We start from the raw sequence: 576716 nt of genomic DNA, 5'->3' as shown, positions 1-576716 counted from the left end.
GTCCCCCTGACACTAAGGGGCAGTTTAGCATGGCCAATCCATCTCACCCGCACATCTTTGGACTGTGGGAGGAAACCAGGGCACCCGGGGGAAACCCATGCAGGGAAAATGTGCAAACTCCAGGCAGACAATGATCCAAGCCAGGAATCGAATTAAAAAGCTAGTCATTGGTAATGATCACAAAACTTCTCATTCCAACTCTTTGTTGATGTAGACAAGCTTTAAAGTTTTGAGCGTTCAAGTAACTTAATAGCCCTATAGACTTTAATCAGCCCCTTCAGGAGCATTCACATTTTCACCATAAATTCATAGCGCCCATATCACAGGCACTCATTACCATGAAAATGACGTCTGAGCTCAGAGTTCAAATGACGCTGCTAAATTTGCCCCTCCCCTTTACGCCTACCAGCAAAAATAGGTTCTGATTTGATTTGATTTGATTTGATTTGATTTATTATTGTCACATGTATTAGGATACAGTGAAAAGTATTATTTCTTGCATGCAATACAGACAAGGCATACTGTTCATTGAGTACAGAGGGGAGAAGGAAAGGAGAGGGTGCAGAAGGTGGTGTTACAGTCACAGCTAGGGCATAGAGAAAGGTCAACTTAATCTCTGGTAGGTGCATTCAAAAGTCTGACAGCAGCAGGGAAGAAGCTGCTCTTGAGTCGGTTGGTACGTGACCTCAGACTTTTGTATCTTTTTTCCCAACGAAAGAAGGTGGAAGAGACAATGTCCGGAGTGCGTGGGGTCTTTGATAACGCTGGCTGCTTTTCCGAGGCAGTGGGAAGTGTAGACAGTGTCAATGGATGGAAGGCTGGTTTGCCTGATGGACTGGGCTACCCTTTGTAGTTACTTATGGTTTTGGGCAGAGCAGGAGCCAAGCCAAGCTGCGATACAACCAGAAAGAGCGCTTTCTATGGTGCATCTGTAAAAGTTGGTGGGAGTGGCTTCCAGGTCCAGGTCCCATCCATCATTTTTAAAGGTCCACGGAGCCTTCATAATGCCACACAAATATGGCCCAACATGACACATTTTGAACTGTATTTAAGATCATTCCCATTGGTGCAGAATTGCGTGAAGGGCTAACTTCGCCCCTTCTCATGTTATTCTGCTCGCTGCGTTTCTTGACTCAAAGGCTGTTTGGTAATTGCTGCCAAATCACCTTCATGCCCCAAGTCATGTCAAAGAGTAAATAGGTCATTGCAAAATAATTATTCATAAACACCAGCCAGGACGTGAAACACTTTCCGGTCAGACTAGTCCATTCCAGCTGCACTTTGCACTTTTTATGTACGTTGTATTTATTCCATGCCAGCTACACTCCATAAATTTTCCATAATGATCATAAAATGCTTTATTTTTCATACTTCCTCCCCTTATCCCGAGACTTGTTGTGAGCTCGTTGGGAAAAACGTTACTGAATATCTCGGAACTTGACATGCCACTGTAATGTTAATTGAATATAACAATAATCCTACTCAATTGCCACGGCTGCTAGTTAATGTAAGGATCTGTGACACTGTTAATTACCACAATAGTCAGGTTATATTTCCCCTCAAACCTAGGTTAACAGATTAACCGGCAGGCAATTCTGACTTTTATGCATTAAAACCTAAAATTACAGTGTGGGGAAGGAAAGATTTTTTTTTGGCTTGTAACAACTGAAGGGAAAATTACTATCCTACCCAAACCGAGAACAAGTTGGTCATTGCTTTTCTCCTTGCTTGAGTTCCTCCTTCTCACCTCTACTTCTTATATTGGGAGATCCGGATAAGGTAAGATCTCTGCCATTGACTGCTTGATGGACAAAGTCAACTGTACATCCTTTCCAGTTGCATTACTGCTTGGTATGGCTCTTGCTCTGATCCAGACCACAAGAAATTACAAAGGGTTGTGATTGTAGCCCAGTCCATCTCATAAGCCAGCATTCCGCCCATTGACTTGGGAAAGCAGTCAGTATAATCAAGGACCCCACATACCTCAGACATACTCTCTTCCACCTTTTTCCATCGGATAAAACATACAAAAGTCTGAGGATGTGTACCAACATATACCAACCGCTTCTTCCCTGCTGCCATCAGACTTTTGAATGGACCTACCATATAGAATCCCAATAAGGCCAAACCTACTCAACACCTCTTTATAAGAAAATCCCTCTATTCCCGGAATCAACCGAGTGGATCTTAACATAGTGGGTCCAATGCTAATATATCTTTTCTTAGAAGAGGGGACCAAAACTGCTCACAGTGTTCCAGGCATGGTCTTAGTAGTGCCTCGTATACTTTCAATAAGGCTATTCTTTTTTTTATTTCATCCCCATTGAAATAGAGATCAAAGTTCCATTTGATTGACTCTGAAGTGATTAGATTTGATTTGATTTATTATTGACACATGTATTAATATACAGAGAAAAGTATTGTTTCTTGCACACTATACTGGCAAAGCATACTATTCATAGAGAAGGAAAGGAGAGAGTGCAGAATGTTGTATTAGCTAGGGTTAAAGAAAGATCAATGCGAGATAGGTCCAGCAGGGAAGAAGCTGTTCTTGAGTCGTTTGGTACGTGATCTCAGACTTTTGTATCTTTTTCCCGATGGAAGAAGGTGGAAGAGAGAATGTCTAGGGTGGGTGGAGTCCTTACTTATGCTGGCTGCTTTTCTGAGGTTGTGGGAAGTGTAGACAGAGTCATAGAGTCATAGAAACATAGAATGAGCTGAATCTTACAAATCTCGGGGGGATTAGAGAGGCGGAATGGAAAGTAAATGGTCTGTTTGCTCCTGCCCCTGCCACCTCAACTCATTGAGTCAAGCATTGTCGGTCGAATGATCAGTTAGGGGGTTGTCCAGTAGAAAGGCAGCCAATTAGTCGTGTGAGGGGGAGGGGCTTGGCATCCAATCAGGGGTCAAAACCAGGCATCATGAGGCAGAGAAATAATGCTAATCATAATAATAATAGAATGTTGTGTACAATTCTGGCCACCCCATTACCAGAAGGATGTGGAGGCTTTGGAGAGGGTACGGAAAAGGTTTACCAGGACGTTGCCTGGTCTGGAGGGTATTAGCTATGAGGTGAGGTTGGAGAAACCCGATTTGTTCTCACTGGAATGACGGAGATTGAGGGGTGACCTGATAGAGGTTTACAAGATTATGAGTGACAGAGTGGATAGTCAGATGTTCTTTCCTGCTGAGATTTGTAAGATTCAGCTCATTTGGCAAGTTTATTGTCCATCCGTGATCCCCCTTAACCGAATGGTTGCTAGGCCACTTGATGTGACGACAATAATCTCTCCCTCAATGTCAACAAAATGATTGTTATCAACATCAGGAAGCACAGTGGAGAACACGCCCCTGTCTACATCAATGGGGACGAAGCAGAAATGGTCGAGAGCTTCACGTTTTTAAGTGTCCAGATCACCAACAACCTGTCCTGGTCCTCCCATACTGACACTATAGTTAAGTCAAGTACTAGGGGACATAGGTTTAAGATGCATGGGGAAAAGTTTAGAGGAGATGTGAGAGACAAGTATTTTATAGAGAGCATTGTGAATGTTTGGAATATGCTGCCTGGAGAGGTGGTGGGAGCAGCTATGATAGCGGCATGTAATGAGCAACCAGTCAACTACATAAATAGGATGGCAATGGAAGGATACGGACTCTGTAAGTGCATACAGTTTTAGCTTAGGCAGGCATCATGATTGGAGCAGGCTTGGGGGGACTGGTGGGGAGGCGGGGGGGGGCGCAAAGGGTCTGTTCCTGTACTGTACTGTTTTTTGTTCTAATGCCATTAGAAGGAATTCGGTCATAGTTACAAATTTAAAGAACTCCACCCACGCACCCCCCCCCCCCCCGCACTCCCCCCGCACTCCCAAACCTTTCATCATCTGGTGTCTGAAAAAATGAACTAAGGCTAGATCAGCCATGGTATAATCACACGCAGGCTATGAAAATAACAGCTGTTCATTCAAACAATTGTAAGGTGGGTGATGTGACTTTGTTTCAACATAAGCGGAAAGAATGACCAACATGTAGATACTGCGCAGTGGCACAGTGGTTAGCACTGCTGCCTCACAGAGCCAGTGACCTGGGTTCGATTGCCAGCTTGGGTCACTGCCAGTGTGGAGTTTGCATGTTCTCCCCATGTCTGCGTGGGCTTCTTCCGGGTTCTCCAGTTTCCTCCCACAGTCCAAGAGATGAGCTGATGAGGGTGCATTGGCCATGCTAAATTCTTCCTCAGTGTACCCAAACAGGCGCCGGAGTGTGGCGACTAGGGGATTTCCACAGTAACTTCACTGCAGCGTTAATGTAAGCCTACTTGTGACAATAATAAATAAACTTTGCAGATGTATTGGGGATATATTTCATGCTCCACCCATGCAGCACGAGGTTGGAGGGAGAGTGGGGAGGTGCTAATCGTACTGGGGTTGACCATATCTATGTTTCAAGTTGGCGTCAGAGCATGGTGACTCTTTGTGAGCTATGTATGTGGTATGATTTGCACAGGCAGCATGCAAAACAATACTTTTCGCTGTATCTCAGTGCATGGGATAATAATAAATCAAATCAAAACAAGTCAAATGCAACAAGTTTGTTGATTCATTTCAAAATGACTGATTTTCCATCTTCTGTCATTTCAGGGCCCGGTGAGATGACATTGTGTTGCTGACCTAGAATCATAGAATCCCTACAGTGCACAAGGAGGCCATCCGGGCCATCGAGTCTGCACTGACAATCCCACCCAGGCCTTATCTCTGCACCCCACTAATCTCTCTAACTTATGCATCCCAGTACATTAAGGGGCAATTTAGCATGGCCAATCCTCCTAACCTGCACACCTTTGGATTGTAGGAGGAAACCGGAGCACCGGGAGGAAACCCACGCAGACATGGGGAGAACATGCAAACTCCACACAGACAGTGACACAAGCCGGGAATCGAACCTGGGTCTCTGGCGCTGTGAGGCAGCAGTGCTAACCACTGTGCCACCATGCCACTTCAAACTTGACCTGCCATAACCCCTGTTGAGGGTGGTGGGGGAGGAGGGGGGAGTGGTGGGGGATCGGGGGCTCCAATCTGCAGCTGTAAAATCCAGCCTATAGGCTGTGAATGAATTGAACAGACAGAGGATAAACGTGCCAGGTCACTAACGACAGAAGCAGGCAGGGTGAGGGCTCACATGATGAAGCATCCAGGAGTACTTTTGGCCAGGATTGGCTGCAGTATGGACTGAACAGCACATTGTTGGATTGTGCAGCTGATGAGGGATGTATTACTGACAGTCAGTCCAACAATTGCAGAAGAGCAGACGGAATGCAAACATCAGGGTGAAAAGTTTTCTTGTTGTAGGAACTACTGTCTGGCTTCTTTCACTTTTAGCTCTATTAATTACACTCCTAAAACAGTCATAAATAATTCAAACAATTTTTACATCTATTTGCTGACGTTGACATGTCAGAAAAGCTCGACATAATATTTGCTTTTTTTTCCAAGAAAAAAGTCCTCCGCAGACTCTGTTTTAAAGGATAATTTCTACTTGTCTGTTTCTGAAGCTCACTACACATTCCACAAACTATGGCCGGGATTTTGCCTGCACAGTTGGGCACGGGAAGCAAGAGAGATGAGGAACATAGTGGTGATTGGTGTGGGAATCCATAGAATCCCTATGGCGCAGAACAAGGCCATTCAGCCCATCGCGTCTGCACCAACCCCCCCCCCCCACCCAACAGAGCACTTTACCCAGGTCCTATCCCCACAGTCCATGGAACTTACCCTCCCAACCCGCACACCCTGAGGCACTAAGGGGCAATTTAACATGGCCAATTCACCTACCCTGCACATTTTGGCGTGTGGGAGCACCTGGAGGAGACCCATGCGGACACAGGGGAAATGTGCAAACTCCACACAGACAGTGACCTGAGGCTGGGTTCCCAGGGCATTACACTGGATACCTGGATTATTAATCCAGTGGTAAAACCACTATGCCACCACCTTCACTCAAAAAAATCTTTAGAACTATGTGATTTCTGTGTAGCCCTGCTTTGTAATTTTAGAACCTCATTTTGATGTGTAATTTGATCTTCCTAGTGAATATATTACCCAGAAATAAGCCATTCTTCCCATCAGGTTAATGCCAGTTTTAAGTGCCACATGAACATGTGCCTTTCCTACATATCCAATGCTATCAGCATTTCCTTCTATTCCTTTCTCTCTCTAGCTTCCTAAATGCATCTACATACCGGGCAAGATTTTACGGCCTCACTCATCCCGAAACTGTAAAATCCTACCCAAGGTCAACAAATCTTCACATGGGCTACTCCTCACCCTCTCTGACTCCTGTGGTAAACAAGGTGATAAAGTTCCAGCGACCATCTTTCTAAATCTATCTACCATTCTCCTCAGCTTCTTGTGGTCGCAAGTTCAATATTTTAACCACTCTTTGGTAAATGAGTTATTCCTGAATTCCATACTGGAATGGCGAAGGTTGAGGGACGGAGATTGAGGGGCAACCTGATAGAAGTCTACAGGATTATGAGGGGCATGGACAGAGTGGATAGTCAGAAACATTTTTCCAGGGTGGAAGAGTCAATTACCAGAGAGCATAGATTTAAGTTGCGAGGGGCAAGATTTAAAGGAGATGTACGAGGCAAGTTTTTTGCACAGATAGTGGTGGGTGCCTGGAGTCCACTGCCAGGGAAAGTAGTGGAAGTGGATACGATAGTGACTTTTAAGGAGAGTCTTGACAAATACATGAATATGATGGAAATAGAGGGATATGGTCTCCAGAAGGGTAGGCGGTTTTAGTTCAGTTGGGCAGCATAATCGGTGTAGGCTTGGCAGGTCGAAGGGCTTGTTCCTGTGCTGTAATTTTCCTTGTTCTTTATTCTTTGTTCTTTACCTTAGTGATTATCTTACATTTAACCACCCCTAGCTTTGGTCTCCTCACAGTGGAACCATCTCTTTGTCTACCCTGTCAAACCATTTCACAATCTTAAGTACGCAGCATGGCTGGTGATAGAAGATCCTTGAGGAACTCCCATTAGCATTCTGGTAATCTGGAGCAGTTTTCCCAGCCCCAGGAACGTGTAACCCATTAGAACAGAACTCTTTCTTCCCAAAGAATTCCAAGACTGTTAATCTAACTCTTTGTGCTGTAACTACCCGAATAGTCAGTGCAAATCTGACACTGTTGTGCAAACAGTCCTGAAACTGTTTTTAATTTCAAGAAGCCAATCACTGCAAACAGACATGCTGCAAATTAAAACAGGAAAGCAGCCAGACCTTAAGCGAATTAATGGGTTGCAGCATAAAAACAATTGAAAAATATTTTGTTTGTCAAAGAGGAAATTCGATGTTGATTTTTCACACTGATAAGTAATGGTACATCATTTTCTGATCTCATACTCCTGCAGGGAGTCTTGCCTGTCAAGAGAAAATTTTGGAAATTCAGATGCATAGAAGTTGGCACATTATTTTCTGACAATCAAGATAAAATTGTTTTTTATTTGTTGAAGGCCATGACGGGAGTTGATGGCATCTGGTGATGGTCAAGATGCTGGTTAAAGTTGATTAATAAAGATTAATAAAGTTCTAAGTGCCAACTGAAGACTTTGGCCAGAACTCTACTACATTACCTACACAGGGCAAGGGGTCAACAACGGAAACTTCCGTTGATCTCGGTCTCGCTCGAGTGAGGCCGTAAAATCCCGCCCTTTATGAATGAAAGTATTTTGTTTCAAGCAAAAACCTATTCACTATATTTACATTCTTGCAACCACATAATCCCTTTCATTCAATGACTTGATCCCTTAATTTAAAACAAAGAGTTCATAGTCCCACTTCAGAGACCATAACCACTTGTAGCTGTCACTCAATCTGTGAAAAGGCAGGCTTTGCCAGGAGACCAGAAGCTTATAACAACAATCATTGTCCCAAAATCTACAACTGAGATAACTAATTTCCAATAATGGATTTGTAGTAGTTATGAGCAGAAAAAAAAGTGTCTCAGATTGCTTCCAATCGTAGAATTATAGAATCCCTATAGTGCAGGAGGCTATTTGGCCCATCAAGTCTGCATTGACCACAATCCCACCCAGTCCTATTCCTGTAACCCTTCATATCTACCCTGCTAATCCCTCTCACTCTAGGGACAATTTAACATGGCCAACTCACCTAACCCGCACATCTTTGGACTGTGGGAGGAAGCCAGAACACGCAGAGGAAACCCATGCAGACACGGAGAGAATGTGCAAACTCCACACACAGTTACCCAAGGCTGGAATTGAACCCATGTCCCTGGCACTGGGAGGCAGCAGTTCTAACCAGTGTGCCACCATACCGCCCTCTGTAAAGCAAATTCTTTTGACAGTTAAATATCAATCGCAGATGTAGCACCAACCACAACAAAAGGTGAAGAGGAATTAAAACTTTCCCTGCCAGCTAGAATAACAGTATATTATGTGCGTTGGATCTATCACAATCCTTAACGATGTCTGAACATGTTTGCATTGTAAGTGGTTAAATCTTTCTAGCTGGGTGCCTATGGAATCTGGTTATTCTCGAGGAAAAAACATTATTACCGCTTTTAAAACCTATTCCAGTTCGGGAAAAGAAAGGCAGCTGCATTCGATTAAATGGGTTTATATGATCTTTGCACTGCTAAGATCTCAATCCTGGTTGCAAATTACGAGAATGCAAATCAAGCTGAACTTTTAGCAGTTAAATGTACTTTCAGTGGAGTGGATTTATACCAAATGGCATCGTATCATCAAGTAGACACATATGCTGATTGTTCTCAAAGTATATAGGTAACCAGAGACTTCTTACTTGTTGGCCTTATCTGAATGATGTCCCTTTATCTCTTGGCAGATTTATTTTCAATCATTTGTGCAAGGTCTGGCACATTTTTGACATCAAACATTCTAAAGGCATTTTTTAAAATTTTAAGTTCTTCCTCTTCCCCCCTCTCCAACTTTTCCAATTTTTCTTCCCCCTGTTATCTTTCTTCTCTCTGTCATTAACAACTTGGTCGTTAGCTTGTCATGGTTGGCCATCTCCCATACGTGCAAGCCTGGTCAGTTAGTGTTGTTCAGCTAACCAACTATTTGGGGCCAACAAGCAACCTCACAATGGTTTAGTGGATAAATGGCACTGAGCTATACAGAACCAAAGATCCCAGTTGACCTCAGCCAGGGGAATGGCAAGGAGCACTAATATCGGCCATAGCTCATTGGAACAATTAACCTTGAGTTTGGATGAAGAAATATTCTTGCTTGTGGTTGCTGTCCAGCAAATCATAGAATCCCTACAGTGCAGAAGAGGCCATTTGGCCCATTGAGTCTGCACCAACTCTCTTACGGAGTATCATACTCATATGCCCTATCCCTATAATCAAACACATTTACCACAGCTGATCCCATCTAACCTTGAGACACAAAGACTCAATTTAGCATGGACAATCCACCTAAGCTGCACATTTTTGGAGTGTGGAAGGAAACCCACGCAGACATGGGGAGGCCATACAAACTCCACACAGACAGTCGCCCATGGTTGGAATTGAACCTGGATCCCTGGAGCTATGAGGCAGCAGTGCTAACCATTGTGCCACCGTGCCGCCCCATGACCTGATGATTAGTATGGACATCATGTGAGCATAAGACGAGGCTCAACTATTGTTGTACCAAGGATTGCCCCCTCCTTTTGGGGAGCTGCCCCCTTTTTCTTTGTCCGAACGTAATTTAAGTTTGTTTACTTGTTTGACCCAAAAAAGGTGTACCAAGGATTGCACAGGAAATGAGTTTGTAATGACTTTAACCAAGCAATTGAGATGGGCTCTTCGAATATGGACTCTCTAACTGAGGGCCAAATTGATGGGCCAATCAGGAAGCCTCTTGCTTTGTATGTAACCAGGAGTGCCAGTTCCTCTGGGACTCCTAGTGTAGACTGCTGACTGAAAGCACCCTGTGTGCTGCTGTCAGACTCATAAATAAAGGGATTTTAGTGAAGGGGATTTCTGCCTCCGAGGACTTGTTACAGAGATCATCTGAACAAGACACAGGATGCAAAAAAGACCAGCGTTTTTGGAGCCAGTACTACATTGGAAGTCATTGGGCAGAATTCTCTGCCCCAACGTAGCTGGGGTGGGATTGAAAATAACAGCAAATTCCAATCAAAGTCCATTGACTTAATCATAAAATCCTACCAATAGGAAGGGCTTTAGAATTCCACCCATTGGGTTGTATAGAAGGGGTGGGGAGAAGGTGGGGAAACCAATTCAATCTTAGGGGGTCATCACAGCTGAATCACTCAAAGCCACCTTCGCTCATTATCCACACACAAGCACCACGGTTAGTGGACGTCTAATCAAAGGATACTGAAGTAAGTAAGTAAGTGGAGTAAGTAATCATTTTCCTAGCTAAAACCCAGGATCAAACCAGCAAATTCCACTTATGTAAGGCTCACTAGTAGACATAGTTACTTAAATTTATTTATTAGCGTCACAGTGTTACATTAACACTGCAATGAACTTATTTGTGAAAATCCCCTAGTTGCCACACTCTGTTGCCTGTTCGGGTACACTGAGGGAGAATTTAACATGGCCAATGCACCTAACCAACACATCTTTCGGAATGTGGGAGGAAACCAGAGCAGCCGGAGGAAACCCACATAGACACGTGCAATCTCCGCACAGACAGTGACCCAAACTGGGAATCAAACCCAGGCCCCTGGCACTGTGAGGCAGCAGTGCTAACCACTCTGCCACTGCGCCATCCATAATATGGTGCTGGGTGAGTCACAGGGAGAATCAGCTTCAGCTGCGCAGACATGAAATAAGGACACCATTCCAGCCACGTCAATTTAACATCACAGCAATTACAGTTGCTCGATGGGTTTGGATATCACAGACTAGGCATCAGTTAACACTGCAGTGATGGCAATGACATTGTGGCATCAAATGCGTGACTCTGAGCATGAGTCCACATACAGAAGGTTTATACCACATCGCACTGTCCCACAATTTAGGAGCCTTCTTTATCCCAAAAGCTTATACAAGCCAACTCTTCAACTTTTATCCCTCACTTGAACCTCACCCTGTCTTTAACTCAGCTGCAATGACCTTTTGACAGTGTGGTTCTTAAAGAGGCCATACATTTACTCTTAAAGACAGGGCCTGCAGTATGCTGCAGTATCACTCTGCCCCTTTAACATTAGCAGTGTTGATTCCAAAATGGAGCCCAGCCTGGTACAGACTTTCCAAGGTAAGCAACTAATTAATATGAAACTGGTGACCAGCTGTAAGGTCTTGTGTTGTTTATCATTAAAAGGCAATGCGGTTTCTGTCCATAAACAAATTAGCAATCCTGTAGCATCAAAGGTAAAAGTGGCAGCTTTACGATCTCACTGCAATGCTTGCAATCTTTCTTTTCATTTTTCTTTGGATTATAGGCATTGTCAGTATTTAATTTCATCCATATCTGCCCTCAATCAGGTGATTGTGATAGCAACATTTGTGAGAAATCTGTATGTGTGAATAACTGGGCAGCACAGTGGCTCAGTGGTTAGCACTACTCCCTTACTGTGCCAGGGGCCCAGGCTCGATTCCTGGCTTGGGTGACTGTATATGTGGAGTCTGCACATTAAAGAACAAAGGACAACACAGCACGGGAAACAGGCCCTTCGGCCCAATGAGCCAGCGCCGCCATCTTAACAACGTGTTTTTCCTCCTCCACCCTTGACCCATGTCTATGCTTACGGTACCCCCATTGGAAACCAGATTAAGGGGAGAATAATTTAGGGACAATTTGTTACACCAATCAGCCTAAGAGCACATCTTTGGGGTGTGGGAGGAAACCGGAGCACCCAGAGGAAACCCACGCAACCACAGGGAGAATGCGCAAACTCCCACAGATACTGGCCCAAATCCATGTATCTGCACAGCAAACAGTGATAGTCACTGAGCTGTCGTGGTGCCCATCTGCTGGTCCAGTTTTAAGTGTACATTCTCCCCATGTCTGCATGGGTTTCCACTGGGTGCTTCAGTTTCCTCCCAAATTCCAAAGGTGTGTAGGTTAGATGGATTAGCCATTAGAAATGTGTGGGATACAGGAGAATTTAGCATGGCTAATGCACCTGACCAGTATATGTTTGGGGCTGTGGGAGGAAACTGGAGCACCCGGAGGAAACCCATGCAGACATGGAGAGAGCATGCAAACTCCACACAGACAGTGACCCAAGCCAGGGATCAAACCCGAGTAAGATACTCTGTCAGAGAATCGGTGCAGACCCGATGGGCCGAATGGTCTCTTCTGCACTGTAGGAATGCTGTGTTATGGAGGTCTGTGATTCAGTTGGCAGCACCCTTGCCTCTTAAGAACATAAGAACATAAGAAATAGGAGCAGGAGTAGGCCATCTAGCCCTTCGAGCCTGCCCCGCCATTCAATAAGATCATGGCTGATCTGAAGTGGCTCAGTTCCACCTTCTCGCTTTCTCCCCATAACCCTTAATTCCCCTGTCTATCAGAAACCTATCTACCCGCATCTTAAATATATTTAGCGAGGTAGCCTCCACCACTTCAACGGGCAGAGAATTCCAGCGATTCACCACCCTTTGAGTGAAGAAGTTCCTCCTCAACTCTGTTCTAAACTGCTCCCCCCTCAGCTTATCATGAGGCTGTGCCCCCTAGTCCTGCTGTCCTTTCTAAGCAGGAAGAACCTCTCCACCTCTACCCTATCCATCCCTTTCATCATCTTATATGTCTCAATAAGATCCCCCCTCATCCTTCTAAACTCTAACGAGTACAAGCCCAGTCTATTCAGCCTCTCTTCATAGCTCAACCCCCTCAACTCCGGTATCAGCCTAGTGAACCTCCTCTGCACTCCCTCCAAGGCCAAAATATCCTTGCGCAAGTGCGGCGACCAAAACTGCACACAGTACTCCAGCTGCGGCCTCACCAATGCCCTATACAGCCGCAGCAAGACCTCCCTACTTTTATATTCAATCCCCCTCGCTATGAAGGCCAGCATCCCATTTGCCTTCCTGACCACCTGCTGCACCTGTAGGCTGGGTTTTTGCGACTCATGCACAAGGACCTCCAGGTCCCTCTGCACCGTAGCATGCTGCAGCTTTTCGCCCTTTAAGTAGTAGCCCTTCCTACTATTATTCCTACCAAAGTGGATAACCTCACACTTGCCAACATTGTATTCCATCTGCCAGGTCCTCGCCCACTCGCTCAGCCTATCTAGATCCTTCTACACCCTCCACACAATTTGCTGTTCCACTTATCTTTGTGTCATCAGCAAATTTCGACACCTTACACTCGGCTCCCTCCTCCAGATCATCTATATAAATGGTAAATAGCTGAGGCCCCAGCACCGATCCCTGGGGCACTCCACTAGTCACCAACTGCCAATCCGAATAGCGCCCATTGACACCCACTCTCTGCCTCCTATTTGACAGCTAATCCCCTATCCACGCTAACACCTTACCCCCAACTCCATGCCCCCTAACCTTCTGTAACAACCTTTTGTGCAGCACCTTATCAAACGTCTTCTGAAAATCGAGAAACACCACATCCACCGGTTCCCCTCTATCCACCGCACTAGACACATCCTCATAGAATTCCAATAAATTCGTCAGACACGACTTCCCCTTAACGAATCCGTGCTGCGTCTGCTCTATCAAACAATTCTTCTCAAGATGCCTCACTATTTCCTCTTTGATGACAGATTCAAGCATTGAATCTTAGTCCTAAGGTTCAAGTACCACTCCAGGGCCAGGATTTTCCAATCCCGTCCACTGGGAATTGTCACTGGCAGGACAGGAAGTTTGCTGGATTGGCAAAACCTCAATGACTTTGTGTGGGAATTTCCAGTCCTGCAGTGGGTGGGACTGGAAAATTCCAGCCCAGGTCTTGATCACAGGGATCAAGGCTGACACTCCTCTGTAGTACTGGGGAGTGCTGCACTGATGTGGAGATGCCAGGGTGGGCACAGTAAGAAGTCTCACAACAACAGGTTAAAGTCCAACAGGTTTATTTGGTAGCACAAGCTTTCGGAGCTTTGCTCCTTCAGTGAGCCCTGAAGAAGGAGCAGCACTCCAAAAGCTTGTGCTACCAAATAAACCTGTTGGATTTTACTTGTTGTTGTGAGACTTCTTAGAGTGCTGCACCATCAGTGATGCTGTCTTGAGATGTTAAAGCAAAGTCAGTTCCCTTCTGCCTGTTTAGGCAGATGTAAAAGATTACATGATGCTATATTGAAGAAATTATCCCTGCTCTCCTGGCCAATGTTTATCCCTCAACCAACGTCACGAAAACAGATTATCCGGTCATTATCACATTGCTGCTTGTGTAAGATTGCTGTACACACCTTGGTTGCTGTCTTCTGCTCCTCCGCAATAAGGACCAAAGTTCAAAAGCAGCTCATAGAATCATAGAATCCCTACATTGCAAAAGGAGGCCATTCAGCCCATCAAGACTGCAATGAATCTCTGACAGAGTATCTTACCCAGGCCCTCTCCCCATCCTATCCCTGTAATCCCACACATTTACCATGGCCAATCCATCTAACTAACCTACACATCTTGAGACACTAAGGGGCAATATACCACGTAAACCTGCGCAGCTTCAATGGCTGTAAAACACTTTGAGGTTTTCAGTGGCTGTGAAAGGTGCTACATAAATGCAATTCTTTCCTGTATAAGTCCTGGAGAAATGTTTCACTTTTATTTCTTAATCGAAGCCCCAGTTTGAAGGCACACCTCTACCTACTTGCACTCATCAACCGTGTGATGATGTGGGCAGTGTCACATTGGGCTCAATTTACTTCCAAACAAGCTCAGTTGAGTCCTAATTATTTAAAGTTTAAATTTTAGTTATTTGTTCAAAGTAAGCTTACATTGACGATGCAATGAAGTTATTGTGAAAATTCCCTAGCCGCCACATTCTGATGCCTGTTCAGGTACACTTAGATAGAATTTAACACGGCCAATGCACCTAACCAGTACATCTTTTGAACTGTGGGAGGAAACCAGAGCACCCTGAGGAAGCTCACGCAGACACAGGGAGAAGGCGCAGACTCCGCACACACAGTGAAACAAGCTGGGAGTCAAACCCGGGTCCCTAGCGCTATGAGACAACAGCGCTAATGCCACCAGCAGCCTCATATTTACTTACATATAGCAGGTAGGTTATTGATTTTGGTTGCCGTACCCCACCCCCATATTACTGGGGGGAGTTCAAGTGTGGTGAGAAGGTGGAGCGGGGCTTGCAGCCACTTGTATTTTATATACCCCTCCCCCCACCCCCCCCCCCCATTGAAAGTACGACTGGCCAGGTGTGAAAGGTGGCGTCAAATCCAGCCCCTGCCTTTCTGTCGAAAAACCTCACTACCTCTTCTTCCTCCTCCTTCAAACCTAACTCACCTGCCCTCGTGTCTTCTTCCAGGTCTCAGTGTCAAATTTTGTTTGACAGTACTCATGTGAAATGTCTTGGGTCTATTCACCATTTCAAAGGTGCTACATCAATGCAAGCATTTGTTGTTGTTGGCGGTGATCCACATTTCCATGGATTCACTTGGTTCTAGATGGTGGTGGGATGGTGGGGGGGCAGTTTCTGGCCTTTTTGCAGAGAATTCCTTGCACGGAATTTCCCATTCACTGCACCCCACATCACTGGGACCCCTGTGGCAGGAAAGGTGCGCCATCGGTGGGACCAGAATATCCCACCGGTGTGAACAGCAAGAGAATTCCGGTCACGTTATCAGTCAGATCATTTATCTTTATAATCGCAGCCACCAGCAAGGGAACATCCTCATCTGCACTCCTCTCATATTAAAGCACTTAAAAAGAAAAATAACTCGCATTTATATAATCGCTTTCATGTCTTTAGGACATTCCGTAGTGACTCTACAGCTAATGAACTGCTTGAGTAGACCCACTGTGGCAATGCAGCAACCAATTTCATAGAATCATAGAAACCCTACAGTGCAGAAGGAGGCCATTTGGCCCATCGAGTCTGCACCAACCTCAATTCCACACAGGCCCTATCCCCGTAACCCCACATATTTACCCAGCTAGCTCCCCACCCCCCGATACTAATGGTCAATTTAGCATAACCAATCAATTTAACCTGCACATCTTTGGAGTGTGGGAGGAAACCGGGACACCTGGAGGAAACCCATGCAGCCACAGGGAGAATGTGCAAACTCAAGGGGGCATAGGTTTAAAATGCATTGGGAAAAGTTTAGAGGAGATGTGCAAGGCAAGCATTTTACAAAGAGGGTGGTGAATGTCTGGAGAGCGCTGCCCGAGGAGGTGTTGGGAGCAGGTATGATAGCAGCATTTAAGGGGCATCTAGTTGAATACATGAATAGGATGGGAATGGAAGGATACGGACTCCATAAGTGCATACGGTTTTAGTTTAGGCAGGTATCATGATCAGCACAAGCTTGGAGGGCCGAAGGGCCTGTTCCTGTGCTGTGTGATTCTTTGTTCTTTGTTCCACGCAGACAGTGACCCGAAGCGGGAATTGAACCCGGGTCCCCGATGCTATGAGGCAGCAGTGCTAACCACTATGCCACTATGCCACCCATTGTGCACAATTTGTGCACGGCAAGCTCCCACAAACAGCAACGACAGGATAATCAGCTTTTAGTGGGGCGTAAGTTGAGGGATTAAATAATAACTGGGACATCAGAAGACCTTTGCTACAGAAATTGCCCCCCACTGCCTCACTGAACAAGATAAACTGCTGACTGTCTTGAAAGAGCTTGTAGTCATTTGAGTTCAGATCATCCCCCAAGAAATATACTGTCGTGAACCAAAGGATCTCATGGTATTTCAGCTTTATGTTCCAGGAAACCTGCTTTACATATCAAAGAACAACAAATGTGCAAATTGGTGTCATAAGGAAGCCTTTATTGCATTTCCTTTTCATGGGATGCTACCATCCCCCTGCAATCCTTTCTGGCAAAGTTAGTCATTGGAAAGTTTAGTAAAAAGCCACTTCAAAGAGTTATTATGGACCTAGCCCTCCCCCGTCCTCCCCAACCTCCCCACTTCCCCCTCCCCCAGCAAACACATACAATCATTGTCGCAACTGATGAATGCTCCCTACAGAATTAATAATCACGGTGAAACCGTTCTACCCAGGCCAGCTGTCCAGCAAAGTGGGGGGCAGGGTGGGGGGGTGGCGAATGCACTGGTATTTGGAAACTGCAATGCTGCACAAGATAGCTCTGTATAGCGTTAAGCGACAGTCCATTGCTTTGCTCCTCTGTGTGCGTGCAGTTCCTGACTGGCACAGCCGACGAGGGGTGTTTCAAATTTGTATCGGAAAGGTGATCTGGCGTTGCCAAAAGACAGGAGAAGCAACCCTCCTGAAATTGTTTGTTTATGCAAGACATCAAATGGCAGCTCATACTCTGACACTGAAATTACCTTCACACAAAGCCCTGAACAAAAAGAAAAAGCCCAATGAAGCATGTGTACACGACAAACAACTGACAGGTAAAGTGCTGGAACCTATACGGCATAATTAAGCATAAATAATAACCCTGGATCCTATTTTCATCAGAGACAAACACTTTTATGTTGATCTATCCATATCATTGTCTGTCTTTCAGCCTGTCAGGTAACAAGATGTGTTGGAGCGATGGCCCAGTGGTATTATCACTAGACTATTCAGAAATTCAGCTAATATTCTGGGGACCTGGGTTCAAATCCTGCCATGACAAATGGTGGAATTTGATTTCAATAAGGAAAAAATATCTCGAACTAAAAGTCAACTATTAACAGAGGAAACCCATCTGATTCACGATGGCACCAAAGCGAGGTGTCTTCTTGCAAGTTGCCTCCAGCAATCCCTTTAATATCTTCTTTTACTTTCATTTTATGCTCGAACAGTGACTAAAACACTGCCTCTCATTCCCTTCTCCACCATGTACACTGTGAATGGTAGGTTGTTTCTGTATAGCACACAAGAAACAATGCTTTTCATTGTATCCTAATACATGTAACAACAATAAATCAATTCAATTTTGTTGTTTAGGGAAGGAAATCTGCTGTCCTTACCTGGCCTGGCCTACATATAACTCCAGATTCTCAGCAATGTAGTTGACTCTCAACTGCCCACTGAGTTGGTCTAGCAAACCACTCAGTTATATCAATCGCTCAAGAAGGCAGCTCACCACCATTTTCTGAAGGGCAACTAGGGGTGGGCAATGAATGCTGGTCAGCCAGCAATGCCTATGTCACACGAATGAATCAAAAAAAAAAGACTGAGGTCTGCAATCTGAAGCTAGTAACACTTCAGATCGTCTTGAGAAACAGTTCACCGAGCACGGTCTGGGGCTCAGCATGGGAAAGCAAAAACATCCCCGCTGTTTGAAGAAGGGTTTGAAAGAAGATGGCACCAGTTAGCCACTAGAGGATTTCAGGGCAGACTCCTTCACCCAGAGAAGGGTTAGACCGCAAGAAACTACAACGGGTTGTGAACATAACCTTGTCCCATCATGCAAACCAGTCTCCCACCCATTGGCCGTCTCCAATTCTTGCTGCCTCGGAAAAGCAGCATAATCAAGCACCCTACGCACCCCGGACATACTCTGTTCCACCTTCTTCCATTGGGAAAAGGATACGGAAGTTTGAGGTCACATGCCAACCGACTCAAGAACAGCTTCTTCCCTGCTGTCATCAGATTTTTGAATGGACCTATCTTATAGTAAGCTGACCTTTCTCTACACTCTAACTATGTCTGTAACACTCTATTCTGCACCCTCTCCTTTCCTTCTCCCTATTAACTCTATGAATGGTATGCTTTGTCTGTATAGCGCACAAGAAACAATATTTTCACTGTATAACAATACATGTGACAATAATAAATCAAATCAAAGAATGAGGAACTTGCTACCACAGGGAATGGTGGAAATAGATGCACTTCAGGAGAATATCGAAAAGTACATGAGGGAGAAAGGAATAAAGGGAGATATTATAGAATGGGAGGAAGTGAGGTAGGAGGAGATGAACAAGTAGGCGTGGAGTACATGGGCTGAATGACTGTGCTGCACTTTCTATAATGTAATTCCTCAAACAGAACTGAGAGCTGGGCCCAGCTAATTACACTGAAGCTGAAGTTCGGCAATTGTAGAATGTGTCATGGAGGAACTTGTTGAAGATAGAATGACCAAGACTGAAGTTGTTCCGAGTTGCCCGGAGGGTGACTAACAGTATGTGGCTGAGATATAAAGAACTAGGACCTCACCTGGGAAAATACCATGGAAGATGTCAAAACTGCAATGTGCACTCAAAGACCCAACCGGAGGAGAGTCTATGAGAGCTCGCAAAGGAGAATGGAAAGACCATGTGGCTTCGATATTAAATCTGGCTGTCCATAGTTTCAGTGTTATATATTTGGCCCCTTTAGCTCACTGTAGAGCCCTGCTGTAGTAACGTATGCAAAGAAGTGATGTCATGCGATGCAGAGTGGGGGCAGCACAGTGGTTAACACTGCTGCCTCACAGCGCCAGGGACTGAGGTTCGATTTCCATCTTGGGTCACTATCTGTGTGGAGTTTGCACATTCTGCTCATGTCTGCATTGGTTTCCTCTGGGTGTTCCAATTTCCTTCCATAGTCAAAAGATAAGCTGGATTGGTTGTGCTAAATTGCCCCTTAGTGTCAGGGGGGTGGCTAGGGTAAATACATGGAGTTATAGAGATAGGGCCTGGGTGGGATTGTGGTCAGAGCAGACTTGATGGGCCAAATGGCCTCCTTCTATACTGTAGGATTCTATGATTCTATGATCTCTAGTGGAAAACAGAAAAGCAGCAGGCATAAGAGAGAGTGCGCCACAATAGAGTTACATTCGTTTATTGAGTGTTCCTGAGTGTCATTCTCCAAATGATATTCGAGCAAATTGCTTTTTTTGTGAACCATGGGAAACTTTTTATAAACGTTTTATTTTCAAATGGAATGCTTCAGTCCAGTATTTCAGCCGGTTCATACCTGCTAGGTTAATTTTCAAGGTGCACGGCAATAGATTGCAGAGTAATAACAAGAGCTTTGTTTCTGAAGCTTGTTTACCTGATCACATTTTGGTGCTCCAGACTGGCACAGCAGATTGAATTGCCAAACCTAGAGCCCCATAAAATGTTAGGAAAGATGATAGCAGGAATACTCAAACCATTGGGTTTCCAATGCCAACAATTTGTACTGATAAAGTAGCTTTAACACTGAAAACAAGAACTCATGGCATTTGATTGCTAGAAAGAAAATTAACTCTGAGACTTGAAGAGATATTTGGACAGGCAGCCGACAGTTTGGTCCAAGACGTAGGCTTTAAGGTACCAATATGGTGTCTCAATTGAACAAAAATAGTAACATTTCTATTCATAAACTCAGTTAATGGTAGGGCACTGGAGAGATTTGTAGAACGAAGAGATCTAGGGGTAGAGGTTCACAGCTCCTTGAAAGTGGAGTCACAGGTGGACAAAGTGATGAAGAGGTCATTCGGCATACTTGGTTTCACTGGTCAGAACATTGAATACAGGAGGTGGGACATCCTGTTGAAGTTGTGCAAGACATTGGTAAGGCCACATCTGGAATACTGTGTACAGTTCTGGTCATCCTATTAGAGAAAGCATATTAAGAAAATAGAAAGGGTGCAGAAAAGATTTACTAGGATGCCACCAGGATTTGATGGCTTGAGTTATATATTGGCCTTGGAGAGAGTGCAGAGGAGGTTCACTGGCTGATACCGGAGATGAGGAGGTTGGCCTATGAAGAGAGACTAAATAGACTGGGTCTGTACTCGTTGGAGTTTAGAAGGATGAGGGGGGATCTTATAGAGACGTATAAGATAACGAAGGGGATGGATAGGGTAGAGGTAGAGAGATTCTTCCCGCTTAGAAAGGATAGCAGGACTAGAGGACACAGCCTCAAGATAAGGGGGGGGACAATTTAGAACGGAGTTGAGGAGGAACTTCTTCACTCAAAGGGTGGTGAATCTCTGGAATTCTCTGCCCGTTGAAGTGGTGGAGGCTACCTCGCTGAATATATTTAAGTCACGGGTAGATAGGTTTCTGATAGACAGGGGATTAAGGATTATGGGGAGAAAGCGGGAAAGTGGAACTGATCCACTTCAGATCAGCCATGATCTTATTGAAGGGCGGGGCAGGCTCGAAGGGCTAGATGGCCTACTCCTGCTCCTATTTTCTTATGTTCTTATAAGGAGAGGCTGGATAGACTGGGAGTTTTATCTCTGGAGCATAGGAGACTTAAGGGTGATCTTATAGAGGTTTATAAAATAATGAGAGGCAAAGATCAACTAGATAGTTAACATCTTTTATCAAAGGTAGGGGAGTCTAAAACTAGAGGGCATAGGTTTAAGCTAAGAGGTGAGTGGTACAAAAAGGTCCTGAGGGGCATTTTTTTTCACACAGAAGGTGGTGAGTGTCTGGAACAAGCTGCCAGAGGTAACAGTGGAGGCGGGTCCAATTTTGCCTTTTAAAAAGCATTTAGACAGTCACATGGGTACGATGGGTATAGGGGGATATGGGCCAAATGTGAGCAATTGGGACTAGCTTAGTGGTTACAAAATAAAAGGGCAACATGGACAAATTGGGCTAAGTGTCCTGTTTCTATGCTGTAAACCTTTATGACTCAAGACTCTATTTCTCAAGGTTGTTATTCACTGTATAGAAAAAGCCAGCCAGGATTCAAAAAGAAAGTGGCAAATCAAAAGGCAAGACATGTACACCTCATAAGTGGTTGATTTGATGAAGTTATTAGTGGAGGTTTGGGGCAGGCCATCCAGAATCACTTTGACGATAGCACTGCAATTTTAAAACTCACATCCTTGGTTTCAAAGCTCTTGTTGTCTTCGCACCTCCCTATCTCTGAGACTTCCTTCAGTCCTGCAACCTGAGGAGATCTCCTACAATTTAGTCATTTCACCATTGGTAGCCATACCTCAATGCTGGAATCTCCTCCCTAAATCACTCCTCGCTCTCTTTAAGATGCTCCCGGGATTTTGATAGTGGGGAATTCAGCAGCGATAATGGCATTGAATGTCAAAGGGAGATGGATCATTTCTCTCTTTCTGGGTTGATCATTGTCCAACATTTGTGTTGTATGAATGTTATTTACCACTTATCAGCCCAAGCCTGAATATTGACCAGGTCTTGTTGCATTTGGACATTTATTTTACTCATTCATGAGACATGGGTATCACTGGCTGGCCAACATTTATTGCCTATCCCTATTGCCCGAGGACAGTTGAGAGTCAACCACATTGCTTTGGCTCTGAAGTCACGTCAGTAGTTTCTTAATTCCAGAGATATTTTATTGAATTCAAACACCACCATCTGCCGGGATGGGATTCAAACCCATGTCCCCAGAACACTAGTCGAGTTTCTGGATTAATGATCCAGCAATAATACTATTAGGCCATTGTCTCCTCGTGGGCTGCTTCAATAACTAAGGAGTGATGAATAGTCGTGAACATCATGCAATCATTGGCGAACATCCCCACTTCTGACCTTACAGTGGAGGGAAGGTCATTGATGAAGTAGCTGAAGATGGTTTGGCCTAGGATACTACCCTCAGGAACTCCCATTGACTCCACTTTGACCAGCATTGCTTCATACCACACACGGTCCGATTCTTGCTCTGCTGATGTCAAGGACAGTCACACCCTCCTCAACTCACGGCATAGCCAGCTCCCTTGAACCTATACCGGGACTGGTCAGTGCAATAAACATTTTTTTCACAACTGTTCAGCCACCCAAAGCCTGCAAACAGACAATCAGGAAGAATTTTCAGTGGGCAAGCAAACTGTTGCAAAATAGACAAATTCTGCTGGTACCTTGGGGGCACATGAGATAAAGTCGCCGTCCTTTGATTAGAGCCAGATATAAATTTGGGCAACACAGTGGCACTGTGGTTAGCACTACTGCCTCGTAGCGCCAGGTTCGATTAACGGCTTGGGTAACTGTCTGTGTGGAGTTTGCACATTCATCTTTGCTATATTGGCCATTAATGTCCCAGAGTGTGTAGGTTAGAGGGATAGGCAGGGTAAATATGTGGGTTGTGGGATTGGCCTAAGTGGGATTGATGTCAGTGCAGACTTGATGGGCCAAATGGCCTCCTTCTGCACTGTGGCGTTTCTATGATTCCTCATCTCTGCGTGGGTTTCCTCCAAGTGCTTCGGATTCCTCCCACAGTCCAAAGCTGTGCAGGTTAGATGGATCGGCCATGGTAAATTACTTCCTAGTGTCAGGGAAACTAGTTATGGTAAAACATGGGGCTACGGGGAGAGGGCCTGGATGGGATTGTGGTCGGTGTAGACTCGATGGGCCGAATGGCATCCTTCTGCACTGTTGGGATTTTATGAAATACCTTCTATATAATGGACCTATTAAGCTATAATTAATACGACATTCGCATTCATAAGGAACAGCTTATTTCAATCGTCTCTGAACACTCTGGAAAATACTTGGCATCAAAGCAAACTTACTAAGCAGTTGAAGCAGATGCTGATCAAATTGGTTATGGCAGGCAACTTGCCTCATACCATTCTGGTGTAATTGAAACTTTGCTGTCCACTTCCAAATCTGGCAAGTTCTCCTCTGTCAAGTTGTTGGCACACTTCTTTCTAATCTTTCGCTCAGAACACAAACTGTGCATTTGCCAATGCCCTTCCAATTGACCAGCGCCCATGGAATAATAATAACAGGGCCACTCGATGAAGTTAATCAACAGGGTCATTGGTTTTTTTCCCTGTTCAATTTGTGGCGGAGTTTGTGAGGAAATGCCACAAGTTGCATTTTGGAGGCAATTAGCAGCACTGCTGTTTGGAATTCACACATTTTATCTCGAGGGCGTGCTAATTGAGACTGACCTCAAACTATCTGGCCTTATCTTTTCTTTCGCCCTGTTGTCAGGGCAGGAAGTGAGCGCGGAAGACAAAAGCGTTCTTGAAAGCAAATACTGTTCAGATTTAGAAATTGATTGATGATGAAACATCTTCAAATTGGTCATTGCAAGCTGTGAAGAGTCACTGATGACACAGTTAAATTCTTGAGGGAAATGGATGTTAATTGCTGTCTAGACATTTTATTACTGCAAAAGAGCACTAATGATTGACCATCTCTGTGTTTTTTTCTCTCTCTCTTGGCACAGAAAGAGGATTAGACTAAATTGTTGTTTCAAAGCAAAAGCAAGAACCATTAAAGGGTAAGTATAGCTATTGGAGACAGTGGTAGCACCCCTGCATCTATTTCTCGCTGTATCAGGAAATATTCGTATGTGGCACCTCACTACTAGGTGCCAACTCTACCTGGATATCTTAACTCCACTAATAAGGCAAATGGCGTCAAATGCCTCGGAAAAGCAGCCAGCTTAATCAAGGACCCCACGCACCCCGGACATTCTCTCTTCCACCTTCTTCTGTAGGGAAAGAGGTACAAAAGCCTGTAACAACCAACTCAAGAACAGCTTTTCCCCTGCTGCCACCAGACTTTTGAATGGACTGTATACAAATACAAGTGACAATAATAAATCAAATCAACTCGACAATTGACTCCACATAGTTTTTAGGTTTATTTATTGGTATCACAAGTAGGCTTACATTAACACAGCAGTGAAGTTACTGTGAGAATCTACTAGTCACCACATTCTGACGCTACTTGGGTACACTGAGGGAGAATTTAATACAGCCAACACACTTAACCAACACGTCTTTCGGACTGTGGGAGGAAACCACAGCACCCGGAGGAAACCCACACAGACACGGGGAGAACGTGCATACTCCACATTGGCAGTTACCCAAGCTGGGAATCAAACCCGTGTCCCTGGCACCGTGAGGCAGCAGTGCTAACCATTGTGCCGCCGTGCACATTTATTTATCAAACCAATATTGTTGCGACCGTGTTGTTCATTTTCTTTATTGTAAAACCTTAAATAGATTCACTGTTCAATTCTCAAGTTTCAGTATTTCCAACTTCCTTAAATTGTGTTTTTGTGTTTAGTCTGTACAAGAAAGCACATGCTCCTTAAAGATGTGGTGATGCTACAACTCTCAACACCATTGTGTCAGCGCGCCGTAACTTTAAAAGCTGCATCAGCAACATCATTAATAAATCTCAATTTATTTGCTGAAAATGCCTAGCCGAACTCGCATAATAAACCTCTTGCTTTTTCAGACTGATCCAAGCTTTTCTCTGTAGGATGTTTCATGTGCTTTCTGGCTTTGAGAGGAAGTCACTGTTTGAGACAGTTTGCACAGATGGTGGCCACCCTCAGTCAACAATCTCGTAAAAAGGGGGCATGTACAGGGGTTTTTTTTTAGACACATTCAGACAGAGATAAAAGGTTGGAGTGTGGAACTGTTAAAATATCCAGGAGCTGTAAAAAAAACATCACTACTGGTTAACCCACTATGCTTTCTGCCTTGTTGAGCTTTATTAATTCCCTGCTTTTTTTGTAGCCCTGTGTCATTTATGTTCCTGACAGACAGTTTCAAGTGTCTCTCTGGTGGCAAGCTGTGAGGATTATGTGTTTGATGGCAATTTTGTCGCAGAAGATTCGGGGTGCAGAAATGAAAGATGACAGTAGTTGAAGCTCTGTCAGGTTAAAGAATTTCAGGTTGGTTTTATGTAAAACCTATAGTTAATGATACTCTGCAACAACTTCTTACATTTGTCAAGCACCCTTCATTTCCCCAAAGTGATTCACAGAAGCATCAACAAGCAGAGTTGACACCAAGACACAAAAGGAGGTAAAAGTTGACCAAAGGTCTGGTCAAAGAGAAAGAGAGGCAGACAGAAGAGATGTAGCGAGGCAAATGGAGAAGACAGGTAGAGAGGCCGGTAGAAGAGAGAGAGATGTAGAGAGACAGATGGAATTGAGGGAGATCGAGAGGCAGATAGTATAGAGAGGGGCAGAGAGGCAGACAAAATAGAGGGAGGTAGGGAGGCAGACAAAACAGAGGGAGGTAGGGAGGCAGATGGAATAGAGGAAGGCAGAGAGGTAGACAGAATAGAGAGAGATAGAGAGGCAAATGGAGAAAACAGGTAGAGAGGCAGGTAGAAGAGAGAGAGATTAAAAGAGACAGATGGAATAGAGAGAGGTCAAGAGGTCGAGAGGAAATAGAGGAAGGCAGAGAGGCAGACAGAATAGAGAGAAGTAGAGAGGCAAATGGAGAAAACAGGTAAAGAGGCAAGTAGAAAAGAGATTTAGAATGGTAGACAGAATAGAGAGAGATCGAGAGACAGATGGAATAGAAGGAGGTAGGGAGGCAGATGGAGTACAGCGAGGTAGAGAGACAGAAGGCTTGAAGGAGGTAGGGAGGCAGACCATTTTAATGAGGTAATTCAGAGCTTAGAGCTAGACAGATGAAAGAACGGTCGCCAAATGTTGACCAAAGTAAACCGAGTAAAGGTAGAAGGCCAGGGTTGGAGGGCTGTGATCATAAAGGGATGAATTTCCAATGATGGTAGATGTAGAAAATGGAAAGAACGCATTTGACTGGTAGAAGGTGTTCTTTTACAGGCAAGGCTCTGTTACAGTGTGAAGAAAAAGCATGTGAATATCTGTGATCGTTCTGCCTTTCAGTTATCACTAATGGCGTTGGATGTAAAAGATTGAAAGCTGCCCTATAAAGCTGGTATCTTACACCCCCATGGGCACAGGGGCAAAAAAAAGCACCATCTTTTTTAAAGTTGGCATTCCGTTAGATCAGCTTTGCAAACAATGCAACAGATTCTGTTCCGCCACAAATTTCTAGCTTAAAGTCTTAAGGAAATCCTGTTCCGTGAAAGCCACATTTTTGCAGACAAACAGAAAAGTAACTAATCACTATCATCAAAGGCAACACTGGAGGGACAAGTCTGCTCTGATCTTTACAATAAGAATGCTTTGGGAGACTTTTAAAACTGCAAAGTTGACAATAAACATTTTATATGAAAATTCTGTTTGTAAAAAGTGCAACCCCAGCTTGTCACGCAGCTAAAGACTGTTTCACATTCGCTTTGGAAATATTTTTTTCACACATTTTCGAAGATAATAGTAATAAACGTCAGTGGAAAAAAGCAATATTAATTCAGGGTGCTCATTAGATTACAAACATTTTGTCAAATTCTACACATCATCCATCTCCTTCACGTGAAGCAAAATCCTGAGGTTATAAAGGGCACTGTGCTTTTCTCCCCTTGCCTGGTGGCACAGTGGTTAGCACTGCTGCCTCACAGCGCCATGGACCCAAGTTCAATTCTGGCTTGGGTCACTGTCTGTGTGGAGTCCACACATTCTCCTCGCGTCTGCGTGGATTTCCCCTGGGTGCTGCAGTTTCCTCCCACAGTTGAAAGATGTGTGGGTTAGATGGATTGGCTATGCTAAATTGACCCTTAGTATCAGGAGGTTAACAGGTTAAAAATGTCGGGTTACGGAGAGCTTGGGTAGGATTGTTGTCAGGTGTGTAGGATCAATGGGCCGAATAGCCTTCTGTGGAGTAAAGAGAGATGTAGAGAGGCCTGATGGAATACAGGGAGGTGGAGAAGCAGATGGAACAGAGAGAGGTAGAGAGACAGGTGGAATAGAGGTAGAGAGGCAAACAGGATAGAGGAAGGTAGGGAGGCAGACAAAATAGAGAGAGGTAGAGAGGCAAACGGAATAGAGGAAGGTAGGGAGGCAGATGGAATGTAGTGAGGCAGGTGGAATAGTGAAAGGCTAATGTAGGGATTCTATGAGCAGGAATTAACGGAGATTGCAACAAAAATGTGTGGGTTACAAGGAAGAAGTAGACAAGACAGATGCTGAGAGGTTATTTTCCTTGGCTGGAAAGTCTAGAATGAGGGGACATTGTCCCAGCACAAGAGGTTACCCTTTAGGATTGCTCTGAGGGAAAATTCCTCCAGAAGATTTTTTTGCAATTCTCTATTCCAGAGGCCTTTGGATAATCAGTCAGTGAACGAATTCAAGACAGGGATTGTTGTACTCTAAGGGAATGAAGAGGTATAGGATCAGGAAGTGGTGTTTGGGTCAAAGGTCATGACAGGAGTAATACTCTGGAGGTATGACTTATTCCTGCTTCTATTTTTCATCTTTTTATCTTCAAAGGAACACACTATGTGTGTTGGCACTGAGCTTTGCAGATCAGCCCAAGTTCCTTTCTTGTCCATGTTGAGTAATCTGATGGGTCATTCTTGGAAAAGCTACCATTAATATCAGTGTGGTTTCTTTCCACTGACGTTCATCAAATGACCACACAAATGTTTTTTAGAAGCTCTTTACCTTTGTCTCATTGGTGCTGCTTGGTTTGAAGTTGGAAATCTTGGCACTAATTTGCATGTCAATGGAAAGCACAGTGAAAGATTGCTGCCAATTTGCTATATCCCCATTACACCCTGGTGATATAGACACATCAATCATATCCATTAAAAGATCTTTATGTGATGTTTGTATGTTTATTAAATTAATAATGCCAGGAACCAATTGCTGAGTGAAAATCTAAACGATGGATTTAACGGCATCATAATTGATGATATTTTAAGTTTATTTTGTTAGTGTCACAGGTAGGCTCACTGCAATGAAGTTACTGTGAAAATCCCTAGTCACCACACTCTGGCGCCTGTTGGGGTACACTGAGGGAGAATTTAGCATGGCCAATGCACCTAACCAGCACGTCTTTCAGACTGTGTGAGGAAACTGGAGCACCTGGAGGAAACCCACGCAGACGACAAGCAGACTCCGCACAGACAGTGACCCAATCCAGGAATCGAACCCGGGTCCCTGGTGCTGTGAACCAGCAGTGCTAACCACTGTGCCACCGTGGTGAACTATTTTTTATTAATTCACATAATGTGAACCTGTATTTATTGCCCATCCTTATTTGCCCTTGAGAAGGTGGTGGTGAGCTGCCATCTTGAACCGTTGCAGTCCATGTCATGTCGGTACACGCAGCAATAGTGAAGGAACAGTGATATAGTTCCAAGCCAGGATTGTGTGTGACTTTGAAGAAGGGATGTGACATTACACAGCTCACTATTTTTGTCATCATTTAGAATGTATAAATTACCATTTTATATGAACATTTGCATCTATTTTTGCCTGTTTCTGCTGCCAACTGTCAGTGGACTTAATAATAAGGTTTATACAGGAGGATTATCAGTGGGAATTTTAGAAAATAGTCTTTAATTAATTCACAAGAAATTCTACAACAAAGGAATACTTGATGTTACTAAAAGTTCCTGCCCTTGATGCCCCATGTTACAATAACACAGCAATTCATTGAATGATCTATACTCCTGTCTCTTTATTTCTCTGTTTTGCTTTACAAGAATGACTACACTTCAAAGCATTTCATTGGCTGTAAAGCACTTTGGCACATCCCTAGGCTGTGGCAGGCGCTATATAAATGCAAGTCTTTGTTTCGCAGTTGCAATTTTTATTTTTTGGGAATGTTTAAGGATCCACAAGGCAGCCAGAAATACACATTCGAGGCATCCTGCAATTTAATTCTGGGAGAAAGGATTCTATTTTAAATTTTGGGATTCACAAGTATCGCTAAAAGAACATGTTTTGAACATATGAGCTTTTATGATTGACTTCTTTGAGATGTGTCGTACTTTATAACTTCCCTTCTGATGGGCAGCGACAGTGACCTGAGTTCGATTCTTGGCTTGGGTCACTGTCTGGGTGGAGTTTGCACGTTCTCCCTGTGTCTGTGTGGGTTTCATTCGGGTGCCCCGGTTTCCTCCCACTGTCCAAAGATGTGCAAGTTAGATGGATTGGCCATGTTAAATTGCCCCTTAGTGCCCAAAGATGTGGAGGTTAGGTGGATTGGCCATGCTAAAATTGCCCCTTAGTGTCAGGGTGACTAGCTAGGGTAAATGCATGGGGTAATGGGGATAGGAGTTGTGGTCTGTGTAGGCTCAATGGGCCAAATGGCCTCCTTCTGCATTGTATGATTCTGTAGGATATAAATGATTATAAATCTTATCCATGGGGTCATGGAGTGAGGTGACTTTTTGCCAGCTGTGCCCAGCATGCCCTGTAATTCTATCTTTTGCTCTCGTTTTATGCTTCTAAAACTCTATTCTAACTCTTTTAAACTCTCTAGTAATGTACGATTACACCCTACATTTTGCACCCTCTCCTTTTCTTCTCTATGAATGGTATGCTTTGTCTGCATAGTGTGCAGGAAACAATACTTTTCACTGTATGCTAATACATGTGACAATAATAAATCAAATCAAATCAGAATCAAATCAAATCAAAAAAATGGTTCGTGAACAAACCTGGTTTCAATCTTTTGGTCCACTGGGATGAAGGAGAGGCACTTAGGCTAATGAGTGGACTGCACAAGTTGCCCATCACTGGTTTGACAGAACAGAGCAGCAATTTCACAGAAAGAAAAAGTCATGGAATTCAATTGCTTATGGTTAGTTTGTTGGTAACTTCCCCCCTCCAGTTCTACCAATGGTGCTGACTATTGCAGGCATTTTATTCCCCAGTTGAATCATTCGCCAATACCTCCCTCAAATAGCCAATCTTCATGGATGAGCTGATATTTTGATTGGGACAAATTGGGACATAGTAGAGATCAAAATGCTTCTGATGTGGCTGAAGTGGACCAATGCTAATTGTTCTGCAAACCTGGTCAGTCCTGGCAATCTTACAGATGACTAAAAATATTTGATTTCCTTACCCTGTGACAGCCTCAGCAGCACTACTGCTGGCCAATGCTGGGACTGCACCTGTAGGATGAGAACACATTGATGACTCTGTGCCCTCACTGACAAGTAAGTTGGGTCTGGGCAAGCAGGCCCCAAGGAAAGAGGTGGAGGAGGGTCACTTGTGGAGATAGTCTCCACACACCCAGTCGCCTCCAATGATTTTACATTCTCTTTCACAAGTCCAGGTATCGATCCGAATGCTAACATCCTTGTTACCACTTTGGCTGTTAACTTAGAAAAGGTTTGGGATCAAATGTAAGATGTCAAAGCTACATATAGCTGAATGCAATACCAGATATCAGTCGTTAAAAGTAAGCACGCAGGTACGGCAGCCAGTAAGGAGGGCAAATGTGAAAATCCCCTAGTCATCACACTCCAGCGCCTGTTCATGTACACTGAGGGAAAATTTAGCACAGCCAATGCACCAAACCAACATGTCTTTCAGATTGTGGGAGGAAACCCGAGCGCCTGGCGAGACGATTTGAGTATAGGGATAGGGATGTGTAGGATGTCACTGAGTCCACATCTGGAGTATTATGGGCAGTTTTGATGTCCTTATCTGAGGAAGGATGTCCTTGATATACAGGGAGTACAGCTAAGGTTTACTAGGCTGATTCCTGGAATGGCAGGTCTGTCAGATGAGGGGAGACAAAGTCCATTAGGATTATATTCACTGGAATTTAGAAGAGTGGGAGGGAATACCATAGAAACAGGATTAGACAGGGTAGATTCAGAAAGAATGTTCCCAATGATGGGGGAATCCAGAACGAGGGGTCATAGCTTGAGGATGAGGTAAACCTTTTAGAACTGAGGTGAGGAGAAATTTCCCCTCTCTGAGTGTGGTAAATGTGTGGAATTCACTATCACAGAATGTAACTGAGACCAAAACGTTGTCTGATTTCAAGAAAAAATTAGATATAGCTCTTGGGGCTAAAGGGATCAAGGGATGAATTACATGATCAGCCATGATCATAATAAATGGTGGAGCAGGCTCGAAGGGACTTGATGCCCTACTCCTGCTTCTAGTTTCTATGTTTCTGTATTTCTATATTACATTTACCCACAACGGGATTAGAGGAAGCTACTGGTTTCTTTTAATCAAAGTTCTGATGAACATGTAAAACTGGCACAGTGGTTACACTGCTGCCTCAAAGCACCAGGAATCCAGGTTCGATTCCTGGGTTGGGTGAATGTCTGTGTGAAGTCTGTACATTCTCCCTATGTCTGTGTGGGTTTCCTCCAGGCACTTGGGTTTCCTCCCACAGTCTGAAAGACATATTGGTTAGGTGCATTGGCCGTGCTAAATTTTCCCTCAGTGTATCTGAACAGGTGCTGGAGTGTGATGACTAGGGGATTTTCACATTGCAGTGTTAATGTAAGCCTACGTGTGATTAATAAATAAACATTAAAGAAAGAAAAATTTGTGTTTGTATCTCACCTTTCAAGATCTGAGGGAGACCAATGAATATTTTTAAGGCAGAGATAGATGGATTCTTCATTAGCAAGGGTTACCAACTCATTGAGGTTGGCCTGGAGTCTCCAGGAATTAAAGATCATTCTCCAAAACAGTGCTTTGTGCAACCTGAAGGAAAATCATTATGGCATTAAAAATTCTGTTTGCCATCTCTTTGAGGTTATGCTTTACTGGAAACAAACAGATTCCCAGCTTTCTGTGTCAAATCACTTACATTCAATTACATGAATTTTGTATAATTTAGAATCTTTTTTCATGGCAGATTTGGGGGAGGTCTCCACAGAACATCAGCTGGGAACCAATGGAATATTCATAGAATCATAGAACCCCAACAGTGGAGAAGGAAGCCTTTTGACCCATTGAGTCTGCACTGACAACAATCCTTACCAGGCCCTATCCCCATAACCCCATGTATCTATCCTGCCAGTCCCCCTGACACTAGGGTCAAGTTAGCACAGCCAATCAACCTAACCAGCACATCTCTGGAGTTGGGAGGAAACTGGAGCACCTGGGGAAAACCCATGCAGCCACGGGGAGAATGTGCAAACTCCATACAGACAGTGACCCGCGGCCAGAATTGAACCCGAGTCCCTGGCACTCTGAGGTAGCAGTGTTAGCCACTGGGCTACCATGCCGCTGGTGTGAATATTGAAATATTGAAAATAGTCAAGCATCATCTAACTGGGTAATGAGTCTTTTTGCTTTCCAATTGGCAGAGGAAGGGAACGTGTCACAAGGATGGATCTGTCAGCCAACTAATAGACATGTGGTGAAAACTCTAGCGATACATTTAATCATAGCCGATTGAAGAAGAAGTTGAAGGAGTTGAGGCCACGTTCAGATCAGCATGATCTTACCAAATGACCAGCCAGGCTTGAGAGGCAGAATGGCCTTCTCCTGCTTCTAATTTATTTGTTTAGATCTGTATGTAAGGAAATAATGCCAAAGTGTTTGAATGCCAATTAAGTACATTTGACTTACTGTGAATGTTATAATACTAGAAAGCCAAAGATATTCTCCCTTAATGCCCCATTGGTCAACCAATCAGTCTCATTTCTCTCTTTGGAGTTCATAATTGAATATTTATCACCTTAAAGGCAACAGTCAAGAATTAGAGGATCTGTCAAAAAGAGTTTCGTAGAGATCATAAGAACATAAGAACATAAGAAATAGGAGCAGGAGTAGGCCATCTAGCCCTTCAAGCCTGCCCCACTATTCAATAAGATCATGGCTGATCTGTCGTGGCTCAGTTCCACTTTCCTGCCCTCTCCCCATAACCCTTAATCCCCTCGCTTATCAAAAACCCATCAACCCGCGTCTTAAAAATATTGAGCGAGGCAGCCTCCACCACTTCAACGGGCAGAGAATTCCAGAGATTCACCACCCTTTGAGTGAAGAAGTTCCTCCTCAACTCCGTTCTAAACCGCCCCCCCTTTATCTTGAGGCTGTGCCCCCTAGTCCTACTGTCCTTTCTGAGCGGGAAGAGTCTCTCCACCTCTATCCTATCCATCCCATTCATCATCTTATACGTCTCAATGAGATCTCCCCTCATTCTTCTAAACTCTAACGAGTACAAGCCTAGTTTATTCAGCCTCTCCTCATAGCTCAACCCCCTCAACTCCGGCATCAGCCTAGTAAACCTCCTCTGCACTCCCTCCAAGGCCAAAATATCCTTGCGTAAGTACGGCGCCCAAAACTGCACACAGTACTCCAGCTGCGGCCTCACCAATGCCCTATACAGCTGCAGCAAGACCTCCCTACTTTTATATTCAATCCCCCTCGCTATGAAGGCCAGCATCCCATTTGCCTTCCTGACCACCTGCTGCACCTGCAGGCTGGGTTTTTGCGACTCATGCACAAGGACCCCGAGGTCCCTCTGCACCGTCGCTTGCTGCAGTTTTTCGCCACGTAAGTAATAGTCCTTCCTAACATTATTCCTACCAAAGTGGACCACCTCGCACTTGCTAATGAGACTTTTCAGCCACTTCCACCAGTGGGATTTCCCAGTCCTTCAGTGACTTCCCCCAACCACCACCACCACCCCCCACCCCCCCGCCCCCATCGTCACCACTGTATGTTACCTGATGGCAGTAAGTGGCAACAATGGGAAACCCCATTGACAGCAGTGGGACTGGAAGATCCTGCCACCGGCCAATAGCAGGCTAACTCCACTGCTGTAGAGGACACCACAGTGGGTGCGTAAAATCCCGCCCCGTGTCCAGTAACACAGCTTGAATATCCAGCCCATTCATCTACGATCTTCACCCAAGGATTCCTGTCAGTCACAGAGACAAGATACAGTGTGGGAAGATCAAGAAAGGCAGACCTTGTGTTACTGAAACTGATCTCTGTCACAACGTCTTAAGTAACTTAAAGTCAGATGGGATGAGGGGCTCTGTTGTTTTTTTAATAGGAACACGATCTTCAGCTGCTACCTATCTGTAGCTAAAGTTTAATTATTGATCAGCTGTGTAGTATTGTACCTTTAAAATATCGATGAACATTGTCAGCTCATATCATATGGCTGCTTTTTCCTTCTTGAGCTTTCACCTATGCCTAGCTACAACATGTCATGATCAGCACTCTCACCTTCTTGTACATACATTCAAACACACAAATTTGGAGAGGAGTAGGCCCCTTGGGCCCTCAAGCCTGCTCTGCCATTCAATAAAATCATGGCTGATCTGATTGTGGCCTCAGCTCCATGTTCTGCCTACCCTGCTAACCTTTGACCCCCACATCATTCAAGAACCTATTCATCACTGCTTTAAAAGAATTCCATGCCCCCCACCAGCCCACCCCCCCCCTCCCCCCCCCCCCCCCCCCCCCCGGCCTCCACCACTCTCCAGGGCAAGCAACTCACAAACCTCTGGGAGAAGAACATTTCTCCTCATCTCTGTTTTAAAAGGGAGTCCACTTTGAGTCCACCAGCCTTGGGTCACTGTCTGTTTGGAGTTTACACAGTCTCCCCTTGTCTGCATAGGTTTCCTTCAGGTGCTCCAGTTTCCTCTCATAGTCCATAATTGTGCAGGTTAGGTGGATTGGCTGTGAAGAATTGCCCCTTAGTGTCCCAAGATATATAAGTTAGGGGGATTAATAGGGTAAACATGTGGGGTAAGCCTGGGTGAGAGTTGGCGAAGAGAGCTTGGATTGAATGGCCTCCTTCTGCCCTAAAGGGAGTCTATGATTTATGATGCCTTCATTCCAGTCTCTCCCACAAGTGAGCCAGCCTCTCATCCATTGACTCTATCTACACTTCCCGCTGCCTTGGCAAAGCAGCCAGCATAATTATGCACTCCAGACATTCTTCCATCTTGTTCCTTCGGGAAAAAGATACAGAAGTCTGAGGTCACGTACCAGCCGACTCAAGAACAACTTCTTCCCTGCTGCCATCAGACTTTTAAATGGACCTACCTCGCATTAAGTTGATCTTTCTAGCTATGGCTGTAACACTACATTCTGCACTCTCTCGTTTCCTTCTCTATGAATGATATGTTTTGTCCGCATAGCACGCAAGAAACAATATTTTTCACTGTATGCTAATACATTTGACAATAATAAATCAAATCAAATTAAAAATCATCCTCCCTACGTGTAGCCTGCAAGTCCTCCCAGGATGTCACACACACACACACACACACACACACACACACACACACACACACACACACACACACACACACACACACACACACACACACACACACACACACACACACACACACACACATCACAACCAAGATAAAAGTGGAATATGAAACAAAAACAGAAAACGTTGGAAAATCCCAGCAAGTCTGACAGCATCTGTAGACAGAGAACAGTGTCAACATTTCGAGTCTGGGTGACTCTTCATCAGAGGTCAGCTGTCAGACCTGCTGATACTTCCCAGCATTTTCTGTTTTTGTTTTATAAACCACAACCATCTCTGACACCACAATAATTTCGTTTCCAGCTAAATTGGTTTCCATAAGATCTTCATCCTAAATCCCATTTGTTAAGTAGTATTTAGGTGTCCATAGTTAGATAGCAGCTTTACGTCACCTTAGGTTCAAGCAGGAGCTGAGGTCATATGTCACCCAGATCCACTTTCATCTGCCTCATTGAGAAATTTTCATTAGTGCAATACCTTTATTCGTAACATTTTATCACTGTAAAATTTAATTGCTTTTAACTAATGTTTCATAAAATTCAAGATATCCGCATTTTTCAATCACTCAGTTGGCAAAAGACAACTGTATTAAAATAGAACGCGCAACAAATGATGACAAAGTTATTCCTGTCATTTCATTCTCCTGTATGTTTTTCTTATTCATTCGTGGGACATGAACAATGCTGGCTGGCCAGCATTTATTGCCCATCCCTAGTTGCCCGTGGGCAGTTGAGAGTCAACCACATTGCTGAGGCTCTGAAGTCACATGTAGGCCAGATCAGGTTAGGGCACCAGATTTCATTCCCGAAAAGGCATTAGTAAACCAGATGGGTTTTTCCGACAATTGACAGTGGTTTCCTGGTCATCAGTAGATTTGTAATTTGAGATTTATTTTTTATTGAATTCAAATTCCACCACCTGCAGTGGCGGGATTCAAACCCAGGTCACCAGAACATTAGCTGAGTTTTTGGATTAATAGCCTAGCAACAATACCACTAGGCCATCATCTCTCATAGGGCTTGTGATGGCAGTCCAGTGACCTCCTGCCAATACTCGATGTGTTTGGCCATCAGGTGAGGACACAGATTGGACATAGCAACTTTACTGTGACACCTTCCTCGGCGTCCAAATACCCATATTGTCAAAATTCAGGATTCTACGGTGTGAACTGCTCGCCTGAGCCTGGGCCTAATGTGCTAAGATTGTTTCCTATTCATCTAGCGATTGCAAATTTAAGCTTTTAGGCAGGAGGCTGAAACTCAACCTCTAAGGTTATGAAAGTAAAAATGATGAATGATTTCAACAAGAAATTGAGTGGACACTTGCAGAGTGAATGAACTTACAGGGCCACAGGGATGAAATGGGAGAAGAGAGTGAGAAGGCAAGTGACTGGCTTTGTCCACAGAGAATCAGCATGGACTCGATGGGTTAAATGGCCTTCTACTGTGCCCTAATGGTAGAATGGTAGATATTTTCTTTAAACCAACTATCCAAGCAGAGGAAGAATGGAGGAGCCAGTGTCACTGGAAGGCTTGTTGGCAAATCACTGAGTGGGGAATAAGTTAAAAGCATAGCCAAGCTCCATTGCTACCAGATACAAATGCATTGTTTCCATTTTAATTTGATAACTGTCCTCAATGGCCTGCACACAGTCAAAACTCCAATTGCTTTTTGCTGTTTGAAGTATTCACATCTGACCCAATAATAGATTGGTGCTACCTAGGAATTGAGCTTATAAAATATGTACTCGATGGAGTTTAGAAGGATGAGGGGGGAACACCATTGAAACTTACAGAATATTATAGGCCTAGATAGAGTGGATATGTTAAAATGTTTCCGTTAGTAGGAGAGACTCGGATCTGAGAGCACAGCCTCAGAGTGAAGGGACGACTCTTTAGAGCTGAGATGAGGAGGAATTTCTTCAGCCAGAGGGTGGTGAATCTGTGGAATTCATTGCCACAGAAAGTGGTGGAGGCCAGGTCATTGAGTGTATTTGAGACAAAGATAGATAGGTTCTTGATTGGTAAGAGGATCTGGGGAAAAGGCAGGAGAATGGGATTGAGAAACTCATCAAATAAATAACTGGATAAAAGCAAATTCCAGCAGATGCTGGAATCTGAAACCAATTTGAGCTTTGACAAAGGGTTGTCTGGACTCGAAACATCAATTCTTTTCACTCCTTGCAGATGCTGCCAGACCTGCTGTGATTGTCCAGTATTTTCTCTTTCAGTGTGAGAAACTTATCACCTATGATTAAATGGCAGAGCAGACCCGATAGTCACCCTACTCTCAATTGTTCCCATTAATCACAGATTGTTTTCCATTAGAACGCATGCAAAATCACGCTGGATCTCAGTAAGCATTCCCACCAAGTATTTTGACCATTTCATGCTGTAAGTTGGGATAAGATGGAAATATTTGCCCCATTGTGTTTTGAGCAGCCATGTGGCATGGTTTTCACTGAGATATATAGATGTAGATTTCATACATTATTATTCTTGTACAAAGCTTAATTTTAATTTAAATTTCTAACATTAATGGTGACTACACTTCACAAAACCCGACTGCAACACACTGAGATGGACATCCTGAGGTTGTGAAAGGCACAACATAAACTAAGTTCTTGAATGGATGGAAAACCCTGCATCCTGAAATTCGACCACACCAGGTTAAAGACCAACAGGTTTATTTGGTAGCAAAAGCCATTAGCTTTCGGAGCGCTGCTCCTTTGTCAGGTAAGTGGGAGTTGTGTTCACAAATAGGACATATAAAGGAACTTGATGTCTGTGTCGATATGTGCAATCTTCTTGGAGATCGTCTCCACTTGGAGCCGGCAGTTTGCGGTGTCGATGGTAGTCATGATGTGGAGATGCCAGCATTGGACTGGGATAAACACTGTAAGAAGTCTGACAACACCAGGTTAAAGTTTATTTGATAGCAAAAGCCATTAGCTTTCAGAGAGCTGCTCCTTTGTCGCGCATAGCAACACAGACATCAAATTTCTTTATATGCTCTGTTTGTGAACAACTCCCTCTTACCTGACAAAGGAGCAGTGTTCCAAAAGCTAGTGGCTTTTGCTACCAAATAAACCTGTTGGACTTTAACCTGGTGTTGTGAGACTTCTTCCTGAATTTCTACACTGGAATTCCCAGTGCTAGCCGTGGCTCAGTGGGTTAATCTTATTAGTGTCACAAGTCCGCTTACATTAACACTGCAGTGAAATTACTATGCAAATCCCCTAGTCACCACACTCCGGCGCGTGTTTGGGTACACTGAAGGAGAATTTAGCATGGCCAATGCTCCTAACCAGCACATCTTCCGGACTGTGGGAGGAAACTGGAGCACCCAGAGGAAACACATGCCATCCAACAAGAACCCGAGGTTCATATTTCTCCCCAAGATTGGAGTCCGGGTTAAAAAAAAAGCCCATGGTAAAATTCTGTCCAAAGTTACCACCCAATTTTACCACCTGCTCCAAAGTGCAGGCAGGTGCATTACAACATTTTTTTTTGTCTCCACAGGCATTTAAGTCCAGCAAGGGGCATGCATGCGGCAGGTTGTAGTGGGCTGCTCTTGGACGTTGCTTTGGGAGTTGCCTATTGCTTCATGTCGTTAGTGTGCTTAAACTGGACCATCTCGAGGGCAACATGACAGCTCAGAGACTATCTCTGTTGCTGTGCGGACACATGGATTTGGGCCTGTGTCTGTGGGAGTTTGCACGTTCTCCCCGTGGTTGCGTGGGTTTCCTCCGGGTGCTCCAGTTTCCTCCCACATCCCCAAAGATGTGCTTTTAGGCTGATTGATTGGGTACTAAATTGTCCCTAAATTGGACCTCCCTGATCCTCGCACATTAGGCGTAGACTAAAATCATGAATAGGTCACTGAGACCGTGGGACGGCGGCGCGGGCTTGTTGGGCCGAAGGGCCTGTTTCCCGTGCTGTGTTGTTCTTTGTTCTTTGTTCTTTGTAACACATCTTTTGGACAGTGGGAGGAAACCGGAGCACCCAGAGGAAACCCACGTAGACGTGAGGAGAACATGCAGACTCCACACAGGCAAAGACCTAAGACAGGAATCGAACCCAAGTCTCTGGCGCTGTGAGGCAGCACAGCTAACCATTGATTCGCTGTGCCATCCCTCTTGCTTCTAAGTTAAGAAAGTTCGTGGTCCATGATCCACTCCAGAGACTTGAACACAGATGACGAGACAACTATTTCCAGTGCCCGCACTGAGCGAGTGCTGTATTGCCAGAGATGCTGCCTTTTTGGGTGAGATGTTAAAGCAAAGTTCCATCTACCTTTTTGGATGAGTGTTAAGGATCCTGCAGCACCATCTCAAAGAAGAACAAGGGAGTTATCTCTGGTATCCTGGCCAATATTCCTGTCTCACCTATTACACCACTAAAATCAGGATAGCTAGCACTGTTACCTTGCCGTTTGTGGGGCCTCGATGAATACAAATTGGCTGCTACATTACAATGGCAAATAGACTTTAAAAAGCACCCTCATTGGCAGTAACGAGCTCAGCAAAGCTCCAAGGTTATGAGATCATCTCAGTGTATACCAAATTCTGTGCCTGAAGCGCTCATTTCAAAAATCCACCCCTTCATCCCTGCCTCTAACGTACCCATGGACAGAAACTCAATAAGGTGGCAATCATTGTCAAAGTAAAGGTTATCTATTAGTCACAAGTAGGCTTACATTAACACTGCAATGAAATTGCTATGAAAATCCCCTCGTCGTCATACTCCGGCACCCGTTCGGGTACACTGAGGGAGAATTTAGCATGGCCAATGCACCTAACCAGCACATCTTTCGGACCATGGGAGGAAACCGGAGCACCTGGAAGAAACCCACACAGACACAGGGAAAATGTGCAAACTCCACACAGACAGTGACCAAAGCCAGGAATCGAACCTGGGTCCCTGGTGCTGTGAGGCATTAGTGCTAACCACTGTGCCAACGTGCCATCCACTGATGCACTCCTACATTCCTACCTCAACCTGAAGATCCGAATTTCTTGCTCGGGCTTCCAACCCAGATCTGTAGTTGCTCCTGGAATCTTTCTATTCAGCATAGGTGCAGTGGAGAGGACAAAGACATGGCTCCTATTTGCAGTTTTTTGATTTGATTTATTATTGTCACATGTATTAACATACAGTGAAAAGAATTGTTTGTAGTGTGCTATACAGACAAAGCATACCGTTCATAGAGAAGGAAACGAGAGAGTGCAGAATGTAGTGTTACAGTCAGAGCTAGGGTGTCCGGAAAGATCAACTTAATGCGAGGTAGGTCCATTCAAAATTCTGATAGCAGCAGGGAAGAAGCTGTTCTTGAGTCGGTTGGTATGTGATCTCAGACTTTTGTATCTTTTTCCCGACGGAAGTAGGAGGAAGAGAGAATGTCCAGGGTGTGTGGGGTTCTTTGCTAATGCTGGCTGCTTTGCCAAGGCAGCGGAAAGTGTAGACAGAATCAATGCATGGGAGGCTGGTTTGCATGATGGATTGGGCTACATTCACCATCTTTTGTAGTTCCTGGTCTTGAGCAGAGCAGGAGCAATACCAAGCTGTGATACAACCAGAAAGAATGCTTTCAAAGGTGCAACTGTAAAAGTTTAAATGCCTCAGTCACTTTGTCACGTTTGGGGAGAAGGTGGAGATGTAAGGGAAATGGAAAGGAGGATGTGGGGTGCAGGTGATTGGTGAGGGGAGGGTGGAATCAGGTGGTGAGGAAGTGATTGAGTGGTCTGGCAATGGGGGTGAGGCTTCAGGTGGTTCGGGGCATCATGTGAGCAAAGGGAGTCTGGACGTGGGTGAAGGGGTAGTTGAGTGGTCAGAGGGTATCAGGGAATAGTTGAAGGTTGTTGAAGAGTTGGAGGGCAATCAAGGAAGTGGGAAGGATAGTTTGGAGGTGGAGAGGCAGTAGCCGACAGTGGGCAGTGTGGGGTCCTAGTAGTCCATTGTAGCGGTCGAGGGATCAGAAGTACAACACCCAAGAGTTAGAGTTGCTTTAAATTCTTCTAACACTTCCTGGGTACCTCTGCTGCTAAGTAAGCTGGAACCATTCAAAGGCTCTGACTTTAAATCGGAGTTTTGGAGTGCTCAGGGAACAGGGTAGCCACCCAAAGGAAGTTGAAACTTTCATGGTCCCCCATGGCATTTTCTGGGTACCTCTGAGGGAATGACCCTCCAGACAGCGAAAGATCTGGGCCCTATTTCTTCTCTCCTGAATCTTCCTCATTCTGAGAGCACTGACTTGTGCACCGAATGGAGTCCAGTTACCCCAGCCAGCAGCCCTTCATAGCCAGCTAGAAGCTTCTTCATGTGTGAAGCTAGACAGTGAGTTTTGGCAGGCTCTTTGACCGTGGCTTCAAAAAAAGACTCCTGCAATCATGAAATTTATTCAAAACCTCAGCACATTGCGAACTTCTGTTAGCTGGTGTCGAAAAAATGAATGCTTCGTAAAGCACATGATGGGACAGTGTTAAAAATGTAGAGGTCCATGCTAAAAAATATGGGTAGGTACAACAGAGATTGGGGTGAAGAGATAAGATGGCATGTTTAGGGCAGCATGGTGGCACTGCTGCCTCACTATGCCACGGACCCAGGTTCATTTCCTGGCTTGGGTTATTGGCTATGTGGAGTTTGCAAGTTCTCCCCTCGTCTGCTTGGGTTTCCTCCGGGTGCTCCGGTTTCATTCCACAGACCAGAAGACATGCTGGTCAGGCACATTGGCCGTGCTAAATTCTCCCTCGGTGTACCCGAACAGGCGCCGGAGTGTGGCATCTAGGGGATTTTCACAGTACATTGCAGTGCTGAGGTAAACATACTTGCAACAATGATCAATAGACTTTAAACATTTTTTTAAATCGTCAGTCCCAAGTCTGAATGGCAGCCAAGCTAAATAGTGTCTACTGTATGTACTCTACCAATGCAACAAAGAAGAATCCTGCAACTAACTGACTTAAGTTTTCCAGAGCAATTCTTCCACTAGACTAATCAAGGAATGACTTCATCGGCCTACTGTTCACAATGCCGGCTAATATCACCGCGCCTAATTGTTCTCTCCTCTCGCCCACTGATATGGGATCATCTTTGCTTTCGAGATCAGCATTAGTAGCAAAAAAGAAAAGCAAAGAGGCTTAGCATACCTCAGTGCCGCAGATTAAACAGTTCTTCAAAGATGCCACAGACCGTGCCCTTGATTCACCGTGGAACAATTTTCAAAAAAATCTCATAATCCGAGGTCACCGGAAATTTGAAAAAAACAAAACCTTCTCCTCCTGGGGAGTCAAGTTTCTTTTAAGTTGGTTTCCCACTTGCATGTCCTGGCACTACTGATTCATAAGGCTCCGCTCTATAATCCTTTCATGATATTATTTACCTTGTGGAATCTCATTTCATCTCTTTCGTTTCACCCTCATGATGTCCTTAAGATGAAACATCCTCCTCAAAGAACACCACAGTTAACGGAGCACTCCCATTGATTCAGGACCTAGAGAGAAAAAAAACCCACACACTTATCAAAAATCCCGTAGACAATCCACATAGCCTACAAACTAATGACAGCCCCTCCGTTCGAGGGCACACTTCCAAGTTGACTGCCAACATCGCCAACCGTAACCTGGTGACTGACCCAAGTGCTGGAATTCCAAATTTCAACATTCTCAAATCACGCCAGGAATCAAACCCGGATCCCCAGTGCTGTGAGGGAGCTGTGCTAACCACCATGCCACCAGGGTCGCTCTCTGCACCTTCCTCGAGACTTTGACATCCTTCCTAAAGTGTGCTACCAGAGTGAGGTACAATACTCTAACTGAGGCCTAACCAGCTATTTGTGAATGTTCTGCACAACCTCCTTACCATTGACCCCTAAGCCACTGATTGTCATGCCAAAAATCGTGCAGGTTTGTTTTTACAACCTTGCCAACATGGTGATCCGACGCCAATATTTTTCAATCAAGTTACAAGATTTGTCACTTGGTCAGGCCACGAAGATGAGATGTGGGGAGAGACCTTTGGGAATGTAAGATACCTCTTTGGATCTGGTTCAGGGACACCTTTCATGAAGGTCAGGTACCCTATGGGGTAGGTCATACGCACCTTACAATTTTTAAAAGTAAGCATAAAATTATCAAGCTCATTGCAATAGGCAACAGACATGTTAGAATCAACCATTAAGACTGTCGAAAGTAAGTGTCAAAGTGGCAAGCTGTCGAGGTTTTTAAAGAACCTGTCCTATAAATTTTTAAAAAATGCCTGGTGTGTTAAAAAAGTTGTTTGCTCTGGTATAGGAACATGAGTTGGTGTCAAGGGTATTGGGGCATGGGGTGGATAAAGAGGCACAGACTGACATGGAGGGCATGGTAGCCCATGAGTGTAGGTACAGGGCATAAGGTAACAATGGGTTGGCATGGATGGCATTTGGGCAGTGAAGTAGGGGTGGCTTGAAACATAGATGCTGAGGGATTTGACATCATGGATGTGGAAAGGATGTTTCCTCTTGTGGGAGAATCTAGCACTAGCAGGTCACCGTCTAAAAATAAGGGATTGTTCACTTGAGACAGAAATGAGGAAAAGATTTTTCTCTCAGAAGCTCCTGAATTTTTGGAACTCTCTTCCTCAGAAGGAGGTGGAAGAAGAGTCCATGAATATTTTTAAGACATAGGTAGATAGTTCTATGATAAGCAAGAGGGTGAAAGGTGATGTGGTTTGTAGTTACAATCAGGTCATCCATAATATTGTTGAATAGTGGAATAGGCTTGAGAGGCCGAGTGGCCTACTCCTGCTCCTAATTGCTATGTTCGTATATAAATGTTTCTTTCTTCTACTTCAGATCAAAGTTAATAGGATGATATGAATAGTAAAATGGGAAAGTATATCACAGCCACCAGCTAAATATCTCCACAGTTGTGCTTTTGAAAGAGAATGTTCCTGGCTTTGTGAATAAAATGGAAAGTACCCTCTCTTGTTACAGCAGCCCCAGCTGACTTGCACTCTGTGTTCATTGCACATCATCTTCCTCAGGCATTTACTCTATTTATACAACCCACTCTGATCTACTTCCTGCCTTCTTTTTCCCTAAGTTAGTAAACTGAGTGTATCTGTTGCAAAATGTGGAATGGAACTTATCAGAGAACAGTGCATGAGCTGTCCCAGAATTCTTAAAGCACGATGTTACTGTCCTTGTAAAAGGGGAAATCAATTAGCTACTTTAAAGAGTAGAATCGTCATTATGAAAATTATGAGCCCTATGGCCCTCCATATTCTCTGCGCTCCTCAATCTGGCCTCTTTGGCATCGAGTATAAAAGTTGGCAAATTATGTTACAGTTATATAAAATGTTGGTTAGGCCACATTTGGAATACTGTGTCCAGTTCTGATCAGCAAACTACCAGAAAGATATGGGGGCTTTGGAGGGAGAAAGGAAAAGGTTAACCAGGATGTTGCCTGGTTTAGATGGTATTAGCTATGAGGAAAAATTGAATAACCTGAGATTCTTCTTCCTGAAAAGACAGAGGCTGAGGGGTGACCTGATAGAAGTTTATAAAATTATGAGGGGTATAAGATAGGGTGAACAGTTGGAAGCTTTTTCCCAGGACAGAAATGACAATTACAAGGGGGCACAAGTTCAAGTTAAGAGGGGAAAGGTTCAGTAAAGGTGTGCAGGAGAAGTTTTTTACACAGAGGGTGGTGGGACCTGGAATGCACTGCCAAGTGAGGCAGACATGTTAACAACATTTAAGACGTCTCCGAATAGGCACATGAACAGACGGGGAATAGGTGGATACAAGCAGTTGGTCTAAATAGGACAACATGATCAGAGCAGGCTTGGTGGGCTGAAGGGCCTGTTCCTGTGCTGTACTGTTCTCTGTTCTTTGTCCCGATCTTCACTGCTCCACCATTGGAGGTTGTGCCTTCAGTCACCTGTGCCCTAAGCTCTGGAATTCCCTCCTACACCTCTCCACCTCTCTCTTTCTTTATTTAAGACACACTTTGAAGACCACCTTGTTGCTCAAATGTTTGGTTACCCAGTCCAACATCTCCTTCCCTTTGGCTCACTGTCAGATCTGCTCTGATATTTGGTGTTTTCACCTTGGGTTTAACTCTGTTACAGGTGCTACTGATGTTGCTACACTCCAGAATGAACTGATGGTGAAATTTGGTGATCAGTTAATTGCTTCATAAATGTTCAGTGTCATGCAATGACTAAAATCCCAGTCATAGAATCATAGAATCTACAGCACAGAGACAATTGATCCATGCTGACCAAAATGCCCATCTAAGCTAATCCCATTTGCCTGTATTTGGCCCTTTTCCCTCTAAATCTTTCCAATCCACGTATCTGTCCAAATGCCTTTTAAATGTTGCCAACATCCCTCCAGCAGCTCATTCCAAAAAAGTACTACCCTCTGTGTAATAAAGCTGTTCTTCAGGTTCCCATTAACTCTTTCCCCTCTTAACTTAAACCTATGCCCTCCAGTTCTCGATTCCCCAACTCTTGGAAAAAGACTGACTGCATTCATCCTATCCATGCCTCTCATGATCTTATACACCTCTATAAGATCACCCCTCAGTCTCCTACACTCCAAAAAAAAATGTCCTAGCCTGTCCAATCTCTCCCTATAACTCAGTCCCTTCAGTCCTGGCAACATCCTTGTAAATCTCTTCTGCACAGTTTAATAACATCTTTCTTATAGCAAGGTGACCAAAACTGAACACAATACTCCAGGTGCAGCCTCACCAACATCTCTGATTTTGATTTGATTTGATTTATTATTGTCACATGTATTAGTGTATAAACAGTGAAAAGCATTGTTCCTTGCGCGCTATATAGATAGAACATACCATTCATAGGGAAGGAAACAAGAGAGTCTGACAAGAGTCTGACAGTCAGAAGTCTGACAACAGTAGGGAAAAAGCCGTTCTTGAGTCGATTGGTATGTGACCTCAGACTTTTGTATCTTTTTCCTGAAGGAAGAAGATGGAAGAGAGGATATCTGGGATGTGTGGGGCCCTTAATTGTGCTGGCTGCTTTGCTGAGACAGACAGAACTGTAGACAGAGTCGATGGATGGGAGGCGTGATGGATTGGGCTACATTCATGACCTTTTGTAGGTCTTGAGCAGAGCAGGAGCCATACCAAGCTATGACGTAACCAGAAAGAATGCTTCCTATCGTTCGTCTGTAAAAGTTGGTGAGAATCGCAGCTGACATGCCTAAGTTCCTTTGTCTTCTGAGAAAATAGAGGTGATGGTGGGCTTTCTTAACTATAGTGTCAGCATGGGGGGGCCAGGACAGGTTGTTGGTGATCTGGACACCTAAACACTTGAAGCTCTCGACCCTTTCGACTTCATCCCCGTTAATATAAACAGGGGTATGTTCTCCTTTATGTGTCCTGTACAACTGCAACATAACTTCCCAACTTCTATACTCAATGACTTCACTGATGAAGGCCAGCATGCCAAAAGCAGTACCAGATTTAGACTTGGCGAGGCCCTAAACTGTACAAAGCTTGGAGGTCCCTTGTTAAAAAGTTACACCAAAAGGTCTCACAAAGGTGCATACCAAAACAGGACCTTGGGTTGCCACAAAAAAATTGAAAACATAATTATGCCTTTTAATTATTTAGTAGCAAGGTATTTAAAGTGAAAAATGCAGATTATTTTCAAATGAATGCATTTACTGATTACATATTTATCATTTCACTGGCTGGCTCTCCCTCATAGAGTATAATATAGTATACCCTGGAAATAATACTTAAATGTACTTTTTAAAATAATTTTAAGATACATTAATATATATACAAAATGCTGACAAAATAAGTGCTTTCCTTTTCTTTTCTAGTATCTGCTCTTAAATATTCTCTTCACTGTAAACCCTCTGAAATTTTGTGAGGCCCCTGTGGATTGTGAGGCCCTGAGCTGTAGCTTGTTTAGCTTATGCCTGAATCTGGCACTGGCCAAAAACCTTCTTCACTGCCCTATCTACCTGTGACTCCACCTTTAGAGAAAGCATCATGTTTCATGATGTTGATGTTTCATTTCTCTCCTTATATTCCTAATTTGCTTGGAGGGCCTAATAGTTATAGTAGTTAATGATGATTCAATTGTGGTATTCCATGCTCAGCCTTTACCTCCTTTACGCAATAGGTGGTAGCATAGCGGTATTGTTTCTGGATTAGTGATCCAGAAACCCAGGGTAATGCTCTGGGGACTTGGGTTCGAATCACACCATGGCAGATAGTGAAATATGAATTCAATAAAAATTAAAAGTCTAATGATGGCTGTGAAACCACTATTGATTGTCATTTAATAAAAACCCATCTGGTTCACCAATGCCCTTTTGGGGAGGAAATCTGCAGTCCTTACCCAATCTGGCCTACATATGACTCCAGAGCCACAGTAATGTGGTAGACTCTCACATGTTCTCAGGGATTGGCAATACATGCTGGCCGCACCCATGACTCATGCAAAAAGGTCATGAATATAGCCCAATCTATCATGCAAACCAGCTTCCTATCCATTGAGTCTGTCTACACTTCCCACTGCCTCGGCAAAGCAGCCAGCATAATTAAGGACTCCACGCACCTTGGACATTCTCTCTTCCACCTTTTTCTGTCGGGAAAAAGATACGAAAGTCCGTGATCACATATCAACCGACATAAGAACAGCTTCTTCCCTGCTGCCCTCAGACTTTTGAATGGGCTTACCTCACATTAAACTGATCTTTCTCTGATCTTTCTCGACTGTAACTCTACATTCTGCACTCTCTTGTTTCCTTCTCTATGAACAGCATGCTTTATCTGTATAGTGCAAGAAACAATAATTTCGACTATATGCTAATACATGTGACAATAATAAATCAAATCAAATCAAAGTGAATAAATAAAAACAAAACAAGAATTAATATAAATTGGATAAATCCTTCTTGCTAGTGCAATAACTGATGTCTAGTGTTACTTGAAGTTTTATTTCTGCAGATTCATGCATCTTTAGTAGTTTTTGATGGAACCTTTAAAATACAAACTTAGGCAATGTTATTGAAGGCCTCGCTCTTTTTAGATAAAATTAGATATTTTGAGTATACAACTTATTAAAAATTCAATGCCTAACAAAGGATGGTTGCAGATTCAGAAATTACTGCAATAAACCAGGTGTACTGGAGTATTTTTAGCAAGGAAAATCTACCTGGAATAGTTCTTTCAAAGGGCTGGCTTGAGCATGATGGGCCGAGTGGCTTCCTGTGTGCCACACAATTTCAAGTCAGCACTGGGGAATAGAACGCACTCCCTGTCGGTGTCAAGCATTCCAAAGACAAGGTGAACATAACCATGGGGTAGGATCTCATCATTATTCGACAGTGCCAAAAAATGCCATTTAACAATGGTGAGGGACTGAAACATTTTATCACATGGGATGCAGACATTAGCACTGTGCAGAGTACCCGATTGATGGAGCCAGCCTTAGAAACTTATCCTCTTGCCCTTCATCACCCCCAAAGAACCTATTCCCCATCCTCCCTCCAGCCATTCCTCTCCTGTGACCCAGGATCCAGTGACAGTACCATCAGTCTCAGGTAAGTGTTCTACTGTCAGTAGCCACTGCCTCTCCAGAGATCATAAGAATCCCTACAGTGCAGAAGGTGGCCATTTGGCCCATCAAGTCTGCACTGACTCTTTGACAGAGTGTCTTACACAGACCCTTTCCCCATAACACCGTGTATTTACTGTGGCTGATCCCCCTCGTCTACACATTTTGGGACACTAGGGGCAATTTAGCATAACCAATCTGCATAACCTGCACATCTATGGACTGTTGGAGGAAGCCCCATGCAGACACAAGGAGAATGTGCAAACTCCATACAGACAGTGATCCGAGGCTGTACTTGAACCCGGGTCCCTGATGCTGTGAGGCAGCAGTGCTTACCACTGTGTCACTGTGCTGCCCTATTTGCATTTAACATGTCGGCCCTTAGTAAATTGGTGTCTACAGAGGCTGTGAACTCTGCAAAGCACTTCTGGTCACATCACGCCATGCAGCGTGCATTCAAAAGGCTTCCAAATCTCATAAAACAATTGCCCTGCCACGTAATGGTCAGGCTGCACTGTAGACATTAGAAAGCACATTATTGGCCGTTATCATTACAAGCAAATGACACTTAAATCAATTTTTTTTACATTTAATTGTGCACAGAATTCTGTCATTAAGCAGCAGCTAAAATGTTATTCTTTTTTCATTCCTGGCAAATCACTCTCAAATACTCTCCCTTAACTTTACAGAATGTTCGCTGCATTACATTATCTAATCCTTGCAAATCAAGTTAAATAATAGCGAGTCCAGATTCATAATTGAAGTTTTCAGTAGAATTCTCTCTCCCTTTTTCTTTCTTAGCAATAAGATATTAACGTTGCCCAGAGTCCGGCGCTAATACCAGCACTCCTGTCACTTCTGTGAACTGGCCGTAAACAACATTGTTATACATTAATGAAACAACCTCGAAATGCCTCAGCCGTCTGTTCATTATACTGTTACGTTGGGAATGCCAAAGTCAGGAGCAACAGTGATCAGCAGACTGCTTCCGTTTCCTTAAGTGCATTATCTCTAAAATGTGAACATTAAAAGCAATGGAATTATTGTGCAGCCCAGAGTAGAGACTTCTATTTATAAGCCAACATTTACAAAATAACTTAACTTAATTTGGAGCCGAATTAATCCAAGTTGAACTTCTTGTACACGTGTGTGTGAACAACACAGACAGAACTTCTAACAATCACATCTTGTATAGAAACAGTGGGTTCACATGAGCTCCACTGGGTTAGGGCTTGGTCTGGATTTAGTCAGTTGGCAATTGTGGTTCTTTCTCGTGAAGAGAAAGGATTAAAATCGTGACATTTAATTGAGTTCTTATATCCCGGATGAACTAAATCTTCTGTCTCAGAATTGTTCTCGGAATTTCATTCGCTTCTTATTATCCTGCCCATTTCATTTTTTTGACCTGTTGTTTTGTCGCTCTGGTGACTCTTGTTCCACACAGCCTTTAGCGTTACCAAGAAAAGAATCATAGAGTCCCTACAGTGAAGAAGGAGGCCATTTGGCCCATTAAGTCTGCACCAACAACAATCGCGCCCAGGCCTTATCCTTAAAATCGTACACATTTACCCTCCTAATCCCTCTAACATACACATCCTGGGACACTAAGAGACAATTTGGCATGGCCAATCCACCTAACCTGCACATCTTTGGACACTAAGGAGCAATATGCCATGGCCAATCCACCTAACCTGCACATCTTTGGACACTAAGGAGCAATATAGCGTGGCCAATCCACCTAACCTGCACATCTTTGGATACTGAGGAGCAATATAGCATGGCCAATCCACCTAACCTGCATATGTTTGGACACTAACCGGCAATATAGTATGGCCAATCCAAATAATCTGCACAACTTTGGACTGTGGTAGGAACACCCAGAGGAAACCCATGCAGACATGGGGAGAACATGCAGACTTTACACAGACAGTGATCCAAGCTGGGAATTGAACCCAGGTCTCTAGAGCTATGAGGTAGCATCAGTAACTACTGTGCCACCATGTCGCCCAGAACAGCTTTAACCTTTGGTCCTGTTTGTAGCTCCCTTGGGTTGCAAAGACGTAAGACATGTAATTAGCAACTTCATTATTGGCCTCACATTGGTAATTAGTGTGTATGTTTACAGTTGCTTAAGGCAAGAAATCATTCCATTTCCCATCAAAGTGCATCCCACCCCACCCCCTTCCAAATTCCTTCCCCTTTCACTACAATGGCATCTACCAGACTGTCCTTTATACAGAATTAATAATCTGAAACAAAGACATGATGTGGAGATGCCAGTGTTGAACTGAGGTTGGCAAGATCAGCGGTCACAAGACACCAGGCTATAGTTCAACAGGTTTATTTCAAATTACAAGCATTCAGAGTGCTGTTCCTTTGTCAAGCCAAGTGGAGAGAAGCTCACAGGCACAAAATATGTAGACGAAGTGACAACAGCCCGACACTCACAGATAATCAAGAGTGTCAATGGATAAACACATAGAATCAAAGAGTCCCTACAGTACAGCAGAAGGCCATTCAGCCCATCGAGTCTGCACTGACAAGAATCCCATTCAGGCCTTATGCCCGTAACCCCATGCATTTAACTTTCTAATCCCCCTGACACGAAGGGAGAATTTTGCATGGCCAGTGCACCTAACCAGCACATCTTTGGACTGTGGGAGGAAACCGGAACACCAGGAAGAAACCCATGCAGGCACATGGGAGAACATGCAGACCCCACAAAGACAGACAGCCAAAAATCAAACCTGGGTCCCTGGCACTGTGAGGCAGCAGCGCTAACCACTGTACCACTGTGCAGCCCTGCAATTCCAGTTTCCTCACCCCAACCAATCATGCCACTACTCCCACTCTCCCACCACCACCTCCCTTTCTTCCACCTCACTCTCCCCTCCGGCTCTCCATCTTCAATGTACACCTTGGGATCTTGAAGTCATTATGCTAATTGTCCCATGCATATGGCAATCAATACTCCCACTGTAATATTTTTGCTCTGCTGTCCCAGAGCAGCGTAAGGAACAAGCTGGCCAGAGATTAGATTATCAAGTATCATGAAACTGTCTGCAACTTCAAAGGCCTGCACAGCAAAGGAAACCATAGTTTATCAGCGCTATAACTGTGCTATGATTATCTTTCATGTCACGCAGATGTAGAGCAGTATGGAGGGATAACTCACCGTCTGCGGTGATAGCAGAGGCTGAAACTACGAGCTGACGGGGAAATATAAAAGAAGTGTTTTGCGCGGAGCGTAAATCATTAGTTTTGAGTCAGATATTGACAGTGAGCAGATTCTCAAGTGTGCTAACTGCAAATCCTACAATTCAATATGTTTTTGCATCCAAGCAGTGTGTGTCGTATTGATAAGAAACACAAGATTGTCCTTTTTTTGAAACATGGTTTTCACTGTGTCAACAGATTGTTAATAGTCTGTCAAAGAATGATGCATTAATTGTCAGTAAAACTGTGAGATGTTTGTCCTCAATTATTCCCACTCGCACACTGCCAGCAAGTCGTCTCAGAGAAATGGCTTTTCCAGCAAGCAGACAAACAATGATCCTTTGCAACAGGATGCTTCCCGGTGACATCATTTCCTCCAGGGAGGGTGCGGGGACGGGGCAGGGTGAGGTGCAATGATTCTATGTATGGGATCATGCATTTTGTGTTTGGCACATGTCCAATTTCACCCACGCAGTTTGGTTCAAGTTGGACAGCACGGTGGCGCAGTGGTTAGCACTGCTGCCTCACAGCGTCAGGGACCTGGGTTCGATTCCTGGCTTGTCACTGGGTCACTGTGCGTGTAAGGTTTGCACGTTCTCCCTCTGTGTGTGTGGGTTTTCTCCCACAATCCAAAGATGTGTGAGTTAGGTGGATTGGCCATGCTAAATTGCCCCTTAGTGTCAAGGAACAAACTACGGTAAATATATGGGGTTATAAGATAGGGCATGGGTGGGATTGTGGTTGGTGTAGACTCAATAGGCCGAATGGCCTCCTTCTGCACTGTATGATTCTATATTCTATGTTTTAAATTTCCAATTTCATTGATACAGTGTCCAATTCAAGAAGGAGAGAGGGTCCCACCCCCACACAGTCTTTTTTCCCCTCCCACTACTTTGTACATATATTGCTGCGAAGAGAGACATATTTTCATCTTGTATTCCTCAGTTCAAAACAAAGAATGTCAAATTTCAAACCATCGCAATAATTTGTACAATCTAAGATAATCCTTTTATTCTTTTATTCATTCGTGGGACATGGGCATCATTGGCTTGCCAGCATTTATTGCCCATCTCTTGTTGTCCTTACAGAAAATTGAGAGGCCTAGGTAGAGTGGACGTGTAGAAGATGTGTCCATTAGTGGAAGAGACAAGAACTCGACGGCACAACCTTAGAGTGAAGGGACGCTCCTTTAAAACTGGGATGAGGAGGAATTTCTTCAGTGAGAGGGTGGTAAATCTGTGCAATTCATTGCCACAGTGGACTGTGGAGGCCAGGTCATTGAGTGTCTTTAAGACAGAGATAGATAGGTTCTAGATTAATAAGGAGATCAAGGGCTACAGGGAGAAGGCAGGAGAACGGGGGTAAGAACCATACCAGCCATGATTGAATGGCAGAGCCGACTTGATGGGATGAATGGCCTAATTCTGTTCCTATATCTTATGGTCTTGGAGGGCACTTGAGAGTTTTAAGTCTATTTATTAATGTCACAAGTAGGCTTACATTAACACTGTGAAAATCCCCTAGTCACCATACTCTGATGCCTGTTTGGGTACATGGTGGGAGAATTTGGCATGGCCAATGCACCTAACCTACGCATCTTTTGGGCTGTGGGAGGAAACCCACACAGACATGGGGAGAATGTGCAGAATTCGCACAGGCAGAAAGGAATTGAAGGAAGCAAGGAATTGAACCTGGTTCATGGCACTGTCAGGCAGCAGTGCTAATGACTGCCACCATGCCACCCTTGAGTCAATCACATTGCTGTGATTCTGGAGTCACATGTAGGCCAGACCAGGTAAGGATGGTAGATTTCCTTCAAAGGACATTAGTAAACCAGATGGATTTTTCTGACTATCAACAATGGTTTCATGGTCATCAGTAGATTCTTGATTCCAGATTTTTTTTATTGAATTCAAATTCCACCATCTGCGGAGGCGGGATTCGAACCTAGGTCTCCAGAACCTGCACATCTTTGGAGTGTGGGAAAAAACCAGAGCACCCAGAGGAAACCCGTGCAGACAAAGGGAGAATGTGCAAGCTCCACACAGACAGTCACCCAAAGCTGGAACTGAACCCGGGTCCTTGGCGCTGCGAGGCAGCACTGCTAACCACTGTACCACTGTGCCAAAGAGCAAACTTAAAACGACAACCAGGCAATAATTGACTCCACAGGCATGATTTTATCATCATGTTGTGCCCATTTTCGGGTGCGAAAACTTGGTAAAGTCAGATGTGAAGCGGGTAGCATGAATCCTGCCCACCTCCACGTTGGTTACCCCTTTATCAAGGCCTGAAAATGGCCATAATTGGGACTGCACCTGAAATGGGTACAACGGCCATTTAAATTCAATTGCATGCATTTAAATTGACTTAGTTGGCTGCACACCCAACTTTACCGACACTTCCTTCTTTATCACTGTATTCGCCCATCCAGAATCGACGCGAAACAGACATACTTCATATAAGTCTGATTTGGGCACTCCATTGGTGAGGGTTAGTGAGGAGGTCAGTGCTGAGTGTCCAGCAGCTCTTTGCTTGAGATTGGTGGTGGGGGTGATGGTGGTGGTGGTGGTGGTGGTGGTGGTGGCGGTGGGGAGGGGGGTGGAAGGTGGGTCTGCTGCCACTCTGCCTGAGGTCAGTGGAGGGGAAGTGGGGTCCGCTGCCACTCTGCTTGAGGTCAGTGGGGGTGAAAGAGGGGAAGGGACCCGTGATTGATCTGGATGGCAGAGGGATTGGGGGGATAAAGGGGGTCAGTAATGTTGTGGGGGTGGGGCAATGTCTGTGGGGGCCAGGGGGAGGCATTATCCAGCCCGGGAAGGATGTGGCCAGGGAGCAGCATTCTACCAATTTTTCTGCGCATGCGCAGTTGGAGGTGCTGATCGGAGCTGTAGGGAGGGTTTAGCCCCGCCCATAGGCTTGTGCAGCGCGATTCGGAATCGCTGATATTTTTGCAGGCAGGGTCGTATGGGAGCGCCTGAGAACGCGTCTAAATATCGAACCTGAAATACTCCCAGTTTCAAGTCCACCCAGCACTCAGAATCAAAATGGTAAAATAGTTCGCTACATATGCCTCCCCTGGCAACCAACTAGCAAGACAGACCTAGGAGAGAAAGAAAAGAGAGAAATTAAACAGATTATTTTAAAATGGCAATCCTACACTTTGTGAGTTCTGTGTAACGTCAGATCAGAGGGCAGCAGCAACGTCACATATGTGGGGGAGAATAATGGGCAATTATAATTTCAAAAGCAAAGGACGTATTCAGTAGTTCCATTTATTAATCAGAATGCCTATTGAATCTAACTGATTAGATTTGCAGAAAACACAACCTGTATTCTGCAAAAAAACTCACCTCGGTCATTTCCACTATTTTCACCCCAGCACTTTTTCTGTAGAAATTACATCGAAGATAAGTCCACTGCGAGATTCTGAGTTTCTCCCTATTCATGTTTACTTTCTCTTCGCAATATTCAGCATTTTAAATTTATAAGATATCATCATTTTTTTTACTTGCCCAAGTTAAATGTCGGACTTGTTTACATAATTTCTAAAAATTGAAGAGGAAGTTCAGTATACTTAAGTATTCATGTTATCCAGCCATTAAAGACACGACATGCTTCCTGTGTGTCTGTGCCACACAATGGAAATATTCAGGCTGCCTTTGATCTGAAATTTGCAGATAAAATTATATCATTAAAGCAATATTAGCTTTTGCCCTTTCTCATAAGTCTAATTTTCTATTTTCCATCTCAAGATGGAAGCACCGCTGACTTTGTCTGTGAAAACAACCAATATTGAACTAAATGCCTGTCGTGAGTACTCCCTCCATTTTTATCTCCAGTATCCAACTGGTCCCAGATATTACCCAAAGTCAAAACGACCGCCACTGTCCCTCACCCCATCCACACAAGTACACACACACACACACACACACACACACACACACACACACACACACACACACACACACACACACACACACACACACACCACCCCCTCCCCCCCTCCCCCAACTCAGCCTCCTTCTCCTGCTGCGTTCCTTCCAGGACTGAGGGAAGAGGTGGTTACGACAAACAATCCAAAGCCTCTCGATTGCAAAATAACTTTGCACGTAAGGGATGAATAATCCAAGACATATCTGCTTTTAGTCCCTTTCACTGTATGAAACTAATTTCCACAACAGTAACGTCAGCAAAAAAAACACCAACTTGTTTTATTGGCCTCCTGATCACTTACTGAGCACATCTTCAGCCAACTGAATTATACCGCAAATCAAGGGCAAACCTTTGCAGAGGTTTGTAATTTCACTGAAAACACTTTGCCGGAATTTTACCACCATTCACGCCAACAGGATTTTCCCATCCTGCCACAGCGAATGAAAATTAGGCTAGCAGCCAAATCAACAATACACTCCCTGCCCAAGATGCCGGGCTTACCTACTGTGGGAATCCATGGGCCTCCCTCAGTGCAGTAGCCATGCATGGGCCCATGGAAATGTCAACAGTTCCAGAGGGCAGGACGTCCTCCCCATTTGCCCCTCATTAAGCCGGTCCATAGCACATAGTGGCTATTGGGCGGGCCAACATGGAGCAGATTGTCTGTGCTTGGGCATGAAGGATGGTCACTGAGGTGAGGACCCAACACCACCCCCCCCCACCCAACACCAACAACACCCAAAGGTGACTAATACTGGTGAGACTTTTCTACAGGCACAGTTCAATTCTTTCTCTTCTCAAAAAAGAAGCAGAAAACAGAAAAGGAGATAAATTACTGTGATATTCGGTGCCTGTCCAGGCCAATGCACCTAACCAGCACATCTTTCAGACTGTGGGAGGAAACCAGAAGACCCGGAGGAAAACCATGCAGACACGGGGAGAACGTGCAAACTCCACACAGACAGCGACCCAACCTGAGAATCGAAGCCGGGTCCCTGGCGCTGTGAGGCAGCAGTGCTAACCTCTGTGCCATAGTGAAGTTCTGTGCGATTTATTAAAAGAAGAAAATAACTAGCATTGATACCTTGTTTGACCTCAAAGGAAATTGCAACATGCATAACATCCACAAATAAAATAGATCCTTTCATTCCTTTCCAAGAATATTATCGTTATAATGTGTTCTCTCTTTTTGCAAATTTTGAAACATGTGGCTTACAAATGAACGGCATTACGTAAATACTTGATGTTTATTATTCCTTATCAATTTGTTCCCTTGCGTGACCTGTCCAGTTTTCAATGGGTTACATGCGTATATGCCACAATAATATTTAATTCAACTTCCACCTATTAACGTGTTCTGAAACTAATGCATTCTCACACAGATGCAGTGCACAAATATTAAATCTGATCAGCTTTCCTGCAATGCTGTAGCTCTTTTCTTCCGTCTTCTTCACTCCCCCATATCTTCCATAAATTGGGTGAAGGGACTTGACATAGGCTTTTCCCTTAAAGCTGTGATCACTGCTGTGTTCAAATTCGATTTGTAGTCCATTGGTTAACCCTGCCAGAGACCATAGTGTCCTATGAGAAACATTTCTGCAGGACAGAGGCATTTACCCACAGTATTCCACTCTTCAATTCAAAAACGCTTGACTCAAAACGCAGTACTCAAACAGGGAAGTCCAGAAATCAAAGGCAGGGTCCAAAGGCACATTGGAGTAAGGGTCATAGGATGATGGTTCACAGGATGATGGGTCACAGGATGATGGGTCACAGGATGATGGGTAAGGGTCACAGATCACTTGAGAAGAGGGTGAAAAGAGCGACAGAGGTGACCGCAACCAGGGCCCTCCCTCATTCCAGGCCTTCAGTGATTCGATTGCTGGCACCCATTACTGTTTCAAAATGGCATTGTGACAGAAAGGTCAGGAAGCCCCCACCCCTCCAGCATCATATAAGTTTTTTACACAGAGAGTGGTGGGTGTCTAGAGCTCGCCGCTGGGGAGCTAACGGAAACAGATCATGACTTTTTCGGGGTGTCTTGACAAATACATGAATAGGATGGGGGGGAGAGGATTCATGCAAAACCCGACTTTAAGAAAATATCATCTCAGAATCCCTACATAGAACAGAATCATAGAATCCCTACAGTGCAGAAGGAGGCCATTCAGCCTATCCAGTCTGCACCAACCACAATCCCACTCAGGCCTTATCCCCATAACCCCTGTAATTAGCCTAACTAGTCCCCCAGACACTAAGGGGCAATTTAGCATGGCCAATCCAGACCTAACAGTGCAGAAGGAGGCTATTCAGCCCATCAAGTCTGCACCAACCTTCCAAAAAGCATCCTATCTAGGTCATCCCCCGCCCCCCCACCCCCAATGGCCCCACCCCATCCCCACAACCCAGCACATCCATCATAGCTAATCCGCCCAACCTACACACTAGGGGCAATTTAGCATGGCCAAACGATATAACCTGTACATCTTTGGATGGGGCAGACATGTTTTCCCTGCTGCAATATGTCCTATCACTTGTTGCAACACAAAGAAAACCCAAGCCAAAAAGTCTTATAAAGAAAGGTACCAATTTATATTAAGAGATTGAAATGCCAGCTTGCTTCAACCCTCAGTGTGTGTGCCTTTCAAGATCAGGCTGCACACAAGGACTCGAATGCCAGGCTAATGCTACTATGGCATTGATAGAAGTTCTATCTGTCAAATAAGAAAGTAAACTTAGGTAGTGATAAATTTGGATAAGGCAATTGCTAGTTCATTGTTAGCGTACTGAATGAGATTTAAGTAATGCATTATAAAAAGCATAGAGGACGTACAGTGTGGATTCATCAGGTCACTGCTAAAGTCAGAGAACTACGGTTACAAGAAGAGAACAAAAGAACAAGCCCTTCAAGCCTGTGCTGGCCATGATGCCCTAACTAAACTAAAAAACCTTCAGCCCTTACTCGGACTGTATTCCTCTATTCCCTCCCTATTCATGTACCCATCCAGATGCCTCTTAAATGTTGCTAATGTGTCTGCTTCCACCACCTCCTCTGGCAATGCATTCCAGGCACCTACCACTCTCTGCATGAAAAACTCCCACGCATTTCCCTTAAACTTTCCCCCCTCTCACTTTGAACCTATGCCCCCTTGTAATTGACACTTCCACCCTGGGAAAAAGCCTTTGACTATCCACTCTCTATCAGGTCTCCCCTCAGCCTTCGTCTTGCTAGTGAAACCAATCCTATATTATTCAATCTCTCCTCATAGCCAAAGCCCTCGAGACCAGGTAGCATCCTGGTGAATCTTCTTTGCATTTTCCCCAAAGCTTCCACGTCTTTCTGGTGGTGTGGCAATCAGAACTGCACACAATCAGTGATTTGGAACAGTGGACAATTTCCAATGGATAAAAGATTGGATGAAGTTTTCAAATTATGAAGGGTTTATGACACAATGGTTTAGGAAAAGCAATTTCCCAACATTGAAGAGTCCCTGACGTGGAATTGTCAATTTCAAGTTATGTGTGGAATAGTAAGGACTAAGATGAGGAGTTAGATTTTTTTGGAAATTTTGGACCATGTGGAGCAACAGAGAGAGAGAGAAACTATCATATAAGGAAAATATGGATATACATTCAAAGCTAAGGAATTTGGGACAGTTGGAAGAGAACTGGGCAGTGGGATTCATTTTGAAATGCTGTAGAAATGAGCCAACACGGACACAGCAGGCCAAATGGCCTCCTTCAGTGCTGTAAACCTGAAGGATTTTCCACACACTCCACGGCCTATTTTGTGGCGGAGGAAGCAGCCAGCGGCAAGATCTTCTGACCCCATCGCTGTCAACGGGGCTTCCCATTATTCCTACACTCCAACACTAGGAACCCACAGCAAGTGGAGTGGGGGAGTCACCATCAGTAGGACCGGAAGATCCCACCAGTAGGGTTGGCCGCCCTTACGATCAGAAGCATTTTCTGCATGGTTCCGGTGGCACCCTCGGCCAACATTCCCCTTTCAACCAATCACAACTAAAGCGACATAGATCATAGGTCAGCTGTGGGGCCTTTGTGAACTGGCTGCCATATTGCTTGCATAACAACATTGACTACATTTCAAAAGTAATGCATTTCATGGGACGCAACCCGAGGATATGGTAAACGGCATTTCAGAGAAGGACCCCCCGCCCCATCCCCCACTATAATAACAGAATTCTCCCATCACAGAGGCAGAACCCCCAACACCTCCCCCACAAATCTGTCCTCTCTTTCCCTTGACACTGATAGGGTACAGCCCAGGCATGACCCTCTGCCCACAGGGGGCTTACTCACCTGTGCACCCTTTCCCCCGACACTAAAGGGTAATTTAGCATGGCCAATCAACCTAACTCATACATCTTTGGACTGTGGGAGGGAACCAGAGCACCTGGAGGCCACAGGGAGAACGTGCCACAGATAGTGACCAGAGGCCAGTATTGAGCCTGGATCCCTGGTACTGTGAGGCAGTGGTGCTAACCACTGTACCATCTTGCCGCCCTGCAGTCTAATGTCAGGTGACAATCAGACACAGAAGTATCTAGATTGGTAATTGGATGTAAATGAGGATCCCAAATGGGGGTGGAGTGATGGGCAAAGGGCGGTGGGGGGAGGGGTGTCCTGACAAAGTCAAGTGGGGTCAATGTGGAAGGAAGGGTTTGTTCAAGGGGCAGGCAGACGGCTAAGGAGGTGGATGAAGAAGCTGAACAATGGCAGGCAGGGGGAAGATGGAGAAGAGGGCAGCTGGATTCCAATAAGGTTACAAGAAAAGCCCATAACCGGCAGAAGGGGGTGGTCAAAGAGATCAATATGGCACCAGGACCTTTGAATCCACCATCAGCTGTCGTCCCACCAGGTAAACTCACCTGTGCATAATAGTAATGAAGAGCCAACAGGTGGCCAGTGCGGACACAACATGGGGGAACCTGTCAAGATACACATCAGGATGCACCCACACTGATGTGAATGGTCTTAGAATTCCTACAGTGCAGAAGGAGACCTTTTGGCCCATCGAGTCTGCACCGACCACAATCCCACCCAGGCACTATTCATTTAACCCCACATATTTACCCTAGCTAGTCCCCCTGACAACAAGGGGTAATTTAGCATGGCTAATCAACCTAGCTTGCACATCTTTGGACTGTGGGAGGGAACCGGAGCACCAGGTCCCACCATTCTGGCCAGTAGGTGAAGCAATACCAGAACTATCTGCCACCAAAATTAAAATGGAAGATCTCTGCCGTATTAATCTACTTGCCCCTGTCTGAGGAAAGGCCAGAGAAAATCAAGAAACGTCAGCAACAGCCTCAGCATTGTGGGCATAGTTGGTGGCACAGTGGCACAGTGGTTAGCACTGCTGCCTCACAGAGCCAGGGACTCAGGTTCAGTTCCAGCTTCGGGTCACTGTCTGTGTGGGGACTGTGTGGGTTTCCTCCGGGTGCTCCGGTTTCCTCCCACAGTCCAAAGATGTGCAGCTTAGATGCATTGGCCATGCTAAATTGCCCCTTAGTGTCTTAGGACGTGTAGATTAGGGGGATTGACGGGATAAATATGTGGAGTGACAGGGATGGGGCTTGGGTGGGAATGTGGTTGGTGCAGACTCGATGACCTGAATGGCCTCCTCCTGCACTGTAGGGATTCTATGAATTCTATAAGCACAGCACCACAATGGAGTGACATCTGGATTGTTTGCTAAAATTCTGGGATGCTGCTTGAATCCACAATCTTCTGTCTAAGCGAGAGGCATCCTACTCACTGATATTGAGGAGCCTCGCTGACAGCTGTGCACCATTGAAAAATGCATTTCTAACGACACCCCCAAGCAAGTTACCTACCACTGAAGCTAAATTAATGGTTTAGTTTCCTGATTCTGACTTACGGTCTTTTTTAAATATAGGTACCACGCAGTATCTTTAGTCTGTGGGAACAATCCCAAGCCTCAGGGAGCTGTTAAATATATGAACCAGTGGTTTGCATAATTACCACCCCATCCCCTCCCCCCACTGCTCCTCCCACCATTTCTGGACCAAAGGCCTTGAGAACCGAAAGACCAATATCACTAAGAAGCCTACATCTGCACCCATTCCTAAACATTCAGCTGAATGTGTCACCTCTATGTGACAGCGTTGGATAACTGGATATTATCTTCTCAAGGGGCACGGTGACACAGTGGTTAGCACTGCTGCCTCACAGCGCCGGGAACCCAGGTTTGATTCCCGGCTTGGGTCACTGTCTGCGTGGAGCCTGCATGTTCTCCCTGTGTCAGCGTGGGATTCCTCCGGGTACTCCGGTTTCCTCCCATAGTCCAAAAGGTGTGCTGTTTAGATGCATCGACCATGCTAAATTCTCCCTCAGGTGAACAGGTGCCGGAGTGTGGCAACTGGGAGATTTTCACAATAACTTCATTGCAGTGTTAATGTAAGCCTACGTGTGACAATAATAAATAAACTTAAATTTAGAGATGTGCAATAAATTGCCAAGCCAGTAATGCTCACATCACAGAAAATGAATTATAAAGGGTGGGGGGGTTGGGGGGAGCGGGGGGCGGAATTTACAGCTCTGGTAGACGTCAATAAGAATGGCAATGAGGGTGGAAATCTCCACAAGAATCAAGACACGCGATTCTCGCTGATGAGATTATGATTCCTGATTTACCCCACGCCTCGCTAGTCATATACCAAGGTTCGTGCACAGAGAGGATGGTATCCTCATTTAAATACATTTCCATTAATGTTAATACACTTATTTTCTCAGAAGATTAAGGAAGTTTGGCATGCCCGCTTGGACTCTCACCAACTTTTACAGATGCACCACAGAAAGCACTCTTTCTGGTTGTATCACAGCTTGGTATGGTTCCTGCTCTGCCCAAGACGGCAAGAAACTACAAAAGGCTGTGAATGTAGCCCAATCTATCATGCAAACTGACCTCCCACCCACTGACTCTGTCTACACTTCCTGCTGCCTTGGGAAAGCAGCCAGCATAATCAAGGACCCCATGCACTCTGGACATTTTGTCTTCCACCTTCTTCCGTCACAAAAAGGATGCCAAAGTCTGACGATACGTACCAACCGACTCAAGAACAGTTTCTTCCCTGCTGCCATCAGACTTTTGAATGGACCTACCTCACACTAAGTTGATCTTTCTCTACACCCTAGCTATGACTTTAACACTATATCCTGTACTCTCTCTTTTCTTTCTCTATGAACCATATGCTTTGTCTGTATAGCATACAAGAAACAATACTTTTCGCTGTATGTTAATACATGTGACAATAATAAATAAATCAAATCAAATGACTAACACTACATTTTGCACTGTCTCCTTTCCTTCTCAATGAATGGTATGCTTTGTCTGTACAGGGCACAAGAAACAATACTTTTCACTGTACACTAATATATGTGACAATAATAAATCAAATCAAAATCAAAGATGGTGGTGAGCTTAGAGCTGGGTATTGTTTTTGCACATCTGGTGCCTAATGTTTTGGTGTCACCAATGGGCAGCACTTTTAATAAGTGGCAGGAAGGGGCTGAAGTCTGGCCACCCTAGGTCAAGCCTCACATGTCAAGGATGATCAGTCGGATGAGATATCAGAATCCATGGAACTGTTCCACATTGTGAGTCCAGGTTTCTGAGACATTGCCTGGGAATTAATGGCAGTGAGTCCATCCAAGTGCGAGGGGCAATCTCGCTGGGGCCACTCTGCATCCTGACCCAATTTAGTGCCACTCAGGCACATACCTGGTCAGAGTCAAGGTCCTCGCCATCCTTCAGAGGAATTTTCTACCCCCCCCTCCCCAAGAGCTGCTGGCCAATCAGAGAGTGGCAGCTGTCCCATATTGACAACACCATTGGCAGCAGTGGCCATTGCCGGTACTCAGGTGGGGGACAAGCGATGAAGTTCCAGGAGTAAACTAAGTTGATCAGGTTCTTTGATATGATTTGATTTACTATTGTCACATGTATTAGTAAACAGTGAAAAGTGGTGTTTCTTGCGTGCTCTACAGACAAAGCATACCATTTATAGATAAGGAAAGGAGAGAGTGCAGAATGTAGTGTTGCAGGCATTGCTAGGGTGTAGAGAAAGATCAACTTAGTGCAAGTTAGGTCCATTCAAAAGTCTGATGGCAGCAGGGAAGAAGTTGTTCTTGAGTCTGTTTGTATATGACCTCAAACTTTTGTGTCTTTTTCCCGATGGAAGAAGGTGAAAGAGAATATGTGTGGGGTCCTTAATTATGCTGGCTGCTTTCCTGAAACAGTGTGTAGACAGAGTTAATGGATAGGAGGCTGGTTTACATGATGGATTAGGCTTCATTCACAAACATTTGTTGTTTCTTGAGTCTTGGGCAGAGCAGGAGCCATACCAAGCTGCAATACAACCAGAAAGAATGCTTTCGCCGGTGCATCTGTAAAAGTTGGTGGGAATCTTACTGGACATACCAAATTTCCTGAATCCTCTGAGAAAGTAGAGGCATTGGTTCACCAAGACCAGATAAGGATGCCCCAGCAGCGATTTGGTAAGTATTCAGGATAGGTTAGAGTCTTCACTCATGCCTCCAGAGGGTAAATACAGTGGAAGTCAGTTGCCCATATAGAAGGGATTGCCCTTAATACCAGGCTGCAGAATTCCCAATAGGTTTTACATGGCTGGTCAACCACATGTTGTGCCACTTACCCTCCAGTAGTTGAATACCAGCAGTGGTGGGAGGAGGCTTTTATGTTGTTGCCTGAGGGTCTCAATAGACTTCCAGGCACAAAAACCATTCTCGAACCTTCCTGCACAAGGCTTAATTTGGGGGATGGGGGGTGCCCCCAGCTCCCAGCCCACCTCCTAGAGGAGGGAATCAAATTCCGTCAATTGCGTGCAATTAGAAAAGGAGAAACGATGATATATTCTGCTCATTTTGACCTAAGCCTGGAATGCAGAAATCTATTTAATAAATCCCAGTAATGCCAATTAGTATTCAACGAGTGCCAGAGAAATTCCAGTGAGAAGTTTTAATTATTGGTCGGGCAATAATGATTACCAGGAAATCGGTTACTTAAAGATTCTAGAATATGCTTAATAAGAAAAATCAGTCCTATCTCATTTTGTTTCTGAATGATGTTTTTCAGAATGCAGAGGTTGGTTCCATGTGCTCAGAAAAAAAGGAATGTCGGTTAACCATGGAAAGAAAGTTTCCAGCTTGATGCATTTTAATTCAAGGTGGTGTGAACGTTATCAATTGATCTACGATTTAAGTGCTTTGTCTGGAATGCCTGACAAATAAATTTTCTCATGAATTATACATATAATGATAACTATAATGAATGGGGGCAGAGGTGGGGGCTGGAGAAAGTGCAAGTATTTCCATCACCAGGAGGTTAAAGTGCGGCACATAAGCTTCAGAACGGTTCACTGAAGCAAGTAATGTATTGGACTTACATCAGCAAGAAATCATTGTGTAACATGGCCATGATTATTCATATGCCGTAATATAACACCAATTAAAAGTATTAAAAAAACTTATCGACTGGGAAGACGTATAATCCATTGGGTGCTCTTGACCACGGGGTCATGTGAGGACATGATGAGGTGACTACAAAAGGGGACACATAGTGGGAGGGTTATCTGCACAGCACAAATGTGGCACAGTGGCATAGTGGTTAGCACTGCTGCCTCGAAGCGTCAGAGACCCAGGTTCAATTCTGGCCTGGGGTAACTGTCTGTGTGGAGTTTGCACATTCTCTCAGCATGGTTTTCCTCCAGTTTCTTCCCAAACTCCAAAGATGTGCAGGTTAGGTTGATTGGCCTTCCTAAATAGTCCTCTTAGTGTAAGGGAGCTAGCAGGATAAGTACATGTGGTTATGAGGATAGGGCCTGAGTGGGATTGGTGTCAGTGCAGGGTGGAAGGGCTGAGTGGTCTCCTTCTGCACTGTAGGGATTCTATAATTTTCATCACCATTTCCCTTGATCGTGAAACTTTTTCAAACTGCGTTTGCTTGCCTGGGCTCCATATTGAAACATAGTCAACCAAACATTCCTTGCTGAATCCTCTCTCGGAGACCGTATTTCTGTCTTTGGCAACTTTATGTGCAATCACATAGCTCAGTCTGGTAATTCCATCTTGTGGTGTATATAGTCTGGTGAAAAAAATCTGTTGCGTCTTTTTTGTTCGAGCAATCACCTCATGCAATTGTCCAGCTTTCTCTTTAACGGATATACCCTTACATTTTTGCATTTTTACTCTCGAAGTGTTGGTCCTACTCGTATTCTTCACACGCAGTGACACTTTCTTTGCAGGCTAAGCACACGGCGAGCCCAATTTTACCACTGTGTCCAGTGCGAAAACATGGTAAAGTCAGGCGTGCGGCCATTAATGTGATCCGTGCCTGCACCCACATCCACGCAGATGGTCACTTTACCAAGACCCGGGAATGGCCACGATCCAATTCGCACCCAAAACAGGCGCAGCGGTGATTTAAATGCATTTGCATGTATTTCAATTGAATTAATGAACTGTCCGCCCAACTTTATCAGCATTTCCCCCTTTACCGCACGTTCACCAATCCAGAATCGCACCAAAATGGACATGCTAAATAAAGGTCTGAATCAGGCGCTTTATGAGTGAGGGTTGTCGAGGAGGTAAGTACATGGCATCCAATGGCTCTCCTCTACTCACGGGTGTCCTGTTGTTGCGGCCATTTTCTGTCTCTGGCCGGTGGCAGCTCTGCGAGTATACGGGTGAGGTGGGGGGCTGACGCTTTGCACGCTCTCCGATGTTTGTCTTGCAGCACGGAACCAGGTCTCAGCACTAACCTCGGGTCCTGCAGTGCTGCTGGGTCCTAATACACTCAGCTCAGTCCTTCCGCTGTGGCCTGCTGTGACTTGGCCATTGCTTGGAGCCTGCCATCCATAGTGAGGATTCCCTGCCCCAGGCTTTCCACGGCAGATGCCTCCCTTGCAGCGTTAGCATTGGAAGCACACATGACAGGCAACAGCTGGTCCACCTGAAAGCTTCGGGACTCCTCCCAACAGCCTCGCAGTTGGCCCAGTGTAGCCGTCAGCCCCTCCTGCGTTCGTTGGCTCTGTTGCTGCATCTCCAGCAGCTAAGGGAGAAGTGATCTCAGAAGACCAGCATGTGGCCTGGGGCCAGCTGAGTCCTTGGCTCCGCCAGGCCCTCACATGCCAGAAGCCTGGGACATTCCCTCCTCCACCCAAAGTACATCAGCAGATGTATCATGCTCACCAAATTGTGACCCAGAAGCCTCAACACTAACTGGACCCACCAATGCGTTAGTTTCTGCGATGGTGAGTTGTGACGTACAAGCTGACGGATAAGCAGTGCCACCCTCGGAGGTCCCTTCACCCGTACCCTCCGAGGACTCATCGGAACTATTGTTCTCAGCTTGGTAGGAGCTGTAGTTGGGGCCTGCGGTCCAGAAGGTCCCGGGGCGTCAGGATCTGTCTCTGAAATACAGGACACGCAATTAAGTGCAAGGGAGGGAGAGGAATCCGGGATACCAACCACATGAATCACATGTCTCCCTTGAACATAGAACACTGAACACAGACAACTACATCCCAAGAACAGGGCCTTCAGCTCTCCAACCCTGTATCGACCAGGCTGCCCAGCTGATTTGTTTGCCCCTACCTTTCCATGTCGCAACACTTGAGGAGATGCCCCACTCTCAGAGGGCCACAGCTGAGGGCCTGTAGAGTGAGGCCATATGCTTCTATTCCTATCCCATTCAGATAGCTGTAGAGAGGCCCTTTAAATGTCCCTATCGTTTCCGCATTCACAACCTCCCCTGGTAGTGAGTTCCAGGCACCCAATATTCTCTCCATGCAAATAAACATGCCTCACACATCTCTTTTACACCTTGCCCCTTGCATCCAAAACTTGTGCCCCCAAGCAGTTGCCTCAAAGTGAGTATAGGAATGACAAGTGCTCATGTCTGGATGGCGAACTGACCATGCTATCACTGACAGCCCGCACTTCCCCTTCTCTGGGGAGCTCCAGCGCCCGCTCACCACCCCCTGTCTTCGACCTCTCATGGGTGTTGTGCTCGGTCTTCTTCTGTGGAGACAAAAGGAGTAAAAAGTCTGACAACACCAGGTTTTAGTCCAACCTATTTATTTGATAATATACTCACAAGCTTTCGGGGTTAGTCCCTTCCTCAGGTGAATGGAGAGTTCTGGCCAGAACTCTCCATTCACCTGAGGAAGGGGCTAACCCGAAAGCTTGCGAGTATATTATCAAATAAATAGGTTGGACTAAAACCTGGTGTTGTCAGACTTTTTACTGTGTTTACGCCAGTCCAACGCCGGCATACCCACATCGAGACAAAAGGAGCCATGAAAGAAATGGTGGCGTGAAGAATCAGGTGGTGACTCTTAGAAGGCAAACACAGTAGGGTTCACTGGGGGGAGAGGAAGGAGGTGCTTGGGGGTCAGGAGCTGGAAGTGTGCAGGGTGCTGGGAGGATCTGGGGGCGATGTGGGAGAACATGCTAAATGAAGTTCCGCACTCATCCTTGCTGCACGGATGAGGTCATTGATTTTTTTTTCCGGCACTCTCTCACAGTTCAGGGGAACACTGCCCTGGCACTGCCTCCCAGGCCCGTCTGGGTCTGCATCCTCCTGGGAGGTAGACGGTGTCCGGCCTCGCCTCTGCTGCATCCAGCAGCCTCCTCAAGTCGTCCTCAGAAAGTAGAGGAGTGGGTCATGAGCTCATTTTCTCCCTGCACTGCCTGCCATTCCTGAGTGTTTTATGGAGATGCCCTTCGCTAGGGCAGATCAGCTGCAGGCAGTTTGACAGAGCATTCCAGCAAGTTACACGCAGTTTGCTTGTTAGCAAGTGAGCACTTGTAGGTGTGCTGCTGGGGAGGGGGTGCAGGGGGGAGGGGGTGAAGGCGGGTGGGGTGGTTGTGGGCAGGGGGGTGGTTGGTTGGTGATGGAGTAGTGCCTCAATGATTAGCGACAGGGGAGAGAGAGGGAGATGTCACACAGCCATTGGAGTCCAGAGGAGATGGTGCGGGAGGGTCCGGGGTGGGGGTAAGGGGGATCACTCTGCCTGATACCTGTAGGGTAAAGGGGGGAGAATGGATCTCTCTGACTGAGATGGGTGGGGGTGGGTGAAGAGGGGGTCCACTGCTACTCTGCCTGAGATCAGTTGGGGAAGGGGGGGGGGTCTGCTGCCACTCTGCCTGAGATCAGTGGGGGCAAAGGGGGGGTCTGCTGCCACTCTGTCTAAGATCGGTGGAGGGGAAATGGGGAAGGAGCCGCGATTGTTCTGGGTGGCAGATGATGGGGGGATAGGTTGATCTGTAATGTTGTGGGGGTGGGGCAATGTCTATGGAGAATAAGGGGAGGCATTACCCAGCCCAGGAGCGACGTGACAGGCACGTCTTTTCAATTTTTTTGTAACTGCGCATGTGTAGTTCACAGCTCCGATCATTTCGGGCTCGATAAGCCCCCCCACAGCGCAATTCAGACCCACGATTTTTTTTTCAGTCTAAGTGCTAATGGGGGGGTGCCTGAAAGCAGATCTCCAAGTCGGATCTGAATTGCACCCAGATTCAGCACTTAGAATAAAAATGGTAAAATCAGGCCCAGCATTTCCTGTTACATCCATAGGTTCATTCCTTTTTAATCAACAGCTCAGCGGCACAGTGGTTAGCACTGCTGCCTCACAGCACCAGGGACCAGGTTCAATTGCCTTGGGTGACTGTCTGTATGGAGTCTGCACATTCTCCCCATGTCTGCTTGGGTTTCCTCTAGTTTCCTCCAAAGAATCCCAAAAATAGGTGGATTAGTTTGATTGGCCATGTTAAAGTAATGCTTAGTGCCCCAAGATTTGTAAGTTATGCGATAAATTCATAAGGTTATAGGCTTGGGTACGATGTTCTGTCAGAGAGTTGGTGTAGATTTGGTTGGTCAAATGGCCTCCTTCTGCACTGTAGTGATTCTATGATTCCATAATAAACACTTGACAGTGAGTGTCTATTTTTCTCTTTTCTGATAAACCCATGTCTATGTTGGATCGCTCCACTGAAGCGCAACAAATGCAAATTCCCGCAACACTGAAAAGTATGTAACTAATTCCTGCGACTCTCCCATGCTAAATCATGGCTGCTATGGTTAGCAATATGATCACAGCAACCAATCATAGACCGGCACGCTGTACAAAACCCCATTGCAACCTTCACTGATAATGTAAATTTTTGATTTTGATTTGATTTATTATTGTCAAATGTATCAGTATATGGTGAAAGGTATAGTTTCTTGCACACTATACAGACAAAGCATGCCATTCATAGAGAAGGAAAGAAAAGAGTTCAGAATGTAGTGTCACAGTCATAGCTAGGGTGTAGAGAAAGATCAATTTAATGTGAGGTAAGTCCATTCAAAATTCTAATGGCAGCGGAGAAGAAGCTGTTCTTAAGTCAGTTGGTACATGTTCTCAGACTTGTGTATCTTTTTCCCGATGGAAGAAGGTGGAAGAGAGCATGTTCGCGGTGCATGGGGTCCTTGATTATGCTGGCTGCTTTTCTGAGGCAGTGGGAAGTGTGAACAGAGTCAATAAATGGGAAGCTGGTTTGCGACCCTTTGTAGTTTATTGCGGTCATGGACAGAGCAGGAGCCGTACCAAGCTGTGATACAACCAGAAAGAACGCTTTCTATGGTGCATCAGCCAAAGCTGGCAAGAGTTGTATCGGACATTCCAAATTTCCTTTGTCTCCTGAGAAAGTAGGGGGTTTGGTGGGCTTTCTTAACTATACTGTCAGTGTGAAGGGACAAGGACAGGTTGTTGGTGATCTGGACACGTAAAAACTCGAAGTTCTCAACCAGTTCTACTTCATCCCTACTGATGTAGACAGGGCTATGCCCTCACTATGCTTCCTGAAATCGATGACTATCTCCTTTGTTTCGTAGACATTGAGGGAGAGATTATTGTTGCCGCACCAGTTCATCAGATTCTCTATCTCTTTCCAGTACTCCGCCTCGTCATTATCTGAGATCCGACCCTCCACAGTGGCATCATCAGCAGGCTTGAAAATCAAGTTGGAGGGGAATTTGGCCACTCAGTCATAGGAGTATAAGAAGTATAGTAAGGGGCTGAGAACACAGCCTTGTGGAGCACCAGTGTTGAAGGTGATAAAGCAACAATTTTGTTTTTTGTCTGGTCCAGGAGACTTGGCAGACTGGTTGGAAATCATTCATGGGCCAGATTTGGCCCACAGGTTGTGCTTTGCCCACCCCTGCTCTACAGCTCCAACGGACTATATTCAATACAGAAGTGATACAGACCCTGGGCGCAACTGCCACCTCCCGAGACCGACGGTCATTCACTATAATCTGATTTTTAGTGATGTTGCTGGAGGGATTATATTGGGCAGGGCATTGATGAACATTCCCCTGTTCTTCCATGAAATAGTGCCACAGGGATTTCTTTTATAAATTCTACCTGAGAAGGTAGGGACCTCCAACAGTGCAACAGTCCCTCAGTACTGCACAAGAATTTCAGCCTGGAGTCAGTGCTCAATGTCTATCAAGTGGAACTCGAACCAGAACCTGATAATTTAGACCGTTATCCATCGAGTCATAGCTGTGAAATGTGGTCCACATTGGAACATATTTCACAGCTGGCGTACAGCGGCGGGCTTCATAACCAAGATCGATCCTGCTATTTAGGAAGGTTTGGACCATTCTGGAACAGGTATTTCAGAATTTCAGAGTTCTCATGGAGGGATCCAAGAAGCCGTTCTAAATCACATTTGTGAAGTGGAGGCAAGAGCCATAGATTAAAGAACAAAGAAAGGTACTGCACAGGATCAGGCCCTACGGCCCTTAGAGACTGGAAAAGTATGAAAGGTGCATAATCATTGCATCGCCTCCTTCACATGAAATACTGTTGGAGATGCCAGTGTTGGGCTGGGATGGTCTCAGGAAGAAGTCTCACAACACCAAGTTATAGGTTTATTCAGAATCACTGCTCCTTCATCACCTGGTTGAACTTTAACCTGGTGCCGTGAGACTTCTTACCATGAAATGCTGCAGCCTGAGTTGTATCTATGTTTACTAAAGTGAATGGCAACACCGCTGAGGTTGGACAAGGTAAGTGACTATTAAATAGTGTAGTGGTCAAGTTGTTACTTCTGACAACTGACGAGTTGTCAAACTGAAGACCAATATTGTAAAAATGGGAAACAACTTCAGATGCATTGGAATAGATCATCCACTGAATAAGGTACTATTTTGCATTGTATAACATTGAAGGGATAACCCAATGTAAGATCCAGCACTAATCTCTGCCCTATTCATGACCTTGGTGTCTTAACTCAGTGGCCTGCCAATATTGAGCTGCTGCTCCAGCTCCTGGCTGCAGTTCCTTCACTCTCCTTCTCACCATGAGTCTTCCCCTAGGCCCCCTCTCCTAGCTCAGGGACGGTCTACTTTCTTCAACACGTGCTCTGGGCTTAGGTTCTGTCCTAGTTTGCCAAGGACTTGAGCTCTTATGCCCAGGGCTCAGGGGTTAATGGTAGGGTGTTGGGGAGAGTTACAGAACAAAGAGATGTTGGGGTACAGGTTCATAGATCATTGAAAGTGGAGTCACAGGTGGACAGAGTGGTGAAGAAGGCATTCAGCATACTTGGTTTCATCGATCAGAGTGTTGAATACAGGAGTTGGGACATCTTGTTGAAGTTGTACAAGACATTGGTAAGGCCACACTTGGAATACTGTGTGCAGTTCTGGTCACCCTATTATAGAAAGGATATTATTAAACTAGAAAGAGTGCAGAAAAGATTTACTAGGGTGCTACCAGGACTTGACTTGATGGTTTGAGTTATAAGGAGAGGCTGGATAGACTGGGACTTGTTTCTCTGGAGCATAGGAGGCTGAGGGATGACCTTACAGAGGTCCATAAAATAATGAGGGCATATATAAGGTAGATAGTCAATATCTTTTCCCAAAGATAGGGGAGTCTAAAGCTAGAGGGCATAGGTTTAAGTGAGAGGGGAGAGATAGAAAAGTGTCCAGAGAGGCAATTTTTTCACACAGAGGATGGTGAGTGTCTAGAACAAACAAAAAAGCATTTCGATAGTTACGTGGATAAGATGGGCATAGAGAGAATATGGAATATGGGTCAAACGCTGGCAATTGGGATTAGCTTAGGTTTTTTTAAAAAATGGCAGCACGGACAAGTTGGGCCAAAGAACCTGTTTCCATGCTGTAAACCTCAATAACTCAATGACTCAATGGCTGACTAAATCCCTTGCTTGGTGCCACCCCAGGCCAAATACCTCTGCTGGCAGAGACCTAATGTCATAGAATCATAAAACCTTCACAGTGAAGAAGGAGGCCATTCGGGCCATTGGGTCTACACCAACCCTCCAACAGAGCATCTCATCCAGGCCCAACTCCATGCCCTATCTTAGCAATCCCACGCATTTCCTACGGTTAATCAATCTAACCTACAAATCTTTGGATACTAAGGGTCAATTTAGCATGGACAATCCTCCTAACCTACTCATCTTTGTGGGAGGAAACTGGAGCACCCGGAGGAAACCCAAGCAGACATGGGGAGAACTGCATGCAGACAGTCACCCAAGGCTGGAATTGAACCCGGGTCCCCAGCGCTGTGAGGCAGCAATGCTAACCACTGCGCCACTGTGCTGCAGGGACCATCCCACTGTAGGCGGGGCCTGGTATTCTGTCCTATCCCAGTGTTCCAAATCGAAGGTTGGGATGCTGAGGGTTCATTCTTCTCCCCTAACTAGAAGCATGATCTGTTTTTTTTAAATTAACATTAATCACCATGAATGCATCAAAATCATCATTTAAGATAATTTAGTGTGCATGAGTGAGTTACATTTGAAGCAGATGAATTATGGGGTTATCTCAAATCCATCTCATTTAGATTTGGGCCAAACATGGGCGACTAGGACTAGCTTAGCGGTTTAAAAAAAAGGGCAGCATGGACAAGTTGGGCCGAAGGGCCTGTTTCCATGCTGTAAACCTCCATGACTTTACTATCTGCCACTATTTAAATATAAAAGCAAGCCTTCTGTGTTCCACTATGGCAAACAAAGATTTTTATTTTAATTAATGTTTTAAACTAATTCACGTGAGATAGATATTTCCTATTACCGTCTATTTATAAAATGTGATTTATTAAATGCTAATAGCAGTGAAGCAGAGGGAAAAATTCCCAAGGTTTCCGATAAAGCAACTTCTGTGGGAGCCTGTGCCATCCATACCAGTATATGTTTGAATCACTGCATAGTCCAAAATGTTTGACGCAGGTAGAAATTTATCCTGACATTCTTGCTCCCTGTGAACGGACGGAAAGATTTAAATGAAATCTATTTGGGCCAAAATCTCTTTTTATTTTACATTGTCACTACACTCATGCAGAAGATGTTAAGTTATGGAAACATGTGGGGCCAGTGTATTGTTAACCTATTATTGAAGCGATGAATCTTTCCATGACTGTCAGTCGCAGTAACTGAGTTTTATGTTACAAGTGTGCCTCGACGTGTGGCTGGGTTGAAAGTGTGCATTCTGGTTTGGATCATGAATGGCACCAGCACGCTCCTGATTGCCCCGCGGCACACTGATGAGCCATGAAACCAGGACGAGCCCAGGTTTGGCCTCCGCCGAATTAGCTGGAAGGAGCTGGAGCGGCAGACGGTCTTGCATTACAATTGGCTCGATCACCCTTTAATTAGGCAGGTAAGGCAAAGTGAGGCTTGGAAAGCGATCAACAATTGGAGCCCTGGCTGGTTTGTCTGCGTTTCTCCCTCGCCCTGCCTCGTTCGGTCATTTCAAATCCTGGCTGCACCCACACGAAGGCTGGCCTACTAATCGAGACACCAAAGAGGTGCAGGCACCCTCGGAGTCAGACCCTTGCACCAGAGGGGCAACAAAAGAGGAGACTAGCAAAAATTTGAGCTTCAAATTGTCATTTTTAAATTTATTAACAAGATACACTGAAATCAGTTGAAACAGAATGAAAGTATTAGCTGTATTTGTGTAAAATTGAACTAATCTCTGGCACATTGCATTTTTCTTCTAAGCAGAATCTGTCAGCTAAATGATCACCTGACCTGGAAAACGGATTCATCTTAAGCACTAAAGGAATAATTGATCCTCCTGCAAGCATTGCCTCTGTAGCTTGGCTTTAATTCACGTTTTGAGTCAATAGCAATAATTACAGCGTTGCTGACTTTGCTGTGAAAAAAAATCTTGATCTCCTTATTCTGCGATCATAAGTATTTTTTTTAACAATTATTGCAGGCAGGTTGGTGGGGGGGGGGACAGTAACAATATGACAGTTGAAACACTGCAAGGAAAAAGGGATTTTAAAAAAACAACGCAACGGCAGTACATTTTCGTGACCACTTCTGGGCCTTTTTCTCCTCCCGTCGTTGAATTTATGCCACCTCTCAACTTGTAAACAGCTGAATAACCCAGATCCTCCATTACTGGGGTGGTGAGAGGGGTGGGGATGGAAAAATGTTGTTTGACTGAATCATTACATTAACGCTTGCTAGACACAGATGCCCCAGTCATTTTGTTAGATAGCTTTGCCAGCAATATTCCATGGGACAGGCACAGCGCGAAACCAGGGAGTCTTTATATATTTAGCAGTAAAGAACAAACTTCAAATAACCAACAATATGTACATTTTTTGAAGGAAACGTTAGGTAGAACTTGTGAAACAGAGAGCAAGATGCACAATTCAAGATTATGCAATCCATTTAATCCATATTTATCGCAGTGACTGTAAGCAGGTTTATACCATTAAAGTCATCTCCATGATTCTTATTTCTTGACTTGTGTTACCTCTGGAACAAGAATTCCCAAGTTTTATATTAGCACTGATTGCTATTAATGCACAGCTAACTAAACGTTCATATGAGTTGTAAAACACAAATGTCTGGAGGTCTGGAAATACAAGTGTTTAGTGCATGTTCAAAGTCATATTAAATACGACTCAACTCACTTGTAAATGTTAAAGAAATATCTGGACAGGCATTAGCCCAACTGAAATAAAACTGGGTTGCACTACGCTGTAATATTCCAGTTGAGGTACAGCGCGGTTCACCATAAAAGTTATTCTGCAATGCTTCGAATGACCAATTTCTCTTTTTTTTAGTTAGCAATCTTCTGCCAAAGCTGCGATGACAGATGAACTTTTCAGTTTTCCTTCAGACTGATGAACGTTTACAGTAACACTTTCAAGCATCGTACAGTATTAGTTGCCACCGGCTGAAACATGCCTCCTTACTTTCAGAACTATTGAAGGAGGTGTTTGTTTTTACCCTGTTTGTACATTCTTCTTAATCCAGCAAGCAGAGCTCCTCAAAAACAAGCACTGCAAACGTTACAAAAATTGCACTGTGCCTAATTACAAAAAGGACAAAAATAGGCATCAGTAATTTATAAATGTACTGAGAACAGTCTTAAAAGATTGCAGACTTAGGGCACTGCTGAGACAGTCCTACAAAAATAGCACACACTATTTTAAATTATTCTGAATCGCTATCGAATTTATTTGAATCTAATTACCAATTAACTTTTTTTTATTTGTGGTTCCTCGGCGTTGCTGGCTGGGCCAGTATAAATTAACAAAAATTATTCTTTCAGTCAATGAAGAATCATATTTTAGGGAAAATGCAAAAAGAGCCCCACATATTTTGAGGAAGAATAAATAGGTTTCTCTGAGAGTTGTTTCTCAGTACCTTTATCCCACCAATGGCTTTTCAGACTATAGTCTCTTACTTATTAACTATTGTGCTTTTGTTTCTCCTTATCAATAAAGTTCTGACCTTCCCAACATAAATTCACTTATTACACATCAGACAAATAACTGAATGGCATCACGGTTTAAAAATGTAAATTAATGCTCTTTCCCATGTATCAAAATGACCTCAGCCTGAGTCGTTAAAACTAACCGTGCATTTCACTTTATTTGTCAAATATCTCATGGAAACTATTATTTCATAAATGAATTGTTCCCAACTGAAACTAAATTTTGTTTGCTTTACAATTTGCTATCAATCATTAGCTTCTCAAAGTATTGAAAACTGCTCAAACAAATGTTAATTTGATTTGATTTAATTTAATTTATTATTGCCGCATGCTTCAGTATGCTGTGAAAAGAATTTTTTATTGAATACAATGCAGACAAAGCATACCATACATAGAGAAGGAAAGGAGAGAGTGCAGAATGTAATGTTACAGCCATCGCTAGGGTGTAGAGAAAGATCAACTTAATGTAAGGTAGGTCCTTTCAAAAATCTGGTGGCAGCAGGGAAGAAGCTGTTTTTGAGTCAGTTGGCATGTGTTTTCAGACATTTGTGGCTTTTTCCTGATGGAAGAAAGTGGAAGTGAGAATATCCTGAGTGAATGTGGTCCTTGATTATGCTGGCTGCTTTACCGAGCTAGCAGGAAGTGTAGACAGAGTCAATGGATGGAAGACTGATTTGCATGATGGATTCGGCTACATTCACAATCTTTGGCAGTTTCTTGTGGTCCTGGGCAGAGCAGGAGCCGTACCAAGCTGTGAATCAACCAGAAAGAATGCTTTCTATGGTGCATCCATGTCACTATTTCCATATGCAAATGTTACATGTGAAATACTGAAAAGATCTAAAAATAGGTGATTAATATTTGTACAACATTTTTGAGACAGAAAGGAGTCCCCAGGTACTTCACAGTGTGGGAAAAATGGTCACCAATTAAGCCAAAGAAAGAGGTACAGGGACGACCAATGGCTTGGCCAAGGAGGTGGGTCTTAAGATGTTTATTGACCAGGATTTGGAGGTTGCAAGGTCCGCATTTGTGGACAGAATTCCAGAACATAAGGCCGCCAGTGGTGGGGGTAAAGAGATTGAAGAACAGGTAGACAGTCGGACTCAAGGCAAAAGTGAGCCAGAGAAGTGCAGTAGTGCCAGAGGAGGTTGTGTCTATATGGAGGAGTGAAACCTCCAGGGAACATAAGCACAAAGGTGGGATTGTTTTGGCTTTTTCTAATCCAGCTTCAAGGGTGCTGGGATGAGGCATGGGATATAATAAGAGCAGCAGAGTTCTGTTTGAGCTGATGTTTATAGATACTCAGACATTGGAGTCTTAAGGTGACAAGGTAAAGGTGCTACAGCTGATATGTTGAAGTGAGTGATGTTTTGGAGATTTTTTTTGTTGGGGATGATTATGAGCTTGCAGGTTCGACTCAGGTTCGAATAGGATACTGAGGTTGAGGAGAGCCTGAAACAATGCCTTGGGAAAAAAGGATGGCACATGTCAGTCTTCCCAATGTTTAACTGAAGGAAATTGTAGCTCTTCCAAGGTTGAATGGTGGAGAGGCATAGTGGCATAATGGTTAGCACTGCTGCCTCACAGCACCAGGCATCTGGATTCAATTCCCAGCTTGGGTGACTGTCTGTGTGGAGTTTGCATGTTCTCCCCATGTGTGCATGGGTTTCCTCCAGGTGCTCCGGTTTCCTCCCACAGTCCAAAAGACATGCTTCTTAGGTGCACTGGCAAAATTCTTCCTCAGTGTACCCGCATACATGCCGGAGTGTGGCAACTAGGGAATTTTCACAGTGACTCCATTGCAGTGTTAATGCAAGCCTACTTGTGACACCAATAAATAAACTTTAACAAAGGTTACAAACATGGTGTCATCAACGTACATGGGGAAAGCTAAGTCTTTGTCTGAAGATGGTATAGCTGAGGGGCAGTGTGTGGGTGAGGTTGAGCGGGAAGGTCTTGAGTAGAGATGGATAGATAAAGATGGAACCAAGTGAGGCAGTCCCATTTAGTTGGCCGTGTAGAAGTCCATCAGAGGAGGATCAGTATGGTCAACCATGTTAAGCAATGTAGGAAGGTCCTACTTGAAAAGAGATGTGCAATATCAGTCACATTTGTATCTCAATATAGTCCTGTTTAAGGCAAAAATGGAGGTCAGGGTTGCATATAAAAATGTTTGTTCTAATAAAGAGTGCAAAGAATTGAATGCTGCATTGTCTTAATTAGGAACAAATCGTCGGAAAAAAAATACAAAAGTCTGAAATCACGTACCAACTGACTCAAGAACAGCTTCTTCCCTGCTGCTGTCAGACTTTTGAATGGCCTACATCGCATTAAGTTGATCTTTCTCTACATCCTAGCTATGACTGTAACACTACATTCTGCACTCTCTCCTTTCCTTCTCTATGAACAGTATGCTTTGTCTACAGAGCATGCAATAAACAATACTTTTCACTGTATGTTAATACATGTGACAAGAATAAATCAAATCAAATCAAAATCCACATGTGGGTATATCTTGTCAAGATATATAACTGCATGATTTATATTAACACAGACCCTTTAAGGTAATAATACATGCTAAAGGCATTTTAGATGTAGTCCGTGTAATTTGAACAGTTAATTATCTGCTCTGGCTACACGTTGAACTGTCCAATTCAGCATTCAAAAAAAAAATTTTAATTTGCTTCTTGCTGTCTTTTTCTAGTCCTCGCACAATTTCTGTTTATAATGCTTACAGTCCTGTTTCGTCTTGTTAGGGAAAAAAAAGTATTTCATCCTTTCCCTCACTTGCAATCAAGAAATGTTTGCCCTTTTATGTTTCTGAAGTTTTTGCCTGCACATTTTAAATCTACAGAACATATACAAAACCTCCTTGTGATCTATAATGATTTAAATTAAATGAAAGCTTGGCATTCACTGCATTTACAAACGGTTTCAGTGATTAGGGTCTGCAAAATAGCAGCTTTGAGATCAATGTTGTAGAAACTCAAGTCGCTCTTAAATAAAAAAAACTTACTGCAAACATGGCTTGCTGCAAAAACTAACAGCTAAACACTAGCTATGTCAACCGCTGTGAGCCAGAAAACCTACTGTGGTTTCACAGAGACTGACTTGGACCAGATTTGCAAACAACTTTGTCTTTCCGTGAGATTAGTTACGGGCTATACAGTAAGTAGGCTATTCAGCCCAATGTGTCGATGCTTGCGTTCATAACTCACACGGATCTCTTCCCATTTCCACCGACCTCATCCCAGCATAGTTACGGTGCGTGTGCACTATTCCATGCCTCAATTTTACCTATTTGTACACTATCATTTATGGGTCATTGGTTAACTACTTGAGTGGCGCTGTTAAGTACCATCCTTTGGAAAGCTTATGCTATTTCTGTTCCATCTTCTGTCAGCAGTGCTCCAATACACTCAGGTTAATGCTCCATCCTGTGTTGCACCGCACCATCAAGCTCAGGAAAGATTTGATTCTTGGGTCTGTGCTCAATAGCTGGGATTTGATTTGATTTATCATTGTCACATATATTAGTATATGGTGAAAAATATTCATTCTTGCGCACCAAACAGACAAAGCATACCATTCATAGAAATGGAAAGGAGAGAGTGCAGAATTTAGTGTTACAGTCATAGCTAGGGTGTAGAGAAAGATCAAATTAATGCGAGGTAGGTTCATTTAAAAGTCTGACAGTAGCAGGAAAGAAGCTGTTCTTGAGTCGGTTGATACATGATCTCAGACTTGTGTGTCTTTTTCCCTGACAGAAGAAGATGGGAGAGAGAATGTCTGGGGTGCATGGGATCCTTAATTATGCTGGCTGCTTTGCCAAGGCAGTGCAAAGTGTAGACAGAGTCAATGGATGGGAGGTTGATTTGGTTAATGGATTGGGTTATATTCAGTTTCTTGCGGTCTTGGTCAGAGCCATACCAAGCTATTATACAACCAGAAAGAACGCTTTCCATGGTGCATCTGTAAAGTTTGGTGAGAGTCATATCGAACATGCCAAATTTCTTTATCTTCTGATGCTATAACTGACTCTGGTGAGGACAGCCAACCCACTAGATTTACCTTTGTGTCTCAAGCAAACAACTAAGCACTAGTCAGCACAAATAGCATTTTCTTTTATTCATTCATGGGATATGGGCATCATTGGCTGGGCCAGCATTTACTGCCCCTCCCATTATATGTAGGCCACACCAGATGATGATAGCAAATTTTTTCCCCTAAAGGACATTCGTGAACCAGATGGGTTTTTGTGGCAATCGGTGATTGTTTCATGGTCACCTTTTAATTTGAGATTTTTATTTAATTCAAGTTCCACTATCTGCCATCGTAGGATTCGAACCAGTGCCCCCAGGGCATTATCCCAGATTACTGAATTACTAGCTCAGTGACAATATACCACTATGCCTTCACTGAAATTATGCAGGCATTAATTTTATTTTTTATTTTTTGCAACACTTTCATTTACTATTTACACTAATATTGGCAATTGCAGGAAAAGACAAATACCAGGGGGCATGCACTTATCTGAGAGGAGAAAAGTTCGAAGGAGATGTGAGGGGCAAGTTTTTTATATAGAGAGTGATCAGTGTCTGGAATGTGCTGCCAGGGATGGTGGTGGAGGCAGATACGATAGGGCTGTTTAAGGGGCTTTTAGGTAAGTGAATATGCAAGGAATAGAGAGATACGGACCAAGGGCAGGCAGAAGGAATTTGACATCATGCTCGGCACAACATCATGGGCCCAAGGGTCTGTTCCTGTGCTATATTGTTCTATGTTCTATGTAAGGCTGTTTCAACAGCAGTCAATATTAATCCTCTCAACTGAGGAAGGGTTTATTTTCCATGTGCTTGAATAGGCAAGAACCTATTCAAACTATGGTAAGAACCACAGTTTGAGGAGAAATGTCATATGATACACCCAATGTTGGCAACCCCAGGCATCAGAGAAACAGGAATGGGAGCCAGTCAGTCATTCACCACAATGAATCCCAGAGCCACCTTAGTACATGGTAGAGTGAAAGTTCACTGGGGAAAAGGCTGATGTCTTCACACATTACAAAGAGTTAGCAATACTTCCAACACCCATCAAGCTATTTCTAACCGCTGGGCCTTTGCTGGATAGTGGTAGGTGAATATTATTTAAAGCATTCACTATGAGCCACATGGTCCAGTATTGAGCTACAGAGACTAGGGAGATGCTAAGTCCAGGCTGTCGCTTGGCCAGACAAATTCATTCTCCTGGTCAACGAAGCACGGCAAACAGCCCCAAAGGCACTCAGGTAAAAGAATGAGGCTTCTACTGCAGGCGGAAAGCGGTCTTCTGTGAGCTGTGGGTGAAGAAATGATCCACTGCATTCAAAGAGTCAACTAACTTGCTGGCTTAGCCTCACAGAGGAATCACGGTCACTTAAGCAAGATAGGAGAGGACTGCCACACTTGCAGAGCCAGGAGGCACCAAGATTAAACACCTTCCAGGCAGAATGGGGGAGGGGGAGGGGGCGGAATTTGGTTGGAAAGAAATCCGAATTGAAAATCAAAAAAAAATCTAACAAGAAAAATTCTTGGGACAATATGTGGACTGCATTTTCAAGCAACTGGCACTTGGAGTTTTTTAATCTTACTGTTTCATGAAAAGATTAGCTTTTACCAACATCTTGAACTGCATTGTTACATAAGGCGGTACAGCCTGAGCTGGTCAGTGGGCAGTTGGATTTTATATGACCTAAATTTGCTTTAAACTCTGCCTCGATGTAGTTATGGGAAAACTAAAGTGACTTGTCTTGAAAACTACCCAAAAATAGCTTAATTGTATTTGACTGGCTTGTCTTCACTGGGTTATTAGTGACAAACAGAAACATATTTGTTCAAAATTTTGACTGCCGGAAATCTTGTGAGTTCAACGCAAAATATCATTGGATATATTGTTATAAATCCACAAATTCTTCATTTCTTTTCAACACAAGTTTGCACATCAGCTATACTTTCACAAATTAGTGAAAGGCGGAAGTCACTGAAACAGTGATTTTTTCTTAAAAAATAGCACCGATCTTCCACGAAGAAAACAAAATTATATCAACATTAGCTACCATTATTTGTAACTATTGACATTTAGAACAGCAACTAATGGTCAAAGGGAGTTTACAACTTTTGCCTCGCTGCTCGGAGGGTGTTGCTTAGACATACAAAGTAATGTTTCAAATGTCAAAGCATTGCAAGTAAGGAGCTAAGTAGTTGACTGTGAAAAAAATGAAAGAAAAACTGTGTACATCAGGACATTTCAGCAGGCTAACAGTGTTATTTATGTGATACTTTTCCATGGAAAGGTAGAATTACAAAATCCGATTGTTTTAAAAAATGAAGTTCAAATTCTGCTTTGTTATGAACAAGATTCAATTTTGTTCCTGTCTGCTTCTTGTTGATTGCATTTGCATGAATTTCATGCTGTATCTTGCAATAGCATTGAGTTAAAACCCATCTATAACCCCCTTGCGCACCCTCCCTTCCACCTTCAGCAGCCCCCACCGCCCCCCCACCCCCAGGTTTGGTGTTTTGTTTTATTTGTAAGTCTAAGTATTAAGTACAGCTGATTACCTTGAGTGAAATACATTGTTATAAGCTTTAACAAATGTACACCTAGACACATTCAAACATTCTCACCATTTAAGCAGTTTAATTTAATCCACTGTGTCGGAACACACCATATGCAATACTTTGAATAATTAACTCTAAGCTGTTAAAGACTTTGGTTAATTATATGGTTCAAAGATTTAAAAAAAGGAGCGAAATATAGCAAACGGTGTATCTTCCATTTTACTGAGAATCTCATTACATGTTACGGTTACAAAGATAATTTTCAGCTTTTCATTCTCACGTCAGGTTCCCTTCTTTTCACTCCCCTTTCCTTTTTTTTCTACTTTCTTCCCTTGCCTATTTTTTTTCAATCTTTCTCTTCCAGCATTTTCTATCGCTATTCACCCTATTTCCTGCTTGAAGTAATCCTGACATACTGGACATCATCTGAAACTACAAACGACAGCATGCAATAAGCTAGAGAATAGCAGTAATCTGAAGAAAGTTCTTCATTCACTCTTCCTACTAACTCTCTGTCTTCTTATCCTACATAGAAAATAAAAAAATCAATACTGCCTCACAAGCCTTGATAAAAGTGGTGGACAAGTGGAGAAGGCACGCTGGATATAGTAAATTAAAGTGATCAAAATTTTCCAGTTGACTCAGCCTACAGCCTACATAAACTAACAACCCTGTCTCCCGATTGCCTGTCATGCTAGAAGCTTTTTTTTAAATCTGCGTCTGAACCCTTCATTCTGATTTCACGATGTCTAAGGATAAAACAATAAATAAATAGACATCGGCCAGGGCACTTTCATTGGCTGCATTATTTCTCGAGAAAAAAATAATTGCTCAGTACATGGTAGAAAAGTTAGGTAAAAATAGCAGAGATGGACAGATGCCTTGCTGACTTTTATTTTTGGAGGGGGTTAATTAGTGGGGGTAAATATTCCCTAGCAAATATATCCAAAAAACACATTTACTGGTGGATGATTATTATTTTTTGACAGCTAGAACAGCAAACTTATTTCAAATGTCTTGAGCCAATTATTTGATAGTCGCTGACCATCTGATTCCTTGTCTTCCACCAAGGACTTTATAGTTCGCCAAGAGTGCTTTGCAATGGTTGAAGACTTTGTGCCTTTTAGTAAGGCTTTGCTTTCATTAAAATATATATGTAGTGTTAGATATGTTAAGGAGTTAACAGGAATTTTATTGTGTTCCCATTCTTTGAAAGGGAATATTGCAAACACATGTGTTTCTTGGTCTGTCATTCTCCAGACACCCACTTTTAAATGCCATTTGCCTTTTAAAATGTAAGTGTTTTTTTTTGCACTATATTTATATTCTTTTTATTTTTGTATTTTTAGCTAATAAAGTTGAAAGTCAACTCTGGGTCTGCAGTAACGTGGCTTCTTGGTTCTTTCTAATTACTGAATATTGACAAGTTGTCTTGAAATTTGCAACTGCTTATAATTTCTAAGCAGGCAAGTTTTCATTTCAAAGGGCAAGTTTCCCAGCAGTTAAATTTTACACTATCCACACAGGAGCAAATATACCAAAATCCAAGAATTTGCATGCAGTATAGCTGGGGTGAAAATCTCAGGTACAGCCTTACCTCAGTAAAATTTCTACAGATGTTTTACTGAAGTCCTTGGCCAAAGTTCTGCTTGGCCACATCACCTTCGCTTGCTATCTCCAGACCATTTTCTGTCGCGCTACAGACCATTTTCATAATTTGATTTGATTTGATTTATTATTGTCACATGTATTGGTATACAGTGAAAATTATTGTTTCTTGCTCACTATACAGACAAAGCATACCCTACATAGAAAAGGAAAGGAGAATCGTAGTGAACACACCAAATTTCCTTAGTCTTCTGAGAAAGTAAAATAAAATATTAGTAAAGTAAAAGTATTTTTTGTAAAACAAAACTAATAAAAATACCTTTCTAAATATTGTGAAGAAATTGAACATGGGTATTCTTTGGTGAAAGCTATTACTGATTTGATTTATTATTCTCCTGTATTGGTATACAGTAAAAATATTGTTTCTTGCACGCTATATAGACAAAGCATACTGTACATAGAGAAGGAAAGGAGAGAGCGCAGAACGTAGTGTTACAGTCATAGCTAGGGAGTTGGTAGTCCATTAAATGAAAAGATACATAAATTTGATTTATCCATTTTTAATAACTCTCAAAAATCTCAGTGGAAGTTTCTTTTTAACAACTCAGGCATCCGTGGCTGAGTTTTAGATGCAAACTCAATCAGCGTTCTCTGGACTCAAAACTAATGATTAAAAAAAAAGAATTGCAGGCATCATAATTTAAATTAAGACTGACCTCTTGAGCTGTGGCTCAAGACAGCTGATACAAAAGGAAATCTTTGTTAGTCCAGAGGTGCTGAATTCCTCTGCTTTTCCGCAAACATATATTTTTCTATCCTTTCATAAGAAATGTGGACATGTTTAATGCGCATTTAATTATGTCATGCAGAACGTCTAACCTGACTGATACTATAATACGATTTACGAAAAGCAGACATTGTTCCAAACAATTAGATTCATCCCCTTGTAACGTTGCAATTTTCTTTGTGTGCAATAGCTACCAAACTGCAAACTATTCCTGCTCCTTCTTCCCAGTTACATTTTTTAATTTTTTTTAATGAATCTGTTCATATTAATATTTTTTTTAAAAACATATTTTTCTGCCTGAAACTGAAAGTTAACTTTCAACTTTATTAGTTAGGAGTACAAAAAATATATATAAATAAAGGTCAAGCGGATGGATTTGGATACGGAGAACTGCTAGTGCAGAATTCACTGGAGACGAATTCACCCAGTATCCTCGGCGGACGGTGATGTCTGAAGCACACACTAGCTCAATCTGTTTATACTCTTTGCCTGATATTTTCAAAGGGGTTTTTAATCAGAGTGGCGGCTTATTGATCACTGACAGATACGGGCAACAACTTTTGTATGCTGCGGCTGCCGGATTTTTTATCTGAGATAATATTTCTCTCTTAAAAGGCATCCTCTCTCCTATGTATTAATTAAAATCTAAATACTAAATATTGATTGATGCGTTATCAGGTGATAGCAGTTGGACACTGTCACATTGATTTCTGCAGTGATTTATTATCATTTTTAAGAAAAATCATTTTCTGTGATTATACAGGGGAAATAGACTTTAGAGAGGGTGTAATTCTTTTGTATCACTTTTGTTGTGAGTAAGACGGGCCAATTTCTCAATTGCGGTTGAGATCACTGATATCCCCGACTATTTCCTCTCCTTTCCTTGTAACGGCTAATGCTTTAAGCTTGCAGAGCCAAAGGATCATGGGCTTGTCATTAGGAATAATGGGTTTTAGGATTACTTCCTTAATCAGGACACGGATTAGCAGATGGAATGACAGCGACATTTTTCTAAAAAAAAATTCTCCGTACTTATTAGCAAAATATTGGTTTAAATATGTCGCAATGCCAAAGGAATTGTACAATTTCTCCCAGTTGCTGAACTGTGTATACCTTTCATTATGACTACATTACATTCATCCACAGCCAACTCCTTCCCCTCTTGTTGGATGCGGGTTTTCTTTCATTATTATTAACAGTATTGTGAGTAACAAATTGAAGGAGGCAGAATTAGAAAAGTTGCAGAGTTTAGTTGGCATTTTAGCTCCCGCTAAAAAGCTACCTGGGAGCAATCAAGTGATACCGAGAGTTTTCTTCTTAAACTGTGCAATATTGACTTGCCAATTGGATTTTCCAGGACAGTTCAGTCCGTGGTAGCTCATGCAGGGCAGGGAAGTGCCAGCTTGCTCACCAGGATTTGGGCTGAGTTGGCCAATACTAAGCCAAGGCGGATGTGGCATGGTAGCACAGTGGTCAGCACTGCTGCCTCACAGCTCCAGGGACCTGAGTTTGATTCCTGGCTTGGGTCACTGTCTGTGGAGTTTGCACATTCTCCCCATGTCTGCGTGGGGTTCCGATTTCCTCCCACATTCCAAAGATGTGCAGGTTGGGTGGATTGGCTATGCTAATGTCAGGGGACTAGCTAAGGTAAATGCATGGCATTATGGGGATAGAGCCTGGGTTGGACAGTGGTCAGTGCCAACTCAATGGGCCAAATGGCTTCCTTCTGCACTGTATAAGTCTATGATTCTATGCGAGATATTCGACCAGGATCTTCCGTTCTCTGTTGCTATCTTGCTTGTCACTTGAAAAAGCAACCAGATGCTCAACGCTAATTCTGAGCGGCAAGGCCTACCAAGTCTTCAGCCCATCACGCATGTTGGGTGAACAGTGCTGGGCCTTCCTCAAAAATTGAGGGTCCCAGAACGTGACCTCTTGCCTGCCAAGAGTTGCGGGCCAATCAGAGGCCCTCAGCTCTGATATTTGGCAGTGTATTGGAGGAGACTGTGGCTGTTGCCTTAATGACAACTCCCCAACCCATCCCCCCAACCCCATTCCACACCCTTATCCCTCACCCTTACATGTCACCTCCTAACCCTGCCCACTGGAGTCCCAGGATCATGGAGGAACCCAGAAAAAAGGTAAGTGCTGTTGTAGGTGTTGTTGGATGTTGTTACGGGAGGAAGGGGGGGGGGTCATGGGGGTCAGCAGCAAGAGCATGGAGTGGTGTTACCAGCCACCTCGCTCCCCCACCCTACCTTATGTCCCTGCCCTTGATTATGCATATTGAGGGACGATCCTCTCCCTCGAGTTTTATCAATCATGTAGGCCACATGTGTTGCTGGGGTTCCAACGGAGGTGGGAAGAGGCCCTTAAGTGGTCAGTATTAGTATATTATCATTATGATATATTATTATTGTTATATATTACAATATATATTACATTACATACTATATTATAATCTTATATTATGTATGGTATATTACATTATATTATTAGCCAATTAAAGGGCTCAAGTGGAGGCAGGGCAAGAAGATCTATCACAGGCCTTCCCCAGCCCGGAGCTCATTTCCAGTGGAGGTGGGACAACCTGTCAAATTCCCAGGCATTCGCCCCATTCCTCACCTCTTGCGGGAAGAGAAGATTCTGGCTGGGGCCCTATACCTGGCTTCAGAACCCTTATGCTGATGAGAGCAGATCCAGCTGGAAAGTGAACTTGTTAAACGATCTGGTGCGAGCAGCTGGGAGTGGGACGTTAAAAATAAAACTTGTCCACTGCCGCCCATCTTCACTTACTCTTCCAAACTGACTCCCCAGCCTGGGCAACTGTGTGGAGTTTGCACATTCTTCCCGTGTCTGCTTGGGTTTCCTCCGGGTGCTCCGGTTTTCTCCCACACTCCAAAGATATGCGGGTTAGATGGATTGGTCATGCTAAATCGTCCCTTAGTATCAGGGGGACAAGCAGAGTAAATGCCTGGGGTTATGGGGATAAGGCCTGGGTGGGATTGTGGTTGATGCAGACACGATAGGCCGAATGGCCTTCTTTTGCACTGCATTCCGTCTATGATTCTATGATTTTATGACTGGTGGCTTCTTACCAAGGCCCTCTCCCCATCCTATCCCCATAATCTCACACATTTATCATGGCCGCACATCTTTGGACTGTGGGGGGAAACCGGAGCACCTGGAAGGAACTCACGCAGACACAGGAGGATGTGGAGACTGCACACAGACAGCCACCCAAGGCCGGAATTGAGCCCAGATCATTGAATCATAGCATCCCTATAGGGTGGAAGGAGGCCATTCAGCCCATCGAGTCTGCACCAACCACAATCCCACCTAGGCCCCATCCCCATAATCATACTTATTTACCTTACTAACCCCCTGACACTAAGCCCGAATTTTACCAGCACGCCCACTCTGATTTCGGGGGTGGGCGATGCTCGGAAAATGGCATTCTCCGTTGGCCTTGGGTAAGATCATACAAACTGTAGGCGGACGTGCCAGTAAAATTCCGCCCTAAGGGTCAATTTATCATGGCCAATCAACCTAATCCGCACATCTTTGGAGTGTGGGAGGAAACCGGAGCGCCCGGAAGAAACCCACACAGGCACAGGGAGAACATGCAAACTCCACACAGACCCTGGAGCTGTGAAGCAGCAGTGCTAACCACTGTGCCTGGGAGCGGCAGCAGGTAAACAATAAAATTAATAGGAGAGAGACAAAGCTACAAATTATGAAAATATTGGCATGTATCTGTATGGTGCAGATCATTTTTAAAAGGGTAATGTTGACCAATTCAAGAAGATGCATTATTGTTACCGTGAAGCCTGAATTGCTGTATCTGAAATGATTTAGCTTTGTGTTTCCTCTACGTACACGTCTGAACAGAAAATACTTCTGCAGCCACATAGACCAAGTATCAGCATCGCATTGATAGTAGAGTCCCCTGACACCCACGGTCTGACAAACAATGTCACTCACATTGGTTAGTATCTCTCCAAGGTCAGTTCAGACAAGGAATTCTAATGAGATTAAACCTCATTGCTGAGGTTTTAGTCTATTTTACTCATTGTTCGGGAGTGTAGAAGTGGTATTATTAGAGTGACAAATCTTCCCAGCTGAATCTCTGAGCTTAATCTATAGCCAGCTGACAGTTCACCACTCAAGTTATATATACTTGGGTGAAAATTTACCTGGAATCAAGGCATGCGTTTTAGGTAAGTTTTCCTAATTACAAACAGAAAAGCAGACTTTGTACACCGTGTTTATACTATATGTTGCACTTTAATGCCATTCTGGTACAAAGATTTTTTTTAATCTCTCAGGATTGTTGGAAAGGTTCCCGTCAGGAAATAGCTATTACAAGGCTGACCCAGCTCATTTTTATTTTCCAGTACCCCCCTCCCCACTCCACCCCCGCCATACTGTCCGTCGATTTTAGTTCCATGCTGCCTAATTCAGCCAGGAGGTGCCTAATATTTCCACAATGGCCAACAACAGATCAGCTGGATCATATGTGAGGTTAGTACATTAGAGCAGCACGGTGACACAGTGGTTAGCACCGCTGCATTACAGTACCAGGGACCAGGGTTCAATTCCCAACTTGGGTAACTGTCTGTGTGGAGTCTGCACATTCTCCCCATGTCTGCATGGGTTTTCTCCGGATGCTCCAGTTTTCTCCCACAGTCTGTAGCACCAATGTTGTCACCTAAACTGCCACTGCATGGAAAGGTCCATAAATGACAATCACTACAATGCTTTGCCCGCTACAGTTGTTTTTTTTAAACTCTTCCCAAAATTTTTACTGTTGGATCCTCACTGGCAGCAACCTGTCATCATGCTTCAATGCTCTGGGCCGTCTGACTGCTATACAGTCATCAACCATCACAGAGAATGGGTTGGTATGGTGGTTAGCACTGCTACTTCACCGTACCAGGATTCGAGTTCAATTCCCAGCTTAGGTCACTTTGTGGGGCGTGTGTTCTCCCCGTGTCTGCGTGGGTTTCGTCCAGGTGCTCTGGTTTCGTCTCTCAGCCAAAATGACATGCTAGTTAGGTGCATTGGCCATGCTAAATTCTCCCTCAGTGTACCCGAACAGGCACCAGAGTGTGGCAACTAGGGTATTTTCACAGTAACTTCATTGCAGTGTTAATGTAAGCCTACTTGTGACACTAATAAATGTACTTAAACTTACAAGACAGAAACTGAACACTGTCAATTTGTTAACTTCTGCTTTCCTCTGTCCATTTGAAAGCAATGTATTTTTCACTCTTTTGAAGATGCGCTACTGAATCTTGTCACAACTATGGCCAATCTTTTATTTTGAAAGCTCCCACATTAAGGACCTCTTCCTCCGTCAGGGCCTTTGGAGCCAGATCATGCCAATCCATAGCGGGGTCAAGCGGAGTGGAACTGCAAACATGTCTAGGTAGAACTCAGCGATGGCCTAGTGTAAGTATCGCTGGACTATTAATCCTGAAACTCAGCTAATCTCCTGAGGACTCGGGTTTGAATCACATCACAGCAGATAGTGGAATTTGAATTCAATAAAAAAAGGTTCTCATCTCCTGCTGGAAACTCAGCCAATATGGGTTGAAAAACATAAATGTCATTATAGTAAAGACACGCAACCTCCTTCAGAGATTTCAATGACTGGCCAATGTTCTGAGAGCGGATTGATCACTCCTCGTCTATCCTCTGTTAGAAGCGGTCAAGTTGGCAGAGGATTTGGTTTCTGTTTCAGATTTATAACATTTTAATCTTCTACACTAAGCAACTGATCTGTTGTTGGGTTTAACTTACCATCATTGTTTCTACTCCATGCATCGTTAGGACGGCATGGTAGCGCAGTGGTTAGCACTGCTGCTTCTCAGCTCCAGAGACCTGGGTTCGATTCCCGGCTTGGGTCGCTGTGTGGGTGGAGTTTGCACATTCTCCTCGTGTCTGTGTGGGTTTCCTCCGGGTGCTCCAGTTTCCTCCCACAGTCCAAAGATGTGTGAGTTAGGTTGATTGGCCACGCTAAAATTGCCCCTTAGTGTCCTGATTTGCGTAGGTTAGGGGATTAGTGGGTAAAATATGTAGGGATGTGGGGGTAGGGCCTAGGTGGGATTGTGGTTGGTGCAGATTCGATGGGCCAAATGGCCTCTTTCTTGGGTTCAATGATTTATAGATACAATACTGCCGAAAATTGCAAGAAACTACACAAGGTTGTAGACCAGTCCATCATGCCAAACAGCCTCCCATCCATTGACTCTATCGACACTTCCTGCTGCCTCAGAAAAGCAGCCAGCATAATCAAGGACCCCACACATACTGGACATTCTCTCCTCCAGCTTCTTCTATCGGGAAAAAGATACAAAAGCCTGAGGTCACGTACCAACCGACTCAGGAACAGCTTCTTCCCTGTTGCCATCAGACTTTTGATTGGACTACCTTGCAACTAGGTTGATCTTTCTAAAGGTTAAGTCATTTATTACAAGTAAGGCTTACATTAACACTCCAATTAATTTACTGTGAAATTCCCCTAGTTGTCACATTCCGGCACCTGTTCAGGTCAACGCACCTATCCAGCACATCGTTCAGAATGTGGGAGGAAACAGGAGCACCCAGAGGAAACCCACACAGACACAGGGAGAATGTGCAAACTCCATACTAACAGTGACACACGCCGGGAATCGAATTCAGGTCCCTGGCGCTGTGAAGCAGCAGTGCTAACCACCGTGCTGCCCCTCTACACCCTAGCTATGACTGTAACACTACATTCTGCACTCTCTCTCCTTTCCTTCTCTATGAACGGTATGCTTTGTCTGCATAGCGCACAAGAAACAATACTTTTCACTGTATACTAATACATGTGACAATAATAAATCAAATCAAGATAAAAGAAATTAAAGTTTTTCACCTTCCCATTTGTCAGAACAGATTCAAGAATACCAAATTTCAAGGGAATACCAATTCACACTGCATGAAAAGAAGGCGCCGACTGGCTGACAAGCTAGCCCCGACTGGATGAGACATTGCCAGGGAACTATTGTCCCCCACGATTTTGTTTCATTCAGAAAAGGCTCAATGAATTAAACAACAGGGTGGGGGAGGGGCAATATTTCTCTGGTGTATTATCCATGGTACTGCCTTGACCAATCAGAGTCAAGCTAACAACGAACCAACACCCTCTAACCATGCAGTACAAGTTGTTGCTCCCTTTGAAATTTGGCATTCTTGCAGCTGTCCTAATGTAATAAGTCTGCGGAGGCAGAAGGCCCTCTGCCAAAATTCCTTTATTTACAGCTCTAACAGCAGCACACAAAGTACTATCAGTTTGCAGTCTACCTCCGGGGCTGTCAAAGGAACCGGTTAAGTACAAGGCAAAGACTCCTTGATTGGTCCATCAATTGAATCTTTAATCGGGAACCTGTACTCCAATTGGCCAACCTCAATGGCCTGATTGAAGTCATCATACATAATGAGCACAAGGCGAGAAACTTCAATAGCATGTCTCTCTTCTTCGCAATATTCAAGCTCTATATCACCAGGCGACTATTTGTCATCAGCATATTGAAATCAAGTTGCATCGCAATCTCCTATTCTTTCTCAGAATGTCATAGGTTAGTTTGGGCGGAGGGTGTTGGGGAGGGGGCGGGTTGGGAGTGAGGTGGGGTAGCTTATGGGAGTGGGGAGAAGCTCATATGGAGAATTGGTCTGTTGGGCTTAAGGGTGTGTTTCTGTGCTGAAAATACCAAGTACATTGAGACATTTCATCTTGTCTCTTTATTTAAAATGTTGATGTTATTTCAGTTGCCAGGATAGATTGGGTGAGACTCCTTTCTAAATTTTAATGAGGGGGACAAGCTAGGGTAAATATGTGAAGTTACGGCAATAGGGCCTGGATGGGACTGTAGCTGGTGCAGACTCAATGGTTATGGCGGTAGAATGGCCATCTTCTGCACTGAAAATGCAACAGGACGCTCAACACTACCTCTAAGCAGCAAGACCCACCACATCTTTAGCCCATCAGGCATGTTGGGTGAACAATGCTGGGCATTCCTCCAGACTGAGGGCCCCAGAAAGTGACCTCTTGCCCGCCAAGAGCTGCCAGCCAGTCAGAGGCCCTGAACTCTGACATTAGGCAGTGTAATAATAATAATTCTATGATTTATGAATTTTAATTGCTTGAAAACAAGAAGAGATTACCAGCAACATGCAACCTAATGTCTTGTGCACCCAATTCTACAATCAATGCCTCAGTTACGATAAAAAGTGTTGGAAATGTCCAGCGGGTCAGATAGCATCCACGGAGAGAGAAACAAGTTAATGCAGTTTTCAAATCCCAGGCCTCTGGTGCATTTTGCTTTTTTATTGTACTCCAGGAAAATAGATTTTCCAAGAGCAGATCTTTGTCAAATTTACCAAGTGGCCTTCAGGAGACATTTATTGCCCAGTTTTGATTGCTGAAATGGGGTTACCTTGGCCTAGAAAATCAGCAAGGCCCAGTCTACTGCCACAACCATGGCGATGGAGGGCTTCCATTTGATTTGATAGTTGGCTATATCAACGAAACCTGTGCAACTGAGCGTCAACTTGTCAGATCAGCTGTTTCCTGTTGCGATCGACCGCTCAGCTGCCTCACCCAGCCTTTCAAATTGTCCTTGGGTCAACATCTATCAGAGAGAAGGTTTGACACAAAGATACGCTGCATTGCAGGACAACTGAAGCAGGATTGGGGGCAAATCTTTACACAAATGGCCCTCCCCCATCCTCGGGGCCTCACATCCAGATGACTAGGGAAGGGATGCAGAAGAGTCACTGATCCACACTTTTTGGTGGAAATTTGAACGTTAAAAAGAGGGGGTGAAAAAGAATGTTGTCAAAATGTTTCAGTTTTTGTTTCATTATTTCTCCTTCAACTCTTTAGGCTTTGATTTTCCACATTTACACTCCCAGCAGAGTCCTGCGAGGAGAATATATCAGGAATTTAAGGGATGGAATTCCAGGATATCGCATAGGATTCAGAGAATAGAATAGAATAATAGAACCCGCACAGTGCAGAAGGAGGCCATTTGACCCATCAAGTCTGCACCAACTCTCTAAGACAGCATCATACCCAGGGCCTACCCCTGCCCTATCCCCTTCACCCCATTATCCATCTAACCTGCACATTTTTGGACACTAAGGAGCAATTTAGCATGGCCAATCCATCTAAACTGCACATCTTTGGATACTAAGGGGCAATTTAGCATGGCCAATCCACCTAACCTGCACGTCTTTGGACACTAAGGGGCAATTTAGCATGCCAATCCACCTAATCCACCTAATCTTTGGAGGGTGGGAAGAAACCGGAGCACCCAGAGGAAACCCACGCAGACATGGAGAGAAAATGCAAACTCCACACAGACAGTCACCCCAGGCCAGAATTGAATCCGGGTCCCTGGTGCTGTGAGGTAGCCGTGCTAACCACTCACATTGAAATCTGTAAAATGCACCATACTGGTGGAGAAGAAATCAACCATGAAGAAATTGATTATTTTGTCCTAATTTTCATGGCTGGAAACAGCACAGGGTGTTCAGTGGGTGCCTGGCTCAGCATCTGTGAAGCGAGAAACAGTGTCAACATCGAGTCAACTATAACTCTTCTTCAGAACGGCCTACCGTTACGGCAGCTGGATAAGAATACAATGAAACAAAATGCTTTTCCTTCTGTACTCCACGAATTGGAATTGGAAAACGTTTTGTAGGTTTATTTCTATCACGTTTATAGGGAGATGGCGATGTAATGATAATGGTCATCTCATTGAGCCAGTAATCCAGGGGCCCAGGCTATGGCTCTGGCAACTTGAGTTCAAATCCCACCATAGCAGCTGGTGGAATTTAAATTCATGTAATAAATCAGGAATTGCAAGCTGGTCTCCGAAACGGCGATATGACAACTAACATCGATTGTCCTAACAGACCATCAGGTTGTGCAACATCTTTCAGTGAAGAAAATCTGCCGTCCTCACCCGGTTTGACCCACAGCAATGTGGTGGACTCTAACTGCCGTCTGAAATGGCCACTAAGGGCTTATAACTTGAGGGGCGCCACTCAACATTATGCGTGGCTGACCAGGAGGGCAGAATTTTCCCTCCACACTCGCCCCAAAACAGGAAAATCCTGCCCGGGGTCAACGGACCTTTGAAAGGTCCTCCCCACTCCCCCCCACTACACTCCCCAGCCCCCTATAATTCCCATGGCGGACAGGACGGGAAGATTCCTCCCGGCGTCTCCTCCATTCTTACCGCCGGCCATTGGCATGTTTGGAAGGATTTGCAGGTTAACACATTCAACTTGTTTTCGGAAGAAAATAGTTTAATTTAATTAGCTCCACCCAGCAATACTTGTAGGTAGGTAGATTACTAATTGTCACCCGCAAGGGGCCAAAGGCATCTCTCTCTTTTAGAGAAAGAAGCTTTGTTATCAAGCTTGTGGTGCACCACCTCACATCAAGTCAAGGTAGTCGCCAAAGTGTCAGACAACCATAGGTGGTTCTCCCCTTTCATAGAATCCTTTGAGGGGGAAGAGGTGGTAATTTAACCTGAGGGTGACCACATCTCAGGCAAGGGGTAAGGTTGAGAAAGCAGGGTCTTCACAAATAATCCCAGTTGGTATGGGAATTGAACCAGTGCTGTTGGTGTCAGTCTGCATCACTAACCAGCCGTCCAGCCAACTGAGCAAATAGGGCAGCAGGAGGGGACATGTCTCGAGTCAACCTCAGCAAGGCATTGAAACTATGCTATTGGCATAATTCTGAACCCCGCATTAGCCATCTAGCCAATTGAGTTAACAGCTCCCCACCTCAAGCCATAATACTTGTGCTGGGATGCCTCTCTCATTCTCCCAAATTCGTTCAGATCTTCCTTAAAACCTACCCCTTTGACCAAAGCCTTTGATCATCTGTGCTAATATCTCCCTAGTGTGGCTTGATACCAAAATGTTGTTCCATGGGACATTTTAATTTACATTAAAGGCCCTATATAAATACAGCCTGCTGTCGCTAACACACTGAGTGTGTAACAGGCCTCAATTATCTCTCAAGCAAAGCCCCTTGACTTATTGCCCTCCCACCATTGCAACATCATCTCCTAATTGCTTTAACTATTTGTCTTGATCCAACTGGCTGCCGTGGCTGTGGCAGTGTTCCCCGTGTGCTGAGGTATCTTTCTCTTCCCTTTTAAATAAATTATTGGCCTTCTCTTGGCACACAGACCCACAGCGACAACATGGATAAGCATGTCCTGCCTTGTGACACAGCAATCCCTCTGAATCATCAACCGACCACTGCAGTTGCATCCTGGCCTGTTTAACCTGTCATTTCTAATTTTCTGTCACAATATTACTTCATAATTTACTGCCTCACAAAAGTAATTCCTGGAAAAGGTATTAATTATTGCTTGTTGGTTTATGGCACAATGCGTCTATTATTTATACCAGGTCACTGTGACAGCAGGTCCTCTGGGTTTGAAATCACACTGTGCAATATCAGTAACAAAATGTCTCAATGAATTAGCATGAAGTTTTGAGCCCACTAATATAACAAAAGCTTTTAACATGCTTAAGCTAAACAATCTCGATCCCTTTGGACATGTAACAATCTTTTACACACTACATGTGCCCAATAGAATGGACTTTAATTCTTCCAATTAGAGCCAGTGCGAGGCCACGCAAAGGCAGGATGCATTGAAAGAACATTGTCAATATTATTGCAATCAAACAACATTGTACATGCCAAACTCACTGTGGTCATTGGCTCAAAGCATGCAAAATCCTATATTCGAATGGTACACACATCAGAAATCTAATGGCCAAAATAAAGGCAAAATACTGTGGATGCTAGAATCCGAAACAAGAACAGAAAATGCTAGTACATCTCAGAAGGTCTGACAGCTTCTGTGGAGAGAGAATAGAGCCAACATTTTGCGGCTGGATGAGCCTTTGAGTTCTGACAAAGGGTCACCCAGACTCGAACTGTTGGCATCTATTCTCTCTCCATAGATGCTGTCAGACCTGCTGAGATTTTCCAGCATTTTTTTGTTTTTGTTTCAGAAATTAATGGCTTATGGAAAACAAAACTTGACAGTTTTGGTGAATGATCTTTCTCATGCCTGTGGCATTTTTCTTTGTGCCTTTGTTCCACAAAACCAGGCCATCCAAATCCTTGCCTAGGATTTTCACAGAGGTATGTTGAAAGGTGCAAGTGTTTCTGTCAGTGGAGTTTCAAATTATTTTCAAGGTAATTTAGTATCCAATTCCCCCCTCCGCCCTGTAATGTTATTTACAAATACGCGATTCTATTCGCATTGCATGTGTTGCAATTAGGCCTTAGGCTTATGTCCAAGAAAATGCTCATTTCAGATATTCACCTGCTGCACAGGAGGATTGAACAATGTGGACTCCAAACATTATAGGCCATTTAAAACATATATATATATAAGTTTTAAATGGCCTGTAATGTGAGCAGTTGTGAGCAGTTTTGGGCCCCATAATTAAGAAAGGATGTTCTGGCCTTAGAGGGGGTCCAGAGGAGGTTCACAAGAATGATCCCAGGAATGAAGGCTTTGTTATATGAAGAGCAGTTGAGGAATCCTTGGAGTTTAGAAGGCTGAGAAGGGATCTAATTGAAACTTACAGAATAATGAAAGACCTATGTAGAGTGGATGTGCAGAGGAAGTTTCCATTACTGGGAGAGATTAGAACTCAAGGGCACAACCTCAAACTGAAGGGACGCTCCTTTAAACCTGAGATGAGGAGGAATTTCTTTAGTCAGAGGTGGCGAATCTGTGGAACTCATTGCCATGGAAGGCTGTAGAGGCCAAGCCATTGGGTATCTTTAAGACAGAGGTAGATAGGTTCTTGATCAATAAGGGGATTAATGGTTATGGGGAGAAGGCAGAAGAATGGGGATGAGAACCCTATCAGCCATGATTGAATGACAGAGCAGACTCAATGGGCTGAATGGCCTAAGTCTCCTATATCTTATGATCTATATAAATACATCAGAACTTTAAAACTGTAGTTCCAATCACATAGACTCATAGAATCCCACAGTGCAGAAGGAGGCAACTCAGCCCATCAAGTCTGTGCTAACCACCATTCTACCCAGGCCCTATTCCCGTAACCCAACATGTTTACCTTGCTAATCCCCCTGACAATAAGGTCAATTTAGCATGGCCAATCAACCTAACCCGCACATCTTTGGACTGTGGGAGGAAATCAGAGGAAAGCCATGCAGATACAGGGAGAACATGCAAACTCCACACAGACAGCAACCCAAGGCTGGAATTAAACTCAGATCCCTGGCGCTGTGAGGCAATGCTAACCACTGTGCTATCATGTTTGTTGGAAACACCTTGAATTTATATGGAGTCTCATCATGCTCTCAGGACACCTCAAAAAATAAATTCCATTCAATAAGCGTAATAACTGGGGTTGCCAGCCCTCCATTACTTTTCTGGATCTCCAGGAATGAAAGGTTAATTTTGTGGGCATTTCTACAGCTCCCCCACCCTACTTGAAGGACGGCACTTACAGCAGTACAACACATCCAACAGGAAAGTCAGTTCAGATGCGTACTCAAGTCCTGAGGAGGGGATTGAATCTACAGCCTGCAAGCTCAGAGAGAGAGAACACAATGTGGGCATGTTGCAAACTGCAGAACAAAGATGGCCGAGGGCTTTGCTATCAGAAGCGGAAGGAGTGAGTGGAATGCAGAAGAGACCAGAATCGGAAAAGGGGATGGTGCACATAAGCAGGTAGGTTTCAAGGAAAAAGGAAAGATGTCCATTTATATAATAACTTCCATCACCACAGGAAGCCCAGAATTACTTGACAATCGATGAAGTTCTTTCGAAGTGTAATCATTGTGATAATGTAGCAAGCAATGTGTGGACAGCAAGCTGCCACACATAACAATGCAATAGCATTCAAACAACCCGTTTATGTGATTAACATTGGTCAGGGCACTATAGGGATAACTTGCTCCATGCTCTGCTTTGCAATAGTGCCATGAGATCCTTTACAACCACTCAAAATCACCTCAGTTTGATGCCACACCTGATGAAAGTGCTCTGTCGGTATTACCCTGGAGTACAAGAATTGACAAAGGGTCATCTAGACTCGAAACGTTGTCTTCTCTCAGATGCTGTCAGGCGTGTTGAGATTTTCCAGCATTTTTCTGTTTTTGTTTCAGATTCCAGCATCCACAGTATTTTGCTTTGATACAAGCATTGATTGTTGTGCTTAAGTCTCTGTGGTGAGACTTAAACCCCACAACCTTCTGATTCAGAGCTACAATGGACCTCTTCCTCGAAGCGTAACAGTGAAGGAGATGACAGAGGTCTGGGGAAGCCACACAAAATTACAGAAGAGGATAAAGATTTTGCTTTCGGTGTATCATTGAATGCAGAGCCAATGGACGGGATTTTCTGGCTCTTCTCGGCAGCAGGATTTTCCAGTCCAGTCGAAGACAAACCCCATCCCCGGCGGGCCAAGCAGGCCACACAAAATGCCTCAGGAAGATCGGCCAGGGGCCAATGGCTAGCCACATTAGCCACGGGTGGAGTGGAAAATCTCACGCAATGAATGCAGACAAGGTCACAGCTAATAGGGGGAACAGGTTCACATGTGAAATAGCAAAATATATCTGACAAATGAAAACTCAGCAAAGGCAGTTAAAGCAATTAAGGAATGGCAAAATAAGTGCAAATAATGGTCCCCTACTTATTCCGGTTAATTTTGTAATACAAACTGCCCACAAACGAAGTACTGATATGAAAAGTTGTCTGGCCATAATATTTTTTACTAGTATTCTACCAGTAATGCATGCACGACGTGATATTGTAGGCAGCATTTTATTTCTCTGCATGTCACCTGAAGGGTGCCAGTGTGATGGCATAACACAACTGGTGTCTCCTCCTATGAAGCTGTGTTATTGAATATGAGGGATCTTAAGGTCCCTGGCTGCATAAAGACTGCAGACTTGTGACTGCCACCTGCAGTGAGTCCGTTGTAGTAATTCCAGGTACTTATGTAAACACTGCAAATGGGGAGTATAAAAGAATCAGCCTTAATGCCAAATGAAAGCAGCCCAAAGATCAGGGACCTATACACAGAGTAAGCGATATATTTACACTACAGGTACTAGTGCAAATGAGATATAAATTAACACCATCAGAATTTACACTGATTGCTCTATGCTATGTTTGGGTGTGCTAATATATTATTGAGTATTTCTGACTATTTTTTCACTGTCAAAGTCCCTTGGGTTAATTCCATGCCTCTCACCCATGCTAAATATTTCTTAGTGAGTAGCACTCTTCCTCTTGGCCAGAATGGTGGATTGCTGGTCCCATTCCGGAATCTGGGTGCAAAATCCATTTTGACACTCCAGTGCAGTATGGGGGTACTTCTACACTGTTGGAGGTGCTGTTATTCAGGTTGGAACATTAAATTGAGGGCCTGTTTGCTGTCTGAAGAGGGGATATAGGAGATCCCACAGCGCCAGAGGCCTGGGTTCAAATCCTGGTTTGGGTCACTGTCTGAGCGGAGTCTGCATGTTCTCTCCTTGTCTGCATGGGTTTCCTCCAGGTGTTCCGGTTTCATCCCACAGTCGGAAAGATGTGCTGGTTCAATGCATTGGCCGTGCTAAATTCGCCCTCAGCGTACCCGAAAAGGCACCAGAGTGTGGAGATTAGGACATTTTTCACAGTAACTTCATTGCAGTGTTAATATAAGCCTACTTGTTTCATATCAGAGCAGTGGAGTTTCAAAACTTTATTTCAAAACAGAGAAGCAGAGATTATCCCTTGCAGTCTCACTCCATGTATGTTCTTCAACGAGCATCACCTAAAGGTGGATTATCTGGTCATTGGCACGTTGATGTTTATGGGAGCTTGTTGTGCAAAATTCACAACCACATTTCCTTCATTACAACAATGACTACATACTTCATTGCCTACAAAGAGCTTTGAGGTTGTTAAAGCCACCATCTTAATGCAAGTTCTTTCATTTTCTTTTATCAAGATAACAAATAAGGTAACAATCATGGTAACAAAAGGGTGGCACGGTGGCACTGTGATTGGCACTGCAGCCCCACAGTGCAAGTGACAAGGGTTCGATTCTGACCTTGGGTCATTGTGAGTGTGGAGTTTGCATGTTCTCCCCGTGTCTGCGTGGGTTTACTCCGGATGCTCTGGTTTCCTCCCACAGTCCAAAGATGTGCAGGTTAGGTGGATTGGTTGTGATAAATTGCCCCTTAGTGTCCTAAGATGCATAGGTTAGAAGATTGGCTGTGGAAGGTGTGTGAGGTTACGGGGATAGGGTAGAGGAGAGGGCTTGGGTGGAATGCTCTGTCGGAGAGTCGGTGCAGACTTGATGGGCCGAAAGGCCTCCTTCTGCACTGTAGGGATTTTATGAAACAACTCATGGTGGGCATTTGCTTACTAAAGAAATGAAGAAACTGAAAATCCATGCACCCTTACCCTTTTAGCAGTTTGATAACGTATGCCTCTCTTTCACTCCTCTGTGAGAGCTCGCACTCTCTGCAGCTTGGCAAGCGCTAAATATTTGAAACTTGAAAGACACAAGTCTGACTGGTAGCAGATGCTGGAGATTGGCTTGCCACGGTAAACTATGACCCTATGACTTTGGCCTAGGAGCCATCATATTTTCAGTTTTCCCAATCAAGAAATGGCACGGCTACAAAGGAAGCTAAAATCCAGGACAAATTCATTATGTTGGGAAAAAAATAATATATATGTAAATGTCACATTTCCACGCTGATGCTACATGAATGGGCCACAATAACCTCTGCCAACAGCTCTGTATTATCATTTAGCTACAAATAGCAAGCTATTTGGATCATATTGATCTCACTCAATCAATTTACGTGAATTGCTCGTTTGTACACAGACTATGAGGGTAATGCGCCCTTCTTCAATGATATTACTGATGTATGAAAGCAGTGCAACTTGGACTAAGAGGCCAAATGCCTTTTGTAGAAGAGGAGAGGCACCTTTCGCTGGCAAACTACAGTATACATAAATACAGACTTCCACAGAGTATTGTTTGTGTTTCATTTTGCAGGGAGGTTCAGACAACCAAAATAACAGAAGCGGGTGCCACATTTCACGGAGAAAGGAGCACACATGCACTTGCCAGCAGCTTGTAAAATAAGGAAGAAGGTCGTCTCGGAACCTCAAACATCTGTGTGTTGAAAAACAGGATCCAAGCTCGTCCGCAAAATAAGCAAAAGCCCGGCCACATTATTGAAGATGTTAATGAATGGAAGGGACAAACTAAATAATCTAAAAGCTCTAACTGTTCAAAAATGATGCACAGAAAAGTGCAAATGGAAGATCAGAAAGGTGAAGGTGTAACTCCAAGACAGAATAATCTCAATAAATCGCTGAACAGAGGTCTCAGGCCTGATTTAAACAGGCGCGAAAACTTGGTAAAGTCTTGATCCACACCTGCCTCCGCACTGTTCCCCTTCACCAAGGTCCGAAAATAGCCGCGATCGGGACCACATGCATTTAAATTGACTTAATGGGCTGCAAGCCCAACTTTACCGGCACTTCCCCCTTTACCACCGTGCTCGCCCGTCCAGAATCGGCGCAAAGCAGACATGCTCCAGAAAAGTCTGATTTGGAGACTTCAGGTAGTGAGGAGCCTGGCGGCTCTCTACTTGAGATCGGTGGGGGGAGGAAATTCTGCTTGTGCTCAGTGGTGGGGGGGGGCGGGGGGGGTCTGTGATCGGTTTGGGTGGTGGAAGAGGGTGGGCGAATAAGGTGGTCAGTGATGTTGTGGGGATGGAGCAATGTCTTTTGAGGCCAGGGGGAGGCATTATATAGCCCAGGAGTGATGTGGCAGGGGGGTCACATTCTATCATTTTTTTTCTCTGCGCAGGCACGGTTGGTGGCGCCAATCGGAGCTGCAGGATTTCAGGCGGGTTAAGCCACCCCGCCCTCTCCCACCCCACCATAGGCTTCTGCAGTGTGGTTCGGAATCACTGATATTTTTGCAGACAGCATGCATATGGGGGTGTCTGAGTACGGGTCTAAAACTCGGTTCTGAAACACTCTCAATTTCAAGTCCACCCAGCACTTCGAACCAGAATGATAAAATAGGGCCCCTCAACTAATTTTTAATCTTGTGTGGGAAACAAGATTAAATCCATAGATTCTGTTCACTTAAGACTATTTCTTGGTACTTGGTGTATGTAAATAATAACACCTAATAAACTGCACAAACTCAATGTGAATCATATTATATAGTAGAGCACCTGCGCAAGGATATTTTGGCCTTGGAGGGAGTGCAGAGGAGGTTTACTAGGCTGATACCGGAGTTGAGGGGGTTGAGCTATGAGGAGAGGCTGAATAAACTAGGCTTGTACTCGTTAGAGTTTAGAAGAATGAGGGGAGATCTCATTGAGACGTATAAGATGATGAATGGGATGGATAGGATAGAGGTGGAGAGACTCTTCCCGCTCAAAAAAGACAGTAGGACTAGGGGGCACAGCCTCAAGATAAAGGGGGGGCGGTTTAGAACGGAGTTGAGGAGGAACTTCTTCACTCAAAGGGTGGTGAATATCTGGAATTCTCTGCCCGTTGAAGTGGTGGAGGCTGCCTCGCTAAATATTTTTAAGACACGGGTTGATGGGTTTTTGATAAGAGAGGGGATTAAGGGTTATGGGGAGAGGGCGGGAAAGTGGAACTGAGCCACGACAGATCAGCCATGATCTTATTGAATGGCGGGGCAGGCTCGAAGGGCCAGATGGCCTACTCCTGCTCCTATTTCTTATGTTCTTATGTTCTTATAATATTCATCGCCCTTCTGTGTGGGGATCCTTGAAAGGTTCTTTTTAAATAATAAGATTTAAAGTCTTCTCCAAGTAGTTTTTCAAGAATGAATCTTCAAAGACTGCCCGTTTGGGTGGCATGGTGGCGCAGTGGTTCGTGCACCACTGTGCACCAGGGACCCGGATTCGATAATTGGCTTGGGTCACTGTCTGTGTGGAGTCTGCATGTTCTTCACGTGTCTGCGTGGGTTTCATCCGGGTTTCCTCCCAAAGTCCGAAAGATGTGCTGGTTAGGTGCATTGACCATACTACATTCTTCATCTGTGTATAGGTGCTGGAATGTGGCAACGGGGATTTTCACAGTAGCTTCATTGCAGTATTAAGGTAAACCGACTTGTAACGCTAATAAACTAAACTTAAAACTTGAAAACTTTCATAATTCCTGCATTCAACTCTTCAAACCAACCAATGGCTGAATCTTCAGTGAGAGAACTTTTGCAGACATATTTCTATCTTCACTGTATTGTCACAAATCTGACAGAGCAGCTCAGTCACACTTTAGAGGGCCTGTTTGAGAACCACAGGCTCGATACTGGAGAGATTATTTGCTCTGCCATATTTATACTCATGAGGTGAAGCTGAGGAGTTATCCAATTGGCTTTTTTATATATATATATTCTCTTTTGTTCTTTGCCAATTTGTCCTCCTCTGCCTCCCTATTATCTTGCAGGTTTTAACTCCTTGTCAGGGTACAGATGAAGTGAGTGCACGTACACGGGTTTGATTATGCAAGTGTATCCTTGTGCCTACTTGTGGTGTGTGTGTGCACATGTGTGTGCACGTGTGTCATAGAATCATTACAGTGTCATTCAGCCCATCAAGTCTGCACTGACCATATTCCACCCTATTTATCCTGCTAATCTCCTTGACACTACGGTCAAGTTAGTATGGCTAATCAATTTAACCCGCACATCTTTGGAATGTGGGAGGAAACTGGAGCACCCAGAGGAAACCCATGCAGACATGGGGAGAACGTGCAGACTCCGTACAGATAGTGACCCGAGGCCAGATTTGAACCTGGGTCCCTGGCACTGTGAGGCAGCAGTGCTAACCACTGTGCCACACATGTGTCCATGTGTGTCCTTGCACATACTTGTGTGTACTTTTGTCTGTGTGTGCGCCTGTGGGCTCTGTCACAGTGTAAGGCGTTGTAACTGAGCCCAGTCCTGTCCTTATACACAGATACACCCCTGCAGCAATGGCAGTGATCATGAGCAAGAACTCTGGGGTGGACCTTTGCCCCGCTGTATCTCAATAGTGTGTGAACCAATACTATTACCTCGGCTGCCATTTGTATTTGCAATTCTACTGTAATCCCGGGCTACACTTCGAGTTCTGGAGGATGATTGGGTCTGTTGCCTACCTACAATACTGGAAGGACTAGTGTCCACAAATCAAACAACGCTCTTCAATGTCCATCCATTCTCTAGAAGCTCAGACATTCCAGACTAAAAATTGTTTTGGCAACGCAGGAATTTTAATTATTTTTCAAATGTTTGGATGGTTGGGCTGGTGGCGGGGGAATGGGTGGGGGGAAGGAGGGCAGAGGGTGGGGGGGATGGGAGGTGGTGGGGGCAGGATGGTGTACAGAGGTCCCAAGCTATTTGATCCAGCTCCACAACATGGTGGAACAGTCACATATTGCACAGGTATAAGATAAATCATCTTTGCTTTGTGTCATGATTTATTTTGATTCCAGCATGCTAAGGATGACCAAAAAAACCATTTCAAATATCTTCCTATCCATTAGAGTGCGTCTGATGCTCACAGTAATTCTGGTCCTAGTAATGCTTATTCCAATACAGAATGAACTGTAATTTATAGCTCAGAGACAAACTTTTTACATGTATTTAATTATTTTTGTTTCCCTCTGTGCACTTTTTACAAACTGTCTCAAAGATTTTGTGTGAAATCAATGATATTTGGTGGGGTTTTTAGCTTTTGAGATTTTCACATAGGCTCCGAACGGGAAAAATTGATCTTCTCTAAAGCTGATTGCTGATAAAAAGTGAGCCTACGGCACAGGGACTGACCATTCAGCCCAAATGGGGCGGCACGGTGACACAGTGGTTAGCACGGCTACCTCACAGCACCAGGGATCTGGAATCGATTCCTGGCTTGGGTCACTGCCTGTGTGGGGTTTGCACGTTCTCCCCTTGCCTGCTTTGGATTCCTCCGTGTGCTCTGGTTTCCTTCCACAGTCCAAAGATGTGTGGGTTAGGTGGATTGGCCACGCTAAATTGCCCCTTAGTGTCAGGGGCCTAGGTAGGGTAAATACATGGGGTTATAGGGATAGAGCCTGATGTAGTCAATGAGGCCTCAATGTACTCAATGGGCCGAATGGCCTCTTTCTGCACTGTAGGATTCTATGAATTTATGAAATGGGGCGGCACAATGGCACAGTGGTTATCACTGCTGCATCACTGCGCCAAGTTCCCAGGTTCAAATCCCGTCTCGGGTCACTGTCTGTGTGGAGTCTGCACGTTCTCCCCATGTCTGCGTTGGTTTCCTCCGGATGCTCTGGTTTCCTCCCACAGTTCAAAAGACGTGCTGCTTAGGTGCATTGGCCATGCTACATTCTGCCTCAGTGTACCTGAAACGGTGCCAGAATGTGGCGACTAGGGGATTTTCACAGTAACTTCAATGCAGCGTTATCGTAAACCTACTAGCGACACTAACAAATAAACTTTTAACCTTGGATCGGAAGGTCCTGCCAGTGGCCGGTGGTGAGTCATCCCACCACTAAAAAACAAGGCATGGGTGAAGGGGTTGGAGTGTCAGAACATTCCGCTCGGGCCACTATTCATTATCACCGGAATGAAAATCTTGCATTTCTATAGCGTCTTGGAATGTCCAAAAACACTGTCCAACCAATGAAACAATGTCAATTTCAAGTGGGTGCCCTCGATGACTGCATGTTTCACTGACCAATGTGACATGCAGCAGTCCCCCAGTGCGGAATCAGCACACCTGTGCCAAGGCCCTATTGGGTCTTACCGCACTCATTGTTTACTCAAAGAACGACTGCTGCACAATTGAATTTCTCAGCCATTAACCCTGACGGGCCACAAATCTATGGCTGTCAGAGAAACAGGATTGCCTGTCATACTCCAACTAATTAAAGGGCCCTTTGCACAGCATCAGATGAAGTGAATATGTTAGTATTGTTAGTAGCAGGATTGGTGATTCTGCCATGGGCATGCATAATGCAGGAAGGATGGTCACTTTAAATATCAACATGTTTCACTTTGATTTCAGTGCGATACATTGAGGATGTGCAGATGCCTTTTGATTAATTGCAACACAATACATCAATCCAAGCTTCAGTCATGTAATAAACCTGGACAACTCCAGTACACAAGGTTTTTCAACTGAGTTCTGAAGTTGGATTTGTTTAAAATTTACCAAATAACATTACATTTGTTTTAACATCGATGGAAATAAAGATGATGATTTTTTTTCTCCTGCAGTTTGTTTCTTACAGTTGTTGTATCCAAGGTGTCAACTTTCCCAGACTCTGACAGAATATCAATTTAATAATGTAGCATCTAAAGGAATATTGAATTTGAAAAGTAGAACCTGAAGGTATATTGAATTTCTTATCAAACACAGGCAATATTATCAAGTCATTTTTTCTGCTGAATCACAGGAATATTTAGGGCCAGATGAATATACACAGCGTTAAGAATTTCCAAAACCCTTTCTAGATTTTGTGTGCAAAATTGTATTTATCTTGCTTTTTGCTGTTTCCCAAACCTTTACTTAGTCTCATATCACCAACGTGCATTTAACATTCAATGAACACTGGTAAAAGCCAAGCTCAGATAAATGCTTTGGCTTACTTGAAGAACCCAAACAGTGCAGAAGCAGGCCATTCAGCCCATCAAGCCTGCCCAACTCTTTCCGCTACAGCTTATCCAGACTTTATCCTGGCAAGCCATGTATTTACCCCAGTAATCCCCTTAACCTACACATCTAGGGATACTAAGGGGCAAGCTACCATGGGCAATCCACCTAACCTACACATCATTGGACTGTGGGAGGAGACCAGAGCACCCAGGCAAAACACATGCAGACATAGGAGAACAGACAAACTCCACATAGACAGTCACAGTCTGGAGCACCTGGAGGAAACCCACCCATGGAGAATGTGTAAACTCCACACACAGACTGTGACCCAAGCCAGGAATTAAACACGGGTCCCTGGAGTGGCAAGGCAGCAGTGCTAACCACCGTGCCTCTTGTCTATATTGTGCAGACCTCGTGAATTTAGAATATTTAGAGTGAATAATATGCATGAACTTGCCAAGTCCCACATGGTGTGTGATACTCCAAACAGAAACAAGGTGCAAACAACTGAATTTTCATCTTTGGGGCAAGCATCAAATTCCAACCTGACTTCCACATAACCTGCCTAAGATTTGGGTTCTAATAAAACAGTGAACAAAACATTTTTTTTAAGTAGATATACAGGAAAGCATGCATGACAAGAAATAATCTTTAGATGACCAACTGGCTAGATGCTAACATTAAGAGCAACTCACATTTATATAGCACCTTTCGCATGGTGAAACATCCCAGGGAGAGTCACCAAACAAAACCTGACATCAAGGCAAAGAAAGAAGGTAAAGCTAGGACAGCTGATCAAATATTCAGTCAAAGAGTAAGGTTTTACTAATGAGGGAGTGATAGAGATGTTTAGATAGGGAATCACAGAATGTAGGGTGTCTAAGAAACTGAAGGCAAGACCACCAATAGTGCAATAATTGAAATAGGGGATCCACTAAAGGCCAGCATTGGAGGAGCACATAGATCTCTCAATGTTGTAGCACCGGAGGAGATTACAGACATAGGGAAGAGAGGGACCAATACTTTGTGTATGCACAATAATGTTTAAAATTGGGATTCAAATCACTTAAATCCCATTAAACCCATCTGAAAAATGGTCAGGATGGTAGACAAGGGGATTGGCAGCATCTATAGGTATTTTTATATCACCATTAAGATCTTATCCCTCACCTTTCCATGCTGATATTGCTACTTAGTCTCCAGTGGGAGGGGAAAGGTTTGAATGCTTAGCCATTTTCAATGTGACTCTACTGCAAAAATACAGACTGAAAACTGTTAAGTTAATGAATTTCTCATAATCTACGTGTAAAAATTCATGTCTGCCTACTCCACAATCGGTAATTTGGAAAGTTAGATAGATATTGAGAATAGAAGAAGCTACATTGAGTGATATCAACTTTTCAAAAGGGCCAAGGAGTTTCACCTTGCTGTGAACTCTCCATCATCTATACCCAAATGAGGTGGCACAGAGGTTTGAACTGCTACCTCACAGTGCCAGGGACCTGGGTTCAATTCCCAGCTTGAGTCACTATTTGTGTTGATTTTGCACATACTCCCCATGTCTGCGTGGGTTTCCTCTGAGTGCTCTGGTTTCCTCCCACAATCTAAAGATGTGCTGGTTAGGTGCATTGGCCATGCTAAACTCTCCCTCAGTGTACCCAAACAGGCGCTAGCGTGTGGCAACTAGGGGATTTTCACAGTAACTTCATTGCAGTGTTAAGCCTACTTGTGACTAATAAATAAACTTTTACTCGATTGTTGGCAGGCTATTTGACAAAGGGAAAGGATTGGGCTGGATGGGGAGGGGTTCTGCTTAATCCCAATTTGGTCTTCATTCAACAATCCCAAATACAAGCTACATAAGATTTACGGAACAATTTTCCACTTCCTGATCCAAAGATATTGAAGCCCATTGAACCTTCACTGCCTGAGATCAGCTAACTCACATCTACCAGCGATGGCGAATGGGACCTCCCTGTACGGTTAATTGAGAGGCTTTTTGAGTCAATACTCTGCAAAGTGTGCCACATCACCGTTTAAACAAAAGGCATTCACGAAGCCCACCAAAACAGCTTGAACAACATAAAAACAAAAAATATACCATGAACCACAATTCTCTACAACCGCTGGCATCTGAAACAGGGTCCAAATCTTAACACAGAATTTCCTGAATTTCCATTGGTGTAGCCCTAATTTATAATCAGTGCACCCATTGTCCAGCGGGTTGTCAAACTCCTGCCTACATTACCTTGGCAGACTGGGACTACTTTTGTGCAAACTCAGGGCTGTTGCTTTGAGACAGTGTCATATTTAATTAGATCATGAGAATTATTATTTTCAAAGCCAGATTCTTGTTACCATGTTTAGTTCAATTTTTGCACTAAAAATGCAAGCACAAATTTTCTTTCAAAAATCCTAAGATTAAGGAAATGGCTTTACTCAAGATTGCAAACAGCTACACTGTGGCTATTGAAATGTTGCAGAGTGATTTTGGTATCATACTTTCTGTAAAAGCAGAGACTTTTTTTTAAAGTTTATTTATTAGTGTCACAAGTAGGCTTACATTAACACTGCAATGAAGTTACTGTGAAAATCTTTTAGTCGCGAGACTCCACGCCAGTGGGGTACACTGAGGGAGAATTTAGCATGCAACTAACCAACACATCTTTCGGACTGTGGGAAGAAACCAGAGCACTGGGAGGGAACTCATGCAGACATGGGGAGAACGTGCAAACTATGCACAGACAGTGACCCAAGGCCGGAATTGAACCTGGGCCCTTGGTGCTGTGAGGCAGCAGTGCTAACCACTGTGCCACTGTGCTTCCTGCACTAACCTCAAAACAATACAATAATTTCACACCCCTGCAGCTATGTACTGGATGCAATTTGGGTGCATTTACACTGCAAGTGTCCGTTTCTGTTTTGCATTGGTGCTGTAGGCTAAGTGCAAATTCAGAGATAAAATACAGTCGGACTACAGAGTCAAACAGAGTGGGAGGCCAGGGAAATTGGTTTCCCACTGAATTTGCCTTCAGTTTCAGGAGAAACATCTTTGCCCAGAGAGTGGTGAGAACGTGATTTCCATGCCCACGTGGGGTAGGTGAGGCCAATAGCATACATGCAATGGGGAAGCTGGATAAACAGCTGTAGGCAAAGGCAGAAGGTGGTGTTGCTGAGATGAAGATGTGTGTGAGGGAGCCCATGTGGAGAACTAACATTGGCATGGGCCAGTTGGGCTGGATGGTCTGTTCTGGTGCTGTGATTTCTCAGTGATTCTATACAAGACTCCAACACACTGCATAGACACAAGAGTACTAAATCTAATTCTCAAAATGTCTAAAAGGTGTGGTGGGCCTCCAGGACACATGAAAAAAATCCAGACAATTTACATGTTTGAATTATTCACTGGTGAGATAGCAATCTGTAAAATCTGTCAATGTGTGTGCAGACCTCTCCAAAGGAAAAATAGTTAGAAACCATCTATGTAAATAAGATACTGCCAGGCTAAAATCTGATTTGCAACTATTTGTCTCAAGCTGTTAGAACACTGTAAATGTACCTTATAATGACAACCGCTGTAAAACAAATCCATCATTTTAAAAATTCAGATTTTAAAAGTTTTCTCTAGATCTGCTGGGCACACTTAATTTAAATAAAATGTCCACTCTCTTAAACTTAAACTAATTATTAACAACACCAATTTGCATTTATGTAGTGTCTTTGATGGCATGCACTTTCCCAAAGTGCTTCACAGAAATGGTTCAAACAAAATGCACAAGAAGCCAGAATTGAAGGAATATCTCAAACGGTTATAATGCTGGAGGAGATTATAGAGATTGGGAGAAGGGAGGGCAAAGAGGCGTTTCCCAATGGGCGACAATGTAACTTAGTGAGCACAGGGATGAAGGATGAATGGGACTTGGTGCAAGTAATAACAGTGGCAGTGGCATTTTGGATAGTTTTACAGAGGGTGATAGGTAGGAGGCCAACAAAGAGAATGTTGGAATAGTCCAAATTCGAGGTAATAAAAATGAGGATCAGGGTATCAGCAAGAAATGGGTTGAGACAGGAGTAAATATGGACAATGTTAAGGAGGTGGATATCAACATTAAAACATGCACATTAATACTTAGCTGCCTAGAAACTACTATAACATTATCCCTATGAAAAACAAAAATGCATTGTATATTTACTTTCTCATCTTCCAGCTCCTTTACTCTCTTTTTCTCCTAAAGGTATTGATCCAAGTTAGGGCAGAGTTCAGTCTGGTCACCCTCCAGCACCTTACCTTAATAGTCATCACTTATATGAGAAGCTCAATTAGTGAGCAGTAGGAGGCAATTCCACCATGGGAACTTCGCACAAGTGGCCATACTCTGCTCTTATCGGAAGAACAAACCTTGCACCTTTGCATTGAAGGTAAGTCAATGGGAATTGGGATCCTCGATGTTTATTTCTTCCTTATAGCCCAGGATGCTGAAGCTGATTGTGATAACCCGACTGACTACTCTCACCACAGTGAGATCAGGGAACTCAGCGCTGCCTGAAACTTTCCAGCCTGTCTTACTGAGAGTCTTCCCTTTCCCCCTTCTATGTTAAACAGTCGCATCCCTACTCCACAGTGACATTTTACACATCTACAATTTGTTGTTTTTTTATGATCTAAAAAATAATGTCTTTAAGAAATGGCTTTTGTGTACATTGCAGATAAAATCTCTGTGAAACTGCCATTAAGCCAGACAGGTTTAACTCTCGACTGACTCCATGGACTATTATCCCTCGAAATAGCAACAGTTCTGGGGCCACACTGGGAAAGAATGGTTTTGGTAATGTGCAAGTGAGGATTTCTCAACCCATGACATATTGAATAAAAACTAAATTTTTGAGTATTAGTACAGAAGATTTGTTTTTGTAGTAGGAAGTGATATTAAGAAACATTTTGCCACCTGAAAGCACACGTTTATTTAATGTCAAACAATGGCAAATGTTGAACATGAGAAAGGAATTGGGTTAAAATAAGCACCAAAAAAAACACTGTTAAAATATTAAAATACTCAAAAGACAAGTGTAATTCAATTTATCAATGTTGTGATTGCCTGACATTATGACTTAGTTTTAAAGGCGATTACAGTAATAATTTCAAATTATCACAGTACAAGTGAAAGAACAACTGAACTGCTATGAATGATCGTATTCATCACGAGCAAGGACTTCAAACCCAAGGGCAGAACTGTACAGAGTCGAAAGCAGAGAACTGTCATTGTCTATTAAAATGTTATTTCAGAGATGGAATGTGATCTTCACCACACTCTGTTTTTAAAAAAAAGGGGCGCCTTGTAATGGGGCTTTATCAAGATTACTAAGGAACATAACATGACGATATTCAAGAAGTCAACCGCGTTTCAGTTTAACATGCCGACAGGAGAAGCATAATGCATTTGCAAATGCTGGCTAATTATTACAGTAAAAGTAATGGCGGAGTTCACTCTGTGGCTTTGAGCAAAATCATGCTTAGCTTTTGGAAAAGTCTGACACAAAGTCGTGCATATACAGTTTATTAACTAAAGTAAAAATCTGCACTGTCACTAGGTCAACAAAATCACTTTCGTTTTCCATCTGAATTATCTGTGACATAAAATTGAATCATTTAATGACAGGTGAGTAATTGCACATCAGGTTACTTTAGTTTTAGAATGTATGGTGATTTTTCATGAAGATGATTGATTTGTTTTTGAGTGACTAAATATTCATTTTCAACGTAATTTTGGGAATACAAAATTATTGAGTTCAAAAGGTGGTGAATTTAAGACAGATAGGAAGTGACATTAAGAAAAGTTCAAACTTGGGCGATTCCATGGAAATGCATTGTTATATTTGCTCCAAAACATTGATCAGTTATAGCACCTTTACCAACATTGGCTAAAAGTGGTTTCAATATGGTTCAGATTTTGTGGATTGTATGGCCATGCACTGAAAACATTCACCAAGGTGAAGCCTGAAGCTTGGCTGCTTTATATTTTGCTGCTGTAAAGAAGTTTCCTCAGAGCAAATAAAGGAAAAAATTTGTCATTAAAAAATATCCCAATCCGCATCTCAGTCACTCCACTGCCTAAGTCCAGTTCAATTATCTTCCACCTTTACTGCATGCAACCCTTTGTTTAATGTAAAATGAGGGAGAATGTTAGGAGCTAGAAAGGATTGAACTGGAAATAAAAACAAGACACTCCTAAAGCTTTTAATTGGTTTGGAGACAAGCAGAACGCACTTTATCAACATTGTGGTCACTTGACCTTAAAACAAAGTCTTAAGGGCATTATGGTAATAATTTCAAAGGTGGGAAGGAGGTTTAAATTTAACCATTTTGCTGGTGATCTGGCCTTGTTGCTGTCTTAACGGAACATCTTCACATTGCAGTACGATGCTGGTCAAAGTGGACATTTTTAATCTTTGTCAACAACATAAGTAGTGTTTGATAATATTTGTGCGACAAACATGTGCTCAATCACATGACAACACACCTCTGCTGTTGAGGTTTTTTATTGTTATTACCCCAACAGTGACATTTGACCTTTTTTAACTGCCTGTGTGTAGTGGAGTGTACAGAGCTCACACCTGGTGTATGTAATAAAGCACAGCATGCATGAATAATGAAAGAATGTTTGTAAAACTTCACTGAGTGGCAACTGCCTGTGACAAGCTTTCTGCCACAACCAGCTAGCGCTATCAATGCAAGCACAGGCAGAGATACAAAAGAGCGAAGGAATTTGTTAAATACTTTAAATAATTAATTGAAAGCAAGGCAAATATATCTTTTGCTTGCAACCAAAATGGTGGCGTTGCAAACCACAGCATTTCTATCGACTGACAACGAAATGAATTTCAGCAACAGTTGCCCAAAGTCAAGTAACAAAATATTTGCACTTCCTATTACTGGTCCACGTTCACAATCAATTTTACACTGTTTGTCCCCCTTCAAACTGCAATTGTCCTTATTCACAAAGATGACCCTTGCCTTCCCTTGTGTTGAATGAACCCTCAGTTATTACATGTAAAACTGCATTAATACAAAAGTGACAAATATGGTCTGATATGTTGAAATATAAATGCAGTACATACAAAAAGGAGAATGCCCATCATCAACCTGATTCAACTGTTAGTTTGGGTTAATCACTTTTTGTCACTTGTGTTGGCAGGTTACGAAGGTCAAACATGTTTTTTTCCTTTCATATTTTCCATGCGAGTTAAGCCGCATTACAGGCCATAAAATGTTGCTTATTTTTGCATTTTTAGGCTAAATTCATTTATTTTCAAGCTCACGTCTTACCTTTGAGTGATTTTTTAAAGTGTATTTCACATTTTACTTTACCATTATTTTTTTTTCTACAATGTTTCAGTCTAATAACCTAAGAACTTTTATGTGAAGGGGGGAGGCTAACAGAGAGCTGTAAGAGAGTTAAAGAGATTGAGGCTTCAGATAGGTTTTTCGTGAGTTTTCTAGCTCGCCCTATACAAATGCAAAAGAAATGCTCAGTTAACTGAGTCCCAATTTCATCACTCTTAATTGTCTGCAATTCAATATAATTTGCAACTCTGAACCTAACAAATATCTAATTTCATTATCTGTATTAAATCTAAAGCACTCCACTGTTTACAGATGATTGAAAAGTTACCTGTCATCAAACATTTTATGCCTAAGTAAAAATACTAATTAACCGGAACATGTTGATATGTTTTACTGGATAAATTAATAGATTTTAAAATGTTGACAGGATATGAAAGGGGAGGCCTATACAATTTGTGTCTGACTCAAGTGCTATGAAAATAGTTTTGCAACTTATCAGCAGTTCAGCAATTAAAATAGTGTTTCAATGAATATAAGAATTTTAAAAAAAATTTCAAATGCAAGCAGCCTGTTTTTGCAATGTTGCCATTTCTTATGTTTTGCTTTTTCTTTCTACCTTCTTGCCTGGACAACTGCAACTACAGAAAGTTTATACCTTGTCCGAGAGAACCATCTATTATGTTTGCAGTGCATCTATCCGGAATCAGAGTAGTAGGTGTTTGTAGTGTCTGCTGAATAGATTGCGAGAGATTGATGTGAGTTCCAAATGTGACCTTTCTTGATAAAGAGTATCATCACATCCTTTTGTCTCTAACTTAGCGGTTGCTTGCCCTGGTTCCCTATCTTGGGCTATCATAGTTGAGGCTGCGTATACAACCTTATGACCGCTTTCATTCGCATACAGTTAACGCATTAGATCAGGCTGCCACACGTGTATACGAACCCCTTGTTTGATGCATCACTTGGAACACTTCTGAGCGTTTGGTAAGCGTTGCTCTTCCCCTGGCATCGCAGTTCAAGGAGTGCCTTTGCAAGAAGAACAGACAGATTTGCCTCCTCGGTGTCCTAGCTGCAGTCCAACTAACGAACATCAAGGAAACAAACGTAATTAGGACATTCAGAACTCACTGGCTTACAAAAACAAAAACACACACACACACACACTCACACGGGAGCCGAGGAAATGTAAAGGGAAAACAACGCCGAAATTTCCTGAAATAAGAACAGGGACACAACAACATGCCTATTTCAATAAATGCTCGCACAAGATGTGATATTCAATACAACTCGGTTGAAGCATTATTGGCAGTAAAAGAAAAATGAATGTTCTCCGCATCTGACCAGTGGTCTATATTCTTCAGACTGTGTGTTTGAGAATTACAGACCATTTCCAAAGACTGACACACACTCGTTTTTTTCCCCCTGAAATAATCTTTTTGCGCGTTCTTCAAAAGCGGTGCAAAGTACAGTAACACAAAGGATAGACTTTCTTTCACTAAGTTGTTGTGGAATTGCGGCGGTGAGGTGGGGGGGAGACATTAATGCTTAACTAAAAAGTGGCGTGCTGCTGAATTTTAAACTACAAATATATTCACGATTAAGAGTGGGAAGTTTTTTTTGAATGAATGGCGGAAACTTTTTTTTTCTAAAGGCCAGGTGCAATATTTAGAAAAGTTGTCGCGATAGTGGTGGCTGGAATCGTTGGGGGAAGAGGGGGTGGTGGGGGGTGGAGGAGTGATTTTCCCCTTGGTTACAAACTCAGCGACAATTCCAGTTCGCGTTATTACATTTTGCCGATTGTGCTGCAAGGAAGAATTGAAGTTTGCACTCGCCGGCAGAAGTGACATGGGCATCTTAACTCATTGTAAGGATAGTCTTTACCGGGTGAACATTTGTAATTAAACACCCCCCCCCCCCCAACACTCCCCCAACCATCGTTGCTTTCAATGCAGATTGTTAAGGAATTACCCTCCCAATTTCACACAATACAGTAAGTGCTAATAGATTCAACATAAAACACCCGTGGTTTGAAAATAAGTCTATCCCTGCGGATACAAGGTGGGATTTCGATATATACATTTTTTTAACCATTAGAAAAATTATGACTTTGATTTTTTTTGGCTGTTTTTCAAAAGCCTAAAGCAGGGTCCTTTTCCCAAACCGAGATTTAAATCTACCAAAACTCGTTTAAGTTGGTGGGAGGGGGGAAGCGAACATTTCAGTTTAAAGTGTGAGAGAGAAAGAGAGGAGGGAAAAATATTCCAGTCGCCCGTGACAGCACGTCGAGTGCTTCTTGTTGTCCTCTTTACTCAATGGTTGGAGCAAAAAGTAATCAATAAGTTTGCTAACTGCATCTTTTCCCGCTGCGGATTTGAATGGGGCTTTTTTGGGGGGAGGGGGCAAAAAAGTTGAAATGACAGTTTCATTTTTTGTTCCTTTTCTCTCTCCCCCACCGCCCCCCCTTCAAAAACAAAAGCCCCCTCATCATCGACCAATAAAGATGAGTTGGTCAGATAATAAATCAGCACTTTAATCTGGAGTGCATCTGTATTTCGGGCGCTTTTTGTAATGATATTGATAATGTTGGGATGGTGGAGTTTTTGAAAGGGGGGGGTCAGAATAGGAGTAAGTCTCCTGATAAAGCACTGTAGCCACACCAGCTATTCATCATAAGTCTGTGCCAAGCAGATAGGTCCAAAGAAATTATATTCTACTAAATAGTGTGTCTTCTTATCTCTCGCACACCAGGGGAATAAGGCACACGCCGATCGATACAGTAGCTGTGTATGGTTCTTGCAATTATCAATAGCTGATTTTTTTCCCTCTCTCTCCCTCTCTCTCTGGCCGAGTTGGATTCTATAAGCTGGGCTAATAATAACCTACTGGATGGAACTATAAGCATCAGTCTCATCTTAGGGGATTGAAAGAAAAGCTATGAAAAGAGTCTCAATAAGCAATAAGGGGGAAAGAGAGAGAAAAAATAATGAATACAATTGATGTTTGACAGGCTGTTTGATTTTGGCCGTGTTTAGGGGTAAACTGAGATTTCCCATTTGATGTAAACACGTATCATTGTGAGAGCAGGAGAATGACAGACCGTGCTATCAATTACCCGTCGGTGTAATAACAATATGTATTGTTGGTATGCTAATACCTATCCCCGTGTAACGGAGAGGGGTGGGGGGGGGGGGAAACCTGAGCATCCATGCAATTAGTTGTCGCTCATTTGGCTAATATTTCACACAAAAGCACACCAGCCTGGTGACACCCACCCCCCCCCCAACCCCATTCCTTCCTTCAGAAAATGTGACCTGTTTTCAAGGGGGAAGAAGGGGCAATTTCTTCATCTTCCGAAAGAAACTGGTTGACATTGCGGGGATTTTTCTTGTGGGGGGGGTGGGTGGGGGTGCTAGTGGTAAAAGTTATGGTACAAAATGTAGCAGTGTGCAAGAGCGAAGGGATGGATATCTTTCGGAACCTGCATAGATAGTTGCTGACCCAACGATTCCTGCGCCCTCACCCACCTTTTGAAATTGATCCATTGTTTTCATATAAATCAGTTCAAAAAAAAACACTCAGCGTATGATTTAGCTCATGTAAGCATTAACTGACCCAAGCACTATTAGTTTTGTGGTCTTGAGAAGGTACAAAGTACAGTGTCTGATAATTTAACCTGTCCAATACTTCCCCCAACCTTACACAGCTAACGCGCGACGGTGTATTCTAAGACTACAAAGCATTGCTGTTTCAGTCTCTCCCCCCCATCCCACCTTTAACTTTAAGAGTCACACGCAAAGCAAAAGCCTATTTTCAAACTTGCCTTCCAACACTCGATATCAGTGGTGGAAAGATTTAATCGCGAATTCGGTGTGTTTTAATTAAAATATAGGGCGCGGACACTGCGGATTAAGACATTGAAGCGGGAAGATTCATCAAGTTTCAGTGTAGAAACTCCACTCATTTTTAATAAATTCTCCAATCGCAGCCCCCCCCCCTTCCCCCTGCCCTCCACTCCCAAGGGAACAGCGAGCCTTTTCGTAATTTGAAAATTGAAATGGAACGCTCTTGAGTTGGCATTAATATCCCAGCGATGGATAGCTAAGATTTCACATATTACACGCAAGGTTCTCAAGAAACACAGACATCTCCAGCAAGCAAGAAAATAAAACATATTTGTGCCGTGAATTCGTTCTCTTTATATATATATAGAAGTTTTGATGGCAAGATTCCGTCGTGACCACCTTAGCATTTCGATAAATTCCACCGTTCCACAAATAATTGTCTTTTAAGAGTTAATTAAATCCCTGTAAAGAATAAAAAATAGATGCGTTTCATGTCTAGCAGCGGATCCTCAGTGTGAGGCTTCAGAGACCAGAGGATATGGGGGATAAAGAGCGGCCCTAGTTTCAGGTTAACGAATGGTACAAATTTATTTACCATATATTCAAATACTTTTGCCCTAATTCGCGCAGGACCATATGGCTACACAGTTGGTTAACATAGTTTACAAATCACCGCTGGGTCCCCCGGTCACAGCGTTGCAAACACCTCATCATCTTTGGAGATTGAATTGTTTATTAAGTGCAAGGAATTATGCATTTATTTTTTTAATAAGAAAGTGCGGGATTTCTCTCATTGAACCACAATGATTGTAAATTCATCGGTTCCTTTCCTGCGGTTATTTCAGGGTTCTGTAATTCGTGTCCAACGAAGCATTTTAAGGCATAACCTGTTACAGAGAGCGTTCTTTAAATGCGTTCACTGAATGCAATAAAATGACCAAACTGGGAGCCCCTCGCCTGGAATATTAGCGATGCTGAGTTTTCGGGTTGAAAGGGGGTGCAACCAACCCTTCGTCTCCGTCTCTCTGCCTCTAGTTTGACCGCTCGGTGAAAGCAGCAGAAATATTGCAAAGTGCATTCTCACTAACCGCATGCCGCAAAACGGTAGAGTCGGTGTCAATGTTAAAGTTCAACAAGTGTTTATTGTTGTGATCGCATTGTAATAATATTTCATGCCTACAAGCAGAAGAGGGAAAATCAAAACAAATGTTTCTTGATGAAAGTGTGTTAACACAATTAGCCTCCCCCCACTCCATCCATCAGCCCATACCTCCCCCCCATTTCATCCGTCCAGCCAACTAATCCATCCATCCATCCCTTATCCCACACTCCATCCATCCATCTGTCCTTTATCCACCACTCCATCCATCCATCCATCCCTTATCCCACACTCCATCCATCCATCCATCCCTTATCCCCCACTCCATCCACCCATCCATCTCTTCCCCACTCCTTCCATCCATCTATCGCTTCTCCCCCACTCCATCCATTCATCCCTCCTCCCCCCATTTCATTCATCCATCCATCCTCCCCCATTTCATCTATCCATCCATCTATCCCTTCTTCCCCATTCCATCCATCCATCCATCCATTCCTCCTCCCCCCATTTCATCCATCCCTTCTCCTCCCAATTCATTCATTTATCCATCCATCCATCCCTCTCCCCCATTCCATGCAGTTAAGCGGTCCAGCACGCAAATAGAAATTGTATTTCTCTCTCTTTCTTTGCAGGTTAACGATGAAATGTAAGAAATGAGAGACAATAAGAAGGGGGAGCAAACAGACACACACAAATATAATATTTCAAAAGTGTGGACACTTAATGGAAGTCCGAAAATAAAGGGGAAGTGAGAAAGTGATGTGTGTATAGAAAAAGAGAATGAGGGAGAGCGAGGCGAGCAGCGGTGCTGATGATTCGGAATAGTTTGCTGATAGTAACTACAGTATCTGGTACATCCTAGCGGCGGCATGTCGTAATGTTTGTTGTGCCTTGTGGAGAGAAAAAAAAGCTCCAACTTGTTGGCTGGGCCACAATTCTAAACGCACTCACATAGGGAGACACGCAAGGACACTCATTACATATAATACCCGCACCTCTTACCGTCAAATCTCCTCCAAATTCAACGGAGGGGGTGGGGGAATAAGTAACCGTAAGTGCTGCCTTCAAACCCGCGGACAACTTTTCCCAAGGACTAAGATACCAAAGCAAGCGTTATTTTGACTACGTTTGATATTCGCTAATAGTGTGTGTAGGGGGTGGGGGGGGAGGCTGGTCGCTGTTGCTGGGAGGATTTTTGTCGCTTTTTTTTTTGCCATTGCACTCGACAGTAAGGGAAGACATCGACTGAACCTCCCCCTGCCCGGTCCGGCTCTCTCAAAGGCAGCCACCGCTTTTATTTCTTTCGAGGCACCGAACGTGTTGGAGGGAGAACCGGTTACAGGGAGACGTGACTCGCACCTTCCTCCGTCTAGCTCGCCGTTCCCCGGTGGTCTATCGCTGACAACTCTGCTCTCTTACCTCTCTCTCTTTCTCTCTCTCTCACACACACACACACACACACACCACCCTTTCCTCCTCCTCTGAACACACACACACGCACATCTCATAAACACAGCACAGACACAGAGAGAGAGGGAAAACTTTATTGTTGTGTGGGTGCATTTGGAGAAAAGGGAGGAAAAAATATTCTTTACAAAACTAAAAAGTGACTGCCCAGCTATTTTTGTGTTTTGTGTGTGTGTGTGTGTTCCCACCCCACTCACTCTCCATCAAGGCAAGACGGTGCAACATTATCTTGCAGATTGACATGAATGGGAAAGAGATGAGGAGACTTTCTACAAGAAGAGAAGAAAGTGTCATTCTGGAGAGAGGGAGAATTTGGCTGCAGTAGAAAGTGTGGCAATTTATTTATTTTTGTTCTTTTTGTGGCAATATATGGGGGGGTGGATGTGTATTTATCTCCTTGGTGAGGGTGTATATTTTTCTCCATGAGTAAGAGGTATATTTTCCCCTTGGGTAAGGGGCATACTTTCCTCCTTGGGTAAGGGGGCATACTTTCCTCCTTGGGTAAAGGATTTTTTTTCCCCTTGGATAAAGGATATATTTTTCTCCTTGGGTAAGGGGTATATTTTCCTCTGGGGGAGGGCGTGTATTTTTTGGGAAGGGGGGCTGGTGTGTCTTGATGTTGGCCACAGACACATATGAAGTGTTCAGGAACAAGGGGAGGTGGTTGCAGTGAGAGAGAGTGGAGAGCAATTGATCAGTGAGTTGATTTCTGTGTGTGTGTGTATGTATGTGTGTGTGTCTCTCTCTCTCTCTCTGTCTCTCTCTCCCTTGTTTCTAATTTGAATACTCTCAAAGTGTCTCCCCCCTCTGGACAGGAGCCAATGGGCTGTCAGATGTGGTGATGATTAATCGCAATGCATTATTGATAATCATAATTATATACTGACATGCGCATTTGCGCCGCTCCTGCCCGGCTAATTTCCGTAATTTTGCAACTCGGCTATTTGCGAAAAAAAACATTATTTTTTTATTTGTTGCTGATGTATCTGCCGCCTCCACCATGTCGCGCCGCAAGCAAGCGAAGCCCCAGCATCTCAAGTCGGACGAAGAAGCAGTGGCAATAGTTTCGCAAAATTGTAAGTCTGCCTTGTTTTTTGCTTATTTCATTCCCCAGTTTACCCCCCTCACTTATCCTTATTGCGATTCCTTCTTTTTTTCTTTTTTTTTCTTTTTTTCTTTCCTCCCCCTTTCCCCTCCTCTCTCTCTCTCTCCCTCCCCTTTTTGGGAAAAAAAACCTCTTTTGCTTTATTATCTTGCCTTCCTCTCCTCTCTCCCCCTCCTCCTCTTCTCCCCTTCTTCCCCATTTCAACCCCTTCCCAATTTCACAGGATAAGATTGTGTGTGTGTGTGTTGAGATGATGGTGATGTTAAGGCAAAAGGGGAGATCTTTCCTTTAAAAGAATTCTATTTTTTTTTAAAAAAGAGAAGGGTTGACTTGCAAACTCTTGTGTAATGTTGGCACAGATAAAACCCCCTCTCCTCCACACTCTCTTCCATCCCCCCCCTTCCTCTTTCCCTCCCTCCCCCTTCTAATGTGGACTTCAGCCGGAAAGTGCAACATTGGGGAAACTGCAGCATTTGCCAGAGATTTTAGAAGACTGCTCACGGAGTGAGCGGCGCAGTCTAACAGTACTTTCACGAGTGTTGGTTAGTTTCAGAAAGTGATACGGCTGGATGAGTGCGTTATATTCCACTCCTATTTTCCGTCGTCTTTTTCTTTCCTCTCTTTTTTTCTGAGGGGGAGAAAAAATAGTTGAGATGCTGATTATATTTTCTTTTTGAAGAGATGTGTGTGTGCGTGTTTGAAGGCGTGGGTTCCACCCAGCTCCCTTCCCTGCCTGTCTCTCTCTCGCTTTCTTGCCCCCACACAAGTGAGAGTTGTGACCGGGGCTGCAAGAAGCTGGACTCGGGGAAGTGCGGAGGACGGGGCGGGGGGGCGGGGATGGTGCTGGAAATCAACCCCCTACACACAACGCATCCAAGCACACATAGCCAGTCTCAACAAGCAGCCTTCCTCCCCACCCCCCCACCCCCCCACACACACACACACACACACACACACCCTACCCCCCACCCCGCACCTCTCTCCTTTCCCCCAGCTGCCTGTCTCTGAGAAACCTTCTATTTCGATAACACACACCACTGGTTGGTAAATCCTTTTCTTTCTCCAAAGATTATTTAGTGGCAGAATACCGGATTTTGTAACTTGGAACTGTTTGACAGACAAGAGAATGAGAGAGAGTGTGTGTGTGTGTGTGTGTGTGTTAAAATAGAAACAGTGTGTCTGATCAGCAAAGGGCATCCTAGTTCGACTTTGGCAGAAGTTTACAGAGAAGATTGGTGGACGCTAAAAGAGATGTGTGTGTGGTGTAAGTGTGGGTGGGTGGGTGGTGGTGGGGAGGGGGGAGTTTAGTTTTCTTTTTTTAAAAAAAGAAATGTGTTTAATTTGAGGGGTTCAATTTTGGGTTAAGGAAGGCCAGTGGCGGGTGGGGAAGGAGTTGGGTTGAAGGGTCAGTGTGGGGCTGCTGGTGTGTGTCTGTTGTTGAGTCTAAAATAAATACAAGCCAAGACGCCGAGCTCCCAGCTGGACCTGCCAGCCATCTTTAATTTCTCACTTCATTCCTGCACCCCTGACTCCAAAATTTCTTCCAGGATAAAAGCATCGAATTTGAAATTTTCCCAGTGCAATGAACTAAACACACACACACACATATATGTATATATAAATATAATATATTTGACAGGGACGGGGGGGGGGAGGTGGAGAGGAAGTCTAAGACCCTTGAATCCAGTCAGCATCACATTTCACTGCCTGCCACAACCACCTCCCCACCAAAAAAAAATCGAATATTTGCAAGTTATTTTTTTAATTCTAAAATAATCAAAAGAGCAGTGTTCATTTTCTTAAGCTGAGTATTTGTAAGTCGAAAGGGACTGTTGTTTGCATGACTGCTTTGCTTATTCGACTTGCTGCACCGTTTGCTTCTCTGCAAGCCGAGATGTCCTGTTTCTTAAAAACGTGAGAGGGAGCGATGGTTTTCCTCTCCCCTCCCCAGTTTATATATAAAAAAGGTAGAGAATTAAACTGTCGAAGCGGCTTTGCGTGACCAGTGAAGGGGTGGGAGAAAAACCCGCATTGTGGTCAAGAGTTCATCTCCTCCGCACTCTGACCACTGTGTGGGTAGTGGTAATAATATATGTACAGTATATACATATAGAGATATAGTTATCAAGATTACATATACGGTATCTGCAGCCTTTCCCCTCTGAGGCTGGATAATAATCCAGACAGAAAGTGAGGTAGAGAGCCAAAAGGAAAGGCAATTCTAATCCGTGTCAAAGTGGGTTGCTTCTCAGCAACTTGTGTGTGTGTGTGTGTGTGTGTGCCTATTTGATCCTCTCTCTCTAAAACATTCTCTGGCTCAGAAACCCTCACTAAAGAAACCTTCATTCCAATGCCGTGTCGCACACAATAAACATTTTCCATTCTGTTAAAACTTCACGTGACTTTACAGATTTTTCTGCATATTGGTAAAGGTAGATTACATTTTTTTTAGTGTGAGAATGGCAAATATATTTTATTTGGCGGCTCCGCTCTCATCTTGTCAAGATTTCTCCCAGTCCAGATTTCAACGTGGCAAAAAGACATTTTTTTTAAAATGTGTATTTTTGGGGGGGCGGCGGTGGGAATGGGGGGGGCAAGTAAAAGAAAAGCTTGCATATGGTAAGGTAGATTAAGTGCAAAGTATCTTTTTGTCATGGAAATGTTTTTTTGTTGACTCCATCACATAGGATTTCTCACACTTGGTTTGTTTTGTATCGTCCTCAACGACTACATGGTCGGCTGAATGGATTTTTTTCTGCAGGGGGAAAAAAGAAGGACAGGCTTACAATCAAAAGGACTACACTGCGTCCCAGTGTGGAATTTTTGGCGTTTATTATTGTGATCTATTGAATGGCTATAAAACTGGCTCTCACAAGCCACCGTTGCAACCATGTAACGATTTGAGGAGCTTCTAAAGATTTACTACTTAAACAGGAGAGAGGCCTTCAGAAACAATCCATATTTTTTGTGCATTGCTGCATTCTTGTGCAAAATAGAAAGATTTCGTAATGGTAGTTAAATATTTACCCACAAACTTCCGTGCGCCAGTGACATCAGTAAAAACATGGTCCACCAGAATTGTTTGAGTTGTGGAATTCTGACTTGTTGTCATTGCTACAGCACTGGTAAAGGGTAACTGCACCGTCCACATTTATCCACCCCTCCACCCTCACGAGTTTTTTTTAAAGCAGACGTTGTAATTGGTTGCTGGGGGAAGTTTTAGGTTAGTTTTTCACACATTCAGATTGGGGTTGTGGTATAACGCGGTGGCTTAATCAGATTTTAGCCCATCTTCAATTTGGAAGTCAACAGAGCAACTGATTGTGGAATTCAGAGGTAGAGAGAGGTATGGATGGCAGTTTTTCCCCCCACCCCCCTACTTCCCTGAATAGCGTTACCACTCAGATTTCCATTTTGTCATTTTGACTGGGTTTTATTTTACCCCCCCCCCCACACATCCCCCTGTCTGTGGTAATTCAATAATGGGTCATTAAATTATTATTTTTCCATGGTTTGGACTCTTAAATACTTTGGAATGAATACTGTGATAATTCTTATTGTGACACAATTTACAGCAGTTAGAGACAAAAATATAATGGGGATCGTGAAGTTCACAATGGGATTTCCTCTGCTTAGTCCATACTGAGACCAGTTTTCGACTGGAGATATGTATCCTTGCAGAATGAAAGATGAGCAATTTAAATGCACTAACTTATAAATTCTGCAGGCTTTAATGTGCCAAATGTGTTTGCTTTCTAACTCTTGTTTGTTGACAAGCTCTTAGTTTAAGGATTGATAACACAGTGGGAAACTGAAAGACTTGGATAGAAACAGGAGTTCCATGTAAATAAGAGTTTCTCATGCCACTGAGACACACTAACATTTTCCATCCAGATACATTGCACGGCTAAGCTTGTTCAATGATTTATGCTTCAAAAACTATCTTTAATAAAGACAAACACTCCTCTCAGGGTGCAGTTTTGTGTTAATATTTGCAGAATTGAATGATAATACTGTAGAAAAATAGCTCTGTGGGAAGTATTATGACCTGTCATTTGTAATGATAGTAATCTATTTAGTACAATAGCTGATAGGCTTGGTAAAAGGCATCAATGGACAGTACTGTATTTCTGCTTCTGTCACTTGGTGCTCTGGTAAATTAAAACCGTTTGCTGATAGCAAGTTGAGTTTCCAGCATCTTTAACTGAATCTGTATACACAACTAGAAATGCCTTGTGCATTTCTTTTTTCTGCTGTGTTAACGACTGGTTAATTGAAAATACAACAGGAATTTGAAGTTGTCGTTACAGAAGACGGTCGCGAAAGATAATTTAATTTTAAATTGTGACAGATGGCAGGATGGTTAGTGTCGCAATTTGTTTGAGGAAAGGGATGACCCTTAATTCATTTTATGCATGCACCGTGGTAGATTTGTACAAGAGTGCCGTGTTGCCCATGTAAAACAATGATGTTTATAGATCCTCATTTTGTTAGTGTCAGAAGAAAATAGCAGAGAAAACCATTTTTTAAACAATAAGATTACCTTTGTAAATTGTACTTTTAGATATAGAAAGACTTCAATTCCAATATTATGAACATCAGTCACTTTGGATAGTGAAGGTGGCATGACAATGAATATTAACTGTTAAGTTTTTAGCCTTCTGAAAATAAATAATAATCTTCAGCACTAAATGCTGTCAGCTCTGTCAGAATTGCTGCATTTGTTTCTGAACACTGCATTCTGTAAATGCGTGGCGGTGTAGCATTATCCTGTAAGGAGGTGTAATTTTCCTACAACTAAGAATAAGATTTTGGAATGCTGCACCTATCATTTGATTGCCCTCCTTCCTCAATCACAAATTTCAAATTAAATATTTCACAAAAGAATTTTATCCTCTGGTAAAAATATTGCAGCCGTGACTTTTTAGCATGGTCTGTAGAATTTATAAGGAAGAAAGTGTGGAATATACAGGCCAAAGAAATTAAATGTTGTAGCTATGATATTTTCTGTCTGAGGCAAGGGCCATCTTGTGAAGTTATTTTGTTAACCAGGATTTATTTAACACCATTCCAAATATTGTTTTAGATCAACCGTCAGTGTTGGTGAAACTCAGTTTCTGAGAGAACCCAACTTGATGGAAAAAGCTTGTGTAAATAATGTCTGTTGTTGTCTCAAGCTACTCATCCCAAAATGGTCTTGATGCAGATAGCTTAAAAGGAGGCTTATATTTCCAAGCTGTTGGGATGGCCTACACATAATACAAAGTAGCTGCATATCATTGTTTTTATTTCAGAACTTTTACATCAAAAAGTTCCACTCTGAAAAAATTTAAAACTTTTCTTACTGTTATGGCTACTCTTTTTTGTACTACCACTTTCAGATAAATGGAGCGGATTTAAGCGGTTCCAACAGTATGAGATTGGCATATGTGACCATTTATCGTCCAACTTAGTGTCTCATTCTTTCTGATGCTTTTAGAAATAATTTATTTTTATTGGTATCATTTTCTTTGCTGTTACCTTCACATTTTTGCTGGGTATTACCACTTTTCAGACATTGAGCAGACTGGCCTGTTATGGTCACAATATAAGTTTTGATGATGTAGTATTATTGAACTACTTCTGAGCTGGACATTTTATGTAGATGGCAACAGAGTCAAAATATTAGCAGTGGTGGGCTCAATTGCAAAACACAAGTTATATCACCCATTTTAATATATATATAAATTATGGCATTTATTGTGGGAAAGAGTGTTTAGATTTGTGTCAATTTAAATCTTCAAAATTAAAGATCAGTTTGACTATCGCTAACAGCAGAGAAGGATGCATCAGGACTGGGAGGGGAACGATTTTGTCTGATTGTAGCTGGAATTTGTTGCTGGTTTTATTCATGGTTTTTATATATATAAAAAAACTGGGATTGTTTTGACCTTTTGTGCTTCCTTGCTTTATTAGCACTGCATTGTTGTCCAGTGTCACACATTAGTTTCCTTTGTGTGGCCTCACTGAAAAGGTGGGATTGCATGGCGTGCCAACAAGCATCTGATGGGTTATCCCTGAGGGTGGGTAGTTAGAAGCGCTTTGACAGAGCTTGCTGATTTAACCTTTGCCTGCTTTGCCCTGCCAGAGGTGGCCACTAGATGTCAAACTCATAATACAATTAGTACATCTGTGCCGTTGACCTTGGCGGCGCAGCTTACCACTGTTCTGTTAAGTGTTAACACTGAATTTGAGTGTTAAACAGAGATCCCAGTGAGTTTCTTACATGCCACAGCTTATCACATGCCCATCTAGATGAAGAGAAGTGTTTACAGACCTTTAAGTAGGGAAAAATTTCGCGAGGCTAGTTTCTTTTAACCCCTCAAATGCTGAACGCTGTTTTGTTGTAAACTGGTGTTGTCAGACTTCTTATTGTTGTAAACTGGAGCAGAACGATTGGCAATCAGCGTTGATCAGTGAGGGGAAAAATGTGTCTCAAAACTTTCGTTCCTGCTTTGTGTTTGGGGTACCTGTTCTTCAAGTGGATCTGTCGAGTTCAGGGAATCCTTAACTCTATATGTTACCTGTCGGGGTCCGTACTAGAAGAATGGAGGGATTTAAAAGTTGGTTTATTTCATTTATTTTGTCTATTCACTTCCCTGCTGTTAGAATCTTGTGACACAAAACTGTATCACCTGGAAGTGACGTCAGGGATGAAGGGTGTCTCATAAGTCAATGCGTGCTGGCAAAATGTTGAGTCTTCTTGACAGTAAAGAGGGGGGAGAGTTATGGCTGGGTGTGAAAGCTGTGTAAAAAAAACAGGGGCCACGGGATGTGATTGAGGGGACTGAGAAAGTTGAATATGTAGCTGTCTTTCTGGTGTGTCAGTTCTCTGTCCACCACGTCACTGAGGTGGGACCTTCAAAAACAGCACGGTCGCTATCATACCGTCGATTTGCATTGAATTTGCTGCCTTTGAGAGGAGAGCAGGGCAGAAACCATCTCAAAGCAGCCAGGTACCGACCCAATTTTCCATTTTGTGCCACATTTTATGATATTATGCTATTGCATTTAATGATTCCTCTTCGGTGTCATTTACTGTGTGCAGTGGAGGAACCTTGGGTGCTTGTTCATGATTGGAGGGCATTTCTTTTTGAAGTGGGATGGGTGTGTATGAATGTGGGAGGGGGGCTGTGGGGGGGGGGACTGGTGGTGGAAGAGGTAACGTTCCAGGGTATATATGGTTGCAAGCTGAGAGGTGTCTTTTCTGATGGTCAGATTCGTCTCAGCTTCTCCAGCCAGCTAGCAAGAACACTATTGTTGCAGAGGCAAATACCATTTGTTAGCACAATACTTGGCGAACCCACTGTCAGCAGAGGAAAGTTTTTTTGTGTGTGACGGCTCCAGCCCTCCAGTGTTTCCTATGAAGTTCTGCGCTCAGTTCTGGCTCACAATAGCACAGTGAAAAAGTATTCCCTTAATTTAATCTCCAGTTTTTTAATCAAACCATTTGCTGGGGGGTGGGGGGAGAACTTTAAGACCACCCATTAGGTGTGTCGGTAATGCTTATTAGCAGTTCATAGTCAACGCACTCAGTGTGTTGTATATACAATAGCCCCTGTCTCACATCCACAAATTCTAGAAAAGAGCAACAAGTTATTTTAAATTTCCACGAAATTCGTTGGGTGTGTACTCCAAGAAAATCCCAGAATTGTACATCTTGCTCTTGCACAGAACAGTGCACCATACCAGGAATGTAGTAGCCCTCTGCAAATCTGCGTTGTGTACACAAAGGGCTAATTGTCTCCTCCCGGCAGTGCAAGTAGCTGTAACACTCGGGAAAATGCGACTGTTCCAATTGAATCCTAATGCAAGGCTGTACCACAGGTGGTTCTATGTTACAGATCCCGAATCTTGGGTCACTGAGTGGATCATAATGAATGTGGCAGGTCGGTGATGGGGGTGGGGGGGAGGAGGGGGGTTAGCATAACGAGAGTGCCCTCCTCTGTACACCGCTTTGCTGGCAGCCTTCTGAGTTGCAGAGGCCCAAGAATGTGGCATTCAATCTGGTTTCCCCCCCCCCCCGCCCCCTTCCCACCTCACCCCCGCGCTGTTAAAAACCCTGTGGGATATCCCTATTTATCACCTCCTGTCTAGCAGCGGGAGTTCTGTCTGCAGTGATTCATCCCCCTCTTTTTTCTCCTCACTGCATTCACACCACCGTGAAGAGTTAAAACAAAAACACAACTAATTTATTCAACAGACGGGAGAGGTGCTTCATCACAAATTTTCAAACTGTACTACAAGAAAACACGCATTTCACTTTCAAGTTACACATACATTAGTTTCCCTCTTACTTAATTAAAGACCGGGCAGTTATTTACAGCTGGTTCCAGTCTTGGGGGGAAAAAGAGTTGCGTAGTTTTATATATTTAAAAAATCTTGAACTATGTCATTATTAAAACTAAAAACATCTCATAGTTTTTTTTCATAACAAACCTATCTTCTTTGGTGCTTCCGGGTAGTAATTATTTGAAGTTCCCTCTGAATATTATTTAATTTGCCGGGCATACATTCTGGGGCATTTTTTTAACAGTATTTCATTTGAGCAGGTTTGTATTTAAATGGATTGAAAGAAAATTGCAAGCGAGCTTCTGAAATAAGCAAACTTTTCAGTTTGGTCCTCTAACACAATCATTCAACGTTGGAATAGTTGTTTCGGTGGGTAACGTGTTCTGGGTGCAATCCACTTTCCCTTTTGATTACACGTAAACAGGGTTCATAGAAACATAGAACAGTACAGCACAGAACAGGCCCTTCGGCCCTCAATGTTGTGCCGAGCTATGTCCAAACCCAAGATCAAGCTATCCCACTCCCTTGTAGAAACATAGAACAGTACAGCATAGGACATCCGAACCCGCAACAGGAACGGCAGCATGGGCTAGGAGTTGCAAGCGAGAGAATGAGATTGCGCGCCGGAATGCCAGAAGTCTTGGCATTTTACTTACTTAATGACTGTTTGTAAATAAGACAGGGACAAACTAATTTTTTTTTATTTTGCCGCCAAGAGATGTTGGCAGAAGCCATCAGAGATTGGAGGACGAGAGATGCAGAACAGTGTAGGCAGCGTGAGCAAAACCGGAAAAATATTTTTATAAGAACGCCACTAAAATAATTTAAACCGTATTGTGTGTCATTCTGCACAATTTGTTTTTGGGGGATTTCTGTTGATTTGAATCTTTACGTGCAAAGACCACGAGTTTGTGATTTATTGACCCTTATTTTGACTCTTCTTTCAGATTGATAGGTTAGTAAATATAATCGCTATTTGTGTGTATTTAGTGATATATGTCATGTAAGCGAGCTTCAAACGTGTACACAAATAATAGGCGTAGAAAAGTTTGTCATATTGGATTGCAGTTGCCACAAAAGTGATGCTGAGATGAGGGTTAATAGTAGCCTTGGCTATTGGTGTTACATAATGGCAGTTTATTTCACCTTTGAAAATCTGGGGGTAATTGTAACATTGGCAAAGTGTTAATTGCTGGTAGTTTAGCGTGAAAATATATGAATTTTAGATCATTGCTTAAAAAAATTCCGGAGAGCGGGAAAATACCCCTGTATTTTTTGATAGAATTTAGAATGATGAATAATAAATGCTGGGCAGGAAACTAATAGCTATAAATTAACTTTGGGAGGTTGTAAGGAGCTAAATCACAGAGATAAGTTGGCGTAGTTAATGGATGTATGTAGAGGGTGAATTGCAGCCTCCGTGCTATTACATTTCCAAACATTCAGTTATGAAATCGAGAGAGATCGAATATATAACTTTATAGTTTGTGATTTAACTATAGCGTGGAACGCCCTGCACTTCTGTTAGGTCAAGTTTGCACTCACTGTATTCTCGGCTGTTCTCTCGACGAAGCAATAACTACAAGTGGCACTGATTAAATATTGCAAAGAAAAGTCATAATTGATTCTTGCAGCAAAATGAAATAGCTATGATTTATTAGAAGGCTTTATAAATTATCGGAGCTCCCGATCTGCCTAAAGCATTAGACCCAGTCCCCAGAAGATGCTTTCCGTGGGGTTGGGGGGTTAGTTTCTGGGACGTGTGCTGTCAGCTGTTTGTTTTAATATCTGACATTTTTAAAAAATATATATATAAAACCGTGCTCAGGTACTCCGCCCGCTCCCCCCCCCCCCCCCCACCACCACCCCTGTGTAGAGGGCAACAGCCAGAACTGCTCAGCTGCACAGAGGGGAATCTAACGTGTGGGAGGGAGCTTCACAAAAGACACTGTCAGCGCGGAGGTTAAGTACCTCAAAAGTGCCGTCACAATATTGTATGAGTTGAGGTCGATAAGGGCCTCTATCCGAGCAGGAAGTGCGGGCGTTTCTAGATCAATTTGAAACAAATTCAGACCTCCCAACAGATTTTGCAAAGCCTACAAATTTCCCGACATCGTATTTGACCAGATATTCATCAGCCATGAGAAATACGTCCTTGGCGACCTGTACCGCTCAAGAATCACTCATGCCCTCCGAGAGTGCTAGAGTTCCTTTATTGCTGCCATCTTTTAACTCACTGTCTATTATCATACTGTGGCATTCATAATGAGATACGTAATTTTCCTATCATTTCCCTGCAAGTACATTTCAGATGCTCCATCTAACTGTACATTTCAGATCTGCTGCATTTCAGAAGGACTTCAGGTTTAATACTTGCTTCTTCATCATTTGTCGGTTGCCAGCGGTGTTGGACCTCCACCCAGCCATAACCCAAATTAGAATTGCCCGTGCTTAAATTAGCTTCCTCCCCTTTTGTGAGGATACACGGTTTACAGGTTTCCTTTATGTGGAAAGATTGACAAGAGGGCATTGAGCATTTGTGCGGAAATAAAGAAGTTTAACATCTTGAAAAGAAAATGCAATACTGCCAAAATTAATTGCCTTCTGAGGCATAAATACAATGCAATGTGCGGGAATTTGTTCCAAAGAACTGAAGTCAGAACACAAAACCACCTAAGATCAGTTATACAGGATGCTACAGTCAGAGCAAATGAAAGATTAAAGCCGCGTTTAAAAACATCTCTCTTTCTCTCTCATATAAATGCTGAGAAAAGTAATATCCTAGAAATAATCTCTAGTCCTGTTTTTAAGGACGTTTTTTTAAAAGTATCCAGACTTTTTTTTATATCAGTACTTATTGCCCTTTCATTTAGGTAGGTTATAATATAGTTCCTTTTGTTTTGCATCTGCGTGTTTTACAAAATGAGCAGGTTATTTTTAAAATAATATAGCACATTTGCACTGCTGATTGCGTTCTACATGGATCTATTGATCAAAGCAGAATTCAATCCTGGTACTTTACTTGCATGGCACCATTGCAGGAGGTGCTCCAGACTGTATCACAGTCATGTCAATGTATACTCTTGTGTTGTACAAGGGGGCAGAAGCCAGCGAGGGATTTGAATCAGGCTGTTTACATGCTCTCGATTTGAATCACGCTAATTCAGTGCTGTTATAAAATCAGCACTGTAGCATAGATGTAGGTTTTTTTTAATCTTCTGCAGTGCAGTGCCATAAGAGCAGGGAAAAAAAAGAGAAAACGTACAGAACTTCTAGTACAACATTTGCGCTGCGCCCTTCAATGCAAAGCAATTATAAATTCAGTACAAAAGGCAAACCAGTACTTAGCATGTAGACAGAGATACAGTTGGGAACTCCAGTTCATGCAGGTATTAGTAATAAACATTCAGGTTCCAGAGGACTGATTTTTTTAAAAATAAACCTCTCTTTATTTGCAAAGCTGCCTGCCTTTGCAAAGACTAGTGTTTTGAGAATTCTTACAATTTTGCTGGTGTGATACCAGACAGTAATGCTGAGGTCACAGATTTTTAAACAAATCTGTTTGTCCTGAGGGTATAACTTCCCGTCAGTCATAACACTGTGCAAATTATTTTGATCCACAGGCTGAGATTTTTTTTAAAGGGATGTTTTGCAGGAAGGGTTACTAACATGCCATTAGCCCTTCACTCAGTGGGAGCGTGCCAGGTACTGCATATGCCAAACTGTTCATGCATCAGCAGCACTGTAATGGATACTTGAAATTGCATCTCATTGAAATACAAAAGTCATTTTACAGAATATAAAATGTATTTATCTATTAGTGATATGTGACAAGATCTTTTAAATGGTCCCTTCCCTCTCTGAGTTTTTAATGACATGACTCCCTGCTCCATCATAGTTGAGCATGTTGGTGAATGTTTGGTACTGTGATGAGAGAACTCTTTGAATTGGTTATGTTCCTGATGCACCGCAGTTGTGCCACATACATCATTTCAAGTGCTCAATTTTGCTTGATTTGCATTCATTGGCGCAGTTCCTCCCCCCATAGTAAGGAAGGTAGCAGAGCTGCTTACATTCATTCATTTGGTTCAGCCTGTAAATAATGGTGATCCCAGTCATTTTACATCCTTAAGATAAAAATCAGCAGACTTTGTGAAATGGGCCTTATTCACAGCTGCGACTTAAATGCTTTCCAAAAAGGTGGATTATGAATAGCACAGCTATGGTCTTTATGGCTGTGTCTGCTTTAGAAATATTTCCATTAATATAAATATTTGGAGTAACGATTTTTAAATAGTAATGTCCAATAGGTTTTGTAATTTTTTAAAAAATGTGGATATTTTTGGTTTGGCAGGGTTTATTACAGTTGAATTCCATTTTCTTTTCTTTTAATTCATTCAATGGTTTCTTTCAATATTTTTAGCTAAGTATTAAGATTATTAAATTCATTATTCCCATTATTCAATTTTTGACCAGACACTCCCCATGGTATTCACCCTTAGCTTTCACAGGGACTTATCCATAGGTCTCCCCTAATGCTCCTGATCTGACAAGTCGGAGGGTGGCACAGTGGTACAGTGCTTAGCAGTGCTGCTTCATAATGCCAGGGCTCTGGGTTTGATTCCAGCCTTGGGTGACTGTATCTGTGTAGAATTCACATGTTCTCCCCATATTTGCGTGGGTTTCCTCCAAGTGCTCTGGCTTCCTCCAATTATCTAAAGTTGCAGTTTAGGTGGATTGGCCATGCTAAATTGCCCCTCAGTGTTTTAAGATGTGTAGTTTAGTTGGATTAGAAACATAGAAACCCTACATTGCAGAAAGAGGCCATTTGGCCCATCGAGTCTGCACCGACCACAATTCCACCCAGGCCCTAACTCCATGTACCTACATATTTACCCACTAATCCCGCTAACCCAGGCATCTCAGAACATTAAGGGGCAATTTTAGCACAGCCAATCAATCTAACCCGCACATCTTTGGACTGTGGGATGAAACCAGAGCACCCGGAGGAAACTCACGCAAACACGAGGAGAATGTGCAAGCTCTGCACAGACAGTGACCCAAGCCAGGAATCGAACCCTGGTCTCTGGAGCTGTGACGCAGCAGTGCTAACCATTGTGCTACCGTGCCGCCGCTTAGCCATGGTAATTTCCTATAGTGTCCAGCTCCTTTTCCAACATGAACTTATGCACAGCCCAATGTCTGTTTTGCAACTCAACAACTTAATTCAAAACTAAGCTCATCTATCAGCTGGAACCCTTACTTCCATCTCTGGCTCACCCTGCCGCTGAAGCTCCCATCCGCATCTTTGTCACCTGCAGCCTCACTTTTTCCAGTGGCTTTACTGTACACAAAACCATAACTTAGCTGCACCAATCCTTTACATGAGCAGGACAGAGGTTGGGCATCCCCCACCATCCACATCCACTGTGTGGAGTTATGATTGACTAGAATCTGAACTGGACCAGCCATTAAATACTGTGGTTACAACAACAGGTCAGAGGCTGGGAATCCTGTGGCAAATAACTCTCGACAGCCCAATGCTTGTCCACCACCTACAAGATACAAGTCAGGAGTGTGAAGGAATACTGTCCGCTTGCCTGAATGGGTGCAGCTCAACACTATCCAGGACAAGGCAGCCCGCTTGATTTCCACTTCATCTACCAACTTAAACATGCACTCCTTCCACTGCCAGTGCAGTTTGGCAGCAGTGTGTACCATCCACAAGATGCACTGCAGCAACTCACTAAGGTGTCTTTGACAGCACCTTCCAAACCCACAACTACCTAGAACAACAAGGGCAGCAGATGCATGGGAGCAACAGCACCTGTAAGTTCCCCTCCGCCATCCTGACTTAGAACTATGTTGCCATTCTCTCACTGTGGCTAGGTCAGCATCCTGGAACTCACACCCCATCAGGAGCACTGTTAGTGCTCCTACACTGCATGGACAAAAGACGGCTCACCACCACCTTCTCAGAGGAAATTAGGGATGGGCAACAAATGCTGGCCTTGCCAGTGATGCCCACATCCCATTAAAGAATAATTTTAAAACATCTAACTCATTCAGAACCTTGTCATCCCCACTCTATTCCACCCAAAATTTCATTTGCTTAATGTATAAACTATTCAATCGCTGATGGCTCCCCATCACTGAATGCCTCAATTTTAACATCCTTGTCATCATCAACCCATCACTGCCGTAACCGGATCGATTCCCATACCTCACTCAACACAGGTCGAGTGTGTACTCTCCCTCCCTTACTTCTGTACTCATTAGGAGTATCTTTGATCAACTTGCTGTCTCACAGAGGAAGATCCCAAGCCAGTTCATCTTTGCCCACTTGTAAAATCTTGTTTAAACCTCCTTCTTCAAGAGCAGTTTTGGCCACTTCTCTGAGTCCCTTTGGGGGTTCCTGCCCGGAAAAGATTCTTAACTTTACACACTTTGTTATTTTAATGGTGCAATGCGAATACAAGTGTCATTTTTGCTGATCACCTCAGTGAACCCTTCTACAGCCAAGGAAGCAGAATCTGGACTTTTCCCCAGCAGCTGCCTATATCTAACCCTGTACCCTAGGGCGGCACGGCAGCACGGTGGTTAGCGCTGCTGCTGCACAGCGCCAGGGACCCAGGTTCAATTTCAGCCTTGGGTCACTGTCCATGTGGAGTTTACATGTTCAACCATGTCGACATGGGTTTCCTCCAGGTGCTCCGGTTTCCTCCCACAGTCCAAAAATGGGCTGGTAAGGTAGATTCGCCATGATAAAGGCAAAGAACAGAATAGAATAGAATCCCGACAGTGCAGAAGGAGGCCATTCAGCCCATCGAGTCTGCACTAACCACAATCCCACCCCAGGCCTTATTCCCATAATCCCTCATATTTACCCTGCTAATCCCCCTGACACTGGGGTCAATTTAGCATGGACAATCAACCTAGCCCGTACATCTTTGGAGTGTGGGAGGAAACTGGAGCAGCTGGAGGAAATCCACGCAGATACAGGGAGAATATGCAGACGCCACACAGACAGTGACCTGAGACCAGAATTGAACCTGGGTCCCTGGCACTGTGAAACAATGCTAATCACTGTGCCGCACTCGTATTGTGTGTACCAGTAAAGACTTGATTACCTGTTCAGACTCGCATTCCAACCATATCTTGTAATTGAGTTTGTGTCTATTTATGTCCTGACCCTATTTATGTGAACCCAACCCTCACTCACCTGATGAAGGAGCAGTGCTCTGAAAGCTCGTGCTACCAAATAAACCTGTTGGACTTTAATCTGATGATGTGAGATTACTTACTGTGCTTACCCAGTCCAACGTCGGTAACTCCACATCATGACTCTGGTGGGATTAGAGCCCACAGCCTTCGAATGTCTCAGTTGACAATGATACAAAAGATAACATGCTATCCATTTCACCACAGGGTCACAAATTGCTCCTTAGTGGCAGGAGGAGTTGGCAGGGTAAATACATGAAGTTACAGGGATAGGAACAGGATGGGATTGTTGTTGGTGCAGACTCAATGGGCCGAATGGCTTCTTTTCTGCGCTGTAGGGATTCTGTGGATTCTATAACAATGGGTTTGAGTCAGTGCCAATTTTCACTCCACCCAAGGTAAAATATTTTACCTTGCAGATGGTGATCCATCTAATGTTTCAGTTGGTGAGAAGCGTCATTAGTCGTCAGGTATCCCCCAAAACTCCAACCCAATTACCAGTTTGGGGCCAAAGCAGACTGCAGGTTAAACTACGGGGCTAGCAGAATGTAATTAAACTCATCACTTAACGTTTCTCTCATGCACCTTTCAATTTTGAATAACCCCCAAAACATCCTTAATTAAACCCCAGCCAAACTTTGTGAGTGAACTCTGACAAAGAGTAAGGACCCACAATATCATAAATGTTCGGTTCACTTCTCAAATACTGGCTGACCTACAGTGTGCTTGCAGTTTTTCTGCATTTATTTAGTGCATGAATCACTACCCATGGTTTATTAGGCAGAAGGTGGGGGGCGTAGGTCAGGGGTCTTTGGTTTCTGCTTGTTTTCTGTTGCAGGGTTAAAGGTTGCTTGTGAATTGTTAGGGACACTGGATGGCTTAGTGGTAATGTGCTTTCCCCTGCACTACCAGATTACGCGCCGCTCTCCCTGCTTTGTATGAATTGGATCCAAGCTTTTCCAAGTGAATGATTCAAGACAACCAAAGTTAATAATAGAGGAGTCCCTGATAAATATCACATGATAGTTTGTATCATGGGGCAGCACAGTGGTTAGCATTGCTCCTTCACAGCGCTTAGGCACACAAGTTCAATTCCAGCCTCGGGTCACTGTCTGTGTGGAGTTTGTACATTCTCTCCGTTTCTGTGTGGGTTTCCTCCAACAGTCCAAAGATGTGGGGGTTAGGTGCATTGGCCACTCTAAATTGCCCTTTGGTGTCCTGGAATGTGTAGTTTAAACAGCTTAACAGGTTAAATATATGGGGATAAGGGCTGGGTGGGACTGTGGTCAGTGCAGACTCGATGGGCCAAATGGCCTCCTTTTGCACTGTAGGGAATCTGTGATTCTATGATTAGTCATGGTAAATGTGTGAATTCATGGGGATACTATGGGGGAAAGGGCCAGGGTAAGATACTCTGTCAGAGAATCAATGCAGGCTCAATGGGCTGAATGGCTTCCTCTGCACTGTAGGGATTCTGTGATCTCAAGATCAAGGAGAAGGTGTATTTATTTGTATCAGATGTGAAGGAACTTTCGAGAAGAGCGACACAGTCTCATTGTTGGTACAGTAAAAATAGAGTCCTATTTTGATTGTAACACATGGTCTAGCTGACATAGGTTTCTTGCAAAACACCCTCATAGTGTCAGTTAATCTTCAATAAGTCCAAATCGACCCCATGTCGTCCATTATATTGTTGCCTCACTTATAAAGATAAAATTACTTAATGAATGTTTCATTGTTTTTAACCTTAATCACCAGTTTTATGAGCTATTGTAGAAATATAAATCTTTACTCAAAATCTGGACCATTGTTCAAAGTGACATCTGTAAGTCGGAAGAGAGCGCAAGAGCCCAGAATGTTTCAGAAGTTAGCATAGTGGCACAGTGGCTAGCACTGCACCAGGGATCCAGGCTCAATTCCAGCCTTGGGTCACTGTCTGTGTAGAGTGTGCATGTTCTCCCCAAGTCTGTGTGGGTTTCCCCCGGGTGCTCTGGTTTCCTCCCACACTCCAAAGATGTGCAGGTTAGGTGGATTGGCCATGATAAATTGCCCCTTAGTGTCAGGGGGATTAGCAGGGTCAATACATGGCATTACGGGAATAGGGCCTGGGTGGGGATTGTTTGCAGTGCAGTCTCAATGGGCCAAATGGTCTCTTTCTGTGCTGGGATATTGAAATATTGCAAGCAGCAGCTGGTGAAATCAATAAACAGAGAGGTATTCAAGGACGCTGGAATTTTCTATCTTCAAGATAACGGTCCCTGCCCTGTCCCATGCTTCACCCCATCAAAGGCCTGGCACTTGCAAAAGAAATGGAAAAAAAGAACTGGCCTCCCATGCCCTCAACACAGTAGGCACCAGAGAATAATAGTTGCTGGAGCAGCAATCAGGGCAATCTGAGCCTCAGTCACTGGAACCCGCCGGCATTCTGGTGTCTTCAGATCAGCCTAGTTATAAATGGAGTCAATTTCCATGCTTACTTCAATTGCAAACTGCCCTGTGCATCCACCTCCCCAAATCACCCTCCCTTCCAACACATGGCCAAGATGCATCCATACTTGTATGGTCATCCAACCATTTTACTTGAATTGCTTGGTCCCAGGGATTCTTGTGGAGCCGGGATCACCTTACATTATTCCAACACAGCACAATTCCTGATTTGCTCCCGACTCATGACTGTTGTTATTGCTCAACTCCATGACCTCACAAAACCATGAAATTATGGGAAAGTGGACAAGGGAGGCTTTTGGGTGCTGGAAGTTGAGGGCCTCAACCACAGTAGTTTGGGCAATCATGTGAAAATAGTTTCCATCTCTAGGACTCTGCTGGAAATGTTTAGTTAATCATAGTGGCTAGCTCTTTCAAAAGGACTGGTATAACCCAGATGAGACAACTGGCCTCCAGCACTACAATGTTCTATCATTGTGGACATTCTCTGTGGCAGCCAGCAGTGCCTGAAACCTTCCTGAGTGACAGCGCACATACTATAGATATGCAAACAATGACAGATAGGTAAAGACCCTCAGTTCCATCCAGTCTGTCCCATACTTTGTGTATCGCAATATATACACTATCCAACCCTATCCAAAGCTGTGTGATCTCCTGAGAATTGGAAACATCCAGAGGAAAAGAAATCCAGGAAATTCTTCTCAGTTGGCAATCAAAATTCATTCAGGAGGTCAGTCTGGCGCTGAATCCTTCCTCATGAGGTGATGTCTAGCCAACTGGAAACAGGTCCTGCCAAGAGCGGCCTCCTGATATCTAACCCCGTTCTGACCTTACGCTACTTAATGTTGTCACCCTGGCTCTCCAGCACAACTAATCTTTTCCATTGGAACAAAAAGTCAACTGAAATATTAACTATTCCTTTCATTGCATTATATAATCTCTATCAGATCATCTTTGCTTCTCCAAAATGCAGGATCCCAACCCATTTAGGCTGTGAGAATTTGTTGCATGATGCCTCTCTGCATCCAATCCAGAGCCTGGATATCACCCTGTAGGAAGACCAAAACTAAAAAACAAGTTGGACAAGGTATTCCAAGTGAGGCCCAACCAAGAGTCGGGTACAAGGATCGACAGTTGATACTCTGCACTGTGCCAGACAGAGCCTCAAAATGAGTCCAATCACACAGTTCTAAGACAGGCAGACTCCACAAGGGATGCATCCGAATGTTCTTTCATTGAAGAAGGATGTTTACTGGACTTCTAGAGAGCAGCCTCAGGGGCACCACAGCAGTACAGTGGTCAGTACTGCTGCCTCACAGCACCAGGGAACTGGGTTCGATTCCCAGCTTGGGTCACTGTATGTGTGGAGTATGCACATTCTCCCTGGGTCTGCATGTGTTTTCTCCGGGTATCCCACTGTCTGAAAGATATGCTGGTTAGGTGCATTGGTTATGGTAAATTCTCTCTTAGTGCACCTGAACAGACAACTAGAAGATTTTCACAGTAACTTCATTGCATAAGTAGAAGCCGACTTATGGCAAATAAATAAATTTTAAAACTTCACACCCCCTTTATTGTCACCTCACTCATGCCTCTTCAGTCATGATCTGTGATTGACCAGACTCTCCTTCACAGGACTAATATCTCCCTGATCCACCAGCTCTGACACCTCCCAGAGTGAAGACCAGAGTCCCATAGTGTTCTGTTCCAGGTCACATTCTGTTCACCACGTACAGCAATGATTTAGATATGGGACCAGAGAGATGGGTGTCCGAGTGTGCAGACAGTGCTAAAATAAGAGACATATTAATTAACTCCATGAGCAATTGAAGCTGGGAAGGCAATGGCTAGTGGTATTATTGACAGACCATTAATCCAGAAACTCAGCTAATGTTCTGGGGACCCAGGTTCGAATCCCGCCACAGCAGATGGTGGAATTTGAATTCAATTTAAGAAATCCGGAATTAAGAATCTACTGATGACCATGAAACCATTGTCAGAAAAACCCATCTCGTTCATTAATACCCTTTAGGTAAGGAAATCTGCCATCCTTACCTGGTCTGATCTACATGTGAATCCAAAGCCACAGCAATGTGATTGATTCTCAGCTACCCACTGAAATGGCATAGCAAGCCACTCAAATCCAGGGCAACTAGGGAAAAAATGCTGGTCTGCCACACCCTTGTCCCATGAATTAATTTAAACAAAGCTGTTAAGAAGATATCAAAAAAATGATTGGAATGGACAAAAATGTGACAAATGGAATTCAACGTCAGTAAACCTGGGATGGTATATTTTAGTTTAAAAAAAGTGGTTATTCTTTGGAGGAAGCCAAATAGAAAATGTGGAAGAGTAGAGGCATGGAGGGAAATTTTGGTGTTCAATTTGCAGAGTGCTAAAAGCAGCATCTGTCATAGATAGGGACATTAAACACAACTCATTATGTGCTTAAGATAGGCAACCTGAAGAGAGTCCTTCAGCCAATTGGATCTAATCCTTCTGCATTATCAATCCTAATTCACTAATAAAGTTTATTTATTAGTGTCACAAGTCAGCTTACATTAACACTCCAATGAAGTTACTGTGAACATCCCCTAGTCGCCACATTCCAGCGCTCGTTCGGGTACACTGAGAGAGAAGTTAGCACCTCATCAGCACGCCTTTCAGACTGTGGGAGGAAACCGGAAAACCCTGAGGAAACCCGTGCAGAGATGGGAAGAACGCGCAGACACCACACAGTCACCCAAGGTCGGAATTGAACCTGGGTCCCTGGCGCTGTGAGGCACCAGTGCTAACCACTGTGCCACCGCGCCGCCGATAGCTTGAGTCAAGCTGTTATGAAAGCACAAAATGCTGGAAATACTCAGCCAATCCGACAGCATCTGGGGAGAGAGAAACAGAGCTAAGAGGCTGAATTTCCCCAACCTGCCCATCACGGGAATCATAGTGGGTGGAGCAGGACATGCAAAAGTCCAGAGACCTCAGGCAGGATTTTGTGGTCTTGGGGTGAGCGGAGCTGGAAAGTCCCGCCCAAGGCCTCTGAATTTCCATCAAGCTATTACACCTGCAGTAATTTGCTTTGATTGAGTTATGTTGAGACTATTGGGAGGGGCGGGGGAGGATATTCCTGTTCCGCCCACCGCAGGAATCGTAGTGGGCCGGGCAGCGTGGGAAGGGAGGGGATGAACCGTTCCGTTGACCTCGGGCGGGATTTTCAGGTTTTGGGGGCCACCACCCTCTGTCTATTTTGCATCTTAGCTGCTTAACTTAGCTTCTTTGAATCAGTGCTTTCATAATACTCTGCAGTCAAAAAAGACCTCCTTCGCCACACTAAATTAATTTGGCTTTTCCTGTCCTAAGCTTGATAGCTCGCTAGACCATTCTCAACTTGTTGTCGAGCACAATGGCACAGTGGTTAGCACTACTCCCTCACAGCACCAGGGACCTGGGTTCGACTCCAGCCTTCGTGCCTTTGTGGCATTTGCACCCTCCCCCCATGTCTGCATGGGTTACCTTCGGGTGCTCCGGTTTCCTCCCATAGTCTAAAGATGTGTGGGTTAGGTGGATTGGCCATGCTAAATTGCTTCTTAGTGTCCCAAGATGTGTAGGTTAGGTTGACTGGCCATGCTAAAATTTCCCCTTAGTGTCAGGGGGATTATTTGGGTAAATACATGGCGTTATGGGGACAGGGCTTGGTGGGATTGTTGTCGGTGCAGGCTCAATGAGCTAAATAGCTGCCTTTTGTACTGGAGGGATTCTATGATTCAATGAAAATGTAAACTTATCCTCTTGAGCTTCCCCTCTGCTGCAGACATTGATGACTTCAGTGTTCATCATCTGCGGTATTTCCAGTGGTTCTGAGTTGTTTGCTCTTCTGAATGACCTTGAATAACTTACTCAACTGACCCAAATTGGACCCAGTATTTCAGCTCAACTTGAAAAACCTTTTCTCACCTTCAAAAATATGAGTATGCAACCCAGGCTGAGACTACAATACTACAGTGCTGGAAGTGCTGCTTCTCAGATCAGGCATTAGCCTGAGGCCCCCATTTGTTTCTCACATGGGTGCAAAATATCCCATGGCTCTATTCAGAAGAAAAGCAGTGGAGCTCTGCCAATGTACTGGTCCAAATTTATCCCTCAGCCAATGTTACTGCACAGATTATCCAGTGTCTATCTCACTGCTGATTGTCAGAGCTGGCTGTGTGCAAATTGGGAATCTGATTGAAACTTACTGAGAGGCCTGAATAGAATGGACATGGGGAAGATGTTTCCATTAGTAGCAGAGACTAGGATGTGAGGGCAGAGTCTCAGAGTAAAAGGACAACCTTTAAAACAGAGATGAAGAGGAATTCCTTCAGCCAGAGGACGATGAATCTGTGGAATTCATTGCCACAGAAGATGGTGGAAGCCAGGTCACTGAGTTCATTTAAGCCAGAGATAGATAGATTCTTGATCAATAAGGAGATCAAGGATTACGGGGACAAGGCAAGAGAATGAGGATGTGAATCATGTCAGCCATGATTGAATGGTGGAGCAGACTTGATGGGATGAAAAGCCTCATTTTGCTCCTACATCTTATGGGTATTACATTTTGCTATATTTCATTAATGATTACACTACAAACTTCCTCACTGGCTGGGCGTTCTGAAGTCACGAGAAGAATGCAAGGCGCGGTATTCTCTGGCCTCCCAGCTGCATGTTTCCCACCAGCGGGAGGTGGCACGTTGTTTGCCAGTGGCGAGATTCCCCAGCCCTGCTGCTGTCAATGGGAATTCCCATTGACATCACCTCACACTGACGGGAGACCCGCGGGCAGGGGTGCACTGCCAGCAGGACTGGAGAACCCTACTGACCAGAGAATTCCACCCAGAGAATTCCACCAAGGTCTTTCTTTTATTCTTCCTTTCATCTGGCTCTCTGAGAATGTAGCTGTCTCACTAAACTATTCTGCTCACTATCTGATATCTCCCCCTTTCAGAATACCCAGCAACAAATCACTCAGTTCCTCATTGCTTGGCAGCATTAGTGAACCAACTTTGACAGTCCTTGAGAATTCTTTTACCACGTCCAATTGCGGCACTTACTCTTGTCATTCTGACAGCACCACTGAAATCATTGATGCTATTGCAGCTGATTTGGAAAGTTTTCAACCTCATTCTTCTCCCATTGTCTAACCTGGTGTTGTGTCTTGGTTCTGCTATGCCTGACACTCTCCCGCTAAACATACCTTCACTGAGAAGGTATATCAACCTGCGACTTCCTGCACCATAGTAATTATTCCTCACCAAATCCGACGCATCTTTCTTCCCACCTCATCTGGGATGGCACAGTAGTTAGCACCGCTGCCTCACAGAGTCAGGGACCCAGGTTCAATTCTCGGCTTGGGTGACCATCTGTGTGGAGTTTGCATGTTCTCCCCGTGTCTGCGTGGGTTTCCTCCGGGTGCTCCGGTTTCCTCCCACACTCCAAAGATGTGCAGGTTAGGTGGATTGGCCATGTTAATTTGCCCCTTGGTGTCCCAAAATGTGTAGATTAGATGGATTAGCCATGGGAAATGTGTGGCGTTATGGAGATAGGGTGGGGGAGAGGGCCTGGGTACAGTACTCTGTCAGAGAGTCGGTGCAGACTCGGTGAGCCAAATGGCTTCTCTTACACTGTAGGGATTCTATGAAGTTGACGTAATTGTTTGTTTTACTGAAGCAAATGCTGACCCTTTTATAGAGTCACATCTTCTGCTCTCACTGGTGGCTTTTAGGAGTCAGAAGGATGTGCGATTTAGATGAGATGGTGGTGAACCAGAACCCTGTGGTCTTCCTGACTCTGCCAGCATTACCATTCCTGGCAGGAAGACCATGGTGAATCCTCCTTCCCGCTACTTATTTAGGTCCTCAAGCTATCAGTTAATGACCACTTAAGGACCTGATGTACCGCCACTAGTATTAACCAGTTGCAGGTGGCCTTATGGCCATGTGGTATCCACAGAAGCTGTAACCCTGTGGCCAGGTTATCACCTCAGGAGCAGTCTTTCAATCAAAGGCACTCTTGGGATTGTGAGAGGAAACCAGAGCACCTGGAGGAAAGCCACACAGACATGGGGAGACCGTGCAAACTCTACACAGTCATCCAAAGGGTTCGACATTGGAAAGGGGGTGTCTGCTGAAACAGCCATCGCCCTGCCTTGCTGTTAACACCCCTGCACCCCTCTCCCTATTACTGTGGCCCCCCCTCAACCCGATGAAAACACCCCTGCCCCTCCCCCACCTCCACTACATTACTTGGCTGTGGCCTGTTTCTGTCTTTATGACAGCAGCCAAGATCTCTCAGCTGTTCAGCACAAGAGCTGCTGACCTTTGATTCCGGGCGAATGCCCTGCCAATTACCTCGCCACTGCCTGATTGGCTTGTGGTATGGGCGGCCTTCCCAAAAAGAGACAATGTAGGTTTCACAACAGACACCAGGCAATATCCCCAGTGCCACAACAATTGACCGACCTCAATAAAATCAATTCTGGCACAGAAGGAGACCAGTCAGCCTGTCAGGCCCCTGCTAGCTCTCTGTGAAGCAATCCAGCCAGTGCTATTCCTTCACTTGATCCTTGACATCTATCCCATTTCCTTTTGAAATCATTGATTATTTCTGTTTCATCGCCATCATGTGCACTTTCTTTGGTTTGCGTTTTTCTTCAAACTCTATTGTTCTTGAATGCTTTGAAGATTGTTCCTGCCTTGATTGATCTCTTCAACCATTGTGAGCGAGTTTTAACCACCTCTTGTCAATCGGTTTTCCTGCTCTCCGAACTCCAGTAACATCTCTGATCCCTCCTATTAAGTCTTCTTCAAAGTTAATCCTCTTCTATCTCATCGTTTAAATCTTTCTAACACTCACATCATTTTCCTTCCATTTAGCAATGTGCTGATAATTACTTTGTCCTATCAAGAGATGTTCACAGTTTTGATCCATGGCCCTTGGGACTCTTCAAAGGAATGGGAATGTGCTGTTAATTCTCACACCATGCATCAACTTAAAAGAGGTGACCGAATTCAGGAGTGACTGTGTAGATTTCTTCATATGGTTTATCCACTGCTGATGTTTTTGCTGCACATCTGGAGCTCTCCACAATCACTTCAGTGCATTGTCTCTCGCTGCCTAGAGCGACTCCCAAATCTTTGACAAGATCCGGCACCACACAGTTCCAAAAAGTTATCCTATGTCCTGCTTCCAAAGCTATGTTACCAACTATCCAGTTTCCGCTCAAGTTATAACAGCTAAATACTGTGGATGCTGGAATCTGAAATAAAAACAGAAAGTCCTGGAAAATCTCAGCAGGCCTGAGAGCATCTGTATAGAGAATAGTTCTGATGTTTCGAGTCAGGATGACCCTTCGTCAGAGCAGTTGTCTGTTCTGATAAAGGGTCACCTAGACTTGAAACATTGGCTCTATTCTCTCCCCACAGATGCTGTCAGACCTGCTGAGATTTTCCAGTGTTTTCTGTTCTTCCTCTCAAGTTATTCTTTCTGTGCTGTAGATTATGGCTCATCCCAGAATTTAACTCCCAGGATTTGTGCTCCAATCCATTTATCCTTCTTCTGTATAAAATGGCCTCGTCCACATATTCTCCAACCAATCATGACTTTTGTTGAGAATTCTACTCAACAGTCATCAGCAACCTTCAGACTATATGTCTTAGGTCACAGTGGCATTGTGTTTTGCACTGCTGCCTCACAGTGTCAGGGACCTGGGTACAGTTTCAGCCTTGGGTGATGGTCCATGTGAAGTTTGCACGTTCTCCCTGTGTCTGTGTGGGTTTCCTCCGGGTGCTCTGGTTTCCTCCCACATTCCAAAGATGTACAGGTTGGATGGAATGGCCACGATAAATTGCTCCTTAGTGTCAGGGAGATTAACAGGGTAAATATTTGGGGTTACAGGGATAGGGCTTGGGTGGGATTGTTGTCGGTGCAGACTCAATGGATTGAATGGCCTCCTTCTGCGTTGTAAGGATTATATGATACATATCATTCCATCCTTTTGCACTGTAGAGGCTAAATCAGTTCCCATCTTCAATGGAGAAATGACAATTTAGTTTCAATTCTTCCACTTCTGTTTCGTGCAAACCCAGCAGCTTTGTCCCATTAACTTTAATGGCCTCACCTTTAGTCCTTTCTCATCTGTCAACATTCTTGTCCTCATTATCTCCTCTAACATCAAATAAACCTCTCACATTTCCTCCATTAATAAGCTACCCAAACGCTTGGTTTCCTCCTTTGTGCCAAACACTTCTTTTCTCCTTAATCATCCTTAAATTCTATAGAACAGAGGTCAGTAAAGATTATCTAGGGCAGGGTCTTTTAGCACCTCTCACATCTTGAGATAGGATAGAGGAAGAATCTAGTGAACTGATAAGCAATCCTTCCCTCATCACTGGCCTCCCAACATATCTTTCTCAGTCAGGGGTTTTCCTGTGTCTCCCAGTCTCTTCCATTCACGCTTCTCTGTCCTCTGCCTCACTTCTTTCAGATACAAGATACTCACTCCTCCACCCCCTATACCCTGTTCAAAGCTGATTGCAAGTCCTTTGCTCTGTAAGTTGTGGGTTACAAACGTTGCAAATCACTGGCTGTATAGGCCTTTCAAGACCCACAATGCTCTTAGATTTATCTAATCTTTTCTTTGATTCTTTTCAGCTGTGGTAGTACGCTACATCATGGATGTTTGCCTCTAATTTTTTTTTTAAGTTGACGTATTAATATCACAAGTAGGCTTATACTAACGCCACAATAAAGTTACTGTGAAAATCCCTATAGTCTCCACACTCTAGCGCCTGTTCGAGCACACTGAAGGGCTGGCATGATGGCACAGTGGTTAGCACTGCTACCCCAAATTACCAGGGGCCTGGGTTCAATTCCGGCCTTGGGTCACTGTCCGTGTGGAGTCTGCACATTCTCCCTGTATCTGCATGGGTTTCCTCTGGGTGCTCAGGTTTTCTACCACCGTCCAAAGGTGTGCTGGTTAGATTGATTGACCATGCTAAATTAATCTTAGTGTCAGGGGAATAGTAGGGTAAATATGTGGGATTATCAGAATAGGGCCTTTGTGGGATTTGTGGTCAGTATAGACTTGATGGGCCAAATAGCCTCCTTCTTCAGGGATTTGATGATTCTTCTCTGAGAGTTTAGCACAGCCAATGCACCTAATCGGCACATTTTTCACACTGTGGGAGGGAACCTGAATTACCAGGAAAAACCCATTCAGATGCAGGTAGAACATGCAAACTCCACACAGACAGGGATCCAAGGCCAGGAATCATACCCAGATCTTGGCGCAGTGAGGCAGCAGTGCTAACCACCATACCACTCTGTGGTGACTCAATGAAAAAAAATTCACATTTGGAAATACAATAAGGGTGTTCGCCAGAGCACCAAGATTAGGTACTTTGAAGAAGCATCTAGTGTCCTACAGTAGGACAGTTTAGAAGTCGTAGATGTTAATACATCAGTTCATACCATATCAGAGTTTTTTGATTGTAATCATTCTGATTTAAGGTATCATAGCTTCTGATCCAAGCCACTGGGTGGTGCAGTGTCCAACAATAGACACTTTAGCCTGTGAGGGAGGGTGGACGGGCTGTGGGGGGCAAAGAGACAGTAAACCATTTGGTATCACTCTGATCCCAATCCCTCTGAAGCATACACAACAATTTATTTATTTATTAGTGTCAGGAGTAGGCTTACATTAACATTGCAATGAAGTTACTATGAACTCCAGCGCCTGTTTGGGTACACTGAGGGAAAATTTAGCATGGCCAATACACCTTACCCGCACATCTATGGACTGTGGGGGGAAACTAGAGCGTGCAGAGGAAACCAACTCAGACACAGGGAGAACGTGCAAACTCCACACAGTCAACCAAGCTGTCAATCGAACCCAGGTCCCTGATGCTGTGAGGCAGCAGTGCTGACCACTGTGCCACCCCATACTCTGCGGCCGTTGATAACTGTGTAGCAGTCATACAGCCCAGAGCATTGAAGTATGATGACAGGTTGCCGCAAGTAAGAACCCAACAGTACAGAATTGGGGGAGAGTTTAAAAAATCTATTGTAGCAGGCAGAGCAATATTAGCTATTGTCACTTATAGAGCTTTCCATGCAGTGGCAGTTTAGGTGACAACATTGGTGCTACAGATCATAGGTATGTATTAGGCAATAGATACTCTGTATTAAGAGGTCTGCAGGAACATTTAATAAAGAGAGCTTTCTTGTTAGGCAATGAATTATATTGGTGTCTGCCAGGGAAGTAAATACGGTATTCATTAAGAAAACTTGAGAGTAAAAAGATTTCTATCTCAAAAATGCAGATTCCTGTAAAATGCAATATAGAGATGGTGGGTGTTGTAAGAAGGCATGAAGAGGTATTTAGGTAAGCTATTTTGTCTCCTGTCCAAGACATGCAGTGTCCAAAAAAATGTGTTTTTCCTTCACTGTCTTGCTTAAACATGAGCAGCTTTTAAACCTCATACAAAGTTATTGAATTAACAGGGTTGTGGTGTATTTTTTTTCATTTCTGGGGTATTGGTGCAATTTTGTTTTAGCACTTAACGCTCGGTGGTATGTTGTGAGCTTCTTTTCTGAAGTCTGACTTTGTTTCTGGGGCAGGTCGGGTACTAAGCAACATTTTTTTTCTCAAATTCTCTTCTCACCTGAGTTCTCATTCACTGCTTTCAGATTTTATGAATGCTGATATGGGGCAGCACAGTGGCTCAGTGGCTAACACTGCTGCCTCACAGCTCCAGGGCTCTGGGTTCAATTCCTGGCTTGGGTCACTGTCTGTATCGAGTTTGCACATTCTCCCCGTGTCTGCGTGGGTTTCCTCCAGGTGCTCCTGTTTCCTCGCACAGTCCAAAAACATGTGGGTTAGGTTGATTGACCGTGCTAAATTGCCCATGGTGTCCCGGGATGTGTAGGTTAGAGGGTTTAGCAGGGTAAATGTGTAGGGTTGTGGGGATAGGGCCTGGGGTGGAGTTGATGTCGGTGCAGACTCGATGGGCCAAATGACCTCCTCCTGCACTGGAGAGATTCTATGATATCCCCTCAGAAGTGACTATTAGCCACGACTGCTCATCCAGAGGCGATCTTGGCTGGGGTCGGGGGACCTTAGCATTCACACCCTAATCTGATCTGCTGTGTGGTGGATGTTCGTGCACTCACCCGCATGGATTTTCCAGGAGTTATAACTGTGCAGAGATCAGAGGCATAAAGAAACATGGGCCGACTGTTCTGTCCCCTCGCTCAGGACTGCCGAGGCAGGTCGGAGTAGATCCACCACTGCCCGGTGGATGTCAGCTTCCAGCTTAGTGACGATGTTCCAATTGAAACAAGCTTGCATTCCCCCAGAAGTGCCGTGAATAAAGTAACGATTTTCCTTGGTGCCCCTGGAGTCAGCAGTGCTGCTCACTGCAAATATAAATGCTGCTACTCATTGCACAGGCCACCATTGTTTCTGGCTGTGAGAGGGCTAAATATTTAGCTTGACTGTACAGGCTGGGTGATGCATTTTTTTTTCCCCATCTCTGAAAATCACCCCTCCCCCACAACACCTTTCCACCAGCCCCAACCCCTAACCCTCCCTCCCACCGGCACCCCCCCAGCCTCACCCCGCTCCACAACGTCACCTCTTCAACTCCACAGTATACCCATTGGACTAGGAATGGCAAGTAGAAATTAAATTGTAAGTCAAGCTTTTCAAACAATTGTGCGTAAGCTAAGGGCTTTAGAGCGCTGTTTAGTTTTTATGAGTGTCACAAGTAGACTTACATTATCACTGCGATGAAGTTACTGTGAAAACCCCCAGTCGCCAGACTCCGGCGCCTGTTCAGGAACACGGAGGGAGAATTTAGCACAGCCAATGTACTTAACAAGCACATCTTTCGGACTGTGGGAGGAAACGGGGGAAACCCACCAAGACACGGGGAGAATGCGCAGACTCCATACAGACAGTGATCCAAGCTGGGAATCAAACCTGGGTCCCTGGCGCTGCGAGGCAGCAATGCTAATCACTGTGCCCATATGTTTAACCCTGTACCTCTTACCAATAAGTAATAAAAATGTATTCATAACCATTCAAAATGACAGGCTGTGAGTTGTTGTGTCAGGGCGTCCTATTGGTGCTTGCTCTAAGTAAGACTGGTCCTTGCACACTTAGGTTTTTACATCTTTTGAATGGTGAGCTGTTGAAAGTACAAACTGATAACATCGCAGGCAAGAAATTGTGTACCTCCTTCACTAACCAAAGTGAAAGTAACAGCACAAGCACTGAGAATGGGTTATAAAGTCAAGTGGGTGATTTCAATATTGAATCATACACAGAAAACAAAGTAAAGAGGGGAAAGGGAAGATAAGATTAAGTGAGAGAGAGAGAGAGATAAATGTGACAGAAAGGAAGGGGTTAAAGGGAGAAAAAGATAAGTGTGAGAGATTGGAAAAGGACTTTATCTTAATTTTAAATTTTACTTTTTACAAAATCTCCAACTCAAAATTAAAAGCTGAAGGAACGTGACTCCACACTTTTATTAGTTAATTTTCAAAACCAGAGAGTTTGACCGGTGGTGTTTAACACTTAAATGTGTACTTGGATTTTAAATGAGCAAGATTTAATTTTCTGGGGTTTGTTCTAATGCAGGAATGCAGCAACTTCACATTGTTCAATGCATTTCAGTGTTAAAGCAGGCAGTGAGATGCCATGTTAATGATGGAAAGAAAGAAAGCCTATTTATTAGTCACAAGTAAGCTTACATTAACAATACAATGAAGTTACTGTGAAAATCCCCTAGTCGCCACGCTCTCACACTTGTTCATATACACTGACGGAGAATTTAGCATGGCCGATGCACCTAACCAGCACGGTGGGAGGAAACCAGAACACCTGGAGGAAACCCATGCAGACACAGGGAGAATGTGCAAACTCCACACAGACGGTGACCCAAGCCGGGAATTGAACCTGGGTCCCTGGCACTGCAAGGCAGCAGCTGCTAACCACCGTGCTGCCCAATCAAACAGCAGCTTTTGGATTTCCCCACTTACCCATGCATTTCTGTTCACCTGAAGTTGCTGCATCATTTGCACATCAAAAATGGTGACCCCCCCCCATTACCCTATTAGCCTCACTGTTACTTCTGCAGTAAACTATTGGTCATAATTTCAACAATTTACATTTCAATGATGCTACTCAAATGGAGGGGTACGAGTAGGGGCAGTGAACAGGCAATAATAACGGTGTCACAGACCGGTGGGTGTGTGCCACAGTAGATATTTGGCAAGAGCGTATTACTGGAATAGGGTGGAGTGAGACTTTGGAGTGAGTCCAAAGTAAGGACAAGGATCTTGAAATTATTCTGGTTAATAGAGGTTTTTTTTTAAATGTACAAAATGGAGAACCTTTTGGCACAAGTCCCTTTTCAAGTCCAATCCTGATTAATGTGGTTGGAGTTTCTGGCAGCAATAAATGAAATACATTTGACCAGTCTAAACCAAGGTTAAAACTCTTGTGCTTGCCAAATTTAGTGAAACAAAATGTGAGTATGTATGTGGAATTTGGAGAGAAAGCACTGATAACGATTTGCTCACTCTGGCAGAAACCATAGAATCCCTACAGTGCAGGAGGAGGCCATTTGGCCCATCAAGTCTACACTGACAACAATCCCACCCAGGCCCTATTCTCGTAACCTCACACATTTATCAAGCTAATCCCCCTGACACTCAGGGGCAATTTAGCATGGCCAATCAACCTAACCTGCACATCTTTGGACCGTGGGAGGAAACCGCAGCACCCGGAGGAAACCCATGCAGACGCAGGGAGAATGTGTAAACTCCACACAGACGACTATCTGAGGCCAGAATTGAACCCTGGTCCATGGCGCTGTGAGACAGCAATGCTAACCACTGCGCCACGGTGCCATCCTAAATGAAATAAATGAACAAACTTTAGAAAAATGATTGGAAAGCGTACTGTAATAAAATTGGAGGTGACTTGTGGCTCCAACAAGAAACGATTTATTAAACTGCTATTATATATACATACACAAGATAACAGTCTGATAGAACATATTCTTGATTGGTAAGGGGATCAAGGGCTATGGGGAAAAGGCAGGAGAATGGGGATAAGAAAAATATTAGCCATAATTGAATGGAGCAGACTCAATGGGCCAAGTGGCCTAATTTTGCTCCTAGGTATTATGTTCTTATGTACAGATCTACTCGTCTCTGCTTGGCTTCAGCCATGGGTCATCCCCGTCCCTAGACGCATGCCGAATTGGCCCAGCCGTTCTATAGGGTCGAACCCAATCACATGATCCGCAATGCATTGCTTCTTAAAGGGGCCACGTTACCACAGTTATTAAAGCTTTTATCAAGCCGATCAATAGACCCTCCATCCCACGTATAATTGCACATTGTGAGTGTTCAGTGCCTGGGTGAACCTGACATTCATGTTTTGAAGATTTAGAATTATTAGCTTCGCAGTAATAGAGGAATTTTCTGTTCCACAAATATTGCTGAATTTGTTCGTAGTGAAGAGGTTGTTTTTTAGTCATGCCGTTTGCATGTTTCACGTTGTATGTGGTGAATTTTTCTCGTGCGGGGTGATTGTGAACAATAAAGTGATGGCCATGTCCTTCAATTAATAAGCTAGAGACGTGGGCTGGGGTTCTGCAGTCTCACACACCTCACTATCGCAGCCAGCAGGAATGGCGCTCAGCCAAATCTCCACTCACAGCAACAGAACCGGATAATCCCAGCCACAGGCGAGGTCGGAGAATTCCAGTCTGGACTGTTGCTGCAGAATTCAAATCCTACCGTAACAGCTGATGGAATTTAAATTCAATTAACAAACCTGGAGTTTAAAAAACTAGAATTAATTAATGGTGGCTGTTTTGCCCTTAAAAAGCACATCTGGTTTACTGATGTAATTTGGGGAACGAAATCCGCCGGGGCAGCATGGTGGCGCTCTGATTAGCGGTGTTGCCTCACAGTGCCGGGGACCCAGGTTTGATTCCCGACTTGGGTCACTGTCTGGGTGAAGTTTGCACATTCTCCCTGGGTCTGCATAGGTTTCCTCCGACAATCCAAAAGTGCTGGTTAGATGCATTGGCCATGCTACATTCTCCCTCACCCAAACAGATGCCGCAGCATGGCAACTAGGGTATTTTCATAGTAACTTCATTGCAATGTTAATGTAAGCCTACTTGTGACACTAATAAATTAAACCTTGCCTGGCCTACATGTGACTCCAGACATCAAACTGAGTGACTGACTCTTAACTGCCCTCTGAAGTGGCTTCACAAGCCACTCGGTTCCCTCTGCAACACTGGTGTGGGTGTACCAACACCACATGGGCTGCAGCAGTTCAAGGTAGCAGCTCACCACTACCTTTTCGGGTACAGTTAGGGAATGAAATGCTGGCTTTGACAGCGAGGTTCATATCCCAAGAACAAATATGTGTATTAAAAGACTGCTGCATTTTTCAGCTCATGATGCCCACTGTTATATTCTGTCTTAGTTGAGATCATGGAACTGGTGGCAAAACTACAGTCAACTGACGAGCTGCATGCAATACAAAAAGTCCAACCACCCTATCTACAGCAGACCCTGATGAAGTTGCTTCTTGCAGGAATATTTGTTTCTGGGGACGCCGTGGGCGGTTTGCTGGCTGTCAGAGTACGGCAACAGGTAATGAACCAGAGCTCCAGGGGACATGACCAACCAATTGTTGGTCCGTCCTTGTCAATGGTGGAAGGCATATTCTTACAAGGCACAACACTGTGCCTAAATGCAGAACGCGGGGCCTTTATGAATTCCTTGTATCCCTCTCTTATGAATACCTGTAACTATTCTCCATGTAAGTTTAAGTCAGCCCACCTTGGAATTTATTCCAAAGAATTAACAGCAAGAGAAAAAGGCCATTTGGCCCAAAAGGTCTATGTTGGGGTTTATTCTCCATATGAGCAGCCTCCTAGCCTATTTTCCCTCATCTGGGGTTTGGGCCCTGTCTCGAGTAAATAGATTTTTCTGGAGGTATGGTGCCTAAAATGGAATGCAGCGCTCCAGATGAGGTCTGACCAAGGTTCTGAACAAGAGAAGCATAACTTCATAAATTTTGAGTTCCAGTTTTTGTCTTTGAAGAAAAGGCTTCTAACCTTTATTTTAACTTATGAGATAACTTTTATTAATTTGTGACTATAAGAACAGCTACATTTGTTTGCTCTCATGGCTAAGAGAATATGATTAGTTCTTTCCTAGACCTAATTTGGGTGGCTTCCCCAAGTTGAATTGCATCCGTCACAATTTTGCCCATCTGCATTAGCTCACTGTGCTACCCAATTTTGTGCCATATTTGCACCTCAAAGACTCCATAGCAATAGTGGCATTATTGAGACTTTCCTCTACCATCCGTATGGCTTGTACCACCCTCCCCCCCCTGACTCCAAGTGCAAAATGGTGTTGCCACATTTTCAATAGAAGACACTCAGTACCTGCATCACCTGAGAGCTGCCACAGCATGGGTGGGATTCTTTGGCCTCCCTGCAGTGTGTTCCTTGGCCGGTAACGGGATGTTCTGGTCCCACCGCCATCAATGGGATTTCCCATTGACTCCACCCCATGCCGCTGGGAAATCCACGGCAGGGTTGCGCCGTCAGCAGCACCAGAAGATCCCATTGGCTTGAATAGCCGGAAAGATCCAGCCTGTATCCATGTTTTGGCATCCACACATGTCCAAACACTACACAAGTCATAACCAGATGCCCCATATATTGAAGTGAGAAGTCAGTATGATCTGATCACTATATCAGTCTCAATTACAAAATAGATCCATTATTGCCTGTAAGCATCAAGGGTTGTATCAACTGCCCCCTCTTCAAGCGGCCTACTGAAGCCCCTTTTCATTATAACTGAGCTCAGTTGTCCATTTTCCTGTAGTTCTGTAGTGGATTGGAAGATGAAAGGTGTGAAATAACTATATATGGGAAGGCAATGACCTAGTGGTATTATTACTAGACTATTAATCCAGAAACTCAGCTATCGGGACCTGGGGGTTCAAATCCCACCACGGCAGTTGTTGGAATTTGAATTCAATAAAAAAATCTGGAAGTAAGAATCTACTGATGACCATGAAACTATTGTCGATTGTCAGAAAAACCCATTTATGTCCTTTAGGGAAGGACGTCTGCCATCCTTACCAGATCTGGCCTACATGTGACTCCAGAGCCAAACAATGTGGTGGACCCACAGTTGCCCTCTGAAATGGTCTCGCAAGCCACTCAGTTCAAGGACAACTAGAGATTGGTAATAAATGTTGGCCAGCCAGCGATGCCCATGTCCCATGAATGAATAAAAAATAAATAAATGCATGATCTTTCTTTCTCTTTCTTGTTCTCTCTCTCTATCTCTCTCTCTCCCTCTCTCTCTCCCTTCCTATCCATGTTCTAATAGAGCCAGTATGATGGCCAATTGCCAAAAGTGCCCTGAAGTACTTCAGACTTGTCTGGTCCAAGTATTGGATTTCTAGGGCAACCGCACAAATACTAAACTTTTGTCACCAGCCATAACAAACGGGAGCTAGTTATCACCTCAGCAAAATCCTGCTGACCTGCCTTCTCATGAGAAAGGCTCAAGTGTGCGATGGTCCTTGTTCTAGTGAATTTGCTCTTTAGTTTCTAATAGAAGACAAGAGTGTTTTCCTTGCTCAGAAGTTAACAGATGGTACTTTATGAGTATAGAAGCACATTTATCCTATGGGCATTCTCATTATGTGCTTTAATATGCTCCCGCGCATGATCATTGGTTGCAGAGCCATTAAGGTAACATTAGTTTAAATTGTTGAATACCTTAATGATGTAATGCACGGACCAACTTCTTTACTTTCTCACTGCATCCAAAGCCTCTAATTATTGATAAGTGCTTTTCTAAGAAAAGGTCTATATTTGCCTCATTACATGATGTTGGAAATTTCTCATTCCTTTCATCAGAACAGAGAAATCACTTTTTGTCTGATGTTCTGGCTTCCATCTTCTCCTAATGCTATTTATAGAATCCTGTTTTTAGTTCCAGTACCTGACTTGCTGCATTTTTTGTTAACAAAGCATTATTTAGTGTATGTTACCATCCATGCTATCATCAGGTGCTGCACGTTTCATTAATATCAAAGCCATATATCTTTGCCACTTTTCTTGCGATTGTGCAATTTCTCCTCTCACCTTCTCTCATTTCCTGAGAGGTCCTTTTATCTCTACTGACGGAATGTATCCATTTTTCTGATGCACTCCCACATATGTCCACGGGTGCCACGGTGGCCCAATGGTTAGCACTGCTGCCTCATAGTGCCAGGGTCCCAGGTTCAGTTCCCAATTTGGGTCACAGTCTGTGCAGAATCTGCATGTTCTCCCTGTATTTGTGTGGGTTTTTTCCGGGTGATCCGGTTTCCTCCCAGAGTCTGAGGTACGTGCTGGTTAGATGCATTGGCCATACTAAATTCTCCCTCAGTGCACCCAAACAGGCGCCGGAGTGTGGCGACTTGGGGATTTTTCACGGTAACTTCATTGCAGTGTTAATGCAAGCTGACTTGTGACACTAATAAATAAACCTTTTAAAAAAAAGAAATATTATCCCGCCATGATTAGAAATGTTTATAGTGTGTAATTGTGGAAATATTATTTTCTTATGTGCCTTGGAGTTGTTACTTAATGTAGTTGCATCGACCTCTGTATGCCTTCCCCTTTAGCTGTATAACTTAAGATTTATAGAGGGAAAATAGCTTTTGGGCAATTTCAGGAACTTTAAAGGATTGTTACTTTAAGTGCATCCTGATGTGCTAATAATTAACTTATTTTTTTTGTCGGCATCACAGTTATGTGTGTCACCATATTTTCCATAGATGTTTGTGACCAGCAACCAGAAAGCATTTCTTAGTTTCTGAGTGAACAGGGGAACTTTAGCCCTCATTTTTAGACAGCTGCTAGTTCGTATCAAAACTGGTTGTAATTTGATGTTAGCTGGTAATCTCGCACAAGCGATCACACAGATACCTTGTGCGGGGAATGGAAAATAAGCACTGGTGAGGTGAGACTGCTTTTCTGGCAATGGGTTGAAGGCATCTTGTTGTTCTGGACAGAGGGAGTGTAATCTGCATTTATGATCCATTTCTTTTTTTCACCTGGGAATGCTCAGTGATAAATTGAGTTCTGTTCTCCACCGCTGAGATCCTTCATCTTGACACAACAAACACAATCAGAAATAATAACAGTACCAAATACAACATAACCATTATAATTCATCACCTTGCTGCTTAGATATTGATCTTCTGTTTTGTGAGTTTTTGAATAACCACTGTCAGTGTGTGAGCCGGGGCTCAGTGACGTACACTCACCTTTGAGTCAGAAGGTTGCAGCTTCAAGCTGCACTTGAGAAATTTGTAGCCAGGCTAACAATGCAATACTGAGGCTCGCCAGAGCTGTTGCCTTTCCGAGGAGACATTACATCGAGGCCCCATCTCAGGTAGTCGATGGAAAAATTGCCATGGCACTAATTGGAGAAATAGGCCAACATCTACCTCTGATCCATAGAAACTAGAAGCAGGAATAGGCCATTCAGCCCTTCGAACCTGGCTGATTATCAAATTCAATATCCTGATTTCCCCTCCTTATCCCTTGATCCTTTTAGTCCCAAGAACTACATTTAATTTCTTCTTGAAACCACACAATGTTTTGGCCCCAACCACATTCTGTGGTAATGAATTCCTCACATTCACCACCCTCTGGATGAAGAAATTTCTCCTCACCTCAGTTCTAAAAGATTTAGCTCTTATCTTCAAACTATGACCCCTAGTTCTGGACTCCCCCACTATTGGAAACATTCTTTCTGACTCTGCCCTGTTTAACCCTGTTGGAATTTTATAAGTTCCTATGAAATCCCTTTCATTCTTCTAAACTCCAGCAAATATAATCCTAATCAACTTACTATCTCCTCATATGACAGACCTGCCATCCCAGGAATCAGCCTGGTAAACCTTCACTGTATTCCCTCTGTAGTAAGGACAACACCATAAGGGTGGCACAATGGCATTGCTGCCTCACAGCGCCAGGGACCCAGGTTTGATTCCTTGCTTGTGCAACTGTCTGTGAAGTTTGCACATTCTCCCCGTATTTGCATGGGTTTCCTCCCACAGTCAAAAGGTGTGCCAGTTAGGTGGATTGGCCATGGTAAATTGTCCCTTAGTGTCCTGAGATGTGTCGGTTAGTGGGGATTTGCATGGGATTATGGGGCCGGGCCTGGAAACGATATTCTATTGGAAAGTCAGTGTAGACTGGCTGGGCCAAATGGCCTCCTTCTGCACTGTAGGGATTCTATGATTTATGAAATAGATTACCTGGTCCTTGATCTCTTTTCTTCTTGTGACAGCCTGCTGGGCACAAATGAGCTGCCGCAGTTTCCTAGTACAACAGTGACCACTGTTCAGCAATGCTTCCTTCGCCGTGAGGCACTTTGGGACTTCCAGGGGCCATGAAAGGCGCTAAATAACAGTGCGCTTTTTTTCCCTCTCACTATTTTGCATCGGTGGAAAAGTAATCAGAGGCAACATGAAGAAAAACTCAGCAACACACCAAGCAGTTAGAATCTGGGATTGCGCTAAGGGCACGGTGAAGACAGCTTTCAGTCGCGACTTTTACAGGGGAATTTGATCATTATCTAAAATAAAAAATTTATAGGGCTGCGGGGAAAGGGCAACGAGAGGGTGGCGGGGAGAGGGGAGCGGAGGGGGGGGGAGGTGGGGGGGTGGGGGAGGTGTAGCTGAATTGTTCGTGCAGAGAGCCAGCACAGACATTGTGGGCCAAATGGCTCTTCCTCTGTGCTGCAACCATTTTCTGACGCTCCGATCAAATGATCTGTTCATCAGTAAGTCATTCTCAGTGTTTTATTTTGTCCCTTAAATCGATCAGCCATAAATAAATAAAAATCACACCCATTCCCGGACATCTCAGTGTTTTGCCGAAAAGGTTTTAGTTAAGGTGATTAATGTGGAATATCGTAGCTTGCAGTTAGTAATTGCAATAATTCCCTGAAGGGCGATCATGGGAACATAGGAATGTACAGGCCTGGAATGGGCTAGCTTACCTCGGTGTCCAGGAAATATCATATCCCATAATATTTCTCATGACGCTATATCATTTTTTTTAAAACTAGGTACTTAAACTAGCTCTCTCTTGAATTAGTTGCTACAATCAGCCTGTGTACATTTGCCAGCCACTGCATAAAATAGTTTAGCTTAAGTTGCCTTTTCCTCCTGCCATCCCAGGAATCAGCCTGGTAAACCTTCACTGTACTCCCTCTATAGTAAGCACAACATCATAAGAGTGGCACAGTGACACAGTGGTCATAAAATAGTTTAGTCTAAGCTGTCTTTTCCCCCCATTTTTCGAAGTTTAAGGTGGAAGGATGTGATCTTGTTTTGGGTCCAAAATTCAGGAGCTTGGTTGATAGTCCAAAGATATCAAAGGGGTAGGTTGATTGGCCATGCTAAATTGACCCTAGTGTCGGGGGTTTGGAGGGTAAATGTGTGGGATTGCAGGAATAGGGCCTGGGTGGGATTGTGGTTGTGACAAACTTGATGGGCCGAATGGCCTCCTTCTGTACGGTAGGGATTCCATGATTCAATTAAAAATATTCTTGCCCTGGTGAAAGAGGGCATTGAAATTTAAGCAGTGAAACGGATATCTCAGAGTTACAACATACAGAAATGTCATTAGAATTGATAACTAATATTGTAAGCATCTTCCTCACTGTGTCATCTACTGTATGTATTTGGTGATATTAAATGGCATCTCTATCCACCAGTCCCCAATTTTTTTAATGTCCTTCCCTATTTGAATAGCCTGTTCCCTGATGTCTGCGGAGCCTCCCAGTTTGGTATTATTTGCAAACTTGGAGAGTTCTCTTTCTGCGCCCAGCTCCAAGTTATTTATGTGCACTGTGGATAGCAACAGCCCCAGCGTTGATTTATTAACTTTGATATTTAAGAGGGCTACTGTTTTTCTGTTGCGTCTTTGTGTTCGCGTGTTCCATAAATATATGTTTGCAACAGTAAAACTAATCAATCCTGACAGCGTATGCTTGGCATAATAGACTGCTGAAATTCCTCTGCCTGTATTATTAAAATTTACACAGAGGTCCCGACCCTGAATTTGAACCACCACAATCCGAATGTTTCACACATTCTGCTGAAATTTCAGCAGAGGCATTAACTCACTCAGAATAAATAAGGGCGCAAGGAATTTGAGACACACGAAAAGCTTGTATCTTCCTCATTGAAAGGATAGTATAGTGAGTTCTGCCGGCAGTTTTGAACCCGCCGTAATCCCAAACCATTCTCCGAGGTGGTGTCTGACTTGCTATGTAGAGCAGACTCCCTGGCAAGCAGCTCTCAATGCCATGAGGGAGCTTGTCAACACTTGTACGGAGAACCCTGGCAGGACTGCAGTGATATTACTGCTGCAACAGCTAAGCTGATGCATTGCGTTTGAAAGTAGTGGGAAGACTGTGATGGGGAGGACTGCAATTTTCTAAAACCTTCAAGTACACTGCCTCATAACTAGGCATATAATAACCTGTTGTTTAAATGTAATGTGCTGTAATCTCTTTGGCAAAACACAGCATCCAAATTATGAACGGTTTTGATCGACTCGTAGGGAGAAGCTGTTTCAATTGGCAGGAGGGTCAGTAAGCAGAGGGTGTAGATTTAACCCCTGAACCAAACCAGAGGGGAGCAGAGGGCAGTTTTTCTTATGTGGAGTTATGATCTGGAATGCACTGCCTGAAAGGGAGGCAGAAGCAGATTCATACAGGAAAGATTTTGACTGCTCAAAACTCATCGGCATGCACTAAGTTAAAATCATGCCCATTAACTTTCGAAAGGGAACTGTATATATATTTGAAAATAAATTCAGGGTTTTGTACATTGGCCATGCTAAATTTGCCCTCAGTATTACCTGAACAGGTGCCAGAGTGTGGCGACTAGGAGATTTTCACAGTAACATCATTGCAGTGTTAATGTAAGCCTGTTTGTGATGAATAAATAAATTAAGTTTAAACTTCAGACATTCATGACCATTGCAGTGTTAATGTGAGCTTGCTTGTGACTAATAAATAAATAAAGTTTAAACTTCAGACATTCATGTAAATGTGAAAAGAGCGGGGATATGAGACAAATGAGATAACTGTTTCAAAGAGGCAACACCAGCACAATGGGCAAAATAGTTTCCTACCATGCATTGCAATGTTATGAATCGGGAAATGTTAATTACAAGATTGTAATTATTTCATACCTGTCACATGATGATGCATTTCCTCCGTTCTTGTAACACCAAAGATTTGTTCCGGTAATTCTGTGATTAACATTAATCTTGCTTTGTGGATATAGCTAAATGGACCATTATTTGGAAGCTTTAAGCAATATTTTTTAACAATTTTTTTTTATTAACCGTTGCAAATTCTCCACTCTGTACACCAACAGCAGATTTACAATTGGTAATGCAATTTCACCATTCCAAAAAGGATTTCAAAAGCATTTGACCTCACCTGAATCTCTAGACAGGGTTACAGTCTGGCAACTCGCTCCCTATTGCCTATTATTTTATATGTCACTGTTCAGCAGAAAGATAGAGCACATTCTTGATAAATTAAATAAAGCAGCAGTGGACCTTTATCAGTATTGGATAAAAGTGAATTTGAAATCATTCAGTGTAGAGATTTTTTTTGACTGAAATCTTGTTAAAGAGAAGCCGATTCATCCTCTATTCACAAGAGTGCTAGAACGCTTCTGGGTGAAGTAAATGCTACATCTATTATTGCTACAGTTTGATTCCCACAATTTCCCAAGCCCTTTTCACTTTCAACCGGTTTTTATTAAGGTTTTCCCAGAAGAAAGGCTTGATTTTTTTTGCAGCATCTTCAAGTACTTGGGCAACAAGGTGGCACAGTGGTTAGCACTGCTGCCTCACAGCGCCAAGGAGTTCGATTCCTGGTTGGGTCACTGTCTGTGTGGAATCTGCACATTCTCCACGTGTCTATCTGGGCTTCCCCCGGGTGCTGTGGTTTCCTCCCACAGTCACAAAGATGTGTAGGTTAGGTGGATTGACCAAGCTAAATTGCCCCTTAGTGTCAGGGGGACTAGCTAGGATAAATGCATGGGGTTATCGGGATAGGGCCCGGGTGGGATTGTTGTCGGCACAGACTCGATGGGCTGAATGGCCTCCTTCTGCACTGTAGGATTCTATGATTCACAAGCTTGGGACTTCACAGTGCATTTTTAAAGCAGCAAAGCTTTTTGAAGTCTGGTTTCAAGAAAAACACGTCCAATCAACTTGCATGCAGCAAACTCTCACAAAGAGCAATGAGACAGTGGCACAGTGATTAGCACTGCTACCTCACAGCACCAGGGACCCAAGTTTGATTCCCAGCTTGGGTCCCTGTCTGTATGGAATCTGCACATTCTCCGCACGTCTGCGTGGGTTTCCTGCGGGTGCTTCAGTTTCCCCCTTCAATCTGAAAGATGTGCTGGTTAGGTGCATTGACCATGCTAAATTCACCCTCAGTGTACTCAAACAGGTGCTAGAGTGTGGCGACTGGGGTATTTTCACAGTAACTTCATTGCAGTGTTAATGTAAGCATACTTGTGGAAGATAGTCCACTTTTTTGGTGTAGCTGGAGAGATATTTCATATCCTTAGTTTTCACCTCAAAATTCAGCTACACATTAATCATAATTCAGCTCACTGTGTGTTTTTCATGCACACACTCCAAACCATCCTTGAAACAACTGATAGAGAACTGCAGAATGTGTGTTTTTGCTGTTAACTGAAATTTGAATCATTTCTATTGATACACAGAACGTTTCCATTCATGTCCACTTAAAGACTACTGAATGCCAAAGTCACCATTTGGCGTCCCATGGTTAATACACTGCATGTGATATGAACAGTTTTCTGACAACATGTTTGCAATGTTACGTGCAGTATGTGCCTTTTTTCTGAATGAAATGTCCCCGTAAAGTTGCTTTTGCCGGGTATCCAGAACCTTAAAGGTATATATTTCTGTATAAAAATGATGAAGAAGAAAACTGCGAAAGGCATGGTAATATTAAGTTGGGATTAAAAACAAACGGCATACATTTCTATTGCACCTTTCACAATTTCAGAATGTTCCAAAGCACTTCATAATGGGCTGCAAGATGGCACAGTGGTTAGCAGAATGCCAGGGACTCGGATTCAATTCCCGATTTGTGCCACTGTCTGCACATTCTCCCGTGTCTGCACTGGTTTCCTCCCACAGTCCAAAAGACATGTTGGTTAGGTGCATTGGCCATGTTAAATTCCCCCTCAGTGTACCGAGCCAGGGCACAGTGACTAGGGGTTTTTCACAGTAACTTCATTGCAGTGCAAGCCTACTTGTGACAATAATAAATAAACTTAAACTTAAAAACCAAAGAAGCAGTTTTGGTTTGACATATTTTTATTTTTTGATTATTCCTTCATGGAGGTGGGCATCGCTGGCAAGGCAGGTATTAATGCCCAACCCTAATTGCCCTTGTTTTGAGTGCATTGCTGGGCATTTTCCAGAGAGCAGTTAAGAGTCAACCACACTGCTGCGTGTCTGGAGTGACACGTTGGCCACACCGGCTAAGGATGGCAGATTTCCTTCCCTTAGTGAAGGAGAACCCTTAGGGGTTTTTCACAACAATTGACTACATGGTCACCATTATTGAGAGTAACTTTTCACTCCAAATTTTATTGATCAAATTTAAATTCCACCAGCTGCCGTGGTGAGATTTGAACTCAGGTCCCCAGATCATTCGCCTGGGTCTCAGGATTGCTAATCCAATGATATTGCCAGTACACCACTGTCTTTGGCATTTACATATGCAAAGAAGCAAATATAGTGCCAGTCCTGAAGCTGTAAACATTTTGAGGCATATCCAAAAGTTATACAGCTTGCAGAAAAAAATGCATACTGTGTCAGCGCTTGCTTCACAGTGTCATCTCTGTATTGTGCAGCAGTTAATGTTGCTGTAAGTTAATAGCTTTACAACAGTTCTTTCATTTTTGTACATATTGATCGGAAGTTCACACCCCATGAAGGACATGCTGCCTCCGTTTTCTCTCCATTATATTCAATGTCCCAGTGGATCTCATGGGTTTTCTGCCAAGAGGACAGCCTCACAGCCTGTTTCCAGACCTCTGCTAATGCCCTATTTTGTTGGCTGCTGGGGAGTAGAGTCATGACAACGTAACAACAATATCACTAATCTAACATCCCTTCCCTGCAGGGAGACACTGAGGCTTTGATTCAGTACGGCTAAGATCAGAATGACATGTAGAGGGTCATTATTTATCCAATGTGCCTATACAACACACAATGACACAGACAGAGGTACACACACACACACACACACACACACACACACACACACACACACAGTGATGCACAAACACACACATGCACAGACATGGATAGTGATACACAAACACACACAAATGCACTCACAATACAGACACACACACATGCATTCAGACACAGATGCACACAGATACACATACAGACACTCACAGACACACGCACACACAAATACACACACACAAATACACATGCATGCATACACACACACACTCACACAAATACATGCATGCTCACACATACAGATACCCACTCACACACACAGATATACTCACACGCACATACAGACATACACACACACATTTACACATAGACGCATATACCGGTTGCTTCATGCCTCATGTCACCCCAGACAGCTGCAAACACCTATCAGGCAAGCTAGCTGTGTGTGCATGTGAGTATATCTGTGTGTGAGTGTGTGTACCTGTATGCGTGAGCATGTATGTGTGTGTCTGTGTCTGTGTGTGAGCATGCATGTATCTGTGAGTGTGTGTGTGTGTTTGCATGTATGTGTATTTGTGTGTGTGTGCATTTGTGTGTGTGTGTATGTGTGTAATTGTGTGTGTCTGTGTGTCTGTGAGTGTCTGTATGCGTGTATGTGTATCTGTGTGCAAGTGTGTCTGAGAACGTGTGTGTGTGTCTGTATGTGAGAGTGTTATGTGTGTGTGTGTATGTGTGTGTGTTCGTGTATCACTATCCGTGTCTGTGAAGCAGAATGAAAAAAAATGGACACCGTGCAGTTTAAACATCCACGCTAACACTTGGAATGGCTCAACTCAACGCTAGGTGCACAGAGTTAGAATACTAGAGAGCACAAAATCTTATTCTCTCAGAACAATATCTGGCAAAACACTGATGTTAGTCACATCTGCTCGCAGCTTTCTGCATGTAGATTCATCGTAGATAGTTTCTACTGTGGAGTAGCTTTAGGTACAATAATATGAATACTGACAAATAATCATTGGAGTTTATGAGAAGCTTGATACAGACCAAAAACCATATTGTGGAAAGAATTGTACTTCAGTACATCCTTCTTGAAGCATGACTTAGTTGACCAAATGCACATTAGCATTCTGTTCATTAAACAGGCTTGTTGCTTGGTCCATGGTAGTCAGCCTACACCAGAGAGGAGCTACCACACAACATTCATAATCAATCTTTATTTATTTATTAGTGTAGGCTTACATTAACTCTGCAATGAAGTTACTATGAAAATCCCCTAGTTGTCACACTCCGATGCCTGCTTGGGTACACTCAGGGAGAATTTAGCATGGCCAATGCACTTAACCAATCCCAGTACCATGGGAGGAAGCTGGAGCACCCGGGAGAAACCCACGCAGACACAGGGAGAACCTGCAGACTCTGCACAGACAATGACCCAAGTTGGGAATCAAATCCGAGTCCCTGGTGCTGTGAGGCAGCAGTGCTAACCATTGTGCCACCATGTCACCCAGTGATTGAGTGTTCCACCACAGTGCTAGCATGTAATTCACTGAGCCTTTTCTTGAGGCATACGTAAAAATTGGCATTGGAATCGTAGAATTATAGAATCCCTACAGTGCAGGAGGTCATTCGACCCACCAAGTCTGCACCAACCACAATCCCACCCAGGCCTTACCTCATAGTCTCATGCATTTACCAAAGCTAGTCCCCCTGACACTAAGGGACAATTTAGAATAGCCAATCTGAGACTGTTCTTGTTTAAAAGATTACAGGTGTTTAACTTACTTGTTTTGTTGCCGACCTAAACGTTTCAAGACATTTTCTAGTACTTTACACATGCCCAGCTGGAAGCTGCCGTGAGCAATGTATAAATACGTGAGGGCTTCATTGACCATTACAAAAAAATTCTTGTTGCAAAAAAAATTTACATTTGGCCTGTATTTTTAGCAAGTTCTTGCTGCAATTTGTTTGCCAAAAAGCCATCCTGCAAAATGTGTCCCTCTATTAGTCAAAGTATTAATGGATGGAGTCTCTGTCGATCACTTGTAATAATTATGGCTTAGTTTTTGTGTTTCTGAGTAACACAGGAAATAATTAATTTAACTAAATCACGCTGAGCTCTGAAAGGCACTGGACCCTAGTTACTGCTTAAGGGTACATTGCACTTCAGATTTCTAAAGTGCCTAAAGATATGGTCATTGATTTGAGACATTATATAGACTAGCATTAAATCCATACTGTCTTGATGCTGTATAAAGATAATACATCTGGTCAGTCCAAGACCACATTTGAGTAACAGAGGGGCAGTTTGCCCTGTCAGGTACTGATTTGAGTCTGAAAGGTTACAGATTAGTTTAGTGATGTCAAGTGAACTGGCAAAGGCTTCTCTAATTTTGTTGAAAATGAGGAAGCCTGATGGTAAAGGGGAATCCTAATGAGTCCATCAAAGGCTTGATTTGTACCCAACAGACAAGGCAGCTGTGAATTGTATGAAAATATTGGAAATCAATAGCTTCTATGGAATTTCATTAAGCAGCAGTATCCACAATTGATAGGGCCTCATAATTTGATGGATTGTGCAAAGAAAATGATTAGCTAGGTAGAAAGAGTGATAGAATACACACAGAGGGACCTGAGATGTGTTGAAGTGAGGTAATTTGTACAAAATAAAAAAATATTGATTTTAGTTATGTGCAAAAACTTGAAATTGGAGGGAGGGATAGTCCTGCAAGTCATTGCTTGATGTGTCTTTTTGATTTCCTAGCTGCCCCGGGGGAAGGACCAGATGATGCTGATAGCGGGAACGAGAGCAGAAGTGGAAGTGAGGAAACCCACATCTGTGAGAAATGCTGTGCAGAATTCTTCAAGTGGTCTGACTTCATGGAGCATCAGAAGAATTGCACTAAGAATCCACTAGTCCTGATCGTGAATGACGAGGAGGCAGCGCGCTCAGAAGACTTCCTCGAGCCTTCTCCCGCCAGTAGCCCAAGCGACCAAGGGGAGAGCGAAGCTGCGGAAGAGAGCAATCCGCTGGAGGGAAATGACAGCTCCGAGGTGAAGAGCACAGAGCAAGACGAGCCGATGGAGGTGGATGCTTCCACCGACAAAGGTTACCAGAATCAAGGGACCTCCAGCGCTGCTACTTCGCTACCTCAGATTCCCGAATCATCTTCCATGACCAACTATAACATGCCAAACACTAACGTGACTTTAGAGACTTTGCAAAGTACAAAGGTGGCGGTAGCGCAGTTTTCGCAGGACACACGCTCTAACAGCCCGAGTTCAAACAGTGGGGTATCCACCATTGCCATCCCGATGATTCTAGAGCAGCTGATGGCCCTGCAACAGCAGCAACTCCATCAGCTCCAACTGATCGAACAAATCCGCAACCAAGTGGCAATGATGACTCCACAAACATTGCACCCTTTAAACCCCTCAACATCTTCCCAAGGTACCTCCGTATCTGCAGCTAGCCAGCACGTTTCATTCAGCGAGCATTCTTCGAACCCCTTGTCAGCTGCTATTTCAGCCTCGGGAGCAGGGCAGGCATCCAGTATCCACCCCTCTGCCTTTGATAGCTCACAGCAAGTAACACAGCCTGCCTCTGGGGCCAGCACTCCTGTTTTGCCCAGCAGTGTATCTCCCAGATCAGAACCCATCTTGCCCCCAGCTACGAGTGGAGTTTCCTCTTCCCTGACTCCAAGTTCCAGCTCAAATACAAGTAACACCTCCTCGCAGTTACAGTACTCAACGTCATCACTTGGACATGGCAATCTTCTCAGCCCAGCTTCCAGCATGCCGAATCCACTGCTACCTCAGAACACATCAAGTAGTGTGATCTTCCAAAACCCACTGGTCAGCATTGCTGCAACGACTAATGCTCTAGACCCTCTGGCTGCCCTTATGAAACATCGCAAAGGCAAACCACCCAATGTTTCCGTATTTGATCCCAAAACAAGCTCAGAAGATCCATTTTTCAAGCATAAGTGTAGGTTTTGCGCTAAGGTCTTTGGAAGTGACAGCGCGTTACAAATTCATCTCCGTTCCCATACTGGGGAGAGACCATTTAAGTGTAACATTTGTGGAAATCGTTTTTCCACCAAAGGTAATCTTAAAGTTCACTTTCAGAGGCATAAAGAAAAATACCCTCACATCCAGATGAATCCATATCCAGTCCCTGAATACCTTGATAATGTACCTACAAGCACAGGCATCCCATACGGGATGTCCTTGCCACCAGAAAAGCCAGTGACAACCTGGTTGGACACCAAGCCTGTGCTGTCAACCTTACCAACTTCAGTTGGATTACAGTTGCCTCCAACCCTGTCAAGTATTACCAGTCTGGCTGAGTCCCCAACTGTGACTCCTTTAAACAGGTCACCCCAAAGGCCATCTCCTCCATCAAGCGAATGTGCTTCTTTGTCACCAAACATGAACAAAAATGATTCAAGCATTCCAATAACCGCAGAATCCCCCCAGTCAATTAATGGTAGTAATGTGGTTCCCATCGTTCAAGGTTTAAACGTACCTACTTCGAGCTTCAAACCTGTAGAGAACTGCGCAACTGGACAGTCAGTTTCCTCTGCTCCGTGCTCTACCACATCTTCAGCTTCTGTGGACAATGGAGTGAGCAGCATTCCTACAACCCTCCCAAGCCCTCTGCTTCCCATTATATCTGGTCAATTTAAGGCAAAGTTCCCATTTGGCGGCCTACTCGACTCTATGCAAACATCCGAGACCTCAAAGCTGCAACAGCTGGTGGAGAACATTGACAAAAAGATGACTGACCCCAACCAGTGCATTATCTGTCACCGCGTCCTCAGTTGCCAGAGCGCTCTGAAAATGCATTACCGCACACACACGGGCGAGAGGCCATTTAAGTGCAAAATCTGTGGCCGGGCTTTTACCACCAAGGGCAACCTAAAGACACATTTTGGTGTTCACCGGGCAAAGCCGCCTCTCCGAGTGCAACACTCTTGCCCCATTTGCCAGAAGAAGTTTACAAACGCGGTGGTTTTACAACAGCACATTCGCATGCACATGGGCGGCCAGATTCCAAACACACCTTTACCCGAGGGCTTCTCAGATAGCATGGATACAGACCTAACCTGTGATGAAGTAAACGCTGAACTAATGAGCAATTATCCTGATGACGAGCTGATGGACGAGAACTCAATGGACGAGGAGGCAGAATTGAACATCACCACGACCGAGTCTTCGAAACAATTGTTATGTTATTCTGGCTCTTTACCAAATTCCCCTCCTTCGGTCATTTCCAGCATTGCCGCCCTGGAGAACCAGATGAAGATTATAGACTGTGCCCTGAGCACGCAGCAGCGATCCGGCTTGAAATCTGTCGAGAATGGATCCATGGAGAGCGATCGCCTGACTAATGACTCCTCCTCCGCCGTGGGTGACTTGGAAAGTCAGAGTGCGGGTAGCCCAGCAATGTCCGAGTGTTCCTCTTCAATGCAGGCACTGTCACCCGTGCACAGTAACGCTGAGAGTCAAAGGTCAAAGTCACCAGGCTTTGGCACCCAAGAAGAGCCACATGAGACATCAGTGAAATCAGAAAAAGCGGACAGCCCGTCCGCTCACCGAGAGAACGGAGGTGCACTAGATCTGACAGCCAACCTGGGACGGCCGATCATCAAAGAAGAGGCTTTTAGTATGCTGTTCCCCAACCAAGAATGTGGTAAGTTGAAAAGTACTGTTTGTAGTATCTGTGGCAAACCTTTTGCTTGTAAAAGTGCATTGGAAATTCACTACCGCAGCCATACTAAAGAGCGTCCATTTCTTTGCACAATCTGCAATCGTGGTTGCTCCACTATGGGTAATTTAAAACAGCACTTACTGACGCACAAGATGAAAGAACTTCCTTCTCAGTTATTTGAACCCAACTCCACTCTAGGTCCCACCCAAAGTACTCCTAGCCTGGTCACCAGCACAGCACCAACCGTGGTCAAAATGGAAGTCAATGGTCACAGCAAGCCGATCTCCCTAGGTGATGGTACGCAGGTTCCAGTTGGTATACAGGCTCCATCTGCACCACAGACAGCCATGAGTCCAGGTATGACACCCATTCTGGCACCGCCACCTCGTCGGACACCCAAGCAGCATAACTGTCCATCCTGTGGGAAGACCTTTTCTTCTGCAAGTGCTCTTCAGATCCATGAGCGCACACACACTGGTGAAAAGCCATTTGGCTGCACAATCTGTGGCAGAGCTTTTACAACAAAAGGGAATCTTAAGGTAAGATCATTTTAATGTATAAATTAGTGATAAGAACTTATAGGCTGCTACTCTTTAACTCATGAACCTGCTAAAGTAAATCTGATCCAGAATGTTAGCAACAGCAAATGCAATGCTTTAATGGTTAAAAAGGATGACCCAATTACATATATTGGTTATGTCTGCATTGAATTTATACAGAGTATTACACACACACACACGTACATACGTGCGCGCACACACTTACATACACACAAACACACACACTTACAGAAACACACGCTTGCACATACACACTTACACACACACACTTACATACAGAAATATATACTCACTTAACACACACAAACATTTACCTGCACACTGACACACACACACACTTATGCACACACTTACACACACATGCAAACACACATTTACTCACATACTTACACAAACACACATGTACACACGCATTTGCACACACAGTTAAACACACATACACACACAAACACATACTTACACACCTTGTGCACACACTTATACACACAAGCACACATACACATACATGTGCGCAAACATGTTGAATTCTCTGAGCAAGAGGATCGGCAGTCAAATCACACAGTTTCCTGGGTCACTGTCACCTAGCGTTACAACTCTGAGAAAGAAAGCATTTGTGAGCATTTATTTTAAATATAAAAGCCTAAAATATAAGCCACAAAAGCATTTAGCAAAATGCAGGAAAATTTGACCTGATAAAAATGATAAAGAAGTGATAAATCTAATTTAATAATGCATTGCATATGTGGATAACTATTACTTAAGACTTAAAAAAGAAAGAGGTTTGACCTTGGCCACTGAAAGACCTTACCATCTTACAGAATTCATTTTTTGTTACCCCACAAATCGTATAATATGCCCCCATTTGGTTCATTCAAGCCTATCTGCTTTTGTCATTTAATTTGTCACTGGAATGTATCTGACCAGCATAGACCTCTCGAAAATACCTCACTACAAAATCAGTGAGTGGGACGGGCTCACACCTTTAAGAGAAGGTCAGCTTAGATAAACCTAGAAATTTGGGATGCATCTCAATCACTGCCAGAGCCTTAGCAAACATTGTTTAAGCTATATATTCCAAATTTTGCACATTGCTCCGACAAAGCTGCAGATTTCTGAGACATATGTTTCTCCTGGGATGAAGCAAGTGGCAACTCTTTATGTTCTGAAATTTCAAGAAGGGTACCATATATACAAAATATCATAAATGAGGAATCCATGCTATTTTCAAACATTTGAATGCTCCATTGTATAGTTGTGAGTATATTTAACTGAGTGAATCCAAAACTTATCAAGAGCTGATTATTATGGTATATACAGCCTCAACTAAAAACCTGATAATATACAATCTGAACCATGCAGTTAATAAAACTGAATACAAAATAACTTTAAACTGTCTTTGCTCATATTTTATGCATTTACTGTATAGACAATGATGATCATTGGCAATCGAGAGCTGTCAATCTTAAAAGTGCCACGCAGCAATAAAATGGGCAGAGTTGATATTTCTCTTTCAGCAAATCCTTTACTTCTTTAAATTTGTTTTGTTCTCGTGAATTAGCACCAACCCTGTGAAACTGCATGTTTGCATGCTGTGTAAGATTGCATTTAACATTCCTTTCCTTCTCAGATGCTATTACCAAAATTCAGCGTTCTGCCCCTTGTCAGTTCTTCATCTTAAACCCCACTCTTTAGAATGGATGGTAGATGTGAGTTTACAAGAATTAAACCTGGAATCTCTTAGCTTATTAAAGCTATCATTATCAGCTTGTCACAAATTCACATTTGTAGCTCATCGATATAATTTGAAGTTTGTTTTTGGACTGGACAGCGATGGTATTATTGTAAACATGCACTGCATAATAGTCCCATACTCCCCTGCTATAGAGGCAGCACAGTGGTTAGCACTGCTGCCTCACAGCACCAGAGACTCTGGTTCACTTCCCGCTTGGGTCACTGTCTATGCGGAGTCTGAACATTCGCGCTGTGTCTGTGTGGGTTTCCTCCGGGTGCTCCAGTTTCCTCCCATAGTCTGAAAGACATGCTGGTTAGGTGCATTGCCCATGCTAAATTCTCCCTCAGTGTACCCGAACAGGCACCGGAGTGCGGCAACTGGGGGATTTTCACAGTAACTTCGTTGCTGTGTTAAAGAAAGCTTATTTGTGACATGAATAAATGAACTTATTGTTCTGTTACCATGGGCTGTATTTTACACTCCCCCCACCCCACCCCTGCCCCCCACAAATGGGGTTGAGAGTGGAGGAGGGAGAAGAGATTAGTAAAATGTAGTGTGGGGCCTTCCTGCCACCTCCACACCCACCCCAATCTGTATGAAATTTTTACGGGGAACGGAGGGAAGGGGATCCTGCACACTCTGCCAGTTAATGACCACCTAATGGCTTCACCCTGCCTCCATCACTGTTTACCCACAACAGGGAAAGACCCACGACATGTGGAAGCTCCACTGGCTGGGGTCAGATAGGGAGGTGGCTATCTCCTTTGCAGGGTCCGCTGTGTCCATTGGAGACACCAAGCCGTACCACCACCCTGTACCAACCCCCACCCCTATTACCTCTTTACTGTCTCATTGGCCTGAGTTACCAGGGCCCAGCCAGCCTAACCCTGGTGAAATGCCACCATTTAGCTTGATGTCTGGCTCCAGCGACATTTGCTGCCGGAGCTGTCTGTAGTCCCAACATTACTTCCTCCTGGTTTTGCTGGGAGAGCTTCCAGCCACCCTTTTGGTCGGAAGCTCTCCGAGGTGGAACTTCCTGTTCCTCCCCCCGAAGGATAAAAACCCTGCCTCCAACCTGGTAATGGCCAATTGACTGACAGGGAGCAGCCATTCATCCCCAGGGTGGGCACCCCACTGACGTTTTAGCTAAGAAGGGTGAGAACCACTTGCCCCATAAAATCCAGCCTGATGGATAGATTCACTGCTGATCTGTGTCATTAAATAATGTGGAACCAGTCCTATTTGATTATCATGGCCAAACTCAGTTGCATCCATGATGGTGAAGTGCCCTGGAGGGTTCAATTGCAGTTGGAACTGCAGTCAGAGGTGTGACGTATAAAAAGCAGCTGACACATTTCTGCCCAAGACAAATTTTATTCTTACACCTGCTACCCCCACCACATCTTTAGCCCGACTGGAAGCAAACAACCTCCAAGCATGGCACAGTGGTTAGCATTGCTGCCTCACAGCGCCAAGGTCCCAGGTTCAATTCCGGCGTCGGGTGACGATACGTGCAGAGTTTGCACATTCTCCCCATGTCTGCCTGAATTTCCCCCCCCCGGGTGCTCCTGTTTCCTCCCACAGTCCAAAAATGTGCAGGTTAGGTTAATTGGCCATGTTAAATTGACCCTAGTATCAGGGACATTAGCAGGGTAAATGTGTGGGGTTCTAGGGATAGGGCCTGGGTTGGATTGTGGTCAGTACAGACTTGATGGGCTGAGTGGCCTCCTTCTGTATGATTCTAAGTAGGGCTTCCAAGTGTGTATAATACTTGAAGCACTTGTGTGTAACCTTCTCACACCGGATGGTCTGGATTATCAAGAGAATGGGAATAATTTCAAACTAAGCCACCAGGTGGGAAAGCCATGGGACCAGGGAGAATGCTCATTTTTCGCCCCAGTCAATCCACCTGTTGACTTTAATGGGGATTAAAACTGGGCAGGTGTGAAACCAATGTTGCGCCCAATCAGTCTATCTCCCAACTGCTGAGAAAGGTCAAAAAGCACCCCATAGAATTGGGCAAAGATCTGTGTTCTGCCTGATCCCATCCATCCCCATCCGATGCGCGAGGGTAAAATTGTCCTCACTGGATAGGGTAGATTCAGATAAAATTTTTCCCCCAGTGGCGACAATCCTTACAAAGTGCAGCTTGCCTGTTTTGACATTGTTGCTGATCTGCCTGTTCAAAGCACAAAGTCAGATCAGGGAAGGAGGAGATGGAAAGATCAGCAGCATCATCGAACAATGTGGCTATGTTAAATTCATCCTGCTCACCCAGCTACACATAATCTCTTTCCCAGTTTTCATATTTAACGTTTCTGAACAAATAAACATTGTGGAATTCAGAAATAACTTGGTGTTGTTCCTCCTAAGTAGCTTTGAATTGGGAATTTGGATTTTCCGATTAGTAATTGGTCCACAATTGTTGTCTAGAATGGTAACTGATGTTTTTCAGCAGAGTACAATCAGGGAATGCAAAAAAAATCAAAGACTGGAGAGGGTTCATTGATGTAACTACAGCCGGAATTCTCTGGACTCGCTACCACTGCCAGCGAGAATGGAGAATTTGTCACTTAGCCAAATCCCTGTTCTCAGCAGCAGGACTGGAGAATTCCAGCCGCAGGCAAGGTCAGAGAATTCCTGCTGACATATTTTTAAAGGCACGTCCTTTCATGTGCATATTTTTCTGAACAAACTAAACATATTTGGATTCCAGTTGTTGTGAATATGTTGAACGGGGCGGCTAGTGTGCAATACAGGACTAAATGCATGCGAGAGACGTTCGCTCAGAGGTTGAATTCATGGGATGCTTTTCCTGTTGGGTGTCTGCGTGCATTGGATTGCCTGGAGAGCATTGCCTGTCTGTTCAGGAGCCAGCCCAATATGTAACCAGCAGAGTAGTCAATTTCCTTTACCAGCTCGCACGTTCCTTTGAACACTACACCCTGGCGGTCCTTACACACCAGGCTTTTTTTTTCTAAACAATTTGCCCCACGAGACTGACTCCTGCTTTCAGTTAAAAAGAAGCAATGCCCTTCAAAAAGAGTAAGGAAATGAAAATTACTCCCAGTTGGAGTAACCTACAATTCTTGTTCTTGCACTGAAGTGTTAAACTAACAAATGGTGTTTGTTTTACCTGCACTTCTCACGGTTGAACCTGGAGTGTCACCAGTCTATTGAACCACAATATACAAATCATCACATCCCAGTTAGTCCTTTCCTCATTTGACATCCACATGTTGCTGTACCCAACAGGGACCACTGAAAAAGAGAGGGATCCCCACCGCTGTTTTATTTCTCTCTCTCTGGACCGTCAGCCCTGAAACCAGTTATTGAATACTTAGCTTAAGTCAATTGTCATTCTTAACAATGCTTTTTCTTTGTCCTAATGCTCCCCTGCCTCTCTGTGGGCCAAAGTAAGCTTTCATTCTTAGTGTGCAGAGTTTCTTTAAATGAATAGCCAGCAGGTCCATAACTTGCAGTTGTTGCTGATTGAATTATAGAACGTCAAGAATTCGTTGTAGCGAAGGCCTTAAATTTACAATTGTCGCTTCACACTCGAACTGGGAACACACCAGAGGTGTATTTATAGCGGAATACACTGGGTGGGATTTTTCAGCCACGCTCGCCCCCAAGGCCGGAAAATCCCACCCGGCGTCAATAGACCTTTGTATGGTCCATGTCCCGCCTGCTACGATTCCTGTGCTGGGTGGGATGGGAAAATTTCACCCACCGTGCCCAGGCACAGGACCCTGGCCAATGGGGAGACTCTGCGCCAGCCGATGCACTGGGCATCCAATCAGAGCCTGATTACTCCGCATTTGCTGATAGGCTCAACATGTATAATGAGCCTATCAGCTGGCAATGTAGAGTGCGGTCAGACTCTGACGGTGAGTCTGAAAGAGTGAGAAAATATTGGTCCAAACAGTGCAAGTGGTTAACTGGAGGCATGCGCAAGGAATAAAGAGAGGCAACCCAGGCACAGAGGAAGAGGCAGAGGATGTGGAGGTTTTACCATTTTTGCAAATGGCGAGCAGGTTTGCAACTCGACCCTGAGTAAATCAGCAACAGCGAGGTGCCGAGCGCCGCCACAGGGTGAGGTCAGCCACCGAGGGAAGCAGCAGGCAAGGCGAGCAGGAAACTTGACTCAGGGTCGAGGGCAGGCCAGCAACTGCGAGGCGCAAGATCCTGCAAGCCGCCACAAGGTGAGCTCGGCCACAAGCAAGGAGAGCAGGCAATTCAATCCAGGGCCAAGGGCAGGCTAGCAACAGTGAGACGCAAGGCCCAAAATCAAGCCTTAGACACGAGGAGATGGTAAGTGGCACAGGAAGCTGCCTTGAAGACCTCAGATGAGTGAGGTGAGTAAGATTGTGAGAATGAGAAAGTGAGGAATGGCAGGTGACTGTGAGGGGTTGTGAGATCAGGGGTGAAGAGGGGTTCAGAAATGAAGGTGCACGCGGGGCCTCATGAACTGTAAATCCACCTCTGGAACACACGGCATTGCTGGACATGAAGAACTTTAGTCTGCTCAACGTCCCCAGAATCTTCGCACAGATCCATCCAAAGGATCGGCACTTTGACTATTGTTAACCTTTGGTCATGTGTTCATCTCTGCATCGCCATGAGTATCTTGTTCAATCTTAAAAATTGTAGATGCCCATTCAAGTTAGAGTGACCAAGTCAAAGCTTACCAAACAATTAGCATTGTTAGTTGTCAGTGCAGTCACTACAGAGCATCAAGTAAGGGCGTACATTCCAGGAGGTGAGAGGTCAGCATAGAACATAGTTGGCCAAGCAGAAGAATAGGAAGAGGTAGGTAACACAGGAGTCTTTAAGACGTAACTCTCAGTATTAGAGATAACTGGGACTGTCAATACCTTGAAGGAGTGCAGCCCAGACCTTTGCATCTATGGGCAAAGGATTGTACAGGAGGGAAGAGCAAAGTGTAGAAATGCGGTTGGCGCAGGAAATTCCATTGCTGGGGAGACAGATAGCCATTTCTTTAACCATCATCAGAATCTTACATGGTGTGTGCCACCCAACTACCAAGGTAAAGGCCCTTACATAGAGGGGGGAAGAGTATTCTACAGGGGGAAATGAGTGAGCCAGAAGTTGTGGTGCTTGTTGGTGCCAACGATATAGTGAGGGAAGGCATTGAGCATCTAAGGTTAGCTAAGGAGGAAGTTAAAAAGTGGGACCTCGAGGGGAGTAATCCAGAAATTACTCCCAGTGCCAGAGTAGAAAAAGGAATGCATGGCTTAAAGTATGGTGCAAGCAGGAGGGCTTCAGATCCTTGGCACATTGGGACCACATTAGGAACAGAAAGCACCTGCTGAAAAGAGATGAGTTGCACCACAACAGGACTGGGACCAACGTCCTTGTGCAGTTCACTAATGCAGTTGGGAAGGATTTAAACTAATTTGGCAGGTGATAAGCACCAGCATAGGTAAAACGAAAAGAACACTGTCCGTAAAGTGAGAGTATTAGACAGTACTAAAGAAGGGAGTTACCATATTAGATAGGAGCAAACTATGAATGAGTACAGAATAGCAAAAACCTGTTTATAATGCATTTACATAAACACACAAAGCATGATGAATGTTGGTGAGCTCCAAACACAAATAGAAGGCTAGGCATATGATATAGTGGCAATAATGGAAACCTGGCTTCAAAACAGTGAGGATTGGGCACAATATACAAGTATACAAAGCATACAGGGGTGGCACGGTGGCACAGTGGTTAGCACTGCTGCCTCACAGCGCCAGGGATCTGGGTTCAATTCCTGGCTTGGGTCACTGTCTGTATGGAGTTTGGACATTCTCCCCATGTCTGCATGGGTTTCCTCTGGGTGCTCCGATTCCTCCCACAGTCCAAAGATGTGCGGGTTAGGTGGATTGGCCATGCTAAATTGCCCCTTCGTGTCAGGAAAACTAGCTAGGGTAAATATATGGGGATAGGGCTTGGGTGGGATTGTAGTTGGTGCAGAACCGATAAGCTAAATGGCCTCCTTCTGCACTGTAGGATTCTATTCAGAAAGGGTAGAAAATGAATAAAGGGAAGTGGGGCAGCAGTAATGATTAGGGAAGACATTGTATTATTGAAAAGAAAAGTTTCCTTTGAGGGCCAAGGACAGAGTCTATTTGGTTAGAGTTGAGAAGCAAAAAAAGGTACAATTATGCTATACACCTGGAAATACAGAGAGATAGAGGAATAGACATGCTGGATGGTCACAGAGAAATGCAAGAACTATTGCCTGTGATAAGAGGAAGTTTGAGGTGGAATGGGTCCTATTAGGGACAAAGAGGTTTATATATGCTCAGATGTGCAGAACATGGTTGGAATACTTAATGAATACTTTGTATCAGCATTCACTAAGGAAGAGGACCCTGACAATAGCTCTAGTGGAGGCAATGAATGGTGTGAAAATTGAAAGACTAAGGCTGGCTATGCTTAGGGTAGATTAATCACTTGTTGTGAGCTTGCATCCCAAGTTCCTGAAGGAGGTGGGGATGCATATAGTAGAAGGGCTTGCCTTAAATTTTCAAACTTCCTGAGAAGTGGGTGAGGTGCTGGATTGATAAATGTGACACCTTTATTCAAGAGTGCAAGGACAGTCCTAGCAATAGAGCCAGTTAATCTAACATGAGGGGCGGAATTTCCAGGCCCACCCACCATGAGATTTGTAGCAGGCCGGACATGGACGATGCAAAAGTCTATTGATGTTGGGCGGGATTTTTTGGCGTTGGGTCGAGCGCAGGCAGAAGATCAGGCCCAAGGGGTGGGTAAGGTTTAAGAATCCTTAATTGGGGAAAAAAATGCCAATTGGAACTTGGAAAGGTTTGAATTAATTGGAGAGAGCCCAGGTGGATTTGTAAAAGGCAGTTCATGCTTGACTAATCTAACTGACTCTTTTAAGGAAGTAACAGAGGAAGTTGATTGAGGGAATGTGGTGGATGTTGTCTATGTGGAATTTAAGGAAGCATTTGACAAGATACCACATCAAAGTCTGGTTGACAAACTTGAGGCTTAAGGAGTAGGAAGGCCAGTGTGCAAGTGGATAAAAGAAAACTGGCTTAAGGACGAAGAGTAGCAAGTCAAGGTAGATGGCTCTTTTTAGGACTGGCAGTTGACAGACAGTGGTATCCCCCAGAGGTGAGTGTTGGGCCCACTCCAATGTTTGCTGTACACAGATATCTTGGATCATAGAATATGGAGCAAAGTTTGAAGATTTTCCAGTGATAACAAATTTGAAGGAGTGACAAGCAGCAAGGATAATACAGATTGTCTGTAACATGACATTGATAGACCAGCAGAATGGACAGACCGGTAGCAGATGAAATTTAATACTAAAAACAATTTCAGTTGATGCATCTTAGCAGAAGGGATATGGAAGGGCAGTATGGAATTAATGAAACAATTCTAAAATGTATGCAAGAACAGAGACACCTGAGGATGCATGTTCTTCAATGTTTGAAGTTGGCAGGACATGTTGAGAGAATGGTTAGGAAAGCATATGGGATCCTGGCCTTCATAAATAGATGCATTGAGCCATATTCTCTGGCCCTTCCCACCAATGGGATTTTCCAGTCCCGCTGATGGCGACTCCCCCTCCCGTCCCCCGTCCACTCCCATTCCCATATTCCACATGGAGCCAGCATGGGTTCAATGGGCCAAATGGTCTCCATCTTCCAATAACTGACTCTACGGGTGGAATTTTACAACCTCACTCGTCCCAAAACCATAAAATCCTACCCACGGTCAATGGACCTTTCCATGGTTTGCCCCTCGCCTTCTCCAATTCCCATGGTGGGCGGGACACTAAAATTCCAGTCTATGACACCACATTTTGTAGTTTGAAAGACTGGATTCTCTGGATAAGTGGATGTTAAAGATCTTATTGCATTATTTGAGGAAGAGCAGAAAGTTCTTCCAGTGTCCTGGACAACTGTTTTCTCACTTAGCACTATCTGAAACAGATTAATTGGTCATTTATCTCTATGTCATTTGTGGAAACTTGTATGTGACCAAATAGCCCTACATTTCCCCAGCAAACAACAGTCATGACTCTTTAAAATAATTGATAGCCACTTGTTTCTTCAAGGCTTCTGCCACTATAGTTTTAGCAGACATTAATTAGGAACCCTTGCATACAGGAAAACAGGATCTTCTCCAAAGTTACTAAGCCCTGAGGAAATGTTTCACATTGGGCAGAACTCTACCACCTCACCCACCATGCAATCAGAGCGGGCAAGGGTCCAACAACAGAAATATCTATTGCCCTCGGGCGGGAATTTCCGGTCTCGCCCAGGAGAGGCTGTAAAATCTGGCCCATTGTGTCTGCCCCACTTTGTAACATCTCTGAGCAATAGGACAAGGCATGATAAAAGTGCAGATCATTCTGTTAACGTAACAATCAATCAGCATAACAAATTTGCAATTTGTTTTCCCCAGAAAGCCTTCTAAATTCAGGATGTCCCCATTATGTTGGCTCACCAATCCATATCTCCATTATCAACTTGTTCTCAGTTTAACTTTATTGGATTAAAGTTTATTTATTAGTGTCACAAGTAGGCTTACATTAACACTGCAATGAAGTTACTGTGAAAAACCCCTAGTTGCCACACTCTGGCACCTGTTTGGGTACACTGTGGGAGAATTTAGCATGGCCAATGCATCTAACCAGCGCCGTGGGAGGAAACTGGAGAACCCGGGGTAAACTCATGCAGACACAGGGAGAATGTGTGGACTCTACACAGACAGTGACCCAAGACGGGAATCGAACCAAGGTCCCAGGTGCTGTGAGGCAATAGTGCTAACCACTGTGTCACCCATGTTTGCACAAGTAGCGCTTTAGACATTTCTGTTTTGAACCCAAATGAGACTAGCAACCCTCCTTTTAAAAAGTGTTTCCAAATGCAGTCTTATATATGCCCTGTAGTAATTGCAAGGATTGGTGAACTCTAGATAGTAGAATGAATTATAAAAATTTATTTACAAGCAGATAAATATACAGAGTACTTCACGATGTTAACACTTCCAGCTCTAGTTCCTACTCTGGCTGCAAAAGCCCATGCTTTGTACCAAGATGGTAGCAATCTTGAGCATAGCTCTACTGGTTGAGATTCGATTGTAGAAGCAGTTTGGGTTGGACTTGCATCACTTGGACTTTCTTCTGGAATCTGTACCTCATGACTCACCATTTGCTCAGTTTCAGTGGGAGCAGCACTCTGTCCTGCCATTAGCTGATCAGCCACTTCATCCCTTAGACAAACAACAACACTATTTGATGGCACGATTGGTCAAGCAGTAACATTGACTTTTAGGATGGCTCCAGTCTCCTCAAAGGATCAAACTGTTTCTTCACTAACTTGTCCTGCATTTTCACCTCATAAGAGAGTGGTCCTGTCTTGGCCACCACGCTCCTAAGACCCAACTTGGTCACTTCCCAGATTCTTCACAAAGACTGGATCATCTATCGCAAATGCTTGTTCTACTTCTGAGGAACCATGGCTCCTCTTCTGACAACCCTGCCTGACCTCCCCACTCCCCACCAAATTTGGAACCATCAGGCTCAACCTGGTTCTCAAGCATCATCTAATCAGCAGCTCAGCTGGAGCTATTCTGGTGGTGATGTGTGGGGTGATTCTCTAGGCCAACAGGAACCGTGCTATCTTGGTTTCTAGTGATGTAGGCGGTTGCTTCTTCATACCAGTCTTGAAAGTCTGAATTACATGTTCAGCCAATCTAGATATGATACAGCTCAGATATGTTTTACATCATTAGATGTCATGAACTTTTCAAATTTTGTACTTGTCATTCCATTGTCTGAGACAAATGCTTCTGATGTGTCATGAGTCAAGAAGGATTGGTGCAGTTTCTTGTAGCATATTTACCTTATTTTGAATACCTCCCTCCATTTCAGATGGGCATCCACTAACAAAAGGAACATCAAGCCCATGAATGTGCCAACATAATCCACATGAACCCTTACCCATGGCTGATCTGCCCATTCCCATGGGTGCAAGGGGACTGCAGCTGGTAGCTTTTACTGGAACTGGTCATGTTGTTTGACAACCCTTCCTATATCAGCATTGATGCAAGGCCACCAGATACAGTTTCTCAATCACATTTTCATCTTCATTACAGCGCCCGGGTGGGCACTGTGCAATCTTCAGGCGATAATTCTCTTCCTGGAATGGGGATGACTACTCTCACTCCCCGAAGAATCACACCATCCTCAGAACTGAGCTGTTAAGGCTTCATTTTCCTCAGAAGCTCTCTCATTTCGCCATCCATGCAGCATCATGCATTTAATTTTTGATAACAGTGGGTCTCTATTAGTCCAGTATTTAATTTGTTGTGCTGTTACAGGTAAAGAATCTAGAAAGCCATTTTAATTCCTTGCAGGACTTGAGGAGGTGGCGTGCTTTTGGGTAACGGAAGGTAACTGCATTGGTTCTGTCAGTCCCTGGCCCATGTTCAAAGACATACTCATAATCTGTTAAGAACAGAGCCCGTCTCAATATTCTAGCAGAAGCAATTCGTGGAATTGCTTTGTTCTCCTTGAAAAGCCCTAGAAGCAGCTTTAGTCTGTGATGATAGTAAAATGTCTCTCATAAACGTATTGATGAATCTTCATGTCATAGATAACAGCGAGGCCTACTTCTTCTCTCTGCAAGTACCCTCTTTCGATATCTGACAGGGTTCTTGATACATTTCCGATGGGTGTCACAGACCTTTCACCCATTGTGAGGGATAACACAGCCCAACCCCATATAATGATGCATCAGATGTAAGTACTATCTTCTTAGAGGGGTCAAAATGCACTAATGAACATGTTGATTGAAATTTCTGCTTAATTTGGTTAAAAACCTCATTTTTGTAGTGTTTTCCAACATCATCTCTGGCGCTTCTTTAACAGTATATGAAAAGATGCCAGATAGATTTGGGGGGAGCTGCCCATAATAGTTGACCACCCAAAGGATAGTTTGGAGTTTTCCCAAGGATCTGAGTTCTGAGATGTTCCTAGGGGCTGCTGCCTCTTTAATCACTCTCATTTTGTCCCCCATGAGATGTAACCCCCCCCCACCCGAGTCAATTACTTAATTGACTTGATAACTAAGATAAACCACCTTGCCTGCTTGGAAAGTGCACCTTTCTCTTTGTAGGTGCACTCCTACCTTCTGGTATCATTTCAAAACTTTGTCCAAATGTGCCTGATGTTCCTCCTCAGTGAATCCTGTTCAAGAGTTCCCAAAGCCCAAAACTGTCTTATTCCCAATGATCTTTAGCAGGCTGAGAAGACCATGCCGATTGGAATTCAAATGCCATGGTCTTTGTCTTACTGAATGATAAATAATAATTCATATAATGTCTTAATGACAAAGCCTTGCAGTTCACAAAGAAATACAGCGATTTGCCAAAACCGAACATGTTGTCTGAAAAAACAAAGAATATTACAAGTATAGCAAGGTGACTCAGACATTGAGGGGCAGAATTTTATGACTTACCGAAGTCCATGGAGTTTTGGAACAGCTCGCCAGATTTTCCAGTCCCACCCCCATCAATGCCAGGCTCAGAAGATTTTGCCTCTTTTTATTTTGAAAACATTAGGATAGAAAGTTAAGGATGATGAGCAATCGGTTCTCGTCATCTCGAGAGTCAACACCTAACAGGCAGTCGCCAACTCTCAAACTCCCATCACCATTTACTGCTGACTTGATTGGCTGAATTTTTGTCCGCGCTTTGGTCGGACATCCCACCTGTGAGAGCTGTCGAGCCATCAGACAGGTCTTTAACCCGGCCAGGCGCAGCATTGTGGTGGCCAGAAGCGACATTCCAGTGCTCTGGCTGGGACTAAGTTACAAACTTTTTAAAAGGTAAACATCAGGAGTCCCGGGGCCAGGTGTGTAGGGGAATCCTGTGGCTGGTCAAGGAGGGGACAGTGGGGGGGGATGTCACACTGTCAGGAGTTAGGCCGAGGGAGTAGGGGGGTCCTGGAGCTCCAATGTCCCAGAGTGAAGGGCACCCCAATTCTTCAAGGTGAGGTGCCCTGTCCCATTCCTGCCAGAAAAGGGGAAAAATGTAAATGCCACATTCCCACTGTCCCATACCCACTCCGTGAAGATTGAGGCTGGGCAGGATAAGACCCTTAACTGGCTGTTAAATGGGCACTTAAGTGGCCTTAATAGGTGAATGGGTGGTAGTCACACCATAAGGCCTTGCTCTCCCAAACATAAAATTACCCTTGTCTTTGAGCAGGTTCCCCGGGTGTTTCCCAGTCAATCAATTTTACACTCTTCCCCTCTCCTCCCCCCTACTTCTCCCCACCACCTCGTCCCCCCCCCAGTCAAGCTCAGAACCTGCCTTGAGGGCAACGTAAAATCCTGCCCCAGCATTTTCTTGGAATAAAATTATTTTTCTCTGAGCCGCAGACATCCCACTTCAGTTAATGAACTTTTCCGCAGATTCAAAGCAGGCTTACAATGCTGGTGACTGAGATGCAAAATGAAATGGCCAAGCACATTCCAATTTGCAAATTTTCTTGGCCAGGCAACAGTTGATCTGTGACTGACCATTGGCAGTGTTTCTTTACAACTCTGTGGCCTTAAAACAATAAGCTACTTAAACACCAGCCCAGTGGAGAAACAGGGATAACTTTTTATGCATAATGTAACAAAATACCATCATCAGAAAGTAGGTGGGCATATCTTGGGAGTCTCCACTCCTACCGGGTCTAGTTTGACAGGAGGATGGACTAGAGATTGCAAACAGATGGATAGTTGGGCCAATGCACATTGATTATGCTGACATGCAAGAAGAAGGGGGACTGGCCATGTTATATTCTCTCTCAGTGTACCCGAACAGACGCCTGAGTGTGGCAACTAGGGGATTTTCACAGTAACTTCATTGCAGTGTTAATGAAAGTCTATTTGTGACACTAATGAATAAAAAAAAATTACATTTACTTTAATGTGGTAAAACGTGTCAAGGCATCTTACAGGATCATTATCAAACAAAGTTTGACACTGTGCCAACCAAGGAGATGGTTAGCACAGCTGGCCAAAAGACTTAATCAAAGTTGTAGGTGTTAAAGGTGCATAGCGAGGTGAAGAGTTTTCGGGAAGGGAACTGCAAATCTTGAGGCACTGACATCTGAATTCACGGCCATCAATCGTGAAGTGATGACAATTGTGGATGTGCACAAAGCCAGAACGGGAAGGATTGCAGAGAATTTGGATGGATGTATGGCTGGAAGCGGGTGACAGAGATGGGGAAAGGGCACGGTCATAGAATGATTTGAAAACAAGGATAAGAATTTTGAATTCTTTGTGACAACTTCTCAAAGACGCGTTACCACAAATTGACCCTGGCTGTGCAGTAAGCAGGGCAGTAAGACCCATTTATCCATGAACAGTATCATGGGGGATTTGATTATACAAAATTAAATATAGTCTACTTCTCATAATTCAAAGTATTTTTGCACTAGACAAACTGTGGGGCTGTGTCATTTGATTTCACCCTTGCCTCCCTGGTTGTTCCCACTGCATCTCCAGCAGTAGTCTCTCTTCCAGCTCATGTATCTATAAAATCATCTACATATCTGTCCTTGACTCCTCGCCTATTCCTCGTCTCTATGCTGGGGTAAATCTTCAATTTGCCAGCCAGTCGTGAAACTGCTCATCATTACGGAAACCCATTACTTTTCTTAATTTCTGTTTTCAAAACCTGTTTCTCATTTTCGTTTGGAAATGCAAATCAGGCAGTTCATGCGATGGGTGGCACGGTGGCACATGGTTAGCACTGCTGTCTCACAATGCCAGGGACTCGGATTCGATTCCCAACTTCGGTCACTGTCAGTGTGGAGTCTGCATGTTCTCCCCGTATCTGCATGGGTTTCCTTCGGGTGCTCCAGTTTCTCCCCACAGTCGAAAAGAAGTGCTGGTTAGGTGAATTGACCATGCTAAATTCTCCCTCAGTGTACCCGAACAGGCACAGAGCCTGGAAGATTTTCACATTAACTTCATTGAAGCATTAATGTAAGCCTACTTGTGACTAATAAATAAACTTTTTTGAAACCAGTGCACAACACCAGATTTACACCTGAGTGCCAAGTTGAAAATCTGCTGCATTGACTCTCGCTAAGATCCCTTGTAGATATGAAGTGGCTTCTGTTCATGAGGACACTTGTCCCTAGCACTCCGCTTACCTCCCTCAATCCTCCACCCTTACTATGTTGTCTCATTACCTGTCAAAAATTCATTCTTAGTTGATGCTCCAATGCATCAAGTTAGAGGCACTGAAGTAATTATTTTCAGTCCTTGACACAAGATCGCCACCTCTTTGGCCACACGTTGGGTCGCCTGTCCTGACATCTCCTCTACTGGCTGGACATTCTTTTTTCACATTAGCCTATGAAACACTTTGGAATGTTTTTCCACATTAAAGGCACCATGTGACTAAGTTTTGACTTGTCCAATAATCCAAATGAAGCAACATAAATAGCAAAGGAAAGTAGAAATTCAGCACTAAAAGATTTGACTAATCAGACCTTTTGAATTGTAAATTTTCAATCAAGAAGTGTAAACTGCAATCATACTTCAAATATTCCATTTTCTTTTAAGATGTGACAATTAAAGATATTAATACTATGAGCGATTGCAAACAAAGAAAAATTGAATTTGTGGGTTTATGTACAAAAATGGAATATTTTTATTCATTCACGGGACATAGGTGTCGCTGGCTGGCCAGCATTTATTACCCATCCCTAGCTATCTTTGGAGGGCAGTTGAGAGTCAACCTCATTTCTGTGGCTCTGGGGTCACATGTAGTCCAGACCGGGTAAGGATGGCAGACTTCCTTCCCTAAAGGACGTTAGTGAGTCAAATGGGTTTTTCCAACAATCAACAATGGTATCATGGTCATCAGTAGATTCTTAATTCCAAATATTTTTTATTGAATTCAAATTCCACCATGACGGGATTCAAACCCAAATCCCCAGAACATTAGCTGAGTTGCTGGGTTAATAGTCTAGCGGCAATACCACCACGCCATCACCTCCCCTTGAATCAGAAATAAAATGCTGGAAATGCTAATCAGGTTGTTAAGCCTCTGAAAGGTGAAAACATTGATTAATGTGTGACAAAGGTCGCATCCGAAATGTTAACATATCTTTCTCTTTCAGATGCTGATTGGCCTTGCTATGCATTTCCAGCATTTTATGCTTCTATTTCAGAGTTCCATTTGCAACACTCCACTGTTCCAAGATTTCCCTGCGGAATGAAACCCTTAAAGCAAGTCTGTGCAGATGTTTGTGATAGTGGGGTAATGGAAATAAAACAAAAAAAAATTGCATATCAAAAAATGTATTGTGTTTGAAGATATATTCCTTTTAACGATGCCATTTTGTTTTTGTTGCTATTTTGTGTTTCCCATTAGGTTCACATGGGAACGCATATGTGGAATAACGCTCCGGCAAGACGAGGGCGTCGTCTGTCAGTGGAGAACCCAATGGCTTTACTAGGTGGTGATGCTATGAAGTTCTCAGAGATCTTTCAAAAGGATTTGGCAGCTCGGGCAATGAATGTTGACGCAACATTCTGGAACCAGTATGCTGCTGCCATTACGAATGGTCTAGCCTTGAAAAATAACGAGATTTCTGTTATACAGAATGGAGGCATTCCTCAGCTCCCCGTTAGCCTGGGGGGCAGTGGTATCCCGGCTTTAACTAACGCAACCAGCGGAATGGACAGGGTTCGCCCAGGCAGCAGTCCGCCTGTCGCTGGGCTGGAGAAACCAAGCACAGAAGGAGGAACAAATCGGCCATTCGCTAGATTTATCGAAGATAACAAAGAAATTGGCATTAACTAAAACATGGCACTCTTAAACACAAGTAACACATGGACCATTTTGAATCTTGTACCATATAATGTACAGTTTTTGGAGCATACTTCAATAGTTGTTAAGATATGACTTCAACTCCAAATACTCAGTTGTTGGTGTTTTCTTGCTCCTTTACTCATACCCAGAATCATGAGAGTTCCATATTCTGGCTATGGTTTGAGTTGTCTTGCAAGATTTGCATGGTACTACTTGTTTCAATCGTAAATTTTACAGAAAAGTACTTCAAAACTAAAAAGAAAATTGTGCGTTCATAAAATTAATAGACCCTTGATTACCATGAACAGATGAACTGTTTGGTGGATTAGGAACTGAGTGGGGCCACTGCTCTCATTTAGTTCCTTGACAACGATACTGTGAGTGGAGTCGCTAAGGGCCTGGAAACCATAAACTGACTGGAGTGTGGCTGGACAAGTGTGCTAATTGTCTTCAAATGAAGTAGAAACTTGAAATTATAATTTTGTTTTCCTTTATAAGATATCCTGCTCTTTAAAAAGAAAAAAAGGTAATTTTTTTTGTGTCCCCAGAGATGTAAACTATAAGAAAAAAAAATTGTGCTTGTCTGTACTATTTATACTGTCAAGATTATGCGGGTCAGAAAAAGTATCCAGCCCCACCCTCAATTTTGGTATTGGCAGAAATATATGCAAGGTATATGCATATATATTATATAATATCTACATGTTTTTAAATTGTAGCCAGATACATGATGATGTCTGGAAGCTCTCTCACCTATGGAAACTTGTAGAGTTGTCATTTTTTTTATATTTTTCCCAAATCCAACTGAATGCCATTGTGACCTTTTTTTTGTTGAAAAATTTAAACTGTTTTAAAGAAGCTGCTATTTAGCCCTTTTAGGTCAGATGTGTATTTCCAACAAGAGAGGGAAATTGTTTGAACAAGTGAAATCCTCCATTAAATGAACTTTAAAAAATCTAAACTGGGACTGAATCTAAATGTATTCACTTCCAATTTCAGTTGCAGAGAGAGAACACACCCTCTTTGATACTTAAACTGTCGAAAATCGTGTGTATACTGCAGTACTTCTTAATTTAATCTTGAAATATAATATTTCTATCCTCCCAGCCTGTTATATTTTAACATTCCTGTGTTAAATGTTATTTTCATGGACCCATTACTGAAAAACAAAGTGACGGTTCCCCCTTAGCGATGGTGCCTGCTACTCTCTTTTAATAACTAATATATTTAAGTGATCAACTGGTACATGTTTATTACTGGCCAAACCCAGTATTAATATTTTATTAAATGGCATGGGTGGTGATGGGGTGAGTCAGGAGTCCATTTAGGATACATTTGATGCGATGGAACTCACACAGTTTAAAAACTTACTTGTACCACATAATGTGTGTGTTTTTTTTCAATAAAAGCACCTACTGATGTACTACAACTTTTTTTTTAAGCATAGTTAACATTTTCCTAAAATAAATCCTTTCTCTTCAGTTTCAACGTAGATGTTAACTTAATTATTTCAAACTGCTTAGCATCTACATTAAAGTGGCACTGACAGGAATTTATGCAAACGTGTTAATGGGTGCGTTAAAACTGTACAAAAGGAATTGAAACCACCAGAGTCCTATATTTTTTAATTGGTTAGAAATTGTTAACAGGGCATTTTATTTGTTCCTTAAAAGCAAGTGGCAACATGGAATATTTTATTGTTATTTTCTCCAATGAAAGCCCACTTTTAAGTGTTACAATCACGGGCATTTTACTCTGGCAATCCCTACTTCGACCATCCTGCTTCCATTGTGTTTGGTGCAGCAGAATCTCAGTATGTGAGGCATAAAGGAATGCTTTTTTTTAATCCACGTGCCAGTAGCTATTTGGCTCCATTTTTCGGTGAGCATAGACAGGGGTACTTGTACACTGGAGCACATGTTTTTCGACCCCCCTGCTCTGCAGAGTCACCGGTATTTTGCACACTTCATGGAGCCTTCACCTTCTGAGTTGACATGTTTTGGATAAGCAGAAAGCAAAGAACCCTTTAGTTTAGGGAACTTTGATCACCTTCCCCCCCCCACCCCCTCCTCTGCTATCTTCTCCCCCATTTGTATGCCACTATTAGCCACAAGTCAGAGCATGAACTTTGCTTCAAATCCATTAAGCTTGCTGATTTAGGGTTCACTGCAGCTGGACCTGTCACTCTTATTCGACCTCGTCAAGTGTAAAAGTGCATCTGGAACGGACACTGTGAACCTTTGTTTGATTGAAATGACATGATATCCACTTCACTTGCAGCCGGTCACCTTCAAATGTGGGCAGTAACTCTGAACTACAGCTCGGTTCCCAGCGGCAACCATTGCTGTTATTACTGTGCCCATCTTTCAGAGAGTTAGCAGTGGCCAGGCGCAGAGAAGCGTTGAGTGTAAAATTGTTGTGTTCAGTTCCATGGGTTGGGAACGTAATTACGTGTTCCCCTATGGAGCAATCAGTTACTCTGATTGACAGCAAGCCCTTCCCAGAAGGTGACCATAATGCTGCCCTGCAATGGTAGTACTTTTTGAGTTTCAACCTTTTTGCATGGCACAACAGATGAGACAAAATGAGGAACCAGAATTGAGGCAAAACAAAGTCACACAGACTTTCTTTTGTACCTGAAAAGTCTTCTGACATCACTAAACCCCTTGTAAATGTGATCTTTGTACCAGTTGATCATTAGGAGGGTGTAACTCCACCTGAGAATAATGTAACTGAATATAGCAGCACAAACACAAAGTGGGAAGTCCCATTTTGCACTCACAGTGATCTTTCCCATTAAAATTATTGACTGGAGGAATTTCACATCAAACCCATTTGTATAATTTGAAGTCCGTATTGAAGCTGGGCTATGTAAAATACCTTGCACCTTATGATATGACTGAGATGAGTAAAAGAGATTTGTGCAAACCTTTTTTTTGACCTTTTTAAACACAGCAAATTTAGAACTGAACAACAAAATTTCCGTAGCCTAAAAACAAGTATTAAATGTAAGATAAGAAGACATATGTTATGAATTTGATGAAAGTGTTGTAAACTTTCCTTATTTTTTAAAGCGCTGGAAAATCCATTCAGACTGGCTAATTGTCTTCTCGGTATGCTTTGGGTATCAAGCACAACTGTCCTTAATGGTAAAAGAGTGACCCAACCATTGATCATTTGTCAATGGTGCACCATAGTAAGAAGTCTGGTGATGTTTTTAATCTACATTATTATTAAGCTAGTAAATTGGGATGGGTGGAGCTTAATCAAAACTTGAACTAACAGTAACCGTTTCGTGTACAGTACTACCTCATTTTTTTTGCATTGGAAGCACGGTGGACAGTGGTGTTAAAAACTTCCATTTGTATTGAAACTGTTTTTGAAGAGATATTGCAATACAGATTGGGCAAAAGACATGGTAATCACATGGTGGAGTTGCATGGCGGGTATTTTGAATGGACTGAAAGTGGGACAATCTACTTATTGGGAAAAAAAAAATTTAGGGTTCACTTAAGGAACATTTATATTAAAAAAAATCACTTTAGGTGGTTGTTTCAGCCATCTTGTCATTATCAACCAACATGAAGAGATACGACTGATCCTAGAAGAGCTGTTTTTTGCCCCCCGTTAAAGCTATTGTATTACCGCAAGGGGAGTTGTTCCGATAGTGAGAACAATGCATCAATCCTGTGTTACTTCCACCTTTGAAGCACTAAGTGTGAGCGATTTGGGAACCTTTTAAGAGCATAAATAAAATGAAACAAAGCAAGTTGTAAGGTGGCTTAACGTTGCTGTATTTTCAGCAGTTGAATGTTTTATTTATCTGTGTCATTTTTTTGGTGTGAATTTTTGTTAGCCAAATGTTAGCATTTGGTACCATGTAGTGTTCTGTCCATAAGGATCTGTAACTTAAGACTTCTAAAGCAATGTAAATAGGGCAGTAGGTAGACAGAACCCTTTTGTATTCAGGTACTGGTTGTTCCTCTCTACATGGTGAAGAGAGACACTATTTTTATACTGCGATACCATGTAGGGCTGGGAAACCAACCTGAACCAGTTGGGAATTGTTACCTATATCCAATATTTTTATTAAACCTTGTTGGCTTGACACATCTACTGATTGAAATGGATGTCTTAGTCTAGGTTACTATTTTGTCATATGGAATAAATAAAAAAAAATGCAGGATATGATTTGCAAGGTAAAAGTGTTTTTTTCTTTCCTGACCTGTCAATTTTCAAAACCAGAATACTGGCATAGAAGTTTGTGGTTTATGATGATGTCCTTCTAAACAACCTGTCAATGAGAATATTTAACCCTGCAGTATCCTTTTTTTTGAACGGAACTTGATGTAAGTGTTATCTAATTTAAAATAAACTATTAAATGTGAATTATTAAATGACCTGCTGGGGGTTAAAATGGGAGAATCGTTCGTTGGTTAATTTCTTAACTTGTGAGCAAGAGCGTTACTTTGACAATAGAGATGCTATACTTTATTTAATTTGTGTTTATGAAGCAATAACTCTTTAAAGACAATTTCTGGGGAGCTACCTATGTCACTGGCACTTTAGCAAAGGTTTCAATCACAAGATCCCATTCCTGCAAAAGTTCGCTTTGATTCCTCTACCAATATTAAGTACATGCACCAATGCACTGCTACAGATTTCATAGATCATCTTTCCCTATTGTCTTAAACAGTGGCATATAATGTTTGGGAAATTGAAAGATTTGTAATCTAAATCCCCCACAGAGTCATTGGACAATACAGCATGGAAACAGTCCTTTTGGCCCAAGTGGTCCACGCCGACCATTTCAGTAAAAGCGAAAGTTTCCACACAAAGCAATATTCCTATCTTTAAAATTGCTGTGTAAGTTGCAGTGAAGCAACAAAAGATCATTTCATAGAAACATAGAAGATAGGAGCAGGAGGAGGCCATTTGGCCCTTCGAGTCTGCTCCACCATTCATCACTATCATGGCTGACCATCCAACTCAATCCTGCTTTCTCCTCATAACCTTTGACCCCATTCGCCCCAAGTGCTATATCCAGCCACCTCATGAATACATTCAGTGTTTTGGCATCAACTATTTCCTGTGGTAAAGAATTCCACAGGCTCACCCTGTGAAATGACTCTTCATCTCCATCCTAAATGGTCTACCCCGAATCCTCAGACTGTGACCCTGCTCCTGCACCCATTTGGGGAGGGGAAAATAAGTCACGCCGTTCCTCCTGATTTATTGACACTATTTTCAACATTATATCAATGATTATTAACAATGCTTTGGGTACTTTGTACTACATTTAGCATTTGTGTTATATGCCGATTGATATCCGACTCTGAATAGTAAAACAGTGTGCTTTTCAGTCTGACTGAACTGAAGTAAAATTCCAACTGAGGATAAATGCCTCTTGGATGTGGGCAAGATGAGGAATGTACAAAATGCCGGGACATCACTTTCACTTTATTCCATTTTCTGGACCAGTGAGATGAAAGGCAAGGGGGAGAAAAAAGAATTTGTGTCACGGCTAGAAGCAAAATGGCCTAATGTATTTCCAATACTGGAGGTGGATTGAATAACTCGCAACTGAAGTTGAAAGTAAGTTTAGTCAGCATTAGCAGTGAAAATACTAATTACATCTCAATGCTTCTGTGGGATATGCTAAGTATATCCCAAATTTAAAAGGCAACATCTCCTTTGGAGAAACCACATGGGATATAGTGCATGAACTCTCCCATTCATACGGCGACTTAGAAGTAACTGAAGATGTAGGGAAGCTAAGAAAACTTTAGATGACAAAATGTGGGTTCAAATGACAACCATCTGAAAAGCACAGAAATATGTTACTAAATGTATTTTTTCTCTTGGATGGCAGGGGAGGGAACCTTTGTGAATGCTTACAACTGTAGTACCTGTAGGAAGTATTTTAATTCACTTGAATCAGAATAGCTAAATGAGAACGGATTGTCTTTCATAAGCAGAGAACAATAGCATGTCCCAGTCTTACAGTCATCTGTGTACAATGGTGCACAGCAAGCAGTGCTGAGTTGTGGAGGCAGATTTTAACTCTGCGAGTGTTAACTGTTCAAGTGAGTTAACTCTCACCTTTCTTATTCTTTTGGCTAAGATCAGGCATCAGATCAAGCCTAAGATCAGGTGCAATGCCTTTTCTTGTTAGCATGGATATTGCATGTCTCTCTTATGGGGGCCATGAATTGGATTCAATTTGAATTTGTACTTTATTTTGGAGCAAGCAAGGAGATGCATTAAAGGCTGTCCACTCTGCATATTAACTTTGCAACTTTTAAGATTGGAGTAATTGTTTTTAAAAGAACGAGTTAACTCTCACCCATAGGCTGCGATTCTCCATTTCTCCCCAACTCCCAGCGAAAATGGAGAATTTGGCACTCAGCCAAACCTCCATTCACAGCAGCAGGACCAGAGAATCCCAGCCGTGGGTGAGGTCAGAGAATTCTGGCAATAGTGTTAAATGCACCAAACTCAGGAAAACAGAGGCAGCATTGTGCCACAGTGGTTTGCACTGCTGACTCACAGCACCAGGAACCTGGGTTCGATTCTTGGCTTAGGTCACCAACTGTGTGGAGTCTGCACATTCTCTCCACGCCTGCTTGGGTTTTCTCTGAGCTCTCTGGTTTCCTCCCACAGTCCAAAGACATGCTGGTTGGCTGCATTGGCCATGCTTAATTTTCTCTCAGTGTAGCCAAACAGGTGCCAGAGTGTGGCGACTTGGGAATTTTCAGAATAACTTTATTGCAGTGTTAATGTAAGCCTAGTTATGACACTAATGAATAAACTTTAAAAACAAATCCCAGCTCATACTTCACCCATGAACATTCAAATGTCTTTTTTTTAAATGTGAGCAAAAAACCAACTGGACATTTGTTTGTTAACACTGAAAAATAATTACTTCCTCACGGTGGCCTGTCAAAATTCAATGCATCATTTATTAGCCAATTAATCCTTCAAATTATGCTAATCCTTTTCTATTGGGATGATGTATCAACTATATCTCACCAAAAATGCACAATAAATAATTTTCATACAAAACTAAATCAATGACATGACACAGATTTGAAATGATGCCTTGCATGATCACATAATCTAGGTTTTAGATTGGCACATCGACTCCAATTAAATGCCAATTTGAATTTCAATGGAATATAATTCAAATCCTTAACAAACATGAAAAGCTTTAAAGTTTATTTATTAGTGTCAGACATAGGCTTACATTAACACTGCAATGAAGTTACAGTGAAAATCGCCACACTCCAGCCCTGTTTGGGTACACTGAGGGAAAATCTGGCATGGTCAATGCAGCTAACCAGCACGTCTTTCAGACTGTGGAAGGAAACCAGAGCACCAGTGAAAAGTATTGTTTCTTGCGCGCTATACAACAAAACACACTGTTCATAGAGAAGGAAACAAGAGAGTGCAGAATGTAGTTCATAGCTCGGGTGTAGAGAAAGATCAACTTAATGCGAGGGCGATCCATTCAAAAGTTCATTCAAAAGAGGGTGGTGTATGTCTGGAACCAGCTGACTGAGGTAGTAGTAGAGGTGGGTACAATTTTGCCTTTTAAAAAGCATTTAGACAGTTACATGGGTAAGATGGGAATTGAGTGATATGGGCCAAAAGCAGACCATTGGGACTAGCTTAGTGGTTAAAAAAAGGGCGGCATAAACAAGTTGGGCTGAAGGACCTGTTTCCATGCTGTAAACCTCTCTGACTGTAAGAGTCTAAATGATGCAATTAAATGGTATGAGATTGATGGAAACCTGATCTATTAGCACACTCATGAGTAAACTGAACGAATTCACCTGAAATTAACCAGAGTAATTAAAATGGTTAAACTACAACCCAGGAAAACATAGATTCCCAAATTCACCTATGGCAAATCAATATTCAACATGCCATTGTAAATATCAGGAATAGTAAACAAATGGAGATGGGTTCCCTTTGGAGGAAGAAGCCCTTTATTCAAGATTTTAATAAGAGTAAAAATACAAAGTTGAAATATTGAGCTAGAATAATCACGTGGAAAATGTCTTGCATTAATAGTGTTCTTCATCCCAAAGCATTTTACAGCCACTGAAGTACTTTTGGAAGTGTAGTCACTGTAAAAATTTAGGGAACAGGGCAGCCAATTTGTGCACAGCAAGCTCCCATAAAAACAGAAAGACAACGTTGGGCAGCTAATCTTTTTGGGCGATTTTGATTGAGGTGTAGTTAGATACTCCGTGGGATACGAGGATTAATTCCTCTGCTCTTCTTCCAAATAGTCCCACAAGAGATAAAACCACAAGGGACATGCCCAAATGGTAACCAAGTCACATTGCAAAGCGGCCGGTACCCGCATGCAAGAGGAAATGTCAAAACATAACGTCAGCATTAAACTGTACAGAGAACAGTGAGCCAGTAAAACATGGAGAAACATCCCGGCCGGCAGTCATGAGCACAATTATGTTTGCCAGCCTTGGGATCAAACCGACTAAATTAAAATGCAGCGCAGAAACGTCTTGGAATTTCCTCAGTCCTGAGTAATCAACACCAGTTCTCCCCCAAAAGCCCAGAGCAGAATTTTAGGATAGTGACCTTGAGGACATAGCAATGAAAGCGCTCTTCTTCGCTCACTGCCGTGTGAGTGTACGCCCAAAAAGTCTTTGAACCATAACTGGTGGCAATACTGCCTGAAAAGCAAGCGGGATTGACTCTTGAACTCATAAGACTGAACCATAATTTGTTCAAATTCTCTGACAACAGACACAAGTGACAGCTCAGAGAAGTGGGTGGTGACTCGGATATGTCGCTGCTACAGATGTCCTGTGCAAATCTGACGTTATAATTTCGCACTGAACTGAACAATCACCAAATCCCCTCTTCTGTTTCTCGTGTGTGCGAGAGCGGGTTTAGTCAATCTAGTTGGGTAACCTCTGTCATTATCTCAAAACATTTTATGTAACAGGGATTTATACTAATCATCAAAGTGTACGGTTGAAGTAGTCCTGTTTTTAACACCGCACTGCCTTTAAACTGTTGGTCATGGAATGGTTAGTTTCTCATTTTTTTAACTCTACAATGACACTCTTCCCCGATGTAATTCCTTCCCCAGAACATTTTGATTCCCGCGCTGTGTAAAGATTCGCCAATTTGGAGTGGGAAGCTTTGCCGATGTCAGAGATAACAGGTATTGAAATCACAAGAAACTCGGCAAATAGCCCAGATCGACTTTCCCAAGAGGTGTTTCGCGCGATTTTAACCACCTCAAATTACAAAAGTTGAATGGTTTGGGTGATTTCCTGCGACCTTGTGTTTTTCAGGCTGCGTTGCCGTCTTAAATCGTCTCGAAATGTTCGGCATATTTAAATACGGGAAGCATTGAAACACACACTGGCCACTGACAACACTCTCCCTCGCCAGAAATGTGTGAACGCAAATGTTTTCACTCCAGTGTCCAGAGACACTCTAATCGCCTGTGTTGCGAACCGTCAGCATTTGTACGATATCTCGGGAGTTCTATTGTTCTTTATACCTAATGGAATAAAATGACATTTTAGTTCAGGTTTCAAACAGCCTTTATTGGTCTCTTTTGTTTTGCAATTATGAAATTTTATCGTAGTCCCATCGCATCAGAGCGGTTTGTGGGGAGAGGAGGGTGTGCCATTAAACAGGTACATACATATCATTCCACCGGTGAGAGCAAAAAGGTGCAGCAAAAACCTAAAGGTGTAAATCTTTCGGGAGATTGAAATTTTAATGTGTTCATAGAATCCCGAGAGTGCAGGAGGCCATTTGGCCCATCGAGTCTGCACCAACCACAATCCCACCCATCCCCATAACCCCAGATATTTACCCTAGCTAGTCCCCCTTACACTAGGGTCAATTTAGCACGGCCAATTAATCTAACCTGCACATCGTTCGGACTGTGGGAGGAAATGGTAGCACAGTGGTTAGCACTGCTGCTTCACAGCTCCAGGGTCCTGAGTTCGACTTCAGGCTCGGGTCACTGTCTGTGTGGGGTTTGTACATTCTCCTCGTGTCTGCATGGGCTTCTTGCAGGTGCTCCGGTTTCCTCCCACAATCCAAAGATGTGCGGGTTAGGTTGATTAGCCATGCTAAAAAAATTGCCCCTTAGCGTCCAGGGATGTATAGATTAGTGGGTATAATATGGGGGTAGGGCCTGGGTGGGATTGTGTTTGGTGCAGACTCGATGGGCCGAAGGGCCTCTTTCTGCACTGTAGGGTTCTATGAGACGGAAGAAACCCACGCAGACACCTTTAGTTTTTTTCTCGCCGGTAGAATAATGTGCCCCTGTTTAATGGAACATTATCCACGTCCTCTCCCCCCACAAACCCCGCCCCCCAGCCCCCAGCCCCCCTGCCTCTGTGATGCTTTGGGATTGAGATATCATTTCATAATTGCGAAAGAAAGGAGGTACATAAAGGCTGTCCGAAACCCAATCTGTAATGTCGTTTTATTCCATTAGGTATAAAGGACAATAGAACTCCCGAGATATTATCCACATGCTAACGGTTCACAGCACAAGGGAGAATGTGCAAACTCCACACAAGGCTGGGAATCGAACTGGGTTCCCTGGCGCTGTGAGGCAGCAGTGCGAACCACTGTGCCACCGTGCTGCCCTGAAAACTCCCCTCGAGGCCCTCAGAATTCCAGATCTTCAGCAATAGGCTCTGAAAAGGAAATTCTAGAAGGCAAATGGCAAATCCCAATTTCATCGCCTTTGAAATGTAAAGGTGATTTTATTTTTTCGTAACCCCCGAACTATTTTTGAGTGATCTATTTTCACCCTGTGCAGTGTACAGTTCGTAACGAGCTAAATTGTATTGGAGAATATGGTTTAAGCATTCACATTGTTAATATATGGCAGAACTATTGACATGTTTAGATTGCAGTCGGTTGCACGCTCCTCTCATCTGCCTCGGCTACCTGTCCCCACAAAGAGGGACATGAACTCTGCGGGACATGGGAACTGAAACGGAACAGTGCTGTTAACATGTCAGTTATGGTGCAGAGCTTTGAATGTTAAACATACACACGCGGATATTGTTCAATTAACTCTCGGCTGACTGCTCCCCTCCAAGAACCTGTTTCAGATCGATTTCCAAAGCGGCTACAAGCCTGTTGTCGGAAGTTTGCCTAAATGCGTGATGGTGCCAACCTTTGTTTTAAGCCGCACTACCTTTGTTAGCTGACAAAAGTGCTCACACTAACATGTGGGAGAAGGTTACACGTTCTGATCTCCTCCCTTAGTAAGTGTCGGTTATCTTACACTGGGTGATCATTTAGCCTGTGATTTCCTTTTGTCTCCATCGCGATCCTGTGTGTGTGTGTGTGTGTGCGTGTGTGTGAAGCGCTGTAGAAACCTCAGCACCCCTCTTCACTTCTGGACACACACAGTAACGAGACAGAGTTGGGTACTGAAGGTACAGTTACAGACCCGAGTTTCGGTAACAGTCCGATAGCAGATTTATTACTGATTTGGTGACCACGCCAGGCGGGTTTCGATCCAGAAAGACATTTTAAGATAAGGTCCGTGCTGATGTTAACCCTTTACTGTTTAAACAAAGTCTGAGTCTCTTTTCTGGAAACGGGGTGCGAGAGAATAAAAATATTACATCTGATTCCGGAACATTAATGGGGCAAGGAGCTCTTTGACAGCACATTACAATCTCATTTAACACCAAAAAAATGTGGGATCTGATGTTCTCCAAATCGACGTATTTTCCCTTGAAAGGGAAGGGTCGCTGCCCATTGCTGTTTCCAGAGGATCCCCACTCTCCTCTCTAATAAAATTACCATATCACTCCCAGGTCTTGCTCCGAATAAACATTGGGTGTTACGTTATTTCCAAGCAGGTTACTTTAATTGGTGTTTGGGCTAAGGGCTAGTTAAGACATCCCCTCTCTCCTGTTCAGTCTCAGTTGCTGTGTTGTGTGTGTATACATGCATTTATTGCCTTGCTTGTTCTGCAACTGGTATTATCGAATTCATCTCACAATAATTTATAAAGTTCTAACGGGGTTAAACAGGGTCCATTCAGAAAGAATGCTCCCAGAGGTGGGGTAGTCCAGAACTAGGAGGTCATTGTTTGAGGGTAAGGGGTAAACCTTTTAGGACAGAGGCGAAAATAAATTTCTTCACTCAGAGTGGAGAATGTGTGGTATTCACTTGCACAGAATGTAGTTGAGGCCAAAACGTTGTGTGATTTCAGGAAGAAATTAGATGTCGTTCTTTGAACCAGAAGAATCAAGGGATACGGCGGGGGGGGGGGGGAGGGGATCAGGATATTGAATTTGATGATCACGCATGATCAAAATGAATGGCGGAGCAGGCTGGAAGGGCCGAATGGCCTATTTCTGCTTCTAGTTTCAATGAATTGGTGTTGCGTACAGGGCAGTCCTGTGATAAAGCGGACAGGAACTGGCCAGAGGAACATCTCCAAATCACTAACCCTTACATCCTCACCTACAAAGATACCCAAACCCCATACCTCCCCCTTTCCGCCTCCTGTTCCCTCCTCGGTGATGATTCGCCCACCTTGAAACACACACAAAAATACACAAGTACACACATGAACAACACAAATTGTTTTTTAAAAGTCCCAACCATTTTCCTCCGGTTATTTTGTATATCCAACATTCGGTGAATTGCGCCTTCCGCCGTGGGTAAACTATTCCCGAATTCATGACGGGGTCTCGGGAACACCTTCCGAGAACTTTTAAAAAACGTTTCCAATGAAACATTAACATTTATTAACAATGTCTCGGAAACTGCAATAAACGAGGAGTGGCATTTATAGAATCATACACTTACAGAAACTTTTTTTAAAATCATTAACTTCCTGAGGTTAAGACGAAAATGGCTAGCCTTAAGATTTTTATAAATATATATATAGGCAGTTTTTGCTGTCAGTACGGCGGCTCAGTACTTTACAGCTCAGTCCTTCCCTGGCCCTCATTGGAAGAAAATGTGACGAGGCTCAACAGATTCTGTAAGAAGAAAGATGCACTTGTTGAGTAGGTGAGATTACCGGGTGTGAATGTCGAAGGTTCCGGATCAGATGAGCAAGGGGGAGAAAATAAATAAGTAATAAGATGAATCTGTAAAATTCAAGCTGCTTCTGCCATTCTTTAGACTCCTGGGCGAAACAAAATGCGGGGGGGTGCTGAATTTCCTCTCCCTATGACTTGATTAGGCAAGTAGACATTGTCATTTCGAAATATAAAAGGTATTTTCCACCACATTGGGTGTTTCTAAGAACGTGAAACGTTACTGAGAGAGAGAGAGCAGATAATTTTTTTAACAAGAGGGGGTGGGTGAGAAGGCAGAGTTTTCTCTCAGGAGGGGATGAATAAGAATTAGACATCATCCGAAACCACTCTACTCCAACATTCATTTTTCATTGCACATTTTGAGCAGCATAATGTTTCATTTTTTTTAATGTTGTCAGGTTATTCTCCCTCTCTCTCTCTCGCTTTCGTTTCCTGTTCTATTGCCGAGTCATATTGTAGCCAGTTTGGCTTATTAGTCTAGACATCTCTCCCCTCCGGTTTAAGCACGGAGCTGCCAGTTGCTTTACACACAGAGGCAGATTACCCGTTGCCTTTGGTGGGCAACGAATAAGGGCTTATCGAGAAAAGGGGTAGGAGGGTGGGAGATGGAAGCAAAATACTGGGGATCGTAAATAGCGACAGAAAAAGTTGGGGAGACAAAAGAAAACTCGACAGTATATGTGCAGAGAGGGAGAGGAACCGAATTGCCGTTTCCAGTCTAATGACCTCTTTAGAGTTGCAGAGGAGTCATATCAGACTCTCTCTTTCTCCACTGCTCCCTCCCAGAGCTGCTGAGTTTTTTTTTAATCAGCGCTTTCGAATTAAGGGGCCGCTCTAAATCTCCTCGCATCCCATTTCCAGGGGAAGAAGGAGTTTACTCAAGTTCCATTTCTCAAACATCTGCCTATTTCCCCCACCCTCCCCCCCGGTCCCCAGCCGAACAATGCCTGGCGAACGCCAGAAAGAGAAAGAAAACAACTCTCCCCGACCCCCACCCCCAACAAGTTCACTATTACGGGAATGGGTGAGCACTGAATGTGTGGCAGTGCGAAATTCGTTTGTGAAGGGACCCAACATCGAACTTTGCGTTGCTGCGGCGCCTCTTACGGCCCCAAGAAGCAGAATAGACAGTGCAGTAGTCTTGAAGTGTAGCCACCACCACTCACCACCACCACCTCTGTTGTAGTCTACTAGCAGTTACCGGGAAGACAATACACGCCTAGACATTAAAACTAAAAACAATCCCCGTTCCCCCAGCAAAGATCCAAATTGTACAGTAGGCGGCAGAATCACAAAACATTCTTATTTTTATTTCGGAGTGGGCTGATTGCAAACGAAGAATTCGACAAAATAATTGAATGCACATTAAGCAAATATGTCTTTTTCTAAAGATCTATCATCGGTTTAATTTGCTGTTTTTGCAGGAAATTACTTTGGTTACCTGCAGAGAGATTTATTGGCGTCTTCATTGCTTTGAGTAAATGAGTTACCATTTTATTATAGTTATGATTTAATGAATGCATTTGAAACTGGAGTTTTTTGCGACTGTTACTCTTTCCAGCTGCAGCGACAATATCACATTATTGAGGCTGTATTTTGTTAAAGGCATTCATTTATAATTTAAATGTTAATGTGTCTTTTTTCCCAGGTGCCGACAGGAATTCTTTTCTGGAAGTTAGCCATCAGACGAAGAGGTGATATTTAATGGAATATACGATATTTTTGTGACCCCGGTTCTCCATTATCAATTTACATACAGCCTGGCCGATTTGATGTTAACTGAATCAAGTCCTCAGGTGAAATGTCTCCCCGCGGAGACTGGTCAGCAGGCTAAAGGATCTAAACCAGTTCATTAAACTAGTTAACGTGGTTAAGTCTGGCTCTTGTTAGGTCTTTGATTATTTAACGGAATCACGGAATGATTACGATCGCAAGAAGAAGACCATTTGACGCATTGTGTCTGCACCGGCTCTCCAAACCAGCATCATGACTTAGTGCGGATGGCCTGAGGAAAGGTTATCTAGACTCGAAACGTTGGCTCTATTCTCTCTCAGTAAGAAGTCTCACTACATCAGGTTAAAGTCCAACCAATTTATTTGATAGTAATCGGTTGGACTTTAACCTGCTGTTGTGAGACTTCTTACTGTGTTTACCCCAGTCCAACGCCGGCATCTCCACATCTATTCTCTCTCCACAGATGCTGTCACACCTGCTGAGTTTCTCCAGCATTTTCTGCTTTTGTGTCTTAGTGCCATTCCCCTGCCTTTTCCCCTGCCCCTGCACTTTGTTTATATTCAAATAATCATCCAATGCCCTCTAAATGCCGTGATTGAACCTGCGCCCACGACATTTCCAGGCAGAGCATTCCAGACCTCAGACCACTCGTTGTCAGAATAAGTTTCTTTCACCAAAAGAGAAAATGCTGGAAAATCTCAGCGGGTCTGGCAGCATCTGAAAGATAAGTATTCTAATGGAGAGAAAAGAGGCGATATCTCCCACTTTCTAGTCTTTTAGCTTTGACAAAGGGCCATCTGGGCTCGAAAAGAGGCGATATCTCCCACTTTCTAGTCTTTTAGCTTTGACAAAGGGCCATCTGGGCTCGAAAAGAGGCGATATCTCCCACTTTCTAGTCTTTTAGCTTTGACAAAGGGCCATCTGGACGTCAGCTCTTTTCTCTCCTTGCCGATGCTGTCAGACCTGCTGAGATTTTCCAGCATTTTCTCTTTTGGTTTCAGATTCCAGCATCCGCAGTAATTTGCTTTTATCCTAAGTTTCTTTCATGTTTGCTTCTTTTGCAAAGCACCCTAAATCTGTGTCCTCCCGTTCACACACACACACACACACACACATTCCCACTAAGATGTTTTCAAGAGAGTTGAAAAGATTGTCACTTTACAAAGGCGGCGACAAATCTCGTCAAATGACGGCTTGTTATGGGATGGTCAGAACTTCCAGAAGGATTGAACCACCCCTATGTCCATCTGATGTGAGCCTATGAATAATGCAACTCTCATCCCCAGGCTATTTAGTCATCCTTTATATGTTCAGATTTGCAAAATATTGATGTCGCTTGTTGGCATCTTAATTTTAAAAAAGGTTCTATTTTCCAACAGCTTTTTTTTTACTGGGCTAAATCCTAGTGCACTTGTTTATGATAAAACGAATAATGGAGTCCTGGGAGGTCTCAAGATATTGATACTTTAGATATTGAAAGTACCATTCAGTAGCATCTTGCGACAGAATAAATGCAACTATTGTTAACTACTACTATTCTCTCAGCTCTAACGAAGGGGCATTCAGAAACATTGGTTCTATTCTCTCTCCACAGATGCTATCGGATCTACTGAGAATTTCCAGCATTTTCTGTTTTTGTTTCAGATTCCAGCATCCGCAGTATTTTGCTTTTATATCACTGTTATCCTGTCTGTTCCCCTAACCTTTCATTTTAACAGGAACACGCACAGCGGCTCTGAAGAAGAATCACACCGCAGTTTATCTCCGTTTCTCTCTCCACAGATACTCCCAGACCTGCTGGGGTTTATCCAGCACTCTCTGTTTTGATATTATGTAAAGTCAAATAGGGCGGAGCGGAGAGGACCAACTCGTGATGATGACTTTGGCAAAGGGATTCCATTCAGTGGCAGCGACAGAAGCTTTGAAAAGATTCTAATTTGTTCCCAATCTGTGTTGGGGAGTTGCACAAAGCGAGAATGGGTGCCTGACCAGTGGCTGAATTCACAAGTCTGTGAAGGAGTCTCCCGCCCAAAAAAAATCATGGCTACATGGGCCGGGACTGTATATCTGGTTGGGAAAAGAGTTGTGACAAGGAACGAAAGTGGGTACAACTAACTTGGAATGTCATATTCCACATCTTGGGAGGGGCATGTTTCTGCTTAGAAGCACACATTTGCTTTCAGTGTAACCCACCGTGAAATTAAATATACTGGAGCCCAGTCGAATTCAAGCGTCCAAATATTGCCAACAAATGAACATGCGAAAGAGTGAATATTTCCCCTGGTAATTTTTACTGCTCTCATTCAAAGGCAAAATAGCTGAATAAACCCTCTGTTTGCAGTACTTCTGGCATTTTTTTTTAAAAACGGCAACAGGGAACATTTGGAGCTTAGAGCTAAATACAATGTGAGGTTTTGAGAATAGAAATAAGGAGAACTGGCGGGAGAGTCGGTAACCAGAGAGTAGGGTAATTGGCACAAATAAAGGATCCAGAGGGGAGATGAGAAGAAAACTTTTTATGCAATGTTCTGGAATATACGAGCTGAAAGGATTTGATACTCACACTCAGTTAAAAAAATCGATATTTGAAAGGAAAATTAACGCCAGAGCTATATGGAAAATGGGAGCGGGAATAATTGGTTGGCACCTTCAAAGAGGTAGTACAGGTTGAATGGACCAAATGGTCGCCTTTCTGCATTGCATGATTCTATGATGTGGAGATGCCGGGTAAACACAGTAAGAAGTGTCACACCAGGTTAAAGTTTCGGTATCTTGTCTGCTTTCTTGCACCTGGTGTTGTGAGACTTCTTATTGCATGATTCTAACCAGATCTGAGTATTTCTCCTGGTAATGACAGTCAGAGCAGGAGCAAATGTGAGTAATCATTGTGTACTGCGGCAAAGGTTACCGCGTTCTTGTTCAGCAATAACTTTTATTTCCCCACCGGAGTTGGAGCAAAAGTTGGGCAGCCTTGCCACATGTATCAAGGATGATTAACAAAACAAGTATAGACGTCGGTAGGGTGGGGTTAACATCTCAGGGTTCAGCAACCTGGCCCCGTTTCCCAACCTTACATTTTAACACCCAAGCCATTGACAGGACTCCCGCAAAAAGGCAGCTTGTGATCGACCCAATCAACAGGTTAAAATCAGGCACCAGGATCCACATCTAATGGGGACCCTGAGAAAACCCAACCCGCCGGATGATCGGAGGCTGGAGCTGCCGGCCACTGACGGGAAATGCCAAAGAGCTACGTTTTTAAGTCATCTTAGTAGATTATCAGGAGAAACAGCAGTGTTTCTCCTCCAGGTCTTTGAACCACCTTTGACCTCCTCCCCTTGACCTTTAGACTCCCCTTGACCCCTGACTTTCCCCCTTTGAAACCTCCTGACCCTTTGACTCTCCCTGACCCTTTGCATCCCCTTGACCCTTTAATTCCACTACTTTGACTTTCCCCTTGACCCTTTGACTCCCCCTTTGACAACACCTGATTTTAGTCCCCTGAGTCTTTGACTCTCCCTTGAACCTTTAACACCCTTACTTTAATTCTACTCTTGACCCTTTGACACGCCTACCCTTTTTCTTTTGCCTCTCCCTCCCACCCCCTCTTTGTCTCCCAGAGGTGATAATCCCTTCCCCTTTGCCAATTGTCCCTATTGGACCAGCAGGAGGGTAATCCACCTTGCCTTCACCTGATTATAGACTGCTCCTCACACTCTCCCTGGCACCCCATTACTATCAGGACCATTTGCTTTGACCTACATCCACCATGACCTCCCTAGGCTATTGAGCAACTATTTGGCAACGTACGAAAGTCTACCTCCTGTGAGTGAGCAAGGAGACAGTCACAGAGCTGCAACATCTCGTTCAAGAAGCCATGCAGGGAAACCTCAAGAAGGGAGGGCATTTTTTGTAACAGCAGCCTTTAGTAATACCCCGCTTCCTGTCTCCTATCAGGCTACACATGAGATATCAAAGGGTTTATTTTCTGATCCCCTTGTGGAACAGGCATTGGGAGATCACAAAATCTGTTTTGGATCCATTTAATCCGATCAGCTGCACTGAACACTGAGCACAGCCTTCTGGTATGCCTTTTCACACATAGTCAAAGTGGGCTTGCTGCATGTGGGTCAAAGGTTCCTTTAGATATTGCAATCCATTTAAGTGAAATTGGCAGCAGTTTCCTGTCTGCTTCCAGGAGGATTGAGCTACCCCCTTTGCCCATCTGGTGTGGGCCTATGGATAATGCAACTCTTATTCCCAGGCTATTTAACCATGCTTTTTATGTACAGTTTTGCAAAACATTAATTTCGCTTGTTGGCATTTTAATTTTAAAGAATGTTCCATTTTTCAAAAAAATATACTTGAGGGATGTGAAATCTAAACACTCGATTTGATTGTAAATCCACCGAAAAGCTGATATTATTGAAACATTTCCAAGGTTTCAGTAAAACAGGAAGAGCTGAAATAAGGGCCTCTTTACCATTTAGATTTGCACAGAAGCTCAAGGGTGTCAAGGTACCAAGATTCAATGCCTCATGGCAGTTGGCAAACCAAAAAAGAAAACGTAATGATGTTAGTTGATTTTGAAGTGCTCACATTGTGTGGTAGTGAAGGCATGCCAACAAGCAGTCAAACTGAATTTTCCAACCAGCATGGATCTAACCATACCTGCAAGCCCTTGTGCGCTAAGCCACCAGTCACTCTGCGAAACTGATTGCAGGTCACTGGCAGGTATCAAGCCGGTTGGATACCTGGGACCTAACTGCACCACGAGGAATTGCCAGTGAGAATCAATGTCACACCTGCTTTCAGCTTCTTCCAGGCCTAATAAGGAACCTGCAATATCATCCAATGTATCCCTCACATGCACAGGTTGACATGATCAGAACATTTTGTCCGCGTCAACAGTAAAGTTGATATGGCCTGGCTAATCAATGTTATCGCACTGTTGCATTTGCCAAACTGCTGGAGCCATAGTTTTTTGTCTTGTTGTCATCCTGTAGACTACCTTGCATGTCCATGCGATAGAATCATAGAATCATACAGTGCAGAAGAGGCTCTGAGGCCCATCCAGTCTGCACTGACAAGTGGGAAACACCTGACCTCCCACCTAATCCCACTAACCAGCACTTGGCCCATAGCCTTGAAGGATAGATATATTGGCAGCATCATTTTATGTCTGGAAGCCTTCTGAAGATGTAGGGGGCCAAGTGGGTCAGTTATAAAGTTGCAGTTTGAACATGTGCTCTACTGAAGTGTTGACATTGCATGACATGCAATTAAAGAGCTGTATGTTTACATGAGGGCTTAGTGTTGGCCAGCAATACATGTGGAATTGTTTGTTTGGCAACCCTATGGGGTATACAAATTTAGACGTGCTCTCTGGAAATGGCACAGTTGAGTAATGTAATGGCACCTTTCTTAAGATCTTTCTCTGCATTTGTTCCTAGGCTGTTTGGGCACTGTGAACATTGTATATCCAAGCTACCATCCACCAGATAAACTACTGTGCTATTCTCTGGGGGAGTACCTTGGAGCATAAAACACAGTCTTCCATTCTCCTGCCCAAGATCAGGCAATAATGCCTCCACTCATCAGCCAAGAGGTGTGTCACCCTCTCATTTGAATAGACTTCATCTCCTGCACCCACATTAACTTTCCTATATGTTTTGCCAACCATAAGAACTAGGAGCAAAAGTGGACCACATGGTCCTTCAAGCCTGCTCTACCATTCAATACAATCCTGGCTGATCCTGGGCTTCAACTTCATTTTCTCCCTTTTCCAACCTTTTGAGCTCCACGCAACCTTGGGAAAATTTTTAAAAATCCTTAAAATATTTTCTATCACTGGAATAAATATTTCTCACTTAAATGATCACTTACTTTAGAATTTTGACATTTATACTGGCTTCTTTAACAGTGAACCTCCCCCCTACATTTGGCTAACTCCAGGCCCAGTATGAATTAACAACTTGCTAAGGATAAGAGTCATGCATGTCAGTTACTGCTTTCCAGGCAGTACTCATTTAAGCCAATCACATGAATTAGGTTCACTCAAAGGCTATGTAAACCTTGAAAGATAGCCTAACAACACCAAGGATATTGTCTTCAGTCTTCACTGTTATAATCCTTGAGCTGGTCATGAACAGAGGTTAAACGTGAATACAATGATCCCTCCTAAACACTGGCATTTTGAAATTATGTTTCAAATGCCTGCGCAGAGATGATTTAGGTTGCCAAGGTAATTGTAAGTTACATTGTTAAAACAGGAGGAAGGTTGCAACATTGAGGATGTTGCTCCTGAAAATACATTCAACAGAGTGAACAGGAATTGTTAGGCAGGTGTTCATGGAAGGGACACCTACGCAAGTTGTGTGAACTGCCACCCAAAGAAAATGTATTGTCCAAACATATAATAAAACATTTTCGGCAACACTATTAACAGTAATACTTAACTCCAATATCATAGAATCCTAAAGTGCAGGAGGAGGCCATTCAGCTCATTGAGTCTGCACCAACTACAATCCCACCCAGGCCCTATCCCCATAACCCCATGCATTTACCCCAGCTAGTCCCCCTGACATTTTGGGGCAATTCAGCATGGCCAATCTAACTAACACACACATCTTTGATCTGTGGGAGGAAACCAGAGCACCCATGAAGACATGAGAAAAGTGTGCAAATTCCACACACTCAGTGACACAAGCCAGAAATTGAACCCGGGTCCCTGACGCTGTGAGGCAGCAGTGCTAACCACTGTGCCACCATGCTATCCAAAACATTGCCCATCTTTTCCATGCTATTTCATAAGTCTGCTAAATCATTAAAGAATTTAATAACATCTATTTCTTGTGTCTTTGTATTCAAATGCCTCCTATTTATCTTCTACTTTTTCGTGTATATATGTGTTAGTACTAGTTAATTATACCCATGCAGATTCCCATATGGAAGGAAGAAGTGCATTGGACACTTTTAGTGATAGTTCACTGTGATTCTTCTAGTCCTATATTTCCTTGTATTGTGTTTTGTGATGGCTCTACTCAAAGGGTAAGGGACAGCAGATTCATGTGTGTCTACTCGAAGTTTGCTATGGTTGCATAACTTTGCACAGCAATGAACTCTTGGGATCCCTCCCTTGATACAATCCAAATCTAAAATTCAACCACGATGTTCAGATAGGACAAGGTACCCACTTTTGGTTTTGAGGTTTTTAAACCAACCACCTGAGCAATCATTCAAGTTACTTGCATGTGCTTATAACTTGTAAATGACTATGCCAATGAGCATTAAGTTACACAGGCTACAGGAGTTGCCATATACCCTCTGGTAGACTGCAGTGCTTAACAACCATTCATCCATGACTACAACAACACAGTTAATGGACTCCTCTATATTCCTCATCAGACCTTGTAGGGTATTTTGCACAGAGGCAAATAACTCACACACATGATCCTCAATCCACTAGCTACCCCATAATTTTACAATAGAATGCTACTGATGCTTCATTGCTGCCATGTTCATCATTGAACCCGTGAGCGAGCCCGAACTTTGCTCTAATTATATCCTGAAGTTTAAATGCGTCATTTTTAGCTCCAAGGTTCAATTCAATCCAGGGTATTTTAATGAAATTAAATTGTGAGATAATTCAATAAACTTTCCTTTTCATAAATGTGTTGCAATTGAAATGAAGATCCTTAGATAGCTACTTCCCTCTAGGAGGAGAAGGGCAGCAGATATATGGAAGCACCACCATCTGCAAGTTCCCCTCCTAGCCACCTACCATCCTGACTTGGAAATACATTGGCCTTTCTTTCGCAGTCGCTGGGTCAAAATCCTGGAATTCCCTTGTGGAGCTCACGCCACACAACAGCGCAGAGTCGCTGAGCAGAGACTGATAGCCAAGTTCTGCACACATGAGGACGGCCTCAACCGGGATCTTGGGTTCATGTCACACTATCTGTAACCCCCATGATTTGCCTGGGCTTCCAAAATCTCACTAACTATTCTATCTGGTTAACCTGTGCTTAACCCTCTCTCCACTCACATTGTCTACACCTTTAAGATTTGATTTCCTGTAAAGACTCGCATTCCAACCATTATTTTGTAAATTGAGTTTGTGTCTTTATATGCCCTGTTCGTGAACACAACTCCCACCTACCTGACAAAGGGCAGTGCTCCGAAAGCTAGTGGCTTTTGCTACCAAATAAACCTGTTGGGCTTTAACCTGGTGTTGTGAGACTTCTTACTGTACTTACCCCAGTCCAACGCCGGCATCTCCGCAATAAATGCTGGCCAGCCAGCGGCGCCCATATCCCCTGAATGAATAGAAAAATAATTCCACGGGCTCAAAAATAATTGCAGATACAAAATTTAAGAATGAAGATAACACTATACAAATGTCACTGCAACCTGTATCCATAGAATAACCTAGTTAAGAAAAAAAACACTTGTAAGGAAGGGAAAGTCAAAGAATAATAACAATCAACTCTACTGAATCTTATCCATGCCCCCTACCAAGGAAACAAAGAGCAGAAGTGAAAGCTGTTTGTGTGACTGATGACAGCAATCAGTGTCAGGGAGAGTACAGAAATGAGAGTTGAGGTCAAAGAGAAAAGATCACATGTATCAACAAGCTGTCCTGGCACAAGCACTAAAGAGTCAAGAGTCAAAGGATCTTTCTTTAACCTGTGAAGTGGTAACATAATACAAATGTCTAGACAGTCCACTTGAATCCTGCGCTAGCTTAACTGGGCCACGCCACTGGTTTCAACTCATTGCAAGTCCAGATTCTGTCGGATGTTATAACGTCTGAACCAGCCAGATAATATATATGACCCATATGTAAATTGATTCGCAACAATACCTTTACCAACAATGCAACCTAAATTACAATGGAACTGAACAGCATGTCCCAGCTTTATTTCCATTCAAAGGTTCTTTATGTGAAAACTTGTAGTTTGAAGGTTAATTAAATTGAAGTACATAAATTGGACAATAAGCTGCTCCTCATACATTTAATTAAAAATGTAATCTCTGCGTATAAACATTCAATAATGTGGTTATTGTGGGAATACTGATCCTATTATTAATTACGGCCCTTATAAAGCATACTCTGTGTCAACATTTTTAAGATTTGTATTGGATTAGTAAAATCACTGAATCAATAACAACAACTTGCATTTATAGAATGCCTTTGATGCCATAAAACAGCCCAAATCTCTTCAGAGGTGTACATTTTTGAGACTGATGGATTTTTGTTAGGGAAGGGTATTGAAGGATAAAGAGTAAAGGTGATTAACTAGAGTTGAGCTACTGTTCAATCACAAGCTAACCAAATGGGGCAACAGGCTGAATGGATGTTCCTCTTCTTATAGCAGTGTGTCACAGGATGGGCAAATGGTAGGGAAACAGGAGTAATGGGAGGAGGGGTGGTAACGTTTTTCATGTTGGGAATTCCGAAAATCAGGAGAGGCTGGTGGGAAAGACAATAGAGAGAATGGAGTAAAACTGAAGGAGAGGGTTTTTCTGGCCACAATTGTCCCAAAATCGAAAAATCGCATCTGAGGTCAACGGACCTTTGCCTTGTCCCCCCGCTCCCCCCTCCTCACTACAATTCCCATGGCAGGCAGGATGGGAAAATTCTGCCCAAAATGCTTTCTTTTCCTGTTTTTAAGGAATGTTATTTGTCCTCTCTTGAGTGTTAACAGAATACAATGTACAGCTTTGTGATTAAGTGGATTGAAAATGATTTGCATTTATATAACATATCCATCAGAACCACCAATCAGCAGCTCGTCAGAGAACAAGATTCTGAAACTAACTGCAAGTTATCAAGCAGTCAAAGCACTTAAGCTGCTCCAGCTTCAAAGTTCACCTGAAATACATCATCCCAGATATTCTACTACAAGACACTCATAATTTGCTAAGAACAATTCGCTGTGCCAGACTGTCACTTCAACTTTAAATCTTTTAACTTATTCAACAAACCACAGGCCAGTCACAGGGATAGGGGACTCAGAGAGGGGGTGGAGGGAATGGAATAAATCAGAGATGGAATTAATTATAATCTGTAATGGTGCACCATCAATGTCTGTAATATAGCTTTGTGTATATGTGTGTGCACATGACGCTGAATATATGCCATTAATTTGTATGAGAATAACTAACCTTCAGTTTGAACTCAGAAAAGCATACTGCTGAATTATTTAAATTAAATACACACTTCACGTCTCTTTCCGTATGAAACATACTGATGATGGGCAATAAAAGAGCAGACACGTTGGGTGGAATTTTCCCATCCTGCCCGCCCACAGGAATTGTCATGGATAGAATACGGACCATGCAAAAATCCTGTGACCTTGGGCGGGATTTTCTGGCCTTGGGGCTAGTGGGCACAAACCTCTACCCATTCAGTCTGTGACATAAGACAAAATATAAAACATAGGATGGCACGATGGCACAGTGGTTAGCACTGCTGTCTCACAGTGCCAGGGACTCAGGTTCAATTCCCAGCTTGGTCACTGTCTGTGTGGAGCTTGCACATCCTCCCCATGTCTGTGTGGGTTTCCTCCAGGTGCTCCAGTTTCCTCCCACAGTCTGAAAGACGTGCTGGTTAGGTGCATTGATCATGCTAAATTCTTCCTCAGTGTACCTGAACAGGCATCGGAGCATGGCGACTAGGGGATTTTCACAGTAATTTCATTGCAGTGTTAATGTAAGCCTACTTGTGACACTAATAAATAAACTCAAACTTAAGACAATTGTTGGAATGGAGCCTGCCATATGATCATTGCAACACTGAAAACTGAGGAACAGGAAAAGATTGGTTAGTTAATTGAGCCTGCCCCACACAAGCACAATGCCCGGAGCATCACATTTAGGCTTCTATACTCACCATCATGTATAGCCACCTGCCCACCAACACGCACACAATCTCTGGTGAGAGACAAAAACCACAATGCCACTTGGAGTGGGTGGTGGTGTGGACAATCAGGGAAGCTCCACTCCAACCCCATCAGGAGACTGGACATATTCTGGAGGTCTTTTGTCTATAAACTAATTGAATAGTAATTGCTCTTTTTTTCTATGACCAACTGAGCCTAAGGCAGCCAATTTCTAGACGGTGTCTGGTGGTGGGGAGGATGGGAGACATGGGGTCTTGTTAGGCTGTGTCACATCTTCTTGTCTTAGTGATAAAGTCCAGGACCTGAAAATGTGCTCTTATTTGCAGTTAAGTAACTGCACAGTGGAATTTCTGACTTTTCCAAAGCAGAATAAGCACTCAGTGAATGTTAAGCAACTCAGTTGCAGTACAGTAATAAAAGATGTTGCAAGTCCAGCTACTTCACAAACTTACTTTATACTCTTTTACAACTTCATATACACACACCCAATGCCCAGTGGCACTTGTGACCCCTTTATACAACCTGATGAGTACTATTAAACAATTCTTCACTTCCTGCTGCCTTGGCAGGACAGCCAGCATAATTGAGGACCTCACACGCCCCAGACTTTCTCTTTTCCACCTTCTTCCATCAGGAAAAAGACAAAAGCCCGAGGTCACATCCCAACTGCCTCAAGAATAGCCTCTTCCCTGCTCTCATCAGACTTCTGAATGGACTTACCTCACATTATGTTGATCTTTCTCTACACCCTAGCTATGACTATAACACTACATTCTGCACCCTCTCATTTCCTTCTCTAAGAACAGTATGCTTTGTCTGTACAGTGCGCAAGAAATAATACTTTTCACTGTATGTTAAAACATGTGACAATAATAAATCAAATCAAATCAAAAATCAAAACATACAAATTAGGTCTAAAGTGAAGGTTGCAGTTAACCCATTCCTAACATTGAAATCTATATTCTCCTGATGCTCAAAGTGTACATTTTATTCTTAAACAATTGTGTGTATCTTTTTAAGATCTTGCGCAACAAGAATCAAAATACTTTCCACCCTGGGTTCAAATTGGCTACCATCTCCATTGCATCTAGTTTAGCCATTGACCTGATGCTAACTAAGAAGATGGATATGAAGTGAGTATGAGAGGCAAGAATTGTGAACTGATTGTGGTTGTTATGACTGACCAAACAAGTGTCCCTTCACAGCCACAAACATTACAAAAACAGAAAATGGTAGAAAATCTCAGCAGTTCTGATAGCACCCATGAAGAGAGAATAGAGCCAAAGTTATGAGTCTGGATGACTCTCCGTCAGAGTTGAATGTATTTTTTATATTATTCATGAGGTACAGACATCTGCAGCTAGACAGCATTTGTTGCCAACCCCTAATTGCCCAAGAGTAGTTGAGAGTCAACCACATTGCTGTGCTTCTGGAGTCACATGTAGACCACACCAGGTAAGGATGGCAGATTTCCTTCCCTAAAGGACACTGGTGAACCAGATGGGTTTTTCTGACAATCAACAATGGCTTCATGGTAGATTCTTAATACCAGATTCTTTTATTGAATTCAATTTCTATTACCTGCTGTAGCAGGATTTGATCCCAGGTCCCCAGAACATTAGCTGACTTGCTGAATTAATAGTCTAGTGATAATACCACTAGGCCATTGCCTCCTCCTGGAATGTACATCCCTGTTGGAGCTCTATGTCATCTTTCAAAAGTGAACATTTTCATTGTCGTTATGAGAAGAATCTATTCTGAGAAGTATTTTTATGATATTGTATTTAATTTTGGAATATTATTGCAGCGGGCAATAATTTTGTTAAACAATTCAACAACATTCACTTCATATGCAATTCTGAAATTAAAGAGAATTTAATTGAACATTGCAGGGAATTACTATTCAGAAAAGTTTACCTGTGACATCATTTCATAGAATCATAGAACCCTACAGTGCAGAAAGAGGGTCTTTGGCCCATCAAGGCTGCACCAAACACAATCCCACCCAGGCCCAACCCCCATATCCACTAATCCACACATCCCTAGACACTAAGGGGCAATTGCTTAGCATGACCAATCAACCTAACCCACACATTTTTGGACTGTGGGAGGAAACTAGAGTACCCAGAGGAAACCCACACAGACACAAGGAGAATGTGCAAACTCCACACAGACAGTGACCTGAACCAGGAATCAAACCCAGGACCCTGGAGCTGTGAAGCAGCACTGCTGACCACTGTGCTACCGTGCACCCATTTAACTTGCTATTCACAAGGGATGAGTATTATGAAAAGAGACCACCTTGTGGACAATCCTACTCTAACTCACCATCTGATTATTCAACATTATTCTCCATATTCTCCTCCAACCCCTCCTAATTTCTATAATAGTCCATGATTTGCAGTTCCTCCTGCTCATGCTGTCTCAACTGGTTGAATTTCATGGTCGTGTCCACTGGAGTCCTATAACACTAATGGTGAAGACATCACCTCCTGAAGAATAGCAGCTCCTCAGTCCAGCAGCGCCACCAATGAGAGAGGCCACTGGCAGGAGGCACCCAGACAGCAGCATTGATAGACAACCCAGAAACCAGGTGAGTGAGGCGAGCTCACCAAGGAGTGTTGGGGAGGCCCTGGTGAGGTGGTTGGTATCACTCTCCATTCACCTGACGAAGAGGGTAACCCTTCGAAAGCTTGTGAGAATATTATCAAATAAATAGGTTGGACTAAAACCTGGTGTTGTCAGACTTTTTACATCGTTATGGATGTCAGAGAGGTTCCTTTTAGGTGTTGCAGCCTTTGCGCTGTGGGGACCCTCCAGGGTCATAGGTTGCCTGATCAGGAAAATACCTCCCTGCCTCCCCAACCCTCCAGCCCACATGAAGGTCACCAGAGCATACTTGGCTGCCTCTCCCCATCTCTCATTTAACAGCGTCAGTTGGCCTCTAGGCAAGAAGGGCACGCCCAACATTCCATATCCCTGATGATATCAGGGAAGTTGGGAAGTTGAAGGGCTCTCCATGTCCCCTGCTTAAATGATGTGTCATGGAAGATGAGCAGAGGCCTCTATATGCCAGCTCCTGCGATGGTGGAGGGAGGGGGGGGTGAGGCAATTGAATTTCACCCACAGATGATTCTCTTTGCCAAGTTGAATTTCTTTGGTGCCTGCTATGAGGCAGCTTTTCCTTAGGAAGGAGGGAAACTGCTGTTAAATACAGGAAGTAGCCTCACAACACCAGGTTAAAGTTCAACAGATTTACTTGGAACCACAAGCTTTTGAAGGGCTACTCCTTCATCAGGTGCCCTACTTCCACCTGATCAAGGAGCAACGCTCTGAAAGCTGGTGATTCCAAACAAATTGGTTGGCCTTTAACCTGGTGTTGTGAGGCTTTTTATTGTGTCCGCCACACTGCGATGCCGGCATCTCCACATCGATGTTAAATGTATGTGAGAAGCAAGCAAACATCCCACACATGAGCCCACGCGTTCTATGATGGGGAGAAATCAAATTGCATTGTTTGTTTAAATGATGTGTCGTGGAAGATGAGTAAGAGAACTTTTGTGAGTTGGCAGAATGGTTTGGAGTAAAGATGGTAATCAAGGGTTTGCAGAGTTCTTTTCCGGAAATGTTACTTCTTGAGGCACCTCAAAGTCCTGCAGAAAAGCAGCTGTTTCCCTATAGCTGGCTGCTGCACCTCAAGAATTGGATTCCTGTCCCAATCAGGAGCAGTATTTATGCGCCAAAGCTGCCCTGCATCACAAATGAGGGCACAAGGAGGAAAGTTCAATGGGTTTGTGAAGGAGGGCCGGGAGGGGATTAATTGATCCTCACTGTCTTCATGTCATTCATGTGACGTAAAAATAAATTAGTTTGTTTGAACACATCTCACTTGCAGGTTTACCCATCTACATTTCAAAAGATGGGAGAAATGTATGTTGCAACATATAGAAGATCACAATATCCAAATGATCATATTTTCATACTAAATATTGGGCATAAAGGTGCAATCCAATTTGTAGATGTGAGGTCCTCTTTGAGACTAAACCCAAAAGAATACTTATGGCATCATAGAACCCTACAGTGCAGAAAGAGGCCCTTTGAGTCTGCACCAATCACAATAACACCCAGGCCCTACCCCCAAATCATTGCTCACTAATCCCTCTAACCTAAGCATTTTAGGACACTAAGGGGTAATTTTTAGCATGGCCAATCAACCTAACCCACACATCTTTGGACCGTGGGAGGAAACTCACACAGACACAAGGAGAATGTGCAAACTCCACACAGACAGTGACCAGAGCCAGGAATCGAACCCAGGTCCTTAGAGCTGTGAAGCAGCAGTGCTAACCACTGTGCTACCATACCACCCAGGTAGACCTGAGTTTTGTATTAACTCCAATACCTGATTTTTTGATTTGATTTGATTTGTTATTGTCACATGTATTAACATACAGTGAAAAGTATTGTTTCTTGCGCGCTATACAGACAAAGCATACCTTTCATAGAGAAGAAAGCAGAATGGAGTGTTACAGTCATAGCTAGGGTGTAGAGAAAGATCAACTTAATCTGAGGTAGGCCCATTCAAAAGTCTGATGGCAACAGGTAAGAAGCTGGTTCTTGAGTCAGTTGGTATGTGACCTCAGACTTTGTATCTTTTTCCCAACGGAAGAAGGTAGAAGTATGTTCTGGGTGCGTGGGGAGCTTGATTATGCTGGCTGCTTTTCCGAGGCAGCGGGAAGTGTAGACAGAGTCAATAGTTCTGGTGCACAAGAGTGTCAGGCAAAAACAATTTCTGCAACATTTGTTTTTTTTGTTTCATTTTGCTTTTTTTACATTTGGAACTAAATACTGTCATTCATTTCAAGCAATCTGATCTTGTGTTTTTACCATTCCATCGGGAATGTAACAAGCATTATATATATGTATATTTCAGCGAACAATTTATTCAGATTGTGTTAATAATTAGATCCATGAGTCACGCTGTCTCTGCAAGGGCAAGCAATGTGAAACATTAACTTCTTGTTTCATAGTAACAAGGTCCACCCACAGGAAGTGCTGTCAAATCACTGGGAGGATTTTATTTTTTTTTGAAAAAAGCCCTAACGAGGAGGCAGTGCAACATTGCGCTCAGGTTCACAGGAGACCTGGCTATTTATGGCCCTCTTGACAGATCACAGAACAAGATTAGATAGTTTTAATATATTTTTCTTTGATGTATTAGAATTCTTCACAACCTGAAATGTAACGAATGACATTTAAGGTCTTTTGCTGTTGTATATCATCAGGGCTAAAAAGCATGAAACAAGATTTTACATTATATGAAAAGCTATAAATACAGTTTACATTTTGATGGTTTTCCACTTATTGTACCATTCTCTTGATCTAGAAATGATTAGATAACATCAATTCATCTTTCCTTCATATTACTACTAGTATTACTACTGCTATTAGGGGAGGCAGTGATGTAGTGGTATCGTCACTGGGCTATGAATCCAGAGACTCAAGATAACATTCTAGGGTCCAGGATTCCAATCCCACCACAACGGATGATGAAATTTGAATTCACTAAAAACCTGGAATTAAAAGTCTAAGGCTGGAATTTTACCATTCCATCCACCACGGGAATTGGAGTGGGTGAGGGGCGGACAATGGGAGGTCCGTTGACCTCAGGCGGGAATTTGCTGTTTTGGGATGAGCGAGGGTGTAAAATTCTGCCCTATGAAAACATTGTTGATTGTCTTAAAAACCCATCAGGTTCACTAATGTTCCGAGGAAATGAAATCTGCTGTCCTTTGCTGGTCTTTATGTAACACTAGCACTGAGTTGACTCCTAAATACTCTTTGAAATGGCCTAGCAAATCACTCATTACAAAGGCAATTAGGGATGGGCAATAAATGCTAGCCCAGCCAGTGACACCCACATCGCATGAAAGAATAAAAAAAATTTCCTTAAAGTTCAATAAAACCAGCACAGTCAAACACTTCTTCCTTCAATCTCTTTGCAACTGATGTTGCAGACAAACATTTTACCGACATCGGAAATTCATCTGAAAGTTATTGGCTTACGAATTAACAAACTTGAAGTGTTGAAGTGGATGCAGCAAGTATTGAAGTATTGCAGAGAAGTCCACACCAGTCAGGAGGCATGAGATTCCATTATAAAGGACGGGGGTGGAAGGGAGTGTGGTGGTTGTTCGCCTACTCTGTCGAACAAATCAGCAGCCCCTGCATTGAATTGTTGCAGCAACTTCAGAGCAAAGTCATGTCACTCTACAAGTACCAAAAGGTTATCTTCAACTCCTCAGTGGAGCCAGCAAGGATATTTTCGTACAGGTACTAATTTACCTTTAAAGTTTATTTATTAGAGTCACAAGTAGGTTTACGTTAACATTGCAATGAAGTTACTGTGAAAATCCTCTAGCTGCCACACTCCAGCACCTGTTCGGGTACACTGAGGGAGAATTTAGCGTGGCCAATGCACCCTAACCAGCACGTCTTTCAGACTGTGGGAGGAAGCTGGAGAAAACCCATGCAGGGAAGGAAAGAACGTGCAAACTCCACCCAGACAGTGACCCAAGCCAGGAATCGAACACAAATCTCTGGCACTGTCAGGGAGCAGTTTTAATCTCTGTCACCATTTAGCTAGAAGTGTTCAAGAGGCTTTCCCTGTCTTCAGCTGGCAAGAGTTCCATTTCAAAGACCTGTTAGGAGGAATGCCAAGGGAAAGGCAAGAAACATTCAATCCCCACCACACTACCCGTCTCTCAAACACAACACTCATATAGCCATCCGATGGGAATTTCCCTTTCAGATGCAGATGGGGCAGAAGCCCCATTTTCCAAAGGGGAATTCATCCCATTTTTTTCCTATGCCCTGATGGAAAATGGTGAACTACGATATAATGTGACACATCTCTCATGCATCACAACCCATTCATTCATCAGACATCATAATTCCCTTCTCAATACCGAGGACGGATGGTTCAGGCTAATGTAGACAAAACAAGATTACTTAACCTCAACAACAGCTGTGCAATCAATATAGTGGACTCCATAATGAATACAGTGAAGGCCATTGAATAAAGTTACTGAAGTCAAACAAAATACAAAGATATATGCATGATTATTTGGACGGCACGGTGGTACGTGATTAGCACTGCTGGCTTGTACTCGTTAGAGTTTAGAAGAATGAGGGGAGATCTCATTGAGACGTATAAGATGATGAATGGGATGGATAGGATAGAGGTGGAGAGACTCTTCCCGCTCAGAAAGGACAGTAGGACTAGGGGGCACAGCCTCAAGATAAAGGGGGGGGCAGTTTAGAACGGAGTTGAGGAGGAACTTCTTCACTCAAAGGGTGGTGAATCTCTGGAATTCTCTGCCCGTTGAAGTGGTGGAGGCTGCCTCGCTAAATATTTTTAAGACGCGGGTTGATGGGTTTTTGATAAGAGAGGGGATTAAGGGTTATGGGGAGAGGGCGGGAATGTGGAACTGAGCCACAACAGATCAGCCATGATCTTATTGAATGGCGGGGCAGGCTCGAAGGGCTAGATGGCCTACTCCTCCTCCCATTTTTTATGTTCTTATGTTCTTATGTTCTTGTGGCACCAGGATCCTGGATTCAATTCCTGCCATGGGCAACTGTCTGTGTAAAGTCTGCACATTCTCCCAGTGTCTGCATGGGTTCCTCTGGGTTTCCTCCCACACTCCAAATATGTGCAGGTTAGGTGCACCAGCCATGTTGAATTGTCCCATAGTGTCCAAAGATGTTTGGGTTAGGTGTGATGCCCATGATAAGTTGTCCCTTATGTCCTAAAATGTGTAGATTAGGGGAATTAGCCATGGTAAAGGTGTGGGATTGCAGGGACAGGGCAGTGGAGGGGGCCTGGCTAAGAGCATCTTAATGCTGTCAGAAAGTTGGTGCAGACTCCATGGGCTGACTGGCCTCCTTCTGCACTGTAGAGAATCTATGATTCTATGAATATCTTTAACAGCTAGAATTAAAAATATATTGTGTTCGTTTTCAATTGGCTCAACTGATCACAGCCAGGTTCAGCTGGGGATGGATTACTTTTGGCCCTAATTTTTAGATCTAAGAATTCAATGTGCAGGATTGATTTGGAGCAGAAAAGGTGAACCACATTTAGACCAAAAGAGTATGGTCTAGATAAGCTGTGCACTCTGATGCCACAAGTGAATGCCATAAATTTACATTCTGATGCAACATGAGGAAAAGCTTTTTCTCATAGCGAGTGGTTAGCACCTGGAATGTACTGCCAGACAGTGTGTTGGAGATAGGAACAGTTGAGGTGTTCAAGAGGGAAGTAAACTGTTGTATGAAAAGAAAGAACATGCAAGGAAAAGACAAGGAAATTACCTTAAGTGAATTGCTTGTTTGCAGAGCCACTGCAGGCATGTTGGACCAAAAGGCCTCTCTGTCCCTTGTAGCAGGGTCTACTAGGCAGTTGAACATTTTGCAGCATTTTGTGAAGTGTCAGCCACAGCTAAGCTGGTAGCATTGTCATCTCTGAGTTAGAAGGTTGTGGGATAACATCCCATTCTAGGACTTGAGCAGAAGAATCCAGGTGGACGTTCTGGTACAATACCGAGAGAGTCCTGCAGTGTTGAGGTGTTGTCATTCGGATGAGATGTTAAACCAGGGCCGCCTTAGCTGGACATTGCATTATTTCAAAGAAGAACAGGGGAGAATCCAGAGAATCTCTACATTGCAGAAGGAGGCCATTTAGCCCATCGAGCCTGCAGTGACTCACTGAAAGAGTGCCCTACAGACCCCTCCACCCACCCCCCACCAACTACAGGCCTATCCCTATAATCCTGTGCATTTACAATGGCCAATCTACTTAACCTATACACCTTTGGACACCAAGGGACAATTCAGCATGGCCAATTCATCTACCCTGCACATCTCTGGACACTAAGGGGCAATTCAGCTTGGCCAATCCACCTAACATGCTGATCTTTGCGCTGGCCACTGATCCTGACCAATATTTATTCCTTAGGCAACATCACAAAATAAATGATCTGATGATAACTGCATTAGTGTTTGTGGGAGATTGATGCGTGCAAATTGGCTACTCCCTTTCGAACAGTGACTAGTCTTCAAAATTATCCCATTGGCCATAAGCTGCTTTGAGACATTCGGTGTTCATGAAAAGTTCTATATAAATACATCTTTTTCATGTTGCCCCCAGTATTGGGATCCTGCTGTGTCACAGAGCTCATGGAGAGGATTGGGAGAGATCAATAAGTGGAGAATTTTTCACCCATACCCTTGACTTCTCCCATAATTGGAATCATTAATCACTCAAGGGTAGTATATTTGTAGTCAACAGAAGGAAGGTTCCAAACCTTGACACTGGGGACAATTTTATCCTAACTTACATTAATTTACTGAGTGGAAGTTTGCAGGATTGGGTAAGGTACTGATTTTAGACACAATGGGAGTATTTTAAACTATTCATTCAGTCGAGAAATCCAGAGGATTGGCTGAAATGTTGGTTTTCTCTGTTTGAGTTTACTTTCCATTGAAGTCAACAAGTAAATCTCTGTTCCACCTGACCCCTTAGGTTTCCCACCCAGTGACTTAGCCTATTGTGTCTCAATGTTAATTATCATACTTCCTGTGGATTTTTCTTTGGCGATCTTAGCCTACACTAATGTAGATTTCATGGGCACTGCAGCTTTGGCAAATTGCACAGATGGAACAAGTTATCTCTTCAGTGTGACACAATCAGTAAAAGGAAATTAATGTATGATTCACTTTCATTATGCATCAGTCTAAATTTGTTTGATAATTTCAGTATATGACAAGACTGCACATGGGTGGAGAGTAAGATTCATAGAATCCCTACAGTGCAGAAGACCATTGGGTTCATTGAGCCTGCATCCAGGCCCTATCCCTGTAAACCCATGTATTCACCCTCGTTATCTCCCTGACACTAAGAGGCAATTTAGCATGGCCAATCAACCTAACCCGCACATCTTTGTAGTGTGGAAGGAACCTGGAGGAAACGCATGGAAACATGGGAAGAATGTGCAAACTCCACATAGACAGTCATCCAAAGCTGGAATTAAACCCAGATCCCTGGTTCTGTGAGGCAGCTGTGCCAACCACTGTGCCACCAAGCCATTTAGGTGGATCTTGTTCCCTTCCTTCATTCCCCATATTAGCCTCAAAGAATGGCCATGATAGTATTAATTATTACAGTTGCACTTTAGATGCTCGGGGTTAAAAATTCATCCACCCAATTTTTTGGGCAACAGGGCTTTCAATTCAAACTCTCTATGTGCTAGTTCTGTTAGAGGTGGACAGCATGCCAATGTGGTCCTCTCATCCCATCACCATGATTGGAACCTGGGGGCTGAGCAGGGTCCTTACTGCCGGCTGCTTTGTCACTCAGGAGGAGTCCAGTCAGCATTATGTTAATAGCACATGGCACAACCAGCCAACTCTTCTTCAAGGTGGTCTGTCTGTCTTAAAGGGAAAATTGCACTGTTTAATGCTGCACCGTTTAATGCTGCCACAATTTTATACAAGGTAAATGGAACAGGGCAGAGAGTGGATTCAGATTCAGTGTTGAAGGCATTAGTTTAAGTTTAATTTTTAAAATTTTATTTATTAATGTCACAAATAGGCTTACGTTAACACTGCAATGAAGTTACTGTGAAAATCCCCTAATTGCCACACTCTGGCGCCTGTTGGGTACACTGAGGAAGAATTTAGCCTGGACAATGCACCCAACCAGCACATCTTTCAGACTGTGGGAGGAAACTGGAGCACCCAGAGGAAACCCACGCAGACATGGAGAGAACATGCAGATTCTGCACAGATAAGCCAGAAATGGAATTGGGTCCTGGCGCTGTGAGGCAGCAGTGCTATCCACTGTGCCACCCTGCCGTCATAGTGGTGGAAGTGGAGAGGAATGAAAGACACTTTTTCCGGGGAGAGCGAGGAAGTCCTCATGGATCCTTTTCAGAAGGGAGTGGAAGGAGGTGGCCAGAGATCTGTGTTCCTGATGTTGACCCCAAGGATCTTGCCACTAGAAGTCTAATTATCTAATTATTTAATTGTGCTTTGACAAAGAGTCACCTGGAAACTCGAAACGTCAGCTCTTTACTCTCCTTACCGATGCTGCCAGACCTGCTGAGATTTTTCAGCACTTTCTTTTTTGGTTTCAGATTGCAGCATTTGCAGTAATTTGTTTTTACCTAATTATCGCACATGGGGGATCAAAGTGAGTTTTTAAAAAATTTACCCAAGTGATGTGGACTTCACTGGCAAGACCAGCATTTATTGCCCATCCATAATTGTCCTTAGGAAGGTGGGTGGTGAGCTGCGTTTTTGAAATTATACAGTCCATGAGGGGTAGGTATACCCACTGAACTGTAGTGACAGTGAAAAAACAGCAATATAATTCCAAGTCAGGATGGTATGTCACTTGGAGAGGAGCATTCAGGTGGTGGTGATGGTCCCATGTATCTGCTATCCTTTGAGATTCAATCTGGTTTTGGGTTGGGAAGGTGCTGTCGAAGAGGCTTTGCTGAGTTGCTGCAGTGCATCTTGTAGTTGGTACACACTACTGTCATTGTGTGTTAGTGGTGGAGGAAGTGAATATTTAAGGTGGTCAATGGGGTGCCAATTAAGTGGCTGCTTTGGGTGGTCTGCAACCAGGCCAGGGGGAATAGGTATGGCTGCAGACAGGTTCTGTTGTTGAGGACTCAGATAAAGGATCTCAATGGGGCAGGATGTAGGAGACTCCTGATGGGGAATGTTCACTGAGATGTTGGGTGCGTGGGCTGATCTGTCAGATAGTTTCATCTCACTGTCAAGGAGCATGGAGGAGTCCAACTTCAACTCGGCAGAAGTCTTACATAGATCCCACTCTCTTTGTACCTTCTGCTCCATCTCCCTGTTGTGCTGCAGACCCCGAGGTTCTGCAACCGCGGCCTCCGTTTGAGCCTTTGCGTGGACAGGTTAGCGAATCCTCTACCCTCTCTGTGAGCAACACTCGCTGACAACTCCAGGAACCCACCACAGCTCCTCCGGATATGCTCCAGAGTAAGTCCAGACATCTTGCAATGGCAAAAGATCTTATAAATAGAGCCATAGAGGTTTACAGCTTGGAAACAGGCCCTTTGGCCCAACTTGTCCAAGCTCTTCTTTTTTAACCATTAAGATAGTCCCAGTTGCCTGCATTTGGCCCATATCCCTCTATACCCATTTTACCCATGTTACGATCAAAATGCTTTTTAAAAGACAAAATTGTACCCACCTCTACTACTAGTTCAGTTTGTTCCAGACAATCACCACTCTTTATGCGAAAATATTGCCTCTCTTTGCATCTCTCCCCCCTCACCTTAAACCTATGCCCTCTAGTTTTAGACTCCCCTACCTTTGGGGAAAGGTGTTGACTATCTAACTGATCTCTGCCCCTCATTATTTTATAGACCTCTATAAGATCACCCCTCAGCCTCCTACGCTCCAGAGAAAAAAGTCCCAGTCTATCCAGCCTCTCCTTGTAATTCAAGTCCAGGTAGCATTCTAGTAAATCTTTTCTGCATGCTTTCTAGTTTAATAATATCCTTTCTATAATAGGGCCTTGTTGTATTTTGGATGCCTGGCCCTTTAAGGGAGACGAGAGCAGGGCCGGCTTAGCAGTTACCATTTGCAGAGCATTAAGCATATTCATTGTCTGGATCTACGTGGACCAAGTTCGGGATCCCAGCATTGCATCAGCTGTCATCAGTGCCCTTGTGAAACAACTGAAATGTACTCACTAGTCTGGGAGAGGGCAATCTGTGTGTTCGTCGAAGAATATGTATGAGGTTGTAAACCTGACTAGTCTCCCCGGTATGAATGTTGAAATATATTCTGCTTATTCCTGGTAGTTCCCCAAAGAATTATGATCATAAAAAAGTGAAACGAAAGCACTTTCCAAGATTACTTACCTTTAGGTGTAGCTGCCCTCTCTTTATGAACTGAAGGAATGTTGCATAACATTGCAGATGAAGTAGCAAGGCCAATTAGGAAAATCGCCCAGATTGCCCGTTCTTTTGAGAGATTTCACGCCACACAGCTTTTCTTTTCTGTGCACCACGGGAGCATTTCCTCAGCAGTCCCCTTCAGGTCTGGCACTGTAGGAGGCATTTGATGCAAACTTCAGCAATGAGACCACCCACGTCCTACTTCCCTTCAGATCAAAGGAGAAGGGAAAACCCTTTCTTTTCAACTATATCCACAAGAGGCACAAAGGTTTTGCTTTTCTTTATATGTGAAGATTAGGGACCAGGTGGTTCAGTGGGTTAGTGCAATGCTTTTTGACATGGTTTTCAAACCAGCCTTGAGAGTTTTCCCTTTTGATTACTCTCAGAAACTTGCCAGAAATGTGTTTCTGTAGTGACTATTTGGGATATATATTATGGTAACGCTCTATAAAGGTCTCAGTGCCACCCTAGGAAGACAGCATAACACACAACACAGCAGAAGAGCACTCGGACAATTCAATAGCAAACCATTCTTATACGTAGAAATATACATAGAAAATAAAAGCAGAAGTAGGCTATTTTGTCCTTCCAAGCTGCTCTGTCATTCATTATGATCATGGCTGATCATCAACCTCAAGATCCTGATCCCTCCTTCTTCCCCCCATTTCCCTTGATCTTTTAGCCTCAACAGCTATATCTAATTTCTTCTTGGAAAAAAAATGTTTAGTTATTAGTCACAAGTAGGCTTACATGAACATTGCAATGAAGTTACCATGAAAATCCCCTAGTTGCCTCACTGCGGTGCCTATTTGGGTACACTGAGGGAGAATTTAGCATGGCCAATGCACCTAAGCATGTTTTTTGAAACGTAGGAGGAAACCTGAGCACCCAAAGGAAACCCACGCAGACACAGGGAGAATGTGCAAACTCCACACAGGCAGTGACCCAAGCTGAGAATCAAACACAGGTTCCTGGCGCTGTGAGGCAGCAGTGCTAACCATTGTGAGGCCATGCCATTTTAGCCTCAACTACTTTCTGTGGTAGTGAATTCTACACATTCACCATTCCTTGGGTGAAGACATCTCTCCTTATCTCCGTCCTAAAAGGTTCAAGACTCCACCACCATCGGGAACATTATTTCTGAATCCACACTGTCTAATCCTGTTAGAATTTTATAAATTTCTATGAGATCCTCTTTCACCGTTCTAAACTCTAATGAATATAATCCAAACCGATTTAGTCTCTCCTCAAATAACAGACCCGCCATCCCACGAATCAGTCTGGTAAACCTCTCTTACAAGAAGGTGGTGTTATGGGAAGTTTAGCACGTTCACTTGGACTGGTTTGACACTGCTGCCAAACCACTATTTTAGTGTTAAAGAGATTGAAAGAAGCTACTCTTGGCATTTAGTAATTGTGGCGGCACGGTGACACAGTAGTCAGCACAGCTGCCTCACAGCACCAGGTACCCAGGTTCAATTCCTGGCTTGGGTCACTGCCTGTGTAGAGTTTGCATGTTCTCCCCGTGTCTGTGTGGGTTTCCTCTGGTTTCCTCCCACAGTCCAAAAGACATAAGGTTAGATGTATTGGCTATGCTAAATTCTTGCTCAGTGTACCTGAACAGGTGCCAGAATATGGTGAGTAGGGGATTTTCACAGTAATTTCGTTGCAGTTTAAGACAAATAAATAAACTCTAACTTAACTTTGCAGCTTTCCCAGATGCTACAAGAGTCCTCCATGCCCATTAATAAACCTTTCTTAAATATTCTTCTGCAACTTCTCTGACTTTAACTTGGATCAATCATCTCTCTTAGTGGATTGGAGCAACGAGTCATACATGGTCTGAAGGCTTTTTGTTTGTAGTTCATCTCAGTTAACAGTGATTTGTCATTTGGGGTAAGAAAGCAGCATGATCACAATGGTTCCATTCTTTACTGGCTGTGTGAGGTTTGTGACAGTATGCAGGAAATCACAAGAAAATACTTTAAACTAAATGGGAACATATTGGTTTGGGAAAATAACATGAGGAACTGGCAAGCCTGGATCAGAGAGCATTAGGTGCTGACACGTGGGGATAAATGTGGGATAATGCCCCGGTCCCCATCATTGCTGCAAAATTATTATTCAAAGAGAACACAAAAAGAAAATATATCTGCCTATTCATAGAGCTAGAATAACATACTCAGAATGTCTCAAACTCAATTATTGTCCGAAGGAAAATCTAGAAAAAAGCTTATTTGCTACAGTGTATTATTAGGGAGGAAGTCTTGTGGTGCAGTGGGTAGCATCCCTGCCTCTGAGCCAGAAGCTCCAGGTTCTAGTCCGCCCCCCCACGTCTTGATGGCCAAGGAAGTTGCGTTCATTACGTGGCCAAACAGGTTGAGTGTGGTAACCTGCAATCCTTCCTAAAATAACTCCCAAGAGGTGGTGTCCCTTTACCAAATCCAGATTTATTTACAATAGTTAGTAATACTCAGAGAGCTTCCCAGTATAGAATGTATACCCTGAGTGCCGGTAACTCAGACATTCCACATTATATACCTCTGCAGGGCTCCCACTTTGGACAGCATTAACTACTTCAATTAGGGAGCTCATATTCTAACAAATTCACATTGAAGTAATTTCACTTGCAAATACACCTATGATAAAAGCAGGAGAGACATCTGATCAGACATGCTTGATGCAGAGTGGGGGCCCTCAAGCTACAAGCCCCTGTCAACAGACCAGTGATCTGTACCAGAAATTATTAGCTATGGAAACAGATGAAGCCTGTCTAGGTGCAGGATGAGAATTGGAATGATTTGAAAATTAAAGGCTGGAATTTTACCAGCCCCTTGCCAACAGGCTGGAAGACTGGCAATCAGCACGGTGTGGGGATGGGGGGTGGCGGGGGGGGGTGGAATGGGATGGTGGGGGTGCAGTGTCAGCCATGTTCTTGCTTCCATGCTATTTTGCCAGCACTGGGTAAACTGGCAGATGGGCCAGCAGCCGGGAGCCCAACTGAGCCACGTAAGAGACCAATTATGGGTCTCTTCCTGCCTCCACTGGCATTTTGCCCATGATGGGAAGACAAACCGTCACTTGTTCCAGTGAAATTGAAGGCTTCTCAGTTGACTGAATGGGGAAACGAATGGGGAGGCTCTTGGCAGCTCCATTTTGGACACATCATGGTCTACGGAGCTGCTGGCTGGAGTTGGGGTCGCTTTCAACTTCTGACCCTGACAGCAGGATTTCAGCCGTTTCTGTAAAATGTGGCATGGCCATAAGTGAATTCTGTTTTCTTCCATGCAATCCACCTGTCATGAAGCACATTTACAGAAGTACCACATTAGAAAGCAGAAGAATTAGCCTACCATGAAATTTGAACAAGAATAAGGCACAGCTATTTAATCTAAGTCTCCCTTGGCAAAGCACTCACCTGATGAAGGGGCAACACTTCACCTTTTTACGATCATAATGCTACCAAATAAACCTCTTGGACCCTGGTGTTGTGAGACTTCTTACTGTGCCTATCCCATCCAACACTGGCACCTCCACATCTTGGCAAAGAAGTAAAGATGTTAATGTTCTTTTTTGCTTAAAGTTGTCTCTTCCCTTTGTCTTCCACAGATGTATTGATACCTGTGGTTATAGGGGTGCCAAGTGACCTCTTGCATTTTTCTCGAACGGTCATTCTTTCATGCGAGCACCAGCAAACTACTTAACTACAAAGAGCATCACAACATCTGACTGCAGCTAGTCTCTCCTCATGCACAAAAATAACTCTCTTTTTTATTGGTACCTTTCGGCACTTTATTTCTAATGAAAAGAGCCAATTCAACTTAAGTCCAATCGTGGTCCCCACATGAGAGATAAACCAGATTCAAGTTGACAAGATATGACTTTGCAGGCCATCTTGGGCTCCATCAAATAAGATTCAAGCTGACAGGATGAGGTATTGCACTCCCTCACAGGCTTGATCTGACACTTCATCTTAGACAAAAGGCCGAGATGTCTTTGAAAAATTGCAACAGGTTTAAAGCCTCAGTTTAACCTCATTGGTTACTCTGATCCTTTACTCTGCTCCAGCCAGGGCAAATCATGATTGCAGACATCGGCACACCCCCCAGTGCAATGGTCTAGTCTCCTCCCCTACCTGATCATGGTTTCACCCAATGTTCCCTTCCCTAACAGCTAATGGCTGAGACCAATTGGAGAATCTGTATACTGTTTAGCTAAGAATAGCTAACTCAGCATGGAATGAGACCTGTAGCTGGAATCCCCCCGGTCTTAATCAGCTAATCTTGGTGAAGATATATATGAGTTTGTATACTTTGGACAGACCATTCACAAGATACCGTAAGAAAATTCTTAATGAAATCTTGAAATTTGGCCCATATGATGACTGCAGATGATTCCTGATTGATAATTGGCATCTACAGTCTGAGAAAGGGCAATACTGACTGTGTTAGATTTTATTTGGGAATGGAGATATTTAAATCTTCCTCATCAGTGCATGTGAGCACTTCCACTCAGGGACAAAGCTCCAACTACACCAATGGTAAAAGCAGGAGAGACTTCTGATCAGACATAGTTGATGTAAGGTGGGGACCTTCAAGCTACAAGCCCCTGTCAAGAGACTAGTGATTTGTACTGGGAATTACTAGCTATGGAAACAGATGAAGTCTGCCTTAGTGCACTACTAGGTGCGGGATGAGAATTGGAATGATTTGAAAATTAAAGGTGTATCATCAAGAAAATTTGTACTTTTTTAATCATGGAAGACTTCCAAGTATTGCAAATTTTTCCACCTTCCATTGGGATGATCCCATCCATGTACTTTTTAAATTCTTTCATGGGATGTACGTATTCCTGACATTTATTGTCCATCCCTAATTATCCTGTAAATGTGTGATGTCTTGCTGATCATTTCAGAAGATGGTTCAGAGTCAATTGCACTACTGTGGTTCTGGAGTCACATGTAGGCCAGACCTGGTAAGGATGGCAGATTTCCTAACCTAAAGGACATTGGTGAACCATTTGTGTTTTAATGACAATCGATGATCCTTCCAAGGTCACCATCACTGAGATCAGCTAGTTTCCTCAGAAGGAACTCTTCAAAATTGAAGATACGAAAATACAACAAAACTCCAACTTATAAATCAAAGAAAAGGTTTAATAAAGAAACATAATTATTTCAAACTTGAGGCCTTGCCCTGGGCCACTCCAAGCTTCCCACAATTCTACACAGGTTCCTATTTACAGTGAATCAGCTAGTCAGCTGACTATTACATCACTCTGTAATTGATTCCATGGTTTACTGGGTCAGCTAACCCTTACATTTTGTTCCCATTGGTCACATTACATCCAATACAAAGTTGTCACCGGTTACATACTAACAAGCTTCAGTTCCAGAGTTTTATCAATTGAATTTAAGTCCCGTGCCATCTGCCATGGTGAGATTTGAACCCACATCCCCAAAGCCTGAAGCTGGGCCTGGACCTCTGGATTACTAGGCTAGTAACTATGTTACCGTCTTCCCCAAAGATGAATGTCAGGAATAGAATGTTCGCATAGTGATACTTTCCACTGGCTTTCAAACCTTTGCAAAGTCTGTTATCGAGGAAGGGATGGTTGTTGCCAAAGAGATCCCTTGTTGTCTAGATAAAAGTTTTGTGCAGGATTATAAGTAATTAACATGGAACTCACCAGTCCATTCAGCTGAGGCAAAAACCAAGAATGGTATTTTTCTTCGAAGGTCACGGAGATACAAGATTAATGCAGCATCGGATATTAAGGATTAAGGGTTTGACATGAATGCTTGATGTTCCAGACAACATTCATAAAGCTGAACACAGGATGTTCCCTTAATGAAAATAGATATATACAGAAGGGATAATAGTAGTGTCATTCAACTCAATGGGATTTATTTAAGACTCTACAGCATAACATAAGATACAGGGGCAGCATGATGGCACAGTGGTTAGCACTGCTGCCTCACAACACTAGGGGCCTGGGTTTGATTCCGCACTTAGGTCACTGTCTGTGTGGATTCTGCACATTTTCCCTGTTTGCATGAGTTTCCTGTGGGTGCTCTGGTTTCCTCCCACAGTCTGAAAGATGTGCTGGTTAGGTGTATTCATCATGCTAAATTCACCCAAACAGGTGCTGGAGTGAGGCTATTTGTGGCAGTAATAAATAAACTTTTAAACTTGGATATTATAAAATCCAAGTTGTCTTCTCAAAGAAGATGCTTACATCTTTCCTCATTAAAGTTACTTCCAATACTCAGGTTTTTCTTTGGAAAGTTTGCAGGTAGACATTTCAATCTGCAGGACTTTGGGGGTAATCTTTGATTGTGAGTCGTGGCCAATCTGAATCTGAATCTGTGCTGCTGCAAGATACTCATGTGAATCTAAAGCTCCATATGCAGTTTATAGCCCTTTCTAACCTATCCTCATAAAACCATTTTAGTTTCAAAATCAGAGGAGCAACATTAGTCTTTTTCACTTCCTGCCTGATTTTGCACTGCAGACCATGGTTTACCTTCCGGGAACTGTTTCCAGCTTTAAGACTGCAACCTCACTTTGAATCTTTATGGTTAGTATACAGAGGAAATTGTGATCAAGCCACAATGAGTTGGATTAAGCTCCAAATCTTAGGTTACAGAACAGCATGAACCTTTCATTAAATTATTGTTTAGCCTTCTGTAAATTATCGGTTATATTTGATCCTTGGACTGAATTGGCCGAACAGATAAACTTGCTTTTGAATGAGAACTCTGATACCAGGATTTTCATTGGTTAGTGAAACGTATTCAGCAAAATTCACCCAATGGACACAATTCCTCACCAGTATTACGCTAATGATGGAATGGAGATGGGATTGTTTTGGGATGTTTCTATTGAAATGGCCATACTGAGCATTGACACCGCTGCAGCAGCCAATTGAGGCAGGGCCAAACTTATAGCATATAGTATATTTACTCAGCAACAAAGCCTACTGAAAGAGAATCTCTATGATCTATAGCAACCTGAACTCACAATCAAAGTTACAGCAGGACTGATTATTTCTCCAACAAAGGGCAGTGAATGGAGGACACTTCCTAGAACAGCACTATACTGGCAGGAAGATAGAACAAAGAACATAGAACACGACAGCACAGTACAGGCCCTTCGGCGATCAATGTTGTGCCGAGCTATGTCCATCTCAAGATCAAGCTATCCCATGCCCTATAAGGTCTCCAATAGCTTTGTGCTAATCACCTATGATCACTTATGTATGGGAGAGAAGATGGGTATTGGCCTCATCAATGTGGACCAGAAAACTTTTGATGGGAGATCGCACTTCTACATGGTGGATGTGCTCTTTAGGAAGGGAATCCACAGTCCGATCTAACTGCTCCACACAAAATCAGGAGCGCAGTGTCATTTTAAAGATGCACTATGGAAAGCATCCTTTCCAGATGTATTACAGCTTGGTATGGCTCCTCCTCTGTCCAAGACCGCAAGAAACTACAAAGGGCTGTGAATGAAACCCAGTCCATCATGCAAACCAGCCTCCCATCCATTGACTCTGTCTACACTTCCCGCTGCCTCAGAAAAGCAGCCAGCATAATCAAGGACCCCACACACCCCGGACATATTCTATCTTCTTCCATCAGGAAAAGGATACAAACTCTGAGGTCATGTACCAATCAACTCAAGAATACCTTCTTTCCTGCTGCCATCTGACTTTTGAATGGACCTACCTTATGTTAAGTTGATCTCTTTCTACACCCTGGCTGTGATTGTAATGTTACGTTCTGCTCCCTCTCCTTTCTTTCTCTATGAATGGCATCCTTTGTCTGTATAGAGTGTAAGAAACAATACTTTTCACTGTATGTTAATACATGTAACAGTAATAAATCAAGTCAAATCAAATCAAAACAACAAAATCAGGAGAAAACCAATAAGCACCCCTTTCTCCTATAGTATGGGTTGCTGTGATCATTTGATATTTGGTATTCTTGTATTTGTCCTGATAAGTGCAGGATGAAGAGCTCCAATAACATGTCTCTCTTTTCAACAATAGAAAACAAATCCCATATTTCTGGTCTCAAGTGATTATGGAAATCCAATGTTAGGCTGATCAATATAATTTGCTGTCACTGCAAGTAAAAAAAGAAAAAACATGCACTTGTATAGCACTTTTCATAACCTTATGATATTCCAAAGCGCACAAGAAACAATACTTTACACTGTGCACTAATACATGTGAAAATAATAAGTCAAATCAAATCAAATCATTCAATGTGTGGGAATCTGAAAACTCTCCAATCAAGTCCAAAGTCAGGAAGAACTGTCAGTTCTGATCCATCTTGTATCAAATCGTTTGCAGAGTCCATCAGGAAGGATGCAACCTTAAGAGGAGTGACAACCTCAGCCAACAGTGGAACTCAGGTGAAAGCCTTCCTTTATATGGATGACTTTGTCATTCTGCTCAGGTCCACTGTTAGTCTACAGACTACAGACCAGTCTGTGACTGGTTCAAACTTGCTTCAGGAGTGAAAGCAAATTATGGCAAGAGTGAGGATATGTTCTTTGGGAACTGCGGTCTAATCCTTTGGCCTCTTTACTGTCTGGTCAGATTGCCTAAAGGTGCTAGGGATATGTTCTCGCACAGCCAGGGTCTGTGCTAAAAACTGGAAGGAGCATTTGGCCATGTTGACACAGAAATTGGGCATGTGGAAGCGATGCTCTTGTGCCAAAATAGGTAAGAACCTAATAATCAGGTGCAAGGCCCTCTCAGTGCTGCTTGACATGACGCAGGTCTGGCCCATACTTCTCTCTTTTGCCCTTCAAGTCCCTTGAACCACTTTCTGGAGGTCAAAAATGGATTATGTTTACAGGGACTCGATGTACAAATCTCCAGAGGAAGGGGGAAAGAATGTTCACCTTCACCCTGGTGCTTTGTGTGTGGCTGCATCAAGCTGCGCAAAGACCCTCAGTAGGCAAATGCCTGGCGTGGAATTTTATGTTGGTTGATCCCGCTGAAGTCAGTGGGTGGTTTGTTGCATTTTACAGTTTTGCCTCACCACCCTGCTGCAACAGGGCTGTAAAATTCCATACCCCCACTATCATTACAGTCTGAGGATCTAGCTGTTCCTGGTGCTACAGAAGGTAGATCTCGGTGGAACATTCCATTCAGTTGGGCTGTGCCCCTTTTCAAATGGTAAAGGGGAAAAAACACCTTTAAGAACAAGCTCACCAGAGAATTGTCCACAAGTAACATCCTCAAGACCATGTAGAAAAATGAGGCGGTGGATCCTGTCAGGTGGTTTCCTGATTGGACTGTCAAAGTAATTTGGTATTCTTGCAAGTGTCCTGATGAGTGCAAGATGAAAAATTTCAACAGATGCCTCTTTTCAGCAAAAAGAATAATTGCCTTAATTAAAAATGGGATAGGCCAACTGTGGCTCTGGGACATCAATAAAATTTTCCATTATTCTAATACAAAGTTGGTGTCTGGCTTCAGTCCAATAGTCCTTGTCAACATAATCAATTTGGATGTTTGGACTAATGTTTTGTGGTTGCCATTGTCATAGGCATTCATCTTCTTCGGAAACACACTTAGCTGCCCAAAACAAAACTTGTCACTTGTTTTCTTTGGTTCCTTGGCAAAACTGCTTCATGACTTCACATAAACAAATCTAAAACAATGGCATCCAACCTTTTGTTGTTTAAAAGCAATGGAGCTGAAATTCCATTGGTGTCCTCCAGTTCATTTGCTATAACTGTAGCAAGAGACTGTCAAATCCACCAAAATACAATGGGTGTGCCGCATTCCTTGTTTATGGGGCAAGTTCATTCAGTCTCCCTTCACAGTCGCTCTCAAAGGAGAAATGTAGGACTAATGTAGTTAAAATAAGTTTTATGCCAGTGTGAGACAACAAAATTCTCAGAGTCTACAGTCCAGCTTTTTCTGAGAGTGTCCCTTGCACCCAAGACCCTTTTTAGCAAGCAGTAGTTAGAGTTTTTGCTCTATGATAAGTAAATTCAGCTTATAATCATCCTAGGTTCCAAACAACCTCAAGTCACTGTCTGTGTGGAGTTTGCACGTTTGAATTTGCTCCATAAACCAGGAATGCTGCATACCAGTTGTATTTTGGTGAATTTGACATTCTTCGCATGTCTGCATGGGTTTCCTCTGGGTGCTCTGGTTTCCTCTTGCAGTCCAAAGACGTGTGGGTTAAGCCATGCAAAATTACCCCTTAGTGTTGGAGGATTAGCAGGGTGGGGTTACAGGGATAGAGCCTAGGTGGGATTGTTGTCGGTGCAGTCTCAATGGGCTGAATGGCCTCCTTCTGCACTGTCGGGATTCTATGATCAACATTATCACATCTAAAAATAATGAAGAGAGTCTTAGGAAAACTTTGGGCTTTCTTGAACAGTCTACATAATTTGAATGTAATGGAAATTGTTGATTTTCCTCTGTAGCATTTTGTTTCTGTGTATCATTTATGTGAAAGCAAATTGAGAGCAGTAATTTTAGCTTGCATGAAGTGTTTTAATAGTGAGTTATTTTGTCTGAGTTAATGGAAGTAGTAGACTTTCTGCAGATTCTCTAAAAGCAATTTATGGCAATCATAGTCCACTGACAAAACAAACCATCAGTGAAATATTCAGGATTCATTTCTTTAAGAGAGGCAATCGATTTATTAGATCTGTCATCAGACTGACCACAGTAAGGCAGAGATAATAGCATCTTCCTGCTGTTTATTAGATTTTGCTGCAGAAAATAAACAGTCATAGGAGGAGAAAAATCCTTGTTTTCATTGATTATTCTCATTTTTTTCAGCCTGTGTGATGCATTTTGTAACCTGATTCATTTCTGATATTTCAGCTTGGATGATTCCACTGAGTAAAGCCTTTTTTGTAGTCACTGCAGAATTTGAAACCTAGTAAATTCATAAACTATTTAACAAAGAAAGGAACTATTAAAAGTTTAAAGAAAAACTGTTGCTCATGACTAACCTACAAATAACATAGTGATGGTGGTGGCATTACTGTCATAGCAGAAGGAGGCAATTGGTCCATTGGGTCTGCACAGACTCTCCAACAGGGCATGTTACTCAGGCCTATCCCCGTAACCCCATCTATTTACACTGCTAATCCCCCTAACCAACACATCTTGGGACACTAAGGGGCAATTTAGCATGGTCAATCCACCTAACCTGCACATCTTTAGAGTGTGGGAGGAAACTGGAACATTTAAAGGGAACCCACGTGCAAATTCCACACGGACACCCAAGGCCAGAATCGAATCCAGGTTCCTGGTGCTGGGAGGCAGCTGTGCTAACCACTGCACCACTATGCCACCCACCACATGGTGATGGAATCATGATATTGTCATTGGACAGTAATCTAGAGAACCAAAGTAATGTTCATGGCAGATAGTGGAATTTGAAATCCATAAACATTGGAATTATAAGTCTACTGATGACCATGAAACCGTTGCCAATTGTCATAAAAACTGATCTGGTTCACTAAAGCCCTTTAGGGAATGAAATATGCCATCCTTACCTGGCCTGGCTTACATAGGCTCCAGACCCAGACTCCAATGTAATCGACTCATAAATGTTTTCTGAGATTGCCAAGCAAGTTAGTCAGTGTATCAAACCACTCAGCGCTGTGGGGTTACTTACACCACAGGGACTGCAGCAGTTCAAAAAGGCAGCTCATCACGACCTTCTCCAGAGCAATTAAGAGATGGGCAATAAATGTTGGCCTAGCGCATGACACCCACATTAAATGAATAATAAAAAAACTGTTCAGAATTATTTCAATCATAGCAAAGTAGAATTGAGGGTGGAATTATACGGCCTCACTCATCCCTAAACCATAAAATCCTGCCTGAGGTCAACAGAACTTCCCATTGTCCATCCCTAACCCACTCCGATTCCCGTGGTGGGTGGAGTGGTAAAATTCCGACCAGAAAGTTGATACAGTGATCAGTGTCCTGGGGGATGTTCATATAGAGTCTTCAAAACGGAAGTCATGTTTTCCAGTCTCAAGTCTCCTACAGGATCAGAGGTATTTATATTTTTTTCAACTGGGCTATCATCTATATATAACAGCATTTAAAGCATGTATTTCAAAAACCCAGGTACTTGTTTACCTCCTACACAACTCCCTGAAGAAATGTTGAAATGCATGATCACTGCTATACACATTGATAAAGCTGAGTATGTGTTTGTATGTGAGGTATGTGGGTGGCATGGTGGCACAATGGTTTGCACAGTTACCTCACAGCGTCAGGGACCTGGGTTTGATTCCCACCTTTGGCGACTGTGTGGAGTCTGCATATTCTCCCTGTGTTTGCATGGGTTCCCCCCGGGTGCTCCGGTCTCCTCCCGTAGTCCAAAAGACTGGTTAAGGTGCATTGGCCATGTTAAATTCTCCCTCAGTTTACCCGAACAGGTGTCAGAGTGTGGTGACTAAAATTTTTTAAAGCTTATTTATTAACACTGTAATGAAATTACTGTGAAAATCCCTTAATTGCTACACTCTGGTGCCTGCTCAGGTACACTGAGGGAGAATTTAGCATGGCCAATCCACCTAATCTGCACATCTTTGGACTGTGGGAGGAAACCAGAGCACCCAGAGGAAATCCATGCAGACACGGGGAGAATGAGCAAACTCCACATCAAGCCAGGAATCGACATAGGTCCCTGATGCTGAGAGGCAGCAGTGCTAACCATTGCGCCACCATGCAACTTGGAGATTTTCACAGTAACTTCATTGCAGAGTTAATGTAAACCTACTTGAGACACTAATAAATAAACTTATTAAAATAAATAAGTAAATTGATGTGCCATTACCAATCTGTATTTGGACACTTGCTTCCTACTTTCCAACATCCTGTAAGCCTTCAATTTTGTCTCCTGAAGCCAGCAAGATTTCTTCTCGTGCAAGGTTAGTTTCACAGTTGGTGATGCTCCACCAGTTCTTTGCAGTTCTTTGATGCTAATCAAGCGTTATCTTCTTGTAATTTGAGAATATAGGGTTAAAGGACTGTGATTGGAAGGAATATTTTCTCAGCATCCATATGTTTGCATCCTACCTCTTTTATGAGATTTGCAGACACAGACTCTATATAAAGAGTCCTCCTTTATGAGGCATTGGCAATGAATTTTCACAATGGATTTAATATATTAGATAGAGTTGCTTAGATTGCTGAGCACAAAGCAAGCCACTCAACCAAAGTGCCATTGTTACTACTCCATACATATCTCTTACTACCCTACTTTATCTTGCCCTATTAATATGACTTTGCAATTCTTTCTCCCTCATGTGTTTATTTAGTTTCCACTTAAATGTGTCTGTGCTATTTGCCTCTATACTCCTTATGGTAATTTCTTCTTTTTCCAAAAATTTACTGTGAGTAAGCCACTTTTCCTTTCACATATGCAATGAGATTATAGATAAAGAAGTACGCCAAATCAAGAAAGGTGTTTCTTGACTCTGCTTCAGTATGTGAGGCAATGCAGCATCCTTGAATCACCTCACTTCCATTATTGTAGACCAATAAAACAGTTTGGAAGAAAAGCCAGTTAACCCAACCAACACATGCCGGCATTAATGCTTCACTTGGGCCTTTCGTCTTTCCTTATCAAACTTTATTTCCCTCTCCCTCATGTGTTCATTCAACTTCCTTTAACTGAATCTATAATGTCCACCTCAACCACTCCCTAGGGTAGTGAGTTCCACATTCTCACCACCCTCTGGATAAGACATTTTCTTCTGAATTTTGTATGTGATACCTTGGTCACTATTTCATTTTGATGGCCTCTAGATTCAATCTTCCCCACAAGAGGAAACCTTCACTCTGTGTCCGGTTTATCTTTCGTAATTTTGAGGATGTCTGTTAGGTCATGCCTCAGTCTTCTCAAGACAGAAGAGCTACAGCCTGTTCACCAAAAGAGAAAATGCTGGAAAATCTCAGCAGATCTGGAAAGAGAGAAAAGAGCTGATGTTTCGAGTCCAGATGAACCTTTGTCAAAGCTAACCTACAACTAACATAGTGATGGTGGTGGCATTAATGTTGTAGAATCTCTACAGTGCAGAAGCCTGTTCATCCTCTCCTGACAGATGTCACCTTACATTTCAGATGTAATTCTTGCAAATCTTAATCTGTGGCACACTGGTTAGCACTGCTGCCTCACAGCACCAGGGACCTGGGTTTGATTCTTGACTTGAGCCATTGTCATTGTGGAATCTGCACATTCTTCCCATGTCTGTGTGGGTTTTGTCTGGGTGCTCTGGTTTCATCCTTTTCAAAGGACATGCTAGTTAGATACATTAGCTATGCTAACTTTTCCCTCTGTGTACCTGAACAGGTGCCAGAGCGTGGCAACTAGGAGATTTTAACAGTAACTTCATTGCAGTGTTAATGTAAGCCTACTTGTGACATTAGTAAACAAACTTTTAACTTTTCACCCCCCTCCAGTGCCTCTATATCCTTATAGTATGGTGATGGAAACTATGTACACAGTACTCTTAAGTGTGGCCTAATCAAAGTTCTGAACAAGTTCAGCATAACATCACTATTTTTCAAATATATTCCCTCGAAAAAAACCCAGGTGCTTTTGGTTTGCTTTTAGTTGTTATGTCCATAGAACCTATTTGGTGCTCTGAGGAAGTACTTCAAGTTCTCATGCATTATGTCCAGTTCATTTCATGGAAGGACTTGTTTTTTGTTACGTACAGTCTAATTTTATTTATTAGTATCACAAGTGGGCTTACATTAATACTGCAATGAAGTTTCTGTGAAAATCTCCTAGTCATCACACTCCAGCGCCTGTTTGAGCACACCAAGGGAGAACTTAGAATGGCCAATGCAACTTACTAGTGTGTCTTTCAGATTGTGAAGGGAAACTGGAGCATGTGAAGGAAACCTATGCAGACGCGGGGAGAATATGCAGATTCTGCACAGACAGTGACCCAAACCGGGAATCAAACCGGGGTCCCTGGTGCTGTGAGGCAGCAATGTGAACAATTTGTCTTATGAGATCTGTGAAAATTGCACAAGACTTTCCATGGACTTTCTGTTGCTCTTGCCCCTTAGTTAAGATGGATAAGTCAACAAGGCCTCAGCAGAATACAGCTGCAGTTTCTCATACACAGAGGTATACATGACATCCTAATTAAAAGAATAACTATTCTTGATGAGGATTGATGATACGAGGACTTGGAAATGCAAGTTAAGTTTTGGATAGAGATATTGGGGTGGGGGGAAGAATATTTTTATGCGATGAGAAGTAATGATCTAAAACTCATCGTTTATGAGATTTGAGGAAGCGGAGGCAATCAGTGAAAGAAAATGGGCTCGACACAAAGCAAGCAAATGTTATCAGGGCAGAAAGGGAAAGTGGGACTGATTAGTTTGCTCTACAATGAGAAGGAATTTGCTTGATAGGCCAAATGGCCTCCTTCTGTCTTGTTATGACTCCACGACTTTGGCTGTAGTAGGATTCATGGCCAAGTATCCAGGAACAGAAAACTATATTGACCAGCCTAATGTTGGATCTCCACAATCACTGAGAGCAGAAATGTGGGATTTGTTTTCTATTGTTGACTAAGAGAGACATGTTGTTGGAGCTTTTCATCCTGCACTCATCAGGACAAATGCTAGAATACCAAATTTCAAATGATCCCAGCAACTCACACTACAGGAGAAAAGGGTGCTGATTGGTTTTCTCCTGATTTTATTGTTTTGATTTGATTTGATTTGCTTTATTATTGTCACATGTATTAGTATGCAGTGAAAAATATTGTTTCTTGTATGCTATACAGACAAAGGATGCTGTTTATAGAGAAGGAAAGCAGAAAGTGCAGAATGTAGTGTAGCAGTCATAGGTAGGGTGGAAGGAAAGATCAGCTTAGTGTGACATAGGTCCATTCAAAAGTCTGATGGCAGCAGGGAAGAAGCTGTTCTTGAGTCAGTTGGTACATAATCTCAGAATTTTGTATCTTTTTGCCGAGCGAAAAAGATAGAACAGGGTACGTCCAGGATGTGTGGGGCCCTTAATTATGCTGGCTGGTTTTGCAAGGCAATGGGAAGTGTGGACAGAGTCAATGGATGGGAGGCTGGTTTGTGTGATGGATTGGGCTTCATTCATGACACTTTGTAGTTTTTTCCGGTCTTGGGCAGAGCAGGAGTGATACCAAGCTGTGATACAACCAGAAAGAATGCTTTCTATGATGCACCTGTAAAAGTTGGTGAGAGTTGTAGCTGACATGCCATATTTCCTCAGGCTTCTGAGAAAGTAGCGGCATTCTTAACTACAGTGTTGGCTTTGGAGTGGACCAGGACAGGTTGTTGGTGATCTGGAAACCTAAAAACTTAAAGCTCTTCACCATTTCTACTTCATCCCCATTGATGTAGACAGAGGCATGTTCTCCACTATGCTTCCTGAAGTCGATGACTATCTCCTTTTGATTGTTGTAAGACTATGGCATTGACTAAATGATGCTATTCGGATTGGCGGTTGGTGACTAGTGGAGTGCCCCAGGGGTCGGTGCTGGGGCCTCAGCTATTTACCATTTATATAGATGATCTGGAGGAGGGAACCGAGTGTATGGTGTCGAAATTTGCTGATGACACCAAGGTTGCTGGAACGGCAAATTGCACGGAGGGTGTGGAGAGTCTGCAGAAGGATCTAGATAGGCTGGGCGAATGGGCCAGGAAATGGCAAATGGAATTTAATGTTGGTAAGTGCGAGGTGGTCCACTTTGGTAGGAAGAATGGTAGGAAGGACTATTACTTACGTGGTGAAAAACTGCAGCAGGCGACGGTGCAGAGGGACCTCGGGGTCCTTGTGCATGAGTCGCAGCAGGTGGTCAGGAAGGCTAATGGGATGCTGGCCTTCATAGCGAGGGGGATTGAATATAAAAGTAGGGAGGTCTTGCTGCGGCTGTATAGGGCATTGGTGAGGCCGCAGCTGGAGTACTGTGTGCAGTTTTCGTCGCCATACTTACGCAAGGATATTTTGGCCTTAGAGGGAGTGCAGAGGAGGTTTACTAGGCTGATGCTGGAGTTGAGGGGGTTGAGCTATGAGGAGAGGCTGAATAAACTAGGCTTGTACTCGTTAGAGTTTAGAAGAATGAGGGGAGATCTCATTGAGACATATGAGATGATGAATGGGATGGATAGGATAGAGGTGGAGAGACTCTTCCCGCTCAGAAAGGACAGTAGGACTAGGGGGCACAGCCTCAAGATAAAGGGGGGGCGGTTTAGAATGGAGTTGAGGAGGAACTTCTTCACTCAAAGGGTGGTGAATCTCTGGAATTCTCTGCCCGTTGAGGTGGTGGAGGCTGCCTCGCTAAATATTTTTAAGACGGGGGTTGATGGGTTTTTGATAAGCGAGGGGATTAAGGGTTATGGGGAGAGGGCGGGAATGTGGAACTGAGCCACGACAGATCAGCCATGATCTTATTGAATGGCGGGGCAGGCTTGAAGGGCTAGATGGCCTACTCCTGCTCCTATTTCTTATGTTCTTATGTTATGTGTTTTAGCAATGTTGATTGAGGAATTGGCATTGGTCAAGATGCTGTGTGAGAAGCTCCTTTGCTCTTCCTCAGGATGGGGTCACAGAATCTTTCTGGTCCATTCATTCGAGTGCCTTGGTGATCATTTGAAATTCAACCTTAGAATCATAGAACCCTTCAGTGCAAAAAGAGGCCCTTCAGCCCATCGAGCCTGCACTGAACACAATCCCACCCAGGCCCTACCCCCACATATTATACCCACTAATCCCTCTAACCTACATATCCCTGGACACTAAGGGGCAATTTCTTAGCAAGGCCAATCAACCTAAATTGCACATCTTTGGACTGTGGGAGGAAACTGGAGCACCCGGAGGAAACCCACGCAGACACAAAGACAATGTGCAAACTCCATAAGAACATAAGAAGTAGGAGCAGGAGTAGGCCATCTAGCCCTTCGAGCCTGCCCCGCCATTCAGTAAGATCATGGCTGATCTGAAGTGGCTCAGTTCCACTTTCCTGCTTTCTCCCCATAACCCTTAATTCCCATGCCTACCAAAAACCTATCTACCCGTGTCTTAAATATATTTAGCGAGGTAGCCTTCACCACTTCAAGTGGCAGAGAATTCCAGAGATTCACCACCCTTTGAGTGAAGAAGTTCCTCCTCAACTCTATTCTAAACTGTCCCCCCCCTTATCTTGAGGCTGTGCCCTCTAGTCCTGTTGTCTTTTCTCTCTACCTCTACCCTATCCATCCCCTTCATTATCTTGTACGTCTCTAAGAATGCGTGATGCAGACATCCACAGAATGTGTGATGCAGACATCCACACAGATGCAAACTCCACACAGAATGCACAGAACCTTCTTGGATTTGTAACCATCATCTGTATTTCTTAAGTGCAGGAAGAGAAGCATGGGCAACATTCTCTCTCTCTCTTCTGCAATATTCAAGATTGGCCCGGTGGCACTGCTGCCTCACAGCTCCAGGGGTCCAGGTTCAAGTACTGGCCTTGGGTGACTGTCTGTGTGGCATTTGTATGTTCTCCCTGTGTCCTGCGAGTGTGCCGGTTTCTCCCCACACTCCAAAGGTGTGCGGATTATGTTGTTTGGTCACGTTATATTGCCCCATAGTGTCATGGGAATTAGTAGGGTAAATACAGGGGTTACCAGGATAGGCCTGGGTAGGTATAATAACTCCAGCTATAAAAGAACAGTGCTTTATTGCACAAACTAAAGTAAAGCAAAACCACAAACCTGTGATGAATGCAAAGAGGTCCCAACTGGTACAACACAACAATGGACCCACACAGATGTCAGCACAAGCTCCACCTAAGATAATTACCAGTCATCAGGGAGCTTGTATTCCATGAGTCTGACAGGGAGGTCACTCAGTGACTTCCCCATGCAAGTCTTGGGGGTAATAGAACCATACAATGCGGAAGAGACCCTTTGGCCCATCGAGTCTGCATTGACACATTAGAAACACCTGAGCTTCCACCCTCCCATTTACCAGCACTTGTCCCATGGCCCTGAATGTTATGATGTGCCAAGGGCTCATGCAGTACTTTTTAAAGGATATGAGGCATTCCGCCTCCATCACCCTCCAGGCAACACATTCCAGACCATCAACCAAACCTTCTGCCCCTCATCTTGAACCAATGAACCCCTTGTGACCGACCCTTCAATTCAGAAAAACAGCTGCTCCTTATCCATTCTGTCCATGTCCCTCATAAGCTTGATGTGGAGATGTCAGCGTTGGACTAGGGCAAACACAGTAAGAAATCTCAAAACACCAGGTTAAAGTCCAACAGGTTTATTTGGTAGCAAACACCACTAGCTTTCAGAGTGCTGCTTCTTCGTCAGGTAAGTTAGTGATTTACCTGACGAAGGAGCAGCGCTCCGAAAGCTAGTGGCGTTTGCTACCAAATAAACCTGTTGGACTTTAACCTGTGTGTGAGACTTCTTACAGTGTTTACCTCATAAGCTTGTACATGGATTTCATAGAATTATAGTACAGAAGGAGACCTTTTGGCCCATCGAGTCCATATCAGCCACAATTCCACCCAGGCACTATTCGGTAACCTCTGCAAATCCCCCTGACACTAAGGGACAATTTAGCATGGCCTATCAACCTAACTGCACATCTTTGGACTGTGGGAGGAAACCAGAGCACCCATAGGAAACCCACACAGAGGGGGGAGAATGCGCAGACTCCACGCAGTCACCTGAGACCGGAATTGAACCCGGGTCCCTGGCGCTTCATGTTAAACACTGTGCTGCCCGCTGCACCATCCTACACCTTGTGGGATTCCTGTCAGCGCAGGCTTGACGGGCCGAATGGCCTCCATCTCCACCATGGTGATTAATATACAATTATTTACAATAGAAAGGTTTGTTTGTCTGAAAGGAGGGTGAATTAGCTCTGAGAGAGAACTTGGTCTGGCTTCAGCACAAGGCTTGAGGACTTGCTGGGTGGGAGGGGGCGGTGTGTTGGAATGGATGAGGTAACGGAGATGACGTAACCGACCAATGTCGTAACTGGACGATGACGCAATAGCACAGTGACGCGATAACATCGTGACGTAATTGTACTGTGACGTAGGTGCTGGCGCCCGGGGGATTGTGGGAGGCGAACCTACCCACTTTAAGATGGCGGATAGTATTCCTTTACACCCGGTGCGGAACCTGCAAAAGAGACAGGAATATTACCCGGGGAGACAGAGCAGGTACCGTCACTGCCGCCGTTCTGTTCACACACACTGACACACCGTGCCCGTACAGCGAGCGCTCGATCGGCGCTGAGACAGAGAGGGAGATGGGGGTGTTGCTGCAGGGGGTTGAAGGGGTCTGGGGGATGAGGAGCCTGGGCCCGGCTCCCTCCTTCCAACCTGCACACTCTGTAACCTCGGGTAATCGATGTGAGCCGCTGCTGGCTCTCATTGGGTGCGGGCTCCCAAGGCCTGGGTAGCAAGTGCCATCAACACCCATGTCAGATTGTAGTTCAATGGGTAGCAGCACTCTGTGTGTGTCTCACTCTGTGTCTTCTTCCTGTGTTTTCAAGCTTCACTCCCAGAGGCTGGGGCACCAGAAATAGAATTCAGGCTGGCAGGATTGGAGGTGGGCTGCCCTGTCATTGGTACCCACTTTTCTCCACTTCTGCTGGCATCTATGGGCACTGCGGTCCATCATCTGTATTGCTCCAACATTTCTGAATGTGGTTATTGGTGGATATTAAACTAAGACCGCACAGGTGGATGTAAAAGATCCTGTGGTACTATCTTGAAGAAAAGCAGCCAAATTATTCTGATCCTGGCCAATATTTATTCCTGAATGAACATCACATAAACAGACTATGGTCTTTTGCATGTTGCTCTGCGTGGGATCTTACTATATGCAAATTGGCTGCTGCTTTTTGCACCTTACCATGGTGATGAGACTTCACAGCCAATGAAGTACTTTTAAAGCATGTTGTGATATCCAATGGTTGTGAAAGGTGCTCTATTAATATGCCTCTTAAAATATTTCTGAAGAAGTACTGGACTCAATGTTCAATTATCTCAGATATTTTTGGACCTGCTGGGCTTTCCAGCACTTTCTGGTCTAAATCTATATAAAAGCTAGAAAAGTGCCAACAGCTCTTCCCTCTTTTATTAGGAGATATTTGAGGTGAGAGTTGATTTGCAGGACGTTAGCAAAATTGCTGAAGTACCCCCCCCCCCCCGCCACCGCTTTTGTTTATCTACAATATAAAAGCAAAGCAAACTAATTGTAGCAAAGAACATTACATTTGTTTACGTTTTATATGGGCAAAGTATTCTAAAGTTAATCAATATTGGTGAATGATAAAAAGTGAAATTGCACATTCATTAACTTGATGAAATGATGTTTGTTTATAATTCCCAGCAATATTTTTAAAACAGTTGACCTGTGTATAAGTTTAGGCCACACTTATCAACAAGTGAGATTGTTCATTCTGTTGCAGATTTCTGAAAATAAATCATTTTATTTGACTGATATTTGTATGTGATAGACCACACATAGTTTTGTGGTTTTGAGTTTAATGGGAAGAATTGGCTTTTCCCATAATATTTTCTTATGGGTAAGTGAACAGTATCAGGACTGTTTGTGTGGAAAGTAAATATAAATATGAACTGGTTGGGCTGAAGCAGCTGTTGTGTATTGTAATTTATGTGGCTAGAAGCATGATTTAAGTGGGCGATTGGCTGTTTTTAAAATGACAAGTTAGAAAGCTGATGAAGCTTAAAAGAAAGCCAAAGTATTGTGCACCTGAACAGAAAATAAAATAATTACAAACTTGGCACTTGCTGTTCAATAGGCTGGTTTAATTGAGATGTTCATGTCATCAGCAAAGGCAGTAAGAAGTCTCACAACACCAGCTTAAAGTCCAACCAGTTCATTTGATAGTAAACCCACAAGCTTTCGGAAACGCTGTTCCTTCGTCAGGTGTGTGGAAGGTTGGACTTTAACCTGGCGTTGTGAGACTCTTACTGTGTTTACTCCAGTCCAACCCGGCATCTCCACATCACCAGCAAAGGCACCAGATCGTTCTGAGATTTTCAGAGCAGATAGTTATAAGGCAGTATACAATATTGATGCAATGAAAGTGATGTTCAGTCATCTAACTTCCACCTTAAATACCAAAATGTGCCAGAGGATGGTTATTCAGCCTCAATCTTGCTATGTTAAGATTTTTGAGTGCATGAGCATCTTGTTAGATCCTATTTGGGAAGCCAAAGAAATGTTAATTTGAAAGTCCAATTTTTGAATGTGTGTTCATTGTGCTTTTTAATTTTACACATGCAAAAATAATCTTTTTGCCTTTGCTGGCTTGTTTCAAACAATCATCCATCTAGAGCTTGAAATTTACAAGCCTTTGCTTTTGACCTGATGAGAGATTTCAGTTGCTTTCAATCACCTACGTATGCAGCTGCTATCCGTGCACAATGACATGTAAAATATGCTGGTGATGAGATTTTTTTTTGGGCAGTGAAGAGATAAAGCCATTTGTAGGTGTAGTACAGGTGCTTATGGCTGGACTTCAAATGATTTTGGCCTACTTGTCCGAGAGCAGTATATTCAGCAGTGAACTTGGCAGTGAGAATTTGATCTGTATCAATGAACGTCCGGGTTGACTTCACAATAATTTCACAAGCTGCTTTCACAAAATCGGTGAACTACATACAGTATACTTTCTGTTAATAAATTATGACTTTACTCAAACCAATAATTTTCTTCAATCCAAACTTGGTTAAAGTCAAGTTGTCAAGGGAAATTATTCGGTGACAGATGGTGTCTTTAATTTTAAAAAATGTGTATGTTAAGTGTGCCCATGTTGAGCTATTGATGAAATTGTTTCCTGATTTCAATCTACATACTTTTCTCCAAATTCATGTGAAATTTGTTGTTGGGTCCTTTGGTTGATGCCAGCGCTCAAGATAATGACTGTCCTTTACGTTCTCTTCCATTCTCAGTTCCAGCTCTTGCACTACTCCTGACTCAGCTCTGCACCTCACCTGCGATGGAGCAGACGTAGATATAGTTGATAGCTCCCTTCTTTAACTTCCTTCACTTTATTTTTTAAAAAAAGATACATTATTTACTTAAAACCCTTTGGTTTTCATTCTGCTCACTGCTTTTTATATCATTATTTACCTTGCTGCAGTAATTTCCTATTTATCAAAGGTCTAAATCCATTCACAAATGCTTAATGGCCGCAAAGAACATTGCTTTAAATTTTTGTCTTTTGGCAGGGAAGGTCATATTTAAATGTACAATGACAGGAAGCGAAATGTAAATCTGTTCAAACAAATAAGTCTTAAAATCAAACCATTGTTAGATTGTCTGTTTAGTTATCTTTAACATTTTTACCTGAGCGACATCAGTGGAGGTTAATTAGCATTGCATGAATCTCCAGTTTCCAGCCAATTTCAGTGTAAATGTAGATAAATTCTGCTTCTGGAGGAGGGGCAAACCAAGGTCAATAAGTGAGAGTTGCATTTATATAGTGCCTTTTGTCACCTTAACACCCGTTTTACAGCCAGTGATAGTTGTTTGTTTATATAGCATTAGTTGGCGTGCAGCAGGCTTCCACACACAGCAATGTGATAAAGACCAAATAATCTGTCTAGAATGATAAATGTTGACCCTGACACTGGGCTGAAAATTGCCATGAGGTTTTTTTGCATCCATCTGAGGGCAGGTGGGAGCCCAGTTTAACATCTTATCCATATATCGATATGACCAACAGTGGAATTCCGGTGCTGCTTGAATCTTGCACATTGACTCATCTGAATAATTGTGAAAAGTGGTGAGGAAAAGAATCACGCTGTTGCATTAAAGAACATGTGTATGTGTGCAGTTGTTATTATGTGGTATCCATGATGACTTTGACTTGAGTAGTTGGTGTGCAAATGGTATTTATAGGTTTGGTTGAGCATTACTAATTTAGCACTTATACGTGATCTTGATATTGGTTTTACGAAAACCAGTGCTAATTATGAGCTTGTAATTTGTCAAAGTTGATGCCTCACTACTAGACTAAGTGAGCAATTACTAATGTGGAAAGGATCATATTCCAGTCTTCCCAAGACTTGGGCCAAAAGGATTATTTAGAAGCAGTGCATTCCTTTGCCTTGGGACTGTACCCTTTGTTCCAGTTCTCTTGATTACTATTTGGGTTGGCTATTTTCTTGTCCAGGATGGTCCCTCATTTGCCATTGGGCACTCTGGGACTATACTCTGTGCTCAGTCTGTTCCCTGCCAAGCGAACCGAGAAGATTAAATTTTGACAGAGTCATCTGGACTTGAAACGTCAGCTCTTTTCTCTCCTTACAGATGCTGCCAAACCTGCTGAGATTTTCTGGCATTTTCTCTTTAAGTTAAATTGGTGATGCCTTAAGCATATTCTTTTGGGGCTCTGAATATTTTACAGATGAGTTCTGTTTTTGCTGGAAACTTAATTGTGCCACTTATGTTTAGCTGAATGCAAAAGTCAAAGTTGACACTCCAGCACAGTACTATTAGTGGTGCCATCTTTTGGGTGAGACGTTAAACTAAAGCCACATTTGCTTACTGGAATGGACATAAATGATCCCATGACAGTGTTTCAAAGAAAACCAAGGGAGTTATTCCTCCTGCCCTGGCCAATATTTATTCCTCAACATCACAAAAGGATTTTCTGGCTGTTATCACATTGCACTTTGTAGGAAGCTTGCTGTGTTCAAGGTGGCAGCTGCTGTGTTTCCTATACACAACAGAGACTCAGTTAAGCACTTCTTTGGCTGCAAAATACTTTTGAGATAGCTGATGGTTATGAAGAACACTATATAAGTGCATGTCTGCCTTTTCTTTAATTGTAGTTCTGGTACCAGACAAGATTTTTCTTTTAGGAGATGGTATTCCGTATGCTTCAGCGAGGAAACCAGAAGCATTGGCATTCCAGAAGAAAAATCTTCAAAGGAGTAAAGTGGCTGGTAGATTGATTTGGACTGGGTAAGGACCTTGATTTGGTTTCAAAGGCCCAAGATGAACATCTTATCCAATTTAGTAATATGAGAGCGGGAAAAGCTGTGCTATTTCCTCACCGTTACACCATGCAAGCATCTTGTTGAGAAAATTTGTGTCCTTTTTTTTTGAAATGATTGTTAATGCTACCCTTTCACGATTAATCAGTAGTTTGATTAGTTGTCTGGATTGGAGTAATTTGGCACTTGTGGTGATTTGTGAATTATCTGGATGTTTTCAAAGTGAATGCTGTTGACCCAACTTGACAGATCTTTCCCTATCCTAGAATAAATCAGTATATGTCCAAGAACTGGTCAGCAGATTTTTATAAATGACTCCCTGGATTTAGTCCTTTGAAGTTTTCAATCTTAAGTTTGATAAGGATGGCTCTTTCCTGGTGACATAGAGTTTAATCTGGTTTCTAGATTTGTTCCCTGGTCTGTGAGTTAGTTGCATTCAGCTGGTTGTGCCATGAACCGTTTAGTCCATCTGGGTTATTGTGGGAAAATTGGCTGACGGAGATAAATGTTGTTGTGATGGTTAGGGCTCTACTCCCTCAGCCCTGCCCCTTACCACCTCCTTCTGTTCCTCCCCATTACCACTGCTCTCTGTACCTTGCCAATGCTGTTGAATAGTAACACATGATTAATTATTTTGGTGAGGAACTGGAGGGCAGATGTCATCCATTGAATTTATTCCAGTATCAATGGTTTTGGTCAAAGGAGTTTGGGACTTAGGTTGTAAATTGATGAGAGAATACAAGAGGAAGTGGATAAGACTTTTTTGTTTAATTTGTTTTCCACTATTGCGTATCAGTCGTATATACAAGTTGATTACAGAACTATTACATCCTGCCTAGACTGGCCTATAAAAATATAAAATAATCCATGGCAACATTTGCTGTCTACTTAATACATTCCATAGAGCATAGGGGGAAAATTTGTGCAGAGGAAACATTGGAATAATGGACTGAACTTCTTCCTATGAAAAATTCTTTCCTCGCAAAAGTGACAGCACAGGAACTCAACATTATTTTGGATACTGGTGATGGTGATTGGTGGAGGGGGTGGGGGGGGTCACAACGTATGATTTCTATAGGGCATAAGTTATTGAAAACAGTGCAAGATTTACTGATGCAAAGCTGAATTGTGCACACTTGTCAAAGTTAACCACGCTATACTTAATATAAATGCAGAATACTGTGAATGCTGGAAATCTGAGATGAATACAGGAACTGTTGAAAATAATTAGCATCTATGGAAAGAGAAACAGTCAATGATTCAGGTTGGTAATCTTTAGATGAAAGGTCATCTACCTGAAACATTAACTTTTTTTCTCCCAAGGTGCTTCCTTACCTGAGTAGGATTTTCTGTTTCTATCACATGGGGTTTGTAATGTATGGACATTGCTTAGTATTGTTTTGTATGTGGTGCTTCTTTGAGGCCTACACAACTGGACTAGACAGAAACATGAGTAGAGGCAGACGTCAGTCAGGATTCCAGTAAGTGTGAACAGCATTTTGCACAGTCAGTTGATGTTTATATTGAAAGTGCACAAAGAAATGTGATTAAAAGTGCAACCAATTTCGGGATAGTAGAGGTGGGGAGATTCTGAACTCGGACTCAAACGTAACCTTTGAGAAACTCTGCAGGAAGTTGGTGGGCCAGCAGGAGGATTATGTTCTTTTATCTTCCAAAGCAATATGACTTGTGTATAGGTGACCAATAAAATAGCTATCTATCTTTATATAACGTCCCCTTCCAGTTCTTCTGTCTTCCTTTCTTTCGGGTGATAAATGAACATGTGGTGTAGTTTGCTGGTCAGAACAGGTGGGGCTATTGCAATGTCCCCGCAGTCAAATAACCTGTCATCACACTGTTTAAGCTCCCAGAAGAATAGGCATGAGGTGGTCATTCTTAATGCCAGCCTAGACAGTGAATGCTGGCAGACTACTTGATCAGGGCAGAGGCACATGTCACCTGGAACTCATCCTATTCTTGACTGACTTAAATACACATTATTTAGCAGGGTTCACCAGATGGCACTGCTATTGGAGATCCTGCTGATTTTCATTTTCTCCTTTCCTCCCTCGCTGACCCAGTTATGTTCACCAATTCAGGCTATGGCTGATTGTTAAATTTTTTTAAAAAATTACACATTTATTAGAAACTGGATAATTTATGTCCAGTTGAAAACCTGGATGAAACTTTGATTTTTATAATACTTTAGAGTGACTTGAATTGGGTAGAAAAACTTATTCAATTTCAGTTATGTTGATTATAAAGCGCTTTTGTACTCTACTTTCAAAACATTTTCTGTAGTTTTTCAGCACTGTATATTTTCCCCTTGATGAATGAAATTAAGTTTCAGAAGTTCTATGAATGAACATTTGTCAACTATTATTTGAAGTTTAACCAGAGGAAATAAATTCTAAAAGTAGTAAGTGTATGAATGAAGGGATAATCTCTAGGGTGGGGAAGAGCTGAATCAGACCACAAAGGATTATATGCAACAAGAATTAGGAATGTTAATGGATTGCGGTAAGTGGGGTAAATGAATTAAATGTTACTGGTAGTTTGTGAATTGTTTTTGTTTCATCAAAATTGGGAAATGACTTTTTTTCTGAATTGGCAAGTGCAATTATCCAATACTTGTGCAATTATAGCTCTACCTTTCAGTCAAAACAAAGTACACATTAAACTGCATATTTTCAAGTCACAGGATACATTTCAAATACGAATCATTACTGAGATTTTGCCAAAGTGTTTACAGTAGCAGCAGTTCTTCCATTCAATGTCACTGGAATTGCTGGTATTACTTAGTTGATGCCTTGAAGCTTGGAAATGGCAACTTTTTTTGTCATCTACATCTAGAACTGAGTACATGGATTAGCGGTACTGTGTAAATGCCTGGATTGATCAGTTGTATCCACTCAGTGAATATAAGCTCGTGGTTCAGTAGTAATGAAAAACACTGCACTATTCAAATAGAATGTTTAACTTTGGAATTTGAATTATACTTTATTTCTAAGAAGCTGTGGTGATTGAAATGCAATTGTAGTTTGAAAATGCTCCTCTTCTTTGGTGTTCCATAGTGTTCCACTATTTTGCACCATTTATAGAAGCACAGAAGAAGGTCATTTGGCCCATCATGTCTGCATTGGCTCTTCAAATGAGCAATCCATCTAGTGCCATTCTGGCTTTGTATAACCCTGTATGTGCTTCCTATTCAAATGATCCGATTTCCTCTTGAATGTCTTGCTCAAGACTTCTTCCACCGCACTATATAAGTAATTTATTTAAGTAATTGGTTTAGTACAAAACAATACATTTTGCTTGTTTAGAATTGCACAATGATACTGTGAAAAAACATCTTTGGTATGTTGCCAGCACCTACCTACCTAATAACATAATGTTTATGAGCTACAATTGTTTCAAATGTATTATTATAGAATAATGAAGTGCTAACAGTTTACTGTTAGTGTAGCTTTTTTGCCAATTCAGGACCTGGACAGGTGTGTGTCTGCCTCATATTTCTCTCTGGATCATTGTTATTTCTCCTGAATTGCCCTTTGGCTTATTTCTCAGTCTAGTGTAACTTAAAACAGTGAAACAGAACAACAATACTTCATTTGTGCAACTGCAGTTTGGTTAAGCATAGTTTACTAATGTGGAAAGTACTTCAATCATCAATTTAAGTTTTAGATTGTACTGTAGACTGGAGGTACAGTAGAGTAGTGGTTATGTTACTCGATTAGAAGGCCTGGATGAAACCCAGGGAATAAGTTCAAATCCCATGGGAATGATTTGAATTTAAATTTATTTTAAAAAAATGATCTGGGAGTTAAAAATTTGTCTAAGAAGCTGCCAGATTGTCATTTAAAAAAAAAAATTAGTTCTGTTATGACTTTTTGGGAAAGAGCCCTGCTGTCATTTGCTGGTGTAGCCTATATGTGACTCCCATTCCATTCCAACTTGCTTGATGCTAAATAGCCCTCTGAAATGGCTGAGCAAGCCACTAGATTCCATCAAACTGCTACTGCAGTGATTAACAAAGGCAGCTCACATCACATTCTCTGGGTAACTAACTTTGGCAGAGGCATCCATATCCTGAGGTTTGATATTAAATTTACTGTGAATGTTTTCTTTAAGCAATGTAATCTTTGCTGTTTTATTCTTCAGGTATGGACAGTTTCTTTTCTAGCTGATGCCTCACTGCCTTTGGCCACGCTGGCTCTTCACCTTGGTCTGCATTAACCTTTAACATTCTTAATTTCATCAAACTCATCAGCATGAGTTGATTACAAACTTGGGCACCATTCAGATGAATTGTAATTCAGAATTTTAACTGATGAACATTTTTAATGCTTAACTAAACAGATTATGGATATTAATAAAAAAAACCTTGAATGCAGCAAATACCTATCATTCAGGGCTGCATTCAAGAACATTACAGTTTGTGACATTTTTATGTTGCCCCTTCAATATGAACATTTACTTGATTTATATTTTCAGATGGTTTGCTTCTTAATGACAACAAAGGTTTGGATGGTGCTTAACCTGCAATGGATTTTCCTCATGGTGTCTTTTCAAGGATCTATCCTTGGCTGCCTTGTATTTCTCATCCATACAGTTGCATGGTGGTATCACCTGGAAAAACTGTACGTGTGGAAACTAGCACTGACAACACCCATGTCTATCTCCCCATCATCACCTTTCTTGACCCCTATTGTCAGACTGCTCAACTGGCCGAAATTTCCTTCAAGCAAATATTGGGAAGACAGAATCACAAATATTACATTATAGGAGGCTATCTGGCTCATTGTTCATTTGGGCAGCAGGCACAATCACAATTTACAATTAGTATCAACCCTGCACGTTCTTGCTTTTTTTAACAATTTATTTCATGGGATATGGGTTTCAGTGGCTAGGCCAACATTTGTGTCCAATCCCTTATTGTCCTTGAGAAGGAGCTGGTGAGCTGCATTCTTGAGCCACTAGCTACCATATAGTGTAGGTATACCCACAGTACTGTAGGGGAGGGAGTTCCTGGATTTTGATCCAACAACAGTGAAGAAACAGCGATACATTTTCAGGGTGGTGAATGACTTGATGGTATACTTTCAGATCGTTGTCCTTCCAGATGGTAATTATTGTGGGGGAGATACTAAGGTGACTTGGTGAATTCTGACGGTAGATCTTTAAGATGGTGCACACTGCTGCCATTCCATGGTGGTTGATGTGGTGCCAGCCAAGTGGCTGCCTTGTCCTGGATAGTGACAAGCTGCTGGAGTGTTGTTGGAGCAGCACTCATCCTGGCAGGGGAAGAGTATTGCGTCACGCTCTTAACTTGTGCCTTGTAGATGGTGGATGGACTTTGTTATTGATCTTTGATTTCCCCCTTTATATCTGGCATATTTTCCCTAACCCTCCCAAAATAAAACAGCAAAGGTCACATTGTTATCTTTGCTTTAAGCACCCAGTAAATTCCCATCTATTGAATAACTAGCAGAATAAACTTGATACAAGACAAAAATAGAAGGATTAGTTTATTTCATGCACACACAAAATGCAGGAATGAGGTTTTGCAATGTCAGCCCCTTTTGCACGATAAAAGAAAGATGAGGGAAAGAAAGGGGTACAGGGCCAGATCACACAAATGCAAGTTGCGTTTTTTTTCATGAGTCTGAAGGTTAGGAAATCCTCTTTAGTTAGGATAAAAAGCCTTGTCTATTTTTTAAAATAAACATGCTAATTTTACAAAGTAGCTTCTTTGAGGTAGATTTATATTGATATTTTCCTTCCAGTCTTAACTGGGACAATGGAGAGACACTACTCCTGTAAACGTGTGCTAAATTGCTCAAATCCTCAAGGGTTTATGTTCTGGTGCATGGGAACCGTGAATTGGAATGGAAGCAAGAGCTGGTAGATACAATGCACTTGTGTTCTTTTTCTTTATATTACTAATTTCACTTGGAATGATGTAAAATAAACATAGTGCTGCTGTCTCCAGAGGCACCAGGCCCAATTAAAGCTAGGCTTTTTACAAGCACCTTCAAACATAACCAGTGCACACGAAGAATCCCGAAACCATAAGCTGCCATTCTTTTGGGAGCAAGCTGAATGCAACTGCTTCTATGTAGACAGCAAAACAGTGATCTTTAATCATTGGGGTAGGTCCAGCAATTGATAGTGTACCAAATGCTGACTATAGAACAATTTCTTGCACTGTGACTATGAAATGTGCCCCAAAGGGGAAATTAAACCTCTTTGGATGCTTTATGTTAAACATAAACATGTTTATAGTTGAGGATTAATAGTGTGTAACTTACTGTATGGTCTAGTTGAAGGTACAAAGGGTGTTTGCTGTTTAAATTGCTACCTTCCAATCCTTAAGAATTATTCTAGAATCTAAGGAATTCTGGAAGATCAAAACTGATGCACCTGGGCAATTGGGGTTTCTGAACAATCGATTTCGAGGCTGGAGAGCTTAGTGTATTGAACAACTTGTTGGAGCTACACACTAACAAATCTCAGGGCCTTGAAGGACTAAAGGCCTTGAAAAAACTGGCTAGTGCGATGGTTTTTTTTTAATTTCCTAGATTTGATTAAGATCCCATTAGAGTGGGAAATGGCAAATGCAGCTTTTTTTATTCAAAAAGACAGAAAACAAGAACCACAGGTCACTTTAGATTGTCATAGGAAAAATGTTAGAAATTATTATTAAAGATGTAATAGCAGGGCACTTGGAAATATTCAAAGCAATCAGGTAGAGTCAACATGATTTTGTAACAGGGACATAATGTTTAACCAATTTATTGGAGTTCTTTGAAGACGTCACGTGCTTTAGATAAAAGACTATGGATGTACTGTATTTAGATTTTCAAAGGCACTGATAAGTTGCCCCACAAAGTTATTGTGAAAAATAAAAGCTCATGGTGTAGGGGGTGACATATTGACTTGGCTTGAAGTTTGGCTAGCCAACAGGAGAGAGTTGGCATAAATGGCTGTTGTCCTGGTTGACAGAGTATGATAGGTGGTGTGCCACAGGGGTCAGTGTTGGTTCTCAACATTTGGCAATTTATTATAGATCATTTGGGTGAAGGGACCAGAAGAATGTTTGCTAAATTTTCTGGTAGGAAAGTAAATTGTGAAAGGGATGTAAGGAAGCTACAAGGAGGTGTAGTTTAAGTGAGTGGCCAGAGATCTTTAAAAGAGTGTAATGTGGGCAAATATGAAATTGTCCATTTTGGCAAGAATAAAAACAAAGCATGTTATCTCAATTGTGGAAGATTTCAAGCTCTGAAGCAGAGTGATCTGGGTGTCCTAATACATCAATCGCAAAAGACTAGTGTGCAGGTGCCGTGAATAATTAGAAAAGCTAATGAAATGACGTTTATTGTGAGGGAAATCGAATATCAAAGTATGGAGGTTATGCATCAGTTGTACAGGGCATTGATAAGACCACCTCTGAAGCACTATGGTTATTGGTATTGGTCTCCTATTTCAGGAAGGATGTAAATGCATTAGAAGCGGCTCAGAAGACTTACTACCAGGTGTAGGCATATTGTCTTATGAGGACAGGTTGCACATGCTTGGTTTGTATCCATTGAAGTTTAGAAGGGTAAGAGGTGATTGATCAAAACCTTTAAGATCATGAAGAGTATTGATTTTGAGAGGGTGTTTCCTGTTGTGTGAGAATCTAAAACTAGGGCTTTTTAAAAAAACAACTGGTCGTTCACTTAAAACAGACGAGGAGAAATATTTTCTCTGGGTGTCGTGAGTCTCTGGAACTCTTCCTCAAAAGACAGTGGAAGCAGTGATTTTGAATATTTTCTAAGGCAGAGCTAGATAGGTTTTTGAGTTGGGGGATGAAAGATTATTGGGGGTAGACAGGAGTTGTGGTTATAATCAGGTCAGCCATGAGTTATTGAATGGTGAAGTGAGCCTGAGTGTCCAAGTGGCTTACTCCTCCTAACTCCTATGTTTATGTGAGAAGAACTACTTCTGTATCATCAAGAGTATCGAGCATTTCAGAACCACTTTTTCAAGTAGTTAGATACTGAGTATTTAAATCCCCTGTTTGCATTTCTCAGAAGTGTTCAACTCTGCTTAGATATGTAAGTTCCAAATAAGATATCATGCCAAGATTAGAACAGTTTTGATGAAAAACCATTTAGAGTTAGCCATGCAAAGGCTAAATGAAGAACACAATCTAAACCTCAGCTGCAAATCAATATTCACTTCACGAACTGTTTTTGAATATGTGTAGTTTTGATTTGGCTAATAACTCGACAAATAGAGGGGAGGCAGTGGCATAATGTTGATCCAAAGACCAAGGCTAATGCTCTGGAGATCTGGGTTTCTTGGTACTGGGTTCAAATCCCACCATGGCAGATGTTGAAATTTGAATTTGATATTTAAAAAACCTCTGGAATTAAAAGTCTAATGATGGCCATGAAACTATTTGGCATAAAAACCCATCTGGTTCACTCGGAACTATATGAAAGGAAATCTGCTATCCTTGTCTGGTCTACATGTGACTTCAAACCCACAGCAGTGTCGTTGAGTTTTCAATGCCCTCTGAAGTGGCTGAGCAAGCCACTCAGTTCCAGGGCAAGTAGGGATGGGCAATAAATGCCGGCCTGGCCAGCGACACCCACATTCCATGAAAGAATAAAGAAGAAGAATACTTTCAGTTGAAGTCTTTGAATTCAAAAGAGAAAATGCTGGAAAATCTCAGCAGGTCTGACAGCATCTGTAAGGAGAGAAAAAAGCTGACATTTTGAGTCCAGATGACTCTTTGAAAAAGCTGGTTTTTGCGTTCTTTGACGTCTTTGAATTGTTGGTAATGCACTAGTTTTTTAATCTGAATATTTTACTGCACGTTAGCCCTTACAGCTGCCTCATGATACTGTAATAAAAATATTGTGGCAAATCAAATTTAATTGTAAATGATTTCCACTTTACAGAATTTATAAACTGCTTTCAAGAAGGAGTCCATTAAATGGGCATTGTAAGTTACTTCTGACATTTCTTGTCAGGTAATGTTACTCCTGTTGGTTTGCTAGCTATCATTTTTGTTGTGCCCTGCTTGTGTCGTTACTACAATCAATTGCATTTTTTTAAATTGAAGCAGCCCCATGACACGGTAATAAACCAGTACCTACGGAAGCAGATTCTATGTTAATGTAAACTGTGTTACGAGTATGTTGCAAAGGCACCTGGAAATCCATTGTTTTGGGAGTTTGATATATGCATTGTGTAGCACCCAGAATATTGTCAAGAAGCCAATCTATCTTGCCCATTATTATGATCAGAATTCACAAAATAGTGATTGAAGATCAACATGCAATATTTCAGTGATTTCAGTTTCAGGCTGGATAGACCAGCAATAAACAAGAGTGCATTTTGTCAGGAGAAGTTTGACTATGATGTATTAGACAATTGAAGTAGATGTAAACTTTGCTGGGAGAACAAGATTAAATACCTGAGTACTTTAACTTGTCTGAAACCTAAAGGAAAACTGTCTTCCGTTAAATCTGTTGAATATTTGAGTTTTGTGTAAGCCACCATTCATCAGCTGTAAGAATCACAACATTTGACATGCGTGGGACCAAATTATATTGACACTGGTTTTGAGATGAGGTAAACTGATTGGAAGTGCTTTACTATGTATCACCTGAATTTAATCCCAACCCTTGAAGCAAATAGGAATTATCAACTGATTCTGACAATGCTCAGCCTTCAGGAATTGGGGATATTTATTTCTTGCAGTAGAAAACACTAGTCAAATGGAAGTTCAAGGAATATTTTTCTCCAAGGGTCACACATTACTTAGGGATTAAAGTTATCTACTGTCTTTTAGTGGTTTGCTGTAACCATCTGGGTCTTTCACATACTGCATAATTTGAACTTTCCTGTTATTTATCTTTTTATATTCTTTGAAACGCTGACTAGTATATCACAACCTTGCACATAGTGGTCAAATTTTAAGTTATCACTTTAAACGAGTCACAATGCTCACCCTTTATAAGTGCAAAGAAAATGGGTTTGATTTTCCAGAATTCCTTAGATTCAAGAACACTTCCTAAGGATTAGAAGGTAGCAAACATGACTGCTATTTAAGAAAGGGGGAAGTGAGAAAACATTGATGGCCACATGCCACTCAGTTGTGTGGGTACATGCTGTGCTGCGGCCTGAAAAGCACCTCTCAGACCGTGTTCTGAAAACAAAATGACTCGTCTGCACGGCCACGCACTGAAAAAAGCAGACTGCACAGCAAAATTTAAAGGGAATATTGATTATAGGCCAGTCAGCCTGACAAAATTTTCTTGAGCTGATCAAAGCATAATTTTATGGTATGTTGAGTGGAAATGTGGAAGATTTATTAGGATAAGTAAAACAATTTTTGTTACCAATTGGTGTTTTATCACTGCTTTTATGTTTCAAGTTTTATGTCTCAAGTCAAGGGTGGCACAATGGTTAACACTACTGTCTCTCAGCACCAGGGACCAGGGTTCGATTCCGACCTCTGGTGACTGTGTGTGTGTGGAGTGGAGTTTGCATGTTTTCCTTGTGTCTGTTTGGATTTCCTCCCACAGTCAGATGTGCAGGTTAGGTGTATTGGCCAAGGTAAATTGCCCCTAGTTGTATAGGTTAGGTGGATTAGCCATGATAAATGTGTGGAGTTAGAGGAATGGGGTGGATGTTGTCTATTTAAAATAGTTGCTTTAAGAACTAACCACATGATTTGATGCTGATGCCATTAAGGTGTTTGGAGGCTGCTGTTTTACTTAAAGGCAAAATGTTATGGATGCTGGAATCTAAAACAAAAACAACAAATGCTGGAAAATCTCATCAAGTCTGACAGCATCAGGATAGAGACAATGTTTTGAGTCAGGCAGGCCCTTCATCAGAGCATCTGACTGCAGGGTACAGCTCTTCAGTAAATCCGTTATTTGAATATGTCTGCAAACCACGTTTTTTTTTGTTAAAACCCACAACTCCTAATATAGATAGGATGTTACAAAGAAAATTGGAGGTGAGATTTTGTTTCATTGTAACACCAAGAACAGATCTTAACTGGCTGACAATTATGGCTAAGAAGTAAATGTCCAGAAATATCATCAAGAGTTCTATTTGGATGTATTATCCATACAGAGTGAATCACAGAAATTCTGGGTGATTCTGAAGTTAAATGGACAACATATTAGGATGGAGGTTGATGCTGGTGCTGCTGTATCTTTAATTCCCAAGACTACATATCTAGAAAAGCTAAACCATCTTCCTTTAAAACCAGTTGACGATTTTAAGCTCATACAGAGATCGTTCAGTTAAAAGGTTAGAAATAGCGGAGATGCCTCACCCTGTGATCAGTGATTTTCTATCTTTTGGGAGACCGTGGTTGGAGAAGGGAAAGCTTAACTGGAGCATTGTCAACAGATTGGTCAATGTCAAAACAGACCTACAGCACCTGGAATGTATTCGAAGAGAGACTTGGCTCAATGAAGGGAGTTTAAGGGAAACTCAAGATAAAGTCGAATAGTCAACTAAAGAGTCTCAAAGCATGAGAGGTGGCATGTGCAATTTGCCTCAAAATCAAAGAAGAATTAATACGACTTGTTAACATTGGTGTTTTAGAGCTGGTTACAATGAATGACTGGACTACCCCATTGTACCTGTCATGAAACCAGATGGTTCAGTTCATATTTGTGCTGATTTTAAAACGACCAATTATGTGCTGATCAATATCCACTTCCTTTAATTGAAGATTTGTTCTGACAGATGGAACTTTCACCCAGAGAATGGTGGGAAATGATCATCTGAAGCTAACTCTGCTGGGCTGACCATGTGCTTAGGGTGCCAAGAGTCCTGACTGTCGAAGCAAATTATAACCATCCAGCTCAAGGCAGGCTCCCGAACAATGGAAGCACTTCAAAGACACCCTGAAGGCTTACCTCAAGAAATGCAACATAAACATTAACGCCTAGGTGATTTTTATTTTTGTTCAGAAGAGAACTGATTGAAAGGACACAATTCTTCAAGGACACCTGACTGCAAGAAGACGCCAGGATAAGTAATGTGAGTAAGGAATACCAGAATCTAGAGTCCAAACATCTGCCAAGCTTGCGATCAAAGATGCAGCTCACGGATCAGGCTTATTAGCTATGCAAGAACACACAGAACCCATAACGAATAACACAGCATTTCTTAGGTGGACAGTCATCCTCCTTACTGAAGAAGACAGAGTGAGAATGATACAGAATTCGTTTCAAGAGAAGAAATGTCTACTGAAGTTCCAAATCATACTTTTAGGATCAAGAACAGTCAAATTCAGAATGTTGTATAAAACCAAAGAGGAATAGACATCCTCCTGATCAGCTTTCTTATTGGCTATGTATAATGATCAATGGTGAATAGTACTGTGACTAGAGTATTATTGATCCAGTGTGTAACATTATAGTAATTTGTTGTCGTCATCACAAAAACAAAAGGGAGGGATGTTATATATTTAAAAGGGTTGCATGATTGCTTTAAGAATTGATCATGTGATTTGATAGTGATATCATTTGGCTGTTGGAGACTCCTGTTTTACTCATTGTATTCTGTGCAGTGCAGAGAACAGCTCTTCAATAAATCTGGTTTGAATCTATATGTGCAAACCATTACTTATTACAATTCATAACATGGTTAGAATGTTACAGTAGGGGTGTGGGCCCAGGTACAGTGCTCTTTCAGAGTGTTGGTGCAGACTGAACAACCCCCTGCACTGTAGGGATTCTATGGGTTTATATCTATGGTGTTTTTTGGTTGTCTTACTAATTAAGACCCATGAAACTGAAACTAATATATTAATATCATTTGAGGATTGGCTGATGGCAGGAAAGTAGTAAGAATATACAAGGCATTAAAAAATTAGTTAAAGTTACAAAGCGAATGCATAGAGTGGTCTAGGCAAGCCCTTAATAAGTGGCATGGTGGCACAGGTGGTTAGCACAGCTGCCTCACAGCGCCATGAACCCCGGTTCAATTCTGGCCTTGGGTGACTGTGTGGAGTCCTCCTCAAGTGTTTCCTCCGGATGCTTCTGCTTCCTCCCACAGTCCAAAGATATGTTGGTTAGGTGGATAGGCTATGGTAAATTGCACCTTAATGTCAGTGGATTGATGAGCAGGGTAAATACTTGGGGTTGTGAGGATAGGGCCTGGGTGGGCTTGAGCAGAGTAAATCCCTGGGTGGGATTGTTGACGATGCAGGCTCTATGATTCTGATGGTCCATCTCCTTGCTCCAAAAACAAAGTCAGATTGAATCCATGGTCCCACAAGAGAGATATACGTACAAGGTCCAAATTGACATGAAAAGGCATTGCACCTGACCTTGGGCTTGATCTGGCACTTGATCTTGATCGAAAGGCTGAGAAGCAATTTATGGATTGGCAGAGTGGAACTAATAGAATAACCACGATGATCAGTCCTTGGGCTCAGCTATTTGCAATTTATGTTAAGGACTTGGATTAGGAGATGGAGTGTCATGTATACAAGTTTGCTGCTGATGCAAAGTGAGGACAGAAGAGGCTGCAGAATGATATATACTGGTTCAGTGATTGCGCAAGGACATAGATGGAATGTAATGTGAAGAATTGCGGAAGTAAACACTTTAGTGGAAAAAATAAAAATGCAGAATACTTTTTGAATAGTGAGAAACAGGGAAATGTTTGCATTCTGGGTATCCTTGTTAGCTTTGTGATTAGAGTACATGTAGGTGCAAGCAGTTTGGATGGAAAATGGAATTTGTTTTATGAAGGGATTGGCTAATAAGAGTAAAAACTCTTGTTACTCCAGATGTAGCTTTACCAGTGTCCTGTATTGTGTATAGTTCAAGAGTTACTTAAGGATGTACTTGCCCTGAGGGAGTGCAACAAATGTTCACTGGACTGGTTTCTGGGAAGAGGATGTCGTCCTATGAGGAGGGATTGAGTAGACTAGGCTTATGTTTCTTGGAGTTTAGAAGAATGAAGGGGTGATCTAATGGGGGTAAAATGTCTTGCAAGTTCCTTTTTTTTTGCTCAATTGTTCATATTGCTTTTTATACTCATTTTAGTAATTTTTCAGTGTTCCAAGTCATCATAACTAGAAATCCAACTTCTCTTGAATGAAAATTTTTATGACTCATTTAATGCTTTAATATTCAATATTCACAACTATTTACTAAAATAAGTAATTGAATTATTAATGTTTGCAGATGGTTGCATGGTAGATGAAACTGAAGGAGCTGAATCTCAAAACCACAGAGAACTGACATCATTTTATAACGTCATTCCATTCTGGAAAGTAGACAAGAAAAATGTTTGTCCTAATAAGGCAGCAGTTTTCGTTTCAAATTATAATTTGGGCACACTTCTGATTGTTCACTTAGTAAAAATACTAAGTGAAATGGTATTAAGCATTTCTGAAGGGCCTTGTTTACACCCTTGAACAACAGTAGTATGCTGCAGTTGATCTCAATGTTATTGAGCAAAGCAACTTAAATCAGTTACAAATCTCTCAAATTTGTCCAACTCTCTCAAACTTGGTGTTGCACTCTAGACTATGCTTCTTCACCTTGAAACAGTCAGAATGAAGTGACATAACTACTGTGCAAGTGCAACTGAGATTAAAATAAGAGAAGTGCTAAATCAAGAAATAATGAATGGATAATGCTAAGTTTGGGTTTTTAAATCCTGAAGAGTTGTGTAAAGGATAAAACAAGGCAGAGTGCCACAGTCCTGAGTATGTACAAATTTGAGAATGAGACAGTGCGATGACTCTCAATTTCAACATAATGGCAGTGTGGAGAGGAGGAAAGATATACAGACCACCATATTTTCAAAAAGATGGCGCATGTTTTTAAAATCGAGGAAAAGAAAGTTCATCTCGAAAAAGCAAACAGCTTGTGTTTTATATAGCACTTCTTACACTAAACCTCCCACAGCACTTTATAGGAGCACTGTCAAATTTGACATCAACAATGAGATATTTGGACAAGTAACCAAAAGCTTGGTTTAGGACAGAAGTTTTAAGGAATGTCTTGAGGGAGGTGGGGAGTTGGAGAAATTTAAAGTGGAGTTCTGAAATTTAGCACCTTGAAAGTGCAGTTGCAAATGGTGGAGGAACAGAAATGGGGATGCTCGAGCACAGAAATCAGAGAAATTGAGTGTCTTGGAACCAACTTTAGCAATGGAAGGGATGTGTGAGGTCTGTATGCATTCAAAGGAGATCGAAAGACCTGGAGTGACAATAGATGAACCAATTCTTAAGTTTTAACTTTTGTCTTGTGGGGAGGTTCAGTCGGTATTTCTGACCTATCGTGCTCAGATTGAGATCTATTTCTCTATTGATGTGTTGTAACTGGAAGGTGGACACCAATTGGGTATCATTCATCGAGATGAAGTAATATGTAGCTGCATTACAGTGGGACACCTACAGCAGTCCCACAAGCTGTAGCTACATTCAGTTGTTGGGGAATTGTGGGTTGTGTGTGGTGCAGAAGTACTCCCAAAATCTAAAAATGACTTTTGATCTAAACATTCATGTTTAGGGCCAGAAAGATGATGAGTGCCAATTATTACAGCGCTTCTACCAAAGAATCTACTACCACACATCTCCTGGTGGTAGAAGCAGGAAAATTGTAACTGGACCCAGCATTCTGCTGTTGCATGTATTTGGGAATATGGCTGACTTCTAACATAAGAACATAAGAAATAGGAGCAGGAGTAGGCCATCTAGCCCTTCAAGCCTGCCCCGCCATTCAATAAGATCATGGCTGATCTGTCGTGGCTCAGTTCCACATTCCTGCCCTCTCCCCATAACCCTATCTCCTCTCTTATCAAAAACCCATCAACCCGCGTCTTAAAAATATTTAGCGAGGTAGCCTCCACCACTTCAACGGGCAGAGAATTCCAGAGATTCACCACCCTTTGAGTGAAGAAGTTCCTCCTCAACTCCGTTCTAAACCCCCCCCCCCCCCCCTTTATCTTGAGACTGTGCCCCCTAGTCCTACTATCCTTTGAGTGGGAAGAGCCTCTCCACCTCTATCCTATCCATCCCATTCATCATCTTATACGACTCAATGAGATCTCCCCTCATTCTTCTAAACTCTAACGAGTACAAGCCTAGTTTATTCAGTCTCTCCTCATAGTTCAACCCCCTCAACTCCGGTATCAGCCTAGTAAACCTCCTCTGCACTCCCTCCAAGGCCAAAATATCCTTGCATAAGTACGGCGCCCAAAACTGCACACAGTACTCCAACTGCGGCCTCACCAATGCCCTATACAGCCGCAGCAAGACCTCCCTACTTTTATATTCAATCCCCCTCGCTATGAAGGCCAGCATCCCATTAGCCTTCCTGACCACCTGCTGCACCTGCAAGCTGGGTTTTTGCGACTCATGCACAAGGACCCCAAGGTCCCTCTGCACCGTCGCCTGCTGCAGTTTTTCGCCACGTAAGTAATAGTCCTTCCTACCATTCTTCCTACCAAAGTGGACCACTTCGCACTTGCCAACATTAAATTCCATTTGCCATTTCCTGGCCCATTCGCCCAGCCTATCTAGATCCTTCTGTAGACTCTCCACACCCCCCGCACAATTCGCCGTTCCACCAATCTTGGTGTCATCAGCAAATTTCGACACCCTACACTCGGTTCCCTCCTCCAGATCTCTCTGCAGGAAGGGGAAGAATTGTACAGTGCAGGGAGGTGGTAGGAAAACTCACCTCCTGATTTTTCACCATGCCACTACCCGATGTTGGACAATAAAATAGAAGCAGTAAAAACAGTAGTTGTTGATCAGAATCAAGGTGCAAGAAGAAACTGTGCCTCTTTGAAATTAAAAAAAACCAAGAGTCTTGCTGTTGGAATGGCACAAAATTATTTGATCATTACACTGAATGCTAGAGTAAGCAACCCTGCAATATTGATGAAGGCAGAATGAAAACAAAATTGGCAAAGGGATAGGGTTGGGTGATGTCATTGGTATGAAAAGGAACAGAGTGAGAGTACTCAGCCTTAAGGAACTTTTGACGCTGAAATCCAGAGCCGGAGGATGTGCCATCAACTACAGTGTAGTTACTGCACCACAGTGTGTTTTGAAAGGAAAGTACATAACTTTGGTGGAAGGCCATGAATGGTAATTAGACTACAGTGCCAGTCACGTTAAGGATTTGAGATGTTGAAGGCAATGACAGAAGATTCACCAAAGTGCTTAATAGCGCAAATTCCACAGAAATAGAAATTGCTGTCACAGTGCCACATTCAGGTCAGTATTAAGCTGTTGTCTTGCATTGATCTGAGGTATACTAACAGTAGCCTAATATGGAGCTCCATTTGAGTGCTTAAGCAGTCTACTGGACCTCTGGACAGGTCCTCTGATCCTTTTTGAGGCAAGTTTATGTGCAGGAAAAACTCCACACTAGCCCCAGGCCATCAGTTTTTTTGCTCCAACCCAGTTGGTGTCCCCTTCTTGAAGATCCTTGAGTGTACTTCACCAGGTCTTCTTTAGCCAGCCCTGTCTTTTTCTACTTGGTGTGTTCATTGTACTGACAACCTATGTCCGAGTGAACTGTGTCTGCTCAGTCTGTCATTTCCCATTCACAGTACCCCACAGGTGCTTCTGACCAGATCTCCATAGCACTCCTTTGTTGTCTCTCCATGTGATGTTCAGGATCTTATGTAGGCAGTGTTGGTTAGAGAGGTCCAATGTGACACATTTGATGTTCGTTTCAATGTCTTGCTGTCATATTACGGACATGCAGACTTGCAACTTCATTGCAGTGTTGAAGATGTAGGATACTGAAACTGTGCAGAACTACTGGAAGACTGATGTTGCATTGACAATTCTTATGTGGACATCAATTTCTGTATCACCCTCCCTGGACATGTTGCTCCCTAGGTAGGAGAAGTGGTCATCACCCTCTGTTTCCTGACAGTGATGCGGGGGGGGGTCCTTGTTTCCATCGAGCATTCACTGTCTCAGACACCTTGCAGGTGATAGACCAACCTTGGTGTTACTACTCTCAAAATAGGTGGTTATGGGTCAAGTTGGAATGGGGAATGTTTGCAGCTTTGAATTCCTCTATGACATTGAGAAGGCTCACGAGAATGATCCCAGGAATGAAAGGCTTGACATATTGAGGACTCTGGGTCTGTACTCGGGCGGTTTAGATGTATGAGGGGGGTCTTGTTGAAACCTACAGAATACTGAAAGGCCTGGATAGAGTGGTTGCGGAGAAGATGTTTTCATTCATAGGAGAGATTAGGATCTGAAGGCACAGCCTCAGAGTAAAGGGACGAACGACTCTTTACAAGCTGGATAAGGAGGAATTATTTCAGCCAGCGGGGGTAAATCTGTAGAATTCATTGCCACAAAATGCTATGGAGACCAGGTCGTTGATTGTGTTAGAGAGAGAGAGAGACATAGGTTCTTAATTGGTAAGAGGATCCAGGTTACAGCGAAAAGGTGGGAGAATGGGATTGAGAAACATTTCAGCTTGGCTCTGTGGGCTGATTTGGCCTAATTCTGATTCTCTATCTTATGGTGCCGAGATTGCCAGTGAAGTAGCCGGGAATAGGACTGTCAAAATTAATAGCAATTTTCATAACTTGAAAAAGCACCACAGTTGATGCTATACCTCCTTCTTTATGAAGGATAAGAGGATGGGCTGAGCATAATGAACTTTCCAAGATGATTTCAAAGGTTTTATGTTACCTAGCCTCTAACAGCACATTTGGTCAGCTTCTACTTGGTCAGTCTTTATAAAGCATTTTGATCCAGTTTGCCATAAGAGAGGTGAACATAAGAACATAAGAACATAAGAAATAGGAGCAGGAGTAGGCCATCTAGCCCTTCGAGCCTGCCCCGCCATTCAATAAGATCATGGCTGATCTGTCGTGGCTCAGTTCCACTTTCCCGCCCTCTCCCCATAACCCTTAATCCCTTCTCTTATCAAAAACCCATCAACCCGCTTCTTAAAAATATTTAGCGAGGCAGCCTCCACCACTTCAACGGGCAGAGAATTCCAGAGATTCACCACCCTTTGAGTGAAGAAGTTCCTCCTCAACTCCGTTCTAAACCGCCTCCCCTTTATCTTGAGGCTGTGCCCCCTAGTCCTACTGTCTTTTTTGAGCGGGAAGAGTCTCTCCACCTCTATCCTATCCATCCCATTCATCATCTTATACGTCTCAATGAGATCTCCCCTCATTCTTCTAAACTCTAACGAGTACAAGCCTAGTTTATTCAGCCTCTCCTCATAGCTCAATCCCCTCAACTCCGGTATCAGCCTAGTAAACCTCCTCTGCACTCCCTCCAGGGCCAAAATATCCTTGCGCAGGTGCGGCGCCCAAAACTGCACACAGTACTCTTTAAAGATGCAATCCATGGCCCTCTGATGTCAAAATTACTGATTGCTTTGTACAAGTCAAGGATCTCCTTTGGAACATAAATCCACAGTATCTTGCCTAGGAGGGAATTGAAGCAGATTTAAGGAAGTATCTGATGAGAGGCCATGGACCTGAAATGTTAACCACACAGATCTTGCCTGACCTGCTGAGTATTTCCAGTCTATCCTGTTCCTATTTCTGCAGTATTTTGCTTTTGCATTGAGAAAATATCAGACTTTTGGTGCATAGTTAGATACGGTTGATTCGCTGTGAAAATTCTAAGTTCTTTTTGTGTGTAAATTTAAAAAGGGACATAGCTACCATAATTGAGTATCATAACTCAAGTGAATTTTTTTTCTGAGGCTGTTTTCTCAAATTGGATTGGAGTCAAGAGTAATTTAAATGCCAGTTTAATTGTGACATAAATATTTAACCTTGATCTTTGTGTTGGCTTCTTGAAATTATCTAGCTGGAACAGGCCATTCATAATTGAAAGGATTGAAGTTTTTTGAAGTGGGGCGCTACTTTAGTTAGGGGCATACCTTCAATGCAGGAAATCCACCAAGGTAAATTGCAAAATGTGTGGTATAGGTTAAATGGAGTCAAAATGTTTATTGTAACTCATGTCCTTCATTGCCCATCTGTCACTTAAAAGCAGACATTTTCTTAAAAATATTTGCATACTTAGAACAAATATACTGTGCAACCAATTAATTAATACACAAGCCATATTTCTTTCCACAGCTATCTTTATAATATTCATCCAAAAGGAGAAACTGAGATGTTTGCTACAATGTAGTTACAGTATTCTATTGTGCCAATTGAAGAAAAATGGCAGGGTGACTCGCCCTTGATACTCATTAAAAGTTCACTGTGGGAAATTCAAAGTATGATCCTATGACAGTGGCACAAGATGTCGGTTCTTCCAATGTGCTATCACTGTCATGTAAAAACAGTTCATCGAATTCTACAGTGCAGAAAGAGGCCGTTCTGCCATCGAATCTGCATCGACTGACGATGTGTCTCATCCAGGCCCTCTTTCCACCGCCCTATCCCTGTAATCTCATGCACTTCCCATGGCTAATCCATCTAATCTACACACCTTGGGACACTAAGGGGCATGGTCAATTCACCTAACCTGCGCATCTTTGGATTGTGGGAGGAAACCCATGTGGACACGGGGAAAATGTGCAAACTCCATGCAAGCAGTCACCCAAGACTGGAGTTGAACCTGGGTCACTGACTCTGGTGAGGTGGCAGTGCTAATCACTACCACCATGTTGCTGTTACTGTTGATGTGAATTTATTTTTTAAATCTGACAGCGTACTCTTGGATTTTACATTTTATTACCACTGATTATTGAGGTCACAAACGCAAGTGAAGTGTTTTATGTATAAACATCTTAGTTGCATAGCAGCTGAACTATGTAGAGTATGTTTTTATAACATAATAAGTCCCACTGTTTACGACAGTTCGGCCTAGATTTCAAACACACAGCCAATGCACTGAAAGTGAGTGTTGCTGCTCCTTCTATTGTTTGAACTGTCCCAAAAATGTGCTGTAACCCCAAGCTCGGAAATCATCCCTGCACTGCAGCAGCAGGACATTCCATTTCCCAATGCAGCTGTGACCTCTTGAGTGAAATTGCTCACTTAACAGCGTGTTGCACTGTGGGGAATTTTTGAAGCTGTCCAAGTATATTTCACTGAAGATGATAACAGCTGCCAAAGGGGAGACTCACTCCCATATTCATGAGCTTAGTGTTCAGTCTTGCTTCTTGAAGATCAGTGGGCTACTTTGCAACTCTGAGTAATGCAGCTTCAAAGCATTTTGTGAGAAATTTCATTGGCAAAGTTGCTTTTAGCAGGACACCCCAGTTAATCCTGGAAAATTTGTTTCCGACAAGTTGCTGCTGACTTGTGATTAACAGCACCTACTGCAGAGGTGCCCAAATTACAACTCCCTAAGTTGCCTGTCTGACCCACTTGTTTTTTTTTTGCCTTCCTCGAAATGATCATGTTAAAGAAACTTAAAAGTAATATGTCTTGGCATGGTATTTTCTAATTTTGCAGCTGAATCACTGTCATGTCATTTCAGTAATGATGCAGAAATATAGTTTCAAAATTTGGAGGTTGACTAATCAGTTATTGTAAATTGCACTGAAATGTATGGGTGTTATTAGTTGGTATTCATCCATGCTTTTAATTCTGATTTTTCTGATTATATTCTACACCAATATTTATTGTTCAAGGTTTTGTGCTTTTCTAACTGTTTTCCATTGAGAATTTAAAATAAAAGGAGTTATTATGAATTTTGGGATTTTGAAAGAGTATTTAAAACAAAAATGAAAAAAAAGCTTTGACAGGAGGTGTTTTACATGCTAATGAGTTAGCTTTCATGTTTCCCCATTGTAAATGAGCAATTTGTTAGCCTGTCTTCAGAATCAAAAAAAAATCCTCTCCTCTTATGTGAAAGTTTCTATTTTTAAATCCCTTTTTTGGCTGTGGGCAGTAACTTATTGACGCTGGAATATGAGGCTTTTTGAAACGCTGTGCTGCACAGCTGGCCAAGTTTTTCAGGATAATTTAGATTGAAATGCTGTAGAGAAAGTTTAAAAGTCAACTTGTTTAAATCAGGCAAGCTGCCCTATGGATTTATCCTTTAGTTTTAAACTATTATGTGGATATATTGTACAGAATAAATTAAGTAACTTTGTCATAATTGCGATTTTTGTGCATTTGTTTTATTGTGAAATAAAGAATTTGCATTTATTGTCAGCGCCTTTAGCATCCTGAGGGCATTTCAACATGCTTTACAGCCAATTATGTACTTTGATTCCCAGTGACTGTTGCAGTGTTTGCAAACACAGCAGCCAATATTTGCTCAATAAATTTTGCCCAAACAACCATGTGATGATGATCTCATAGAATCATTGAATTCCAATAGTATAGGAGTCTGCACCAACTCCCTGAAAAAGCATCCTACCCAGCCCAACCCCTCATCCTATCTCTTCAGAAAGATTAAGGAAACGTTCGCTGAAAGGACATGAATGCCCAGTTCAGATCACAAGGAAAATTGTTTTGCTCCTGTTTTATGCTATTGTACAGGTAGATTAAGGGACAGCTGCTATCAGTGAACTTGCGAAGGTAGCTAAAGCAGATCTGAATTGTACCAGTCAAGTTAACATAAAGACATTGAATGTGAGACATAAATATAAGTCTGACTTCCAATACTGACACTATCTGCACTTCCTTGGAAAAGCAGCCAGCATAATTAAGGACTGCACGCACCCCGGACATAAACTCTCCCATCAGGAAAAAGATACAAAAATCAGGGTGTGTACCAACTGACTTGAGAACAGCTTCTTCCCTGCTGCCATCAGACTTTTGAATGGACCTACCTCGCATTAAGTTGATCTTTCTCTACACCCTAGCTATGACTGTAACACTACATTCTGCACTCTCTCCTTTCCATCTCTCTAAATGGTATGCTTTGTCTGTATAGTGTGCAAGGGACAATACTTTTCACTGTATACCAATACATGTGACAATAATAAATCAAAAGTGAATGCCCTGTTTATTTAAAGTTTGAACATTATTTCGGCACACCCTTGGTCTAGGTACCATAATGTTAGTAACTCTGAGAAAAGAGGCAATTACTTGAAGGCATGTTCTTTCCGGCAAAGATGCAGAATACTGATAAGAGGGAAAAATCATTGTAAAAAAGCATCTTTTGACACCCTTTGGTTGTGAAATGTATTGGGGCATCCTCTTAATTGCTTCTGAAGTGAGTCGATGTTTTATTGGCAAACGAGCAAGCCATCTTGTGCACAATAGACACCACAAACAGTCAGTGGTCAGGCTTTGTTTCTGATGGTGATTGCCTAAGTGTGAGGAGATCTCTGTTTTTGACTGTAGTTGGAAGTCATGCATTTATTGGTAGATGGAGCCTTGAATTAGTTCCTCATTGGAAAAGTGGTACCTCTGCCAATGCAGAACTTGCTTTACATTTTATATTATGTAATGAGAAGGGGCTAATTAATTTTGTATAGGAGCCTTTTGGATATAGTGACCTCAATTTGATAGAATTTTACATTAAGTTTGAAAATGACATAGTTAATTCTGAAGCCTTGAACAAAATAAACCATGAAGGGACAAGTTTGCTGTGGTGGATTGGGAAAATACATTAAAAGGTTTGATGGTATGTGGACAATGGCTAATATTTAAAATAAAGTATTACAAAGTTACATCTTGGGCACAAAAACCCAAAAGGGAAAGTGAATCCATTGTGGCTAACTAAATAAGTTAAAAGATTGCATTAGAGCAAAGGAAATGGCTTAAGTTTGCCAAAAAAGTGATAGCCAAAGGATTGGAAGCAATTTAGAATCCAGCAAAGGAGGACAAAGAAACTGATAAAATGAAAAGTTTGCAAGAATGCCAGTGAGGAACATAAAAGTGGATTGTAAAAAAATATTGAGGTTTGTGAAAAGGAAAAGGTTAGCTAGGACAAATATGGGTCTATTACAAGCAGAGAAAGGAGAAATAATGGAGAATAGGGAAATGTCGCAGAAACCTCTGTCTTCATAGTGAAAGATACAGAAAATCTCCCAGAGATACTAGGGGACCAAGGGACTTGTGAAATGGGGAGGTGAAAAAAAATACTATTAATAAAAAGATAGTGCTCAAAATTAATGGGACTGAAGGCTCATAAGTCCCATGGACCAAATGAGCTGTTTCCCATAGTGTTGAAAGAGGTGGCTGTAGAAATAATGGATGCATTGGTAATTTTCTTTTAAAATTTAACAGATGCTGGAAAGTAGCAAATGTTACTGCAGTGATTTAAGAAGGGAGAAAATGGAGAATTAAAGACCTGTTAGTTTGATGTCAGGAGCAGGGAAAATGTTAGTTTGTAGTAAAGGATATGAGACCTGGACACTTAAACAATGATTTGATTGGCAGAGCCAACATGGATTTATGAAAGGAACTCATGTTTGACAAACTTTGTAGGAGTTTTTTGAGGATGTTAGTTGTAGTATAGATAAAGGATAATAAGTGGATGTGGTAAATTTGGATTTTCAGAAGGCTTTTGATAAGGCGCCACACAGGAGATTAGCAAATAAAATTAGAGTATGTGGGATTGGCATATATATTTGCATGGATTGGGTAACAGAATTAAAACAGAATAGGAATAGATGTCGTAAGGATGTTTCCTCTTGCTGATAAGCCTAGAGCCGTTCAGATTTAAGGGCAGGCCATTTGTGACTGAGATGAGGAGGAATTTCTTCACTCAGAGGGTGGTGTCTACCTCACAGGGCAGTGTGGAAGCTCAATCTGAGCATGCTCAAGACCAAAATCTCCAAATGTTTGGATACCCACAGCAACAAGCAGTATGGAGATGGGGGAAAATGGTGTGGATGTAGATGATCAGTCGTGCTCTGTTTGAATGGCAAGCAAGTTTGAGTTGAACAGCTACCTCCTGCTCCAGTGTTCCATGATGTTGACACCAAGCCAAGAATGATATCACTGAGCCAAATGGACATTCAAATGATCGATGGAACTCACCATAAATATGTGAATTCTCATGTTGAAGGGGTGATGATTTCTTTTCATATTCTAACAGTACTTGGGGATTGATTTAAGTCTCTGTTTAGGGAAGAATTAGTGAGTATAGCATCCTGACGTACTGTAGAATCTTGTATTAGGATGCTGATGAGCTGTTTCAGTAGCTAATCTCCAATATTTGTTTGGTTGCAGTTGGGCTGATCACAAAATACAGAAGTTAGCAGACATTGTAATGCATCATTTAGGGTGGGCAGGAATTTTTTTTAACGTCCTTGGAATGCGGATGACACTGGCATGGCCACAATTGTTGTTAATCTTTCGTGGGGGTATTTCAATACATTCAAAATTTGGATATCTATTCAATAGAGAAGGGAGCTGCTGGGTTGAAATGAATGTTAAATTCACATTTGGTAAAATATCAGTAAAACTTTGATTATTGAGTAAAGTCCAGATATTTCAACATTCTGTTATGCCACTTCAGGCATTATTTGTTTAGGTTGTATGGGAATAATGTAACATTCATAGTACAATACGCAGCCCTAGTAAGAGATCTGTCTTCCTGTCTATTTGATGGACTAAATGAGTGCTGCATTCATGCTGTGAGTTTTGATGGCGACTGTTTTGTATCCTTTGTTCAGACTATTTTCTCGTACTTGCATTTAAAAAAAGTACTAGTCTTACGTTTAATTACCAGAGCTTCAATGTTCCATGATTGACATACAGTAGCTGTTAAGTGCAAAAGGATGTCACATCATTGATGAATAGACTACCAGAGATGTGGTTAATATAGAGCACACTATGCTTGTCTTGCCTATGAAAAAATACATAATTCATCACTTATTGTTGACTTTAAATACTGTGCTGAAATTTTGCAGCACAATAGGAAAATTGCTTTTGAAAAGTATTAAATTGCTTGCCAGTTCAGAGGGTACATTAGAAAGTCAGATTCGTTAGACCTAATACACATTATCTGTCACAAGTCAAGGATTGTATCCTTTATTGTGAATGTCTTCTGGATACCAGGATTCAGAAGAGTATGATTGAAGCAAAAAAACCTACTTAACAAACATTACAATTGCAGAAGTTGGAAATTCTATTGGTCTCAGGTCAGTTATCTATTTTGTTTTGAGTTCAAACCTGCTGAAAATAGCAGTCTAAAGTCTGAATAACCAATGGAAAATATATTTATGTTGCTCACTCTCATGCCATAGTGGCATAAATTGTTCTACTACAGAGCAAGTTGCAGAATAATAAAATCTTTGGATCTATATAGTTTGACATAATGTCCAATTGTTTTTTTTGCTATGGTTGTAAAACTTCGACCACAAAAAGCAAATCAAATTCAGGATAACCTGAAATGAATATTTTTGCAAGGCTATGCCTTAACTTTGGGCTTAAATTTCCCTATGGAAAACAACTTTCCAACTTGGTCCTAAGAAGATTTCTAAGTGCAGTACATGTCCTATAAGTGTTTGCAAACTAATGTGACTGATAATCTGAAGACTACTTGGGAATGCAATTGGGTCAACAGGTAAAAGGAGTAATGGGGGGAAATATTGAGACAGACAATTGCCACATGAAATAAAATGTTGGAATGTCAACTCGCACTCCTTTAATGTAACTACTATATCTCTCAAAAACTAAATGACCCAAACTTTCCCGTCAAGCGAATCAGTTACTCTATGGGCATGCTTCTGCACCTTTATGATGCTCATAGAGTATCCTTTCATGGTTTTTTTCCAACCTGTTTGTGCACACCACTCTCCTTCCTTGTCTCTCCACTTGTCTCCCAGCTGGATGGGATTGCACTCAAATGCAACGCCCCATCTGGAGTCCAAGAATTGCCTAAAATGACTTCTCTTACCCTTTCATCATTTACATCTGGAGCATTCTTAGCTGCCTTTCATTTTTCATGTACCTACTGTTCTCCTAGTATAATCAGGAAATGCAGCATTGGTTTTACATCTACACAGATTGGTGCACATCTCTTCCTCACTACCACCTCTCTCGATTTCCCCAGTTGTCTCATTTGTCATCAGTACTGGATGCACAGAAATGTCCTCCAATTGAATATTGGGAAGACTAAAAGTCTTTGTGCTGTCATCCCTCTTCATGACAATTGTCTGAGGCTGAACCGGTCTGTTTTCAATCTTGGTGTTATATTTGATATTCTGACAACATATACGCCATTGCTAAGACCACCTGTTCCCATGTTAATAACATTGCCTGACACAATGTTTGCCTCAGCTCATCAGCTGTTGAAACACTCGTGTCTATTGTTACCTCTAAATTTTGACTATTCCAATGTCGTCCTGGCTCCTTTCCATCTTCTACCTTTTCATAAACATGAACTCATGCAAAACTCTGCTACCAGTGTCCTAATTCGCACCGTTCTTGTTTCACCTGTCACCCTTGTGCTTGCTGACCTATTTTAACTCCTGGTTAAGGGACACCACAGTTTTAAAATTTTCTTCATTTTCAAATCCATTCCCCCGCTAAAAAAGCTTTGGCATCGCCTCCTTCCTACCTCTGACCTCCAGCCCTATCTGCAACTGGCCAGTTCTGACCCCTGAGCATCACTGAATTTAATTCCCCATTGGCAGCTGTTCCTCAATCTGTCTGGATCTGTAGCTCTAGAATTCCCTCCCAAAACCTTGCTGTCTCTTTACTCACTCTTCCTTTAACTCACTCCTTAAAACTTAACTCTTTGACAAAGCATTTGGTTGCCTTTATTAATATCATTTTGTGGCTCAGTCCCAGATTGTTTGTTTTGTTTGTTTGGTTGTTTGTTTGTTTGGTTGTTTGTTGCTCTGTCAAGTACTTTGGAATATTAAATATGCTATATAAATACAAGTTGTTGCTCAGAAAACAAACTGAGCACATAACTAGCTTAATTGGCCCATGTAGCAACTATACCTATCAATACTTTCCTCCATTTTTGTTTGACCAGGTTGCATTCCCAAGTAGTCCAGACAATTGGTCGTCTTTTTTTTCAAACAAGCCTCTTACTAACTCAACTCTGGCTTTTGAGGATTGACAATCTCGTATGGTATATGTACTGGAATAAATCTCTCCATCAGTAGAAGGTGTACACCTCGGCTTTGCTGAAGTTGTCACCAACATTATGATTCAATAACTGATACCATGCTAGTTGGAGCACTTGAATGGCTCGAAGTAAGTAAAGGTGCGGATTGATGAGGGCTGAAAGATTGGGATTAACTAGGCTTTTAGATTTGAATTGGGCAATTTAGCCTACAACTGGACTAGCTAATCGCTATGGCAGGAAAGTCTTACCACATTGCTGTCGTGATGTTCCTTTGCAAAGTTTTGCTGCAGGCACTCGTAGCACTCAATATCACTTCACGAGCATGTGGAAAAACTAAGCCTCTCAGTTGGCCATCTGAAGAGTTTTTACCTGGATCACTAATATACTTGACAACAAAGGCACTTTGAGATTTCTTTGTTCACTGTGCTCAAAATGGGTTGTTCTATTGGTGCAGTTCCTCACATAAGTCAGTTACATAGATTTCTTTTGCTTTGTTCCAGAACAATTGGAGAGTTCAGATTGTATTTATGTAATATTCATCTCTCTGTATTATACATTCACAGAGAAATAATGTTTCCAGTTTTGTACAGTGTTATGGCAGTTTCCCAAAAATCTAATTTTCACATTGCGACTGTTTCAATAGGAGCACTTCACAGCACCTGAACAAGATAGGAGACCTCGAACAGGGTTGTTTTGCTTACCTTCATTTGACCACATAGCATCTCTTGAAAAGAAAAACAACAAATACCAGAAACCTGAAGTAGAAAATTTATGGAACAGTATTAAGTAATCGATGTTTGAAGCAGAGGGATTGGTTAATATTTTGGGTTGGACTGCCCGTTCTCTCGTTTGAGCATCATGAGACTTTATTCACCTGTCCTGAACTTATTTTTAACCTTTTGTTTTTCTGTGCCATTCATTTAACAAAATTATGAAATGGTTGATTCCATAGAAGGAAGCCATTCGTTCCCTTGTGTCCATGCTAGCTCTCTGCAAGAGCAACTCTCATCTAGTCCTGCTCCCTTGTCTTTTCTCTATAGCCTTGCCCATCTTTTTTCTTTTGGGCTAATTATCTTTATCTTTAAAGACAAATTACAAAACAAACCATTTTTAGTTAAATTTTTTTCTTTCTTTTCCAAATGATCTGATCAGGAAGTTTAAAAATTGTTAGCTGGGTGACAGAATTTTGTTGACTTTTTTTTTATTCATGGGATATGGGAAGCCCTGGCTGGGCCTGCATTCTTCACCCATCTCTGAGGACATTTTAAGACATCAAGGAGTCTCTCAGCACCAGGTTAAAGTCCAACAGGTTTTAAAAAACATTATTTTGTAAATTTGAGTTTGTCTTTATATGCCCTGTCTGTGAACTAAAATCCCACTTGCCAGATGAAGGAGCAGTGTTTCGAAAGCTAATGGCTTTTGCTACCAAATAAACCTGTTGGACTTTAACCTGGTGTTGAGACTTCTTACTGTGTTTACCCTAGTCCAATGCCGTCGTCTTCACATCATGACATTTTAAGAGTCAGCCATGTTGCCGTGGACCTGGAGTCCCACGTAGGCCAGACAAGGTAAGGACGACAGGTTTCCTCCCCTAAAGGACGTTAGTGAACCAGACGATAATTGGGCTTTACGATAATTTAGTTCCAAATTTTAATTGAATTTAAACTTCAACTGGTGCGGCAGGATTCGAACCCAGATCCCCAGGGCTGGATCTCTGGATTGAGTTTAGCAACAACACCACTATGCCACTGATAGAATCATAGAATCCCTACAGCACTGAAGGAGGCCACTCGGCCCATTGAGACTGCATCGACAACAATCCAACCCTGTCCCTCTATAGTGTCTACATATTTGGAAATCTTTCTCTTAAAATTGAAATTTTCATTAGACTTTTTTCATGTATATTTGATAACCTCTTGATATCTTTTATTTTGACCTGAGGCTGGAATTAAACCCAGTTCCCTGGTGCTGTAAGACAACAATGCTAGCCACCTTTTTGATGCTGATTTGCTTGTTAGATCTAGAAGATGTGAACTGAGACCTAATTTGTCTTCACCCATCATGTCAGATAAGTTGAGAGAACCTTCTGTACAAAACAGTTCTGTTTTTTTTTGTTAGGATGGAGTTTGTTTTTTTTTTGTTTTCCCATTTTATTTCGCAACTACTGCACATAAAGGCACGGTACCACAACAGATCAATGTACAAGACCTTCTCATGACCAGCATCCAAGGTGCCTCTAAACCCATGGTCTTAGAAAAAGATGTATAAACAGAAGTGTCAGAGTCCATTTGCCATATAAGATTTAACAAAGCCTGGTCAGTACTGCATCTTCAGCAGTCGTTTACCTGGACCTCTGCCTCATCTTTTGCCTTTTTATGCTTCAGCCTGCGCTTCTTCAGCCACTTTGCTTTCATGTTGACAAGGATCTCAAAACAATTATGCAGGCAGTTAAATTTAGCTCTGATTTGCTAGCTTTTGTAATTCTTTGAGTCAGCTGCTGGAATATGAGAAACAAATTTAGCAGTGTTAATTTGGGAGCTGTTTTGTGAATGTTGATCACTTGCATTTTGTACCAGAGAAGCCTCTTATAAAATGACGACCTATAAGAACTACCACTTCTGAGCAGCGAACAGTTGGCTCAAATATTCCAGTTAACCATCACACTTATTGAGCTTTGCTGATCAGCTTCAGTGATTAGGGTTCAAACACCAAGCTAGTGTGTTTTTCAAAAAAATACTGACAAAGTTCTCCTCATCCATCACTTGGATGACCACCAACGACCACACTTTCTGCAAGTCATTGACTGAGCTGTTTTCTGCTGGCAAGAACGTGGTTTACTGTATTTTTGGCTGTATGTGACGCTCCCCCTCACCCCTTTCCACTGTGCAGCATTTCCTGTATCCATCTATTTTTAAGATCTCTTGCGTTTTTCTGGTTCCTTGTGGATGAATTTTGGGATATTTTCACGTGAGAATTTTTATGTAAGGTTTTTTAATGAAAATGTTTCCATGTGTGTTTCATTCATGGTAAGGAGAAGCAGACACAAGAACCCTCAGGAAATATTCCATGGAATCTACTTGGTCATTTGCCATGCAGTACCCGACAATTGCTGTTTCACAGCTTGAAAGAGCTATTCAAATAAGAGGACAGCATGTTCTGTAAATGGGAGAACAGACTGTGACTTTTAGTGCTAAAATGTCTTGTGGAGCCCAGTTAGTTTGCAAGCAGATTTTAATTAGGCAAGTTAAAGCAACTTTTCTTTACCATGGAAAAAAATACCATTCAAGGGCATTTCTTTTCCTTCAATATATTTGCATGATGCAAATATGGTAATCCTCCAACAAAATAATTTTGTCCTTTTAAATGTGTTTTAATAAAATGTTAATGTTTTTGTAGAAGAATATATGTGAGTTTAGCTTCTGTCTACAGAAGACTATTTTTGCCTACATCTCATTACACAATTTAGCACTTAATCTTCAGAGCTTCCAGTTTTTCAGACTATCGGGATGCCATTTTAAATATTTTTATTGTAGTGTTGTGGTTCTAAATGATCATGAATGCTTTTGTATTTTGATTCTTGTGATATATAATTGTGCTTGAAAATACTTGATTTGTGAGCACTGATTTTTCATTTCCTTGTTCTCTCCATTATTACCTATTAATTTTCATCCAACTCTAAGTAGTAATATGTTATATGCAAACAGGTCGCTTACTTTAATTTTGCAAAAAATAACTCACTAAATCAAGAGGACGCAGAAAATAAACATTTTTGGAAAGATGATTTCAGAACATACTGCAGTTTTCAGCCAAGCCCATAACCCCATGTTTAGATGCAATTAGTCAACCTTCATAGAATCATAGCCGCCTTTTACACTGTAGGGATTCTATTTGGCCCATTGAGCCTGCACTGACAACAACCCACCCATGCCCTATCCCTGTTACCCCACGTATTTACCCTGCTAATCTCCCCGACGCTAAGACGATTTAGCATGGCCAATCAACCTAACCTGCGCATCTTTGAGCTGTGGAAGGAAACCAGAGCACCCGGAGGAAACCCATGTAGACAGGGGGAGAACATGCAAACTCCAAACAGATTTTGACCCGAGGCTGGAATTAAACCCAGGTCCCTGGTGCTGTAAGGCAACAGTGCTAGCCACCTTTTTGATGCTGACTTGCTTGTTAGACCTAGAAGATGTGAACTGAGTCCTAATTTGTCTTTACTCATATCAGATAAATGAATTAATCTTACATGATTTAAGAGTAAAGTTAATGCATCAGTGTTTTGAACAAAAACATGTTCAAGTAATTTTATGGTGCCATTTACTGTGGTTAGCGCTGCTGCCTCTCAGTGACCCAGGTTCGATTCCTGGCTTGAGCCACTCTGATTTTCACAGCAACTTCATTGCAATGTTAATGTAAGCCAACTTGTGACACTAATAACTAAACTTAAAAAACTTAAACTGCAATTTTAACACTTGATGTTTAGTGCTCATGGTTCACTAGAGGATTCAAGCCAGCACAGTATAATCCTGAATGTCTCCTCCTATATTCTTTTGCACCCCATTTTCTTCCTGTGTATGACGCCAGTCAAGTTTCAACCTTCTCTTATTTTACGCTTAATGGGGGGCTCCGATAGGTCAGCAGAGGTCATTGGTGCCTCCCTCTTCCAATTTAGCTTTGGGAACATCCAGGCCAACTATGATGCTTCAATCTGAGCTGACCAACCATTGAACTTGTGACCCTCAGCACTGTGTTGTGCCCTACCACACCTGTATCCTCTGAGGAGTTCTGCTGCTATTTAAAAAAACAAAATAATTTGAATTGAGCTGCAAAAGAAAAGAAAATGGCCAGAGAATGATTTTCAACAGGCCGTGTGGTCTCTCGGCTTTGGGCATTGCATGTCTACACCTTTTTGACACGTTTGCTTCAAACCAACTTTGGATTTAAATCAACCCTGTAGATCTTTTTTATGTACATAAATTAAACACATACTGTGAAAATTTGACATTACTTAAATTTTTGAAAGACTGGAACGCCATTAACAATCACCATTAATCAGCAGTGCCTGTTTTATACAGTACTGTATGTGAATTCACAAAGGATCTTGTATTTTACTAGGAAAGAGGAATTTCTAAGTTCCCATTCATGTCAGCAGTCCTTAACTCATAAACTGGATCATCACTAATGCACAAAGTTGACTGTTTTCGCATAAGTGAACATACGACTGTAATTTGCTTGTTTTGTATACGCAATTCTGGCAAAAGGTTGAACTTTTTAAATATATATCTATATTCTGAAGTGACACATGTTAAGTGCTGTTTACCATGTGAAGTAACATTTTAGATATTGCACTCTTTCATTTTCCTGTAGGATTGTTTGAGCTATGAATAACACATCTGAAATGAAATGATTTTATCTGAGTGATGTAGTGTCAAGATTGATAATGGCTTTCATTGATGGCAGTAATCCTTACAGAACCTGTCCAATGATTTTGTCCTCTGCTTTTCAACACATCCATCACAATGTTTCTTTTGCACACATGCCTGATAGATTATGGGTTAGAGCAATGTGAAAATCAGATTTAAATATAAGCCTACCCAAGTCACTGGTCATTTCTACACCTTGTACACATGATATGGTAGGTACTCTGTACATTTAATTTCCCTGTGCTGGGGCAGAACAAAATCATACTTTTCTGATTGACTCAAATGAGGAAATTGGAACTTAACTATATAATAACTCTCGCATATAAGTTAGGAAAGATCTCTTGAGGCAACTGCTTCGACTTGAACCAATCTCATTGCTGCATTTTCATTTAAAGTGATTACATCTGCCATCTTGATTTCCGATCTAACTGAATTTATAGCTATTGTGAAACTCAAGTCAGGTTAAAATTTTGAAGTTAGCCATAAGTTCATTATTTGTGTAGGGATCTCGGCCAGACATTACCTCTGTGAAGCGGAACAGTGGTTAGCAGCTCCTATAAATGTGTGTTTTAATTCCTGGAATTACGCTTTTTATCTACGTCTTGTGGAGCTGCTAGGCTTAGTTGTACACCACAGTCCTGACATTTAGGCAGTAAGTTTATAACCAGCAATGATCTGACATGGGCAGTTTTAAAAAAACAAGCAGATGAGGTTTTGCCTTGGTCTTGATGGACATTGTGCAAGACTGTAACTCTACCTTGGAATGTTGTGCAGGATATTTTGTCCAATGTTGGACGTCTTGCAAAGAACAAAGATGTTGTTTTAATCAATCTTTCCAAGGTGGTAGGTTTAAAAACTGTACCTACAGAATTATATTCCTCAGTTTTTATATCATTGAAATAAGATATTAATTTATTAAATTGCTGCTTTATAATGAAAGGCACCAATTGATGAACTTTCTCTTGGATTTTCTTTAGCACTATATATTTTCCTCTGACGAGTCTTATTTAGCAGATGGCTACATGGAGAAAATCCTTTGCACTCTAATCATATAACACTTCCACTTTCTGTATTTTTATTACTTCAGCCAATGTTTGCAGAACTGTTTAAGGATGGGCATTCTATCATCTGAGATTGTGAGGAAGTGGGTGATGGTAGGAAACTGAAGGATTGGGCCTCAAGACTCTGTATGCTGACCTCTAATTGTTCTCAGTTGATTGTAGATTTCCATTACTTGTGGCAGATAAATTCACTATTAGGCAAGTAAATCATTTTAGGCAGCATCTTTTGCGAGAAGAAGCCTCAACTGTTAACTGAGCTTCTCTCTGCAGATGCTGCCTGACCTCCTGAGTATTTCCTGCATTATCTGCTTTTATTTCAGATTTACAGCAACTTTATTTAGCTTTTGTAATTGCCTAACAATTCTTTGAATGAATTAACATTACAGGTAATGTGTATTAATGTAGCTTAACCATATTTCATTTCTGAACACAGATATCAAGTGGAAGATGAGTCATCTAGTTTAGATGAGATGCCATTGATGATGTCAGAAGAAGGCTTTGAAAATGATGAGAGCGACTATCACACATTACCAAGAGCTAGAATTACTCAGAAGAAACGAGGGCTAGGCTGGTTTGTATTCGGTGGATGGAAATTACTTTGTACCAGGTAAAGTCATTCATTCTCTTTTGTTTTTCATCTGCAATGCAATACGATACACTCAATGAGCTTTCATTGATTTAACTTGAAAATGCTGCAATTAGATTGTCATTTTGTGTAACACATTGATGTTTCACTTTACCCATGAAATAATCACATGCAGATCTTTCTAACCCCCTAGAATCCTCTTTACTTTTTGTCGATGCAGATAAAAAAAAGGCTCATTGGATATTTGGCAGATCAGCTGTTCTGGGTTAGCTTGATGGAACATAAATACACATTTAATTTTTTATTTGTTAAGGGGATGTGGGAGTTGCTGGCTGGGCCAGCATTTAATGCCAATCCCTAATTGCCCTTGCACTGGGTGGTTTGCAACACTAGAGCTTTTGTTAAATGAAATATATTACTTTGTGTTTGAAGTCGCATGTAGGTCAGACCAGGTAAGCATGGCAAATTTCCTTCCATATTAGTGAACTAGATGGCTTTTTATGACAATTAACAATGGTTTTGTGATTGTCATTTTTTTTTTAAATCGAATTTGCCATGGTGGGATTCAAACCCAGGCCCCCAGAGCAGTACCCTGGATGGGATTATTAGTCCACTGACACCACTGCCTCCCTACTTAAAATCTGGAGCAAAAGAAACTTCTTTACATGTGATTGAGAGACTGAAATGGAGTTAATGTTTGAAGCAGAGACCATGTCAGCATTTAGTAATCAGATTGATAAGTGGATGAAGGAAAAATGAATATTGGAATAAAGAAGGGGGCATGGGTTTATGACCACTTGTGGAGGATAAATACCATCGCAGACTGGGTGTACAGCATGTTCCTACCATAATTTCTGTGTAAAACTGATCAGGAGAAGGAAACGGGAGTAGGCTGACTTTCTGATTCCTCCGCTAAAGAATACTGGATGGCATACTGGGCTTGTGGGGTAAAGTCATAAAGAAGAGAATGGGAGTGCATACGAACAGAGGCCTTAGTACATAGACAAAGACAAAGAATATCCCAGCACGGGAAACAGGCCTTTCGGCCCAACGAGCCCGCGCCGCCGCATCTTCCCACACCTACCCTGCCCTGCGTGTATCTGAGTGGAACCCCTAATGTAGCCAGATTCAGGGGAGAATAGTGTCAATTTGGTACACCAGTCAGCCGAAGAGCACGTCTTTGGGGTGTGGGAGGAAACCGGAGCGCCCGGAGGAAACCCACGCAACCACAGGGAGAATGCGCAAACTCCCAGAGACACAGGCCCAAATCCATGTATCTGCACAGCTAGCAGTGATAGTCACTGAGCTGTTGCGGTGCCCATCTGCTGGTCCAGGATTAAGCACACACAACGACACGAAGTACTAGGCCACTCCCAGAACCTCCAAGAGCAGGCCACGCACGACCCACCGTGTGCATGCCCCTTGTTTAACAACAAGGTGGACCGACCCTGTGGAATAAAGATACAATACGTTAACATATAAAACTACATTTCCGGTGTTGTCCTGAGGCTCTGACCCTATTTAATACCCTCTACTATAACCCTCCATCCTTGCTTCGCTCATGTGTCTGTCTAAGTAAACCTTAAACAAGTCCAATGTGCCTGCCTCCACCACCTTACTCGGTAGCGCGTTCCATACCCCCACGACCCTCTGCGTGAAAAACCTTCCTCTCGTATCCAAATTATACTTCTCCCCCCTCACCCTTAGATTGTGACCTCTCGTAATTGCCCCCAATCTAGGGAAAAGCCTACCACTGTTTACTCTATCTATTCCCTTCAGTATTTTATATACCTCTATCATATCGCCCCTTAATCTGTTTTTCTAAGGAGAAGAGCCCCAGTTTCTCCAACCTTTCCTCGTAACTCAGTCCTTCCATGCCAGGCAACATCCTGGTAAACCTCCTCTGCACCCTCTCCAGGGTCTCCACGTCCTTCCGGTAGTAAGGTGACCAGAACTGGACGCAGTACTCCAAATGCGGTCTAACCAACGTTCTGTACAACTGAAGCATTAGACGGTAGCTCTTATACTCTATACCCCTTCCTATAAAGGCTAGCATTCCATAAGCTTTCTTCACAACCTTCTCTACCTGTGTCGACACCTTCAGAGTTGTGCATCTGCACTCCCAGGTCCCTCTGTATCTCTATACTCTTAGTCGGTCTACCTTTTATCACATAACACCTCCCTGCATTATTCCTTCCAAAATGCATCACCTCGCATTTGTCAGGATTAAATTCTATCTGCCCAATATACCAACCTATCTATGTCCTGCTGTGTCACCTGAGAGTCCTCCTCGGTATCTGCCAATCCTGCCATCTTGGTGTCATCCGCAAACTTGCTGATCACACCACGTATGCCCTCTTCCAAGTCGTTTATATATACTACAAAGAGGAGAGGCCCCAGTACTGAGCCCTGCGGCACAACACTGGTGACTGGCCTCCAGCCAGAAAAGGTCCCCTTGACAACTACTCTCTGTCTCCTATTTCCCAGCCAGTTTTCGATCCACCTAGCTACCTGTCCTTGTATCCCATGTGCCTTAACCTTTTCTACCAGCCTGCCGTGCCTTTTAGATTGGGACTGTCTTTTGTGAAATTCTTGCCTCTGTATAAACTTTGTCTCAAGTGTCAAACAGCTCTGTTACAATGGCTGGAGTTCTCCGGCTCTTCACACCAGCGGGATTCTCTGGTCCCGCTGCAGAGAATGGAGATTCAGCAAGCTTTCCAGGACATGAATGGCTGGAGAATTCCAGCCAATATTTCCTGAGTCTTGTACCGTTCCCTTTGTAAACATTTGGCTGCTACGTTGGCTGTAACATGTTCATCGCTTGTGTATTTTTTAATGAAGTTGAACAAAACCATAGTGTAAATTTTGAGGTTTCTTGGTCCCCATTTGTCATTTGATTATTCCATTGGTATTAATTCAATTGTGAAATCACATCAAACAACCTTATCAGTGAGTGCATAACTTCGCTCCTCCCACTGCCAGCATCTGAATGTGCAGAGGTCTTGGTGCTCGCTTGAATTATTCTTTGCCTTGAGTTGATTGCAGTAAAGCATTTACTGAATGCTTAGCAAAGATTTTGTGTGTGTATATGTCTGTTACATTAAAATAATTCTATAATTTTGCATTTCCATCCCTAATTATTGACCACGTTGCAATTAATGAACAATGTTCATCCGTCGTTAAAAGAAATTATCTTTGTCCTCCTCTAAAATAACTGAGGCTGAAATGCAGTGATACATAACAATATATTGTTGAATTTGGGCTTCCTGTGTGCATGTGTAACACCATTGGAGTCTCACACCAGCCACTGAAAACCACATTTTCAGTCTGTTGTGCCCAATCTTTTATTTCACCAATTCCTGTGCGCTAGGACATAGGAATAGTAGAGTAGGCCATTTTAGCCCCTCATGTGTTCTGCCATTCAGTCGTATCATTGTTAATCAGTATCTAATCTCCATGCACTTGACTTTGTTCGATTTCCTTTACTTTAATCTATTGATCTGAATCTCAAAATTTCAAGTATTCACCGACTTAGAGTCCTACAACGCAGGAAGAGGTCATTCGACCCATCAAGTCTGCACTGAGTACAATCCAACCCTGTTCCTGTCCCCACAACTCCATACATTTACCCTAACTAGTCCCCCTGACAGTAAGGAGCAATTTAGCATGGCCAATCCACCTAACCAGCACATCTTTGGACTGTAGAAGGAAACCGGAGCACCTGGAGGAAAACCATGCAGACACTAGGAGAATGTGCAAATTCTACACACAGTGATCTAAGCTGACTCGAACCTGGGTCCCTGGAGCTGTGAGGCAGCAGTGCTAACCACTGTGACACTGTTCTGCCTTAGACTTAGGGGAGATGGTTCTGGATTTACAGTGCCCTTTGTGAAAATGATGCTTCCTAATTTTATTCACTGTCTTCTGCATTCTCCACCAATGGAAATAGTTTCTCTATTTATCAGAATCAATCTTCTAATCATTTTAATCAACTTGATTAGATCATCCTTCAGCCATCTGAAGACAAGGCATTATGACTCTGGTTTATGAAAATAAAAACAGAAATTGTTCAAAACACAGGTGAAGTCAGATTGCATCTGTGGATGGGAAATTCCAGGATTAATGTTTCAGGTCAGTGATCCTTTGTCAGAAATAGTTTTAAGCAAAGCAGGGACAGTGGGGAGTGGTGAAAAGAACAATCTGAAGTGTCTGTGGTGGGGTGGAAGGCAGGAGCAATTAAATGACTAAAGTAATGGTATAAGGCAAAAATTGATAGTAATGTAACAAATGTTGCTTAAAAACTGTTACATCTCTAAGCATTTCTGGTGCTGACAAAGGGGGACCCAACCTGAAATAAACAAGCTTTTCTTCCTCGATGGATGCTGCCAGACCTGATGAATATTTCTAGCAGTTTAAAGAGTCATAAAATGTTTGTGGCACAGGAAGAGGTCATTTGGCTTATTGGGGCGAATTTTACCATCCTGCCCACCACAAGAATCGGAATGGGTGAGGGATTGACTTAGGCCCACTGACTGCGGGTTTTGGGATGAGTGCGGCAGGAAAATCCTGCCCCTTACGTCTGTGCTGGCCTAAAAGGCAGCCATGAAGTCTTGTTGTGTTTTCCAGTATTCGGCCTAACTCTGCAGGTTATGGCACAAAGGGTGCATATCCAGGCACCTTTTTAAATGATTTGAGGGTTTCTGCCCCCTACCCTTAGAGACAGTGAGTTCCAGACTCCCCAAAATGCTCTGGGTGAAAAAAGAAATCCTGTCCCCTCTAATCTTTCTAGTAACCACTCCTCCTAAATCCATGCTGCCTTGTCACTGACCTTTTTTATTTCAGATTTCCATATCTGCATGACTTTGCTCTTATCATGTTTATAAACAGAAAAACTACAGCACAATACAGGCCCTTTGGTCCACAAAGTTGTGCTGAACATGTCCCTATCTTAGAGATGACTAGGCTTACCTGTAACCCTTTATCTTACTAAGTTCCATGTACTTACCTAAAAGTCTCTTAAAAGACCATATCGAATCTGCCTCCACCACTACCGCCGGCAGCCCATTCGACGCACCCACCACCCTCTGAATGAAAAACTTACCCCTGACATCTCCTCTGTACCTACTCCCCAGCACCTTTAAACGTGTATCCTCTTGTGACAACCATTTCAGCCCTGGGAAAAAGCCTTTGACTATCCACTCGATCAGTACCTCTCAACATCTTATACACCCCCATCAGTTCACCTCTTATCCTTTGTCTCTCCAAGGAGAAAAGGCCAAGCTCTCTCAACCTACCTTCATAAGGCATGCTCCCCAATACTGGCAACATCTTTGTAAATGTCCTCTGCACCCTTTCTATGGCTTCCACGTCCTTCCTGTAATGAGGTGACCAGAACTGAGCACAGTACTCCAAGTGGGGTCTGACCAGGGTCCTATATAGCTGCAACATTATCTCTCGACTCCTAAACTCAATTCCTCGATTGATGATGGCCAGTACACCATACGCCTTCTTAACCACAGCTTCAACCCACGCAGCTGCTTTGAGCATCCTATGAACTCGCACCCCAAGATCTTTCTGATCTTCCACACTGCCAAGAGTCCTACTATTAATATTATATTCTGCCATCCTATTTGATCTGCCAAAATGAACCATTTCACACTTAACCTGGGTTGAACTCCATCTGCCACTTCTCTGCCCAGTCTTGCATCCTATCAGTGTCTCACTGCAAATTCTGACATCCCTGCACACTATCCACAACACCTCCAACCTTGTGTCATTAGTAAACTTACCAACCCATCCCTCCACTTCCTCATCCAGGTCATTTATAAAAATCACAAAGAGTAAGGGTCCCAGAACAGATCCCTGGGAAACTCCACTGGTGACCAACCTCCATGCAGAATATGATTCATATATAACCACTCTTTGCCTTCTGTGGGCAAGCCAGTTCTGGATCCACAAGGTAATATCCCTTGGATCCCATGCCCCCTCACTTTCTCAGTAAGCCTTGTGTGGGGTGCCTTATCAAATGCCTTGCTTAAGTCCATATATGCTACATCTACTGCTCTTCCTTCATCAATGTATTCTGTCATATCTTCAAAAAATTCAATCGGGCTCGTAAGGCATTATCTGCCTTTGACAAAGCCATGCTGACTAGTCTTAATCATATTATACTTCTCCAAATATTCATAAATCCTGTCTCTCAGGATCTCCTCCATCAACTTACCAACCACTGAGGACAGACTGGTCTCTAATTTCCAGGGCTATCTCTACTTCCTTTCTTGAATAAAGGAGCATCATCTGCAATCCTCCAGAACCTCTCCCATCTCCATTGATGATGCAAAGATCATTGCCAGAGGCTCAGCAATCTCCTCCCTCGCCTCCCACAGTAGTCTGGGGTTCATCCCATTAGATCGACTTATCTAACTTGATGCTTTTCAAAAGCTCCAACACATCACCTATCTTAATATCTACATGCTCAAGCTTTTCAGTCCGCTGCAAGTCTGCACTACAACCACCAAGATCCTTTTCCATAGTGAATACTGAAGTAAAGTATTCATTGAGTACCTCTGCTATTTCTTCCGGTTCCATACAAACTTTCCCACTGTCACACTTGATCGGTCCTATTCTTTCACGTCTTATCCTCTTGCTCTTCACATACTTGTAGGATTCCTTGGGCTTTCCTTACTCCTTCCTGCCAAAGCCTTATGATGCTTTCTGGCTCTCCTAATTTCCTCCTTTAAGATCCTACCTATTAGTTGTATACCTTTCTAGATCTCTAACATTACCTAGCTCTCTGAATCTTTTGTAAGCTTTTCTTTTCTTCTTGACTAGACTTATTACAGCCTTTGTACACCATGGTTCCTGTAACCTACCATAACTTCCCTGTCTCATTGGAATGTTGCTATGCAGAACTCCAGACAAATATTCCCTGCAAATTTGCCACGTTTCTTCCGTACATTTCCCTGAAAAAACCTCTTTCCAATTGGAGCCTCCAATTTCCTGCCTGATAGCCTCATAATTCCCCTTACTCCAATTAAACACTTTTCTAACTTGTCTGATCCTATCTTTCTCCAATGCTATTGCTATGTTTATTTGACCTGTTCTGATAATTTAACTCTTTAACCCTGCTAACCTTCTTATGAATCTGCAGTGTTTCATTCATCATGCTGGCAATTTGAGTGTATTGGTACCTGCTTTCTTGTGCTAAATCTTGCATTCTTTCTGGATGTTAATTCAGATAACCCACGTGGACATGTTTCCACCATTGTGATGGTCAACTTCTCAAAGTGCTCAACTGCATTTGTAATATGTAATGTCTCCTTCAGAAACTTGTGCTGATCAACTGATCTGTTAAAATGCTTCGTGGGTCTCTATGATGGGATTTCAGTAACATTCCCATAATTGATTTTAAAAATTAATAAATGACATTTGATCTGTTATTATTGCAAATCATTTGTAAGATTGTTTAAATGTGGAGTTTTATTGTGATCTAATAATTATATTGCAAGTTCAAGAGAGTCACTTGAATTTTTGGGTTTGGATCAGATTACATAATGACAATTTGGAGGGCTTAAATCATTTAATGTACTCAACCCAGAATTTTGTCAGACCGTTATTCATTGTATTGTGATCATGGTATGAAAATTCCAGGAAGAGATTTCCTATGATTTTCACAACAGAAGCTATTCTACCCCTCTCCCACATGTTTTTGTAAAGTCATCTCCATCTGGCCTTTTGCTTGCATCACTTGTGCTCCCTCTGCCAGTTAAATATTTACTGCTCAATTAATATAATTTAAAAGCCATTGCATTGTGACATATTCATTTATTTTTAATATATGTTTGATAACAAGGTGGGAGAGGTGAGAGGTGGGTTTAGGTGGCATAAATGATTAATATGGACTTTTAATATTGGGACCTTGCGTTTCCACCAAACTTAGACTGATGAAATATAAAGGTCCTATTTACCTGTACTATGTGACTTGTTCTGGTTCTGTTTGGCAAGCTTGTGGGTGTTAAACGTTAAAGAGGAGCCCTAACATTTGCTGGGAAGATGCTGCAAGGTGTTCACACCTATGGACAATGGAAAGGTTATCTGATTACTCTGGATTGACTTTGGTCCCCAAGTTCCATAGGGAGCTGTTAGGAATGTCAGGTTTTCTGAACAGTTAAACTTTAATTTTAAGAATGGTGCAGAGGATATGTAATTAATAATTCTACATGAATCATGGAATTCCTACAGTGCCAAAAAAGGCCATTCAGCCCAATGAGTCTGCACTGACGACAATCCCACCCTAGGCCCTATCCCCACACATTTACCCCACTAATCCCCCTAACCTACACATCCCAGGACACACTAAGGGACAATTTAGCATGGCCAATCCAGCTAACCCACACACCTTTTGGACTGTGGGAGGAAACTGGAGCACCTGGAGGAAACCCATGCAGACATGGGGAGAATGTGCAAACTGCACACAGATAGTGACCCGAGCTGGGAATTGAACCCAGACCCCTGGAGCTGTGAGGCAGCAGTGCTAACCACTGTGTGGCCCATGTGAATCACGTTGCAATGAAGATAGGCTTTGAACGGCAAACGTCCATTGTAGGATCGGGTTGCAGGTTTTCTTAAATCCCGGAACCACAAACAGGGTAGTCTGTGAAATGGAGAGAACAGAGATATGGAGGCAGTCGGTTTATTATTGATCATGCAGAATTTCAGTGGAAGCTCACGCTCAGATTGGAGACATCAAGTTTGTGAGAATTTAAACAAATCTGGGATATTTATATAGATTTGGCTAGAGGGAATAATATCCAGGATAGCTCTGAGTAGAAGTCAGATTGGAGATTAGAAGTTATCCATCCAGCTGGAAAAGGAAAAAGTCACCCAGAGCTGAGAATAGCTTTGCATTGGTTCTTGGGGAATTTAAGTGACAGAGTAAAGTGTAACCCTGGAGCCCAATTTTTTTTGATTTATCGTTGTCACGTTAGTATACAGTGAAAAGTATTGTTTCTTTGGTTTATACAAACAACATACCATTCATAGACTGCATAGGGGAGAAGGAAAGGAGAGGATGCAGAATGTAGTGTTACAGTCATAATTAAAGTGTAAAGAAGATCAACTTCTCTACATATACATATATTTGGTAGGTCCACTCGAAAGTCTGATTGTAGCAGGAAAGAAACTGTCCTTGAGTTGGTTGGTACATGTTCTTGGACTTTTGTATCTTTATCCTGACAGAAAAAGGTGTAAGACAATATTAGAAGTTAAATGGGGGAATCTTTTTTATTTGGTTTAGAGTGTTATTTGCTGACTGAATAGTGTTTAGGCAATGTTGTTTTATAGTGTGTTTATTTCAGTAAAAGTCTTAACTTGCGATCTTGTCTTTTCATCCTTCCAGTCAGTCACTAGAAATTCAGAAGGTATTGGTCTCTGAGGATTGTAACAAAGGTGCCAAAAATCTTCCAGTTTATTGCAGCCTCTGTAATTAACATAATAAAAATTTCTGTGCAGTAGTTTCACACTGTGGTTCCTGGCCTCTGAAGTATCCCTGAATCAAAACCAAGGAAATAAGTCATGATTGTACCTGGCATGGGCATATTCCACATCATAGAATTCAGTGGTTAGCTGTCTTAATTTTTTTTAGGTATTGCTTTCTAATCCAATAAAATTAATTTGTCACTCCTTTTTATATTAGGTTTACAAAAAAGGCTGGCAGCCAGTAAAAATATCTTTGTGCATTATGAATTAATTTTTACGATGTAAAATACAAGATGTTAGTTTGCATCAGAGAAGAGAACTTAATATTGTTTGGGTGTCGACACAAAATATGAATCTGCTGTCCAGGTTAGGCAGATCCCCTGTCACCTTATAGAATGTTAAGTTTTCTGTTTCAAGAGGGCCAGAACTGTAGTACTATCTAATTTTTAAGCTTGATTCCTTTTGAAAATTTCTGTTCCATGACTCTAAGCAATTAACTTGCTGAACACATCGTATTCAAATACATATGTTGCTTTAATATTTAATATTAAAGTAACATAAGTGCTTGAATACAATGTGTTCAGCGAGAAGTTAATTTGGACTGTGCCTGTCTCTGACTAGAGAATCTCAACCAATTCTTATTTGTTGTGGATATTTAAATATGTTCGTGTAACATTTGAATTGTGATAGAACAAGGAATCTGTTGGCTCGCTCTTGTAATAAACATGGTTGAGGTATGTCACTTTGTGGTGAAATCTATATATAGATTGGAGGTGTGGAGCTCCGATTCTTGCCGTTTTTCGGACTTTTTGCCCATGTGCTGGCCTGGGAGAGGTTCTGTTAAGTTAAAAGAGAAATGTGAAAAAATATTCTCCAAATGAAAGAAAGAAAGAGCTGTAGGGAGCAGACTTCAAATGAATTGGGCATGAGAGAAGCGCTGAAGATCAAGAAGGCTCTCAAAGGTTGGTGACTCTGCTGCAGCTCATTGAAGCAGTAATGTTCTGTTTGGCACAGCCAAAGAACTGAAATTGTGCTTGGAAGGTGAAGCTTACGTGTACATCAAGATCCAGGGAAAGGAATCTTAGAAAGTGAGGTGGGCCATTGTTGAAATTGTCCCAGTGGAAGTGACTGTGGGAGAGAATTCCAAGGCGAGATCTTCGAAGGTGAAGATTGGAAACCGTTGTGAAAATGACAAAATTTCAGTAAAATAGATTGGCTCTCAATGTGACAAACGTCTGGGTGGGTTGTTGAGAAATCTATGGTTTGATTGCATTTGTCATTTCTTGTATAGTGTGGTGTTTTTGACCATAGTTCACCTGTTGATTCACATACATCATACTCATCCAGAATGTTTAAGCGTAAGATAGATATTGTAAGTTGTTTTATTTTTCTGAACTTGTATAGTAAAGTTTATTTTTATTTGTTCCAAACCTGTGGTATCTTGTGGCTTTATTCACTTGGTAAGCATCTTGAATCTGAAACTTTATCTACTTTAAACAAAACATTATTGGCCCCAGCAATGCCCTAGGGTCTGGCCAAGGATCATAGTACACTGCTAGCTGCAATATACTAGTTAAAAAATTGTTTATGCATATTTAACTTCGGAGCCAAATAATCCCACACTCAATTTTTTTTATCTTCCAAACTTGGAAGTTGTTGTATTGACTAGGTGGAGTACAATGTTGTCTTTGCTTTTCTTGAAGGAACAATTTCAATTTTTGGAATAAATTGTGTTGATTTTGACTAACAAGTAATCAAGTTTGTAAAGGCAATTTGTGGCACTCTGCCCTGGAGCTGAATTGGGTGCACAAGTCAACCAGGCCTAAAGCTTGCTGTTTTCTGCAAAAACAAAAATACCTTTTGGAAATGTAACTTTGAATCATGTTAATGCAGCTTGTGAATTTAGTAACATATATCTGATGTACTCTGAGCCTTAGCGTTGTTACAGCACAGAATGAGGTCATTCAGCCCATCAGACCAGTGCTGGCTCCCTGTAGAGCAATCCGCTCCATCCCCTTTCCCTGCTTGGTCCCCATAGTCCTGCAAGTTTATTTTCCTAAAGTGCCTTCCAATTTACTTTTGAAATCATTCTTTGTTTCTACTTTCGCTACCCTCGTGGGCAGAGTTCCAAGCCATTACCGTTTCCTAAGTGAGCAGAATGGACGCAATATTCTACTAGTGACCTTGTTTTTATATTCACCCGCCCCCCCAAATCTCCATATCATGTCCTGCTAACCTGCCAAATGTTGCGGGCAAAAAATCTATTCTGCCTTCTGCAGAAACTTCCTCTTTATGACAGCTTGGAGATGTGTGAGAACGCTCTCTAGGTTGACTTAATTTTGATGTCGGAAGTGACATGCCTTGCCTCCCTTCCATCAACACGGTCCAATCATAAAATACTGTTTTTGAACAAATATGGAGACCCTGCTTTCCTGAAGCACACTGACATACTAATTAAGAATGCAATTAAAAATTATTTTTGTCATACTTGTTTTTGTAAAATATGCTGTAGCTATTGATAAAGTAATCACCATAGTACTGTTAATTTAAATGAGATTTGAATGTTTTAGAAATTTGGAAATCTGTTCCAAATGATATTTCTTGCAGCAAGAAATACCAATCTTGGGAGGTTTAATTGCTGCATTAGTTATGATGTATGGATCTGTTGACCATGGAAAAATATGGACAAGAGTCTTAAAACATTTTTCATTTGAAATTTGCAAATGATATTAAAATAAGTTAACTTGAGCTCTGTTGGACTTGCTGATCTTTTCCAGTGACTAGCCAGACCTTATGTATTTTATTTTCTGAGTCTGCTGTTTTCAGTTGTGATATTTGGATGAGTGTCATTGGTTTTAGTGTCATGAGTAAAGGACGGCAACAGTTTGCTTCTAATTACTATCCAGTGTGCCTTGCTGGACTTAAGTTGTGTACATGGTGTGAAGTCAGGATTGAACTCAAATGAGTTGCCTTTGTTGGTCACTTAATCTGCTGATGCTACCTTGGCTCCGACATGGAGAATGATTACTTGGCTGAAGTATTGGCATGCGCCTGTGGGGAAAGGTGAGGTAACACTTGTTTCAGAAAACATCTTAAAGCAATATTTGTTAAAGTTGTTCATTAAATCAGAATGCTAAGACAGCACTTTTCTGATATCAAATTTGTCAAGACGTGCAAAATCCCCCAATTACTATCTTACTTCAGATTAATGCAATAATAGAACTGATCTTTTGATTATTCAAAATTCAACTTTATTGGTGAAGGACTCTTCCTTTTGAGGCCAACCTTGACTTCCTCAGTTGTGGATCTTCTAACCTGCAAATGATTTCATAATATTAGTTGGCTATTCAATTAAAGTAATCAATGGTGAGTGAACCAAGAGGTTGATATTTTCCTCAGAAAAGCATAGGGGAAAAAAAAGTATTTGGTTCCGATTCAATGGAAAACTACAGTCAAAAGAGCACATTTTTCAAATACACCATTTATTTCTTCCTCCTCTTTTCCATAGACATTCATGTTAGGTATGCTATTTGCAGGAATTTCAGTTCCAACAGATCTTGGTGTCATTCGTCACTAGTCCTCTTGTCGTCTAACACGTGAGCTTGGGTTATGGCCAGTTTATTACTTAAAGGTTGCATGGGAAAGCAAGAGGCAAGGGTTGAGGGCTAACCTGTTCCTTGTATTATTAATTCAGAGACCATGTTGAGGATGGTGGATTTCTTGGTACGGAATAATAGTTCTAAGATCTGAATATCACCCATTAGACAGTTAAGTTAATGTTTCTAGTAGGGTAAGAATTGCAGTACTTCTGTGCTTTGCTTGCATAAATGACACCTGCACCGTTCCATATTAAACAGGTCAGTTTCCACTGCTCTGATTAAGAACCAGGAATTTGTTGAATCTTCCAGTTTATTTTATGTCAAAAAATATATTCAACCTTCCAAATTGCTTGAAGCTGTTTTATACTAAATGGTCTTTCAGTAGTAAAAGCAACCTTTTTAATTTAAATTATGCATTAATCAAATGTTGGCGCACAAGGAAACTTTATAGGGTGTGCCAATATAAACATTAATTTTTCAAACCTTGATAGTAATCTGGTGTAAAAGTTTAGAACTAGCATATTAATCAAGGAGTTGCATGATTATTTTGTAGAATTGTGCTTCTGGCTTTTTAATTTTCAAGCCAATTATATTAAAGTACAAATGGCAGATATGTTAGCCCCTCAAACTATCAACTCAGGTTATTTTGAAGACAAGGGGCAAATATGTAGTATAGTTATTTCAGTTTCTTTACTTTTTTCTCTGGTACTTAATATAATGTCAACATTAGAAGGTTGAGAGAAAATGTAAATCTCAAAGTCAAGGCAATTTTTTCTCCATAGAACTGCTTTCTTTTTCACTCCACCAAACTTATCCTACTATTTGAAGAGGTGTTGCTGGCATTGCACTGGGGTAGGCACAGCAAGTAGCCTCAGAACACCAGGTTAAAGTCAGGTGATGAAGGGGCAATGCTCCGAAATTTGGTGGCTCATGCTACCAAATAAACGTGTTGAACTTCAAGCTGGTATTGTGAGACTACTTACTGTGATTTGAAGTTAGTGTAATCTTTCGGGTTTGACACTCATAAAAGCTATTTTTCATTTCTGTAGATGAGTTGAAGATGCAACATTTTTCGAGAGACCTCAATATGTTTATCCAGGGATGTAATTTAGCAATGCTGTCTTTTTGCTTTTTTCTGTTTTATTTCTGATTTCCAGTATCCATGGTATTTTGCTTTCATTTGAGTGTCTTTTTGCTCATGTGGGTCTACAAAGTGAAGTGACTACTGTGCGATTGTTTTTGGGGCTGGTGCAAAACCTTACAACAGCCACATGTTTCTGACTCGAGGAATACCAGACACTTGGGATAGGAAATTATATCTTGTACGTTGCACTGCATTCAGCAATCGAAATTCTAGTCTGATTCTTTGGTATTTGCTTCCATCAGAAAAAAAGTGACAAACATAAGTATGATATTTGATGATTGCTAGAACAAAATGTATTATTTTAGACCACTAATGTATGAAGTGTATACATCATTAATTGACCAATTTGTTCTTTGTCTGTATTTTGGGTTCTTTCCAGTAGGCAGTTAGCTGAATCTCATGGAATACATTTTATCTGTGACTGTGTAAACTTCTGCAGTGAGATGAAACATTTATTTCCATTTGTAGATTGCATGTGACTGAGGAATATATTCTTCAGCTAACTCTTCAGCCCAATTTATTGAAAGCGAAATGTACTACTTGATAGATCAGTGGGAATGTTATTTCCATATTTGTACCTGAAGACAAATTTGTCAAAACACTGTTCAGTCAACTTGTGACCTTTTTTTGTCTGTTTGCCTCACAACCTTAAGAGAACTCCCTTCATTCTGTTCTCAACAGCTAGGTATTCTGAAAAGATCCTTCATTGCACTCAGCAGCAACATCAACAACAATTCATTGTTTTTCGATTATATGGTATTATGCACAGTCAGTGTTTTTTCACTAACGCAGCTGGAATTCCATTAAAGCTTGTGAAATTAGCAATACTTCGTACATATAGATCTGTACTCTAGGGGCTTCAAGATGGATTGATTTCTCTCTGTCATGAGATTTTCATCTACCTACTTATCAGCAACACTTTGTTCATATGGAAATGCTACCACTGAATGTTATTTCCAAATGAAGTGTGGGAGCAGACCTAATGCATGGATTTATCTGGTCAATGAGGTGGCCTATGTGCCTTCAAATGATAATTTTGTACTGTTATGCTATGTAGAAACCTGGTAAAATGCTGCTCTGCATAAAGCAATATACAAAAAGCATAATTTTGGAAATTCTCAGTTAACGCTGCTACTGACCAATTGCAGCAATGATGGTGCTGTAAGAACCAGTCTTTGACACTGTGTAATGCAGAAGCTGTGACGATGCTAAACTGAAATTCCCACTCCTTTTTCTCCACTGCTCAGTTTTGCCCGCCCCATCCTCCTCTTTAAGACACTCTTTAAAACCTTTGACTAACCTTCATTGTTTACCCTACAATCTCCCTACATGACAGGTTATCAAATTCAGTAATACTCCTGTGAGTTTTCTTGGAACATTTACTATGTTGTTGATGTCATATGTATGCATGTTGACCATCTTGACTCTCACCTGCCCAATGTCTTCTGCTTTGGTTCCATCAACTTCTGTGCAATCTCACTCTCTCTTAATTATGATACAATATAAATGTTAGCTGTTCGTGCAAAAACTCAAGAAGTGTGTTTTTGTTTTGCGTTCCCAAGCCTTGCATATTTGGTGAGTAATTTGCCTGTACTCTTGTACATTGAATCAAGTTAACAAATGATCCCCAGCAACCCATGACACCGCTGGATTCTCTTCACACTTTACATAGGCATAGCTAAAATATGAAAATGCGATGCTCAAATTGTTTTAACTTCAAATGCTGTAAATCTAAAGTTTGTAAAGTTGTCGCATCTTGGCGAGAGACTGCTTAACATCTAACCTGCGCAATATGAAGTTTAGCTGGATGGCCTTGAGAAGGTAGGCTGGGTGTCAGAAATTATGGCCAATGAAAACGTGCTAGGGCTTGGTTTTGTTGCAGGTCATTCTGGCTTTATGGAAACACTGCCAATGGGCCTTTTGTAGATTGACTTTGGAAATTGCTCTGGAGGTCAGAACTCAAGGCGGTATGGAGTGCAGCACTCGGCTGTTGATTCGGAGAACCCCCGGTGTCTATGTTGGTTTCTTTCCACAGTCCAAAGGTATGTAGGTTGGGTGGATTGGCTGTGCAAAAATGCCCGTTAGTGACAGGGAGACCAGCAGGATAAATACGGGGGAAAGAGCCTGGGTTGTATTGTGGTTAGTGCAGGTTCAATGAACCAAATGGCCTCTTTCTGCACGTAGGGATTTGATGATGATTCTATTCTGTGATCATTTGCAAAATATCAAACCTATAGCATCTGATATTATTTTGTACCCCCTATGATATTGGAAAACTAGTAACATTGGTGAGCCAGCTTTATAGGTGGCAATGAGTATTGACAGAGGCACTTCTGCTGCCTTGTGTATGAGTTAGAAAATAAAGGGAAATTTCAATGGGGACTGCCTATTTTGTTTTCGGTGTTGCTGAGTAATATATGTTGATGTTGCCAGGAGGCATTCAGGAGTAAATGAAGGCAAAATAATTAAAAGATTGGGTATAGAGGGATATGGGCCAAATGGGGGCAATTGGGACTAGCTTAGGGGCTTTAAAAAAAAGGTGGCATGGACAAATTAGGGCCTGTTTCCATGCTGTAAACCTCTAAGATTCTGTTTTACTTCTGAAGTTAATTCTGAATATGTTGCTGATGGAAAGGCTCTGCAGTGACGCAAGGTTGGAAAATCGCCCTTCCCCCATCCCCAAGTACATGCATATCTAACAGTTCCAGAATAATGTTCTCTGTATGATAAATCTTATCTGACATCTACTGAGTTTTGCCATCCTGGTTAATGACATGAAAGTGCTGTTGCCTTTATTTAAAACTGTTAATCTGCTACCTGAATAATTCAATGCTACCTAGGAATTGGGCAACAGAAAAAATTCAAAGATATAAATACAATACGAAAATGTGCAAGTGGAGTGGGTGGAATGAGCAAGGCCAAAGAAAATTGATGGGGCTTTATCCCCTTCATCAGCATTGCTACACCCAAAGGACTGCACCTCTATCAAGTTGTTTTTACAAAAATGATCCCTATGGTGTGTGCATCATTTAGAATGTATATGGAATGCATTTGAAAAGATTCCCTCTTATTTATCTTTTTAATAAAATGCGTATTAGTGATTGCGTTACCTGCTTTAAACGGTCCTCGAGCAGTTCAAACCAAAGAATAATTCTTGAGGTGTGGAGGGTTGAAGGTTAGTGGGGGTAGACAGGAAAGTGGAATCGCCTTTCTCAATGGTAGGACAGGTTTGATGTTAAAAGTTAATTTATTCGTCACAAGCAGGCTTACATTCACACTGCAATTAAGTTACTGTGAAAATCCCCTAGTCGCCACACTCCAACGCCTATTCGAATACACTGAGGGAGAATTTAGCATGGCCAGTTCACCTAACCTGCACATCTTTGGACTGTGGGAAGAAACCAGAGCACCCGAAGGAAATCCACAGACACAGGGAGAATGTGTGAACTCCACACAGTGACCCAAGCCGGGAATCGAACCCGGGTCCCAGTGCTGTGAGGCAGCAGTCCAACCACTGTGCCATCTTGCTGTCGCTGATGTGCTGAATAGCCTACTTCTATTTCTTAAGTTCTATAACTGGTTTAATATTAATACAAAGTAGTTGCAACTTTGAGCTAGTTTTAAACTTGTTCAATACAAATTGGATCAAGGGTTCCTTTTCCAGGTCAAGTGTGACTCCAGACTACATTTGCACTTTAACTGCTGTATGAGTGGAAAATGAACATGTTTTATGCCAAGCCTCCAAATATGCTGTTTACATGCCCTCAATTGTCCCAAATTTCAAGAGCACTCCAACTGGAAATGGCCTGAACTTCAGAAAGATTGGTTGGTGACCATTCTTGTTATCGATCAGCCAAGCACTCTGATCTCTCCCTCTCCCTCTCCCTCTCCCTCTCCCTCTCCCTCTCCCTCTCCCTCTCCCTCTCCCTCTCCCTCTCCCTCTCCCTCTCCCTCTCCCAACAGCACCATTTTGAGAAGGTTTCTCTTTTTTTAGTCAACAAATTTTTGGAAAGGAGGACAAGACTTCCTATTATGCAGCACTTTCATGACCATCAGACTTCTCAAAGCACTTTGCAGCCAAAGAAGTACCATCACTGTTGTGACATATGAAACATATCAAAGATGTTAATGATTGGAAAGATCAAACTAAATGATTTAAAAGGATTTGTTGTTTTAAAATAACCCACATAGAAGTACAAAATAAAAAACCAAAGGTGGAGGTGACAGAAGACAGAAATAATGGGTGAGGTTTTAACACATCCAAACCAAACCAATCCACTTTGAGGATTCAACATAAGATTCATTAAATAATTTGCTTACCAGGGATCTGATTATTTTTAATATTTTGAGGGAAGCCACAGGCACATTCTGTTTAATTTAAATTATTTTGTTGCATTTGCTGTATATGAATAATCACCACCTGAAAAGTGACCAAATTGAGTGTGGATCACATAATAATATAACATTAATTTATCTTTTTGGGAATTTGTGAAAGATTTTTTTAAATAATAAAGTTCCAAGTATTATGTAAAGGTCTTTCAATAAAAGAAGCTCTTTAGATCCTGCTCATTTTATAATTCGTCAATTATGGCACAAAGCGTGACATCAGGCCTTTGCTAGCTCTCCATGCAGCAATCTAGTTAGTCCCGTCCCCCTGCTCTATTTCTGTAACCCTGTAGGTTTTATTTCCAACAATGCCCATCCAATTTCCTTTTTAATAGTTTCTGCTTCCACCACCCTTGTAGTCAGTCAGTTCCAGGTCATTATCACTCGCTGGCTTTTTTTACCCCAGCACTTCACCTTTAAGTGAGGTGACCCCAGACGTTGTTGCTGAGTGATACAATTCAAGTTGGACTTGAAGTACTGTGCTTTTTTAAATATGGAAATTCTTACATCAGTCTGGCTGAAAATAAATTAACCTCATCCAAATGAGACAGGTGGATTTGTCTGACAGGCAAGTTGTGGAACTCAAACTTGCAAGCCTCTGGCTAGGAGTCTGGCACCCCACCAATTTGTGTTCAACCTTTTTAATTTATTAAATTTACAGTTGTATAGAGGAGATTTATTATAAATACACATTATCTTCTCAGCAGATTATATCCCTGATATTGGTTTTCATGTACAGTACTTGATATAGACCCTATCATGTTGCCTATTGTAATTGAAATGAGGATACTCTGAAGTGTAATTTGCATGCTTAGTGCATTAGCACACTAGTTTTTTTTTCAGCGATACTTAAAAAAAAATGCATGAGTTGTCAGTATCATAAGTGGTGTACAATTTCCCTGTCTAAATTGTGCTATATCCAAGGTTGTGGTATATCAAAAGAACATTACAGTAATGGGTTGCAGTACCACAAAAAACTGTTCTCAATCATGCTTCATTGAGCAATTAGAACCTAATACACTGAAGCAGATGTGAAGAATTTATGACTTTATTCTCCGCTTACAATGAGAGAATTTAACAGGACGTACACTTAACAGTGGCCTTATTTACGCAGCTTTTCTGATGAATTTTGACCACTGCATTTCTTTGGCAGTTTCAAGATGATACAGGATTGCTGTGATAGAAAAAAACGATAAATATAGAACATAAGAAATGAAATCTGGATTAGGTAATACAGGCCCTTGAGCCTGTAGTACCATTCAATAAGATGATGGTTAATCTTTGATCTCAACGCCAAATATCTATCTGACTTAGCTAACTTATTTGCCATAGAATCCAAAACCATGAAACATTTTTGAGCAATTTTATTATTTTTTTGAGGGTGGGTGTGTGGATTGGGAGGATGTATTATTTTAATAAACGAAAATGATGATAACTGAGATATAAACCAGCAGCTTTTACTAATTTCTAAATCTTAAATGCTCTTAAAACTATTTCATTCTGTCTTTAAGCAGAAGATAATTTGCATATACTATCAATTGCTTTTACCTGATCATTACTTCTCATGCATTTTTTTCAATGTTGAAACATTCAAGAATGAAGGCTTTAATTTAGGAATAAGATCAGTTGCTTTCTGCAATGACTAGTATTGGAGATTATGGTTATACTGTGTCCCTTTTGTCGGATCTGGAAGCACCTGCATTTGACTAGTGTGACAAGACGATGATAAAATGTTGGTGTCATAAAGCACTTAGACATCACCATGTATCTTTTTTTTAAATTAGTGAAATATATAGAGATGTGTTCATTGCTAACCGTCAACATTTCAAACTGGACAAGGAGCGAAAATGGCCAAATCCATGTCTATCCGTGACCCTGAACGAAATAAGCTGCCTAGTAATATCAAGGAAACCCATACATCATTATCCTTGAAGAGCCATGAATGACCCCATGTGGGCTACACAAACCAGATTCAAGGAGAGCTATACAAGGGCCATCTGCATTTCATAACCATGGCTGGCCAACAGTGATCTGCTCATCTACTGAGGCAAAGACTTCTGTAGCCTTCCTTTCAATTCTTAATGGTTAACGGAGATGTTTATCCTTCTAGGAGAACCGGACATTGGACGCACGCACCCTTTGTCAAAGACAGCGTGGCGAGGTGGGAGCCGTGTGACATTGGTCTCTGGCTTATGGAGCCAGTAATATTGCCTTGCTGAACTGCAAAGTCTCAGTCTCTTTTTTTTTTAATCATCTGCCAAAGTTATACAAGAACTTTAAACATCTTGTATAAATTCATATGTTTTGTGTAGAGGTTAAAATTATGATGGTTATCGATTTAAAGCTTTCATTTGAGGAAATAAAATATCTTTTTATTGTACTGCTTAATCAATTTTACGAGAGTTTTGTTGTACCCTTTGTGCAAATTCTATAAGACATGCATAAATTGAATATAATAAAGTCGTTATAATGCCAGAGAAATGTTTAAAACAAGTGCAGTTCAGTTGATGTGCATTTTTTTTCAAACGTTACTGTGCGCAGATCAAAATTGTGCAGCAAAACAGTTTTCAAGAATTGGGATGCAAATTTTATGCTTCAGAATACCTGATCTGTTTCAGTTTTGGAAACTGAAGTAGATTACAATAGGAAAATCTTTTTCCTCACCACCCAAAGCATTTATGAAGATGATCAGGGAGAGAACAAGGAAAGGGGCATAAATACAGTACCAGTTTATAGTTGTTGTGGATTGCCAAGATTTTTACCGATACTTTTCCAGATAACGTCTTTGATTTTCTTTCGCTGTAAACCAAAGACTAGTAGCCTTGTATAAAAAAAAATTCAAGATTAGCTGGGCAAAGTGGATGAAGAAAAGGGTCAGAATGGACAAGGGAATAGGATAAATGTATTTAGCAGAGGCTCGCATACCCTGTTTTCATATCAAAAACTTGTATTTCTGTTTGGTTATATTTCATATTCCACTCTATTACAAATTATATTTTGGAGTGAGTAGATTTTTTTGAAAAAAAGGAAATCTATGCCTAACGTAGAATTTATAACCTTGCCCAGGAATGTTTATCAAGTTGTCAAGATTACAAAAAAAATTTATCGTTAATCCTCATATCGACTTCATTGTTTTCCAATATGATATTTTAAATGTGGCCACATAACAGGAGTTCCTGATCCTGACACTGAGGGATCAGAATTAGCATGCAAGTTTGTGTTAATTCATAGAATAGAATCCCTACCCTGCAGAAGGAAGCCATTTGGCCCATCGAGCCTACACTAATAAGAATCCCATGCTGGCTCTATCCCCGTAACATGCACAACATCCAGTCCCCCTGATACTAAGGGCCAATTTAGCACAGCCAATCCATCTAATCTGCACATCTTTGGATTGTGGGAGGAAACCGGGACACCTGGAGGAAACCCACGCAGACATGGGGAGAATGTGCAAACTCCACAAAGACAGTCACCCGAGGCTGGAATTGAACCTGGGTGCCTGGCGCTGTGAGGCAGCAGAACTAACCACTGTGCTACTATGCTGCCCCTGAGTTGCTAATGGTGGATATTCTAGCTCCTTCATTTTAATACAACCTGGGCAGTTCACAAATTGGAAACATAGAATGGCTGGACAGAGAAATAAGGGATTATTTGTTTCTGATGTGTGGTAGAAGTGAGGAGTTCTTTGCAAGCTATTTTCACTGACTCAGGAATGATTTAATCTGATGCAAAATGTACCTGGGAAGTAAGCAAACATTTTGAAGCTAACAACAGTTAAACCAGTGATTTTAATATGTTCAATTTAAAATAAAAGCATTTGCATTGGAACTTACTTCATGAAGCATGGTTGAACATTGAGGTGTTTTGTATCTTTCAGTTGCTGTGACTGCCTTGCAAATATCTGTCGGAGAAAGAAACAGCTTAAAGCTCGCACAGTATGGCTGGGACATCCAGAGAAGTGTGAGGAAAAATATCCAAGAAATGCCATCAAAAACCAGAAGTACAACCTCATTACATTTGTACCTGGGGTAAGTGAATGAAAAATTTGGTGCTCCTTTTTGATGGATAGAAATACATAGAAGTTACAAAATAATACTTTTTTGACTAATCTATTCCAGTGTTGGTATATATTATCACATCATAGAATCCCTACAGTATAGAAGGAGGCCATTTGGTCTATCGAGTCTAAACAGACCAAATCCCACCCAGGCCCTATTCCCGTAACCCTCATTTACCCTGCTAATTCCCTGACACTAGACTCAGTTTAGAATGGCCAATCAACCTAACGCACACATCTTTGGACTGTGGGAGGAAACCTGAGCACCCAGAGGAAACCCATGCAGACGGTGACCTGAGGCCAGAATTGAACCCAGGTCCCTGGTGTGTGAGGCAGTATTGCTAACTACTGCGCTCCATATACCCTCTGTGTGAAGGTGCTCTTTATCAGATTTAGCTGAGCATAAGCAAACACAATGAGAACATGTAAAATAATAAAAGCCAGTCCTTCCCATCAAGATGAAAATCAGAATATTGCCTGCACTCTATCATGTGTAAATATGTTAGTGGAATACCACAATTTCCAAGCTTTAAAAAAACAACTTCCATCTTTGCCGTACAGTACAGATTGTGGTCTTTCTTTTTGGAACCTGTGTTCTCTGTTGGTTATATTGGGAGGGGGAAAAGGTGGCTCATGCTCATAACTGAATTTACTATAAAAAGCATTGCTGCAAGTGGTTAGGATCTGGAATGTACTTCCTTGAGAGTGTGGCGGAGGAAAATTCAATCATGGTGCTCAAAAGATAATTGGGGGTGGCACAGTGGTTAGTACTGTTGCCTCAGTGTTAGGGATTCACGTTCAATTCTGGCCTTGTGTGTCTGTGTGGAGTTTGCGCGTTTTCCCCCTGTGTCCTTCGGGTGCTCAGATTCTCTCCCACAATCCAAAGATGTGCAGTTAGCTGGATTGGCCATGCTAAATTACTCCTTAGTGTCCCAAGATGTGTTAATTAGGGGGAATAGCAGGGTAAATATGTGGGATTATAGGGATAGCGCCTGGGTAAAATGCTCTATGGAGAGTTGGTGCAGACTTGATGGGCCAAATGGCTTCCTTCTGCAGTATTAACTAAAGAGAAAAAATTTAAGACAGGGGAGAGAGACTAGTCAAGGTGCTCCTGCAGAGAGCAGGCAGGAACGTGATGGGCTCAATGGGTCATCTGTGTGTCGTAACCCATTCGATGATTCTGTGGTGAATAAACACATGTTTATGAAAATAATTCATGATTTTTTTAAAATTGTAAATCTCAAGTTTTTCTGCACTGACGTCTCCAAGGGTATGCAGGGAACCACATTTCAACTTTAAACCCCACCTTATGATTGTGAACTTTGCAGGCTTATTTGACAAGGTAGAGGATGACCATACTTAAACTAGCTGAAGTTACTCTAAAGTTTATCGCAAATAAGTACAACAAATCAAAAATTGCAACTGTTGACAAACAGTAATCATAGAATCCTACATGCAGAAGGAGGCCATTTGGGCCATCAAGTCTGCACAGTTCACAATCCCAGCCAGACCCTATCCCCATAACCCCAAGCATTTACCCCACCTAATCCCCCGACACAGGGACAATTTAGCGTAGCCAATACACCTAACCTGCATATCTTTGAACTGTGGGAGGAAACTGGAGCAGCCAGAGAAAACTCACATAGACACAGGGAGAACATGCAAACTCTACACACAGTGGTCCACGCCAGGAATCGAACTCGGGCCCCTGGAAGAAAAAAGAATCTCTCTAATTGTTTACAAGTAACAAATAGTTTGACTTTGTGGTAGAGCAGTTGTTGCAAATAACCCAAGCCCATGGATTAAATTGAAGTTGCCTACCACATATTTATAGAGGCAAAACCTTCCACTTGCAGCAGAGGGTTCAGTTTGAATTTTGCTTTACCGTGAACATGTATGCATTTTACCATGAATCTTGTCAATATCAGTTCCACTGTTTGATTTCTTAGTCCTGACTAGCTGCATGGAAATGACCCATTTGCCCCAACTGGTCCATGTGAGTTTTTGTTCCATGTGACTCCTCCTGAAATTCTTCATATAACCGTATCAGCATGACACTGTATTCCTTTCTCCATGTGTTTATTCAGCTTCCCTTTAAATGGCTTTCTGCTATTTGCCTCACCTACAAGTTCTGGTAGTGAGTTAATATTCTCATCACCCTGTGTGTGAAGATATTTCTTTTGAACATTCCTGTTGGATTTCTTAGCCATTATTTTATATTATGGCCCATAGTTTTGGTCTCATCTGCAATTACCTTGTAAACAGCAACATTCAAGGGGCCTCTGGATGGATGCATGAATAGGGAGAGAATAGAGGAATACAGACCAAATGAGAGCAGGGTTTTTTACTTTATTTGGAGCATCGTGATTGGCACAGGCTTGGAGGGCCGAAGGGCCTCTTCCTGCGCTGTACTTTGTTTAAAACTTTTCATAATTTCAGTCGGTTGTCCCTTGGCCTTCTCTTTTCAAATGTTTCCTGATGGATGCAACTTTGCCGTTCTATTGCAATTATTGATGTTCCTGTTTGGAAGTTCTGGCAGCAAGAAGTTTTAAAAATAGTAATATGGCTGTGAGGAGTTTTCTGAGTATTGGTGTTGCATGAAGCGCAAGCATTTTTTGACTTATTCATTTATGGGACATGGGCGTTGCTGGCTGGCCAGCATTTATTGGCCATCCCTAATTGCCCTTGGAGGGCAGTTGTGAGTCAACAACATTGTTGTGGTTCTGGAGTCACATGTAGGCCAGACGAGCTAAGGACAGAAGATTTCCTTCTCTGAAGAGCATTAGTGAACCAGATGGGCTTTTCCGACAATGGATTCATGGTCATCAGTAGATTCTTAATTCCAGTTTTTTTTTTTAATTGAATTCAAATTCCACCATCTACTGTGGAGGAATTCGAACCTGGGCCCCCAGAACATTAGTTGAGTTTCTGGATTAATAGTCTAGCGATGATACTACTAGGCTATCTCCGCCCCTGTTGAATTCTCCACGTTTGAAGTTTAATATGAATGCTGACTTTAGTGGGGAGAGTTTCTCTGAAGCTTCAAGGAAATAAATGCTGCTTTTCAAGATTATCTGCAAAACTAATGCCAATGAAAAGGGCATCACAAAAACAAATGCCTCAGCTTTTGAATTGAATTGTTGTTTAAAACTGGAAAACTTGCATAAAAGTGCTTTATTTGCTGTAACTTTTTAAATTTTACTAATTTTCTTTTATTACATTGAGGGTATACAAAGATGTGACTCCTTTAGTTTTTATTTGAATCATTATTACTCTTTTTTCCTCAGAGTTTCTATAAAGGGCAAGTATGAGTGTGAGGCCAGTATGTTGGTGCCAATGCAATATGTGGGAGGTCTTGGAGGCTCCTGGTCTCCCAGACATCCATACCTGTGCTCAGTGTGTGGAGCTGCAGTCCCTACGGGACCAGGTAAAGGAACTGGAAATGCAGCTTGAGGACCTTCGTCTCATTAGAGAGAATGAGGAGATAATTGATAGGAGCTATCGGCAAGTGGTCACACCAGTGCAACGGGAAGAAGGCACGTAGGTAACTATTACGAAGGGGGAACCTCAGGTGATGGAGAGCACGCCGGTGGATGTCCCCCTTCAAAATAAGTACTCCTGCCTGAAAGAGGCAGCGGTGGCCAGCTGTCTGGAGCTGAGCCAGTACTTCAAAAAACTAAGAAAGAGAGCAGCAAGGCAGTACTAATAGGGGACTCCATAGTGAGGGGATCAGACAGGCGTTTTTGCGGACGCAGATGGGAGTCGCGGATGGTGGTTTGTCTCCCTGGAGCTGGGATCCGGGATGTCTCTGGACGCGTCCCAGACATCCTGAAAGGGGAGGGTGAGGAACCACAGGTTGTGGTTCATATAGGTACTACTGACGTAGGCAGGAAGAGGGAAGCAGTCATGAAAAGGGATTATAGGGAACTGGGTAGGCAGCTGCGAAAGAGGAATGCGAAGGTAGTAATCTCAGGATTGCTGCCTGCGCCGCGGGGGAATGAGAGCAGGAATGGAATGAGGTGGAGGGTGAATGCGTGGCTGAGGGACCGGAGCAGGGGGCAGGGATTCCGGTTCCTGGATCATTGGGACCTCTTTAGGGGCAGGTGTGACCTGTACAGTAAAGACGGGTGGCACTTGAATCCCAGGGGAACCAATATCTTGGCGGGAAGACTGGCTAGAGCTACTGGGGGGACTTAAAACTAGAAAGGTTGGGGGGAGGGAACAGAGGTGAGGAGACTGAGACCGAGGAGGTTAGCTCCCGGGTAGGGAAGGACTGTAGACAGTATGAGAGGGAGGTTAGACAGGTGGTGGAGAAGAGAAATGTCCAGGCTGAGGGGCTGAGGCGTGTCTATTTTAACGTCAGGAGTGTAGTAAATAAGGTAGATGAGCTTAGGGCGTGGATTGCTGCTTGGGAATGTGATGTGGTGGCCATTACAGAGACTTGGATATCTCAGGGACAGGACTGGGTACTTCAGGTGCCAGGATTCAGATGCTTCAGAAAGGACAGGGTTGGGGGCAAAAGAGGTGGTGGAGTGGCACTGTTGGTCAGGGATGGTGTCATGACTGCAGAGAAGGAGGATGCCGTGGAGGGACTGTCTACAGAGTCTCTGTGGGTGGAAGTTAGGAACAGCAAAGGGTCAATAACTTTGCTGGGTGTTTTCTATAGGCCACCCAATAGTGACAGGAAAGTTGAGGTGCAGATAGGGAAACAGATCCTAGAGAGATGTAGAAATAAGAGTTGTTGTGATGGGAGACTTTAATTTCCCAAACGTCGACTGGAGTATCCCAAGGGTAAGGGGTTTGGATAGGGAGGAGTTTGTTAGGTGTGTTCAGGAGGGTTTCCTGACACAGTACGTGGATAAGCCTACGAGAGGAGAGGCTGTACTTGACCTGGTGCTGGCTAATGAACCAGGACAGGTGTCGGATCTCTGGGTAGGAGAGCATCTTGGGGATGGAGATCATAATGCTATCTCCTTCGCGATAGCATTGGAAAGAGATAGGATCAGGCAGGCTAGGAAGGTGTTTGTCTGGAGTAAGGGGAAATATGAAGACATCAGGCAGATAATTTGTCGAATAAACTGGAAAGAGGCGTTCTTGGGGAAAAGTACAGAAGGAAGGTGGCGGATATTCAAGGAATGTTTGACTGGAGCTCTGCACGATAACGTTCCGATGAGACAAGGAGGTTTTGGTAGGGCGCGGGAACTGTGGTGCATGAAGGTTGTGGTGAACCTAATCAGGAAGAAAAGAAAGGTGTATAAAAGGTTCAGCGAGCTAGGAGATGTTAAGGATCTAAAGGAGTATAAGGCTTGTAGAAAGGAGCTTAAAAAGGAAATTAGGAGAGCCAGAAGGGGTCATGAGCAGGTAAGATTAAGGAGAATCCCAAGGCCTTCTACAAATATGTGAAAAGTAAAAGGATGAGAAGAGAAGGGATAGGACCTATAAAAGGTGAAGGGGGAAAAATCTGTGTGGAACTGGAAGAAATGGCAGAGGTGCTTAATGAGTACTTTGCCTCGGTATTCACGGTGGAAAGTGATCTGGGAGGTTGCACTATAGGTTTGCAGCAGTCTGAAAAGATTGAGTACGTGGATGTTAAGGAAGAGGATGTGTTAGAACTTCTAAACTCTATCAAGATAGACAAGTCACCGGGACTGGATGGGGTGTACCTCAGGTTACTGTGGGAGGTGAGGGAAGTGATTGCAGAGCCCCTGGCGATGATCTTTGCGTCGTCAATGGAGACAGGAGAGGTTCTGGAGGACTGGAGGATTGCGGATGTGGTTTCTATTTTCAAGAAAGGGAACAGGGATAGCCCGGGAAATTACCGACCGGTGAGTCTGACCTCAGTGGTTGGTAAGCTGATGGAGAGGCTTCTGAGGGACAAGATATATGAGCATTTGGAGAAGTTTAGAATGATCAGAAATAGTCAACATGGTTTTGTCCAGGGCAGATCGTGCCTTATGAGCCTAGCTGAGTTCTTTGAGAATGTGACTGAACACATTGACGAAGCAAGAGCGATAGACATGGTTTACATGGACTTCAGCAAGGCGTTTGATAAGGTCCCCCATGCAAGACTTCTTGAGAAGGTGAGAGGGCATGGGATCCAGGGGGCTTTGGCCTTGTGGATCCAGAACTGGCTTGCCTGCAGAAGGCAGAGAGTGGTTGTGGATGGGTCTTTTTCTGCATGGAGGTTGGTCACCAGTGGAGTGCCCCAGGGATCTGTTCTAGGAGCCTTGCTGTTTGTCATTTTCATAAATGACCTGGATGAGGAAGTGGAGGGATGGGTTAGTAAGTTCGCTGACGATACAAAGGTTGGTGGTGTTGTGGATGGTCTGGAGGGATGTCAGAAGTTGCAGTGGGACATAAATAGGATGCAAGACTGGGTGGAGAAGTGGCAGGTGGACTTCAATGCAGATACATGTGTAGTGGTCCATTTTGGCAGGACCAATGGGATGAAGGAATACAATATCAAGGGTAGGAGTCTTAGCTGTGTTGAAGAGCAGAAGGATCTTGGGGTCCGGGTCCATAGGACTCTTAAATCGGCCTTGCGGGTGGAGGATGTGGTCAAGAAGGCGTATGGTGTACTGGCCTTCATTAATCGAGGGATTGAGTTTAGGAGTCGGGAGGTAATGCTGCAACTTTATAAGACCCTTGTCAGACCCCACTTGGAGTACTGTGCGCAGTTCTGGTTACCTCACTATAGGAAGGACGTGGAAGCTATTGAAAGGATGCAGAGGAGATTTACAAGGATGTTGCCTGGATTGGGAGGCATGCCTTATGAAGATAGGTTGAGGGAGCTGGGACTCTTCTCCCTGGAGAGACGAAGGTTGAGAGGTGACCTGATAGAGGTTTATAAGATGTTGAGAGGAATAGATAGGGTGGATTCTCAGAGGCTATTTCCCTGGGCTGAAATGGTCGCTACAAGAGGACACAGATTTAAGGTGCAGAGGAGATGTTAGGGGTAAGTTTTTCACTCAGAGGGTTGTGAGTGAATGGAATCGGCTGCCGTCAGTGGTGGTAGAGGCGAACTCGCTGGGGTCTTTTAAAAGACTTCTGGATGAGTATATGGGATCTAATGGGATTGGGGGTTATAGGCCTATGGCTGTGTGTTCAAGCATAGATGGTCACGAAACAATGAATCAAAGATCCAGTGCGAATAAGGTGACATGCAACAGCTGGTGAAGTTTGTTAGCTTTTGTTAAAACCAGTGCTGTAGGTTGCTGAGCAATTGTTAGGAGTGATGTGGACTCCAGAAAAATATCATAATTTTGCATTTATGGAAACCTTTTGCTCAAAGACAAAAATAGCTCAAGAATGGTTTCAGCAGCCTAGTAATGGTTGGCTTTTGTGGGTCCAGCACTCTTGATTGACAACTTTTAAAATTCAATTAAGTGAATGGATCTCCTGTGTTGCATACGCAGGTCGCCTCTTAAAATAGTCATTGAATGGATCCAATTTTGAAAGGTCATCGACCTGAAACATTGGGCCGGAACCTACTGGAAAAATAATGGTGTGTTAATGACGAATTCTGTTATTATTGTGCAAATAGGCTTGTAAGTTCAGGGGATTGAGATCTATTCCATGAGTTACGAATCTCCAGAACTTGCTGGTCAGTGTATGCTGCTTCACACCAGTAGCAACTTGCCCTAGTGTGCCTCGTTATTTTTTAAGAACTTGCTGGATTTGCACACTAATTTACCATCCAAGTTGTTGCAGAAAGTGAGAGCCTGGCAGTTAATAGGAAGCGTACATTTGCAATGACGTGATGAGTCAGTGCCAGTCAGCCTCTCTGATGCAGTAATTGAGCAGTTTAAAAAGTGGAGTTTCACCCTATCAAGTGCCAAATTGTTAATAGAATTTTTTAAAATTTTAAAGTTTTTCTTTTCCTGTTTGTCCGTCTTTCTCCCTCTTTCCATTTTTCTTTTATTCCCCCTTTATTTCTGATATAATGTTGATCCTGCCATTTGCCAAGTTCCCAGATGCTTTGTTTCCCCCGCTGTTCTTTCAGCAAATTCCAGCGCAAAGATTTTTTTTTCAGCTGAACAGAACAATGTCAAGTTCTGGCCCACTAACTCTCTTCACAAATGTTTGACTTGCTGATTGTTTCCAGCATTTTCTATTTATTATTTCAGTTTTCCAGTAAATGCAAAATATTGTTTTTGAATACTTCCCTTATGTCTTCTCCTGATGACCTTTTTAAGAAGCACGTCCCTCAAGAATGCATTTACGAAGTTGTTTGCTGTGAAGTACAACCTGTTTTAAAGGTGAATGTAAAATAAAATTATCAGTCTAATTGTCGTAATATTGCTTTCCAGGTATTATATCAACAATTCAAGTTTTTCTTGAATCTTTATTTTCTGGTGGTATCATGTTCACAGTTTGTCCCATCATTGAAGATAGGCTATCTGTACACATACTGGGCTCCTCTAGTAAGTAAACATATTAACTTCTTAGTTTTAACTTTGCAATGAAGAAGCGTTACGTTTTAATTACTTTTCTGAAAGAGTAGTAACTTGAGGGAAGAAGAAAAAGTTAGCCTTTAAGTGCTGATGCATGGGACTAGTAGTGTGTGTGTGTGTGTGTGTGTGTGTGTGTGTGTGTGTGTGTGTGTGTGTGTGTGTGTGTGTGTGTGTATGTTTCCTGATGCCTCGAAGTCTTAGGACAATTTTCTGTGTTCAGTGTGTTACATTAGCTGCAAATTAATTACATTTTGAAGTGGTCAGTCAGTCATATGGGTGTGATTAGCACTGCAGCATGTTGTCAGATAGGAAGCTGTGATCATGGTCATTTCTACACACCTGCTTGGCCCCTTAAGGTAACCATACAATAAACTTCACTTTTCAACCAGCAAAGCTGTTTGATGCATTTACGTAAACATTTTTGGATCACCTTAAAAGCAACTTGAGAAGTACTTAAAATGGGATCAAAAGATTATGAAAGGTTGTACCACTGTAAGTGGTAATTTATCTTTTCTAGGTACCTGGTTCTGGAAATTTGGCTTCAGATTAAAGGTCAATTTTAATTGTGGTTTCAGTTGGCGAGCAACCTAAAAATATTTGTAAGCTTGCATTGGTCATAAAATGTTCTGCAAGTGGGGTTAAATCTGATTAGATTCAAATGCTTTTACAATTTACTATTATACCATTGAACAACCTTCAGAAAAATAGATGTGTCATAAGGTCAGTAGTAATCAAATATCCTGTTTGCAGTGAAGATCAAATTCAGTTCAAATCTCATTGATTCAAGCTGAATTTGATTTTCTTGATGTTTAAAGTATACCATTGCCCTGAATTAGGATGTGTTCAACAATATCAAATCTAGCTACAGTGATAAGTAGCGCTAGAATTCAAACATAGTGCAGTCAAGATGTACTTTGTTTAAATGTAGTGTTTTAAGTATCTTTGTAAATAAACTTTTACTTGATGTTTCTTTAGAAATTTTAATACTTTGTTTGACTATCTGCTTCCATAAAGCTCTACCTCTTATAATCAAGTAGATTTTTATAATTGCATCTTAGATGTTGGTTGGAAGTGGTGACTATGTAAAAAGTACTCAGCAAATGTTTTTTGCGAGTTTGAGCTAAACATCAATTGTAAGCTTAAGCTTGCCACATCTAGTCGTGTTGGGTGATTAAACAATTAACCAGAAGAGGAGGCTCAAACATCCCTTTTCTCAATGTTGCGGCAAAAATCCGGAACACCCTTCCTAACAGCAGAGTAGCTGCACCAGATGGACTTCACTGGTTCAAGAAAGTGAACTGTCTTCTCAAAAACATTTGAGGAGGGCACCAAATGTTGGCCTTGCCAACGATGCTCACATTCTGTGAAAATATAAAGTATCCTATTGTTGGGCAATCATCCTGAATGCTTATATAATGTATTCTGAGTAGTATAGAAAAAGCTATGAAAGAAATACTTGTCCGTGCTACAATTATAAAGAAGATGCAATGCAAGTATTCTGATCAATAACTGCACTGACCCGTGATAAAGAGATCAGCAGCACAAATAATATTTTTACAATTTTTTTATCTAGCAAAGCCATTGAATGAGGAAAATAAAATGACCCATAAAACATGCTCCTTCCATAAATAGTCTGCAATCTAACTAATGTAAATATACTGTGTAAATAACCCTGACCTCAAGCAAGAATGCAGAAATTTATTTGCATCTCTAAAACACAGTGCTTCAAAAGTTGACTCCAGGTATTCCCAGCAACCTAGGACAACTATCCAGAGACTTTCCTTATTGAAGGTGAAGCCCCCTTTTTTTTAAATTCCACTGCTGCAGATTGTTCTGTCCTATTTTGCTGAGAGGCCTAGGAATGATTGAATCAAATACTGCTCAGCACTAGTTCCTGAACAGATTCTGAGTGCAAGCAAAGCCTCATTAAGTTGAGTATTTTAGTGAGCCCAGCCTTCTTTCCAGACGCCATCAGAGATGCCTTAGGACCACTTTAACCAGTATGGCATCCACCATTTTCCATGTCTTGGATGACCTTCCCCAAAATTAGCACGTTGAGTGCTCATTTAGAACTCTAAAAACAGTCAAAACACTGAATTATTTTCTACCCCTACCTGTGTCCTGGAGAGGCAGAATTTATGCATGTACGATAAAAAGTAGTGCTAGCTAAATTCAAATTAATGTCAAGTTATTAACCATTTTGCCAGAGATGTATCAAAATTGAATTTGAGCTTAGCCATGCAAAACCTGTTATCTTACAATGCTTGATTTTGTATCGAAATAAAGCTTTTATCTTCTTTTTTTATTTTGAAGACTGGTTCTTAATTATTTTGCTTTCGCTTTGGTGCATCCAGTAGAGTGATGACTTGAACAGCAGCTAAAATTAGCAAGTAATGGTCATCTTTCGATTTAAATCCTTTAATTATGCTGTTGCTAAATCAGTTGCTGATGTATATTCTCAGTAATGATAATCATATTCTCCTTCACTCCAATCACTGATAAGCTTTTATTTTCTAGGGCTTTGTTATGGCGGTAACAATAGTTCGGGAAGCATTAGATGAGTTCCGTCGCTATCAGCGAGATGAGGAGATGAATTCACAGTTGTACAGCAAGCTTACCATTAGAGGTTGGTATAACTTCCTCAATAATAGAACAATAATTGGTGAGTTTAATCGGTAGCTTTTGAGGAAAAAAAAGTTACCAGTGATCCAGGTTTTAAGTGTTCATCATTTGCATCTTTTAAAATGGACTAACATAGTTCCCATTGCTTAAATTAATCCCATTAGAACATGTGCACGAACATGTATCACTGAATAATGTTGTTTTCAAATTCTTGAGATTGTAATTTATTGTAATGAGCAGTTGTTAAAATTGTACTTTGTTTAAAAAACACTCTCTTTTTCACACCAAAGTGTATATGCTCACATTTATCCTGACAGTGTAACTACTATTAGGGGGCCTATGAACTACTCCCACCAGCGTTTTTTTAGCCCTTGCTGTTCCTAGTCTTTATCCTTCTACTTTATGATCTTCTGAGCCAGGATCATTCCTCACTAATATCCTTCTGGCATCATTTGCTATCAGGTCTTTCTCTCCTCCTTAAACATTCTGCCTGTCTGTTTGAAATATTGTGTACCCTGGAATGTTTATTTCCAAATTTTAATCATGTCTGTAATGGCAATTTGATCTAAACAATTTTTCTATTTGTGCCACTAGTTCATTCAGCTTATAGCAGGTGCTTCAAATACAAGTTCCTTTTGTTTTACTGCCATTGCCCAAAAGGACCTTGCTTGCTGATAGAAAATCACTGTTGAACTCTCCATCCCTCCCTGTAGCACTCTGCTTGTTTTTACCCACTTTGCTACCCGCTCCCCCCCCCCCCCCCCCCCCCCCCCCAATCCAATTGTTTAAAGCTCTGTCCATTGCCCTAGTTATACAATTCACCAGGACACTGGTCCAAGCAGGATTGATGCCAGTGGAACACACTGTCTTTCCTGAATGCTGGTGCTAGTGCCTGTAAATCCCAAATCCCTTTCTTCCACACCACTCATGCGTTTAACTCTTTAATCTGCTTGACCCTTTGCCAGTTGGCATGTGGCTTAGGCAACAATCCAAAGATTACATCCTGTATTTTAATTTGGACACTAAATCTTAATTCTCCCAATAGAACATCATTATTTCTTCCCTTGTACCTTTATTGGGTCCTATGTGGACCATGACAACTGGATCTTCCCTCTCCTATTCCATGTTTGTCTCCAGTTGTGAGGAGATGGTCTTAATTGGGCAGGCAGCTGAACTTGGGGCTTATTTAATTAATTAGCTATTAATTTACAAATAGCAGAAACCCTAGCTTGGAGATAGCTGATGAGTGTTCTCATTCTAACAAGAAAGGCTATAAAAAGCACCACCTCTTTCCTCCTCTGAACAGAGTTCCTAATTTAGCACTTGTAACACATCCACCTTGGGCCTCCACTCTTCACACCAGTACAAATTATAACCAGTTCTGAATTGAGCCATATCTAAATACATTAAGTGCATCAAGGTGTTGTTAATTGTGAATGTTAATTTTAAGTGACACGAGTGAGTGATGTATCTTGGCTCTATATTCAGATGGAAAAGTCATTAATGCAAAGGATTTCTTCGTTCTATGGTTGTCTGGATACTGCAGGGACGTTAGGTGACCTGTTGCTATTGAACTCTGTGATCGGCAATGTGCTTACTTGCACAGTAATAATTTTAATCTTTTGAAATTGTGTTCAAAAATTGGCTTAAGAATTATTTTTAAATGCTGGGCTTTTGGACCATGACGGCCCAGTTTTTGTTGTCAAAATGCCACAAGAAAAATGAAACAGATAAATAAAATGCTAAAGTTTTTTAAAAAAGGGTAGAAAGCATTTGGTAATAGCAAAGAATTGGGGAAAAAGTAACAATCAAAGAGCAAGCAGATTTTTCGATCTACGTTTTTTCAAATCTTAGTTAATTTTGGGGTTAATACAATAACAGCTGTTGTGAATGTCTAATTTTCCTGATTTAAGTTATTTTCGGTATCATGGTGTGTAATCTATGTTCTAAAAAACAACCTGGATGGTTCATGGAGATGGGAACTTTAATGAATCTTTGCAATCTGAGGGTTAAAAAGATTTGTGTTTTTAAAACATGAGGACTGAATTGAATCTCACCTAGTAATTTGCAGTTTTAAGCTGCTGTGGTGAAATCTAAATTGCAGAAGAGTAGTGTGAAATCTGTAATAGGGAATGGAAAGTAGTAGTTTCAGTGGGAATTACTTCCTGACTTCCATAAGTAGGTATTAAATTGTTATATCTGATATGACCTAAAGAGCAAGAGTTTTATCCATGCAATTTCCCATTAGTTTCCTGTGGCCTTGTGCCCAGTATTATAATTGGAGTTAGGCCGGCAGGATTAGACACAAGGTTTTGTAAATTGGAAAAAAAATCCTTGGGAAAATATTTTATTAAAATGATACTAAACCAGTAAAGCAATATAAATTTCCATTTATAATCTGTTCCTTGGTTGTGTATATTTTAGTAAAATTTTCAGATTGAAGTACAAAAACAAATCTTGATGACAAATTCTTCAGCTATTGAATGAACAGGAGTTTGGTGTCATTATTAAGCTTCAGCTATGTTATTTACATTAGAAGAATGCATAAATATATTTACTGCTATTGGGATCTGACCATATTGGCTACTTTTAGCTACTGAAAGACTTAGAAATATGTGTTTAGTCTAAAATGTTAAAAATGGCTTGATGATCTGGTACAGATGTCACAATTTGCATGGTCTAAATTATTAATACTAGAATAAGATGTGTTCTAAAAGGTTATGTGGTGTACCTAATTATATTCTAGAACTTGATGCTTCTTGTTGATAATCTGTATTTAGATTAGCCATGGACGTAAATCTGATGAACTTTTGCTGCTGTGTTCAAAGTGAGCCTGCAGTCCTCTTTCAGCACAGTTTTGACAAAACTCAGATTAGAAAGTTTGGGAGCAGAACTATGTACTTAACTGGCATTCAAACCAAAAGAAAGTAACCTGGCTTTAATTATGAGACGTGTGGTTTGCTGAGGCTTCAACAAATGTGACTAATTAACTATTCTTTTTTTTAGGTAAAGTGCAGGTGAAGAGTTCAGACATCCAAGTGGGAGATCTTATTATAGTCGAGAAGGTTTGTGTTTGTTGTATTTACTGCTCACATATAAGGAAATGATTACAACTTCTAGCCACAGTGTACTTCTCACACTGCTGACTGGAAAATACCTTGAAATATGACACTTGGACAAATGATCTTGCGATGTATCAAACTTCTTTGAGAAAGTGCCTGTATCGACCTTGATTAATACCCGAAAGAAAACAAAATTGACTTATTTTTGTTATGTGCTTTTTACATATAACAGCATTAATGCAATTATATCAAAAGGTCCATGGTTAATTGTATCTGTATTGGATCTGTTACAGAGAATGCAGAAAATATTGATGCCGATGAATGGGGGAAAGGAATCGCCACATTCATTAATACTTCAAGCTTTGTGTGCGCCTTTCCTCCTGTGTTTGAATTTGTTTTAAATGTGTGGCATCCTGATGTCTCTTGTCAATTTGCTTCTTAAGGAGGTATTTCTGTTGTAATGTGTGTGCACTGCATAAAATAATTCACTATACTAGGCGTGGTTTGCTAATTGCAATGGAAATCTAATTTCATTCTCCGAACTTATGAAAATATATAAGAGATAACAGTAATAAAGATCAAAAAGATGTAATAAGACTTAATGAGGACAAGTGAGCAAATGAATTAAGAGTAGGGTTTAAAAATGTGGACTGAGTGCAATGAAAAAATATAAAACAGATAAAATAAAAAGCTGCGTGACAAGTGTCCAATGGAAAGAATACTTATAAAGTCCAGCACATTGTTGCAGTATTGCTGTGAAATGGTGAGACATTTTTGGTGAGATTGTCTGATCTCCCAGCCTCATGTTTTCTGCTAGCAGGAGATGGCACATTGTTAGCTAGTGGTGGGATTCTCTGGCCCTGCCACTGTCAATGGGAATTCCTGTTGACATCACTCCATACTGATGGGAAACCTGCGGGTGGGGGTGCATGGCTGGCGGGACTGGAGAATCCTGCTGGTGTGAACAGCTGGAGAATTCTGCCCTTTGTTTCCAATAGTCAGTACCTCCACTGTTACGTGCTTGTTTCTGTTCATCTTTTCTACTGCTGCTATTATGATGGATGTTTCTTACTGTTAACATTACTCTTGGCAAATACTTTGTTCTATGCTTTCCTGTTCTGTATATGTAGATTTTGCAGTGAGTGCAAAGTCTTTTATGCAAACGTAAGCATCAACAAAGCAATGGTTAGCCTCCATTCAACGCCTTTAATGTTGAAAAACTGACCAAGAAATTTCATCAGACAAAAATGAACTCTTGAGTTAAAGAATTTTTTTGGAGAGTGACTAAAGACATAGCCAAAGAGGTGGGTTTTAACATGGCTCTTAAAAGGCAAGGAGGTTTAAAATGATAATTCCAGGTATCCAAGAAATTAACTCAGGACTTTACTCAACTTTCAACCTATCTAAGTCTCTATGCACTCTTGCAATTGTCAGAATTTTTAAGCTAGCCTTGATATCAGGTAAATTTGATTCACTCTTTTTTTTTCAACCTTGGTGTTGACCAATATTCTAGCCAGCATAGCCCCCACTGATTAAGAAGAAAAATTATAGGGGTGAGGCGATTCAGTCCAATTCTCAACATCTGTTGCTCTAGTTTGAACTGACAGAAAGCACTGAAATAGATAACCTTCATTAACTACTAATTGAGTTCTCAAATAATGAATGCCAGATATTTTCTGTAGCTGAATTGTAAATAGGAGTTTGAGAATAAAATTATTTTTCAAGAAGTCAGTGCTTTTAACTGTTCACAGTTTAATCTACGGAGTATTTGCTTATGCTTCGTTAAAAAAGTATAAATATTGCATTCACATATTTGGAAACAGGTAATGAATGATCTTTTTCCATAGTAGAAGCCTTCTCTTTAGCTGGTATTCTGTCTTCTGGCAGCACAGATGCATCGTTTTTACTCAGGTTTCTTCCACTTGTTGATGATCCATTGCAAGTTTGTTTGCATGATGTCAGTAACTTGAGAACTGCTTGTTGGACCATTGCCAGCCTAGTAGGAGGCAATGTATGATCCTGTTTGAGTGGAATGAATTGTATGGGACAGATAATCAGTTTCAAAGGGAAATAGCCTAGATGCTTCTAATAGCTGGAAGTGTGTAGGATGGATTGGACGTAGTTCGGTGAAAACCTGTCCTGCGTTCTAGTATAATCTAAGGTCCAATGTAATGTTATTTCTTTTTTAGACTTTTGCATGACGACCAAACGTTGAAGATGAATATGAATGGCGTAACTTTATATTTTTGATTTTTCTCTAAATGTTTGAGTTTCATTTTCCTTTGACAGTGATTTTGTCACTGAAAGTTTGCACATTCTCTGAGTTTGTGTGGGTTTCCTCCAGTTGCTCCACTTTCCTCCCAGAGTCCAAAAATGGACAGGTTAGGTGGATTTAATGTCTCAAGATGTGTAGGTTAGGGGGATTAGTGAGGTAAGTGCTCTGTCGGAGACCATGTGCAAACTCGATGAACCCAATGGCCTCCTGCACTGGAGGGATTCTATGAAAGTAATCCCCCAAATATTTTGGGGAAATGCTTCCAAAGGCAAAAAAGCTGAAAGTGAAATCTGTTTTAATTTCACTGGTTTGAAACCTCTTGGTACCAAGTCTTCTTTGGTAGTTATCTTATTATTAAAGTGACTGATGTAATTGCCAGAAATTGAGATTTTTTTTCATACTTCGATCACTAGCATCATGATCTAGCAAACCAACTAGGAAGTAAATCTCATTTTGCTGGATATTAAACAGAACATTTGGTAAATATGCAGTCCTCCCCTGATAAGTAATCCAATTTAAAGTCATTGAGCATGAAGAAAGTAATTAACCATTTTTGCTTGTTTCATTGGTGTGGTCCAGTCAGTTTCATAGTGAACTATGGCTTGGGTCTCCGTCTGTGAGGAGTCTGCATGTTCTCCCCATGTATGCGTGGATTTCCTCCAGGTGCTCCGGTTTCCTCCCACAGTCCGAAAGATTTGCTGGTTAGATGCATTGACCATGTTCAGTTCTTCCTCGCTGTACCTGAACAGGGGCCAGAGTGTGGCGACTAGGGGATTTTCACAGTAACTTCATTGCAGTGTTTCATGTAAGCCTACTTGTGATACTACTTGTAAATAAAAACATTAAAAATTGTTGTATCTTTGGCACTGGTTCCACTGACTTAGCCGGAATTGCATTGTTATCACAGATGTAAACAATACCAACCTCAGTCCCATGGTCTTTTTCACATTGCTGTCAATCAGACCTTGCTGTGCAACACTTGATTGTCATGTTTCCCTATATTACAAAGCATCTGTACTTTTAAAGTATTTAATTGACAGTGAAATATTTTAGGATGCCCTGTGAACAGGCAAATTCACATTACTTTATTTCCTTTCTTTTTTCACTTAATTTTCAGCAATGGAGAAATCACTGGAATTTCCTATAGGTGTACCAGATGTTTCCTTTTATAATGCTTAATATAGAACACAGAACAGTACAGCACAAGAACAGCCCTTTCGCCTGCCAAGCCTATGCCAATCACGTTTACCTGTCCAGACCATTCACTTATATTCCTCTGCCTGTTTGTTCAAATGTCTATCAAGATAAGTCTTGAATGTGGCTCCAGACCCCCACCACTCTGTGTTTAAAAAAAAATCTTCCCCTGCGCATCTCCACTGAACCTTTCCCCCCTTATCTTGAACTTGTGCCCCCTTTTGTAATTGTCATTTCTGTCCTGGGAAAAAGCTTCCAACTGTTCACCCTATCTATCTTTCATAACTTTATAATTTTATAAACTTCTATCAGGAAGTTGGTATACATGGTATTCATAAATATATTGTATATAGTCCTTTAAATGTAAACAAAAATACTTTCTAATGGTATTGCTATTTATAGCAGTTGCTTCAATTCTGATGATCTTTTAATCTTCAGACAAGTTAGTCAGCTTGCAATCTATGAATCTCATTATCCCGAAACTCAGTGATTCTTTTGCCTACCAAAAAGCAAGAATTTCTGGAGCATCCATATGACACTCCAGGTATGATTGCGTGGTTGGCAGAGCTGATGACCTGAGTGAATAACTGTTTGTGACAGGGATGTGTGAAGCGATTATATGTTCTCTGGTCCCACAGCTGTGAGGAATTGTATTGCTCAGGCCTTTTTCACAAAGATCCTAGCAAAGAACAGAGGCAAAGTTGTCATTCATTCAGTCGGCTTGAACTGGATTGCAGCCCCCGAAGAGAAAAAATGGGTTGATCTTAATGTATTATCCCAACTTTTTGATGTTGAGGAACTCGGGTGAAAAATCAAGGCTGTAGTTCGTGGGCAGAATCAATGGCAATAATTAGAAAAACCAGGGTTACAGACCAGGTGATGATGCCAAACTGGGTTATAATTTTTATTCCCTGTAATAATTGACAGCTTGAAGCAATACTAAATAACTGAATTAGCTTTCAAACACTAGTAAAAAATAGCGTTGACACAATTAGAAGCCACGCAGCCTTGTCCTGTGCTGTTCAGTATGAAGTCTGACAGTCTGAAGTCCAACGCCGGCATACCCACATCATGACTACTGTTCAGCATGAACAGTGAACGAAAAGGGCTTGTAGTCCCTTCCATTTGGGTAAAGTTGGAGCCCAAGAAATCTTTTCGTAAAACTTCAGATTTAGGAATATAACTTTCTTGTTTAGTTTGTAATGTCACTGATTCATGAGCATAACATTCCTGTTCTTCATATTGGGTAATGTGATTGAAGGAATGAGGAAGTTAGCTTGAATGATGAGAGTTCAAATGTGGTAGAGATGCAAAAGGATCCAAGGATGCCAATTCAGGGGCTGCATGGTGGCAAAATGGTTAGCATTGCTGCCTCACGGCACCAGGAACCTGTGTCTACATGGATTTCCTTGGGGTGCTCTGGCTTCCTCCCACAGCCTGAAAGATGTGCTAGTTAGGCACATTGGCCGTGCTAAATTCTCACTCAGTGTACCTGAATAGGCACTGGAGTGTGGCGACTAGGGATTTTCACAATAACTTCATTGCAGTGCTATGTGTTTTGTGACACTAATAAATAAACTTAAAAAAACTCATCACTAAAAGTAGCAGTGCAGAAGAACAAAGCCGTACAAAATGGAAACGAGTCATTGGTTCTTTTCTCAAGGAAAAAAATTTGAAAGCAAAGAAATGCAGAAAACTTTGGTTACAAAACATTTAGAATATTTTATATAGTTCTGAACCTACAAAAAGGTATAGATTATAGAAGCACTGATGGTTTTAGGTCATCCTTGTAATTGTTCTTGTACTAAGAAGTTAGTTATTAAAGACTAAGTAAGCTAGGGCTCTTTTCTCTGGATAAGAGAGGACAGATAAAGATCTTTACAATTGTGAAAGAGTTCAGCAGGATACATGTGGAGAAAATAATTCCATCTGAGGGATTCCAAAACTAGGGACCATATGTATAGGATCACAAGTAAGAAATCCAATAAATAATGCAAAAGAAACTGCTTTACCCAGAGAGTGGTGAGAATGTGGAATTTGCTGTAGCATAGAACAGTTAGGAGAATAGCATTGATGTACACATGAAGAGGCAAGCTGTGTAGGGAAGGAGAAGTGAATCGAAGATGAAATAAGGATTCAGGGAGGCTCATGTGCACCTGATGGGCCACACTGTGTTAAATTCTATACCCTAGAGTGTACGGTAACTCCATCTTCAGTGGACATGTTTTGACTGGCAGGCAAGTTGGAACCCCAACTATTTACTCATATTACTGTTTAATCTTGTGTTTCAGAACCAGCGCATTCCTGCTGACATGATCTTTTTGAGAACATCAGAAAAAAGTGGTAAGCAATCTTACTTTACTGCTTTCCACTGCCTATTAGTAAAACAAGTGTGAGGAATGCTTTATACCTTGACTAAACAGATCATTGTCTGTTTTAGATTTGCAAATAGACAGTAAAATCAGTGAAACTTAATGTTAATATGGGAATCTCACCATTATACACAGAATACTATCTGAAAAAATATTGTTTTGCTAATATTTTGCAATAATTTCTGAATAAATATTTGGATTGGATTTGAGTCTTTTCCTTGTTGAAGTATATTGTGTTGCTGTCACCAGTGCAGAATCGTTTTCCGCAAGTAGCGTAACCAAAATTTATTTAAGATTTCTCAAATGAGTTTGAGTATCTAATTTATAATAGTGGGTAATTGATCAAAATGTAAAATAAATCAAAGTAAGTAAAATCACAAGCTTTAATCTGAATTATTATAATTGTATTCTAGTAAAGTACAGGTAGTCTTTGACTTTACGACACTTGAGTTACAACGTTTACAAATTGACTATCGGTTTCGGCTTTACAATGCCAGTTTTGTCTTTATGATGCCATGCCAGTGAACAGTTGGTCTTTACCAACCATGTTCCGTTATATTCTGTCTTTCACAATCTCAGGGCATATTGCTTCTCAGATACACAGAAGTCTCATAACACCAGGTTAAAGTCCAACAGGTGTATTTGGTAGCAAATGCCACTAGCTTTTGGAGCGCTACTCCTTCTTCAGGTAAATAGGAGTTCCGTTCACAAACGGGGCATATAAAGACACAAACTTAATTTACAAAATAATGGTTAGAATGTGAGTCTTTACAGTTAATCAAGTCTTAAACGTACAGACAATATGAGGGTTAAGCACAGGTTAAAGAGATGTGTGTTGTCTCCAGCCGGGACAGTTAGCGAGATTTTGCAAGCCCAGGCAAGTTGTGGGGGTGACAGATAGTGTGACATGAACCTAAGATCCTGGTTGAGGCAGTCCTCGTGTGTGGAACTTGGCTATCAGTCTCTACTCAGCAACTCTGTGCTGTCATGTGTTGTGAAGGCTGCCTTGGAGAATGCTAATCTGAAGATCAGAGGCCGAATGCCCATGACCACTGAAGTGTTCCCCAATAGGAAGAGAACTTTCTTGCCTGGTGATTGTTGAGCGGTGGTCATTCATCCACTGTCATAGCGTCTGCGTGGCCTCTCCAATGTACCGTGCTCAATGGCATCCTTTTCTGCAGCAATTCAGGTAGAAAACGTTGGTCGAGTTGCAAGAGTATGTACCGTGTACCTTGTGGATGGTGTTCGCACGTGAGATGACGGCATCCGTGTTGATGATCCAGCACGTATTGCAGAGGTTGCTGTGGCAGGGTAGTGGTGTGTTGTGGTCACTGTTCTCCTGAAGGCTGGGTAGTTTGCAGTGGACAATGGTCTGTTTGAGATTTGTGTGGTTGTTTGAAGGCAAAAAGTGGGGGTGTGGGATGGGCTTGGCGAGATGTTTGTCTTCATCAATGACATGTTGAAGGCTCCGGAGAAGATGTCGTAGCTTCTCTGCTCTGGGGAAGTACTGGACGACGAAGGGTACTCTGTCCACCGTGTCCCACATTTGACTTCTGAGGAGGTCGGTGCAGTTTTTCATTGTGGCTCGTTGGAACTGTTGATCGATGAGTCGAGCGCCGTATCCCACTCTTATGAGGCCATCTTTCAGCATCTGGAGGTGTCTGTTGCGATCCTCCTCATCTGAGCAGATCCTGTGTATATGGAGGGCTTGCCCATAGGGGATGGCTTCTTTAACGTGCTTAGGGTGGAATCTGGAGAAGTGGAGCATCGTGAGGTTATCTGTGGGCTTGCGGCACAATGAGGTGCCAAGATGACAGTCCTTGATGGAGATGCGTGTGTCCAAGAATGCAACCGATTTCGGATAGTAGTCCATGATGAGTCTGGTGAGATGGAATTTCTTGATGTCGTCATATTGTTGTTTCAGTGATTGCTCACCGAAACAACTGAGTCCAAAGGAAGAAAATGTCATAAATGTATCTAGTGTATAGCATCGGTTGAAGGTCATGTGCGGTGAAGAGGTTTTCTTTGAACTTGTGCATGAAGGTGTTAGCATATTCAGGTGCGAATTTGGTCCCCGTTGCTGTTCCCTATGTCTAGATTGTTGAATGTGAAGATGTTGTGGTCCAGGATGAAGCGGATGAGTTGATCTGGAGACTGGCAGTTGTCGGCATTGAGTACTGAGGCAGTTGCAGCAATGCCATCGTCATGGAGGATGCTGCTGTAGAGTGCCGAGACATCCATTGTGAAAAGGAGTGCTCCTGGTTCAACTGCTCCATGTGGCTGAGTTTGTGTAGGAAACCGTAGTGTCGCGACGAAAGCTGGGGGTTTTTTGTACGATGGGTTTTGGGATGCCCGCGATGTAGCTGGAGAGGTTCTCACACAGGTTGCCACTGCCTGATGCAGTGGGACAGCCAGATGTGTTTGCCTTGTGTATCTTCAGGAGGCAGGAGAGAGCTCCAATGCGGGGAGTATATGGGATAATAGTGTATCTCAGATACAGTGCAGAGGTCTCTTTTGAAAGTTATATCATGGGAAGTACATTACCGTAAGGCACATTTATATTGAAGCAAGATCTCTCAAACATTCCCCTATTCAGTGAAAATAGGGTTTTGGTTCAGGACCACCGCGCGCGCGCGCACACACACACACACACACACACACACACACACACACCCCCCCCCCCCCCCCCCCCCCCCCCCCCCCCCCCCAATTTATAACATTGTCCCTATTGGAAAACTGGTTCTGATTTGAGGTACCAATTATGTCGTAAATCACAAGAATGCCTGTAAGTAACTTTTGAATGAGGTAGCAACATTTTGTGCTATGGTTCAGTCATAACCATGGAGTAGTTACAGTGTAAGTCAGTTTTTAAATAGAATATGGCGTACTAGTACTGCAATGTAATGTTCTGAATGCATAACTGAGTTTATAACTTTGCTGTTTGCCACCTTTGTCTGAACTTTGCCATGGTTAGTTGTGGCCTATGTTTACTAGTACTACTGGATTTGTATTTTTTTTTGCCATGTATTTAACAGCAACATGCAAGATGAATTGAACTTCAGTGCTAACATAAATTTACTTGAAATACGTTTCATAAGTTGTCACTTGTGGGAAGGTGATGGCCTAGTGGTATTATCGCTAAACTACCAATCCAGAAACTCAGCTAATGTACAGGGGACCAGAGTTTGAATCCTGCCATGGCAGGAATTTGAATTCACATTAAAAGTACCTTGAATTAGGACTCTACTGATGACCATGAAGCCATTGTGGATTGTTGGAAAAACCCATCTAGTTCACTAATGTCCTTTTAGGAAAGAAAATCGGCCATTCTTACCCGATCTGGCCTACATGTGACTCCAGAGCTACAGCAATGTGTTTGATACTCAATGGGCAATAAATGCTGGTCAACCAGCAATGCCCATGTCCCACAAATGAATAAAAAAAGTCCTATTCACATACAACAACTAAAAATTGTTATAGGTGACCCATCCTCACCCCATTCTCAACTTCCCACTGTTCTGCAGCACCATGTTCTTTTGGTGTCAATCACTAGATTCATGCTAGTGCACCTCTCAAGACCTCAACATCAATATCATCATGAGATGATCATTGTGAGTTTTCTGATCGGTTAAAAACATGGGACTCTTAAGTAATTGGCATTTTTGATCAACTTGTCCTACCCATTCCTCATGCGTGCCAAATCATAGCAATATTGTTGAATATTATTCTTGTATTAGCACTTTTGGAGTTCCAGGCTATTGCTGGTCATTTAGTGATTAGGAAATTTGGTGTCGTTTCAAAAGCTAACGTAAACTACCCTTTTCTGAAGTACTTGAAGCGTTTAAAGTCTTTTTTTCAAAAAAACTTCATAGCAAATGTTAATTAGCACAACTGAATGTATAATTGATTTGTGCTTGGCTTTTTTTGTGGGAAGGATAAACACGTTTATTTCTTGGTTCTGGCATTGGAATTTTGACTGCATTAGGAACGACTTAGAATTCTCCTTTGGATAATGTCATACTCCAGGGCTTACTGGAGGAAAAATGAGTGAGAAGATATAACCTCGGAGCACCAAGAGTCCTTCCAACGTGTTGACAGGGATAGCGAATCTCATTTAACTTTTTTGGCTGTTCAGTGGAAAGGTTTGAGGACCGCAACAGCATTTCAATTAATTGGTCAAATATCTTTACTCTTTTTATTTTGCATGGTTACATGATCACCATTCATGGACTAAATTTAACTCCAGATTTGCTATTGTAGACCACTCTGTTGATACCAACATTTCAGGAATCTAATCATGTTTGACAGCATCTGGAGAAATTGACACCTTGTTTATATTGGCTGCCGTTGGACAAACCTGCTCTTGAATTTGTGTTGTGGACTCAGATTTCAGTGTAGTTGCCCTTTTTAAATTACACGATCACAGGGCCACTCTTACTACTGGTCTGGACTTTATAAACCGTGAGGCATACACAGTGTACATGTAGCAAGATTCAAGAAAAGAATTTACATGGAACTATAGTCTGATATGAATCACACGCTTGGTGGAGGTTTGTTAAGAGAAATGGACTTGCATTTCTGTAGTACCTTTCATAATCTCAGAATACCCCAAAGTTCTTAGAACCAATGAAGTACTTGATCTAGGAAATGTGGCAGTCTATTTGCGTACAGCAGAATTCCACAAACAAACACAATGGTTTAATGGCCAGGATCATCTGTTTCAGTGATGATGCTTGATGGATAAATATTGATCAAATGGATTGACCATTCAAGATGCAAAAGTCAGCTAGTTTATGCTATTGATTTGTGCATTTTAAACAGGTGAGGTGCATTGAGGCATCCAACAAATGATGTAATTCCAACAGAGGAAGTGACATCACATCACATTTTTATAGATAATTTGAATACAAGCTCGATCTGACCTTTAGAAGCTCTTCCAACAATTTCCTAGATACTGCTCCAATCACCATCAGTAATGTACAGGTGCCCATCATTTATGCCTCACTTAAATTTGTACATAATAGCTTGGCATTCTGCTTCTAATAGCCTTGATCTCTTAATTTACCATAAAAATCTTGATGCTTGTAATAAGATATGTCAGACCATTTAACTTCGCAGTTTTTGAGATGTGCCAATTTCTTGATACCTGTTACTGGATTACCTGGTAACCAAGCACGTCCTCAGAAGGTTTTGTTCTCTCATAGCGATCTTAAGATGATTGTTCCTGTCGTGATCCAATCAGTTTTAATTACAGATTACCATTCTATTGGTTTAATTTAAATTCTTTAGCAAAAGTTGCTCTGAGCTGCACACTAGATTCTTGAGAAGATCCTCTGTATGTGATTCTAAAAAAGATTTTCATGTTTTATTCAGCCTCAGTCAGATGATGCAGTAAAACACAAGCAAACTAATCGTCATAAACACGCAAAGAGACGCTTGTTAAAGGAAAAATTGACTTTTGAAATTGGGTTAATTAAATGGCCATCTACTTTTCACCACAAAGCTTTTATTTTCAACTTTCTCTCAATTTTTACATTTTAAAGAAATAAGATTGGGCAGTCTGGACCTAATACTCTGGAGTTTAGAAGAATGAGAGGAGACCTAATTGAGATGTACAATATAAGGGGGATTGACAGGGTAGATATGGAGAGGATGTTCGTTCTTGAAGGGCAATCTAGAACCAGGAGTCATTGTTTTAGGATAAGGGGTGGCAGATTTAAAGCAGAGATGAGGGGAAAATACTTCTCTCAAAGGGTCGTGAATCTTCAGAATTCATTTATGCCAGAGATGGTAGACGCTGGGATCTTGACATTTTTAATTAGTAAGAGTTTGAAGAGCTATGGTGACTGGGTAGGAAAGTGAAGTTGTACCTGAATCATACTAAATGGTGGAACAGGCTCGTGGGGCTAATTTGCCTACTCCTGCTCTTAGTTCATATGTTCTTGTTTTATACAGTTAAAAGCCCTTTACAAATATTTCCTAAAAAAAAAATTGGATTAAATAAATTCAGAGCTAAACCCCCTTTTGATGGCAACAGTCGCATAGATTTTTAGTCTAAGGAAAATTCCAAAATTATTACCACATGTTCTCTTGCTGCTCTAAGGGAAATTTTACACAGGCCTTTCCTCTTTGGGGATGGCAGCAACATTGGTGTTCACATGTCTGCCTTCAACACACACAGTCTTGTTCAAGATCTCGCAGCCATAGTCAATAGCCTTCAGTCTCACTTTAAGTATGTCCCCTGCTTTGACCTTCACTCTATTGTTCTTAGAGGTTCCTCTCCCCAGAATTGATCAACCTTCTTTTACAACATGGCCACTATATTTATAAAAAACTTACTATTTTGCCTCTCACACTTGCAATCTCTCAATTGTATATGTTTCCTTTGAAATTCAATTCAACTTTAAAATCACCCTAATGTAAATTTGTGGTCAAGTTGCTTCCCTGGCCCCTGTTCATTATGTGAAGATGCCAGCGTTGGACTGGGGTAAGCACAGTAAGAAGTCTCAAAACACCAGGTTAAAATCCATCAGGTTTATTTGGCAGCACAAGCTTTCAGAGTCTCGGGCTCCTTCAGGTGAGTGAGGAGTTGTGTTCACAAACAGGGCATATACAGACACAAACTCAATTTACAAGGTAATAGTTGGAGTGTGAGTCTTTACAGGTAATTAAGTTTTAAAGGCACAGACAATGTGAGTGGAGAGAGGGCTAAGCACAGGTTAAAGAGGTGTGTATTGTCTCCAGCCAGGACAGCTAGTGAGATTTTGCAAGCCCAGGCAAGTCGTGGGGGTTACAGATAGTGTGACATGAACCCAAGATCCCAGTTGAGACGGTCCTTGTGTGCAGAAGTTAGCTATCAGTTTCTGCTCAGCCTGTTCATTACCATTTCAGCCACTTGCCTTCACACCTTCTATTTGAATGTTTCAACCCTTGCAGTCTAACTGTCTCCAGTTTAATTAAACCAGTCATTATACTCTCACAAGCTTGTTTCCTATTTTATGACAATAATATTACACACGTTAAGAGCTGTTTCCTTGCATGAATTATAGGTGTGAAGTATTTTCATCCTTTAGTTTAAAGCAAAATGCATTATACACTCAATGTATAAACCACCACTCATTTTCATTATGTATTTTAATGTCATTGTGACTGGTGTTTTAATGAATTACAATACTTAATGTAAAAGAAGTCTCTGGCCACATCACAGCTGCTGGTGAACCATCACTTGAGAAAGGTTCGTAGAGAAGTTGGCAGGTCAAGGTAGTGCAGGTTAAGTTGGTAAAAATTCAGTGTATACAACCTTAATGATTTGATGACAGAAAATTTGGATATAGAGGAATAATTCATATTGATAGTAACTAAATTCAACTTAGTACTGTATAATGGGAATATATCCTGTGCAGTGTTTTATTTGTAAGAATGTTTGGATTCCATTAATTATAGCCATAGCATATTAGACTGCAAATACAAAATAAGCTCACATGAAAAAATGAATAAAACAGGTGTGAGCTGTTTTCTAAGTTTGGTTTTCTGTAAGTTGTCTTGTATTTTGTTTATTCAGCTAATGGGAATATTTTTAGCTTCCACTTTATGGTGCGCTGTTTGTGGGTAGAGCTCATAAAAAGGCAATGTTTTTCTAAATGCGATCAAAGAACAAAGAACAACCCAGCACGGGAAACAGGCCCTTTGGCCCAACGAGCCCGCGCCGCCGCATCACCCTACACCTAATCTACCCTGCGTGTCTACGAATGGAACCCCTAACTTAGCCAGATTCAGGGGAGAATAGTGTCAATTTAGTAAACCAATCAGCCTAAGAGCACATCTTTGGGGTGTGGGAGGAAACCGGATCACCCGGAGGAAACCCATGCAACCACAGGGAGAATGCACAAACTCCCACAGACACAGGCCCAAATCCATGTATCTGCACAGCCAGCAGTGCTAGTCACCGAGCTGTTGCGGCACCCGTCTACCGGTCCAGGATCAAGCACGCACACCGACACGAAGTACTAGGCCACTCCCGGAATCTTCAAGAGCAGCCCACGCACGACCCACCGTGTGCATGCCCCTCGTTTGACAACGAGGTGGACCTCCACCTGCGGAATAAAAAGACAAAAACGTTAACTTACAAGTCTGCATTTCAGGTGCCTCCCGAGGTTCTGACCTTATTTAATAGCCCCTACTATAACCCTCCATCCTCGTTTCACTCACGTGTCTGTCTAACTGAACCTTAAACGAGTCCAACGTTCCTGCCTCCACCACCCTCCTCGGTAGCACGTTCCATACCCCCACAACTCTCTGCGTAAAGAACCTTCCTCTCACATCCAAATTAGACCTCTTCCCCCTCACCCTTAAATCATGACCTCTCGTATTTGTACCCAGTCTAGGGAGCAGTCTCTCACTATTGACTCTATCTCTTCCCTTCAGTATCTTATATACCTCTATCGTGGCACGATCGCCATTTGTTCTCCTAAAGTATTAATCAAATGTATGAAGGCAAGATAATTAGCCCCCACAGTGCAAAAATTGCCTTTGAGAGAGAATTGCATTTTGAATCATAGAATCATACAGTTTAGAAGGAGGCCATTCAGCCCATTGAGTCTGCACTGTCCACAATCCCACCCCATAATCCCATGCATTTACCCTACCTAACCCCCTTGTCACTAAGGGGCAATTAGCATAGCCAATCCACCTAACCTGCACATCTTTGGACTGCAGGAAGAAATCGGAGCAGCTGGAGGAAACCCACGCAGACACAGGGAAAATGTAAAACTCCATACAGACAGTGATATAAGCTGGGAATTGAACCTGGGTCCCTGGTGCTGAGGCAGCAGTGCTAACCATTGTGCCACTGTGCTGCCCTGGTTACAGTTTTAATCGTTGTTCAAGCTTGTCTGTCCATCTTTTATGGTCACCCATGAATAAAATACCTTTCAGACCTGAAACAAATCAGTGCCATTAATTGAGGAGAAGCATTTTTAAAAAAAAAAGTTAGTTTCATCTGGATACTCAGAAAATTGGAATTGATGTAGATTGCTTTTTGCGCTCTCAATGTTGCGTAAAACATGGACGTTATATTTCTCAATTGAAAAATATAGCCATCCTGCACTCAAACACGTAGGAAATAAATGTTTTGTTGTGAGGAAGAGTACTGTCCATGTTTGTTTTCTATGATGGTTTAAAAAAGAGACCAGGTGACAACTTCAATGCAGTGAAATCAGCCTCAAAATTGCATTTATGTTTCAGGTGCTGAGATTTGAGGGGAAAAGTACTTCAGTATTCCTGTAAAACTAAGCTGAAAGGGAGTCAAGAAATATGGAAATAGGGTGGGAAAGTGATTTTTGATTTGATTCATTATTGTCATTTATTATCGGTGTGCAGTGAAAAATATTGTTCCTTGTGCACTACTCAGACAAAGCATATCGTTCATATAGTACGTAGGGGAGAAGGAAAGGAGAGGTGTTAGTGTTAGAACAACTTAATTTAAGATGGGTCAATTCAGAAGTGTGATGGCAGCAGGGAAGAAGTTGTTCTTAAAATACCATGGAATCCCTACAGAGCAGAAAGTGGCCATTTGGCCATCGAGTCTACACCTACAACAATACCACCCAGGCCCCTCCTCGTAACCCCACGTATTTATCCTCCTAATCCCAATTTAGCATGGCCAATCAACCTAACCTGCACACTTTTGGACTGAGGGGGGAAGCTGGAGCAGCCATGCAGACATGGGGAGAATGTGCAAACTTCACAAACGCGTGAAATCAAACCTGGGTCCCTGGCGCTGTGAAGCAGCAGTGCTAACCACTGTGCCACATGCCACCCCAATTTGATTTGGTCGGTATGTGATCTCAGACTTTTGTACCGTAGTATCTGTTTCCTGCTGGAAGGTGGAAGAGCAGTCATGATCTGTTTTGATGACAAAGCTGACTTGAGAAAGGGAGGGGTATTTGGTCCACTCCTATTTCTAAAGTTCACACTTTCTGTTATGTTTAGACAGCGGTTCTGGTGCAAAGTGAATGACCTGACAATTTGATCATTTTGCAAGTTTGCAATAAAACATTATTCTAGCTACATGGTTCAAATTTAATCACAGTTCGTATACTTAATCATGAAACGAAGTGTAGTGAAATACATTTTGCTTAATTGCCAACCGACTGTTTTGATGCTATTGTACCTCCAGGCTGCAGAAAATTCTGTTCATTTGTCAGTGATGCAGAATGGCTTTAGAAGAGTTTGAGCCGCAAATTCAAGTTGAAATAATTTGCCTGCTTTTGCTTCATGAATAGTCCAGCAGCTAAGATTGCCCTAATGAGAATTTAATGCAGTGAGAGTTGGTGTGATTTAGCAACCATTTCACTGACGCAATAAAAACTGCCTTTGTCCTCTTGCCTCCACTGAACTGAGGACACACAGCATTAAAGTTAAAAGTAAGTCGCACTTAAGTGGAATTACGTAAAATGAAGGCGCAGACGCAGGTCATTCTAACTAGCCAGGCCATACCACTATTTAGTCCCCGTAAACCACCATAAAGATTCTTCTTCTAAATGTGATATGTTTCTCTGAGATTGAAGAAGATATGATTTAAGCAAACAAGCCTACATTGCTGCACCACAGAAGGTGAGTTTATTCAGGAGTCAAACATCCAGGAGGAGTGAATAGCAAGGGGAACAGCATTCCTATTCATCCTGTCCACACCCCTCAATCTTATACATGTCAGTCATGTCCCCCTCAGTCTCCTTTGCTCTGAAGTAAACAATCCAAGCCTATCCAGTCTCTCCTAATAGCTCAAATGCTCTATTCCTGGCAACATCCTGGTGAACTTCCTCTATACCCCCTATAATGCAACCATACCCTTTCTATAGCGAGGTGACCATAACTGCATGCAATACTCCAGTTGTGGACTAACCAATGTTCCATACAGCACTAACATTACCTCCTTGTTCTTATACTCTTATCTCATGACTGATAAAAAGCAAATGTCCCATATGCCGCCTTAACTATCCTATTCACCATGATGTCTCAATAGGCTAACTTCTCAGTGGAGTTTCCGCAATCAGCCTATCACTCCAGCGTACAAGGACAAGGTCAGTTAAGCTTTGTAAACATTGCTAACTGCAAGCATTATATTTTCTCTTATTCAATAGACTGCAGTCTACTGCTATTAACTTTTTAGTCAGCTGTCTAAGGAATCCTAGTACTAAAATAATTCAACCAATTTATAATTGGCTAACAGCTACCCCTCAGTTACTGATATAAACCAAAGTTACAAAAGTAATTATTTTGTAAATTAAACATGTTTAAGTGTTGCCAGCTACTATGGCCTGCCTTTGCAGTTGACCAGTTGAGATACAGGAGACTAGCCACCAACCATACAACAGTAGTTGAGCACAAGTTATGCTTGACATCAGTAGTGAAAGGAAGGGAATTGCTGGAAGGGGACAGAAACTACTGTTGACCTATGTGTATTCTCACTGTACAACATTGATACATCTCGCATTAAGCTATGCACAATAATAAGTACTGATTTATTTTCTTCACTTTTAAAATAGTGTCCATTTGTTTAAAATAGTGCTAATGAAATTGTAAATTGCATGCTGATAATTAGGATCAATATATTCACAGACAATTTGCATTTGACTTTATTGCTCACAGACCCTTAGTTGTTTCTGACTGGATTCCTTTTGCATTCAGTTCAAAACGTGTGGAATATCATGGAAAATATCAGTATTTTTGCCTGTGTTTTACAGTTAATTCAAACATGGAAAAAATGTATTAGAGGTAGCATTTAAATAAAATAAAACAAGTTCAGTTTTTCAAACTTTCTACCTTGTATCACAGCAGGTGGAGAGTTTGCACATTTAGCACAGTTGGGTAGTTTTAATCTCTGGGACACGTGCAGCTGCAAACACTTTGTCTGAACTACTTAGTCCGGATCCACATTCTAGTTTCAGTATTTAATTTTATTCCCACTTTTATTTCTCACCAGCATTTGTTAGCTTAATGGCCTTTTGGAACAACCAGTGAAACATTAAACTGAAATAAATATCTCTGGTTACTTCAAAATAGCCTTTAATAGTGGAACTGAGTTGTGGATGCATTTATGTGCACCATTTGATGAAACATGAATTATTTCATGTACCTTTTGATTTATTCTAAAGGTACAAAATAAGTACCTTTATGAAAAATCTAGGCCCTGTGATCCATTCAGGCAAATAGAATGTTTATGTAAAATGTTGCCCATCACTTAAGCCTGCAGTTCTTATGAAAGCTCACTTTTCAAAAATGTTCACCATTTCTGAATATAAGCAGAGCTAGGAACAGTTAGCAGTGGCACAATCTGCTCCTGCATAATTCCTGAAACACACTTTTCTCTCCAACCATGCATCTGTCAAAAATGGCTTCACAGGTTAATTCACAAGTGATTAGGCCAATGAGCCATAGTTCACACATTTTGGTGATTAAAACAATTGTATTTATGAGATACTTGCGTTTTAATTTTTTTAAGAACATTGTGCTTTCTGAACTGTGAAATCTAATTTATTGAATTACCTGATGCATTAATATATTGAAATTTTGATTTTTTTGCAAATGTGGTGGGATCTTTATGCAGTAGAATTAAATGCTTGCAATTACGGAAAGCTTTTGATTTGTGCAACAGTTTTGTTTGCGAGCTTTAATTTTGTCCAGACTTACTTTTGCTGAGCTTCCCTGTGACCCTGTATACCATCTTGTGTGGTGTGCATCACAGACGGCAGCATTTCTATGATATATGCTGTCAGAATATTAAAAATGTCTACAGTCAATATAAGACTGCTTAAATATATGCAGTCTGATCAAGCTTGGATTTAAAGCATTTCTGCAGCTGTCAATAAGGAATTCTGATGAGTTCAGTGGCATCATATTGACTGCGTATTAATACACGGTATCCTATTGAGCCATCAGCTGATTGTTTAGAATGTAAATGAATCTGGTGAAAGAAACTGATGGATCCTGTGACTGATGGCTTAAATTCCAATTAATCAATTGCATCATCAGTTTCTTAATTCAGATCAAATATCTCTTGAGTGCACAAATTTATTTCAGTGGTATTTAGAGAGAGAATTGCTTTAGAACAAAGCTTCATCAATCACATATAAATGCCAATATATTAGCTAGTTTTAGATGTTGACATTATCGTTTGCGTGTTTGGTAATATTTATATGCAGTAGTAACATACTGTACATGATTTCTTTTGTAACCATGTCACCTCATGCGGGGCTTGCACCTTATTTTCCATTTTAAAAGTTTCATACATTTTGAAGTGTATAAATCATTCAGAAAAAAATTAGGTTGATGGTGAAGGAGCTGGTGTTATATTTACAGAGATCTACGGTCAATGTTCTGTCTCTTTTGTTGGGATGCAATCTTGTATCCTAACATTTAATGCCTTTTTCATTGTGAGTAGCAGCAGGCAGACTGCTAATATTACAAGCCACTTTATTAACTGTTTATGACAGGTTCACGTGGACCTTTTTACATAACCTGTCAGTGTCTTCTCCAACACTTGACACACTTTGTCCTATGTGACAGCTATATCAGTTGATCTTAACGTGATTGCCATCAAACCCATCCTTACCTGACAGCCCTTGTCAATTATACAAAATAAAATCAAGTATTCATAAGTAGGCTGTAATTGGATATTGACAGACAGATTTAATAATTCAGTTTTGCTAAGACTAAACTGGTATTAGTTGTAGCTAATGTTCGCCTTAGTAAAAAATTAATTGGAAACATTGCTTGAGTGAGAAGATGGACATCATTATTTTTGCCTGTTGAGATAGGGTACAGTTGTATTAACAGGACCATTTTTTTTCAGTACATTTTAGTTTTAAGCAAATGTTTTAATTTTCTAACACAGTAGTAATTTGAATCTTGTCAAACTTACGACATGTAAATTTTTCCATAACATAGCAACAAATCCAATATAGACATTAAAATTATAATTATGGGATGTTTCTAAATTTGGAAAACAAAGATAAATTCTCATTTAGTTCCTGCATGTTGCATAACCAATTTACTCGTACTTGTGAACCAGATAGTTGACGGAGACATTTTAAGCTGTTTTTTAATTGCTATAGACTGCGGGCTAGCCAAATCTGAACTTTCCATTACCCACCTCTCTAGATAATGTACTTTTCAGCAGGACTCATTAGATAGCAATCAAGATTGGGAAATCTGGTTGATTTTTACCCTCCACTTCAAGGATACAAAAGCCAATTGCACCGCTGTTCTTGCTGCCTCAGCCAGAATAATCTGTCCACAGAGCAAGAATCAAACATTTAAGCTTCGAGTACCCACTTTTTCCATTAATGAAACCACTGAAATATAATGAATTGGATTTTTATTGCAAAAGTGTGGAAATTTCACCTTGGAATCAATGTTCTGTAGCGTCAGCACTGTGGACTGTGATAGTTTTATTGAGCTTGAGGAAACTTTAGCCCAAGTCTTGCACATTTGGATTTAAAAGGTTTTGCCTACGTGTCCTTAAAAAAATAGGATATGATTTCCTTGGGCATTCTGCTGATTGTCCGCAGTAGTTTTGGCAGAGGATCCACAAGCTATTTCTGCCAAAATTAGATAATTTGAAACATGCCTGTAGAAATTAATGGTGAAAGAGTTGTGTTTTTTTATTTTGTATCATATCTTCAGTTTCTTATCTTGGTCTGCAGTCAGTTCTGATTCCTGTGATTTATAAGTGGCGGTGATTTAAAATGGTAGTTACACCAGGGCTGTATAGTTGGGTATCTTTTTAAAATGTTGCCTTCTATTATAAATGCTTATGTTGGTGCCAGTGCAAAATATGGAATAAAAGAACAGCTTTTGAGCCATTAATAATCCAGTACAATTGTCTCATCTTAGACCCTACTGTACTATTTAATTTCCTGAGGAAGAATTTCCCTGCACGCCTCAAACAAGTTAATTGAGCAGAAGCTCAGAATGTGTCTAAATTTCACACTTCTGCAGTCCCACCATTCCAAAGGGCCAATTATAAATATATAATCACATGGGAGGTGAAACTTGTAGCTCAGTGTTGCAGCAATCTTTTAGAAGACCTATATGTGGGAGTGTGGTGTTCGGTACCAACACTCTTGTCATTTTTATATCTGCTAACTGTCTTGTTAACAGACGAAAGGCTCACATGTCACGAAGATTGATCGAAAGCAACCCCAAATCAAGGTAGCTTGCATTGAACTGTTGTCAGGACCTTCCATTCTCTTAAGGTTGTTTCAGGGGAGAAATGTTATGTTGTTTTTTGTCCTCGGTGGGGGGAAAAAAATTCCATATCAAGAGCTATAGCTGTGTAACAGGATTTGGAGTTTGTTTAGCAGCTAAGAAGCTCATGTATGCTCTCTTGATGCATTCTAAAATTGTTACAGAAAACAGCTTTCCTTGTGATTTTATGTTAGCAATGGGAATTCATGATCTTCAGGCACCAGTGATTGTTAACACTCATGCAGATTTTCAGGAACAAAGCAATCCTTTTGCTCAGTTTAAATTGCTCTCTAAACGGTATCCATCAAGCCTGCCCCAGGACAACAATGTTACATACTAATATAGTCAGACTGTCCTGTGGGCTGGTGTTTCCAGCAAAAGCTCTTCACTGTCATCTAATGCGTTTTGAGGTGCACACCAGATGTGCAATGTTGAACAATCCACCACACACTCCTATGCTTGGATTAATTATCAGTTTGTTTAACTGCAGTGTTTTAATTGAGGGCTTATTTGAGGGGGGAGGGAGGTAGAGGTTTCAGTTCTGATGCACGCATGGTAGCAACCTATAAAGATTTGTTTTAAACGTCCTTTGCAGCAAAACATATACATTTGTTTTATGGTATAAAAAGCCAGCTGGTGAAGCAGTTTCCGGCCAATCATGATTATAACTGTTGCATTCAAGGGATAGATTCAATGAAATTCATTGAACAGAGAGGCTTCTAGACATCAGTTGTTTGCTTGCAAACATCGAAGGTTACTCAGCAATATAGGGATGGTATTTTTATAAATAGCTTGGAGAGTACTTTGATTATCTTGCTGTCCAGTGCCTGCCGCAGTATTGCCTATTAAGAGCTGACATAGCACCAACTGGAATTTTTCCCCCACTCTGTTTCCAAAAAAAACTGCAAGATGAGTTATTGATGGAATTAACTGCTGAAGTGGGGAGGAAATGCATCTGACCGATACGTGTCATAGCCTGAGCTCTGTATTAAATGAATATCTGTGCAGTCTCCCATTCACAAGGGCCACACAAATGCTTAGTGGTCTTGAACTGCATTGATCTGTGGTATAATTCTGTATGAAATTGATGGATGAGGGCAGCAATTGACAGAAAGGGTAAAGATCACTTTGAAATGCCTCTTGTGAAATAGTATGATGGAAAATAAATTGTTAAAGAGAATTTATGTTTGTAGTGGTATAGAGGGGATAAAGTGCAGAAATATGTTAGCTTACGAAGTCTTCAACATATGAATGGAAGGCCACGCTGATAGTCATTTTATTATTCAGAACACAGAAATTAAAAAGGGTAGGGAAATTTACTGAGAACTGGAAATGAACATTTAACACTGCTGTAACCAGATGACCAGAATTTATGACAACTCATCTGACACAAGTGCAACAGATGTATGGGCTATGAGGACGATTAAACTAGTTCTATAAGGAAGTGCAGAAAAATTCTAATGTAGGTAACAACAATGAAAAACGTTCTCCCATCTCTTGTTTTTAATACATTTGATTTGGTAACGTTCTTTCATTCTAACTCTATCATCACTATTCTTACCCAACTGCCCTTGCTCTTTCCCCCTGTCCTTTATTCCTGCCCCCCCTCCTTGTGGGGGACCGCATGTCCTGCCACTCCCCCCTTGTTTTGGGGGGGGGGGTGGTGGGTCCTGTGCTCTCCTCCGCACCTCCCCTCTCCTTTCTTCCTGCCCCATCCCTCCTTTGTGCATATTATTTCTAACTGATCTATAATCTCATTTATTATGGTAATTAATAAGATTTTTTTCCAATTTTGCTTCTCTGATCTTTTCCACTGGTTGCTTTAATTATGCAAATAGAAATTCTATTTTCTTTCACTGCATCAGAAATGGTATTCAAAGGTTTCGCCTTCAGTTTTGCTGTACAAACAGCCATATCTAGCTGCTTCTCCCATGACCTAATAAAAACCAAGAACTCAACTAGTAAATTGTGGCTTCACAAAACCATAAGCTATTGGTATTCCATTGCCATGTATCCCCAGGCAGCTTGGCATCATACATTTTTTTTAATTCATACTTACTTACTTCTCCAACCACAATCCCTTGCTTGGCACTTACCTGCCCGAGAGTGTTGACAGATGACCTACTCCTTCCTTTTTTGTTAATGTTGTTCTGTAACCAGTTATATAAATGCATATTGTTGCCAGAAATGTAGTGAGGATGGTCTGTGTGATAAACTTCCAGTTTTCTGTCCCTGCATTTGGAAAAGTACTTAACATTTATTTTGGAGTCTCTTCCCAGGGGAATTATAACTGAGAATAGGAATGTGTTATGTAATTTATTATTCTTGGAACTTTGTGGAAGATTATAATAGAAGGCAACATTTTAAAAAGATACCTAATTGTATAACCACTCCATCTAGTTCTTAAACAGTTGCAAGTGGGCACAAAGATTTAAACGTCTTGTCATGTCATCAGTTTTCTCCATTATCTCCCTGACCTTGTACTTCAAACTTCTGTGCTTTCAGGCTTTGGGTGCAAGGTTTTGGAGGAATTCAACACCTCCTCCTCCTCTTTTGGGATTCTGTCCCATTGTTTTACGTCTAGCATGACCCAAATGAAAACAAGAACTCCACTACATCAGCCCAACCTGGAGAAACATAGGTAATAGAAGCAGGAGTAGACCATTCAGCCCTTCAAGCCTGTACTGCCATTCATTTTGATCACGGTTGATCAGTAAATTCAAGATCCAACGGTGGCGCAGTGGTTAGCACTGCTGCCTCTCAGCGCCAGGGACCCGGGTTCGATCCCCAGTGTGGAGTTTGCATGTTCTCCTTGTGTCTGTGGGTTTCCTCGGGGTGCTTCAGTTTCTCCCACAGCCTGAAAGACGTGCTGATTAGATGCATTGGCCATGTTAAATTCTCCTTAGATGTACCTGAACAGGCACCAGAGATTGGCGACTAGGGGATTTTCACAGTAACTTGATTGCAGTATTAATGTAAGCCTACTTGTGACACTAATAAATAAACTTAAGCACAATCAGGATTTTTTTTTTTTGTCCAATATCCCTTGATCCTTTAATCCCCAAGAGCTAATTTCTTCTTGAAATCTCACAATGCTTTGACCTCAGCTACTTAATTGGTAGTGAATTTCACAAATTTACCACTTGCTTTGTGAAGAAATTTCTCCTTGCCTTTGCCCTAAAATGTTTACCCTTTATCCTCAAACCATGACCCCTAGTTCTGGACTCCCCCACCATCAGGAATATTCTCTCTGAATCTATCCTGTCTAATCCTGTTAGAATTTTGTAAGTTTTTATGCGATCCCCTTTCACTCTCTTTGAATATAACCCTAATCAATTTATAATCTCTCCTCACATGGTAGACCTGGAATCCCAGCAAAGAACAACTTCTTTACAATGGGTACTCACGATTAACCAGTTCCTGATCTTTATTGGGTCGTTGGGGGAAGCAACTGGACATGGTTGAGTGTACAGAAAAATTGGCAGAAGTCCAGAGAATAAGTTGCTTTGGAACTTATTTGGAAAATGGTGGGGTGAAAGAAAAAATAACATTTTCACGTATGCACCATTAAAGATCAGATGTTAGTAGCAAAGTAGAGAAAATTGATCTACTAATTTCCCATTTGCTTCAAAAATAAATGAGATTGTAGATTAATTGTACGTTTTCACATTATTTCCCTGTTCCCTTACCAGTCATCCTTGAGTGATCACGTGAAGAAGGCATGTTGTTGAAAATGTGCATGCGCCTAAAAAGGTGCAGAGCTTGAAAATGATAATCCTTTGCAGTCGTCCTCTTAGAGATCTTCTAAATTGCGGTTCATAATTTCTTGCCAAAATTTCAGCACTATTTCTGAACAATCTGATCTAATTTATTTATTACACTTAATTAAATGGCATTTTCTTTGTGTTTGTCAGTTTTTGGGCAATGTTCATATTATGTACTGAAGGATCTGACTATTCCTCTTAGATGTAGAGAGCATGTGTTGCTTATTTTGAAAGAACTTGCTTAGGCTTTGGCCAGTGTGGTTTTTGGTCCATATTCCAAATCCGAAGTATGTACAGGTTGCTCCCAGTCTGGACTGTTGAAAAGTAGGCATTTATGGCAATATATTGTGTGCTATTTGAAGCCAATTCAGGTTGTCCATCCTGGTGCTGGTGTGATTAAATGATTATTGTTGCTTCTAACAACTGGTTAAAATTTTGCTTTAGGCTAAAACAAAATAATTTCAAATGTGGTATTTCCTTTAATGCAGATAAAATATTAAAAGTAAGCTGGGGAGAGGGGTGATGAAATTCTTAAGGAAAATGCTCAACTGTACACCTTCCTGATTTCCCTAATTTTTTTTGTTAAAATTGTTATCACTAGAATAAAATTGTAATTTTACACTTTTTTTTGCAGCAATACAGAGGAGATATTCAATATGCTGCCTCGGATATAAAATTTCTTTACTATCCTTTGATATCCTTCATTCTTCAAATGAAAGTAAGATCCTAGTAAAACTGATGTAAAGCAAAACATGGGACAGGAGTGTTTAATCAGTCAGATAATTTTCATCTTATTTCACAGGCAGCATATTGAATATCTCCTCTGTATTGCTGCAAAAAATAGACAAATTATAATATCTGACCCTGAACTGCGCCTCTGCTCGCATATTCCAATCGGAATCAGAAAAAAATGTTTAGAAGCAGATGTTCTGAAAGGAAGATTGTGCTTCACAAACCTGATCAAATTCTTTGAGAAATTGACAAATGGTACTTGCAAGAAAATATAATGAATATGATGTATAAGGACTCTCTTAAAGTATTGCACAAAGCATCACATACAAGTCTTTTCAGTAAACATCTGAGGGGAAGAGAAATTGCAAGGGCTACAAGTAGAGATCAGGAACATGCTACTAGTTAAACTGGCCAAAATAGAAATTGCATGGGATCAACAGGAAAGATGGGCTGCCCTCTCTGCTGTAACCATTCTGCAATTTACACATTTGGTGGAAAGAGCAGCTTGTTTCCATGTTGTAGTTTCAATGTGTTAAGACTCAGATATAAAATTTCTTCACTATCCTTTGATCCCCACCACTGACTATATTCCCTAGTCACCAGCTCTATCCCTCCTGTCTGATGAACTGTACTCTCTCAACCTTGTTTCTAATATCTGACCTTAAGCTGTGCCTCTGCTCCCATATCCTCTCGAACAACAAGCAGCCTATGTCCACATAGCCCACCACCACTTCTTCCAGAGCTCATCTGCTGCAGCCTTCATCCGTGCATTTATTTATCTAAACTCTGCTATTCCAGTGCTTTCTTGGTAGGCCTCCAACCTTGTACCCTATATACATTTGAACTCAAGCTATATCCTGTGGTCTGTATCCTAACTTTCAGCCATCATTTCTGCAAGAGACAGGCAGGAAGGAAACTAAGGAAGAAGTGGACATAAATTGGAGTTGGTCAGTGCATTTTTAGATATTTTGTAGAGCAAAGGAAGCTGATTTAATATTGGAGATGATGGTGTTTTTCAAAAAACTTACCTGTGACCTATTTTCTTCAATATTAATATGAATCTTGCACTGTTTGGATATACTGCTCACTCATTCTCGACCTACTTGATGTCAGTGATTTTCTTTCCTACAAGATAAGAAAATAATTATAACTTTTTTGTTTTTCAAAAAACTTAGATAATAAAATAATCATTGGTTATAGGCAAATGTTATGATTTTATTATTTTATCTGAAAGAAAATCACTGACATCGACTAGGTCAGGAATGATTGAACAGCATATCCAAATTGTGCAAGATTCATGGATGAAGAAGATGGGTGAAAGTGCAAAAAGCGAAGGATTCAAGATCAGAATATAAAGGAGAATTGGGAGACTTGAGGGCGATGGGGAAATGAAGCAGCTACTTGATACTTGTGTATATTTATCTGCTGATATTCAAACTTCAGTTTGTGGTATTGTTTAGTGGATTTATTAATTTGAGTGATTGAGACTGTTCCCCTCGCCTTCGGAATGAGTTATGCTTTGAGGGCAAACACATGACTAGCAGTAACAATGTAAATATAACTTTGTATCTTGAGTCTGTTATCATCATTACATATCCTAACTTTCTGTGCCTTTCAAGAAAGATGCAAACTAATTTTGGGGCTCTCCCCATTCTAACCGTCCTTTTGCTTAAAGAAAAATTCTCCTGAATTTCTTATTGGATTAACTAGTGCCCGTCTTGTCTTCATGGTCACTCGTTCTGGTCTCACCTGCAAGTGGAAACAACTGAGCAAACCCCTTCATAATCTTAAATACCTCAAGGAGGTCATCCTTAGTCTAGCGAGAGAAAGAAGTCTCAACTTGTTCAATTTTCCCTGGTGTTATAACCTCTCGGTTCCCATAGTCTTTGGGTAAATCAGTTTTCCAATACCTTTGTATCATTCTTATAGTACAGAGACCAGAAATGTTCGGAGCACTCCTCGCCTGTAATCCCACCAAGGTTTTGGATATATTTAACATGGTGTTTCAATTCTACCCCTCTAGAAATGAAACTGAGTGCTTTGTTTGCTTTTTTAATTACCTTATTAACCCACCGAGCTGAGTGATGTTTTTCTGGTCTGCTTAATATTTGAAGTCCAGGAACTTAAATTTTAATGAAAACAAGAATATTTAAGTTGTAATGGTATCTGCCAATTTAAAGTAGTTCCTGTAGATAACAAGACACAATATTGTTGCTTGTTATATCTCAAGAGAGTGGAGTTCCACTTAGAGATTTTGCATAACGGATGTTTAATAAATTGCCATTCCGCTAATTCCTACATGTTTTTAAGTTAATTTTTGCATCTTGAGGAACCTTTTGTTTGCATCAACAATTAAGTGGTTATTGTTATTGCTCACATGCTTCCTAATTACATTTACAACATTTAAAAGCCATTTGGACAGATACACAGATGGGAAAGGTTTAGAGGGAAATGGGCTAAATGCAGGCAGATGGAACGAGTTCAGTTTAGGAAACTTGGTTGGCATGGACAAGTTGGGCTAAAGGGCCTGTTTCCGTGCTATTTGTCTGTATGGCTCTAATACAGGGTGTTATTTGGGTTTGGAGTTACTTGTGGTTCTAGCTTTAGCCAGTCAGATACAAGAGTTTAATGCAAATTTAGATGTAGAAATGTTGACTAGCTTTTAAGAGATAAAATTGCACATCGTGGTCTCAAAAGAAGTTTAAAACTTTAAAAACATTTATTAAATTACTATGCACTGAGTGGAAATACAATTACTGAGCAGAGGCATGTATGCAAGCTTGTTGGAAACAGTATTGTGTGAAAATGCCACCTTCAGGTCAGATTCAGTTTCAGGTGCTTCTATCAACCATGTCCTTTCAGGCAGTTAGCTCGCTAAGCTGCTAAATATACAGGGATTTATGAATAAAACATGTAGTTCTGCTAGACTTTACTTACATCAGGGTCCAGGTACTTTGTGACACTGAATTTATCCGGACTTGGGCACCCAAACAAAATGTACTTGTTGGCAGCTTGTCAGGCTGTCTTCCACCATACAGTGCTCATCTTTCTTTTCTCTTTCCTTCCTGCTAGGTCACTTTTTAGTAGTTCAAATGCCTTTTTTATTGTACGTGCTGTCGTTATATGGTGTCATGGCACATTTGAAAAATGGTTTAATTTGCATGCAATTGTTTTTAAAAAGCGCACAGAACAAAAGTAAAGAATAATTGCAGTATTAATGTAGAAACAAAACTCACATTTAAGGAAAAAACATTTTTACTATAAGCAGGACTTTTCAGTGTAACAACAGCTTTAATTGATTTGACATTTGCATTTGATACAGTCTTTCTGTTCTAAGATATAATTGATTGTTGTGATGCTGGTATATTAGGTGCCCAAATGATTCAATTTATAATGCATCAGCCTGCAGAAACTGGTATGGTGGACTGAATATCAGTGGCAGTACATGAAAGGTTTATGATGGTGTGGTATCAGCTCTTTTCCCTAGATAAGCTAATGTAATGGTAATGAAATATGATTACCACTTGTGTAACTAAGTAGGAGTGTTATTATCCCTGTCAAAGTCAGCCTTTCATGACTCGAGTCAACTGCAATATTGCCGCGTTTTAGATGACTGGTTGAGTTACTGCAGATAAGTAATTCCTAAAAAGCATTAGTATGCAACTGCTACTGAACAGCTGGATCCTTATTAATAAATTACCTTTAACATGAACTTGTCATACAATATGAAGTTCCCTCCCTCACTCTCTAGAAAAAGAGGGGACACAAACCTGTAGTCAAGCCATGTCTTAACTAAATTAGCCATTGTAAGAAAATAATTTACTTCAAGGTCATAGTTGCTTTCTATTTAAAGAAAGGAATCTAAGAAGCCTGAAATCTTCTGTACTACAACGCTGTCAGAAATTTGGGTTTCTATTTTGTTGCAACACCAAAAAGGCATTAGACTGGGTATACCAGTTCCCAATGATGTATCTGGAAAGTGGATTAACCAAAATAAAGGTACTGATACTTGACTTTATCTGTATATTTGTTGACAGTGTTGTAACATGTTCTAACTATCAGCTTGTCTTGGTAATCGCATCTGAGTTAAAAGGCATGAGTTCAAGCTCCACTGCAGGACCACTTATTTATATGCTAATAGGATAGCAACTTCCGAGGAGCACAGTTAAACCTGAAAATCCAGAAGTTGCCCTACATTTCCCTGAGCTGCATCATAACAGCATCTTGCCATCTGACTCTCCATTCAAATGTATTGAGTGGTGTGAAGGTCCTGTACTCGCATCACAGATGTGAATTAAAATTGCCATAAAGCATTAAGTCAAGCCATTCTAGCCTAAGTTAAGTTTTAACTGCTGTGGTAAGTCTTAATTGCTGTCACCATCCCTGGCAGTGACAATGAGCTTCAGCAAATAGGAAGGCTCATTCCTAACTTCTGTTCCTGATTTTGATATTATTAAAAAATTATGGAAAATTTTGGTACAGTAGGAACAGGAGAGAATGTTTCCTCTCATGGGCAAAACATAGAGGTCATTGATATAAAGCAGTCACCAAGAAATCCAATGAAGAGTTCAGAAGAAACTTCTGCACCCAAAGAATGGGCAAAACATATGGAACTTGTTACCTTGGTATGATGAATATCATCACAGAAACACGAAAGTAAAGGTGGCCAGTCGGCACAGAGACAACACTGACTGTCCGACAGAATTTCTGATCCAGGCCCAACCCCGTCTATCCTCATAACCCCACACATTTTCCCTGCGAATCCACCCTAACATCTTGGATCATTAAAGAGCAATTTAGTTTCAGGTGCTAACCCACACATCTTTGGACTGTGGAAGGAAACTCATGCAGTCATGGGGAGAATGTGCAAACTCCACGCAGACAGTCCCTAAGACTGGAATAGATACCATGCCCCTGGTGCTGAGACACAAATACTAACCACTGTGCTACCCGTCAATCCAGTTATTCTATTTGTGGTGAAAGAATAATGTGGATGTATTTGAGGATGCTACATAAGCATTTAAGGGAGAAGACAAAATTATCATGATAGATGAGAAAAGATAGGAGGAGGCTTGAGTGGAACATCAACACTGGCATGGGCTGGTTGGATCACATGACCTGTTTCTGTGCTGTATATTGTATGTAATCCTATTCAAACTTTCACTTCCTGGTTTGGACTCTGCTGCTCAGGAACGAATATTCAGTCTTGTTGCATGCTCTCTTCACAAAGGCCTCAGATGTCCTATTTCAGAGTGTCCTGCACCTTTTGGAGTGTAGGTGCTAACAAATTGTTGCGCAGTGCAAGCTCAACGAATATTTGTCACTTAGAGCAAACTGCAGCTCATCAAACCATTTTGTCTATGCCGGTAGACTCTTCAAAAATGAAGATGCTGTTCAGAGAGAGACACTATTTATCCTTTTAATACCACCACAAATAGAGTAACTGAATTGTAAGGTGGCAGAGTGGTTAGTATTTGTATCTCAGCACCAGGGGCATGGGATCTATTCCAGTCTTAGGTGGCTGTGTGCGCGGGGTTTGCGCGTTCTCCCTGTGACTGCATGAGTTTTCTTCCACAGTCCAAAGATGTGTGGGTTAGCACCTGAAACTAAATTACTCTTTAATGATCCAAGATGTTAGAGCAGATTAGCAGGGTAAATGTGTGAGGTTATGAGGGTAGATGGTGTTGGGCCTGGATCAGAAGCTCCGTCAGAGAGTCAGTGCGGTCTCTGTGCCGAATGGCTGCCACCTCCTTACTGTCGGATTTCTGTGATGATATCTATGATTCACAGCATTACAGCTTGTGGAAGAGTTGGCTGCAAATAAGATTCACGATTGAGCATGTGTCAAAAGTAATAGTGTCCACAAAGATCTTAGTTATTGAGAATGTGAAAGGTACCATTTAAGCGCAAATTTATTTCACGCAAGAAGTCGTATTTTCTGTTTGTCTTATTAGACTTCTATCACTGAATACCATTCCTTTATGTAGACCAGGTCCACAGCTGGCCAATTACATGCTCTTCATTTGGAAGTACATTGCTGTGGAAGTTCTAGTTACACAGCAGCTGATACAATGCAGCAGCAGGTCTTTTCTGGGTAGGTTGAGCAAGTTGATGTGACACCGCTGACCATCTATGAAAGAAAGTTTGCAAAGGATGATAAATCCCATCTGTTGGAATCAGTTGATGGGTGCAACTTCCCTGCATGTTTTTTTTTGATGTTTAAATCCATTGGTTAGATCACTCTCTTTTGTTTTTGTATTCTGCTGCCAACTACAATAACCTCTCTGATACCTTTCAGCTATTAAGATGATCCAGCCTCCGTGCACATCACACACAATTGCCACATCTCCTTTATAACTCAGTACTCTAAGCAGCATGAGCTCCTGGGATAGATGCATTTGTGAATACTAAGACCCATAGACATGTATCATGCATTTAAAAAAAAATGGATAAGCATGCATATATTTCAGCATAACAAAATACTTAGCAAGAAGTTGAAACCTATGAAATAGTCTTGTGACTTGTTTGGTAAGCTTTAGTTCATCCAAAACCGCTCCAGTTAAATGACAGCTTTTTTTTTCTTAATTTTAATGTGATATTTTTCATAGAACACCTACAGTGCAGGTGGAGGCCATTTGGCCCATCAGATCTGCATCGATTACAATCCCACCGAGCCCCTATTCCCAAACCCCTACGTATATTTACCCTGCTAATCCCCCTGACACTAGGGTCAATTTAGCATGGCCAGTCAATCCAATCTGCACATTTTTCGACTGGGAGGAGACCATAGCACCCGGAGGAAACCCCTGCAGACGTGGGGAGAACGTGCATACTCCACACAGACGGTGACCCGAGGCCGGAATTGAACCCGAGCCCCTGGTGCTTTGAGGCAGCAGAGCTAATCACTGTGCCACCATGTTGTCCCTTTGAATCAGTTGACCTTTTTTGCTTAATATGCACCACACTTTTTCCCCCCGTGTGATTTTGTACACTGTGAACTAAATCAAAAAATCAGTTTACATTATTAAATCCATTTCCAGGCCTCCTGTATTTCAAATATCTTTAAAGATTTCTTAAATATTTTGTATTTAATAACATAACTATTACTTTCTCAATTGGGGGTATTCTGTACTGTTCAGGGACAGACAATAGTGAGCCTATCATGCCTGCTCCTGTGCATACAATGCCATGGAAACTGGGTCAGGCCACAGGGTGGTTTGCAGCAATGCACAGCTACAGCTCCTTAAAAGTTCAGCTGAGTCAATGGCTGATCTGGCTTGTATCTGAAAATAGCTCTCAGCTTTTTTTATATTTTGTGTTCAAGGTTTACAGTATTAGAATAAAGATATTGTGGATAGATTATTCTTTTCAATGAGAATGCAAGACCTTGGTATCCGAGTCCTTCAGTAGCGATCTGGAGGAGCAAAGGAACGGCTTTTGCCATTCATCTAGCATTTAACTGGTCAGCAGCTGGTCAGTGGAGATTTCTAGTTTTCAGCCATATGATCAAGAACGGTGGCTTCTGTGGGGGTTTTATGACATTTCAGCAGGACTAGCAGCATCGTGGTTCTTCAATCAATCTTTTTTTTTCAAGTTTATTTATTAGTGTCTCAAGTAGGCTTACATTAACACTGTAATGAAATTACTGTGAAATTCCCCTAATTGCCACACCCCAGCACCTGTTAGGTACACTGAGGGAGAATTTAGCATGGCCCATGCACCTAACCAGCAAGTCTTTCGGACTGTGGGAGGAAACCAGAGCATCTGAAGGAAATCACCCCCCCCCCCCCCCCCCCCCCCCCCCCCACCACCACACACACACACACACACACACACACACACACACACACACAGGGAGAATGTGCAAACTCCACATAGACAGTGACTGAAGCTGGGAATGAAACTTGGGGCACCTGGTGCTGTAAGGTGGCAGTGCCACCCATCATATTGAAGAACCTGGACTGAGAAACATGAACTGCCTCCAAATCATTATATGGGAAACAAAATAAAGACAGGGTCATGCCTGTAGGATTAGGGCAGAACATAAAGTAGAATGACTCTATTTTTACATCAGTTTTCTTCAGGGGGATTGAAATTTTTAGGAGGTCAAACCAGTTCAGAAGTTATTGCTGCTAATGCTGTTTAAACATTCATTACTTCTGATTAAACAAGCCCAAATGTTTTCTGAAACAAAATACTTGGAAATCTGGAATAAAAGATAGAAAGTGCTGCAACTATCCAGCAGATCAGCCAACACCTTGATAAACATTTATTAGAACTGTGGAAAGATAGAAATATAAAGTATTTTACCCGGACTGCAAACGTGACCCTGAACTTCCAATCCCTTGTGATTGGAAATCTCTACCTTTTTCCCAACTATACTTTTCTGTTTTTGGCCTGCTAGAGTGTTTCAGTGAAGCTCCATACAAGGTCGAGGAACAGTACTCCTCTTTTAACTGGACACTGTACAGTCTTCTGCCCTTCAGCAATTTTAAGCCATAACAGCCTCAAGTCATAACAGTTGCTATAGCCTTTTGGGCTTCAACAATTTTAAGTCAAAGATGGCACAGTGGCTAGCACTGTTGCCTCGCAGCACCAGGGACCCAGATTCAATTCCAACCTCGGGTCACTGTCTGTGTAGAGATTGCACATTCCCCTTGTGCATGCATGGGTTTCCTCCCGCACTCCGAAGACATGCGGGTTAGGGGGATTGGCCATGCTAAATTGCCCCTTAGTGACAGGGGGAATAGGGTAAATGTGCGGGGTTGCAGGGATTGGGCCTGTGTGGGATTGTTGTCAGTTCAGGCTTGATAGGCCGAATGGCGGCCTCTTGCATTGTAGGGATTTTATGATTCTATGAACTTTTTGCCTCCATTTTGTTTTGTTTCTTTGATGTTTGCTACTAAACTGGCATCTAAACACATCTTTTATTTATTTACTTGTCCCAGTATTATTCCCTTTGACTTTTGTACCATGTATTTTTTTGTCATTTAATCTGTGCTGCCCTTCACTCTATCACAGACATCCCCTTTTGTTCCACCTCCCCCCTTTGCTTGCTGAGCATCTGTCGCATTTCTAACCTTCTAGTGCGGAAACAGTAAGTAATTAGCTTAACTTTTCATCACTCCAGTGATTTCTGTACCGAATCCATTGGTGAAGACTGCAGCCTGTGGAGAAGTAGGGTATCACTGACAGCAACTTCCGGACTCCAGCCTTTAACTGCTTATGTATGGACAGCAGAGGTGGCTGACAGTTTTATCCTATAATAGTGGTGAGGCATGACAGCCTCCTTGTTGGTGGTACTGCAAAACCCAGGAAGTTAGGAGGAATGATCAATACCCTGATGTAAGTGGTTATTTTAAAGGGGATCCTTAAAGGAGATCTGAGGCAAAATAAGGTATTCATTTCATTCACTAGTAATGAAAATTGCAGCAATTTTGCCACTCTTTCTATATATTAAAGTCACTAAGATTTGGTACTTTCGAGACGATGTAAAAGGTGCAATGGAGTGAGTTATTTGTAGGTCAAATTGAACATGAGGGCAGACATTGGAATGTTTCTGATCAGCTGTATTCATCGCAATCATCTTTCTTTCAAAATGAGAAGTGCAGTTTTTGCTCAACTCGTGCAACTTATCCAATATGTCTGTGAAATGTGCTCACGGATTCCCTATCCCACCAATTCCTGCCCCGAAACCTGAAGTCCTAACATATAGTCAGATGAAAGGGAAAAGCTGAAAATGTTGGATATGTTAAATTTTTAAATTCTGTAAATATGTGGTAAGGCCCTTACAGTTATGGGATAGCACAGTGGTTAGTACTGCTGTCTCACAGTGCCAGGGACTCGGGTTCAATCCCTGCCTTGGAGTTTGTCACATTCTTAGCATGTTTGCTGGGTGGGTTTCCTCTGGCTGCTCTGGTTTCCTCCCACAGACCAAAGATGTGCATGTTAGGTGGATTAGCCATGATAAATTGCCCCTTAGTGTCCCAAGATGTGTACGCTAGATGGATTAACCGTAGTAAATGTGTGAAGTTACAGGGATAGGGTGGGGAAGTGCCAGGAAGGGCACTCTGTCATAGCAGGGTGGTGCAGACTTGATGGGCTGAATGGTCATCTCCTGCGCTGTAAGAATCATATGAAGAGAAAAGACAGCTTGGGGTGTTTAGGATATGCATCCTGCATCTAAACGGTTGAAGCACCATGTCCTGTCTTTTCTTTTTAACAGATCCCAGTGAATCTGATGTGCAAGTCCACCATTGCTTGTGCACTTGATTTTATGGAAATGATCTTTTTGCAATTCTGACCAGACCAATCTGAAAAATACATCACCAATGTCCCTTATATGATTAATTTGCAGGATGAGAGTGATGCTTGCTGGGCCAGCATCAATCACTCATCCCTAACTTCCCTCCATTTCAGAGTCAATCCCATTGCTACAGATCCGGAGTCACAAGTAGGCCAGACCAAGTAAGGATGGCAAATTTTCTTTCCTCAAGCAATTAATGAAACAGATGGGTTTTTACAACAATCAACAATGGTTTCATGGTCATTATTAGACTTTGGGGGTGGGGGGTGGTCAGATCATGCAAAGGTTAGTTGACCTTGGGCCAGCTTTTCCAGTTTTGTGGCCAGTAAATCCCACCCACAATTACATCTTTTAAAATTGAATTTGAATTTCACCATTTGCCTTGTTCCAGGTCTCCAGAGCATTACCTTCAGTCTCTGGATTAATAGTCCACGACACCACCACTTAGGGGTTTTTGCGCAGAATTTTTCGGCACGTCACTGTGCCCAAGAAACTAATATTGCTTAGTGAAACAATCAGTTATAACAGATAATGATATCTCCTATATGTGCTCTGATTAGGTGAATTGCATGAAAGATGTATGCCGCCAAGCTGATTGGCTATGCAACACGTGTTGGAAATTCTGAAAATTAAAGCATTTTCTCAGGAGTGCCTTAATTTTCTCTATAACACTCTATATTTTGACAACCTGTGAAATATGTGCTAAAAATGAACTGATAGTTCCTGAAATTTGGAAATCGGATTGAAGCAGAAGTACCGCCAGTGTCACTGTTGTCATGACAATTCCTGGCTTGACATTCCTGTGTTGGCTGTTCACAAAACAAAATGTAGATGCAAATAGAATGGTGGAACGTCTGGAGAAAATGCCAACAGTTGATTCACCTGTGGTCAGTGATACTAATCATTGCTTTCCCAAAAACTAGCATTTTATCTCAATAGGGCTACGTTATACTAAGAGTGAACTTGTGCAGCTTCAGGGTTGCAATGAAAACTTGTGTATTTTGACGATGGTATGCCGAATGAAGGGCAAGATTTTGGAGCATTGCCATGCGAATGAGAGAAGTGAATAGCACAGGAGAGATTCCTGTTACAAAGTCCTGGTGGGTATGTCATGATTGATCATGCATATTGGCCAGAAAAGGTAGAAGACCAGCTGTTACAGGTAGAAGAGAAATATCTCATTGGTCTGTTCTTTCACTGAGTTTTCTGCAATTGAGTATTGATATTTTCTTTTGGATAAATTAGTTACAGAAATACTAATTCCACTCTGACTTGGTTTTTACTGCATGTTGGATTATTGCTGGCTCACAATAAACGAGTAGATAGCTTTCAGATGTATTAGACAATGCTCAATCTGGTTTTGTTGTACAAGACTATTGGAGTATGTTCCCCTCTCATTTATGCTACTTGTGTGTTATGAACTTCATGTTACTGCCAGGGTCTTCTATTTTAAAGACAGTGTATATATAATTTGTGTACAGTTGCACAACGACACGCACACACTTTTGACATGTGTCGCTTGGCTTGTTCTACTTCATGCATGCCTGTGGTGCAGAATGTCATCTCATGATTTGTGTACCTGTTTGTGCGGTGTGTTGGGATTCTTCCCCTCCATCGATATCTGCTGCCCAATACATTTAAGCTGACCAAATCCAAGACATGCCTGGTTGCTGCCACATATTCGGTGGCAAAACTGCAGGTGGGGAGGTGGCACTTGCTTATGTCCCACGTCGGGGATGGCTTTCAATCTCACTATACAACCCACCCATCTTGCAGTGTCATGTCAGAAGAGATGAGTGACTGCTCAATACGCACTTGCAACTTGCCATACTACTTTTAAAAACACATTGCTTTCTCAAGGAAAATTGTGTACTTTACCACTTGATCCCTGGAGAGCTGTTTTTCTGTTGTATCTGCTTCAAATGGTGTTGGTGATAATACATTTGTGTACTGTTCTTTGGGTGTGACTAACTAGATTTGTCTTAACTGAACAGTGGTATGCTTTGAAGATCTAAGCATGCTTATCCACTTGACTACTTGTCACTGCATCCACCAGTCTTATTTGTGCTTCTGCTCAATTGATATTTATGCTCATGTCTGTTCTGTAAATGACGGAATGTATATTTAATAAAACTGCATGCCCTAGCCTTGATCTGTCCATCAAACTTCACGCTTTTAACACTTAACCTGAATAAATCAGCTACAACTACCTCACAAGACGTCAGTTATTTATGATGCGGTCCACTGCCTGTTGCATGCTGTGCTCTTCCATTATGCATTTGCTGTTCCTTTAGACACAGCTCTTCCGTATCTCCTGTAGGCCTTCAGAGTGGTAAAGAGAGAGGACATTGATTCTGTCTGGTATATATTCCCATGCCTTCTCCACACCACCAAAAAATGCATTCTGTTCCCCATTAATAACTTTAAAAGCATGCAAGGTTTCATCAGCCTTTTCTCTGATGTTCAAATGTTTTTCTCCACAATTGCCTAAGAGGAATGCTGTGCCCCCAGCTATCTGAAAAGTTGTAATGAGATTGTGTTTTAGAATATATGTTGGCAGTTCAGAAAACAGCTCCTGACATTGTTTCATGTACACAAGAGGACATAACATGTATGCAGTTGTATGGGGTACAAGGGAGTTTTGCCAAATGTATTCTGGAAATGGACGTAAGGAAACTGAAGTTAGGGAGATGTTGCTGAAAGATCTGGTAATTCTAATATCGCCAGCGTGGACGACATGGTAGCACTGCTGCCTCACAGCACTAGGGACCTGGGTTCGATTCCCAGCTTGGGTCACTGTCTATGTGAGTTTGTATGTTTCTGTGGGTTTCGTCTCATAGTCCAAAGATGTGCGGGTTACATGTATTGGCCATGCTAAATTCTCCATCACTGTGCTTGAACAGGCACCAGAGAGTGGTGACCAGGGGATTTTCACAGCATCATCTTCACAGTGTGAAAGTAAGCTAGCTTGTGACAAATAAATAAAGTAAATGAAATCAGTGACAAATGGATGTCGTGACATTGCTTTTGGTAAATAGTATGAATACCTTTTATAATGAAAGATTAACCAGTCTTACATTCACAGCAAGAAATATGATTTAAAATACACCAATTAGAGTAACAGAAAATAAACAGCAGTGGTGGTTTTAAGACAGCGGGTTGCTGTGTACGAAATAGAATAGAATTTTGTTTTTATCTCATTATTCAAGTTTGAGAAATTGAAGTGGTAAGCAGGCTTCTCTCATTTTTAACAGATGATCAGAACTAACTAAGCTAATCTGTTTTCAAGGTGCATGTTTCATCCGTACGGATCAACTGGATGGTGAGACAGACTGGAAGCTCAGGGTAGCTGTTTGCTGTACGCAAAGATTACCAGCTTTGGGTGTAAGTATAGTACTTGTGCTATTTGTTTCCCATAAGCAGGGCATGCTTTTGTAGCAGTATCTTTAAACATGGTGCATGGAAGCACAATTAGTTTGGGGGAGGGAGGGGAAGGTTTCTGTGTAGTTATATTCCCATGTCCTCAACTATGGGTTGAACACTGGCTGGATTCAGGTCTGTTACTGTGCTGTGCAACTTTGTACTGAACTTTCTTGAAACAATGTTTGCAAGAAAATTTGAACCAGATCGACAGAGCGCATAGTGTCATTACATTCTGGTGAATGGATTAGTGGAGCGAAAACTAATGTTTGTTGGTGTTAAACTATATATGGTAGACTCTTCCCAAATCTGCGATGAAATTTCAGTCCAGTGTTCAAGGATTGCTCCAATCTTGATGACTGTCCATGTGGAGTCTGCACATTCTCCCAGTATCTGCGTGGGTTTCCTCCGGGTGCTCGAGTTTCCTCCCACAATCCTAAGATATGCGGGTTGGGTGGATCAGCCATGGTGAATGCGCTCGATTATAGGGATAGAGCAGGGGAAGGGCCAGAATGGGATGTTCTTTTGGAGAGTCCATGCGGATCTGATGGACAGGATGGCCTCTTCTGCTTGCTAGGTCTCCTATGGTTCAGACTCCAGAATCAGATTGGAGTTTAGCGAGCTTTGTGGATTACTGTATGTTTAGATGAAACAATATAATTGTATTATTACCAGTGGTTCACCGAGAAGCAATTAGTTTGCATGTAGGCAACATAGTCATCACGGCACAACAATAACAAACACAGTACTCATCCTGAATTAATCCAGAGGTTCCACTCAGACAGACGGATTCAGTTAATGGGAGCTTTTATAACATTATGCAATAACAATACAGTGGTGAAGGAAGCTCCTTTCTTGAATTTAATGTGAATAAAAGTTTCCTAGATGCAGCATGGGTGCATCTCCACCTTGAGATTGAAGAGGCATCATAAGGTCCTGAGGAAAATGAAAATGATGGTATGAGAATCAGATGTTTTATTGGAATGTGTTAGTGGTGGATCTGGCAGGGACAGTTGGTGATCAAAGATGCATTACTTGAAGTAAGCAGACCAGCTGATGTGTAGCCTGAATACAAACATAAAAATCGTATTCGCATTGTAGAGCCTATCTTTTGCAAAACACATATGGTTAACTGATTAAAATCATGCATTAAAAGCATTTTATAGTCCAGCTGTTTGAAATTCCAGTTAATATGTGCTTTACAATCTGCACTGATAAGGAGCAATTTGTCCTTCATTATGTTATCCAAAACTGCATAATGATGCAAACAAATCCAAAAGGGTAAATTCTTGATGTATTTGCTAACCAAGAAGTCAAGTAATTGTTTAAATTTTAAACATTTTATTATGGTTTATACAATGCAAAGAATATATAAATGTGCAAATACCAGTTTCTGTTAAGTTTCTCTTTGTGTTTGCATTAATGAAATAGAAATTAATATCATAAATAACCAGCAGGATACATACTTTATTCCATGCTTGAGGCATCTGAGTCAAGTGGTGTTGAGCTTCTGCGTATAAGCAGCTTTAAGTTGTGCAAACCATTGTAGCCACAGTGTGCCCACCTATCTCGTTTTAACCTAGTTTCCAACATTTAGTTAGTTTTTTGCAAGAAGTACACAATGTGTTAGCTGTAAAGATGCATCAAACACAAGAACAAAAAAAATTAAAAAACAGTTAAAATGCTAAATCAAAGGTATATAATTGAATCTACTTGCAGTTTTGCATTGACCTGTCTCAATTGTACATCAAGAATCTGTTGTTTTCTCATTGCACAATGTACATTTCGTCAAATGTGATTTTTCACTTTAAAAAAAATTAAAATACAACGCATTACTTATCAAATTTCAAAATGATCCATTCAGTTTTGTGTCCCTTCTAAGGTACACTTTGATTTTCTTCCCATGGCAGGGTCTGTAGAACAGCTAATAACAATTCTGTGATAGCAATATTTGAATGGGGTTTGTTGTAAAGTGATGTTGTTTTTCCTTCCAAAGTGCTATTTGCAGATTATATGATCACCACCTGTTGAGGTGATGCCAATGTTGCTCATTCTCGATCTGCGCAAAACTGGGCAAAGTGAACTTTAGAATCATAGAATCCCTACAGTGCGGAAGGAAGCCACTTGGCCTATCTAGTCTGCACCTAGCACAATCCCACCCAAGCCCTATCCCATAATCCCATGCATTTTCCCAGCTCATCTCCATGATACTAAGGGACAATATAGCATGGCCAAACCACCTAACTTGCACACCTTTGGACTGTGGGAGGCAACCGGAGCACCTGGAGTAAACCCATGCAGACACAGGGAGATTGTGCCAACTCCAGACAGTCACCCAAACCCAGAATTGAACTTGCTGTGAAGCAGCAGTGCTAACCACTTTGTTATATTAGAACAAGCAGTTAATTTGAGAATTTAATCTGAACCATGCAGTATGGTATGAGGGTTGAACCCCTGATTTATAGAGAAATATTTAATGCGCAAGTGCTAAAGACTTGAGCGGTCTTGGGAATTTATAGATGCTTTGAGCTACACTTCTGCCTTGTAGGGGTGTGGTTCCAAAGTGCCTTTAATGATGTAAATTTAGAATAATTTACACTAAGAATCCATTCAGACCATCAAGTCCCATACTAGTTGTCTGTAGAACGATGCAGTCATAGAATCATTACAGAATCCCTACAGTGTAGAAGGCCATTCAGCCCATCGAGTCTGCGTCGCCAACAATCCTACCCATGTATTTATCCTGCTAATCTCCCTGACACTAAGGGTCTATTTAGCATGGCCAATCAACCCGACCCGCACATCTTTGGAGTGAGAGAGGAAACAAGAGCAGCTGGAGAAAACCTACGCAGACATGGGGAGAATGTGCAAACTCCACAGTCAGTCTTATTCTTCCCATTTATCCTCGTAGCTTTGCAAGCTTGTTTTTCTCAAGTGCCCATCCAGTTTCCTTTGGAAATCATCGATTCTCTCAGCTTCTGCCACTCGTAGTCAATTTTTTTTGTGTATTTGAACTAATATATCAAGATATTGAGATTTTCATCATCTGTGCAATTTGAAAATTTAAATGTTTGTCACGAAGTCTCACAGGCATATTCTGATCAAACTCTTATTCTTGAAATGTACAAACTGATGTTTAGATTTGCATGCAATTTTACGCCTTTAGTTTTAGCTTGTTTTAAAAATCTTGTCGGTCTTGCCCTTTTTCCTGAAATTTGTATGTGCTTCTGTCAAACCATTCATTCTTACCACTGAAAATGAATAAAAGGAATGTGTTTAAACATGGAGAGAAATTGTGACAATCATACTTTGATTAAATGTGATAATACTATCATATTTATGTAGCACCATTAATGTTGAAAAACTCAGAGGCATACCAGACAAAAATAAACAGTGCCCTTTAGGAGGGGTTGTCATGGGGGGTGACTGAAATCGTATGTCACAATAGTTTTAAAAGGAGGACACAAGTAGAGAGGAAAAATCTTGACCGATTGTCATCACATCCAAGCATCACTGGAATACACATTACCATCCTCTCCCACCACCAACCAACTCAAACCTGACAAACTTAATAGTAGATGGTTATTGACTGGTTTTAAATACAGCCTTTCTAACTGTATTGAGTCCTTTAACCTGTCTCCTCTTTTGTCTCTTCTGTGAGCATCCAATCTATATAGTTATCTCTTTATACACTACAAGATTAAGTTAGACACACTGCCTGGATTTTGCAATGAGCACATTGGTGAGGCCAGCAGCACTCTTTGTTACTATAGAGTAAATCGGACAGTGACTTCTCGACTAAGCATGTGCAGTTAAGCGTGGAAATCCAGATATTACAGTCTGAATTATCCTGCTTCTCTATAGGCTGCATTATAAAACTACCATGACAATGGGCTCAAGATTGAAATTATTGCAAGAGTCAATAAATTATAGCACTTTTATCCATTAAACATGCCAGAAAAATGTAGCACTGATGCATTCTGGAGTAAGTGAATTTCCAATGGCACAATAAGTCATAAAAGATACCAAATAGCCTCTCTGGCCCTGAAAATTAATTTTATAGAGTCATAGAGGTTTACAGCATGGAAACAGGCCCTTTGGCCCAACTTGCCCATGTCGCCTTTTTTTTTGTAAACCACTAAAGTAGCCCCAGTTGCCTGCCTACATCCTTCGTACCTACGTAACTGTCTAAATGCTTTTTAAATGACAAACTTTTACTTGCCTCTACTACTAACTCTAGCAGCTTGTTCCAAGCACCTTGCCACCCCCTGTTTGGAAAAAAAATTGCCCCCCTGGACCATTTTGTATCTTCTATGTCTATAAGATCACCCCTAAGTCTCCTACGCTTCAGGGGAAAAGAGTCCCAGTCTATCCAGCCTCTCCTTATAACTCAAACCATCAGGCCCCGGTAGCATCCTAGTAAATCTTCTCTGCACGCTTTCTCGTCTAATAATATCCATTCCATAATAGGGTGACCAGAACTGTACACAGTATTCCAAGAGTGGCCTTACCAATGTCTTGTATAACATCAGCAAGATGTCCCAATTCCTGTAATGAATGTTCTGACCAGTGAAACCAAGCATGCCAAATGCTGTCTTCACCACTGTCCACCTGTGGCTCCACTTTCCAGGAGCAATGAACCTGTACTCCTAGATTGCTTTGTTCTGTAACTCTCCCCAATGCCCTACCCTAAACTAAGTCCAGCTCTGGTTCAATCTACCAAAATGCATCACCTCACGTTTACCTAAATTAAACTCCATCTGTCATTCGTCAGCCCGCTGGCCCAATTGATTAAGATCCTATTGCAATTTTAGATAATCTTCTTTACCTTCCACCAATCTTGGTGTCATCTGCAAAATTGCCAACCATGCCTACTAAATTCTCAACCAAATCATTAATGTGAATGACAAATAATAGTGGACCCAGCACTGATCCCTGAGGCACACCTCTGGTCATGGGCTGCCATTTTGAAAAACAACCCACAGTGTCTTCTGTCATCAAGTCAATTTTATATCCATTTGGCTACCTCACCCTGGATCCTGTGAGATTTAACGTTATGCAACAAGCTATCATATGGTTCCTTGTCAAAGGCCTTGATTAAGTCTAGGTAGACAATATCAATTGCACTGCCTTCATCTACCACCTTCAAAAAGCTCAATCAAATTTGTGAGACATGATTTTCCACTCACAAAGCCATGCTGACTGTCCCTAATCAGTCCTTGCCTCTCAAGTTTACAGATCTGGAGTCTCATTCTTTCATGGTTTTTTTAGTGTTGCAGTTTGAAAATTATGTAGTTTTTAACTTTGTCTCACATCTCTCCATAATCTTATCTCTTTTCCAATCATTATTTTGGTTTCTGTACATAAGTCCAACCTAATTTATACTTCCTGGTTTAGAAGGAATCTGAAAGGCCTTGTTGCTTAGCCTGTTTATGGATGCCAGATATCTGCTGTCAAGGGTGCATCATTGTATCAGATGCCAGATGACAGCAAGCCTACAAAAATTCTGTGGGTAGCTGTCAGCCTAATGTATGGCAAACACCATCCTTTTGCCTCTGAGTGCAAAACCCAGGCATTAAAGCTTGTTTTTCAGAAATTCTACAATAATACCATAACATTTCTACCATTAGTCAATTTGCAGGAATGGAGATTCATAAATAAGTTGTATTGAGCAACATAAAACTTGAATTTGTAATTGAAATCCTTAACACAACATCTATTGCAGCTGCTTTATACTACTTAAGTCCATATGTTAGTGCCATTTCATTTGAAATGTTTAGTTTCACATTTTGTTTCATTTTAAAACTTTGAGTAGTTTTGGGTCTATTTCTTTCTCTAATCCTTTTTCCTTTGAGCAAGCATCATCCTTTTTACTCACCTAGTTTGACAGAGCAGTGCACCCTGTAGATAGCCATCAGAAGGTGCTGAGAATCACTCCAGTATAATCTCCTTCATGGTTCCCTCCTTCCGTGATGGGAAGCATATAGTTTCTGATCAGTGCTTCCCCATTGTCACTGCTGTGATGAGAAATTAAAGTTATTCCCAGTTTGAAGTACCTGTAAAGGCACTGTATATCTCTGTTCAAAATAAATTACTTGATCTTATCTGAGAGTGTCATTATTTAGCAAAAGGCTGATAAAATTCAGATGCCATGCTTTAACTTCTTAAGAGTTTCTTAACTATAAATACAGATTTGTACAGCTTCCATTTCCCACTCTTTACTGTTAGTGGTGCACATTAATATGGCAGGCATACAAATGTTTGTAAATAATACTGCTATTAATGCTGTGAGGATGATAGGAAGAGAGAAATGCTCCAACACTGAACAATTCTTGTTTCCATTAAGGTGTTAATGATATCAGATGTATGTATTGGGTGCTACCAAGCTTTTTTCTGCTAAAAAGATATTTTATGTTGGTGACATGGGTGCGATTTTCTGGCTGTGCTCACTCAATGCTTGAAAATCCACCTGAGGTCAACAGACCTTTGCATGGTCCATGGTCCATGTCCCGCACGCTACAATTCCTGTGGCGGGCTGGCCAGAAAAATTCAGCCCGACGTGTTTTGTGAATTTTTTGTGTTGAGCCGGTCACTTGCAGATCTTGGTTTGAATCTTTTATGCTTATCTTTTAAAGTTTACGGAACAGATTTAATGTCACACGTGGGGTAGTATCCAGTACAATGCCTGGCATTATTGGCGCTTCAGTGAAACTAGAATTCTTCAATGTTGTTGCTTTTCTCACTTCCAGTAGCATTCATAATAATATGAATTGCAAAGATTTGTATATTAGTGTGCACTGCTAACCTTTATACACTAAATTATTATAGGGAAAAGAAACCCTTTTGTTATGATTTAGGTCAGAAACTCCAGTGTTCTCTGGAGCTCGCCTGGATCGTCAGTTTTGCATCTTGAATTTGGCTAGATGGGCATGATGTGTTTCACTTCAGGTATGAATCAAATGAGCATTCATCAAACAAAGTTCATTTATGAATATGGTTAACATGTATAGTAAGAAAATTGGCAAGAATTTTTCAGTTATAAAGAAGAAATGAAACAACCACAAAAATGTATACCCCTTAATAAATATGTCTAATGTACTCCAATCAAACAAAACTCTTGCCTTCATGAAGTTCAACACAATAAAGACGAATGCTCACATGATTCTGGACTTGAGACCTTTAGGTGAAGTCTGCAGTTCTTTGGATAGACTCAGAACAGTTTGAAGTTAGAACAGATTTGCAAAACAGCAGGGACTCTGGACAAGCCAACAACAGCTGATTTCAAGAGCTTGCTTTCAGCTAACCAGCAGAATTTCCAAAATCAGGGTGAGCAAGAGAGAAACTTCCTTTCAGCTTGATGCCCCTTCCAAAACTCAAACCTGTAGCTCCAAACTGAAAATGTAAAATAAAAGCTCCTATCAGCTGACCTGCTAACCAGTTTTTCTCCTAACAGTGCAGAGTAATTAACATCCCAGTTAAAATAACTAACCACCCACCCAATCCCCGTTTAAGCTGCAGTAAAAGGACATCTCCAGTCAAGTTGGCACCATAATGAAAAAAACAATTGACGCCAAAAAGGCCTGCTTACAACTGCAGAAAACACGATTTATTAAAGGTACACTAACGTCACACTTTATTAACATACCATTGATTAATAAGGCATAGACTTAATTGTTTGTTATGAGGATGACATAATTTTACCTGAATAATATGTTGAAGCTCATTATGTGCATGAAGTTGCCCCAAACAGATTTGAGGAATTTACATTTTGGCTAATGATCAAGAATACTGAATTCAAGTATCATGTAGTTATCTTTAAAGAAGTACATTTTATTGTGTTTAGTACCTGAAGAATCCATTATGTGTATTTATTGCAATGCTTTCCATACGCCAGTGAATTTAACAAAAACACTTTGCATTTCGTGCTGCTCCTAAATTCCCATAGAATCATTGAAACTGACAGTGCAGACAGAGGCCATTCAGCCCATCAAATCTACACCAACTACGGTCCCACCCAGGCCCTATCCCCATAACCCCATGCATTTATCCTGCTAATCCCCCTGACACTATAGGACAATTTAGCATAGCCAATTAACCTAACCTGCACATCTTTGCAGTGCGGGAGAAAACCAGAGAACCCAGGGGAAATCGATGCAGACACGGGGAGAACGTGCATACTCCACTCAGACAGTGACGTGAGGTTAGAATTGAACCCAGATTCCTGGCACTGAGGCAGCAGTGCTAACCACTGTGCTACCATGCTGCCCATTAGCTACCTTGTCAGCTAGTTGTTACAAATAGGACGTTTTCCCACAATTTTGGGATATGGGAGATTGCATGCTAACTCACCGAGTTCTGAAGGAACGATGAGTTATTTCTCTTTTAAATCTTTGAAACCTGTCCATTGTTTTTTATTCTGGCATTACATTGCAGTTTTCCAGTGGAAATACTACTCTTTCGAGTAGGGTACCAACCTCTCCCTACTTCCCATTTTAAGCGTGAAGGATCAACATCATTTGGGATAGAGGCTATTTATTTTAGTCCATTAGATTATTATAAAGCAATTCCATGTTTTAAATTATAGCATGCCATAGTTATTAACAATAAATGTGTCACTGAGCCATCGAGGTCTACAGCATGGAAACAGGCCTTTGACCCAACTTGTTCATACCATCCAAGATGTGACATCATTCTAAAGCATAATTATCAAATGAGTACTTCACACTATACAGTCCATTTTAAAACTTCTGTCAGCTACTCTCTCATATTTGTACTGTAACTTTTAAAGTTTGCAATTCCAAATAGGCTGGTTAATGGGAAGTACAACAGCTGAATTAATTGATTGAATCTATCACTGGTGTTCCAAGAATTGTGTTTAAAACTGAGGCTTAAAGTTATCAAAGTGGCACCATCCATGTGAGTTTCCAGGTCAGGCCTGTTGGTAACATCAATCAAGAAATGGAATCCTGTTGTGTTTGTAAGAATTAGAATGTCTCTCTGCATTTCTGTATGTTATTCTCAACTCGACTTCTGTAGCTGTGGTTTTGGGCAGTGTATTAAGGGAGCTGTGATGTGATGATGGGATCAATATTTTGCAAATAGGAGCTACCACTAAATCACTACAAAATCTTCAATAAAATTGCAAAGTGAATTGAAAGACTTGCAACTTTTCTTCAGAGCCTAGGTATGAACTTGAAATGTTTAGCCCTGTTTCCTTTCCACAGATGCTGCCAGACATGCTGAGTTTTTCTAGCATTTTCTGTTTTAATTTATATCATATGAGTCTTTAAGTATTTGCTGCTTTGCCATTTATGTTTTAATGGACAAGGTGTCACCATTGTGAAAACTTGCTCATTGTGTTTATAATGTCTACAATTTAAATACATCATTTTTCAGCTGCTTAAGATTATTGTTAGTTGTGCAATATTTCATAGATTTTCCTTTCTGCATATTTTTCTACGCAAAAAATGTGAAAGCAACAATTGAATCCTGTTCTGAATCTGTGCCAAGCAAATTATTAACATGAAAATTTGTGTGTAACCTGATATTACAATCTGAATGCACTTAATATATGCAACTGTTGATAAATAGCTAGAATTTTGCTTGTTTAATTGTATATTTTAGGGAAACTTCTAGAATCAGAATTAAGTTAGCAACCTTTGAGAATTATTATATAGAGTTAATGGTTGAGTGCTGTAAGTGGTCAGGAATGTCAGGAGACATAATATATCTGAATTAGGATCAGGTTTAATGTAGTTAATTGATTTGCCCCATACTGATTCAGTTTAATCAAGTTACTTATCCATTTTTTAAAATTGAAAAACTATTTAACATATTTTCAGCTACTAAAGTAAATATGTATTCTTAACTGGTTTCTAAGAGTTTATGGTGAAAGAATAATCTAACAGATAATTTTAAAAATTGAGAAGAGCCCATAATTTGTGTTTTTGGCAGAAAATATGTCCTATGACAGGAAGAAGATGGAGAAAAATATAGCCATACTTAATTGTGTAAACTTGGCGATCCAGTCCCATTTAGAAGTGTTTGATTTGGCATTTCAGCTAAAATGGCTACAATTAAATTTCTAACTTACAAACTAAATATCTTTATGCACCTAGTTTTTATTTAAGAATCATCAGCAAACAATGTTAATTATAAGGTGAAGTTATAAAAGCACTGTATGTATCTAAAAATACAGCATCATTGAATAACAAGCTTCTAAATGGAAGTAAAAAGTTAATAGGTTTGCATTCAGTTACGGCGATTGAATTGGAGCCACTTAAGAAATGGAAATGTGAGCATTTAGTCATTTTTGCTGTAAGATAATATCATTAGTAAAGGAGAAGATACCTACTTTTATAAACTATTGAGAAATATGATCTAAATAGCAGAAATTAAAATGTAAACTGAGCCCTCGTTAAAATTGGTGCTGATTACAATTTGCAAAGTGAAGTTGTTGGCTTGAGACAAAAACTTTGCCTAATGCAATGTGTGTTTATTTATTGCATGTAGAATTGTAGTTTGTAATTGGTGGAATTGAGCTGTATTGGAAGGATTAAGATGTTGCCTCAAACCTTCAGACTGAATGTAGTGCTTTATAGTAATTACTTAAACCTAAAGCATTGTCTTATTGTACTTAATTACATTTTTGAACCCTTATCACATCATTCAAAATTTGCATTGCTAATGAATAATAAGGGTTACAAAGGGTGACAAAAGTGTAGGATCAATAACAGCATATTAGCTCATAATTTTGTGCTCAATGTATATATTTTGCAGTGTCAAAGGATTTACCCTGATGGCAGTTTTTTTATATAGTTTACCAATCTGGAAGCTGTCTTATTTGTACTGCAATGAATATAGTTGAATATTCCAGACATTTGACAATGATAACACAGTCTGTGACTGATCGAGGATGTTACAAGATTAATATTTTTATTTTGGAAAAAAAAGGCTAACTCCATGGTTAGTAAGGTTCATCTTGGTTAATATCACAAGTGTGTGTGTGTGTGTGTGTGTGTGTGTGTGCAAAGTTATTTAAAGCAAGTTTGTTCCTAAGGAGCTGGCAATTTTTAAAACTAAATTCCTAATTAATGAGTTTAAAAACACAGCCGTCCCAGCTAAACCTGGGTTACAGTTTATGAACAATTCAGTAATGGATTTGTGGTGGAAATCATTCATTCATACTTTATCTGTCTATATTAACAGTGATATTTTTGAAACAAAAATTGCACTGTTTATATCACAAGAGCTGTATAGTTTGACTTCTTTCCTGGAAGAAATGTTTTATATTCAATTCAACTTTTAGTTGCCTATATGTTTGACCTGAAAAAACATAAAATGTTGTTTAAAAATGCAAAGCTTGAGTACTTAATTAAATTAAAAGGCATGTTACTGGAACACACTTCTGTAAAAGTGCAATTGAAACGATTTGTGTATATGTAATGCCACCTACTGGGTTAATGTCAAAACAGCGTGACTGTGTATGTCACAGGTAGCTGCAATGCCCTAAATGTTACAATTTTATCGAATACATTGTTTAAAAGTTGACAAAAGTTGCATCCAAAGTATATCTTTGTCTTTTTTCTGCCAATGCATTTGTGGTTAATATCTAATTATGAGGATGGAAGATTAACTTAGTTTTGCATGGCGAGTCCGGAGTTCAAATGTGTACCGTAACAGATCTTTTGAAATTGCTAAAGTTCTGTCTGTGTCTTAAAGTATGTATGTAATTCTTGTAAGTATGTGAACAAATGAAAGGTATCTGTGTACAGTATGGCAATTCAATAATGGATACAGAAACATGGTGCTTGTACCTGTCAGCCATCTCTTGATTTTTTTTGCATCTTTCTGCTATAATAGATTGTGGGCTCTTATGTTGACATCAGCTGTCAGTACCATCATCTGCCGGGTAGTGCAACCAAATCCGTCGTGACACCCTGAATAAATAAACCTGCAAACTTTTAGAGCTTTTCTTAAAAGACAAGATGATAGCACCAGAGATGATAGTCCAGATTTTGTTGTCTTCCCAAGCCACTTAATGCGATCAGAGAATTAAAATTTCAACAAGTCATTGAAGATCGCTGTTGTGTGAGGACTTTTAACGCCCAGGTTAGGTTTCTTGTGGCTTCAGTCATTTCTAGGGAAGGGCATTTTCTGGCATCAGGCCCAGTCTGGGACATTTTCTTCATCCTATGCAGTCAGCTGAATTTATTACTTGTATCTGAGGCCTTTGTAATTTACAATGATTGAGGTTGACGTAATTTACCAATTTTAAGAAAATCCGTTGTGGTAAACAGTGGCATTTACACTTAATTATTGCTATTGAGCAGAATCATTTTATTTGTCGTGAACCTCATGTAATGACTAAGGACCCGTTTTAACAAAAATTAGCCATGATTGGTGCTTCTTAAAAAGTTATGACAAATGGTACTTTGGATATGGTTGACAGAAACATCCTTCCACATTCCAGTTTCAGTAAAAGGATGAGTTGAATTAAAGTGGTTACTGAGCATATTATAAATTAAGTGTAATGAACATATGAATTAGGAGCAGAAGTAGACTATTCAGCCTTTCAGGCCAGTTATTTAATACAATCATGGCTGAAATTCTTGTGTTTCAAACTCTACATTCCAATCTACCTCCCCAGCAAGCTTTCCCTTGCATATCAAGAATCCACCTACCTTTGACTTAAAAATATTCAGTGACCCCACCTCCACGTTCTAAAGTCGCACAGTCCTCTGAGAGAGAGGATTTCTCCTCATCCCTGTTCTGAAAGAGTGACTCCTAATGTTATAACACTGCTGCTCAGTTTTAAACTCATCCTCATTCTTTAAGATTCTTTAGTGGGGTATGTCTTAGGTCCCAGTATATAAGGCAGTATTTGTCCACTCTTTTTGTTCCTTCCACAACCACTTTGTCAAGATTGTTCAGATTCTTGTATTCTTCGGTCAAGTCGCCCCTCACTCTTTGGAACTCCAATAGAAATCAGCCTAGTTTGTCCAACCTTTCCTCAGAAGACAACCCCCTCATTCCTGATATCAACCTCATAAATCACCACCCAATGCATTTGTATGCTTCCTTAAATAAGGAGACCAATACTATACACACTATTTGAGATGTAGCCTCGGCAATAGTTCAAGCACAACATCCTTACTTTAATGTTTGATTCCTCTTATAATAAAGGATCAGTGCAGACTCAATAGGCCAAATGGCCTTCTCCAACACTTACGGATTCTACGATTACATTGGCTAATGTTTGTTCATGTCAATATTGCACTGTATTAACCCCATCTAAAGATCATTCTGTACCTACCATCCTCCCTTCTCTGTCAAAGAACAAAGAAAATTACAGCACAGGAACAGGTCCTTCGGCCCTCCAAGCCTGCATCAACCATGCTGCCAGACTGAACTAAAACCCGCTACCCTTCCGGGAACCATATCCCTCTATTCCCATTCTATTCATGTATTTGTCCAGACGACTCTTAAAACTCACCATAGTATTTGCTTCCACTACCTCCCTTGACAGTGAGTTCTGGGCACCCACCACCCTCTGTTTAAAAAAAACTTGCCTTGTATATCTCCTTTAAACCTTGCCCCTCGCACCTTAAACCTATGCCCCCTCGTAATTGACTCTTCCACCCTGGGAAAAAGCTTCTGACTATCTACTGTCCATGCCCCTCATAATCATGTAGACTTCTACCAAGTTGCCCCTCAATCTCCGTCGTTCCATTGAGAACAAACCAAGTTTCTCCAACCTCTCCTCAGAGCTAATGCCTTCCACGCGAGACCACATCCTCATAAATCTTTTCTGTCCCCTCTCCAAAGCCTCCATGTCCTTTTGGTAGTGTGGCAACCAGAATTAAACACTATCTTCCAAGTGCGGCCTAAGTTCTATAAAGCTGTAACATGACTTGCCAATTTTTAAACTCAGTGCCCCAGCCAATGAAGGCAAGCATGCCATATGCCTTCTTGATACTTTTTCCGGCTGCATTGCCATTTTCAGTGACCTGTGTACCTGTACACCCAGATCCCTCTGCCTATCAATACACTTAAGGGTTCTGCCGTTTACTGTATATTTCCTATCTTTATCTGACCTTCCAGAATACATTACCTCACATTTGTCTTACTATAAGAAAAAAAAAATCAATGCCCCACCATTGAAAAACAGCAACTATTTGCAGCAGTTACTATGCTGTACTTCCTGCTCCAAAAGTATCTGAAATCTTAATTAAAATATGTGCCTTTATATTGTATTTGAGTTTTGGATTGGGTTTGAACACTTCCTTTGCAAGTTTTGCAATGCAGCAGCATTTAATATATTTACTGAAACAAGAAGAATGTTACAACTATATGCAAATTTTATTAATTCTTCAATTGAAATGTAAAAGGACACAACAACCTTGCTAAAAATCTAAGTGCTAAAGTTCAGAAGATAAATCTTTTTGATTTTCCACATTGGTCCTATATTTCACATTGTAGACCTGGACAGTGAGTGCCAGTGGAATAATGATTGTAGTGGGGGGGTCATGTGGATCAGGCTAAACTTGTCTTCACCTGCACTTTCCACAGGGATTGATCATTTATCTATTTCCTGACCGTTATGACCATTTACCAATCCTCCGACATAAGTCGCCTGCAACTCATCCATAACTTGGCTGTCAGTGCCCTCTCCTGCAATGTCATTATCACTGACAGGTAGAGGGGCCTAATTTTACTTTGCAATTCATCTTGAAATCAATTGACTAGAAATATTATAGTCCTTCTTCTTCTTCCCTTCCATATTGAGGAGATGACAAAATTGGTCCGAGAGGAGGAGATGCGCAAGCATTTTGGATGAAAATTTGTGATAATGGAGCATAGATAGCTGAAGACATGGTAGTTAGTGGGGGGGCAAAGGGAGTGGGAGACATGCAAATAGCTGGAGTCAGGGGGGCAGCATTTCACTTGGCAATTGGAGGGTGCATTTGGGAGTTGGAGAGCTGGAGTCGATAAAGATGAGGTCATGAGATGATTTTGATGAGAGAATGGAAATTTTACGTTGGAGATCTCGGTGACCTGGAGTCACTAAAGGGTTCTGGCGTGGGCTGGTATACAGCTAGCAGAGTTTGGGATTAGCTGAAGTTTACAGAAAATGGATTGGATGCCAGGCTGGAGAACATTTTAATGTTCAGATTGAAAAATAACGAAAAGCATGAATGAGGGATTCAGTGGCAAGCTGGCTAAGGTAGTAAGAATAATGTGATATTACAGAAATGGAAATGAGACTTTGTAATATAGAAAATATGAGCAGGAATAGGCCATCCAGCCCTTCAAGCCTACTCTGCCATTCATTATGATCATGGCTGATCATCCATCTCAATAGCCTGATCCCACCTTTTCTCTTCACCTGCGGCACCACCGCCCCCGCCCCCGCATCCCCCCCCCCTCCCCACCACCACCACCACCACCAAGCCATATCCTTTGAACCCTTTATCCCCAAGAGCTATATCTATGCCTTGGAAATATACATTGTTTGGCCTCAACTGCTTTGTGGTAGTGAATACTACAGGCTTACCTTTTTTAAGGTGAAAGAATTTCTCCTTATCTCTGTCCTAAAAGGTTTATTCCATATTCTTAGACTATGATCCCTGGTTTTGGATTCCACCACCATCAGGATCATTCTTCCTGCATCTGCTCTGTCTCGTCCTGTTTGAATTTTCTAGGTTTTTATGAGATGCCCCTCTTGTCCTCCAGAACTCCAGCAAATATAATCCTAATTGATTCAGGTTTTCCTCATATGTCAGTCCTGCCATCCCAGGAACCAGCCTGGTAAACCTTCACTGCACTTCCGCTAGAGCAAAAACATCCTTTCCACAGAGAAGGAGACCAAAAAATACTTGTACTCCAGGTGTGTTCTCACCAAGACCCTGTACAATTGCAGCAAGACATCCCTGCTCCTGTACTTAAATCATCGCGCAATGAAAGCCAACATGCCATTTGCTGTCTGCTGCACCTATGTGTTTACCTTCAGTGACTGGTATCCAAGGACACCCAGGTCTCATTGCACATTTCCCCCCTCAACTGATAGCCATTCAGATAATCTGCCTTTCTGTTTTTTGCTACTAGAGTGGATAATCTCACATTTATCTGCATTATACTGCATCTGCCATGCATTTTGCCCACTTAGCTTGTCCAAGTCGCATTGAAACATCTCTGCATCGTTTGCACAGCTCATCTTTTCACCCAGCTTTGTGTCATAGAGAGCATAGATATAATCCATTATCTATATGATCACTTTCAATACCAGTTCAATAATCCTTTGGTCAATGCAGCATTCAATCTGAAAGCCCAGAAGTACAATGCCCATATCTTACAAGAAAATGCTGGTTGAGAAGTTCCCTCATTTCTCTAGATAATTTGTTGAATTATCAGGCATTGTAAGGCAGCGTACCATTGGCCTTCTCAACTGCCTGCTGCACCTCCATGCTTACCTTCAGATGTCTTGAGTCCCAGCATAAAAGGCAGTATTTTTATTTTCCCATTCCCTTTTTTTTCATTCCTTCTGGTGTGAAAGCACCGAGTCCTGCTGCGGTGCCCCAGCCTCAGGCAACCTTTAATTCCTTAATGAAGTAATCATTCTTTACAGATAAACGTAAATGGTGAGTTATGCCAGTGATTCACCAGTGGCTGATATCAAACTGAACATGATTGCAGACAAAACTACATATTTGCACATTTTATTTTTGAACATATACACATACAGATGTGTTTGTGTCTACTGGTGTACAGTTAACCAGACAAAATGGCTGCAAGTTACTTCTGTGCACTTTGTATGTTGCATTGCTTGATAGCTGCTCTGGTGTGAGACTTCTGTGTGTTTTGCTAAGGGGATGGGAGATGGAGTTTTGATTATTTTGTTCATCATATTTCAAAACAGTTTAGAGAAATATATACAAAAATTATATTCTCTATCTTTATCTCTTACAAATTCCAACTGCAATTAACTTAACTGAAAATTAGGTACCCGAGCATCATAATTAACCTCAAATCTTTTTTCCCTAACCTGGGAGGCAAGTTGGCACACTTCTATATCCTGGCTGAGACCAGCTAACAGACTGCAAAACTAACCTAGAATATTTTTCCGTGTACGCTTTGGTGCTGGACCAGACATGTCCTGACCCACTGACTCATCAAGAGAACTCTGATGTGTATTCTTATCCAAGACTAAATTGGCAGTCACGCAAGATGCACATTGAATGTTGAATGGCACCCAGCAGCGTAGAGAGGCAACATGAAAGGAAATCATGTGCAGTAAGTAGAATGATCTGAGGAATGTCAGCACAAGTTATTTGGACAGGGGACAATTTCTCATATTGGTTTGGGGCTTATGGAAGATTGTTTGCTTGAATGAATTAATTCCACTTGTAATTACATCACCTTTTTGCAGGAAAAACAGATATAACAGATGCATTGTAACATGCACAATAAGGAACAGTTGAAACCTGACTTTAGTCATACCTGGTACTAGGAATAATTGGCATGCTTTAACCTTGATGCTTTCTGCTAATAACATTGAGATTCCCTCTGCAACCTTACATTGGGCTTGCATATTCCAAATATGCTTTTGTGACGTGCTTTCCTATAACATGAAGAAAATTAATGAAAAATAGAAGTAAAACATAATTATATTTTCGATTAGTTTAATCACTTCCCGCTCCTCTTAAAGCATGTGCCTGTTTTGATTGAAGTTGGAGGAAGCTTGTTTTGCCTTTTGTACAACGTGTCGTCATTATTTTTGGTGTCTGGTATTCTTTTTCTACTATATTATTTAGCTGTTAGAGACTGCTGTTGTTCCCACACAAAGCTCATATAATGGCCTAGATTATCTCAATTGTAGGCGATAACAGATGGGAAAGAAGTGAAGGATGACGATATAGGACACCACTTCTCTATTAGTATCATGTGAATTATTTCTTGATCAGCTGATGAAAGCTTGCAGTGGAGGACAGAATTTGATGAATGGATGTTATGTGAATACTAAAAAAAATCAAATCACCAGCAGTTTAAGATGGGAATAGAGATTTTTTTGAAGAAGTAACTTCCAGAAATTCTAAACTTTTTTTTAAACTGGTCACTTTGTTTTTGAGGACCGCACAAAACCCCTGTCTTGCTTTCACGCTTTACTTTAGAACTTGTAAGTATGTGCGCTAAGTTTTCCTTGTATTCCTGCTTGGTGTTATTCTATCTATTCTTTCTTATTAAGTCAGTGTAATTGATCCCTCCTTAATGTTTCTACTGAGCAAAATTTCATCATTGCCTTAATTTGAGTTCCTCTTCTAACAGATTTGGCTGGTTGAAAAGCAAGATCAGGATCTGATGTCGTTAGTTTTAGAAGAGCAATACTAATAAATTAACTATCATTGGATAATTTTCTGATCATATTTAAGAGTACTCTTGCATGTTCATGCTGGCTAGCCGCACGATTATCGAGCTGCGTAACGTTTATGTCTGCAGAAACTTGTAATGTGGTCAATATTTAGTCTTTCTGAAAAAAAACAGCCACAGTGGTCTCTAATATTGAAACCTTGTCAGTAATGCTGATCCAAGTATATGAACATAACAAATTTTGAACTTGGCCACTAAGACAGCAATTATTGTGCAAAAATGATTTATAGTCAGTGAAACGACCAATCTCAAAAATTAAGAGTCGCTACTATTTTAATGTCCTTCTGTTTAAAAACTCAATGTTTTCTGTTGCATGTTACAAAATCATTGCTGTAGACCGATATTGTCTAAGACAGCTTAATAATTGGCTGTCTAACCTTGCTTTCTAAATTAAATACAACATATTACATTTGAAAAAAATTAACTGTTAATTTATGAAATTAGACCTTTAGATATCTTGTTACTTTAACTATCAAGTTTGAATGGTGCCACCTGCTTGTGTACAGTTCATGTGAGTCTGAAAGAAGCTTAAACTTGTCTTTTATTGATAATCAAGTAATATCATGACAAAAATAATCATTTGGTCAAGTCGCATTTGGCCAACATGGGATGAATAGGAGTACTAATATTTTACATTTATTTCAGGAACACAGGAAAGCACTTCTTTCTGTAGGCGCAATGGGTGGGCAGAGTGGGGGAGACATGTTATTCAATTTCCCCAAATTTTTTCTGCTCCCCCGCCCCAATAGTTGCTGCAGCTTCTACCTTACACGAGCTTTTGAGATCTGCATTTGATGTATAATGCAAATGCCCTCCCATGTCCTAAACTAAAATGTTGACATTTTTGAGTTGCAACTGTATAATAAAACATACAGCTCTTGGTGACCTCAAAAATAGTTTGTGGTGAAGTTATGATACTAAATTTGTCTATGCTATATTAAAAAAACTTCAAAATCTATCTTCCTCTTATGTTTTTCATACAGAGTAAAGTTGATTCAGCAATGTATTAATTGCCATATCCACAAGGAAATTGTATTTAAATTTGTCACAATATACTTGTAGTTCCCACCATTGCTGATGCTGTTGAACACCTTTTTTCTCTTCCCATACTCTCCAATTTCCTTGGCCTATAATGGTGTCAAACTCTTGGCCCAATGGACTATGTTTCCCTAGATTTTGTAAATATTGTAATTTTATTAAAATATATAATTGAAGTAGTATGCAAAATAGGAACAAAATATATAACTTTAAATTGGGGACTGAATTATGCCTAAATAACCTGGTCTGGTTATCCCCAACTTCTGTTGATAACCTTGGAAGAGACCAGCAAGGTTTTCCCCTCTTTTTATGAAATCCAAAGTGCCAATATTTATTAAGAGTGAAACCACAAGGTTCACCTTTTAAAAACAAAATTTTGCTGCTCATAAATCAAAGTACATACATACGTACTCTCCTCCATCTTAAATAGTCAATTACATTCAAAATATTCAAAAGTACAAATATTGTTTCTTGTACTCTAAACCAAACTTCTTAACTCAGTTTCTTCTATGCCAACGTGACTTGCACCACAAAAAAAATTCCAGTCAGAAACTTATCGGAAGTTGGAAAATAAATTACTTGGTCTGAGCACTGTTCCAAGGATTTGTAGAAGAATTGAGATTTCTTGGGCCTTTTGCTTGCTTCCAGTAATGTCTCTCTCTTTAAATTTCATCCAACAGTTGACAGCCGTTGACTCCGAACTCAGCATAAGCTTTGCTAGCTGCTTAAGTGTAGCCAACTTGGGTCATCATTTTTCCTGGTCTTATGTTCTTTAACCCTGGAATCTTGACTTTAGGAACTTTCTCTTTTCAGCTTAGCTATCCTAGGCATTAAGCACGCTGTTGGTAGAGTTAACAAGGGTTTTAAACTTCTAGAATTTTAGCCAAATTCTGCTGGAAGAGGTGTTCTTTGAAGCCAGCATTTTCTACACTTAAAGAATTTTGAAATAAACTTCCCGTTTGCCTTTTGCTTTTCCATTGTTTATTGCCCAGGCAACTTATCAGTTCCTGGAACAAGTTGCTCTTCTAAGGGTCGTCACTCCAACATAAAATATACATTTTTCCCCCTCAAACCACATGGGCCATCACAATCCGCAGAACCCTATCTTCTTTTGTTTCCTTTTTATATCACTTCTGCATGCTGCTTTTTAATTATACATCTCTGCATCCATGTTGAGATTTGAAAAACCACATGTCAGCTACCTTCTCCATCTTCTTACTGCATGAACAAAGGCATTTCACTTGTACTGGTAATTATACTGATTTTTCCTTCTAAACTCTTCACCACTGACCATGCATTGGATCTTAGCCTGCACAGGTGTGGTTGGAAATTCTCTTGACCCAAATGATTGCCAATTGCAAACATTTTGCTTTTGCGAGAGATTATAATGACTCAGAAAAGCTGATATTTAAGAGGCAGGGTGGTGTTATAGATCAGTTTGATCATCGTGTAAAATATATATTTTTTACATGTTACATGGATTAAATTTTGATCCCGTGAGAAGCAGGGCAATAACTGAAAAAAACAGACAAAACCTTTTGCAAAATGTATTTTGAGTAACTTAATTGGTTTTCCAGGTCCTCCACCAATTATATTATGACCAAGGTTGGAACCTTAGGGTCATACTGTTGCTATTTGGTCCATTGTTGCACTTAGATCTTTTTGCCAACAGACCTTTTTGATTGGTGTACTCCTTTTGTAGCACAAAAATGGGCAGGTAAGTAATCATGCAAGAATCTCATCTGTTAAGTGGTGCAATTTCTAGTGATGCTAACTCTTGGGAGGTATGAAATATTGTGGGGGAAAAAAAGCCTGCAGGAAATTTTAAAGCTTGCAGCAGAAGTTTTTTTAAATTCTTTTGTAGGATGAGAGCATTAGCAGTAAGGCCAGCATTTGTTGCCTGCCCTAACTAGCCCTGGACCTTTTTGAAATGCTGCAGTCCATCTGGTGTTGATACACCTTTAGTGCTTGTAGATGGTGGACTTGTTTGGAGAATCAGGAGGTGAGTCACTAATCACAGAATTCCCAGCCTCCTACCTGCTTAGTCGCTTTAAAAAAAGGGCGGCATTGATAAGTTGGGCTGAAGAGCCAGTTCCCCCAGGCTCTGACTCTACGCGCTTGTCGCCACAGTATTTCAATGGCTGGTTCAGTTTAGTTTCTGATCAGTGGTCAACCAAGGATGTCAAATTATTTCTCGTATGAAAGACATTACCACTGATAGTGCAGCACTCCCTCAGCAGTACACTGGGGTGTTAGGCTAGAGTATGTGCTCATGTCCTGGTGTTGGATTTATAGAATCATAGAACCCTACAGTGCAGAAAGAGGCCCTTCGGCCCATTGAGTCTGCACTGAACACAATCCCCCCCAGGCCCTACCCCATATCCCTGCACATTATACCCAGTAATCCCTCTAAACTACACATCCCTAGACACTAAGGAGCAATTTCTTAGCAAGGCCAATCAACCTAACCCGCACATCTTTGGACTGTGGGAGGAAACCGGAGTACCCAGAAGAAACCCACGCAGACACAAAGAGTATGTGCAAACTCCACACAGACAGTGACCCGAACCAGGAATCAAACATAGGACCCTGGAGCTGTGAAGCAGCTGTGCTAATCGCTGTGCTATTGTGCCGCCCCTCCTCAGCCTTCTGACTGAGGCAAGAATGCTGGCAACTGAGCTACAGCTGACTCGTGGAATAGGATATTGAACGAGATGGATCAAAGGCAGCTTAATGGGGTTGAAATACAGATCAGCCATGATCTAGTCAAATGATGTAATGACTTGAGAGACTGGCCTCTTCTTGTACCTATGTTCACCCTGCAATATCTGAAAGGAATTTTTTTGCTTGCATGACATTGCACTTAATGCAAGGAAAGGGTCCAAACTGGAAAAGGGTTCAGAAAATACTCATTGATTCCCTTGGAGGAGACTGTCCATGATATCCTAATAAAAGGGAGAGAGAGAGTAGGGAAAGGTGAATTTGCAGACCTCCTCCAAGTTTAGAGTTGATGCCATTCTCCTCTTTGTATTTCCAGATGAATAATCTCTGTTCACAGAGCATATTTCAAGACAGATTCTGATATTTCTTGCCACTGGTGTTTAACATCCATTTCTCTGTCAGAATGGGCCTGGGTGCATGATAGGGAAGGTGGCCAGAGTAAGATTGCCCCTGTGGCATTCTCTTTGCTAGTATCAGCGCAATATAAGCATCCTTGGGGGTGCTTTTGGTAAGCTTAAGGAGGTAGCACTGGATAAGCCAAGGTGCACAGGTGAGGAGGAGCGTGCATCTGTTGGCAAGAAGACGGCTTGGTTGCCATCAGTGATGATGTGGAGATGCCGGCGTTGGACTGGGGTAAACACAGTAAGAAGTCTCATAACACCAGGTTAAAGTCCAACCAGTTTTTGATAGTAAATCCACAATCTTTTGGGGTTTACCCCTTCGTCAGGTGAGTGGAGAGTTCTGGTCTTGAACAGAGCATATAAAAGGCACACAAAGTTTACACAATACTGATTAGAATGCGAGTCCTTACAGCTAACCTGCTATTTAAGTCTTAAAAGATGCAGACAGTGTGAGTGGAGATAGCATCAGGCACAGGCTAAAGAGATGTGTATTGTCTCCAGACAGGACAGCAAGTGAGATTTTACAAGTTCAGGCAAGTAGTGGGGGTTACAGATAGTGCGACATGAACCCAAGGTCCCTGTTGAGGCCGTCCTCATGTGCGGAACTTGGCTATCAGTCTCTGTTCAGCGACTCTGCGCTGTCGTGTGTCGTGAAGGCTGCCTTGGAGAACGCTTACCTGAAGATCAGAGGCCAAATGCCCCTGACCGCTGAAGTGTTCGCCAACAGGAAAGGAACAGTCTTGCCTGGTGATTGTCGAACCATGTTCGTTCATCCATTGTCATAGTGTCTGCATGGTCTCCCCAGTGTACCATGCTTTGGGACATCCTTTCCTGCAGCGCATTAGGTAGACAACGTTGGCTGAGTTGCAAGAGTATGTGCCGTGTACCTGGTGGATGGTGTTCTCACCTGAGATGATGTCATCCATGTCAATGATCCAGCATGTCTTGCAGAGGTTGCTGTGGCAGGGTTGTGTGGTGTTGTGGTCACTGTTCTCCTGAAGGCTGGATAGTTTGCTGCGAGCAATCGTCTGTTTGAGGTTGTGTGGTTGTTTGAAGGCAAGATGTGGGGATGGCCCTGGCGAGATATTCGTCTTCATCAATGATGTATTGAAGACTCCGGAGAAGATGTCATAGCTTTTCCGCTCCGGGGAAGTACTGGACGACAAAGGGTACTCTGTCCACTGCGTCCTATGTTTGTCTTCTGAGGAGGTCAGTGCGGTTTTTCGCTGAGTCGAGCGCCATATCCTGCTCTTATGAGGGCATTTTTCAGTGTCTAACATAGAACATAGAACATTACAGCGCAGAACAGGCCCTTCGGCCCACGATGTTGCGCCGACCAGTTAAAAAACAATGACCCTCTAACCTAAACCAATCCCTTTTCATCCATAAACCTATCCACGGATCTCTTAAACGCCCCCAAACTAGGCGCATTTACAACTGCAGCAGGCAGGGCATTCCAATCCCTCACCACCCTCTGGGTAAAGAACCTACCCCTGACATCCATCCTATAACTACCTCCCCTTAATTTAAAGCCATGCCCCCTCATACTAGCTTTCTCCATCCGAGGAAAAAGGCTATCACTATCCACCCTATCTTATATCATCTTATATGTTTAATCATCTTATATGTTTCAATAAGTTCCCCTCTTAGCTGCCTTCTTTCTAGCGAAAACAACCCCAAATCCCTCAGTCTCTCCTCATAGGACCTCCCCTCCATACCAGGCAACATCCTGGTAAACCTCCTCTGCACCCTCTCCAAAGCCTCCACATCCTTCCTATAATGTGGGGACCAGAACTGCACACAATACTCCAAGTGCGGCCGCACCAGAGTTGTGTATAGTTGCAACATGACGCCGCGACTCCTAAATTCAATCCCCCTACCAATAAACGCCAAGACACCGTATGCCTTCTTAACAACCTTATCTACTTGATTCCCTACTTTCAGGGATCTATGTACACATACACCTAGATCCCTCTGTTCATCCACACTATTCAGAGTCCTCCCGTTAGCCCTATACTCGACACATCTGTTATTCCTACCAAAGTGAATTACCTCACACTTCTCCGCATTAAACTCCATCCGCCACCTCTCGGCCCAGCTCTGCAACCTGTCCAAGTCTCCCTGCAAACTATGACACCCTTCCTCACAATCTACCACATCTCCAACTTTGGTGTCATCAGCAAATTTACTAATCCACCCAGCTATACCCTCATCCAGATCATTAATAAAAATTACAAACAGCAGTGGCCCCAAAATAGATCCCTGAGGCACACCACTCGTAACTGAACTCCATGACGAATATTTACCATCAACCACCACCCTCTGTCTCCTATCTGCTAGCCAATTCCTGATCCAATTTCCTAGATTACCCTCAATCCCATACATCTGCATTTTCTGCAGAAGCCTACCATGGTGAACCTTATCAAACGCCTTACTAAAACCCATATATACCACGTCAACTGCCTTTCCCCCATCCACCTCTTTGGTCACTTTCTCAAAAAACTCAATAAGGTTAATAAGGCACGACCTACCCGCTACAAAACCATGCTGACTATCTCCAATCAATTCATTACTCTCCAAATAACTATAAATCCTATCCCTAATAATTTTTTCTAAAACCTTGCCCACAACAGAAGTAAGACTCACCGGTCTATAATTCCCGGGGAAGTCTCTGTTCCCCTTCTTAAACAATGGGACAACATTCGCTATCCTCCAATCTTCCGGTACTATACCTGAGACCAACAACGACCTGAAGATCAGAGCCAAAGGCTCTGCAATCACCTCTCTTGCCTCCCAGAGAATCCTAGGGTAAATCCCGTCCGGCCCAGGGGACTTATCTATTTTCAAACCCTCAAGAATATCCAGCACATCCCCCTTATCAACTGCAATACTGTCTAGTTTACACCCCTGCAACCCAGTGTTCTCCTCAGCTATATTCATGTCCCCCTGCGTGAACACCGAAGAGAAATGTTGGTTCAATGCCTCTCCAATCTCTTCCGGTTCCACACACAACTTCCCTCTGCTGTCTGTAACTGGCCCTAATCTTGCCCTAACCAACCTTCTGTTCTTAACATACCTATAGAACGCCTTCGGATTCTCCTTAATCCTATCAGCCAAAGTCTTCTCATGTCCTCTTTTAGCCCTTCTTAACTCACTCTTCAACTCCCTCCTAGCCAATCTAAAGCTTTCTAGTGCACTACCTGAGCCCTCAAGTCTCATCCGAACATAAGCCTCCTTTTTCTTTCTAACCAACGAATCAACTTTTTTAGTGCACCACGGTTCCCTAGCTCTACCAATTCCTCCTTGCCTGACAGGGACATAGCTATCAAGGACTCGCAGTAGCTGCTCCTTGAAAAAACTCCACATTTCGGACGTTCCCAGTCCCTGTAGTCTCCTAGTCCAACCTATGCTTCCTAATTCTCTCCTAATGGCCTCATAATTACCCTTCCCCCAGCTAAAACTACTGACCTGAGGTTCATGCCTATCCCTTTCCATCACTAAGGTGAACGTAACCGAATTGTGGTCACTATCACCAAAATGCACACCACCTTCCAAGTCCAGCACCTGGTCTGGCTCATTTCCCAGCACCAAATCCAATATAGCCTCACCTCTAGTTGGCCTATCAACATACTGAGTCAAAAAACCTTCCTGCACGCTTTGTACAAAAACTGACCCCTCTAACAAGCTAGAGCTATAGCAATTCCAATCAATATTAGTAAAGTTAAAGTCCCCCATAACAATTACCTTATTACTTTCACTCCTAACCAGGATTGTCTCTGCAATCCTTTCCTCAACCTCTCTAGAACTTTTAGGAGGTCTATAAAAGACTCCCAACAGGGTGACCTCTCCTCTCCTATTTCTAATCTCCGCCCATACTACCTCAACAGACAAGTCCTCATCAAACTTCCTCTCTGACACTGTGATACAGTCCTTGACTAATAATGCTACCCCTCCCCCCCTTCTACCTCCTTCTGTACTCCGACTAAAGCATTTGAACCCCGGAACCTGCAACAACCATTCCTGACCCTGCTCTATCCACGTCTCTGAAATGGCCACAACATCAAAGTCCCAGGTACTGATCCACGCTGCAAGTTCATCCACTTTATTGCGAATACTCCTCGCCTGGAGGTGTCTGTCGCAATCCTCCTCGTCTGAGCAGATCCTGTGTATACGGAGGGCTTGTCCAAAGAGGATGGCTTCTTTAATGTGTTTAGGGTGGAAGCTGGAGAAGTGGAGCATTGTGAGGTTATCTGTGGGCTTGCAGTACAGTGAGGTGCTCAGAAGACAAACATGGGACACGGTGGACAGAGTACCCTTCGTCGTCCAGTACTTCCCTGGAGCGGAGGAGTTACGACATCTTCTCTGGAGTCTTCAACATATCATTGTTGAAGACGAACATCTTGCCAGGGCCATCCCCACTTCTTGCCTTCAAACAACCACACAACCTCAAATAGAGCATTGTCTGCAGCAAACTACCCAGCCTTCAGGAAAACAGTGACCACAACACCACACAACCCTGCCACAGCAACATCTGCAAGACATGCTGGATCATTGACATGGATGACATCATCTCAGGTGAGAACGCCATCCACCAGGTACACAGCACATACTCTTGCAACTCAGTCAACATTGTCTACCTAATACGCTGCAGGAAATGATGTCCCAAAGCGTGGCACATTTGGGGAGACCATGCAGACGCTACGGCAACGGATGAATGAACATGGTTCGACAATCACCAGGCAAGACTGTTCCCTTCCTGTTGGCGAACACTTCAGTGGTCAGGGGCATTTGACCTCTGATCTTCAGGTAAGCGTTCTCCAAGGCAGCCTTCATGACACACAGTGCAGAGTTGCTGAGCAGAGACTGATAGCCAAGTTCCGCGCACATGAGGACGGCCTCAACAGGGATCTTGGGTTCATGTCGCACTATCTGTAACCCCCACGACTTGCCTGAACTTATAAAATCTCACTTACTGTCCTGTCTGGAGATAATACATATCTCTTTAGCCTGTGCCTGATGCTATTTTGACTCACATTGTCTGCATCTTTTAAGACTTGAATAGCAGGTTAGCTGTAAAGACTCGCATTCTAATCAGTATTCTGTAAACTGTGTGTACCTTTTATATGCTCTGTTCGAGACCAGAGCTCTCCACTCACCTGACGAAGGGGCAAACCCTGAAAGCTTGTGGGTTTACTGCCAAATAAACTGGTTGGACTTTACCCTGGTGTTGTGAGACTTCTTCTGTGCCATCAGTGACTCATACCTTCTCAAATGCAACAACGTGGTGAAATTAGGCTGCCCTGATAAGCATTTGTTGCACTTCAGTGGGAAACACTGGACTTTGCCAACCTATGCTTTGGTCACCCATTTGATACATGTGTGGCCAGCGCAGTAAGAACATAAGAAATAGGAGCAGGAGCAGGCCATCTAGCCCCTCGAGCCCGCTCCGCTATTCAACAAGACCACGGCTGATCTGAAGTGGATCAGTTCCACTTTCCCGCTTTTTCCCCATAACCCTTAATTTCCTTGTCTGTCAAAAACCTATCTACCCGTGACTTAAATATATTTAGCGAGGTAGCCTCCACCACTTCAACAGGCAGAGAATTCCAGAGATTCACTACCCTTTGAATGAAGAAGTTCCTCCTCAACTCTGATCTAAACTGCCCCTCCCTTATCTTGAGGCTGTGCCCTCTCATCCTGCTATCCTTCCTAAGCGGGAAGAATCTCTCTACCTCTACCTCTACCCTATCCATCCCTTTCATTATCTTATACGTCTCTATAAGATCCCCCCCCTCATCCTTCTAAACTCCAACGAGTACAGACCCAGTCTATTTAGTCTCTCTTCATAGTCCACCCCCCTCACCTCCGGTATCAGCCTAGTGAACCTCCTCTAGTGATCCTCCTCTAGTGAACCTCCTAGTGAACAGTAATTGATGTAATTGTTCTGTCCCTTTATAGCAATTGGGAACAGAATTATTATTTTTCAGTCTCTTGGCACAAGTCCTATTCCTTAACATTAAATAACATTTTAGATTACCTTCCACAGCTTTCTCAACCCCAGTAATTTTTTAATATTTAAAGTGTATCAGTATTTTTTTTATTTATAATTGCAGATGATTACACAATTGTAGATGCTGTGAATAGTAGACACTTCAGCCTTAAAAACATAGGACAGTTATCCATTTAAATGCACCATCATTGATCACTATCTTTCCTTTTGTATTGTGTAGTGAGTTTGTGATCCAATTTACAATGTTCTCCTTTATCCTGGAATCTTTCACTTCAGTCACAAGTCTCTTGGTAGGCATCCCAATTGCTTTCTGAAGTCACATTAATCTCATCTATCAGTTCTATTATGTTCTCAAAAGAATTTGTGTGAAGTTGTTGGCTAGAACTGACTTTCATAAATTTGGATTGGAACTATTGCCTTTCCTTTTATAAATCCCGTTGAATAGCTTCCTTTACTCACTAATTTGATCTTTCCCTTCCTGTCCTTAAACAAATAAACCTAAAAGCTTCAGGATCGTTTTTCTAAATTTTTCGAATAATGTTATATTTGCCTTTAATAAGGCATGAAAAAAATTCAACTCCAGTTTTGCTTCTATTTCTGAAAGTCATTTTGAACAAATTGTTATTCTATTCTCGTACAGATATTCAAGCACTTCACTTAGTGACTGCCCACAAATATCTATTTTCTGAAATGAACCTGTTAACTCCTTGGAATTGAAAAATAAAACACATCCTTTTTATTCTACCTGACTGCATTTTACACTAAAGGTGACCCCATATCTTGACACTGAGAACATAAAAGGTATGGTAAAATTAACCATGCCGTATATATAACATAGATATATTCCTCTTCCTTGCTGAAAGGAAATTCTTACGGTGCTTATGCCAAATGCACAATCAAAATATTTATAAATTAGTTTAATTTCAGATGTGCTGATTAGCAAAAGAAATAATTTTGAGGAATTGGGTGGTTCATAAAACAGCTATGTTGAACAGACTTGTTTTTAATGTGAACTGGCTCGATTCCAGAACCAAAGGTTAGTACGTGACTAAATATTGCTCAATAATGCAACCTAGTTTTTATCAGAATAGATGGTCTATATTGAATCTGATTGTATTGTAGCTAACAGTGATTTTGGAGAATTTAGTTTGACTTATTATTGTCACACATTAGTGTACAGTGAAAAGTATTAATTGCACGCTATACCGTTCATAGAGAAGAAAATGAGGGAGTGAGAATGTACTGTTACAGTCATAGCTAGAGTGTAGAGAAGGATCAACTTAATGTAGGGTAGGTCCATTCAAAAGGCTGATGGCAGCAGGGAAGAGTTCTTGTGTTAGTTGGTACGTGACCTCAGACTTTTGTATCTTTTTCCTGATGGAAGAAGATGAAAGAGAATGTCAGGGTCCTTAATTATGTTGGCTGTATTACCAAGACAGTGGGAAGTGTGTAGACCGAGTCAATGGGTGGAAGGTTGGTTGCCTGATGGATTGGTCTACATTCACAGCCTTTGTAGTTTCTTGCAGTCTTGGGCAGAGCAGGAGCCATACCAAGCTGTGATACAACCAGAAAGAATGCTTGAGTACAGTGTTTGATGAATGGCAAGCTCAAGAATAAAATATTACATTTGCTATTTGTAGTAGTGTGTGTTTCAGGAAATAATCCAAAAAGTTGAATGTATGAGACTTTGTTTGTTTGTTTATTCTAAGCATCTAGGGGAAAGCTGTTACCTCTATTTTTTAAATTGTGATTTTAAAATTGAAGTTGATGCATGCAAAGATCATTATCAAATTTTGCACGTAGTTTGCAAATCTTAAAACTTCAGATGCTTGATTCCATTCTAGCCCTGGTAACTGGCATAAATATTGAAAGCTTTCATTACTGAGCTGCCTCAGCTGTGAACATGGTTGATACTGCTTTCAAGTGCAGATGAACTTCCTTTTGGGCCGATGGTTGCTTTATATCCTTGAACGTCATACATTTGACTTTGATAAAGGAATCCTCAGGCTTATTTTTCTCAATATGTGGAGATGCTGGTGTTGGACTGTGGTAAACACAGTAAGACGTCTCGCAACACCAGGTTAAAGTCCAACAGGTTTATTTGATAACAAAAGCCACTAGCTGTCAGCACTTACTGCTCCTTCGTCAGGTGAGTGGGAGTTCTGTTCACAAACAGGGCATATAAAAACACAAACTCAATTTACAAAATAGTGGTTGGAATGCAAGTCTTTACAGGCAAGCAAGTCTCAAAGGTACAGACAATGTGAGTGGAGAGAGTGTTAAGCACAAGTTAAAGAAATGTGTATTGTCTCCATCCCAGACAGTTAGTGAGATTTTGCAAGCCCAGGCAAGTCGTGGAGGTTACAGATAGTGTGACATGAACCCAAGATCCCGGTTGAGGCCATCCTCATGTGCAGAACCTGACTATCAGTCTCTGCTCAGTGGCCCTGCGCTGTCATGTGTCACGAAGGCCGCCTTGGAGAATGCTTACCTGAAGGTCAGAGGCCGAATGCCTGTGACTGCTGAAGTGTTCCCCAACAGGAAGAGCGCACTCTTGCCTGGTGATTGTCGAGCGGTGTTCGTTCATCCGCTGTTGTAATGTCTGCTTGATCTCCCCAATGTACCATGCCTCGGGACATCCTTTCCTGCAGCGTATCAGGTAGACAATGTTGGCTGAGTTGCAAGAGTGTATACCTGGTGGATGATGTTCTCACGTGAGATGATGGCATCCATGTCAATGATCTGGCATGTCTTGTAGAGGTTGCTGTGGCAGGACTGTGTTGTGGTCACTGTTCTCCTGAAGGCTGGGTAGTTTGCTGCAGAGACTGGTCTGTTTGAGGTTATGCAGTTTCTTTTGCTACCAAATAAACCTGTTGAACTTTAACCTGATGTTGTGAGACGACTTATTATTTTTCTCACAGCAGCTTTCTCTCCATAGTGGCCACAAAGAGCATTCCTTACACTTGATGCTAACTAGATCTTCTAAACTGAGCTAGGCTTCTATGCTTCAACGTAAGTCCAGAGAAACCTTCCTGAAGTGGCCAGCATGGTTCCTATCCTTCACCCAGTGTGTTGAGAATTCATTGTAAATTATTAATGTTTGCAAATGCAAGTTGAAAGATAAATCTTTTGATATGAAAGAAAACCCATCATTTAATGAAATGCCCAGAAGATTCATTGAACTAATTAGAATATTAATTTGGATTTTGGATTTGGACTGAGGGGCCATGTTTCCTTTTCTTCATGCTCTGCCACTTCTCTTTCAGTTCACTTCCAACCCTTGTTGCCACCTGTGATATCTTGACCTTGTGGCTTGTTGTCTTCTTGTCTCCTGGTCTTTTTCCTTTTTCTTCTTATATAATATTATTTGTGTTGGTTTTTTTTTTGTACGAGGTACTGAATGGAGGGTACCCTCGTGGCAGAAGAAACGGGGTGCGTGGGCGAGAAAACAGGAAAACAGGGTGATGGTCTTCTGCTGTATTTTAGGTGGTTGGGTGGAGGTTGTTGTTGAGGTGGGGACTGTTAGGTTTGGGGTTTCTGGGGGCTGGAGTGGATGTCAGTGATGTGTGCATGTGTTGGAGAGTTATTTTTGAGGGGTCTTCTGTCTGGGGAGGTTTTATGTCTACTGCTGAGTCAGATTCTGGGTTTTATTTGGGGGGGGGGGTAGGGGTGTTGTTGGTAGGTGGTACTGGAGGGGTTGGGGAGCAGAGATCAGGCTTTGAGGGGGAAGAGTGTCCTGGGGCTTTCCTGATCAGGATGTTAGCGGGTAGGTTGTGGATTGAAGGGTGCTTGTTGTTTTCCGCTATCTTGGCAGTTTCATTTCCCTTTTGTGCTTATTAGGGTGAGGGGGCTCCTGGAGCTAGTGGGATGGGGTTACTTCTTAAATTTTTTGTGGGTGTTTTATGTTGTGGTGGGCAGGTTGGTGTGGTGTGGATTTGGATAGTATGTATTGGATTAGTGTGGGGGCATTTATTGGTGGTGTAAGCTGGTGTAGGGACTTCCTCGTTTACTCAGATGGTTTATGGGTTTAGTTGGAGTTGGGCTGGAATCCAGCAAACCCAAGTAATGCCCTAAAGGAGTTGTTGCATTGCTGGATTCCATGATTGGATTGAAATAGAAGTAGTTGTGCTGCTACTTTTGTAGTTACTGCTACACATTTGGATAAAAGCAGGACAACTGTTGCCTTAACTAACAGTGGTGTATTACAACTTGTATTTGTATAGTACCTTTAACATAGTAAAGTATTCCAATGTGCTTTAAAACATTGTCAAAAAAAATTTGGACGCTGAGTAGCAAGGTATTTGGTTGGGTGGCATGGTGGCGTAGTGGTTAGCGCTGCTGCCTCACAACACCAGGGACCTGTATTCAATTCCCAGCTTGGGTTACTGTCTGTGTGTAGATACGTCCTCCCCATATCTACGTGAGTTTCCTCCGGATGATCAGGTTTCCTCCCACAGCCTGAAAGACGCATTAGTTTGGTGCATTAGCCATATTAAATACTCCCTCAGTGTGTGGCGACTAGGGCACTTTCACAGTAACTTCATTGCAGTGTTAATATGACACTAATAAATAAGCTTATACTTTAATGGCCAAAAGCTTGGTCAAAGAGGTAGATTTTAAGGAGCATTAAAGAAGAGTCTCATGTCGAGATTTGGGGATGTAAGTCCAGAGCATAGCATCTCAACAGCTTCAGACATGCCTATCAATGGTGCAGCGATAATTTTAAGTGATGCTCAAGAGACCAGAATTAGAGGAGTATAGATATTCCAGAGCCTTGTATGATGGTGGAGGTTAGAGACAGTTTGCACAGTGGCAAAATGAGAATCAAAAGAATAGCTATCCAGAAACCATAAACATGGTCATGAAAGATCTTCCAGGCTGATGAACATTTTCAATTAATAGGAGTTTTATAACTATATACAGTTCTGATTTAAGAACAAAGAGCAGGAATAGGATTCTTGCATATGATGTGGGAAAATTTTCCAAAAGGAAATGGGTGGTCCATGGCTCAGCAGCTAGCACTGCTGCCTCACAGCACCAGGGGCCCAGGTTAATTTCCGGTCTCGGGTCACTCTGTATGGAGTTTGCATGTTCTCCCCTCGTCCACGTGGGTTTCCTCCAGATGTTCCTGTTCCCTTCTGCAGTCCAATGATGTGTGAGTTAGGTCGATTGGCTGTGGTAAATTGACCCAGTGTCAGGGATTAGCAGGATAAATATATCGGGTTACAGGAATAGGGCCTGGGTGGGATTGTGGTCAGTACAGACTCGATAGGCCGAATGGCTGCCTTCTCCACTGTAAGGATTCTGACTCTAATGAAAACGTAAGCATGTACTCTCCGAGATTGACAACACAAGATCATGAGGATGATGGAAGAGCTAGCATTAGGATGAAATCCTTTATTGGAAACCAGACAGTGGTGACCTGACATAGCTGGCAGACTTGCATATAGATGGATATGGATTGATACAGCATTTTTACCATGCCTCTCCACACCTATTAAAATGATTCTCTCCAACTATTTGAAATACATTGACTGTTGTACTATAGGCAGTCTTGGCAGCCATTCTGCATGTGGAAAGATGGCATGACGATGAATTAAATAAGTTTCTGGTGATGGTAACTGAGTGTGAAATGTCAGGAGCATTAGGACAATTCTCTGTACTGTAGGATCCATGATGTTCACTTGAACGGCAATATACAGGTGGAGCCTAAAGTCTAATCTGTATGATGGTGCAATGCAACACTCCCTCGGGATTGCATTACAGTCAATTAACGTTTGCTTAATCCTGGACGAAGGCTCTTTACTAATATCAATAAAATTAAAGTTGTACAAGAAAACTGAGCCCTCAAGATGGAAGAGTGCTGGGAATGAGAATTATAAAATTGTGATTGCTTGGCAGGGAACTAAAATTGCCTGGTGCTAGAGGTGCAGTAAGACATCAGTTGAAATTTCATTTTAATAAAGATACGTTTAGCACTTCAAGTGAATTTACAGGAGGCATCAACACAGTTGGCTTGAGTTGCTCAATCGGGTGCATTGACACCAAGAAACGATGGTATTAGTACCAGATCTGTTGGAAGGGTGATCTGTGAAAAATAAAAACCTTCCACAACAGCTAGAATAACATTAGTTAATTCACAGATGGAAGGAGCCAGGCAATTGAGATTGGCAGTTGAAGTAGGAAAAGACAGCAAAGAATTTTCAAAGGTCATCCCAACAGCTAACCTGCAATGCTCTGTTAGATGTGACTGATTTATGGATGAGGTTTGCTGTGAGTTATTCTCCAAAACGTAAATATGAGACAGTGGTCCAAAGGGTTCAGTGGTGAAACTGCGTTGAAATGTGAGGGAATTCTAAGGCTTGATCTCATTCTAAAATCCTAGTTAAGCTTGCATTTAGCATTTAACTTAACCATGGCAACAACTTCTAGTTTCTTTCAGTCTTGGGGAGCAGCAAGTCCCCCCGCTACTAGACAGCTACAAAGTGAGTTAATTAGGCAGCTGGTTAGAACTAGTTCCTTGAGTGACTCTAATCACTGGAGTCTCAGCCGGTATAAATCCAAGAGGTTTAGCAGACACACAAAGTAAGGAGCATGTAGGTGTAGCTTTGTATGAGTGCAGCGTGGCCAAGTGCTTAATTCCAGGAATTTGTGATGAGGCCTCTTACAAAAAAAAGTGGTGTTCGGGAATAGGGACAAAAAACAGTGAAATGGAGAACTGAAGTTCGGAGATGCAAGAAATTTATTAAATATTTAAATTATTAAATATTAAATAATTTATTAAAACTCCATAACATTACTATGGAAAATTGTCAGACAACATTTCTAAACTTGAAACCTAATTAGCTAAATAAAGACAGTAGGGCAGGTGATGTATTACACCTGTGGGAACTGATGGGTACCTGTTATCCATGGCAACCACATCTGCAATAGGTGACTATAGCGTGAACTTTTGCTCAGAGTTGCTAAGCTGAAATCTGTGTTTTAGACACTGCAATGCATCAGGGAAGGTGAATGTTACCTGAGCACTTGGTTCCAGGAGACAGCCACACCCCCTTACGCTAGGTATTCCGGATTTGACCTGTGATTAGGTACAAGAGGGTGTGAGTGCAAGTCAGGCATGTTTAGGGATTTGGAAGTTAGCAATTGAAGAGTCTGTGGGCGGTATTTTGCAGCCTTGCTTGTCCTGAAACCGTAAAATTCTACCCGAGGTTAACGGACCGTTCCATTGTCTACACCTCGCCTGCTACAATTTTCGTGGAGGGTGGGACGGTAAAATTCCGGCCTCTGTGTCCAATAGGTTTGTTTTTTTTTTGCACCTTGGAATTCTTTCATGACCATGTCATGATTTCTGGATAGCTGTTCTTTTGATCCCTTTGTTGCCTATGTGCAAAAACGTCTACCATCCCTACAACCCTCTGATATATCTGTGCATCTCTAATGGGTACCTTGAGCATCGCTAATTTTAGTTGCTGGATGAGATCTGGAACTGCAGGGATGATGAGCAAACTGACCGTGGCATTCTGGTGCACAAAGACATTTAAGTTGTGGTGGGGGAGTAAAAAGCAATGTAGTTGTATAAGGTCCATGTAGTTAAGGGTGTAGGTACTGTTCTGTGCAGTCAAGAACATGAATCCAAAGGTGTATTGCCTTTCCAGTGCCAGGGTTAAGGATATCTCTTTTGGGGCTGGAGAGGAACTTGGTGGGAGGGAAATGTTACAGACAGAAGAGGCTTCAATTTAAAATAATCCTAATTTCTCCTGGGTCTACCCATCTGTAAACAAATTCTTTTTATTTTAGATTTCCGCCTTTATAATCTTTCAGTTTTGGAGTGATTCAACCGTCTATTAATAACCTCAGGGTAAACTCAAAATAGGGTAAAATCAGCAGGTTAATTTATTTTGCACACTCAAAATGCAAGGAGAAGGTTCTCAGTGCTTCCTTCACCCCCTACCTTTTTTTTGTATTCATGCATTAAAAGAGGGGTAAGGGAAAGTGAGATACAGGCAAAGACCACAAACAAAATAAAACTTACTATTTCATCCTGAGTCCGGAAACAAAAGTCCAATAGTGTAGTCCTTCAGAGAGGTTAGCAGACTGAAACTGACATTGGATAATTCACTTTTCCAGTAGCATTAACTTCCATGATGGGAGAAGCATGTACAAAGAAGAACAAAGAACAAAATCAGCCCGGGAAACAGGCCCTTTGGCCCAACGAGCCCGTGCTGCCATCTCAACACCACCAGTCCCCCTCTCCACCCACGACCCCTGTCTAATGTTTTATGGCCATCCAGATTGAGGGAAACTGATTTAGGGACAATTTATTCCTGCCAATCAGCCTAACAGCACATCTTTGGGGTGTGGGAGGAAAGCGGAGCACCCGGAGAAAACCCACGCAAGCACGGGGAGAATGCGCAAACTCCCACAGACACCAGCCCAAATCTGTGTCTGCGCAGCAATCAGCGATAGTCACTGAGCTGTCGTCTTGCCCAGTATCTTGTCCAGTTTAGGCACACACTAACGACATGAAGCACTAGGCCAATCCTGAACAACCAAGAGCAGCCCCAGTACGACCCATTGTGTGTATGCCCCTCGTAGGACACGAGGTGGACCGACTTAAAACCTGTGAATGAAAAGAGAAAAACATTATTATCATAACATACCCATTTACATTACCAGGGACGCCCCAATGCTAATGACCCTTATTTAAAACAATCTCCTATATCCACCCATCTCCAACCCAGACATATGCCTGTCTAAGTTACTCTTAAATGACTCTAGCGTGTTTGCCTCCACCACCTTACTTGGCAGAGCATTCCATACCCCCACTACCCTCTGTGTGAAAAACCTCCCTCTAATATCTGTCTTGTACCTCTCCCCCCTCACCTTAAGTCCATGGCCCCTTGTCCTACGTGTCTCTATCATAGGAAATAGCTTACCTCTGTTTACTCTATCTATACCCTTCATAATCTTATATACCTCAATTAGATCCCCCCTCAGTCGGCGTCTTTCAAAGGAAAAGAGCCCCAATTTCTTCAATCTTTCCTCGTACCCCAGTCCTTCCATACCAGGAAGCATCCTGGTAAACCTCCTCTGCACTCTCTCCAGAGTCTCCACGTCCTTCCGGTAATAAGGCTAGAAAAAGACCCCTCCTCCACTACTCTCTGACTCCTCTTTGCAAGCCAGTTCTCTACCCATCTAGATACCTGACCACATATCCCATGAGCTTTAATCTTCTGTACCAACCTACCATGAGGGACTTTGTCAAACGCCTTACTGAAACCCATATAGACGACATCAACGGCTCGTCCTTCGTCGACCGTTTTTGTCACCTCCTCAAAGAATTCTACCAGATTTGTAAGGCAAGGCTTCCTCTTGACAAAGCCATGCTGCGTATCCATAATCCGATCGCAATGCTCTAAGTGTGCATACATCCTATCCCTAAGTATCCCCTCCATCAACTTACCTACCACTGACGTTAAGCTCACCGGCCTATAGTTACCCGGGCTATCCCTCCTACCCTTTTTAAACAACGGTACCACGTTTGCTATCCTCTAGTCCACTGGGACCTCACCTGTGTCCAAAGAAGAGACAAAGATTCGCGTCAGAGGCCCAGCAATCTCATCCCTCGCCTCTCTAAGCAGCCTAGGATAAATACAATTGGGCCCCGGAGATTTATCAGTTTTAATGCCATCTAAAAGCCCTAACACTTCTTCCCTCGTAATCGATAGATCTTTCAATTTGCCTACCGCTCCCTCAATGACCGTACCAGACATCAAGCCCCTCTCCTTCGTGAATACCGTCACAAAGTATTCATTCAGGATCTCCCCCATTTCCTCTGCCTCTAAGCACAATTCCCCACCTCTGTCCCTGAGAAGACCGATTTTACCTCTAGCCACCCTTTTGTTCTTAAGATAGGAGTAAAACGCCTTTGGATTCTCCTTAACCCTACCTGCCAAAGCCATCTCATGCCCCCTCTTTGCTCTCCTAACTCCCCGTTTGAGATCCCTCCTACTCTGTCTGTATTCCTCCAATGCTCTCTCCGTTCCCAGCTGCTTAGACCTGACATACGCCTCTCGTTTCTTAGTCTTGTAGAAGGCATAGATACAGAAGTTCAGATGTTCAGATAGGAGCACTGTAGATGGGGCAGGCATTTTAAATCTGGACAGAGTTCTGGATCTGCTGTGGTTGGTTGCTGGCTGACTGCCTCCTTTTTATTTGATGAGGCAATATTACACGTTAAAGCAGCTTCGGGAGGAGATTGTGTGACATAACTCCCACTTCCCCTTTGTTGGATGAAGGATGATATTCCTGGTCTGGATTCTTGAGATGCTTAATGTTTCATCCATTAACAAGTTTACCAGAGGTTTCGGGATCATTTTGCGCTCCACAGAGAGCCATGAAAACTGGGCATTGGACAGATTTTTAATCGAGACTGTTGAGGGTCAAGAGGGGGGGGGCTATGTTGGATGATGATAGCCTGCAGAAAAGTGGAGTTAAGGCCCTAGTCAGAGCAGCCCTGAGTTTATTGAATGGTGAAGCAGACTGCATGTGCTAAAAGACCTAGTCCTATTTTTGATCATATAAAATGTCAGGCTTTGCTCATTGATAGCATTTTGCCTCTGAATCAGAGTGCAACCACTCTGCGAAGGCTGACTCCGAAAGAAGAGATTAAAGTTGACATTGTATTTCTGTAATAATGAAAATGGCACCTTTGGCAATGCCATATTTATTGGAAGGCTAGCTGGGAGTGGGTTTCAGCTTGAAATCGATGTGAAGAAATTGAGTGATTTGACAAGCATTGTAGTTGGAGCAGCTAATGGAGATGTGCTGGGAGTTCATTTCCAATGTTGGTGCTTGACTGATTCTTTTTTTTTTGAAAAGGATGAATTTTGGAGTTGGTGCCTAGTAGTTGTCCTGTTTCATTCTTGTTACATTTTTAAAAAAATTTACAACAGTGCTTGGAGAAAGGTGTTGTCCATGGTCAATAGTCAGTCATGATGGGAATGGTCAGTGGTCTCAATGTTGTTATCTATTTACTGAAATTTTATCTACAGTCAGTTACTGAAAAGAAACTTGATTTGTGTTCACAGGAAATAATTTCCATGTGCAATTGCTGGTACACCTCCTTCAATAAATTTGCCCTTCCCATCACTCAGTATCTGGATTAAGAAGCTTTATCTCACTAGACATGATACTACAGCTGTTTAAGATTAACACCTTACTTTGGAAATCCATTTGGAAAGCACTCCATTGATGTGCAGATTTTTGAAAGTTGTGTACTATCTCTGTTTACAATTTGGTTCTGACAAATGAATGTAAATTATTCATCATTTAGTACAATCTTATGCATTCTGAATAAGCCAATTGGTTTATTAGTTTTGGAAAATCACTTCTAGTGCTCAAACTTTCAATATACATTAAGAAAAGAAGCTTTGCATTGTGTGGGGAGCTTTGATTTTCCACTTGAAACCAGCAGTGTTTGTAAGTCGGGCAGGTTTATTTCAGGTGGGAGTAACACTGTACCTTGTTCCTGTCCAGTTAAGCATTCTTAATGTCTGAGCCTCAAGAATAAGCACCAAGTTAGCTGATTATGGTTTGCCTCAGAACTGTGCTCAATCTTATCCCTATCTGTTGTCTAGTACACATTCCAGTAAGGGTCACAGAATGGGGAACATAGACTGTTAACTCCTGTCTTCAAAAAGAAGAGGTTGAGGCACTGAGGGCCATTTTCCCTCTATCACCGCTGAGGCTTTCACCAATTTCTGTGGTTGTGAATCAATCCAAGGATATTCTTGAATCTAAAATGGAAAATGCTGGAAGCACTAAGCAGAGAGAGAGACATACAATAAGTAGGTCTTGACACTTTGTCAGAACTGTAGCACAATACAGATGAAAACATTTTAAATGGATAAAACAAAGGGAGGGAGAAGGAGACAGACACCACTGTTTACACATAAAGCCCTAAAGCCGAGAAGGATTAAATGGCAGGACTGATGGTGAAAGCCTCAGTAGCGATAGAGGGAAAATGGTCCTCGGTGCCGTAACCTCTTTTTTTTGAAGAGAGGAGTTAACAGTCTATGTTCCCCATTCTGTGATCAGAGGCATAATGAGAGAAATTAAATACAATAACATAAGAACTAGGAGCAGAAGTAGACCATCTGCCCCTCGAGGTTGCTCCACCATTAAATAAGATAATGGCTTATCGTTTTGTGGAATCAGTTCCATTTACCCACTTGCTCACCATAACCCTTAATTCCTTTACTGTTCAAAAATTTATCTATCCTTGCCTTAAAAACATCTAATGAGGTAGTATCAACTGCTTCACTGGGCAGTGAATTCCACAGATTCACAACCCTTTGTGTGAAGAAGTTCCTCCTCAACTCGGTCCTAAATCTGCTTCCCCTTATTTTGAGGCCGTGCCCCCAGTTCTAGTTTCATTCGCCAGTGGAAACAACTTTCCTGCTTCTATTTTATCTATTCCCTTTATAATCTTATGTTTCTATAACATCTCCCCTAATTCTCCTGAATTCCAATGGCCCCAGTTTACTCAATCTCTCCTTATAAGCCAACCCTCTCAACTCCAGAATCAACCTAGTGAATCTCCTCTGCATCCTCTCCAGTGCCAGTATATCCTTCTCAAGTAAAGAGATCCAAACCGTACATAGTACTCCAAGTGTTTGAGACACCAAGAAAATGGGAACACCCAAAGCAATAAGAAAAAAGCAGATTGCCAAACATTGTTTGGAGTTGGGTTGTTCTTTTGGTACAACCTGCCCCTCTTTCCCTTTCCACTGCCCTCTCCCACTTCAAACACTGAGGCACTCGTTCCACACTACCAGCATCTTCTGCCAAAGAGGAAGTGGGATCGGTAGTTGAAGTTGCAAGTTATGAAAACCAATACTGAGGTAGGAGGGCTGCCAAATAGAAATTTACAGGATGTTCAGAAATAGTAGGAGTTGAACCTGGGTCAAACTTTTAGAAACGCTTAATCACCCATTTACAACCGTCAGAGATTTTCCTTTGTCCTTCACTTCCCACCACATTGGCTGCTACTTTCACGTGCTAGATTTTCTCCCTAACAAGTTCAAACCCACATTCAGCTTATCTCTTTCTTCTCTTCTGCTTAATAAATGGACTGCGTCCTGTGTAACACCTTGATTCATTCTTAAGCCATTCTGCCTCCTCTAGTTCCTGACCTACCTGCTAGGGGTTTCCGGCATCTTTTTGTTTTTGGTGCTACTTTCTGGATGTTCTTTGGTTTGTACGCTATTAATAGGCTGTCTGCTTCATTCACCACCAGACTGAGCTGCATTTATCCACTGAACTCTTATGGGATCCAAATATTTAAACTGAAGTATAATCAAACTGTTACATTAAATTTACTAAGATATTTAATTAAAAAACATGTGTATGTTCTTAGCAGCAGGCAACATTAATATTTAAGAATACAAGGAAAGAAGGAGCTAGAAAAGGCTGTTTCTTGCATAGACTTGGAAAGTTCTATTTCATCCGTTTAGTCTTGGAAAATTCTGTGTGAATACTTCTCTACAATCAAAGGTGATCCAGGAAAATCTCAAGTATTTATGTGTTCTGACTTCTGCAGAATTCATTGCTGATCTACTTGAGTCTTTTTGTAATATTCCCAAACCTTATTTACAATGATATGTTTAACCTTTTTCTTTTTGAAGTGAGTCCCTAAGCTATCAGTGGAGCTTGTTCCATAAGCCCACCCCTCTGAAGGGGAAGCAATTCCTTGTAATCTCTCTTGATATCTGTAAGTTTTCGATCAGTGCCTTTTGATTCCAATACCAATGAGCCAAATCCAATAGGTTGCTTTCAGTTACAGTATTTAAAAGATTCAAATCTTTTTTCCTCTCTCAGAATCATCTTTTTCTCCAAGGAAGACGGGTTTCGCTTTGCAAGCCTTTTCTCGTAACCTGAAGCTGTAATTCCTTAAATCCTCCATGCTGCTCCTTCTGCTCCTGCATTGCTGCCCTTATTAGCCAGAAATGTTCAAAATTCCCACATTATTCAAGCTTAGAATAACTTGCATCTTGCCCAGGTTAATATTCAAATAACATGGAAACGTATCCTTGTATTTGTCCAGTTTTATTGCAAATGGCTTCACTTTGACATTTTCAGTGAATGATCACAAATTGGCCAAACCCTTGTCCCTTTCCAAATCTACGAATGGGCAAGCCTGTAGTGTGTGCGTGTTTGTTTCTTTTATTTCAATATTCTTTGTCTACCTTGAAATATGAAGCATGGTATTTAAATCGTTCATCATATTTAATATCTATTGATCACTTGCGCACACTTCCATCTTTTTCTCTGTGAGGTTGAGTCTAGCCTAACTATGGGCTCTCCTGGTACTGGCTTTTTAAGGGGATGAATGAAGGCTTCTGCGCTTAATTGTTGAGTTGCAAGTGACTGGGAATTTGGGGAAAGGTTCTGAGATGTGAACATCAAACTTTTTTTCCTTTGACAAGCACACATTTTGTTTTTCCACATCATATTTAACCTGTGTCTGATTTCTTGTTTGGCGTATTAATGGTCATCACCTTCATATCAAGTCTCATTTAAAAAATATATAATCGAAATACACATAAAAATAATTGGTTCCAATTGAGGATGGATTACTGTTGGTTTTGGGTGTATGAATAACCTGCAGTGGAGTTTTAATGCCAACTTTCACCTTGGTAATGTATTACTTTTGTGTTAAAATAAACTAATTGAAATGCACTGAATTATTGATATGTTTCAGTTACTCTTTGACAAATCAAAACATTTTTAGCAGTCAGTCATTTCATTGCTGTTTCCAAATCTTTTTTTCATGAGAAAAGAGAGATTGATTAAACATGTTCGTTCATTCATTGCTTAACTCATTAAACATAAGGGTGGGACAGAGCTTTCTGAATTTTTAAGAAGTTAGACAAAAACCTCTTTGATGCTAATACCGTAATTCTTACATAAATGTTTTCTGTTAAAGGTACTTCCATATTTTCTAATGTGCTTTTTTTATTTCTGTTTTGTGAAGTGAATTTATGGCCTGTATTATTAAGTGCTAATTTTAAAATGCAGAAATCTTGACACAAAGCCACACTGTTCTCCATAAAGTGATTTTTTTGGCAGCAAATTAAACATTTTTTTTAATACTTAAGAATGAAAGAACATTGTCATTTCTAAATAAGTATCTTAAGACATGTTAAGAGAACCTCAACTTTACCTTTCCTCCATTTGAATAGAGTATTTTGTTTTCCCCTCTTTGACTCTCTGCCCTGTTTTAATTTAATTTACAGGATCTTTTTACAATCAGTGCTCATGTTTATGCGCAGAAGCCACAAATGGACATTCATAGTTTTGAAGGGACCTTCACACGGGTGAGTTGGAAGCTCTTAAAGCTTTATGGGTAATTTGCTTAAGAAACCGGAAGCTTAAAAACAAATGAAGTGTAATTCTAAATATTTGTTTTTCAGTAATTAGCATGCCATTATAATAAATTTAGACTAGAGTTACAGCTGCTAATTTTCTAATATTGTGTTTTCTTTGCCATTGACTTTGCCTTTAGCCATTTGGAGTAAAGAAAAACTGCTGGGAAAACGTGCAGATGCTAAGGCTCAGTGCAAGGTTCTTTTTGAGATTGGATTGCAATAACCTTTTGCAGTGGGGAGAAAAATAAAAATCTGAGAACAATTAACTAATGTAACTTTACAGAGTTGAGCATGAATGAACTGTCATCGGTTAAATAATTACTGTCCACTCTCTAGCAAAAGCAGCAACAGTTTTGAATTTGTATTAATAGCGGATTAGCAGTGACTGAAAACGTGTCTGCAGAGAAAGCGATTCCACAAAGACGATCATTGTTTATTGGCTCCATTCTTGGCCACACACTAGGCTTAGCAAGACAGCATTTCCTGTACTGATTTATTCTTCTACATCCTTGGTGTAATTTGTATTTTCTTTTACTACAGGTTGACTCAGTTTTTAAGTTATCTGGCCATTTTTTATTGTCTGCAAGGTTTTGCTTGCACAATGTGTATAGATCAATTCCATATCGGATGATGAAAGATGTTAGATTTTTGAAAAACAGAATGTCGAATGATACTTTATGCTGTGATAGCTACAGCGTAGAGGCAGATTACTCCTTAGGGTAAGACGCTGCCCCAGCTCTATCATATCTTTATTATGGAAATAAAGTACAAAACCTATTACTTTGCACTTGAGTTTAATGAGCAATCTGTTAACGCATGTTTACCTAGCCATTAAATGAGAAAGTAATTCTAGAAGGAATTTTACCTTTCACATTTAAAAAACGTGATTTCAATCAATTGTGGTTAGCTGATGCTTCATCAAGTGGAAATACTTGTTGCTTATTGTAATACATGAAAGTTAGTTATTTGATGTGCTTAAACTTTGACAACCGTATTTTCATTAACTTAATTTAAATACTGGTTTCAGCACTCAGTGTTAACAATTAACGTTAAACTGAAAGGGATATCTCATATTTGCAAAAGCACATTCTTAAATTCTAACTAGGTAGGAGACTATGATACCCTCAGTTTTGTATATAATATGACTGGTTTAGACCTGCTCTCATCTGGTTTTTGAAGGAACCATTTGGTGTGTTTTACAGTATTTCTGAAACCGTTTCAGAATGAAAACTGCAAATACAATTAGGCTGTTTTGTGACTGATGCAAAAGCTAATAATTTTCTTGATTTAAATCATTTTGAATCACCAATGTGAGTACATTACGAAGTGTAAGTGACATTCTTTTATACTTGTAAATCGAGTTGCTTTTTTAAATGGGCTTGACACAGTTAATATTTGATCTAAGTTGCGCACCACAAAAATGCAATACTTCAATTGTGAAATATGAATGCAGAATACTTTTTATCCAGCAGACTCAAAATTGGCTTGCAACTGATTTCATCTTGGATTTTCCTCAGATTTGCATAGTTAAATCTGTGCTTCAGTTTACAGACTTCTCTAACCAGATTATTAAACATCAACTAGTTGTTGATGTTTTATTTAACTTGTAGTGAAAGACTGCAGGCGAGATTCTCCGATCTTGCCTGTGGCTTCCCCCTTACAAGTGAGGATGGAGAATTTGGCATTCCAGTCAAAACTCCGTTTACTTTCAGTGGCACAGGAGAATCTCAGCCATGAACAAGATCAGAGATTTCCGGAAACGATTTGATTAAAACTGGAGTTGCATCTTGACAAGTTAAAGATTGTTTTGTACGTTAGGGGTAAATCACAATTTACTTCGCAATTTAGGTTTGTGATTAATCTGAATAATGAAACTTTACATTTTACATTATAGTTACGTTGCTTAGAAATTGACACCATGGTTTCGATCTCTCCAAACTCATGAGTTTTGATTTTGTGATGAAGAATCTGTAACAGCAAGTGTAATAAGCCATTAGAATCAGTTCTAATGCTTGCTTTGGTATTTTAGAGGTAATATACAAGTATTAGAATTATTCTTATTTGTATATTTAAATAGAAACATTCAACTCATTAATATTCAATCGATATTAAGCAAGGTTGTGTTACAGAATATATCTGGAGAGAATGGTATTGTTTAAAAAAAAGATAAAGGCCTAATCCTGCTTAAAAAATTATACCTATTTTAATTGTTAAGTATGGTAGATAGTGAATGAGTTAGACAGTGTGTTGGCACAGTGGTTAGCACAGTCAGTGTGGAGTTTGCACACCTGTCTGCGTGGGTTTCTTCTGGATGGACTCTCTCAATCCAAAAACGTTCAGATTAGGTTGATTGGCCATTCTAAATTGCCCCTTAGTGTCCCAAGATGTGTAGGTTGGATGGATTAGTTATGATAAAGGAGCATGGCAGGGAAGAGGGCTTGGGTAAGATACTCTATTGGAAAGTTGATGCAGACTCGATTGGCCAAACAGCCTCTTCTGCACTGTAGAGATTCTATGATCAAGTGGTATGGAAGAGGGAGCAACTGATTTTTGGGAACTGCTTGGATATTGTTTCACTTCCCAGACCTAGAGGTGTACATGGCATACTTTCACTTGTTCTCCTAGCAAATTTTTTCCTGGAACAGGTTGCTAGCCTGTTGCCAGAGACTTGAGGGGGCATCAAGTCTATGTATCAAGTATGGCTGACCAGGTGACACTGTCGCTCTTACCACCTGCCACAAGTGTGTTGGAAGGATTTTGCAGGCTGACACACAGCCTATTGGCTGAGTTATAAATCATAAATCCACCTTCCTTGGCCATCAAGTTGTCAGGTAGAACTTGGACCTGGAGCTTCTGCCTCAGAGGCAGGGGTGCTACCCATTGAGCTACAAGACCTCTCCAACCAGGGTGGAAGTTTTTGTCGAATTTGTGTTTTCCTTTAATTTTTTTTGGTGATGTTCAAAAATAGATTTTTAATTTGCAAGCCTTCAGTTTTGAGAGCTCTTGATTTTTCATGTTATCAGCTTTAGTTTAGGAATTTCTTACTAGCATTAGGTCAAGTCTGCATAACCCAGTCTCCCAACAGCTCCCCGTTTATATTCTGTTTTGATGAGGCAAAAAATCAATAGATTTTTTCAAAAATCAACGAATGAGATAGGTGACGGATGTTCCTCTTTATACTCTCTTGATGAAACACAAAATAAAAATTAATAAATGATCAAAAATGAGAAGGGTGCTGACAGTCCCTGGCAGGGGAGTCTCTCCTTATAAACTTTTAGTTAAACAAGTTATCAATAAATTAAGCACAAATGAGAGGAGGTAACAACCCCTGGTGGGACTCTAACTGAAATAAAATGTAAAAAGGAAACTAATTTAAAATGTCATAACTAGAGTAATGGTACACCCCAGCCCTCACAGTCCCTCTTTAACATGTTTCTGCCTGGGGATGTTTCTTGTGCAAGTTGACCACTAAAATCAGCAGTCTCTCTTTATATGCACTCAAAATACTTAATGAACATCCTTCACCTGTTTATCCTTAACCATAACAATGCAATTGACAAATAGCACATTTAACCAGAGTTCAGCTGCATCATTCAAAAAATGATGACTAAAAAAGAAAGTTATGAAATTCTTTCACTTTTAATAGCTCACTGTACTTTACACTGCTGTCCATCCCACATGCCTTGCAGTTTTCATCAGGTAAAAGATGCCACACTGAAAAGAAGAGGGGTGCACTAACTATGTCACCAAATACAGACTTTTAACCTGGCTTTTTCTTCTAACTTGATAAATGTTAAATATCATGCCGTGTTTTAAGTTTCATATTTTACATAGAACCAGGAAAGGATGCTGTTTAATCATCATTTTGAATCACTACTATGATGAGCCATTGTAAGGCAAATCACAGTGAAACCTGATCAGGTGAATAGTCTTTACCCCATTTCTAGTCCAGTGTCCTCTGTAGTTCTGTATGTTGAAATCCTATGGTCAATTACTTGCACATACAACTTGAACTGTGCCCAAATCTCCGTCTGTAATTGTGTTGAATGTGACATTTGTCTGACATTCTGTTCTCTTAATATAGATCATAGAATCCCTACAGTGCAGAAGGAGGCTATTCAACCATTGAGTCTGTGCAACTCTGACACAGTATCTTATCCAGCCCTTATCTGTGCAACCCCACATATTTATGCTGCTAATTCCTCTTACCTACACATTTTGGGACACTAAGGGGCAATTTAGCCTGGCAAGTCCACCTAACGTGCACGCCTTTGGATATGAGAGGAAACCCATGCAGACACAGGGAGAATGTGCAGACTCCACGCAGACAGTCATCCAAGGCTGGAATTGAACCTGGGTCCCAGGCCCTATGTTAACTAATCTGCCACCCACTTTAATCCTATAATCTTAATCCATTGCTATTGTAGTTACTGCTCTTACTTTAAACTTGTAAAATTTGGAGTTATAGAAGAGGAGTACTGTGGATGTGAATTTCCCGCTCATCCACTCCACTCCGTAAAATATTTTTGTTTAAATACTGAATTAAAATTTTTGTTCTGAGGGCGGTAACTGTTTTATCAGTGAATGTGATGCATTCTTGGACAACTCAATGTGGTGTGTATGCATGGCCAGAAAAGGCCAGCTTACATGGTGCATATTATTGTCAGTCTATCTGAACTAAGCTGGGTGAGCTTTTGGCATTCTTGATATTAATCCCGACCCTTAGTGCCACATTAAAAGGTCCAGTACCTGGTACTTCAATCGTTGTGTGTACTGTCAAAATTTGAATATCGTACTTAAGATCTGGTTTAGTGAAATAATTCCAGTTATGGAAGAGAGTCTAAACTTGTGCTGTCAGTTGCCAGTTTATTTTAAATGAGAATTGTTTGTATTCTTCAATCCTGTTATAGGACATCTAACCTGAATTCGTCAGATCTAATCACTGAAGACTGCCAAGAAAAAGGAAGGGTTATTTGGCACTTGTTTAAGTCACAGAAGTGGCAGGAACCTGATGTGCAATTCCTGTGAAAAGCCTAGTGCTGAGGTGCTAGATTTTAAGAGGAATATCATAACCACAATCTTTACCTTCAATGAAGCAATAAAACTTCTGCTTTCACTTCTTTAAAGAAACAGTTCTATTTTCTGTGTGTTGAACAATTTCCCTAGTTGTTTTTAGCCCCATACATAATATCCTACTTGTGCAACCTTCTCCCTTCCTATCGTGTTGAAATTGAGACTCATTACACTATCTCCTTCTGCAACTCACTTTTGTGGGATCTCAAAACTCAATTCTTTCACCTTCAACACTTGCATAAAATTGGGCAGCACAGTATTAACACTGCTGCCTCACAGCATCAGAGATCCAGATTCAACTCCTGGCTTGCATCAGTGACTGTGAGGAGTTTGCATGTTCTTTCTCTGTCTGTGTGGATTTCCCCGGTGCTCTGGTTTCCTCCCACAGTCCAAAGATATGCAGGTTAGGTAAATTGGCCATGCTAAATTCTTCCTCAGTGTACCCAAGCAGGCACTGGGGTGTGGCGACTAGGGGATTTGCACAGTAACTTCATTGCAGCGTGAATGTAAGCCTACTTGTGACTAATAAATAAACTTGACTTTTAGAATTATATTAAAAATATAGCACAGAAACAGGCTATTTGATCCAACCAGTCCATCCATTCTATTTCCTCCCACTCTTTCTCATCTAACTCCCTATTCCCTTCTACTTTATGCGCTTACCAAACCTTCCTTAAATGAGTTTATACTATTTGCTCTAACCACAGCTTTTTGGTGCTGGTGATTCTTCCTCCAATCTGCAGGCCTTTAAAACTTGAGATTTATGTCAATTAACCACGTGTCCTGATCTATCCTGCTTCAAAATTACCTTTTTTAACCTTTGGAATATCCTGCAGTATGAACTTGACCCATAGTCTTTCATCCAAGTGTCTGGTGGTGCAAGCTGGAATATATTTAAGGCTGAATTAGTCAGTTATAATCTATGAGAGTTGAGGATTATGGGGGGGGTGGATGGTTGGTTGCGGTGCAGGCAGGAAAGAAGAGCTAAGGCCACAATCAGATCAGCCATGATCTTACTGAATGGTGGAGCAGGCTCGAGGGGTCCAGTGTCCTACTGCACTTGCACCTGTTCCTCAAGTTCTTGTATCTCTTTCTTAAATGTTTCTCTGCATCCACCAGAATGAGAGTCAAGTTATCCATTCATATTAATTCATAATACATCATTACAAAATACCACTCAAGTGAGATACATTTTTAATTTAGAAAGTGAGATGGAATTCTTACCAAACATTTTTGAGATGGGATACCTTGTGACAACTAATCTGGTGGCATGCAGGGACTATTATAAGAATGTGGATATGAATTGAAATATACTGACTTCATTACTACTGCATACTTTGGATTTTTGTATGATTGTTGATTGACTGGAATTATTTTAGATCATATAACTTAAATCAGTACAAGCGTAGGAGTTTCTATGCACATTTATTTATATTCATAATTAGTCACAGTCTTTCTTGTGCATATGTGAGTAATTTAAAAAGAATAATGCATTAAAACAAACATCCTGTGCACGGTGAAAATATACAAATAGTGCACTTCTTTGAAGCATTTTGAGTTGTATTGCAAATGTTTAATTGTAGTTTTATTTGGCTTTAAACAATCTGCAAATTACTTAGAGTGCAATACACACAAATAGGAAATCGAGCAGTTCTAAAGTATCATCACTGTTAATCTAGAACGCTTGACTTTATGGTCAATACTGCAACGTTACATTGGCATTTCTGCATTGAAATGCACTTAGTGCAATCCTGATGTATCAGGTGCTCTGTGGGTACACACTGATCTCACTCCATAATGAGGTCAGCCAATTTAAATATTTAGACAGCCCTTCTACTGCATGACATGCTGGAACAGCTCACTGGTTAAGGTAATGGATTATTGGGTATCAGCCATTGTGAAAATGTATGACTGTAGATTTTATAAAATACCAGTTTGATTCACACATTGCAGACCATGCTGCAGGACATCTGGCCTTAAAAGGGCGGTGCCACCCACAATGGATGCCTTCTAACTTGTGCATTCACCTCCCTTGAGGAAAGAGGGTGTTTGGAGGCTCCAGATGCATTGCATGAGTTGACCTGACATGGATAGCAGTATGTCTTTAATGAGCTGTGTGCAGATCATTGTAAAATGACCCATTGTGAAATGTTTTGGTAGGAAGAATAGGGCGGTCACAATACTTGCAACGTCCAGGTCCAGGTGAGGAGGAGGAACAGAGATCACGAGATACAAATACACCAATCACTGAAGGTTGCGCCACAGGTTAGCAAGATCATAAAAAATCATTCCAAGTACCAGGCTTTTGGAAACTAGGGAAGTTATCCAATGCTGTACTGTCACACCACCTATGGAGTACTATGTACAGTTCTGGTTGCCAGATTATGAAAAGGATATAGAGGTGTTAGAGAGGGTATGGAGAAGATTTACAAGAGTGATGCCAGAAATGAGTGGATATACGTATTAAGAAAGGATTAGCAGGCTGGATCTCAAAGAAGACTGACCTAATAGAGGCTGCGGGATGAGCTAATATAAAATTACAGAATGACTTGATCAAGTGGGCCTTGAGAAAATGTTTCCTTGCGCTGAAGAGCATAACCAGAGGCCATCAATATAAGACGGTCACCAAGAATTCCAACAGGGAAGTTAGAAGAAACTTCTTTTACCCCAAGAGTGCTAAGTATATAGAAAATGCTACCAGAGGAGTAGTTGAAGTGCAGAGTATACATTTAAGGGGAGAGCTAAACAAACAAAAATTTAGACAAAGAATAAGTGGTGACAGTGGTAGAAAAATACAGGAAAAGATGGGAAAAGGCTAGTGAGTGAAGCATAAATTCCAGCATGGATTGGTTGGGCTGAATGACCTGTTTTCAGTATCATATATCGTATGTAATCCTGTGTAAAATGCTGACCTTGCCAATCGCACGTACATTCTGAAAATTAATTAAAACAAATATAGTTCTTTGGATCCAGCACTTCTCAAAACCATTCATTTGCTCTAAAATTAGTTGAGAAAAATAAGCAAGATTGCACTTGTAATCTACCACTTCCATTGTGTTCAGTGCCTCCAATACAGATGAGAAGCCCAGGGGGGTGGCCAGAACCTTGATAAACTCACTCTTGCCTCGATCAAAAATTGACCTAAATGTTTAAATTTGGCTTCTGGTATGCCATCTACTGACATTGTTTCTAGTTGTGTGGTTTCCTGCAGCAGTTTTCTTGGTGACAGAATGGATGTTGATTTATGGTGGAACAGTTGTATAGTCCAGAAATGCAGTAGAATCTAACTGTAGCCGGCAACACTTTTGTCTTGGATGGAAAAATGAGGTTTTAGCGAAGGACGTCCCTTGAAGGAGTAGCATAGGGAGTTGTCTGGAGTAATTTTGATCCAGTACATACCACAATAACGTTGCTTCAGTTGATGGAATGAACAGGTAATGACCAAACAGTGTCTCATTCTGAAATGGGCAAGTGGTCAGAATCAATTTTTTGATCTTATCTAATTGTATTTTTGAGATTATGATTGACATCTACTATTGGAACTGCACCAAACGCCATCTGGGAAAATTTGTAGGCAGTTGTGGTTGACATAGATTTAAAAAAAAATCAAGCTGGACAAACTTGCATGGTAGATATTTGAACTGATTCAATTTACGTTATCGACTTATTGTGCCAGATTTGGACACACAGGTGAAATTTTGAGTCCCTAGTGAAGAAAATACTTTTCTCCCCAGGAATCTGAATAACTAAACATGGGGCGGGGAGGTAGCTTCAGATTGTCCTCATGAATGGTAGGCACGCAAGTGGCTTGTGTAGAAAGCTGTACTCCGTTGTATTTGTCTACTAACTGAGCTTTTGTTGAACTTGAAATATGATGTCTGCAAATGTGTGTAACATTGACCAAACAACAAAATAGCTATTATGGTGAAAACCGAGCCCAATGTTTTAGCTTTGTGACTGAAAACCCTATTGACTGGTAACTGATGTATATTAATGTACAGGTTGTGTAATGGATGGTGCATCCTGAGCTAATTAAAGCTCTTGGCTGTTGGATCACTTTTAAACTAAATCTTTGTCTATTCCAGGAGCTAGCTATTGTGTTTCTCGAATAGATTAAATTAACATGATTATGATCTTAATGTTGCTTTTAACGTGGTTATGCAGAAAGCATTAGGAAGGAGCTCCTTTTGAAGTAACATTAAGTTTAGCTGCGCTGATGCTTTAATTCAATGTGTATTTAAGCTGTCCAGACCAGGGGTGTTCCAGATTCAATCTTTCAGCTGCACTGAGATAGTTGATCTTAGCCATGAACAATGAGGCAAAAACTAAAATCGATCTTGGTGTTACAGAGGAGAAAATCTCACCTTGTTTCCAACTATTGCATATGGTTTAATGAGTCCTGTTGGATAAGGAATGGGCGTAGGTTTGAAATCAACACTGATTTCCACATAGAAGATACCTGTTGATCAGTGGTCACTTAATGAAGTACTGAAAGTTATCAATGAAACTCTACACTAGCGTATAACTGATGTCTATAGGGGCAAGGGAGGAAAATTGGCACAGAAAGAGAAGGAATCCCATTGCAACAAAGTTCCTCTTGCCTACATTATCTGATCCCCTGTAGTAAGGGAAATATACAAGTAACGACTATTGTAATCTGATTTGATGATCAATAATCCCAGAAAGAACCCTTTGACCTTGTTTTGCAGTTTTGAGCATTACTGGCAAAGCATTGTTTTATATTAATACTGACCTTTTCTGTTGCACACATGCATTTAATTAATTGCAGGAAGATAGTGATCCTACCATCCATGAAAGCCTGAGTACAGAAAACACACTTTGGGCCAGCACAGTAGTAGCTTCTGGTGAGTATGTTATTTGGTTACTCATAGCATCTGACTTGATATTGAATTAGCATATAACCCTTTGAAGTTGTTGGTGTTTCTTTTAAATGAAGATTAATATAAGACTTTATAATTTATGAATTCAATTCATTGTGTCCTTGGGTGCTAAATTAGATCATAACATTTAAGGTACATTTTATTCCAATGCATGCTACACTGGTTCCTGTCGAGGATGGGACCCTTTGGGAGTGTTTTGATGGGTTATTGCATCAGATCACAGGCCAATGAACAATTTTTCTTGAGGCAGTCGGCCAGCTAGCAAAGCACAAAGACAACTAGTAGGAATGGGGTCCCATTCATGTTAAAGGAAGAGTTGTTGGGTGAAGACTTCAGAGGCCGCTGGGGCAAAAGAACCCCTTTTGGAGCCATGCTGTTCTCCTTTGTACAGCCAATGCTCTGAAAGTGTGCTAGTAAGCTAGTGTTTGAGTGTACTCAGAATCTAGAGAGAAGGGATCTTGGAAGGAGAGATTGAAATCTTAAAGGCAGGCTATTGTCAGAGTGGGAGCAATTTTCAGAGAGAATTCTAAGGAGAGATCTTCAAAAGTAGAGCTAGGAATCCCTCAACAGTTTGACCTGGTATTTTACTGATGTCAGGATGAGTTCCTGAGAAATCCATGGACAGCTGTCATTTACTCTGTGGTGTGGTGTGGTGTGTTTGGCCATTAATTCACATGTGCCTCATATGTTAGAGTATAAAATACATATTGAAAATTATTTTATCTTTAACTTGTACAGTAACGTTTATTTGTGCTTGTGCAAAACCCATGGAATGTTGTGGCTTTATTCCAAAAGCAGGTGTCTTGAATCACAACCTTTATTACTTTACTAATTAATCACAGGTAGGCGTACGTAAACGCTGCAATGAAGTTACCAAGAAAATTCCCTCGTCACCACACTCAGGCACCTGTTTGGGCATACTGTGGGAGAATTTAACATGGCCAATGCACCTAACTAGCATGTCTTTTACACTGTGGGAGGGAGCCAGAGTCTGGCTAATGATCATAACAAATTTGAAAGCAGTTTGGAGATATTTAAATTTTCGGTTTTATAGTTTTTAAAAAAATTAGGTCTGTCCTGTTGGTGTTCAGTATTAGTTGCCAGAAAATTATTTAAAATGTTAACAGAAATGTGCATATTTCAAAAACTAAATTTGGGAAGTGAATTGAATATTTTTATCAAGTGATCTTAAAAAGACCCGAAGCAAAGTTAGTTCTGAAAGTTGTTCTGAAATTGTGAAATAACTTGGAGTATAAAAGTTACAACTAAAGTAATAAGATGCTAGTTATAATGTTCTGATAAATTCTGAATTATTTATGGTTGTGGCAGGAGCATTATAATGTCTCAAGAGTAACATAATTAAAAATGTAATGCATTGTTAGAAAATCTATGTCTACTGCAGCATTTGAATTTCAAAGTAGTCACATTGCTGCAAAATATTTCGGCAGCCTGATCAGTAGAATGTGGTACACCATGGTTTTCTGCAAGGTTTATTAACATGGAGTTTACTGTTTACGTCACCTGTTTCCAGGGCTGCAAGGAAACCCAATGTACGGTGCACTCCACCTAATGAGCATTGTCAACAGTCAGTATTGAAGCACTTTTTACAGTTGTTGTCTTGATGAGGTTTCAGCATTTGTGATTTATCTAAGTTGTGCACATAATTTTACCGAGCGTTACATCCAGCATGTACTTGGTTTCAAAATTTTTCATCTTTCTTCCCACCCCCCCATCCCTCTGCGAGATCATCCCTTCTTACCTCTGAAAAATTCTCTAGCTCCATAAGCTTCCAAGAGGTGTGCATTCCTTCAATTCTTAACAGTTTTAAGCCATTACTGGCAGCCGTGCCTATACTGCCTGTGCCCGAAGTGCCTCTTGACCCCTCTTCTCCTTTACGATCCCTCTTACAACCCGCCTCTTTGACTAAGGAGATTTTCACAGTAACTTCATTGCTGTGTGAATGTAAACCTACTTGTGACTAATAAACTTTACTTCAACTTTTGGTCACCTGTTCTAATAACACTATGGTGTTAAATTTAGTTTGCGTACATACCTGTGAAGTGCTTTGGAACATTTTACTATGCTAATGGCACTATGTTAAAAGCAAGTTGTTAACGTGCAACAAATATCAGTCGGTGTTCTCAAAATCTTAAACTTACGGGTGCTCAATTCTATGGGGACGGCACGGTAGCATGGGGGCGGCACGGTAGCACAGTGGTTGGCACAGCTGCTTCACAACGCCAGGGATCCGGGTTCAATTCCTGGCTTGGGTCACTGTCTGTGGTGAGTTTGCACATTCTCCATGTGTCTGCGTGGATTTCCTCCTGGTGCTCCGATTTCGTCCCACAGTATGAAAGACATGCTGGTTAGGTGCATTGACCCAAATAGGTGCTGGACTGTGGCGACTAGGGGAATTCCACAGCAACTTCATTGCAGTGTTAATATAAGCCTTACTTGTGACTAATAAATAGACTTTACTTTTAATTCTAAATTGACCCTTGTACAACTGTTTTTGGCCTGTTTATATATCCGGTGCATAATTGTGCATGCTTGCAGAGATTTCTTGCTATTAAATCACGTATTTGTGAGAGATGCATCACAGGCATTTTTGCCCTGGATTTATGGAACTGTTACATCAGACTAGGGCAGTCCATGACACATGGCAGCCAAAGGCCCAGAGACCTCTACTTCCAATATGTGTGGAAGTGAAAGATACATTTGAGAGTTACAGTTTTCATTTTGCTATTTTGGAGCAGAACACCCAAGTGGAAAATTTGTAAAATTAATGTCAGGCACAAGCGGAAGAAAATACTTTTTCCTAGCGTTTTATACAATCTGAACTATTAAGAAGTATTCAGAGTGAATAGTGTTTGAGTTGCTGGCTTACAAATGGGAACTGGTGTTCATATGGAGCCTTATGGGGCTGCTCAATCTGCTGTTAACCTTGGACGTACTGCAATTAGAATCAGCCAGACCCAGTGCATAGCAAAAAGCTGCCTAGACAAACTATCTGAGTAGGGGAAGAAAAATTGAACTTGGGAATGTTTTACCACTGATAGCTTCCCCAAATCTGCTGTGGGAGGTGAGGAGACCATAAGACATAGGAGCAGAATTAGGCCAATCAGCCCATCAAGTCTGCTCTGTCATTCAATCATGACAATATTTTTGTCATCCCCATTCTCCTGCCTTTTCCCCATAATCCCTGATCCCCTTATTAATCAAGAACTATCTATCTCGTCTTAAAGACACGCAATGACATGGTCTTCACGGCCTTCTGCGGCAAAGAGTTTCACAGACTCACCATTCTCCGGCTGAAGAAATTCCTCCTAGTTTCTGTTTTAAAGGATCATCCCTTTTAGCCTGAAGTTGTGCCCTCCGGTTCTAGTTTTTCCTGCTAGTGGAAACATCCTCTCCACATCCACTCTATCCAGGCCTTGCAGTATCCTGTACATTTCAATAAGATTTCCCCCCATCCTTCTAAACTCTGACCCTGAGTCCTCAATTGTTCCTCATGTGACAAGTCCTTCATTCCAGGGATCATTCTTGTGAAACTCCTCTAAACCCTGCCAAGGCCAGCATGTCCTCCTTTAGATACAGGGCCTAAAACTGCTCGCAATACTCCAAATGGAATCTAACCAGAGCCTTATGCAGCCTAAGAAGTACACCTCTGCTCTTGTATTCTAGCCCTCTCGACATGAATGCTAACATTGCATTTGCCTTCCTAATTCCGACTGAACCTGCACATTAACCTTAAGAGAATCTTGATCAAGGACTTCCAAGTCCCTTTGAGCTTCTGATTTCCTAAGCATTTCCCCATTTAGAAAATAGTCTGTTTCCAAAGTGCAATACCTCTCACTTTTCCACATTGCATTCCATCTGCAACATCTTTGCCTGCTCTCCTAACCTGTCCAAATCCTTCTGCAGCCCCACACTGCTTCCTCTACATATCTTTGCATCATCTGCAAACTTAGCAACAGTGCATCGGTTCATCCCTCCCTAAATTACTTTTAGGGAGGGAAATAATCAATAACCCTCAGAACATCAAAAAGATTTGATGGAATATTAGAGAGTGGAAATAATTGTATCTTCAGCAAATATGTAAACCCACCACAGGATTTTGAGAAATAGAAAGCTATCCTAAAACCAGGGGATGGATTTTGAATGGGGAATTACGACGTTACTTCCATCTTGAGGAAGTTATATCAAGTGCTGGTATTAGTGCTGCATATATTGTACCTGTGATATCTTACACAACAGATTTGAAAGATGTAACATTTTGTCCTTTGAGCCTGATGTTGGTCCTATTGCTTATACAGATTTTGATGATTGGCATGGGCAGCCATACTTGGATGGACTTGGTTGGTGTTGACCTTCCTGGATGTTCATCTCAATTACATCAGCATACTTTCATTAAGTATTTGCTCCCATTACTTATCCTTTTTTTCAATCCAAAAATGTATCATTTTACAATGACCCACGTTAATTGTTACTTCTCTGATATTCCCTCACCTATTTCTTCCTGAAACCTTTTATAGCACCTTTTTTCATGGGCCAAGTGTCTGCCTTTTGTGGCTGTTGACAGATTTCAAGATTGTGTTCTTAGATTCCAAACAAGTTCATGTGCATACATCCTGAGAACACCACTTCCAAGCCTTCTCCAGTCCATATCTTCTGTTTGTTACTAGAACAGTTATTTGATTCTGCAAGAGGGAAGCGGAAATCCTTTACTGCATATTCAGCCATGGCACTTTTTCGATCAGTTGCTGGTGCAAGGCCTATCTTTCGTCCAGGTTAAATTGGTAATTTTGTTATTAACTCTAGAGTCCTTTGAAAGTGAATGTGATTGCTTGCTGCGTGGATTTGGGTCTGTTTGTGTCACATTCAAAGTAAAGGACTTCACTATTTGTTCCAGGAATGTTGCTTTTAGTGCTTGGAGTCTTTAGCTCCAACTTACCCCTACAAAAATGTGCAGGTTAGGTGGATTGGCCATGTTAAATTGCCCTTTAGTGTCCCAAGATGTGTCGGTTAGAGGGATTAGAGGAATTAATGTGTGGGGATTCAGGGGCAGGACAAGGTGGGGAGGTGGTGGGTAGATGCTCTGTTGAAGAGTTGATGCTGACTTGATGGGCTGAATGGCCTCCTTTCAGCACTGTAGAATTACATGATTATTCTTTGATTTTACAATTGCTTTCTTCATTTCTTTTATTCCCAGAAGTGCAGAGAAATATGCAGAGTAATGATGTGGAACTTCTGAATGGTTCTGCTTTCTAATGAGCAGCATTCAAAGCCCATAGTTCCAACTTTATAGATATTGTATATTGGGGTAATATTTGAACATTGACAGAACAAATTTCTTTAACTTTCCTTCAAGTGCATTCACCATTGAGGACTATTTGTTGCCACCAGATGATCTCATGATTCTAGCTCTGTGTCTAACCAAGAACATGATTTTATGTCCAGACCGCCAAGTGAAATTTCCTTCCAAGCAATATATTTTCTGTGCACCTAAATGAACACACAATACATCTATTTCTAATCTTTTTTTGACATTCTGCTTTTAACTAGTGAAGGTGCATGTCCATCCAACTTGAGTTCTTGTCCTTCAAAACCGTTAGGAAAGTCTCTGATCAGCCGGAATTATCTGGCTGTTCACACTGGTGGTCCTCTAGTCCTGCCTGCATTGCACCCCCTACCATGGGTGTGGAGTGGCTTCACTGGGAAATCCCGTTGAGCGCGGTTGGGACCACAGGATCCTGGCACCAGCATTGCCTCCTGCTGCTGAAAAAAACAGAGGAAGCCAAAGAACCTTGGCCAAAATTGTTTTTTTCTTTGTCTTGTGTTCCCACTTTTTTTTCCTTTGGGGAATAGTGAGGAAGTAGTGGAAGGATTCACGAGCTGATTATCAGGCCATTGAACCGCATTATGAACGCTCCTTCCATGGCCAACACGTCCTGCCATTGGATTTTTGAACTCAGAGCTTCTATGATATAGTGTGTAGTCCTTGATGGAATAACTTTATCAGGGTCAGTTTCTGAATTCTCCCTTCTACAGTATTCCAAGAGTACTTGAGTATTTACATCTCTTAAACCTTATCTTGAAGCCATGTTCCATTCATGCCCTTGTACAATATTCTGTCCATTGTATATCAGTTTGTCCTGGTGAGTGAAATAGATTTGAGGTCTAACCTCATAGAATTGTAAAATCCGTACAGTGCAGAAGGAAGCCATTCATCCTATTATCTGCACCAAATCTCTGACGGTGTGTTTTGCCCATGCCTTCTTCCTCCACCCTATCCCTGTCAATCTATGCATTTACCATGGCTAATCCATCTTGGTCAATCCACCTAACCTGCATATCTTTGGACTGTGGAAGGAAACCAGAGCACCTGAAGGAAACCCACATAGACACGAAGAGAGCTTGGAAACTCCACACAGTCATCCAAAGCTGGAATCAAACCTGGGTCCCTGATGCTGTGACGCAGTACTGTGTCACCATGCCATCCAGAATGTTAATGCCAAGCCATAGCTGAAATCAGGTTTTGATGCTAGTGAGCCTCGATACCTCCTCCTCATCCATCTTCTGGTGCAAGATTAACAAAGTTTGCCACCAAGCCACATAATGAAATATTAGTGCAGATGCCCTATAGTTTTGTCACAAATGGGTTTTAAGTAGCATCATAAAGGAGAAAAGAAAGACAAAGGTTTTGGGAGAGAATTGCAAAGCTGGCAGCTGGAGAGACTGAGGCCCAATTCGGAGGAACTCCTAAATCTAATGGTCATATGGCCGGAGAAGCTTACAGAGGTGAAGGTCTGGAAAAAGTCAAAAACCAGGATGAGAGTTTTAACATCGAAATGTTAACCAGAGGGCTAATTTGTGAGCAAAGGGGTGAGGGCTAAGCAGCACCTGGCACGTGTTAAGCTATGGGCAATATAGTTTTGGATGAGCTCAAGTTTAAGGAGAATGCAAAGTGGGCAGCCAGCAAAAAGTGCATTGGAGAATAGTCATGTCCAGGGGTCACAAAGAGGGTTTCAGCAGGAGATGAGTTGAAAAAGGGGCAATGATGGGCAAAGTTATGGAGCTAAAATGTACTTCTGTATAATGTCTGTGTTTGCATGGCTAGCATTGTATTGGATTCTCATGTTGGTAGTAGTCTGTAATCAAAATAACAAGCATTTAAGTGTGCGTAGGCAGGTTGTAATCGCTTAAACCATTTATTTTTAGATAACTGCAAAACCTGAGCACAGTGAAGCTCACTTCAAGGTAGTTTTTCATTGCATCTAATTCCATGCAGGAAACCTTTACAGTAATTTACACGTACTCGTTTCCACAAATTAGTCTGCTTACAGGTAGTTTTTTATTTGATAATGACCTAACGCATGGATCAGAACTCCTCCCCAATTTTAAACAATGAAATTGGCATTTTTCCCTCTATTGGGGAAGTAGTAACACGCTAAAATTGTTTATTACAACCCATTAGTTGAAACAAATGCTGAGTGAATGAATATCCCATTTACATTGCTATATTATACTTGAGGTTTGCTTTGTAATATCCAGTAGGGACATTCCTGTATCAATATACCACTTATGCCTTATTAATAAACCTTTCAGAAATTGCATCAACTAATAAAAATACTAATGGGACACTTATTGTCTGGATTTATTGCATCTTATTTTTCCACTGTGCATTGAACCCTCATATACTTACATCAGTCTGGTGTTAGTGATCCTCCACAGTATTGATTTGTGGTCTGTCTCCTCTGTAATTGTCAGTGCAGAGGCAATAGGAGCTGAAGGTTTTGAGGTGTTCCCCGAGCAATTCCCGAAGCACTCTTCCCTAGCCTGACCTTGACCCACAGATTGACCTCGATATGTAGTGACTGCGTGTCTAAACAGGATTTTGTCTGTAACTATCAACCACAGGGAAATTCACAAATTCTCAGTACATTAAGACGTTTTTCCAGGCATTCTGTGCCGGAAGAAAATTAACCCTCCGAGTATCGTGCAAATGCAAGAGACCAAATGAGAAGAATTAAATGATTTTTGTAGTATAGCTGAAGGAAGCTCCTGACAGATTTTTCTTAATTGATAGATGAGCGAAAAAGCTAGACGTTATTTTCTAATCCTTTTGAGTACCAGTTTTTAAGCAATGTACAATAATATATGCCTTGGTGTGCTCCACGCTATTATATTTAGTGTTCAGAGGGCAAGTAAAGGTCAGAGAAGCTGGTGTGTTTCATAGCTTGTTAATGTCGGAAGGTTGAAATTCTGAATTGTTAACAACATTCATGGTGATGCTGGTCTGTCTCTACTGTAATTTAGTACCTTTAATGAGTTGTTTGCTAATTCCTCCAACCCTCCAAACTGCCAAACGTGAATCACTGAATCTTATTTTCTTTTCCCCCCTCTCTGCTCCAGAAGACTTCAGAAATATTTTTTTGAAAGATCAGTTCTTTTTCTGACCTTTTGCATGCAAAAAATAAAACTACTGAGAAAATATCTTGGAAATCAAGCTGAAATAATGAGTGAGATATGGTAATTAATGAATAAAATGTGGCTATTGATCAGTCAATTCCTGTTAAGTCACAGCTTTCCATTCTGGAAATTAATTTTTAATTTTTTTCCCTCTAGTTTTCAGGTGTTGAATCCTCTTCTCTGACTGTTCTAAAGTCCAGCCACAAAATTTAGCGTTAGTTTCCTGAATGTGGATTCTATTTATTGATGTGATATACTGTATGCCATTATTTTGCCATGCAAGCCATTGCGTAACATGATACATAATTTTGTCAAGTTAGACTTCTCACCAGTTTAAATTTGGCAACGTTTTCCCTTGATATGAATATAGTTTTATTATAGCTTTTCTTTTACAGGAACTGTGATAGGGGTGGTAATTTATACAGGAAAAGAAACTCGCAGCGTAATGAATACATCCAATCCCAAAAACAAGGTAAGTTTGCTGTTAGTTTTAATCCAGCTTTGTTCTTTATTCATTGCATTTGCAAAATTTAGTTATTTAAATTGGCCTCTTTGAGTGTTTCAAAATCGTGCCAGGCAATTTCTGTCTTGCATCCCGATTTTCTGTTTATTTTGACAAGTTTGTTTTACAGATATTTACTTTATCTTTTTTGTGCACGAATTGTTGCAGCTTAGAAATCGCGTTTTCCAAATGCATAATTTGCCTTGAGACAGCAACCACTTCACAAATGGAGTGCAATGTCAAACATGTTAAGGCATAACGAGATGGTAACTTGTGAATACCAAACAGATTCTTGTTGAGTAAATTATATTGACCGAAGAGGGACAGGATGAATCAAATTTGAAAATTTAAGGTTTTGTTTTGCCTTTTGCTGCTGGCTACCATCTTCTGAATTCTCTTGGTGATCTTTATATTTTTGTTCTTGCTTTCAGGCAAGAATGATTTGGTATGCACAAAAATTAATGGAATTTACTTAAAAGTGACCCAGCTTAACATAATTGATCAAGATGGTTTGTGCACTTAATCTATAAAATGCATTTCAATTGGGTAAGAATCTTAACCAGCTGCAGTGATGGCTTTAAGGACCTTTGGCATCAATACTGCTATTGCTTTTACAGTACTTCTGTTCTGAATTCACTTAATTGTGTTGTTTTCATTTATTGTTTGGGCAGTTACCTGTTATTGTACTGGTGTGCTCTTCTCTACATTAAAAAAGGTGCAAAGGTTTCTTTGCTTAATATGAAGTGCTACAATTTTGTTTTATCTTAAGAAAAACATTCTGGGCAGCCTTGCGTGGTAACTTGAAACCCCAAAGCCAGGCTAAGGGCACCTAAAAGAAGCTTCTTGATGTTCATTACTTTGTGCATTTTCAGGAATAAGTTAGAGATCTTGATTGTAGTTAATATTTTATGAATGATGCTAGCACCCACACTTAAAAGGCTATATTTTATCACATCTAATGCAATTGTATTTATCCACAAGTAGCATACTTGATGGAAATTCACTTGATTGAGCTTATCAAAAAAGGCACTACAACTCATCACTTGTGACAATCAGTTGTTTCATAGTATTAATTGTCATAAGTTATTCTAAGCGTGGATCCCTGTGAAAGGAGTGATAATACAAATTGCCTGCAGCAGTTATTGTAAGCCCTAGAGCATATTGATTTGTTTTTCTAATAAAAAGATGCTTTCAACTGTCTCTGCCACAGAGGTAGGTGCTCTGAGTCATTGTGTGAATAATAATGGGATGTATCATTATGCTTCCCTTCAGACTAGCATTGTTAGCTCTGAACAATATCAGTTTCCTTCAGAATTTGCCTTGCATTATAAGGATCTGTATGGTCATTATTTTTAACAAGTATAATTGTGGTATGAAGTTAAAATAATCCACGACTAACATTATAATATATTGAATGCATGCTGCTTTTTAAAATAAAGCTGTTTGTGCCAATTAGCAAAGTGCTACTCCTGGTAAACCCTACATAAGCTTTGCTAGGCAGCAGAATTTTAGCTGTTACATCAGACATTACCACATACAGTGTAGAATAAAGTGAGCATTATTATTCAAGCATGCTGACCACTCAATGCTCGATAATGTCCTTACTGAGATTAGCCCTAACAGTAGGTCACTGTTCAGAAACAATAAGTATTTACATCAATTAAAAAATGATAGTTGTGGTGAATTGCAAGTGTTGCAATATTAAAAATGCTTATTGAATTGTGGCTGTTGGTGATTTAATCCTGCACTGTACTTGCTTTAAAGTGACACTGATACTGATTTTACTCGCACAAGAACCTAGATTCTTGTCAATGCCATCATATTAGCTTTGAGAATGTTGAGTTCTCTTTCTAGATTCTATAAAATATTTCATTATCCTATGGTCTCAGCTATGAGCACACTGAAATGACAGAAGAGAACTTATCGATTTGTATTTTTCATTTAGAAAAAGTAAACTGAAGCAGTCAACGTAAAATCCACCAAGCTCTAGATTTAATATTGTGTCAGATTCCGCAGTAGTCATCAGAGGGTTCACTCTGCAGCTTTAGCATTGAGCGTGAAAACCAACAGATTCTAGCATCCAGAATTCCTATTCGATGCACTTTTGATCTAACTTTTGTCAGAATTAAGTTGATTTTCAAATATTGTTACTCTGCTAGTGCAGTTATGACAACGTTATGATTTTTTTTGTTGTTGCCACCAGTGTGAAGTAGAACTGCTTGTTTTCACTCCTCTCTGTTCCAGAGTTCCGTACATATTTGTATACTTAAATGTATTTGTAGAGTGTTGCTCATGAATCTTCACCTAGACCATTTCCTCTTACGTTAGAGGATAAATCTGCTCTTTTCTAGTATAGAATTTTTGCATTCAGTGGTCAGGTTGTTTCAGAATTTGGCTGGCTAATTATTCCAGGTGAATATTTCATAAAATACTATATGAAAATTAATATAACTGCTTTAAACTTGTGGATTAAGAGATATGTAATAACATCAACTTTTTTAAAAAAATCTATTTGAGAGAGAGTGCTTAGTGGGGCAGTTTATTTTATTTATTAGTTGCAAGTAGGCTTACATTAACACTGCAGTGAAGTTACTGTGAAAAATCCCCTAGTCACCACACTCCAGTACCTGATGGTGTACACTGAGGGAGAATTTAACATGGCCAATGCACCTAACCACATCTTTTGGACTGTGGGAGTAAACCGGAGTACCCAGAGGAAACCCATGCAGACATGGGGAGAACGTGTAGACTCCGCACAGACAGTGACCCAAGCCAGGAATTGAACCCGGGTCCCTGGTGCTGTGAGGCAGCAATTCTAATCTGTGCCACCGTACTGCCCTACAGTTCTTATGCAAAAACTGCATTGCTGCAAAAAAAAAGTACAATTAACATCTTTGTTTTTCCATGTGTTGTATCGCCACTTACGATACGGCATCAGATTTTCTGACTAATTATCAAAGGTATTTAATTTAAATAGTTTTTAACATGACAGATCTAAATTGGTAGTCTTTTTCACACTTGGATACGTTTGGTTAGTTTTTTGCTAAGCTATCACTGGAAAGTCACTTGTGTATAAAGTATGGAAGATATTGGAGTGGAAATCTTCTGCAAAAACCTAACAGCCAACAATTCCAACTTGCATCATAGCTTTAACGTAGTAAAATTCCCCATGGTGCCTCATGAAAGCATTATCAAACCAAGTATGACATCCAGTCTCATAAGGGGATGTTACATCAGATAACCAAAAGCTTGGTCAAAAAAGGAGGTTTCAAAGAGCGTATTAAAGAGGAGTGAATTAGAAGATGGGAGATATGTATGGAGGAAATTCCAAAGCTTAGGCAGCTGAAGGTGCAGCAGTTGATCAAGAAGGCGAATAGAATGTTGGCCTTTATAGCGAGGGGGATAGAATATAAATGCAGGGAGGTCTTGCTGCAACTGTACAGGGCACTGGTGAGGCCGCAACTGGACTACTGTGTATAATTTTGGTCACCGCATTTGCGAAAGGATATATTGGCCTTGGAGGGAATACAGAGAAGGTTCACCAGGCTGATACCGGAGATGAGGGGGTTAGCCTATGAAGAGAGATTGAATAGACTGGGTCTGTACTCATTAGAGTTTAGAAGGCTGAGGGGGGGATCTTATAGAGACTTACAAGATAATGAAGGGGCTAGATCGGGTAGAGGTAGAGAGATTCTTCCCGCTTAGAAAGGATAGCATGACTAGAGGGCACAGCCTCAAAATAAAGTGGGGGGGGGGGTGCAGTTTAGATCAGAGTGGAGGAAGCACTTCTTCACTCAAAGGGTGGTGAGTCTCTGGAATTCTGTGCCTATTGACGTGATGGAGGCTACCTCACTGAATATATTTAAATCACAGATAGATAGATTTCTGATAGACAAGAGAATTAAGGTTTATGGGGAGAAAGCGGGAAAGTGGAACTGATCCACTTCAGATCAGCCATGATCTTGTTGAATGGCGGGGCAGGCTTGAAGGGCTAGATGGCCTTCTGCTCCTATTTCTTATGTTCTTACGAAGGCATGGGCACCAATGTGATGCAATTATAATTGGAAATGTAAAAGAGACCAGAATTAGAGGAGCCCAGATTTCTCGGTTATGGGCTGGAAGAGATTATAGAGGTAGGGAGGGACAAGGTCTTGGGGGGATTTGAATCCATGAATGAGAATTTTAAAGCCAAGATGTTGCTCCATTGGGAGTTGATGACTACAAATACAGAGGTGATAGGGGAATGGGGCTGTCTGCAAGTTAAGAAATAGACACCAGAATTTTGGATGATCTCAAGCTTACGGAGGGGTGAATATGGGAGATCAGTCAGGAGTACATTGGAATAGTTGAGCCTAGTGGTAACAAAGTCAAGAATGAGGGTTCCAGCAGCAGATTTAACTGAGGTGGGCCAAGACAGGCAATGTGACTTGGAAGGAAAGTGGCGGCCTTAGTGATGGCACAGATATAAAGCCAGAGGCCCATCTCTGGATCAGATGTGACAGCAAGGCTGCAAATAGACTGGCTTAATCTCTCACTGTTGCCTTGGGAAGGGGTGGCTTTGGTAGCAAGCAAAACGGCACACAACTAAACGTATCCATCCTGGTATAACAACTTGACATACTCTTTTGCTATGTCCCTATCTTTTTAATTTCGCATGTGAGCTTTTACGTTGCTGCTCGTCAGAGCAGTCAGTCACAATTGAATTCTTCCTGGTGACTTTGCACATGCATTAATGGTTACATGACAAGGAAACTGAAAACTAAAGTAAAAGCTATTCCCTTGCAGTTTTTTTTACAACAAATGTTTCCAATTTTTTACTGATTTAGTGGCTAGCAGGAAGGCAGGAATTAAAATTTAAGAAAATAGAAGTTTCTGTAGTTGAGTGTTGAATTTGGAGGCACAAATCTGGCAGCACGCTTGAAATAAATGTGTACGTGGTATATAATTATGTAAACTGCTGGCGGCTATCACTGTTCTTAAGAAAAAAGCATTGTTAATCTTTTTAAAATAATACGCAAGCGATTGTGTTAAAAATACTCAATTAAAAATACCTTTGGAGAAAGATAATTTTAAAAAGATTTGATGTCGATCCTTGATTCTCTTGTAACTGGAAGGGCTATCTGTGTGCATTTGCTCAATCTTGTTTATTCATTTATCGCTTTTTTAATTACACAGTTGCAGATTTTCACTTTTTAAAAAACGTAGTTGCTATTGAATTTACTGAAATTTCTTAAACTTCAACTTGTTGGATAAAGTTGTACTTAACCATTGGGAAAGGTCAATTTCAGACTTTAATTAACCAACAGGGATAGATTTTTTTTAACTATGCAGTGTGACATTTTACAAGCAGCTGGCTAATCCTGTATATGGATTTGATGTGTACGTGTTGTCTTGTTTTTTTTAACTGTTTTTAGCAATAACATGCTTTTGTTGAATATTTAATTATATTTTGTTGTGTTTTGACAAGACCCATAGTATCTACTACAGCGTGGTGTTATTGCACTCTTCATTTTACTAAAATTGCTACATATCTTAACTGCTGAATCTGTTTTAGCAAAGAATGATTAGAGTTTATTAACAAATCCTGACTGCCTCCTACAGGACATTTGTTATCTTATGTCCGTCAGACAGCCAAGTTCAGCATTTATTGTGTGTTGTCTCTGACAGTGTGCTAACCATGTAGTGAGAAAATAAGTCTAAGCAAATTACAAAATAGAAATGTTGTTAACTTGAGGGCTATTTAATAGGATAGTGTTATGCATCATGTTCAATTAGAACTACAAGAAATTATCCTCCTCTTTTGAATATTGTGTTTTCAACGTGCCTTCATGGTGACGTTCTCATCGCTGTTAGTATGGTTACTGAATGAGAAAATCAATTTAAAATGTGACATCTGTGTACTCATTTTGTAAAAATGGAATTACCTTGGTATAAATAGGAAGGTAGGCAGTACATCAGAATAACATAGCACCATGGAATAGGCGGCTATGAGCTCTTTTCCACTACCCTACAGCTGAATTTCTAACACTATGTCCCATGGTGGCTGCGACACAAAAGCCTCACATTATCCAAAGGGATAGAAAGCAGCATAGTCACTGGACCGTACTTGAGCATCTCCAAGTGTCAAGTGAGATTGACATTATTGAAGAGTTGGGAACAAGTTGCTCATCGTGGGTCATCCAGAACCATAAGAATAACAGCTTGCAGTTTATATTGCATTTTTAATGCACTTAAACATCCCTGGGTACTTCACAGCAGTGTTCTCAAAACTTAGCACTGAGCTACATGCAGTATTGGGGTAGATAACAAATAGCTTTATGGAATTACAGAATAGAGTAATAGAGGTGTATAACACAGAAAAGGTCCTTAGGTCCATTGCATTTGTGCTAGTCAAGAGCAGTCACCTATCTATTCTAATTCCATTTTCCAGCCCTTGGCCCATAGCTTTGTATGTCTTGGCATCACATGCACATCTAAATACTTCTTAAAAGTTTCTATCATCCTTTCAGGCAGTGAGTTCCAGACTCCCACCGCCCTCTTGGTGAAAAGGTTTTTCCTTACCTCCCCTCTAAACCTCCTGCCCCTTTCCTGGTTATTGATCTGTCCTCCAAGGGGAAAAGTTTCTTTCTGTCTCCTCCTAACTATGCTCCTCAATTTCGTACACTTCAATTATGCCCTTCCTCAGTTTCCTCTGCTCCAAGGAAAACAACCCCAGTCTATGCAACATCTCTCCATAACTAAAACCAGGCAACATCCTGGAGCATCTCTCCTGCACCCTATCCAGTGCTATCACATCCATCTTCTCCTGTAGAATGGGTATGGAACAAAAGGGAGCTCATTTACCTCATGTCCAAGGCATCCACTGCAAGAGGAGCTCAACTAGTCTCACTCTCTGCAAATCTATTCTTGTCAGATAAGTATTCTATTCTCTAAGGGTCATCATTGAATCTGCTTCCACCACAACCTTCAGCAATGGATGCCAGATCCTACCGACTCAGTTTTTCCTCAAGTTGCCATTTTTTTATCAGTTGCCTTAAATCAGCGTATTCTGGTTTTGATTCTTTGACCAACAATTTATACCCTTCAATTTCCTCAGGTGGCTAAGGAAATCTGGCATTACCAGTACAACTCTCTCCAACTTTTACAGATGCACCATAGAAGGTATGCTTTCCGGATGCATCACAGCTTGGTATGGCTTCTGCTCTAACCAAGTCCGCAAGAAACTATAAAGAGTGGTGAACAAAGCCCAGTCCCTCATGCAAACCAACCTCTCATCCATTGACTTTGTCTACACTTTCCGCTGCCTCAGGAAAGCAGCCAGCATAATTAAGGATCCCGGACGTTCTCTCTTTCTCCTCCTTCCAGTGGGGGGAAAAAGATACAAAAGCCTGAGATCACGTACCAACTGACTTGAGCACAGCTTCTTCCCTGCTGCCAACAGACTTTTCAATGGACCTCCCTCATCTTAAGTTGATGTTTCTCTGTGCCCCAGTTATGACAGTAACACTACATTCTGCACCCTCTCTTTTCCTTCTTTATGTACAATATGCTTTGTCTGAATAGCGCACAAGAAACAATGCTTTTCACTGTATACTAATTACATGTGACTGTAATAAATCAAATCAACATCTCAGCTTCAGCTGCTGTGTAGCAATTAACATGTCACATTAGTACCAAGGAATGAATATTTCTAATGAGAGAAAGCCAAAACGCTTCTCCATGCCCTTCATTGCGCCTTCCTTATCATGGGACTGAAGCTTATTTGGACCAACCATGTAAGGACATGGCTACAAGAGGAGGGCAAAGACAAGGTGCTCAAGAAAATGCTGATGGCACTGGATACTGCAAAGCCTATGGGTCCTGACAATATTCCAGCAATAGTCCTGCAGCCTTATGCTCCAGAACTTGCGATATCCCTAGCCAAGCTGTTCTAGTGAAGCTACAACAATGGCACCTGCTTAGCAATGTGAAAAATTGTCCGTGTATGTCCTTAACATAAAACGCAGGCCAATTACAGCCCCATAAGTCCACTCCCAACCATCAGTAATGTGATGGAAGCGGTCATCAGCATGCAATCAAACGGCACTTCTTAGTAATAACCTCCTCACTGACACTCAGTTTGGGTTGCACCAGGGCCAGTCAGCTCTTGACTTCATTACAGCCTTTGTTCAAACCTGGACAAAAGAGTTGAACTCCAGAGATGAGATGCAAGTTACTGCCCTTAATATCAACATCGCATTTGGCCGAGTGTGGCATTAAGGAGCCCGAGCAAAACTGGAGTTATTGGGAATTGGGGAAAATTCTCCATTGCTTGAAGTCATACTCAGCATAAAGCTAGATATTGTGGTGTTTGGTCATCTGTCAGCTCAGTTCCAAGACATCACAGAGAAGTTCCTCATGGGAGTGTTGTAGGCCCAATCATCTTCAGCTGCTTCATCAGTGACCTTCCTTTCCTCAAGGTGAGGATGTTCGCCATTCATGACAACTCAGATATTGAAGCAGTTCATGTCCAAAGGCAGCAAGACATGAACAATATCCAAGCTTGAGCTGAAAGTGGCAAATAACATTCATGCCACACAAGTGTCAGGCAATGATTATCTCCAAAAAGTGAGAATCTAATGATCACCCTGTGATATTCAATGGCATTACCTCACTGAATCCCACACTACTAACATCCTGGGTGTTACCATCGACCAGCAATTGAATTGAACAAGCCATACAAATACTGTGGCTACAAGAGCAATTCCAAGACTAGCACTTCTGCGGTGCGTAACTCATCAGCTGACTCCTTAAAGCTTGTCTACAGTCTAGAAGGCACAAATCAAGATTGTAGTGGAATACTCTCTGCTTGCCTTGATGCGTACAGCTGCATGAACACCAAGAAACTCAACAACATTCAGGACAAAGCAGTCCATTTCCATAGACATTCACTCCACCACCAACGCACAGTAGCAGCAGCATGTACTATCTGCAAGGTGCACAACAAGGACACACCAAGGGTTCTTGAACAGCGTCTTCTAAACCCACAACCAAAAACTATTTGGAAGGTTGAGGTCATCAGATCAGTGAGAATTCCATCACCTGGAAGTTCAGTTCCTTACCCCTCACCAATGGCTACATCACCATTTCTTCATTGTCACTGGATCAAAATCCTGGAACTCCCTTCCAAACAATGCTATGGGTGTACCTACAGCATTAGCACTGCAGCGGTTCAAGAAGGCAGCTCACCGCTATTTTCTCGAGGGCAGTTAGGGATGGGTAATGAATACTGGCCTAGCCAGTGATACCCTTAAGTAAATAAAAATAAATGCTCTGTAAAAAAAAGCTCAATTGCTGATATTTCAAAACAACCCTGCAATATTCAGAAGGACTAATTCAGGACTATGATTTAATACCCATTGCTCCCCCGCCGCATCCTCTGAGTACAATTACAGCAATATTGAAGAAGTTTCAAGCAATCCAAAGATAAGGGTCTACATAATTGACACCTGCAATGTAGCCCTTCGAGCCTACCTTTGGCTGATGATCAAATTCAAACCACCATCCTGCCTCACCCCTTGCCCTGCCCCCCATACTGCTTAATCGCTTTAGCCCCAAGAGCTTTTTATAATGTCATCTTGAAATCACACAACATGTCTTCTTGAAATCATGCAATGTTTTGGCCTCAACTACTTTGTGTAGTGAATTCTACAGATTCACCACTCTCTGGGTGAAGAAATTTCTCTTCACCTCAGTCCTCAAACTGCCATCCCTAGTTCCCCCACCATCTGGAACATTCATTCTAAATCTATCCTTTCGAATCCTGGCAGAATGTTATAAGTTTCTATGAGATCCCCTCTCACTCTCTTAAACTCCAATGAAGATAATCCTAACCAATTTAGTGTCTCCTCATGATGGTCCTGCCATCCTAGGAATCAACCTGGTAAACCTTCACTGCATTCTCTCTATAGCAAGAACATCCTTCCTTAGTCATGGACACCAAAAGTGAGCACACTACTCCAGGTGTGGCCTCTCCAATGCCCTATATTGCAGGAAACACATCCTTATTCCTAAATTCAAACCTTCCTGCTGTGAAAGCCAACATACCATGCATCTTCTTTACTGCCCGCTGTACCTGCGTGCTTACTTTTAGCATCTGATGCATGACGACATCAAGGTCTGTCAACTTACACCCATTCAGATAATCTGCCTTTCTGTTTTTGCAATTGCAATGGATAACCTCGCATTTATCGACATTATTCTGCATCTGCCGTGCATGTGCCTACTCAGCCTGTCCAAATCATACTAAGCATCTCTGTAATCTCCTCACAGTTCACCCTGCCACCCAACTTTGTATCATTTGCAAATTTGGAGATAATACATTTAGTTCCCTCATTCAAATCATTGATTTTATAATGTGAATAGTTGGGATCCTAGCACAGATCCCTGCGGAACCTCACCAGTCACTGACTGCCAATCAGAAAAATATCCTTTAAGCCAATCCTTTGCTTCCTGTCAGCTAACCAGCTTTCTACCCATCTCAAGTCACTACCCACAATTTCATGCACTTTAACTTTACATAGTGATCTTGTCTAAAGCCTTCTGGAAGCCTAAATACACTGTATCTCCCCAGTCAACTCTACTAGCTGCATCCTCAAAGAATTTCAATAGATTTGTCAAGCATGATTTCCCTTCCATAAATCCATGCTGACTTTTTGTCTGATTATACCACTGTTTTCCAAATGTTATGAAATCCTTGATAATGGACTCTGGTAACTTAACTACTACTGATGTTAGGCTGACTGGTCTATAGTTCCCGGTTTCCCCCCTCAAAACTAAATTAAATGTCCTCCCTCCATCACTGATGCACTGTGATTGCTGTATTTGTGATCTACAAATTGCACTTCAATTGTTGCCAAACTTACTTCAACAGCACTTCCTAGTTCCTGCAATCTCAAGAAAAAAACCGGACCAGCAAAGTTATGAGATGATACCGTGGCCACCAGTTTTCAACTGAAGCGTCATGCCGTGCTGACCTAATTAATACCACCATTCTTTCCTTGTTGTAATCAAGATTCCCAATGTGGAGACAATATCAGCACAATCTCTGCAATGGTTGAAGGAGAAGACCTGTCATCACCACCTGCGGTACCTAGAGATGGTTAATATTAATGATGATTAATGATTTTGTCTTGAGCATCCTGTCAACAGAAGAAAAGGAATACTCTTTCATCAGTTTCAGTTCATGTGTGGCTTTGAGGTTAGTTTTATATCCTTGCATCTTAGTAGTGTGCATCAATACAAATGGGTTCAAAATATCAAAGGATTGTGACTTCCATTTCCAGCCACCTTTCTTCAGAGTTTTGTTCACTTTTGGTTGCTGTTTGCTGTCACCTTTCCACCTTTTTAATGTGGCCCTTTTGAATCAATATTAGAAACTTACCAAATATCACTTTACGGTATGTTGGCTGCAGAGAAATTGTGAACTGAAATAGTGCAAAGGCTTTCATTCCCCATCACCCACCCCCTAACTGTTCCAGTCTTCATTATCAGAAACGTTATCAGAAAAGCGTATTTGCTTTTCTCACATAATAGGAAATTTCTACTACTCCAGTATTTTCTGACTTTTTCTGATGGATAAGAATGTTTGTTTGTTGTCATTCAGTGGGAGTAGCTTCACATTAGCAACTTTGCATTATTTAGAAATATTATGGAAAGACAATTTAGCATCAAGCTAATCCAGCAAATAACACAAAATTGCTATGAAAGCAGTCTGCCTGATCCTTGGATTATATTATATACATATATTTTCAGTATCTAACATATGTATTCAGTAATTAAGGCTTTCGTATCTACATCAAGATGCAAATTCTCAATTTTTATCTTTCTTTTGCTGGCCCATAGTTTATATAGACAACTTATTGTATGTTACCTCAGGAAATTGAATTTTTAAATTTTGCCAAGTGCAATATTTTGACTTTATTCAGCAATAAGGCTGTGGCATTGGAAAGTGAGATCATTTCAGTGAAATTTGTGATGGTTGGTCTGACTAATTTGGTTTTCACTGTCATGTATGATAGTGAGGATCTTTGATTTTTTTGTACACGGTTGTCTTGATCAAAATCATACCTTCTCAAAAACGATAATTCATTTAAAATTCAAAATTAAAATTCGTTGCCTGCCTCAGTAATTTGAAGAATCATTATTGTCAATCCATTGTTTAAGTCGGGGTCGAATCACTGAGAGTCCCTTGAATTCAGGCTGCTCTCCAACATACTGCTTTTTAGCCCTTTGGAAAATCTTTTGCTTTTATGACAAATTTTGTCAGTGTGCACACAGTTGATGAGTCCTATTATCAGTCGTTCCCGTTGTATCTGAAAGGAGGCAGCAGTTTTGCTTTGTCAAGGTAAAAGGACCAGATTCGCCACTCATTCATACTCAATGGGAGGAGCATTTGTCCTTTGTGATATTATGTATGATTCTTTTGGCACAAGTCAGTAGTATACTTACGTGTGCACAAAAAAAGCCTAAAGAAATGTGGAAAATTTGGGGCATAAATCATTATTTGAAAGAATAAGCCCATCCCTTTTTTTTGTATCAATTCTAGATTAGAGACGGAAATAAACAGTGAACTTAACAGTTCTGGCATCTTATCCTTTCTTGTTAAATACAGTTGTGACGCTGCCATCTCAAAACAAAAATATTTTGGGGTAACTCAGATGTGCTGTACATGTATATAATTCAACAAAATCACTTGCATATAAAAACTAAATCCCTAAACTCTCTGTCAACTCCCTCCCATTCTGGAACTGTCGTAAGGGGAGCACTATGGCACAGTGGTTAGCACAGCTGCCTCATTGCGCCAGGACCTGGGTTCAATTCTGGCCTTGGGTGACTGTCTGTCTGTGTGGAGTTTGCATGTTCTTCCCCATGTCTGTGTGGGTTTCTTTTTGGGTGCTTTGGTTTCTCCCCACCGTCTAAAGATGTGCAGGTTAGGTGCATTGGCTGTGTTAAATTGAGGATTAGCGGGGTAAAATATGTGGCTACGGGAATGGAGTCTGGGTAAGTGTTGGTGCAGACTTGATGGGCCGAATGGCCATCTCCTGCACTATAGGGAATTATTGAATTCTACTCTAGTCAGACTAACACAAGATGAAGTGTTTTGTTAATACAAAACATGATCTCAAAATGGCAGTAGGCTCAGTATTTCTTGTAGTGCTACGTAACTATACTGCAGTTCATTGAACAGCATTCCTTCAACTGTAAATTGATATTGCAATATCCTTCAAAGGAATCCTTCAGTGTGAGCATTCATCAAAGTATGACCACTTGCTTAAAGAACATGACCTATTTTATGAATAGTTATGGTAGTGCATGCATCCAACCTTTCGAAGATTATGTTAGCCAAGCTTTACATCTGCTATAAGAATGTCTAGAGGTATTTGTAGAAAGATAACAATTGTTTTGTGTGTTTCTTTAATTTCATTTTACTACATTAAGGAGTACTGGAAACCTTCAATATGAAAGAGGAAAATTATATATCTGGTTGTATCCAATTGTGCAATGACTTTTCAGAACAACAGCTTATATATTACAGGTGGCATGGTACCTATGGGAAGTGAAAGATTTATCTGAGGAGGTAACATATATGTTCTGAAATAATTCATCTTCATAGCGCACTGGGAAAGATAAGGTGGCTAAAGAAATCCTGAATTAAAATTAGATTTTTAAAAAATGGGTTTTTAGAAATTTTTTTAAAGAAGGTTTTATAGGTCAAAACTTTAATGTGTAATAAAAGAAGGTGTTTAGTCACTTACAGCACAGAAGGAGGCTAATAGGCCCATCATGTCCATACTGGCTTGCCACAAAGCTACCCAGTAAATCCCACACCTCTGATCAGTCCCCCTGGGCCCTGCAAGTTCAAACATCCATTCAGTACTCTTTTGACATCATTACTTCCACATCCACACTCTCGAGGGCAGTGAGTTCTAGGTCGCACCATTCACTGTCTAAAACATTTCTTCCTCTCATTCCCCTGCACCTTTTGCCCTAAATCTTAGATCCGTGTGCCCTATTCCTTGTACCCTCAGCTAATGGGGCAAGTTTATGTACCTCATCTAAGCCTGTCATAATTTTGGTCACCTCTATCAAACCTCCCTTTGCTTCAAGGCAAACACCTGAGCCTTTCCAACATAAATCCTGTAATTAAAAACCTGAACCCTGGTAAATCACTTATTGAATTCTGAATGCAACTGCAGTAATTTTGCAAGTGTGAGCATTTTCCTTAGTCTTCTTACCAAAGTTGATTTTCGGGGGTTTTGCAATGTCTTGGACATCAATTGAAACAAAGAACAGTGCAGCACAGGCCCTTTGGCCCATGAAGCCTGTGCCAACACATGATGCCTTTCTAAACCGAAGACCTTTTGCCTCTGCGATCCATATCCTTCTATTCCCTGCCTATTAATTTCTGTCAAGGTGCCTCTTAATCATAATCCTTGATTTCTTGAGAGCCAAAGTCTGTCTATTTCAGCCTTAAGTATCTTCAACAATGGAGTATTCCCAACCCTCTGGTGTAGAAATTTCCAAAGATTCTGAACCCTTTGCGCAAAGAAATTTCTTCTTATCTCAATCCTAAAAGATCATTCCCTGATCCTGAGATTGTTCCCCGTGTTTTATGTGTGCCTGGTCAAGCCCCTTCAAAACGTTGTAGTTTCAATGGGATCACCACTCAACCTTCTAAACTACAGATAGTGTAGGCCCAATTTACTCGGCTCATCAATGGACAACCCTCTCATCCCAGGAACCAATTGAGTAAACCTTCGCTGTATTGCCTCCAGTGCAAGTATATTTTATCTCCAATGTGAAGACTAAAAGCAGTAGGTTTTCAGGAATGTACTATACTTGTTTCTCTTGTCTCCATTTACACTGATGACAGTAGGCAAGGGGAGAATAGGAATAGTGAGATTACAACATCAGTTTTTTTAATAAGTCAAATAAATCAGTATGGTTGGAGATTTGAAGCACAATTTTGAACTTGGAGGTGCCTTGGACTGTCTGGAACTTCTGCAAGCTCTACTTCCTTTAGTCTTGCAATTAAACTTTCAAGACCTCCATATTTAACCTCTGCAAAGAATAATTCAATTTGCAATACCTGAGTAAATATCCTCTATGATTATTTGTTTTTCATTTCAGCACAGTAACATTGCTGAATATCAATTTTAAGAAAAAAGAAATGAATTTTGCCAGCCTTCGCAGACTACTTTTTCATAAGTATGCTCTCATTTAATAATCATTGCCCAGGCAAGTGGTTCGGTTAATTTCACTGAAAAGCCACTTTAGATGTGAATGTCTAAGCCAAGACGGTGATATTGTGCACAAAGTCTTTTGCATGCAATTTTATCTCTGTGCTTTTCTCATACACAGATCTTAAAAAATAGAAGGCAGTGTTCTCCACCTGTTTGAGCAAATTTCCGCACTCTCCATTTATTGTCGTCTCCTCTTACACTGTTAATTCATGCTTGGGAATGTTCTAATATGGTTTGCTGACGCAAGCCTAAGATTGAGTGCTAGAATCTGTGACTCTGGGGGTCGCAAAAACCCATTCTGTTTGAAAATTACAGTCAGTGGACAGGAGTCCAAAGTAAAAACTTTTTTTACCATGTATAATTTTGACTGATTTTGATTCTTGTAGTTAGCTACACAAATATCAGTTCAAGGCTGCTGAGGTCACTAGTAGACCTCTAACTAGTGCCTTTTCTGTTAATTAATTACAGGCTAATGACCTGACGCGATAGCTTCCTAATCTGCATATTTTGGTGTTATAAACTAGCTAATACGTTTGACCTATCAGTCGGTGACAGAGCCCACAAAAGGATTTATGCTTCCAGTTAATGTTTGACATAATGCGAGAACATCTTTTTCTGTGTAATGCTTTCCTTGATTGCATCTCCGATGTGAAGCTGATCTCATTTACAGAAAAATGCACCTAGCATTGAGTCTTGACCACCGTTACGCATTAAACTTAAAAGAAATATGCGTAAATGGCTTTGGAGATTAGGACCAAATTGCTTGTAATGAAGAAAACTGTTGCTTGTTTGCAGCTGGTGTGCAGACTTGGATTTCTACTATTATTGTATCTTCACTCATGTTTTTTATTTTAATTGCATTTTTAACCTTTTCAATCGTATTTTTAGTTGCATCAGCTGAGAATTTTTTACGCCATTTCTTTTGAATGCTCTCACCCTTGAAAATAACAGTGGGCGGGATATTTCACTCAAATCAAGAAACTGCTGATTGCCCTCTTCCTTTTTTAAAAAAATGAATAAAAGTGGTTTGTTTCGTATGATCTAGATCTGCAACCTCCAATGAAATCTTATACTTAAAATATAAGTTAAATATCACAGTGGTATGGTTTGAATTAATATAATCCTGCCATTTAATTATCTCTTGCATTTGCAGCAGTAACTTCGTTTCCTTCAAAATGTTTGCATTTCATTCTTGAACTCGTTAAATTATTTAAACTGATTTGAATGGAGTGACTGCAGTTGTGCCAGTTTATTGCAGTTTAATGTTATAGCCATGTTGTTTTCTTCCTGTGGTAGAATAACTAATTTGTTTTTGAGTGCTTGGAAGTTTGATAGTTATTGTACATTACAACAGTTTCCTTGTGGTGGGTTTGCTACTTTCCACTGACCCTTAACCGCCATCTGGTATGAATTCAGAGTACTTCTGTCATCTGCAGCTAATTACTGTCACCTGCACATTGCGTTCACCACAATACTTTGATATTGTGTTCGTTACTGAAATGAGTAATTTATCAGCACGTTTACATGCACAGTTTTCTTTTAAAGAAGGTTAAAACGCAAGTTTAAAATTCAAAATCTCTGCCACAGAAACCACGTGCCTATCAGTCCTTGGTTTCATCTGGAACATAGGGCTTTGGACATCGCCCTCAAGAAGCAAGTTAAGGAATGTAATTTTCCTTGTGTTTTTTAACGTAAGAATTGCTCCATTATGCATGCCTGGTAAACTGAAGCGAGGGCAGCGGCTCTAAGTTCGGGCACGCATTGTATTAATGTATTTTGGCCCTAATTTCAAGAAACTGAGGACTATCCTGATTTATGATTTAAATTGTCCCCAGTGGCACTTGCACAGCTGACAATTGAGAACTGGAAAGATGTGTATACAGAAGAGTTTACAAAATGAAGCCAGCTGTGTTTCCCTACATATTGTGGCTTCCTGACATGCATCATTAAACCTTATTAGCTACTTCCTTTTGCAGAGATTCTTGTAGACTCGAACCCTGCATATTAGCAGTTTCTGTCTCTCCAACTGGAAATTATTTCCTTTATTGTAGAGTGTCACCCGCTATAGTTTCTGATGTGTAGTAATTGGTACTTTGGAGTATAATCATAGTGAAATACCACTCCATGCATTTCTTTATTTGGAAATTAATACAGACCTTTTTACTTTATCTGTCAATCTGGGCAACTTTTCCCATAAGTCCAAATGTTAAGATTTCTTACAAGCCATTAAGTATGAAATCAATCATCAAATGTTTCATAGGAGCAAGAGTAATGTACACCAAAATAACAAAACAAAGTTGAAATGAAACTAGTTTTTAAGTCAATGGATGCGTAATAATAGTGACCTTTTTAAAACATTTTCTTAAACGAGTTGACTAATAGTAGGAAATAAACAAACTATTATTATTTTACGCTGTGTCACATTATTAAACAAAATGTGAGGACTTGAAAATCATGGCTTATAGTTTTGAAGGTAAAGTGAATTTTTGAAGCCATGAGAAGAATTGCACAGCGTAATACTTAAGATACTGTGATGTGTAATTTTTATGATTGGTCTACAATTATACATGAGTTAGAAATACATAAAGAAAAGTTTTATGGGGTCAGCTATAAATGTCAAGTTGTTGTGACTCTTCCAGTTCAGAGTTACCAATCTTCGATTACAATTATACAGATTGTCACACTCAAACGCTACAGTAAATGTTGCAGGCAACCATGGTGAAATACAATCAGAAATGCATGATTTTTATTTTTGAAACCAGAGCAGTATTTGACCTTGCTATTAAGAGTTACAAGAAATGAAGGTGTATGTCTATCGTGGATTTTTTTTGGTGTTTCATGAACAATATCAACACTTCAGCTTCAAGATGTTTGCATCTTTGAGTAACACAGATCTCAGAATTAGAGAGCCTGAATTTTTATGTCTTGATGGTTCTATACAACTGGGTACTCTAGTAATCAGATCCTCAAATTTTTAATTTTCCAGGCAATAGAAAACTAACAAAATAAGTGATTCAGACATTTTAGATTTACATGCAATTTTTTGGGCGAGGGGGTGCAGTTTCTGGTGGTGTCATTCAGCTCTCTACTGAGGGATACTTGTCTTTTTCATGTAATCTCTAAGGGTTAATATAGTAGGAGTGAAATACATGATAGATGCATCAAGTAGGTTTCTGTCTTTTGTCTTGTCCCCATCCTTGATTAGCTAACAATGTAATTGTTCATTTAATCTGGTAACATTGATTTGAGGACATGTACAGATTTCAATAAAATGAGAAGCCAGCTTCACACCCTAGTAATCGATAAAGAAAGGACATTTTGTGGAAGACCATTTCTAGCTTGAGGGTGTGTCTGGGATTATTACTTTTAGTTCAGAACCTGATTATACTGTATAATGTAGTGATGTGCTTTCTTGTTTTGGAGCATGTGAAATTCAATTTATTATGAAGCCCCATCCTGAAAGCTTCAAGATGGTACACCACTTGATGCAGAAATTTATCACCCTTGTCATTTTACTTCCAGTAGATACTGAAAATGATTTGTCCACAATGCCCACCCGTACCACTAATGATAAAGGAGCAGGTTTTAGTTGAACTTGTCCTTTGGGAAAATTGGTGCTTCAGGTGCAAAGCTGGTCTTAGACCTCTGACTGATTGACGTGAAGCGAGAGCAAACGTTGGATGGAATGTAAAGTCAGCGTTCCGGTTGAACCTTGAAAAATAAAAAACTGCAAATTTAGTCGCCAAAGTAAAGAATGGTTACATTGGAATGGGCCAATGTTAAGGCCATCTGAAAGTGACTTTGTGTTGTTTGTTTATGTATTTGTCGCAAGAAGCTTACACTAAAACTGCAATGAATGTGTTGTGGCCTTGTAACAAGATTGAAAGCACTCACACTCAACTTGTTGACCAGCGGGAATAGACTTCCATCTTGTCTGTTTTTAGTTTGCATCAGTTGAAGTCATTGTCCAGCCTCGCGCGTCAGCTCTTCCTACATCAGTGTTTTTTGAAGCATTTTCTCTTATATAGTGTCATCAGTTAGAACAAGATGCTTGGCTGATGACTGTGATTTTGTGGAATGGTAGGTGAAACAGCTGTGCATTTGCCAACAGAATATTGCTTGGTTTCTATGCAAGTTGTTGGTGCAATTGACTATTTTAGTGAAAATAAACTCAGATGCGCCAGAATCTAAAGTGCTAGAATTGTGCAAAATTTTTTCAGCATTCAAGTTTGCAACATCTATGGTTCAGAATTAATTATGATGCTTCTTTTAGATAAGATTGTGAAATTGAATTTACTTCTGGCGTAAAAATTTAATGTTGAGATACAAAATGGGAGGAAAAATGGTACGCAGTCTTTGTACAATAAGTGTTGCTATCAGTGTTTCATTAACTGGCCTGCCCAAATGTAAAATGTCAAGCTGAAACTCTAAGCAAAAAGTTAATGCAGAGCAATAAAGCTAGTGTCCTTTTAACTTTGTGTTTTCCCATGCATTACAGTGTATCTGATTACAGCCAAGGCTTCAGGAAATGGTAGCCAGCATTGTACAAATGTAATTAGTGCTACATTAACATGGATTATTGTGTATAAAGTACATTTTGTTTACAGACAGTTTTGTTTTTATTTTATTTAATATGGTGTTTTACTGTATTTTTGTCAGATTATCATTGTTGCCTATTAATTAAATGCTGACATGAGTATGGCTTGTCATGGAAGCCTCCATTTACTTTTTGTGTTCAATTCTTTCTTGCTTTTGATGAACCAATTACAAATCAGATGTTTTTGTAGTATGTAGATTGAAAGTGATGGTTACACAGTGTGGGAAAGGGAAAATGTTACGCAACACTTATTGACCAAGAATTGTTTTTCTTTGTTGTAATAGAGCAGAACTTACCATATTTATGAGGTGGCAGTTCATTGGAGCCGTGACTTTTTCCAAGGGAACAGTAGTATTCTTTGCTGAATTTTCTGTATAGAGTTTCACAGTTATTTCTGCTGTTTATGATGCAGGGGAACAGTCTCAGTCAGTAGTTATGCATATTGTGAGACAGTGATTCTTTATTTTATTACAAAAAAAGACCAACTTTAGACGGCCAGATTAAATCATTCCTTTCACTTTTAATGGGATTTAGATGAATAGAGCAAAATATGCACTTTGCATTCATTGATAGCATCTTTAGGTTGAGGTAATTGAGTCTTTTTTTCCTTGACTGAATGAATAATGACTTCATCTGATCCGCAGTGAGGCCTGAAACTTAGACTGCCATTGTGAACCCAAAGAAATCTGGTCTTTGAAACGTGCTCTGCTTCTCTGGCTTAATTTTTCTTCTTTTTAATCCCAAAACCCATTTTTCTCAATAATTCAAGCATAAACCACGTATTAGCAGAAGCTGTGGAAATCGCAAGATATTTGCCTCAGTTGTGTTACTTTCGAGTGCAGCTGATAAATCAGTTTGCCGGCGTGTATAGAATCTTGGTTCTCGGGGGACGAGAAAGGCAAGCCTCAGGAATGTTTGAATTCTCCACAAATGTTTAGGTGTAATTTTCTGATTGTTTCTGTAATTAAGGGAAACATTTGTGTTTGTGTCTCATTTTGTAGTGCCGTAAGGTCTATGACAAGAGCTGCCGGAAAGGACCCAGAGAAATCCAGTTGTGATGCTTTTGCTCCCTCGCGGGGCTTTATTGACTGTGATGCATTCAAAAATCAGCAGGAAAAATAGCTACAGTGCGGGCTGCTGGAAGATTTAAAAATTGATTAACTATGATCAACAGAAGCTTAAATCAACTGAACAGAAACAAGTTACCCAATCTGTACAAAAGGGCAGTGTAGTTAAAATTATGATCATGAGTAATTTGAAGAATAACATTCTGGTTATGACAAGACAGCTGAAAGGAGGAATCGTTGAAGCCTAACGCAAATTATTCTTTCTCCTCGATGTGAGTTATTGTAACAATTGAATTTTAAAGACAGCAGAATTATTTCTCACGACTTACTTTTAATTAACATTCAATTAGTGAATCTACATTAATACAGCCGTCATCACAGACATAATATTCAGGACCTAAGAACTCCAGGAAGGTAGTCAGGTGAGCGGACCAGGAGTACAAGCACAGATTTAACTCCTCAAGCCACACCTGCAATCTAACTCCACGTACTTGTTTTAGTCCCCTATCTCTCAATACTTTTTTACTGAGCAAAAATCTGTCAGTCTCAGACTTAAAATTAGCAATCAACCCAGTATCAACACTTGCGGAAGAAAATTCCATACCTCCTGTGGGAAGTGTTTGTGGAAGTAACTTCACATCTGAAGAATCTGGTTCTAATTTTTAGACCGTGTGTTCTAATCCTAAACTCCCCAACTGATGGAAATACATTCTCTCCCTCTACCCTGTTGCTTTCCCTTAGTAGCTCAAAAAATTTGATCAAATCTCCCCCTTAACCTTCTAAATTCCAGGGAGTGCGACCATAGTTAGTGCGATCCTTTCTTATAGTTTAAGTCTTGGAGCTCAGGCACCATTCTGATAAATCTACGCTGCACTACTCCAAGGCCAATTTGGTCTTTGTAAGGGGGTTTTGAATGCTGGTAAATGTGATGGTAATATATTTGGGGAGAATAAAGCAATCATGGGAATGTAAATTCAATGAAAATACTTTGAAAGATGTGAATGGACAGCAAGTCCTCGAAATTCAAATACATAATTCCCTGAAATTGACATTGCAGGTAGATCATCATCATCTAAGTGTCATGCTGAGCACCATAGGCAATCATGGTCCTCCAAACCTTCCAATCAACGCGTTAGTGAATGCCATGGCTTTTGGAGTTCTGGTTAAGACAGTCTTTAATGTTATCTAGCTGCTTGCATTGCTGTCAGCTTCTTGCTCCTCTTCCATTCATCCATCCGGTAGTGATTAGGCTTTTTAAACACCACATTTCAAATCCGTAGACTTTTTCCTTCCCTTTTCCCAGTTCTCCAAGCTTCACATCGCGAATTCATCACTGAGCATTCGGGTAGATAAAGCCATTCTAAAATCCAGGAGCATTTTGGGCTTTATAAATTGGGACAATTATGAAAAAAAAGGAGGGAATGATAAATTTTTGCAAAACATTGGTTAGGCTGTGCTTCCCTGTATTACCTGTAATTTTGTCACTATAGAAAGGAAATTAAAACCATAGAGAGCACCATGCATAGTAGAGTGTTGTTGAGAATGGAAAACTATGGCTAGAAAGGGAGACTGGGATTATTTCATTTGGGGATTGTTAACTTGAGACTCAAGAGGTTTTGAAAATTATGAAGGATTTTGATAGCAATGATTAAGGGAAAAGACTATTTCTAGTTGAGGAGTAAGTGAACAGGGACCATCAATTTAAATCCTTACTGAGCGAATGAGAAGAGATGTTGCAATGGATTGTTGAGGCATGGCATGCATTGCCACAGAGAAACAGTTGCAGCAGAAGAATTTATCGTGCTATGGGGAGCATGTGGGGCAAAGAAGATTTGCTTTGGATTCCCCAGGCTAGCACAGATTGGCAGATTGAAATGGCTATCTTCTGTGCAATGAGTTACTATGGTCCTACTGTTCACGTGAATGCTTTGTAAAGAGATTGAATTTTCTATTTTCTTTACGTTTATTGTTTCTTTCAACATTACAAATTTCCCTTTGGCAAACACGAAAACTCAATGCTCATTCATGTTAAATCAAGTGCTAGTAAGTGTATTAGTCAGGTTTTGGGTGTTAGGTTTTAGGAAATGCTTACCATTGAAATTTGGGAGAGATGTGTATTTTTGGATTTGTATGTGAAAAAGATGTGCAGGTTAGATGGATTGGCCTTGTTAAATTGCCCCTTATTGTCTGTGGGATTAGCAAGGCTAAATATTGGGGTTACGGGGATAGGGCCAGGGTGGGATCGTGGTCAGTGCAGATTTGATGGACCGAATGACAACCTTCTGCACTGTAGAGATTCTATAATAAAGAGTGCAACTGGTTTAAACTTGCAGAGAGATAATAAAGGAAAACATGGTCAATTATCAGAAGAGTATTTTGCTGCTGCCCCTTGCATCCAGGCAATGGGGATGTGATTTTATTTTTAACAATAGCACTGAGTAGGAACATTAGGACAGGTAAAAAGCACAGGGAAGACTGGCACGAAGGGAATGCACAATGTAATTAGTTGACTTTTGCATGCAGTGTGGCATGATTTTATTCATAAATTTAGTTTGGAACATTTTCATTTTGTGAGACCTTTTATTTTTGCATTGTCAAACTGATGATGTGACCGAGGAAAGATTGTGGATGGTTGGAGAATTGGGATAGGAGTCACTTGCATCGTACTCGGATGAATTCTTCAAGGACAACTTGGCCAGGAAGGGGTTGTCCATTTTGCTGTCCTGTCTTCCTTCTCCTCCTCCTCTTCCTGTTTTTGAGCTGTTCATTGCGAAGCTCGAGATGAGGACTTGTCCCTTCATGATTGTGAGGTTGTTCAGCGAACCATGGCAAATGTTAACCCGCTCTGCTGACTCCTGGAGGTCTCCTGTGGAATTCTTCAGGCAATGGAAACACAGTTCCTGCATGCCAGTGATCTGCTCTTACCACCTTTCATGTGGCAGCAAAGTTTTCATTGTCTGCATGCTGCCCATGTTTGTGTGTATGTTGTTAGCCAGGTGGGCAGCAGATAGCCCTTGACACCCATAGCTACCTTTCAGTATGACTCGAAGCAACTTGCGCAGTATTGCCACAGAGTGAAGGCATCATCATGATTGTTGCTAAAATCCTGAGCTTTGACCTGCATGATTCTTTACCCAGGTTGCCCAGCTGCTGGCTTTTTAGGAGTGGAATCTCTCTTAGTTGCGGTATAGGACAGAATTGACATACGGCATCACTTGCTGAGGTGCACACAGTCGGTGGAGCCTGAATCATGGGGAAATATGCAATCATAGCAAAGCCTTGTGGTTGCTAAGCCTGCTTACTACTGGGAAAGTTCCTTAATGAATAGAGTGGGTTAGTGACCTCCCTCATGCAACGGTGGATGGCAGACACAAGATACTGAAAATACCTGCAGCTGTACCCAGGAACAAGACATCTAAATGTTCATTGTTATGATCATCTTCACAGCCACTGGCAATGTGGTCCTGCCACAGCTGAGGTTACAGTTATGGCTGTCAGAGTTGGCTGGTTTTAATGCACGCCTCCTTGCCACACCTTGCACACTGTTACTGAGGTTCTGGTATGAGAATTGCTCTCTGGGTGTCTTCTCTTCGATGTCCAAGTCATTCTGCATTCTGTGAGGAATGGCTGTCAGTGGATTCACATCTGGGAGCAGCTGGTTTACACACAAGATTTGAAGTTGGCAAAACTCTGCAAGAACCTGTCACACCACTCCCTGTAGATTTTGGCAAAAGTAAACAACTCAAGAAAGCACCAAATAGTCATAGAATCAAAGCGACAACCAGAAGAAATAAAGTGGCAACTAACCAGGAGGTAATTAATCCCTTTACATAGCTGGGGTGTTCTTTACTGCTGATAAATGAGTGTGCAGCTGTACAAGGAAAGCTGGGGGGATTGGCTGGGACATTAAGATCTAAAAGTACTGCTGATTGATGTCACAACCTGTCTGCTTTGCAAACATATGGCGATGTTCATTGACTGCATGGACTCATATGGCATGGGCATGACTGCCCCAGAATTGTGCACACATGCTGCAGATGCCATTTTGGTCACTAAACATCATCCATAGCCCAAACAACGTGTTCCATTGATTTGAATGTTGCACTGGATATGCTTACTTTTTCCATGCTCCATGTTTAAGTTAGATGTCCACTCCTGCCAGAGCACAGAAACAGCTCTTATCAAAACTGCAAGTAACATTATATGACTGTGAGCATGGAATATGGTGTCACAATGGTTAGCCTCACAGCGCCAGGAACCTGGGCTCGATTCACAGCTTGGGTCACTGTCTGTGGTGTGGATTTTACACATTCTCCACGTGTCTGTGTGGGTTTCCTCCGGGTGCTCTGGTTTCCTTCCATACTCCAAAGAGGTACGGGTTAGACTGGCCATGCTAAATTGCCCCTTGGTGTCAAGGAAACTAGCTAAGTGCATGGGGTTGTGGAGATAGGACCTGGGTGGGATTGTGGTCGGTGCAGACTCAATGGGCCGACTGGCCTCCTTCTGCACTGTATGATTCTATGATTGCTCATACTGCTCAACTTGTCTGTAGCCTTTGCACAGACTACCCACCATCCTCCTGCAATTCCTCTTTGTTGTCCAGCTGAGCCGGGCCTCTCTGCAGGACTCGTACAGGGCTACACTCGCTCACAATTCCCCCCAAGCCAGGAATTGAATCCGGGTCCCTGGCGCTGGGAGACTGCAGTCTAACCACTCTGTCACCGTGCTGCCCTCCTTCTGTCTGCTTCCTAACTTGCACCAAATTCCAACACCCTTCTGTGCTCTGGCATATTGGCATTAGCTCCCAATCCACCAGCACTTCTTGTAAGTCTTGCCATCATGTTTAGATTGCTTGTCACACCTGTTTTGAGTCCAATGTGGCTCCTCTTCAGAACAGTTCTGGAGAAAAGTCATCTTTGGCTTGAAACAGTGACTCTACTTCTCTCTCCACACGTGCTGCTAGACCTGCTGAGTTTTCCCAGCATTTTGTTTTTATTTCAGATCTCCAGCTTCGCAGTATTTTGCTTTTATTGTGTATTTTGCTTGATAAAAATCAGAAACGTTCAAACTGTAGATTTCTGATTTTTAATGGTGCTCCTCCAACTTTTTTGTGATCTGCCAGCAGTGGCTACGAGAGCAGGTCAGAGGTCAGGAATTCTGTGGCAAGTAACTCACCACCTGACTTCCCAGAGCCTATCCACCATCTACAGGGCACAAGTCAGGAGTGTGATGGAATACTCCCCACTTGCCTGGATGGGTGCAGCTCCAACCCTCAAGAAGCTTGAACCATCCAGGACAAAGCAGCTCGCTTGATTGGCACCACATCTACAAACATCCACTCCTTCCACCACTGATGCTCAGTAGCAGCAGTGTGTACTATCTACAAGATACACTGCAGCAATTCACCAAAGATCCTTAATCAGCACTTTCCAAACCCACGACTACTTCCGTCTAGAAGGACAAGAGCAGCAGATAAATGGGAACACCATCTGGAAGTTCACCTCCAAGCCACTCACCATCCTGACTTGGAAATATATTGCCATTCCTTCACAGTCGCTGGGTCAAAATGCTGGAATTCCCTCCCTAATGGCATTGTGGGTCAACCCTGGACTGCGGTGATTCGAGGCAACAGCTCACCACCACCACCTCAAGGGCAACTAGAATAGCCAGTAAATACTGGCCAGCAGCAACGCCCATGTCCCATGAATGAATAAAAAAAGTTACAAATCTGGAATAGAAAATAGATAACAATTGTTTGCTATCAGTATTGGAATGCATGCAAGCTCTTTTTTAATTTGCGGGAAGGTGATGGCTTAGTGGTATTATCACTGAACTGTTAATCTAGAAACTCAGCTAATGTTCTGGGGACACAAATTTGAATCCCACCATGGCAGATGGTGGAATTTGAATCCAATAAAAATTACCTGGAATTAAGAATCTACTGAGGACCATGAAACCATTGTCGGGAAAAACTCATCTGGTTCATTAATGTCCTTCAGGGAAGGAAATCTGGCATCCTTGCCTGGTCTGGCCTACATGTGACTCCAGAGCCACAGCAATGTGGTTGACTCTCAACTGCCCTTGAAGGGCAACTAGGGTTGGGCATTGTGGGTCAACTCACAGAACATGGATTGCAGTGATTCAAGAAAGCAGCTCACCACCACCTTCTCAAGGGCAACTAGAGTTGGGCAATAAATGCTGGCCAGCCAGCAATGCCTGTGTTCCATAAATGAATAAAAAAGAAATTTGGAGTAATGTGGCAAAATTGTGGCGTATACAAAATGCATAATAAAAACAGGAATTGTAAAATATATTAAAGAAGTAAACTTTTTTTCATCTTTTTATACAGCCTGGTTAAGTTGTACTAAACTAACTCGCAGCTGTTTTGATTTTTTTTTGTAGGTTGGCTTGCTGGACCTGGAACTAAATCGATTGACAAAGGCTTTGTTTTTAGCTCTAGTTGTGCTTTCAGTGGTTATGGTAGCTTTACAAGGCTTCGTGGGCCCTTGGTATCGTTACCTGTTCCGGTTCATCCTATTATTTTCCTATATCATCCCCATCAGGTAAGTTTTTTTTTTAAAAAATGCTACCCAAAAGCCACAAAGTGAATGTTGGAATTCATACCCAGTTCTAATTGTGAAGGAAACTGATCGCTATCGTGAAACTGTAGGAGCAGAAGCTAAAAAATGTGGGGATCCCAGAAGGATCGTAGTGCTGTGAACAACCTGTCTACAAGCTTAGACCATACCATTTATTTATTGCTGCGGTTTTAGTTTCATGGTGCTAATAAGTGACACAAAGCAGTTATTGGAATAATAACTGGCAAGGAATGCATTGTAAAGAAAAATTGTAATTCCATAATAGTTCTAATGTAAAATTCTGTTCTCCTAAGTGGCCTATTCATTACAAGTTGCTTACCTTAATTGTCCTTTTATACTTGCCACCTGTTTTAATATCTTGCTAAAATCAATTTTAATCTTTTGCTATGTGGTCCTGGCATGCTCCCATTTCTAATAGCTTGATTGTGAGTGGAATTGCATTAGACTTTCGGCCTCGTCTTGTTTTAATTTATTTATTATAATAAGTATACAAATGCACTCTTGGTTAACTGCCTGAAAATAAAAATGCTAACAGATCCTAACAATGTTGAATTTGGAGCTTAAGACCACGCCAAATTAAGTTGGAAGTTGTTAACTTCTCTCTTTCCTGTTTGCACAGTTTACGGGTAAACCTAGACATGGGGAAAGCAGCTTATGGCTGGATGATCATGAGAGATGATAATATTCCCGGCACAGTGGTTCGAACAAGCACAATACCTGAAGAACTGGGGCGCTTAGTTTATTTATTAACAGATAAGACAGGTAATGTTGATGTTGTCTTCTAAGCTTCTTGACATGTTTCTGATACTCTGTAGCTTCTAATTTTGCATGAAAAATGTAACTGATTTGATTTATTATTGTCACATGTATTGGTATACAGTGAAAAATACTGTTTCTTGTGCACTATACAAAGCTCATAGAATACATAAGGGAGAAGGTGCAAAATGTAGTGTTACAATTATAGCTAAGGTGGAGAGATAGATCGACTTAGATTAGATAGGTCCATTCAAAAGTCTGATGGAAGGGAAGAAGCTGTTCATGAATTGGTTGGTACTTGATCTCAGACTTTGTGTTTTTTTTCCCCAGTGGTAGAAGATGCCTGGGGTGCATGGAGTCCTTAATTATGCTGCCTACTTTTGAGGTAGCAGGAAGTGTAGATGGAGTCAATGGATGGGAGGCTGGTTTGCATGATGGATTGGGCTATGTTCACTATCCTTTGTAGTTTCTTGTGGTTTTGGTCTGAGCAGGAGCCATACCAAGCTGTGATATATCCAGAAAGGATGCTTTCTATGGTGCATCTGTAAAAACTGGTGAGAGCCGTAGCAGACATGCTGAATTTCGTTAGTGTCCTGAGAAAGTAGAGGTGTTGATGGGCTTTCTTAACTATGGCGTATAACTGCACTGCTCTCAAATGTTGTGTGATATTTTTAATAATATTGCGTGAAATTGAATGTGGTGAAACAGCTAATATTTTGGGGATGTGGACAAATTGAAAGATGCATGAAAAGTACAATATTAGCTCTTCATGTTTTGCTTAATGGAATTTTTAAGTGGCTTTCAAACTGCTTTTGAGGCAGGTTTAACAAAACCTCAATTCTTTTTATTAATGGAAAGCAACATTATATGTAATTGGATTTTCTTTAAAGTCACTTCTGAACAGTCAAATGTTTTTAAGGTGTTCAAAAATTTGTCTTAAAGTGTATGTATTTTTCTTCTTTCCGACCAGCATTAACTACTGCAAATAAATCTCTCTGCTTTTTTAATCACTAGTATTTAGTGTAGATTATTATGATTACAGTCCTGTGCACCTTTTTATTTACCAGCTGTGTAAAAAGTAAACTGCCTCTCAAGGCATTCTTCAAAAAAAACAAAAGCATTTGCCGATGCTTCCTTGTCAAGCCTGAGATTGCATCCTCCTGTCTCATCAGCCTTAGTATCGCCACATACCCACTGGGGACTAACTTTACCAACTTCCTGCCTTTCTCTACTTTGCTGCACCCTTGGGATTCTACTAACAGACCAGTGCTCACTGCCTTTTTTCCCCCCCAATTGCCTCCAGAATGTCTTCCCTCTCAATAAAGAAACTTGCCATTCACAATATTATACAGGTAAAATATCTGAAATCCTTGGGGGCAGTCACATTTTGGATACCTATACACCTAAAAAAGACTAAGCCTACTTATATTACAATAGCCTAAGTCTAGGCTGGCTATAGTAAATACAATGGCTAGAAAAGTATCACTGAATAATAAATGCAGGGTACCTATAATAAAGTTTCACTCGCCCCGTTCTACCATCAGCGATTCTGCTTGGAGGAGAGTGTTGGCGAAGTCCACGTCACATACAAACAAACAGCTAGACTTCCCACAGCAAAGGTTGGTGAAGTTCGTGTCGGCTTGGGTCAGGGACTTCCTGTGCTAAAAGTCAATGAGGCTTAAAGAGAAGAGTACGGTTTTTGGATGTGTTCAGTCTTCAGATTCATGGATAATTGTCATGTTCTTGTCAGAACTAAGTGGTTAAAGCCCTGCCTCATGCCTGGCAATACTTTCCACCGCTACCTCCCTCAATCACAAATGAATCCTGCCGCTTTCACCTTCTCTTTCAAGCACTTCATTTTATTCTATCTCTCTTTCTCTTTAAAACCTTTGTCCACTCCAATATCCTAATTTTCACCCCATTTCTCGTTGCTCCTCTCTACTGTGATCCCGGTCATTTGCAAGGCCAACTCTGATCACTTTCTTGCATTGTTCACAAAACACACACCCTATCATCCCCACTTTATTTTGTGTCTTCCTCTAGAATGAGCTTTTGCTCACTCCCTCAGCCTTTGTTGCTTACAACTGCACAGTGGTTTTCAGTTGCTTAACCTTCAGCATTCCATTCACAACAGTATACCTTCAGGAGTCTATTCGCTTAGCTGTACTCTGTCCCCCACTCTTGGTGCCCTGGTAAGTCTTGCACCATTATTCATCCTCGTCGTTTTATGCCTTCAGTTTTTCACAGTAAGAATCTGTCAACACCAGGTTAAAGTCCAACAAGTTTAATAGCTTGATAGTAAACCCACAAGCTTTCGGACACTATTCCTTCATCAGGTGATTTGAATAGGAATACTGATCTAATCAGTGTTCTGTAAACTGTGTGTGTCTTTATATGCCCTTCTCTGATCAGAACTTTCCACTCACCTGATGAAGGAACAGCATTCCGAAAGCTTGTGGGTTTACTATCAAATAAACTTGTTGGACTTTAACCTGGTATTGTCAGACTTCTTACTATGTTTACCCCAGTCCAATGCCAGCATCTCCACATTCAATTTTTCAACCAAATTCCAGGGAGCAGCCATTGTCAGATCTGCCTGGACAAGCATCATAAGGCCTCATTCATCTTTTGCCAAGGCTGCCCACCTCTCCAGGAGTGTAAACATGAACCCTGCTGCTTATCTCCAATGCCAACCAAGTAACTTCTCTTCTCGGCTCTCATAATAACTTGCATTGTAACTGGATTCCTCCTATCTCAAGTATTGTTCCCCATCCTTTTCAAATCCACTACTGTCAACTCTTAATCGTAACTTGTCTTCCCATCCTCTCATCGCAAATTAGAACCCCATTTCCAACTGTATAAAGTTGTTGAGCAAGTTATCACTCCCCAACATAGTTTGGGTTTTTCTGGGATGCAAGTCCTACTGAAGAAGATAGTTTATTGCCCATCCCACAGATGCTGATAATGCTAAAGGGATGGAGCATCATAGTCACAGTCACAATACATATTCTTTGTAACATCTTTTGCAGTTGCTTGTTTGAATATCTCAAATCAGATTTCCAACCCAGCTGTAACATCAAAATGGCTCTCATCAAATTAATAAATATATACTCTGCCACTACAATGCTTTCTCTCCTTGCCAATTCAGTAATTCTTGACAGGGTCAGCTATGCCACCTTCCTTCAAACTGTCACCTCTATTGACACATCTCATCCCTTGACCTGGTTTCATTCTTATTTATCTGGCCATAGTATCTTCAGTGGTTTTTCTTTTCACCCCATGCCATGACTTTTGGAATCTCTCAAAGATTGAGTCTTGGCCCCTTGACCCTTTGATCGGCATACAGAGCCTTGGCACATCATCTGTAAATATGGCCTTTGGCTCATACCCATATACCTACACCAAGCTTTCATCACTGTTGACATCTCCAGTGCCTTAGTGTTATCATTCAATTATGATGCGCTGCACTTCATGTTTAACTGAAGAAAAGGCATCATCTTCAAACCAAACCACAAATTCCATCCCTTCCTCAGCCTTTGTCCGGGGCTCAACCAGCCTGTTTGAAACATCAGCTTCCAATTCAACCTATGCTTGTATTATGGCCGCGTATCCTCTACATCATAAAGGCTTCATGTTCCCATCCGTACCGCTACCTTAGCATCTCTGCTGAAATCTTCATCCCGGCCTTTGCTCCTTCAAAACTGGATTGTTCCATTGCGCTCAATAAAGTTCATTTCATCCAAATCTCTGATCTCTGAATCCGTAATGCTACAGGGCAACAGCGGTTAACACTGCTGCCTCACAGCACAAGGGACCTGAGTTCAATCCCTGGGTTGGGTCACTGTCTGTGCAGAGTCTGCAAGTTCTCCTGGTATTTGCTTGGATTTTCTCTGGGTGCTCCATTTTCCTGTCATAGTCTGAAAGACATACTAGTTAAGTGAATTGGCCATGCTAAATTCTCCCTCAGTGTACCCGCACAGGTGCCAGAATGTGGCGACTAGGAGATTTTCATAATGTATGTCAGCCTACTGGTGACGAGTGAATAAAATTTGCTCAGCATCATGTCCCAGTAGTTCACTACCCAGTACCTGTTGGCTTTTGATCCCCAATGGCTCAGATTTGAAATTTTCATTCTCATGTTTAAATCGCTTCATGGTCTCACCAATCTTTGTAACTGCCCCAAATCCTATGACGACTCCTCTCAACTGTGCATTTTTCTAACTGTCACTCACTGTCACACTCACTTCGGAGAAGCCCTCCACCCCTCTCTCCTTTCATGTGTTCATTCAGGCTTTCATCCTTTTTATGTTCCTACTTCGGCTCAGCATACATTTTTAGGTAGACTTTTGTACTTTTCTGCATTAAAGGTTTTTTTGCATAAAAGCAAGTTGATCTTGCATTTGTGGTTTGTTAGCATCTCCTATGCAGTAAATCCAAACATTTTTGAACAGCCGTTCCTTTGAAGACATCTTGTTTGTTTGAACTGTAACTATTTTCCATTTAATGTTTTAATTTTCCTGCAGAATATTGGTAGGCCAAGTGTCAGGGCACATTTGGTAGTTTATTACAGTGTTTCAGGCTAGGTATTGCAAGAGTCCCACCTGCTCCTACTTTGATCATTTCATTGTCATCTTCATCTTTTACAAAGTCTCTCAACACCAGGTTAAAGCCCAACAGGTTTATTTGGTATCACAAGCTTTCGGAGTGATGCTCCTTCATCGGGCGAGTGAAGGAGCAGCGCTCCAAAAACTCTTGATACCAAATAAACCTGTTGGACTTTAACCTGGTGTGGTGAGACACCTTACTGTGCCCACCCCAGTCCAACGCTGGCATCTCCACGACGTCTTTTACAAGCTGGTCAAGATTTTTTAAGGAAGGGGAAAAGTCGAGAGACTTGGGTTTGAATTCCACGCAATGTTGCGTGTTCCACCTCGTTCAATGCCAAAATAGATGTTGGTTCGAGCAAACACCTGTTAAATGTCATTTTGTATTGTGCTGCTCTTTTGGGCTGCAGAAACAGAAATCACTGTTAGTAGCTAAACAGAATTTAAGTTGTTGGGTCTGAGGAGCATTGCAGTCTATCTAATTGCAAGGTAGTCCTTTGTATGACTGCAAATTAGGTTTGTGCTTCATCAGTAAGCATTCTGACATGAAGCGTCCATCACTTTGGCTTGCTCATTTACCACGACAGAATAGAAAATGAAGTGTCCCAATAATTACATTATAGTTTCCTTATTGTAGGACAAGAAAGCAATGTGGTATAATTAGGTTTGATTGGAGAGCATGTTTCCGGTAAGATCTGAAATTAATGACGTTGCTATAGTGACACATCTGCGACCACCAGTGCGTGAAACATAAAGTAATTCATTTGACAAGAGAAGACATCTGTTAACTGCGAGGATGCAGAGCATATTGACACTGACCTGAAATACTAGACGTTATGTGATAAATGAATAAATGGTGCTGAAACAGGAGGGCAGATAATTTGTACTTAATCTGCAAGTAGAGCTTTAATCTTCCCACTGCTTGCTTTTGATAATGCTATTGTTTAAGAACAATGCAGTAGAGAGCTCATAACTTCTAAATGGTAACTGTGGATGAACCCTAATGATGCAATAAATTAATCCCGGTGTCAATGGAATTTATCACCATTGTATTATGAAGTCATTAGTGGTGCAAACAGCTGGAACAACTTTTTTGATAAATAGATATTGTGAGTAATTATAACTTGGCAAACTGAAAATTGCCATTCTTTTTACAGGTGTCAGCACTGACATGTGCCTCATGCACATCATTTAAGTATTTTCTCTTAATAAATAACTAACATCAAGGGAATTTTAATGAAAAGACTAAACTGTATGTTGGTGTAGTGATCAGTTAAATGATTCATTTGACTTGATGTTCAATGTTGTATTTAAGTTATTTTCAGCCGAATGATTAACATTCTTTAAGTTGGCTAAATGAAACTGGTGCATATGAAAATGTCACGATAGCACAGTGATTAGCACTGCTGTTTCTCAGCACCAGGGACCCAAGTTCAATTCCCGTCTCAGATGACTGTCCGTGTGGAGTTTGCACAGTCTCCCCGTGTCTGCGTGAGTTTCCTCTGGGTGCTCCGGTTTCCGCCCACACTCCAAAGATGTGCAGCTTAGGTAGATTGGCCATGCTAGATGGTTCCTTAGTATCTTGAGATGTATAGATTGGAGGATAAGTGGGGTTAATACACAGGATGGCCTGTCAGAAAGTTGGTACAGACTAAATGGGTCGAATAGCATCCTTCTGCACTGTAAGGATTCTATGAAAGGACTGCTGGTCCATCCAGCCTGTCCATGTAGTTGTGATGTCTTTATGCATCATGATGCAGACCACCATACTGGGGTTACAGGGTAAATACTTCTGTATGTTTAATTGTCGGCCATAAAATTTAGTGTGATGTGCACAGCATTAATATAATTCATAAAGTTGATCTTAAGCCACGCTTTAGTATGAAGCTAGTAAGTGTTTCCTTTTGCTTAAAAGTAACTGAGTTATACTGTTATGACTAGTGTAGTACATGACTGCAATTGCAGTTTTAAAGATAAACTCTTGAACACTTGCCTGATACTAAGTTGCTCATTGTGGCATAACATCAACTATTGCAGCCAGGATATGATGGGATGTATTAGTTGAGCCCTTGTATAAAACACAATTTCTTCAGAAGAATTATCCTGCAATGTTGTGTATTATGGGCAGCATGGTGGCACAATGGTTAGCACTGCTGCCTCACAGTACCAGGTACCAGGCCTGGATTTCTGGCTTAGGTCATTGTCTGTGCAGAGTCTGCACATTCTCCCCATGTCTGCATGGGCTTCCTCCAGTGATCCGGTTTCTTCCCAGAGTCCGAAAGACGTGCTGGTTAGGTGCATTGGCTATGCTAAACCCTCCCTCAGTGTACCCAAACAGGCGCTGGAGTATGGCGACCAGGGGATTTTCACAGTAACTTCATTGCAATGTTAATGTAAGCCTACTTGTGAGACTAATAAATAAACAAACTAGCAGTTTTATTCTGGATTAGGAAGCAAACTTTACAGTGTACGTTGGTTAGCACAGCAAACATAGTGAATTAGAATTTTCAATTAATTACTTCAAGTGCTAAAGAGTACTCAGTAGTTGCATTCTCGCCTTCTGTCAGAAGATTGAGATGCTGAAATCCCAATCCAAGGACATAATCCAAACTAACAATTAATTGCAGTAGTGATGGAATTTTTGTCAGAGGTACCAGTTTTATTGTGCATGTTAAACTGAAGCCTTGCCTGCCTACTTAGCTTAGAAAAGAAACTTGACCTACTTAGATAAAAAAAAACAGTGGCAATATTGAGGAATTAGAGGGTAGCTTGCCCACATTAGAACCCAAGAAATAGGAGCTGGTTAAGCTATTTCACCTGCTTCACCATTCGATAAGGTCATGCAAATATTCTACCTCAACTCCACCTTCCCGTACTATCTCCATATCCCTTAATTCCCTTGATATCCAAAATCTATCAACCTATGTCTTGATTATACTCAACGATTATGGATCCACAGCTCTCTGGGTTAGAGAATTCCAAAGTTTTGTAACTTTTTTTGAGGGAAGAAATGTATCCTCATCTCAGTCCTAAATGGCTGACCCCATATTCTGACACTATGGCCACGTATTCTAGATTTCTGACCTGCAGAAGCGTTTTTCTGCGTTTACACTGCATTAAGCTGCTTAAGAATTTTATATATTTTAATTAGACCGCCTCTTGTTTTTTGAACTCCAAGGAGTGTAGACCTGGCCTACTCAATCTCTCCTCAAAGGACAATCCCCTCATCCAAAGAACCCAGTCTAGTGAATCTTTGTTGTACTCGCTCTGGGAAATGTTAATCCTTTCTTGAGTAAGGAGACAAAAACTGCGCACACTGTTCTAGGTGTAGCCTCAGCAGTGCTCTGTACAAATGTAGCAACATGTATTCAATCCTTTTTGTAACAAAAGCTAACATATTATTTGCCTTCCGAATCGTGAATTATACTTGTGCGTTCTGTGATTCATGTGCAAGGACCTACAGGTCCCTCGAAATGCAAACGTTTCCCAGTCTCACCATTCAAGAAATATTCTGTTTTTTTTTATTTTCTATACAGAAGTGGATAACTTCACACTACTTCCCCATTGTATTCCACCTGCCATATCTTGCCCAATCACCTGAGCTGTCTATATGCTTTTGCAACAGCCTTGTGTCCTCCTCACTGTTTACTTTTGCACCAAATTTTGATTTATACCATGATGTTCTTCCTGTGTTTATCTCTCGAACAGGTTAAGTTGTGAAGTAAGAACTGAAACGGCAACCATATATTTCTCTCTGCACAGATGGTGCTTGATCTGTTGAGTGTTCCCAATATTTTCTGTTTTTCACTGGCTATTTAACTATGCAAATTGACTACTGCATAATCCATAACATACCGTAACTCACCTCCTGACTCCCCAAAGCCTGTCCACCATTCACAAGGTACAAGTCATGAATGTAATGGCATACTCCTCACTTGCTTGGATGTGTGCAGCTCCAACAACACTCAAGAAGCTTGACACCATCCAGGACAAAGCAGGCCGCTTGATTGGCACCACATCTACAAACATCCACTCCTTCCACCACCGATGCTCAGTAACCGCAGTGTGTTCTATTTACAAGATGCATGGCAAGTCACCAAAGATCTTTAGCACCTTCCAAACCCATGACCACTTCCAGTTAGAAGGACAAGAGTAGCAGAGACATGGGAATGCCACCACCTGCAAGTTCCCCTCCAAGCCACTCATTATCCTGACTTGGAAATATATTGCTGTTCACTTGCAGTCACTGGTTCAAAATCCTAGAATTCCCTCTCCAACGCCATTGTGGGTCAAGCTACAGTACGTGGACTGCACGTTTCAAGAAGGTGACTAACCACCACGTTCTCAAGGGCAAATAGGGTTGGACAATAAATGCTGGCCACCCAGCGACATTCATGTCCAACGAATGAATTTTTAAAAAAATTGGCTGCGTAACATTTATTAACATTTATAAGTGCTAAGTGGATGAAAGGTGGTATGTATACCACTTAATTTCTTTGTCAGTGACATGATTTCCCTGTTGAATCTGTAACGCAGAGGCTGTAGAATTTCTTCCTTAATTGTACAGATTTGTGTTTGGGGCCTTTGTTTGCTGAAGTCAGTAATATTCTCTTGAGGGAGTTTGAAGTGGAATTTTACCATCATGTAGCACATCACATTGGCTTTCAAATGGAATGGTCAGTCCTGTGTGCCAGATGTAGGCTGAAGTCTTTGTATTTAGAACAGGAGAGAATTTCCTGTAATAATTACTTTGGGAAAACAACAGAAATCCAACTTGGATACATTTTTTACAGGAGGGAGCGGAGGCCTCGTACCGATGCTGAATTTTGCTTATAGATGTAATCGGGACCCCTTATGAAAGGACTGGTGATTGCTTGGCAGTCTTCCAAGAGGAGGAAATCTAGCAACTACCAATAAGTATAAGGCATAATATTTAGATGTGCCAGCAACTATTCTAGAAAGGGTTGGGTTATTAATGCATGCTATTATTTCCACTGTAAAATGTACTTGGCCTCATGTTTAACCCTCATGCTTAACAACAGTTTAGAATAGGAAAATATTGTTAGTGAAGGCTCTCTTTTGGAAAAAAACCGATCAGTATGTATTCATAGAAGTGAAATCTAGCTTATCATATGCTGTTACAAATATGGATCTGCCATGAATATCTTCTGTAGTATATTGGCATCAGATGCCCATGTGAACAGTCTGAACACCACATACATTTGTTTAAGTTTATTTATTAGCGTCTCAAGTAGGCTTCTATTAATGCTGCAATGAAGTTACTGTGAAAATCCCCTCATCACCACACTGATGCCCGTTCGAGTACACTGAAGGAGAATTTAGCCAGGGCCAATGCACCTAACCAGCACATCTTTCGGACTGTAGGACGAAACCGGAAGAAACACGGGCGAACATGCAACCTCTACACACGCAGTGACCCAAGCCGGGTTCCTGGCGCTATAAGGCATCAATGCTAACCACTATACCACCGTGTTGTTTGAATTGACTCTCACTCATTGGAACTACTTATCCAATGGCATGCACAAGGATACAACAGCAACATTATCTGCTCTATATATATGTATCCTTTTGCCTGTCCATATTTAATCTCTTCAAAGGCAAACTCTTGGAGGCGATTTCCATATTTGCATTTTCAGTTGTTCTAATTAACGTGGAACAGCTAGTTATGATTGAACTCGCTTAATTTGGTCTGCCCAGGTTATCCTGGTGGAATGAGGAGGAAAGAACTTCAGTTCATTTGTCTTTCTCATAAACTTCCAATGTTCCAAAATGTTTCATGCCCACCTTTTTTTTGACGTTCATCCACTGTGATGTGGACAGCCAATTTGCATTGGGCAATATCCCTTAAGTAGTAGTGACATGCATCATCAGTTAGTCTGTTGTCGGGACCAGGAATTGGATTTAATTTGTATTGGTTTTTGGAACAAGCAAGGAGATGGATGAAGGCTTTCCCTGTCCTCTGTGCACTTCGGCTTTGATGTGGGTATGCCGGCGTTGGACTGGCGTAAACACAGTAAAAAGTCTGACAACACCAGGTTTTAGTCCAACCGATTTATTTGATAATAGACTCACAAGCTTTCGGGGTTAGCCCCTCTGCAAGACATGCCGGATCATCGACATGGATACCATCATCACACGTGAGAATACCATCCACCAGGTACATGGTAAACTTGCAACTCGGCCAACATTGTCTACCTGATACGTTGCAAGAAAGGATGTCCCGAAGCATGGTACATTGGGGAGACCATGCAGATGCTACGACAACGGATGAATGAACATCGCTCGACAATCACCAGGCAAGACTGTTCCCTTCCTGTTGGCGAACACTTCAGTGGTCACGGGCATCCCGCCTCTGACCTTCGGGTAAGCATTCTCCAAGGCGGCCTTCACGACACACGACAGCGCAGAGCCGCTGAACAGAGACCGATAGCCAAGTTCCGCACACATGAGGACGGTCTCAACAGGGATCTTGGGTTCATGTCGCATTATCTGTAACCCCCGTGACTTGCCTGGGTTTGCAAAACCTCACTCGCTGTACTGTCTGGAGACAATACACATCTCTTTAACCTGTGATCAGTGCTCCTTCCACTCACATTGTCAGCCACTTCAGGTCTTGAACAGCAGGTTAGGTGCAAGGATTCACATTCTAATCAGTAATCTCTAAACTGTCTGTGCTTTATATGCTGTGTCTGAGGCCAGAACTCTCCATTCACCTGACGAAGGGGCTAACCCCAAAAGCTTGTGAGTCTATTATCAAGTAAATCAGTTGGATTAAAACCTGGTGTTGTCAGACTTTTTACTGCGCTTTGGCTTTGTCAGGAATAAATTTCCTTGAAATTCCATTTCTGTTTTTAGTCTGTCCGAGAACTCTTGGAAAGCTCTTCTCATCAAGTGGTGACCAGGAATCAGTTTGGGCCTTGGATTAACCACTTAATGCATTTGATCTCTGTGTTTGATGAAAGGTTGATTTTGACTTGAACCAATGACCTTCTGACTCAGGTGACATGGTTACCTATCGCTTTCTGTTGAAGTGAGAGAGTGAAACTGACGTAAAGAATTACTGGAGGAGAGGGGAATCTTTTTTTAAATTGTGATATAAGGAAGCCTTGGTCCTTATTTTCTGCTTCTTCCTCCTGTCTGTCATAGTTTAATTTCATCTTGATGTGTTTGGAAAATTATTACCTCTTAAAATTTCAAGGACCTGCTTCTAATTGTAGTCATGACAAATGAGTTAGCTGTTTTATATTAGCTGTCTTAATCACATGGTTTAGGACTTCACTTTGGATGAAGGTAGGGTAGTAGAGACTGTTTACAAGTTATTTTGGTGACCGAAGTTCAAATAGTGAAGATACATCTCACCTTACTTCAGCAAGAAGAGGAAAGAGAATTAATGTCAGAGAATTTAAAAGCAGGTTGCTGAAACAACAAATTGGTAATCACTTCTACGATTAACGGAATTATAGAATAGAACCATACAATTGTTACAGTGCAGAAGATGGCCATTTGACCCATTGTGTCTATACCAATTCTGAGTAACTCCATAAGTAGCGTTATCCTGCCTTCTCCCTGAAACCCTAAGCTTTCTTCCTTATCAGATCACAGCTTAATTCCCTCCTAAATTCTTCAGTAGAATCTTCCTCCACCACATGTTCTGGCAATGCAATCCAGATCTTAACCTCTTGTTGTATGAATAAGGTTTTCCTCATGTCGCTTTTGCTTCTTTTGCCAATTACTTCAAATCTGTCTCCTTGCATTCTTGATCCTTTCACAAGTCCCTCCCTATCTACTCTGTCCAGTCCCCTCGTGATTTTGAATACCTCTTTCAAATCCGTTCTCAGCCATCTTTTCTCCAGGGAAGGCAGTCCTACATTTTCCAATTTATCGTTGCAACTGAAATTCTTCATCAGTGGATCCATACTCGTGAATCTTTTCTGCACTTTCTCTAATGACTTCACATCTTTCCTAAACTGTGGCACCAGACTTGGACACAATAGTCCTGTTGAAGTTTAACGTAACTTCCTTGCTCTAGTACTGTATGCTTCCATTAATAAATCTAAGAATACTGTGTACTTTTATCAACTGCTCTCTCAACCTGTCCTGCCACCTTCAATTACTTTTGCACATGTATACCCAGATCCTTCTTCCCCGCACCCGTTTTAGAGTTGTACCCCTTATTTAAATTGCTTCTTTCTCCTCTTCCTACCAAACTGAATCACTTTTAGAGTCAGAGGTTTACAGCATTGAAACAGGTCCTTCAGCCCAACTTGTCCATGCTGCTCTTTTTTTAAACCACAAAGCTAATCCCAATTGTCAGCATTTGGCCCATATCCCTGTATATCCATCTTACTTATGTAACTGTTTAACTGCTTTTCAAAAGACAAAATTGTACCTGCCTTTACCACTACCTCTGGCAGCCTGTTCCAGACACTCACCACCCTCTGTGTGGAAAAAATTGCCCCTTTGCATTGAATTTCATTGGCCACCTTTCTGCCCATTCCACCAACTTGCCTATATTCTTTTGAAATTCTACACTATCCTCTTCCTGGTTCATAATGTTTCCAAGTTTTGTATCATCCACAAAAACTTTTGAAATTGCACGATGGTCTGGGACATTAATTTGTATCAGGAAAAGCAAGGGTCCCATTACTGACCTCTAGAGAATTCCACTTGCCTCCAGCCCATCAAGTATTCATTAACCACTACTTTCTGTTCCCTGCCACTCAGCCAATTCCACTTCCATGTTGTTACTATCCCTTTCATTCCGTGAGCTATAGTTTAGCTCATAAGTCTCAGTGCAGCATTATATCAATTGTATTTTGTAAGTCCACATACACCACATCAACAGCTTTGCCCTCATCAAGGTTCACTAATGTCCTTTAGGGAAGGAAATATGTCATCCTTACCTGGTCTGGCCTACATGTGATTCCAAAGCCACAGCAATGTGGTTGACTCTCAACTGCCCTCCAAAGGCAACTAGGGGTGGACAATAAATGCTGGCCAGCCAGCAATGTCCATGTTCCACAACTGAATTAAAAAATCCTCTCTGCTCCTTTCTAAAAAACACTCTAATTTAGTTTGATGTTCCCTTAAGAAATCCATATCAGTTTTATTTAATTAACCCACATCTGTCCATGTAGCCATTCATTTTAGAACATAGAACATAGAACATTACAGCGCGGAACAGGCCCTTCGGCCCACAATGTTGCGCCGACCAGTCTTATTTTTAAAAAAAAACATTGACCCACTAATCTAAACCAATCCCTTTTCGTCCATAAACCTATCCACCAATCTCTTAAACGCCCCCAAACTAGGCGCATTTACAACTGCAGCAGGCAGGGCATTCCAGTCCCTCACCACCCTCTGGGTAAAGAACCTGCCCCTGACATCCGTCCTATAACTACCCCCCCTTAATTTAAAGCCATGCCCCCTCGTGCTAGATTTCTCCATCCGAGGAAACAGGCTATCACCATCCACCCTATCTAAACCTCTAATCATCTTATATGTTTCTATAAGATCCCCTCTTAGCCGCCTTCTTTCCAGTGAAAACAACCCCAAATCCCTCAGTCTCTCCTCATAGGACCTCCCCTGCATACCAGGCAACATCCTGGTAAACCTCCTCTGCACCCTCTCCAAAGCCTCCACATCCTTCCTGTAATGTGGGGACCAGAACTGCACACAGTACTCCAAGTGCGGCCGCACCAGAGTTGTGTACAGTTGCAACATGACGCTGCGACTCCTAAATTCAATCCCCCTACCAATAAACGCCAAGACACCGTACGCCTTCTTAACAACCTTATCTACTTGATTCCCAACTTTCAGGGATCTATGTACACATACACCTAGATCCCTCTGCTCCTCCACTCTATTCAAAGTCCTCCCGTTAGCCCTATACTCAACACATCTGTTATTCCTACCGAAATGGATTACCTCACACTTCTCCGCATTAAACTCCATCCGCCACCTCGCGGCCCAGCTCTGCAACCTGTCCAAGTCACCCTGCAGACTTCGACACCCTTCCTCACAATCTACCACACCTCCGACTTTGGTGTCATCAGCAAACTTACTAATCCACCCAACTATACCCTCATCCAGATCATTAATAAAGATTACAAACAGCAGTGGCCCCAAAACAGATCCCTGAGGCACACCACTCGTAACCGAACTCCATGATGAATAATTACCATCAACCACCACCCTCTGTCTCCTATCTGCTAACCAATTCCTGATCCAAGTACCTAAATTACCACCAATCCCATACATCTGCATTTTCTGCAGAAGCATACCATGGTGAACCTTATCAAACGCCTTACTAAAATCCATATATACCACATCTACTGCCTTACCCCTATCCACCTCTTTGGTCACCTTCTCAAAGAACTCAATAAGGTTAGTAAGGCACGACCTTCCCGCTACAAAACCATGCTGACTATCTCTAATCAATTCATTACTCTCCAAATAACTATAAATCCTATCCCTAATAATTCTTTCTAAAACCTTGCCCACTACAGAAGTAAGACTCACTGGTCTATAATTCCCAGGGAAGTCTCTGCTCCCCTTCTTAAACAATGGGACAACATTCGCTGTCCTCCAATCTTCCGGTACTATACCAGAGACCAACGACGACCTGAAGATCAGAGCCAGTGGCTCTGCAATCACCTCTCTTGCCTCCCATAGAATCCTAGGGTAAATCCCATCTGGACCAGGGGACTTATCTATTTTCAACCCATCTAGAATATCCAACACATCCTCTGTATCAACTACAATACTTTCTATTTTACACCCCTTCACCCCAGTGACCTCCTCAGCTACATTCATATCGTCCTGCGTGAACACCGAAGAGAAATAATGGTTCAATGCCTCTCCAATCTCTTCCGGTTCCACACACAACTTCCCCCTACTGTCTGTAACTGGCCCTAATCTTGCCCTAACCAACCTTCTGTTCTTGACATACCTATAGAACGCCTTAGGATTCTCCTTCATCCTATCAGCCAAAGTCATCTCATGCCCTCTTCTAGCCCTTCTTAACTCCCTCTTCAACTCCCTCCTAGCCAATCTAAAGCTTTCTACTGCACTACCCGAGCCCTCAAGCCTCATCCGAACATAAGCCTCCTTCTTCTTCCTAACCAACAAATCAACTTTTTCTGTGCACCACGGTTCCCTAGCCCTACCAATTCCTCCTGAATTATTGTTTTTTAGAAGTTCCCCTATATTGGAGTTAAACTGACTGGCCTATAGTTGCTGAGTTCACCTTTACATGCTTTTTTGAACAAGTGTGTAATATTTGCAATTTTCCAGTCCTCTGGCACCACCCCTGAATCTAAGGAAGACTGAAAAGTTATGGCCAGTGCCTCCACAATTTGTGCTCTCCCTTCCTTCAGTATTTTTGGATGTATTTTGTCCAGTCCTGGTGTCTTATCAACTTAGACAGCCTATCTAATACTATCACCATATCAATTTTAAATCCTTTGAATGTCTGAATTATCTCGTCCATCACCATGGCTTGGCAGCATCTTCTCCCTTAGTAAAGGCAGATGCAAAGTATTCATTTAATACCTCAGTTATACCCTTTGCCTCCGTGCATAAATGTTTTCTTTGGTCCCTGATCAGCCCTACTCCTCCTCGTATCACTGTTCTACTATTTGTATGCCCATAGAAGACATAAATTCTGTTTTATATTAGTTGCCAGTCTCTTTTCATCCTCCTTCTTTGCTTCTCTTATTTGCTTTCTCTACTTCTCTTTGAACTCTCCATATTCACCCTGGTGCTCAGTTCAGTTGTATTTTCTACCTGTCATCTGTCATAAGCACGCCTTTTCTTTATTTCTATCTCCCTTTTCATCCAAGGACCTGTGGATTTGTTTTCCCTATTTTTCTCTCTTAAGGGAATGTACTGGAACTATCTCCTCTTTGAAGGATTAGGATTATGTGGTTTGTACCATTGTAGGCTATGACTGTTAGCTGTTCACCCTCCCCCTTCTTGGGGTGCATTCTTGACCCTGGCACCGGGGAGATAACACATCATCCTGGATTCATATCTGTGGCTGCACAAATGCCTATTATTCCCATAATAATTGAGTCACTTATCAATATTTCTCTTCTAGTCTTCCTTGTGACCCCCCGCCCCATACAGCTGAGTCTCCCATGATGCTGTGGACTTGGTTCTAGCTGCCCATCTCAAATGACCTCAGTGTTCATTTGAAACTGAATAGAAGTTAGAGATTGGCATGCTCCCAGGGTGATCCTGCAGTACCTATCTAGCTCTTTGTTTGACTGATTTGTGGTCATCCCCTTTCTCCCTGCATAACTTTTGAACTGTGGGACAACCACATCTGTAACTGTGCTCTCTGTCAAGTGCACAGTTACGGATGTGGATACATCCTAATGAGGCAGGCGACTGCTCCGGTTCTGAAACTTGGAGTTTGAGCTGCTGCAACTGATGGCACTTTGTGTACAAATGGTTATCTAGGACACAAGAAGCAAACCAGATTGAGATTCATGATGTTAGGATAGAATAGAATTTATAGAATCCCCACAGTGCAAAACGAGGCCATTCAACTCATTGAGCCTGCATCGACCAAAATTCCACCCAGGCCCTATCCTTACCCTTTCACCCCATGTATTTACCGTCCAGGTGCCCCTGAAATTAAGGGACAATTTAACATGGCCAATCAACCTAACTCTCACGTCTTTGGACTGTGGGCAGAAACCAGAGCACAAGAAGAAACCCATGAGGACACTGGGAGAACGTGCAAACTTAACACTGACAGTGACCGGATGGAATTGAACCTAGGTCGCTGGCACAGTGAGGTAGCAGTGCCAACCACTGTCACTGTGCCACCATGCTGCCCTATTAACTACAGAGTGGCACAATGATATTATTGGAGCTGATGTACCTTATACCAAACAGTTTGTATAATTGAATCATTGGTCAAGTTAAGGGTGAGTTACCTGTTGAAATGTAATAAGAAAAAAACTGGTGAACTTAGACCGTTGTATGTATACTTTTTTTCTCTCTCCTTTATTTAATTTAGGAACCCTTACACAAAATGAGATGGTTTTCAAGCGTCTCCACTTGGGCACCGTTTCTTATGGGACAGACACAATGGATGAAATACAAAGCCATATCATTGGCTCCTATGCACAGGTATATATTTCAAATCATCGTTTATATGAATTATTTCCACTGTTTTGAACAAACAGCAATAGTTTTAAAGGGATTGTAGCGAATTTAAATTGAGCGAAAAGAAGTGTCTGAAATGCTATTTGCAGATTCTGTTTGTCATAGTGATTCTGGAGAATGTTTACTTTATTCCTCTGAGACCAAAATGCGAGCCATTCCAATCGCCCAGAGACATCTCTAGTTTGTGAGCTGTGTTGCCCAGGAAGGTCTTTGGGTTTAGAGATCAGTCTCGGTTGCTGATCACAATTGTGGTGGGGCACTCCTCATTGAGGGCAAGATAAAGTTGATTAGGGCTCCTGCTATACAACCTTGTGTGCGTGGACTCTGCTGATATTCACAGCTTAATGTCGAGAGTACATAATGACCCTTTGGGCAATACATCAGAAGGTGCTTGGTGGTTGCAAAACTATATCCTGGTAAGAACCAGCCTCTCCAGGAGAGGAAAAAAAGGGGAGAGATGGAGATGGCAGGTAAACCAAAATGTGTATAACTTAAAATATCCAGGTGAACTGAAATAAATCTGCAGAGCATCCTGATTGTACGTGTAGGCACTACTTTTCTGCCTTCAAATTTCTCCATGCAATATGTGTTTGTACTGTTTTGTTTTTTAAGTCATTCAGTAGCAACTGAAATCATATATTCACTGTGTTGTACAGTATATTTGATTAAAGTTTAGTTTCAACAAAGATACTTCGCAGCTGGAGTACTGTGTGCAGTTTTGGGCGCCGTACTTACGCAAGGATATTTTGGCCTTGGAGGGAGTGCAGAGGAGGTTTACTAGGCTGATGCCAGAGTTGAGGGGTTTGAGCTATGAGGAGAGGCTGAATAAACTAGGCTTGTACTCGTTAGAGTTTAGAAGAATGAGGGGAGATCTCATTGAGACGTATAAGATGATGAATGGGATGGATAGGATAGAGATGGAGAGACTCTTCCCGCTCAGAAAGGATAGTAGGACTAGGGGGCACAGCCTCAAGATAAAGGGGGGGCGGTTTAGAACGGAGTTGAGGAGGAACTTCTTCACTCAAAGGGTGGTGAATCTCTGGAATTCTCTGCCCGTTGAAGTGGTGGAGGCTACCTCGCTAAATATTTTTAAGACGCGGGTTGATGGGTTTTTGATAAGAGAGGGGATTAAGGGTTATGGGGAGAGGGCGGGAGTGTGGAACTGAGCCACGACGGATCAGCCATGATCTTATTGAATGATGGGGCAGGCTCGAAGGGCTAGATGGCCTACTCCTGCTCCTATTTCTTATGTTCTTATGTAATACTTTTGGGGTGGTGAAAGCCACTGCCACTGTAATAATGCACATTCAGAGACTTCATTGGTGAAGATTTATTTATGTTTGCAGCTAGTTCTGAACATCCTTGCCTAGAAGAGTCCTCCCCCGGGGTGATTCCCCACTCTGAGTCCCAAATCAGTCATCCAGGCCAGGAGACCCTTACTCAGTTGCCCTGAAAGGGACAATCACCAGAGCCCCACAAAATGTATCTGGAATATGTTCCCATAATGCAACTATACAATTTTTTCTGCTTCAGAGTATATTCAGTTGTTTGTGGCAACGTAAATATGTAAGTAGTCCAGGGAATGAGTGGCATCGCATTTCAAATAAGGAATTATTTTGCAGTTGTTTAAAATAATCAGCACAGTTGTAAAGCTGATTTATATTGGGTATGGCCTTTTATTTTCCTAGGATAAGTACAACAAACAAATTTAAGCTTTCTTTCACTGTTCTTCTTATGCTTATAGGTACCGAGTTAGATGGTAGCCCATGTAGTTGGAAAGCCTGTAGTTTGTGGGCGGGCTTGATAGGTTATGTTAGTATACCGTGGATTTTTTATGTTCAGATTTAAGCATTTATATCATTTGAATTCAGATCATTACTATTAAGTGTAGCTTAATATTTCTTTAGTTATACCACTGGAACCTGAAATTAAGTGGTTGTCAAAGAGTATCAGTGGTCTAAAAGGTGGAATACCATTTCTGGTTGCAAAATCTTAAGTTCTGAGTGTCTTGTTGTGTTTACATTGTCTTCCACTGATTAGAATAGACACTTGATTATTTTACAAGGCTTAAGAATGTTGCCACTAGACAAATGATGTTCATTAGAACTACATGCGAAGTTCATCTCGTCTCGCATGTGATCACAAAACTACTAGGGAGGGGCTGAAAAACAAAGATATTGTATGATAATTATTGACCACAGAGTTCTCCAGTTGTATGTATTTTCTAATTCCAAATAAGAAATAGGAGCAGGAGTAGGCCATCTAGCCCTTTGAGCCTGCCCCACCATTCAGTAAGATCATGGCTGATCTGAAGTGGATCAGTTCCACTTTCCTGCTTTCTCCCCATAACCCTTAATTCCCATGTCTGTCAAAAACCTATCTACCCATGACTTAAATATATTTAGCGAGGTAGCCTCCACCACTTCAACGGGCAGAGAATTCCAGAGATTCACCACCCTTTGAGTGAAGAAGTTCCTCCTCAACTCCGTTCTAAACTGTCCACCCCTTATCTTGAGGCTGTGCCCTCTAGTCCTGCTGTCCTTTCTGAGCGGGAAGAATCTCTCTACCTCTACCCTATCCATCCCTTCCATTATCTTATAAGAACATACGTCTCTATAAGATCCCCCCTCATCCTTCTAAACTCCAACAAGTACAGACCCAGTCTATTTAATCTCTCTTCATAGTCCAACCCCCTCATCTCCGGTATCAGCCTAGTGAACCTCCTCTGCACTCCCTCCAAGGCCAAAATATCCTTGCGCAAGTGCGACGACCAAAACTGCACACGGTATTCCAGCTGCGGCCTCACCAGTGCCCTGTACAGTTGCAGCAAGACCTCCCTACTTTTATATTCTATCCCCCTCGCTATAAAGGCCAGCATACCATTCGCCTTCTTGATCACCTGCTGCACCTGCAGGCTGGGTTTTTGCGACTCATGCACAAGGACCCCCAGGTCCCTCTGCACAGTAGCATGCTGCAGCTTTTCACCCTTTAAATAATAATCCCTCCTCCTATTATTTCTGCCAAAGTGGATAACTTCACACTTGCTAACATTGTACTCCATCTGCCAGGTCCTCGCCCACTCGCTGAGCCTATCCAGATCCCTCTGCAGACTTTCCACACCCTCCGCACAATTTGCTTTTCCACTCATCTTCGTGTCATCAGCAAATTTCATTACCCTACACTCAGCCCCCTCCTCCAGATCATCTATATAAATGGTAAATAGCTGAGGCCCCAGCATCAATCCCTGCGGCACTCCACTAGTCACCAACCGCCAATCAGAATAACACCCATTGATACCAACTCTCTACCTCCTATTAGACAACCAATCCTCTATCCACACTAACATCTTATCCCCAACTCCATGCCCCCTAACCTTTTGAAGCAACCTTTTGTGAGGCACCTTATCAAACACCTTTTGAAAATTGAGAAACACCACATCCACCGGTTCCCCTCTGTCTACCACACTAGTCACATCCTCATAGAAATCCAATAAATTCGTCAAACACGACTTCCCTTTAACGAATCCGTGCTGCGTCTGCTCTATCAAACCATTCTTTTCTAGGTGCCTCGCTATTTCTTCTTTGACGGATTCAAGCATTTTTCCAACTACAGACGTTAAACTAACCGGCCTATAATTCCTTGCCTTTTGCCTGCTACCTTTTTTGAACAGTGGCATAACATTAGTTGTTTTCCAATCTTCCGGCACTTCCCTGGAATCCAGCGAAGTTTGGTAAATAATCACTAAGGCATCTACTATCACCTCTGCCATTTCCTTTAGAACCCTGGGATGCATTCCATCCAGTCCTTTTGCAAAAATCATTTTGCAAAAAAATAAGTGCTTTGAGAAACTTTGCAGGGAAAATTGGTATGGATTTATGGAATTATTTTTTCTTGCATTTCCATTTCACTGCTTTGCTCAAAAAACTGAAATTCAGCTTCCCCAAAAAAAAGTTGTGTGGAGTTTCTGTTGAAATTTGATGATTCTGGTACAGTCTGTAGACTTATTTTTATTGTACATCTTCTAATTTTAGGATGGAGAGACAGATGAACTGATGAATGAACAAGGCTATCATTAATTGGGATGAAAATTAAAAGACCATCTGGAAAAGCTAGTTGCAATGTGATTAAAGAATCTCAGTGAGATTTATCACCCAAGAACGTTTAAAAGCCAGCGAGTGGGCTGCCATCCTAGTCAGACTGGTGACCAAATATAGTACACTGTAGACAATCTGCAGCAGACTCAATTTAATGCAAAAATTCTAATGGACTGGACTGTGAAAAGGTGGAGTCATGACTCCTTTCAGTACCTGGGAGAGGGGAAGGAAAAGTAGGCTGTCTTGAGTTAAAGCCCAGAAGCATTCTGTAGAGGGAGTGGGAGAGTGTTGCAGAAGGCATAGTACTGTTGCGGTTGCTGACATATCATTGTAATGGATTATTATTAAACACATTCCGTTCTGTAGTTCCATATTGAGAACCTTTTCTGGAAGAAGCTGGCTTTTGACAGTTTTCAAAAATTAATCAATAAATCTCAATTAAATATTTGCATAAATCTGGTGCAAAGTTTAGTTTCCTCTACTCAAATTCAATTGTGGTTACTAAACATACTTATGAGCCCAGTTTTACATTCATTCTATTTATTAAGTCGCGTTCACTCAAGGGTCTAAACTGAATAATATCTACCAAGTACATTGCCATGGGTCATCTAACAGTATTTAAACCAGTTCTCATAATGGTATTGAGTATTATTCCAACTATTAAAATACTTTTGAACTGACCTGAAATAACAAAATGTGGCAACAATGGATGCTAGAAGTCTGAAATTGAAATAGAAGTGGTTACACCTATGCAGCATGTCAAGCATCGTAAGTTGGCATTGAAAAATAAGCATTAACTTTTGCTTTTTCTCCCTCAGTAAGTGCTGAATGACATGCTGCGAAGTTATAACGATTTCTATTTCAAATTTCTGGCATCCATATATTTTGCTTTTGAAATAAATAGAATATCATGGTGGTCCAGCTGGTGAGGAGAATATCTTACCTGTATCAGGATGCATTAATTGTGGAACATCTTTCGTTGCCCTGAAGCAAAATCTGTTGTCATTTGCGTACACAATTTATATCATCTAATAGCAATTTTCCCTCTTAAATGAGCCTTTGGTAAGAGCCATAAAATATACATGGTCAAAAAGAAATCGCAGTGTGAATTTTGTGGTCTTGCAAAATAGTCCTCTTTGGTGAAACTGATGGGCATTTATTGAAAACCAAGAAAGACTGAGATGTCTACGCATTTAGTAAGGAATTGCTGTGCCAATTTATTTTCCTGAAGTTGTCAATACAGTCCAATTTAAGAACTAAATGTCAATGATGTTTTATAATTTATTACTTTTCATGTCCAACTTCATTCTCAATATTTATTTCAAGACTATTGCCTCCCAATGTCATTTACGAAATAGAGGAGTGCTAGGCCTGCTGCTATCTTCAATATAATTTTATCTAATAAATTGCCCAAGTGACTTCCATGTTAACACAAGGTCAATCGCAATAGTGTGTTCTATGAAATAGAATTTTGTGCAGACTTGGTTTTCCCAAACTGCTCTCAAATGATTTGGGCTTATGTTAGTTAGTGTGTACTAATTTGGAATAAAAAGGCAAACAATAAGAAAATTTTGAAAGGTGATTTACTCCAAAAAAATGCAAAAATTCCAGCCTTCTAAAATAATGAAGAGTAGCCTATTTTATAATGGCAGCATGGCTATCAATTTGCTGACAGCAAGCTCCCAAAAATCAAGGTGTGATAACTGGGCAACCACTTAAGTGATATTGATTGAAGGAGAAATGTTGGCTAGAACACTGCAAGAATTCATTTCAAGTAATGCCTTGGGATCTTCCATTTTCATATACCTTGATTTTATGGCTTATTTGAAAGACAGCAGCACCAACAACATACTATTCCTTCAATAGCCTATGGAAATGTAAGATTAAATTATCTACTCAAATACCTGGACTGGGACTTGAACCTTCTGACTCAGAACAAAACACTGAACCAAGGTTCGCATGAAGCAAGTTACGTTTCTGCATCGAATTTTAACTGAAGTTTTCTAAGACCACTAAATCAAGATATTGTGTGGGATTTTCAGGCCACACCCCTAGACTGGAAAATCCCGTCCAAGGTCAGCAGTCCTTTGTATGGTCCTGTCATCCTGACTGCAGAAGAAGGCCATTCGATCCTTCAAGAGTGCACCGACCACAATCCCATCCAGGCCCTATAACCATAAGCACACACGTTTACTCTGCTAATCCTCCCGACGCTCAGATCAATTAACATGGCTAATCAACCGAACCCGCACATCTTTGGACTGTGGGAGGAAAGCAGAGTACCCGGAGGAAACCCATGCAGACATGGAGAATGTGCAATCTCTACACAGACAGTGACCTGAGGCCAGAATTGAACCCGGGTCCCTGGCGCTGGGAGGCAGCAGTCCTAGCCATTATGCCATCATGTCACTCTGTGGATTACCATGACAGGTGGGGTGGGATGAGATCATTCCACCCAGAGACTAAATGTTGCTATGTGGATGGTACAGAAGAAATCACTATTGCAAGTATTATCTAAAAATAAGTGTGTTTGGAGTTATGAAAACATCCTTCAGTGGCCATAAGTGCTAAACATTCTCTTGGAGACTATTCCTAATTTGATGCAGCCACCAAGGAATATTGGTAACTGTTTTGGTGACTCTTGAGTTAACAAGTTTATTAGTCACAAGTAGGCTTCTATTAACACAGCAATGAAGTTACTGTGAAAATCCCTGACTCTCCTGTTCAGGTACACAGAGGGAGAATTTAGCATTGCCGGTGCATCTAACCAGCACATCCCTCAGGTTATGGAAGGAAACTGGAGGAAACCCACACAGACACAGGGAGAACATGCAGACTTGCACAGACAGTGACCCAAGCTGGGAATTGAACTCAGTCTCTGGCGCTGTGAGGCAGCAGTGCTAACCACTGTGGCAAAGATTGCAATTGCACATCAACAGCTATGTATAGGAATAAAAGGGATGAGGAAAATGTGCTGTTTTTTAAAAACATTTTGTGCAACTACCATTTAAGATGTTGGTTTGTCAGTGCATTGTATGTATGTTGTGGAAAGCATGCTTCGATGGGAAGCATTGTCCTTAGAGGTCCTTGAAATACATGAATATTACTGCCCGATTTCATGTCATTAGTAAATTTGATGTTGTCTTCTTAGGGAGGTGGCCTCCACTACATCAAAGGAAACACCTTTTGTCACTCACCAGTAATGTGACATATGATGATGTCATCCTCAATAGTGGCATCCTAACAGCAAGTGAGGCCATTTTATTAGGCTTCTTGAATGTATAGAGGAGCAAATTAACCTTGGACAAAAAGGTCTGAAGGGAAGCTGAAACCAAAAGAAACAGCAACTGAGTTCCCCTTGTACACCTTAGCCAATATTTATCTCTCAACCAATTGGTCACTTCTCTCCATGCTGTCTAATGGGACCTTGCTGTGTTTGTCTACTTTATCAATAAAGCATTCGCAAGCTGCAGAGCACAATGGAACTTCCATCCCCTGGAAGGACTGGTATGCAAGTGCAAATATTGGTACTGGGATAAACACTAATTCCATTCACAACCAAGCATTTTTATTTCATTCTTACATAAAAACTCAGAAAAACCTGAATCTTAAAAGGCTTTATCAGTCGCTGGTCAGCATCATAGCAATAGAAGTAGGCCATTGAACCCCCTCAAGCATGTTCTGATGTTCAATTTGATCATAGCTGATCTCTGTTTTAACTCAAAAGCAGGGAGTTTTATTTCCATATGTCTTGATGCCTTTACTGTGTAAAGGTCTATTAATTGGCATTGAAATTTCAAAACACCCAGCATCAAAGCTTCTTGGGGGAGCAAATTCCAGATTCACACTACCGTTATGGTGGCACAGTGCTGCATCCCTGGCACTGCTGCCTCACAGTGCCAGGGACCTGGGTTCAATTCCTGGCCTTGGGCGACTGTCTGTGTGGAATGTCTGCATGGATTTTCCAGTGGGTGCTCCAGTTACCTCCCACAGTCCGAAAGATGTGCTGGTTAGGTGTATTGGACATGCTAAATTCTCCACCGTGTATCCGAACAGGCACCGGAATGTGGCAACTAGTGATTTTCAGTGTTTGTGTAAGCCTACTTGTGACACTAGTAAATAAACTTAAAACTTTTAATTTTAAAAATTTGCATTGGGTGGGGGTGCTTCTTCTCTTTTTAAGTAGCCTAATTTTAAGATTAGGCCCTCCTATTCTGGATTCTTCTCCCTTCAAATGCCATTATCAATTTAAAAAAACTTCATTAAGTAGTTCCTCAAACCTTTAAACTCAGGAATGCAAGCTGAGTTAATGCAAATTATCCTCAGTAAAACCCTTTAAACCCTGTAGCATTCCAATGAATGTTATATTCCTACCCGGGCCAATCTATCTTCACTGAGCTCTAGTGCCCAAGACTGACTGCAGTTATCCAGATGAGTCTGATCGAGGATTTGTATGACTGAAACCTCACTTGTGCGTTCCAGTCCCTGTTTGAGATAATGACCAATATTCCATTTGTCCTTTAGCTTGCTTTTTGTATCTATACTCTAATTTTTGGTGATTTTTTTTCATCTGTATCTCCTAGTCTCTCTCAATTAAGGAAATAACCCAGTCAGTCTTTCTCGTGTCCAAAGTTGATGATTACAGTCTTTAATTCATTCTGCTTTAGTTCTGCTCACTCACATGATCTGTCTATTTGCAACTTTCTGCACCATCTACACAGGATACTATGCCTTATAACTTGATTTGCACTCTTGGATATACAACTCTAAAAGTACAAGCCATTAATATGTATGATGAAATGCTAAAACCCAAGTTCTATCATGTTGAATTCCTTGCTATCTCTAACTGTAAAGAAACTTCTAACTGGGCCTCAGACCATGAAAGCTCCATGGAACTTTTCCCAGAGGTTCACCTGCCCATTAGCTGCTCATAAAATATTTTCAGTGCTTCTAATGATTACCACGGACTTAATGCTACTACATTTACTTTTACGTTAATACATGGTGGGCATAACTATTTATCACACTTTGTGATTGATAAGCTGTTGTTTTTCTGAGACACTTACCAATCCTACCTCAATCAAGAACCACAACAACAGTGCAGAAGGAGGCCATTCAGCCCAACAAGTCTGCACCAACCACTATCCCACTGCACCAGCCACAATTCTTTAGAAGAAGCCATATTGTGGCTGGTTCCAATTGCTGGTTCAAGTAAACATCTTATCCAGTGATGCTTTATATCTTGAAATATCTAGTTGAAGACAAAGCTCAGTCCCTTCGGCTGAGATGGGTTGGAGAGAAAGCCCAATAAATTAAATAGACGTGATTAAGGAGACTTTGACAAAAGATCTTCCAGACTTGAAATGTTGGCTGTATTCCCCCTCCATAGTTGCTGTCAGGCAGCTGAGATTGTTGTGATTATGAGGCTTTATAGTGTGAAGCACTTTGGGACATCCTGGGTTTGTGAAAGGTGCTAAATAAATGCAAGTTGTTTTCTTGATTATAGGGAGGATAGAGCTAAGACTTCACAAGGTAAAATATAGAGGGCTTTTTGTTTAAGATTTTTCTGATGGCAGAAATTTATTGATGGAATACAGAATAATGATCCTTGTAGGTTACTGCTGTATCTTAGGAAACATTTAGTTACAAACATGATATAGCCATAGCTCTTACTGTGAAAGGCACATCTGATGCAAATGGTGCATGTAATATAATTAATTTTAATATAATTGTCAGTCAGTTAGCAGAGTCTAGCTTTTTGATTTGACATTGATTTCATCTGCCATTTTTTTTTATGTAATATGGTAGTCTAGTAGATCTAAGATCCATCTATTGTAAATTGATTATATTTCCCCATTGGAAACGTTTTGTGACACAGGGCATAATCTTTAATGAAATTTGTGTGAAATTAAATTACAGCAGCATCAATACACATAGCATAAGGCAGAATGAGTAAATCAGCTTAATTTATTTGCTGTTAGACCAGCATCAGTGTTGGAAGAATACAAATGCAGCCTATTCCACAAACTGAAGAAGCTGTCAAATGAGTAAAAAGTTAAACCTTTTATTAGGCAACACTGTAATTTGATGGGCAGAAAGTTCACGGTTCAGTAATTTAGCACACCCAGGCAACAAGAGAAACTGGTTAAAATGGAATGAGGTAAGGTCAGCTTAAAGTTAACAGAAAAGTGGTTGATAGAGATGGTGGGATCAGGGGTGTATGTCATTTCACATCCTGGCCAGAAGGCCTTCACTGGGTAGGAGGTTAATAATGGAAAATGATCTGCTTCACTGGAGGAGATAAATTCTGTCAGAAGCAGCTGGATCTTATTGGAGTTTTAGCTTATATACATGACAGTGCGGAGTTGGTGCTTGTAAAAGACGCAGCATGACTCCAACAATCTAATGTGACAAAGGAGTTATGGAGGTTGTGTCATTTATGCTATTTTTGCCTGTTGTTTTCTGTGTATTGAGATGAGTAGAAAGGAATTTTAACTTTCTGTTAAATTGGGATGTGTGTGTACTTGAATGTGTCCAATTTATTTCATTTCCTCTGGCTTTTTAAAATTTACAGTGCTACCTTTTTTAAAAAAAATAAAATCCCTTCCAGCTATTTTGGTGCTCCTTTCTCTTGTGCTCTTCCTTCATTGAGAAAGGAAGGTTTTGGACTATAAAATTCGCAGTGCCTGTTGGTGAGATGTCACTTGCAGAGTCTCATTGCCCCTTGTATTTTGCCTTCCTTCCCCAAACTGTACAGTTGCTTTGAAGTTGCTGTGTGTAACAGCAAGTTGTTTGTTGTATGTAGTAGGCAAGTTTAAATGTCAATTTATACGGAGCGTTACATTTTTACATGCTGCATGCGAGTTAATTGGTGTACTGGTCCAATACAGTCACCAATTCTCTGCTTAATCTTAATATATGAAAGAATACTTGACAATTTTATTTGCTCTTACTTGTTTTAAAATCACAGTCTGTGCCCAACTTTGGCCACCAGTCACATTTTTATATCTAATTTGAGTTGATTTAATATAATTTGGGATGACCATGACCGCTTACCCCATTTTTAATGGGAAGTTTTTCCTCCTTCCCTTCATTTAAGATAAAATACAAAAGAAAGGAAAACCATGAAATAGGCAAGAGTGTTGTAGAAGAAAGACGAGATGCTTATTTCATGCATATTGTACCTTCGCATTTGAGAGTTGGCATTATGGCTCTCAAGTTTGCTTGCAATGTGTGTTTTAGCTGTTCAGTTGTACTGTTGATGAGATGTTGAATTTTTCAGCAGGTGGATGTAAAACAGCTGTTAATATTCACCTTAAGGAAGATCCATTTTTAAAAATGAACTTGTATGGCTTGAGCTCGTATTGTATCCCTGTACTGTGGTTAATACAAAATTGGGGATTAACTGGGAGGAGTTTCTGAAGTACTGTGTGAATGAGGGAGAATAGTGCGGTAGAAATAATTTAATCAATTAATGATGTGTCCAAATCCAGTATGGATGTTTAACAACGTTACCAAAATATGATCATGATGCACTAGTCGTGGGCTTGGTTTCATAACCAATAACATTTTACCATTAGCGCAGGGACAGTTTAATCTTTGACACAAAATCTTATGTTCTTGTCACCAGGATTTCAATGAATATTATTGAGTATGTGAACTGTGGAAAAATACCAAGTGGTGCTAATTTTGAAGTCGCAAACCTAGAATGTAGTTGCCAACAGGTGAAATGCTGAGGTTATGATTCGGCTAATGTAGTGAAAGCAATATAACTTGAATTTCAGAGTACTGGTACACGTTTTCCCCCTATGTCTTATTGGTGCAATAAGCTAAATAAACTTTGTGCCAGCACTGAAGTGGGATGTGTGTTGTGTGGCAAATTTGACTCTATGTATTTTTTTTCTCTAAGGGAAATAGTTCACACAGCTATTCGACAGGGAGTAGTGCCAATACTGCCACGAACAGCAAAACCACTTCTGCTCCAAAAGTTCGCAAGTCTGTCCACAGTCGCATACACGAAGCTGTAAAAGCCATTGCTCTGTGTCACAATGTTACACCTGTCTATGAATCACGTGCAGGGGTGAATGGAGAAACAGAATATGCTGAGGCTGACCAGGACTTCAGTGATGAAAATCGCACTTACCAAGCCTCCAGTCCTGATGAGGTCAGTTTCTACATTGTTTCAGTTATTTATTTTTTTATCGAGGTGCAAAAATTGAGAGAGTTCAATATTTTGTATTTCAATAAATTTGGAACAACATTGTTCACCATCACAGGTATTAACTTGAAGATGGTAACCAAATTTAATTAAATTGTGACTGGGTTAGATAAATAAGACATTTTCAGTGTGTTTTCTCAGTGATTTCAGTGGGGAAACAAAGGCCTTTTTCATAACTTTTAAGAGCCATATTGATGCAATGTACATTGAAATTACATGCCTTGAAATCCAAGGGGAGAAATCTAAGTGGATCATCGTTTAACTTATTGAATATTTTTGTACTTAGAATGATAGATGATGCCAGTGTTTCACAATCACTGAAGCACCATTCTTCTAAAAGCATATTTTATTGAAAAAACTATTGTGCCCTGGAGCTTTATTTAGCAAAACTGTTCAATTGATGTCTCTCTTTTAAATCATTTAATGTTGGCCGAATGTGATTTTTCTAAGTAAGCAATACTATCTCTTAACAGAGAAACCACTGGCACCCATTTTATCTTCAGTGTTGACTGAAGAATAGCTAACAATCTGCATGAGCCTGAGGTGCAACTAAATCCTTTCAGTATTGTAAACCTAGCTGTGGGTTTATGCACAATACATTCTGGTTTACATAAATTTGCATTTTGATTTGTCTGTGACTTTCTAAGTCAGCCAAAGCTTTGTTCCTTCGCTTTGGTGTAAGTTTGAGGTGAATTGGCAATGTAAATTTGTCAAATTTTCGTTTTGGTATATTTGTAAAGCAACTAAAAAGGGGTAGGAGTAACTTGAAGTCATGACCCTTGGGAGGGGACAGGGTGATTTATCCAAAATGTATTGTACCTGTACCCTTTGACCTTGCAAAGTCTGCATAATTAATTTTATTTTTACTTGAACATCCCTGCTTTTATTATATTTTTCCTCTCACGAGGTCTTTAAATTTCCCAATTTTTTTTTTCTTGCTTGCACATCACTTCAGTTATGTTTTCTTTTCCTCTTGGCTTTTTATTCATTTCTTGTTTTTTTTCTAACTGTGCAAAATTACAATTTCATTGTCTTATTCTTTACTTTGTAACAGCTGTTTATTTTTTTTAAAAAAAGCAATATACTTCCCGCTTGCTCTGTCCCAAGATCACACAGAAGGATAGGATGAGATCTCTGTCAGTGAGCGGTTTCTTAATGAGACTTGTCCAGCAGTGATAACTACTTGGTGAAAATTTCAATTGAGCTCCACTGCAGGGAACATGAACAACCAAGTCGGAAGTGGGGTTAAGCTCGAGGCGTTTTGGAGATGGGGGAGTGTATAGTCAAGATCAAATGTGCAATCCAGATTAACATGAGCCCAAGCAATTTAGGGGATAGCCCTTAAGTGTATAATGTTGCTATGATTTAGGAACTGTGAAATAGCAGAATATTGGGAATTCTGTCTATTGCTCTAGATTTCAGTTTTCCCATTATTTGAGACTTTAGCTGTCATCTGAAAATTTAAGTATGAAAATATAATTTTAATAATACAGCCCCCTCACTACATCATTACGAGGATCACCATGGAAGCTGTGATCTGGTAAACCACTGGAAATACCTTTACCCAATGTTATATCAACACTCGTTTTTTACAATTTCTTCCTTGTACTGTTTCAAGTTCTAACATTAATATTTTTAAAACACTACAATGTCTGTTTATGGTTATAAGCCTTATTGCATTTACGATTATGCAACATTTTTTAAAAGTAAAATCATTTAACCAAAGTAGTGTGTACTTGAATTATACATTTTTATAATTTGAAGCTTATGCTTTTAATTGTTTTACAATAATCTTCACAGCACAAAACTATAGAAATTAGTTTAATGCATTAATGATTTAATTTGGATTCAACCTCTCGCCTTGGTTATGTTTGAGTGATTTCTAATGTAAAGTGTAGTTGTGCTTTGTATTTTTGATGAGTGGTCATTTTGATGTGAGAGTGCAGGAGATCCTGTGTTTTGAGTTGAGTGCACATTGTCTCCGAATAAGCTAGACATTGACAAAACAATATTATAGTCAAGCTTAATGGTCTTAAGTATATACCCATTGAGCAAGATCCATCATTTTCTTCAAATACAGAAAGGTACACTGACCTAATGTAAAGGCCAAGCATAAAAGGAGATAAACTAAGCGGATAGGTTGATGAAGTGCAAAGGTCATAAGCCTAGTAATACAAGGGCATGCTTTAAACAGTGCCTCTGGAGACCTTTGATCCCTGGTGGTCAGAGGGGAATAATTGGCCATGGCCTTAAAGACTGGTATTCCCATAAACTAGCTATTTTGTGAGGAGTGATGTAAGGTTTTCCACGTTGTCAATAATTTGGTGTGCTGTTAAATTTAAGAAAAATCATGTGATTTTTAAAAAAAAAATCTAAATCATCTTTACATAATAGTGAAAAACTTGTTATTGGTGACAGGCCATCAGTTTTTTAGTGGCTATTGTTTACAGTGTTCTATGAAGAAGAATGTAGAATTCATTAAAAACAATGGCCTTCGTTTGCATCTTTTGTACCAGGTTTTAGTCCAACCGATTTATTTGATAGTAAATTCACCTAAACTCACCAGGTTGGACTAAAACCTGGTGTTGTCAGACTTTTTACTGTGTTTACCCCAGTCCAACACCGGCATATCCACATCATGCATCTTTTGTCACAGGTGTGTATAAGAACATAAGAAATAGGAGCAGGAGTAGGCCATCTAGCCCTTCGAGCCTGCCCCGCCATTCAATAAGATCATGGCTGATCTAATACGCATGGTGATAACATGCCTATGGAAATGAAACTTTTTTTGCTGTTGTTGTATTAATAACAAAACCAATAGTCCATTCCATAACTGCACCTAATATTCCAGGCAAATAAATGTCTCAGAAACTTGAAATAACACTGCCACATTTGAAAATTTTAATAAAGGTATTTAGATTCCCTGTTTGTTTTGAAATGTTGTCAAAGTGCAGTATTCCTGACTGACGGAATAATGACCCAGGAAGAATTTTGTGTACGTGTTTTACAGCTGGAAATGCACTAAGCGATCAGGATTGATTTTAACATAGCAAACAATAGATGACACAGGGTTCACGTTAAAAATAATATATGGCTGCTCCTTAACTGTAAAAGCAGTATTTAACTGTAAATCATCAGAAATGTTGCAGCTTCTTGTAAGTCTCATTTTTCAACTAAGGAGGTGGTATTCAAGTGTGATAATTTTTGCTTATTTTTCATTTTCTCTGTTACTTGTAATAAAATGACATGAACAAAATTCATCTCTCAGTCACGCTGGCTGATGAAAATTTTAAATCAGGCGCAGCTGTTTTCTCCTATCATCTTTGCATAAAATGAATGAATTACTGAAATATTTGTTGTCTCTGTGCCCACACCAGGCTATTTGGCACCAAATTGAAAAGAGACAGAGGCATCAGGCAGTGGTTTGAAGTGTTAAATCCTGATTCTGCAGGATATTTTAAATGCACATTTTGCAACTATATGCCAGAGTGGGTGCATAGCCATCTTGCATTTTGTCTTCTCAGCATGTACTTAAACTTCAATTTGTTATTCATAGAATCATTACAGTGCAGGGGAGGCCATTTGGCCCATCAAGCCTGCAGTGACAACAATCCCACCCAAGCCCTGTCCCCGTAACCCAACATGTTTACTCTGCTAGCCCCCGACATTAAGGAATAATTTAGCATGGCCACTCATCCTAACCTGCACACCTTTTGGAATGTGGGAGGAGACTAAAGCATCCAGAGGAAACCCACACAGACACGGGGAGAACATGCAAACTCCACACAGACAGTGACCTGAGGCCAGAATTGAAACCAGGACTCTGATGGAGCAGTGTCGGAGTAATGTTAGTTATTGATACTGACAATAGCATTAATTTTAGCTACATTTCATATTGTAATACGCTCTAAGTATTTTAATAATTTCAGTAGGCAATAGTGCTTTTCCTGCACTTTGGAACAATCTAAACTTATTCTGCAGAGCTGCAATAAAGTCGCCATCTAGTGTCTCAGAGGAAGCAAGAACTGCCATGAAGTATTTAGTAACTGAGCTAAGAATATACACCTTTTTGGTAAGACTCATGTTACAGATGTCAAGAATCTGAAAGTTTCCGGAATCTGAAAATGTATGTAATTAACAAAAAACATTGCATAAAGGAGTAGCCAGTTTAAAATTATAATTTCCATATTTTATGTAACAAGCACAATATTCTATGGATGGCTAACAAAGCATAGTATTGGATCATTTTCTAGACTTCTAGATGAATGTTTTGAATTATTTAATAAGTAATTCCACTCATTATTTAAAATGAATCTTCCAAATTACATTTTGATTTTTTTAAACAATATTTTATAAAATTTAGCAATGTTTTTTATATTCAAGACTGTATCTAATGGTTAGCTGGAAACGATTTGCATTTTCTTTTACTTTGATATCAGAGTAGCAACTCACCTTACTCTGTTATTGATTTAAAATGTTATAACATTGAGAAGAGTTGTGCAGAATTACAATGAAGCAACTCCACTTTACATATAATTTATGAAGCAACATTTTAAGGAATGATGGGCAGTACTTGAAAAGTGGGTGGTAAAGATGCTAGTCTTGCTGCTGGGAATCATTATTGTAAAATTAATTAATGGGGTCCACAATGGCTCAGCAAGTTTTTCCGGTCAATAGCTGAACCAGACGAATGGCAAAAGCCATGGGGCTGATGCCCTAATCTGTGCTGAATTCTCTGAGCTTGTCCTGAGCAGGGGCCGTTACTTCCACTCCTGGCCTCCGTATTCGCAAGCCTTCGGATCTGAGAACTGGTCAAAATGCCCACTCTTGATTGCTATTGAGCAAGACCTGTTGCTAATGATGTTGGGGAATCAGTGACCATGCTCTGCTCTGAATGCACAGCTGATCAGCCAGCCACCACTCTCAATTGAAGGTTCACATTTGTTTGATGCTTAGTTGAGCAAGATAGCATGGGATAAGCAACACCAAAAAGCAGGTAACATCTTCAGATTAGGAGGGCTAAGATTAACTAGGTGAAAAATTAATTTACTGATCTATAGTATTGTGTCTTTTATTAGTTTAAAATTTAAGTTTTTTTTTAAGAATTAACTGTCCTATTTCTTCTGGTACCTATTAAAAATACAATTATGGCTTTTGAGATGGGTTCGCTGGGGAACGATTCCTGATAAATATCAGGGCTGATTTTTAAAAAGAGTGCAATCTTTGCAAAATGGATCATTCTCTCTCTTGGTGCATTGATGTGTTTTGACACCTTTTATGTTAAATGAAAGCTTTTTCATAAAAATAATTCCCCCCCATGACCCAGGAATCTGGGGTGGGGGAAATGATCAAATATACCTAATGTGCAGCTAATCAAATGACACCTGGAAGTGAGAGACTAAGGGCAAAATCTTACAGCTATTCACGCCAGCAGGATTTTTTGGTCCTGCTGCAGTGCACCGAGATTTGGCTGGGCACCAAATACTCCGTCCTCGCTTGCAGTGGCAGCAGGACATTCTGGGGCAATAAAGAGGCTGCCTGATGTGAGGAAGTTAAATTGCTGCATTAACTCTGCTGCAAAGTGCTTGAAGCTCGCTCTGTAACTGTCACTTGAGTTTAGTTCCTGACAACTGACTGAAATTTGAAGCCACTGCTGAAATTCACGGCGTTTCATTGTTCTAATTTAAGCCAGCGGTTGAGGCACTTTTTGTAACTAGAACAAACATGACATGTGTCATCAGAGTTCCATATCACACATGTTTCCTATCTGTTCAACACAGAATCCCTTTGCCACTGATGCCAGGAAGGAAAGCCACAGTTAAGACACTAGTTACAGAGAAGGAAGGCAGAGAGAGGGTGTAAGGCATTAAAGGGTAATAAGGCAAAAGTACTTCTCTAACTTACAATTACTGTGTGTCAATATACAAACATGTTACTTGGCTGCAACAGATTTTAGTCCAATTACATAAGCTGTAGTCATGAGAAATGACAATAAACATGATGGAATTGGCACTGTTTATATATCTTTAAACAAAAACTAATGATCTACCTTGCTCGTTTACCAGAGATCACCAGATAAAACATACAATAAGGTTTCTGTGTATAATTGTTAGAGGGCATTTATATAATGCTTCCATATATTTAGCTTTAAGTGTCTATAAAAAAAGGGAAGAAGTGAAATGGAGCATGTTTTTGTTTTTGAAAAATAAATATTTTGTTACCAAATAGTTGTTCACATAACATCTTCAAAAGTCATGTTTACCACTGATCTCATCTCGTGTTTACACTTCAGTATCACTTTAATCCTTTGCCACGTACTTAACTATTTGTTTTAACAATGTCTTTGAAGGTTAAATCTAACAAGAATTTGTTTAATGGCAAATAATCTCAATAGAAAGGAATGTTCCACACGGATCTGAAATCATCTCTGAGTATTTCATATTGAAAGGACCTAATTCTTGCTACCATTTTTATTGGCCCATGCAAGTGCCACAAAGAGCAGGTATAAGTGTCTTGCTATCGGGCAATACCTACGCTAGTATTAATGAGAAAGAAACTTCCCAGCAAAGTTAAGGGTCATTCTTCATCTCTAGTGATTTACTCCCATTTAATGCTAATCTTCAATACTGTACCTGCGAGGATTGACCATGTCAGGAACTTTGAAAAAAATTTGTCTCAATGCATTTAGTATACAGCTGATTAAACAATTGAATCACCTCTGAGATACGATACTGATTTTTCTTGACTTTCGCTGTATAAAGTGTTGCTTTTGACTGCTGCACTAAAAGAATAATCATACGGCAAATCATTCCTTTTGTTTTCATTTGCCTAGACTCCAAGCTCTGGAATTCTCTCCCAAAACCTCTCCACCCCTTTACCTTACATTTTTCCTATAAGGTGCTCCTTAAAACCTATCTGTTGACCAAGGGTGGCACAGTTCAATTGCCAGCTTCGGTCACTGTCTGTTGGAGTTTGCATGCTCTCCCCATGTCCACGTGGGTTTCCTCCGGGTGCTCCGGTTTCCTCCTACAGTCTGAAAGACGAGTTGGTTAGGTATATTGACCGTGCTAAATTCTCCCTCAATGTACCTGAACGGACCTTTGGAGTGCAGCAATTAGGGGATTTTCACATTAACTTCATTGTAGTGTTAATGCAAGCCTACTTGTGATTAATAAATAAATTTTCACTTTAAGCTTTTATTCATCTGATCTAATTTCTCTTTTTGTGGATCAGTATCGCACTTTGATTGATAATGCTTCTGTGAGGTGCTTTGAGAAGTTTTATTTTGTTAAAGATGCCATATAAATACAAGGTGTTGTTATAAGCATTCAGGTATGGGGAATAAGGAGAGAGATTTTAATTGGCTACAGATGTCATATAGAATCATAAAATGCTACAGTACAGAAGCCTAACATTTGGCACATCAACCCATGTGTTTGTCTTTTAAGCCATCTAGTCTAAAATCTCTCTCCTTGTTCCCCATACCTAAATACTTTTCTAAACATCCTTTTAATTCTGTTTGAGATCATTTTAAAATTGTGTGTTTTTGTAATCATCTTACCAATCAGTGGAAACAATCTATCACTATTTTCCTTATTACCCCTCATAGTCCAAGCGCCTCTGTCAGATCACCTTTAACCTTCTCAGTTCGCAAAAAAAAGGTCATAGCTGCTTAGATCTCTTGATAGAGCAGACGCAGCACGGTTTCGTTAAGGGGAAGTCGTGTCTGACAAATTTATTGGAGTTCTATGAGGATGTGTCTAGGGCGGTGGATAGAGAAGAGCCGGTGGATGTGGTCTGTCTTGATTTTCAGAAGGCGTTTGACAAGGTACCTCACAAGAGGTTATTGCAGAAGGTAAGGGGGCATGGAGTTGGGGGTAGGGTGTTAGCGTGGATAGAGGATTGGTTGTCAAATAGGAGGCAGAGAGTGGGGGTTAATGGGTGCAATTCGGATTGGCGGTTGGTGACTAGTGGAGTGCCCCAGGGGTCGGTGCTGGGGCCTCAGCTATTTACCATTTATATAGATGATCTGGAGGAGGGAATTGAGTGTATGGTGTTGAAATTTGCTGATGACACCAAGATTGGTGGAACGGCAAATTGCGCGGAGGGTGTGGAGAGTCTGCAGAAGGATCTAGATAGGCTGGGCGAATGGGCCAGGAACTGGCAATTGGAATTTAATGTTGGCAAGTGCGAGGTGGTCCACTTTGGTAGGAATAATGGTAGGAAGGACTATTACTTACGTGGCGAAAAACTGCAGCAGGCGACGGTGCAGAGGGACCTCGGGGTCCTTGTGCATGAGTCGCAAAAACCCAGCCTACAGGTGCAGCAGGTGGTCAGGAAGGCGAATGGGATGCTGGCCTTCATAGCGAGGGGGATTGAATATAAAAGTAGGGAGGTCTTGCTGCAGCTGTGTAGGGCATTGATGAGGCCGCAGCTGGAGTACTGTGTGCAGTTTTGGTCGCCGCACTTACGCAAGGATATTTTGGCCTTGGAGGGAGTGCAGAGGAGGTTTACTAGGCTGATACCGGAGTTGAGGCGGTTGAGCTATGAGGAGAGGCTGAATAAACTAGGCTTGTACTCGTTAGAGTTTAGAAGAATGAGGGAGATCTCATTGAGACGTGTAAGATGATGAATGGGATGGATAGGATAGAGGTGGAGAGACTCTTCCCGCTCAGAAAGGACAGTAGGACTAGGGGGCAGAGCTTCAAGATAAAGGGGGGGCGGTTTAGAACAGAGTTGAGGAGGAACTTCTTCACTCAAAGGGTGGTGAATCTCTGGAATTCTCTGCCCATTGAAGTGGTGGAGGCTGCCTCGCTAAATATTTTTAAGACGTGGGTTGATGGGTTTTTGATAAGTGAGGGGATTAAGGGTTATGGGGAGAGGGCAGGAATGTGGAACTGAGCCACGACAGATCAGCCATGATCTTATTGAATGGCGGGGCAGGCTCGAAGGGCTAGATGGCCTACTCCTGCTCTTATTTCTTATGTTCTTATAACCACTTGGTGATCTCGTGGAAATCTAAACTCTGTCAGTTCCATTGCTATATATCCTTTAAAGGGATATGCCTGGAACTGTACATAATACTCCAGCTGAACACTACTGTGGACAAGTACTTCCTTTTGTATTCTGTGTTTTTAGATGCAACTCCCACTTTATGAGCATATGATGTGCATGCATTTGGCCCCTCTACTTCACTCTTAAATATCTTGTGTTGCCCCACCACTTTACATCTTATTTATCAACATTGGAACTACATCTGCCACTGATTTATTTATCCTTGTCTTCCTATCTGGCAACTTTCCCACAATTCTCATCATACTTTGCAAAATTTATAGTCATAGAATCCCTGCAGTGCAGAAAGAGGCCATTTGGCCCATTGAGCCAATCATCACATTTAACTACATTCTCCTCCACTTACATTGCAGGTCAAGTGTATATAAATAATAAAGAAAAACAGTCTAAATACATTTGTATATCACCTCTTAACCATTTTGCCTTCTGATCAATTTAATATCCTTGTGGTCACATTCGCCTTGATTACGTTTGTTGCCATCTTTGGTACTGGTGTCTTGTGCTTTTAAAAAATAAGAAAAGTTGCACCCAATTTAAGCTCCTTTTTGGTGGCAACTGCTGAATGGCTCCTCTTAATTGAGTTTTCTTCAAGTGCTTGCTAATATTGTTCTGTGTCTATATATATATGTTGTATACGAGAGAAGCCCAATGGACCTTCACTGTTCTTAATTTATAATTCCTTCATCCGTACCTTGGTTACTTCCAGACGTAACTATTCCAATGCCCCCATTATACACATCTCTTAAATCTCAGCTGGAACTCAGCTGTCCCTATTGTATCCTGCACAAAATCCTCATCATTCTGACCTTCTTTGGTTACATTTGACAATTTTTTCTTCCGTTCAATCAAGATATTGCTGCTCTTTCAAATCATTTTTCTCTCTTGAAGCTTTCATGCCTTTTTTCTTCTCTCTTTTTCTGTTCATGCAATCAGTGATGCTATTGCCATGTTCCCAAATAACCTCTGTCCTAAGTCACCAAATTGTCTATATCGCACCCAGAACCAAATTAAGTGGGGATTCTTATTTGCTGGAGGAACCAACGCATTGGTTGAGGCACAGCATGTTGCAACTCGCACCACAAGCATTTTTGTTATCCCTTTATTTATTCCCTTCCTGTCACCTACCTACTTCCTAGCCATTTTTGCTGCCCCACCGTGGGTCTTCCTAAATGGCAGCCCTACTCTTCCCACCACGAGTCTTGATCCTAATGTTGTCCCCCCAGATTTTCGCTGCCCTTCGCCCTCTCTGTTGTACCATTTTTCCAGACTGTGTTCAAGAACAACACAAAAAGTAGAGAACAAAAAGTGATGTGCAAGCAAGGATGCCGTGAGAAAAATGTGTGACAGCTATACAAAAAGAAAATGAGTGGATAGCAAACAAAAGGGAGAGCGTACAAACAGATTAGTCACTACCAAAACAGCGGAGATACTGTTTGAAGAGACGATTATTATTGCCACTGGAGATCAACTATATTATATGTTTCTTTGTATAATGCTCCTGTCATTATAAAATGCTACATTCACTGGCTTGTCACTACCGATGCCATGGAGACTCACCAGGGTACAGTAGCCTAGTGGTTATGCTACTAGGCTAGAGGTTGAGTTCAAAATTCCCCACATGGCAGATTGAGCAATTGAATGCAGTTAGTCTGGTAATTGATGAGCTAATACTGGGGAAAACAACCACAAATCTAATGGGTCGCAGTCAAAAAAAAAGTTCAATTGGTTCATTAATGTTCTTTAGTCAAGGACTTGCCATCCCTATCTGTTCTCCCCGAGATGTGATTCCAATCCCTCAGTGCAACTATCAGTGGACGTTAAGAGACTCATTGACATCCCAAAAAAAATTAGAGTAATAAATATGACAAAATGTATAAATGACTTGCGCTGAATTGTGTTCCTATTTGTAAATAAGAATGACCACGTTTTGATCAACGTATCCTCATTTATGAAATGTGTAACTATCTTTTATTTAAAATCAATTTTAGAAATTTATTTTCCACTGTTATTTGAATTCAAAGTTTGATTATATAGCTGGTCCAGTCTTGTTACAAAAGTGTGTATTCATAAATTCAAATCTTTTAGACTGTGTATTCCTGCTTGTATAGCTTATGTTTGGAAATTGTGGACATATTTATAAATCCTTACTAATAAATTAAAAATTCAATAGTTACTTTGATTCATCTCAGAAAAAAGAGCAATTCATTTATAATTTGTTTAAAACAATATTGCTCCCAGATAAATTCTCATTGTTTGCAACATTCTGTCATTTTGGTAAATTTGGGGTTTTCTGTGTTGTATGTGTACGTTAACTGGACAATTATGGATTAAAGTGGAGTGATGCTGAATCTTTGAACAGGTAAAACAAGCCAAGATAACTGCAGTGAAAGGCTGCTAATTCAGACAGGCTGTTAAACCAAGCAGAGCTTCAATAATAAACAGATGTGAGTCACCAAATATAGCATGCTTTACTCTTCAGTACAATGGGGCATAAAATTAAATGATAGTGTATTAGCAGAGATACAATTTGCAGGTCAAGTTGTAATAGTAACCTTTCACGGAGAAAATTGGAAATGAATCTTTGAGTATTGAATCATTTGCAGCTGACAACATCCTGTGCAAAAGTTATTCTACCACCAAAAAAAATTATAGTATTGTAATTACAATGATTTTACTGACTAACTTTTAAACACGCAAATGAGCGTGCAGAAATTACTTAAGCCTACCCAATAAGCAAAGTTATAGGAGGGAAAAAAATATAAATTCAGAGACCTTCATCTTGATTGATGTGACACAGAAATGCTGGTTTAGATCTTGGAAAATGATTAAATTATTGGAAAGAAAAGCTTAAAATTCTAACCTTGTCATATTTAGCTGCTGTTTGCAAAAATGCTGCTTTAGGAGAAGGTCGCATAAAGTGGACCATTCATGAAGTTAATCGCATTAGCTCAGACATGTTAAGTAGCAAGGGGTTTTATTGCGTGCTTTTCAGTTTTAATTATGGTAAATACATTTTGTTGTATTGGAAATCTGAGCCCTGTCTTGGTATTTTGATCGGCTACTAATCGATCTTGCTCAATAACCTGCTTATGTTTTTGGGTGAACATGTTCCAAGAATTTGCATGACTTTGATTAACACCATGCTATGTTTAGCACGTGATCTATGAGGTCATTTCCTTTTCTGCTAAACTGACAAGAAACATTGAGTGTTCTGTTGTAGATCAAAATGCCATTTCAGCTGTTTCAACATAATGAGTCCCAAAAGGAATAAACTTATTGTTGGTTGGTACGCTTAAAATTGTTATTCTTCGAATATCAAATGATAATTGATTCCTTTTATATTCCCAGGGGAATATCATTATTTTTAACTTGGGTATTAGTTTTGAGTCGTCCTAACCCTTCAATAAACTTGCTGTGAAGAATTCTGTTTATTTTGTATTAAAGCATTTAGTTGTCTTCAGTCAAGTGATATATGTTCTGACACTTGACCTCATTTAGATATCACCATCGACCTTGTGTGGGTGTCTTCAGTGCACCGGGCAGAAAATTGTGATTGACCTTTGACCTTTGATCTTTGTTTAGGTGGCCCTTGTACAGTGGACGCAAAGTGTGGGCCTGACATTGGTGAGCAGGGATCTTTCATCTATGCAGCTGAAGACCCCTGGTGGACAAATCCTTCCATTCATTATTCTACAGGTTTTTCCATTTACATCTGAAAGCAAAAGAATGGGCATCATTGTCAGGGTGAGTCTCATAACTTAAAGTGTAGACAAAAATACATTGGAACATTAAAATATGTTAAATCCTGTCAAATGGTTTTCAGCTGAAGCTCGTTTGCAGCTTTTGGTCAACATAGGAAAGTGTTAGCACGCTTGTCTGAATGTAGAGTTTACTTATTAATCACAAGTAGGCTTACATTCACACTGTAATAAAGTTACTGTGAAAATCCCACTCTGGTACCTGTATGGGTACACTGAGGGAGAATTTAGCATGGCCAATGCACCTAACCTGCACATCTTAGGACTGTGGGAGGAAACTAGAGCACCCGGAGGGAACCCATGCAGAATCGGTGAGAATGTGCAAACTTCACACACACAGTGAGCTAAGCCAGGAATCGAACCTGGGTCCCTGGTGCTGTGAGGCAGCAGTGTTTAACCACTGTGTCAACTATTATCACGTGCCAAAGGCATGGTAGATGTTTATGGCTGCTCCTACCATAAACAACCTAAAAACAAGCTATAATACCAATACAACACAGTGCTACGTATGACACAAAGCAAACATAAGACATTACATCTGCTGGTAACAAAGGCACTAGAGATAAATGTGAAATGCAAATGTGAATAAGAAAACTGTGCATCAATAAGTGGAAAAGAAAGGGCTTGTAGAGCCAAAAGTCAAAGCTGTTTGAGTCTTTCATAGTTTGTTGAATAACTTGCATCAATGAGCTTCTGTTATTTTCCTTTATAGGTCATAACATTGTTAAAATCCTTTTAAAATGCTGTGGCCTCACAGAATTACAAATGTTGTTTTTGGCATATTTGGTCATGGGTGAAGTAAACGCCAAAAATGTCAAATTTTCAGAACAATAACCTCTTTGTTCCAGAAACCTTCCTCCCCTCTTCTCTTGCATCCCTGCCCCAATCTTAAATTTTTGTCTTGTTTCCAGAATGTGCAGTTTCATGTTGGTGCAGGTAGCTCTACAGCATCCCCCTAATGACCATTCTGTATATGTGGTCCTAGATTGTGTATGCTCCCACATCTTTCTTTGATTTGATTTATTATTGTCACATGTATTAGCATACAGTGAAAAGAATTGCTTCTTGTGCACTATACAGACAAAGCATACTGCAGGTAGAGAAGGAAAGAAGAGAGTACAGAATGTAGTGTTCCAGTGAAGGCTAGGAAGTAGAGAAAGATCAATTTAGTGTGAGCTAGGTCCATTGAAAAGTCTCTTTACCAGCAGCAGTTAGTTGCTGGTGAACAGAAACTCTGCTAGACAGTGATGAGGGGTTTTGATTTGGTTCTGTGCCTTATCTGGAAATCAGGCAAGTAATGACATACCCTGAATCGTCAAGAAAGTACAACCTGATTATGGAAATGGTGAGCAACAAGCATTGCGAACGCACTCATGCGTTAGAATCCAAGCGTGTAACTGGCATCATAGGAATTAACGGAGAATTAACTTCCTTTTCAGTCCCAGATGCCAATGATTAGCCTGACCAGAAAATATCAATATCGGTTCCCTGATTCTTTCATGGGATATGGTATTGCTAATAAGGCCACCGTTTGTTGGCCATCCCTAAATGCCCTTGAACTGAGTGGCTTACTAGGCCAATTTGGATGGCAGTTAAGAGTCAACCACATTGCTATGGATCTAGTGCCACATGGAGGCCAAACCAGGTAAGGATGACAGATATTTTGCACTTTATTAGTAAACAGGATAGATTTTTACGATAATTGATGATGCTTCCATGATCACCATTACCAAAAATAACTTTCGATTCCATATTTTAATAATAGAAGTTAAATTACACTAGTTCCTGTGATGGAATTTGAACCTACGTCCTCAGAGCACTAACAAGCTTCTGGATTATTAGTCCAGTGTCATTGCCACTGTGCCACCACCATCTCTCCCAAAGTTGTCCACACATTAACAGTCAGTTAATAGAGTCTTACTGGTTTAGAATTTGGGACTGGACATAATGTGACAGCAGGGTTACTTTTATAGACCAATTGTACAGTTCTGCTTTACCGGAAATGGCAAGCGGTTATCGCAGTTCAGGATAAGGAGAGAATCCACCATGGTCACTCAATAGCTATGATGTAATGTCGGTGTTGGAGTGAGGTGGGCACAGTAAGAAGTCTCACACCATTCATGTTGGTGCGGGTAGCTCTACAGCATCCCCCTAATGACCATTCTGTATATGTGGTCCTAGATGGTGTATGCTCCCACATCTTTCTTTGATTTGATTTATTATTGTCACATGTATTAGCATACAGTGAAAAGAATTGCTACTTGCGCACTATACAAACAAAGCATACCGCAGGTAGAGAAGGAAAGAAGAGTACAGAATGTAGTGTTCCAGTGAAGGCTGGGAAGTTGAAGTCCAACGGATTTATTTGGAATCACGAGCTTTCAGATGACGGAGCAGTACTCTGAAAGCGCGTGACTCCAAATAACCTCTTACTAAACAGCTAGAAAGGGAAGAGGAATAAAAAGAGGTAGTTAGTCTGGTACAACTTTTTAAGATGAAGCTCTGAATTTCCAATGTAAACTTTGATATTTTACTTTGATGCTTAGGATGATTCTTCAGGGGAAATCACATTCTATATGAAAGGAGCTGATGTGGCAATGTCAAGCATCGTACAGTACAATGATTGGCTGGAAGAAGAGGTAAGGACAAGTTAAAATTAGATGTACTGATGTAGAAATTAACACAAATATAATGCAGAAAACATTCCTTGCACCTGACCAGGTAGACCCAAGCTGCAAATTGGGCCTTGATGTCACTCAGAGTCTGATGAGTATACTGTGAACAGTTTTTTCCTGTGTTCTTGAGTGGCCCGAGTTATCCTAGATCTGACCTGGCCCAGCCCAAATTACCTGACGCAAAAACTGGCAAGATTCAAAATCTGGCGCAGATTTGGTCTCCAGGTTGCTGGCTTTGAGACACTGTACCTGGGAGGTTTTCAAAAGAGTGTTAACCAGGGTTCAGGGTAAGCACGCTCCTCTAAGAGTGAAGGGCAAGGCTGGCAGAAGTAAGGTTCCCTGGATGACTTGGGATAATGAGGTCTTGGTCAAGAAAAAGGTGGAGGCACAAGACATGCATAGGCAGCTGAGATCAAGTGAATCCCATGGAGTATAAGGGGTGTAGGAGTAGAGTTAAGAGAGGAATCTGGAGGGCTAAAAGGGGACGCAAGATTATTTTGGCAGATAAGGCAAAGGAGAATCCAAAGAGCTTCTATAAATACGTAAAGGACAAAAAAAAATAAGGGAGAGAGTAGAGCCTCTGGATTTGGATGAGAATATAGGAAGCATGGTTAGTAAGTTTGCAGGTGACACCGTGATTGATGGCATAGTGGACAGTGAAGAAGGGTATCTTGGACTGCAATGGGATCTTGATCAATTGGACTAGTGGGCAGAAGGAGTTTAATTTAAATATATGTAAGGTGATGCGTTTTGGTAGATTGAACCAGGGCAGGACTTACTCAGTTAATGGTAGGGCACTGGGGAGAGTTACAGAGCAAAGAGATCTAAGGATACAAGTTCATAGCTCCTTGAAATTGGAGTCGCAGATGGACACAATAGTGAAGAAGACATTCAGCATGCTTGGTTTCATTGGTCAGAATATTGGATACAAGAGTTGGGACATCTTGTCAATGTCGTACAAGACGTTGGTAAGGCCATACTTGGAAGACTGTGTACAGTTCTGGTCAGCCTATTAGAGAAAAGATATTATTAAACTAGAAAGAGTGAAGAAAAGATTTACTGGGAAGCTTCTGAGACCTGATGGTTTGAGTTATAAGGAGGGGCTGGATAAACTGGGACTTTTTCCCCTGGAGTGTAGAAGGCTGAAGGGTGATCTTATAGAGATTTATAAAATAATGAGAGGCATAGATAGGGTAGATAGTCATAACTTTTCCCAAAGGTAGGGGGGTCTAAAACTAGAGGGCATAGGTTTATGGTGAGAGGGGAGAGATAGAGAGGATCCAGAGGGGCAGTTTTTTCACAGAGGATGGTGAGTTGTCTGCAACAAGCTGCCAGAGGTAGTAGAGGCAGGGTACAATTTTGTCTTTAAAAAAACATTTAGACGGTTACATGAATAAGATGGGTATAGAGGGATTTGGGCCAAATGTGAGCAATTGGGACTAGTTTAGGGTTTTACAAAAAAGGAGCAGCATGAACAAGTTGGGCCGAGGGGTTTGTTTCCATGCTGGAAATCTCTGACTTGACCTGTACTTTGTAGTTGGCAGTGCCCTTCATTTATAAGATGCTTTCAGACAATTTGTTTTGTTCAGTGGTTAGCTGTAGACAGCCATTAAAATGTGATTGCTTTGTACAATTAATTCTAATACCCCCTACTTTAACTTGCTGGTAATTGCAAAGCCATATACTTCCCAGCAAAATAAACAAGTTTTGTTTGGAAATATGACCTTGATGGGAAAGAAAAGACTATCTGGTCCATCCAGCCTGTCCCACATCACACTGGTTGCAACATCGTGATTAAACGCTTATTTCCACCCCCCCGCCTCATTCCCATTTCCCCCAGCAATGAAGCCCATCATCTGATCCTTCAATTCCTTTGCAGTCTAACCGTTGACCAGTTAGACTGCAGCTTCAACAAAGTGTCATTGGGACTTGAAATGCCAGCACTTTTGTTCTCTCCTTATAGATACTGCCAGACCCGAGATTTTCCAAAATTTTCTCTTTCGGTTTCAGATTCCAGCATCCGCAGTAATTTGCTTTTATTTATGCTGAACACTCAATTTCAATTTATAGCTCCATTCTTATGAATATATTTTGACCCTACTAATTTATTATTATTAGTAAGCATGTGTGTGTAATCATGTGGTCTACACTGATCATTTTTTAAAGATGTACATATTTTGGATAAATATCTATGAAGACCTTGAAAGACACTAGAGAAACCTGCAGTATTTATGATTAAGCATCTTTTTATCTTTACTTTCACAGTGTGGGAACATGGCTAGGGAAGGACTACGGACGCTTGTAGTGGCCAAAAAATCCCTAACAGAAGAACAGTATCAGGATTTTGAGGTATAATCATATTCCCTGCTGCAGCAAGCGTCTCAAAATAGATCTTGCTCACCAAAATAACTTGCAATGTTCTGTGCCATTCACAAATAGATTTTCCCAAGTTTGCGTTGAGAGGACATTTAGTAAAGCAGAATTTTCTCTCTCTCCACTAACAGTCCAAAGTTTTACCAATGCTTATTTAAATGGACCTATTTTCAAAACATTGCCCATCTTCCACATTCCCTCTCACTACCTTTTTTTCCAGGAGACAGGAATTTCCCGCAGGGTTGCAGTTTAATCATTGTCGTAAACACTGCCGTAGCGCATCCTAGTAGCAATCCTTCATGTGTAAATGTCAGCAAGTTATTCAACAAGATGTGCAGCAAGTTTAATCTGTTTCTGCCTTCACCTTGCTTTCCATCCACATGTACTTTCCTATAAAAGGCCAGTGCATAACAAATAACAGTGGGGGGAAACACTGGCTGACCTATCTTCTTCATAACCTCCACTGCTGAGACTAACTGTAGTACTTCTGTTGTAGCCCCAGTTTGGATCAACCAACTTTAAAACAGACCAGGATTAAAACCATAGATCTTCATGGTCTTTATCATCTAGTAACACCCCCAGCTTGTAGTGATAAGCGAATTGGTGACTGACATTTCCTTTACACCTCCAGTCCTGAATAATGACTACAGAGATCAAACAACAGACGAAGTCCACTTCACAGCTCTCTTACAGATGGCACATGGATGTAAACAAGTTTATTTATTGTCACAAGTAGGCTTACATTAACACTGCAATAAAGTTACTGTGAAAATCCCCTAGTTGCCACACTCTGTTCAGGTTCACTGAGGGTGGATTTAGCATTGCCAGTACGCCTAACCAGCACGCCTTTTGGAAGTGGGAGGAAACCGGAACACCTGGATGAAACCCACACAGACACAGGGAGAACATGCAAACTCCACACAGACAGTGACCCAAGCTGGGAATTGAACCCAGATCCCTGGTGCTGAGAGGCAGCAGTGCTAACCACTGTTGCATTGAAGCTGGACAAATTCCATACACCTAAACATCAGATGGAGTTGGAAAAAAGTAGTGCCGACCCTCAGCAGGATCTGTGTTTGCTCAGAAATGGACACTCAACCCAAGCCTGTGAGCCAGAACAGAGAGCTACTGAAGTTATTTTTCAAGTCCTGAATAGCAGAGCTGTAGCCTTGGGAAGCAGCCAGCGTGAGTCGTCCTCCAGCTGAGTGGAGATTACATTGGTCATGCTTGCCGAGGAAGGACACGTTGTTGGATCTTTCCGACTGTTAGTATCACCCAGTCAGCTGAGCTTTCTGATTTAAATGAAAGGTACAATACTGTCAGAGAGGCCCCAAAACTTTGACTTTAAACATGTTCCTTGAGAAATCTAAGAATCCTGATGGCAATTGTGTTGATGAATGCTAGGAAGGTCTCACGTCAGGCAACAGTTTGCATGATGATAGGCCCGCCAGCCACTTCAATCTATTATATGCCCAATAATACCCATTTTCCCTTATCTCCAGAGATTGCTAAATCTAGGCTTGTAAGCTTGCTGTTACTTCTACCTGTCCGCTATTCCTGTAACTGTCTCAAAATTATGAAAGTACAGCTTCTTACAACCCATCTCTACTGTGGAGTTTGATTTGGTTCTGAATAAGCTGCTGTCAGATCTTCAAAGTGGGCTCTGGTATGCTTGAATTAGTTGCTTTTTAAGATTTAAACTAAGTACACAATGGCAAACTATAAGAGCTGTTGGTACATCTGAATTGCAGTTGCGAAAGTTGTAATTTGCTTGAAGTGGATACTCGTGCTGTGTTCTTCTTGCCCATTATTGACTTGTACTCGTTTCAAAATAAAATTGAAGTTACCCCTTATCCCACACTTAAAAAGAAATACCAATTAATGAATGCATGATGGCATTGTATTTTTATATGGAGAGAGTGGGGTGACTTGTAGTCAATGCAGGCAACAATGAATTTCCTTTGGAAACAGAGCTTTAGGTTGGAGATAATTGTTGTATTCTCCCTCAGACCAAACGTGGCCCACATATATGTCTCAAGTTCCTAAAGAATCTTGATGTATTTCTAACAGTGGTCCTGTAGCAGCTGCTTCTGAGGCTTGGATGTTTAGCTTTTTTTTTAACAGGTAAAGGCCAAATCTAAATGCACTCATTCCAATGCAAAGACAAACGGCCATCTGATTTTTAAAAAATTATTTGCGGGACATGGATTTCACTGGCTGGCCAGCATTTACTGCCCATTCCTAATTGCCCTTGAGAAGGTGGTGGTGAACTGCCACCTTGAATCGCTGTAGTCCATCTTCTGTGGGTTAACCCACATTGCTATTAGGGAGGGAATTCCAGGATTTTGACCCAGCGACTGCAAAGGAATGGCAATATATTTCCAAGTCAGGATGGTAAGTGGCTTGGAGGGAAACTTGCAGTGGTGGTAGTGTTCCCATGTATCTGCTGCCCTGGTCCTTCTAGATGAAAGTGGTCATGGGTTTGGAAGGTGCTGTCTAAGGATCTTTGGTGAATTGCTGCAGTGTGTCTTGTAGATAGTACACACTGCTGTTACTGACAGTCGGCGGTGGAGGGATTGGATGCTTGTAGATGAGGTGCCAATCAAGCGGGCTGCTTTGTCCTGCATGGTGTCAAGCTTCTTGATTGTTGTTGGAGCTGCACACATCCAGGCAAGTGGAGAGTATTTCATCACACTCCAGACTTGTGCCTTGTAAATTATGGACAGGCTTTGGGGAGTGAGGAGGTGAGTTAATCACCGCAGTATTCCTAGCCCCTGACCTGTTCTTGTAGCCACTGTTTGTGTGGTGAGTCCACTTCAGTTTCTAGCCAATGGTAATCCCAAGGATGTTGACAATGGGGGATTCAGTGATGATAACTCCATTGAATGTCAAGGGGCAGTGATTACATTAAGCTACTGGTGGTTGGTTGTATGTTCCAATCTAGTTCATTTGTTAGGCATTAATTAGAAGTCTGACTAGTTCATATTGCTGTATCTTTTTGCAGTCTTTTGTCCTGTTGCAGCCAGGTGTAAACTTTCATGCATGCCTCTGCTTCATTATTTCCTATTCTGAATAAATTATGTATGAATAATCCATTAAAATACTGCTCTTCAGAAAATCATTACTCAAATTTTAAAACATTAAAACTTCAGATATCCAATAACTAAGCATGTTATATAAAAATAAAAGCCATGCCAAGCTTTGAAGACAAAATGGTGTAAACTGGGTCAGTTACAGAGCATTCTGTAAAACAAGGGAGCATTCAATTATTTCTTGCATCTCCCAGGAGCTACATCATGGATGAGTACTAATCAGCTTAGTCATAAGTCTTGCAGGAAACAGAAGACTTGATCATGTAAATTAATCACAAAATAAATGCACACTCGACATTGAAACACCACACCCATAGCCTTATAAGCCATTCATCAAAGTTCAATGATTGGCTTAAATAAACACTTTGCTGATTATTCTTAAATATTGGATTGCAATAGGACAGGTGGAGAAAAAGCTGGCACTGCCAGCCAGGAGCCAGCAACTCTCAAACTAATCAATCAATCAATCCGTTTGCACTTTTGAAATCTTAGAGCCAGCAGCAATCATAAAATAAACCCATCCTATCAGCTAAGTAAGGTATTCTGATTTCTCGGGGAGCTTGAAATGATCAGGCTTCACTTTCTGCACTGAGGTTAGTTTCAGTCTGCAGTTCAGATCTAGCTACCTCACACCACTCTGTATTTTGACGGTGATCCACTCAACGAGATGATGTGTTCATGAAGCTAATGGGGGAGCAATGCAACTCAGGCAACCACACTTGGATATGAGCTTGGATACTAGTTGAACAACGCACTGCCCCATTGTGTGAAGTTACTGTATTACTTGCGCATAATGGGACAGCACGGTGGTTAGCATTGCTGCCTCACAGCACCAAGGAGCCGGGTTCAATTCTGGCGATGGGTCACTGTCTGTGTGGAGTTTGCACATTCTCCCTGTGTTTGCGTAGGTTTCCTCCAGGTGTTCCAGTTTCCTCCCACACACCAAAGATGTGCAGGTTAGGTGCATTGGCCGTGCTACATAGGCCCTAGTGTTAAGGGGTTAGCAGGATAAATATGTGGAGTAACGGACGTAGGGTCACAGTGGGGCTGTGGTCGGTGCAGACTCAATGGGCCAAGTGGCCTCCTTCTGTACTGTAGGGATTCTGTATTTAACAGTAATTGTATTTGCCTGACCATAATTTTTTTTACAGGAAAAATAGGGCCAATTTATTTTGAACTCTGTTTTCTTTCCTCCACTTGGAGATGGAACTCTATGTAGAAATGTGCATGAGTTCATTTCCATCAGATTTAGCTCCTGATCTACGGACGCCGGGTGAGGAGAGGGGAGGGGAGGGATGGCGACCTCCTCGCGAACCTGCTCCTGGGCCTGGCGGTGTCCCTGGAGAGGGAGCATGCGGTGTCCGCAGATGCAGTTGACACCTTCCGCGCCCGTTGGGCACCACAGAGTCTAGGATGTATTATTGATCCTAATAATCACATTTTAATTTGATTTTTTCGAGTTTCCTTTGTTCTTTGATTTTGTTCAGGCTGTTCCCCTTCCTTTTGAGAAGTTGCCCCTTTTACTTCGCCCTGATTTAACTTGAGTTTGTTTATTTGGTTTGACATTAAAAGAGGCCAACTGTTTTTGAAGATCATCACTAATTTTATTTGTGGACCCTAACTTGCTTCTTTTTAAAGATGTCCTCCAGTAAAATGGAATTGCAAATAATATCTTACAAATCTGACCTGCGAGCCACACGTTCTGACCAAAGGGAAGCTGCAGCATTATTTTAAACTATCGGCTTGTGTCTATCACCATGTTGTCAAAACTAATTGTGCTGATTGAGACAATAAGCAGTGATGTTTAGAAAAGGCATCCTTTTCTAAGGTGGGCTGCTTGATGGACTAATTTGTCATGAGTTCAGACTTGAATTATTTATCTAACTTTAAGTCTATATTTTTAACCTATTCTGTCTCTGTAGCCTCTTCTATGCTTACAACCCTCTGAGACGTTTGCATTATGACAATTCTAGTCTCTCTGTATCCCCGAATGTTAACATTCCATCATTGTTGACTATGCTTTCAGCTTTTCAAGCCCATTCTGGAAGTCCTCCCCTAAATCTGTCCACCTTTCCCTCTCCCTCTCATGCACTCACACTCACATTCTCACCCTCACACACACACACTCTCTCTGACCTCTACAAGTATAGAACGCAGACTTAAATCAACACAGACGTTCAGGCTGAAGTGCTTAGACAATGCTGGCACGGTTGTTTCCTGTGTTTCCCTTCTTAGTTTATTTTCTTTACTATTTTGTGGGATGCGGGCATCGCTGGCAAGTCCAGCATTTGTTGTCTATCCCTAATTGCCCTTCAACTGAGTGGCTTACTCAGCGGTTTCAGAGGGCAGTGAAGAGTCAACCATGTTGCTGTAGATCTGAAGTCACATGTAGGCCAGAGTGGGTACAGATGGCGGATTGCCTTCCCTCGAGGACATTAAGTGAACCAGATGGATTTTTAGGACAATCAATGATCGTTTCATGGTCGCCATTAATGAGATGAGCTTTCAACTCCAGATTTATTTAATTGAATTTAAATTCTACCAGCTGCATGGTGCGATTTGTACCTGTGCCCCCCAAGAGCATTAACCTGGTCCTCTGGGTTAAGAGTCCAATGATGGTACAACTTACACCATCAGTAGGATGTATCTGAGCTCTCCATTCCCACTGCAGCAAATTCTCCCAGTAACATTTTTTGCAACAGATTAGTTCTTTAGTTTTATAAGTAGAAGTGCATTGTATTCACAAACTGGGATTCAAAAACACATCATGGGCTTTTAATTGAATCTGAGCTGGCAATCAAAACTGGGTATTAGTCATGACTCTTAGTGTTTAGTAAATTCAAACTACTAGAGTGTCACAGAGAGGACAGAGCAAGTTACAGCATGTTTCAGGTACTGAGCCCAAGAAAAGCAATGAGAATTACCCCATTTTCTGCTTTTGATCAAAACTAAATCCATTTAATCTTGATTTTAAGTCTATATTTGTTACTTATTTAAAAACCCTGAAACAAGAGGATCATCTTGTAGAATTTTAGAATAGGGTGTGCTTGAAAATAAGTAGCTTGTGGATTTTCTACAGTACATTATCTGAAGCAAAAAATTTAGTTTCTAGGTAAAATTTCTGCTTTATCCGTTATGAGGAGTGACATTTAACTAAAATTTATTGAAAATTGTTGGAATCCGTTAAGAGGATTATAGCAAATCTGTGTGATCATTCTGAGTCAACATGGTTTTATGAAAGGGAAGTTATATTTGACTAATTTATTGAAGTTCTGTGAGGAAATAATAAGTGGTGTTTTAAAGGGGAAGCTGTGAACGTGCTGGATTTAGAATTCAGAAGGTATTTGACAAAATGTTACATTGAAGGTTTCAGAGTTCATGGTGTCAGGAGTTACATATTCGCATGGTTAGAAGATTGGTTAGCTAACAGGAAGCAGAGAGTAGGGATAAATGGGTTTTTTCAGGTTGGCAAGATATGATGAATGGAGTGCCAAAGGGATCACGATGGCACATTGGTTAACGCTGCTGCCTCACAGCGCCAGGGACTCGGGTTCAATTCCTGGCCTGGGTCACTGTCTGTGTGGAGTTTGCATGTTTTCCCCATGTCTGTGTGGGTTTCCTCCAGGTATTCCGGTTTCCTCCCACAGTCCAAAGACATGCTAGTTAGGTGCATTGGCAGTGCGAAATTCTCCCTCAGTGCATTCGAACAGGTGCTGGAGTGTGGCGACTAGGGGATTTTCACAGTAACTTCATTGCAGTGATAATGTAAGTCTACTTGTGACACCAATAAATAAATTTTAAACCTTTTAGTATTGGGGCCTCAACTATTGACAATTTCTTTCAATAACTTGGATGAAGGAGCCAGATGTATGGTTGTTAAATTTGATGACACCCAAAATAGATAGCAAGTAAGTTGCGAAGAAGATATAAGGGCCAGAATTTTACCACCCTGCCCGCCACTGAATCAGAGCAGATGAGGAGTGGACAGTGGGAAGGCCCATTGACCTTGGATGGCATTTTATGGTTTCGGTATGAACAAGGCCATAAAACCCCGCCCCAGGAGTGTGCAAAGGGACATATGTAAAGTAGGTGGGCAAAAGTTCAGCAGATGGAATATAATGTGGGAAAATGTGAATTTGTCCACTATGGCAGGAAGAATGAGAAGCAACATGTTATTTAAATGGAGAGAGCTTGCAGAACTTTGTGGTACAGAGGGATCTGGATTTCCTGGCACATGAAGCAGGAAAGGTTAGTGCACAGGCACAAGTGATTAGGATGGCTAATGGATTGTTGTTGTTCGTTGCAAGGGGACTGCAATATAAAGGTAGGGATATTTTTCTACAGTTGTACAGGGCCTTGGTGAGACCACACCTAGAGTACTTTGTACAGTTCTGATCCCCTTAATTAACAAAATATGTAATTTGCACGAGAAGCAGTTCCGAGAAGATTCACTCAACTGATACCTGGGATGGCGTGGAGTTTTCTTATGAGGCAAGGTTGGACAAGCTAGGTCTGTATCCACTGGTGTTTAGAAGATTGAGATGTGATCTTATAAGATCACATAAGATGCTGGAATAATATTTCCCCGAGTGCGTGGGACTTGAACTAGGGGACACAGTTCAAAAATAAGCAGCCTCCTGTTTAAGATGGAGAAAAGAAGAAATTTATTTCTGAGGGATGTAAATCTTTGGAACACCCTTTCCCCTGGGAGTAGTGGAGACAGGGTCAGTGAATATTTTTAAAGCAGAGGTAGACAGATTCTTGATTTTAAAAAGGGGAGTTGAAGGTTACTGGAGGTGGGCAGATGTGGAGTTGAGGTCACAGTCAGACCAGGCATGATCTTGCTGAATCGCAGGGCAATCTTGAGGGGCCGAATGTGCTACTAATTTGTATATTCATGTGTAACCTGAATTACTGTAGTGGTTTTCCTTCATTCAATCTTAATGACTTTGCTCATTAGTGTGAAATTACAGGCCATTTTATTCTGTAAGCACATGCTGGCCAGAAACAAGATGAGACTCTCCAAATTCACTGATGTGGTGCCATTGTGTCGGGGGTGGATTTGATCCCAACCTTGTTGTGCCACCCAGTTTCCCCATCTATAAATGTCACAATTGCATCTCTTTGTCAATTTAAGTACTTTTCTGTATGAGGGGAGAGCTGTACCTTCCCTCGTCTACAAGAGATTCCTCCCGGTGCACCAGTTTCCTTTCATAGTCCAAAGATGTGCAGGTTAGGTGAATTGGCCATGCTGAGTTGCTCCTTAGTGTCCCTAGATATGTAGACTAGGGGAGTTAGCAAGGTAAATGTCTGGCAGGACAGGCAGGGAGGTGGGCAGGCCTGGGGGGTCAGGTGCTATGTCAAGAGATGGTGCAGACATGATGGGCCAAATAGCTTCCTCCTGCACTGTAGGGATTCTACAATCTGCAGCTTTTTGATTGACCACCCTATGAATAAACTTGGATTCTAGCAAACTTATCTGTATTTGAATAAGATGACATTTTCTCCTTCCCTTACCTCAGCCTTTTTCCCCCCCACTTGCCCCAAACCTGTGTTCTTTGGTTCCCAGCCCTTTAATCACTGGAGATAGTTCCTCTCTATTAACTCCATCAAAACCCTTTATGATTTTAAATGCCTCTGATTAAATCTACCCTTGGCCTCTATTTTAAGAATAATCTCAGCTCCTCAAGTCTCTCCATGCATCTTCAATCCCTCACCAAGAATTGCAGTAGCCAGATCTGGAGAAACTCCTTCAGCTGATGCCTAATCAACGTAGCTTTCTTGCGTTTGTACTTTACCCGTGCCTTTATTTATAAATCTAAGGACCTTGAATGTTTTTTAACAGCCTTATTGACTGAAGATTTATTTTCTGCAGTGAGGCCAGCCAACGTGCTAACAAAGAGAGGAGCGACAATGGGATTGTTATGTCTATGTATTGCCATTTGAGTATATTGGACAGTTCGCATTGTACGACCAGGAAGCCTTTTTTTCCCATTATAAACATGTCCATATCAAGTTGCACTGTAACAAAAGCAAAATGCTGCAGATACTAGAAATTTGAAATAAAAACTAAAAACTCTGGAAATACTCAACAGGTCTGGCAGCTTCTGTGGAGAGAGAGCGCAACGTGGAGCTAATGGTTCAGGTCAAGGACCTTTCTTTGGAGCTGGTCGTTGAGTGTTTCCAGTACATTCTGTTTTTATTTCAAGTTGTGCTGTGTTGGGCTTGATTAACGTGTACAGGGCCACGGTGCAAATTGTTCATTAGTGTCACAATTTGTAGGAACTTATCTGCCCACCTTCAATATTTTCCACTGCAATTCTCTCGGTCCAGTCAGTTGAAAAAAAATGCTTTCTTCTACTGTTTACAGAACCGGTACAACCAGGCAAAGTTGAGTGTCCATGATCGCTCACTAAAGGTGGCAGCTGTTGTGGAGAGTCTTGAACGAGAAATGGAACTTCTCTGTCTCACTGGAGTGGAGGATCAGCTACAAGCAGATGTGAGACCAACCCTGGAGATGTTGAGAAATGCTGGAATAAAGGTCAGAATTTATATAAATGTCTTTATTGCTTATTTGAGGATATTGTAGTGAAAAATATTGAAGGATGTGAATGAAATGAAAAATCTGTCTGTGTTTTAATAAATACAATGCCTATCCCATTTCCCCATTCCATGTCCTCTATCACATAACATGGCCCAGCCTTGTCCCATACGACAAGAAACCTTGATTATCTAACATCCCCCTTCACCACTGACCCCAACTGAAACAGTTCCCCCACATACAACATTATTAAACTCCATGTTCTCAACTTGAAACCCCTCTAAGTTCTTGCCCTACTCTTCACACTGTGATTTGATTTGATTTATTATTGTCACATGTATTAGTATACAGTAAAAAGTATTGTTTCTTGCACGCTATACAGACAAAACCTAGCGTTCACAGAGAAGGAAACCAGAGAATGCAGAATGTAGTGTGACAGTCATAGCTAGGGTGTAAAGAGAAAGCAACTTAATGCGAGGTAAGCCTATTCAAAAGTCTGACAGCAGCAGGGAAGAAGCTGTCCTTGAGTCGGTTGGTATGTGACCACAGACTTTTTCCCGATGGATGAAGGTGGAAGAGAGAATGTCCGGGGTACGTTGGGTCCTTAATAATGCTGGCTACTTTGCCGAGGCAACGGGAGGTGTAGACAGAGTCAATGGATGGGAGGCTCGATTGTGTGATGGATTGGGCTACATTCATGACCTTTTGTAGTGCCTTGCAGTCTTGGGCAGAGCAGGACCATATCAAACTGTGATACAACCAGAAAGAATGCTTTCTTTGGTGCATCTGTAAAAGATGTCCCCCAGCTTTGTACCCCTGCACATGTTTTGGTGCTTTGACATTTTCTGCATCCCTCAAGGCTTGGCCACAGACTCTTCAGCTATTTTGCTCCATTTTGTGAAACTCCCTATCCATGAGCCCCATTAGCTCATTCCAGCATTAAAAGACTTATCAAAATCCTTTTTCTTTTAACATAGTTTTTCGATTGCCCCTCCATTGCTCATTTTAGATGTATAGGACTTGGGGACCTAATACTAAAGGCAAGTTTACTAATGCACATAATTGCATCCATCACATAACTGTGAAGTGTACTGTGAATCATTGTTGGCAATATAAGGAAAATGTTCCATGATAAATTAAGTACTCTTTCTTTCACTATTTTTTAACGTAAATTAAGGTAGATTTTAATTAATTGAAGTCACATAATTGAAAAACATCACTGGCTCTGATTTGATAGAGGGCCAAGACTGAAGATCACTTAATGAGAAAGATGTGTATTCAATCGTACCTATTCAAAGTTGAATTAAGTGAAGTGTATGCATAATTGTCTCCATGCAAATGTCACAATCACCTCTCTTTGTAGATTTTAGTCATTTTCTGTATGAGGGAGGAGTGTATAATTTCAGCAAGTGGATTAATTTGTTACTTTGTTGGGTGAACAGCATAGTAAAGACATGTTTTGTTTTACATATGTTTACTGAAAATAACATTGAATGTGATTTTAGTCGCTAGATAGGTACTTACAAAGTGTGGTCTTGACAGTTTGTGCCCTGCTCGTTTTGCTAAATAAGTTTATTTGACACAAGTAGGCTTATTTTAACACTGCAGTGAAATTACTGTGAAATTCCCCTAGTTGCCACACTCTGGTGCCTGTTCGGGTCAATGCACCTAACCAGCACGTCTTTCAGACTGTGGGAGGAAGCGGGAGCACCCGGAGGAAACTCACGCAGACATGGGGGAGAATGTGCAGAGTCCGCACAGACAGTGACCCAAGTCGGGAATCGAACCCAGGTCCCTGACGCTGTGAGGCAGCAGTGCTAACCACTGTGCCACCCATTTTGAAATGAGTTATTGTATCCTCTCAGCCTTTCAGCTAAGATCAGGCGTCAGATCAAGCCCAAGATCAGGTGCAATGCCTTTTCTTATCAGCTTGGATCTTATGTTGTCTGTCTTGTGGGGACTGTGAATTGGATTCAATCTGAATTGGTTTTTGGAACAAGCAAGGAGATGGATTCCAGTCTGCCCAATCCACTCTGTGCATTGGCTTTGTAACTTTAAGAATGGAATTAAAATCAGGGAAAAATATCTGCTTGAACAGTTTATCTGCATAAATGTGTTCTTGCTATAGTAGTGATTCCAGGACCATGTGGTAGGCAAACGACATCATAGGTTTGAGGGACTTTTAGTATTTATGACCTTCAGAATATGTGGGAAATGGCACTTCAATCTTCTGTCGAAACATCTTTGCATTCACTCTCTGTTTAAGGAACTGCCCATTTTGCATCCACTAGCCATCAGATCAAGTTGTATCTTGGTGATTTTATGTTCCAAAGACTTTATGACCTGGAAGAGTTCAAAAATGATGTATTTTGCAAAACACCTTTTTCAAAAAAAGGAACCTTTTTCCCCCAACCATACTAATCAGAATTCTGGTATCACTAACTGAAAATGGCAGTAAAATGGACAATGTAGAATGGAACTCCTCCGACATAGAGCAGTTTGTGCTGCTAGTAGTGTGTATAGGAATTAAAGTAGTGCTGTTCTTGTAAGCAATGATTGCTGAATCCCTAAAGTAATTGTGTCTGCAGAGCTATCCTGTGCTTTTTCCTCTACTAGAATTTACTGGTTGTGTGTGTGTGTGTGTGTGTGTGTGTGTGTGTGTGTGTGTGTGTGTGTGTGTGTGTTATCAGGTTGCATAAAGCAGATAGAGAAGCAAATTGACCCCATCTCCAGCCCACCACCAAACATAGCATGTAATTCCACAGAATCGGTACAAGTAAGCAAAGCTGAGTGTCCACAATTGCTTGCTAAAGGTGGCAGCTGTTGTGCAGAGTCTTGAACGAGAATTGGAACTTCTCTCTGGAGGACCCCACTAACTTTTAAATGGCAATTGCTGAGTACAAATCCTGAGTTGAATTTGCCTCTTCGTCCTTAGTTAGAGCAGAAATCTCTTTTCAAAGTCTGATCAGCATACATGCATCTTAATGGGAACCTTTGCTTATAATTTTCTTCCAGATATGGATGTTGACTGGAGATAAGCTGGAAACTGCTACTTGCATTGCAAAAAGCTCTCACCTGGTGTCAAGGAATCAGGATGTACACATCTTCCGTCCTGTAAGTGCAACTGGCTCAAATCCTGAGAGATTTCTCTTAGATGATCTGAAGAATGTTTGTTTTTTAAATTTTCTGAACAAATATTCTTCCACATATCATGTAATGAAGACCTCCAGCAAGCTGCCTGAAAGTAGTCCTGTGATGACAAAATATGTCATTAATGGCATGATTGTTTTAATAGCACAAATGTGGAGTTGTAGCTGAATTTTATTGAATATAAAGACTTAATATCTTGCTAATACAGTGAAGCCTGCTTACATGAATGAGCCAGGTAAACTAATAGCCTGTTTAATGAGTTAAATTTCTCTGCACAGATTTTGTTCTTATGATTCCCCATGTTTTCCAGTGTGAATTTGATATCCCCTATTGTTTAGCTGCAATATCCTATTGCATTGTAACCCACAGGAAAAGCACTCTTTCTTGGTTCCTTTTAAATGGGAAACTGGATCTTTAATACATATTGAGCTACTGAGTGAACTACAGGGTGGCACAACGGTTAGCACTGTTGCCTTACATAGCCCCTGACCTGGGTTCAGTTCTGGCCCTGGGCGACTGTCTGTTTGGAGGAGTTTGTACATTCTCCCTGTGTCTGCATGAGTGCTTCAGATTCCTCCTGCTGTCCAAAGGTGTACAGATTTGGTGGATTGGCCATGCTCAGTTGTCCCTCAAGATGTGTTGGTTAAATGGATTAGTAGGGTGGGTATGTAGGGTTATGGGGGTAGAGCCTATTTGGGATGCTCTGTCAGAGGGTCAGTGCAGACTCAATGGGTGGAATGCCCTCCCGCAATATTGGGATTCCATGAATAGCTTCTGTGAAATCTGAACAACGTTAGAAATTCCTTACACTGTAATCAAACCCAAGACCAAACCTATTTGTACAAATAGTATTAACATGACCTTAAATTGCCAAGTTTCCAAAATGGACAATCATTTAGTGTTAAACTTTCACTGAAATTCTCCTTGCAAGCAGTAAAATAGTGCAATTATTTCAAATAGCATCAAATTGTGTTATATTAAAACTAATGCAATTTTTTGAAAACCTGGTTTAATTATTTCAATTTCATCTAGACAGAATTACTTTTTTGATATTTTGGCTATTATTTTAAAAGATTTCAGCCAGTGTAACAAGCCTAGCTGCACAATAGGCATCATTCGAATTCCCAGTGTATTTGGCCTGGAAATTTTGTTTTACCTACTGGCATCAATTTCCTAGGAGTAGCTTAAATATTATTAGTTCATTACTTATATGCTATTTGTTTCGTATAGAAAAAAAGTGCTTTTGTTTCAATATTGAAAATGCCATATAGGAGATGACACAGATTGTGGTGAGTTGATGTTGCCCAGAGAGAAGTTGAGCCACGCAGATTAATACTTGCATCTCAGCGGGAAGGCAATGCTTTCAGCAGGGGAAGTGAGAAGAGGAGAGTGGGGGCAGGGCACCGGGTTTGGGGGTGGGGGGGGGAGAGAGCGGTGGGGGGATTGCTAGTACATCGATAAAAATCTGAATGTAGAACAGAAAGAAACCTTCCATTTACTAGAGGGTATCAGTGAGTCAGCTCCTGCACAACTGGGGAAAACTCAAAGCTGCTGCAATGGGCTGGATGTATCTGAAGACCTTTGCTTATCCAATACCCTGAACAGACTTGCTTTACGTGACTAGGCAACTGAAAATAACATATAATTTGAGGAAATAACATTTTTCTGTTGCACCCATTTGAAATAAAGGAAACAAGATTTGTTTTTTAAAAAAGAAAGTTAATTGAAGCAGTAGAAAACTTTGCTCCAAATTGTGAAATACCCACTGAATATGATGATGGCCATGATTTTTATATTTGCATTGTAGTCATTTTTGTTTTGTTTGTCAATAATTTGATCTAAAGTGGGTGACACAGTGGTTAACACTGTAGCCTCAAAACACCGGGGACTCACGTTCGATTCCTGCCTCAGGGTCACTGTCTGTGTGGAATTTTGCATGTTCTCCCCAGGTCTGCGTGGGTTTCCTCTGGGTGCTCTGGTTTCCTCCCACAGTCTAAAGATGTGTAGGTTAGCTGGATTGATCATGCTAAATTGCTGCTTAGTGTCCAAAAATGTGCAGGTAAGGTGGATTTGCAAAAGTAAATAAGCAGGGTTACAGGAATAGGGCAGGGGTATTGCGGGGGTGGGGGAAGGGGTGTGATGTGGTGAGCTTTGGTAAGATGTTCGTTCGGAGAGTTGGTGCAGACTCAGTGGGCCAAATGACTTGCTTCTGCACTGCAGGGATTCCGTTGTGATTCTTCTATCTAAATTGACTAAGTTTTATTACTAGTTTTGCTTCTCTGGTCAGAATGTGCATTTGTTGCTTTGTTACCTGCTGGCATCACATTATCTTTATGGAATAAGTGAATGAGAGGTTTGTCCTTGCAGGTAATGAATCGTGGTGAAGCTCATTTGGAGTTGAATGCTTTCAGACGGAAACATGACTGTACCCTGGTTATATCAGGAGATTCTTTAGAGGTAACAACTTACAATTTTCCAAAAAATGCTACACAAAGATGATATTGGAATTCTGGAGTATTAATGTGACAGCGAACATTTTAGTTAGTGGGAATTTTAAAGATTCCTAATTAAGAGAGCATGGTGGCACAGTGCTTAGCATTGCTGCCTCACAGCTCTGGGGACCTAGGCTCAATTCCCAACTTGTGTCATTGACTGTGTGGAGTTTGCACATTCTCCCCATGTCTGTGTGGGTTTCTTCTGGGTGCTCCGGTCTTCTACCACAGTCCAAAGATGCAGGTTAGGTTGATTGGATAGGCTAAATTTACCCTTTATGTCCCAGGATGTGATAGGTTAAAGGATTAGAGCCTGAATGGGATTGTTGTCGGTGCCGACTTGATGGGCCGAATGGCCTCTTTCTATGGTTTCTGTGGTTTTTATTAATAATAATTGCATAACTTCTTTATGGTCTACAATTAACCACATTTGAATAGTCTTTTTGCAGAGCACTCTCCTGACAGTGATCTAATTCTGGCCTTTTGGGTGACCCCGATTGGAACTGTTCACCATTGGTGACCTTGCCTCCTCCAGCTACCAAGGCCTGGAGATTTGGGTCTCCTCCCTTTGCCTCTTCATCTGTCTATCACTTTTTCCTCTTTTGAGGTGTTCCTTGAAGCTATCTCTTTGACCAAACTGACCATCTGCTCAATGTGGCTCAGTGTCAAAATTTTGTTCCATAATATTCCCTTGAAAGCACCTTGCAACCGATTATTATGTTAAAGACAAGATATAAATATAAGTTGCTGTTACAGTATTTGGCATCATAATTTTTTTATTTTCAGTATCAGTGGATTGGCCACGCTAAATTGACCCTAGTTTTGGGGGGGTGGGGATTAGCAGGGTAAATATGTGGGAGATATGAGGATAGGGTGGGGTTGTTGTCAGTGCAGGCTTGATGAGCCGAATGGCGGCCTCCTGTACTGTAGGGGTTCTATGATTGTATTCTATGAATTCTTAATGAAAGAGTTTAGACAAACTAACTTCTGAAAAAAATCAATATTTCTCCTGTGTTTTCCCCCTCCTCCCATAAATGTTTGTAAATACTGTTGCAAAAAGCTAATTGGGATAGGTACTTTAAAATATTTTTAAATGGAGTAAGGACAGTGAACTGGAACTGTTTGGATAGCTCTGAGTGTCAGTGTAGGCATGATGGACTGTGCTCTAAGACTCTATGGTAGCTGAATTCGATGTCAGAGTTAAACAGCACTTGATAGTTGAGATTCATTGAAATGGTTAAGTGAAGACAAAATTCGAGATACTCTTGAATGCAATTAATTGATGTGCAATTCTGAGACTATTCTTTCATTGAAAAGGATCAATTCATGTGATTCTGGCTATGTGCATGCGGCAGATCTGTCACATAAGGGGCAAACAGCTTCTCACAAAAAATAACTACCATCCCTTCACTTTCTATAATCTACTAAAGGAATCCTGCAAGATAACAATTAGAGTTTACACGTAGTGTTACAGTACATACAAACATATGAACTATGTAAGATTATGCCATTTGGCCCCTGAAGCCTGCGCCAACATTCAATAAGATCATGACTGATCTGTTTGAAACCTCAACCCCACATTCCTGCAGCCCCCCCACTCCCATAATCTTTCGCTGCCCTTGTTAGTCAGCAATTAGTTGTGTTCTCAGCCACATAATGAGACATTAAGGCAGATGAGCAAAAGCTTGGTCAAAGAGTTAGGTTAGGAAGAGAGATTTAGAGAGGACTGAAGGTCACCACTGCCAATGGAGGAGTGAAGGAAAGAGGAGATGCTCAAGGATCCAGAATTGGCAGAACACGTATTCTTTATAGGCTTGTAATGCTAGCAAAGATTGTAGATACAGGGAGAGGCAAGGTCAAGATCTTGTCTTTGTTCTTGAAAATATAGGCATTGTTGAAACAACTGATTTAAACTCTTTGCACTCAAGTATCACTATGCATTGATAATCCTAAATAGATGCTTGATGGATATTCTTTAAATATATTCCTGATCATTGTAGGGTTATTAGATTGTATTGATTCTTAAGGAACCTGCAAGAGTTCATTTTTTAAAAATATAAAATCTGCTTATAAATAAGCAGCAATCTTTCAAAATGAAGTAAAATTATGTTATTGTACTGGAAGCTAATTGATAATACTCTACAGATTCATAGACTTAATGCCAGGGTGCAACATGAGGTGGCATTTCTGTTTCTCCTTCTCTTAGAACATAGATGCGAAAATCTGCCTGCCTTTTCTACATTGAAGTATGGTGTAATAAGCATAAACAGCACTTTCTGGAAAACAAAAACACACTTTTTCATCACTGTAGGATTCTGACTTTATGACAATTGTTGGAAACATTGTCAGCCTACATATGGGATGTTGTATAAACTGGGCATATGTCATTCTTCAATTTTGCTTCATTTGTACCGTTTCAGGTTTGTCTGAAATATTATGAGCATGAATTTGTGGAACTTGCATGCCAGTGCCCAGCTGTTGTTTGCTGCCGATGTTCTCCCACCCAGAAGGCTCAAATTGTGAAGTTGTTGCAGCTGCACACAGGCAAGCGTACATGTGCAATAGGTAAGCTGGAATCATTCTTGTTTCTTTAGGTTTAAACCATGACCCCGAAGTGCATATTCATAACTTGATAACTTTGTGTGAGAGCTGGAGACAATAAGAGACGATTTGTCAAAACCTTGCATTCTCACTTTCAGGTTAGGAATTACATATACGTTGCAAAATTTTCATCCATTTGATTCTTATTCATGGATAGGAAATGTTAATGTTCTTTAGAATAGTCCTGGCAATCTGCGCCAGCCCTTTGCCATCCAGTCAGATGGGATGTCATTGGTGTTGGGATAAAAGATCAGCCATGATCTAGTTGAATGGCAGACCAGACTAATGGGGCCGAATGGCCTACTCTTATTTCCTATGTTCCTAGTGTGAATCTCAGCATTCAAAACTTTGGAGAACTGGGACCATGAAGATGGGATATTTCTGTTCATCGACCATGTGGACTTACCACAGAAAGGAAACATTTTTTTCCATTTTATCGCTTAAATAAAAACTAATATCTGTTCTTAGTGTGTGTTGTTAAAAGGAGTTGTTGTCAAGACCTCCCTTTATAGTAGTGAAGAATAGATGACTTATGCAAAACAAGCAAAGCAGCCGAATATCTTCTGCCTTCACTGGGAAGGCATCTTATGTTGAATATGGAAGTACAGCAGCATGTAGGGATCCCCAACATATTTACCCTCTGGAGTGAGGGACGACTCTGTTGGTTGGGCCTTATGAGCAGAATAAATCATGGCCAAAGACGTGCTGTAGGTTGAACTTGCTATCGGCAGAAGACCAATAGCTCACCCACACCTGTGACATGAGGATGTCTAGGAGCCAAACTGCAAGTTGACCAGGGTCAGAGTCGATAAATGGGAGATCCCCCCCGCTGACCAGAGTGCCTGGAGATGAGCAGCCAGGAAGGGTATGGAAAAAGCTGCATGAAAAATCAGTGACAGGAATGAAGGAAAAGGGAGATCGCTGGAAGGGAAAACCATGAATTGACTTCAGACCTATAATAATCTATTCATCTGTGCCAGCTGCAGTAGGGACTGCCACTCATGAATTATCCTGTACAGCCACAACAAACAGTGGTCAATCCACAAGTGATATACACCCTGGGCGCATTGAATTGTCTCCCACGATAGATGCCTATATTTTGCTTAGTAATTTAGCAATTTCCGCTAACAAATATAAAACTGCGCCAAAAATGGAATTTAGAAATAATAAGATAACTAGACCAAAGGTTTACAATGAGTGTATCCTTATTTTAAAAGAAATGTTTGAAATGTTGGTGGTGCATGTGTTTCTTCGTAATGTTAATGTGTTTGGAAACCCACAAGGTGGCAGTAATGCTGCTGTATAGGACAAGTGATCAAGAGCATTGTAGGAATTTCAGAATGCAATGGGCTTGTTTCATTGACCAGAGGCTTAGAAATTTCACAAGTGTGTACATGCACGTGTGTATGTGTTTGTGTGTGTATGCACGTGTCTGTGTGTAATAATATATATATATTCTATTTATATATGTGTCTTTATAAACCTTCCATAGTTGAAGATTAAGTCTATGTAAATTAACTATCTTCTTTGACTTTTGAAAAAGTTTATTTCCTTTTCAGGAGGGTTTGATGTTTGTTTAGATTTTTATTATCCTTAAGCAGCTAAATGAAAGATTTAACCAAGTAACGTATTTACTTTACAGGTGATGGAGGTAACGATGTCAGCATGATTCAAGCAGCAGACTGTGGGATTGGAATTGTGGGAAAAGTAATGACCTTTTGTGCTTATACTCATGACATGCCTTGTTTCATATATACAACTGAGCGATTTAAATCACAGGCTGTAGTTCTAAAACAAGTGAATTTAAAAAAACACAAACAGCCTCTGTTGTGCATCTTAAAAGAAATGTGCCCAGTTGTGGCGAATGAAATTTCATTGGGCTTGTTATAAAAATTGCTATCTCTAATCAAAAATTTGAGTTCCAATCTGCACAGACATCTGTCTTGGTGCCTTATTGCGCTGTAAATTACATTTAGAATAATTAAATAGAGTTACGTGGAATTTGCAGCACTGAAATAAGCCGTTCGGCCTGGTTAGTCAGCGCTGGCATTTATGATCCATTGTAGAACATAAGAAATAGGAGCAGAAATAAGAAATAGGCCAACTAGCCCTTCGAGCCTGCGCCGCCATTCAATAAGATCATGGCTGATCTGTCGTGGCTCAGTTCCACATTCCCACCCTCTCCCCATAACCCTTAATCCCCTCTCTTATCAAAAACCCATCAACCTGCTTCTTAAAAATATTTAGCGAGGCAGCCTCCACCACTTCAACGGGCAGAGAATTCCAGAGATTCACCACCCTTTGAGTGAAGAAGTTCCTCCTCAACTCTGTTCTAAACCGCCCCCCCTTTATCTTGAGGCTATGCCCCCTAGTCCTACTATCCTTTCTGAGCGGGAAGAGTCTCTCCACCTCTATCCTATCCATCCCATTCATCATCTTATACGTCTCAATGAGATCTCCCCTCATTCTTCTAAACTCTAATGAGTACAAGCCTAATCTATTCAGCCTCTCCTCATAGCTCAACCCCCTCAACTCCGGCATCAGTGTAGTAAACCTCCTCTGCACTCCCTCCAAGGCTAAAATATCCTTGCGTAAGTACGGCGCCCAAAACTGCACACAGTACTCCAGCTGCGGCCTCACCAATGCCCTGTACAGCCACAGCAAGACCTCCCTACTTTTATATTCAATCCCCCTCGCGATTGTAGCCTCCTCCTACTATCTCACCCGATCAACACATCCTTCTATTTCCTCTCTCACGCAATTATCTAGCTTCCCCCTTAAATGTATGTGTGATTTGCCTCAACCCTGGTACCACATTCCATCTGAGCAAAGCTTCCCCTGAAATCCCAACTGGATCTATTTCTGGCTATTGCATTAATCACCCCTGGGTTTGACAGAGGGTCAACTGGGCTTGAAGCAGTCAGCTCTTTTCTCTCCTTGCAGTTGCTGCCAGACTTGCTAAGATTTTCCAGCATTTTCTTTTTGGCCCCTAGTTTTGTTTCCACTCAAGTGGACAGATTTTTCTCTATGCCTCCCCTGCAACTTCATAATTTTAAAGACCTCTATCAGGCCCCCTCTGTTCTCCTCAACACCCCTCTCCCCATCCTCCCATAGACCTTCTCAAAGTCCCCAGCATGAGCAGCCTGATCTGACAGTTAAGACCTCTTCAGTTCCAACATCATCCTTGTAAATATTTCTTTTTTATTTTCTGCACTGCCTCGATGTCCATTTTCTCTTGCCCCTCCCACCTGACAAATGGGATCCTTACGTGCATCTGTGGATTTGCAATTTTCATACTTAAAGGGATCTTTCACCTGAAGCAGGTGGGCGCTCAGAATGGCATCAACCAGCTCAGGAAGTTAGTGCTTCTCCCAGATGCTTCCACCAGCTGGGGCCACTGAAGATTTCCCACTGACTGTCCTGTCGGTCCCACATATGCTTGTGATATCAGTGCTGAGGCTTTTCTCTCCACCTTGAATAAAGAGGCAGGGATTAAACAAAACCCCAATTTTGGCCAGTTGTGCTGCTAATAGGACCTTCCAGTCTTGGTGATTTCTATTGCGTTAAGTAGCTAACAATTATAGCATAGTTACTGCCAGTAAAATAGCATAAAGATGATGATGCAATTCTTAGTATATTTTATGTACTTATCTGAGAAAGCAACATTTGATACATTTTACTTTTATCCATGTTATAAGTCAGTGAGAGAAATGCAAAGAAACCACCATAGTTTTAGCAGTGAAATGTTATCATTTGAAGACTAAACTTTCAGTGAAAGTTAGTAGTAGTAGATTTCTTCTAATAGAGTAGCATGATTTCATTATTTGAGATGTTTCCTTACTATTCTGACAGCAGCTTTTTAATCAATATGTTTCCTTACCTTATAGTTTTTTACTTTTTTAATCTAGGAAGGTAAACAGGCGTCTCTGGCGGCAGATTTCTCCATCACTCAGTTTAAGCACATCGGCAGGTTACTGATGGTGCATGGTCGCAACAGCTACAAGCGATCTGCAGCACTTGGCCAGTTTGTCATCCACCGGGGCCTTATCATCTCCACTATGCAGGTAACTGCAGCCATTTTCGTTTATACACCCTAGCTTCCAAGTGGAATAATGAGTCCAAGCTGGAGGCTGTGTGCTGAGTTTTGAGGTATGCATAATATACATGGGCATCAGCCTATTACAGAAAGGATATTATTAAACTAGAAAGAATGCAGAAAAGATTTACCAGGATGCTACCCAGACTTGGTTTGAAAGTTAAGGAGAGGTTGGATAGACTGGGACTTTTTCTCGCCTGGAGCGCAGGAGGCTTACGGGTGATCTTATAGAGATCTATAAAGTAACAAGGGTCTTAGATCAGTTAGGTAGTCAATATCTTTTCCCAAAGGGAGGCAAGCCTAAAACTAAAGGGCATTGGTTAAAGGTGAGAGGGAAGCGATACAAAAGGGTCCAGAGGGGCAATCACCACAGAGTGGTGAGTGTCTGGAACAAGCTGCCAGAGGTAGTAGTAGAGGCAGGTACAACTTTGTCTTTTAAAAAGCATTTAGACAGTTACATGGGTGAAATTGGTATAGAGGGATATGGGCCAAATGCAGACAAATCGGACCAGCTTAGTGGTAAAAATTGGATGGCATGGACATATTGGGCCATTGGACCTCTTGCCATACTGTAAACCTCTATGACACAGTGGTTAGCACTGCTACCTGACTGCACCTGAGATCCGGATTCCATTCCATCCTTGAGTGACTATCTGTGTAGAGTTCTCGCCATATCTGTGTGGGTTTCCTCCCACAGTCCATAGATATGCGGATTTGGTAGATTAGCCATGCTCAACGTGCAGAGTTATGGGGTAGAGTGGGGAGATGGGCCTGGCAGGATGCTCTTTCGGAGAGTCAGTGTGGATTCCATAGACAGTATGGCCTCCCTTTACACTGTAGGGGATTCTATGGATCATATTTACAGCTCAGAAGAGCAGCAAAAGAGACAAGTTCAGAGAAAAGTTAAACATTCTAGCCAATGAAAGAATTAAGAAAAGATCTGGTTGAGGGAAGTTCAATAGGCCAGGAAGGGATTATTTATCCAATAACAAGTCCTCTCTTGTACCTTGTCAATAATGTGAAAGGGGTGTCAAAACAGCATTCCCAGATGCAGGAGCCACATTTGGATCTGGCAGTGACTTATGCAGAATGGAGAGTTCCTGAAGGGGTGAAGAAAGTGTTTTATATGAAAGAGAAAACTGAATTGGAAGTAATTTCAGCAATGAATGAGATTAAAACAGAAACTGCTGGATAAACTCAGCAGGTCAGGCTGTATCAGTAAAGAGAAACAGAGTTGATGTTCTAAATCAAAGTGATCCTTCTACAGAGTAAGAAATGGGAGTTCTGTTTGAGATTGGAGAGAATAGTAGGCTGATGGCTGCACCTTCACATTGTAAATGCTTTGACAAGTAAAGGATTGAATATAACCGTATTTCTCTGGCAAGATGCCCACTTTGGCTTTTGCGGTTTCCCATCAGTTGGCTAGACGGTAGTGTGTGTTGTAGAAGCGAGGTGGCTTCAATCCTCTTATTGACTGAAGTAGCTATCGGTGCCTGCTTCTCCTCCATACTCCATAGTGATATCATGGCATGAGCCATGTTAGCAATGCAGTTTCCCTCCAAGAACAATAAAAACCAAATGCATATAAATGTTGAAGAAAGATGATAAATATTTATAAATATACTTTTAAAACATGGGCCAAGTGCAGGGAAGTAAATAGCTCTTTAAAAAAAACAGTGCCTATACCATTAGCCAAATTATCATTCTGTGCTATTAAAGTTCTAACATTTTGGATTGAATTAACCTTTCAAAAATAACAGTGGCATTTGTGGATTAGTTTAGAACTCCCAAGGTGATGACCTGAGATTGAACTGTTTGCACATCTTGAATACGTAAGGGCTGTACTTGGAAGGAAATTAGTAATGTCTTTTCATAGAAATAGGGTGCTAGCGTACAATTTTACAAGGAGAAGGAACAGGGTATTTGGAAACCAGAGAGATGGTTATAAAAGATTCCAAGGCTTTCTTCTCAGAGAGTAGGGCCTGGTTGTATAAAAACAACTTAGTAGAACCAACACACAGGAAGATGGAATTGCACTATCAGTCTGAGTTATGTTAAAACAAACACAATTCACATAGTAATGAAAAGTACTGACTCCCTGACTAGCATTTGCCCTTTCAATCACTCTCAGAATATATCTGGTCCCTTGATGTTTCTAAGACTTTGCTCTGTGCAAACAGTGCCCTTTTGTCTCTCTCTCTCCCTCTGTTTCTGCCCCTCTCTCTCTCTCTCTACATTCAAAGTTAGTGCACTTCAAGCATCAGTTATTAGACACTGAAACATATCGATGTTATGGTATGTTCAGGCACTTTACAAGTGCACAGTAGTCTTGTTTTCGGCAGAGGGGAAGTTAGAGTTGATTTTGACAGTTTAAATGAAAGTTTGAACAGCAGTTTGAAATGAAAATAAAAGTTTGAACAGCAGTGGAAATGAGAGCTCTTTTAAGTGAGCTGAGAGGTGGGAGGGAGTTTTAGTGACAAGAGATCAAAACCAAAGAATGCAAAAGAGCAACAGTGATGTCTGGCTGAATAGTGTTTGGTTTCAGAAGCTGCAGCATAGACTGTGAAAGAGAAAGTGAGAGGAGGAACTTCAACTTTGAACTGAAACTGGACAACCAGGCCATTGGGAATAAACCCAAATATGTCACAGGGAAGATGGATCTTTACTTCCCTCCATCGCATTGTCTCCACTATGCAATCAAATAATATCCATCTGGCTGTTTTAGCCAGTTGCAAAACCCCTCTATGATGGCACCTAAACTATGAGAAAAGTGTGAAGCTGGCTTGATGCACATATGGAAACACAGAAAATAGAAGCAGGAGTAGACCATTTGCCCTGTCGAGCCTACTCCGCCATTCATTGTGATCATGGATGATCATGAAATTCAATATCCTGATCCCACCTCTCCATATTCCTTGATCCCTTTAACCCCTAATTTCTTAAAATCACATCTTAAGAACATAAGAAATAGGAGCAGGAGTAGGCCATCTAGCCCTTCGAACCTGCCCCGCCATTCAATAAGATCATGGCTGATCTGTCGTGGCTCAGTTCCACTTTTTCCCGCCCTCTCCCCATAACCCTTAATCCCCTTGCCTATCAAAAACCTATCTACCCGCGTCTTAAATATATTTAGCGAGGCAGCCTCCACCACTTCAACGGGCAGAGAATTCCAGAGATTCACCACCCTTTGAGTGAAGAAGTTCCTCCTCAACTCCATTCTAAACTGCACCCCCCCTGTCTTGAGGCTGTGCCCTCTAGTCCTACTGTCCTTTCTGAGCGGGAAGAGCCTCTCCACCTCTATCCTATCCATCCCATTCATCATCTTATATATCTCAATAAGATCTCCCCTCATTCTTCTAAACTCTAACGAGTACAAGCCTAGTTTATTCAGCCTCTCCTCATAGTTCAACCCCCTCAACTCCGGCATCAGCCTAGTAAACCTCCTCTGCACTCCCTCCAAGGCCAAAATATCCTTGCGTAAGTGCGGCGACCAAAACTTCACACAGTACTCCAGCTGCGGCCTCACCAGTGCCCTGTACAGTTGCAGCAAGACCTCCCTACTTTTATATTCAATCCCCCTCGCTATGAAGGCCAGCATCCCATTTGCTTTCCTGACCACCTGCAGGCTGGGTTTTTGCGACTCATGCACAAGGACCCCGAGGTCCCTCTGCACCATTGCATGCTGCAGTTTTTCGCCATGTAAGTAATAGTCCTTCCTACCATTATTCCTACCAAAGTGGACAACTTCACACTTGCTAACATTAAATTCCATTTGCCAGTTCCTGGCCCATTCGCCCAGCCTATCTAGATCCTTCTGCAGACTTTCCACACCGTCTGCACAATCTTGAGACATTCTCTATCTTTATTCAAATTGCGAATGAGGCAAGTCAAAATAACAGAATTCCTCTATTGTTGAATTTTGTTAGATTGACATTCCCGTAGCCAAAATAAAAAGACAGCATTAAGTGCACCTACAATACACGCCTTCACCATCATTTACAACCTTAGTGGCATGGTGGAACAGTGGCTAGCACTGCTGCCTCACAGCACCAGGGACCTGGGTTCGATTTCCAGCTTGGATCACTGTGTGGAGTCTGTATGTTCTCCCCATGTTTGCATGGGTTTCCTCCCACAGTCCAAAAGACGTGGTTAGGTGCATTGGCCATGCTAAATTCTCCCTCAGTGTATCCGAATAGGCCCCGGAGTATGGCGACTTGGGGATTTTCACAATAACTTCATTGCAGTATTAATGTAAGCCTGCTTTTGACATTAATAAATAAACTTTAAATCAATAAACATGCCTAGATATAATTGTGTCCAACTGATTAACTGCGTAGGGGCTGGAATCCATATTCATCTTGAAGATTGTGTCACTTTAATGCTGCCACCTTTGCAACTGGGAATGATATCTGCAGAATGTTGCTTCCATAGGTGTAATTGACTACTTTTGAAATGGTCCTGGTTATTATAGGACTTCTATCTGTACTGAGTATAGAGAAATGTGTTATTTAATAAAAGCTTTAAATGGATTAAAATTTATGCCAATTATACATATCAGATTATAACTTGCTCTGATTATCTTGTTGTTTTCCTTGCTGTTGATGGGGCCTTACTGTTGCTAAGTTAGCTGTGGTAATTGGTTGTTTAACGATGTGCCTACAGCTTTTATTTGCTGACAATTCACTGGATAAAAATATCCCAAATTATTAGTACTGATGCCTTTGAACCCAGGTTTTATCGCTTTTGGGCAGTTTGAGGCCTGTGATAACCTTTCTGGAGAAAAACTAGGTTACAGCTTACCAAGAGGCAATTTAGCACAACCGATCCACCTAACCTACACATCTATGGATTGTGGGAGGAAACCGGAGCACTCGGAGGAAACCCACACAGACACAAGAAGACAAGGGGGAAGTGATGACCTAGTGATATTATTGCTAGACTATTAATCCAGAAATTCATCTTATGTCCTGGGGGACCCAGGTTTGAATCCCATCACGGCAGCTGGTGGAATTTGAATTTAGTTTTAAAAATCTGGAATTAAGAATCTACTGATGACCATGAAACCATTGTCAATTGTTATAAAAACCCATCTGGTTCACTAATGTCCTTTAGGGTACGAAATCTGCTGCCCTTACCTGGTCTGGCTTACACGTGACTCCAGAGCCACAGCAATGAGGCTGAATCTCAACTGTCCTCAGGAACTAGGGATGGGCAATAAATGCTGGCCAGCCAGAGATGCCCATGTCCCACAAATTAATTTAAAAAAAAAGTTACCCAAGGCCGAAATTCACCTGGGTCCCTGGCGCTGAAACAGCAGTGCTAACTACCATGCCTCCCATGAAGAGTTCTCTGAAAAATTTACCCAGAGCATAGAACAACAGAGGAATCAGGAAGAGCAACACACTCAGATCAACACAAACAGGAATAAATAAAAGCGCAAGTATAAAAACATCTGCTCTCACTTTAAGACTGATGGTAAAAGCTGAGCAATAGGTGGCCTAGGGTCAGAATTCCCTCCAATTCCCTTTTATTCATGTGGAGAGATACCTGCTGTCTGCTCAGTATTCTGACATTCAGCATTCAGAGCAAGCACTCTGAAAGCTAGTGGCATTTGCTACCAAATAAACCTGTTGGACTTTAACCTGGTGTTGTAAGACTTCTTACAGTATTCCACCTGCAGAGGTACTATGCAGATGGAGAGAAGTCAAACTGGCTGCCCAGTTTCACTGTGGTACAGTGCCACTGTCCTACAGTTCGATGAGACACTGCACTGACCAATATCATTCATATCTTTAAACCAGGTAGTTACCATTCCTAGTAATATCCCTGCCCACCTTTTAATAATCATACACTTAAAGGTACTTTGAATCAGGAATTTAGTTTCAATGACATCCTAGTTCAGAAAATACTGCAAAAGAAATATCAAATGAGATTGAGATGAAATATTTCAATGTTGTAATAAAATTGTAAACATTCTATGTATAATGTGAAGCAACTTTCAATACCTTGTGCACTTGAAGCATTCCTTGATTTATTTTTAATAGTGATTTTACATATGTTCTCTTTCTCAGGCGATATTTTCATCAGTGTTCTATTTTGCGTCTGTTCCATTGTATCAGGGTTTCCTCATGGTAGGGTAAGTGGCATTGTGTAATTCCAAGAAGACCGTTTTCTAGGATTGCAGATATATAAAGCTTCATCTTGTTTCTTTTTTGCACACTTCCCAATCCGTGTTGCCTTGTAAATTTGACTTTTTGCTTGCTGTTCTAATAGGTATGCTACCATCTACACAATGTTTCCTGTTTTTTCTCTGGTGTTAGACCAGGATGTAAAGCCAGAAACAGCAATACTATATCCAGAACTTTACAAGGACCTCACAAAGGTGCGTGATATGTTTGAAGATTTAGGTATGTTATATTTGTTTTGATTTTGATTTTGATTTAGTATTGTTACATGTATTAGTGTACAGTGAGAAGTATTATTTTTTGTGTGCTATGCAGACACAGTATACCATACATAGAGAAGGAAAGAAGAGAGTGCAGAATGTAGTGTTATAGTCATAGCTAGGGTGTAGAGAAAGATCAGCTTAATATGATATAAATCCATTCAAAAATCTGGTGGCAGCAGGGAAGAAGCTGTTCTTGAGTCAGTTGATACTTGATCTCAGACTTTTGTATCTTTTTCCCGACAGAAGAGTGTATGTCCTGGGCATGTGGGGTCCTTGATTATGCTGGCCGCTTTTCCGAGGCAGCGGGAAGTGTAGTCAGTCAATGGATGGGAGGCTGGTTTGCATGATGGACTGGGCTTTATTCATGACCCTTTGTAGTTTCTAGTGATCTTGGACAGCACACACACGTCTTAAGACAACTCTATTAGATGTAATTATAGTTATAATATTTATCCACAAGTGAGCACAGCTACTAAATAATATATTTTTTTCAGGGGCGGTCATTATCCTTCAAGACGTTCCTTATTTGGGTTCTAATAAGCATGTACCAAGGTACGTCACAAATTTTACAGGCGTGAATAATGATCTGAATTAGTTTATAAATCCACATTTAACAGCTTGATAATCTTTAATTTGGACTCTAGTTTGGCAACTGGGCTGTTACTGATTATGATGGTGGCAATGGCTTGTAGTTAGAGCTAGTTTTTTTTGGTGCTTAAAATCGCCATTCTAAAAGTTTCTAATGAACGCAATTCACTGTCAAAATAAACGTTGTCAAAAATGCTAAATGTGTGTAAGTTTCCCTGAAAACTCCCATCCAAACTTTGATACAAAAACTTCCCCTAAAGCTAATGTTGCATTTAGGAAGCCCGAATTCACTTTGTTTTCCACCTATATTAAAAATATATATTTAATAATGTCAATAGGAGGTTTCCATTAACACTGCTATGACATTACTGTGAAATTCCCCTAGTTGCCACACTCCGGCACTTGTTCGGGTACACTGAGGGAGAATTTAGCACAGCCAAATCATCTAATTGACACGTCTTTCAGACTGTGGGAGGAAACAAGAGCACCCGGAGGAAACCCAGGGCAGAATGTGCAGACTCCACACAGACAGTGATCTAAGCCGGGAATCAAACCCTGGTCCCTGGTGCTGTGATGCAGCAGTGCTAACCACAGCCACCGTGCCGCCCTGTTGTCTGTTGACCTTGGGCAGGAATTTCTGGTCTTGGGATGCTAACCACTATGGATTGCACACAGCCGTTGGAAAAAAAACAATGAAGGGTACATCTGTAGAACTGATCACATTTAATGTAGGATAAGTATGCCCACGACTCAAGTAGCTGATTGACTATGCACCCAAGGATAGTGTCTACTTAAATTCTTCCTTTATTCTGAAAAACGGATTTTGTTTTATATCATTAAATAAACATAACTGGTAAAATGGGGAATAGTAAACCTAATACAGCCAATCAGCTCAAATATCTCTCCCATTTGCTAACTGTAGAATGACATTGTAGGCTACAGTTATAAAATCCAATTGTCAAGCAGTTAGGGACGGTACAGTGGCACAGTGGTTAGCATCGCTGCCTCACAGTGTCAGGGACCTGGGGTTCAATTCCCAGCTTGGGTCACTGCTGAGTGGAGTTTGCACGTTCTCCTCGTGCCTGTGTGGGCTTCCTCCAGGTGCTCTGGTTTCCTCCCACAGTCTGAAAGACATGCTGGTTAGGCGCAATGGCTGAATTCTCCCTCAGTGTACCCGAACAGGCGCTGGAGTGTGGCGACAAGGGGATTTTCACAGTAACTTCATTGCAGTGTTAACGTAAGCATGCTTGTGACTAATAAATATGCTTTAATTTAATATGGAAAGGAACTATACACGGGTCCTTCATAAAGAAGCATGACAAAAAAAACTACACACAATGAAGTAAAACATTCACGCTCTGCTAGCTGTACTTATCCTACCCATCGAAAATTGCTTTGTGATCAGCCACGTATATCCTTGATAGACTGAGGTTTGCACACACCATTGAAGTGCATAGCTATGTAAGAGTTACAGTATGTTACCACCAGGTCTTGCCTCTAGTCTGCTGGTGAATCATTTTGATGAGAAAAGCAATGGTTGTGACTTGTGCGTTTGATCTATTACAGGTGGCATTTTAATATACGGGGCATTGGTGCTGTTTGAATCTGAGTTTGTACATGTCGTAGCAATTTCCTTCACTGCCCTGATCTTGACTGAGTTGCTGATGGTTGCACTTACAATCCGGACCTGGCACTGGCTTATGGTTGTGGGGGAGTTCCTCAGTCTTGGCTGCTATGTGGCCTCCCTTGCATTTCTCAATGAGTACTTTGGTAAGTTGTTTCAAAGGTTTGTCAGTTCATTTTTAAAACAGAAGCGACTTAGAAGTTCACAAGACTGCAGCCTCTACAGTAGAAAATACTGCATATTGTTATGTTTGCTCCGCTAATCGTTAGGAAAAGTTACCTATTGGAACAGATTAACTTTCCAGCAGTGGTTACCTTCCATTTCAATTTGAATGTGTCTGAAACCGATTTGAAATCTAAAAAACCCTTCAGATATTGTGGCATCATGTCTAAAATGTTATTGCTGTTTTTATCCGTGATTGCATAAGAAAAGGCACAGGGATTTTACTGGTGTTGCAAATGTGTCACAGTTTATGGGAGGAGATGGTTTCAGAATACCAAATGATTCCACTGCAATTAATATTCATGCCACACAATTCCCAGGCAATGGCAATCCCCAGCAAGAGAGAAACTAACCATTTCTCCCTGACATTCTGTGGCATGATGTGCAGATGCCAGCGTTGGTCTAGGGTAAACACAGTAAGAACTCTTTCAACACCAGGTTAAAATCCAACAGGTTTATTTGGTTACTAAATAAACCTGTTGGACTTTAACCTCATGTTCTGAGACTTCTTACTATTCTATGGCATTACATTGCTGAATTCTCCAAAATCAACATCCTGGTGGGGTTACCGTTGACCAGAAACTGAACTGGACTCATCATTTCAATACTATGGCTCCAAGATTAGGTCAGAAGCTGGGAATTCTGCAGTGACCAACTCACCACCTTACTCCCCAAATCCTGTCTGCAAAGCACAAGCCAGGAATGTGATGGAATACTGTACACTTACCTGGATTAGTGCAACTCCAACAATGATCAACAAGCTCAACATCACCTTGGACAAAGCAGCCTGCTTTTGTTGGCAAACTCGAGCACCACCTCAAACATTCATTTCCTCAATCACTGACACATGGTAACAGCATTATATAACATCTATGCACTGCAAAATCTCACCAAGTATCCTTCAACAGCACCTCCCAAATCTGTAACTACTACCATCTCGAAGGACAAGGACAGCAAATGTATGGGAGCACCACCACCTGAAAGTTTCCCTCCAAGCCACACATCATCCTGACTTGGAAATACATCTCCATACATTCACTGTCACTGGAGCTCCCTCCCTAACAGCACTGTGGGTGATCCTACACCACATGGACCGCCACACCTTCTCAGTGACAATCCGGGATGAGCTTTGAATGTTGGTCTAGCCAGCAATGCCCACATCCCACGAACGTGTTTTTAAAAAGGTCCCCCTTTGCATTGCTCCTGTTTGCTTCTTTCCCAGTCATTGCTTGATGACCGCTGCATCCGCAAATTGAATTTTCTAAGTTTATAGAATCATAGAATCCCTACAGTGCAGAAGGAGGCCGTTCAGTCTATCGAGTCTGCACCGACCACAATCCCACCCAGACACTATCCCCATTACCTCATGCATTTACCCTGATTAGTTTCTCTGACGCTAAGTAGCAATTTAGCATGGCCAATCCACCTAACCCGCATATCCTTGCATTGTGGGAGGAAACTGGAGCACCTGGAAGAAACCCAAACAGACACAGAGAGAATGTTAAATTAATCCTTTCTGTTTTGTAGCATTCAACTGGGGCTTTGTACTGGACACAGCAGAGATGTTTTCATCTGGGCTAGCGCAAGGAATATTACCCAAATAAAGATCTTATCTCTCTTTCAAATACTTAAAATGATTCCACAATCTGCATTTGAGCAATGTTTGATGATGCACTTATTTTTCTCCCCTGAATTTGCTTTTTAACCATCTTGGTTTGGATTTTAAGATTATGTCCTCTTCTTCATGATTTCCCAGATGGAATTCATTATCTCCATTGTAGGTGCTGTGTAAATACAAATTGTTATTCTTTTGTTTCCCAGTATCATTATATGTTTCCCAGTATCATTATATGTTGGAAGTGCGACAACCAATTATTTTTATTACTGCATATTTCAGTTCCCTCTTAATTCAAGAATTTATCCTTAAAACAGTTGTCAGTGAACACCCCAAACCTGGGCGGGTGGGGAAGTAGGTTTTCCAACTTTTCTGGATTGCCTAGGAGTCTCCTGGAATTTAGGATTAATCTCCCAAAGCAATGCTGTGAGCATACTGGCAGAAGGATTTGAACGCTTGACTCCTGTACTTGCTCTGCACTAGTTTATTGCTTCTAAGTTCCTGACTCTGTCCACCTATTCCTGCTGCCAGCCGGGACTACCTCCAATCATGCATGTTTGAACACTTTGCTAACACAGTGGAGGAGTTTGGGTGGTGTGGGGCATCCACCACCATTGCAATTCTGCTATTGCTATTGGATAGGCAAGTGGGGTCAAGTCTGCAAGAATACACCTGACCCCATTTCATTCCTAATTTGAAGAGGGGCTGCCAGGGGCTGAGTGGGGAATAAATCTGGAAAATAATAAAAATCCTGGATTTTAATTTTATTTGAAAAATAAATATCTGCTTGCAGATGAACAGAATCATGACTGCACTACTGACGTATTAGGAAAGATACTTTGATCCTAGAGGGAGTTCAGTGTAGGTTTCCAGGAATGATACCTGGACTTCAGCGGTTAAGTTATGAGGAAAGATTAGACAAGTCAGGCCTTTATTCTCTCAAATTCAGAAGGGTTGAAGGGTGATCTGATTGAAGTCCACACTATATTTACAGGGAAGGACAGGGTGGATAGGGATGAACTGTTTCCACCGGTTGAAGGCTCTGGAACCAGTTGTTATAATATAAAAATTAGGGCCAAGCCATTCAGGAGAGATGTTAGAAACACTTCTACAGGAGAGAGTGCTGGAGGTTTGGAACACTCTTCCTCCAGCAGCAGTGGATGCTGCTTCAATTGTTAAGTTTAATTCTGAGATAGACATATTTTTATTGAGCCAGGGTTTCAAAGGAATATGGGCTGAGAGCAGGTACATGGAGTTAGGCCACAGATGAGCCATTGAATGGTGGAGCAGGCTCGAGGGGCTGAATGGCGTACTCCTGTTCCTACTTTCCTATTGTGTATATTAATGTAAAATAAATTAGGTTTGCATAATGTCATCTATTTTGCTCCCTTTCACAATCACATTCAGAGTACTGGCCACCTTGTTTAATAATGTAATGGAATTAACTTCCTGTCTTTACAGATGTCGCCTTTATCACCACTGTGACCTTCCTGTGGAAAGTTTCAGCAATTACCCTCGTCAGTTGTCTTCCACTTTATATTCTCAAGTACTTGAAGCGCAAGTTCTCTCCACCCAGCTACTCCAAACTTACCTCGTAGTGCAAATGCTTTGTTTAATAAGTGACACTTTTGCCATTGCTGTGGAGGATGTCTGATCATCCCTTTAAAAAAAAAGAAACTTCACAGCAAAACTGAAGTCTTTTGAAAATGGTCTGTTGACCAAACAGCCAAAAAAAAGCAATGAAATGCTGCGTATACTGTGTGTGGAACATTGAAAGAAAATGACAATACTTCAAAATAGCAGGCACTGCACAGGACCTCTGAAATGAAGGGACACATGCCTTCAAACCTTTCACAGTACTGATGGAGTCAGGGAGAAAATGGAAATAACGTGTCTTTGTATATCTTTTTTACTTTTTCTTTCTTTTTCCTTGCTAATTTGTGTAAAAATACAAATGTACTTTTGTTTAAAAATTTGCTGTACTTTTTATTCCTGCATTACAATTCTGTGATGAGTTGCGGAATTGTCCATTAAGTACCAGTTAGCGCAATTGTCCAAATTGTGTTGTATAGAAGCTCACTTAACTGATGCATAAAAGCAACAGATTTAGCACTATATATATATATATATATATGATATATATTTATTGGAATTTCAGCTACCTTTATAAGTGCTTTCCACTTTAGCATTTGCTATTATTAAAATGTCAATATTTCCCTGTCTCTCAATTGCAGTTGTGTTTGTGAAGCAAATATGCACTAACGGGGATATGCACAGCAGGCTTTTAAACTTCCCATATTATCATTGGCACATTGCTGTCTACCTCCCTTATATTTTCTCCCTGGTAGTATTTAATTCTATTTTTGGAGACCAATCTTAGGAATGCTGCAACCTGAATTTTACGTGAGGAGTCCAACTTCACAAAGTTTTGAAAATTATTCGTTTGCAATTGACCTAAGAACAGTAAGAAGTCTCATAACACCAGGTTAAAGTCCAACAGATTTGTTTGGTAGTACGAGCTTTCAGAGTGCTGCCCCTTCAGGTGAGTGAAGAGTTGAGTTCACAAACAGGGCATATATAGACAAAGACACAATGACAAGGTAATGATTGGAATGCTGGTCTTAACAGGTAATCAAAGTCTTTACAGATACAGACAATGTGAGTGAAGAGAGGGTTAAACACAGGTTGAAGAGGTGTGACAGATGTAGTAACCTGTGCTTAACCCTCTCTCCACTCACATTGCATCTGTAAAGACTTTGATTACCTGTTAAGACCACATTCCAACCGTTACCTTGTAATTGAATCTGTGTCTATATATGCCCTGTTTGTGAACCCAATTCTTTACTCACCTGATGAAGGGGAAGCACTCCGAAAGCTCATGCTATCAAATAAATCTGTTGGACTTCAATCTGGTGTTGTGAGACTTCTTACTGTACCTGCCCCAATCCAGCATTGGCATCTCCACATCATGACCTAAGAACATGCACTGCCTATACACTGGTGACATTTCCACTTCTTGGTCAGATTCAAGTCTTTTATTGCAACATGGACTCAAGCCTGGGAGAATTGAGAAGTTTCTCCCCTCTCTCCGCACAATTAACCCTTCCTCCCTCACCCCGCCTTGAGGTGTAAACAAAGTCCATCAAGCAACTGTAAGCAAATCAACATTCTTCAAATCATAGTAAGAATATAATTCCAATGATCCTGGGGCAATGTGCCCAGGGGTGATTTATTTAGAGATTATATGTTAGTGGAGTACTAAAGAAGATGTGGTTATTTTTTACAAAGAGGGTCAACAATGTATTCCACTGGCAGGTTCCTGAATCCAGCACTGACTGAAACCTTACTGCACTCCCTTAAAGTTCCATTTTGAAAATATATGAGAATCAAATGTATTATGTTGTTCACTAATGATGCAAAGTACTTCAGATAAGTCTTTGACTTGTGGAAATTAATTTTTGTATTTGTAACCTATTAAAAGCATATTTGCATCATATTTTTAATCAGCTAGTGTTCTGATTTATCAGTATGTGTATCCACTAACATGCCTAAAGGAGTTTCACAAGGACATGATTGTTCATAATTTACAACGCTGTTCTGTTTTTAATTGAACATTGGATTTCTAGGTTCCACATGATTATGCTAAATTGTGTCCATTTGAAGTAGTTTTCTATGGCTGTCCTCAAGAGACGTTGCTCCAATAGTGAATGGAAGTTGTCTACCATATTGTAAATAGCCTCCAGATAATGGATGCCTGGCATCAGATTCCAATTGTTATTCTTTGCTGCAGCTGTGAAGTAGTTGTAATGACATGAGTAACGGTGAAATGTGTTCCAATGGTCACCTTGATGAAGCCACCATCAATTGCCATATCGCACCTATTAATAGAAATGGACGTTAGCAATATAAATCAATGGAGCCTGCATCAGGGTCTAGCTACCACCCTCAAGATCAGCCACGGTACATGTTTTCAAATTAACATATTGTTGTGATTAAGCCATTAAGTGTCACTGTATGTCATCTGGATTCAAATGTTTTTCAGGAACCACTTGAGTTTGATGGTGAAGGTGACCACCTTATTCAGATTTTACTGTATTGTTAAATTAAACTGGAGTTCCCTCTGCACAATAAAAGTGAATTTACATTTTCACAATGGCTTGCGTTCCTCCTTTTTCTGATCAAGAGATTTGACAGCTCACGTATCATCTTGGGCCCATGTACAGTTGTCACCCATTTATCGTATATGTACACATTTCATACATAGTTATTGCGAAACGTATTTCGTATGTCGGTATTTAGGAAACTGTGTTTCTGGTTGTTCTGAAATGGATAGTTAATTCCTTAATGTTCTGATTTGTCTCATTTTATTTATCCAGTTAAAGGTCAAAGTGGGCAAAAGTCCATTATCACATCAAGAGTAAATTATTTCATCTATTTCACATATGATGTCTAAATTAATCTTAATCTTCTGAAGGTTTTATTGCTTTTAACTTTAGGGAGACGTGGTGGCACAGTGGCGCTCAACGCCAGGTACCCAGATTCGATTCCCGGCTTGGCTCACTGTCTATGCAGAGTCTGCACATTCTCTCCATGTCTGCGTGGGTTTCCTTCGGCTGCTTCGGTTTCCTCCCATGGTCCGAAAGACATGCTTGTTAGGTGCATTGGCCGTGCTAAATTCTCCCTCAGTGCACCCGACAGGTGCTGGAGTGTGGCAACTAGGGGATTTTCACAGTAACTTCATTGCAGCCTACCTGTGACACTAATAAATAAACTTTAAAAAAAACTTTACCTTTTAAGTGTAGGGTGCTAATTTAAGTTTAATTTGCAGTTCTAATAATGCATCGAAATTAGTGCTTCAAAAATTGATTAATTTTTTTAAAATATTACATGTAAGTAACAGAACTGGACAAAAAGGCAAATCTTGTTTTGATGAATTATTATCCAGCCCAAATCTATTGCAGTAACAATGTTGAAACAGTGACCGGAATTCTCCAATCTCATCCATTCTGCCCTGCTGTCAGCAAGAACAGAGAATTTGGCGCTCAGCCAAAACTCTATTCACTGCAGCAGCACCAAAGAAACCTGCCACGGGTGAGGTCGTAGGTTTCTGGCATTTGTATACTTGAAATTCTCGCAAGGAAAGTGCCTTAATTGGATGAACAAAGAACAACACAACACAGGAACAGGCCTTTTGGCTTACCAATCCTGCACCAATCACATTCATCTATCTAGACCAATCACCTGTAGCCCTTTATTCCCTGTCCCTGTGTCTATCAAGATAAGTCTTAAATGTTGCTAACATGTCTGCCTCAACCACTCACTTGGCAGTGCATTCCAGGCCCTCACCACTCTCTGTGTAAAAAAAAAACCTCCTGCACATCTCCACTGAACCTTTTCCCTCTTACCTTGAGCTTGTGCCCCTTGTGATTATCATTTCTGCGCTGGGAGAAAGCTTACAACTGTTTATCTTAGCTACGCCCCTCAATTTTATAAACTTCTATCAGCCTGTATCTTTCCAGGGAGAACAGTCCCAGTTTATTTAATCTCCCCTCGTAGCTAATACCCTCCATACCAGGCAACATCCTGGTAAACCTTTTCTGTACTCCAAAGCCTCCATGTCCTTCTGGTCGTGTGGCAACCAAAATTGGACATAGTATTCCAAATGTGGCCTCACCAACGTTTTATGTAACTCTAATATAATTTGCCAACTTTTATACTTGATGCCCTGGCCATATATTTTCTTCACCATCTTTTCCATTAGGATCTGTGGACCTGTATTCCCAGATCTCGGTCTATGCTCCTGAAGGTTCTGCCATTTATTTTGTAGCTTCCAGCTGAATTGGGTCTGCCAAAATGTAACACCTCTGTACATGGTGACAGTTATTTTCTTCATTCTACTTTCTGCCTGACCCACAGTGAACCAGATACTTTGTCACAGAGGCTGATGGGGAAATCTGATACCCAGGATAAAGAGGATCATCTTGTGAGGAATGGGTGAATTGGAGTTTAGAAGAATAAGGGATGACCTTATTGATTTGATTTATTGTTGTCACTTGTATTGTGATACAGTGAAAAGAATTTTCTTGCATGCTATGCAGACAAAGCATATTGTTCATAAAGTGCATAGCGAGAAGTAAAGGAGAGGAGAATGCAGAATGAAGTGTTACAATCATAACTAGTAGAGAGAGATCAGCTTAATATAACGTAGGCCCATGCAAAAATTTGATAGCAGCAGGGAAGAAACTATTCTTGAGTCGGTTTGTGCATGATTTCAGACTTTTGTTCCCCGACTGAAGAAGGCGGAAGAGGGAATATCTGGGGTGTGTGGGGCCCTTAATTATGCTGGCTGCTTTTCCAAGGCAACGGGAAGTATAGACAGAGGCTGTGGATGGGAGGCCAGTTTGTGTGATGGATTGGGGTATGTTCACAATCCTTTATTGTTTCTTGCAGTCTTGGTCAGAGCAGGAACTAGACCAAGCTGTGATACATCTGGAAATGAAAATACAAGATGCTGAGGTGGCTGACAGGATGGATGCTTTCCTCCAATGGGAGAGACTAGAACTTGTGGGGATTTGGTGGGTAGGTGGGGTAGAACGTAAGAACTAGGAGCAGGAGTAGGCCATCTGGCCCCTCAAGCCATTCAATAAGATCAAGGCTGATCTTTTCATGGACTCAGTTCCACTTACTCACCCGCTCACCATAACCCTTAATTCCTTTTATCTATCCCCTCTTGCCTTAAAAACATTCAATGAGATTGCCCCAACTGCTTCACTTGGCAGGGAATTTCACAGATTCACAACAAAATCATAGCATCCCTACAGTGCAGAAGAAGGCCATTCAGCCCATTGAGTCTGCACCGACTGCAATCCCACCCTATTCCTGTAACCCCACACATTTACCCTGCTAATCACTAAAGGCAATTTAGCATAGCCGATCAATCTAACTGGCACATTTTTGGATTATAATTTTTATTTGGTATTCTCTTCCGCAGAAAACAATGGAGGCAGGTTCATTGAATATTTTTAAAGCTGTTAGATAGATTAATGAGGGAGTCAGGGGATAGGAAGGAAAGTAGAGTTGAGGCCATAGTTAAATCAGTCATGATTTTGAATAGTTGAACAGGGTCAATGGGCAGAATGGCCTGCTCTGAATTTATATGTTTATATGATTTAACCTTCATTGGAAAATTTAACACTTGGGGTAGCTTGCTGGAGAGTATCTGCTTGCCATCTCATCCACCATATTCAGCATTCACTCCCTCCACCACTGACACACAGTGGCAGCAGTGTGTATCATGTGCGTAGCAGGTATGGAGATGCCGGCATTGGACTGGGGTCTAGTGGAAAGCTGGTGGTATTTGCTACCAAATAAACCTGTTGGACTTTAACCTGGTGCTGTGAGACTTCTTAAGGAAGAAACCCATGCAGAGGGTAAATGTGCAAACTCCACACAGTCACCTAAGGCTGGAATTAAACTTGGGTCTCTGGTGCTGTGAGGCAGCAGTGCTAACCACTTTGCTGCCACATGTAGTCCTGCACATTCTTCCTTTTCAATTCCATCTGTCAAGTCTTCTCTCCACATGCTCTTCAAGGAAAGCAGCCCCAACTTCTCCAATCCGTCCAGACGCTGAAATTCCTCAGCCCCGGAACCATTCTTGTGAATCTTTCCTGCACTGTCTCTAATGCTTTTTCGTCTTCACATGGCATAGCATCAATTTGGGGTTTTTTTCCCTCCAGTGAAACAGTTTTTATTGAGCTAAAGGTGATGTATAAGTAAAAGTTGCGTTGTGTTCCTTAATGGGGAGACGATGGCCGAGTAGTATTATCACTAGACTATCAATCCAGGAACTCAGCTAATGTTCTGAGAAACTGGTTTCCAATTCCATCATGTTAGATGGTGTATTTTTGAGCTTGAATTCAATAAAAAATATCTGGAATTAAGAATCTATTGATGAACATGAAACCATTGTCGGAAAAGCCCATCTGTTTCACTAATATCCTTTAGGGAGGGGAATCTAGCGAAATGTGACTCCAGAGCCACTGCAATGCGGTTGACTCTCAAATGCCCTTGGAAAGCTAGGGATGGGCAATAAATGCTGGCTAGCCAGAGACGCCAATGTGCCATGAATGAATAATAAAAAAAAATGTTGTAAGCCAGCTAATATGGTTTCGTTCTTTTTCTCTCCAATCTTGAGAAAGTGTGTGGTCTGCAGCTGGTTAGGTCTTTGGCAGTCCTGCTCCGAGGGATTCATGTTAGAATGGTCTGAGAACAACTCTCCCCGCTACCTCCCCTCACCCATCCTTGCTTGTACGTTTCCCCTTGGATCTCATAGTTGACATCTGATGTCTCCTCCACAGCTGTGTAGCTTGCAAAGAGGACCTAGAGAATGGAGCCTACCTCCCACCATTCAGTAATGTGAAAGATTTTATTGTTAAAGCAATTGAAAAGGAAAATAAAAGTTTGTGTTTATGATCTACACTACGGAATATCCCAAAGCACATTTTGGCCAATAAGGTATTTTTGAAGTGTAGCTATTGTTGTAATGTAAATAACATGGCTATTAATTTGTGCACAGCAAGCTCCCACAGACAGCAGTGTGATAATGACCAGATAATCTGTTGTTAGATCGATTGGCCATTCTAAATTGTGTCCAAAGATGTGCAGGTTAGGCGGATTGGTCATGATAAATTGCCCCTTAGTGTCCAAAGATGTGCAGGTTGGGAGGACTGGCCATAGTAAATGTGTAGAGTTATGAGGATATGGGTAAGATACTCTTGGAAAGCGGGTGCAGATTTGCTTCTCCATATTGAGTTAGATGCAGCATACTTGCAGTTTTGTACTATGGGAGGAAACCCATGCAGACATGGTGAGAACGTACAAACTCCACCCAGGAATTTGGATCTGGGTCCCTGGCGCTCTGCCACTGTGCTGCCCAAGTACTGTCAAGTACTTTTGAAGAAGTAATGCATTTTTTCCAACTCTTTTAGCAGCCAATTTGCTAATCTTGTAGACATAGAAAATAGAAGCAGAAGTAGGCCAATCAGCCCCTTGTGTAGAATAGTAAGCAAAGCACTGCAGCTGCTGGAAAAAACTCCGCAAGGAGAGAGAGTTAACGTTTCGAGTCCTTTCAAGCCCAAAGGACTCCAAACATTAACTCTGTCTTCCAGTTGCTGTCAGGCCTGCTGGGTTTTTCCAGCATCCTTTGTTCTTGTGTAGAACACTTTCATTTGGCTTCTTTGTAGCCTCCTCCTCCTCACCACATAGGCAAAGAATTTCCTATGGCAGAATTTCCACACACACTAGTTCAACGCCAACATCTCTCAGTATCCAGATGACTCCCATTCAATGAGGAAAGGAAAATATTTAAATTCACGTCGTGGTGCTGAGGTAATTTTTCTTCTCGGTGTAAATCTTTAAGGGACAGGGACTTTTGTAATGTTGGGAAAGATTTAAAACAAAAATAAAGAAGCCCTTTTTGTACTGTGATAATTAATGAAGAAGCAGTTGCAGCATTTTGACATTAGGTGGCGATGTTGACCATGCCTTTGTAGTTAGGGGACTATTTACAAAGGACAATCTTATGAGAATAGAATGGTGTTTATTTTGCCCTAAACCTATTTGATGTTAAAGGTTTAGAGCAAGGAAAGGGGCAGCTAATGCACCGTTCTGAATTTTTTAAAATAAGTTGATTTCAAGTACAAGGGCAGCATGCTGGCACAGTGGTTAGCGCTGCTGTCTCACAGTGCCAGGGACCTGGGTTCAATTCCGGCCTTGGATCACTGTGCGGAGTTTGTACATTCTCCCCGTGTCTGCGTGGATTTCCTCTGGGTGCCCCAGTTTCCTCCCACAGTCCAAAGATGTCACATTAGGTTGATTGGCCATGCTAAATTGCCACTTGGTGTCAGGATAAGTTAGCAGAATAAATATGTGGGGTTACAGGGATAGGGGCAAATTACTGCAGATGCTGGAAAATCTGAAATCAAAAGAGAAAATGCTGGAAAATCTCAGCAGGTCTGGCAGCATCTGTAAGGAGAGAAAAGAGCTGACGTTTTGAGTCCAGATGACCCTTTGTCAAAGGTAAAAGGCATAGAAAGTGGGAGAGTGGGATTGTTGTTGGGTACAGGTTCGATGGGCCAATTGGCCTCCTTCTGCGCAGTAGGGATTCTATGATTCTACAGGGTAAATTTATGAACACTTGCCTCCTAACATTTTCAGGATGTGAAATAGCTCAAAACTGTAGTTTTTTAAAAAAAATTTAAACAGTCTCTCTTTATGTTCACCAACCTATCCTGGATAATGTGCAGCTGCTCTAAGTTTGCATCTGTTGGGCTCTAATGTACCTGCTCTTCGCTGCAATGATGCTTCAAGAGCACCTAGACCAGTGGTTCTGCGCTGCCAGGAAAGCGCAAAGCTCTGTGGGTAAATCCTTCAATCAGGCTACAGAAGTCTGAATAGTTGAAACCTGGTGTTGTCAGACTTTTTACTGTAGTTGTACGAACACAGTTTAAAATTGGACAAGAGATGGCCCTGACACCTGAATACCATCAGTGGGGATCTCTAAGACAGTTCTGACACCATAAGCTAAACCCCATGACTCTCTCGGTAGTTATACTGCATGTTTGCCATCATTGCAAACCCCACTGGAGACCTCCTGTGAATGAGAGTCACAGACCTGAGGCATTCACTCTGTTTCTCTCTTCACAGATGCGTTTGGAAAAGAATCTAGCAGCATTTGTTCACAAAATGCCCAGTTCCAGTTCACAGAATCCCTGCAGTGCAGAGGAAGGCCATTTGGCCCATTGAATCTGCACCGACTCTCTGGCAGAGCACCTTACACAGCCTCCCCACCTCCCCATTTTCCATGGCTCATCCCCCCACCCACCACCCACTAACCTGAGGACACTAAGCGACAATTTAACTTGGCCAGTCCACCTAACACGCACGCGGGGAGAATGTGCAGACTCCACCCAGACAAGAGGAGAGGTCACAGTCCAACAGTCCAGGTTATAGTCCAACGGGTTCAGTTGAAATCACAAGCTTTCAGAGCACTGCTCCTTCATCAGGTGAAGTGCAGTTAATGCTTCAGGTCCACACATCTGGAATCGAACCTGTGTCCCTGGTGCTACGAGGTAGCAGCACTAACCATTGTGCCACAATTGCAGAGTGATTACTGAATCCATTATTACCTAACCTCTCATTGTTAATTTTTGGTATGTGGGTGCTCAGTCCTGTCCAGTAAATACACACATGAATAGAATCCCGACAGTGCAGAGGGAGGCCATTCAGCCCATCGAATGCACTGACAATGATCCCACCCAGGCACTATCCCTGTAACCCCACATATATATCCCACTAATCCCTTTAACCTGCACATCCCAGGACGCAAGGGCAATTTACCATGGCCAATCCACCTAACCTGCACATCTTTGGAGTGTGGGAGGAAACCCACACAGACATGGGGAGAATGTGTAAACCCCACACAGACAGCGACCCAAGCCGGGAATCAAACCCAGGTCCCTGGCACTGTGAGACAGCAGTGCTAACCACTGTGCCACCATGCCACCCCGATGGATGATCCATTGAACCTGTGCTGCTAAAGTTGGATGCTGGAAGTTTCTTCAGCAGCACTTTATGCTGATCTTTTATTCGTGATGATGTTCCGTTCTGTTTTTCTCCCTATGTTGTCTCTGTTACTGTGGGCAATATGATTTCCCAAGGCGTTGCATGGAGATGTGGTTGAATTTGCAGCAGTATTTATGATGGGGATTCTCTTTGGAATTTGCCCAGGCTCTTTGTTGAGGAACATGCTAATGATGTTTACACCAGTCAACACTCCTACACCTCTGTCCCTCAAATGCATTGTTTAACTCTGCCTTGTAATTGCTTCTCCAGACATTAATTCCCCCACCCCAATCCATACCTCCCCCAGCACTGCAGCCCTTAAAGTCTTTCAGGCCTCTTTGGTTTTCTCCTCTCACCGATACCTCTTCAGTGCAGCTCAAGGGGATATCAAAGCCCATCTGCTCAATGATCGCCTCCCATCTTAAAGAACCGTCAAATCCCTACAGACTATTCAGCCCATTGAGTACGCACCAACTCTCTGAAAGAGTGTCCGACCCAGGCCCAATCCTCTGCCTTATCCCCGCAACCCCTCATATTTACCCTGCTAATCCCCCTAACCTGCACATCTTTGGACACTAAGGAACAATTTAGCATGGCCAATCCACCTAACCTGCACATGTTTGGATAATAAAGGGCAAGTTATCATGGCCAACCCATCTAATCTACACATCTTTGAACACTAAGGAGCAATTTAGCATGGCCAATCCTCCTAACCTTCACACCTTTGGACACTAAGGGGCAATTTACCATGACCAATCCACCTAATCCTGCACATCTTTGGACTGTGGGAGGAAACCGGAGCACCCTGAGGAAACCCATGCAGACACGGGGAGAACATGCAAACTCCACACTGACAGTGATCCGAGGCTGAAATTGAACCCGAGTCCCCGGAGCTGTGAGGCAGCAGTGCTAACCACGGTGCCAATGCATAATAGATAATCAATCTCTTACTGGATTACTGAAATCTTTGCCCATTGGTGATGAAAACCTCGGGAATGCGTCCAGCCAGAGGCGGTAAGTATGTATGTATCAGGCCATCTGGTAAGAGGCTCGAGACTGATGTGGATTCCCTGCCATAGCCAATGCTACTGAATCCTGCCAACTGGTCAGATTGGGTTCAGTTCATTCAGCATTTTGCTGAAAATTATAGGCTTTCGATATTGAATTTGGATGCATTTTAGGTGCAGAAAGCATATGTTTGATCTGCCACTACTTTTGTTTCTGTTGAACTGTATGATTTCCAGATCTGGCAGTTGTCCAGTCTGAGTGAAGAACATTAGTAAGTATTCAGAGAGTCCGCTAATGAGAAACACAGTGATGAGCATAAATTTTACATTCACTTTTATTAAAAAAAAGCAACGCACAGATTCTCACTAATGCTTGCGGGCGGCACAGTGGGTTAGCACTGCTGCCTCACAGCGCCAGGGACCCAAGTTTGAATCCTGGCCTTGGGTCACTGTCTGCATGGATTCTGCTCATCCTCCCCGTGTCTGCATGTGTTTCCTCCCGATGCTTCCACAGTCCAAAGATGTGCTGGTTAGGTGGATTGGCTATGCTAAATTGCCCCTTAGTGTCAGGGGGACAAACTAAGGTAAATGTGTGGGGTTATGGGGATAGGGCCTGGGTGGGATTGTGGTTGGTGCAGACTCGATGGGCTAAATGGCCTCCTTCTGCACTGTAGGATTCTATGATTCTATAAAATGGACAAGGTGCCCAAGTCCATCTCCAAAATATCGCAAGGAAGTCTTTGTCTTTCTCCCATTTCCAAGAGAGGGAACAACATGGCTTTCAAGAGAAGGGAATAAATAACTCTGTGTTAAAAAGTATACACAAGAAGTGGTGAGTGACTAGTTTAAAGCCAATCAGTGAAACGTGTGATAGAGCAACCTCAGCAATAAGAAATGAAGGGAAAAACATTCAGGGATGTTAGGAGCAGTGAATGTTTCATAGGAAAGAGAAGGCTGTGGATATATTCCTAAATGTGTGTCGATACCAAGCAATGTTTTTGGCTCTGCAAATGTTAAAGTTCAAAGTTTATTTATTAGTCACAGGTAAGTTCACATTAACACTGCAATGAAGTTACTGTGAAAATCCCCAAGTGTGAAAGTGCTAGTGTAATCCCAGTCTTGAGTTCCAAGCTGAGGTGCGATCTTCCTGGACTTGGGATCAGATTAGTATAACTGCAGTCCATGGTTATATCTGTTATGTATGTTGGGGCATGTCCCTTTAAGAGAACAGATCAGGTGACCCAGGAATCAAGCTCCACCCCAGGTGGAGCTTGCCTAGCCAATCTTGTGCTGGAGAATGGATGTGTTATTAAACAGTTTACTTCCACTTACCTTGTAGTTTCTTATTAATCTTTATCTTAGACCTCTTACATAATAGTATGTGGTGTAAATCCTTTTTCCTCTGGGTGGGGTCTCCATCCACATATCATTGGAGCAGGTGCAGGGCATTCAGCCCATCAAACTGCTTCCCTCTTTCAGTGAGATTAAGGCTGATCTAACAGTGGCCTTTCTGGCCTGTTCCCCTTAACACCAATCAATCAGAAATCTGTCTAACCCCAATTGAACTTATTCAATGAACCTTGGAAACTAATGCCCAGAAGCTGAGCTTATTGAATGAGGATCAGTATAGCTCTCCGTTGGCTTGGAGAATTCAAACTGGAGATGATATAAGCAAGGTACTGTCTAGCTGTTACTTTCTTTATTCATTCATGGCACATGGGCCTTGCTGGCAGGCCAGCATTTATTGCCCATCCCCTGTTACACTTGTGTGGCTTGCTCTGCCATTTTCGAGGGCAGTTGTGAGTCACTTGCAGGTCAGACCAGGTAAGGATGGTAGATTACCTTCCATAAAGGACCAGATGGGTTTTTTTGACATTCGACAATAGTTTCGTGGTTATCAGAAAATTCTTTATTCCAGATATTTTTTATTGAATTCAAATTCCACTATCTGCCGTGGGGTGATTTGAACCCGGGTCCCAGACACTACAGAAACAGAAAATGCTGGTCGGACAGCATCTGTGGGGAGAGAATAGAGATGAAGACTTCCCCCTGAGGAAGAGCCCCCCCCTCTGACGAAACGTCATCCTGACTCAAAATGTTGGCTCTATTCTCTCCATAGATGCTGTCAGACCTGCTGAGATTGTCCAGCATTTTCTGTTTTTGTTTCAGATTCCAGCATCCGCAGTATTTTGCTTTTATCCTCGGAACATTAGCTGAGTTCCTGGATTAATAGTCCAGTGATAATATCACTAGACCATTGCCTCCCAGTTTTATTGTAAGTCCTGGTCACAAAGTGTTCGCTACAATATATAAATGAGCCTTAACTTCTGCCTGTTTCTTACCTACATATCCACTCACATTCAGGCATACCGTATAATCATACAAACACATAAACAACAAAATTCAACACAGTTAAAAAGTCCTAGACTCCTTCAGTGGAGTATTCTCAAACAAAACTTGACACTGAAACTGTTAAGGAAATATTAGGACAGATGACCAAAAGCTTGGTCAAAGGAGTTTTCGAGGGCAGTTTTTGAGATGTGCAACGTGTTAATTCCAGGATTACACCTTAAGTTCCAAGCTATGTGCACTAAGGGACAAATGATGTGAAATCTTCCTGGACTTGGGACCAGATGTAGTATAACTGCAGTCCATGGTTGTAGTATCTGTTATGTATGCTGGGGCATGCATCTTGAAGAGAATAAGTGAAGTGATCAGGGACTCCATCTCCACCTGCCCAGCTAATCTTGTGCTGACTGTGAGAGAGAATAGACCTGTTTAAAATACTCAATTAAAGAGTGAGCGCAGAAATCTTCGAGGACTATAGGGCCAGAGGAGATTACAGAGATAGGGAGGTGGGTGAGGTAATGGAAGAATTTGAGAAGGAGATTGCAAATTTTAAAATCAGACAGTTGTCAGACAGGACTTAATGATTCTCAGTCAGCACAAGGGTGCTGGGTATGGTGAGACTTGATGTGAGTTAAGATGCAACCAGTGGAGTTTTGAATGAACTTATGTTTATAGGGGTTGCAATGTGGCCAAAAACGTGCCATAGAATCTACAGTGTAGAAGGGGGCCGTTCGGCCCATTGAGTCTGCACTGACAACAATCCCACTCAGATCCAATCCCTGTAATCCCACATATTTACAGTCCTAACCCCTCTGACACTAAGGGGAAATTTAACATCACAAATCCACCTAATCTGCACATCTTTGGACTGTGGGAGGAAACCAGACCACCTGGAGCATACCCATGCAGACACAGGGGAGAACCTGCACACTCCACACAGATAGTCACCCGAGGCTGGAATTGAACCCGGGTCCCTGGTGCTGTGAGGCAGCAGTGCCAATCACATTGCTACCATGCCACCTGTGCTACAATGGAGCAAACAAAGGCATGGATGAGAGTTCCAGCAGTCGAATAGCTATATGGCAGAAGTGGAGTCAGGCAATATTACAGACACATGCATGGGCCCAAGAACTTACACCCATAGATGTACACACAAACTAATGGGTAAAACTATTGTAATATTGTTCATTGTATGCAACAGAGGAAAGGCTGCATGGATTTTTAGAGAGCTTGGCTACCCCCTAGGAACTCTCAATCTAGCTATCTCCTGAAGAATCGCACTGGCTGCTGCCTCTGAAAGTATTGTTTTCACATTAAGGTTGTGATTAACAGCAGGCTGAGCTGCTATGGTATAAATTTCATTGCACAATGATGCTTCTGCTCAATTTCATTGCCCTGTCAGATTTGGGAAAATAGACACAGCGTCCCTACTTTGAAGACAGCAACACACAACAACTGACAGCAATATTTGCATTAATTTCTTGAATTGTCTCCCACATCCTTTTGAAAAAGAGACTGGACAGCTTCCAAAGTAAAGTTGGCTTTTCATAGAATCCCTACAGTGCAAAAGGAGGCCATTTGGCCTACCAAATCTGCACCAATCACAGTCCCACCCAGGCCCTATCCCCATTACCCCATGCATTTACCCCAGCTAGTCCCCCTGACACTAGGGTCAATTTAGCATGGCCAATCTACCTAACCCGCACATCTTCGGAGTGTGGGAGGAAACTGGAGCACCCGGAGGAAATCCATGCAAATACGTGGAGACTCTGCACAGACAAGCCGGGCATCGAACCCTGGTCCCTGGCACTGAGAGGCAGCAGTGCTAACCCCTGTGCCACCGCGCTGCCCATCTAATGTCTTTTCAGACATAAACTGTTCAAAAATAACATTAGTGACTGGTTGCAATCTTATTTACAAAAAAAAAACACAAATAAGAGTGTGTTATTTTGTGCTGTTTTATGGGTCATTGGGTTTAATGCCAAAAGTAGCTCATCCGCTGATGGCTGCCAGACGGACAGTGTGAGTTGGGAGAATTAAGTTGCTCCCCAACACTTTGGCCGGAACCAAGAGAGCAAATCCCCTCCCGAAATCCCAGGCCTGACGACCTGTGTGGATTTTTACTGTCCTTTTTTTTTGTTGCACACTGCAGCAACATCTGGAGCCTCGCTGAAGCAAAACGCAAACAGCTCTGTGCTTACAGACACTGGGGAATCACTGGTGCACAGAACTCCCTTGCAGTCGGGAAAACTGCCAGTGTCCAAGGCAACGGGATTAAACAGGAGGAAACAGGCTGGGGATTCCGTCATTTCACTGCCGGAAAGGAAGAGAGAGAGAGAGAGAGAGAGAATGGAAGGGGCCTTGTCTGTCCTAGATTCTTCCCCACACCGCCAGCCAGACTCTGGGATTACAATATCAGTTAAAGACAGTAGGGTTACATGAATAATGCAGGCAACATATTAAGGCTTTGACAAAAGTACCGACAGTGTAATTAATAATTGAGTTGTCTTTTATTTATTCGTTAGTATGACATGGGCATCGCTGGCTGGGCCAGCATTTATTGCCCATCCCTAGTTGCCCTTGGAGGGCAGCTGAGAGTCAACCACGTTGCTGTGGCTCTGGATTCACATGCAAGCCAGACCAGGTAAGGACGGCAGATTTCCTTCCCTAAAGGACATTAGTGAACCAAATGGGTTTTTCTGACAATGGTTTCATGGTCATCAGTCGATTCTTAATTCCAGATTAAAGTCCGCCACCTGTTTCGAACCAAGGTCCCAGGACGTGAGCTGAGTTTCTGGATTAATAGTCTGGTGATAATACCACTAAGACGTGACCTAGGTTGATTGGCCATGCTTTGGGGTCATTGTCCCTTAGTGTCAGGGGAATTAGCAGGGTGAATGCATGTGGTTACAGGAATAGAACCTGGGTAGGATTGTTGTTAGTGCGGACTCGATAGGTTGAATGGCCTCCTTCTGCACTGTAGGGATTCTCTGATTTAATGGAGGCAGTCAAAATCCTGAAGCGTTTTTGATAGAATAGATAGATCCACATTTCTGACGGTAAATAAGGAGAAGCTACTTGTTCGATAACTAGGGATCACTGTTTTAAAACCATTGAGGAAAGAGCCAATGAGTTATGATGACTTGGAATGCACTGCCTGGAAGCATGGTGGACAGAAATTCAATAATAACTCTCCAAAGAAAGGTCAATAAATATTTGAATGTGAGAAAGGCAGGGAGGAAAGAGTGAGGCAAGCACTGGTGGCTCTTTTGAGCACAAGCATGATGGGCCAAATGGCCTTGTTCTGTGATGTTTGGTTTGACGGTTAGAGAAATATGTAGGGCTCGCTAGCCCCATGCAAAAATCATTGGAACCTCATCAGTGCATGTTCTTGAGAAGTAATTTGTACACAAAGCTAAGGGGCAGCTATTGGAGTCAATGCCTGCTTGCAAAACTTTGACAAAGGCTCATCTGGACTCAAAATGTCAGCTCTTTTCTCTCCTTACAGATGCTGCCAGACCTGCTGAGATTTTCCAGTATTTTTTAGTCTACAGGTTATTGTGCCATCCTATGGTACTTGACAAGCGAGGGTGTGTGGGCACAGCTTCATGAAACTGAGGCTTTGAGTTGTTCCCTGCCACTCCCACACACTCCAGCTGCCATTGAAACAGGTACAATTGAAGGACTTTGACATTGTAGGTGCTGGGTGATTTGTATCTATGTGCTATGTATATGGGGCAGCATGGTGACACAGTGGTTAACAAGCCAGGAACCTGGGTTTAATTCCAGCCTCGGGTAACTGTCTGTGTGGAGTTTGCACATTTTCCCCATGTCTGCACGGGTTTCCTCCGGGTGCTCCGATTTTCTCCCACAGTCCAAAGATGTACAGGTTAGGTTGATTGGCCATGCTAATAGTGTCCCTTAGTGCCAGGGAGATTAACAGGATAAATGGGGTGATGGGAAGAGGGCCTGGGTGGGATTGTGGTCGGAGCAGACTTGATGGGCTGAATAACCTCCTTCTGCACTGTAGGATTCTACGTTTGTGATATCCTGCTAATGAGCACATATGTGCTGATGCATGAAGAGTCCTCCCTGTGGTGTTAAGCCGTGATATTCTTGGTAAACACATGAATAGCTGCCTTTGTCACCTCAGCATTGTTCTGCCACTGACGTTTCAAATAAGGATTCTTTGTTCTCTTTCTTTTTATTCAGTCCTGGGACATGGGCGTTGCTGGCTGGGCTAGCATTTATTGCCCATCCCTAGTTGCCCTTGGAGAGTGTCAGCCACATTGCTGTGGCTTTAGAGTCGCACCTAGGTCAGACCAGGTAAGGACGGCAGATTTCCTTCTCTGAAGGACATTAGTGAACCAAATGGGTTTTCCTGACAATTGATAATGCTTCATGGTCATCAGTAGATTCTTAATTCCAGATTTATTTTATTGAATTGAAATTCCACCATCTACCATGGTGGGATTCGAACCTGGGTCCCCAGAACATTAGTTGAGTTTCTGGATTAAAAGTCTAGCGATGATACCAATAGGCCATCACCTTCCCTTTTGTGATTTTAATTGCGCTTAGTACTCCTTCATCATGTGACTCATGGAGCAGCGCTCCAAAAGTTTGTGATTCCAAATAAACCTGTTGGACTTTAACCTGGTGTGAGATTTCTTATTATGCCCACCCCAGTCCAACGCCGGTATCTCCTTATCATTGACTGAGCTTGAGATAGTTGTGGGGCAAGGTATCACCTCCAACTCATACACAATCCTAACTTATATTTCAGCGATAGTAATTCCCAAGGCCAGGATCAGTCCATCCTGCCGAGAGGCAATGGAATTCTGGTTGGCCTGTATGGCAGGAAAATCCGATCCAAGGGCTTCTTCAAGGTCTCCTGGTGGAATTTCTGGAGAAGTGACTATGTTTATTTAGGTGCAACTGTTAATATAAGGAAAAACCCCAAGGCACCTTACAGCAACATTGTAAAACCAAATCTGAAACCAAGCCATGAAAGGCAATATCAACACACATGACTAAAAGGAAGGTCAGAGGTAGAAGTGTTTCTTCAGAAGGAACTCTTCGAATGTAAACTGTAAAAATATAACAAAACTTACTCCAACATATAAATCAAAGAAAGGGTTTAATAAATAAAGTTCATTAATCCAAACTTGAGGCCTCACGCTGTGCCACTCCAAGCTCTCCACAATTCCCAACAGGTTCTAATTTATACTGAGTCAGCCGGTCAGCTGACCATCACATCGTTCTGGTTCCACGGTTTACTGGGTCAGCTGACCCTTACAGCTGGTTACCATTGGTCACATTACATCCAATACAAAGTTGTCACCGGTGACATTCTAACACTAAGGAATGTCTTCAGAAGGAAAGAGAGATGGATAGGTTTAGGAGGGAATTGCAGAACTTAGGCAGATGAAAGCATGTCCACCAATAAGAACATAAGAACAAAGAGCAGGAATAGGCCATTCAGCCCCTTGAGCCTGTTCCGCCATTTAATTACTGGCCTCAAAACCGCTCTCCTGCCCGTTCACCATAAGCCTTCAACCCATTACTAATTAAAAGTCTGTCTACCTCCTCAAGTTTACTCAATGTCCCGCCATCCACCATGCTCTGGAGTAGAGAAATCTACGGATTCATGAGAAAAATAATTCCTCTTCGTCTCTGTTTTAAATCTGCCACTTCTTATCCTAAAACGATAACATTTTGCTCTATATTCCCCCACAAGAGGAAACATCTCTCTACAACTACTCTGTCAATCCCTCTAATCATCTTACATTTCCTCAATTAGATCTCCCTCTTCTAAACTCTGAAGAGAACAGGCCTAAAGTATCCAATCTCTCTTCAGGAGACAATGGTGGAGTGATTAAAATCACAGGTTCTCAAGAGGTCAGAACTGAAGGGGCCACAGATGGCTCAGTGCATTATGGGCTTGGAGGAGATTACAGAGATAGAGAGGGGCCATGGAGGAATTTGTAAAATAAAATAATTTCAATCCAGGCTTTGATTAACTGGAGCCATTGTAAGTTAGCAAGCGCAGGATGAGGTGAATAGGTGAATAGGACGACATGGACAATAATGGTGGGCCACACAGTGGTTAGCACTGCTGCCTCACAGCGCCAGGGACCCACGTTCAATTCTGGCCTTGGGTGACTGTCAGTGTGGAGTTTGCACATTCTCCTCATGTCTGCATGGGTTTCCTCCAGGCGCTCCTGATTCCTCCCACAATCCAAAGACGTGCAGGTTAGGTTGATTGGCCATGTTAAATTGCCCCTTCGTGTCAAGGGGACAAGTAGGGTAAATATATAGCGTTATAAGGATAGGACCTAGATTGGATTGTGGTCAGTGCAAAGCTGATGGGCTGAATGGCCTCTCTCTGCAGTGTAGGGATTCTTTGCTTCAGTGATTTTTCAGTACCACTTCCATTCCCTGCAATGGGTTTTCCCATGTCGGAAACAGGTCAATATTGGCTGTCAACTGGAATTTCTAATCTTGCCAAAGTCTATGGCATGCCTCATGCCTCACTTGTCTTACTGTTGGGGAATCCGGGGTGGATGGTCGACTTCTGCTGGACTGGAACATCCCTCCAGTGGGAAAGGTTAGAAAATCCCACCCTTCGTGTAAGGACAAAAAGCTGAACCTAAGGTTACTCGGGATTGAACATGGGAAGCTGGAATAATCAGGTCCTAAGATAGCAAAGGCAAGAATGGAGAGCACAGCTGAGCTGAGACAGGAGAGAGGTCAGCCCAGGTTGAAATGGAAATGGGCAGTCTTAGTGATGGCATGGACTTGCAGTCAGGAACTGTGGTCAAAGCTATTGCCTCCATTACTCCCAGGCTCCCCCTGGTGGGTGTATAAAATCTTACCGTGCCAGTCCAATAGGAGCAGAACAGTTCCCTGTGGAGTCCTGGCCAATATTCATCCCACAACCAACATCACTAATAAAAATGATCGGGTCATTATCACATTGCTGGTTACGGGACCACAAATTGGCTGCAGCATTTCATTCATTAAGCAGAGACTTTTTCACCCAATTGGAAGAATTTCATTGCACATTGAGGTTGTGAAAGGTGCTATAGAAATGCAAGTTCATCCTATATTGCAACTTGATCCTGAAATTCTCTGCCAGAGACCATAATGAGAAGTTGAAGTTTTTATTTACCAGTAGGCTTACATTCACACTGCAATGTGAAAATCCCCTAGCCGCCACACTCCGGCTCCTGTTCGGGTACACTGAGGAAGAAATTAGCATGGCCAACGCACATCTTTTTGACTGTGGAAAGAATCTGGAGCACCTGGAGGAAACCCACGCAGGCACGGGGAGAACGTGCAGACTCCACACAGACAGTGAGCCAAGCTGGAAATCAAACCTGGATTGCCGGTGCTGTGAGGTAGCAGTGCCACTGTGCCACCGTGCTGCCCCAACGCAATCAAAGCAAGTGGGGATGAACAACTTACCAAAAAAAGCACAACTTTGTCAGTGTTGCTCACAACACGAGAGCAATGTTTTTACAAAATGCCACGAAGTTGCCTGCCCAGTGCAGCCTTAGAGCTCGTGAGAAATTGACTCCGGTTGAGTGGCCGGTGATTAGTTGGAAGAATTTTTTGGCCTAACTGAGGACAAGGCTGACATTGTCACCAGTTGTGAGAGTTGGTTCTTCAGAACTTCAGCAGCCATGAAGCAGATGTAAATCACGGTGTTCTCACGAACAGTGCATTGCAAACAAGTGCCTTGGGATATTTTATTTGTTAGCCGAACTTTATTAGGATAAGTTGGTGTTGTTGATGTAAGGAACCAGAATTGTAATAGTTTGTTCTGGAAGTAGTTGCCCTTTTCACTTGTGGTTTGTCTTCTTCAATGGCTGCTCTGAACTAGAATGAAAGAATCAGACAATACCTATTTTTTAGGGGCCTGATAGATATTTTGCTGAATTCTGTTAGGCAATGATGTGGTGATACGTTCACGTTTTCTTTCTCTTCATCTGATTAACCCCTGTTCTCAATGGGAGGTCAGAGCACAATTTCCTTTCATTTCCTCCACTTCCCTCCCCTGAGCAAATCTACATACTTCTCATCTTAAACCTTTAGCAAGGCTCCCTCGCAATCATTAACTGACCCTCGACAGTTGTTTTTATTGCTTTTGCCAAATTTCTCCCCTGCCTTCCTGTTTGTGGATTACATTTCCACCGGTGCCCTCTGCTACTTCTCCTCAGCGTCTTTGTGTGAACTTTGGCACTGAGTGCTGGTAGGTTGGCCAACTGCAAGGAATTGGGCATCACATGAGCTTAACCCTGTCTTCACCCAACAATGAGTGCACACGCACTCTCGCACACACACGCATAGACACAGACACACACAGACATACATAGACACACACACATATCGACACACACATACACACAAATGCGCACATACACAAACACACGCATGCACAAACACATATATGCACACACAGAAATACACGTGTACACACACAGGCAGACACACGTGCATGCATACACACAAATACACGTGTGTACACACGCATGCACGCACACATAGACACAGAGACATATGCATGCATACATACTACATAGGCACACAAATGCACACACAAACGCACACTACATATGCACACAAACATACACACAACAGAGACACATGCAGACACACACATGCACATAAACATACAAACACACAACACAAACACACATGCATACAACACAGACACATGCATGCACACAACACAGACACACATAACACAGAGATCCATGCATACATACAAACACACATGCACACACACACACTCTTCCAGCAGGCATCTTGACTTGCAAGATCATAACGCCCATCTAAGGGCAGGGCGTGGTTCTAAGTAGGGAGTCTTCCATTCTGTGTGACTGATAACTTCTTTATTTTCAATAGTCCCGTCATCAGGAAGTATAAATAATAAATATGACATTTGTATTGATAATGATCAATGTCAAGGAATGTTATTTCAAGTATTAATAATACGGGAACAGATTTGTGTTCCAGTGCTGCTAATTTAAATATGCACAGCATCATAATCATTCATGACTTCACATCTTTAGTGAAGATTTGCTGTTTGGTGAGCAGATCTGTTGCCTTCAGTTAAAAGAATTGGTGACATTGTTCCAGCCATTAAATTAGGGCACAACATTGCCATTGGCTCAGCTTCGTGTGGTTGTCTCTTAACATTAGCTGAGCAACACAGAATTTAACGACTCACATTTCACTGTGCTCACAAACCAGTTACAGAAGCACAACCTGAGGCATATTGATGATAATCTGTTAACATTGCCTCTAACACGTGTCAGGCTTGGGTCAGTGGTACCACACTCACCGATGAATCAGGGGGTTTATAGATTCAAGCTCAGTTTCAGAGGGTTGATCCCATCGTCCAGACTGATTCTTCAGTGCAGGGAGACTGTGTTGTTAGAGGCGCCAGTTTTTGGGTACCTCATTGCACGAGGGACCCCGGTTCAATTCCTGGCTTGGATCGCTGTCTGCGCGGAGTCCCACATTCTCCCTGTGTCTGCATGGGTTTCCTCCGGGTGCTCCAGCTTTCTCCCACAGTCCGAAACACATGTTGGTTGGGTGCATTGGCTATGCTAAATTCTCAGTGTACCCGAACAGGTGTTGGAGCATGATGACTAGGGGATTTTCACAGAAACTTCATTGCAGTGTTAATGTCAGCCTACTTGTGACACTAATAAACAAACTTAAACTGAATGGTCTCCACAAATGGAGACTGGCTGGTGTTAGTACCAGCTGGCACCCTGGCAGTGCTCAGTTGGGCAGTGCCAGGGTGGTGCCAAGGGGGCTGCGGCATGAGGATCATGGAGCCTGAAGGGGCTGGGCATGAGGAGGATGGCCATGAAGGGGGACCCTTGGGAGTGCTCCAATGCCCTGATGCCAATGATCTTTGTTGGAGAGGGAGGAGGGTAAACATCCCCTCAATGGGGGTTGGGGGGGGTGGGGGGAAGCAAGAAACGATGCCCAAGGTGGGAGGGAAGGGAATTTTCAATCTCAGTTTGAGATGGAGGTGCCCCACAATAATGGCACTGGATCTCTGTGAAGCTGGGCCTACTGGCATGCTTAAGCCCTGCCCCTCTCTGAACTGGACCAAAGCTCATCACTCCGGCCAAAAAAATGACTCAATGGCCGGAATTTTACCGGCAAGCCTGCCCCGATTCCGGCTCGCAGGACGGAATTCTCCATTGGCCTCGGGCAAGATTTTACCAGCCTTGCCAGAGCGAGATTGTAAAATACTGGCCTACGATTCAGTTTCCTCACCTGAAATGACATCAGGGAGAAAATTCCAGCCAATGTTTAAAATGTTCAGCCTTCCAGTTTGTGGCATGAGCAGCACAGAAAAGATCAGTGTTGGAATTATAATAGTGAAAACACCCACTGGAACAGCTCCAGAATGGTAACTAGTGCAAAACTGTCCACATCATAAATATATAATGTTCAACAGAAAATGTACTGTTGGCATTTGTTCATACTCAGGCAGAGTTTTAATGGCAGTAATCCACTTAAGTTCCACTTTGGTAGTTTATACATTATCTGAAGACTTCAAGTTTTCTTCCAATACACTCTCAGCTGTTGTTTATTCTCTACGTTCTGGCCATGTTACGTCCAATTTTCCTCCGAGGATCTTTGCTGGATTCAATGGCAGTAGTTACGTCCTCGCTATCATGAATCAGTCCGCACGTGTCCTCTCTTACACTCTGTCCTAACAAAGAGAACTATGATTGAGCTGAACAACCTCCATGAACTTTACAATATGTGCTACTTTTGACATCCTCGAGTGATTTTAGGTTGTAATCTCATCTCAGGTTTCAGCTGATGCTTATAAATCGTGAAGCTTTATGACATCATTTGAATCCAGTGAGACTACTGCTTTGCAGTCACTCCAAGTATCCAGTCCATGCCAGAGGACCTAAAGAAATGTTGGATTTGACTGACGGGGCTCTGAGGGAATACTAAATTTATCACCAGGAACGTAATATTGCCAACACATTTCTAACAGTGAAAAGTTTTTTTAAAAATGCACCGGCTCCTAAATATTTACAGATTGAGTGGTTTAATAATGCTCTATCAACCCCTGTTTTCAAATGTATAGTGCTATTCAAAAACATTCTAACTGTGTTGCTTTTTATAATGTATCCAACTGGGGACAATTTTATTCATTTCTGGTAAATTACTTTGCACTTGGCAGCACTCTGATGGGTGTTAATGGGGGATAGACAATCCATTATTAAATCCTATATTACGTATCTGGGAGCAGCACAGTGGCACAGTGGTTAGCACTGCTGCCTCACAGCAACAGGGACCTGGGCTCGATTCCTGATTGTTTGCGTGAGCTTCCTCCGGGTGGTCGGGTTTCCTCCCGCAGTCCAAAGATGTGTGGGTTAGGTAGATTGGCCATGTTAAATTGCCCCTTAGTGTCCATGCTAAATTGACCCTAGCTTCGGGGGGGGATTAGCAGGGTAAATATGTGAGGTTACGGGGATAGGGTGGGAATGTTTTCGGTGCAAGCTTGATGGGCCAAATGGCCTCCTTCTATACTGTAGAGATTCTATATGCAGGTTAGGTGGATTGGCCATGTTAAATTGCCCCTTAGTGTCAGGGATTAGCAGGATAAATATGTGCGGTTAAGGGGGATAGGACCTGAGTGGGATTGTCGTTGGTACAGGCTGAATGGGCCAAATGGCCTCCTTCTACAATGTAGGGATTCTGTGATTTTATGATTCTAATCATTGCCAGCCAAATTTGACTGATTGGATAATCAGAGTTATAATAATAATATGTAAATAAAGTTACGATATAATCCTCGGAAGTTAAATTTCAAACATTTCCAGCTCATAAAAGTGATTTAAATCCATTTGTGCTGCATCAAGCAAAGCTAGTTGAAGCTGGCTTGTGATGTTGCTTTGCAACTGTGTGTTGTTATAATTTTGAAAGGCTCAAAAAGAGTGTCTGATAAATAAATGAACTACCAATTGGAAAAGACAAGTGTTTGAAATGTGAAATGATGACCAGGAACTGGCAGTCAGAAATTGGAATTCGAGTGTTTGCTTCAGGTAGGACCAGATGTCACTGTGGAAAAAGTAAGAAGTCTCACAACACCATGTTAAAGTTCAACAGCTTTATATGGAATCACGAGCTTTCAGAGTGCCGTTCCTTCCTTGGTTGTATCCTGATGAAAGCTCGTGATTCCATATAAACCTGTTGGACTTTAACCTGGTGTTGTGAGACTTTTACTGTGCCCACGCCAGTCCAACACCGGCATCTCCACACTGTGGAGCGAGAAATAGAGTTGACATTTCAGGTCAATAGCTCTTCATCAGAATTGATGTAAACTCATTGACTCAAAATGTTAACATTGTTTCTGTCTCCTCAGATGCTACCAAACCTGCTGGGTCTTTCCAGTGCTTCCTGTATTTTGCTTTTGTTCCGTTTAGAGGTGCCATGGTGCCATTCAGCAACAACTGGTAGCATTGAGACAATTGTTTTCCAATAACCTGATGCCACAGATCATAGAATCGTTGCAGTGTAGAAGGAGGTCATTCAGCCCATCAAATCTGCACCAACTACAATCCCATCCAGGCGAAACACCTCCATTCAGTCCATAAGCATGACCTTGAGTTTCCTGCAGCTTGTCATAGGTTGTATCATAGAGTGCAAAAGGAGGCCATTTGGCCCATTGGGTCTCCACCTACCACAATCCCATATAGGCCCCATCCCCATAAACCCCATGCATTTACCCGAGTTAGTCCCCTGACACCAAGGGGCAATTTAGCATGGCCAATCCACCTAACCTACACTTCTTTAGAATATGCGAAGAAACCAGAGCACCCGGAGGAAATCCACGCAGACACGGGGAGAACATGCAAACTCCACACAGGTAGTGACCCGTAGCCAGAATCGAACCTGGGTCTGTGATTCTGTGAGGCAGCAGTGCTAGCCACTGTGCCGCCTCCTGGTATCATCTGAGATTTCTCAATGAAATTATTTCCTGGTAACTGTTCCACAAGTGACCTATCTGTTTATTGCTCTTCTATTGTGTTATGCTTAAGTCCCAGGTCCAAAGGCAGAAATCCATTGCTAAAGCTTCAACTCTACCAACTCAAATTCGCCTTGGAAATCATTTAGTACAATATTATAAAGCACCCGGCCTCCAATAGTTCATTGTCATTTACTCCTTAACTGACTGTTGGTCTCAACAACATCACCAATTTAGTTTTCTAAAACTCCGTTTCTTTTTCAAAGTTTGCTGTCCCTTCTACATGGCAGCATCCGGTGGCGTAGCTAAGGCGGGGATGCACGGGGAGCGACCGCTCCCTCTGAGCACATTTTTCAGAAGTGGCGCCTTTTATACTCACTAAGTCCTGCCCACACACAACCCCCTGACTGCCAGCTCGATAAACCAACCAGGAGCACGACTGCTCACCCACTAACTGACAAGTTTGCAGAGAGGCTGGAACATGTATTGGGAATGTACATAACCTAGGAACTGAATGGCAGAAACACTCATGTAACGTGCAGTGAGGTGAATGGGTAAACACATCAGTACCTGTTTGTTAATTACACTGTACCTTTTATTCTGTGACAAAGTTGAGCCAGAAGTTATGAAGTTGAAATGTCCCATTTCTCTGTTGAAATTAACTATCTCGCAGCAATCCTGAGATTATAGTGTCAGAGAGAAATATTCATTGTCCTTCCTACTGTCTGCAAGTGTCCACACGAGGGGATTTTGAATGCCTTTCGACGTTCGTGCATGGGATTCATTAATTACAGCCTACCTGTGATTATTGTTTTTTTTAAAAAAATGTATAATTTGTGGTTATATATTTATGGGGAAGACCCACACCCAACCCCCTGACTGACAACTTGATAAACCAATCCCAGGATGATACATCACCCACCTCCCCCCCCCAGCTCCACCAATCTGGCACATGGGATGTCACTTAGTGCTGACTGACAGCTGAGTTCACCAATCACAGCACGGCGCATCCACAACCTCCGCCAATCCGGACACAGCTCCTCAGCCCTGCTCTGTCAGTGGGGCGGCCCGGTCTACAGACCAGCAATCGGGATTCAGCAGTTGTCATTTTTCAGAAGTGGCGCCTTTTCAAAAATAAACCTTTTTTTTAAAGGAAAGAAAGTAAATTTCTGGGAAAAGAACAGTTGGTTTGCGTACCACGTGATGATGCCAGGCTGTGATGATGTCAGCTTGGGGGTGGGGCCTGGTCAGGGCAGGTGGGGATTGGTGGAATAGTAATGAGGGGGCGGTCCTTTTTAATTTCATGGCACCTTTCTTATGTGCTCGCTCCCCCTAACCTTCGAACCTGGCTATGCCACTGGCAGCATCAGGTTACCTGGCCACTTATTGAGCAACTGAATTTGCAGGAACCATTGAGTCACATGCTGAAAAACCTCAGTGGGTCTGACAGCATCGGGGGAGAGAGAACAGAGCCAATGATTTGAGTAAGGATGACCCAGACAAAGGGTCACCCTGACTCAAAACGTTGGCTCTATTCTCTCTCCCCAGATGCTGTCAGCCCTGATGAGGTTTTCCAGCATTTTCTACTCTTGTCACAGGTTCCAGCAACCGCAGTATTTTGTTTTTATATTAGAGTCACAAAATCATATGTGTACTGCCCTCAGCTCTGGGGGAAAGATGCAAGATGCTGCACATATGTGTAGTGCTGTGCAGTAACCCTCCAACTTGCTCCACCTGTACGTGTCTCTATTCAGCCTATTTGTATGGGTTAGATGCCAGGAATCAGCACCTATTTAGCTTGCAATCTGTTAGATAAACAGGACAATATGAACTGAGATAAGGGGAGAACTTGCATTCCCACCATTTCTTCCACAACCTTTGGGATATGGTAAGTGTCTGCAGCAGCTAGTGAAACACTCCAGGTCATCTTATTATCAGAACATTAGAAATGTGGGGCAGTCAATGTAGGCACAACAAGATCCCATAAACTACATAACGACAGTGAGCTTGATAACCTGTTTTAGTGGATTGGCCAGAACACCATAGGGAACCAGATGATCTCAGGGGCAGCGTGGTGGCACAGTGGTTAGCAGTGCTGCCTCACAGTGCCAGGGACCTGGGTTTGATTCCCGGCTTGGCTCACTGTCTGTGTGGAGTTTGCACATTCTTCCCGTGTCTGCGTGGGTTTCCTCTTCCGGCTTCCTCCCACAGTCCAGAGATGTGCGGGTTAGATGAATTGGCCATGCTAAATGCACCATAGTGTCAGGGGATTAGCAGGGTAACCCCCTGACACTAGGGTCAACTTGGTTGTGTGAAGATGCTCTGGCCAGCAGAATAAGGTGCCAATCTAGGTCGCTGTAAAAGACCTGATGATAAGAAGCAGATTGATACCCAGAGATGGGGAGAGCAGAAAAAAATGTTTAAAAGTTTAAAGAGTATATTATAAGTGAATTTTCCCTGAGAATGAAATATTCTGAAAACCTATTTCACAGGATAGCAGAATGGTAACACTGATTGACTAGCATGGGGAAGAGTTGCACTGGTGCAGTCACTGCTTTTAGAAGGTGCACCTCAGCAAGGTGCCCTCTGTGTTCAAGTGAGGACAAGCATCCAGCAGGGGGCGGCACAGTGACAATGCTGATTGGCTGGCATGGGGAAGATTCACACCGGCCCAGTCACTGCTTCCAGCCAGAGGTTTGTGGAGGAGCTATTGTCAAGGGAAAGTTAAACATCAAATACTACAGCAGTGTTTCCCTCCCGACCTCCTCCTCTAACCAAAACAAGGCACTGTGAGGGCCACAAGCAAGGGAAAGGGGAGTTGAGATTCTTTCATCCTTTCAACTGTAAAGGGGCAGTTGGTATGCTCCTCCTGCTAGATGTGGGAAATCAGCAAGCAATCTAGTCTCCCTGACAACTTTGTCTGCAAGAAAAGTGTCCAGCTGCAGCTCCTAACAGACCACACTGTTTTGTTGGAGTGGCAGCAGCTGGATGCACTGCGAAGTATACAGGAGGCAATGTGATAGACACTAGTTACAGGGAGATTGTTCACGCCACAGGTTCAGTCAGGTAGATGAGGCAGGTAGTACAGGAGTGTCCTGTGGCTATTCCCCTTTCAAACAAATATACCATTTTGGAGACTGTTGAGGGTGAAGGTACTAGCAGCAGCCAGGCCTATGGCACCACACCTTGTTCTGCTGTGGAGCAGGGTCAAGCAAAAAGAGCTAGCGAGCAGTAGTAATAGGAGACTCGCTAGCTAAAGGCACAGACAGGCATTTCTACGGCCACAATCGAGGCTGTAGGATGTTGTGTGGCGTCCCTGGTGCCAGGGTAAAGGACATCTCTGAGTGGTCGCAAGACATTCTTAAGGGGAAAGTGAGTCACCAGAAGTCGGTGCACATATTGGTAGCAACGACATTGGTAGGAAAAGGGATGAGGTCTGAAGTGTGAATATAGCGGGATAGGCAGAAGGCTAAAGTGCAGGACCTCAAGGGTAGTAATTCCTGGATGACTACCAATGCCACTTGCTAGTGAGAGTAGGATTAGGAAGATAAGGCAGGTGAGTGCATGGCTTGAGAGCTGCTTCAGGGGACAAGAATTTAGATTTGTGCATCATTGAATTCTTTTCTGGGGCAGGGATGACCTGTTCAAAAGGGATGGGTTATAACTGAACTGGAGGGAGACTAATATTCTGGTGGGGAGATTTGCTAGAGCCACTCAGGAGGGTTTAAACTAGTCTAGCAGTGGGGTAAGACCCAAAGCAGTAGGGAAACAGAAGTCTGAGGAAGTTAAAGAGTTAAATGGTAAAGGCAGTGTCAGTAATCCTAGCACTAGACAGATCAGACAAAAGCAAGGCAGAGAACAAGGGAAGACCAGATTAAACTGCATTTATTTCAATGCAAGAGGCCTGACGGGCAAGGCAGATGAACTCAGGGCATGGATGGGTACATGGAACTGGGATATTATAGCAATTACTGAACCATGACTAACAGAGGGACAGGACTGGCAGCTCAATGTTCCAAGGTACAGATGCTTTGATTTGATTTATTATTGCCAAATGTATTAACATATATTATTTCTTGCATGCTATACAGACGAAGCATACGTTCGTAGAGAAGGAGACGAGAGAGTGCAGAATATAATGATATAGTCAAAGCTAGGCTGTAGAGAAAGATCAACTTAATGCAAGGTAGATCCATTCAAAAGTCTGACAGCAGCAGGGAAGAAGCTGTTCTTGAGTTGGTTGGTACGTGACCTCAGACTTTTGTATCCTTTTCCCGATGGAAAAAGATGGTACAGCATATGTCCAGGGTGCGTGGGGTCCTTAATTATGCTGGCTGCTTTGCCAAGGCAGTGGGAGGTGTAGTCAGATTCAATGGATGGGATGCTGGTTTATGTGATGGATTGGGCTATCTTCATGACCTTTTGTGGTTCCTTGCAGTCTTGACATACCAGCCTGTGATACAACCAGAAAGAATGCTTTCCATGGTGCATCTGTAAAAGTTGAGAGAGTCATAACTGATATCACAAATTTCCTTAGTCTTCTGAGAAAGTAGAGGCATTGGTGGGCTTTATTAAATTGTGTGGATGTTATAGGAAAGATAGAGCAGGGGATAAGAGAGGAGGTGGAGTTACGTTTTTGATTAGGGATAACATCATGGCAGTATTGAGAGGGGATGTTTCTGAGGGCTTGCCCACTGAGTTCATATGGGTAGAACTGAGAAATAAGAAGGGGGAGATCACTTTGGTAGGATTATTCTATAGGCCCCCAAATAGCAGGAAATTGAGAAGCAAATATGTAAGGAGATTACAGATAGTTCCAAGAAAAAATAGGGTGGTAATAATAGGGATTTTAACTTTCCCAACATTGACTGGGGCAGCCAGAGTATTAGTGGCTTGGATGTAGAAAGCTTTGTTGAGTGTCTTGAGCAGAAATTTCTCATTCTGTATGTGGATGGCCTGACTAGAGAGGGGCAAAGCTTGACCTCCTCTTGGGAAATAAGGAAGGGCAAGTGAGAGAAGTTAATGAGGGATTAGTTTGCGGCCAGTGGCCATAATTCCACTAGTTTTAAGAAAGCTATGGAGAATGATAGGTCTGGCCCAAAAGTTAAAATTCTAAATTGGGGCAAGGCCAATTTTGGCGGTATTAGACAGGAACTTTCAAAAGTTGATTGGGGGAGTCTGTGGGAAGGCAAAGGAACATCTGGTAAGTGAGAAACTTTCAGAAGTGTGTTAACCAGGGTTCAGTGTAAGAACATTCATTTTAGAATCAAAGGCAAAGCTGGTAGAGAACCCTGGAATATTGAGGCTCTGGTCAAAAAGAAGAAGGAGGTACATGACATGTATAGGCAGCCGGGATCAGGTGGATCTCTTGAAGAACATGGAACAAGGAGAATAGAGTTAAGGGAGAAATCAGGAGGGTAAAAAGGGGTCATGAGATTGCTTTGGCAGATAAGGCAAAGGTGAATCCAAAGAATTTCTACAAATACATAAAGGGCAAAAGAGTAACTAGGGAGAGAGTAGGGCCACTTAAGGACCAACAAGGTCATCTAGTGGATTCACAAGAGATGGGTGAGATCCTAAGTGAATATTTCTCATCAGTATTTACTGTTGAGAAAGGCATGGATGTTAGGGAACTTGGGGAAATAAATAGTGATGTTTTGAGGACTGTGCATATTACACAGAAGTAGGTGCTGGAAATCTTAAAGTGCATCAAGGTAGATAAATCCCCGATGAAGTGTATCCCAGGACATTGTGGGAGGAAATTGCAAGTCTTCTAACAAAGATATTTGAATTATCAACAGCTGCAGGTGAGGTGCCTGAAGGGTGGCAAATTTGTGCCTTTGTTTAAGAAGGGCTACAGGGAAAAACTGGGAATGACAGGCCAGTGAGTCTAACTTCTGTAGTGGGTATACTGTTAGAACATAAGAACATAAGAAATAGGAGCAGGAGTAGGCCATCTAGCCCCTCGAGCCTGCCCCGCCATTCAATAAGATCATGGCTGATCTGTTGTGGCTCAGTTCCACATTCCCGCCCTCTCACCATAACCCTTAATCCCCTTGCCTATCAAAAACCTATCAACCCTCGTCTTAAAAATATTGAGCGAGGCAGCCTCCGCCACTTCAATGGGCAGAGAATTCCAGAGATTCACCACCCTTTGAGTGAAGAAGTTCCTCCTCAACTCCGTTCTAAACTGCCCCCCCTTTATCCTGAGACTGTGCCCCCTAGTCCTACTGTCCTTTCTGAGCGGGAAGAGTCTCTCCACCTCTATCCTATCCATCCCATTCATCATCTTATACGTCTCAGTGAGATTTCCTCTCATTCTTCTAAACTCTAATGAGTACAAGCCTAGTTTATTCAGCTCAGAATATTTATTCTCTCAGAAGGTATTCTGAGAGAAAAGATCTAAAGGCATTTAGAAAGGCAAGGACTGATTGGGAACAGTCAGCATAGCTTTGTGAATGGGAAATCATTTCTCATTAATTTGATTGAGTTTTTTGAAGGGGTAACCAAGGGCAGTGCAGTCAACGTTGTCTACATGGACTTTAGCAAGGCCTTTGACAAGGTACCACATGGTAGGTTGTTGCATAAGGTTAAATCTCAAGGGATCAGGTTGAGGTAGCCAATTGGATACAAAATTGGCTTGATGACAAAAGGTAGAGGGTGATTGTAGAGGATCATTTTTCAAAGTAGAAGCCTGTGACCAGCAGTGTACCTCAGGGTCCACTGTTATTTGTCATTTATATTAATGATTTGAAGAGAATTTAGGAGGCATGGTTAGCAAGTTTGTAGATGCCACCAAAATTGGTGGCATAGTGAACCGTGAAGAAGGTTATCTAGGAGTATAAATATGTAGGGATATGGGGATAAGGCCTGGATGGGATTGTGGTTGGTGCAGACTCAATGGGCCAAATGGCCTCTTTCTGCACTGTAGGATTCTATGATTACAATGGGATCTGGATCATTTGGGCCAGTGAGTTGATGAATGGTAGATAGAGTTTAACTTAGAAAAATGCTAGGTGACGCATTTTGGTAGATTGTACCAGGGCAGGACTTACTCAGTAATAGTAGGGCATTGGGGAGAGCTATAGAACAAAGTGATCTAGGGGTACGGGTTCACAGATCCTTGAAAGTGGAGTCACAGGTGGACAGGATGGTGAAGAAAGCATTTGACATGCTTGATTTCATTGGTCAGAACATTGAATAAAGGAGTTGGGATATCTTGTTGAAGTTGTACAAGAAACTGGTAAGGCCTAACTTCTAATATTGTGTACCATACTAGTTACCCTATTATAGAAAGGATATTATTAAACTAGAAAGAGTATGGAAAAGATTTACTAGGAAGCTACCGGGACTTGGTGGTTTGAGTTACAAGGAGAGGCTGGATAGATTGGGACTTTTTCTCTGAAGCAGAGGAGACTCGGGGTGATCTTATAGAGGTTTATAAAACAATGGGGGGCATAGATAAAGTATTTAGTCAAGATATTTTCCCAAAGGTGGGGGGGGTCTAAAACTAGAGGGTATAGATTTAAGGTAAGGGGGAGAGATACAAAAGGGTCCAGAGGGGCATTTTTTCATGCAGAGGGTGGGTTGTAGTAGAGGCGGGTACAATTTTGTCTTTTTAAAAGTGTTACATGGGTAAGATAGGTGTAGAGGGATATGGGCCAAATGTGGGTAATTGGGACTAGCTTAATAAAAACTGGGTGGCATGGACTAGTTGGGCCAAAGGGCCTGTTTCCATGCTGTAAACCTCTATGACACTATGATTCTGATTTTTCAAATCATTTTGGAATACAGTAGTTGAGTTTGAAGTTACTGTGAATATCTCCAAGTTGCCACACTCCAGCACCTGTCTGGATACACTAAGGGAGAATTTAGCATGGCCAATGCATCTAACCAACACATCTTTCAGACTGTGGGAGGAAACCAGAGCATCCCCACATAGACATGGTGGGGAACATGCAAACTCCACACACAGTGACCCAAGCCAGGAATTGAACCCAGGTCCCTGGCGCTGTGAGGCAGCAGTGCTAACCACTGAGCCACTGTGCGACTGAGTAAGGGAAATGCAATAAACCTTTTTGCTTCTCAGCTGTGCAAAGAAAAACCAAAAGAGAAAATGCTGGGAAATCTCAGCAGGTCTTGCAGCATCTGTAAGGAGAGGAAAGATGACCCTTTGTCAAAGCTAAAAGGCATAGAAAGTAGGAGATATTTGTACTGTAGGGGTGAGAGACTGAGATGTGTCATAGCCACAGAAACAAGGGGAACTGGCATTCCATAGAGAGAATAAAGGATATGAATGACCAAACAGCAGATAAACTGAAATCAGAGGGTAAACTGTGATGCATGAAGATGTGGGGAGAGGGGAGGATGGGTGGGAAAGAGGAAAATTGAGAAAAGAGGTGGAAGGGGTAAAATTGAAAGAAAAACCGCCTTGCTCACAGCAAGATTTCTATCCAGCCTCCCAAGTCTTGGAAAATGTCATCTCTTGATTTAGAAAGTATTTGCTAGATTTAAATCTTCTCTAGAATGTACTCATATTCAAACAATGATGTTGGAGTAAATGTAGTGGATGAAGGTAATATGTTTGGAGGTGCCTTGGCTGACTGCACACACAGCATGGATGTGAGAGTTAGTATCATTATAAAGGAGTAGGGAGAGTTGTCCTTTACTGATTGGATGCTGTGCCAGCTCCTGGGTGCTGTTGTTATTGCAGGAGCAGCAGCCACTGTGCGGGCGGTGCCAGTCAGTGCCAGCCCGGCCAGCGGGGACATCTGGAGATCAATTGCAAAGTGGCAGAGGCTCGGAGCGACCCCCGGCACAGCGGGTGGGTGAGTGAGGGACTCCCCGCCCCCGGGGCCGGGGGTCATCTCCCAATCCCATTTTGGGTTGTTTCTCTTTTACCATGCACGCGCGCATCCCGAGCGAATGAGGGCGCGCGCGCGCCCCCCCCCCCCCCACACACACAGGTCGCACGCACGCGCATGAACTTGAAGGTGCACGCGCGGGGGTGGGGGCTAGGGGCGCGAGCCGTGGGCTGGGATGTCCAGTTCCTGGAGTTTGTGTGTGTCTGTGTGAATGCCTGTGTATCTATGTGTGTGTCTGTATCTGTCTGTGTGTGTGTGTGCCTGTGTGAGAGTGTGTGTGTCTGTATCTGTCTGTGTGTGTGTGCCTGTGTGAGAGTGTGTGTATCTGAATGGTTATGTGTGTGTCTGTATCTGTCTGTGTGTGTGTGTGCCTGTGTGAGAGTGTGTGTGTCTGTATCTGTCTGTGTGTGTGTGTGCCTGTGTGAGAGTGTGTGTATCTGAATGGTTATGTGTGTGTCTGTATCTGTCTGTCTGTGTGTGTGCCTGTGTGAGAGTGTGTGTATCTGAATGGTTATGTGTGTGTCTGTATCTGTCTGTCTGTGTGTGTGCCTGTGTGAGAGTGTGTGTATCTGAATGGTTATGTGTGTGTCTGTATCTGTCTGTGTGTGTGTGTGCCTGTGTGAGAGTGTGTGTATCTGAATGGTTATGTGTGTGTCTGTATCTGTCTGTGGGGGTCTGAGTGTGTCTGTGTATGTGTCTCTGTTGTATACCTGCGTGTGTGTCTAAGTGCATGTGTCTGTGTGTGTGTCTGTGCGTGTGAGTGGGATTTTGTGTGTCTATGTATGTGTATGTGGGGGGGGAGGGATTTTGTGTGTCTGTGTGTCA

General features: G+C 41.8%; 2 protein-coding genes across 3 annotated transcripts; both read left to right on the top strand.

The window, feature by feature from the left end:
• The first annotated feature begins 123587 nt into the window (after window positions 1-123587).
• On the top strand, window positions 123588-193278 carry LOC145346524 (sal-like protein 3). Of its 2 annotated transcripts, XM_080193899.1 has the most exons (4): window positions 123588-123972; window positions 171198-174128; window positions 174345-174685; window positions 191877-193278. In XM_080193899.1, the coding sequence occupies exons 1-4, from the start codon at window positions 123897-123899 to the stop codon at window positions 192306-192308; spliced, it is 3780 nt and encodes a 1259-aa protein (XP_080050025.1). In that variant the 5' UTR covers window positions 123588-123896; the 3' UTR covers window positions 192309-193278. The 2 variants fall into 2 exon arrangements, with proteins under 2 accessions (XP_080050025.1, XP_080050024.1); XM_080193898.1 differs by having other exon boundaries at window positions 171198-174685.
• A 57897-nt stretch (window positions 193279-251175) lies between these two features.
• Window positions 251176-541574, top strand: atp9b (ATPase phospholipid transporting 9B). The gene is made up of 29 exons (XM_080193897.1): window positions 251176-251284; window positions 291023-291196; window positions 313659-313809; window positions 322148-322261; window positions 324809-324917; window positions 327920-327978; window positions 333736-333787; window positions 367157-367251; window positions 411186-411266; window positions 421180-421255; window positions 430159-430235; window positions 457616-457776; window positions 458432-458574; window positions 476224-476336; window positions 488376-488630; window positions 501339-501500; window positions 504061-504153; window positions 506455-506538; window positions 516025-516195; window positions 519211-519309; window positions 521713-521802; window positions 524258-524402; window positions 526081-526145; window positions 528347-528502; window positions 534606-534670; window positions 534808-534916; window positions 535477-535534; window positions 537137-537340; window positions 540493-541574. The coding sequence occupies exons 1-29, from the start codon at window positions 251208-251210 to the stop codon at window positions 540627-540629; spliced, it is 3375 nt and encodes a 1124-aa protein (XP_080050023.1). The 5' UTR covers window positions 251176-251207; the 3' UTR covers window positions 540630-541574.
• The last annotated feature ends 35142 nt before the right edge of the window (window positions 541575-576716 follow it).

The sequence above is a fragment of the Carcharhinus amblyrhynchos genome, chromosome 8 (genome assembly GCF_965287045.1).
Source record: "Carcharhinus amblyrhynchos chromosome 8, sCarAmb.v2.hapA, whole genome shotgun sequence".
Lineage (NCBI taxonomy): Eukaryota > Metazoa > Chordata > Chondrichthyes > Carcharhiniformes > Carcharhinidae > Carcharhinus > Carcharhinus amblyrhynchos.
This window is presented reverse-complemented; position numbering and strand designations above follow the sequence as displayed.

What these genes read in the sequence shown, in the direction of transcription:
- LOC145346524 (XM_080193898.1), top strand. Translation starts at nt 123,897, where the DNA reads ATGTCGCGCCGCAAGCAAGCGAAGCCCCAGCATCTCAAGTCGGACGAA. An exon ending in GGCAATAGTTTCGCAAAATT is followed by an intron (nt 123,973 to 171,197) that starts GTAAGTCTGCCT and finishes TTGATTTCCTAG; the next exon opens with CTGCCCCGGGGGAAGGACCA. An exon ending in CAACAAAAGGGAATCTTAAG is followed by an intron (nt 174,686 to 191,876) that starts GTAAGATCATTT and finishes GTTTCCCATTAG; the next exon opens with GTTCACATGGGAACGCATAT.
- atp9b (XM_080193897.1), top strand. Translation starts at nt 251,208, where the DNA reads ATGGCGGATAGTATTCCTTTACACCCGGTGCGGAACCTGCAAAAGAGA. An exon ending in CAGCAAGCTTACCATTAGAG is followed by an intron (nt 324,918 to 327,919) that starts GTTGGTATAACT and finishes TCTTTTTTTTAG; the next exon opens with GTAAAGTGCAGGTGAAGAGT. An exon ending in CAGCACAGTAGTAGCTTCTG is followed by an intron (nt 421,256 to 430,158) that starts GTGAGTATGTTA and finishes TTTCTTTTACAG; the next exon opens with GAACTGTGATAGGGGTGGTA.